Source organism: Scyliorhinus canicula, chromosome 8 (assembly GCF_902713615.1).
Source record: "Scyliorhinus canicula chromosome 8, sScyCan1.1, whole genome shotgun sequence".
NCBI lineage: Eukaryota > Metazoa > Chordata > Chondrichthyes > Carcharhiniformes > Scyliorhinidae > Scyliorhinus > Scyliorhinus canicula.
In genome coordinates, this window is record NC_052153.1 from 105,486,271 (window position 1) to 106,062,986 (window position 576,716).

The 576,716-nt window shown below is 47.8% G+C and overlaps 1 protein-coding gene across 4 annotated transcripts; it reads right to left on the reverse strand.

Annotated features, from left to right (window-relative positions):
• Window positions 1–25,843: 25,843 nt before the first annotated feature.
• Window positions 25,844–365,126, reverse strand: prr16 (proline rich 16). 4 transcript variants are annotated; one of them, XM_038805036.1, is made up of 3 exons: window positions 364,361–365,126; window positions 192,288–193,128; window positions 25,844–25,927 (listed from the first exon to the last, which is right to left on the reverse strand). In XM_038805036.1, exons 1-2 carry the CDS (start codon window positions 364,490–364,492, stop codon window positions 192,409–192,411), a joined length of 852 nt encoding a protein of 283 aa, XP_038660964.1. In that variant the 5' UTR covers window positions 364,493–365,126; the 3' UTR covers window positions 25,844–25,927; window positions 192,288–192,408. The 4 variants fall into 4 exon arrangements, with proteins under 4 accessions (XP_038660964.1, XP_038660966.1, XP_038660962.1 ...); XM_038805038.1 differs by lacking the exon at window positions 25,844–25,927 and adding an exon at window positions 44,615–46,441 and having other exon boundaries at window positions 364,445–365,126; XM_038805034.1 differs by lacking the exon at window positions 25,844–25,927 and adding an exon at window positions 44,615–46,441.
• Window positions 365,127–576,716: the final 211,590 nt, after the last annotated feature.

Consider the following 576,716-nt stretch of genomic DNA (forward strand, 5'->3'; position numbering starts at 1 on the left):
TCCAGAAACATTTCTAAGTGTGATAGCTGTGTGTTGGGCAAGCTGGGCCTATGTGGACTGTGTTTAATGCAGTGTAGAGAGAGACAGGCTTCCAACACTTGAAGAGATGCAACACGATTTTATTGAACAACTAAATTATAATAGATGCTTAACTGTGGGTTGACACTATGCTGACTTGACTGGAGACCTGAGGCTAACCTGACCAGACTAACTGATTACCACATGGTGTTTGTACTAGCTGCTGCTCACGAGCTCTGACAGTCTCAGAGGCTGGATCCCGAAAGCGCGGGAAAACTGGTGCCCTCTGGCTTTATAGTGGTCGTGTCCTGTCTGGTGATTGGCTGCTGTGTTATGTGTGCTCACTGGTCATCCCGTGTGCCAATCACTGCCTGTCTGCACTCCATCATATACGTGGATGTATATTATGACATCACCCCCCCATTTTTAAAAACAACATGTATTCAGGTCAATAAATAATGAATATGTGTACAGGAACTTGACTATATACAGAATATGCTAACTTATATACATGGGACGGTGTCTAGTGCAGAGAGAGGGCAGATAACACATGAGAAAAAAACGATATGTACAGATGTCAAAACGATCAGATAATAAAGTAATGCAACATTCAGTCTATAAATTCAGTCTCTCTGGCGGGCGACGAATTCTGGTTGACCACCTCAAGGGTGGGTCAGGGGCCGCCTGCACCTGAATGGGCGGAACTTCCTCTAATGCGGTGGTCATAGAGGTCGGTAGAATAACTGGCAGATCGGTGGCCTTGTGGAAGGGCACGTCCTGAGGACGCAATGTGCGAGGCGGGACATCACGGTCGGGTGGCGGGCGTGGAAGTCTGCGCAGTGCCCGCCTGTTGCGCCAGAGAAAGGAGCCATCAGGCATGCGAACGAGGAATGATCTTGGGGCCACTTGCTTGACTACCACAGCTGTGACGGATCAGCCACCTTCAGGCAGCTGAACACGAACTCGGTCAGCAGGGACCAGCTCGGGGAGATCTGTGGCGTGGGCGTCGTACGCCGACTTGCATTGGGCCTGAGACTGCTGCATCCTCTGTATGACCGGGAAGTTGTCAAGGTCCGGAATGTGGATAGCCGGCACCTTCGTTCGCAGTGTGCAGTTCATGGGGAGCTGCGCTGGGGACAGCCCAGTGAACAGAGGGGTCGCTCTATAAGCCAACAGTGCCAGGTTGAAATCAAGCTGAGTCAGCAGCTTTGCACAATAGTCTTTTAACAATGTGGACCCCTTTTTCGGCCTTCCCATTCAACTGGGGGTAGTAGGGGCTGGATGTGACGTGCCGAAAGTTGTACAGCCAGGCAAAATCCGTCCACTCCTGGCTGAAAAAACAGGGGCCGTTGTCACTCATCACCGTGAGTGGGATCCCATGTCGGTAGAAAGTTTCCTTGCATGCCTTGATTACCGCCGCCGACATGAGGTCAGACAGTCTAACCACTTCAGGGTAGTTGGAAAAGTAGTCCACTAGAAGGACATAGTCACGCCCCTTGGCGTTGAACAGGTCAACACCAACTTTGGACCATGGGGAGGTCACCATTTCATGCTGCTGTCTAGTCTCTTTGGGCTGGGCTGGCTGGAAATTTTGCCACGTCGGGTAATTGAGGACCGTATTGGTGACATCTTGGCTGATGCCTGGCCAGTATACTGCCTCTCGGGCTCGACGGCGACATTTTTCGACTCCCAGATGACCCTCGTGGATTTGGCCGAGAACCAAGTCCCGCATGCTCTGTGGGATCACAATTCTGTGAAGCTTCATAAGGATGCGTCTACCACCGTTAGATCGTCCTTGACATTATAAAACTGGGGACACTGCCCCTTTTACCAACCATTCGTGAGGTGCTGCATCACCCGCTGGAGCAGAGGATCCCAGGCCGTCTCCTCACGAATTTGAACGACCCTCTCATCAGTGGCCGGAAAGTTGGAGGCACAGAATTGCACCTGCGCATCTGTTTGACAGACAAAGTCAGTCTGCTCACACGGTGTGGTGATAGATCTGGAGAGTGCATCGGCCACAATTAGCTCTTTGTCCGGGGTGTACACCAGGTCAAAATCGTAGTGGAGTAGCTTGAGGAGGATGCATTGTAACCATGGCGTCATGTCATTGAGGTCTTTTTGGATGATGTGAACCAATGGCCTGTGGTCCGTCTCGACCGTGAATTTGGGGAGTCCATACACATAATCATGGAACTTGTCGATCCCTGTTAGGAGGCCCAGGCATTCTTTCTCAATCTGAGCGTATCGTTGCTCAGTGGGCGTCATGGCTCTAGAGGCATATGCAACTGGGGCCCAGGAGGAGGAGTCATCCCGTTGGAGGAGCACTGCCCCAATGCCATCCTGGCTCGCATCGGTGGATATTTTTGTTTCCTTGGCGGGGTCGAAGAAAGCCAGCACCGGGGCCTTGGTGAGTTTCGCCCTGAGCTCACGCCACTCTTGCTCATGAGCGGGTAGCCACTGGAAGTCCGTCGTTTTTTTAACAAGATGGCGGAGGGCTGTGGTATGTGATGCCAAGTTGGGGATGAACTGCCCAAGGAAGTTGACCATCCCTAGAAAGCGGAGGACCGCCTTCATGGCGTTGATCGCCGAAACCTTGTCGGCACCTGGCTGCACACCGTGCTGAGAAATGTGGTCGCCAAAGAATTTGATTTCTGATTGACCGAACAAGCATTTGGCTCTTTTGAGTCGGAGGCCATGCTCGTGGATCCTGTGGAACACCCGCTTGGGGCGATCGATGTGTTCTTGAGGAGTTGTGGACCAGATTAAGACATCGTCGACGTACACTCGCACCCCCTCAATGCCCTCCATCATTTATTCCATTATGCGGTGCGACTGGACGTGTCCAGCTGTATTTGCTGGAACCCTTTGGAGGCGTCCAGCTTCGTGAAGAATTTGGCATGAGCCATCTCGCTGGTTAGCTCTTCTCATTTAGGTATTGGGTAGTGTTCCCTCATGATGTTGTGGTTCAAATCTTTGGGGTCGATACAGATTCGAAGTTCCCCTGACGCCTTCTTGACGCAATCCATGGAGCTAACCCAGTCCGTGGGTTCGGTGACCTTTGAAATGATGCCCTGGTCCTGGAGTTCTTGCAGCTGCTGCTTGAGGCGGTCCTTGAGGGGTGCCGGCACCCGACGTGGTGCGTGAACTACAGGGGTGGCATTTGGCTTCAATAGGATTTTGTATCGGTATGGGAGTGTACCCATACCTTCGAACACGCTATGGTATTGCGCTATGATGTCATCGAGTTGAGCCTGGAAGTTATCATCTGTTGAGGCTGTTGCCTGTGCAGACGACATGGTGTGAACCCGCTGTTCTAGGTTCAGGAGTTTGCAGGCCTGAGCACCGAGCAGGGAAGCTCTGTTGGTTCCTACGATTTCAAATTGCAGCGTCGCTTTCAATGACCTATTAGACACCGCAAGCTGGCATGAGCCACTGGCAGCAATGGCATTGCCATTGTAGTCGAGGAGCTGGCAAGCCGGTGGAAGAATGCTTGGTCTGACGTGAATGGTGTCGAGGTCAGACTTTGAAATGAGGTTTGCTGAAGCGCCGGTGTCCAGCTTGAAATGTATGTGAGCCTTGTTAACCGTAAGGGTGGCACACCATTCGTCGTCCGGATCAATGCTCAGGATTGGGAGTTATTTCACCATCTTTGAGAAAGGCAGCGCATGCTTAGTGATGATGCCCACCCGGAATGGGGATTTGAGGCACTCAGCGTCGGGATCTGGTAGACTGTTGGGGTCAGAGTCTGTCACGGGCTGCAGTACTGATTGGACGCTCCTGCCCTGTGGCTGGGATCACTGTGTGCTGGGCAGTGGAGCAGATCTGCAAAGGGCTACGTAGTGGCCAAGCTTGCCACCCTGGAGACAGCGTCGAGATTTTGCCGGACATTGCCACTTTAAATGGGCAGAGCCACAATTGGTACACGTCTTGACGCCAATGTCAAGACGTTCTGTGCGCCACTGCGTATGCGCAGTGCGGTCAAACGACGTGCGCACTTGCGCGGGCTGGTCGTCGGTCTCGCCGTCCCCTCGGTCATGGCACGCATACGCTGGAGCCCGGGAAAAGCGCACGAAATGGCCACTCTCATCAAGACTCAGGCCCTGCATTTGTTTAATGGCCTGCACCCTTTCTGCCTCGTGGGGGTTTAGCCTTGCCGTTTCTTCCGCCCTGATGTGGGAGTACCGGTTGTTAGCGTGCTCGTGGAGGACGCAGGTTTTGATAGCGATGTAAGGGTGAGCTGCTTAACGTTCAGGAGCTGCTGGCAAAGGGAATCGGAGTGGACCCCGAAAACGATCTGATCCCGGATCATGGAATCAGTTGTCGAGTCATAGTTGCATGACTGCGCGAGGATGCGGAGATGCGTTAAAAAGGACTGAAAAGGTTCATCCTTACTCTGAAGCCTCTGCTGGAAAACGTACCGTTCAAAGCTCTCATTGACCTCAATGTCGCAGTGGCTGTCGAACTTCAGCAAGACTGTTTTAAACTTCGTCTTGTCTTCCGTGGTCCCCGGCTGTAGGAAGGAATAGTGCGATCTTCCTGGCATCTGATGCGGCCTCGAGGTTGGTGGCTTCAAGATAGAGCTGGAACTTCTGTTTGTAAATCTTCCAGTTTGCACCGAGGTTGCCGGCGATGCGGAGCTGCGGATGAGGGCGGACGCTGTCCATGTTACCGGATGGCTGATCAAGGCAGATTATCTCAAGGTGGGTCCGTCAAACTTCAGCATTACTCACTGGTACCATGATGTGTGGGCAAGCTGGGTCTATGTGGACTACGTTTGATGCAGTGTAGAGAGAGACAGGCTTCCAACACTTGAAGAGATGCAACACAATTTTATTAAACAACTAAACTATAATACATGCTTAACTACATCTGGAAGCAGCTGTGAGCTCAGAGAGTGTGGCCAGGACCATTGGCTTCTAGTGCTGAATAAAGGTCAACGACCTACACCAGGCAGCACGAGTGAGTCGACACGAACCCCTCCCCGCCCCAAGGGAGTATCCACCACCCTACTCCCCATGTAACTCCCCAAAGCTCCCTGCACCCCCTCCCTCTTCAACTCCCCCCATCCCACCTCCCCCTTCACATCCCCTTCCCACCACTGTGAACCAGGCGTGTGGCGAACGATGTCCCCTCTGTGCCTCCTCAGAAAAAGCTCTTCCATAATCGTCGGGAGAGGACCCAGACTAGCAGATGGGTTCCAGACTTAAGAATCCTCACTTCCATCAAGAAGCGTGCCCTGGAGGTGACTGCAGTGGCCGAGGACAGGGTGTTCACCGACGCGGAAGCTGGCAGACGCCGCAGAGATGAGGGACCACCAGGGTCCAGTTGGAGGACCTGTCAAATGTGAGTTTTTATTGCCTTACTGACTGACCCATCCCTTCCACTGACCACATGTCCATTCTCCTGCTGGCCCTCCAGCCAATAGCACCGGCCCATCCCGGGCGGATTCTCTCCTGACTCCAAGGAGAACACCTCGGAGAAGAGCTCTGAGGATGCAACTGTTATAGTCGCTTCATCGCTGTCAACCAGCTCAGAAACACACACCACGGTGGGACATATTAGTGGACAAGCTTCGGGGGCACAATCTGGTGAGCACCAGACTGCTGCTGATGTACATCAGGTGAAGGCAGGGACCCCCAGGCAAGACAGCAGTCAGAGGCCTGCTGGAACCCAGAACCCAGCTGGGTCCCAGCCTGATGCTGAGTCTGTGGTACAGAGGTTCCCGAGCTGATGGTGATGATTGGGAGCAGCCGGGATATTCAAAGGGAGACGTCAGCATCACTCCAGCAGATCTATCGGCACTTGAAGGAGTTCCAGGGACTACGGTAGACCACCAGCTCCCCCACGTTCCATCCCTCTGATAAGGCTGTGTCCCGAAGTCAGCACATGGGACAGGGTGACATGGCTGTGCACGTGCCACCAACAAGTGCACTAGTGCCCTCCAGCCCCAGAGCCCCCAGAGGATGCCCGCCAGGGGCATCGAAGGCCACGGGACGCCTGCCTCCACCTCTGATGTGCATCCTAGGGACACACCTAGGCGCAGTGGTAGAGCTAGGAGGGCCAAGCACGTTGAGGATCACGGAGGGCACCGGGGGGGGGGGGGGGGGGGGGGGTGTGGAAGGGTGGTAGGTAGGGGGTGGTGAGGGGGTTGGGAGTGGCGGCACCATCGGGAGAGTGGGGAATTGTAAAACACATTACGTCATTACGTACCCTTGTGTACAACCATTGTGACGCCTCTGTCATTTTCTTCTGCCAAGTGGACTGACCTCCAATCCCTTGGCCCATCTCTCCAAGCACCCCCCCCCCCCCCCCCCCCCCCCCACTCTCCGTGGCACCCACCCACCCTTCGGCTATGGCACAATGTCCATGCATCAAGGTGTGAACAGGTTGCTGGGCAATGGCTCTTTTTTAAAAAAATGTTTTATTCATTTATGGGATGTTGGTGTTGCTGGTGAGGCCAGCATTTATTGCCCATGCCTAGTTTTTCTTAAATAAATTTAGCATACCCAATTCATTTTTTCCAATGAAGGGGCAATTTAGCCTGGCCAATTCCCCTACTCTGCACATCTTTGGGTTGTGGGGGTGAAACCCACAAAAACACAGGGAGGATATGCAAACTCTACACACGGACAGTGACCCAGGGCTGGGATCGAAACTGGGACCTTGGCTCCATGAGGCAATAGGACTAACCACTGCGCCACCATGCTGCCCCTGCCCATCCCTAGTTGCCCTTCAAAAGGTGATGGTGAGTTGTCTTCTTAAACTGCTTAAGTCCTTGAGCCATAGGTGCACCCACTGTGCTATTAGGGATGGAGTTTCAGGATATTTGCCCCAGCGACAGTGAAGGAGTGGCAATGTATTTCCAAGTCAGGATGGGAGTGACTTGGAGGGTAACACAGTTGTTGGGGTTCCCAGGTATCTGCTGCTCTTACCCTTCTAGATGGTAGTGGTCATAGGTTTGGAAGGTGCTATCAAAGGAACCTTCCTGAGTTACTGCAGTGCATCTCCCCCATGCTATATGGCCCGCCCACCCACTTGGGATGTGTGAAGTGCTCACTTAACCATGATTGCCAATTCCCTATTAGCCAGAGGCCTCGGCATTCAGCCAAGGTTACGGGTGGTTGGTGGGGCAGTCGGGCAGGGACAAGCATTGCCCCCGGAACAGATAAACAATCCAGGGATTGGCGTTCTGGTGCCGTGAGCAGTTGCCCTCTGGTTGTGCCCCATTGCCCCCACCCGCAGCCGAGGGTCGTTCCCCCCCCCCCCCCCCCGAGCACTGGGGTGACAAAGCCCAGCACCCCCGGGCTCTTTGCCTGTGAACAAAGATGGCTGCTCACCTCCTCGGCTCCCCACAGAAGCCCTTCTGCCAGGTTCAAGGTTTTTAAAAGGAGTACTAATCGGTGCCAGAGTGAGCATTTCCTGGGGATGCCAATGAATCATGGGAAGTCATTGGTATAAGGGGTGGCTCCCGTTAATTGCATGGAAATAGGGAAATAGTGGGGACAATTGGTTTATTGCCACGCTACGGTGGGATCTCGATTTCGCCGACAGGAGTGGGCCTGTTGCATTGCAAACAGTTTGATGCCTGGCACGGTTTTTGTTTTTGGCCTCTCCTACTATTCATCGGCCCTGTTTCGTTTGAGCGAGAGCATAACAAGGCCAAAGAATTGCGCCCCAAATTTGCAAACTCTGGGTAATTCAGTGAAACAAACGTTCAGCCAAACAATGCTTTCTTATTGGAATGCTAAAGTCATGCAAATATCTCTTCTGGTGATATCATCTGAAAATGGAATGAATATCTCTCATGAAGAATGTAATCATATTATCTAGTTGTCTTTGTGTGTCAGTATTAGAAGCTTTAAATTTGTATAATGAGCTTATCCTGAACATCACAATTTGCAGATAAACAGGGTTTAACAAGTACAACAGGAAGACTATTTTCCAGATTAATTTCTCATTTTGATTTTATAATACGAAAGTACTCTCAAAAATAATTCTTAATTCATAGTTTCATACTCATATAGGTAAGAGCATCCTGTTTATAGTTAAAGGAGGGGGAAAACAACAGTGGACGAATATTGAGGTCAAAGGATCACAGTCTTTCCAGTCATGATGTGGAGATGCCGGCGTTGGACTGGGGTGAGCACAGTAAGAAGTCTTACAACACCAGGTTAAATTCCAACAGGTTTGTTTCAAACACGAGCTTTCGGAGCGCAGCTCCTTCCTCAGGTGAATGGAGAGGCATGTTCCAGAAACATTTATATCGACAAAGTCAGAGATGCTGGACAATGCTTGGAATGCGAGCATTTGCAGGTAATCAAATCATTACAGATCCTGGATCTTTAACCTAGTCTTTCCAGTGACAGCACACCTGAAGGGATGGAAATTAAATCAGGGCCTGGATATTCTAGGCATGATGTACCGGGTCTTGTGATTGGCAAAGCCTCTCACAGGATTGTGGCCTAATTGTTTGAAGAAAAAATTGAGTTAATTTGTTGAAAGTTACTGGCCTAAAATATTGGCATGGATTTTCCAGTGGACATAAAGACCTCAATCATGAACTCAGCTGGTGATGCCAAGCTCACATATGGGGCGGGATTCTCCGACCCCCCGCCGGGTCGGAGAATCGCCGGGGGCCGTCGTCAATCCCGCCCCCACCGTCTCCCGAAGTCTCTGGCACCAGAGATTCGCCGGGGGCTGGAATCACGGCGCGCTGGTCGGCGCCCCCCTGGCGATTTTCCGGCCCGCAATGCGCCGAAGTCCCGCCGCTGTCATGCCGGTCCCGCCGGCGTGGATCAAACCACCTACCTTACCGGCAGGACCAGGCGGTGCAGGCAGGCTCCGTGGTCCTGGGGGGACGCGGGGCGATCTGGCCCCGGGGGGTGCCCCCACGGAGGCGTGGTCCGCGATCGGGGTCCACCGATTGGCAGGCGGGCCTGTGCCGTGGGGGCACTCTTTTCCTTCCGCCTTCGCCATAGTCTTCACGATGGCGGAGGCGGAAGTGACCCCTCCCCTGCGCATGCGCGAGGATAACATCAGCAGCCACTGACGCTCCGGCGCATGTGCGGACTTCCGCTGGCCAGCGAAGTCCCTTCGGCCCCGGCTGGCGGGGTGCCAAAAGCCATTCCCACTGGCCGGCGGGGCGCCAACCACTCCGCCGCGGGCCTAGCCGTTCAATGTTAGGGCTTGGCCCCTAAAGGTGTGGAGACGTCCGCACCTTTGGGGCGGCCCGACGCCGGAGTGGTTTGCGCCACTCCATCCCGCCGGGACCCCCTGCCCCGCCGGGTAGGGGAGAATCCCGCCTATGTTTTCAGCACGCCCTCCGACACAGAATTGTGGGAAGCGCCCTCCGAATTGACCACCTCTGCACTCAACTTCCTGTTATTGACTGCTGGCTGGTGAGCTCCTGAGGCTGCAGGTCAATACGGAGAACTGGCAAGGAAGTCAGGATGGCAATCCCACTGTAGCAGGTGGGTGCTGCTGAGGCAGGTAGGTAAGCATGAGGGTGCCACAACATGGAGGTGCTGTTGGTTCCCTCGACAGGATTCATGAAACAAAGAGACCTGAAGCCAGTAAGGATATCAGGGTGGAAGGCAGACTTCTCTGTAGGACTAACCATGGATAGGCTGCTGCCCTTCATCCCTGCAACCTTATCACTGAGGCATACTGCTCCAATGGCCCCCCTGGCCTGCTGCCAGAATACCACCTCAATGTAGCAGGGGACCGCATCTGCTGAGTAGGCAGATGGCCCTGTTGCCAGGCTTCTGGATAAGACCCCAGAGGCAGATGTGCGTCATGGAGTTGTTCAAACACAGTCGCACACCTGCCCCACTCCCCTCCCGCGCCCACCCCCACCTCTGCCCCGGCTCCATCAGATACTGCTTGACCCACTGGGTATTTTCTCATTTTATTTCAGGTTTCTTGAATCTTTTACAAGGTTTATTTGGATAATTGGGGCTCATTCTGGGGTAGGTGGGACCTCTACAAACAGGATGGTCTTCACCTGAACCAGAGGGGTACCAATATCCTGGGGGGGAGATTTGCTAGTGCTCTTCGGGGGGGTTTAAACTAATTCAGCAGGGGGATGGGAACCTAAATTGTAGTCCCAGTATACAGGATGTTGAGAGTAGTGAGGTCAGGGATAGGGTTAAAAGTTCGAAAGAGGGCACCGGCAAGCAGGACGCTGGTTTGAAGTGTGTCTACTTCAACGCCAGGAGCATCCGGAATAAGGTGGGTGAGCTTGCAGCATGGGTTGGTACCTGGGATCTCGATGTTGTGGCGATTTCGGAGACATGGGTAGAGCAGGGACAGGAATGGTTGTTGCAGGTTCCAGGATTTAGATGTTTCTGTAAGAACAGAGAAGATGGTAAAAGAGGGGGGGGTGTGGCATTGTTAATCAAGGAAAGTATTACGGCGGTAGAAAGGACGCTTGAGGACTCGTCTACTGAGGCAGTATGGGCCGAGGTTAGGAACAGTAGAGGAGAGGTCACCCTGTTGGGAGTTGTCTATAGACCTCCGAATAGTCCCAGAGATGTAGAGGAAAGGATTGGAAAGATGATTCTTGACAGGAGCGAGAGTAACAGGGTAGTTGTTATGGGGGACTTTAACTTTCCAAATATTGACTGGAAATACTATAGTTCGAGTACTATAGATGGGTCAGTTTTTGTGCAGTGTGTGCAGGAGGGTTTTCTGACACAGTATGTAGACAGGCCAACAAGGGGCGAGGCCACATTGGATTTGGTACTGGGTAATGAACCCGGCCAGGTGTTAGATTTAGATGTAGGTGAGCACTTTGGTGATAGTGATCACAACTCGGTTATGTTTACTTTAGCAATGGGCAGGGATCGGTATATACTGCAAGGCAAGAATTATAGCTGGGGGAAAGGCAATTATGATGCTATTCGGCAAGATTTAGGAGGTATAGGATGGGGAAGGAAACTGCAGGGGATGGGTACAATCGAAATGTGGAGCTTTTTCAAGGAACAGCTACTGCGTGTCCTTGATAAGTATGTACCTGTCAGGCAGGGAGGAAGTTGTCGAGCAAGGGAGCCGTGGTTTACTAAGGAAGTTGAAGCACTTGTCAAGAGGAAGAAGAAGGCTTATGTTAGGATGAGACATGAAGGCTCAGTTAGGGCACTTGAGAGTTACAAGTTAGCCAGGAAGGACCTAAAGGGAGAGTTAAGAAGAGCAAGGAGAGGACACGAAAAGTCGTTGGCGGATAGGATCAAGGAAAACCCTAAGGCTTTCTATAGGTATATCAGGAACAAAAGAATGACTCGAGTAAGATTAGGGCCAATCAAGGATAGTAATGGAAAGTTGTGTGTGGAATCAGAGGAGATAGGGGAAGCATTAAATGGATATTTTTCGTCAGTGTTTACACTGGAGAAAGACAATGTTGTCAAGGAGAACACTCAGGTTCAGTCGACCAGGCTAGATGGAATTGAGGTTCAAAAGGAGGAGGTGTTAGCAATTTTAGAAAATGTCAAAATAGATAAGTCCCCTGGGCCAGATGGGATTTATCCTAGGATTCTCTGGGAAGCCAGGGAGGAGATTGCAGAGCTTTTGTCCTTGATCTTTATGTCGTCTTTGTCGACAGGAATAGTGCCGGAAGACTGGAGGATAGCAAATGTTGTCCCCTTGTTCAAGAAGGGGAGTAGAGACAACCCTGGTAATTATAGACCTGTGAGCCTTACTTCGGTTGTGGGTAAAATGTTGGAAAAGGTTATAAGAGATAGGGTTTATAATCATCTTGAAAAGAACAAGTTGATTAGCGATACTGAACACGGTTTTGTGAAGGGTAGGTCATGTCTCACAAACCTTATTGAGTTTTTTGAGAAGGTGACCAAACAGGTGGATCCGGGTAAAGCTGTTGATGTGGTGTATATGGATTTCAGTAAGGCGTTTGATAAGGTTCCCCACGGTAGGCTATTGCAGAAAATAAGGAAGTATGGAATTGAAGGTGATTTAGCAGTTTGGATCAGTAATTGGCTAGCTGAAAGAAGACAGAGGGTGGTGGTTGATGGCAAATGTTCATCCTGGAGTTCAGTTACTAGTGGTGTACCGCAAGGATCTGTTTTGGGGCCACTGCTGTTTGTCATTTTTATAAATGACCTGGAAGAGGGTGTAGAAGGATGGGTTAGTAAATTTGCAGATGACACGAAGGTCGGTGGAGTTGTGGATAGTGCTGAAGGATGTTATAGGATACAGAGGGACATAGATAAGCTGCAGAGCTGGGCTGAGAGGTGGCAGATGGAGTTTAATGCGGAAAAGTGTGAGGTGGTTCACTTTGGAAGGAGTAACAGGAATGCAGAGTACTGGGCTAATGGCAAGATTCTTGGTAGTGTAGATGAACAGAGAGATCTCGGCATCCAGGTACATAAATCCCTGAAAGTTGCCACCCAGGTTAATAGGGCTGTTAAGAAGGCATATGGTGTGCTAGCCTTTATAAGCAGGGGGATTGAGTTTCGGAACCACAAGGTCATGCTGCAGCTGTACATAACTCTGGTGCGGCCACACCTGGAGTACTGCGTGCAGTTCTGGTCACCACATTATAGGAAGGATGTGGAAGCTTTGGAAAGGGTTCAGAGGAGATTTACTAGGATGTTGCCTGGTATGGAGGGAAGGTCTTACGAGGAAAGTCTCAGGGAATTGAGGTTGTTTTCGTTAGAGAGGAGAAGGCTGAGAGGTGACTTAATAGAGACATATAGGATAGTCAGAGGGTTAGATAGGTGGACAGTGAGAGTCTTTTTCCTCGGATGGTGATGACCAACACGAGGGGACATAGCTTTAAATTGAGGGGTGAGAGATATAGGACAGATGTCAGAGGCAGTTTCTTTACTCAGAGAGTAGTAGGGGTGTGGAACGCCCTGCCTGCAATAGTAGTAGACTCGCCAACTTTAAGGGCATTTAAGTGGTCACTGGATAGACATATGGATGAAAATGGAATAGTGTAGGTCAGATAGGCTTCAGATGGTTTCACAGGTCGGCGCAACATCGAGGGCCGAAGGGCCCGTACTGCGCTGTAGTGTTCTATGTTCTAGTGTTCTATGTTCTAAGTAGGTACCATAATCTACTAAAATAATCGATAGAGGAATTTCTGCAGCATCTCCCGGGAACATATTTCAACAGCTCGCTTGAAGAAATGCATAAAAGGTATTAAATCAGTGGCGAAAGAGTCCTTCCTGTACTTCCTTTGTTCCCATTTACTTTATTATTTTTGGTCTGTGGACTCATAATCAGTTTGTGCCTTTAAGTAGAAGACTGTATTAAAGCAGCCTGCTTTCCAGTACACTGTTCCCATGTTTTGTATTTTGGAGAGGAGAAACCAGCCTCTTCGAGAGACCTTAGGAACCAGGGGCAGGATTCTCCGACTCCCCCCCGCCGGGTCGGAGAATGCTCGGGGGGGGGGGGGCAGCGTGAATCCTGCCCCGCCGCTCTGACGCCAGCTGCTGTTCTCTCCGGCACCGGTTTTCAGGTGGGGGCAGGGATCACGCCGCACTGGTTGGGGCCCCCCGGCAAACCTCCCTACCCGATGGGCTGAGCGGCCATCGGTTTCCGGCCAGTCCCGCCAGCGTGGATTGGATGAGGTCCCACACAGCGAGACCTGGCTGGTAGGTCAGCAGGTACGGTCCTCGGGGCGGTGCGGGGGGATCCGTCAACAGGTGGGCCCCCCACAGTGGCCTGGCCTGCAATCGGGGCCCACCGATCAGCGGGCGGGCCTGTGCCGTGGGGACACTCCTTCCTTACACGCCAGCCCCTGTCGGGTTCCGCCATGGCCGGTGTGAAGAATACACTTCCTGCACATGCGCTAGAATATGCCGGCCGGTCTGAGCATGCGTGGAACCACGCCGCCGGTTCTGCGCATGCACGAACTCGCGCCGGCCCTTCGGCACCAGTTGGCACGGCGCCAATCCCTCCTGCACTGACCTAGCCCCCGGAATTACGGAGGATTCCACTACTTCTGGTCGGTCCGACGTCGGAGTGGTTCGCTTTTTACGCCGGCGCTGGGCCATTGCAGGGATTTGGGAGAAACCCGCCTCAGCTTTGGAGGGACTCCGTTTGATTGGTTAACTGCCAGCTGGTGTGTTCTGCCTGACAACAGTCAGTGATTGATTCCAGCGCGATGCTTTCTGTGAGAATTTGGCAGAAGTGTTTGGACCTTGGAAATGAAGGGAACTCTCTCTCTCTCTCTCTCCTGCTTGCTGAAATGAAAGAATTGCTCGGTTGCTCTGGAAGCAGTGAAGGCGGGGCTCATCTTTTGCAGTAAACCTGAAATTATATTAAGTCTGTAGAGAAAGTAGACAACCTTTCCAGAGAAAGCCTTCTCAAGCCTCGAAGGAAGAAGTACTAAAATGAAAGCTTAAACTTCAGAAAGAAATTGACTGGAAGCATCCCGATGCATTAGAGATCTTTATTATTTTACTTCTATTAACATTTTTCCTTCCCTTTCCACCACCCTTTCCCCCTGTGTGGGTGTGTATAGAGAGTGGGACGAGTTAGGAAGGATCGGAGGGGGGGGGGGGAGGTAGGGAAAGGTTTAGTAAATAGTCGGTTACATTTTCTGCCCATTTAATTATAACACTGTACATAATAAAAAGTTATTGGTGTTTTCAGGTTCTAGCCTGGTGACTATAGTTTATTGGGCTCGACCAAGGGCATTGGATACTTTAAATAAAATCTAATTTCACCTGTGTTGCGACTCAAGGTCAAGTGGGGCTGGAATTGACCGCACACCAGCCCAAGGTGTTGTGACAGTGTTGCTCTGCATTCACCAGGTTGGATGTCTTGTAAGTTGTGTTCAATTGAGAAGCAACTTAGTGCTCATTTGGAGGAATGCTACTGAATCAATCAATGATCATTTAAATAGGCAAGTAAGCAGTATAAATAACATACAGTGGAACATTTTCACGCTGGAGAGTCCAGAGTTTTCATCAGCAAAAGGTAATGCAACAAGTCAAAAGCACTGATGAGGGCCTGAAGAGCTTGTGAACTGCATGAGAAAACAACAAAATGTCTATCATGAATATTTCTCCCAGGAGCCTTTCTGCCATCCATTTGCATCCTTAAACAGGTGGGATACATTTCGGGCACGATTCTCTGGAAAGATTTCTAAGCGTGGTGACGAACGGCAACTGCCACGAGCATCCCGGCGCTCGACCTGGCGAGGCCGAGAACGCTATCACCGTTAATTGGTCCACTTAACGAGGCCCCACAGACTTCACGCTGCAAATGAAGACTCACCAGCCAATTCGTCGGGACCACATTCGCCAGCCCCCTGCTAACAAGGTCGAGCAGCACTTAAATAGCACGGAGCCAACCCACTCAGCTCGCGGTCATGGTGTTGAGATGACCGGCTCCAAGATTTGGAGATGCATACCTGGGGAGGCTCCTCGATGTGGTGGAGGCCCAGAGGGTGAGCCACAGGGCAGCTCGTGCCGTTTGGGACAAAATGGCGGGGGCCGTCAGCTCAGGAAGCGTGACCTGGATAACTGGCCTCTAGTACCGCAAGATGGTTAACGACTAGCACAGGTGAGTTGACACCAACGCCCCCCACCCACCAGACCTTTCCACCTCACATGAGCATCCAACCCCCTAACTCTCCATCCGACCCCCAACCCTCCCTTCACCCCCCTTCTCCCTTCCACGCCCTCCAACCCTTCCTTCGTCACCCTCTCTCACCAATGTGAACCACACGTGCGGCTAACGATGCCCTCTCTGTATCTTCACAGGAGAAGCCCCCCCACAATCCCTGGGAGTGGGCCCTGGGGTGACAGGGATGGCGGAAGATGGAGCGGTCACCAGTGCGGAGGCTGGCACAAGCCACAGAGGTGAGAGTCCACCCAGAGGACTTGTCACACGTGAGTTGTTATTGCCATACTAATTGACCCATCCCTCCCATAGACTGCTTGCCCATTCTCCCGCAGGTCCTCCAGTTAACGGTGCTGCCCTTTCTGGGGTGGCCCCTCCCCTGCCTCCCATGAGATGGCATCGGAGGAGAGCTCTGAGGATGCCACAATCGATGCACCATAGCTGTCACCCCCACCCTCACCAGCGCAGATACATACACCTCTGGTTGTGTTAGTGGTCAGGCTTCTCGGGCACAACCTGTGAGCACCAAACCGTTTCTGACCTGCATCAGGTGGAGGCAGTAACACTCAGGCAAGACATCAGTCGGAGGTCTGCGGGACCCCGGGACCCAGCTGGGTCCCAGCCAGATGCTGAGCCTATGAACATGATTTCCTGGAGCTGATGGAGTCCTCAGGGAGCAGTGGGACATTCAGAGCATCCATAGCCGATTGGAGGAGTCCCAGAGCCTATGGCCGCAAGTGATGTCATGGGCAATACGTGGCACCGAGGCCAACACTGCTCGGGTGGCTACCGCCGTGGAGAACCTGGAGCATGACTGAAGGTGTCCAAGACCTGGCACAGTCGGTGATGGCCATGGTTGAGGACCTTGGTCGACTGTCCGACTCGCTGAGGGACGTGACCAAGTACCAGGTTGACCTTGATGAGGTGCTGTGGGATATGCCCCGCTCTCTGATGGGAATGGCCGAGGCACTGCGGAACTTGTCCCAGTTGCAGAATTGCTGAAGCACTGCAGACCATGAGGAGCATCGCTAAGGGCGTTGACTCCATAGTGCAGACAATGGGGAGCCACCAGGGCTGGCAGAGCCAGATGACTCTGCCAGCCCTGGGAGAGTCAGGGACTGGGCGCCTCGAACCAGCTTTCCCACCATCCCGAGGTGAACCCTAGGGCCCTACAGGCACCGGGTGGGATGAAAGGGCACTGGGTGCCAACCAGAACCCGTCCCATGGAATGGGGATGGTGGCCACCAGCTACCCCGAGTTCCATCCCTCTGATGAGGGCATCTCAAAGTCAGCATATGAGACAGTTTGGCATGACTGTGCATGTGCCGTCAACAAGGCACCGGGGCCCTCCTGCCCTAGAGCCCACAGAGGACACCTGCTAGGGGCATTGAAGGCTATGGGACATGGTAAGCAGCTGGCTGCCTCCAACTCTGAAATGCATCCTGGGGACATACCTATATGTAGCAGTAGAGCAGTAGAGGATCACTGATGGCATCGGGGGAGCGGGAGAGGGCAGGGATTGGTAGGGGGTGGGAGGGTGAGGAGGTGGTGGGGAGAGTGGGATCACAACCAGTTTGACACCTCTGTCACTTTCTTCTGTAATATGGGCTGACCTCCAAACTCTTGACCCATCTCTCCAGGCATCCCCGCTCCTCAGGAACACCACATGCAGGTGATGGGTGTGAACGAGCACTCAGCAGACAGGCAGAGGTCAGCCTATGGCATAGATTGTGGAGCACCAGCACTCAGCTTCCTGTTTTCATCACGCCCCTGCCCTCGACAGTGACTCGCTGACAGTGCCGGCACAGTCCCAGTACCCTGGAATGATATTACACATACCCTGGGAGAGTACAAAATAGGGGAAGGGGTGAGAAAAGTAGCCATGATGGACCAGGCCATGTGCTAAGTGAACCGGGTGAGAATGAGGGCCTCCCTGGCCCTCTGGGTTTGCCAGAACCTTGCCGCTGCCATCTGCCCTGCAGCCTCTGGTTGGTTCTCCGGTTTCTCCCTGGACTCATCGTTCAGCCCCTGCTGGTCCGGCACCTCCTCATCATCCTCATCCTCCACCTCCTCGGAGGTGGGTACATGTTTTTCATCCCCAACCTCCAACACATTGCCACGCTGCTGTGCAAGGTTGTGGAGGACACAGCAGACCACCACAAAGCGAGCGACCCTCCAGGGACGTGTCCTGCAGGGCAGCACCGGAGTAGTTGAGGGATCGGAACCGCTTTTTGAGCAATCCGATGCACCACTCAATGACAGCCCGATGGCCACATGGGCCTCATAATATTGGATCTTCGCTTCGCTTGCCAGCCTCCATATTGGCTTCATTAGCCAGGTCCTCGGCGGGTACCCCTTATACCCCAAGAGCCAATTGGTCATCCTGGGGCGGTCCTCAAAGAGATCCAGGATGTCTGGCTGCCCTAGGATATAGCTCTCGTGCATGCTCCCTGGGAAGCATGATCTTCATGTGGTGGTCGCACACAAGCTTTGTGTTGTGGGAGTGGAACCCCTTTCTGTTAACGTAGGGCATTCCCAGATTATCCAAATAGTGCAAGGCGACATGCGTGTAGTCTATCAGCCCCTGGACTTGGGGTATTCCAACGATGGAGGAGAAACCTGCTGCCCTGGCATCCTGTTGGGCTTGGTCCATGTCAAAGATTGTATAGTTCTCCGTCCGGGCAAACAGGGCATCCTTGACCTATTGAACAAACCAGTGGGCTGTTGCCTAGGAGATACCACACATGTCCCAGCTCGAGTCCTGGAATGATCCCGAGGCATAAAAGTTCAGGGCTGCATTGAGCTTGATGGCCACAGAGAGCGGGTGTTCTCCATCATGTGGTGCCTGGTCCATGAGGACATGACACAGGTACCGTACCATCTCGTTGTTGAGGCACAGCCTCCTATATCACGGGCTGTCCGTCATTTGTTTAAAGGACCAGCAACGCCTGTACACCATGAACCATCGCGGGCCTCCCCTCTGAGTCTCATCATGGCCTGATGGGGGCCCGGGTCTTCAGAGTATGGGGTGAGTTCCTGCATGCCGAAACACTGCCTCGAGCCTCTGCAAATGCTGCTGTTACTGCTGTCTCCGGCGCCTGGCCGCACGGCCTACGAGCAGCACCACTGGAGCCTGTTCTGTGGGGTCCAAATTACCGTCCATAGCATTCAATATCTGTAATGTACCATCAATTGGACTCAAGACACGATGAAGATCCAAACTGTGGCTTTAATCAGCTAGTTGTTAGACCGGTGGTCGACTACAGAGAAAGGCCGACCGCCGGGAAACCTGGGTACTTATACCCCGCCTCAGAGGGGGGGTCTACTTGCCTCTCGACCAATTGGTGAGCAGTCACATAACTAGTCCCAGCCAATCAGACGAGAGGCACATGACCAGCCAGAGCCAATGGGGAACCAATGTTCTGCGCCAATGGCAGTGCTCACATTCATACCATCACATTCACCCCTTGTGGAGAAAGAAGGCTGGGGGGTGTAAGTGGAAGAGAGAGGGGGAGGGGGGGGGTCTGAGGAATGGTGGTGTGAGTAGCGAAAATCGAGAAAGGTGGGCTGCCCACTGGCTCGTGGCAAAAAAACAATACTACAACGACAAACTTAAGGTGCAACAGAATAATAACAAAGTCCAAAAATAAATGTCCCATGGTCTCATCAGATGGACACGATCAGCCTGTCAGGTGCCCGTGGTGTTCTGGTGGACCGTCTCAGTGGAGCCGGTGACGTCGGGCCGATGGTTGTCCTTGCCTCCGGGAGCGTCGGTCGTAGGTGTGTCTCCGTACCCTGGGTGGTGGATATGCTGTAATCGGGGGAGAGGGGGCATGTGCGCTGGGTCGTGGGGGTGCGGGGGGCGCTGGGGGGAATTGGTGTTGGGGGGAGGTGTTGATGTGGGGGGGGGGAGGCCGCACGCCGGTGGGTGCCAGGTCCCGAAGTGAGACCGTATCCTGCCGACCGTCGGGATACTCCACGTACGCATACTGCGGGTTGGCGTGGAGTAACTGGACTCGCTCAACCAATGGGTCGGACTTGTGCACCCGCACATGCTTCCGGAGCAAGATGGGCCCGGGAGTGGCCAGCCAGGTCGGGAGAAGGGACCCTGAGGATGACTTCCTGGGGAAAACAAGAAGACGTTCATGAGGTGTTTGATTAGTGGTAGTACATAGGAGAGACCGGATTGAATGCAGGGCGTCAGGGATGACCTCTTGCCAACGGGGGATAGGGAGATCTCTGGACCGTAGGGCAGCAGAATGGTCTTCCAAATGGTGCCATTCTCCCGCTCGACCTGACCGTTACCCCGGGGATTATAACTGGTCGTCCTGCTGGAGGCTATGCCCCTGCTGAGCAGGAATTGACGCAGTTCGTCACTCATGAAATGAAATGAAATGAAAATCACTTATTGTCACGAGTAGGCTTCAATGAAGTTACTGTGAAAAGCCCCTAGCTGTGGATGTACGTGGGGTAACCGAACAGGGAGAAGATGGATAGAAGGGCCTTTATGATGGTTGTTGTGGTCATGTCGTGACAGGAAATAGCGAAAGGGAAGCAGGAGTATTCGTCGATAACACTCAAGAAATATGTGTTACGGTTGTTGGAGGGGAGGGGACCCTTGAAGTCTATACTGAGACGTTCAAAGGAGCGCGATCCCTTGATCAGATGTGTTCGTTCGGGGCGGTAGAAGTGCGGTTTGCACTCGGCGCAGACGTGGCAGTCCTTGGTGATGGTCCTGACCTCCTCAATGGAGTAGGGCAGGTTGCCGGTCTTAATAAAATGGTAAAAGCGGGTGACCCCTGGATGGCAGAGGTCCGTGTGGAGGGAGCGGAGGCGGTCGATCTGCGCGCTGGCGCAGATACCGCGGGATAGGGCATCGGGAGGCTCGTTGAGCTTCCCCAGATGATACAAGATATCGTAGTTGTACGTGGACAACTCGATCCGCCACCGCAAGATCTTGTCGTTCTTGATCTTGCCCCTCTGTGCATTATCGAACATAAAAGCTACTGACCATTTGTCTGTGAGGAGGGTAAACCTCCTGCTGGCCAGATAGTGCCTCCAATATCGCACAGCTTCGACTATGGCCTGTGCCTCCTTTTCCACCGAGGAATGGCGGATTTCGGAAGCGTGGAGGGTCCGGGAGAAGAAGGCCATGGGTCTGCCCGCTTGGTTCAGGGTGGCCGCCAGAGCTACGTCAGACGTGTCGCTCTCGACCTGAAAGGGGAGGGACTTGTCGATAGCATGCATCGTGGCCTTTGCGATATCCGCTTTGATGCGGCTAAAGGCCTGGCGGGCCTCCATTGACAGGGGAAAGGAGGTGGACTGGATGAGGGAGCGGACCTTGTCGGCATAGTTGGGGACCCACTGGGCATAATAGGAGAAGAAGCCCAGGCAGAGTTTGAGGGATTTGAGGGAGTTGGGGAGGGGGAGCTCCATCAGGGGGCGCATGCGTTCGGGATCGGGGCCTATCACTCCGTTACGCAGTACGTAGCCAAGGATGGCTAGACGGTCGGTGCTAAACATGCACTTATCCTTATTGTAAGTCAAATTAAGGAGTTTTGCGGTTCGGAGGAATTTTTGGAGGTTGATGTTGTGGTCCTGCTGGTCGTGGCCGCAGATGGTGACGTTATCGAGATACGGGAAGGTGGCCCGTAATCCGTACTTGTCGACCATTCGCTCCATCTCCCGTTGGAAGACCGAGACCCCATTTATGACACCGAAGGGAACCCTGAGGAATTGGTAGAGGCGCCCATCTGCCTCAAACGCGGTGTCCTTGCGGTCACCCGCGCGGATGGGGAGCTGGTGGTAGGCGGACTTAAGGTCCACCGTGGGAAAAACTTTGTATTTCGCGATCCTGTTAACCAGGTTGGAAATACGGGGGAGAGGATACGCGTCCAGCTGCGTAAACCTGTTGATGGTCTGGCTGTAATCAATGACCATCCGCTTTTTCTCCCCACTCCGAACTACCAGCACTTGGGCTCGCCAGGGACTGTTGCTGGCCTCGATAACTCCTTCCTTAATGAGCCTCTGGACCTCGGACCCGATGAAGGTCCGGTCCTGGGCACTGTATCAGTCTGCTCCTAGTGGCGACAGGTTTACAATCTGGGGTGAGATAAGCAAACAAGGAAGGGGGGTCCACTTTGAGGGACGCGAGGCTGCAGACAGTAAGGGGGGGAATAGTGCCGCCGAATTGGAAGGTTAAGCTCTGCAGGTTGCACTGGAAATCCAGGCCCAAGAGTGCCGGAGCGCATAGACGGGGGAGGATGAGGAGTTTGAAATTTTTGAAAACCCTCCCCTGGACCGTGAGGTCCGCTATGCAGCACCCGGTGATTTGGACGGAGTGCGATCCCGAGGCCAATTGAATCTTATGCTTAACTGGATGGATGGGGAGCGCGCAGCGTCTTACTGTGTCGGTATGGACGAAACTTTCCGTGCTCCCGGAGTCCAGCAGGCATCTCGTTTTGTGTCCGTTGAGCTGGATCTTTGTCATAGTCTTTGCGAGCGTGCGTGGTCGCGACTGGTCGAGTGTGATGGAAGCAAGTCGTGGCGAGAGTTCCAGATCCTCCTCGGTGGCAGAATAATCGCTTGCGGGCCATCCGTGTTGGCCCAAGATGGCGGCGCCCAGGACCTGCACGTGGAATCGGGATCCCAAGATGGCTGCGCCCAGGACCCGCACGTGGAGTCAGGGCCCCAAGATGGCGACGCCCATGGCCCGCACATGGCGTCCGGGGCCCAAGATGGCGACGCCCGTGGGAACATCGTGGCGGCTGGGGGCAGTGTCAGCGGCATCTGCGGGCTGGTCGGGGCAGCTGGGAGCACGGGTCGGGAGGACCGTGGGGCCGTTGCGGGGGCCGTTGCGGGGACCGGGAGGCGGGCCGGAGAGGTTGGTGCGCGGCACGGGGCCCTAGGGGGGCCCGGGGACGGCGATTCGCGGTTGCTGCGCGGAATAGCAGCGACCGACTTGGTCTGGCAGACCACAGCGTAGCGGCCCTTCTTCCCGCAGCTCTTACACAGAGCGGAGCGGGCCGGGCAGCGCGGGCGGGGGTGCTTGGAGAGACCACAAAAATAGCAGCGGGGCCCCGATAGCTTATTGGAGCGTCCCGCAGCGCAGGCCTGGGGGGGTCCACGGAATACGGGGGTGGCACGTGCCATAAAGTCCAGGGGGTTGCTGCGCGGCCGGGGGCATATGCGCGGGCATTCAGGTCAGCAACCTCCAGGGAGGTTGCAAGGGTCCGTGCCTCAGCTAGGCTGAGGGCGTTCTTCTCCAGCAATCGTTGGCGGATAGAGGATTGCATGCCAGCAACGTAAGCGTCTCTAATTAAAAGTTCCATGTGCTCAGTCGCCAAAACTTGGATGCATGCGCACATTCTCCCTAGAGCTGAGAGGGCCTGGTAAAACTCGTCGAGTGACTCACCAGGGAACTGTTGTCTAGTCGTCAGGAGATGCCGGGCGTATACTTCGTTGACCGACCGGAGAAAGTGTCCTTTGAGAATCTCCATGGCCGCATCATAATCGATTTCGTCCTCAATCATTGAGTATACCGCCGTGCCCACGCATGAGTGGAGGATGTGGAGTTTCTGCTCCTTGGTGGGCTTGCCGGCTGCAGTTGTCAGGTAACTGTTAAAGCACGCCTGCCAATGTTTAAAGATTGCAGGCGCATTTGAAGCATGCGGGCTGGTAAGGAGGCAGTCAGGCTTGATGCGTAGCTCCATTCCAAAATTCTAGCTGATTAAATTGATGTACCATCAATTGGACTCGAGACACGATGAAGATCCAAACTGTGGCTTTAATCAGCTAGTTGTTAGCCCGGTGGTTGACTACAGAGAAAGGCCGACCGCCGGGAAACCTGGGTACTTATACCCCGCCTCGGAGGGGGGGTCTACTTACCTCTCGACCAATTGGTGAGCAGTCACATGACTAGTCCCAGCCAATCGGTCGAGAGGCACATGACCAGCCAGAGCCAATGGGGAACCAATGCTCTGCACCAACGGCAGTGCTCACATTCATACCACCACAATCTGTAGGGAATTCGGCGAGGATGTTAGACTGACAAACTGTGGTGACTCCCATCCCTGGACCCTCCATTCCCTCTCTGATCCCCCCGCTCCTCCACACCTGGAACACCAAGCCCATACACGCAGGCCGCAGTGGACCCCTTTCAATGGTTCCCAGACCCTGTACCCCAGATACCCACACATAACGTCACCTGGACTGACCTCCTCGCCGTGGCACTCAACCACCCTCAGGCCGTAGACATGCCCACCCCCTGGGTGTTCGAATGTTGGCTGTTGCACCCATGGTGTTACTCCCGCAGTGTCCAGGCATCATGGTCTGATTGGGATGCTAGGAAATGCCTCCCACAGGCTACACGGGAATACACTTGGGTTGTGTGAAGTGCTCACTTAATTACGATTGCCAATTCCCTTTCAGCAATAGCCTTCTGCCGTGCGGTCAGAGGCCTCGGCATTTGGTGGGGGTTAGGGGTAGTTGGTGGGCAGAGAGGCAGAGGCTAGGTTGCTCCTGGAACAGGTGCACACAATCCAGGGGTTGACATGGGGGAGCTGTGCACGGTTCCCTCCCCCCCCAACCCCCTACTCCCTGCCGAGCATTGGGGCAGAAAGCCCAGCACCCCCGAGCTCTTTGCCTGTGAGCAAAGATGGGTACTCACCTCCTTGGCTCCCCTTCTTCCAGTTTCACGTTTCTAAAAAGGAATACTAATCGACACCAGCGTGACCACTTGCTGAGGAGGCCGCTAAATCACGGGAGGCTGTTTTATATGGCTCGCTCCTGGTATTTGGATGGAAATAGGGCTTAAGTGGGGATAATTGGTTCCTTGGCATGCTACGGCGCGATCCTAAATTTGCCTGTGAGAGCGGGCTGGTTGCATCGCAGGCTGTTTGGCACCTGCCACGGTTCTCATTCTTGGCCTCTCTCGTTATTCACCGGCCTTGTTTCACTCGAGCAAGAGCGCAACGAGACCGGAGAATCGCACCTTTGTTATATCAAATTATGTGTTGTGAAAATTCCCCACAGAATCAGCATTAACTTGCATATTTTGTTTGCATGTGTTTGCATAAAATTGCCCAACCATATGATGAATTCCAATTAAGTTATGTTTGGTACAGTTATAAGCAAAGGCAAGTGCACTTAACATTTGAGCCTACTTACCATTACAACGAGGAGGCAGTGCTTTGATGAAGCCGTTAAGCATCTGATTAATTTATTCCACATTTCCATTCCCTGCTGGATAATAGGTCATGATGCATAACTTGCTTCTATCAGTGCCTCCAGTTGCTCACGAATCAACTCATACCCAAACTTTGCCTTATTTCATAGTTGTGGGAATATAAAGAATATCATGCTTCAAACAATATCATACGTCTGTATGAAAACATGACTATAAGTCATTCATCAGTGCACAGAGGGTGTGATTTCTCCTATGGGCTGAGGAAGTTCTCTTGGGAAAAACTCCCAGGCAAAATGGCCAACTAAAAATACAGATATAAGGAGCCAAGAAGATTCCATGTTTATGAATAGAAGGGTGCTACTGCCTCTTTTATATGTTCTTTCATGTGATGCGGGTATCACTGGCAAGGCCAGCATTTGTTGATCACCCCTAATTGCCCTTGAACTGAGTGGCTGCCAGGCTATTTCAGAGGTCAACCAAATTGCTGTGGACCCAGTGTCACATGTAGGCCAGACCAGGTAAACATAGCAGATTTCCTTCGTAGAAGTATATTATTGAACCAGATGGGTTTTAACAACTGATAATAATTTCATGATCATCATACCGACACTACCGACACTAGCTTTCAATTCCAAATTTTTAATTAATTGAATGTAATTTCCCCCAGCTGCCGTGGTGGAATTTGAATCTGGCTGGAATTCCTGGAGGATTAGACTGGGCCTCTGGATTATTAATCAAGTGACATTACCACTACACTCCCATCTCCCCCTTTAGATGGTTGCAAACCTCTAAACCAGCATGAATACCATATAAAACACATCACATACAGAATTTATCTGGAAGCATTATATTAAAAAGTTAATGACCTTACCAGATCATCCATGGAAGGAGACCAGAGTATTACCTTCCATTAATTCACCATACAAAATATCTATAATGCTTACAATTACCTGCCCATTATACTTCCTTAAACTACATCCTCTTCTTGTCATAAATATTTAATAAGTACAAGATGGATGAAATCCTTGTTCCTTCACTCACGTCGATATGCACATTCAAAGCAAAATATTCATCCCATGTGTTGCTGCATGATGTATGGACATGTCTTCACGTGATGACCCTCCAGTATGACTGCATATTAATAAGAAAATTGTAACCTCTCACTTCTACAGTTTACAGAGATGGAAACATAATAGAAGTGCACACCGCAGGGGAAATCCCCTCACCTGTGCAATATAAGCCTTTTATGAGTAAGAAGCCTCTGCAAATCCTGGGAGAGAGGACATATCGGGCAACAGAGTTTGGGAAAGTGGAAGTACCTGCTCCAGTTATGTTTCATACTAATCATTTTCTTCAGTTCTTTGCTCTCGTTCTAATCTGCCATTTGATCACTGGCAGCAACCCATTTACTATAAAGCACTTTACTGTCTCATTCCATCAACTGGAAGTTATACATTTTTAAAATTCTGGAATTGGAAGTTAGCTTCATCGCTGCTGAATTTAACTTCCACCCATTGCTGAGGTGGTATATGTTGAAAGATTCCCAAGGGGGAATTATTTTTACTTTTCTCTTTCTCTCGTGATGCTACAGGAAACTTTATTAAGCACCAGTGTCACTGGCTCAGCTCATATTGCAAGGTTCACATCATCAGTTTCTCTATTCTGCCTCTTTCTCTTCTGATAAACATATGAATAAGACATGCGGACGCAGGATGCCCACATAGATATGCAAGTATTAGAGCCTGAAGCTGGCCTATTTCAGGACTTGCAGAGCCAAGAGGTATGACTGCTGTTCAATCCCATACAGTAATCAACCACCTCCCAGACTACAGCCACTCAGCTAGAGTTTAGATAAAGTATAAGCCTAGTTTCAAGAGCGTATACATCATACACCATCAGCAGTGAACAATACCATTGAAAATGCATTTGATGCTTGGTGGGTTGGTACTGAAACTCTGTGCAGAAAGCCTTTTTGCAGTAATTTGGAAGCATGTTTCATCAGATGGCAGAAATGGAAGATTTTTAAATTGGCTGCAAGATTTAAGGTACCGGAGGTGAAAGCATATTTGTAGAAGGCACAAAGATGTAAAAATTATGGCTAATGCAGTAATCATGTTTCAAAGATGAGAGAAGCTCTCTATTATAATAATAATAGCTTATTATCACAAGTAGGCTTCAATGAAGTTACTGTGAAAAGCCCCTAGTCGCCACGTTCTGGCGCCTGTTCGGGGAGGCCGGTATGGGAATTGAACCTGCGCTGCTGGCCTTGTTCTGCATTACAAGCCAGCTGTTTAGCCCACTGTGCCAATGCTGACAAAGGGTCATCTGGACTTGAAACGTTAGCTCTTTTCTCTCTCTATGGATGCTGCCAGACCTGCTGAGATTTTCCAGCATTTTCTCTTTGGTTTCAGATTCCAGCATCCACAGTAATTCACTTTTATCTCTATTACAGGAGCTTGCAAGATGGCTTTCACGGTCAGCCAGAAATTCTCTTCAACGGTACCTTCTTGTTGCTCGATCTCCTTTTAATGGACTCCATACAGCACGGCCACCTCTGATAATTCCAGATGGTGGATGAAATAATGTAGCATGCAACACATTATGGGAGGGCAATGGCATAGTGGTATTCTCACTGGACCAGTGGATCAGAGATCCAGGATAATGCCCTGGGACTGGGGATGAAATGCAATCTGGAATTAAATATCTAATGATCGCCATTGTCGATTGTCATTAAAGTCCATCTAGTTCACTAATGTCCTTGAGGGAAGGAATTCTGGTCTATATGTGACTCCCAATCAACAGCAATGTGGTTGACTCTTAAATGCCTCTGAAATGGCCATGCAAGCCACTCAGTTCAAGGGAAATCAGGGCCAATCCGGGCCCAACCAGCGGTGCCTTCATCCCATGAATACATTTTTAAAAAGCACAATGCTCAAAACCTTTGCTCGGCTGAATTGTAATCCACCTGCATTCTCAAAGTGAAGTTTCAATGTGTCAGTGATGTGTTTGATCATTCCTCAATGACTACATACATAGAATTACATTAAGTTAATCTTCAACACTGTTCTGAGGTTATGCAGAAATGCAAGAGCTATGACCACACAAGATAAATGAATTGTGCAGCGATCCGGTATTTATATTAGTGGTTCAAATTTTGGTGGGACTGTTGACTTCCCTAAAATAAAAACGTTGCTACTGATTTCTCAAGTACCATTGCCCACTGGCCATCTGTAGACATTGGGCGCGATTCTCCGCAAATGCGGAGTCGTAAAGGTTGCCGTGAAACTGGCCGTGTTTCACGGCAGCCTCCGCGCCCCCTCCCAGGACCCGATTCTGCCCCCCGGGCGGGGCTAGCAGCGCGGCCCCGCGAAGCACGGCATCGCGGGCTTAGCGACCGTCGCTAAGCCCGCGCGCCAAGCGTCACGCCGGTTGACGCGCACGATGACGTCAGCCGCACATGCGCGGATTGGACGGCTCCAACCTGCGCATGCGCAGATGACGTCATCCCGCATATGCAGCAGGGTAGCATGGTGGTTAGCATAAATGCTTCACAGCTCCAGGGTCCCAGGTTCGATTCCCGGCTGGGTCACTGTCTGTGTGGAGTCTGCACGTCCTCCCCCTGTGTGCGTGGGTTTCCTCCGGGTGCTCCGGTTTCCTCCCACAGTCCAAAGATGTGCGGGTTAGGTGGATTGGCCATGCTAAATTGCCCGTAGTGTCCTAATAAAAGTAAGGTTAAGGGGGGGGGGGGGTTGTTGGGTTACGGGTATACGGGTTACGTGGGTTTGAGTAGGGTGATCATGGCTCGGCACAACATTGAGGGCAGAAGGGCCTGTTCTGTGCTGTACTGTTCTATGTTCTATGTTCTATATGCGTCAAACCCACGCATGCGCAGGCCGTCATGCCCCTCAGCCGCCCCGCGGACTGATCCTGCGGGGCGGCGGAGGAAAAAAGAGTGCGCGGGTATCGGACCACCGATCGCGGGCCCATGCCACCCTTGGCACGGCCGTGGTGCAGCCGTGCCAATCGGTGCCATGGTTCTCCAGAACGGCACTTTGTGGCCGTTTTCACGAACGGTGAGAGCAGGTGTGTTTGCGTTCGTGAAAACGGCCGCAAAGGCCTGGGAACTCGGCCCATCGGCCAGGGAAGAATCGCTGTTCGCCGTAAAAAATGGCGAGCAGCGATTCGTGTCGTGGGGCGGCCGTGGGGGTGGGGGGGGGGGGGGGGGGGGGGGGTCGGGAAAAATGTCGGGAAGGCCCTCCCGCTATTCTCCGACCCGTCGGGGCAGCGGAGAATCGCGCCCATTATTTTTGGGCAGCTGGGATGTCCCAATATTGTGATGACTGGAAGAATTTAGGAATCTTGGATTCTTAATATTGGGCCATTTAAGCGTTAAAAGCCTGGAGTTTGTGTGTTTGACAGTGGTGGACATGCTTTTTCAAAGTAATGTGTTTTGCAAGGCAGGGTGCTTTAGCAGCCAGAAGGTAAAATTGACAAAGGAATGTGTCTTTCAGTCTGGACTAATGGACCGTGGTTTAATTGGGAAGTCCCTGGGGAGTTGTGCTTTGCAGCCTGCAGAGATAATTTGTTTTTCAGCTTGGAAGATGAGGCCTTTGCTGTGAGGAGCCAACGAATGCAGAGAGACATTTTCAAAAGCTTTAGAGAGGCAGTTTGTTTGGAGAAATCTTTGGAGAGAGCTTGCTGCTGAGTCCACAATTCTCCCACAGTAAGATAGACTGAGAGCTATATGTTTCTTTTATTGTTCATTAATGGAAATTGAGTATTAGTGTTTAAGGATTAATTGTAAGTTCTTTTTGGCTGTGAAGTTAAAAAGTTTAATGTGTCCATAATAAAGTTTTGTTTGTAAAAAAGTCCAGGGCGAAATTCTCCCAAAGGGAGACAAAGTGCCGACGCCGGAGTGAAACCCGGAGTGCTTCACTCTGGCGTCGGAGGCCGCTCCTCACCCGCTATTCTGCCCCCCCCCCAGGGGGGCTAGGAGCGGCGGCGCGTCAATCTCGTGCACCGGGCCTTGACGTGGCCTGAATGACGCGGCCGGCAGCGCCTAAATGACATCACCCCCGCATGAGCAGGTTGGCCGGCGCCAACCCGCGCATGCGCGGTTCCCGTCTTCTCCTCCGCTGCCCCGCAAGACATGGAGGATTGATCTTGCGGGGCAGCGGAGGGAATAGAGTGCGTTTTTCAGAGACGCCGGCCCAACGATGAGTGGGCACCAATCGTGGGCCAGACCCCACCTGAGCACCCCCCTGATGCTCGCTCCTCCCTCCGCCCCCCACAGGCCCCACACGCAGCAGTCACGCGAGGTTCACGCCGGCAGCGACCAGGTGTGGTTGGCACCGGCGTGAACCGGTCGGATTCGGCTGGGCGCTCGGCCCATATGGGCCGGAGAATCGCCGCTTGACCAGAGCGGCGATTCTCCGAGCGGCCTGTCTCAAAACGCGACATGCCACTTTGGGGGGGTGGGAGAATCGCGTGGGGGTACCAGGGCGGCGTGGCGTAATTCACCCGGCACTCCCGCGATTCTCCCACCCGGCGTGGGGTTGGAGAATCGCGCCCCCAATTTCTTCATGCAATCAGTCCTGGAGCGCGTCACTCTTTCCGCACAGTCTGACCAATAAACTAAAATATTGAGGTTTCAGTCCAGTATCTTAGCCACTACTACAACGTTGCGCCTGGTGCCAATCCAGGCACGCTGGGTGAATCACGGGAGAGGCCCTATTAGTCACCAGACCCGCAGTGCCCGGCGTGATCTGGATCACACCCTCGCTGGGCGTGTAATGGCTCATTTAAATATGCACAGCCAACTTGACACCGTATTCAGCCGGCGTCCGGGAGTCACCAGCTACACCAGCGAGGCAGGGAAGTGCCGTGGCACTCCTCCTGGCACCCAAGCATGTTGGCAGTTGTAACTGGCCACCCGAATGTCAGGCTAGCAGTGTCAGGGTTCCTGGGTGCCAGGTTGGCACCGCCAAGTATCGGGCCTGAGGAGGCCCATGAAAAAGAGAGGTGAGGAGTATGAAGGTAGGGCAGGGGGGTGAAGGGGAGGTGTGAAAGGGCTACATAAAGGTGAGCAGTGGAGGGGCTGTACCTGAAAGAGACTAGTCCAAAGAGGGGGGGAGGGTGTCAAAGAACAAAGAACAAAGAAAATTACAGCACAGGAACAGGCCCTTCGGCCCTCCCAGCCTGCACTGATCCAGATCCTTTATCTAAACCTGTCGCCTATTTTCCAAGGTCTACTTCTCTCTGTTCCCCACCCGTTCATATATCTGTCCAGGTGCATCTTAAATGATGCTATCGTACCCGCCTCTACCACCTCCGCTGGCAAAGCATTCCAGGCACCCACCACCCTCTGCGTAAAAAACTTTCCACGCACATTTCCCTTAAAATTTTCCCCTCTCACCTTGAAATCGTGACCCCTTGTAATTGACACCCCCACTCGTGACGCCATAGCAGGGTGCCTTTACCTGCGCAGGGTAGCACTGTCCAGGGTGTCCTCAGTTGAGGGTGGGGATGGGGGATATTCATGCCTTTACCTGCGCAGGGTAGCACTGTCCATGGGTGATGTGGGGGATCCTCAAGCTCACGTAGAGATCAGGGCACCCTTTCAAAATGGCACCCCAATCTTTGAGGAGTCGGTTACGCAGGCGGGTTCAGCTCCCGACTGCTGAAACAAATTCTATGTGGGCTAGACCAGGGAGGCACTCCAAGAAAATGACTAAGTGTGGATCTCACAGAAAAAGCCAACGGGAAACAATCTGCCAAAGCCGCACAAAATGACACTTAGAGTGCGATTCTCCGGAAAGTGCGGCAGTGAGGGGGAACTGCCATGAGCTTCCCGGCGCTCGGCCCAGCAAGGCAGCAAATGAAGACTCGCCAGCTGATTCGCTAGCACCGCACTCACCCAGCCCCCTGATAACAAGGTTCAGCAGCACTTAAGCATCACTTGCTCAGCAACCCCAGCCAGCTCATAACAATGGCGCCCAGGAGACTTCCCCCAAGATTTGGGGATATGTGGCGCTAACATTTGTACACAAAGACTCGAGTGAAGTACAAGAGAGGCTTTATTGCTGCGAGATGCTATTCCTCCGGCGGCAGCTGTAGAATAGTATCTCAGTGAAGCTAGCGCATATTTATACACAAGCTCCCTGTGGGCGGAGCGAGCCGGCAGGGGCTTACCGGAGAAACCTGTATTACAGGTACAGCCATACATCCCCCTACTGCAAGCACACATATATACAGTGGTTGTATCACCACAGGATGCAGATCTGGGGAGGCACCTAGACGCAGTGGAGGCCAGGGGTGATGACCTGTTTCCTGAGGCTCCCGGAGGGTCAGCCATAGGTTAGCCAATGCTGCCTGGGACAGGGTAGCGGCTGCTTTGAGTGCCGGAAATGGAACCAGGAGGACGAGCCTCCAGTGCCGGACGTAGGTCAACAACCTACAACGGGCAGCATGAGACCTTTCTGCCCCCACGCGAGTATCCACCACCAACTCTCCATGCAAGCCCTAACCGTCCCTCAAGGCCCCTCTCCCTTCAACACCCCCCAACTCTTTCTGCATAGCCCCCCTCTCCCTTCAACCCCCAACCCTTCTTTCATACCCCATATCCCTTCAACCCCCCCAACCCTTCCTTCACACCCACCCTTCTGCCTTTAAACCCCCCAACCCTTCCTTCACACCCACCTTTCTGCCTTCAACCCCTCCAACCCTTCCTTCACACCCCCCTCTCCCTTCAAACACCCCCTCAATTGTTCCTTCACACCCACCTTTCTGCCTTTAACCTCCCCAACCCTGCTTCACACCCCCATCTCCCTTCAACCCCCTCAACTCTTCCTTCACACCCACCCTTCTGCCTTCAGCCCCCTCAACCCTTCCTTCACACTCTCCACCTCCCTTCCACCCTTCCAATCCTTCCTTCACAACCTCTCCCACCATGGAGAACCATGCATGTGGCTAATAATGCCCTCACTGTGTCTCCTCAGGAAAAGCTCTCCCACAATCACCGAGAAAGGACCAAAGGAGGTTGTGTGCCGGACATGAGAATCCTCACCTCTTTCGAGGAGCGTGCCCTGGAGGTGACGGGGTGGCCAAGGACAGTGCGGGAACCAACGCAGAGGCTGGTTGACACCGCAGAGCTGAGGAACCATCGGGACGCAGCCAAAGAACCGGTCAAGCGTGAGTTGTTATTGTCTTACAAACTGACCCATCCCTGCCACTGACCACGGGTGGGATTCTCCGACCCCCCCACTGGGTCGGAGAATCGGCGGGGGCCGGCGTGAATCCCGCCCCCGCCATCTCCCGAAGTCTCCGACCGGTAAAAAGTCGGCAAGGCGTCAATCCCGCCGCCCGCCTCGGATAATGGCAGGGGCCGGCGTGACGCTATGGACCCCGGTGCTGCCCATATTCTCCCGGCCGGATGGGCCGACGTCATGCTGACGTGACCACAGGTCATGCCGGCGTAAATCAAAACACCTATTTAACGGCATCAACCAGTGCTGATGGTTGACCCCGTTCAGCGTGGAGGTTGGTCACAGCGTGGGGGGGTGGCCGCAGGAGAAGTGACGGCGTGGCCGCAGTCTGTGGGTGGGAGGAGAGGGGGGAGTAGGGGGTGGGGGGGATGGGGCTGGTGGGGGGCTGGGAGGAGAGGGGGCTGGGTGGGGGGCTGTGGGGGGGGGGGGCTGGGGTGAGTGCCGGGGAGGGGGGGGGGGGGAGCTGGGGAAAGGGAGGTTGTCTTCCTGGCCAGGTACCATCCTCCAACAGTCACGCCCATGCAGCCCATGGCACCTGGCTGCCCGGGGTGGGGGGTATGGGCAATGATAACATGTTGTCGTTCCCCACCCCCCCCGTAGGCCGTCATGTTTTCTGATCAGCCAGCGATGTTGGCCACCGTGGCGGCAGCCGCTATTCTACATGTTGCCCTGGAGGAGGAGGAGGAGCGGGGCAGAGAGACGGTGCAGGCTGCCGCAGCGTAGCAGACTGCTGCAGAGGAGCAGGCGGCAGGCACCCAGCCTGGAGGGCCACCCGCCCGACAGGAGGAGGAGGAGGAGGAGCAGGAGGAGCACGAAGAGGAGGAGGAGCATGAGGAGAGGGTGGAGGCCGTTGTGGCGCCACGGCAACGGAGACGCTGGAGGAGGCCCTGCGTGTACCGGACCCGTTCGTCGTACTAGAACCTCACGGACCGGGAATGCAGGAGGAGACTCCGGATGAGCCGGGAAACCGTGACATATATTTGCTGGCAGACCTGGCACCGCGGGGCACTGGGGGAGGACACCCTCTCCCTGTGTCCGTCAAGGTTACGGTGGCCCTGAACTTTAATGCCACGGGGTCATTCCAGGCGCCGAGTGGGGACCTGGCCGACATCACGTAGGCATCGGTGCACCGATGCATCCGGGCAGTGACAGACACCCTTTATGCCATTGCGGACCGCTACATCCAGTTCCCTGTGGACCTGGCGAACCAGGATGCCCGAGCCGTGGGCTTCTCTGCCATGGCCGGTTTTCCCATGGTCCAGGGCGCAATCGATGGGATGCACGTCACCGTGTGGCCACCTGCAGATAACAGGGCCGTGTTCACCAATAGGAAGAGGACCTATTCCATGAACATCCAGGTGGTCTGCGACCACCGCATGATTATCCTGCACGTCTGCGCCTGGTTTCCGGGAAATGTTCATGACTCATACGTGTTGTCACGGTCTTACATCCCCGGCATGTTCGAGGGACACCACCCCCGGTTGAGGGGCTGGTTGCTGGGCGACAGGGGTTACCCGCTGCGGTCGTGGCTGATGACGCCTATACGGAGGCCACAGTGACACGGAGAACAGCTACCATGATGCCCACGCAGTGACAAGGGGTGTGATAGAGAGGTGCTTCGGCGTGCTCAAAATGCGTTTCAGGTGCCTGGACCTCTCTGGGGGGGGGGGGGGGGGGGGGCTCCCCAGTACCCGCCAGATAGGGTCGGCCACATCATTGTGATCTGCTGTGTCCTGCACAACATAGCTCAGCAGAGGGGCGATGTGCCGCAGGCAGAGGAGGGGGGAGTGGAGGAGCAGAAGGAAGAGGCGTAGACCTCCCCAGATGATGGAGATGGGGGCAATGGTCAGGGCAGATGGGCTGGACATGGGCGGGTGGCTGCCCACCGTTACCGGCTGGGCCAACGGGCACAGGACAGGCTGATAGCCGCCCGGTTCACTGACTAGGGGGCGTGGGAATCAGCGAGTATGGCCACATATCGCACACCATGGCAACATCTGACCACCTTCATCCCCCTCACCCACCCAGCACCAACACCCTCACCCCCCTCACCCACCCAGCACCAACACCCTCACCCCCCTCACCCACCCAGCACCAACACCCTCACCCCCCTCACCCACCCAGCACCAACACCCTCACCCCCCCTCACCCACCCAGCACCATCACCCTCACCCCCTCCTCACTCACCCAGCACCAACACCCTCACCCCCCCTCACGCACCCAGCACCAACATCCTCACCCCCCAGCACCAACACCCTCACCCCCCCCACCCACCCACCAACCACACCCACCCTACCCGCATGTACACCACACCTCTATTGCACATCCGCCTGCGGCACAACGGGCCGGGCTCACACGGTCGCCGGTGGAAGCGTATCTATTGCAGTCCATGGAGGATGATGACGACCCGCTCTGCGATGAGCTCCTGGCTCCACATCATTGGACAATGTCTGACCCATGGCCACAGTACCACCATCCACCCGGATCATCCCTGCATGCGGCCGTGACACTGCAGCGCACGGTCCTGTCCACTGCCCGGGGGGATGGAGAGGACGGCCAAGATGGATGGGGGTCACACTCACCTGGGGCCAGCGTAAGACCACCCCTCACACAAACACACACTGGCGCTCAATGTACATGACAACCCCGCACGCTTCGGACTTAATTTCCCAAGCCCCCAAAACTCGTTTGTGACCTGCACCGTGCCAACTTACTCAGTGTCTAATTGTTTGGCCTTACGGGCCATTTGACTACGCCTAGGTGGTTGCCCAGACGGTACAGCAGAACTGGAGGTGGACTCCTGCGATTCCTGCCCTCTGACTCGGGATCCCTTTGGCGGCCGTTCCTGGGGTGGCCCGGCCTTGATGGGCCAGGCTGCGGCTCGGGTGACTGGGATGGTGAGCTGCCAGCCTGTCCTGCCCGCTGCCCACCAGATGCACCTGGGATGGAAGGGGGGGGAGTCCGAGGTGCCGCGGTGTTCCGGGACCTCCCCTACAGGGGGGACCCGGGACGGGCCCCAGCACCTCCTCCTCCCTCGGGGTGCCCGATGGCCCCCGGGCCTCTACATGGGTCGGGGGTGCGAACGGACCGGCCATCCGATGCCCCCCCCCCCCCCCCCCGACACCTGGCGCTGCCAGTCCTGGCGGCCCATGCTGGTATCGGACAAGGGTCTGCAGATTTGCAGCCATGGAGCTCAGGGAGTTGCCCATCCCTGTCTGTGACCGTGCAACGCCGGCTAGCACATGGGCAATGGCACCAATGCCCTCAGCGATGGCCAGCTGAGACGGGGTCATGGCCTGCTGAGACTGGGCCATTGCCTGCTGGGACTGTGCCTTGGCCTGCAGAGACTGTGCCATTGCCTGCTGGGACTGCGCCATGGCCTGCTGAGACTGGGCCACGGCGTTCAGTGCCTCTGCCATCTGCCGCTGGCTCTGGCTCATGGCTTCCTGTGAGAGGGCAGCCATGTCCTGGGCCACACACGCCGCCTTCACTGAACGCCCCAGGCCTCGCATCCTGCTCCCCATGTCTGACACCGTCGCACCCATTGCCTCCGCCGCAGACACCACCCGTGCGGTTTCGGCCTGGGTGGCACGCATGACCGGCACCACTCCCAGCTCCTGGACGCAGGTGGACTCCTCCACCTGTGCCTGCAGCTGTTGCAAGCCAGCCATCATCCTCTTCCTTCGTCCCAGGTTTGGTGGCTGCATCGGGTCTATGGGTGGGTGTGGTAAGTCCAGGAACCCGGGATCTGTCTGGGCGGCAGATGTTCGCTTGCGCCAGGATGCCCTCCGACCTCCCGGCCCCTCGGCTGCTCCCACCTCCACCTGCTGTACCGGTACGGCAGTGTTGTGCGCACCAGTGAGTGTACCAGAAGCCTCATCACTAAAGTGCCCAACCGAGGTGAGTGTCTCTGCGATGGTGGAGGGTGTTGGAGAAAGCAATGGTGTTGTGTAGTGCGCATCGTCAGACTCCAAGTCCATGGTCCCCTGGGGTGGCGCCTCATCGCAACCTGTCCACTGTGTCTCACTGTCCTGTATTTCGGTGTCATGTGTGTCGGTGTCCTGGGTAGGAGTGTCCTGGGTAGAGCTGTCCTGGGTAGGAGTGTCCTGGGTAGGTGTGTCCTGCGTAGGGCTGTCCTGGGTAGGCGTGTCCTGGGCAGGAGTGTCCTGGGTCGGGATGTCCTGGGTCGGGATGTCCTGGGTAGGAGTGTCCTGGGCAGGAGTTTCCTGGGTAGGGCTACCCTGGGTAGGGCTGTCCTGGGTCGGGGTGTCCTGGGTTGTGGTGTCCTGGGTAGGGCTAGTGTCCTGGGTAGGAGTGTCCTGGGTCGGGGTGTCCTGGGTCGGGGTGTCCTGGGTAGGGCTGTCCTGGGTAGGGGTGTCCTGGGTAGGGCTGACCTGGGTAGGGCTGTCCTGGGTAGGGCTGTCCTGGGTAGGGCTGTCCTGGGTAGTGGTGTCCTGGGTAGGGGTGTCCTGGGTAGGAGTGTCCTTGGTCGGGCTGTCCTGGGTAGGAGTGTCCTGGGTAGGGGTGTCCTGGGTAGGGGTGTCCTGGGTAGGGCTGTCCTGGGTAGGGCTGTCCTGGGTAGGGCTGTCCTGGGTAGTGGTGTCCTGGGTAGGGGTGTCCTGGGTAGGAGTGTCCTTGGTCGGGCTGTCCTGGGTAGGGCTGTCCTGGGTAGGGCTGTCCTGGGTAGTGGTGTCCTGGGTAGGGGTGTCCTGGGTAGGAGTGTCCTTGGTCGGGCTGTCCTGGGTAGGAGTGTCCTGGGTAGGGCTGTCCTGGGTAGGAGTGTCCTTGGTCGGGCTGTCCTGGGTAGGGCTGTCCTGGGTAGGGCTGTCCTGGGTAGGAGTGTCCTTGGTCGGGCTGTCCTGGGTAGTGCTGTCCTGGGTAGGGCTGTCCTGGGTAGGAGTGTCCTTGGTCGGGCTGTCCTGGGTAGTGCTGTCCTGGCTCGGCTGTGACGGTGGCCTGTGGCTGCTCCCCACATCGCTCGGTGTCAAATGCTTGCGTCGCCGCACCCGCACGAGAAGGGGGTGTCGTCTCCGAGTTGTTCTGGGTCTCTCCATCTCTCGTGGCCGCCCTGGGGCACCCTGCGGGCGTCGCATGCCAGAGGGGCCGGGTCTCTCCCTTTACCGTGGCTGCCCTGGGGTGTCCTGCGGGCGGTCAGCATCCGCTGGGACGGGTGCTTCGACATTTGGTCCTGCAGGACACAATACAGCAGCATGGTTAGACACGCAGGCGGTGATCGGGGGATATGGGGGAGGGGGGATAGGGGGGAGAGGGGATAGGGGGGATATGGTTTAGGGGGTATATGTGGGAGGGGGCATATGGGGGATATGGGGGAGGGGGGATAGGGGGGATATGGTTGAGGGGGGATATGTGGGAGGGGGCATATGGGGGATATGGGGGAGGGGGGATATGGGGGAGGGGGGATATGGGGAGGGGGGATTTGGGGAAGGGGATATGGGTGAGGGGGATATGGGGGAGATGGGGAGGGGGGATATGGGGAGGGGGATATGGGTGAGGGGGATTTCAGGGAAGGGGATATGGGTGAGGGGGATATGGGGGAGGGGGATATGGGAGAGGGGGATATGGGGAGGGGGGATATGGGTGAGGGGGATATGGGGGAGGGGGGATATGGGGAGGGGGATATGGGGGAGGGGAGAATAGGGAGGGGGATATGGGGGATGGGGGTATGGGGATATGGGGGATATGGGGGAGGGGAGATATGGGGAGGGGGGATATGGGGGAGGGGATATGGGAGAGGGGGATATGGGGAGGGGGATATGGGTGAGGGGGATATGGGGGAGGGGAGATATGGGGAGGGGAGATATGGGAGGGGGATATGGGGGATGGGGATATGGGGGATATGGGGGAGGGGAGATATGGGGGAGGGGGGATATGGGTGAGGGGGATATGGGGGATATGGGTGAGGGGGATATGGGGGAGAGGGAAGGGCCGTTGGTGGCTCACCTGCTGGCGGGCCCCGACCTCTGCATCGGCAACCTCCTGGTTCTCAGGTCCGCCTGCCACTTCCAGGGCCCTTTCCTCATGGACAGTGAGTGGTCTCTCATAAGCTGGGCCCCCTCCAGTCCTCCGATGCTCCCTGTTGTTGTGTGCGCGCTTCTCCTGTGGGGGGCGGGCGGGTGGGTGGCAAGGGTAAAGGGCAACAGTGTTAGACAGGTATATGAATGCACGCCAGCAGCTGCGCGTGTATTGGCAGAGGTGCGCAGCACGTTAGGGTTGGGTTAGTGTTAGGGTTGGTTGCACCTGGGGGGTTGCCGCACATCGGGAGGGGGGGGGGGTCTCACCCTGGCTGCCCTGGCGAGGTCGTTGACCTTCTTGTGGCACTGGGTGCCTGTCCTCGGTGTCACAGCCACAGCACTGACGGCCTCTGCCACCTCCCTACACAGGCGCCGGCTGAGGCGTGGGGTGACCCTGCGGTACTGGGTACAGGGCCTCCCTCCCCTCCTGTACTGCATCCAGGTGCGCCTCGATGCCTCGCTCCTGGAACCTCGGGGCTGCTCGGCAGACAGCCACCTTTGCGGGTCTTCCGGGCGGGGGGGGTGGCGGGGACCGTCTTTTGTGCTGTGACGCCGCACGTCGTCAAGAGACGGGGCGCGTCCATGGCGGGTGACGCCATCGTGAATGGCATCACGCCACTGCTAGCCCATTCGGGCCCGGAGACTTCGCGATGTTTGGGGGGCCCGATGCCGGAGTGATCCGCACCGTTTTTGGCGCCAGATCCCGGCCATTGCGCCGGTTTTGGGAGAGTCCAGCTCCACATGTCCATTCTCCCGCAGGTCCTCCAGCCGACGGTGCCGGCCCATCCCGGGTGGCCCCCTCTCCTGACTCCCAGGAGAACACCTCGGAGGAGAGTTCCAAGGAAGACACGATCGAGGTGGCACAGCTGTCATCCCCACCCTCCATCAGTGCAGATACACACATCTCGGTGGGAACAGTTAGTGGTCAGGCTTCTGGGACACAATCTGGTGAGCACCACACTGCTGATGTACATCAGGTGGAGGCAGGAATCCCCAGGTGAGACAGCAGTCGGAGGTCTATTGGATCCCAGGACCGAGCTGGGTCCCAGCCCGATATTGAGCCTGTGGAAGAGGTAATCTTGGAGCTAATGGAGACATTAGGGAGTGGATGGGACATTCAGAGGGAGGAACACTCCAGCAGGTCCATAGCCTCTTGGAGGGGTTCCAGAGGTACAGGGCAGGAGATTTTTTTTTTAATGCAACAGATAAGGCCAAATAAGGTTCAGGTTATAACCTCATCAGCTAATTTGGAGTTTAGTAAAATGCCGCAACTTCCTCATGTTGTCATTGGGGAAGGTGATGAAATTATTTGCTAAAACAAAGAAGACATCCATCATTTTTTTATATGTCTATACAATTGATATAATTCATGGCATCTTGGACTGAACCAGAGCTCTTGGCACTAAGGGCTATTATGATGTTCACAGTTATCAGCATATCATGTCTGTGGGTGAATCGTTCTCAGGTGACTTTTCAGTATATGGCACAACTCATTCACAGTTCCAGCTATAAATCTCAGCCTGTGTAAGTGCTGTAAAGTTCAGTCTGTGCATAACTGCAACTCACTATATAAATACAGGTACTATTGATGGATTGCTGCAGCCTTAGCTGCTGGGCATCCTTCGCTTCCAAAACAAGCTGCAATAGCCCCGTGGGGAATTTGGACCCAAGGGGAACAGACGCCCAGTGGCATGTTTTGTTCCCCTGCTTGCTTCACACCTTGCATGTGATGTAGGTTTCCCACCCAAAGGTCAGCCCAATTCACAGTTGGGCAGGGAGCACGGAAGAAAAGACAGCAAGGCCTGAGTTCCCATCAGTTGTGGGTCTGATCCCAGGGCAGGGGTGGGGGAGTTCTGATTACAATGTTAAGGGGCTTATTCCTGGGAGATGAGCAGGAAATCCTCGACACTGAAGCTTCAAATCCCATGGCGGGTAGGGAATGATCTCTGACCCATGAAAGGGTGTTTTGATTTTTTTTTCGTTGGATGTGGGCATTGCTGGCTGGATCAGCATTTATTTCCAATCCCTAATTGCTCTTAAGGGGACATTGAGGGTCAACCACATTGCTGTGGATCAGGAGTCACGTGTAGGCCAGACCAGTTAAGAATGACAGATTTCCTCCCCCAAAGGAAATTAGTGAACCAGATGGGTTTTTCAGACAATTGGCAGTGGTTTCATGGTCATCATTAAACTCTTAATTCCAGATTTTTATTCAATTCAAATCTCACCATCTGCAGTTGTGGGATTTGAACCTGTGTCGCAAGGGAATTACCCTGCGTCTCTGGAATATTAATCCAGTGACAATACTACTATGCCACTGCCTCCTCTCTGGAGGGCTCCTCCCTGGTCTCAGTATGGAGGAGAGGGCTCTGATACTGAAGGGTGCTCTTCACAGCCTGACTCTGGAGCTGGATTTGTCTTTCTCATGGGTCAGAACAATCACTCATCGCCTGGGTGTCCAGGTTGTGTGGGATTGATCCCTGCTCCCAGTTTGAATGGGAATGGGTAGTGCTCTTCCTCACTCACAAGAAGTGCTCCATGAGACTTCCTTAACTTGTTACAGCTGCCAACTTTCCAAAGACCCTGCCAAGCTGACTAACCATAAAGTCAACTCGCAAAAGCCCATAGACTTCAGCGGGACAGAAAGATCATGCCGGCGGCCAATGGCTCACCATATTTCTCACCATATATAATCCCGCCATGAAGGGGTTCCTAAAATCCCAGTCTAAGGTCTATATGCTTTTTCACGTGGATGCAACACATGTTGCGATTTTGAACAGTGATGACAAAGTTTAGGAAAAAGCTCTCTTTGTACAGAAGGTTTTTAAATATGGAATACTTTACTACTTGGAGACCATTCTATCTTTTTAAGATTGGACAAATATTTGATGCAGAGGAATTGACAGGGCGATGGGCGGAGAGCAGAGTTTACAAAAAGTGAGGCAGAGACATGGTCGGCCAATTTTCTCACTTCCTGCCCTGCCAGGTCTGTATGTGGTGACTTCATGGGAATGTAACTTGCTACCTAGTAATTGGAAAATAAGGGTACACAATAAACATTGCCAGTCGGCAAGGCCCATATTAGAAGCTTGAAAAATTGGCTCTTGTGGGCCATTTTTAATACTTCTAAAAGAAAATGGAACAAATCCAATTAATATTTTAATTAAATATACAGCAATTCAGTTTCGTGAATGTTCTTTTCCATGTCATTGTTTTAATTAATATTTCAATGAATAAAACGTATATTATAAAACTTAGACCAATCCTTAGCTATTACTTCTGTAACTGCTTTTGTGACATACTTGCATTGCATAGAAAATTGTGATGCAGCTATATATGGTTCATGAGTAATAATAAACCAGATAAGGAATGAAAACTCAGAAAGTTAGATTTATATAGAATCATAAAATGGTTACAGCACAGGAGTCGTTATGACCTATTGTGTTGTACTGACTTTCTACAGCCCAGTTAGTCTCACTTCTCCCACACTTGTCCTGTATCCTTGCAAATGTTTTCTCTTCAGGAGCTTTTCCATTTCCCTTTTATAAGCACAGATTCATTCTGAGGTTCTTTCCCCCCCCCTAACCAATTTTCGGATTTATCTTTTTTAAATCAACACCTTTGACATTGTTAAATGTAGATATTCACAGCTTCTGGTGCTGATTCCAGTGCTGAAAAAAACAAATATTTTTGAAACTTTTACATACTACTCTCATTTGCCCCTGAGTTCCAGGGTGTCGTCACTGATACCCCAAATATGCACTGAGAGAAATACAATATAAATCACAAACTTTGGATGTTACTGATTATCTTAAATTAGTTACCCAGAAAAGGGTCAGACGAATAAAAACCATTTCCAACTTCTTTTAAACTATAATACTGCACTCCACGCACCTCTTCCGAAATTCAAGGTAAAAGACCAGGAACAGAGGTGCAATTTGACTATGACTGCCACGCACAGAATTATAGGCCTTAATGCTTTGGTCAGCAGACAACCAGATTCATTACACTGAACATAATCCGACTCTCTCATATTCAAGAAAATAAATATGAAGAGCATTTACTTTTGATGGTATAATGTAATTGATGAATACCAATTTTGCCATGGTGATAATGTCATGATTTTTATCAGCTAGGTGCATTGTACAGAATGGTTCATTTGCAATGTAATTTGGTTTCAATAATGAAAATGAAAATCGCTTATTGTCACGAGTAGGCTTCAATGAAGTTACTGTGAAAAGCCCCTAGTCGCCACATTCCGGCACCTGTCCGGGGAGACTGGTACGGGAATAGATGGGTATTTTCAGTTCAAAGTGATCAGGTCAAATCAAACTATTTGCAAAATAAATTGAAACTGCTCTATTTTGGGGAGATTTCCTTTATGCAATTTCTATAACAAGATCATAAATGCAATCTTGTTAAACAGACTTATGATTTTGTTACAGATTATGCATAGTAGAAATCTTTCCCATGGGTCCACAACTTCTCTCAGATTTGCCTGAGAAAATGGTTATGCCCATTTTGGGGCACTTTACTAATGATTTGCAGGCAAAGCATTTCTCAACTGAAAGGCCAGGGGATAATCTAAAATGGATGGTCGGCTCACTGGCATTACTTGAATAAGCTGCCAACATTTATCACACTTTGACAAACAGCACAGCCATTTTACATAATTGAATGCCAAGTTGCTTACCTCACCAGTAGCAGCTCCGAGTTAAGACCAGAGGCAATAGAAGGATGGTGGGCCAGCTCACAGGTACTGTGGAGTCATAGGGAGCACTTCTGTCCATTTAGTGCTCCCGAGGCTGCAATGGCCACGTTAAGAATCCAGAAAGGAGCTGATTTGATTTGTCTTCCACACTTGTGATTTCTAGTTCCAAAGAGTGGATTTAAAACTGATGGTATGTCTTTTCGTATGTAAGGGGCCTCATACTTATTTTAGGCAGCTCACAAAGCCAGCTAAAGGGGGTGAAATTATATCTAATTTCATTTTCATAGAACATACAGTGCGGATTTCCCACATGTCTGCGTGGGTTTCCAACGAGTTCTCCCCGTGTCTACGTGGGTTTCCTCCGAGTGCTCCGGTTTCCTCCCACAGTCCAAAGATGTGCAGATTAGGTGGATTGGCCCTGCTAAATTGCCCTTAGTGACCAAAAAGGTTAAGACAGGTTATTGGGTTACAGGGATAGGGTGGAAGTGAGGCCTTGAGTGGGTCGGTGCAGACTCAATTTCCCCAACCAACCTATGCTCACAAAATAAGGAAGTCCAGCCTCTCCTTCAATTCTTAAACCTGTCATGGGATCTGAAACAAAAACAGAAAATACTGGACAATCTCAGCAGATCTGATAGCATCTGTGGAGAGAGAGGGAGCTAACGTTTTGAGTCTGGATGATTCTTTGTTAAAGTTGATCTGATATTGTGTTGCAGTGATTGTGAGATAACAAATATAGAAGTATGTCATGTTTTGAATTGAAATGCAGATAAAACTAATTAAAAAACGGGAAAAGTATTTTAAATCTCTGAAAGGATAAATTCACAAACTTTCACTTTAGATCAGTTTATTGCAGAACTATTTAATGTTGAACTACTGGTTTGGTTAACATGAGAAAATGTGTATGCAGCAACTTAGAGAGAACTGTAATTCTGAACATTTATATGAAGAGGAAGTAGTATATATATATTTTTATTTTTTTCTTGTTGCTTTTTTATGACAAGCAGTTTTGATTTAGGAAAGTGTATGAAAAGTTTTCTTTCTGTTACTTGCTGTCTAACTAATATCATATACCAGGCCTTTAATAATAAAATAACCTTTTCAATTTTAAAACTCTAAAATTACAAAATACATTGTTTGCACTTTTTATGAGTAGAAGAAATATATCTTGCAGCCTTCTATTTAAAATCTATACATTACTTTCTTAGGTTTGTTTGTTTAAAAGTAAAACAAAACTGTTATCTGCTTAAAAATAATAATATACAACACTAGCATGATGAGTAACATTGAAGTCTTCAAATGTCAGCCAAACAAGGATCATTAATGGTGGCTTATAAAAATACAAAACTTAAAAATGTAACTAAAGTGCTTTACTTGTCAATAGCTGTGCATCCTCTCTGAATCCAAGTTCCACTGATTTTATAAAGCCTGCAGACCCCATTTAAAATAATAAATGTATTTCATACAACTGTGCCAAATTAACGCATTGTTTTTAAAACCACAGTATAGTTAATGACAGTCAAATTCTGCTTGGACTGTTCTCCCTTATCATCCAACGTTTTATGAATGATGCAAAATCGGATATATAATGCAAGGGGAGGTAAGATCATTTGTTCTGTTGTCCACAATACAGCTTTGAGGCTTCTTTTCACTTTGAGAGTGGAGAATGGATGAAGGACAATTTAATTTTCGTATATGGATTCCACCCACTGGAATCGAAGACAAGTGCAAATCATATTCTTTAGTTGGTAAAGCCTAGCAAGATTCCGCATGTTTGTTGCAGATCTCAAGAGGCCATCTGTGCAAGTAACTCCACACATCATCACCCTGAATGAAAGTGACAGTGCAAATATCAAAAGAGCACTGAGATGCAGTTTCTGAGCATCGGCAATAGCTTTGTGTCCTCGAATTTTCACCTGATATGATGACAAGGAAGGGAATGCCACAATCACCATCAGCACTGATACTTTTGTTTGCTATGGCTTAAAGAAATGAGAAGAGGACAGGAGATATCCTTCCCTACGAACAGTAAACAGCTTTGGTTACTTCTCAACCGTTCTCAACATGTAGAATTCAATTCACTGTCATGTAAACATATCCTTGGTTCCTTGCGGCACAAGAAATTTATCATCTGCCCCTTGTCCGATTTCATTTAATTTCTCTGTAGCATTAGTGATTTTATTACACAATGTTTTTATTTATGCAGGGAATGAGAAGGCTGGATTAGTTTTATGTCAAGTTGCGAGATTAGAGCTTCCGCAACTGATTATATAAACACTGATCTTCTTGAGAATTGCTTCGCATAAATACTTCAGGAGTGAAGAAAAACAGGGAGAACTGAAAATAAAATCAGAGATTTACTTCAGGCTTTCATCGTGATTTAGAAGCAAATGGAACGGTGGACTGGAGCAGTTGCTCAGGTTAAGCTTCTGGGTGTATAGAGAGCTGCTGGAAATGATGTGATCCTGATCGCACTGGCATTAATGATGCTGTGGTTCCATAGGGTCAGCTGCTTTGCTTTGCTTTGCTTGTTGTAGGTCAGGAGTCTGATTTGCTGAAGTCACAGTGCAGCAGTGACTGAGCCAGAAATAGCTGGCACATCTTCAAAATGTTAATTTTTCCTTCCAGGTTTAAGGAGCTGCAGAGAGAGAAAAAGAACAAGTTTAAAATTATCCGAGAGAAGTGAATTAGTTACTGCAATCGAAAGTGATGAGATTTATTTTAAATTCAACAAAATATTTGTGGATTCACTTTTATGTATAGTTTTACCACCGAGAACGTTTAGAAAGAGTCCTTTTGACACTCATCAAGGTGATGCGCATCAGCTCTGGGACTGACACCTTTTTCGACTCACCACAAAAAAAATTAATATCAAATACTCCACCATCAAGAAAAGAGAAAAATTAGCTGCCAGGATAAACTCTACTCTTCAGCTTGCTACCCACATTAGAAGAGCAAGCTTGACTGCTTGGGTGCAGTAATTTCACTTCCTACCTGAGGCATTCTTTTGTTTCTGTGACAAACACATTTCAGAGCTCCTGACCAACTTATGCTCTGGAATAACTTCTTGGGCGCAAACCTTCTGAGGGAGGTATTTACAAACATTCAGATATTCACCGCTGTGGAGCTTTGGGACCCAAAGGAAGTCCCAACCCGTGCATATATATACGATAGTTAACTCAGGAATTGTAAACTTCTAATGGTAGGAGATAAGCTGCCTGGAAGCCTGCATGAATATCTCCAAAATAGACCCGACCATTGTGGACTTGGATCAGATGCCCTGAACATGCCCAAAAAAGTACTCCAGGACACTCATACTGCTAATCACAGGTGTAGGACCCTTGGTTGAATGTGATTAACAACAGAAGCTGTATCGGATGGTCTCAAAATCCTACTAAAGAGTAAACCTGCTGAACAATTAACACCCTCAGATGGATGAGGGGAAGGGAAAAGGAGGTGGGATAATTCTGTTAATCAAGGATATGATCGTTTGAGAAATTAACCTGCTTCAGAAGATCAAGATGTAGAATCAGTTTGAATGGAGAGAGAAAAGCAAAGGAGAGACGTTACTGCTAGGAGTAGTTTATAGGCCACTTCCCTAACGGCAGAGACAGAATGGTGGCACAGTGGTTAAGACTGCTCCCTCACAACGCCAGAGACCTGGGTTCAATTCCGACCTTGGGTGACTCTGTATGGAGTTTCTCCCCGTGTCTGTGTGGTTTCCATGGGGTGCTCTGGTATCCTCTCACCTCCAAAGAAGTGTAGGTTAGGTGAATTGGCCATGCTGAATTTCCTCTTAAGTGTCCAAAGATGTGCAGGTCAGGTGGTGTTATGGTGTTACACGGATAGTGCGGGAAAGTGGGCCTAGGTAGGATGCTCTTTCAGACGGGCAGTACAGACTCGATGAGCCAAATGGCCCCCTTCAGCACTGTCGGAATTCTATGGTTTGAACAGTAATTACACAGTAGGAACAGTGAACATGTTGTGAAGTAGTGGAGGCTTGAAAGTGAGAAACAGCAATCATCATGTGTGACTTTAATCTTCACATCGATTGGACAGATCAAATTGGCAAGGATGGGTTCATACAGTGTATTTGGGCCAGTTTTTTAAAGCGATTGTTCTGGCAGCAACCAGGAACAGGATATTTTGAATCTGGCCATGTGTGATGACACAGGGTTAATTAGTAAAGGAGCTCAATTTTCCCATTGCGTCACACCGGTCACTGTCCGGGTGCCAGGTTGGCACTGCGAGGGTTGGGAACTGGGGGGCCATGCCCATGAAAGGGGTGTGAAGAGGGGTTTGAGGGTACCGCTGAATGATTGGGGGAGGTGAGAAGAGGGGGGTGTAGAGATCGTGGCAGCCTTTCAAAATGGTGCCCCGATGTGTGAGGAGCATCTCCTGACCATAAACCTCATGGCGTCTGCCAGGGCTGGGCAGGCAGATGCCAGCCATTCCTGGTTGGATACCAAAATCCATTCTCTGGAGGGGGTGAGAGGCAGGCATGTTAGCATAGCATGCTATGCTAAGCGTTGGATAGCGTGCTATCCAATGTGCTACACGGTGGCCCTGTCCTGCACCGCAGCCTCTGTGCCAGCATCTCACCCCTCCCTCCCACCCCAGCTAGTCCACTGAACACGTTGACCTCCTCACCACACCCCTGGCCCCTTTGGTGGCAGGCACCGGATGTCATCTGGTCCGGGCACCTGTCCCTGCTGGCATGGGTACCAGGGGCTGCGGGAACCTATGCAAAAAGTACGCTCTGCTGTCCCTGTCCTGTGCCCTCCTGTGGGTTTCCCCCTTGGCTGGACCCTATAAAGCCTGACCAGTAGCCTGTTTGTGCCGGGGGGGGGGGGGGGGGGGGGGGGGGGCAGGGTCTGTGGGTTTCTCAGGTGGCAGCCTTGGTGGAGTGGGAGCACCGATATGGCTGGTGGCGTTTTGCACAAGTATGGGCCATTTGGACGGTTAATAGGTTGTGCTGCGATTCTCCGCACCATTAGGAAATACACTTCGTGCATCGCAGGATGGAGAATCCAGACTACATTTGGAGTCGTGTACAGTTTTGGTCACCATATTTAAGGAAGAACATCTTTACAATGGAAGCAGTTCAGAAAAGAATCACTCTTGCTTTTCCCAGGATGAGGGGTATGCTTGTGAGCAAAGGTTAGCAGGTTGGGCCTATGCTCACTGGAGCTTATAAAAATAAGAGGTGATCTTACTGAAACTTGCAAGATTCTGAGGGAGACTAACAGGGTGGTACTGACAGGATATTTCCTCCCATGATGGAATCTAGAAATTGGGTTTCCAGTTATGTTCTTCTCATTTAAGACAGTGATGAGGAGGAATTTCTTCATTCCGAGAGGGAGGTCATTAGTTTTTGAATTCTCTTCCCTATTTCTGGTGAAAGCTGAGTCATTGAATATATTCAAGGAGCAGGCTTGCTGTCTCGAATGGCTTACTCCTATTTCTTATGTTCTATATCTACATGTCTGCGTTTAAAATAATGAGGGAGAACAGAATAAGAAAGCAGCCTGATTACCAGCACATCCTGCAAGAATCTTGCAATACATCGTGATCTGGATCTCGTGCTCATGGGACGAGATCCAGATTAACATATTTAAGTGAGCCATTCAGCTCATTTAAATATGTCTGTGCCATGTTCTCCAGGGTCCGGGAACTAATGCACACGCCTGCAGGAGACCTTGCCTGGTGCCGTTTTAGCGCTGGTTTCCACAAATGTGGGCCAGGTGTAACGGCAACTGAGGGTGTTTCCCAGGAAATTAAGGACTCCCAGATTGTCAGGCTCTGGGCAGGGTGGTACCCACCAACTCCCTGGCACTGCCAGGGTGCCAGGGTGGCATTGCCAATGTGTTCAGGTACCAGGCTGCCTGTGCAAGGATCGGGCCCGGGGGTGACTTGCCCATGAGAAGTGAGTGAGGGGAGGGTTTGAGGATCCTGTAAGAGGTATGTCAGGTGCATGAGTGGGGGGGGGGGGGGGGGGGGGGGGGGGGGGAGATTCCAGAAGCTGTGGTGGGTGTGGTGAGGGGGTCCAAAGATCAGAATGGCATTTAAAAACGGCACCCTGATCCGCAAATACTCTTCCCGCAATGGCGAGCTGAGAATGTCAGTGCAGGAAATGAAGTAAGGTGTGCCCTCGATGAGAGGCCCAAAATAAACAGCAAAGTGCCGATAAATAGCAGGGCTGTTAAATAGTAGGGCCGTTATCTATGCTGCACGTGCCAAAACGGGACTGGTTTTTGTCCCATCAAATTGCACCCAGAGTGAACGTTCCAAGTCAATGAAAATTGCAGTAAAAGTTCATTCACCAGAAATGCTGCCTGATTGCTGAGTATATAAGAATTTTCTGTTTTTAGAAAGAAAATATCAGAAGTATAGTTACAACGGGAGCAGCAAGAAAAACCATTTCAAGTTAAATGGTGTGCAACAGACAGCATCTGGAGAAACGGACACGTTGGGATGTTCTGCCCAAATAAAGGTTTCATATGACAAATGGGAGTATAAGCAGGTAGATTGATAGGGATAGGAATGGTTTGTTGCAGGGTTCCGGGGTTTATATATTTTTAGTGAGCTCAGGGAAGGTGGTTAAAAGATGGAAAGGGGTGGCATTGTTAGTCAAGGACAGTATTACAGTGGCAGAAAGGACGTTTGATGAGTACTTATCTACTGAGGTAGTATGGGCTGAGGTTAGAAACAGAAAAGGAGAGGTCACCCTGTTGTGAGTTTTCTATAGGCCTCCGAAAAGTTCCAGAGGTGTAGATGGAAAGGATTGCAAAGATGATTCTGGATAGGAGGGTAGTTGTTATGGGGGACATTAACTTTCCAATACTTTACTGGAAACGCTATAGATCGAGTACTTTAGATGGGTCCGGTTTTTGTCCAATGTGTCAGGAGGGTTTCCTGACACAGTATGTAGATAGGCCAACAAAAGGCTAGGCCACACTGGATTTGGTACTGGGTAATGAACCAGGACAGGTGCTAGATTTGGAGGTAGGTGAGCACTTTGGTGATAGTGACCACAATTCAGTTACGTTTACTTTAGCGATGGAAAGGGATAGGTATATACCACAGGGCAAGAGTTATAGCTTGGGGAAAGGCAAATATGATGCGATGAGGCAAGACTTAGGATGCATAGGATGGGGAAGGAAACTGCAGGGGATGGGCACAATTGAAATGTGGAGCTCGTTCAAGGAACTGCTACTGCGTGTCCTTGATAAGTATGAACCTGTCAGGCAGGGAGGAAGTGGTCGAGCAAGGGAACCCGTGTTTACTAGAGTAGTTGAATACTTGTCAAGAGGAAGAAGGAGGCTTATGTAAAGATGAGACGTGACGGTTCAGTTCGGGCGCTCGCGAGTTACAAGTTAGCTAGGCAAAAAGAGAGTTAAGGAGAGCCAGGAGGGGACATGAGAAGTCTTTGGCAGGTAGGATCAAGGAAAACCCTAAAGCTTTCTATAGGTATGTCAGGAATAAAAGAATGACTAAGGTAAGAGTAGGGCCAGTCAAGGACAGCAGTGGGAAGTTGTGCGTGGAGTCCGAGGAGATAGGAGAGGTGCTAAATGAATATCTTTTGTCAGTATTCACGTAAGAAAAAGACAATGTTGTCAAGGAGAATACTGAGATACGGGCTATGGGACGAGAAGGGCTGGAGGTTCATAAGGAGAGGGTGTTTGCAATTCTGGAAAGTGTGAAAATAGATTAATCCCCTGGGCCGGATGGGATTTTATCCTAGTATTCTCTGGGAAGCTAGGGAGGGAGCGTGCTGATCTTATCTTTGATCTTTATGTCGTCATGTCTACAGGAATCTTGCCAGACAGACTGGAGGATAGCAAATGTTGTCCCCTGGTTCAAGAAGGGGAGTAGAAGACAACCCCGGTAACTATAGACCAGTGAGCCTTACTTCTGTTGTGGGCAAAGTCTTGGAAGGTTTATAAGAGATAGGATGTATAATCATCTAGAAATGAATGATTTGATTAGGGATAGTCAACGCGGTTTTGTGACGGGTAGGTCGTGCCTCACAAACCTTATTGAGTTTTTTGAGAAGGTAACCAAACAGGTGGACGAGGGTAAAGCAGTTGATGTGGTGTGGTGTATATGGATTTCAGGTAAAGCGTTTGATAAAGTTCCCCATGGTAGGCTATTGCAGAACATACGAAGGCATGGGATTGAGGGTGATTTAGCGGTTTGGATCCAGAAAATTGGCTCGTTGTAAGAATTCAGAGGGTGGTGGTTGATGGGAATGTTCAGCCTGGAGTTCAGTTACTAGTGGTGTACCACAAGGATCTGTTTGTGGGGCTACTGCTGTTTGTCATTTTTATACATGACCTGGAGGAGGGCGTAGAAGTATTGGTGAGTAAATTTGCAGATGACACTAAAGTCGGTGGAGTTGTGGACAATGCGGGTAGGATGTTGCCGGTTATAGAGGGACATAGATAACCTGCAGAGCTGGGCTGAGAGGGTGGCAAATGGAGTTTAATGCAGAAAAGTGTGAAGTCATTCATTTTGGAAGGAGTAAAGGAAGACAGAGTACTGGGCTAATGATAAGATTATTGGTAGTGTGGATGAGCAGAGAGATCTCGGTGTCCATGTACATAGATCCCTGAAAGTTGCCACCCAGGTTGATAGGGTTTGTTCAGACGGCGTATGGTGTGTTAGCTTTATTGGTAGAGGGATTGTGTTTCGGAGCCATGAGGTCATGTTGCAGCTGTACAAAACTCTGGTATGGCTGCATTTGGAGTATTGCTTGCGTTCTGGTCGCCGCATTACAGGAAGGATGTGGAAGCATTGGAAAGGGTGCAGAGGAGATTACCAGGATGTTGCCTGGTAAGGAGGGAAGATCTTATGAGGAAAGGCTGAGGGACTTAAGGCTGTTTTCGTTAGAGAGAAGGTTAAGGGGTGACTTAATTGAGGCATACAAGATGATCAGAGGATTAGATAGGGTGGACAGTGAGCCTTTTTCCTCGGATAGTGATGGCTAGCATGAGGGGACACAGCTTTAAATTGAGGGGAGATAGATATAGGACAGATGTCAGAGGTCGGTTCTTTACTCAGAGAGTAGTAAGGGCATGGAATGCCCTGCCTGCAACGTAGTGGACTCACCAACATTAAGGGCATTTAAATGGTCATTGGATAAACATATGGATGATAAAGGTATAGTGTAGATGGGCTTTAGAGTGGTTTCACAGGTCGGTGCAACATCGAGGGCCGAAGGGTCTGTACTGCGCTGTAATGTGCTATGTCTAAGTTAAAGGGACAAAGAGGGTATGCTATGGTGGTCAGTACTGAAATATGGCTGTGAGCCAGTCATAATTGGAAGTTGAAAGTTCCAAGCTGTAAAGTCTTTATGAAGGATAGAGAAACTAAAGCGGAGGAGGAGGCTGTGATTAAAGATACGATTACAACGTTAGTAAGAGAGGACATAGGTGAGGGAATCCAATCAGCGGAAGATTGTGGAAGAAGAGAGGACTTAAAACTTGCCAGCGCTTGAGAGCTCATAAGTTCATAAGTTCATAGGATATAGGAGCAGAATTAGGCCATTCAGCCCATCGAGTCTGCTCCGCCATTCTGTCATGGCTGGTATGTTCCTCATCTGCTACCTGCAATGTTACAGACCAAGAGCTGGACTGCAAAATCAGCCAGAGCATCTCCTCCCTAGAACACATGACCTAGGAGCAGGAGCAGGCAATTTAGCCTCCCGAGCCTAAATACTTTCAATGTGACCATGGCTGGTTCCATCCTGGCCTCAACTCCACTGTCCTGCCCGTTCTCCATAACCCGTCAACCCATTGCCAATTAAATATCTGTCTAACTCCTCCTTAAATTTACTCACTGTCCCTGCATCCAGCGCACTTTGGGGTAGCGAATTCCACAGATTCACAACCCGTTGGGAGAAGTCGATTTTCCTCAAATCTGTTTTAAATTTGCTACCTCTTATTCAAAGATTATGACCTCTCGTTTTAGAATGCCCCACAAGAGGAACCATCAGCTCCACGTCTACTTTATCCATACCTTTTACCATCTTGTGTACCTCAATTTGATCTTCCCTCATTCTTCTAAACTCTAGAGAGTATAGGCCTAAACTGTTCAATCTCTCTCACGACAGACCTTTCATCTCTGGATTTTAAAAAGTGAACCTCCTCTGAACTGCCTCCAATGCCACTACATCTTTCCTCAAATAAGGGACCAGAACTGTGAACAATACTCCAGGTGCGGTCTTACCTATACCTTGCAGAGTTGCTGCAGCACTTCCTTACCTTTATACTGATTTCCTTTTGCTATAAATGGCAACATTGCATTTGCTTTCCTTATTATCTGCTGCACCTGCAAGCCCATTTTCTGTGACTCATGCACGAGGAGTTGGCACCTACCTTTAGATTAAGCACTTCACAATGTTTCAGATTCAACAATATTGCTGTCTTATCCCATCACCATTCTCCACTTTTGCTTTGCCCATCATCCGTGTTGTCATTTAAACCCTCCTCACTTCATAGACCTTCCCTTTGATTCTTTCCCCCTTCCCATTATTCCTTGCCATTATGCTTAGATTAAAAGGCTATCATGATTAACACAAACGCTCTTGCATAAGAGAAAGAGTAATCAGAGGTAATGTGAACCCTTTAAAAAGGGATGCATCTAATAATGCAAATGAAAATAAGGGTTTGTTGAATAATTCATTTATGCCAGCCTTCACAATAGATGAAGAGGATAATATACCTCTCATTCTAATGAAACAAATAATGAATCAAGGACTGACTCATTAAAGTTAACAAACATGTGCAGGAAAACAGAATTAGAAAAAAAGTAATGGCATAAAAGACAAACAAATCCTCACTGTTTCCAATGAAGAATTATTAATGAAATAAGTGAATAAATTGCTTTCATCATATAAAAAGAGAAAATGAGAAGCTGGTTCAGACATCATCGTGGTGAGTTAACTCGACAGTAACTTACCAGCATTTTACACCCCCTGAAGCAGACTTGGGGGCAGGAAGGCAATGCGAATTTCCACTGAAGCTATCTCATGCCTGCCTGGAAACCCACAGGTGGGTGTGCACTGCCGGCAGGATAGAGAATCCCACCGCCAGCGAACGGCCGGAGAATCCCAGCTGTGGTCTCACCAATGCCCTGCATAACTGGAGCATGACATTCTTACTTTTATGTTCAATTCCTCTCATAATGAAGGATCACATTTCACAAGCCTTCTAAAGTGCTGCACCTGCATACCAACCTTTGTGACTCGTGCACTAGAACACCTTGATCGTTTTGCACCTCAGAATTCTGCAGTCTTTCTCTGTTTAACTAATACTCTGCCTAAGTGAACAGCATTCCATTTACCCACATTATGTTCCATCCACCACATTTTTACCCACTCACTTAACCTATCTGTACCCATCCACAAACTCCTTACGTCTTCTTCATAACGAACGTTCTTGCCTATCATTGTGTCCTCAGCAAATTTAGCTACTATGCCTTTGCTCTCCTCATCAAAACTATTGATGTAAATTGTAGAAGGTCGAACCCCACTCATCTCACCTTGCCCATCAGACAAAGGCCCATTTATGCATACACTGTTTTCTGCCAGTCAGCCAAAAGTCAATCCATGCTAATTTGTTACCCCCTACACCATGAGATTTTATTTTCTGCAGTAACCTTTGATGTGGTACCTTATCAAATGCCTTCTAGAAATCCAAGTACAGTACATCTACAGGCTTCCCTTTTATCCACAGCTCATGTTACTCCTTTCATGAACTCTAAGGAATTGGTTAAACTTGATTTCCTTTTCACAAAACCTTGCTGACTCTTCCCAATTACGAGTTTTTCTATGTGCCCAGCTCTAACATCCTTTATGATCAATTCTAACACCTCCCCCATGACAGGTACCAAGGTAACTGGCCAACAGGTGCCTGTTTACTCCCTTGTTCCATCCTTGAATAGAGCGGTTATAATTTCTACTTTCCAATCTGATGGAACATTTCCAGAATTTAGGAAATTTTGGAAAATTAATACTAATGTACCTGTCTATATGATATGTTAGCTGTTGAAGACATTAAACTTTTCAAAAAGTTATCTTGCAAAGTCTACAGTGGAATTTTGATATGGAACATTCAGTAAATGTTAGGTTGGTTTTATGATTTTGATTATTGGAACAGGAGGAGGAGTAGCGGTAGGCAGAAACTAAAAGCGATAGGAGGGATGTTCACAAAAGCCCTGTGCTGGGTCACGAACTTCAAACCTGCAGTTCTGTGAAGAGCAACTTGAAGACGCTCTAGTTTATAATGAAGCCTTTTACAGAGCTATATGCAGCTGAAGTGTCAGCTGCAGCCCAGCACTGCAAAACCTTCATCCTCACCTGTGGTTCTGGAAGTACCTGTGGGCCTCCTGTTATACAGGTGACGGTTGTGCTCTTCACCAGAGTCAATGGCTGGATTCTCTGTTTTGGATTCTCCACCCCAGCGTCGGCCACGATTTCGGCGTCAGGGTGGGAAGAATCCAACCGATCATCTTCATCATTTTCTCTATGGAGATTACAATGCAGAAGGATAGACTTGTCTTTACCAAAATGGCATGCTGCCTCCAGGTACAGGGCACCATCAAGTGCACTCAAATTGCCTGGAATAATGTACGCATGAACAAGAAGATTTTCTGACCATTTAATGTTCTGTGTGTGGTGGAATGCACAGTATCATGCTTGTGCTCTTTTCTAGTGATTCTTTATCTCCTGCGAATCTTTAATTCCCCTCACTTTTCTACCCAGACCATTTGGTCAGTGTTTGGTGAATTGGAGACAAGAAATATCCTCTGCAGAGTGGCTTGTGACACCTGGCAGGAACTCACACAATGATGTCTTTGAGCCACCTGGGGACAGAAATTTGGTGATGCAAGACCATGAAAAAAAGAAGGAAAAAAAAAGAAAGGATGATGAGAAATAAGGAGACCAACATATTTTATCAGCTGGTTTTCAGACACAAAGGTGGACATCGTCTGAGGCATTGGCAGACCAGCAGGCATGCTATCACCTTGAAAAAAGACAAGAACATTTTTGTTGGTGCCACTGCTATTTGTATGTTACGGATCTGTGTGAATGCTGACTGCAGAAGGGCAGTGTGGTAACTTGGCCCCTTTAAGGGGTCGAGCTTTACTGACCACGTGACCAGCTCGGGGCTAATCACAAAGGAGCACATGAACCGCAGCCAATGGAGAGTTTGTGCTGGGCCCTGGGAGCAGGATCCTGGGCAGTGTGGACAAGGAGCTGAAGTGCAAAGACCTGGGGCTGGATTCTCCCCTACCCGGCGGGGCGGGGGGTCCTGGCGGGATGGAGTGGTGTGAATCACTCCGGCATCGGGCCACCCCAAAGGTGCAGATTTCTCCACACCTTTAGGGGCCAAGCCCTCACCTTGAGGGGCTAGGCCCGCGCCGGAGTGGTTCCCGTCCCGCCAGCTCGCGTGGAAGGCCTTTGGTGCCACGCCAGCCAGGGCCGAAGGGATTTTGCCGGCCGGTGGACGTCCGTGCATGCGCGGGGGCATCAGCGGCTTCTGACGTCATCCCCGCGCATGTGAAGGAGAGGGGGTCACATCCGCGTCGGCCATCGCGGAGGCTATGGCCGACGCGGAAGGAAAAGAGTGCCCCCACGGCACAGGCCCGCCCGCCAATCGGTGGACCCCGATCACGGTCCAGGCCACCTTGGGGGCACCCCCCGGGGCCAGATCGCCCCCCCCCCTCCCCCCCAGGACTTCGGAGCCCGCCCGCGCCGCCAATCCCACCGGTAAGGGAGGTGGTTTGATTCACGCCAGCGGGATAAGCATAACAGCAGCGGGACTTAGGCCCATCGCGGGCCGGAGAATCGCCGGGGGGGCCCGCCGACCGGTGCGACGCGATTCCCGCCCCTGGTGCTGGAGAATTCGGCGGCCGGCAGGGGCGGGATTCCCGCCGGCCCCCGACGATTCTCCGACCAGGCGGGGGGTCGGAGAATCCAGCCCCTGTTGTATAGTGTTCTGTGCTTGTTATCGAACTGCCTTTGTCTTTCATCAACAAACCCCTTTGTTAATTATTGGACGCCTCCAGTGTATGTCTTGGACCATCACAGGCAGTGACAGCAATTTACACATAGTGAGATCCCACAAATAGCAACGAGACAATGAGCAGCCACACTACTTCTGTCTGGACGAAGTGGACTGCAATGGTTGACAAAGGCAGCTCACCACCACCTTCTCAAGGGCAATTAAGGATGGGAAATAAATGCCAGTGATATCCAAATCCTTTAAATAAATAAAAAGAAACATTAATATAAAACAATAAATGCAAGTACTTCTGGTCATTTTCTTAAAATGTGCTTTCTTACATTTTCAGTTGAAATTAATTAGGTTTCAGGCAAAATCACATGTATCAGGAAACCGTATAAAACATCTATCCATCAGAAATCATATTGTAAAATCATAGCACTTTTAAAGGTGGAAATAAAGTTCACTTCTACATGCCAGTTCTGATCACAATTTCAATGATGTCTAAGCTTTTTTATAATACAGTAAATCCTTACAGATTTATTGGCTTTACTGTACAGTAAAGCTAGAACAGTCAATCAATATACTATTCTCAGAAATATCAAGCAAACAATGGGCTCGAATTTGAAACCTGCTACACCGTTTCTCAGTTGTAAAATTAGGGGAGGGGTGAGGGGGGAGAAATGCACCAATTTCCTTGTCTTGTTTCTGGCACTTCAAAAGCACTTGAAATAGGTCCAGTTTCAGGTATTATTCAGGTGTCCTGGTCTGTCACCTAAACACACCTGGCAACTCTTGAAGTATTTCTTCTGGAGATTCATCAGGATTGAGTTTTACTGGTTTCTCCTGTAGCAAGTGTTACTTTACACTGAGCATTTCCGTGGAGCCATGAAGAATATTCCTCCTAGATCTGCAGCACTATTGCGGACTGTCAGCTAGATCCCATTCCCCTTCTCATAGAACAAAGAACAATACAGCACAGGAACAGGCCCTTCGGCCCTCCAAGCCTGCACCGATCACGTGTCCTATCTCGATCCGACTGCCTGAATCCTTCTATACCCCGTCTGTTCATGTGCCTATCCAGATAAGTCTTAAAGGTCACTAACGTATCTGCCTCAACCACCTCACTTGGCAGTGCATTCCAGGCCGCCACCACCCTCTGTGTAAAAAGACTTGCCCCGCACATCTCCACTGAACATTTCCCCCCTCATCTTGAACCTGTGCCCCCTTGTAATTGTAATTTCCGCCCTGGGAAGAATCCTCCAACAGTTTACCCTATATGTACCCCTAATAATTTTATAAACTTCTATCAGGAGGCCTCTCAGCCTCCGTCTCACTCGGGGGAACAATCCCAGTTTATTCAATCTCTCCTTATAGCCAATACCCTCCATACCAGACAACATCCTGGTAAACCTTTTCTGTACTCGCTCCAAAGCCTCCACGTCCTTCTGGTAGTGTGGTGACCAGAATTGGACACAGTATTCCAAATGTGGCCGAATCAACATTCCATATAACTGTAATATAATTTTCGAGCTTTTATACTCGATACCCTGTCTGATGAAGGCAAGCATGCCATATACTTTCTTTACCACCATTTCCACCTGTGCTGCCACTTCCCGACTTTAAAATGGAGATTCGCTAAGAATGCAGGGAAATTCAGCCAAGGACAGAAAAACAAGCAGGTGCAAAATCTCCGGTATATTAGAACTTGCAGAAACCCAGACAGAACTGAAACTGACGACCATCTACATATTGATGAGCGATCCTCAGGAACAATTGAAACAGTTAAGATAACCGAGGTCAAGCCTGACTCCTCGGCGCCAGCGGGAACCAAAACAAAGGGGGGCCAACGGACACTTAGGAACCGCCCAGCGATCAGGGAACAGCTCCAGTATTGGAGAAATCGATCCAAGTGATCAGAACTCAGTCCAATCACTTGGAACCAGGTACGGGGTCCGCCCAAAAGGGCGCGAATCCCCTGGGGACTATAAAGTAGAGTCCCCAAGTTCAATTTGTTCTTCTTGGCAGCTCTCAAAGAACTCTTGACCGTGACTCTCAACTCGGAGAGACTTGCCTAGCAGCTGCACCAACAAGTAAGTCAACGCACGCTACAAGATAGGCGCTCCTAACCATTAGTCCATACCAGCTGGAAGCCTGCAGACTCAGGATCGAACGTGAGGCCAATTGTTCCCCTGACCTAGTGGGTCCCTTTTCCAAAACTAAGTATTGGCCTGTTAGTGATAGCCTAGTGAATAGTATTTTATGCATGAGTAGCGATTGACTGCATATAATAAATGTGTTTTGATTTGAACCTTACTAACTGGTGTATTGAGTTATTGATCAGCACTTGAACTTGAACCTCGTGGTGGTATCGTAAAGATACCTGGCGACTCTAGAGCAAGGTGATTAAACAGAGCAAATTACGTGTAAAGCACACTTAGCAACATTTAGCAACTTTTAGTGGTGACTCCGCTGGGACTCGACTTAGAAGTGGGCCCCCACTCCGAGAGAACCCAAAACTTTGAAATTAGAATCCAATCGGGAACAGAAAGACCCACAAGTGTTCAAGCAGTTCTGATCAATCCTCATAATTCGGAGGAGTGTTAATGTATGTGTAATGAACTCCAATTGGCTTTATTGGTTGGCCAATTGGAGTATGAGCTCCCTCAATGATAGCTCATTGAGGGGGCCCATATAATCACCTGTGTAGGCTTTGTGAGCCAGTCTTAAGTTGACTGGACTGCTAGCAGCACTGTTTGTAGCTGCTCCTGTAATATCGTTATTGTAAATAAATATTGGTGTGGTGACGGAACTCCTGCCTCCCGTGGATTACTACAGTATGCATAACTAACAGGACTATAAGGTAAAACTGATAGATTTTGTTTAAAAAAACTGTCGGGAGTTTGTATTCCGGAAATTAGCGAAAGCCGTACCCGTGTTCACAGCACCACCTTAGTGCCCCTTGTTCCAAATTTTAAAAAGAGAATACAGATAGGAAAAATGGAAATGAAAGCAATGGAACGCCTCATGCACCCTCAAGAATTTGTGGTCACAGCGACCAGCCGAGTAGGACAGTGTCCCGTTTGGGAAGTTGAGATTAGAAGGTACCTCAAAGAGAAGGGATGGCCCCTTTGGAGTGACTTTTGTTCAAATGAGGAAACAGGTCCCGGGAGTATAGGACATACTTGGTGGGAGAACCTGAGCAAAATTTACAAGAAGAGCTTAGGGAAAGCTCGTAAGCCGATAGCAATCGTGTCCTGTCTGGCACAATTGCGAGGCACAGAGGAGGTCGTTCGGATGCTCCGCAAAGAGTTAGAAGAGAGGAATCGAATGAGCAAGGTTGATGTTAGCGAGGTCGAGAGAGAGAATATAGAATTGAGAAGGAAGTTAGCAGCAAAAGACGGAGAGGTGGATGATGCCAAGAGGGCACACCAGTCTTGTCTGGCGCACCTGAGCAGCTTCAAAATCCAATACGATAAGGCCTATCAGGACACACAACGTGCAGTCCTGGTAAGAGAAGAGACAGAGAAACCGGTAGAGGCATTGCAAAGGCAGTGCAGCGATCTAAAAGCAGCGTGAAGAGCACTCCATGCTGCCACCACGGAGCAGATACAAAGCTCAGTGGATCATGCAAAATGCCGGAAGCAGATTGCAGAACTGCAGTCTTTGCTTTCAGTCCAAAATGGGTTTCAAAGCACCTTAGGATCCCAGTTAGATGAAGAAGACGGCCCTGATTGGCAAGAACTAAACAAAACTGTGCATAGATATGTGCAGGGCACGTGTGCGCAAGGAAAGCCCCAAAAGAGAAAAGCACTCCAACCCCACACAGAGCAGATAGATCACACACCCATGAATCCAGTAACTACCCACCGTACAGCCGCATCGGACGGTGAAGCGCAATTCCTGTACACGACCCCCTTAACCGTGACCGAATTACGGGATGCGTGCGACAAGATCAGACCCCACCTCCCCATCTCAGACCCCCACCAATTCTTTGCTAGAGTAAAGCAGCAGGCGACCATGTACGGCCTGGATGAGTGTGAGCAAGTGAAGCTCACAGTTTTAAGTTTAGACCCTTCCGTTGTAGCAGCCCTCTCCGACGCACAGACCGTAGGAGGAGGCACCCTTGCAGAGATGCACACGGCGATCCTAGACGCGATTGGTTACAATAGAGGTGACCCAGTAGAAGGCTGAATAAGTGCAGGCAGAAGAAAACCGAACACCCCACAGCATTTGCTGGACGCCTGTGGATCCATTTCACAGCAGTATTCGGAAACTTAAACCGCGCCCATTTGACCCCCGATGACACGGCCAAATGGACCCGAACCCTTATCTCCCATGCCACAGAGGCAGGACAAAGAGCTTGTACTAACTATGACCCCTCAGAAGAAGCACACAACGAGAAATGGGTTTTAAAAAGGTTGTCCCGCGCTTGGGAGCAATCTGTTCACAATAAACCCGCAATTCGAAAACCCGAGGAAGCACAGGCAGAGGCAGAAATCCAAGCAGTTAGAGCGCACCAGAACCCCGCATGGATGAACGAAGGCAGGAACAGCCCCCCACAGCAACCACAGGAGTGTCACAACTGTGGACAATTAGGTCACTTTGCACGAGTGCAATGCCCCACAGAAAGCACAGAGAGCCCAAAAGACAGGCACTCTAAATAGGAATAGGGCAAAGCCTATTCACAGTGTTAGCACCCGTTCAGACCAGACAGACATGAACGGAACATGTTCGGGCTCCCCCACTTGTGTCTGCGACACCCTTTGGGATAGGTCCGGCCGACCGGTCGTTGCAGCGAAAATACGGGGACAGCCCATTGAATTTCTCTAGGATACAGGAGGGTCCCGCACCACAATTAATTCCTCCAACATGTTTCAAAGGGATACGTGGCCCACTACAGCCACTATCACCCTCAGCGGCTTCACAGGCCACTCACAGCAGGGACACATCACAGCCCGTGTCCATTCAAATTGGCACCATTACAACAAAACACCCCATAGTTTTGACGATCTGCCCCACACAGCAGAACACATTTTGGGCATCGATTTCATGAACTCCCACAACCTGTCATTTGACCCAGTAAGTCAATGTGCCTGGAAAATGGCAAAGTCAGCAAGAGCCCCTGCAACGCTCACAGTAGGTGAGTATGCTAATAAGATTAGTGCAGTCGGCGATTTTTGGTTTGACCAGACCATGATTAGCACAGACAAACAGGTTAGGGCAGTTCTGCAGAAAAACAGGACAGCATTTGCCCCTTCCCCGGAATGTATCAGCCCTCCGGTAGTTTTTAGGACTGGTTGGCTACTGCCGAAACCACATAGACGGTTTCGCCACCAAAGCAGCGCCCCTCTCAGACTTCCTAAAGAAAGGAGCCCCTTGGGAATGGCTTCCGCAGCATACAGATGCTGTGGATGTTTTGAAAAGAGCCCTCATTTCAGCCCCCGCACTACAGGTTCCAGACCCGCGTTCCCCCTATGCTATAGAGGTAGCTAGCACAGATCGCACCCTTTCGGCCGTGCTCCTCCAGGAACGGCACGAACAGTTAAGACCCGTGGCTTACGTCTCCAGAGTTTTAGATCCTGTGAAGCAGGGATTTTCAGCCTGTGAAAGGCACCTGCTCGCAGTTTTCTGGGCAGTTCAATACTTTTCATATATAACCGGACTAAACCCCATCACAATCCTCACGGAACACACCCCCGCACAACTTTTACTAAACGGACGACTAAAGGACGGCAAGTTAGCCAGATCAAAGCAGCCAGATGGACCCTTCTTTTACAGGGACGGGACATCACTGTTAAAAGGACCAAGACCCACACTTTCTTAGCCGACAACCTCCAGTACCCAGGCACCCCCCATGAATGTGATATCATCTCACAGCACCACAACACAGGCCCCTTTATTGCTAAAACACCTCCCAGGAAGATAGGTAGTTAACCCCGGGACCCCAGCACACAGACACGTGCGCAACCCTAAGGATATATGTGGATGGTTCTTCCACTATATTAGACGGGAAGCGCATTACAGGATGCGGCATTTATGTTGAGGACGCGCAGGGACGCGCCCTGGAAGAAATCTCGTTAAAACTGCCAGGACACTTAGGCGCGCAGGCAGCAGAACTGGCGGCCATTGCATACATTGCAGATCATCCAGATTCCTTTCCCAGCCCAGCAGATATATACTCGGACAGCCTCTATGTCTGCAACAGCCTTACAGAGTTCCTACCCCTGTGGAAGGCAAGAGGATTTGTTTCCGCGGACGGTAAACCCCTCCCTTCAGCCCCATTGCTCCGCCACATTTTAGACAAAGCACAGGACAGGATATTTGGAATTATTAAAGTTCGAAGTCACCACCGTTCCTCCCCACCTGGGAATGTGAAAGCCAACGCACTGTCTAAAGCTGGTTCTAGGCATGGGTATTTTTGGAACCCCCCCCAAAAGCACCCCAGTAAATGCAGTTCAGGTCTCGCAGACAAATATTGAAGATTTAGTGCAGGCCCAGAAGCAGGATAGTAATCTCAGGGAGATTTTAAAAGGAAAATTCCCAGCCCCGTACGATAGGTTTAAAAACGCACTGACCACACATGACGGTGTGATCCTAAAAGACACCCTTTATGTGGTTCCTGAACAGGACAGGAATCAGCTTATTTGTTTGTTCCATGATAGTCATGGGCATCAAGGAATTGATCCCACTACAGCCCACCTCAGGCAGCTCTGTTGGTGGCCGCATTTAAAGGACGACGTCACGCACTATATAGAAAATTGCCTTATCTATGCCTAAAACAATCCGTAGCCATGATGTGGAGATGCCGGCGTTGGACTGGGGTGAGCACAGTAAGAAGTCTTACAACACCAGGTTAAAGTCCAACAGGTTTGTTTCAAACACGAGCTTTCGGAGCACGGCTCCTTCTTCAGGTGAATGATTCACCTGAAGAAGGAGCCGTGCTCCGAAAGCTCGTGTTTGAAACAAATCTGTTGGACTTTAACCTGGTGTTGTAAGACTTCTTACTAAAACAATCCGGACAGATATGCGAAGAAAGCTCAGCTTAGCCACACCCGCCCCGTTAATGGCCCCTGGACTAACATCCAGATTGATTTTATAGGACCATTGCTCCCTTACAGGAATGGTTACAAATATGTGTTATTTGTCATAGACATGTTTACGAAATGGGTAGAAGCATTCCCATCAAGGTCAAATACAGCAAAGACCACGGCTAAGATTTTAACCCACCACATCTTTACGAGATGGGGACTCCCCCGCAGCATTGAATCTGACCAAGGTTCCCATTTTACGGGGCGTGTAATGAAAAATGTCCTCACGATATTTGGCATTATCCAAAAACTCCACATAGCATACCACCCCCAGTCGAGTGGTATCGTGGAACGAATGAATCGGACCCTAAAAGCAACCCTCAGGAAAATGGTCCAACAAAATAACACCACTTGGGATTCAGTCCTCCCTTTTGCATTAATGTTTTTGCGTAACACTGTTTCCACATCCACAGGTTACACCCCTCACACTCTCATGACCGGACGCCCCATGAAAGGCACAGAATTTTTATTAGGACTTGACTTGACCAGCCCCGAAGTGACGGCCCTCACCCACGAGAACGCAGTGAAACAATTGATAGAGAATGTTAAAACGGCTCAGCTAGCAGCCGCAGTAAAATTAGGCACAAGGAAGCAACAGAGCAAAGCCTGTTTCGACAAGACAGTGCATGCAACTGAGTTTGAGGTAGGACAGTAGGTCATGCTCTCTATTTACAACCCCAGCACATTCCTGTCACCCAAGTATTCGGGTCCGTACTTGATTGCAGACAAAGTAAGCCCCTCTGTTTATAAGATTAAGTACCCCAACGGGAAAACTGCGTGGTTTCATATAAACCAGCTCAAGGCATATGGCTCGCAGTCTAACCACGCACACCACGTCATGCTCGACGCAGCAGATCACGCCCCACCCACATACAACGTATCCCCAGCCTCCCCCAACACGTCCAGTCCATCCACGGACTCGACCTCGACTCCGCCTCCCAACTCCAAACTCCGGCCCGGAATGCCCACAAGCAGCAGCAGCAGAGTCAGCGACTGTGACACAGACTTCAGCCACAGCACGCCTCCCTACTATCCAACAGGCCTCACACCCGACAAATCTGAACACAACTCGAGTGATCCCTTCCTGATCACATTCCTTAACAGCCCTCACCAAAGACCACTGTCCTACGATGATGACCCCGGCTCCGTCTTCACAGAACTAGACACGACTATTTGGCACCGTGATACTTCGTACAGGCTCGTCCGGAACGACGAGATGGACCCTAAGTCACACCATGCAGCTTGAGCAACCCTTATCCATACAAGAGTATGGCATCCGGGAGAAGAGGATGACATTGAGTCTGACTCCCAACACGAGAATCCCTTTGCGACCCTGTTCGCAACAGATAACTGAGGTGTCCAGATGATGTTTTAAAAAGGAACCGCTTGAGAGAGAAACGGTGTCCTTTCTGATGGAACCTGCACGATATTCGTTGCATGTTTGTTTGTCTTGTGTTTGTATGTGTTCTTTGTTTCAGTTTCATCAGCTCCTACGGCCACACGCCCCATTTGTCCGCGGATACCTACGGGAACCTGCCGGCATGCTTATCAGCTGAAACCGCTGAGAGCGTGCCAGATCCCTATTCGTAACTGTTCTTCTGATTTGAGGATACACTTATCAGCAGAAACCACTGAGAGCTTGCCAGACCCCAGTTCATAACTGCTCTTCTGTTTTGACGGTAGAACCTTTACAGCAACCCCCACGATGACTACATTATTGCCCGTTCTTGTCGGTTACTCAGGCAGTGGAGAAACGGCACTGGTTCCGGCCCTGTCTGAGGACCCCCCTCTGGTCAGCTACGCTCGGGTAGAGTACAGCCCGCCCTACCCGGGGATTCCATCCAAATCTTACCCGTCGCGGCCCATACGCACCACATTTCGGCACTCTTAGTTCAAAAAGTTTTGGTTTGTTTTCAGGTGACCCTTCGGTTGCCACCCCTCCTGCTATTTACATCCTCAAACATTTGGATGGTAAACCGCACAGCCTGCGAGACGGCTCGCACTGGTTCAGTATTTTTGAGCATGTATGGTCCTGAAATTCGTTTTTTTAACAAAAAGAAATGAGGGAGTCACAGATGGTGACCAATTATAAAGGGAAATTGGCACTAAAGGACAGACATGCTAACGTACAAGATGTTAAACAAGGTAGTAACAGAAACTATGCTTGATCCACAGAATTCCAGAAGCTCCAGGAAGAGAACAGAGGAAGAGAAGAGAAGAGAGAAGACGCAATGTTTTTCGTTATTATAATTTGTAGTCGATTGCACGCGAACCCCCTCACCCCAACCCCCCCCCCCCAGCCGTTAATGATTCACTTCCCCATAGCACCCAGAGCCCAGTGACAAGTAACACTACACCATCATGGTGTGATAGGTTTATAACGTGGTCCTGTCATATGTAGTTGAATCCCTTTTAGCATTGGCGATACTCTGCAGCATCGTGCAGACGATCCTCATGAGGAAATGGCGAAGGAGAGCTTACTCCTCTCGCACCCCAGTATACAGGATGAGATCCCCTATTTTCGGTTTCCACCAGGCCCCCGAACCCCTTGAGATGTAATAAAGAACTTTCGTTTTGTTTGCGCGTCATTTGTAAATAAAGAAATGTGTTTCGTTTGCAACTGTAAGATTGTACAACTCTGTGCTTGACTGTCAAGCCAGAGAAAAATGTGAATGCTGCTTTTATTTTTGTACTGTTAGGAAGTTAGTATGTTGGATGATTTAAGTGAGAGTAGTTTATTGAGGATAGTTAGAGGTTCCATTTCTTGTTCTATAATGCATGTCCCTTTTATGACATAGCGCCACTTAGAATTGTCAGTTAAAATTTCTTGCATAGTTATGGTCAGTGTAGAGGCCATGGAGGAGTGCTCGCTGGGTCAGGGAATGAAGACGACGTAGTTATGTGATCCTTCACGCTTCGCGTTAGGGATCACAAGGAGGGAGTGTAGCTACCTGGGTTGGCCACTTCCCAACTTTAAAATGGAGATTCGCTAAGAATGCAGGGAAATTCAGCCAAAGACAGAAAAACAAGCAGGTGCAAAATCTCCTGTATATTAGAACTTGCAGAAATCCAAACAGCACTGAAACTGACGACCATCTACATATTGATGAGCGATCCCCAGGACAATTGAAACAGTTAAGATAATCGAGGCCAAGCCAGACTCCTCGGCGCCAGCGGGAGCCAAAACAAAGGGGGGCCAATGGACACTTAGGAACCGCCCAGCAATCAGGGAACAGCTCCAGTATTGGAGAAATCGATCCAAGTGATCAGAACTCAGTCCAATCACTTGGAACCAGGTACGGGGTCCGCCCAAAAGGGCGCGAATCCCCTGGGGACTATAAAGTAGAGTTCCCAAGATCAATTCGTTCTTCTTGGCAGCTCTCAAAGAACTCTTGACCGTGACTCTCAACTCGGAGAGGCTTGCCTAGCAGCTGCACCAACAAGTAAGTATCCAGTCAACGCACGCTACGAGATAGGCGCTCCTAACCATTAGTCCATACCAGCTGGAAGCCTGCAGACTCAGGATCTCGAACGAGAGGCCAATTGTTCCCCTGACCTAGTGGGTCCCTTTTCCAAAGCCACGTATTGGCCTGTTAGTGATAGCCTAGTGAATAGTATTTTATGCATGAGTAGCGATTGACTGTGTATATTATAAATGTGTTTTGATTTGAACCATACTAACTGGTGTATTGAGTTATTGATCAGCACTTGAACTTGAACCTCGTGGTGGTATCATAAAGATACCTGGCGACTCTAGAGCAAGGTGATTAAACAGAGCAAATTAAGTGTAAAGCACACTTATAAACATTTAGCAACAATGGCACGCCCAGATCTCTCTGTGTATCTATGATCCTGATAGTTCTGGCATTTATTTTATAGCTCTCACCTAAATTGGCTCTACCAAAAAGCATCAAATTGCATCTAGTATTTATTTGCCCAATTTTGCAGTCTATCTATATCCTGTTGTATTCTCTGACAATATTCATCACTATCCACAACTCCTACAATCTTAATATAATCCACAAACTTGCTAACATCTGACCAATACTGATGAAGCTTGAAGCCTAATTTCAGTGGGGGCTCAAGGGACATTCCCAGCATGCTAACTATTCTATGTCCAGGTGAAAGGTTGAAGCCATTTGCAGATAATCAACTTGTATTAAGAAAATGAACATTGAACCTTCTTCACTGAGTTAACTTCTGCAGGAAGTTCAAAAATTGGTAAAAGTATCATCAGCATACTCCTGCCCTGTACAGACTTGAGGGGAAAAGATTACCTTGATGGGATAAGCAGCAACAACAGGAATACATGCAGAAAAAGCACTTTTATAATTTTCTTTCAAAGAAGAAATGTTCCTCTGGTATTAAAATGTCTGACTGAATTATATAAATTAGGCAGTTATGGTCCATCATTAATTTCTTCAGCAGTTAAGCCTTAACACTCAGCAAGGATTCAATTTGTTCACAACATTTTACAGTGGAGTCAAGAGGTTTCGAGGTTCTGCACGAAACATTTTAGCAATGAAAATGATACTATACTATTTATGAGTGGCTCAGGAGTGTCATGAGGATTTTAATTACAGCAGCACTATAATGATATGTAGCTGAAAGCCATTAAACCATTTAAACACAAATGGGGGTCATTTTGACTTTGTGCAATGGTGCAAAACTGGTGATATTGAGTTGGTAGCTGGTATTACACCTTTCCAAATTTTCATTATCATAGACTTCAGTTATCAGCTTTATACTAAATTCGAAATGTAAAGCGATGATATTATTAATGCAATTTATATTTGCCATATTATTGTCTTAAGTCTCAAGTACAGTTTTGATCCACACTGAGCAGCCCAAATGCTGAGGTAATGGGAATTCAAACAGGAAGTTGTGTGCGAATGATTACTGATTTTAACTTTAGGCAGTACTGTTAAATGGGCAGTATAGGCGTTAATGGCAATGAAATTCATGCGAGGTACCTATATCAGGCAGCTGATCTGGTATCATCTACTCTATTGGCCAAAGCCAAAATTATCCTTAACAGTTTTGTAGGGACTAAACAGATTATGGAAGTCGATAGTTGGCAACTTCAAGTGGGAGCTTGATTGCTTTGTGGCAACAGGTATAAGAAATTTTCGTATGGTTCTTATCAACTTCAGAAATGATCAGGTGGGCCAGGCTTCCTTCTTACGTAACAGTAACCAGTCTGAGAGTTCTGGCTGATGCTGACATGGTGGTGGCTGAGATAAGTTTGGGTTGGTTCAAGGATTCTTTTGACCTCCATTTCTCACTGTAATCAAATCTGTTTGTAAACTCCAGTCACTGACTGGCATTTATAATTAGGCCTCTCTCCATACCTAGTTTATGTTGTGATACAGTGCTGCAATCTGCATGAAGCATTTGCAAGCCCTTTTGTTATTATCAGTTGAAGTGGTTTCATTTTCATTAGTTGCCAGCGCCACTCACAAACATACTCATATATTTAATTAGCCACATCTGTAGCCACATGTGGGTGGCCTTGGCTGTGTATTACTGGCGGCTCAGTGAAAGCTTGCAGCCTGATTTTATCAGGGCAGAGGCTCACTGGTTTCATGTTTAAACAAGTTCAGATGGAATATGGAAATAAAATACTGTGGATGGTGAATATCTGAAACCAAAACAGAATATACTGGAAATACTCAGCGGGAGAGAGTGATAGCCTTTTAGGTCAGTGACCTTTGGAACAGCTTAAGATGATAGGTCGTCAAACTGAAACATGGGCTGGAATTCTCCAGCTGCCTGCTGGTGGTAGGATTCTCTCGTACTGCTGGCAGCTCAACCCTGTCGTGAATTTCCTGGCGGTGTGGGGTGGCTTCAGTGGAATACCCATTGACAGCGGCAGGAACACAGAATCCCACCACCACCGAACTGTGTGCCGCATCCCGTCGCCAAAAAACACATAGGGCACGATTCTCCGAAACGGAGAGAAACAGCCGACGCGGGAGTGAAAACCGGAGTGTTTCACTCCGGTGTCGGAGGCCGCTCCTCGCCCCCTATTCTTCCCCCCCCCCCCCCCCTGGGTGGGGGGGGGGGCTAGGAGCAGTGGTGCACGAATCTCGGGCTTGCGTCAAAGCGGCGCGCCGAGAATGACGTGGCCGGCGGCGCCTAAGTGACGTCAGCCGCGCATGCGCAGGTTGGCCGGCTCCAACCCGCGCATGCGCGGTTGCCGTCATCCCCTCCGCTGCCCCACATGACATGGCGGCTTGATCTTGCGGGGCGGAGGAGGGAAAAGAGTGCGTCTCTTAGAGACGCCGGCCCGACGATCGGTGGGTACCGATCGCGGGCCAGACATCTGATGAGCACGCCCGTGGTGCTCGATCCTCTCTCCGCCCCCCACAGGCCCCACACTTACCTGTCGCGCCGGCGTGAGCCGGTCGGGGTCGGCAGGCTGCTCGGCCCATCCGGGCCGGAGAATCGCTGGTCGCTGTGAAAAACGGCGACACCGATTCTCCGAGCGGCGTGTCGCAAAACGCGACACGCCATTTTGGGGGGTGGGAGAATCGCGTGGGGTGCCAGGGCGGTGTGGCATGATTCGCCCGGCCCTCCCGCAATTCTCCCCCTCGGCGTGGGGAGCCATGGTTGGGAAGTCGGAGAATGAACTTTGTTTCTCTTTACCCAGATAGGGCAGATTTATTTGGAAATCCATTGCTCCCTGCGGCAGTAGAAGTACAACAAGAGGCACAATTCACACAACGACGATATGAATTGTTGGCATTAAACCACCTATATTTATGTTTGGTGGGGGAGGAGCAGGAAGTGTCTGCAACCACCATAACCTGACTCAATATAATTTGGGGATAAGTAATAAAAGGCTCACTTCTGCAATATTCCAGTCTTTGCAGACAGAGACAATTGGTAGGTAGATTGAGGTTGGCAGTAAGAGCCAGGGACAGGGAACATTTTTATTGAAACCATACATCCTGTCCCCCTTGACAGCATTTGTGAATTAATCTCCTCTCTCCTTCGCAGCCATTATTTCCTGGACCTTATCACTCCCCACTGTCCTGCCCCATTAGTTATATGTTTTCATACAAACAATGAGTGGCCCCAAGGTTCAGCAATACCTCCCGACAAGCTCTCCTCCAGACTAAATTGGGACGGCTGAGAGGTGGCCCTTTCCCATGGATGGTAAAAGGAGACCCTCCCACTTGACCAAGACAGCCTGGACAGAGATCACAGAGGTTCAGCCACAAATCTGAGTGCAGTGCTGCTAAAGGGTCAGTGACCTCCTGCCATGCTCCAGGGTAGGTGTCAATGTGGTGTTGCATCCAAGGGACTCTCATGTGGGTAACAAGCAATGGAACCCTGCAAGTGGGGAGATAGGTCAGGCTCGGAAATGCATGTCACTCTCAGTAACACATGGCAATAAAGCCAGACTGTGACAGTTGTGCACTATAAGGTGATTGAATACCTGTTAAAATATGTGGCCAGAGGCGGACTTTCAATAAAACACAAAGCACTCCAGCCAATGGGGGGTCCTGATAGAGAGGTCATTGTTGTGGTGGGAGCAAATATCAGAGCCTTGGTAGCTTATCAGCAAGCAATACAGAACAACATCAGGTTCTGATTAGTGGGCCGCCCCTCTAGAGTGGGAAAACAGTTTGCCAGACGTTGAGAGGTGGTGGAGACTGAGAGCAGTTCAGACACAGATCTCCGGAACTAGAGAAAGGTGCAAAGCAGCAGCCAGATTTCTGGCGTTCAGTCTGCTGGGAAGCAAAAGTGAGGTCGCTGACCTCACACAGGTGTGAGCCTGCAAAGCAATCAAACAAGGCAAGAAAACGGCATTGGCCTATGGCCGTTGAGGGGAGCAGCGGGGCAACTCTCGACCTCCAAACCAGGGCAGAGGAGGGCGGAAGGGCAACAAACCAAAAAGAACAGAGGCCATCAAGCCAGAATACCAGCAGCATCCAGGCAGACAGCCAGGAGCACATGCGGTCATCGAGGGTCAAGTCTCGAGTCTCAAGGCCCGATCCCCTGAGTGAGAGCCAAGTGGTGAATAAAGCAGCAGTTGGGAGGTGCATAGAACATAAGAATGAGGAGCAGGAGTAGGCCATCTGGCCCCTCGAGCCTGCTCCGCCATTCAATGAGATCATGGCTGATCTTTTGTGGACTCAGCTCCACTTTCTGGCCCGAACACCATAACCCTTAATCCCATTATTCTTCAAAAAAACTATCTCTATCTTAAAATCATTTAATGAAAGAGCCTCAACTGCTTCACTGGGCAAGGAATTCCATAGATTCACAACCCTTTGGGTGAAGAAGTTCCTGCTAAACTCAGTCCTAAATCTACTTCCCCTTATTTTGAGTTCTGATTTCACCCACCAGTGGGAACAACCTGCCCGCATCTATCCTATCTATTGCCTTCATAATTTTATATGTTTCGATAAGATCCCCCCTCATCCTTCCAAATTCCAACGAGTACAGTCCCAGTCTACTCAACCTCTCTTCGTAATCCAATCCCTTCAGCTCTGGGATTAACCTAGTGAATCTCCTCTGCACAACCTCCAGCGCCAGTACGTCCTTTCTCAGGTCAGGAGACCAAAACTGAACACAATACCCCAGGTGTGGCCTCACTAACACCTTATACAATTGTAGCATAACCTCCCTAGTCTTAAACTCCATCCCTCTAGCAATGAAGGACAAAATTCCATTTGCCTTCTTAATCACCTGTTGCACCTGTAAACCAACTTTTTGTGACTCATGCACCAGCACACCCAGGTCTTTCTGCACAGCAGCATGTTTTAATATTTTATCATTTAAATAAAAATCCCTTTTGCTGTTATTCCTACCAAAATGAATAACCTCACATTTGTCAACATTGTATTCCATCTGCCAGACCCTAGCCCGTTCACTTAACCTATCCAAATCCCTCTGCAGACTTCCGGTATCCTCTGCACTTTTTGCTTTACCACTCATCTTAGTGTTGTCTGCAAACTTGGACACATTGCCCTTGGTCCCCAACTCCAAATCATCTATGTAAATTGTGAACAATTGTGGGCCCAACACGGATCCCTGAGGGACACCACTAGCTACTGATTGCCAACCAGAGAAACACCCATTAATCCCCACTCTTTGCTTTCTATTAATTAACCAATCCTCTATCCATGCTACTACTTTACCTTAATGCCATGCGTCTTTATCTCATGCAGCAACCTTTTGTGTGGCACCTTGTCAAAGGCTTTCTGGAAATCCAGATATACCACATCCATTGGCTCCCCATTATCTACCGCACTGGTAATGTCCTCAAAAAAACCCACTAATTTAGTTAGGCAAGACTGCCCTTTATGAACCCATGCTGCGTCTGCCCAATGGGACAATTTCTATCCAGATGCCTCACTGTTTCTTCCTTGATGATAGATTCCAGCATCTTCCCTATTACCGAATTAAAGCTCACTGGCCTATAATTATTCGCTTTCTGCCTACGTCCTTTTTTAAACAATGGTGTCACGTTTCCATACAGGGAGGCAGCACACCACTCCAGCTGCTGATCACAGTGTCAACTGGGAGCGCAGGGGCCAGGCATGCACAGTGGCACCGGTGCCAACGCGCGCATGCGCAGTGGCTCCCTTCTCCGTCTCTGCCCCGACACAACATGGTATAGGGCTACAGGGGCCGGCGCAGAAGAAAGGAGGCCCCCAGCCCGCCGATCGGTGGGCCTTATCCTGGGCCTGGCCACAACGGAGGCCCCCCACGGGGTCGATCCCCCCCCCCCCCCCCCCCCCCCCCCCACCCACTGGTCCACCAGCTGAGAGCAGATTAGAATGGCGCCGGCGAGAGTCGGGTTTTTTGTAACGGCCGCTCATCCCATCCAGGGCTGGGGAGGGGGCCCCGTAGAGCAGCCCCCGACCGGCGCTGTGCCGACCATGCCGGTGCCAATGGCACCGATTCTTCGCACTGCGGAGAATCGCGTCCCGGAGTTGGGGCAGCAGGGGGGGGGGGGGGGGGGAGGGGGGGCGATGCGCACCGGGCGCGGGTATTCTCTGGCTCGGTCCCGGACTGAGGGAATCCCACCACCTGTGTCCAGTGGGATCCTGCAGGGGTCAGTGTTGGGGCCCTTGCTGTTTGAGGTTTATATAAATGATTTTGAGGATGGTTGATCAATAAATTCGCAGATTTTATGAAAATTGGTGGGGTGGTAACGAATGAAGAGGATAGCCTTAGATTCTAAGAAGATATAGATGGGCTGGTTAGTTGAGCTGATCAGTGGCAAACAGAATTCAGTCCCGATAAGTGTGAAGTGATGCACTTGGTCAGGACAAATGAAGCAAGGGAACACATGATGAATGGCAAAACTCTGGGAAGCACCGAGGATCAGAGGGACCTTGGTGTGCAGGTACACCAGTTCCTTAAGGTTGCAGAGCAGGTGGATACAGTGGTTAAGAAGGCATTCTCGCCTTTATTAGTTGAGGCATGGAGTTTAACAGCAGGGAAGTTATGCTGGAACTGTTAGGCCACAGCTAGAGTATTGTGTGCAGTTCTGGAATCCAGATTATAGGGTGAACACACCTGAAAGGATCAGAGGAGATTTACCAGCATGTTGCCTGAGCGTGAGAGTTTAGCTATGAAGAGAGATTGGATAGACTGGGTTGTTTTCCTTAGAGCAGAGGAGACTGAGGGGGATATGAGTGAGATGTATAAAATGATGAGGGCATAGATAGGTAGAAACGTTTCCCCTTGGTGGAGGGGTCAATGACAAGGGGGCATAGATTTAAGATAAAGAAGATTTGAGGAAAAACCTTTTCACTGAGAGCGAGGTGGGAGTTTGGAATTTGTTGCCTGAAATGGTTGTTATTGAAAATATGGAAAGATGTGTCATTTGAAACATGGAAGTCTGGCAATATCTGGTCTGAGAGAAACATCAGAGGATACAGGGAAAGATCCCACAAAGGGTTAATAGCAGCTGCAAAGAGCAGGATTATAAAATGCAGATTCTTTCTCTCAAGCAGGCTTAGCAAACACACAGGATTTTTGTATGAAGCTAAAAACAATGGCTCACACCTTCATTGAAAGTAACTATCTTAGTAAGCATCTGGAAAAGCATGGATGAGAGTTTCAGTTGAATTAGGTGACAAATGTTTAAAACAGGCAAGTCTTTCAAGTTATAACCAAGTGGATTTTAGCGTATAGCTAAAAGCAAATTGAAATTAACTATCTTAGTAAACAGCTGGAAAGGAAGGATGAGGTTCAGTTGAATTTGCTGACAATTCTAAGTGTGAAGTTCTGCCGATATCAAGTAAATTAAAAGAAAATTGGAGACAACCTGTCTACGAGAAACATAATTTAACGCCAAAATCAAAGTCAAAATTATGAGCTGAGGACACAATTGTAAAATAAAACTATAGAAATGACAGGAATTAAAAGTAACACCTCTTGAAACCAAAGCATTTTTGAATATCACAAAGGAACTTTGAACATCACAAAGGAAACAATGTAATCAGATCTGAGGGCTGAGGCCATGCCCAAAATGAATACTTAGTTGTATTAGGATGTTTTGATCAAAGATACTTTTTACAATCAAAGTGGAATAATAGTTACTTTACAATAAAGTCATAAAAACTTAATAACTGTTCGAAAGAGAATATAAACCCAGAGACCAGAGCAGGAACTACCAGAACCAGAACCAGAATTCAGAGAGAAGGCGAGAAGGAACAAGAGAAGCAAGCAGATTCAGCTTAGTCAGCTCGGTCATGGGAAAGATAAGGCATAGCAGCCGAGCTAAAACAGCTAATACATCTAAGGAAGACTAGAATTTAAAGAGGAGGCAGAATCACTCAGAGTCAGCTCAGAGAAAGCCAGCAGAGTCAGCTCTCATAGTTCAGTACATGGGATCGACAAGACACAGCAACCGAGCTAACCAGCAAATACATCTAAAGACCAGACTTTAAAGAAAATTGATTGTCAAGGTGGGCCTGAAGGTCCCTTCAACCAACCAGAAGGATCCAGAAACAAGATCTTTTTACTTTTCTGTAAAGAAAGTGATTGCAGCTTTTAAAAGAATAAATATAATAAAATAACTTAATTTAACCTGAAACAGGGTTATTCCTAAGTCTACTTTACTTACTTAGCAACGCGGGACCCAGGATCGATGCTACTAAGTGGTAAGTAGATGAAATCTTCGGTGAAGGTATGGGTTATACCGGGGGATAACTTGAAAACATAGTTTGACCTGAATAGCACCCACCGAAGCTATTTGGAGTCAGGGAGTGAGAATCCCTGTTCACCATTTAGAATGTCGGCCCATTTTGGTATCGGTGGAATTCTAAGAATAGTGGTGAGTTTTCAATAGCAGGGTGGAGGGGGCAGAGACCCTCATAACATTTAAGAAGTATTTAGATGTGCACTTCCAATGCCAAGGTATACAAGGCTCTGGGCCAAGTTCTGGAAAATGGGATTAGAATAGTTAGGTTGTTATTTTTGACCAGTGCAGACGCGATGGGCCAGAGGGTCTTTTCTGTGCTGTTGACCTCTATGACTTTACCAGAGCCAGAGGTCATTCAGGCAGAGCTAAGACTGAGAGGGTTGGACTGGGTAGCAACCAGCCAGGCGGTGAGGGCAAGAGAGAGCAGAAGCCAGGTCAGGTAGCTAACAGCAGTAGCCAGACAATCAGCCAGGAGCACACGTGGTCATTGAGGGTCGAAGCTCGAGGCCCGGCAACCTGAGCAAGAGGTGAGCAGAGCAGCAGTCGGGAGGTGCGAAGCAGGCCAGACAAATGCCGGTGCCATGTCTCGGGGAATCAGGGAGTAGTGGCCAGTGGGACTGACATCATTGGGGTGGGTAACCTCATCACCAGTGGGTTGAAGGTTCTCATGCCATGTAAGGAAGAAACTATAATGATTGCGGGAGAACAGGGTAGATAGTGAGGCTGGACTAGCCAGCCAGCAGATTGAGAATGCCTCCAAACTGGGTGGAGGCTTGAGTACACCAAAGACAGATAGATTGAGTTTCTCCTTACTGCTTTTCTTTTTGTTCTACATTGCAGGTCATCACCATAGGGCGAGAAGACTCAAGTCGACAGAAGAAAGCACCGACTCCACATCTGAGGGTGAAAACGATCAAGACCCGGAGGATACATTGTCATCTACCTTTACCTCATGCTCCACCAGCGCAGCTGCACTCACAATGATCTCATAGTGTTCTCGTTTAGCATCAGGTCATGTGCTGGTGAACACCTCATGGACATATACCAGTTGTTGAGGAAAGCTGTGTACGCCGAGGTCCCTGACATTGGGAGGACTGTTGTGGATTAGGCCCATGCAGAGGTCCAGGCTGATGACAGGCCTCTGTCCGAGACCATCACAAGCCAAGAGATGTAGTGGTATTGTCGCTGGGATTAGTAACCCAGTCACTCAGAGTCACGTGGCTGGGGACCCGGTTTCGAATCCCACCATGGCAGATGGTGAAATATGCATTCAATAAAAGTCAAGTGATGAACATGAAGCCATTGTCGATTTGTGGCTACATCCGACGAATACGTTTTTTAAAAGCCTGCCGAAGATAGGGGAAAATCTGGCAGAGATGCCAGAGGAAAATCTGGCAGAGCTGTCAGAGGCTAAGAGGAGACCATCCAAACCTAGAGTTTTACCATGGCTCTGCCATTTGAGTGCTTGGCTTCCTCCACGGAGAGATTGAAGGCTGTATGCAGAGCCAGGTCTTTCATATGCCCATGTATACGAGGACCTGCATTCTGTCAATTTGCCATGAGCTCATTAAAGCAGTGACTTAGGCCCAAATATAGGAAGTCTTACAACACCAGGTTAAAGTCCAACCAGTTTGTTTCAAATCACTAGCTTTCGGAGCACTGCTCCTTCCTCAGGTGAATGGAGAGGTAGGTTCCAGAAACATTTATTTAGACAAAGTCAAAGATGCAAGACGATACTTTGAATGTGAGCATTTGCAGGTAATTAAGTCTTTACAGAGCCAGAGAGAGGGGTAACCCCAGGTTAAAGAGGTGAGAATTGTCTCAAACCAGGACTGTTGGTAGGATTTCGCAAACCCAGGCCAGATGGTGGGGGTTAATATAATGCGACATGAATCCAAGATCCTGGTTGACGCAGTATCTGTTGTTGCAGCATCTGCATGGTCTCGCCAATGTACCAAGCTTCGGGACATCCTTTCCTGCAGCGTATGAGGTAGACAACGTTGGCCGGGTTGCACGATTATGTACTGCGTACCTGGTGGATAGTGTTCTCACGTGTAATGGACCCATGACAATAATCTGGCACGCCTTGCAGAGATTGTCATCTACGGATAACCCCAGAAGGCACTCCTGCATCCATGCAGTAGACCCCAATCTGGCTGGAGCCCTCAAGGCCTCCGACCACCAGAGGACAGCTGCCAAGATATTACATGAAATGCGATATCATTGTCAACAGCTTGCCTTTCTCTGAGCTTCCGATGTTAAATCACAGCAAGGCCCAGTGGGCATCAGAGGAAACCTATGATATTTTGAGAGTACAATGTTGGCAAATGTTGAGATATGAAGGGTGTAATTTAACAGGAAACAGAGTCCCGTTTTGGGCACGTATAGTGGGGTGTTTCTTAACACCTTCAGCGCCGAGAATGACCCTGCTACCAAACACGGCTCATTTTGTTTCTGGCCTCAGCGAGGGATGCCCCACCGAGGCCTCACTTACCTTTATTTCCTGCACTGAGGAGTTCAGCTTAGCTCATCAGTAGAGCAAGAGATCAGGTGCCATTTTTAAATGCTGCCCACATCTCTGAACCCCCTAACGCTACCTTCGGATACCCTTGATGCCCCAACTTATTTGTTTGGGGTCCTTGAGCCACCCTTAGACTAACGCAGGGCATTCCCAGGACCGATCCCTGGTATGGGCAACCTGCCGCCTGGATATCTTGGCACTGCCAGCCTGGCACCCTGGCAGTGCAATGGCCAGCCTGGCACTGCCAGCACATGGCACTGCCAGGTGCCTCCATGGAAGTGCCAAGGTGCCAGGCTAGCAGTACCAAGATGCTCAGGTGGCAGCGGAAGTGCCAGGGTACCACCATGTCCAGGGCCCGACCACGTGGTGGACTCCGATGGCCTGGCAGACCAACCAGGTGTTGTTAGGCCTGGTACAGGTTTCTGTGGAGGTGGCTAGCACGAGGGGACATAGCCTTAAATTGAGGGGTAATAGATATAGGACAGAGGTCAGAGGTGGGTTTTTTACGCAAAGAGTGGTGAGGCCGTGGAATGCCCTACCTGCAACAGTAGTGAACACGCCAACATTGAGGGCATTTAAAAATTTATTGGATAAGCATATGGATGATAAGGGCATAGTGTAGGTTAGATGGCCTTTAGATTTTTTCCATGTCGGTGCAACATCGAGGGCCGAAGGGCCTGTACCGCGCTGTATCGTTCTATGTTCTATGTTCTAATGCTAAACGGCATTATGGCGAGGTCTCCCAGGCGTGGGCATTTGATTCCGTGCCTTGAGAGACTCCGGCACCTATATATTTAAGTGAACCTAACTGCTAATTTATATATGCAAATCTGGATCTCGCGCAGGGAGGACGAGATCCAAATCGCGAACATAACATAGAACCTACAGTGCAGATGAGACCATTCGACCCATCGAGTCTGCACCGACCCACTTAAGCCCTCACTCCTACCCTATCCCTGTAACGCAATAACCCCTCCTTACATTTTTTGGTCATTAAGGGAATTTAGCATGGCCAATCCACCTAACCTGCACGTCTTTGAACTGTGGGAGGAAACAGGAGCACCCGGAGGAAACCCATGCAGACACTGGGAGACACTGAGACAGTGACCCAGTTGGGAATCGAACCTGGGACCCTGGCGCTGTGAAGCACCCTGAGCAACACAAATCTTGTGAGTAGCCTCTCACAAGATTTCACGGCTTTGTCACATTCCAAGTCGGGAGCAATGAGGCCGTACGATCGAACCCTAAGATTATGCACATGTATATATCTCACATTATATTTGTTTCACTTGATAGTTGTGTGAAAAGTGTGAATTTTCTGGGATGTCCTCATTCAGTGAACATGCTGTACTTTATGATTGGCAATCATTGAAAGGTGAAGTGGATTGGGGGGCATCTCACTTGTGTGGACAACAATATTGCAATATGCTTCAGTTTAGTGTTTATTGCATGATAATTTGTGTGGCTTACTTTGTATTCTCAAGGCAAGTGATATGACTGAAAATGCATCTCCTGGTGACCCCATCATAAATGATGTGCGAAGGAGACTGCCTGAGGTCACTAACTAGTGTGATAAGTGATTTGCCGTTTGTGTACTCATGGGCCTAGCACAATGAACAAGGAAAAGAAAGTGAAGCCATAATGAGAGAACGGACTTAGGTGTAAGTGCAAAGCCTGTACGCTCGAGGAGAGATATATCTTTTCATTTTTGTGATAAAAGTCCACGCCACTTGGCCTTCTGGGGGGCACAGGATGCCAGTAGTGAGCTAGGTCTATGTGGGGCTGGCAAACATTCAGAACAGGCAAAGGTTTGCAGGGAATATACTGCTGGTCATATAGGTGTCTTATTTCTGCACAAACTGATTGGACGTGAGTTTGCCTTTGTTATTCCTGGCATAGCTCTCCATGGCCCTGGCATTCTGGAGAGATCCCATGATATCTCAGTCCTCCTCCTCATATCGCACCTCTCACTGTTACCTCAGGAGGAGAGCAGCTCCTCCATGTCCTCTCGGGGCAATTACTCTTCCCTTTGCAATGCCACATTGTGCAATGAACAGCAGACTACAAACCTGAGGACCCTGGGTGGTGTGCATTGCAATGCTCTGCTCGACTGTTCAAGACAGCAGAAGCAGATTTTCAGTGAGACAATGGTCTGCTTTATGTTTTCTGTGGTCGATCTGTATGCTGCAGTGGAACACTTAATAGATCATTAGATAATAAGAAATAGGAGAAGGAGTAGGTCATTCATCACATCGATCCTGCTCCGTGATTCAATAAGGCTACAGCTGATCTTATTGTAGTCTTATCTTCACTTACTTGCCTTTCCCCCGTGATCTTCTGGAGATCAAAAATCTATCCAACTCAGCCTTGAATATATTTAATGACCCAGCCTTCATTTCTCTCTTTTCCAAAGAGAATTCCAAAGACTAAAGACCCTGTGAGAGAAGAAATTCCTTCTTATCATCGTCTTAAATGGGAGTCCATTTATTTTTAAACTGTGCTTTCTGGTTTTGGCTCCTCCCCCATGGGATGAAACATCCTACCACCATGTATCCTGTCCAGGTCCCCTCATCGTCCTCTGTGTTTCAATAAGATCACTTCTCATTCTTCTAATCTCTAATGAATAGAGGTTCAACCTTTTCTCTTAAGACAACCACTTTACCCTGGGAATGAGTCGAGTGAACCTTCTCTAAACTGTTCCTAATGCAGGTATATCCTTCCTTACTGAAGGAGACTAAACTGTACACATTGCTCTGTGACATTATCATAAATGTAAAGAACTGTAAGGATTAATGTTATGTCTAAATCAACCACTAGAGGAAGCTAGATGTAGTACTATATAAGGCATCGATGCTAAGCCTTGTGGGTGAGAGTTTGAGGAGAAAGGTAGAGGACAGACTGAAGGAAAGATAGTGTGAGTGAGAGCAGATCATAGTTATTGTATTAGTGTAGAGATTACTAGTAGATGAATGTAGATTGTATGTTTATTATCAAGTATTTATTATCTAGGAGTGTCGAATCCAATTAAGTAAATAAATCTATAGCTTTGTTTAATATAAAAGCTACTTGTGGTCTTTGTGAACACTATGTCACACATCCTAGAATCCTACAAGTGGGCAGCATGGTAGCACAGTGGTTAGCACTGCCGCTTCACAGCGCCAGGGTCCCAGGTTTGATTCCCAGCTTGGGTCAACTGTGCAGAGTCTGCACATTATCCCCGTGTCTGCGTGGGTTTCCTCCGGGTGCTCCGGTTTCCTCCCACAAGTCCCAAAACTGTTAGGTAATTTGGATATTCTAAATTCTCCCTCATGTACTCAAACAGGCGCCCGAATGTGGCGACTAGGGGCTTTTCACAGTAACTTCATTGTAGTGCTAGTGTAAGCCTACTTGTGACAATAAAGATTATTATAATTAGCAATACAAAGACCACCATATGCTCCAAAGTGTGTTTTCACCAATGCCTTGTTCAGTTGTAGCAAGACTGTCCTCCTCATACCCAGTCACCTTGCAATAAAGGGTACATTCTATTTCCTTGCTTACGTTTTGTGATTCATGTACAAGGGCTGTGAGATTACATACGGGTGTCACAAACCACATCCTCAGGGGATAGCCCTTGTCACCAAGGATCGAAACTTGCACTTGGGCACTGAAATAGTTCTGGGAAATGGTTTTGAAAAATGAGAGCTTCCTGGAAAATGAGCACAGGCGTTCATAATTAGTTTGCTGTGGTCACAGACGATCGTGAGATGTGGATGTCAGTGGCAGGGCCAGCATTCGGTGTCCATCCATAATTGCCCTTCAGAAATTGGTGGGAGTAAGCGTCCTACTAGAATGGCTGCAGTCCATCTGGTGCAGATACATCTATGGTGCAATTAGAAGGGTGTTCAAGGATTTTGCTCCAGCAACAGGGAGGGAATGGTGACACTGTTCCAAGTATGGAACTTACTGGTGGTGTTCCCAGTTGAAAGTCAATGGAATGAAATTCTTTCTGATTCACAAATCCAGCTGGCTATTCCCATGGAGCACCAATGGCTACAATACTGTAGTCAATTACCTCTTGGACTTGTGGGAATTGTGCAATGACTCCAAAGCTCATGTAGCCTGGTTATCAATATCAGTTGTAAACTGAGAGAATTTACTGGTCCTTTTGAACAGGGCATTGGCCACCTTCTATAAGCATCTGTCTATGTATCGGAGACTGGAATTTGCTACACATGATGCCAGTGGGCCCCTGGCATCATTTGTTGACGTAGAAATTCAGTGCTGCAATCATCTTGAGGATGACTGACATTAGGTTCCCTCCAAAACCACAGAGCTACAGATCTTGCTGAAGGTGTGCACAAAGGTCAGTGATCACCTCCCAGCAAAGCCTGAGCTGTCTCCGGCATTGCCACTCATACATCTGAAGGTAGGTGGTGCACATTCTGAACACAAACTAATGTGTCAATGCCCTTCGGCATCAATGATGGCCCTGGTTGCCTTTCTCCTAACCGCGATCCCCTTCTGTTGGTGCTATTTACATAGAGACATACACAGAAAATAGAAGTGGGAATAGGCCATTCGGTCATTCGAGCCTGCTCCACTATTCATTAACATGACTGATCATCAAATTCAATACCTTGGTCCCACCTTCCCCCCATATCCCTTGATCCCTTTAGCCCCAAGAGCTACAGCTAATTCCTTCTTGAAATCACACATCACCTCAATTATTTTCTGAGTTAGTGAATTCCACAGATTCACCACTCTCTGGGTGAAGAAATATCTCCTCACCTCAGTTCTAAAAGGTTTTACTCAAACTACGACCCCTAGTTCTGGACTCCCGCACCATCGGGAACATGGGCCGGGTTTCTCCGTCCCACTGCACCTCTGTTTTGCCGGCTGGGCAATGGGGTTTCCCATTGTGGGGTAGCCCCACGCCGTCAGGAAATCCCCGTACTGTCAGCAAAATGGAGAATCCCGACTGCGGAGAATTCAACCCATTCTTTCTGAATCAACCATGTCTAATCCGGTTAAAATTTTATAAGTTCTAACGAGATCCCCTCTTACTCTTCTAAATTCCAATGATTATAATCGTGACTAACTTAATTGCTCCTGATATGACAGTCCAGCTATCCCAGGAAACAGCCTGGTGGAGTTGCAGATAGCGAGGAGGACTGTCAGAGAATACAGCAAAATATAGCTAGATTGGAGAGTTGGGCAGAGAAATGACAGATGGAGTTCAATCCAGGAAAATACGAAGTGATGCATTTTGGAAGATCTAATGCAAGAGCGGACTATATGGTCAATGGAAGAGTCCTGGGGAAAATTGATGTACAGAGAGATCTGGGAGTTCAGGTCCATTGTACCCTGAAGGTGGCAATGCAGGTCGATAAAGTGGTCAAGAAGGCATACAGCATGCTCGCCTTCATCGGACGGGGTATTGAGTACAAGAGTTGGCAGGTCATGTTACAGTTGTATAGGACTTTGGTTAGGCCACATTTGGAATACTGCGTGCAGTTCTGGTCGCCACATTACCAGAAGGATGTGGATGTTTTAGAGAGGGTGCAGAGGAGGTTCACCAGCATGTTGCCTGGTATGGAGGGTGCTAGCTATGAAGAAAGTTGAGTAGATTAGGATTGTTTTCGTTGGAAAGACGGAGGTTGAGGGGGGACCTGATTGAGGTCTACAAAATTATGAGAGGTATGGACAGGGTGGATAGAAACAAGCTTTTTCCAAGAGTGGGGGTGTCAATTACAAGAGGTCACGATTTCAAGGTGAGAGGGGGAAAGTTTAAGGGAGATGTGCGTGGAAAGTTTTTTATGCAGAGGGTGGTGGGTGCCTGGAACGCTTTGCCAGCGGAGGTGGTAGAGGCGGGCACGATAGCATCATTTAAGATGCATCTGGACAGATATATGAACGGGCAGGGAACAGAGGGAAGTAGATCATTGGAAAATAGGCGACAGGTTTAGATAAAGCATCTGGATCGGCGCAGGCTGGGAGGGCCGAAGGGCCTGTTCTTGTGCTGTAATTTTCTTTGTTCTTTTCTTTGTTCGCTGCACTCCCTCTATAGGAAGAACATCCTCAGATAAGGACACCAAAATTGCATACAATACTCCAGGTGTGACCTTAGCAATGCCCTGTATCATTGCAGTAAATCATCACTATTCCTATATTCCAGTCCTCTCGCTATGAAGGCCAACAAAGCATTTGCCTTCTTTACTGCCTGCTGTACCTGAGTGTTTACTTTCAGCAACTGATGCACCAGGACACCAAGGTCTCGCTGAGTATCCACCTCTCTCAATTTACACCCATTCAAATAATAATCTGTCTTCCTAGTTTTGCTACTGAAGTGGATACCCTCACATTTATCCACATTATACTGCATATGGCATGCGTATGTCCACTCACTCTGCCTATTCAAATCACACTGAAGCATCTCTGCAACCTCTTCACAGCTCACTCTCCCACCCAGTTTTGTATCATCTTCAAATTTAGAGATAATGCACTTCGTGCTTTGTCCAAATCATTAGTGAATAATGTGAACAGCTGGGGTCCTAGCAATATCCCTGTGGTACCTCACAAGTGACTGCCTGTCATTCAGAAAAAGATCCATTCATTTGAACTCTTTGCTTCCTGTCTGCTAACCAGCTTCCTATCCATCTCAAGTCACTACCCACAATTCCATGGACATAGCTTTACATAGTAATCTGCGATGTAGGACCTTGTTGAAGGCCTTCTGAAAATGTAAGGATACCACATTTACTGGTTCTCCCTGGTCAACTCTAGTAGTTACATCCTCAAAGAATTCCAATAGATTAGTCAAGCATGATTCCCTTTTGTAAATCCATGCTGATTTGTCTTTTATGCCACTGCTTTTCAACTGCTGTGCTATTAAATCCTTGATAATGGACTCTCGCAACTTCCTCACTACTGACGTTAGGCTCACTGGTCTAAAGTTCCCTGTTTTCTCTCTTCCTCTCTTTTTCAGTAGTGGGCTTACATTAGCAACCCTCCAATCTATAGAAACCATTCTGAGTTCAAAGAATTTTGGAAAATGACCACATTGGATTTGTTATTTCTAGAGCCACTTCCTTACACCCGGATGAAGATTATCAAGCACAGGAGATTTATCAGCCTTTAATCCCGTCAAGTTCCCCAAAACCATTTCTCTACTAAGACTGATTTCCTTCAGTGCCTCACTAAAACTTGTGTTTCTCAGAACTTCTGGTACATTATTCATGTCTTCCTTTGTGAAGACAGAAGCAAAGTACAAATTTAGTTCCTCAGCCATTTCTTTGCTCTTTTGATGGTCTTGGGGCTTATTTACTGTTCAGCCACAGCTCTCCTCTTACACACCTTCTCCTCTACGTCTAAGGTGCAAAAAGAGGCCATTCGGTCCATCGTGTCTGCACTGACCCTTCAAAAGAACACTCTACCTTGGCCCACTCCCCGCCTTATCCCCATAACCCCATGCATAAATTATGGCCAATCCACCGAACCTGCACACCTTTGGACTGTGGGAAGAAACCGGAGCATCCAGAGGAAACCCAGGCAGACACCAGGAGAATATGCAAACTCCATACAGTCACCAAAGACTGGAATTGAACTGGTGCTGTGAGGTAGCAGTACTAATCACTGTGCCACCCATGCTGTCATAAAACCCATAGACAATTCAAAAAGTGAACCGTGTAAAAAGGCAGAAGATATGAGAACCCTGTGTAATTCAAGCCACACCCAGGGTTCTTTCATTTCCACAATGGCCTTTACCCACAAAATCCTGTGTCAGCAATCACAATGACCTTGCCGCTCCATCCTCCCTCTGTCATCCTTGAGCTTCCTTCCAACTTCCCATTGCCCTTGACCCTCCTAACTTCACCCTATACCTTCCTTTAAACAAACTTGAACACCCAACCATCAACCCTGAACAGTACCAGTGACTTTCTAACCATTGAACCTCATCCTTCATCCTTGACCTGCCTGGCATCATCCAGGGTCTCCCATCATCATCCTAACCTGCCCTCGGTACCTTTGAAGGATCAATTCACCCAGTCATGATCATTCACTTGATCTCCCCTCTTTGACAGTAGACCTGTCATCTGTGGTATAGCTGCCTCTTTTGCGCATACAGGAGAGAACTCACAAATAACAGACAACCTGTAGGCCTGAATCTGGCTTGAATCTGACACATACTCCCTCCCCTGGCTGAAAACAGGCTTGTGCCTCTCTGCACTACAATTTGATTGCCTGACCACTACCACCCTCTTTCCCATCACCTGTTGCAGCGTTTGAAATCCTGATCATCACCGCCCACTTCTCACAGCTCACCTCAGCTTTCCTTGCCCATATGAGACTATCTAGTTTCTTCTGGTCCCGTCTACTGTGTTCCTGAACTACACAAAGAAATAAAACTCACCTCAGACCCAGAAAATGAACAAAGTTGTTTGGTGCACGTTACCTTTGGAAAACAGGAGGCACAAGGAGCGGAATTCTCTGAAAATGGCGCTATGTCCCCACGCCCACGAGAAAACGGGCGTGAATCACTCTGGACTTTCCTGAAGAAAGAGGCCCTGCACTTCCGGCCGTGGGTCCGCGCAACATGACGGACCCACACAGCAAGCCGGCTCGAACAATATAGGCCCCTCCCCAGATCGCGCGCAACCTGGAGGCTCCCTTGGTGATGGATCCCCCCACCCCTCCCCATCAGGGCGGCCGTGGACTGGGTCCGCAGCTGCCACTCCAAGCTCCGGCTGGGTGGAACCATGAGTGAACCACGCTGGCGGGAACTCAGCCAGCTGCGGCTGAGAATCGGCACGGGGGTCTCTTTCAATGCCCCCGGCTAACGCTGCGTGGACTGCACGCGCACGACTGCCGGCAATTCTTCTGTCCGTGGAGAATCGCGGGAATGCGTCGGTCCCGACCGCACGTCAGACGCTCCATTCTCCGTCTCCCTCGCTGAGCCCATGATTCCTCTGCACCGTTGCCTTAATCTTAAAAGTACCACTTAATTTGGTAAGTTTCCCATTGAATAAGTATTCATGCCAACCAAAAGCATGATAAATGGGTTCCGTGATGGACAACGTGATGTCCGCCGCCTTCATTTCAACAGCTCGACCCAACATTAGGAAACTGAAATTTCCACCTAATTATGTCCCCCCACCCGCATCATATCCCAATGCCAGAGGCTCTACTTATACTGTCTGTGCTACTGAGTATTTCTAGCGCATTCTGTTTTTATTTCAGATTGAATAGAAATGCTTACAGTGGGAGATAAATGGTTTACTGAGGCACAGAAGAGCAAATTATCTACTACTACTACTCGAACCATATGCTATGCTGGAAGCAATCTGGTTAACACCCATAATTAGACTCGTTTCAAGCATCTCCCTGTAAATAATTGTATCCACCAACACGAAGCAAATAAATATTTTTGCTTCATGCAGGATATTGTAATAATGTTCCATGCTCCACAAACTGCGCGTGCACTTCCACTTTTAACATATCTTAATCTTTTATTCATCTGCGTCACATTCATATGATCTGTTCTGAGGGAGAGGGGGAGGGGCAAGTCTTAAAGGAAGTTGGAGAGAGCTTCTTCACAAGCTATCCTTTCTTGAGTTAACTCTGCCAAAAGGCACTGAGCTTTACTGAACCACTGTTGTGATTTTGACTATGGGGAGGGTGCGGAGGTAGGTCTGAATCTACTTCAGCTGGAACGGGGATCAAACCCACAAGTTATTGGCAGTAAACCCATCCAGACACTAGCCGTCTAGACAGCAGAGCTAACTGGCCCCCCTTCATAAACTAAAGCCAGCCTAATTATGATTTTTATAGTGGTTTACAAGCTGCCAAACAAAATAAACAAGATTAACTCTGCAAAAACAAATTCTTCTCCCAATAGTCATCTCCTTGAAAGCGCATTCAGAGGAGAAACATAAGAATTAAACAATTCCTTCAGAGTTCTTTCATTTTGACTCATTTAAACCCATTTGCCATTGCATTTGTGGATAGGTTAAGGATTTTGACATATATGTATATATTGTATAGCCTTACATTTATGCAAGTTGAAATAATACTCTTCCTTGCACGTTCATTCCTTCAGAGTTTCATCGGGGCCTTACTTGGGGAGGCATTGCGAAAGGTTCATGGAAGGGTGGCCCACCCATACTGAATTTGAAACAAAACAAACTCACAAAAGAAATTAAAACATCAAAGCTAAATGAATGTGATAAAATCGCAGGAAATCAAAACACATATAATCCCACAGACTTGCCTGTTTTTGGGAACTAAGATTCAGCCCAACCTCTCAGCTGTGTCAAGAGAGGATTCAACTACACTGTGCATTGCAACGTAGATCATACACTTCCCATTTTTCCCTTCTTTCCAGCTTTATAGAATTATTTATGCCCTGTAAGAAGACAACAGTTGAATGACCTTCCTCCAAGCCTCTGCCAACGCTTCTTAAAGTGACTCAAAGGGCATGTAAGAGTAGCTTGATGATATTCCTGCTTCCATTGCGAGAGTGAATCTAAAATCAGTACGAGGTCGAGTGATGTTTTCAGTTTTCCATCCAGAACACATCATCATTATAATTTATCCAATTGAAACATATTCAGAGAATCGGTCTAAATATGCTGATCCCAACCTCAGGAATGGAAAGAAATACTTGCATTTATATAGTGCCTTTTATGGTCTCATGACATCCCAAAGCATATTACAGCTAATGAAACACTTTTGAAGTTTAGACATTGTTGTAATGTGGGAAACACGACTGTCAAGGTCCCATAAACAGTAATGTGATAAGGACTTCATCGCCTGATTTTACTGAAGTAGTTTGAGAAACAAGTACAAGTGAAGACACCAGGGGAAAACTCCCCAGCTGTACTTTGATATAATATCATGGGATTATCCATGCACATCGGGAAAGGCAGAAAGGCCTAATTTAATGCCTCTCCTGAAGGACAGTGCCTTCAACAGTGCGACACGCCCTCAGTACTGCATTGGATTGCCAGCCTATAACTGTGCTCCAACCTTTGGATTGGGGCATGAACTGTCAATGTTCTGTCCCAGAGATGTAAGTGCGACCACTGAGCCTCAGCTGGTCAGAATTTGTTTAAGATCTGTGAAGATACTTTTAAGAGCTGTAGCTTTTGGCTTGTTGAATTGGTCTCATATTAAATTAAAAAGCTCTTTCTATCAGTTATGATCTGCACAAATATCGGGCTGGATTCTTTACTGATAACAAGCAGGATGGTATTTCTCAGAGGCAATTCAATTTTCCACCCATCAGTGAAAGAAGCTGATTATTCACTTTCTGATTTTGCCTCTTGGCCTATTCAGCAAAAGCTAGCTTAATCCCTAATGTAGCAGAAATTTCCTGCCTCTTGCTCGTCCCTTACAGCCAGTGTGACTCGAATTCTCCTCTCCATAAACTTGAAAAGCAGTCGCCAACATTTCTCCAAAACATTCTGACACTGCACAATCGTGATTGTAAATACAGAATTGAGAATTTTTCAGATTTGCCACTGCCCTTAGTATGTTCTTATGATTAAAGTGTACGACACCAACAAAGAAAGTGGTTAGCACAACTGCTTCACAGCTCCAGAGTCCCAGGTTCGATTCCTGGCTTGGGTCACTGTCTGTGCGGAGTCTGCACGTTCTCCCCGTGTGTGTGTGCTCCGGTTTCCTCCCACAGTCCAAAGATGTGCAGGTTAGGTGGATTGGCCATGCTAAATTGCCCTTAGTGTCCAAAATTGCCCTTAGTGTTGGGTGGGGTTACTGGACTATGGGGATAGGTTGGAGGTGTGTTGTTGGGGAGGGTGCTCTTTCCAAGAGCTGGTGCAGACTCGATGGGCCGAATGGCCTCCTTCTGTACTGTAAATTCTATGAAAGGATCATCGTGAGCCATTTCCGAATGCATAATACAAGTGCTTGCACAGTGAGGGCAACTGATTTTCTGAATAAAATAGAGGACAAGAGAGGCGGATCCAGAGAAGGGGAAAGGGAGAGGTGATTCAGAATGAGAAACATGGTGGAGAGAGGTAGACGCAGCAGGAAAAGGGAGAGGTGATTCAGAGTGAGAAACATTGTGGAGAGAGGTGGATGCAGCAGGAAAAGGGAGAGGTGATTCAGAGTGAGAAACATGGTGGAGACAGGTGGTCCTGGAGAGGTAAAAGAGCAAGAAAAGGGAGAGGAGCTACAGAGTGAGAAACAGCACAGAGAGAGGCGGAGATGAGCTTCAGAGTTAGACACAGTGCAGAGAGAGGTGGAGAGCAGTTTCAGAGTTAGACACAGCGCAGAGAGAGGCGGACACAGCGCAAAGAGAGGCGGTGAGGTGTTTCAGAGTTAGACACAGCGCAGAGAAAGGCAGAGTGGAGTTTCAGAGTTAGACACAGTGCAGAGAGAGGGGGAGAGGAGTTTCAGAGTTAGACAGAGTGCAGAGAGAGGCGGAGAGGAGTTTCAGAGTTAGACACAGTGCAGAGAGAGGCGGAGAGGAGTTTCAGAGTTAGACACAGTGCAGCAGGAAGCAGAGTTGTGGTTCAGAGTTAGACACAGTGCAGAGAGAGGCGGACACAGTGCAGAAGAGCGCAGAGGAGTTTCAGAGTTAGACACAGTGCAGAGAGAGGCAGAGAGGAGTTTCAGAGTTAGACACAGCGCAGAGAGAGGCGGAGACAGCGCAGAAGAGGCGGAGAGGAGTTTCAGAGTTAGACACAGTGCCGAGAGAGGCGGAGAGGAGTTTCAGAGTTAGACACAGTGCCGAGAGAGGTGGAGAGGAGTTTCAGAGTTAGACACAGCGCAGAGAGAAGTGGAGTGGAGTTTCAGAGTTAGACACAGTGCAGAGAGAGGGGAGAGGAGTTTCAGAGTTAGACACAGTGCCGAGAGAGGTGGAGAGGAGTTTCAGAGTTAGACACAGCGCAGAGAGAGGCGGACACAGCGCAGAGAGAGGGGGAGAGGAGTTTCAGAGTTAAACACAGTGCAGCAGGAAGCAGAGTTGTGGTTCAGAGTTAGACACAGTGCAGAGAGAGGCGGACACAGTGCAGAAGAGGCGCAGAGGAGTTTCAGAGTTAGACACAGTGCAGAGAGAGGCAGAGAGGAGTTTCAGAGTTAGACACAGCGCAGAGAGAGGCGGAGAGGAGTTTCAGAGTTAGACACAGCGCAGAGAGAGGCGGAGACAGCGCAGAAGAGGCGGAGAGGAGTTTCAGAGTTAGACACAGTGCCGAGAGAGGCGGAGAGGAGTTTCAGAGTTAGACACAGTGCCGAGAGAGGCGGAGAGGAGTTTCAGAGTTAGACACAGCGCAGAGAGAGGCAGAGAGGAGTTTCAGAGTTAGATACAGTACAGAGAGAGGCGGAGAGGAGTTTCAGAGTTAGGCACAGCGCAGCGGGAAGCACAGTGGTGGTTCAGAGTTAGACACAGCGCAGAGAGAAGTGGAGAGGAGTTTCAGAGTTAGACACAGTGCAGAGAGAGGCGGACACAGTGCAGAGAGAGGCGGAGAGGAGTTTCAGAGTTAGACACAGAGCAGAGAGAGGTGGAGAGGAGTTTCAGAGTTAGACACAGCGCAGAGAGAGGCGGAGAGGAGTTTCAGAGTTAGACACAGTGCAGAGAGAGGCGGACACAGTGCAGAGAGAGGCGGACACAGCGCAGAGAGAGGCGGACACAGTGCAGAGAGAGGCGGACACAGCGCAGAGAGAGGCGGAGAGGAGTTTCAGAGTTAAACACAGCGCAGCAAGAGGCAGAGTGGTGGTCCAGAGTTAGAAACAGAGCAGAGAGAGGCAGAGAGGAGTTTCAGAGTTAGACACAGCGTAGAAAGAGGCGGACACAGTGCAGAGAGAGGCGGAGAGGAGTTTCAGAGTTAGACACAGTGCAGAGAGAGGCGGAGAGGAGTTTCAGAGTTAGACACAGTGCAGAGAGAGGTGGAGAGGAGTTTCAGAGTTAGGCACACCGTAGAGAGAGGCGGACACAGTGCAGAGAGAGGCGGAGAGGTGCTTCAGAGTTAGACACAGCGCAGAGAGAGGCGGAGAGGAGTTTCAGAGTTAGGCACATCGTACAGAGAGGCGGACACAGTGCAGAGAGAGGCGGAAAGGTGCTTCAGAGCTAGACACAGCACAGAGAGGTGGAGAGGAGTTTCAGAGTTAGACACATCGTACAGAGAGGTGGAGAGGAGTTTCAGAGTTAGACACAGCGCAGAGAGAGGTGGAGAGGAGTTTCAGAGTTAGACACAGTTGAGAGAGAGGTGGAGAGGAGTTTCAGAGTTAGACACAGTGCAGCGAGAGGCGGACCCTGGTAGTTACAAAGGGAAGCTTCAGAGTTAGACTCATTGCCGCAGAAGGCTGTGGAATCCAAATTACTGAGTGTCTTTAAGACAGAGGTAGATAGGTTCTATGTTAATAAGAGGATCAGGGGTTACAGGGAGAAGGCAGGAGAATGGGGGTGAGAAACATATCAGCCATGTTTGAATGGTGGAACATACTCGATGGGCTAAATGGCCTCATTCTGTTCCTATACCTTCTGGCCTATGTTCGAAGTCTCTTAGGTTCTTCGGGTTGACTTTTAAATTGCAGGAGTGTGTGAGTTTTGGAGTAGAAAGGAGGTTAAAAAGAAAATTCAGTAGCGACAGCACCAACAATAGGTGCAGCACCAACAGGGTAACAACATCCTGCTCTCTATAGGTGTACCACATGATGTGAGACATGAGATGCACAGAGTGGTGCACCTCGCAGGAGACAGACTCACAACACAAGATGCATAGCAGATAATGAGCTGTTTGGATATGCTGGACACAAGTCTCAGGAAGCACTGGTTCTCATATCAATAGACATTGGCAATTGACATTTTCATGCTGCTGGTACAAGACCTGCTGACAAGTGGACCTGGTGATCAGAACTTTGTGGTTGTCATAGTCACCACTGACCTCAACTTCCTTCGTTGGTGCTGAAATCGGGAAACGCGATTGGGCGGAGAATAGGTTCCAATGCCTAAATCGCAGCACGTGCCAATTTGGCACCAAATCGCAATTCCCTATCACATCGTTTGCATATTATAAGCGGACCCGACCCGGTATTCTTCAGGGCCACCACAATTCTCCTCCTCCGGTGGGCCGAGTTCCCCACAGCACGGGTCACTTAAAAATTGTGAACCAGCATCGTGGCTGATGAGGGAGAGAGAAGGAGGTAAGACAAAAGAGGCGCAAATGTGGACTGTCAGGCCGGACACTGGCCAGGCTGGCTGGGGTGGGGGGGGGGGGGGGGGGGGTCCCTGCCATCCGGGGAGGGAGGGGGGTAATGAGGGAACAGGCCGAGTAGTCGGATGACCCCTGCGGGATTTGTGTGGTGTCCAGTCACAAACCGCCATTACCGTGGTCTAAAAGGCAGCCATCTTGCTGCACACCCACTGAATGTGGGCCCTGGTTCTGCAGGGTGACACTGGCCGTATGGGTTCCCCCACCTCGCCCTCCACCACATCCTTTCCCACCATCCGGTCGCCACCTGCCAGCGGCCCACCCAGTGCAAAGCCCCCACGGTGGCGTGGGGCAAGTGCAGTGCCAGCCGATGGTACTCCTGCATCAAGGACAGGTGCCGGGGCCAGAGGCCCCAATGGTGCTGGGCAGCGACGGGCCAGTAGTGCAGGAATCGGGGGTAGCATGCAGGGGCAGAGTCCACAGTGCCAACCGGGGCGACCATGTAGCCCAGTGGAACTGTTTGGGCATGGAGATATACATCATGCTTGTTATAATATGCAGGCACACACACACATAATGATATACAGACAAGCAGCTAATGGACACAGAGAACAGGACATGACCAATAAGGAGGTTCAGGGGTGGGATCTAACTATAAAAGATACGAGGCACTCACACACCACCTCTTTCCACTGATGAACATCTAGATAGTCAGTCAAGGGTGTTGTCACAATCTCACAGCTCCACCACGTGGCTAAGAGCTAGTCTGGTTCAGTCAGAGTAACCATACTTAAGTTAGCAGAGAGTTGAACTCACAGAGAACTGTGCTAACTGTGCTATTCATTCAATAAACCTGATTGAACTAACTTCAAGGTCTGGAGGATCTTTCTGATCTAATCTGCATCCAGTTGCAGCCAGTGTTAGACCAGTGTACCTAACTGGATAGAAGAACTGCCTAATCATGCATCACTTCTTGTGTGCCCCGCTCCAAGCCAGTGTCACAGCCAGAGCCCCCCGACACCAGAGACCTCCTAATTAAAGAGACTGCTTAATTAATGAGTCCTGTAGCAGAAACACCCTTTTTAAAGAGACCCCCAGAAGAGAGACCCCTGCCTGGAAGCTAGACAGCAGTCAAGTCAGAGGTAGTGAAAAGAATCATTGCTTTAAAACTCATCTGTGCAGTACACCTGCTGGCTCAGGCACAACACATGTTAATTCCTGGAAACATAAATCCAGTCATTTGGGTTTAAACTCCCTCATATCTTTGATCTGCAAGCCTCTCATTCATTTCTCTGTGATATTGACACACCCAGCTGTCTGCATTGTTTTAATCATATCATTTCATGCTTGAGTGATTTTGAAGTATTCGCTGTGAAACTAACAGAAAGCACTTAACTCTTTTTGATGTGGTCCAGGAGCTGTCAATCATAGCTTGATGTTCATAAACTTTGCGGTTAGTTTTATAGCTGAGTACATCAAAGTCACTCAAGAGTGAAGGTAGATGAATGATACAATGCAGACAGCTGGGTGTGTATGGAGGCTGTCACTCACAGCCGAGTAAAATCAGCATCACAGAGAAATGAATGAATGGCTTGAACATCACAGATCTGAGGGAGTTTAAACCCAGCTGACTGGTTTTTGCTTTCCAGGAATTTACAGGTGCTGCTTCCTCTGTCAGAGCCAGCAGGTGTATTGCAGAGGTGGTTTTAAAGCAGCGCTTATTTTCACTGTCTCTGTCTGGACTGCTCTCTCGCTTTCAGACAGGGGTCTCTCTTCTGGGGGACTTCCAGTCTCTTTAATTAGGGGGCTTCTGGTCGGGGGGTGGGAGGGTCTCTGGTGGGTGGGCAGGCTTGCATCGTTGGGAGGGGGATGGTGCATCGTGGGGAGGGGAATGGTGTGACCCTCCAATGGATTTTGGGGCTACTCTCTTAAAGAGTTACACCCTTGGCCCACTGTGTCAAGGCCATGCTTGTCAAATTTCATAGAATTTACAGTGCAGAAGGAGGCCATTCGGCCCATCGAGTCTGCACTGGTTCTTGTAAAGAGCACCCTACCTAAGCCCACACCCCCACCCTATCCCCATAACCCTGTAAGCCCACCCAACGCTAAGGGCAATTTTGGACACTAAGGGCAATTTAGCATAGCCAATCCACCTAACCTGCATATCTTTGGACTGTGGGAGGAAACTGGAGCGCCTGGAGGAAACCCACGCACACACGTGGAGAACGTGCAGACTCCGCACAGACAGTGACCCAAGCCAGAAATCGAACCTGGGACCCTGGAGCTGTGAAGCAATTGTGCTAACCACTATGCTACCGTGCTGCCCTCCTGCATCAATTCTCTTTTGCCCAAACGATTCCCGGCCCAGAGGACCGAAGAATCACGATGGCCCAGAGAATATGGGGCGCGATTCTCCGCAAATGCGGCGAGACGTAAAGGCTGCCGTGAAGCTGGCCGTGTTTCACGGCAGCCTCCGCGCCCCCTCCCGGGACCCGATTCTCCCCCCCCGGGCGGGGCTAGCAGCGGGGCCCCATGAAGCACGGCATCGCGGGCTTAGCGACCGCCGCTAAGTCCGCGTGCCAAGCGTCACACCGGCTGACGCGCATGATGACGTCAGCCGCGCATGCGCGGGTTGGACGGCTCCAACCCGCGCATGCGCGGATGACGTCATCACGCAGACACGTCAAAACCCGCGCATGCGCGGGCCATCATGCCCCTCAGCCGCCCCGCGGACTTATCCTGCGGGGCGGCGGAAGAACAAATAGTGCACGGGTATCGGACCCGCTGCCTGTGATCGGTACCCACCGATCGCAGGCCCATGCCACCCTTGGCACGGCCGTGGTGCGGCCATGCCAATTGGTGCCATGGTTGTCCGGGACGGGCACTTTGCGGCCGTTTTCATGAACGCTGAAAGCAGGTATGATCGCGGCCGTGCAAACGGCCGTAAACTCTGCGGTATTCGGCCCATTGGCCCGCAGAGAATCGTTGTTCGCCGTAAAAAACGGCGAGCAGCGATTCGTGTCGGGGGGCGGCCGGAGTGGGGGGGGGGGGAGAATAGCGGGAGGCCGTGAAAATTGTCGGGAAGGCCCTCCCGCTATTCTCTGACCCGTCGTGGGCAGCGGAGAATCGCGCCCATGGTGCTTGTTTCATTAATAGGATGCAAATGGGTCATAATAATCCTATTTGCCTCTTTTCACTGGCGCAGGGTGCAAATCCCAGGGCATCGGAACATCCCCCGACGCTGGATTCTGCGTGCCCGCTGCCAGTAGCGGAGTTCCTGATGTGGCAGAGAATTCAGCCCAAACTTTTTTGAAATTACAATTCAGAGGAGCTGGAATGTTCCTGCAGTTTACTTCTTGTCCATGCCCTGGCTTTATTTATGTAATCTAGAAAGGCCTGACCAGTTCACCAACAGAAATGCATTTTGCTGCAACCTTTCCTACAGTGCTTCCAATGCCCCCGTAATCCTATATGCAGAAACATGAATTCTTCAAATCATTTATTTGCTAAAGAAATGGAGAAGAGCAACAGGCAAACCGCCCGCTTGGAAGATCAGCAGCAAGTCCTTTTCAAGGCTCACAAAAATAAGCATGTCTTTGATTACCATAAGTTATGTTAAATGCTGAGTAGTCATTAAATGTAATTTTCATGATGCACTGGACTTCTAAATTGCCGAGGGGCCTCAGGAAAGTTACATTCATATGTGGGGATGTGGGAGCTGATTGAGTACCAGAAATGTTTGTCTCTTACATTTGGCAGCCATTTTATACTTGTATGTAATCCAGAAGCAATGCTTGCCATTCTCACTTGATACGAGCATCAATGAAATGTGTTAATTTTGTTTTAGGAAACTCCAGGTGGCAGTGAGTATTGCGGCCAGAATGAAACGAGACTAGAATTAAAACATAAGTGTTTCTGTAATTTAACTTACACATGCCAAAGCAGGTAAGCAATACAGGAAGTCAGTGAACTCTTAATTAGCATTATAGCTCCTCAGAGGAGGTTGCAGGAGATATTTGAACAAATAAGTAATAATGCTGATAGACAAAGGCAACAAACGGGGAAATTAAAATCTGACATTTCGATAAAATACTGAAGTCCATAATTGTAGCCTCTGAAAACAAATTTAGCAAAGGAGCAACTGTCATGTGGCATTGGGAAAGATTTTCCGGCAAATTCCGCTATGTCAGGGAAATAGCGGCAGAGCCCCTAAGTGGTGTTCGCGCCAAACCTGAAGTGCACAATGCTTCTGGCCCGCTGCCACAGACGTGATCTGATTCACACCCAGCATTTAAATATGTTAGCGGGCTGGATTCTCTGTTCAAGCGACTAAGCGGAGACTCGCTACTAGTCTCCGGTGACACTAGGAGTAGCATCCAGGTGCAATTCCCACTGCCTTACCGTGCTAATTTATGCATGGAGAAGAGCTCGGAGGAGAGTCCCGTCGGAATCCTGGTATCAGACTGCCATTTTGAGTGGCGTTCCCCCCCCCCACCTCCCACAGCACCAGGCTGCGCCCTCAGGTTCTAGTTTCTCCTACACATGGAAACATCCTCTCCATGTCCACTCTATCTAGACCTCTCAGTATTCTGTAAGTTTCAATGTGATCACCTCTCATCCTTCTGAACTCTATCGAATATAGACCCAGAGTCCTCAATCGCTCCTCGTATGATAAGTCCTTAATTCTGGGGGATCATTCTTGTGAACCTCCTCTGGACCTCCTCCGAGGCCAGCACATCCGTCCTTAGATATGGGGCCCAGAACTGCTCACAATATTCTAAAATCCTGCCAGGAAGATTTCCTGCTGTGGGTGTCAGTGCATAACGCGGGTTGGTGGTGGTGGGGGGAGGGGGGGGGCGGGGTGTAGAATATGGGAGGCTGGGTGGGGACTTGGATTGCAATGAAATGATCACAGGTTTGCATCCTACTGCCGGTGTGAGGAATGTAGCTCGCTGTCACCACCGGTGGGGGACTGGTGCATTGGAATGGGATTGGCACCCAATGCTCATCCTATTTTCAGACCGACGCTCCATTTTCCACTGGATCAGGAAAACCACTACAGGAGTCATGCAATGGAAAATTCACCTCTCTGGGTTTGTTTCAAGCCGAATTCTCCTGGCTCCCAGTATTCTCCCCCGCCAGGGCAGCATGAGGCTGGCAGGAATCACTGCTGGTCTCCACCACCAGAGAACAGACATGATGACCATGCCGGAGCACTCAGAGGAAACTGGAGGGCTTGGTGGACTTTGGATCCCTCGGGTGGTCGAGGGCATGGGAGGACAGTGCCATGGCACTGGGTCTCTGGCACCCTGACAGTGTCAACCTGGGGCTGCCAGGTTGCAGGGTGGCATTGTCAAGCGCATGTCCTGAAAGGGAGCAGGGCATGTAGTTAGCACTGTTGCCTCACAGCGCCAGGGATGCAGATTCAATCCCAGCCTTGGGGACTGTAGAGTTTGCAATTTCTCCCCGTGTCTGCATGGGCTTCCTCCGGGTGCTCCGGTTTCCTCACACAGTCCAAAGACGTGCAGGTTAGGTGGATTGGCCATGATAATATTGCCTATTAATATCCAGGATGAGCAGGATGGCTGGATTTATGGGAGTTAGGGTAGGGGAGTGGGCCAAGGTAGGTTGCTTTTTCAGAGGGTCAGTGCACATCCGATGGGTGAAAGGCCTCCTTCTGTACTGTAGGAATTCTATGAAGGGGGGCATTTGGTGACCCTAAAGCGGCGTTGCCACTCACCTATGAGAGCTGGGGGATTGCGCACTACTACCAGTGATTGTGCGGCAGGGGGGCTGATACTGATGAGAAGGTTGGGAGGTGTGGGCCTGAAGGGAGACGCATTTGGAGGACCACGTTGCCAGCAATCTTTTAATTGTTGGGTGGGGGGGGGGGGGGGGGGGGGGGGGGGGGGAGGGGGGGGGGGGGGGAGGGGGGGGGGTGGGGGGGGGGGGGCGGGGAGGAGTCCGGAACCAACCTACCTATGCGGCCCGGTGGAGGTCGTTAATCTTCTTATGGCACTAGATGCCGGTCCTCCTGGACGCACTCTCCAAGTTGAAGGCAGCTGCCACTTCCTCCCAGGCAGCACTGGCTGCCGTGTGGCTGACCCTCCAAAACCCTCAGGGTTACAGGGCATCCTGTCTGGCCTCTACCACGTCCAATAATCTTGCCAGGTCAACATCGCTGAATCGTGGGACTGGTCTTCACGGAGGCATGGATGCGAGCTGAGTGGCTTGATTGTACAAGGTGCTGCTCTCCCTTGTTAACGGGAGGCTGGCGTGCGCGGTTCCGGCAAATCAGCTAGCAGGACCATGATTTGCGGCGTGAAGCCCATGGGGACCCCTAGAGTGGACCAATTAACATTTTCTAGCGGTGACGGTCTGGCCGGGACGAGCATCAGGAAGCTCACAGCAGTTCCCACTCACTACCACAATTAGAAACATTTTGGTTAAATCGCGCCCTTTGTCATTTTTCTGGAAAATTCTGCCCATTTAACACATTGTACCCAATCACTGGCTGAAGATCACAATCACAGTAACAGCAGTGAAAGATGAGATCCAGTCATTTACACTTTGTGCGGCCGTGGCAATAACTGGTCATCCAATAGAAAAATAAATAGAAAAACAGGGAGGATAAATTAATTGTTAATAATTTTTTTTTATCTGCTGTGTCCAGCAAAGCCTGCACCCAATAGATGCTAACTATTCTGTTATAATCATCAAATGTTTTGCCTTTCCGTAATTCAATGAAACTCGTCATCCATTCTCACAATTCCCTAAATATGTGACTCAATTTGCCTGAAAATATTTCTCAACTGAACCACACCCTAAATAATCCATCTGATTCATGCTTTAACTCAACCATTCCCACAGCTCTGACATCAGACCCACTCGCTGTCTGTATAGCTATGGTTATTATTTTATACAAATAAATCTTGACCTTTCTTCACAGTCAGCCCACTGAGGCTACCAAACTGAACTGGAAAATGATATTTGATATTCCCTGCTCGAAGATCATTTTTAATTTATTTAAATAGAATACTGTATTAACTGTCCATAAATGATATAAAGAATGATTTTGTCTCCTTAATCAACCCTAATTATATCTTTTATGTTTGGGTGCTCAAGGTTTCAAACAGTCTGGGAACAGATATTTAAGGCCTGATTTTAACTCATCTTGCCTCAGCCAAAACTGTATGATGGGCGGGTAAAATGAGGGCAGCAACCTACCCCCTTTGATTTTGCAGCTTTCCTCCCATGTCTCAATGTTAACCTGATTCTCTGAGCAAAGCACCACATGGAGGGAGGCATCCTACTGTACATAAGCAGATCTGGTGCCGATGATGTCCAACTATTTTTATCTCCCAAATATGCCCTGTCCACATCCCTACCTTAATCAATGCCATCTTCACCTCACACCCTATTTATTTCACCCTTCACAATTGAAATTCTTCCCGAGCTCTACTGTCATTCCCCTATCATCTCAGCTTTGCAAAATTCCATCCTCCAAAAGCCTTGTCGTCACAGGTTTGCAAGACAATTACAGATGAATGAGGCCATTTTGCTAATCTCAAACCTGATGGAACCATCAATTCACCAGACACGTGTTTTCCGATATGAATATAGGCTTTAATCTACTTACTACAGAGCCAGCCTGTTACCCGTTGATGAACTCTCAGTGAACTGCAGGCTGACTCTGGACAAGGGTATTTATACAGCAGCACTAGGGGGAGGAGTCGTGGGCGGAGCCAAGGGTGGAGCCTGTACAAGCTCCTGAGCATTCCCAGAGCTACTCCCCCTAGTGGTCGGATAACGCTACTGTGCTTACAAAGATATAGCGTGAATTATCATGTTACATTCACCACAAAACCACCCAGTCAGAAATATCTTAAACATTCCCATTGTTGTTTGCAATTGTCTCTTATACAATTCCATGGCTTTTACCATTGCTACTCTAAATGGACGTCTATTCCACTGTTGATCACTGTCTGCAAAGAATTACTGATCTAAAATTACCTTTTTGTGGTCTGAACCTGTGTCAGCCAGTTCCACTTACACAATTTAAATTGAAACAATATTCCAGGTTTACTTTTTTTAACGTTTTAATTCTGTAAATTATCCCTCCTACTTTCATGCGTGAAAACCCATATTTCTCCATATTTTCTTTGTAATGCTGATCCCTCACACTAGGGCCGGGATTCTCTGCTATCCGGCTGGGCAGGCCATACCGGCGCCGTGCCTCCGCACCTTCAGGGGCTAGTCCTGCGCCGACAGGGTTGGCATCACGCCAAATGGTGGAGAAGGGCCTCCGCTGGCCGGTGCGAGTTGGCGCATACGCGGGAGCACCAGCATGTTCTGGCGTCATCCCAGCGCATGCGCAGGGGGGTTCTTCTCTGCCCTGGCCATGGCAGACCGTTACAGCGTCCGGCGCGGAGGGAAAGAGTGCTCCCATGGCACAGGCCCGCCCGTAGATCGGTGGGCCCCAATCGCGGGCCAGGCCATCATGGCCCCCCAACCCCCGGGGCCAGATCCCCCTGCGCCCCCCGAAGACTCCGCAGGCCGCCCGCAGAGCCAGATCCCGCTGGTAAGGGCCTTGTTTGATTAACGACGGTGGGACTGGCCGAAAACGGGCATCCACTCGGCCCATCGTGGAGCAGAGAATCACCGGGGGGCCACTGACTCCGACAGCCCCCGACTGGCGTGACGCGATTCCCGCCCCGCCGATAAACCGCCGCCGGAGAGTCCGGCAGCTGGTGTCTGGGCGGCGGGGTAGGATTCATGCCCCACAATGGTCAGAGAATCCTGCCCCAGAAATCAGCCATCACCATTAAGAAGGTGGTGGAGAGCTGCCGTCTTTGCAATCTCTCTAGTATAGGTACACCTGCAGTGCTGTTAGGAAGTTGGAATTTTTTGACCCAGTGACTATGACGGAATAGCAATACAACTTCAAGTCAGGATGTGACTGGGAATGTGACTTTCATGTGGTGGTGTTCCCAGGCACTTGCTGTCCTTGTTTTTCCAGGTTGTGGCACTAGAAGGTGCTGTTGAAATGCCAATGTGCGCCGCTGATGGAGGGAGTGAATGTTTAAACTGAAGAGTGAGGTGCAGATCAAATAGATTGTTTTATCATTGATGGAGTCAAGCTATTGTTGAGGCTGCACTTATTCAAAAAAATGCAGAATATTCTGTTGCACCCTTTTGACCTGCTCTTTTTGGCATAGTAATTATGTCCAGTTAACTTTCTGGTTAATAGTAATTTTCAGGATGTTGATGGTGGGGAATTCGATAATGCTAATGTCATAGATCGTCAAGGAGAGGTTTTTAGATTCTCCCTTGTCGAAGATAATTATGGCCTAGCACTTAGGTGGGGAAAATATTACTTACCACTTGTCAGCCTGAGTCTGAATGTTGTCCAGGTCTTGCAGCATGTGAGCAGGAACTGCTCAGTATCTGAGGAGTAGCCAATGGTACTGAACATTGTGCAATCTTCACGAAAGATTTTATGATGGAGAGGACATTATTGATGATGCAGCTAAAGATGCAGTGTTACAGACGCTCAGCAGTTGTGACAAGGCCGAAACAGCATAACGGACTACAAAGCAAAGCCGAGCAGTATCTCCAGCAGCAGCGCACCCCTCCCCGATGAACTCAATGCATTCTATGCTCGGTTCGAGCAGGAAACCAACGTTCCGCTGTCGAGTGTCCCAGCAGCCCGTAACACATCCATACCCACCATCACAGCTTCCGAAATCAGATCGACTTTCCTGAAAGTGAATCTTCGGAAGGCAACAGGTCCGGACTGGATCTCTGGTCGTGCATTAACAGCCTGCGCAGACCAGCTGGAAGATGTGTTCACGGATATCTTTAACCTGTCCCTACTCCGCTCCGAGGTCCCCACCTGCTTCAAGAAGACCACCGTCATACTGGTGCCAAAGAAAAACCAGGCAACGTGCCTCAGTGACTACCATCCGGCGGTCCTGACTTCAATCATAATGAAGTGCTTCGAGAGGTTGGTCATGAAGCATATCACCTCTGTACTCCCAGAACGCCTTGACCAGTGCAATTTGCATACTGCCTCTATCAGTCCACAGCAGACACCATCTCCCTGGCCCTACACTCATCCCTAGAGCATCTCGACAAAAAGGACTTCTACATCAGACTACTATTTATTGACTACAGCTCGGCCTTCAGCACCATAATCCCAGCCAAGCTCATATCAAATCTCCAAAACCTAGGACTTGGCTCTTCACTTTGCAACTGGATCCGCGACTTTCTAACCCACAGACCACAATCAGTAAGAATAAACAACAACACCTCCTCCACAGTAGTACTCAATTCCTGTGAACTTAGCTCCCTAGTATACTCCCTGTACACACACGACTGCGTGGCAAAATTTGGTTCCAACTCCATCTACAGGTTTGCTGACGATACGACCATAGTGGGCCAGATCTCGAATAACGACGAGTCAGAATACAGGAGGGAGATTGAGAACCTAGTGGAGTGGTGCAGCAACAACAATCTATCCCTCAATGCCAGCAAATCTAAAGAGCTGGTTAATGACTTCAGAAAGGAAAATACTGTGCACACCGTGTCAGCATCAGCGGGGCCGAGGTGGAGATGGTTAACAGATTCAAATTCCTACGGGTGCACAGCTCCAGAAATCTGTCCTGGTCCACCCACGTCGACACTACCACCAAGAATGCACAACAGCGCCAATAATTCCTCAGGAAACTAAGGAAATTCGGTGTGTCCATATTAACTCTTACCAACTTTTACAGGTGCACTACGGAAAGCATCCTATCTGGCTGCATCACAGCCTGGTATGGCAACTGCTCGACCCAAGACTGCAAGAAACTTCAGAGAGTCGTGAACACATCCCAGTCCATCACACAAACCTGCCTCCCATCCATTGACTCCATCTACACCTCCCGCTGTCTGGGGAAAGCAGGCAGCATAATCAAAGACCCCTCCCACCCGGCCGACTCAATCTTTCAACTTCTCCCATCGGGTAGGAGATACAAAAGTCTGAGTACACGCACAAACAGACTCAAAAACAGCTTCTTCCCCACTGTCACCAGACTCCTAAATGACCTTCTTATGGACTGACCTGATTAGCACTATACCCCTGTATGTTTCACCCGATGCCAGTGTTATCTAGTTACATTGTGTACCTTGTGTTGCCCTATTATGTATTTTCTTTTATTTCCTTTTCTTTTCATGTACTTAATGATCTGTTGAGCTGCTTGCAGAAAAATACTTTTGCTGTACCTTGGTACACGTGACAATAAACAAATCAATCCATCCAGATGGTTGACCACAAGACACTAACCTGAGGAACTCTTAGAGCAATATTGTGGATCTAAAATGATTAGCTTCCAACAACCACAACCATATTCTTTCATGCGAATTATGACTCCAACCAATGGAGAGTTTTCTATCTTATTCTCATCAACTTCGATTTTACTAGGGTTCCGTGATGTCACAGTCAGGCAAATGCTACCTTGTTGTCAAAAGCAGTCACTCGCATCTCACCTGTGAAATTCAGATCTTTAGTCCACATGTGGACCAAGGCTGTAATGAGGTTTGGAGTGAAGTGGGCCTGGTAGAAGCCTTACTGAGTACTGATGAACAGGTTGTTGATGTGTAAATTCTATTTTATAACCCTGTCAATGGTATCTTTCATCATTTTGCTGATGATTGAGGGTAGACTATTGAGACACTAGTTGACCTGATGGGATCTTTCCTACTTTTTGTGGACAATGTATACCTGGGTACTTTTCCATGTAGGTGCCTGATGGTTGCTGTATTGCAATAACTTGGGTACTGATCTGGTTAGATTTGGAACACATCTTCAGCATCACAGCTGGGGTGTTGTCAAGGTCCATGAACGTTACTGTGTTTGTTGCACTTGTTGTAGAGTGAATCGAATTGGCTAAAGACTAGCATTTGGAATGCTGGGGACCTCAGGTGGGGGTAGAGCTGAATCACCCACTGGGCATTTCTGGCTGCCGATGGATGAAAATATTTCAGCCTTCTTTTCTTCACTTACTGGCTCCACCATCATTTAGGATGGAGATGTTCATGGAGCTGCCTTCGCTCATTAGGGCTGGAATTCTCTGGCTGTTCGCTGGCGGTGAGATTCTCTGCTCCTGTGGGCAGCACACCCTTGCCCTTGGGTTTCCCGACGGGAAGAGAGAATCCCAGCATCAGCGAATGGGGCAACACATCCAAGAAATACGCAGCGGGAGGCTGGAAAATCCAACCCTAGCTCTTTAATTGTCTTCCAATTGTCTTGACTGGATACAGCAGGACTGCAGAGCTTTGAGCTTTGATCAGATCTGTTGATTGTGGAATCTCTTTGTTATGTGTGTGACATACAGTTTCTAATGATTAGCAGGCATGTTGTCCTGTGTTGTAGCTTCACCAGGTTGACATTTCCTTTTTATGTATGCCTAACGCTGCTTGTGGTACGCTCCCTGCACTCATTAAAGCAGGGTTGACCCCCCAGCTTGATGGTAATGGTAGAGTTGCCAGGCTATATGTTTGCAAATTATGGTGGAGTGCAATTCTGTTGCTGCTAATGGAATATAGCAGCTCATGGATATCCAGTTTTGAACGGCTAGCTTTGTTCTGAATCTATCCCACTTAACACAGTGATAGTGACATACAACCTCTTCCCATCATACTCCTGGCAAACATCCAAGCGATTGAAAACAAGCTGAATGAACTTAACGCCAGAGTTACCTCTCAGAGGGAAGTAAGAGACTGCTGTGTACTCTGTTTCACAGAGACATGGCTCAACCCCGCCTCACCGGACTGTGCCATACAACCTGAAGGCTTCTCTATTCACCGGGCGGACCGCACGGCGTCATCAGGCAAAGCGAAGGGTGGAGGGGTTTGCCTCCTCATCAACTCCTCCTGGTGCTTGGATGTGGTGACCCTGGCGACCTACTGCTCCCCAGACCTGGAATACCTGACCGTAAAGTGCCGCCAATACTATCTTCCAAGTGAGTTCACTTCAGCCATTATCACAGCGGTCTACATCCCACCCCAGGCAGAAGTGAGGAAGGTACTGGATGAACTGTACACAGTCATAAAAAACTACGAAACAGAACACCCGGAGGCCTTGTTCATCGTGGCCGGAGACTTCAACAAGGCCAACCTCAAGAATGTACTGCCAAAATTCCACTAGCACATCTCCTGTCCCACCAGGGGTGACAACACTCTTGACCACTGCTACTCAAAAATCAAGAGTGCCTACCGTTCCATCCCCCGACCGCACTTTGGGAAATCAGACCATAAGACTGTGCTCCTTCCCCTGGCTCACAAGCAGAAACTCAAGTGGGAGAATCCAGCTAAGAAGGTTGTGCAGTGCTGGTCCGAGGAGACAGAAGAGCTCTTACGTGACTGCTTGGAGACAGTGGACTGGTCCATATTTAAGAACTCAGCGACTAACTTAAATGAGTATGCCACCACCGTCACAGACTTCATCAGCAAATGTGTGGATGACTGCGTGCCAAAGAAAGCAGTACGTACGTTCCCCAACCGCAAACCATGGCTCAACCGCGAGATTGACTCCCTACTGAAGGACAGATCTGAGGCGTTCAAGGCAGACGACCCTGTCCTATGCAAGAAATCCAGGTACGACCTCCGCAACGCCATCCGAGATGCCAAGAGAGAATATCAAACTAAGCTAGAGTCACAGACAGACTCTCGGCGGTTGTGGCAAGGACTACACAACATATCGCGCTACAAAGCCAAGCCGAGCAGTATCTCTGGCAGCAGCGCACCCCGCCCCGATGAACTTAATGCATTCTATTCTTGGTTCGAGCAGGTAACAAACAATCCGCTGTCGAGTGCCCCAGCAGCCCATAATTCACCCATACCCACCATCACAGCTTCCAAAGTCAGATCGGCCTTCCTGAAAGTGAACCCACGGAAGGCGACTGCCCGGACGGGATCCCTGGTCGTGCACTCAGAGTCTGTGTAGATCAGCTGGCAGAGGTATTCACAGACATCTTTAACCTATCCCTACTCCACTCCATGCTTTCACTGAACTCTCGGCGGTTCAGGTCCCCACCTGCTTCAAGAAGACCACCATCATACCGGTACCAAAGAAGAACCAGGCAACGTGCCTCAATGACTACCGCCCGGTGGCTCTGATGGCAGTTGTAATGAAGTGCTTCGAGAGGCTGATCATGAAGCGCATCACCTCCATACTCCCGGAACGCCTTGACCCACTTCAATTCGCATATCGTCGCAACCGGTCCACATCAGACGCCATTTCCTTGGCCCTACACTCATCCCTAGAGCATCTCGAAAACAAGGACTCCTACATCAGACTCCTATTTATTGACTACAGCTCCGCCTTCAACACCATAATCCCAGCCAAGCTCATATCAAAGCTCCAAAACCTAGGAGTTGGCTCTCCACTCTGCAACTGGATCCTCGATTTTCTGACCAACAGACCACAATCAGTAAGAATGAACACCAACCCCTCCTCCACAATAGTCCTCAATACCGGTGCCCCTCAAGGTTGCGTACTTAGCTCCCTACTCTACTCCCTGTACACACATGACTGCGGGGCAAAACTTGGTTCCAACTCCATCTACAAGTTTGCTGATGATACGACCATAGTGGGCCGGATCGCGAATAACGACGAGCCAGAATACAGGAGGGAGATAGAGAACCTAGTGGAGTGGTGTAATAACAACAATCTCTCCCTCAATGCCAGTGAAACTAAAGAGCTGGTCATCGACTTCAGGTAGCAAAGTAATGTACACACCCCTGTCAGCATCAATGGGGCCGAAGTGGAGATGGTTAGCAGTTTCAAATTCCTAGGGGTGCACATCACCAAAAATGTGTCCTGGTCCACTCACGTCGACGCTATCACCAAGAAAGCACAACAGCACCTATACTTCCTCAGGAAACTAAGGAAATTCGGCATGTCCACATTAACCCTTACCAACTTTTACAGATGCACGATAGAAAGCATCCTATTGGGCTGCATCACAGCCTGGCATGGCAACTGTTCGACCCAAGACCGCAAGGAACTTCAGAGAGTCGTGAACACAGCCCATGAAACTGCCTCCCATCCATTGACTCCATTTACACCTCCCTCTGCCTGGGGAAAGCGGGCAGCATAATCAAGGATCCCTCCCACCAGGCTTTCTCACTTTTCCAACTTCTTCCATTGGGCAGGAGATACAGAAGTCTGAGAACACGCATGAACAGACTCAAAACAACTTCTTCCCCACTGTCACCAGACTCCTAAATGGCCCTCTTATTGTCTGACCTCATTAACACTACACCCTGTATGCTTCATCCGATGCCAATGTCAGGGGCTGGTTTAGCTCACCAGGCTAAATCGCTGGCTTTTAAAGCCGACCAAGCAGGCCAGCAGCACGGTTCGATTCCCGTACCAGCCTCCCCGGACAGGCGCCGAAATGTGGCGACTAGGGGCTTTTCACAGTAACTTCATTGAAGCCTACTCGTGACAATAAGCGATTTTCATTTTTCATTTCATTTCAATGCTTATGTAGTTACATTGTATATCTTGTGTTGCCCTATTATGTATTTTCTTGTATTTTTTTGAATTTTGTTTAATTCCCTTGTCTACCCATGTACTGAATGATCTGTTGAGCTGCTTGCAGAAAAATACTTTTCACTGTACCTCGGTACATGTGACAATAAACAAATCCAATCCAATCCAATCCAATCCATAATGCAACATGTCTTCAGTGTTAAGATGAGACTTGTCTCCTCAAGGACTGGGCACTGGTCACTCCTACTGATACTGTCATGGACAGATGCATATGTGCAACAAATAGTTTGGCAAGGATGTGGCCAAATAGGTTTTCCCTCTTGATGGATCACTCACTACATACCACAGGTCCAGCCTGGCGGGTAGGTTCAGCAGGACTCAGTTAGTTTAGTCCTTAGTGAAGTTGCTGAGGCACTCTTGATAAAGGATGCTGAAGTTTCACTCAGAGAGTACATTCTAAGCTCTTGTTGCCTTTGGTGCTTCTTCCAAGTAGTGTTCAACATGGAGGATTTATCAGCTGGAAAAGAGTGGCTGGTCATAACCAGCAGGATGTTGACGGGTTAGGTATGCTGGATCTCTGATGACTGCGTTTACCAGAGCAGTAGAAGAGACAGGTTACCAACACTTGTAGAAGTACAACTCTATTTTATTTAACTATGAGCTGTTAAACATACTTGCACTGTGGGTCGACTCTATGTTAGGTTGACTGAAGACCTATGACTAACCTGATCAGACTATACTGCCAGCACATGAAAGATGTGCATGCTACTGACTGTGGGCACTGTCTGTCTCAGAGGCTGCATCCCGAATGAGTGGGAAAACTAGTGCCCTCTGGCTTTATAGTGACCGTGCCATATCTCGTGATTGGCTGCTGTGTTGATTGGTCTTTCAGTGTGTCAGTCAGTGTGTGTCTCTGCACCATTGTAGAAGTGGATTTCATTTGGAACTTCGCTGATAGGGTTAATATAACAGTTCTGAAAAGCTCTGTGAAAGAGATGTCAACAGGTCAAGGGATGAAATAAAGGGAGTGTGTCTGACCGGCATCTGTGAAAGCAAAGATGTCAGAAGGTTATGGGATGGAATATAGGGAGTGTGACTTTGGTACTAATTAATGTTCTGACCCGCATCTGTAAAAGCAGAGAGGTCAAAAAGGCAAAGAATGGAATGAATGGGAACCGTTACTTTATTGCAGAGATAACGTAATTAAGCTCGTTTGACCAGTTGGAACAAATAAACATTGAAATGTAAGAGGGACTGTCTTTGGAGTGAGTTGAGCCATATGGCCATGGGATAAGAAAGACCTTTGTGAACAGCATTAATAGTGACTTGTGCTAATGATTATGTCAAAAATAACCTCCCGACCTCGAAGAATAATTCCATATATGTACATGTTCTGGATCCTTGCCAAATCATAGGTGTATCTAGGAATTTAAGGGGTCCACCCCTAAGCTGTAAGATGTATAAAGATACCGTCCTTATTCTGGGATTTTGGCACTTCTCGAAGGTGGTTACCCGACTGCTTAGAGATTTGTCCCGGCCGTAAATAAACGAATATTCGTTACTGACGTGTTCGAGTGTTTTACTTCTGGACTGACGATCAGATACGTGAAAGCGCAATTCACATTTGGTGGCCCGTACGGGGATCTCCAGAGGGGTCTGTGCAACTAACCGGCGTAATTGACTGAGCTCGTTCAAAGTAGAGGACGAATTTGGCCCCCAACGTGAGTAAAAATTTCTTTTCCACCTTGGTATTCGCCTACTACTAGTTTGATCGTTGCTCAGCCTTGCCGTTGGTTTGTTGAGAAGCCTCTGCGAGATCCAGGTCAGTCCAGCGAACCCGTTTTAAAGAGGGTAAGTGAGTGAACCCTGTGGTTATCGTCTCTATGGGCAGCCTGGGACTGCCGCCGTGATTCCAGGCAGCGTTCGCTGGAGTTACGGGCGGGGTTGCCAGGACTGCTAGGGGCAGCCTGAGGAGCCGCCGTGATTCCAGGCAGCGTTCGCTGGAGTTACGGGCGGGGTTCTCAGGACTGCTAGGGGACGGTTAACGGGCTGTGGGCAGCCTGAGACTGCCGCCGTGATTCCAGGCAGCGTTCGCTGGAGTTACGGGCGGGGTGGCCAGGACTGCTAGGGGCAGCCTGAGGAGCCGCCGTGATTCCAGGCAGCGTTCGCTGGAGTTACGGGCGGGGTTCTCAGGATTGCTAGGGGACGGTTAACGGGCTGTGGGCAGCCTGGGACTGCCGCCGTGATTCCAGGCAGCGTTCGCTGGAGTTACGGGCGGGGTTGCCAGGACTGCTAGGGGCAGCCTGAGGAGCCGCCGTGATTCCAGGCAGCGTTCGCTGGAGTTACGGGCAGGGTTCTCAGGACTGCTAGGGGACGGTTAACGGGCTGTGGGCAGCCTGGGACTGCCGCCGTGATTCCAGGCAGCGTTCGCTGGAGTTACGGGCGGGGTTGCCAGGACTGCTAGGGGCAGCCTGAGGAGCCGCCGTGATTCCAGGCAGCGTTCGCTGGAGTTACGGGCGGGGTTCTCAGGATTGCTAGGGGACGGTTAACGGGCTGTGGGCTCCGGACGGGACTGCCGCCGTGATTCCAGGCAGCGTTCTCTGGAAGTTACGGGCGGGGTTCTCGGAGCCTATCCCCCGGTATAACCCATACCTTCACCGAAGAATTTTACCTACTTACCCCTTAATAGCATTGGTGTCCTGGGTCCTGCGTTATTAAGGAAGTAAAGTAAGCTAATAACCACTTAAAATCTGGTCTTCTTGAGTTGTATTAGCTGTTTAAACTCGGCTGCTTTCCTTGTCTTTCTCCAGCAGGCTGCGTCTCTCTCTCTCTCTCTCTCTCTCTCCTGTTGCTGTTGCAGAGTGCTGCTGCTTCTGCTCCCTGGGTTTATATTCTCTTTCGAAGAGTTATTAAGTTTTAACGACTGTATTGTATATGGGCTTGTTTCACTTTGATAGTTTACAAGTATCTTTGATGTAAACATCTTACTACAATTCGTTATTCATTTCAGGCATATCGTCTCCTCTCAGATTTGATTTAAAAAATGCTTTTGTTTCAATAGTTAACTTTTATTTCTGTGATTTCAAATCGTTTAATTTTCCAATTGTCCCCAGTTCATAACTTTGCCTTTGATTTTGACTTAAATGATGTTTCTCGTAGCCAGGTCATCTCCAATTTTCTTTTAATTAACTTGATGTTTGTAGAATTTTACCCCTTAAATTGACACTAAATTCGACTGAGCATCTTCCATTCTTTCCAGCTGTTTACTAAGAGAGTTTATTTCAATTAAGAGGTGAAACTTTGCTCTTAGCTGTATGCTAAAATTTAACTTGGTTGTGACTTGAAAGACTTGCCTGTTTTAAACATTCGTCACTTAATGCAATTGAAACTCTCATCCATGCTTTTTCAGATGCTTCCTGAGATAGTTACATTCCATGAAGTTGTGAGCCATTGTTTCTGCTGAAACCTGCTTGTGAGCAAGAATCTGCATTTTATAACCCTGCTCTTTGCAGCTGCTATTAACCTTTTGTGGGATCTTTCCCTGTACCCTCTTAAACCAGATATTGCCAGACTTTCATGTTTCAAATGACACATTTTTCTGTATTATCAAGAACCCACCGCAAAGAAATTAATTGCCTTGTGGAGGGAATACTGTCAGTTAATGAAAGATGCATCTATACTGGCTAGCTGGCAGGCAAATGCCTCAAAATTGGGTATTGGCCTCACCAAAGGGGGAATGGTTAAAACAGTAGAGGTCTTAAACAGGGAATGTAAAGAATATAAGAAACGTAAGAATGCTAATCCTACCCTGGCGCCAGTCAGCAATGCGAAGCAAGGTTGGGAGGAGGGGGACGATGGGGATGAGGAACATCTGTTCAATTGCAGGGGACGTCAGAAGCCCCCACAGCCTCCACAGCCTCCACAGCCCCCACAGCCCCCACAGCCCCCACAGCCACCTCCGCCACCGCCCCTGGAATGTGATCAGTATTATGAGTAACTCAGTATGTTCAGAACTACCATGGTCTCAGAATAAACAGATAAAGAATTTGTGCTGGGCAGTTTCGCAACTGCTGCGTTGAAATTGACACTGCATGGCTCCGCAGGGTCCTAGTGCCCGCTGATCACATACAGTCACTAGCAGAACCGCCTCAAGGAGGCACTCCTCCAGGCCCCTGCCCTTGGTCGACCCTTATATGATCGCCCTTTTCAGCTCTATTGCACAGTCCTTGCCGACTGCGCCACAGCTGTCCTGACCCAACGCCACGGCGACCGCTGTCGCCCGGTTGCATACTACTCCTCTAAACTCGATCCGGTAGCCCTTGGCTATCCTATCTGTACCCAAATTCTTGCATCTATCTACAACAGCCTGCAATCGGCTGCTAATATTACCCTCCAACAAGATATCACTGTCTATAGTTCCCATTCTGTTACGGCCCTTTTGGGACAGCTACAGACTCAGCATCTCACGATGGCTCGTCAGAATAGATATGAGATTGCTCTCCTTAATAACCCAAAGGTCCAGTTTGCCCACTGCACCACTATCAACCCTGCTAACTTTTTGACGCATCCTCCCACAGACATGCTCGACCCAACTCATGACTGTCTGCAACTGTTGCAAGAAGTCTCCTCGGTTCGAGACGACCTCTCCGATATACCCCTCCCAAGTGCAGATTGTTCCTTTTTCACCGATGGAAGTTCTTCCGTCGGCGAAAGGGGGGATAGACAATCTGGCTATGCAATCATCGATCAAGACGGTGACGTAGTAGAAGCAGCAGCATTTGAAGTTCCCTTTTCTGCCTAATAGGCAGAATTGTTTGCGTTAATACGAGCATGCATATTGGCACAGGGGAGGAAGGTTAATATTTATACAGATTCCCGATACGCCTTCGGGGTAGTACATGATTTCGGGCAATTATGGAAAAACAGAGGATTTCTAACCTCCGCTGGTACACCCATCTCACACCAGCAGTTAGTAACCCAGTTATTGCAGGCCCTTATGCTCCCAGACAAGATAGCGGTGATAAAATGCGCAGCGCATACAAAAGGCACAGGACTGGTGGAAACGGGCAACAGGAGAGCGGACGAGAAGGCAAAAGAAATTTCTAAATCTGGCAAACTAATGGTGCCTAGAATGATGAGGCAGACTAAAACCCCCTCGGGAAAGTCCCCCTCTGAAAAACCTATGCCAACCATTGCTGACATAATCCAAATGCAGGAGGACGCTCCTGCAACTGCTGTAAATATGTGGAAAAACTTAGGATGTATATATGATATCGAAAATAAGCTGTGGGTCACCCCGGTAGGACAAACATGTATGACCGATGCATTAGCAGCCTGGGTGACCGAATGTGTACACTTTGCAACTCACTGTGGAGCTCGTGCCACAGGGGACATATTGTTAAAAAGCTGGTGGCACCCACGACTGCAAGAAATGGCCCAACAAATTAGCAGTCGGTGCCTAATCTGTCAACAGCACAACCCCGGTAAGGCCGTCCCCTGTGATCCTGGCACAACCCCCTTACCTGAGGGTCCATTTGAGACCCTGCAAATGGATTACATTGAGTTGGAAAGATGTCAATGCTATAAATATGTGTTAGTCATTGTGGACACTTTTAGCAAATGGATCGAGGCCTACCCGACTACGGATAACAAGGCCTCGACAGTAGTTAAGGTGTTAATGCGAGAAATTGTTCCGCGATTTGGAATTCCAGCCCGGCTGAGCTCTGACAATGGTCCCCACTTCATAGGTCAAATCAATAAGGAATTCTGTGCTCTGCTTGGAATAAAGCAACAGTTTCATTGTGCCTACAGACCACAAGCCGCTGGAGTGGTGGAAAGGGCTAATTAGACTCTAAAGACTAAACTCGCTAAACTACAAGCAGACACTGGGGCCACTTGGCTCAAACTCCTGCCTTTAGCACTCTTCCAGCTACGTGCCACCCCCGCAGGAAAAACTCGCCTAAGCTCAGCGGAAATACTATATGGCAGACCCTTTCGAACGCCTTGGGACAGCAGTGTTCCACGGAATGTTCAATTCCATTACATGACTACCGAGATGGCTAATTATATATTAACACTAACTAGAATTTTGAAAGGATTACACTCCCGAGTTCGTGCCACCCAGGAAGAAGTCCCCTCCATTACTCATGACGTCTCCATCAACCCTGGGGATTATGTCCTAATTCGAAATTGGACACGTAAAGGTTTGGAACCTCGATGGGAGGGTCCCCTACAGGTTCTACTCACTACCCCCACTGCAGTAAAAGTGGAGGGCCGGAACGCATGGGTACATATGCACCATTGTAAGTTAATTAAGTATCCATGATGTTCTAAACTTTTCCTTTAAGTCCTAGGAACACGAGTACCAGGATGAGGCCCCTCTTCGCCGTCACAATACTCGCCACCCTGCTCTCTCTCGCTGCATCCGAAGGAAGGAGATGCCTGTACGGAAGCCGACACCCACCCATGTGCCGGGAAGGGACCCCACGATGTGGAACAACGACAGATCTCCGATGGATCACCACCGCTATCAAAACCTGCCCAACCACCGTTCATCCCGACGACCAGAAGCCCCGATTCCTGACTACGTACATGGTTCTGATCTACGATCGCCGCACATGCCGGTGGAACCACCGGTGCATTGATAAGGACAGGGTACAAATTTTACCATCAAGGACTACTCACCCCTACTCGCCTTCCAGAAGGAAGCGGGCAACGCACCATGTAACGGCGAATTCATTTCTGTTTATGTCCTATGTCTATGCTAAGAAAGTGGGTGTCTCCTCTTGCTGGGTATGTACACAGGTCCCGACCCATGCCCATGGAGGCGTTCCCTTGATATCTGTTCCTTTCTCGATCGAACAGACGGCTGCATGGGTTATATTCCAGACAGTTCAGAGAATATCACGCGTCTGGTAACCCATATCAGAGATGGAGTACAGCGCTTGCGACTCGCCGGTCAGGCTGACTGGTGGAGCTGGATGTGGTCCAATTCTTGGGCCACTTACCTATTCCATGGGCTCATTATCTTCGTTACCATCTGTTTGTTGCTCTGTATCATAGCTACAGGTGTGAAATGCCTATGCAACCGTTTGGGTGCCACTGCATTACCACAGATGCTTCAGAGATCCGCCCTAGACGAAAAAGAAACACTGGTTCCACCTACCCCTGACCTATATGAGGAAGTGGCATCCTGCCGGAGCCTAGTAGAGGAGGAGTACCTCCGCCTCGCTCTCATTTCCATCTAAAGTATCCTGAGTGTTATGTGATCAAGGAATGATCAAAGGGGGGAATGTAGAAGTGGATTTAATTTGGAACTTCGCTGATAGGGTTAATATAACAGTTCTGAAAACTCTGTGAAAGAGATGTCAACAGGTCAAGGGATGAAATAAAGGGAGTGTGTCTGACCGGCATCTGTGAAAGCAAAGATGTCAGAAGGTTATGGGATGGAATATAGGGAGTGTGACTTTGGTACTAATTAATGTTCTGACCCGCATCTGTAAAAGCAGAGAGGTCAAAAAGGCAAAGAATGGAATGAATGGGAACCGTTACTTTATTGCAGAGATAACGTAATTAAGCTCGTTTGACCAGTTGGAACAAATAAACATTGAAATGTAAGAGGGACTGTCTTTGGAGTGAGTTGAGCCATATGGCCATGGGATAAGAAAGACCTTTGTGAACAGCATTAATAGTGACTTGTGCTAATGATTATGTCAAAAATAACCTCCCGACCTCGAAGAATAATTCCATATATGTACATGTTCTGGATCCTTGCCAAATCATAGGTGTATCTAGGAATTTAAGGGGTCCACCCCTAAGCTGTAAGATGTATAAAGATACCGTCCTTATTCTGGGATTTTGGCACTTCTCGAAGGTGGTTACCCGACTGCTTAGAGATTTGTCCCGGCCGTAAATAAACGAATATTCGTTACTGACGTGTTCGAGTGTTTTACTTCTGGACTGACGATCAGATACGTGAAAGCGCAATTCACACCATCATATACTTGTGTGTATATTATGAAAGATGTTTCCTTGCCCATATCAGAACTGATGCCGTAGCCTAGATGTATCACCCATTTTTCCTTCCTATGTGTAGTATGTTGGAGTCTTTCATCAAAATTTCACTTATCCTTGTTTTGCTCACACATATATTATGTTCAACTTGTTTTGTAACTTCTGATCCCATGTTTTCTTACTTAACAGCCCCACCTAGTTCGGAATAATTTATAAATTTGACTCATTTGAATTAAGTTTCTGAATCCAGGTAATTTATGTTAATTAGACATAGTAGTGGCATGTAAAAGTACCTTTAAGAAATGGGTGTTTATAAATGGGTGTGTATGCAAGTATCTGCTGTGAGAGTACCTTTAAGAAATGCATGGTTATTACTGCTGTGATGTCAGAGGGTGGGTGGAGCTGGGCTGTCTGTCAGCCTTTTACTTTTGTTTTAGGCTGCTTGCTGCAGTGTGTGTTGTAGTTTCGTTTTCAGAGCTGGCTAGCTGCAGTCACAGCCAGAAGGTGTATTAGAGTCTCTCTGTAATCTAAAGACTGTAAATTGATCCTGGTGATTTAAAACTAATAACAGTAGTGACTTTAACCTGATGTGCTTCTGGTAAAAGGTGTTTTAAGTCTTATGGATATTAAAAGGGAAGATTAAAGGATTACTTAGTGTTGTATTATTTGGGGGTTGTATTTGAATTAATGGTTGCTGAGATGTTCACTGTATGTTTTAGAAAGGTTAACTTGAGTTCATAGAATAAACATTGTTTTGCTTTAAAAAATACCTCTCCATTTCTGCTGTACCACACCTGCAGAGTGGGCCGTGTGCTCCCCATATGACAATCTATTAAAAGTTGTGGGTCAGGTGAACTCCATGATGCACTTTGAGGTTCTCTAAACCCTGGCCCATAACTGTAGTGAAAGGAATACCAGCGATCTAGAGTTCAAGGACCGATCCCACCTCCCAGAAACACCTGCCAAGTGTACGGTCAAAAATATAGCTCTAGGATTGGAATCATCAGTCATGCAAAGACTCACAGAACCCATGACCAGTAACGCAGTGTTTTAGGCAGGCAATCATACTCATTAGCGAGTGATAGCTGAAGAAGAGACCCCAAGACTAAATTGCATTGTTCAGTACTTTACCATACTTTATCCTAAACTCTCTAACAATTATTTGTTTCCTACCCTACCCAGGGTTTATCCTAAGTCACCACAGTTTTAATTTAAAATAATAGATGTCATCTTAGCACTTATATATTATCCGAGATTGTGTTCAAGTCTGTAGAGCTTGAAACGCCAACGTTCTGACCACATAGACAAGAGAGCTATCACTGAGCCAGGACAATGTTCAGTTTTCTATGCTTTCATTTTTCTCCAGCTTTGCATACCAGCTTATACTCTCCAATGAGCGTGCCACATTCAATATCCACCTTCTGTTACTTCAGCCTTGGTGTAAAAACCTTCAGCAGTCTCAATCCCATACTTTTACAAAAGTTCTCCACCTTTTTAATCTTCACTCTCCTACCTAAAAAACATCTTCAAATCCCATTTATTTGAGCTAATGTTTTTCTCCATCACTTGTCACCTCTGTAAAGTGATATTTTAATACATTAGGGAGACTATAAATATGGTGGTCATTTGTTACTCACTTTTCATACCTTATATTTTCTCAGTTATCAATTTTCCTGCAAAGTTCAGAACATCTGAATGTGGGAGATGTGATGTGCTCATTTTTTCTAATGGAGTAGAACTACAAGCTATTAAATATAAGATTTGAGTAGGGAACTTACAGTCGCCTTTCCCTCCATAACTTGATAGCTGTATTTTATTTTATTTGCTATTTTTCTCATCCTTCTGATGGAATTGAATCATTGATGAACTGCAGTTCTTTGTCAATTAGTCACACTTGGGCTTGTAGCACATTGGATTCGATTTTGTTTATTGTCACGTGTACCGAGGTACAGTGCAAAGTATTTTTCTGCAAGCAGCTCAACAGATCATTAAGTACATGAAAAGAAAAGAAAATAAAAAAAATACATAATAGGGCAACATAAGGTACACAATGTAAATACATAGACACCGGCATTGAGTGAAGCATACAAGGGTGTAATGTTAATCAGGTCGTTTAGGAGTCTGGTAACAGTGGGGAAGAAGCTGTTTTTGAGTCTGTTCGTGCATGTTCTCAGACTTTTGTATCTCCTGTCCGATGGAAAAAGTTGGAAGAGTGAGTAATCCAGGTGGGAGGGGCCTTTGATTATGCTGCCCACTTTTCCCAGGCAGCGGGAGGTGTATGATGGAGTCGATGGATGGGAGGCAGGTTCATGTGATGGACTAGGCGGTGTTCACAACTCTCTGAAATTTCTTGCGGTCTTGGGCCACCAGTTTCCATACCAGGCTGTGATGCAGCCAGATAGGATGCTTTCTATGGAGCATCTGTAAAAGTTGGTAAGAGTTAATGTGGACATGTCGAATTTCTTTAGTTTCCTGAGGAAGTATAGGCGCTGTTGTGCTTTCATGGTGGTAGTGTCGACGTGGGTGAACCAGGACAGATTTTTGGTGATGAGCACCCCTAGGAATTTGAAGCTGCTATCATGGTCATTCTTTATGTGTAAGCTTTAAGAGTTATAGAGAGAGAGGCTAGTTGTCCATATTAATCATCAAGCAAAGTCGGATTCTATCCTCATGCAAGTTGCACATTTTGTGGAAAAAACAGGAACTGCAACTGGGACAGGGACCTGAAGTGTTGAGGGAGAAAAGTATTTGGCATCCTGGTCCTCTGGAGATTGCAGACCAATGGACGTGATGAAAAAGTGTCCAGAAGCAGGAGAATGGCTGTAGTTGTCATAAAAAAAAGCTACTGCCTCTCACAGCAATTCTTGACCATTTTGTTCAGTTGAGCTCAAATGACCAAAGAAAGTCATCCATGCAGCACCGTATCAGACTTTGGCTTCTATAAAACCTTGTGAGAAACAAAAAAGAGGTACCAGGCTTATCACACAAGCAACACATCACACTAATGTTAGAGACCTTTGTGCTATACTGCAGGATAACCTCTGAAACAATCAGACATGCAGTCTGAAAAATTTCAAAATCTACTGCTGCTACAAGAGTAGTTTACTTCTTTATTTGCTGCCCATAATAACAGACCATTCATACATTAGTTGAATTCACAGTGGTGATAATGCTTTTGGCTCTGAATTAAGTCGCGTTCTGTGGATACTGTGGAGTTAGTGGCAGGGCATTATGATTTCCTCTGCTTTAGGAAAATCTTGTAGAAGTGCCATACCTTCCTCCACGGTTATTAATTTTCTATGAATAAAGAAATTAGAGTTCCTATGAAGCCAACCTTTGAATGCACAGTGAGCTAAGTTACTTGACAGAGATCACTAATGGTGGTTTCAGATGATTCAGTGGCATAGAAATTCCTGGCAGAGGACACCTCCAGAGGCACTGGCAGAACCAGCTCAGCGATGGATTTGTAAGACTCAAATCACTACTTTCCCTCATCTAAAGGTGTCTCTGCCTAGTTCAGTGGATCTATGATCTAGGGCAGTGCTTTTCAAACTTTTTTGCCAGGGACCCATTTTTACCAACCGGTTATTCTTCGGGACTCACGCAAGTCGACCTTCACGATCCACTGTAGCCACCGAAGTTGGCCATTTCCCTGAATACAAAATGGAGGAACGCAAAGCACATAGGATAAAATGGACAATGTTTGCAGCGCCAGCAGGCTGCACCTAGCAGGTGTGGATTCTGTCTGCTAAGAAAGCAGACAGCACCGAAACGAACATTCTGCATACTAATGAGGCAATCACCGGGATAATTAGCATATTAATGGAACGATTCCAGAGACAATGGACACAAATGGGGAAGTAACTGCAACATTGTAAAGGATACCAGACACTCAGGCACCAGCAAGGTTCGAAAACAAACAGCCTGAAAGCCCGCCCAGTAGCTAAGGAACAGCCTCAGTATTGGGGGGATTCAAACATATCGATTGGGAATAGACCCAATCGATTCCAAGCAGGTAAGGGAGTCCGCCCAAAGGGGCGCGGATCCCTGGGACCTATAAAAGACAGGTCCCACACATGGCTCAGTCTTCTCGTCCAGCCCTCCTCTCTCTTTGACCAGCACTCCTCCGTGGACCAGCACCTCGACCAGCTTTTGCCAAGAAGACCTTGAATGAGAGAGAGGAGAGGGTTCGGACAGCAGCCACCAGCAAGTAAGTGCCTCACAACGATCGCTACCAGAGATAGACACTCCTGACCCCTTTTAACTTATACCAACCTGAAGTCTGCAGACCAGAGCAGAGCAAGAGGCCTTGTTCCCTGACCCGGCAGTTCCTTCGAGATAAGTATTAGTTTATTTAGCGGTAGGAATACGTTTAATCCTTTTAGCGTGTGCATGGGTAGTTATTATAATTGTATTATAATAAACTCAGTTGTTTGGACTTACTAATTGGTGTATGGTTTTATTGCTTTGAACTTCACCTTGAACTTGTGGCGCTGTCTTAAGGATACCTGGCCACTCCAGAGCTAAGTAAAGAAAGAGAGCCAAATTGAGTGTTAAGCACACTCACCCAGAACGACCAACACCACCATTTTCTCTTACCTTCAATGCAACAAGTGGGCCTGTTTGGTCCTCACAATCTCACTCCAATCAGGTTCACAGGAGAAGAGGCCAATGTGCATATCAGGAGCAGAATTCAGCAGGTTCCTTTGTGCTGTCTTCATCTTTGTGAGGAGGGAAAATCCAATATCGCACATGTAGGTGGTTGTAAAGGGCAAAAACAACAAAGTGCTTGTTTTACTCAACCCTGGGTACTCCTCGGAGTTTCTACTCCAAAATGCTGACAGTCTCATTGACTTCTCCCATGTTTTTAATGTGCTGTCACAGGTGAGGCGCAGAAGTTCAGTTTCTTCATTTGGAGTCAGCTGCAAGTTAATAACTGATTCTGGGGTCTCAAATGCACCCATTTTGCACCCATCTCTTCGCTCTCAAAATCTTAAACCTCTCCTCTGGAATGTAGCACCATAAACTGTTGATCAGCGCAGCCAGGTGCGACTGAATAAGGCTTGCCAGTCTATTGACTTACTAACATTGTTTTCTTCGATGTGTAATAGCAGTGTGAGGAACATGTAGTCATTTTGGCTTTGCACTCGCAATTGCCAAACTTTCAATGACTTTTAGAAAGCATCGATTTCTTCAGTGTCGAAAGCAATCATCATCCTTCCCTTGTAATTTGAGGTTCAGTTAATTTAGAATTGAAAATATGTCTGCAAGCTAAGGCATAGTCAGCATGTAAGTTTAATCAGCAAATGAATCAGCCAGAGGGGATGATTTCTCGAGGAGTGAAGTGCGGATTTGATACCTCAGTTCGTAAACTATGACTAGCACCCGACCCCTTGACAGCAAACGTACTTCTGTGTTGAACATTAAATGCGTGTGCTCTTCCCTCCCATGTTGGAACACAATGTCTCAAAAAGTCTGATATTGAGTGCGCTGTGTTTAATGCCATTCACAACTTTAACAATTCCTTTCAACAACACTTCAAGATCAGATGGAATTCCTTTCAATGCCAATGCCTCACAGTGAATAAGACAATGATTCCAAATAACGTCCTGACCAGCTGCCTCCTTAATCCTTATTATAACTCTGTTGTTTTTCCCAGTCATGTTGGCTGTCCCATCGCTTCCTCTGCAATGAACCTAGTCGAGCCCGCACTTTCCAACCATATAACTATTCAATGCTTCAAAAATCTCTGCGCCAGAGGTGTGGGTTGGTAATGTCAGGCAGCACAGCAAATCCTCAATAAATTCATTGTGCCAAACATACCTTTTTTTTTTATTTTTTTTTTTTATAAATTTAGATTACCCAATTATTTTTTCCAATTAAGGGGCAATTTAGTGTGGCCAATCCACCTACTCTGCACATTTTTTTTTGGGTTGTGGGGGCGAAACCCACGCAGACACGGGGAGAATATGCAAACTCCACACGGACAGTGACCCAGAGCCGGGATCGAACCTGGGACCTCAGCGCCGTGAGGCGGTTGTGCTAACCACTAGGCCACCGTGCTGCCCTGTGCCAAACATACCTAACGTAAACTAGCAAGGTTGCATGATCTGAAATGTCTGCTGGAATCTCCACTGGCGGGATTCCCCGTTGCACCGGCTGCACACCTATGCCCGGGCATTTGTCGATGGCGTAGTACTGCCTGCAATAGCAAACCCCATTGGCCGGCTGGAGGGACGGAGAGTCCCGCTGCCAGCGAGAGCGCGTCGCACCAAGAAATTGGTGCGGTGGGACAGAGAATCCCTGTACTTTCATCCCGTTGTATTGAGAATTCCTGTGTTGATTTCAAATGAGAAATAAGATGGACTTCTAAATTCTCAGCAATATCACAAATTAGGTAAGCCACTGTGTTATCACTAACTGGGATGCAATTCATTTTTTTGCCTAACTTCTCATCTCGGACTGTGCAAACTATGGGCGCGATTCTCCCATATGGGGAGAAATCGTAAGGCTGGCGTCAAACCCGGGCGGGTTTGACGCCAGCCCCCCACTTCCCGACCGGGAACCGATTCTGGCCCCCGGTCGGGGCTAGCATCCCGACGCCGTAAATCCGGCATCGCGGGCTTAACGAATTTCGCTAAGCCCGCTTGCCAGAGTTAGCGCCGGCTGACGCGTCATATGACGTCAGCCGCGCATGCGCGGATTGGAAGACTCCAACCCGCGCATGCGCGGATGACGTCATCGCGCATTTGCGCGAAACCCGCGCATGCGCGGGCCGGGATGCCCCTCAGCCGCCCCGCGAATGGATACTGCGGTGCGGCGGAAGGACAAAGAGTGTGCGGGCATCAGGCCCGCTGCCCGCGATCGGTGGGCACCAATCGCGGGCCCATGGCACCCTTGGCACGGCCGTGGTACTGCCGTGCCAATCGGTGCCATGGTTTTAAAAATCGACAGTTTACGGCCGTTTTTACGAACGGCCAGACCAGGTGTGTTTGCCGTTCGTAAAAACAGCCGTAAAGGGCTGGGAACTCGGCCCATCCATCAGCTGAGAATCGCTGCCGGCCGTAAAAAAACGGCGGCAGCGATTCGTATCGGGAATCGGGAGTGGGGGGGGGGGGGGGAGAATAGCGGGAGGGCGTCGGAACAGCGTGGCCGTAAAATTTTACGAGCCACGCTATTCTCCGCACCGTCGGGAGTGCGGAGACTCGCGCCCTATGTCTATTGCTGCAGGAAGAATCCTTCTCTCTGCTCCAGTGTGAGACATTTTCTCGTTAGCTATAGGAGTAGGAGTATAGGAGTAGGGATGCCTTGCTGCAGTCAGCGCCGGCCCTAGGGTCGCTGGCGCCCCGGGCAAGCTGAACTTCAGCGCCCTTTGGGAGGGGGCGGGGCCAAGACGGGGGGGCGGGGCCGAGACGGGGGGGGGCGAGGCGGGGGGGGGGGGGGCCGAGGCGGGGGGGGCCGAGGCGGGGGGGCGGGGCCGAGGCGGGGGGGGCGATGCTGGGATGCCGGGAGGCGGGGGGGGGCGGGCGGACGGAGGGGCGGCCGGAGGTGGGGCGGGGCGGGAGGGGGCCGCCCGGGTGGGGGCGGAAGGGGGGGGTGCAGGGGGCCGCCCTGGGGGAGCGCGGCCACCGCGCATGCGCTGGTTGGCACCGGCCCAACTGCGCATGCGCGGGACCCGAGTCTCTGGCGCCCCCTAGCACATGGCGCCCCGGGCGACTGCCCGAGTTGCCGGTACCTTGGGCCGGCCCTGGCTGCAGTTATACAGGGCCTTGGTGTGGCCACACCTTGAGTATTGTGTGCAGTTTTGATCTCCTAGTTTGAGGAAGGGCATTTTTGCTATTGAGGATGTCCATCGAAGGTTCACCACACTAATTCCCGGATGGCAGGACTGACATGCAAAGAAAGACTGGATTGACTGGGCTTGTACTTGAGGAGAATAAGAGGGCATCTCATAGATATAAATATAAAATCCTGATGGAACTGGACAGGCTAGATGCGGGAAGAATATTTCCAATGTTGGGAATGTCTAGGTATAGGGGTCACAGCCAAAGGAAAATGGTAAGCTATCCAGGATTGAGATGATGTGTAGATGCCGGCGTTGGAATGGGGTGAGCACAGTAAGAGGTCTTACAACGCCAGGTTAAAGTCCAACATGTTTGTTTCAAACACTACCTTTCGGAATCATTCACCTGAGGAAGGAGCAGTGCTCCGAAAGCTCGTGTTTGAAACAAACATGTTGGACTTTAACCTGGTGTTGTAAGACTTCTTACAGGATTGAGATGAGGAAGAACTTCGGGCGGAATTCTCCGCACTCACGACGGGGCGGAGAATAGCGGGCGGCGTAAATTTTTATGGCCACGCTGGTCCGACGCCCTCCCGCTATTCTCCCCCCCCCCCACGCCCGCCTCCCGACACGAATCGCTGCCCGCCTTTTTACGGTGAGCAGCGATTCTCCCCTGGCCTATGGGCCGATTTCCAAGGCCTTTACGACCGTTTTTATGAACGTAAATCACACCTGGTCTGACCGTTCGTAAAAACGGCCGTAAAGTCCCGATCTGGGGAACCATGGCACCAATTGGCACAGCAGTACCACTGCCGTGCCAAGGGTGCCATGGGCCCGCGATCGGTGGGCACCGATCGCGGGCAGCGGGTACTTACCCCGCGCACTCTTTCTCCTTCTGCCACCCCGCTGTATCCATTCGCGGGGTGGCTGAGGGGCATACTGGCCCGCGCATGCGTGGGTTTCACGCATATGCGTGATGACGTCATCCGCGCATACGCGGGTTGGAGTCGTCCAATCCGCGCATGCGCGGCTGACGTCATCTGACGCGTCAGCCGTCGCTAACTCTGGCTAGCGGGCTTAACGAAATTCGTTAAGCCCGCGATGCAGGAGTTCACGGCCGCGCGATGCTAGCCCCGACCGGGGAGCAGAATCGGTTCCCGGTCGGGGGGGGTGGAGGCTGGCGTCAAACCCGCCCGTTTTTGACGCCAGCCTCACGATTTTTCGCGGGTGCGGAGAATCACGCCCTTCTTCTCTCAGAAAGTTGTGAACTTGTGGAATTCCCCGCCACAGAAAGCTTTTGGGGTCAGTTCTCTGGATATATTCAAGAGGGAGCTGTCCGTGGCCCTTGCGGCTAAAGGGAGCAAGGCTAAATGGAGAGAAAGTGGGACTGGGATACTGAACAGGATCAGTCATCATCATATTGAATGGTGGTGCAGGCTCGAAGGGCCAAATGGTCTACTCCTGCATCTATTTTCTATGTTTCTATGTAAACTACCATGTAAGAGGCTAATTGTATTTTGGTGTTCAATGTTACATTTCTGTTCAGAACTTCAGTTGACAATTTAAGTTCCCGCTGCATCCTTTGAAAAAAATCAAGAGGTTTGTCCTCAAACTCGCCATGCTTAGTCTTCTAATGCCTTTAAAGTTTTGAGAGTTTAAAAGTTTCATTTGGCAATACTTCCCTGCATATACGGAGTTCACACCACCACCACTTTGTCCTGCTGTGGATTCTCTTGGGCCACTCTCTCCAGCAGGTTTAGTAGTGAGATCCTGGCCTGTTTGTGTCTCTGGCCCTCTCTTCCTTATTACAAAATTATCTAATTATAAATTATTTAGTCCTCTTGCTTGCTTGCTTCTAACAAAATGGGGAAATTGCTCTCGCGCCCAGAGCACATCAGGATTGGGGGTGCGTGAACTGCCCTCGTTTCAGGCAGGAAGACTGCATCGATTTAAAAGAAAATCTTCTCCTGGGTCAGCGCGCTGATGTCAGGAGGAGGCGGTCTTTCATGCTGGGCTCCAGGCCTGTGCACTGCTGAGCAGATACTCATGCGTGGGACAGCTGGCATTCTGAAGGCCTATCTGGCTGCGCCATTACACACTACTTCCTGCGATCGGGAATGCTGTAACGCATGGATCCGCAACCCGCCTGACCCCGGCTTTGAAAATGACTGGTCTAGGGTAGGTTAGGACAACTCAGGTGCAATTATATCTGTCTCTGAATCCTCTGAAGAAATGTCTCCTTTTCCTCCAAGCCTGAGACGAATTCCCATCTCTGGATCTAGATTTTACAAGATTGGCCAAAATGTCGACCACGATCCCGACAGCTGCTCTGCAGAAATTTCATTCTGGGAGCAGCATTATTTGTTTTAAGTTAAGGCTTCTGCCCCTTTCTTGGTTTAGAGAACTGCCTGCTATGGGACATGCCTCCAACCTACACAAGGGGCCCCACAAAGGAGAGCCTCCTGCCCCACCATTGCCCAACATCAGCACATGCAGCCAAGGCTGCCAGGCTTCCCGCACTGCATGGGCTCCCCATGCCACGTGTAAAATACTGGTAGCAACGATGAGGCTCATAAGTGGCAATTAATTGGCTACTTCAGGGCCTCAATGACTGAAGGGTGGGTGGGCTGCCAGGCCATCCCCAGCCCATCACAAAATTCCAGGTGGGTCATGGGCAAGCAGGTAGGCAACATAAAGGATGCCGTTTGATTTTGCATGACCCTTCAACGACAGCGGAACATCAAATCTAGCCCCCAGTTGTTGGAACTGAAATTGCAGCTGAAAACAATTCTGTGGTAGGTTATCTAGAGATACAAACATACAAGCATGCAAAAATGAAAACAAAGTTTGCAAGTGATGAAAACAACAAAAGTGCAACAAAGGGGCATAAAAAACATTTGAAATAATTTGGTTGCCTTTAATAATTCAACTTTCAAAGCTCAGAATATGCCTTCCCTTCAATGCCTATTCTAGATAAGCATGCACGGCTATCAGTGCAGTCCTTGTGAAAAGCATGGATAGATGCAGCCGACAGCTCACAGCATCAATTTGCATAGAGACCTTAAGGAAAAGCATTTTGTGCCTACGTATGTTAATGAATCAAAGGGCACAATCTAACCAAATTGCAACAGTCCCATATCGAATGCATTTAACCGGATGTTTCCCGGCACTCGCAGCGCCGAGAAAGCCCACGCTATTGAACGGGACTCTGTTGCAATCCAGGGCCTCAGCATGGAACGCCCCACCGAGGCTGCACTTAGTCCTATTTCCTGCCCTGAGGAGCTTCACTTGCCCGAACTCCTCAGTGCAGGAGGAGATCGGGATGCCAAAGCCCCAACTCACCTATAAGTGGGTCCTCGACCCCCCCTACCCCCCCACACTGCACCCCACCTCACATGGGCAGGGCACCCTAGGCCTGATGCCTGGGCAGCTTGTCAGTGTCAGGCTGGCACTCAGGTGGCATTGTCAGGATGCCACCTTTGCACTGCCAAGGTGCCACCCTGCTCGGGGGCCAACCGCTCGGGGGCCTCCAATCCCCTGGGAGGCCACGCTAAGTGCCCTTCCACCTGGTCCTCATTTGTGGGAACCAGAACTGAACAGTGCTCGCCTCAGGGCTCCGAGGCAAAGATGTTAGAACCAGATGCCTTGTTAGAGCGAGCCTAGCTACTCACTCCAATATGCAGATTTGCCTAATACTGATTGTGGTGAACGGATTGCTGCTCCAATTCACCACTGTATTGCATTGTATTGTATTGTGTTATGTTGATGCCCTTGTGGGCTCTGCCTATGGCTTCGCCCCCTCAGGGAAGGTATATAGATCTGCAGCCTGTAGGCGGCACTCAGTACAGAGCAGTCACAGGCACAGATCTAGCTTATTAAAACCACTGTTCACTTCTACTACTCATCTCGTGTGAATTGATGGTCGCATCACTGATCCCACCAATGATGGACAGGATCCAGATCGCAACATATCACAAGATCTCACTAGATCTCGTGAGGCGTGGCGAGCCAGGTAGATTCCGGCAGAGGCCTCTCCCGGAATTACTGGCCGCGTCGCACCAAAGTGAAATATTGTTGGCAATTTCTTCATTTAGGCTTTATTTGGTAACATTTGTTATTTTGTTTTACAGTTCCTCATCGGTATCATAACAGTGTGTGTGGGAGTTTGCTGAGAGCACATTGTCTGCCTTGTTGCCTACAATACAACGGTGACTACACTTATACAAGTACTCACTGGTTGTAGAGTGCTTTGGGATGGCTAGGTAGTTGTGAAAAGTGTATCTAACACTGTGCACCTAACAATATGAAAAGTTGCCCCAGTGTGCCCTGTCCACAAAAAAAATGGGATAAATCAAATCCAGCCAATTACCACCCTTACTCTCAATGATCAGCAAAGTGATGCAAGGTGCCAATAGTAGTGCTAACAAATGCCAATTACTCAGTAACAACTTGCTCACCAATGCTCCAGGTAATACAGGTAATACTCCAGGTGAATCCACATCGGGGGGTGGGGGGGGATAAATATTTTGGAAGGTCAGGAGATGATTGCAATGTGTTGAAAATGGACCTGGGGTAAAGATAGCACTGCTAATGATTTTGGTAAGGGACAGTTAACTTTGGGGTTTGGTTATCTGGGGGTTGGGTGGCCGGGGGGGGGGGGGGGGGGGGTGGGGGGGGATTCCAGTCAAAGGAAATGGTTCAATTGCATGGAACAGGAAACAATTTTGCTTGTGGAACTGGGAGGAGGTTCTTGTGTTTTTTCTGACCACAAGCAGTGTGAGAAAAACACTTGTTCCATGCAGCAGTCCTTACGCCTTTAATTGCCATATTTCCGGAGGCCTAGGGAATCCAGCCAGCCAGGATTAAGCCTCACAGACACATAAAATATAGACCATGCAAGCTTATTTAAATATGTAAATGAGCAATGCACCTCCTGGAGCAGGTTGATCATGCGCCCCCATTAAAACCAGATTTGGGAGGACTCTAGGAGGGTGGATTAGAATTTTTCATATTTTAACATTCCAATCAACGTATTGTTTACATCTCTGATTAGGAAGGTTACAGTTATGGGCCAGGGTTTAGAGAGTGCCAAAGTGTATCATAGAGTTCACCTGACCCACAACTTTGAATAGATTGTAGTTGTGGGGAGCACACAGGCACACTCTGCAGATGTGATGCAACAGAAACCTACAGTACTTTTAAATTAAAACACTGTTTATTTATGAAATCAGGTAACACTTTATAAACCCACAGGAAACATCTTAACAACTATCAACATCAATAAATCCCCCAAAGAACCCAAAGGTACTCAATCTTTCCTTGCAACATCCATAAGACAAAAATAGCTCTCTATACAGAAAGATATCAGGTTTAACTTCACTACTGAGACCAGTTACCACTTTGAAATCACCAAATGAACATTCATAAGCTTGCAGAGATTCATACATACCTTGCTGTGATTGCAGCTTCTCCAAATCTAAAACGCAACTAAACACACCCTGTGTCAAACAGCCTAAAGTAAAAGTAAAAGCAGACAGACAGCCCAGCTCCACCCACATTCTGACATCACTGATAAACACTCATTTCTTAAAGGTACATCGACTACAGATATTTTTATGAACACCCATTTCTTAAAGGTACTCTCACACGACAGTTACAGACTCAAGAATCTGCAAGACATCAATATATATTCTAGGCAGATATCTCAGTGCACAACTGGGAGCTACATTGTAGGAGGATGAAACATTATCCTGTTTCTGTAGGTAAGGGGGACGTTAATAATCCAATGGCACTTCCAGAATCCTGAAAGCTGCCTCCTCCCTCAACCAGTGTTAATGAACCAAGTTAACTGTCCTGAGAATGGGAAGCAGATACAATTGTCAATAGGGTCAACAAGTTTGTTATTTATATCACCATCAATAGCAACATGACAGTGTCAAATATTTCTATGACTGTGCTGACTTTCTCATCAAGCAAGGAGTCTGAGCTCCAGGGAATTCTATGTCGGGGGTACCCTAAAGATGCACTGGGAAACCTTCCCACTCTGAATATTTGACTTCTTTACATAATAATAATCGCTTATTGTCACAAGTAGGCTTCAATGAAGTTACTATGGGAAGCCCCTCAACGCCATATTCCGGTGCCTGTTCGGGGAGGCCGGTACTTCATATCAAAAATTCCAAAGAATTATGCTATCACCTCTGCTTATTTAGGCCAATTATGGTGTCAATGTAGCATTACTGTGGTTGTGTAATATCCTGATCTGTGTTTCTAGTGAGGCCTTTTTAGTTGTGATATATGTTTGAATTTAACATTGCACCAGTTCTATCAATCATACTGAGAGCCAGCACGTGGTATTAATTAATTGCAATTAATCCCACATCGATAACTAGATTTAAAAATCCATTCTTGGTTGAAGTGAGTCACACGTCACACACCAAGTGGATGTGTCATCTGAATGGCAACATTAGAGGTTCAAGCAGATCATAGTCAGTAATCTGGAATATATTAGTATGTATCTCTATTCTGTGCCAGATACAATTGCAAATGGTCCCTTTACACTCACCAGGAGATTGAGACAGATAAACTGTAACATTGCTAATTGAGAAGGATCATTTTGCTCTCGATTGATGCACTGTACCATGTGATTGTATTGCAGAAAATATTTTCTGATTTTCTGTTTGTAATTGCGCTGTCAGCAGTAAGAATACATCACAAGAATGTTCTAGTTGTACAAGTGACAGAAAACAAAGTAAACAGTCTTCTCCCAGATAATTATTTTACATGTTTACAAAAGATATGGCACATAGATGTAACAGACAGTACCAGAGTAAAACAGTATAGCAGCAATATGGAAAGCAGTCATTATCCAACCATTAGATTAACTATTTTTGATGTTAGTAGGATATGAATGCAGGGTTAGACGAATTGTAGACCGTACGATAGTCTCCCTAATACTCTTCGCATTAAGTAACTGAATGCAAAAATTGAACAGGGTTTTGTTATGGGTGTGTGATCCTCTGGCTGAATTTTCTCTATGTGCTATGCACAAATGATCCTCCACATCCAGGCCCGACAAAAGGAACGTGTGTCCCAATATTGTCCATCAGTTCCTCACATTAACTTAGCACATTATGTAGTTAGCACCCGGAGACATTTGATTACATTAAAGGCATCATATGAATACAAACTATTGTATTTGTTGTTGAAACATTCAATTTACTATTTTGAAGCAAGGCAGAAAAGGCACAAGATGGAGGAGTAATCATTGTGGCTACGATTCACAGAACATTTATTCCCACTCATTTTCTTTATGCTATCTTTACCACAAATCTATATTAAGACCTAAGTAAAATGATTCATAATGTGTAATTTGGGCTGTTGCAGTTTTACTTTTCTAAGCTCAATAAAATCTCTTGAGTTTCAAGCTGCCGACAAAGCATCTGTGATTCATTTCTCTATAATTACAAGGGCAAAGATTTCCTGCTTCCCCAGAAGCTGCAGGGCATCACGCTTTCAAATAAAGAGGAATGGTCAAAGGAGCAGCAAGGAATGTGAGAGAAGCAGAGCAACACAAGACTTCAGATCAGCAGGAACTACTATTGCCCCTCCTCTTAATCACAAGAGGTCTGGAATGGCAGAGCAGCATCAAAGAACCTTTCGACAAACTGTTCCACATCGTTTAATTTTTTCCTGTTAAGATGGTGATGTCTGACTGCAAAAAATGAACTCTGCTTATCTTTGTTTCAGCTCTAATTGAAATTGTAATATTCAGTTGTCAGAATGAGAACAGATGTGGGAGTTCATTGGCATTCTGCAGCATTCCTGATGAATCCTTACTGGTAAATGCTGATGAGATTACTAATGCCTCAGCATTGCCCTGAGCACATCAAGAATGAAATAGGTAGACCACTAGCTTCCTCAGCCCAACACTTTCACTTTACCATGTCCAGCATTCACTTAAACCGTTTGCAAGCAAATTTAGAAATACATTTGATTTTCATACATTAGAATACATGCTAACTTGTAACTATTAAATAGCAAGGTATCAAAGATAGCGTTTACAATTCTTGATGATCCAGTCAAAACCAGCAAGCTCTTAAATACATATCATGTATGAGTAAGAACACTGGTTTTTAAACAAAATGTAACAAAGTTTGTGCGACTACTAAATTTGATGAACACACCTCCCCCATCCTTCATGTTGACCTTTAAAATGAAGTCGAAATAGTTGAAAAAGCTCGCTACCAGAATGGGATTCTAAAGTAACCATTGAAAATGACTGCTGTTTCCTGTCCAACAGCCCTGACCAATTTTATAACCACAGAACTCCACATCGCTGAGAATTCTCCTTCTCCTTTGACATCATAAAACTTATTGAGTGCTGCAGGAAATATTTTAATACACGCAATTAGGGATGTTAGTTTCTATTTTCCAGACAGGAATTCACATAAAAATATCGTATCACAATAAAAATCCTCTCATTATTGTCTACCTCACATACATGTAAATACAATACAGAGAATTGGGTCTGAAATCGATGGCTGTCTCAACTGACTCCAACAGCAGCAGAAGTTTGCCAGAAAAGCTGCAAACTTAGTCAAGTCCTAGCTATCGTGGATGCACAATAAACCATTATTTATTGTATGGCCTTGTTCAGGGCTCTGCTGTCAATGCCATTCAGGACTCGGGATAGAGTTTGTACCTAACAACAGGGTGGATGTTGTCCCCAAATAAGGATCCCTATCAGGATCAGTGCCCGGGATTCCCACAGGTAAATGGGCCATTTTAAAATTTTATCTTATATATGCATTCTTGAATTTGGGATTGCGGAGGCTTCCAAATATTTCTTTCTGGAAGGTAACCTGAATGCTTGGAGGAATTCTCCCAATCTGGAAGTACGTTTTGTGGCGAGGCAGGAGTATAGAGGACAGAATTCTCCGGCTGTTCACTGGCAGCAGGATTTTCTAGCTCCACCGGCGGTGCATCCCCGCCTGCTGGTTTTCCAGCAGCGTAGGGTGGCTTCTATGGGAAATCCCATTGACAACGGTAAGAACAGAGAATCCCGTTGTGAGTGAGCAGTGAACCCCCTCCCGCTGCCGAGAAACACATGGCTGGGATGCCAGAGAATGCCACCTAGAGTGTTTCCTGCCAGAAAACAAACCAAATTTTCCAGCCCAGTATCGATAATTATGTAACTGGGTGTTTTGCGCCGTATTCTGTGGCGATGCAGGCCTGGTAGCATGTAGTCCACCATCATACCTGGGTATCTTATTCAAAAAGCATTATGATCTATTGTGACCCCGGAACATACAAAGTGGCAAAGATTGCTGGGAGATTAGAGGACTGGGAAATCTTTAGGGGGCAACAGAAAGCTACTAAAAAAGCTATAAAGAAGAGTCAGATAAAGTATGAGAGTAAACTTGCTCAGAATATAAAAACAGACAGTAAACGTTTTTACAAATATATAAAACAAAAAAGAGTGGCTAAGGTAAATATTGGTCCTTTAGAGGATGAGAAGGGAGTTTTAATAATGGGAAATGAGGAAATGGCTGAGGAACTGAACAGGTTTTTTGGGTCGGTCTTCACAGTGGAAGACACAAATCACATACCAGTGACTGATAGAAATGAGGCTATGACAGGTGAGGACCTTGAGAGGATTGTTATGACTAAGGAGGTAGTGATGGGTAAGCTAATGGGGCTAAAGGTAGAAAAGTCTCATGGCCCTGATGGAATGCATCCCAGAGTGCTAAAAGAGATGGCTAGGGAAATTGCAGATGCACTAGTAATGATTCACCAGACTCTGGGGTGGTCCCGGTGGATTGGAAATGAGCAAACGTGACACCACTGTTTAAAAAAGGAGGTAGGCAGAGAGCGGGAAATTATAGGCCAGTGCGCTTAACTTCGGTAGTAGGGAAGATGCTGGAATCTATCATCAAGGAAGAAACAGTGAGGCATCTGGATAGAAATTGTCCCATTGGGCAGACGCAGCATGGGTTCATAAAGGGCAGGTCGTGCCTAACTAATTTAGTGAAATTTTTTGAGGACATTACCAGTGCAGTAGGTAATGGGGAGCCAATGGATGTGGTATATCTGGATTTCCAGAAAGCCTTTGACAAGGTGCCACACAAAAGGTTGCTGCATAAGATAAAGATGCATGGCATTAAGGGTAAAGTAGTAGCATGGATAGAGGATTGGTTAATTAATAGAAAGAAAAGAGTGGGGATTAATGAGTGTTTCTCTGGTTGGCAATCAGTAGCTAGTGGTGTCCCTCAGGGATCCGTGTTGGGCCCACAATTGTTCACAATTTACATAGATGTTTTGGAGTTCGGGACCAAGGGCAATGTGTCCAAGTTTGCAGATGACACTAAGATGAGTGGTAAAGCAAAAAGTGCAGAGGATACTAGAAGTCTGCAGAGGGATTTGGATAGGTTAAGTGAATGGGCTAGGGTCTGGCAGATTTTGTATACATACGTGTCTTTAACTGAGCTGCAGAGAGATGAGGGCCGGGATTCTCCCCTACCGTTGGGGCGGGGCCCCCGGTGTGTTGGAGTGGCGTGAACCTCACGTTGAGGGGCGAGGCCCGCGCCGGAGTGGTTCCCGCTCCGCCGGCTGGCTTGAACGACCTTTGGCGCCACGCCAAACGGGGCCGAAAGGACTTTGCCGGCCGGCATAAGTCCGTGCATGTGCCGGAGCATCAGCGGTGAAGACCATGGCGAAGGCGGAAGAAAAAGAGTGCCCCCATGGCACAGGCCCGCCCGCTGATCGGTGGGCCCCGATCGCGGGCCAGGCCACCGTGGGGGCAACCCCCAAGGTCAGATCGCCCCGCGCCCCCCTCCAGGACCCCGGCGCCTGCCCACGCCGCCAATCCTGCCGGTCAGGTAGGTGTTTTGATTCCCGCCGCAGGGAGAGGCTTGTCAGCGGTGGGACTTCGGCCCATCGCGGGCCGGAGAATCGCCGCAGGGGGCCCGCCGACTGGCGCGGCGCGATTCCCGCCCCCGCCGCATTTCGGGTGGCGGAGAATTCGGGACACGGCGGGGGCGGGATTGACTCCGGTCCCGGGCAATTCTCCGACCCGGCGGGGGGTCGGAGAATCCTGCCCCAGATACTTGACATCTGCTCACATATCAGTCTAAAACTCAACTGAACTGGTTTCTGCAAAATGCCTGATACCTTAGCTTCTCCCATTAATTACATCAGCTTACCATGCTAAAATCTAATTAACTCCACAGGGAACCCCCTTAATGCAAACCAAAGTTAGCTCAAGGTTTTCATAATGCCTTAATTGCACTTCTGGCTTCTAAAACCTTTCAGACCTGGATTCTTTAAATTACTACTGGGGCAGTCATTGTTCATGTGAGTATACACAACTTCATGCAACGTTGTTCCATTGTTCTTTCATGCCAGCATGCTTCCCTACCTCTGTCATGGAGAATCTGGCATGGCGGCTAGATTCCGTTTGGGCCTATATCTGCATCCCATTAGCGGGATTCAAATTCATTTCACCCCAGCCTCAGGTGGGTTTACCGGCCTGCCATAGTGGGCACCAGTGGAAGATCCGGCAGGAAATTCACACCGGTGTAAAAATTATTTCTGGACCTCCTGCTATACTCTGCCCCCATGCCTGCTGACCAGGGCTTGAGATAATTATGCACCCGGTAGGGGCCTTTACAGAATTGTTACTGCACAGATGGAGGCCATTCGGCCTATTGTGTCTGTACCAACCCCCTCCCCCCCCCCAAATTTGCATTATGACTTATTGTCTTTCCCCTGACTTTTCCCCACACCCCTTCACATTTCTTCCATTCAAATAATCTACTAAAGCTCTCTTGAATACATCCACCATACGTGCAAGCAGTGCATCCCAGACCCAAACCATTCATTACATTTGCTTCTTTCGCAAATCACTATAAATCTGTGCTCTCTCATTCGTGATCCTTTAATGAGTGGGAACAGTTTTCTCCCTATCTACTCTGCCCAGCCCTCTCATGATTTTGGCCATCTCTATCAATTTTCCTCACAGCCTACTGCTCTGCAAAGAGAATAGTCCCAAACTCTCCAATCTATTCTCATAACTGAAGGTTCTAGGACCATTCTTGTGAACCTTGTGCACCCCATAAAGAATTTTACAACCTTTTTTATATTGTTTACCCATGTTCTTCTGACCAAAGTTGATCACCTCACACTTTTCTGCACTGAACTTCACCTGCCATGTATCTGTCAATACCACCAACTTGTCTACATCTTTTTGAAGCTCGACATCATCCTCCTCACAGTTCTTCCTGATCTTCATTTCTGTCTCCCTTTGTATCCAGGGAGCTCTGGATTTGTTTGCCCTACCTTTCCCTGGTATCTTGGACAGCCAAATGTGCAATCAAATCTCCAGAGGCGTTCTACTCATAGTTCTTTGTTCCCAACGCCACAGATGTCACAATGGTAGTAGCAGAGACTGCGTGAGAGAGCATATTAGGCACTTAAGACAAGTTGCATCTTCCTACGGATTCTTATGGCCAGTATTCTTTTGTTACTGCTGTGCCATGATGTTTAAATAATGATAAAAGGGAGTGAACATCACAAGAGTAATGAAGTTCTGCAGTGTTTGATTCAGTTGATATGTTTTTTTTAAATATCACACTGTGGGACAATTCTGTGATCACAGCATGGATGAAAGCATGCTTTGGAGATACAGCTACATTATCTGCTCCTTGCTCCCTGTAGGCACAAGTCCCCACTGGAAGCCCTTATTGTCTTTTTATATGTGCATCAAAGTAATGAATGAACACATACCATTTGGGGCATTTAGTGTCATGATCAAAGTGAAAGGAAACATGGTTAGATACAAAGAACATTTTCCAAGTTTTCAAAGCTCTCTGGAATCAGGAATTGTGCTGTCACATAAGAAACTAGCAACTATAACTTGGTTATTTAAGGTGGGAAGATGCAATAAACCAGGAAATTATAGATCTGTCAGTTGAATGTCAATTGTGGAAATGTTACTGCATTGTACCATATGGAATAGAGAAGTGGGAGGTGGTGGTACAGTATCAAGTTAGTGAGACACGACCTCCCCTTCACAAAACCGCGCTGCCCCTCGCTAATACTTGGTGCCAAGTCTGCCATCAGCTTGGGGCTAAATGAAAAAGCAGAACTATAAAGATAATAATCATTGAATCACCACTTGAACCAAGAGCAAATTGGCCTACGGTACATATGATCAGAGAGTTGAATGCATGGCGCCAAATTTGGTATGGGAGAAGTGGGTTTCAATGCATGGGGCATTGGAATCAGTACTGGGGAAAATGGGTTCTGTGCCATTGGGACAGCCTCCACCTAGACCCCACTAGGACCAGAGCACTAGGTCTGAAAAGAGGGCTGTAAACTAGATAGTGAGATGGCAAGGGAGGGCGAACGTGAAGGGAAATGTGCAAAGTTCAAGAGAAAGCAATAGTGCAGGGTAATTAAATGACAAATATAATCACGCGCAGAACATACAAACATAAGAGTCACAGATCGAATAAGGTCAGAGTCGGCAAAAATTGTAAAAAGACAGAATTAAAGATTTCTTATCTGAATAGCTCACAGTGTTTATAACAACATGGATGAATTGATGGCACAAATCAAAATAAATGAATATGAAAAATAGCTATTACAGAGAATTGGTTGCAAGATGACCAAGATTGTGACCTGAATATTCAATAGTATTTGACATTTCAGAAGGACAGCAAGAAAGGAAAAGGAGATGGGATAATGAAAAGTTGTCTTGTTCCAAAAGCTCAAGCTGTAGAATCAGTTTGGTTGGAGATAAGAAATAGCGAAGGAAATACGTCACTGCTGGGTCTAGTTTCCAGATGCCCTCAAAGTAATTACACAACAGGACATAGGATCAAGAAATAATGGGGCATGCAAGAAAGATACTGCAATAATCTTGGCCGACATTAATCTTCAGAATATAATGTAGGAAAATCTGAAGTACGTACTTTGGGAGGAAGAATAAAGGAGCTGGATATTATTAAAATGGAGAAGGTCTGTGGAAAGCTGAAGCACAGAGTGATTTGGAGGTCCTCGTGCATAAATCACAAAAAGCTAGCATGCAAGTTCAGCAGGTCATAGGGAAGGCAAATGGAATGTTGACCTTTATTTCAAAGGAAATGGAGTATAAAAATAGAAAAGACTTGCTAAAACTATAAACGGCACTAGTTAGACCACACCTGGAATACTGTGAACAGTTTTGGTTCCCTTATCTAAGGAACGATATACTGTACTGTAGGCAGTCTAGAGAAGGTTCACGAGGCTTATCCCGGGTATGGAGGGGTTTTCTTATGAGGAGATGTTGAATATGTTCGGCCTGTACTCATTGGAGTTTAAAAGAATGGTAGGTGATCTTATTGAGACTAGATTCTTAGGGGGCTTGACAGGGTAGATGCTGAGAGGTTGTTTCCCCTTGTGGAGGAATCTAACACCAGAGGGCAAAGTAATCAAAGTAAGACAGAGATGAGGAGGAATTTTTTCTCTCAGAGGCTAGAAAATCTGTAGAATTCTTTACTACCGAGGGCTGTAGAGGCTGTGTCGTTAAACATGTTCAAGATTGAGATGTACAGATTTTTAATCAGTCAGAGAATTAGGGGTATGGGGATAAGGCGGGAAAGTGGAGTTCAGTATTATCATATCAGATCAGTCATGATTTCATTAAATGGCAGAGTAGACTTGCTGGGCAGAATGGCCTAATGCTGCTCCTTTGTCTTGTGGTCTTCAGATCGATTGGACAAATCAAATGGGCAATAGTAGCCTGCAGGATGGAAATGGAAAATGGAATGGAAAATTGCTTATTGTCACAAGGAGGCTTCAAATGAAGTTACTATGAAAAGCCCCGAGTCGCCACATTCCGGCGGGTGTTCGGGGAGGCTGGTACGGGAATTGAACCATGCTGCTGGCCTGCTTTGGTCTGTTTTCAAAGCCAGTGATTTAGCCCTGTGCTAAACAGCCCCTAAAAAATGAAGTTACTGTGAAAAGCCCCTATTCGCCACCTTCCGGCGCCTGTTCGGGGAGGCTGGTACGAGAATTGAACCGTGCTGCTGGCCTGCTTTGGTCTGAGTGCAAAGTATGTATTCAGGATAGCTTTTCACAACAAATTGTTCTGCTCCATGGTAGGTTCCAGGATACTTTGAACCTGACAACATGTAATGAAACAGGATTAATTAAAGATCTCATAGTAAATAAGCCTCTAGGCAAGAATGATCATAACATGTTGGAATTTCACTTTCAGTTTGAGAGTGAGAAATGTTGGTCCATTTCTAGTGTCTTACATTTATTTAAAGTCAAGTATAAGGTTATGAAGAGGGAATTGGATAAAGGGGATAGGGAAAATATGTTAAAAGGTAAAATGGTAGAGAAGCAGTGGCACACATTTAAGGAGCTGTTTCATAACTCTGTTAATTCGGGTGTTAAATTCCAAAATGGCAGTTCAGGTGTCAAATTACCAACACATTGATCTGGTTATTTTACATTTTTCTGGCAGATACTGGTGACATGCATGCTAATGTGTAGCCCAAAATGGCATCCAGCATAACTCACACCAGAAATGTACATTGACCACATACACGATTGTTGATCTCTAAGGGTAATCATGGCTTACAAAAAATGGCAACTATAAATCCAAACGTTTGCCAAGTGAGTTGGGATAAAGGAAATATGCTCATGGCGGTATGTAACATGAGGCCTTCTTTTTGGAGTCTCCACTGGGGCCTCAAATTTTCAACATGCATAGCGTAGATGGGTAGAACGTTGTACATTCAAGTTTGCAAATAATTCTAAGTTCAATGTACATCGTAAGTTATGTTGATGGAAGAAAAAAAATCATATACAAAATTATGAAGGGAAATGTAAGGGTCCAAGAATGGCACACTGGAATATTTCTTTAATGGTGAGAGATTGGGAACTGTGGAGAAGGAATTGGTTTTCCACAAATTATTAAGAGCTTGTGCACAGGTATAAAAAATAGTAAGAGGCTAATGGATTGATTGACATTTATCGCAAGAGAAGTGAAATAGTGAGAAAGTACTGCTTCAATAATAGAGCATTGGTTAGGCCTCATTTGGAGTAATGTTTAGTTTTATAGAATTTACAGTACAGAAGGAGGCCATTCGGTTCATCGAGTCTGCTCCGGCTCTTGGAACGAGCACCCTGCTTAAGCCCACGTCTCCACCCTATTCCCGTAACCTAGTAATCCCACATAACCTTTTGGACAGTAAACCTCAGTAAAAAATGTATTAGTCTCGGAGAGGGCACATTACAAATTCATGCTGCAGCTCAAATAGATTAAATTATGAAGACAGGTTATTTACATTGTTTACATGGGGCTTGTGGTCCCTTGAGTTTAGAAGGTTGAGAGGTGATCTAATTGCGCATTTTAAAATGATAACAGGATTCAGTAGAATAGATATAGGGATGATATTTCTGCCATGAAGGGAATCCAGAACAAAAGAGGACAATCTTAACAATCAGAAGGAAGATCAATAAATAGCTCTTCACAAAGAAGAGTAAAAATCTGCCTTTCTCCTCCCATTGCTTTGGGGATGCTACGTGATTTGAAATTTTCAAGACTGAGGTCATCAGGTTTAAGTTAGGTAATCATATCAAAGGCAGGTAAAGGGAATTAAGCTATTGATCAATAAAGATTTGTCTGAATGTTTGAACAACTTAAGGGAGATCAAATTACTTACTTCCATTCCTATGCTCCCTCATTCTGCCGCGGGAACCTACCTCATCCTCAACACAAAAGTACTAATTTTATTCCACCAACATCTACATGAGTGTGATAGCTAATTTAGTGGCCATTTGTGATGAAATGCATATAACATTGTGTTAATTGCTGCTCAAATTCATTTTACATTGGACTAAGAAAGAGGGAATTTTCAACCTAATCATCTGGGATGGATTCAAAACCAAGTGTTTAACCCATTGCATCACCTACTGCCCAGGTGGGACCTGGAGATCAGAGTCTGGATGCCAATGTACGACATTACTGGTTGAGATGCAGTAGGACATGCAACTGGGAAGGGCAGACAGGATAAATGTTGTTGTCACACATTTTTAAGGGATATTTGCACAACAATGATAAAAGGGAAATGATTCATGTGATCTAGCTTGAGTTCACTTTTGCTCTGAGATGGGCACACATGCAGATCTTTACGTGGTGTCCGCCAGCGTGATCAAGACCTTCCATGCCTGATGGGCGCTGCAGGAATTGGGGAGGTTTATCGACCCCTTAAACCACATCTTGATCTACATTGGCTTGAAACATTAACTCTGTCTCTCTCTCCACAGATGCTGTCACTGATGAGTTTTTTCCAGCATTTTCTGTTTTTATTTCAAATTTCCAACATCTGCAGTATTTTGCTTCTATCTGAACCCACGATGTGTTTACCTAATCCATAATGAGCAATTGGTGCCTTGTGTCTTGTACAGTAAATAAGCCGAGGTAATGTATCATTATAAGAACACAACAATTGCAAGCAATTACAACAGTGAGCCATGTTTCAGTCAGGTCCAGGATGTCAATGGATTGTCCCAAAATGAGGCCATAGAGTGGTGGAAAATAATGGATGCATTTTAAATAACATTGAGCTTAGTCTTCTGATGAATGGCAATCACTGTTAGATTGCCATTCCACTCTTATATTTTTAACCCTAAGATGGAGCTCGGCATTTCTAGCCTGGACCTCCGAACTAATCCTTTTCAGAAATGTAGGATGTCCCTGTGCTGTGAATCGTCCTTCGTAGTGTAGGATCAAGGGAGTCCCGTGGTCGGAGGACACTGTCAGATGCTTCAGAGGGTAGGCGGGTGGTCGTGGGAAGGTGGGGGGTGGTGTAGTTGGGGGTTCCAATAGGAGGTCCGGAGCTCAGAAGTGTAGTCACCTAGCTACAACTGGTTTTAATCCTTCTAATGTTTCTGGAGTAACTATTCTGGTAAGTGAGTTGGAAGCATCCAAATTCTCCATCTCTATCTCAGCGTTTCGGAGTGTTCCCGATACACGAGAATTGCCCATCAGAAGTCCAAAACTCCCAGGCAATTCCCATCTTATCAGTGCATTGGGACCTCTGAGGGATTGCCTAGTGCACCTTGAGGGTACCTCTGGGGTACAACCATCTGGAGATTGGAAGTTTGGGGCCATTGTAGATTTTATTTTGAAAAGTCTTGTGAAAAACTCTGCTCCACTGATTGAATAATTCACTCAATATGGCTGCATGAGGTCATCGGTGAGTGAACGTTTGTGTTTATTCCGTCAAGTGACTCATTGCAATCAGCCACAAAAAAGAATGTTTCTTTCGTTACTTTAACTGCAACTATATTTTCTTCCCAATGGTTCAGCTAATTTTGCAATGGTTTTTGTGTGCAATGATATAACCTTACCAAATTATCTTAATTATTTTCAGGTGAAATCAGGAGATACGTAGTTCCATGTTTTCAGTCTCCTCTACCGACCCTTTGTCAATCCATATATATGGTACAGAATAGAAGTTAAAAGTAGCTATGACAATGAGCTAACCAGATCTCAGCTTCCTTATTACATGGAGGTGAACATTTTACATTTCCTTACTTCCAACTATGATTCAGGTTTTGTTATACTTTTCTTCAAAACCTATTTATAATAGATGTTCATTGCCAATGAAAGGGTCAATATTTAATGCAAAATGACTTGTAACATCTCAAACGTCAGAGGAAATAATAATTAAAAAGTATTACTTGCAGATTGAAAAGCAATAGGTTAAGGGAGGAGGAGTGGTGGACGCACACAAGGTTTAGACATTTCTTTCCATGGAACAGTGGTTCTCTGTGTAATTACCCTGTTATTTCCGGCACATACTCAGGTTAAAACTACATCAAAAAGTATATTGATATTTAAGTTGCTAAATGGTAAAAACAATTCATTTCATAACCCAAAATAATAATACGTTTTTTGAAAATTCTGCAAGATTTGATGTTGGTTTCCTATATTTTCTGTTTTTCTTCCAGATTTCTAGCCTTTCTTTAATCCCACTCTAATAAGTGAGTCCCAAACGTTTAATCATCAATTTATGACATGCAGCCTGCAGAATCCCTTTACAATTTGGAAACGTGCATTTTCAGAAAATGTAATCAATTTTTTTTCCAAAATTAACATGGCTAAGTATGGAGGCTTGCTTGATTAATTGATTACACATGTAATGAAAATATCTTTTCACTCGATCTTACACATTTAAAAACTCTGCAGGTTCAGAAATGTTATATTGCAAATGTAAAATATGCAAAAATCCTGCATTTCTGCAGAGGCAAATTGTCAGTATTCATCAACAGAGCAGAAGATAATCCGGGCTAGATATGACTTTCAGCAATTGAATACAGTTAGCTTTAATTTAGTGTTTGACATTAGCTTCCAGACAGAAAATCACAAATCGTTCTGAATGGAGAAGCAGCCTCAATATCCCCACGTGAAAATCAAAATTAATAATGAAAACACCTTGAAAACGCTCTCACCATTGCCAAAGTTATGAGCCACTCACTAGAGCAAATGCTCTGCTGTCTTCTGCTATTTTAAAATTAGTATATAAATAACTGTTGAAACTTATCTTACCTCAATAACGCATTTTTTAAAAAAGATTTTGAATGTCCTAGTTGAAGTTTAGTTACCATTTAAACCCATTTGTTGCATATTTGATGTAATATTTCTAATTCACCAAATTCCATGTCTAATAAATGCATGTATTTAATCATAATCCATGGTTTTGAATTATGTCTGCTTTCAATTCAATCTTACATATTTTATGGGAGATAATTATTATCTTATGTGTCAAATCCTTCCCTTTGTTAATTAGGTTGCAAGAGTAAATATGAGTACTGAAGTAGTTTGGAGACAATGGCGGCAATTGAGTCCCCTCTCTCCAACCATGAAAAACGTGGTTCAAGTTCAAAATTCAGAGAGAAGTGAAAAACATGGGCTGGATTCTCCGCAGCTGCCCGGCAAAATCACGTTTGGCGCGGGGGTGGAGAATCAACTTTCACGCTGAAAGCGGGCCCGCCGCCAGTCTGGCGATTCTCTAGGACCCAAGAATCGGCGTGATCGCGGTGTACTCCGCACGGCTGGGGGCCCATGAGCAGAGGCCAGCCCAGCGGTCCTCTGCTCCTAACCGGCCGAGTTCCCGATGCCATGGTTCTAACCACCTATTGCCGTTTGGGAACCTCGCATTGGGAACACTGCGGACTCAGTCCCGGTCACCCTGGTGGGGGGATCGGGCACCGTGGGGGGTCCTTATGGGCGGCCGGGGGACAGATCAGACCGGTCGGATGCAAGGACGCGTGACCGATTGGAGGGGCCTACATTTCAAAGCTGCCTCCACGGTCCGAGTCCGCCATGGCGCTCGGCATTGCCGCTGAAGGCCGCCGCCATGCGCATGCGTGGACTCGAAACCGGAAGTGCGAGGGCCCATATCTGCAGCTAAAGCAATGTGAATCACTCCGAGTCCCTGCCAGCCCCATGAAGGTGAGTGAATTAGTTTATTTATTTTTGAGGAAACTCCGGAGTGAAACGTTCTGCACCAAGGTCTCCATTGTGGACGCCACTCTCACAGTGTTGGCCTCGGTGCATCTGAGTGATTGCACTGACTCCTCGGACAGAAGATGATTGGATTCCTCAAGTTGGCCTTGCAGTTCAAGGAGCAATGTAGCCATCCCTTCTTGAATCTCGGTACTCTGTCATTGCAATTTCATCAACTCAGGGATGACCGGTCCCAGGGGCATGTCATTGACCAGGGGTTCATCAGAGTCCTGGTCTCTGGCATCCCTCTGAGAGCCTAACCCCTGGGACATCCCTTCCTCCACCTGCTGTGGAACATCATCTGTGAGGTGTTCAGGATGAGTGACCCAGAAGCCTAGTTACTCCCTCCGAGGTGTGAGTATCTGTGCTGATGAAGGATGCAGGTGACAGCTCTTTGAGGGTGAGATAGATCTATCTCTGAGCTTCTCTGCTCTGGATCATCCTGGGGGTGCGAGGATGGTCCAGGCTGGTTAATTGTTTGCCCTGCAAGGGAAGGGAGATGGCATTAGTACATCTCGGGGGATTAATGATGCAAGATTTTTACTCATGTGACGTTTTAGGTATGACTGTGTGTCCTGAGGGTTCTCACTTTTCTTCGCTGCCCCAATTTCACCATTGGCATAGGCACTATCAGGCGCCTCCCTAGTCTGTTTAAGTGCTCTCTCCTCATGCAGGGTCAGGTTTCTCAACTCCTGCATGACTTCAGGTGGCTGCACCATCTCACACTGGTTGTGCTCCAGTTTTTCCTGCGCAGGCACAGATGTGGAGATTATAGTCGGCATACCTGCCAACCAGATGGCTAAGGAATGGAATACATGGAACTGGAGTGGGAGCAGGGATGTGAGGAGATGGGTGTGTGGAACCATGGGGATGGGGCAGCATCATGAGAGTAAGGTGGCACTATTACTGGTGGGGGAACATCATGGGGGTGGGGGGACACCATGTAGGTGGAGGGGGCACTGTTGCAGTGGGAGGCACGATTGGAGGTGGGGGGTGCACTATTGGAGGTTGGGGGACACCATGGGGGAGGGGGAGATGGAGCAGGCTTTGTGACAGGTAGCAACCTGTGTGGTCAATAGCTGAGAGATCACCTTTGGGATGTGAGAGGTATGCGAGGAAATGCAGTGAGAGACTGGAGGTGGAAGACAAACCCTGGGCCACGCAAAGGTCATTCATCTTTTTCCTGCACTGCTGCTCTGTCTTCTTCTGCAAATCGCTGTCACTCACCAAGGCAGCTATTGCCTCCCAGCTGGTGACTCTGCTGGTGGGCCACCTCCCAGATTGCGAGTCGATTACACCCCGCCTCTGTTGCACTCCATCCAGGAGTCTGGTCAGGGCTCCCTCAGTAAAATGCAGAGCTGGCTTCTCTGCTGCCATCCCCTCCAATCTGGAACAAATACTGGGAAGGCATTTATATGGAACTCCACAGTGATTGCACTGATTATGTTTCCCTGGTGCGAGCAAATTAGCGGGAGGGCGCCCGGTGTGTGGCATGATTTACGTGGGGAAAAAAACTTTTCTTAAAGTGGCGTAAAATTCTGTGAGAAATCCCGCCAAAGGAGTCGTTGGGTTTCACTCTAGTTTTCTCACAGCAACTGACACTTTAACTTTTTTTGGTCAGATTGTGCACAGCAAGTTCGAATAGAGCACCCTCCAGCATTTAGTATTTCTCTAATTAATCCTCCCAAAATGAGTAAAATCTTAGTTTAACATACACTTTTTTGCTTGTAACGATTTTGTTATTACTGATGAACCAGTGCAGCTTTCTGTAGCTGTAAAAATTAAATCAATGTACGAGTACAATCTAGCTTTCCAAAATTTTCAGATTTTTTGTGCATAACTTTGCCTTAATTTACGTGTGTTGCTTAATTCAAATGATTGGTCAAATCCAGACTGAATTGTCAGGTGGGGATTTCCAACTTTAATGACAGCAGACAGGAGCATTCATTGGACAGGGGTGGTGGACCCAAGAATTAAAGGACAACCAAATAATGCACTGCCCACTGCTATGGAAAACGATATTTGGTTGAGCAGTTTTTCTGGGTACTGTCATATTTTAGTTGAGGTGTACTAGTACAGGTAATTTCTTTTCATAGAATCCCCACAGAACAGAAGGAGACCATTCAGATCATCGAGTCTGCACCGATCCTCTGAGAGAGCACCCTACCTAGGCCCAAGCCTCCAAACCCCATTAAGGGGCAATTTATCATGGCCAATCCACCTAACCTGCACATCTTTGGACTGTGGGAGGAAACCGGAGCACCCGGAAGAAATCCACGGAGACACGGGAAGAATGTGCAAAGTCTACACAGGCAGCCACCTGAGGTCGGAATAGAACCTGGGTCTCTAGTGCTGAGAGGCAGCAGAGCTAACCATTCATAATCACCATTGTTGGTGAGGCCAGAATTTATTGCGCATTCCCACTGCAGCTGAGTGACATGCTATATTACATTAAAAGGTAATAAAGAGATAATAACACGGTGTCAGACTAGAGTCACAGAGCACAACTGAGTAAGGATAAAGGACATTACTAAACTGGATCATTTTTATGACAATTTGGCAACTTATTTGTCACATTTACTACTACGAGCTTTGTAAATCAGATTTGAAAATTGAATTCAAATTCTCAAACTTAACAATGAGAGTTGAATTCTTATTTTGTGGTTTATTAGTTCTGCTTGACTAGTCCTGGACCATAACCATTTCATTTCCATGCTGAAGTAGTATTCGTAGACCTTAATGTACAGCTGGGATATTGGGTACATGTGCAGATGAACTTTGAACAAAGAACATTTCAGGCACTTAACTAAATGTGTCCTTTATCAGAGCCTGCTTTACTTGTTTTAATGCATGACTGGCTCCTTGTATGGACAAGTCATCTGACACAGTTGATTTTTCACATGCTACTAATACTGTTGCCTGTTTCTCCAGTTTACTTCATGACAAGATCCTTTTCTCAGGGAATAGTTTTGAAAATGCAGCAGTCAAGAGTAAGTTTTGATTACGGTAATGCACTCATGCTCCATCAATTATTCAAAATAGGAAAAACTATTTTTCCAGGTTGCTGGTGACATAAGAACATAAGTAATAAGCACAGGAGTAAGAGATTAGGGGTGGCACGGTGGCATAGTGGTTAGCACTGTTGCCTCAGAGCACCAGGGACTCGGGTTCAATCCCTGCCTTGGGTCACTTTCTGTGTGTGGTTTGAACTTTCTCTCGGTGCCTGTCTGTTTTTTCTCCGGGTTGCTCTGGTTTCCTCCCACAGTCCAAGCTTGTGCAGGTTAGGTGGATTGGCCATGCTAAATTGCCCCTTAGTCTACAGGGATTTGCAGGTTCGGCTGTGGGTTTATGGGGATGGGGAGAATGGGTATGATTAAAGTGCTTATTCAAAGGGTCAGTGCAGATTTGATGGGCCGAATAGCCTCCTTCTGCACTGTAGGGATTCCATAATTCTATGATTAGACTTTTTGAGCCTGCTCCACAATTGTATAAGATCATGGAAACATGGAACCCCTACAAAGCAGAAGGAGGCCAATTGGTCCATCGGGTCTGCACTGGCCCTCTGAAAGAGCAAGATACCCAGGTGCACTCCCCTTCCCTAACCCCGGAACCCCCCCCAATCCACACATCCTTGGACACTAATGGCCAATCCACCGAACCTGCACATCTTTGGACTATGGGAGAAAACTGGAAGACCCAGAGAAAACCCACGCAGTCATGGGGAGAATGTACAAACTCCACAAAGACAGTCACCATGGTCCCTGGCACTGTGAGGCAGCAGAGTTAACCACTGTGTCACTGTGCTACCCAACATGACTGATCTTCTCACAGAAGTGCACATTTTTGCTCTGCCCTAATTCCCTTCATTCACTTAGGCCTAGATCATGACACTTTGCACGTTATCCAAAATGACACGGGACTCCAGATTCAGAATCCCGCCCTTTTACTGACGCATCCTATTTTCGCCGTTAAGGGAATGGGGAAAATCAAAACCCAGAAGGGTCATTTCAATGCTGAGTTCAAACAGACCATAATTTCATTGAAATGAGTGCCTGACCTACAATTGTTTTAGAGTAGATAACATTTCATAAAAAGTATGTAGCATATGTGGAACTGTCAAGCTGCAAAAATTATTTAAATCACCACCATTTATATTTTGGAAAATAAATCTCTCTGCACATCTGAACTGAAAAAAAATGTTGCTTTCCATTTCGATAACTGTTTGCTGACATAACCCCAAAGTTCATCATTATGATTGTTTCCACAAACTGTCATTATCATTGTGGGATTGGTGGGGGGCGGGGGGGGGGGGGGGGGGGGGTGTGTGTCAGGGGGAGGGATGGCAGGAGGTGAGCTGTAAGTTCACAGTTTGAACCACAGCTCTAAAAGGTTATTTAAGAATTGGCTGTCTTTGATGTGAGCCAATGCACACAAATGTTTGTTGTTATAAGTGATTAGGTACTTGTGGGGTTTTAAATGTATTGAATGGACATTTATCAATCAGAGTGTTTTTTATGTCATGAAGTCTGTACTATACTCTTGGAAAATTTATTTGGTTTCAGCATGACCTCTGCCAACTGTGGATACTAGGTGAAATGGTAAGTTGGGTATAAGGGAAAGGTTAGTGGGTGAAAGCCGATGCCATGGGCGAGATTCTCTGGCTGCATTCACCCGGCGACCAGTGAATCCTACCCAAGGTCAATCGATTTTTCCATTGTCGCCGTCTCGCCCATGGCGCTCTTGCAGCAGGTGAGCGGGAGAATCCAGCCCCATAAGTTATTGAAAAAAGGGAGTTAATCAGATTTGGGAACAGGGTGAGCACGTAGGATTAGGACCCACCTTTTTTTTTTCTTGTTCCATTACCATTCACTTTTGCCTTGTATCACCCTTCATTTTGTTATTTACTCACTCCTGCTTTCCAACCTTTCATAGATATCCTCCCTTGTTCTTTTCTCCCCTCCCAGTTTCCATGCCTTTGTGCTTGTTTAAAACATGAAGAAAGGTAATTTTTCTGATCCCGTCCACTGTGGGAATCATCTCAGGTGGGATGAATAATTTAATGGACCGTTAAAAGATCTATTGACCACGGGAGAGGGAATTTAGGGTCCCGGCGGGTGGGACAGGAAGATCCCGCCTGTTAGATCTATATCACTCTCCACAGATGCTGCCAGGCCTGCTGTATGTTGGTTATATTTCAGCTTTCTGGCATTTGCAGTCTTTTGATTTGGGATTAGGACTATTGTTTTCTGAAGGGTAATCACCAACACAGACTGATTGGCGTGTTTTCAAACGATAATTTAATCTGACTTTATGATCCAGATCTTCCGAGAATTGCCCAACTGAAGTTTAACATTTCCTGGAAATCCCCACATAGCTCAAAAAGAGTCCCAATGCCCTTCTTTACTCATACATCCAGTCTCCAACAATCCAGAGGCTGGAGGGTTTGGCCCATTGTGATATATATTTGGTCTACAGTAAGTTCTTTATTGGGATTCTTCGTGGCCAGTAAACAACATGTGAGGGTTTAAAATCCCTTCTCACGTACTTCTCAAAGGAAAAATTCATGAGTTCAGAGTCTATGCAGGCTGGCTAAAGTGGCTTTTAAAGTATATGGGGCGAAATTCTCCGCACCCGCGGAAAGTCGGCAAACGGTCGTAAAAATCGGGACCGTTTTACGACGGTCGCGAAGGCTTCATTTCCCGACCGATTCACTTCCTGGAAATGGGCTAGCAGCGCGGCCGCGTCAATTACGTGCGTGATGACGACGGAACGCGACGACGACACAAACCCGCCCATGTGACGCCGCCCGACGCCGTAAAAAGGCGCGGGCGACCACAGAATCTGTCGGGCAGGATGTCGGAGCCTAGGCGAGCTGCACCTCGCTTTATTGATGCAGACGTCGAGGCGCTGCTCGATGCCGTGGAGCAGAGGAGGGGCATCATCCGCCCGCGGAGAGGGCATCGCCAACCTGCCAGCACGGTACGCCAGGCCTGGCGTGACGTGGCTGCTGCCGTCAGTGCTGTGGGGCAGACCCCTCGCTCAGCAGAGCAGTGCCGAAAGAAGCTACATGACCTCACCAGGTCTGCCAGGGTAAGTGCCATGAGGGTGCCCCCTAGTCACAACCATCCCTCCCCCTTAACTGCCCGGGGGGGGGGGGGGGGGGGGGGGGGGGGGGGGGGGGGGAGAGGGATTGGGGCAGAGTTATTTGAGGGTGGTTCACAAAGTTGTCACAGACCCAGCGCTCTGGCCCCGAGGAGAGATGCAATCGTCTGATGACAACTTGCCCCCCCCAAACTGTGCCAGTATCAGAACGGACTTCTGATACCTACCGTTTTGTAATGATCTACCTATGTTTCCTCCCCCAACAGGCCAAGGCCGGTCATAACCACCGTGAGCGGCACAAGACTGGAGGGGGTTCGCCCAACATGCACCCCCTCAGCACCTTTGAACAGAGGGCACTGGACCTTGTTGGGGGGTCTGCCACCCGCGATATCGCGCAATGCGAGGTTGGCGGAACTGCAGCAAGTGAGACAACCCTCCCTGACAAACACCCTCCCCCCCCCCATCCTCTGTCCCTTCACACACCCTGCCCACTGGGACACCTCCCCATCCTCTGTCCCTTCACACACCCTGCCCACTGGGACCGTCCAGCGGCCTGCCGAGCAAATCGAAATAACCCGTCTCATTCTCTTCCCTAGGACGTGATGCCGAACGACCAGGGCCGTCTGGCTGCAGACGGAGACAGGAATCTGCCGCCACCTCACCCGGGGCCTCACAACAGAGGGTGCCCGATCAGCGGGCAGCCCTATCTGCCCCAACCCAATCTGCGGACCAGGACGCACAGAGGGTTCGAGGTCCACCACCACCACCAGAAATGGCCAGGGACAACCCTCCTGTCGCTGAGCGGCCCCACACCCTGGACGAGGACCTAACCATTGAGAGCGTCGGGCTTGCGGCACTGCTTTCTCCCACCACATCCATCATCCCAGAGATATACACCCCGGCGGGCCTATTTAGTGATGAGTCTCCTGGGGCACAGTCTGGTTGGCACATCACAGATGAGCAGGTACAGCAGGTGGAGGTCGGAGCAACAGAGGGCCCGGACTCGCGGAGGCCAGACCAGGCCCAGGATGCAGCTGGCTCCCAGACGTTTTCGGAGTTCCTGGAGTTTCTCAACCCACCCGCACAGCCGATGCCTCAGGAAACCCAGGGAAACAATGACGGGATGAGGGCTTCCTTCCAGACTCTGCAGACGCTGTTAGAGGAGTCGAACCACGTCCACGAGCAGGGAGTGGTGCCGCTCATGGCAGAGACCCAGTCCGACACCGCACGGGTGGCATCCGCGGTGGAGGCAATGGGTCAGGTTATGCAAGACGTTGGGATTAATGTGCACGCGTCATCCTCGGCCCTGGACAGGGTTGCCCTCTCACAGGCAGCAATGTGCCAGAGCCAAACCGACATTGCCGGCGCCCTGCGGGCCATGGCCGAGTCTCAGCAGGTCATTGGCCAGTCGCAGCAGTCAGTCGCCGAGAGCATCAACCGCCTGACACATGTGCTGGATGGCGTCGTGCACAATCAGGTTGAGATCGCACAGTCCCTGGCGGGAATGTCTAACTCCCTGGACTCCGTCTCTGCAAACCTTCGGATCCTGGTGGATACCGTTGCAGGCCTCCAGGACTGGCAGCGCCAGGTGTCGGTGGTGCGACGGGGAACCTCCCCGCTCGCACCTCTGTCCCAAAATGAGGCCCGGGGGCCACCGGGCTCCCCGAGGGAGGAGGAGGTTTCGGGGCCCGTCCCATTAACTCCATCACGGGACGTCCCGGAATTCTCGGCCTCCCCCCGTCCCATCCCTGGTGCATCGGGTGGGCAGCAGGCAGAGCAGGGTGGCACAATGTCACCCGAGACGCCCGCAGAGCAGCCTGGCCCATCAAGGCTGGGTCGCCCCAGGAAACGCTTGGCCAAGGAGAAACGAGTCGAGGGGGGCGATTCGCAGCAATCCTCCTCCACTCCTGCTGTATCATCTGGGGATTCACTTAGACGTAGTGGTAGGGCCCGCAAGGCAACTAAGATAGACACTGAGTAAGTTGGCACGGGTGAAGGGCACAGTTTAGTTGTAGGGGCTAGGGCACCTGTAAATAATTGTTAATATTAAACACACTGTTCCACCTTACTTGTAATACCGTGTGATTGTTCCACAGCCACAGGAATCGTGATGGTGACCGAGTGTCGCTGGGGGTGACGGGTGGTGAAACCTCGGTGCCGGGTGTGCAGTCCCTGCCCCTACCCCCCTCCCACAGCTAGCCCACGCGGGCACGTGATGGAGTGTCAGTGACGAACTCAGCGGCCACCAAGGTGGATGGTTCAGCTATTGCCATGGGTCAGACTCTCTCTAACGATTCTGAGCTCACAGCTCTTCGCAGAGCGGGCTGTCATCATTCCACATGGCACTGATCACACCCGCTGACACAGCCATCAATGTTGTGCCATTCCGTCTGGACCCAGTGATAAGCGTCATGTCGAAGTGGAGCAGTGTACACTGAGGGGGGGGGGGGGTTTGGTGGTGGCAGTTGTGTGGTGACCCTCTGCATGACTAGCGATGCAGGTGGTGGTTTGGTGTTCATCGGGGACGTCACATGCGATGCGTGAACCGTGCTGCCACCATGGCGTCGCGTGCCCGCCGTCCTTGCCGGGTCCGTCGTGCCGCCTCCTGGACATCACCAGCACCTGGGTCATGTCTGCGTGCTGCGCCCGCCACTCCGCCAGCGTCCTCCTCCTCCTCCTCCTCCTCCTCCTCCTCCTCCTCTGTGCTGGCACCACTGCCACTAGCTTCTCCCTCCGCCTCCTGCAACAGGTCATCTCCCCTCTGCATCGCGATGTTGTGCAGCGCACAGCAGACCACTACAATGCGAGCGACCCTGTCGGCCTGGTACTGCAGGGCCCCTCCGGAGCGGTCCAGGCACCTGAATCTCATCTTCAGGAGGCCAAGGCAGCGCTCCACCACACCCCTGGTTGCTGCATGGGCCTCGTTGTATCGTGTTTCCGCATTGGTCTGAGGCCTCCGTATCGGCGTCATCAGCCAAGACCTCAGCGGATAACCCCTGTCACCTAGCAACCAGCCCCTCAGCCGGGGGGGACGTCCCTCAAACATCGCAGGGAATGAACGACTGCGCTAGTATGTAGGAGTCATGCACACTCCCTGGGAACCTTGCACAGACGTTCATGAACCTCATGTGGGGGTCGCATACCACCTGGACATTAATGGAGTATGTCCCCCTCCTGTTTGTGAACACGTCCCTGTCCACAGCAGGCGGGCGCATGGGGACGTGAACACAGTCGATTGACCCCTGAACCCTCGGTATCCCGGCCACACTGGCAAATCCACGGGCTCGTGAGTCTTGACTTGCTCGGTCCTCGGGAAAGGTGATGTAGCGATCGGCGATGGCATAGAGGGCGTCGGTCACATCCCGGATGCACCTGTGCACCGATGACTGGGAGATCCCAGAGACGTCCCCGCTCGGAGACTGGAAGGAGCCGGTAGCATAGAAGTTCAGAGCGACCGTCACCTTGATGGCTACCGGGATCGCGTGTCCTCCCCCCGTTCCACGTGGGGCGAGGTGCGACAGGAGTTCGCAGATATGTATCACCGTCTGCCTACTCAGCCGGAGTCTTCTCCTGCAGGTGATGTCCGGCATTGTTAGGAAAGAGACCCGGACACGGTACACCCTCGGCTTTGGTCGTCGCCTCTGATGCCGTGGCTGCACCCTCACTCTCTCCTCTTCCTCTTCCTCCTCCTCCTCCTCCTCCCCCCCCCCCCCCCCCCCCCATGCTGCTCGACGACTGGCAACTCCTCGGCCCTTCCCTCTGCTGCTGCAGCTGGCCCTGCAGCCACTGCGGGTTGTAGGTGTGGATGCTGCTGCATCTCCAAATCCAGTAGAGCTGCCCCAACCACTGCGCAGAACATAGCCGTTCTGTTCCCATGCATCGTGCTAACCTACAGAAGGGTGGTGGGGGGCAGAGAAACGGGACATGTTAGACGGACGTTAGTCGACACCTCGGCAGCCGCCAGCCATGGGATACCAGTGTGTCCCGGTGGCCTGGTCGCGCTGCTGACACGCGGTCAGCCTAACCCCTGGTCACTTCCTGCATCCAACGGCCAGTAAACTATGTCCTCCTCACGGGTGCGTCAGTGGCCTGTGGCCGGAAGCCACAGGGGAACCAGCGGCCGTGTCCTCGTCACCTGCACACCATGGCATGGTGGCAGACATTTTGTTACGGGGTTGGACGGCTCACTCTCTACCTAACCCCCCCCCCCTCCGTCGCCCCCCACTGCTCCCTCCGTCTCCCCCACTGCCCCCTCCGTCTCCCCCACTGCCCCCTCCGTCTCCCCCACTGCCCCCTCCGTCTCCCCCACTGCCCCCTCCGTCTCCCCCACCTGCCCCCTCCGTCTCCCCCACTGCCCCCTCCGTCTCCCCCACTGCCCCCTCCGTCCCCCCCACCGCCCCCGTTCTGGACCCCCTCCCGTTCCCAGGGATGCCTTCCCCGTGTGGCCAGACTCGAGCGGTGCGCTGAGCGGTGCGCTGAGCGGTGCGCAGAGTGGTGCCCTGACCTCCTCCAAGCAGTCGTCAGCCAGGCCGACTGGTTGACGAATTTAAAAAGCAGGTGTGTTTCACGACGTCCAAACAGGGCGCCATGACGTCGGGACTTCGGCCCATCCGGGCCGGTGAATAGCGGGGGGGCTCTCAGTGGCGATTCTGGTCGTGTCAGGGGCGGGAAGGAGGCGTTTGTCGGGAAACGCGACTCCGACAATTTGCGGGGTTCGGAGAATAGCGGGAGGGAATCGGAACAGCGTCGCCGTAAAAATTTCCGACGCCCGCTATTCTCCGACCCGTCGTGAGTCCGGAGAATCTCGCCCCATGAATTTCTAAGGAAAGCAATGATCTCAAATGCTGTTGTATTAACATGGGTTTATATTTCAGGCAAACATCACAAACCATTATACAAGATTAGCTATAAAACAAGAATGAGACTCAGAGGTTACAGCGCAGAACCTTGTTGATAAAGGAAATACAGGGTGGGATTTTCCGTTGGCTGATGCCGAAATCGTGAAACGCGATTGGTTCCAATGCTAAAATCGCAATTGGTGCTTATTTGATGCAAAATCTCAATTCTCCGTCACCTCGACAGCGGCGTCAATGTGGTCCAGAACACACATTTGCATGTCATTAGCGGGTCTGACCCAGTATTCTCTGGGGCCTCTGCGATGCTCTGCCTCTGATGGGTCAAGTTCCCTACGGTGCGGTTCACTTGTACTTTAAAAAATCGTAAAACCAGCGTTGTGGCTGCTGAGGAAGAGATAGGGGGCGGAATTCTCCGACCCCGAGCAGGGTTGGGGAATCACCCTGGGGCCGGCGTAAATCCCACCCCTACAGTGGTCGGAATTCTCCGCCACCGCGTGGTAGTGGGAATCATGCCCCGCCAATCGGCATGCCCCCCGCAGCGATTCTCCGGCTCGCGATGGGCCGAAGTCCCGCCGCTGACAGGCCAATCTCGCCGACGTGGTTTAAACCACCTCTGTGCTGGCGGGATTGGTGGCGCGAGCGGGCCCCCGGGGTCCTGGCCCGCGATCAGGGCCCACCGATCGGCGGGCGGGCCAGTGCCGTGGGGGCACTCGTTTTCTTCCACCGCCGCCACGGCCTCCACCATGGTGGAGGCGGAAGAGACTCACTCCACCGCGCATGCGCCGGTGGTGACGTTAGCGGCCGCTGAAGCCACGGCGCATGCGCAGACCGGCGAAGGCCTTTCGGCCAGCCCCGACGCCGGCCAGCGGGCGCCAAAGGCCGTTGCCGCCAGTTGTGGCATCAGTCGGCATAGCGGGAGCCACTCCGGTGCGGGCCTAGCCCCTAAAGGTGCGGAATAAGTAGTTGGCGCCACTCCGCTACTCCGGGAGCCCTTATCCCGCCGGGTAGGGGAGAATTTCACCCAGGATTCAGAAAGTGTCCAACATCACCATTCTTTGCTGACATTTGTGCCGCTGGCCGGGGGGCTTCTACCAGGGCCAGAGAGAGTAGAGGGGGGCGTTCAGGGGATCGGCTGTGGGGTCGGGATAGACGGGCACAGAACACCATTGCAGAAGCTGGCAAGACAGCCATGCAACTGCACACGTCACTCACAGCCCACTGTGAACTTAGGGCTATGGGCCATTTAGGTGTCCCCTCAAGCCATCCCCCCAGGTGTCCTCTGGCCCCAGCCGATCCATCAACTGAATGGGCACGCTACAGCACAACCAGTGCCATCCTGTTGGCTGGGATGAGTGTGTGTGGGGATTGTAATATAAGGCTGTAGCTTGTCAGCCTCCCAAGTGTCAATCACGGACCCGCTGAATCCCGCACCGTGTTTCACTGGAATCGATTGTGTTCCACGTGGAGCTGGTGCTAGCCCCTCTACAGTTTCTGAATCAATCCAGGTTCGGCGCAAGTTTTGCAGTGGTGAAAGTCCACTAATTCCGTGTCGGCTTCAGCATTTAGTCTCAGAAACAAAGAATCCCACCCACAATCTTTTGTTTCATAATGAATTTACTTTTCTGGGAGGTATGTTGTCAATTTTAACTTTCCAGTGACCAGAAAGTTTCTTTATTTTAAATTTGTGCTGGCCAGCAGGCAAACTAGGCCAGGTTCATATTAAATTGTGCAGTATGTGATCTTTTATTTAAAATTTTCAAGTAGAGAGGATGAGTGTTGTGTCTTTATTATTTTATGCATCAAGGAGACTAATAAGGTACATGATTCATTGTTTGTACTGAAGATTGTTCATTTGTCTATTTTACTTAAACAGAACCATCTGTTGACTCTACATCTGATTCTCATGATGATAGATTGAATTTGCTTCAGTTTGCTTTTTGAAGAGAGGAGAATCCCATCGTAGCACATGATACATTTCAGTTGCTGGTGCAGAAGGTAAAGGTTCCCCACTGTTATCTCTGAGTCTCATTATTGTTTTATCCAGATGCAGAGTATAAAAAAGGTACCTTTGGGAAGCGATGTGTGATTTTTAACTGGCACCCACCTGTCTCCCACTTGAAAAAATTAATGCTGGAAGTGAAAAATGTAATTTTTTCTGAGCCTGGGAAAGCAGATTGTCCACCTATTTCTGGATGGAAGCTCGTGAGGTACTTTTTTAATACCCACGGTCTCATACTGAGAACGGTTAAGTATTATTCAAAGAGAACACACCATGAGGAACAATTGTGCTGTGTAGATGACAAGTATTAATGGATTACCAGATTACAGCTCAAGCAATGAGGATGAGCATCTACCCTATCATAAAAATGTAAGAAATAAGACCAGGAGTACTCCTTTCAGTATGGTCTACAATTCAATAAGCTCCTGATTGATTTTCTACCTAAACTGCACCTTTACACACTATTCCTATATTCTTTAATTCTCTGAGCACCAAAAATCTATCAACCACTGTCCTGAATATACTCAGTGACTGAACCTCAACCGTTCTATGGGGTAGAGAATATATCATTTGAATCTTAGTGAAGTTTCCTCGGGTACGATCTACCGGCTGAGTCGGGCCTCTCTTCAGGCAATGGCTCGTAGATGCCGGGAGATCCCTCTTCCAAGATCTACCCAATTCACCATGCCTCCTGCGATCTTGTGAGACGTCGCAATCTGAATACTGCCCATTGTGGGCTGGATCAGTATTTGACAAACTTGCATATTAGAGTGAGACAGCTCATCCCACTCTATAATGCAGCTTGCCTGATCTACCCAGGCCCTGGAATCTAACCCCTTCTTTGCCATGGAGACCTCAGGTGAGAGCTATTCCCCACAAATGGGGACCAGATAGAACAGAACTTGAGGGGTCTCCCACAGGATCAGAATTCCCCAGGTGTTTGTCCTCTGGACAGCATGGTACACTGGCATTGTTGGTGCCACCTTGGCATTGCTAGCCTGTCTCCCAGGCAGTGCCAGCCTGGTATTGCCAAGGTGACCAGCTGGCACTGCCAGGGGTCAGGCTGGCATTTTTCACGCACCTGGGAGTGCCTTGCCCATGTGAGGTGCGGTGCAGGAGACCCCCCGAGGACCCTCTTCCAGGTGAGTTGGGGTTTTGGGTGGGTTTGGGACTGCATCGGGGGTGGGTGGGGGGTCGAGAGATCGAGAAACCTGGACTCCTGCACCATGTTAGATGGCGTGGTGTTTTTCGGCTCTGCGAGCTGAAGAAACGCACTCGACCCGGGACTCTGTTGCAATTCAGTTAGATCGGGTCCCTCATCTCTGTCCTAAATGATTGACATTTTATAACACAGGAAACTTATATTTAAATCAAATGATATTGATTTGGATGCACATTTTTCTGGCATTCAGAGTACAAATAAAATCAGTTGCTGCTTGGCAATGTCACTGTCACTGTGAAACGTGATTTTTATTTCCATTGCGTTTTCTCCAAACTTAGTCTTATAAAACTTAATTATTGTTTTATGGAGTGCCTTGGAATTTTGCTGAAATTTTCCAGACTCTCCAGAAATTACCACAAACAGCTGGCATTAGTTTCTTTATAGAGGAGCACAGTAAGGCATTGTTCAACTAGATGATAATCAGATGATTGAATTTAACATTTTGGAAGTTGAAGCAGAATGATTTTGAACAAAATATTTGCACTTCATGCTAATGAAGTAGCTAATTATGAATTGTGATACTTTACAATGATCCAATTTGGGTTTTCTGAAATTCAATTTATTTTATCAATCAATAAATAATTAGAAGAACAAAAGAAGGAGCAAGAAACAGCCTTTTTGTTTATCTGAGTCTCTCCTTCCACTTATCAGTTCATGCCTTGAGGAAATTTCTGTATAAACATTCCACCTCCACGAGGTTTTCAATGATATGCAGGCTCATATTGTTACTGTTTCTCTCCCTATCCTCCACAGATTATTACATTTCTGCACTGATTCCAGTAATGCTCAAGCCATCATAATGTGTGGAATATTTGATAATCTCAGTTTGTAGAGTTAATTTGACGCTGCACTTCTGTCATGAAGCTTCGATTGCTACCTCAAGTGAATGTGATGAATTTGGGGGTGGCATGATTTCCTGATATGTGTCCTCTTTGGATGAAGCTCGATAAAGAGAGAATGGAAAGCATAAAAAGATCCCTTGTAATTGCCAAAAACATTACCAGCAAAAGATTTATCCAGTTCCAAATATTCTCAGTTTTCAGACTAAGGCCACAGTAAAACATCATTGTTAATGATCAGAATGAGTAAATCCAATAAAAATAATAATTGCTAAGTACCTCGTCTTGTAATCACTCGTCTCCTGAGAATGGCAATTTGGGTGAATATATTTTTGAGGACACCAGTGTGTTTCTGCAATTATTTAAGGCATTTTCTCCATTTGGATTTCAGTAATATATCCACAAAAATCTATATCATGCAAGGCTTAGAATTTCATTTTGGGCGGTAGAGGAAAGCAGACGATATCAGATCAACCATCCGTTCATTATAGACAGTACCTAAAATGTAGTCCTATTGCAGTAACCATCCAAGACAATTTTCTAGCCTATATGGTTTTAAATCCAGAAAATAAATCATAATATAAGTTACAAAGAGAAAGAAATTAATTAGTAGAGTCAAGGATGGGAGCTGGCAGAGGGTTTCAGATAGTAGAGAGAGGCAATGGAGCAATTTGTAAACTTAGATGAGATGGTAAGATTTACAACTGCCAGATACCATGGGCGGGATTCTCCAAGCCTCCACGCTGAAATCGTAATCGGCGTGAGGGCAGAGAATGGGTGTTGACGCCAAAATCCAGCGCGACTCCGCCACCGGAGAATTGCCGCGAGTCGCGTGCGCATTGTCTACCCAGTGAGGGTAGGTGACTATGGTGATTCTCCGAGGCCAACTGACTGAGTTCCCGACGGCGTGGTTCTAACCACGTTATGCCTGTTGGGAACGGCCGGTGGCGGGGCGGGGGGATCCTTCACCTGGGGGGGGGGGGGGGGGGGGGAGGGGGGGGGGGGGTGCTGGGCCTCACTAACGGCCAGGTAAGCAATCGGGTGGCACCGATCCGCGGGCATGTGCGATCTTGGGGGGACCACTTTGTTCATCATGGTCTGCAGTGTGAGTCCGCCATGTCGCATGGGGCGGCCGCCGCAGACATGTACTCCCAACCGAAAGTGCAGAGCCCCGTGTCCGCAGCCAGAGCTGCGAGAAGCATTCCAGGCCCTGCAAGCCCCCTGCAGGTAGGAGAAAGTCAAGAGTGAAATACCAGCATTTTTACGCTAGCATGAGGACATAGCCCCATTTTTGGAGAATCCAGCCCAGGATGTCAGGATGAATGGATCGTTTTTAGATTGGCAAACTAAATTGTGGAGTACCACAGGTATCAATGCAGGGTTCTCAACTATTTAGGAAACAAGTGCATTATAGCCAAATGTGTTGCAAAGATAGGTGGGATAGCAAGTTGTGAGAAGGACACAATAAGTCTGGAAAGCGATATAGTTAGGTGAAATGAGTGTGCAAAAATTTGGCAGATGGAGTATAAAGTAAGAAAATGGGGGGCGGAATTCTCCCAAAGGCCCGACGCCGTTGTGAAACCCGGAGAGGTTCACGGTGGCGTCGGAGGCCTCTCCTGGCCCCCTATTCCCCTCCCGCCGGGGGGGCTAGGAGGGCCTTTTCCGGGAAACTCGGCCGCGGGGCCTTGTCGCTGGCGTCAAGGTCCGGCGCGCCGAGAATGACGCGGCCGACCCACCTAATGATGCAGCCGCGCATGCGCAGGTTGGCCGGCTCAAACCCGCGCATGCGAGGTTGCCGGGGCTTGATCTTGCGGGGCGGCGGAGGGGAAAGAGTGCGCCTCATTGAGACGCCTGCCCGACGATCGGTGGGCACCGTTCGCGGGCCTGTCCCCTCCCGAGTACAGTCGTGCTGCTCAGTCCCCTCTAGGCCCCCCACAAGCCCCAAACGGGCATCTCACGCCGTGGTTACGACGGCAGCGACCAGGTGTGGTTGCCACCGTCGTGAAACGGTCGCGAACGGCAGGCCGCTCGGCCCATCCGGGTCGGCCCACCCGGTGTGAGGAGCGGAGAATTCCGCCCGTGATGTTGTGTGCTTTACAAGGGAGAACAGAAAGGACGAATATTCATTAAACGAAGAGCGAAATTGCAGAGTGCTGTGGTATCTTTGTACATGAATCAAAATTGTTAGCATGCAGGCACAGCAAGTAATTAGGAAAGCAAATGGAATGAGATGAAGAGGAATTTCTTTTCTCAAGTGTTAATCTTTCGAATACTTTGCAGTGGAGGCTGGACCATTAAATATGTTCAAGGCTGAATTAGACAGATTTTTGATATACAAGAGAGCCAAGGGTTATGGGAGCAGGCAGGAAAGTGGAATTCAGGCCAATGTCATATCAGTCGTGCCCTTACTGAATGGCAGAGCAGCCTCGAGGCGGTCAAATGGCCTACTCCTGCTCCAACTCTTTAAATTCTTATGTGTGTTGATGAGTCATCTGTTGTCAATCAGAAAGGATTTGGAAGCAGTCTCTGGCAACAGAGCAAGGATTGACTGAGCTAAAAATTTGATTATTAAAAAACAACCTGGAGAGCTACCGGTGTACCAGTGTAGAAACCACTGAGTTTATGCCAGAAGACATTTCAAGATTTAAAATCCTCACGAAACACATTGCAAGAATGCTCATTATATAGATAGCATCTTACAAATAAGATCACTGAAGGCAGTGAATGTGTTGGCATCAGATTTCCACCCTGTGTTTACTGAGAAACTCCAGTGAAGTTCGCACTGTGTCTTCCGTCAACGGGTTAATCCTATGCACAAACAAAATAACCTACAATTATGCAATCTATAATTATGGAAATTGCAGCTGCTTCAGTGAAAAGCTATGAACCAAAAATAGTGTAGCACATAAACACAATTCTGAGGAAAAACAAAAGTATTGTGGATTAGAACCAAATTACAAATGAGTATATATTAGGCTTGATCAATCTTAAGGAGAAAAGTAAATATTCCTTGCATAGTTTCTGAAGCTAAAATTTTTCCATTAGGATATTTAATTTGCATGAATAATTAAATATACACATAATTTGGGATGCTGGCTGATTTAAAGATATTAGGGACAATGTCAGAGGAGCAAAATAACTTTTTCCTTTTGCAAAGCACCATTTTCTATTTGTGTAACCTCCTTAGACAGGAACACAGTGCCAAGGACCTGGTGGAATGCATATGTCAATCCTGTACAATAAAAGGGAGAGAGTTATACCCAATCAGCCTAATGTGACTGGAGAAAATTTTAGAAACAATAACCTGAGACAAAATTAATAGACACTTGAAAAATATGACTTAATGAATGAAAGACAGTACATATTGTTAAGTAGGAATGACTACCTTGATTGAATTATTTGATGAAGTAAAGTAAATGGTTGATATGGTGATGTGGATCAGTATTTTCAAACATTTTTCCTCGGGACCCACTTTTACCAACCAGCGGAGCTTTGGGACCCATGTCAGCCGACCTTCGTGACCCACCAGTATCACTTACCTTTAATGCGACAGATGAGCCTGCTTGGTCCTCACGATCACACTTGCTTCATCATTCAATGTTACATTTTTGCTCACGATTTAAGTTCCCGTCCTTTGAAAAAAATCCTTGAACTCGGCATTCTTTGTCTTCAAAAACCTTTGAAAATTTGAGGGTTTCAAATTTTAATTTGCCAGTACTTCCCTGCATGTAACACACATGGGATTTACATCCTGATTTGCACTGGCACAATTAAAGCCATACCTCAAGAAATCAACTTTAGAATGCTTTGTTCCTGATTTCAGTTTCTTCTTAATAGTTTGTTCACCAGAGACCCAGGGATCCTGTATACAGCTCACACCAGCACTGCTTTGTCCTGCTGTGGACTCTCATGAGACGTTCTCTGCAGTAGATTCAGTTGTGAGATCCTGGCCTGCTTGTGTTTCTGGCCTTCTCTTCCATATTACAAATTAATCCATCTTCAGTTCTTCACATAGTCTTGTTGCTTGCTTGCTGGCACTACAAAATGGAGGAATCCGTGTTTTCACATCCAAAGCACAGATGTACAGGGCGCATGGCGTCAGTGTACGTACCGGGTGCATGACCTTCGCTCTGCCGTTGCCTCTGGCGGAAAGACTCCATCATTCATATTTAAAGGCCGGTCGTGGCCGGCATTTTTTTTTTTAACTTTAAAACTTTATTTCCAGTACCTAATTTTTCCAAGTTTATGACTTTTTACTGCTGAAAATTGAAACAATTTCAGTTGAACATGTGCAGCCTTACCTTTACACACAAACTTTGTTTTAAATATATTCCCATTTCTTTAGAAATTGAAACAAGTATAGAAAAAAGTACAATCTTGATTTTACCTTACAATCTACGACTTTAGACGCGATAAAGTAACTTGTCAAGCACAAAGAACGTCATAATATTTCTTACTGGTTCCACTGCATTGCACTATCCAAACATCCAAGTCAGCATCTTCCCCATTCTCACCAAAAGCACTTACTTCCTGCTTTCCAGAGAGTGGTGACACAAAGTGATGGCTGCATAGGTTTCTTCCAGTGTTTACAAGTGTCAGCCATATTAACTGGCCTCGGTTGATCGGTATTCCTGGCTGACCAATCTGGCCTGGCTTCCCTCTCACTGTCCAGGAGCTGCATCCAGACCAGTCACAGACTGCAGACCACTTCCCGACCAGTATCTCACGACGTGGGAGTGGGAGCGGACATTGTGCCGGCCATTAAGCAGCCTGATCACGGAGCCGCAGGTCGTATGCTGCCGATCGGTGGCTGGGGATGAGCCGAGCAGCGCGCAGAAGTTGAGCAACAGAACGGAGTTCAAAGCTGGGGCCACCAACATGAGCATTGTCCGCCCACATGGACACCCATCAGCACTTGTCCCCATCCCCCAGCGCGCGAGCGGTGACCAGCACACAGCCCAGCTTCACACCGCCCTGTCCCCTCAAACGCTGCAATCAATTGAGCACTGCCCGCAGCCGGCATTCTTAAAAACCTGTCGCGGCCATTGGGGTCTTCTTCCCGTGAACGGGAATGCCACATCCAAGCGCTGCACGACCCTCCCAGCACTCGCCTGCGGCCCACCTGATGGTCATGACCCTCCCAAAACTCGCCTGTGAACCACCCGAGGGTCACGACCCTGAGTTTGAAAAACCCTGTTGTGAATGATACGCGGCATATGAATTTTCAAAAAGCATTTGATAAAATATCACATAATAGGCAAGTGAGCAAAACTGAAAGCTATAGGTTTAAGGGGCATTGGCAGAGTGGATACAGAATAAGCTAGGGAACAGAAAGCAGGGGTTGGTGATGAATGGATTTTCTTTTGAGTCTGAGAGGGCCAGTCGGGTCACCCTCATGAGTGCGTGGTGTGGGGTGTTGACCCATTTTTTCCATGGTGGGGAGAGGATTGTCTACTTTGCTGAGGCGTTGGGGTGCTCCCCTTAATAACGTGGGGTCATCATCTCCATTGTGGGTGGGTCCTGTCTGGATGCTGGGATCAGCATGCTGGATGCGCACTTTAAAAATGTCATCCCAAGATCAGTAAGTGCACGCTGGCCAGCGTGCAGCACGGTAGCATTGTGGATAGCACAATCGCTTCACAGCTCCAGGGTCCCAGGTTCGATTCCGCCTTGGGTCACTGTCTGTGCGGAGTCTGCACATCCTCCCCGTGTGTGCGTGGGATTCCTTCGGGTTCTCCGGTTTCCTCCCACAGTCCAAAGATGTGCAGGTTAGGTGGATTGGCCATGATAAATTGCCCTTAGTGTCCAAAATTGCCCTTAGTGTTGGGTGGGCTACTGGGTTATGGTCGAGGTGTTGACCTTGGGTAGGGTGCTCTTCCCAAGAGCCGGTGCAGACTCGATGGGCCGAATGGCCTCCTTCTGCTCTGTAAATTCTATGAAATGTTATGAATATTTAATAATAAATAATAATAATCTTTATTATTGTCACAAGTAGGCTTACACTAACATTGCAGTGGAGTTACTGTGAAAATCCGCTAGTCGCGACACTCTGGTGCCTGTTCTGGTACACTGAGGGAGAATTCAAAATTCACCTAACAGCACGTCTTTCAGGACTTGTGGGAGGAAACCAGAACACCCGGAGCAAACCCACACAGACACGGGGAGAACGTGCCGACTCCACACAGACAGCGACCCAAGCAGGAATCGAACCTGGGACCCTGGAGCTGTGAAGCAACAGTGCTATTTTAGCATGCTAATGGTGAGGGAATTCCACCTCATCGATGAGAAGACAGAAGTGTGTTTATCCGATCTGGATATTCAGATGCCCAATTCAACTGGATCATCACTGCTTGGATCCTCCAAAAATGATGTTAATTCATCCACAATAAGATGAACTAACCTTCTAACACCATTATTTTTACAATATTGCATAAGCTTAAACATTTAACTGGCAGTTTGGTTAGAAAGTTGGATTCTGTTACTACACCTGGGCCGGGATTCTCCCCTACCCGGCGGGGCAGGGGGTCCCAGCGGGATGGAGTGGCGTGAACCACTCTGACGTTGGGCCGCCCCAAAGGTGCGGAATTCTCCGCACCTTTAGGGGCCAAGCCCTAACATTGAGGGGCTAGGCCCACGCGGAGTGGTTGGCGCCCCGCCGGCCGGCGGGAATGGCCTTTGGCGCTACACCAGCTGGGGCCGAAGGGACTTCGCCGGCCGGCGGACGTCCGTGCATGCGCCAGAGCGTCAGCGGCTGCTGATGTCATCCCCGCGCATGCGTAGGGGAGGGGGTCACTTCCGCGTCCGCTATCGTGAAGACTATGGTGAACGCGGAAAGAAGAGTGCCCCCCATGGCACAGGCCCGCCCGCTGATCGGTGGGCTCCGATCACGTGGGGGCACCCCCCGGGGCTAGATCGCCCCCCCCCCCCTCCACCCCAGGACCCCGGAGCCGCGCCGCCTGGTCCCGCCGGTAAGGTAGGTGGTTTGATTCCCACCGGTGGGACCGGCACCACAGCGGTGGGACTTTGGCCCATCGCGGGCCGGAGAATCGCCGGGGGGGCCCGCCGACAGGCGCAGCGCGGTGCGATTCCCGCCCCCGCCGAATCTCTGGTGCCGAAAACTTCGGGAGACGGCAGGGGCGTCGGAGAATCCCGTCCCTGTTCAATCATCATAAAATGGTGAAATTTCAGTTGTTAAGACTAATGACAGGAAGTCATGTCCAAATGGTTTGAGAATTTATGATTTACTTCCTGTATTTTGGAATTGATGATGTATCCTGGGTAAACATCAACTTCAATTAAAATTGCACATTAAATCTACAATTATCTAGGCGGCATGGTAGCACAGTGGTTAGCACTGTTGCTTCACAGCTCCAGACTCCCAGGTTTCATTCCCGGCTTGGAGTCTGCATGTTCTCCCCGTGTCTGTGTGGGTTTCCTCCGGTGTTCCGGTTTCCTCCCACGGTCCAAAGATGTGCAGGTTGGGTAGATTGGCCATGCTAAATTGCCCTTAGTGTCCAAAAAGGCTAACTGGGGTTACTGGGTTAAGGGGATAGGGTGGAGGTGTGGACTTAGGTAGGGTGCTCTTTCCTAGGGCTGGTGCAGACTTAATGGGCCGAATGGCCTCATGCAATGCAAATTCTAAGGTTCTATGATTAAACATTTTAAACAGAAAGGAAATCTGCCCAGAAGGTGGTTTCTGTAACAGTGAAGAAAGAAGCTAATGGATAAAAGCAAATTACTGCGGATGTTGGAATCTGAAACCAAAGAGAAAATGCTGGAAAATTTCAGCAGGTCTGGCAGCAGCTGTAGGCAGAGAAAAGAGCTAATGTTTCGAGTCCAGATGACCCTTTGTCAAAGCTGATGGGCTGGGCCCAATACAAATCTCCACACAACAATGACAATGAGAAAAATATTGATACTAAGAAAATGCACCCCAATCTATTGCCCATCTTGCAGGTAACATATAAATTGTGCCAATGACTGCGGATGAACATTGCACCAAAACATCCTGAGAGTCTTTGTCGTTTATGCTGGAATGTAAAATCTGACTCAAACAAGCAAACAAAAAACAGCGGAAAAAATTGTGCCAGAGGATTTTTTTCTTCTTTATGTCTCTTGTTAGTTTAAAGCTCACAAAGCCATGAAGAAAATGCAGTGAAGCTCTCAGAAAGGAGAACTTTTTGTTAAATGCTACGGAACACCAAATGGTGATGTCAGTTATAGCTGCACCAAGCATTTATAGTGTCAAGTTATGTAAATGCAGGAAAGGTGCTTTATGCTTGGGAATGGAGGTATATTCATGAGACAGGTGGCATTTCAGTCGTCATTACTAGCATGCGGTGCAAATGATCAAGGAAATTCGCATATAGTGATTTTTCGACGAATACCAATTACGCATACAAATAACCTTCAAGTGCAGTTTCCGCAGCTCTGCCTCACATTGACCTAAAACATTTCTGTTCTGTATTTTCTTTCATTTCTCAATAAAAGTACTTATTTTTGATTATTTTCTGAAATTTCTCTCCGTTTTGATTTGCTTCCGTTGTGTCCCAGTGGCTACCGCAATTTTTCTCTTGCCTCTGAAAAGCTGCACTTTTATATAATGAGTGTTACGACCCCCTGGGCTGGTGCACAGTCAGTTTCAGCCCCACCTCACCTGGAGTCATAACACAAGCGAATTAAACAATAATTCTTGGAAAAATACCCCAAGTCTTTGGCCTCTGGCTGTCCAATAATTACAGTCATCAGGTTTGTAAGATTAAACACAATTACTGTCTATTTATAACAAGATCTATTATGAAATATGCAGCAAAAACAACTGGTTAACTACTATGTAATTCCTAATTCCCCACTTTAACTTGCTCTACACAAATGCCCTCCCACCACCCTCTACCCATCAACACACAATACAGACAAACACAGAGGGGAAGAAAGAGGGTAAAAATAAGTAAAAGAGAAAAAGAGTTTGTTTCAGAATGGTGTTTTCAGCACCTTACTCCTCTTCAAACATTGTTTTCACGTTCAAGGTTTTTAGTGCATATTCATTCAAACCTCTGTAGTTTTAGGAATATAACATTCACAGCTTTTCTGCAAAGAGAGAGATACCTGGGGAGTGATCCACCCGAATGGTGACAGAGTCTAGTAGCGCGTGAGATTAATCGGGTATTTCCCAGCGATTGGAGTGCTGAGAAACACCCCGCTATCTAACGACCATCCAGGTAGATTGGGGCTTCAGTGGGGTTGAGGTTGCACTTAGTCCTGTTTTCTGCACTAAGAAGCTCCACTCGCCGGAACTTCTCTGTGCAGCGAGAGATTGGGACACAGATTTAAAAGGCGCCCTGATCTCTCGAGCCCCCGATGCAACCCTCAAACTCCCCTCAAGCCCCAACACACTATAAAGGAATAATCTCCCCCCCACAGGGCACACTCTGGCCCGATCACCGCTGGGCAAAAAATGCTATCCTGGCAGCGACACCTTGAGCACCTTGGCAGTGCCAGAATACCCAGGTGGCATCAGCAGTGACAGGGTACCTCTACTTAGAGGGAAAGCAGCTGGGGCCTCCAATTCCCTGGGAGACCCCCACGAGTGCCATTCTGCCTGCTCCTGTTTGTGGCGACCAGCACTGAATGGCGTTCGTCCGAGGCCTCCATGGCAAGGGAGTTAGACCTCATGCCTTGGTTAGATCTCTGGAACACATATTAGAGTGAGATTAGCTGTCTCACTCTAATAAGCAGACCTGCTAGAAAATGATCCCGATCACATTAAATCTCGCGAGGCATGGCAAGCCGGGTAGATCCCGGAAGTGTGATCTCCCAGAATCTACATCTAGCGTTATGCCGCGCTGCTAATGGCACAACAAGACCAGTAATTCCCGCCCCTCCCCTGGTCTTTGGATGGAGCCTGTAATGGCTTTCCTGTAGATTCATTCATTCTCTGCAGTTCCAGGAATACAGCACTCACAATCTTTCTGGGGAAAACACAGAGGGGAGAGAGAGACTCCTTGTTCCTGTGCTCCCAGCGGTCAAACATGGGACTCTGAAAATCATTCTGCTGGGAGAGGATCCAATCGCCACCTGCTACTGGGCAGAGTACGGCCTTTTGGCCAATTCATTGACCACCAGCCAATCAATCAACCCGAGTCCCACCCCATCTTCCTCTATGATGCCAATAAGTCTGGAGCTTCTAGTTCAAACTTGCAGAGACCAGCAGAGTGTTCTCTCATGTAACGGGGCTGTTTAGCACAGGGCTAAATCGCTGGCTTTGAAAGCAGACCAGGCAAGCCAGCAGCACGGTTCGATTCCCGTAACAGCCTTCCCGAACAGGAGCCGGAATGTGGTGACTAGGGGCTTTTCACAGTAACTTCATTTGAAGCCTACTTGTGACAATAAGCGATTTTCATTTCATTTCATTTTCAACTTCAGAATTATTCATTCTCTCTGCTGCTTGACTTGAAGATACGTGTCCATTAATCACAATGGATTAAAAATGATAATTGAAAAATAAAGAAAGGGGGAATAAGGCATTAAACAGGAACACCTTTAAATTATGATTATTCTGCTTCTATTATAGTACTCTTAACTTCACATTTCCATCATCAACAGATTTTCCTATTACTTTTATTTTCCACTTATTAATATATTTTGTAGCTGAATTTCTTCTTTTACTTGTTTTCCTTTCTCTGGCTCTTCAGTTTTTTTGTTATTTTAGTTGATATTCAGTTTGAATGAGAACATCTTTCCTTGATAATATTCTCTTCTAATAATGACCTTTATTACTTTTCCACTTCCATCTTCACAACATGTTTCCTGCATCTTGATTTTATCTCATTTTAAAGAGTATATTTCAGATTCTGTTGTTTTTCATGGCTGACATTTGTTTCCATGTCAAAGTCTTTTTTCTTTCAGAATTTCAGAAATTCCTAGGGGTACACATCACCAAAAATCTATCCTGGTCCACCCACAGCGACGCTACCACCAAGAAAGTACAACAGCGCCTATATTTCCTCAGGAAACGAAAGAAATTTGGCATGTCCACATTAACTTTTACCAACTTTTACAGATGCATCATAGAAAGCATTCTGGGCTGGATTCTCCACCGGTGGGATTCACGAAGATGTGGGGCTGCCTCACAATGGGGAACTCCATTGACCAGCCGGCGTAGCGGAGAATCCCGTCGGCGGGGTGGACCTGAAATGTGGCGCGCGGGGGCGGAGAATCCATCTGGCTGCATCACAGCCTGGTATGGCAACTGCTCGGCCTAAGACCACAAGAAACTTCAGAGAGTTGTGAACACAGCCCAGTCCATCACGCAAATCTACCTCGCATCCATTGACTCCATCTATCCCTCTCGCTGCCTGGCGAAAGCAGGCAGCATAATCAAAAACCCCTCCCACCCGGCTTACTCACTCTTCCAACTTTTTCCAACGGGCAGGAGATACAAAAGTCTGAGAACACGAGCAGATTCAAAAACAGCATCTTCCCTGCTGTGACCAGACTCCTAAACGACCCTCTTATGGGCTGACCTGATGAATACTACACTTCTGTATGCTTCACACGATGTCGGTGTCTATGTAATTACATTGTGTACCTTGTGTTGCCCGATTATGTATTTTCTTTTTATTTTATTTTATTTTCATGTACTTAATGATCTGTTTGAGCTGCTCGCAGAAAATACTTTTCACTCTACCTTGGTACACATGACAATAACTAAACCCCATCCAATACGATCTGTAAGTTTTAGTTCAATTTTCCCCACACATTTTAAACCATATATGCTCAGAGTTTACAACCATGTTTAATGACAGAAGCTCTACAGTGCAGAAGGAGGCCATTCAGCCCATCGAGTCTGCACCAATCCACTGAAAGACCACCCGAACCTGGGGGCATTCCCTCACCTTATCGCTGCAACCCCACCTAACCGTTCGACATTATGGAGTAATCTAGCATGGTCAATCCACCTAATCTGCACATCCTCGGATTGTGGAATGAAACCAGAGCTCCCGGAAGAAACATTTTCAGACACAGGGAGAATGTGCAAACTCCATACAGTCACCCAATGTCGGAATTGAACCGATGTCCCTGGCACTGTGAGGCAGCAGTGTGCCACCATGCCATGGTGCCCTTACAAAAAGCAAATAGAGTTTTATATTCATGACCCTCAGGAATGTGATAATTGAGACAATAGCAAATTGGTCATGTTTACAAAAAAATAAAATTCAATGAATGCCAGAAAATAATGACCATGGAGAGAGAAATTAGCAATTCAGAGATATTCTAAAAGCTATTGCAATTTAACAAGCCAGGCTATTGGAAGGAGGAGTCTTCTCACATCATCCATTTTGTAACCTGCAATACTTATTGTTCAGTGCAGAGTCTGAATGTTGCAATGCTTAAAAGTGATGATTGTAGTGGCAGATTTAATCTGCCAGTTAAAAGCTGTGACTGAAATTAATTTGTTTAGACTCTGATTAGAAAAAGATTGAAAGCAATAAACACAGGCAGAAAGCATAAGTGTTCCCATTAATAAGAGAAAATTAAGGTAATGCACTCACTTTCATTCATAGGGCAGAATTTTCCATTTTCTGCACATAACACTGGCTGAGGTGAGAAAGCAGTGTGCAGTTCGCTGCCTTTACAGCTAGTTTTTCTCTCCAGATAATCCAACACCCTGTGCAGAAAAGGTCTGGAGGCAAGGCCCGCACTGTCATGCTAGTGAGGCAGGCCCAGAACATTCGCAAGCTGGGAATGGCCTCCAATAGAAATCACATGAACCACCCCCACACACACAAGGAGACCAACCCCCTTCCCTGGATACAAGGAACCACCCCCCCCCCCCCCCCAACAAGGAGAAACTCCCAATACACATAAGGGGAATGCCCCCCCCCCAACTGCTCAGGCAAACCGCCCAGTGGAGCCCAGAGTGTCCCCCAGCACTGCTCCCTGGCACTCTGGCACTACTCTGGCATAGCCCTCTGGCACTTTCCCCTGCCATTACCCCCTGGCATTATCTTCTGGCATTGCCAACAAGATTCTCGTTTTCTGCGTTCCGTGATATTTTGCGTTCATGTCACCATTTACCCTCGCAGGAAAATCATAACCAAAATTAGCAGTGTGGGAAATAGTGAGGAGGAAAGGCTAAAATTACAGGACAGTGTATACGGGCGATTGGATGGGCGAACAGCGGAAAATGGAATTTAATCCCGAAAAGTGTGAGGTAATGCATTATGAGAGGACTAATAAAGCAAGGGAATATACAATGAGTGGTAGGACCCTGGGAAGTAGAGGACCAGAGGGCCATTGGGCTGCATGCCCATAGATCCTTGAAGACAGCAGGAAAAGTAGATCAGGTGGCTAAGAAGGCACAGAATATAAGAGCAGGGAGCTGTATAAAACCATGGTTAGGACACGGCTGGAGTACTGTGGGCAGATCTGGTCACCATACTACAGGAAGGAAGTGATTAAATTGGAGAGGGTGCAGAGGAGATACACAACGTTTAAGAGGTATTTAGATGAACAATTGAAATTCATAGCATACAAGGCTACAGGCCATTTTAAAAAATTTGTTCATGGCATGTGGGTGTCGCTGGATGGGCCAGCATTTATTGCCCATCTCTAATTGCTCTTGAGGGGGCAGTTAAGAGACAACCACATTGCTGTGGGTCTGGAGTCATATGTAGGCCAGACCAGCTAAGGACAGCAGATTTCCTTCCCTAAAGGACATTAGTGAACCAGATGGTTTTTACGACAATCGGCATTGGTTTCATGGTCACCATTAGACTTTAATTCCAGATTTTATTGAATTCAAATTCCACCATCTGCCGTGGTGGCATTTGAACCCAGGTGCCTAGAGCATTACCCTTGGTTTCTGGTTTACTCGTACAGTGACAATACCACTACGCCACTACCTCCCCAGCCAAGTGCTGGAAAATGGGATTAGAGTAGATAGGTGCTTAATGACCAGCATGGACATGCTGGGCCAAAGGGCCTTTTCCATGCTGTAAAAAAACTCTCTGTGACTTCTCAAAACACCGAAACAGACAAGATTAACAACTTAGCATTAAAAATAGAATTATAATTTCAACTTTGTTAAAGTTGCATTTAGAGGTGGGGTAAATACTAATAACAGTTTGCACTTACACAAAAATAAATATTTCATAATTGATTGTTTTTCTCTCTCCATGGGAGTCTTTAAAATTATTATTCATAGCTCTCCAGATAGCTGAATACTTCAGTGGAGCTGGAGTGACATAAGACAAGATAATTCCTTCAGAGTTAATCCTTTTCTGTAGCAATGATAGCAAAGGATTTTTTGAGTTTCTGGTTTATTTACTGATTGCAAAATGTCAATTTATTTTGGTGTTGTTTTCATCCCTGGCTTAGTAAAAGCGGAAACATATCAATCATACCAAGCACATAGCCTATGAAAGAGCTCCATAAATAAAAAGCTGAGACGAATCAGGAAATCTGTTGTTTCCAGACAGTGCTCGAATAGACTGGCGGAACAGGCTCAAGGGGCTGAATGGCCTACTCCTGTTCCTGTGGTCCTGGGTTATATGGACCACACGAATCCTAGCAATCAGAGCCAAAATCCACTGGCAATTTTGCTCTATTTGCGGTCTCACTTATTACTATTTGGTCTTCGAATCGATGGATGTGGATATTTGAAAATATATGTGCTTTTACCTTACCACTTGAATCAGAAAAGCAAGATCGAAATGTATCTGCAATATGATACCTTTGCAAATAATAGGGCCATTTATTTAACCTTCATATCTGATCCCAAGACTCTATATTATGCATTATGGTGGACCACAAAAACATATGGACATATATGCAAAGAAGGAACAACAAGAATATCAGTATGATTTATGTTGGGGCATGTCCACTGTAGAAGAATGTTGTGTGATTGCATAAAAACAGCAATAAAAAGTGAACAACTGACAGTTCCCACAATTTTTATTTTCACTGATTTTATGAGAGATGTAAAATAAGCTGCCAACTCAACATCCCCTGTTTTACACCATCACATCGAGTCAAGCTCTGCACCACAATCAGTCTTCTACTTGTCCCACAGAAATTCCTGCTAAAGAGCTAAATATGGCCGCTCCTTGACCACACAAAAGATATGGTAAAGCTCGTACATGTAACATTTAAAACTGTAGCTTTAAATGTTAGCATGTGTCCTGTTCTGAAGTTTTCCTGGGAATCAGCCTCGGTGAATTTAATTGCTGGAGATCAAAGAAAGGCTTAGATTGTTTTACTGCGAAGAAGGTGCAAGATATGGTGGAGGATGGCAGCAGTCTCTTAATTCACCGTGAGTAGACACTGAGGGCTGGATTTTAGCTCCCGGATCAGAAGTGCAGAGACAGATCATTTCCCAACTCTACAAACCCAACTGGGAAGAAAGCACCAAGAAGTTGAGATTTTCATTCTGGAGAGAGGGATGAGGTGTATTAGAAGTTGGGCCCACATTTCCTGGAGCATATTGCCGGGTGCACAGGTGGACTGGACAGAAGGCCTGCCTCATTGTCCCAGCACTTTACTGATGTTAAAAATATATCTTTAAAGATTCATCAAAAAGCATCCTTTCAGCTGTCACTCCACAACACCCCACAGATTCCCCATGCCACATTCATGCCAACTTATGTCACTTCATGTCACTCACCCATCTTTCATGACTCTCATTCTCTCCATGCTACCTGAAGCTCCTCCACCCAACCCTCATGGTTGTATCATTCTTTCAGCTAGTAATTGATAGTGTAATTCACTTTTTTAAAGTTATTGGTCTTTATGGAGATTGTAAAATAGAATACCAATCACCACAGACTAGTCTCTAAAATCAGCATTATTCACCATTAAGAAAATTTACTCAGATGTTTAAGACATTATTGATGCTGGTATGACCGACTCCTTAGAAAAATGATAAATTTCTGAATAGAACAGGATTTGGATTGGATTTGGATTTGATTTATTGTCACGTGTACCGAGGTACAGCGAAAAGTATTGTTCTGCATACAGTCCAGACAGATCATTCCATAAATGGAAAACATAGGATGTACACTAGATACACAATGTAAATACATAGATACAAGCATCAGATGTGCATATGGTGTGTTGTATTACTCAGTAGAGATGTGTGAAGAAATCAGTTCAGTCCATAAGAGGGTCATTCAAGAATCTGGTAACAGCGGAGAAGAAGCTGTTTTTGAACCTGTTATGATGTGGAGATGCCAGCATTGGACTGGGGTGAGCACAGTAAGAAGTCTTACAACACCAGGTTAAAGTCCAACAGGTTTGTTTCAAACACTATTTGAAACAAATATGAAACAGGTGTTTGAAACAAACATGTTGGACTTTAACCTGGTGTTGTAAGACTTCTTATTGAACCTGTTAGTGTGTGTTCTCAAACTTTTGTATCTCCTGCCCAATGGAAGAAGTTGGGAGAGAGAATAACTCAGGTGGGAGGGGTCTTTGATTACGCTGCCGCTTTCCCAAGGCAGTGGAAGGTGTAGAGAGAGTCAATGGATGAGAGGCAGATTTGTGTGATGGACTGGGCTGTGTTCACAACTCTCTGTACTTTCCTATAGACTTGGGCTGAGCAGTTGTCATACCAGGCTGTGATGCAGCCAGATAGGATGCTTTCTATGGTGCATCTGTAAAAATTGTTAAGAGTCAATGTGGACGTGCCAAATTTCCTTAGTTTCCTAGATACGTATGGGTAGAGATAATAATGAAATCATCCATTGAAATTTATCAATCCCACTAACTGACTATTTTTTTGAATTGAGAAAAAAATTTAACCATAAAATATGGGCAACATAATTTGGTTGCATAGTTTTCATGTTTTCAGCAGTCCAGGTGCTGCTTCGATACCAGAATGGCATATGTGTTTGACAGGCATGCTTCTGAGAGGATCGGGAGACAACGCCGAGAAGAACGGGCGAAAGGGGGACCCAGAGGCAGTTAGCAGCACCAAGAAGTGTTATCCAATCTAGTCCAGTGTGTGGCTCTAGGGCAGAGCAGCCGTGTTCTGAGACACATCAAAGTATGCCATTAAAGGAAAACAAATAAGTGATTGGGTGGTGGATATTTAGCTATTTTATCTTCAAAACTCTTGTAATTTCTCAGTAATTGTAAGGTCATATTAGTTGCAGTAAGTTTTAGTAATAGTAGTAAAATTTATTGGGAGTAGCAATGTTTATTAAATATAAATTAATTATGAAAACGAAATTAATTTACATAATAAAGATGGCAGGGTAGGTGTTGTGTTATGACTACAGAATGTGGGAGCTTCTGGGTGGCGCTGTGATCCCAGGGTAAATACATCTGCAGCAGGTTTCTGCATCTTGAAGAGCTTTGACTCAGAGTCATTCTTCTGGAGACTGAGCTGCAGACACTGCAACACATCAGGGAGGGGGAACGTTACCTGGACACTTTGTACAAGGAGGCAGTTCCCTTAGGATAGGGTTTTCTGATTTGGCCAATGGTCAGGGTCAGGAGAGTGGGGCCGCAGTGAGCCAGGTATGGAAACCCAGAAGGTGGAAGTGGTGGAACCTCAACCTTTGCAATTTTCCAACAAGTTTGAGGTGCTTGAAACTTATATGGATGAAAGTGGGGGCTTTCATCGTGCATCATATTATGGAGGCCATTCAATAGAAGGGTAGTGGGGACAGTATAGTCATCAGATAGACACAGTTCTCTTCAGCCAAGAGTGAGAGTTCAGAAGGTTGTGATGAATGCCTGGTGCCAGAGTTTCAGACATTTGCTCTGGGCCGAAGAGAAACTTGAAGTGTGACGGGAGAATCCAGCGATCGTGGTCTACATAGTTAACAAAAACATAGGTGAAATTAGAAACAAGTTCTTTTTAGGCACTATAAACCGCTTGGGATTGAATTAAGAAAGACCTCAAAGGTAATAATCTCTACCTGTGCTGTGAGCAAATTAGTGGAGGGTGAAGAATATTTGGGAGTTTAATAGATGGCCAATTGGGATGGCAGAAATAGAATTAAAGGGCAAATCAGCATTTGGCTGAGTGACAGGAAGCAGAGAATAGTGATATACAGTAGTTTTTCAGATTGGAGGAAGGTCTGCAGTAGAGTTCCCCAGGGGTCAATGTTGGGATTCTGCCTCTTTCTGATATATTTTAATGACCAAGACTGTGGTCTTCAGAACATGATTTAAAAATTTGCAGATTAAATGAATATTGGAAATGTTGTCAACTGTAATGAGGATAGCCTTGAACTTCAAAAGGACATAGACACGTTGGCAGATTGGGCAGACCAGTGACAGATGATGCTCAATGCAGAGAAGTGTTAGGTGATTTATTTTGGCAGGAAGAATATGGAGAGACAAAATAAAATAAAGGGAGAAACTGTAAAACATGTTCAGGAACAGATGGACCTCGCTGTATATTTACATAAGTCATTGAAGATTTCAATGAACGTTGAGAGAGAAGTTAATAAAGTATGTAGTATCTTAGGCTTTATTAAAAGGGGCAATGAGTGCAAGTGTAAGAGGCTATGTTTAACTTACATTGGACACTAATTAGGCCTCTTCTGGAGTACTGCATCCAATTCTGGGCAGCATGCTTAAGGAAGGATGTGAAAGCATTGGAGAGAGTACAGAAATGATTCACAAGAATGATTCCAGAGATAAAGAACTGTAGCTATGAGGAATTATTGGAGAAGTTGGAATTTTTTTTCTGGGAAAAAAGGCTGGGAGGAGACAATATGTAGGTATTCAAGATCCTAAGCAGTATGGACAGTGTAAATAGTGAGAAAGTGTTCCCAATCCAGAGCATCAACAGCTAGAGGGCATCGATGCAGAATAATGGGCAGAAGGGTTAGAATTTCTACAGAACCATAGAATTGCTACAGTGCAGAAGGAGGCCAATCAGCCCATCGAGTCTGTACCGACCCTCTGAAAGAGCACCCTATCCAGGCCCACTCCCCCAATCCCATTTCTGTATCTCCACCTAACCGGCACATCTTTGGACTGTGGGAGGAAACCGGAGCACCCGGAGGAAACCCACGCAGACACAGGGAGAAAGTGCAAACGCCACCCAGTCACCCAAGGCTGGAATTGAACCCAGCAGGTCGTGGCTGTAAAATTAGGTGTAATGACATGGATCCCTCTCACCATGAAAAACAAACTTTCTGGGATTGGTTGTGGGCCCTGAAGGATGGTCCCCCATTTAAAGCACTTAGTGTCTGATCAAGGAAGTCGATATCAGATGGCTGAGCCACCAAGAGCTAGCCCAAACCCTTGCTCGTGACCAAACCCAAACCAATGCCCTTTCACATCTGTACCACACCTGTGACTCCCCTCCATCATCCCTCACCCACAATCTGAGACCTCATATGGTGGCACAGTGCTTAGCATCGCTGCCTCACAGCACCAGGGGCCTGGGTTCAATTCTGACCTTGGGTGACTGCTTGTGTGGAGTTTGCACATTCTCCCAATGTGTGTACGAGTTTCCTCCCACAGTCCAAAGATGTGCAGGTTAGGTGAGCTAACATGGTTGGTGGGGGGAGAGTGGGCATAGATGTTGTGTTCTTTCAGAGGGCTGGTGCAGACTTGATGGGCCTGTAACCCCCAGCGGATAGAACTTCCACCGCTGGGTTCTTGATCCCAGGGAAATCCTGCTGTTGCCCTGATTGGCATTTAATTCAGCAGACTCTACAACCAGTGGGCGACATCTGCCTCCATTAAGTGCTGACCCTTATATTAATTCTGCCGCTGACCATCACAACATCATTTTGGCCACAATGCTAAATAAAAGCCACAAAAAAACAAACATTTGAAACCAAATTTAGAAATCATGTGATCCAATGTACCACACAAAATTCAACTAATCACGTTGCACATTCTCTTTGTGCCTTCTTTCTTTCCTTAGATTCCCATGCAATGGTTTGTCTTATGAAGAGAGATTAAGCAGTTTAGGCCTATACGCTCTTGAGTTTAGAAGAATGAGAGGAGATCTAATTGAGGTATACAAGATGATAAAAAGTGTTGTCAAAGTCGGTGTAGAGTGAATGCTTTCTCTTGTGGGACAATCTAGAACTAGAGGTCATAGTTTTAGAATAAGGGTTAGCAGATTTAAAACAGAGTTGAGGAGAAATTACTTTGCTCAAAGGGTTGGGAATATATGGAATTCACTACCCCGGAGTGCAGTGGATGCCGGGACAGTGAATAAACTTGAGGAGATAGACAGATTTCTAATTAGTAATGGGTTGAATGATTATGGAGAATGGATAGGAAAGTGGAGTTGAGGCCAAGAGGAGATCAGCCATGATCCTACTGAATGGCAGAGCAGGCTTGAGGGACTGAATTGCCTACTCCTGCCCCTAGTCCTTGGTTGGGATTCTCCGTCCCGCCAGGATTTTCTGGTGCGGTGCACCCCCGCCAGCAGCGGGATCCTCTGTGCTGGAAGATGGCCAATGGGGTTTCCCATTGTGGGCACACCCAAGCCGTCGGGAAATCTGCGGGCGTGAGTGCGCTGCCGGGAAAACAGAGGATCCCACCGACGGAGAATCCAACCCCTTATGCTCATGTACCCCAGTGTCTGCAACATGGTTAGTGCAAGGCTACTGACTTTTCCTGGGAAGTCTGTAGTTGGCCTTGGATGACGACCTCATGTCCTTGAAAACCTGGCTTCAGACTGCACCAACTCAGCATGCGCAGTAGCAGCTTAGGCTAGCTGGCTGACAGACAACAGCAAGTTCGCTTGCTGAGTGGCAATCTTTGCAGGACAAATGCTGTAATCTATTGGTGGACAAATACTGGACTGCTGTGAAGCCCTGCCAGCCATTTTGAACACAGTTATTTGTAACCTTGATGACAGCAAACTGAACTTGTATGACAATCAACTGAGATTGCATGACTTCATTCTGAGCTCATGACAGCACTCAGGCATTTGGTGACTTCTGCTTGTGTGGAAACATCCGTCATTCGTTGCTGCATCATCAGGGCAGTACCATAAAGTGTTCCATAAAGTGACCACCACTTCCAGATTGGAACACCCAGCGTTCCCCGTAACTGAAGATATGGGTGAGAGGGAAGCTCACATCGCAATGCATGCAGTTGTTTGAGAGCTAAGCACTTTTGCCTCACTGTGTCCAAAATATGAATGAAAACCCCGAAACGTGTGTAATAGCAGATTTATTCTGTCAATAGGGCAAATGTCAATGATTCATCTGGGAAATGCACTATTGAGACAACATTGAACAGCAGTAGCATGCATTCAGTAGGAAATGAACTGCAAGTATTGACGGTGGTTGCCAAGACATTAATCACCTGTTCGATAAATGTGGGGATGATATTGTGTTAGCTGGGAATATTGAGAGCACTAGTGACATTGCCAATCACTGGCAGTTCAGTCCCTATATTGTAATGTGGCTGCAGGTATCTTTAGATTTAGAACTGTACAGCACAGAACAGGCCCTTCGGCCCTCGATGTTGTGCCGAGCAATGATCACCCTACTCAAACTCACGTATCCACCCTATACCCGTAACCCAACAACTCCCCCTTAACCTTACTTTTTAGAACACTACGGGCAATTTAGCATGGCCAATCCACCTAACCCGCACATCTTTGGACTGTGGGAGGAAACCGGAGCACCCGGAGGAAACCCACACACACACGGGGAGGACGTGCAGACTCCGCACAGACAGTGACCCAGCCGGGAACCGAACCTGGGACCCTGGAGCTGTGAAGCATTGATGCTAACCACTATGCTACCGTGCTACCCCAATCCTCTTGTTCTGGCACAAGCATAAATGATTGTACTGGACCGTTGGCAAGTAGATATGTCATGATCTGTAGAGGAGATTTGGGACCACCTCAACCATAAAATTATTGGAATTGAAATATTTTAAAATAAAACTTGCGGTAAAGAATTTTTAAAAATCCTCAAAATATCTCAGAAAAATACACTTTAATAAAAATTCAGAAAAATGAAACAATGTCCAATAAAAAATTATCTACTAAAAGACATAATTAACATTACAAAATCTACAAAGACAATGGGCGAGATTCTCCAACCCCCCCGCCGGGCCGGAAAATCGCCGGGGAGTGGCGTGAATGTCTGCCCCCGCAGGCTGCTGAATTCTCCGGCCCCTGGGTTTTTGCGGGGACGGGAATTGCCCCAGTGTGGCCTGGCCCGCGATTGGGGCCCCAACGATCCGCGGGCAGGCCTGTGCAGTGGGGGCACTCTTTCCTGTTGCACCGGCTGCTGTGGACCTCCACCATGGCCAGTACGGAGATGAACACCCCCTGCGTATGCACACGCTGGGCTCCCGCGCATGCACCAATTCGCACGGACCGGCGGAGGCCCTTCCGGTGGGTGTCCTCTCCGCGCCGGTCATGGCGGAGCCCGATAGGGGCCCCCACGGCACAGGTCCACCCGCAGATCGGTGGGCCCAATCGTGGGCCAGGCCCCCCCTGGGGTCGGTTGCCCCGGCCCTCCCGAGGACCGCACCAACCAATTTACCTGCCAGGTCCCACTGTGTGTGACCATGTCTAATCCACGCCGGTGGGACTGGCCAGAAACCGACCACCGCTCGGCCCGTCGGGGCCCAGAGAATTGCCGGGAGGGCCGCTGCTAACGGCCCCCAACTGGCGTGGCGTGATCTCCAACCCGCCCGAAAACCGGCACCGGAGAATACGGCAGTCGGCATCGGAGCGGCGGGCGGGATTCACCGACCTGGCGGGGGGTCGCAGAATCACACCCCAGATTTCTGACATCTGTCAGAAAGAAAATTGGTGGGCGTGTTTAGTAGCGTCACCCTGTTTTAGTGAGGGTGGTGCTCATAGAGCCGGCAAGCCTGACTACACAGAGGCAACACACCATCTGCGAGAACAGTGAAGAGCCCCTCCCCCTCCCCTGGCCATGGAGGACCGATTACCCCATCCCAACAAGCTTTGGGGTGGCCCCCCACCACAGAAATATTGGAGGGCACTCTCTCCCCAGCCCACCTCCGCACATGCCCTCCGGCGCGTACCCCTCTTCCCCACCACCACACATAAGGGGAAGTTCCCCCTCCCCCAATGGAGGAAAATCTCAAACTATGATCTCGCCGATGCAAATTGTTATGGCTCTCTCATGGGATTTAGTGGCCATAACAGGGTTTGCACGCAGATCGAATGGGCCCGATAAATTATGTCTAACATTTCTTGAGAGTGACACTAAATCAGCTGCACTAACACAAGGTAAATGTGATTCGAGGGAATATTTTCAAATGGCTGGTTTCACAAAATGGAAGATGGGTGTGGTTATCATATGCCAATTACCTGAACCTGATAACATCACTGCACAAGTTATCTTCAGCTGCTTCAACAATGACCTTCTCTGCAATATAAAGTGAAGCTTTGGGCTAACAATTTCATTCTGTTCGGATCTTTTCATAGTTCCTCCCACCCATGCCAGCTGGGGCAAGACCTGGATAACACCTTGAATTAGAAAAAGTGACAGGTACATCTCACCTTACAAATGCCTGGCAATAACTATCTCAAACATGATAAAGGTAAATTGTCACCCCTGATCTTCAACTGCACCTCCATTGTTAAGTTTCCTTTTGCGGTCACAACAGAGCAGAGGCTTAACCAGAACTTCCATATTAACAGTGTGACAATAAGAAAAGGGCAGAGCCTCATTATTCTGCAACAAATGGCTCATTTGCTGAGCTCTCAAATTATTTGTCCCTTCTACAAGACTCGAGTCAGGAGTGTGATGGAAAATGTACAATTCATCTGGATAGTTGCAGCTGCCACAACACTCAAGAAGTTCAACACCATGCAGCACAAAGGAGTTTTGCTTAATCTGTAATGCTGAAAATGTACTCAGTATTCATCACGAGTGCACTGTGCTTGCAGTATCTATTATCAACAGGATACACATGCTTATTAGACAGTCCCTCTTTCCCCTTTACCCTCGACTATGGAGAAAGATGAGAGCAGTCATATCAGCAATACTATTCCTTTCAAAATCTCCTCAGCCATATCCGATCCTGTGTTAGACATATATTACCATTCCTTCATCATTGCTGGCTATAAAACAGAAAAATGAGTAAACCTAGCATAGACTCAAGAATCAAACAAGAACATCACTGCTGCCTCACAGTGCGAAGGACCTGGGTTCGATCCTGGCCCCCGGTCACTGTCCATGTGGAATTTGCACATTCTCCCTGTGTATACGTGGATCTCACCCCCACAACCCAAAAAGGTGAGCAGTGTGGGTGGATTGGTCATGCTAAATTGCCCCTTAATTGAAAAAAAATAGCTACTCTAAATTTAAAAGCAAAAGAATGAACAAGAAATGTTTCTTATCTCAATAATTCAGCATGATAACATGGGTAAAATTCTTAACCTCGCGCCACCAGGAGCAGAGTTTCTGGTAAGGCGAAGAATAACCCGTTAGTGAAAAAAATTGATGCTGGGCGGTGACCCGTTTCCGATGCCCCGGCCCCCCGCTGACAGCAGGATCAAGGTTTGCGCCCGCACCAGTGAGGAGAACAAATCAGGTTCATTAGCTTTTTGATTGAGCAACTTCTAACTTTTATTTATTACCTCACGATCCTCCAACATTTATTTAATGCCTCACCACCTTCTTGTTCTGGTTGCTGGCAAATATCCAACTGCTTCCTCACAGCTTTCAAGCTAACTCTGCTGACTACTTACTGCCAAAGGCTTTGTGAGGACAACTGTAGATTTCTTCTTCTAGTTGTAAACCAGGCAAATCTTCCAGCTGCTTTTTCCTTCATGAAATCCAAACTGAGCTACTGACCCACCCACATTTTGCACAGTAAAAAATAATGTTTTGCTTTCTATGACTAAAGTCCAGGCAACTAACATTCATCTCTTCTTGGCTCTCTCAGCCCAATAAGATGCAGTCAACACCAACATAAAACTATAACTGGCTTCTGTGAGGGAAAACCCCAGATAAATTAAACAAAAACCTTCTAACCCTACAGCCCATCTCTATGATAACATATTATATTTGGGATGGTCTCAGATCGAAATTTAAGCAAATTATTTTATCTTCAACATCAACACAACACAATGGGCAGCACGGTAGCATTGTGGATAGCACAATTGCTTCACAGCTCCAGGGTCCCAGGTTCGATTCCGGCTTGGGTCACTGTCTGTGCGGAGTCTGCACATCCTCCACGTGTGTGCTTGGGTTTCCTCCGGGTGCTCCGGTTTCCTCCCACAGTCCAAAGGTGTGCAGGTTAGGTAGATTGGCCATGATAAATTTCCCTTAGTGTCCAAAATTGCCCTTAGTGCTGGGTGGGGTTACTGGGTTATGGGGATAGGGTGAAGGTGTTGACCTTGGGTAGGGTGCTCTTTCCGGGAGCCGGTGCAGACCCGATGGGCCGAATGGCCTCCTTCTGCACTGTAAATTCTATGAAACCCTTTCATCCTGTAACCCATATAATGGCACCTTACAACCCTTTCTTCAGACCTTCTGGCACCATTGCAAAGACTCACATTCCAACCATTCTTCACATTCCAATCTGTAATTGTCTTGCAATTATGTCTCCTAAATATGCTGTGAATGTGAATCTGTCTCCACTCCACCTGATGAAGGAGCAGCGCTCCGAAAGCTTGTGATTTCAAATAAACCTGTTGGACGTTAATCTGGTATTGTGAGACACCTTACTGTGCCCACCCCAGTCGAGCGCTGGCATCTCCACATCATGACTATAATCTGTGAGTGAGTTCCAGAATAATAATCATGGAAGGCACATTGGTCACAAGAAAATAGATTCACTGATGTTATTTAGGGAGTTTTCCATCTTTACCTGGTTTTTCTTACGCATGATTTTAATCCCATTTTTTGTGATCATCTGAAGTGGCCTATCACTCCCATCAGTTGTAAACAACTTCCACAAAGTTCAAAAATAAGGGGGAAGGAAGATGCAAATTTATCAGCAACAATCCCAATTTCACATCAATGTGTGCCGTGAGTGAGAAACTTGAATTTCCACTACCAACAGTGGCTAGCGAGTACATTTACTCACCAAACTGGTTATGTACTGGAAGATATAGCTGCCATATTAAGCTGTGTATATGTGTTGAAGGATTTAACATGAGGAAATAACCTAGTTAACTTCATACTCACCGACCTGTCCATCACAGTTCCAGTTATCCATGAAAGCTTTTATTGAAGTGACAATCTGTAAGATTAAAGTCTTATGCTAACAATGAGGACTTCCTCTATTGTGTAGGGTTGCACTATATCTGTGATGTTTGGGATAAGCTAAGGATAAATATATAGCACCCTAAAACAGGGTATCCATGAAGCAATCTGGGCCATGAAAAGCAGCAGAACATTGTAACATTCGGTCTGTAAGTTTGTGGCACAGCACATCTGTTCCCTGAATCTTCAGGCAAGGAGATCAAAATTAGTTACATTTCAAATACAGAAGGGTAGGCCAGGAAGAATCAGGCATAACTTAAGATATCTACCGAGAGAAGGTACAACAGAAGCCTCCATATATTCTCAGCATTAATAGTAACTTGACAAGAACTTCCATTTATATAGCATCTTTAATGTAGGAAAACTTCCCAAATTGCTTCACAGGAGTGTTCGCAAACAACTTAAGACATCAAACTATAAAAGGAGCTATTAAGAGAATTGAAATTAAAAGTAGATTTTCAGAAATATGTCAGAGGAGAAGTCTCAGATAGAGAAGCAGATGGGCTTGGGAGGAAATTTCAGAGCCTCGGGTCAAGCAGTGAAAGAAACAGCTAGCATAGATATAAGGAATACAATCAGGGTTGCACAAGCGATAGGAATTGGAGGAGAGTTATCTTTATCGGGCCACAAAGCAGTCTACACCAAGCAGTTCAAAATTATTTACAATAACCATTATATACATCACACGGTCGATCCCAAATGTGTCTGCCTTGCTGGTGCCGAACTGGCTGGCTTTCTATACAATGCAACTATAAATTGTCCCCCGCCCCCTGAACAGGAGAGTTCAAATTCTGCAAAGTTCACGGAGAAGTTAATTGTTCCCACCCATAAGGTACTTGCGAATTATAACAGTTATATGGCTGGAGGAGGTTTAAGAGATAGCGAGGGACAAGGTTGTGAAGGCATTTCAAAACAAAGATGAGAATTTTAATTTAATGCTTTACCAGACAAAGAGTCAATGTAGATCAGCAAGCAGAGGGGTGATGAGTGAACAAGACTTGGAGTGATTAGGAATCAGGCAACAGAGCTTTGGATGGGTTCACCTTTCTCGGGGGCAGAAGATTGAAGATTGCCCACAGGAGTATTGAAATACTCAAATCGAGCAATAAAAAAGGATCAGATAGGGTAACATGGTTGTGAACAATCTGATTCAGCTTCAGACAGTGACTGGAGAGAGCGATGGAATCAGTGGCCAGGGAACAGATTGTAGCAGCAACCTGTACTTTTGTAGTGGCTTTGATCTTCCCAATATTTTGTTTGAGGTCATTTCTTCCCGTCCAGGATTAGATGATGGAAAAGCAATGTGACAAATCACACAACGGGCGCAACGGAGAGGTGAAGAGAGATGATGTTACATTAGAGCTTGATGATTTCAGTGTACATGTGGAACTCAACATTGTGTATTCAGATGATGTTGCCTCAGAGCAGCATATTGATGATAAATAGAAGGAGTCTAAAGATAAAATCTTGGGGGACTTCACAGGTTATGGTGAGGGAACAGGAAGAGAAACAATTGCAGATAATCCAAAAGTTCTGACTGGATAGATAAGAGTTTAATCAGGTGAGGCAAGCTGGATGACAGTGGGGGGACAATTGGAGCAGGGTGGTGTGATCAACCGTGTCAAAGGCTGCAGACAGGTCATGAAGAATGAGGAGCAATAGATAGTTTACCATGGTCGCATTTGCAGAGAATGTGATCTGTGGCTTTGTTAAAAGCCATTTCAATACTGTGGCATTAAGTTCCAAAAGAGGACTTATGAGAAACTGGGAAATTGGGCACAATGTGGGAAACAACAACAGATTCAAGAACATTGGAGAAGAAAGGGAGATTGGACATGGGGTGCAAACTTACAAAGGCAGAGCTGCGAAACATGGGTTTGGGGGATTGGGTGACAATCATTGATTTATAGGAGAACATAGAACATAGAACATAGAACAGTACAGCACAGAACAGGCCCTTCGGCCCTCGCTGTTGTGCCGAGCCATGATCACCCTACTCAAACCCACGTATCCACCCTATACCCGTAACCCAACAACCCCCCCCCCCCCTTAACCTTACTTTTTTAGGACACTACGGGCAATTTAGCATGGCCAATCCACCTAACCCGCACATCTTTGGACTGTGGGAGGAAACCGGAGCACCCGGAGGAAACCCACGCACACACGGGGAGGACGTGCAGACTCCGCACAGACAGTGACCCAGCCAGGAATCGAACCTGGGACCCTGGAGCTGTGAAGCATTTATGCTAACCACCATGCTACCATGCTGTAGGAGACAGTACCTGAGAGCAAACCATTAACAATATCCATGGGGACCGGAATGAGAGGTTGGGTGGTCAGTAATTTGGCATGGATAGTTTCAAGGCAGCAGGAGATGGGTCTTGTCAACAATGTGAGCTTGCAGTGAGCATGAGGGAAGATAAAGGGAAACTAGAGAAAGCTGCAAGTTTAGGTCTAGAGCAAGAGAGAAAACTCAGAGATTAGTTTGGTGGGTTAGAGGAGGAAAGGAAGTTGATTAAATGGGTTCAAGATCAATGAGCTTATTGCGCTTATTGTTGGAGTAAGGTTGCAAGAGACAGGCAAGAAGAACCTCACAAGATGGTTTGCAGTGGAGAAGAGAAGCCAGTAGATTATCTTTGCATTCCTGGAACAGAGAACAATTTTGGCAGAGTAGAGCAGGACCTAATAATACATTCTTGTGGTTCAGCAATATCCAACAACAAATGGCTCAACCATAACTGTGTTATAAGTGCACATTTGTGAAATTAAAACCAGCAACAAAAATAAAATACCAGCAATGTAAACAGAAATGAATGTTTGTGCTATTTTCAGAACAACGCGTTCAATAGTTCAGGGGGCATTTTTGGCCCCCGATATTTGTGGGTGAGAATGGCAATGGAGGCGGAGAATCGAGGGGAGTCCTAAAATAGCTGTCACACTAGCAGGGTTGCCCTGTTCAATTGGCTCTACACCTCACCAATGCTATAATGGGATCTCTTCATGAATGGTCAGGAACCTCATCACCTTTTATTTACCTCCCTGTTGTATCGTCCCCCGATGTAGGGGCACTGCTCCATGGCACAGTCCACACACTGCCCCTGAGCACTCCGATTTCTTGAAGTCTGATATCACGGAACCCGTATCTAACACTTTTTTCGTTCAGTGCCACAAAATATGGTGGGAGATGCCGACAGTGGAGCCACCTGGCAGCACGTTGTTTTTCCCACCTGAGTTGACACTTAGTTAAATAAATGGAAAATTCCCTTCACAGTGGAATTTATGGCCTATCCCACTGATGGGATTTTCTAGCCCTGCAAAAGTAAATGGGACTTTGAACAGCTCACTGCATTTTACAGCCCAGGCCCCACCGCGACGAGGCCGTAAAATTCCACCCTTAATCTAGCCTTGTACTTGTTAAAGGGTTACACAGATTCCATATGTTTGACATAATGATGTATACAAATATTCAACTTACTGAATGAGGTTTTGTGTGGACTGTTTCATCATAACGCCATTATAGTAAACTGTGCCCTAAAGTGCATGGGATGGGTTGATCACAATTTTCAGGGCATTTACTTCAAAACTTGTATAAATTTATATGTACCAAATATAAAAGAATCAGAAAGAACAGTTAGATAAATTATTAGCCAACAGACAACAATACGTTTCCAGTGAAAAGAACAACTGAAAAAGTATAATTGGTAAAAGATGGAACACTTTTGGGCTTAAAGCAAACATTTAATCAGGGCAGTCATTAACTTTGTTGAATGGAAAATTGTTTCAAAAGAGTGTTTACATCCACCTTCCGCTATTAGCACAGTGCAAGTTATCTACAGTGGCAAACAAAAAATTCTGTTCCATTTGGAAGCATTACACCAAGAATTCAATACACGTCCTTCAATTTAGGTTCAATATATCGCTTGGCCTCCATCATTTCAATATTGCAGTATTGTATTTTTAGTAATTGTATTTTATTCTGTCAGAGCATGGTGTTATATAAGTATGTTTTCATATCTTTGAATGATATGGGTGCAACTTACAAAAGAAAAACGTAGCTTTGGATTTTTAACAGCCATAGAAATAGGGAAAGACTTACAGACCAAAGTGAAGTCTTTTATTATTTTTTGTAGCACCTTGGTGATTACAATATTATTATAGAAATATGAGTAAACTAGTCCAAAGTAAGCTTGACTAAATGTTAACTCAATTGTGCAATGGGAATAAATATAGCTATCACAAAGGAGATGATTACGTTTAGGATGAATATTGTCTCATGATTTGTTAACAATCTGTAAGGGCCAATGTAAGGTATGTTGTGTTTGAGCATGTTGATGTTTATAGTTCTCAACCAGCCAAGTACACAAAGATACTGGCACAAACAATGGAAACATTTTGAAAAAGAAATGGATACACTTACCATGATTTCTTCTGTGTCACTTCACTGGAGAACACTGGGTATAATGTGGTTTGGCTCTTTATTGCTCGAGTAGAAAGTGCTCATTTCGTCAGGATACAAAATAGTTCACAAGATCCTTGCATCAAACTGTTGTGGTTGTTGTCTTCCTTAGAATCGTTTTTTGAGGTTTTGGAGCAGTCTGTGGAGGTGGGATTTTAGCTTTTATGGTTGGGAAATTGTTATCAAAGTTAATGCCTGATCCTCCATTTTCAAGGGGAGGACACTGGTGAGGTGGCTTTCCTTTCGCATTGCTCAGTTCACCATGCAAATGCACATCCCTGTTTCTCATGTCATATTGGACATCACAATCCGGACAGTAGCCGTGGTATTGAACTTCCTCATTAAATCGTACTCTTTCCCGTGTAACCTGTGGACATTTATCTTTATCAACTGTGGGCACCAGTGGCTGTTTGCGCAATTTTTCTGGATTGCTACCAGGGAGACAACACACATCTCCATTTGGCATTTTATCTGTCTTACACAAGAATGCACAATTGCGAAGCAAGGCCCCATTGGTTGTCAAAGGGTTAACACAATAAGATAGTCTGCGGGGCTCCTCACATCGGATGGGGGTTAGTCGTGGAGGTGGAGGTGGGGGATTGGCTTTCTTTAGCACTGTTAGGATAGCTGATGAAGTCACTGTTGTCTTGCAAATTGATCTAACTGAGTGCACTTTGATCTTATCCAGGCTTGAGGCAGTTGTACTACTTGAGGTGCTATTTATAGTGTCAGTCTTGGAGCTGTCAGTCATTTCCTCCTCCAGCTGTAGGTCACAGGTAAGATGGTCTATTTGGTCAACTACCTGCACAGGACAGGAAAAAACAATGAGGATCTAATAATCATGATAGCTTGTCAATCCATGGTGTGAAGTTACTGTACCATCATTCAAGTTGTATAAATACATGCACACAATCTTGCATATGTTTCCTCAAATAACTGTGCAAACAATTTTAACCGTTAAAAAATTAAATAAACGCCATCAAATGGTTGTGTTTAAAATAATCTTCCTCATGACTTTGCAATCCTATATCCGTGCTCTGTCTTCATGTGAAATACAGTTATTTCTTGGAGTCAATATTAGCCTGTTGAATGACTAGTTCAGCAATACTCAAGCTGAAAGTAAGACACATTGGTTCAGATTTTGTGGTAGTAATGACAGTGAAACTGTAAGCGTTTGCCATCATTATTCCTCTAAAACTGACAGTAAGTTCTCGATTCTGCATCTGCTGCATAGTCTGCAGAACCTGCTGCCAGTGATTCTGTTTACATTGCTGGTATTTTATTTTTGTTGCTGGTTTTAATTTCACCATCGGAGGCACTAGCGGAAATCCCTCAAGACTCGAAACAAGTAGAAATCACTGAGTCTGATGAAAACTTGTCCTTTTAGACCATCAGTCTCCCTATAAAAACCCTTGACCACGTTAAACTTTGTAATGAGTCACAACTAGGGTGGAATTTAATGCTCATTACAGTGGGCCCATCCAGCAGCTTGTGAGCCACTGGAAACCCCGTTGTGGCCATTCCAAGCCCCCTCAACTCCAGTTAACACTAATCAGGTATGGGTATTGCTGAAAAAAGGTGACATGCTATTAAAGATTTTCACCTTGCACTCATCATCATCTGTCACATGCTGCATTCCCCATGGCAACAACTCCACTAATCACAGCTCACTTGCCAGCAAATCAGTGCTCACTTCTCAGGAAGCATACATTGCAGTTCTCCTGTTACCATTGGTAATTTTTGTGAGCTATCCTGATTAGTGCAAGCAAGATGGAAAGATTTGATAGTGTGTCTCATTTCAGCAATACTCAAGTTTTAAACTGCAAAACAACAAATCCTTAAATTACCTTGTTGACACCAAGGCCCTCATCATGGTCAAAGGAGTTTTTCACCTATGAAGGCTACAGGCCAGTCAGAGGCTGGTGGCTCTCCAGCAATGGCAGCACATCTAGGAGTGATGGTCACTGTAGGATTGTTACTGCAATGAAGGCAAGTGACAGGGCTTTTCCCAGGACAGATGGTGAAGCCCCTGTGAGGGGGAAGAGGGTGTTCAGTTTTAAGGGTAGGCAGGGGTATTCATGAGCAGGCAGCCCATGCCAACAATGGGTATTCTGTATGGGGCATGGGCTGCCCAACATCAACAGGCCACAGTTGAATACCAACGGCAGCAGGATGAGACCTGTCAGTGGCCATTAAAGTTTCCATTTATAGCCCTTGAAGAATATAAAGAAAGTAGGAAGGAACTTAAGCAAAGAGTTAGGAGGTCTAAAAGGGGACTTGAAATGTCCTTAGCAAACAGGATGGAGGACAATCCCCAGGTATTTTATATGTATAAAAAGAGCAAGAGGGTAGCCAGGGAAAGGATTGACCCACTCAAGGACAGAGGTGGGATCTATGCATGGAGCCAGAGGAAATGAGTGAGGTACTAAATGAGTACTTTGCATCAGTATTCACCAAAGAGAAGGACTTGGTGGATGATGAGTCTCAGGAAGGGTGTGTCGATATTTTGGGTCATGTAGCTATCAAAAAGGAGGTGTTGGGCATCTTAAAAAGCATTAAGGTAGATAAGTCCCCAGGACCTGATGGGATCCGCCCCAGCCTACTGAGAGAGGCAAGGGAGAAAATTGCTGGTGCCTTGATAGAAATCTTTGTATCCTCATTGGCTGCAGGTTAGGTTCCAGAGAACTGGAGAATGGTCAATGTTGTTCCTTTGTTTAAGAAGGGTGGCAGAGATAATCCAGGAGATTATAGGCCAGTTGGCTTTACATCAGTGGTAGGGAAATTATTGGAAAAGGTTTTTAGGGTCGGGATTTACTCACATTTGGAAACAAATGGACTTATTAGTGACAGGCAGCATGGTTTTGTGAAAGGAGGTCGTGTTTCATTAACTTGATCGAGTTTTTTGAGGAAGTGACAAAAATGATTGAAGCAGGAAGGGCAGTGGATGTTGTCTAAAAGTAGGCGGCTCACCACCACTCAAGGGAATTTTGAAATGGGCAATGAATGGTCTAACAAGTAATGCCCACATCCCATAAATGAGCTAAAAAAAATAATCATGTGCTCTCAATAAGAAAAATTGCCAGCATGGAGTATAAGATCAGAAGATAACCTCTCATGTGGAAGCACCATTTGAACTCCGAGCATTCATAAACACTGAAAAATATTTTGACCATGTGTGTGTGGTTAGCTGAGATGCAAAAAATGGAGCATGGAGCTAGATAGATTAAAACAACAGAGAATTTTTGAAACTGAGGCAAAGTTTATAAAACATTTCGACAAAGCAAAGTGTTTGAAGTACCCTTCCATTTCACATTTAACCTTTGAACTCAATGTTGACAAGCACTGGCAATCAAGATTCCTTGAGTTGAAATGCAAAGGTTTTTAACGGAGTAAACTACGTCACATATGACCCTCAATGGGAGACAACCTTCAGACTAGAATCATATTACCTGGGAAGAACAAAGTATCTCAAACATTTGAACAAATTAAGCAAGCTTTTTCATGCTGCACCTATGCAGGGGCCACTGAAGTGGCATTTTCCACAGACAGGATGCTGTTTTCAGTCCAAAACGATATTCTACCTACCAGAAACTTGAGCAATGTAGTGTATGAATTTCAGTGCTGGTGTGATGCCAGATACAAAGGCCATATAACGATTGGTGAATTGAATCAAACAGCATGTTCCTTCAGTTGTTCATAACAGGCAGAGTACAGACTGTATTCAAACAAACTGCACTTACAAAATCCAAAACAAAATGTATACTGTTAGATGTGATTCCATTACAGTTTTTGCTAACTAATCCTGAGGCAATTAATAGGTACACTAACAACCAATTTAAGATCATGGGGCTGTTTAGCACAGGCTAAATCGCTGGCTTTGAAAGCAGACCAAGGCAGGCCAGCAGCACGGTTCGATTCCTGCAACAGCCTCCCCAAACAGGTGCCAAAATGTGGCGACTAGGGGCTTTTCACAGTAACTTCATTTGAAGCCTACTTGTGACAATAAGTGATTTTCATTTTCATTTCATCAGTTGAGCTTATTCTGTTGCTCATTTAGGTTGCGAGAAGCAACTTATGTTGATAATTTGTTATCTGTAAGCAAAAGGAATATGTTCAAACCTTACACCTTGGGCGAGATTCTCCGGTCTGTGAAGCCGAAATCGTGTTCGGTGATCGGCCGGAGAATCCCCGTTGGCACCGAAATCCAGGGGCGGCACTGCTTTTGTGATGTTCTGCCCCCTCCAAAACGCCGTGCTGATGCTCCGCCCCTGATGGGCCGAGTTCCCAATGGCGTGGTGCGTGTATGCTATTTATTTTCGGTAACCCGGCATTACGGCTGCGGACTAAGTACAGCGCCATCACAGTCAGGGGGGAGTCGATCCGCAGGCAGCCGGGGGGGGGGTGGTTCACGGGGGCTGGGGGCATTGGTGGGAGGTGGTCCAGGGGTGACGAGTCTGGTCAACGGGGGGCACTATGTGATAGGTTGGGTCTGCGCACATCCAGTGCCATGTTGCGCAGCACGGCTGCTGCAGGTCGCTGCCATGCGCATGCGCGGCCATGGAGCCGGCAATTCTCTGGACGTATCTGCAGCTAATACCAGGGGCTCTATGCTGCTTGGCTGCTAGCCCCCCACCAGACGGAGGATCGATGCAGCTTGTGCACCATTTTTTCGGTCGTAAAACACTACCGTTCCCATGTCGGCGTCAGCACTTAGTCTCAAAGTTGGAGAATCCAGCCCCACTTCTGAATTACCCGGGAGCTTGGGGAACCTTCAATTTCCCATTACTTTCTCCATAGCAACGCCTTAGCCAATCAACACCTTTTTCTTCTGTAAAACCATTGTGCTCGTTTCAAATTTGACATTTTAATGTTTGCCCTGATGAGTGCAGGACAAAACAATTTGGCAACATGTCTCTCTCTTCAGCAATATTCAAGTTCTCTTCTACCAAACGATAGACTTTGCATGTTAGTTTACAGCTTTGGGTTTGCCAGGCGCATCAAGTAATTTTCTCTGCAGTTGTTTGAGGTCAAATTTGAAGTGCCAATAACTGCTGGGCTGAGCAATGCACAGAACCTTGTTTGTGGCCACTTCCAACCTTCTAGTCTTCTTAAGGAGTTACCTGCACGAATTGACAAGTCAAGGGGAGGCTGTGGCGTAGTGGTATTGTCACTGGACTTGTAAACCAGAGACCCAGAATAATGCTCGAGAGACCCAGAATAATATCCAGGTTCCCACCACTGCAAATGGTGAAATTTGAGTTCCATAAAAACCTGGAATGACGACCATGAAACCATTGCCGATTGTTGTAACAACCTATCTGGTTCACTGATGTCCTTTAGGGAAAGAAATCTGCCGTCCTTACCTGGTCTGGCCTACACATGTCTCCAGACCCACAGCAATGTGATTGACTCTTAACTGTCCCCTCAAGGGCAATTAGGGATAGATAATAAATAGAACATAGAACAGTACAGCACAGAACAGGCCCTTCGGCCCTCAATGTTGTGCCGAGCCATGATCGCCCTACTCAAACCCACGTATCCACCCTATACCCATAACCCAACAACCCCCCCCCCTTAACCTTACTTTTATTAGGACACTACGGGCAATTTAGCATGACCAATCCACCTAACCCGCACATCTTTGGACTGTGGGAGGAAACCGGAGCACCCGGAGGAAACCCACGCACACAGGGGGAGGACGTGCAGACTCCACACAGACAGTGACCCAGCCGGGAATCGAACCTGGGACCCTGGAGCTGTGAAGCATTTATGCTAACCACCATGCTACCCTGCTGCCCCCAAATGCTGACACAGCCTCGGACACCCACGTCCCATGTATGAATAATTTAAAAAGGCAGCCCCCAACATGGCGACAATCTGCATTTGCTACTCACATCAGGCCGGCAACTCCCACCTCCTGCTCTTGTGACAAATTTGGCCCCAAAATCATCTTCTGGCCAATTCCACCACTTCAACCTAAAAATAGCATTGCAACAGTGATATAGTTTTGGAACAGGTCAATATCTGTGGTGTATATCTTTGTTTCCACAAAGAGAAAGGAATGGAAGTACCTGCACTCCGGATTCTTGTAAACACGATGAGAGGTTTATTAGGGGTGTTGCTCATCCAATCAACATGGTGATCCACTCAAAGCCCACACAAACCTTCTGCTGACGTTACGGCACATCTTGTGATGCAGAAGGTACATTACACCCCTCCCTCTTTATTTCTTTAGTGCAACGACAACAATTAACACTTAAACAACAGATATAGGGCGGAATTCTCCTGTCTCCGATGGCGAAATCATGTTCATCAATCGGCCGCAGAATCCCCGTTGCCGCCGAAATCGGGAACACCACCGCTTTTGCAATGTTCTGCCCCCTCCAAAATGGCATATTCGTAAGAGTGTGCATAACGCCCTCGGGACGGCCTCAGGACGCCACCTGAGGCCCTCCCCCGATGTTCCACCCCTGATGGCAAATCTGCATATTAACGCGAGACAGCTAGTCTAACTTTAATGTGCAGATTCCCGAGGTTCCCTAGGCATGGGATTTATCTCCTCCACCTCGGAGACCTTGGGCGAGCACCGTTCAGCACTGATCTCCAAAAACTGGGATCAGAATGAACTCGTGGGGGTCTCTCAGGGGATCCGAGAAGGGTGCCAAGTTGGAACTGCCAATGTGCGAAGCTGCCATTTGTGTACACTGGTAATTGGTCCGGAGGTGCCCTGTTTGGGTGTTGGGGGGTGCAGGGTGGGCTGGGGACCCTCCCATAGTGCGCTGGGACTTGGATGGGGGGGGGGGGGGGGCAGGGCCGTGTCGGGGATGTCGGAGATCGGGACATAATTTAAAAATAGCATCCCAATCTATCACTATACTAAGCGGTTACAGCAAGCGAAGGTCCGCAGTGTGGAAAACGGGGCTATGTGAGGCCACTGACACCCCTTATTTAATGCGAGTCTCGTTTTATAGCCATGTGTTTCTCAGCACTGCAAGCGCTTTGTTCCCATTTAGTTGAATCACATCCAAAATCTCTGTTTAGGAGACTATGTTCTACCACTAGAGCTGAATCATAGCCAGAAATGATCCACAATACTTTGCAAATTTATGCATGACAGGGATTTCAAGGGATTTCCTGGTGGAACCTGCTATTGGGCTGCTATTTTAAGCGGCCAGCCCGATAGTGAGATCCTGCAGCTGCCCCCCCCCCCCCCCCCCCGGTGCAATTCAGCCCTCACCGGTTTTTCTAGGCCCCTTCCCAATAGCATGAGGGTGACCCACCACCCACCCCTCCCCCCCCATGACTCACCCCAGCAGAGGACTACCTGGAAGCCCCACACAGCAGAGACCCTTGCCTGGGAACGCCCCTGAGAGATACCCCTACCTGGAAGCTAGAGAGTGGCCCAGACAGATGGCAGTGAAAAAAAAAATCACTGCTTTAAAATTCACCTGTGCAATACACCTGTTAGCTCAGGCAGAGGAAGCAGCATCTGTAAATTCCTGGAAAGAGAAAGCCAGTCAACTGGGTTTAAACCCCTGCAGATATTTGAATTGCAAGCCTTTCATTGATATCTCTGTGAAATTTCTTTACCTAAACTGTGATTGACAGCTTCCACACATACCCAGCAGTCTGTATTGTTTAATTCATCTCCCTTCACACTTGAGTGGCTTTCAAGTACCCTGCTGTGAAACTAACGTAATGTTCATGAATATCTAGGTATGATTGACAGCCACTAGACCACGTCAAAGACAGTTAAGTACTTTCTACAGAGGAAGTGAGAGCACTTAAAATCACTAACTGTAACATTAGGCAATATTCCTTGGTGCTTTGATGCTTTGATACGATGCTTTGATGATTACCAATCACTGCTGGATGATATGGAGTTGACTTGATATGGAGCTGGATGTACTGTTTTTGAGATTGAGTGCAGAAGATCTGTGGCATTTTACACCAAAAAGATGTGCGCTAATCCCTCACTGATCCTGTGACTGGTGAGGGTCCAGCAGCCACATCAAGTAAAACTCCCAGCTCCCACGATATAAACGGCCAGAGAATGGGCGTGCACAGTGATGGTCTGCAGCGGTTGTGCCGTAAAACATGGTGCCGACCGTGCATGGATCCGACCTGCCAGATAGTGCCCCCCTGACCACTCCCTGGACACCCCCCACCAGTCTCTCCAGCCCTTGCGGAAGCCCCCCCCCCCCCCCGTAGCAGCACAGCACCCGCCTGGCTGTGGCGGCGCTGGACACAGTCCACAGCCGCCACGCATGATTCCCGACTGCTGAGACCACAAATTAACCACACAGTTGGGAACTCAGCCAATCCGGAGCGGAGCATCGGGGGAGGGCCTTCAGGTGACGCACGAACACCGTTCCAACGGCATGCGGCGCGCAACGCGATAACGCCATTTCAGAGGGGTTGACCCCTCTACCCTCGGAAAAAGCCTCCAACTATCCACCCTGTCTATGCCCCTCATAATTGTAAGACGTCTTACAACACCAGGTTAAAGTCCAACAGGTTTGTTACAGACACGAGCTTTCGGAGCGCAGCTCCTTCCTCAGGTGAAGGAAGGAGGAAGGAGCTGCGCTCCGAAAGCTAGTGTTTGAAACAAACCTGTTGGACTTTAACCTGGTGTTGTAAGACTACTTACTGTGCTCACCCCAGTCCAACGCCGGCATCTCCACATCATGGCCCTCATAATTTTGTAGACCTCTATCAGGTCGAGCCTCAACCTCCGTCATTCCAGTGAGAACAAACCAAGTTTATTCAACCTCACCTCACAGCTAATGCCCTCCATACCAGGAAACATCCCTCTCCAAAGCCTCCACATCCTTCTGGTAATGTAGTGACCAGAATTGAACACTATAGTAAGTAAGGGGCGGAATTCTCCAACGCTCCGGGGGGTCGGAGAATCGGCCAGGGCCGGCGTCAATCCCGCCCCCGTCGTGAGCCGAATTCTCCGCCACCCGGGAATCGGTGGGGGCGGGAATCGCGCCGCGCCGGTTGGCGGGCCCCCCGCGGCGATTCTCCGGCCCGCGATGGGCCGAAGTTCCACCGCTGACAGGCCTCTCCCGCCAGCGTGGTTGAAACCTCCTCTGGTACCGGCGGGATTGGCGGCGCGAGCGGGCTCCTGGGTCCTGGGGGGGGGGGCGCTGGGCGATCTGACCCCGGGGGGTGCCCTGGCCCACGATCGGGGCCGATCGATCGGCAGGCGGGCCTGCGCCGTGGGGGCACTCTTTTTCTTCCGCCTCTGCCATGGTCTTCACCATGGCGAGGGCGGAAGAGACCCCCTCCCCTTCGCATGTGCCGGTATGACATCAGCAGTCGCTGACGCTCCGGCGCATGCGCGGACTTCCGGCTGGCAGGGCGGCAAAGGCTGTTTGCGCCGGCCGGCGGAACGGCAACCACTCCGGCGTGGACCTAGCCCCAAAAGGTGCGGAGAATTCCGCACCTTTGGTGAGGCCCAACGCCGGAGTGATTCACGCCACTCCGTCCCGCCGGGACCCCCCACCCCGCCGGGTAGGGGAGAATCCCGGCCAAGGTTCTATAGTGCTGCAACATGACTTGCCAATTTTTATACTCAATGCCCCGGCCAATGACGGCAATCATGCCGTATGCTTTCTTGACTACCATCTCCACCTGTGTTGCCCCTTTCAGGGACCTGTGGACCTGTGCACCTAGATCTCTCTGACTGTCAATACTCTTGAGGGTTCTACCATTCACTGTATATTCCCTACCTGCATTAGACCTTCCAAAACACATTTCCTCATATTTGTCCAGATTAAACTCCATCTGTCATCTCTCCGCCCAAGTCTCCAGACGATCTAAATCCTGCTGTATCCTCTGACAGTCCTCATCACTATCCGCAATTCAACCAACCTATTCTACTAATCAGACCAGTTACATTTTCCTCCAAATCATTTATATATACCACGAACAGCAAAGGTCCCAGCACTGATCCCTGCGGAACATCACTAGTCATATCCCTCCAATCAGAAAAGCACCCTTCCATTGCTACTCTCTGCCTTCTATGACCTAGCCAGTTCTGAATCCATCTTGCCAGCTCACCTATAATCCTGTGTGACTTTACCTTTTGTACCAGTCTGCCATGAGGGATTTTATCAAAGACCTTACTTAAGTCCATGTAGACAACATCCACTGCCCTACCTGCATCCATCATTTTTGTGACCTCCTCGAAAAACTCTATCAAGTTAGTGAGACACGACCTCCCCTTCACAAAAGCATGCTGCCTCTCGCTAATACATCCACTTGCTTCCAAATGGGAGTAGATCTTGTCTCGTAGAATTCTCTCCAGTAATTTCCCTAGCACTGACGTAAGGCTCACCAGCCTGTAGTTCCCTAGATTATCCTTGCTACCCTTCTTAAACAAAGGAACTCATTGGCTATTCTCCAGCCCTCCGGGTCATCACCTGAAAACAATGAGGATCCAAAGATTTCTGGCAAGGCCTCAGCAACTTCCTCAGGGATTACAAAATCGCCGTCGGTAAATGGTGAATCTCACCTATGGTGTATACTATTCCCTTTCAAGTAGTCCTCAAACTCCTTCAAAGTAATTTGCTTCCAATTATAATTAATAATCGGCTCTGGTGCACTAAACCTTGCGAATATTTTGTCTAGTTTTTCAATGGTGTACTCAGTCATTGTTGACTTCATTATCGTGACTTCTGGCCATTGAGTGTGCATCCACAATCACTAAGAACATTTGACCCTTCAGTGGACCTCCATGAGTGATAGGTATTCTCTGGCATGTCTGTGTTCACTATTCACATGGATATAATGGTGTTCCTTAGTTTTGCATAAGATTGGCTATGTCCAACTTTCTCTTCAATTTGAGCAGCTAATCCTGGCCACCTAAAATAACTACATACAAATTCCTTCATCCTCATCACACCAAGATGTCCCTCATGCTTGGCAGGGCAGCACGGTAGCACAGGCGGCTAGCACTGTGGCCTCACAGCGCCAGGGTCCCAGGTTCGATTCCCTCTGGGTCACTGTCTGTGCTGAGTCTGCACGTTCTCTCTGTGTCTGCGTGGGTTTGCTCCAGGTGCTCTGGTTTCCTCCCACAGTCCCAAGACATGCAGGCTGGGTGAATTTGCAATGCTAAATTGCCCTTCGTGTCCAAAAGGTTAGGAGGGGTCATTGGGTTATGGGGATGGGATGGAAGTGAGGGCTTAAGTGGGTCGGTGCAGACTTGATGAGCCGAATGGCCTCCTTCTACACTGTATGTTCTATGTTCTATGTAAGCACGAAGAGGTAATCAACAATGATTCCCACAATAGAATTCTCTTCTGTATTCTCAACTCAAGTCTTCCTATGATTCAGGGCTTGAGGTCTGGCTATTTCCTGACAGCGTTTGTTTTGGACCAAGCCTATCACGTTCCCCATCACTGGATCAGTTCTTGTATATCTTTGAACCTGGGGCAGCACGGTAGCATGGTGGTTAGCATAAATGCTTCACAGCTCCAGGGTCCCAGGTTCGATTCCCGGCTGGGTCACTGTCTGTGCGGAGTCTGCACGTCCTCCCCGTGTGTGCGTGGGTTTCCTCCGGGTGCTCCGGTTTCCTCCCACAGTCCAAAGATGTGCGGGTTAGGTGGATTGGCCATGCTAAATTGCCCGTAGTGTCCTAAAATGTAAGGTTAAGGGGGGGTTGTTGGGTTACGGGTATAGGGTGGATACGTGGGTTTGAGTAGGGTGATCATTGCTCGGCACAACATCGAGGACCGAAGGGCCTGTTCTGTGCTGTACTGTTCTGTGTTCTGTGAACGTGAGATGAAATCGCAGGTTCACTATCCACAAATGAGAAGTACAAAATATTGACAAAATGTTCTTCAGGGTCATACTGGACATGTAACGGCAATCGTGATAAAGCATCATAGAATCATTGAATCTCCACGGTGCAGAAGGAGCCCATTTGGCCCATCGAGTCTGCATCGACCCTTGGATGCAGCACCCTACCTAGGCCCTCACCCACACCCTATCCCCGTGACCCAGTAACCCACATTGCCTTTTGGACACTAAAGAGCAATTTTTCGGCATTGCCAATCCAATTAACCTGCACAACCTGGACTACGGGAGGAAACTGGAACTCCCAGAGGAAACCCACGCATACACGGTGAGAATGTACAAACTCCACACAGACAATGACGAAAGGCTGGAATCGAACCCAGGCTCCTGGTGCTGTAAGGCAGCAGTGCTAACCACTGTGCTTTCATGCTGCCCTGCACCAGCTGGATCAGCATCAACGGCAGTGTTTCACACTATTGCCTCAAAGCGCCAGGGTCCTATGGTGATTGTGTGGAGTTTGCACCTTCTCTCCGTGTCTCTGTGGGTTTCATTCAGGTGGTCCAATTTCCTCCCACAGTCTAAAAATGTGCAGATTAGGTGGATTGGCCATGCTAACTTGCCTGTTAGTTTCCAGAGATGTGCAGATTAGGTGTTATGGGGATAGGGTGGGGTAAGTGGGCCTAAGTAGGGTGCTCTTTTTCAGGGTCGGTGCAGGCTCGATGGGCTGAATGGCTTCCTTCTGCACTATAGGGACTTGATGACCTAATACCTCATTTGCATGCTGCTTGGACTTGTGATATTGGACATCGTGAGCGTGTGCCGACAGTAGTAATGAAAAAAATTGCAATCTACTGGACAGCACGGTGGCACAGTGGTTAGCACTGCTGCCTCACGGTGCCGAGGACCCAGGTTCAATCCCGATCCCAGGTCTCTGTCCACGTGGAGTTTTGCACATTCTCCCCTTGTCTGCATGAGTCTCACCCCACAACCCAAAAATGTGTGCAGGGTAAGTGGATTGGCCATGCTAAATTGCCCCTTAATTGCAAAAAAGAAATGAATACTCAAAATTTAAAAAAGAAATTGCAATCTACTAGCTGTCTTGGAAGGTACACCTTTATATGGCCCAAAGATTGTAGTCCAGGGTCGATGATCCATCAAAATGCTAAAATGACACCCATAAAGGTGCTGGTGGAACCTTCTTGCACCAAAAATAATGCTCAATGCTTTTTTTCCAAGCTGAACATAATTCTTTTCTGCACTAGGAAGAGTGCGTGAAGCAAATGCTATCAGTTATTCCTCTCTTGAAAGCACAATATGCAAGACGACTGCACTAACCCCTTAAGGTGAGACATCACAAGCTAATTGCAACTTCACTTTTGGATTATAATAAACCAACAGCTCTGACTTCAGTAAAGTGTCTTTCACTTCCTTGTATGCATTTTCACATTTTTCTGACTAGTGCTATGCCTGTTTGGCACATAGCAAGGTGTGTGAAAGCTTCAATCACGTTGCTAAATTTAGTACAAATCTACCCGAATGATTGATCAATTCTAAAAACGACCTTAAATGTGTCACATTTTGAGAATCATAGAATCATAGAATTTACAGTGCAGAAGGAGGCCATTCGGCCCAACGAGTCTGTACCGACCCTTGGAAAGAGCACTCCACTTAAGCCCAACACCTCCAACTTCTCCCCGTAACCCAGTAACCCCACCTAACCCTTTTTCTTTGGACACTAAAGGCAATTTAGCATGGCCAATTCACCTACCCTTCACATCTTTGGACTGTGGAAGGAAACCAGAACACCCAGAGGAAACCCACACAGACATCAGGAGAACGTGCAGACTCCACACAGACAGTGACCAAAGCCGGGAATCGAACCTGGGACTATGGAGCTGTGAAGAAACTGTGCCAACCACTGTGCTACCGCGCTGCCCATGTAGTGTAGCCCATGAGAATGTAGTGCTTCTGCAAGAGCTGACATAATCTTTGGTTCGTTGTGTAATCCATCTTTGTCAATGATATGACCAAGGATGACTTGAAAGGGTCACACTTTCCCCTCATAACTCTTAGATTCTGGCTCTGTAATCGCTTCAGGGTAGCTTCCAAATTCTCCAAGTATTCCAGTTCCCAGTGATAAGTATGTAATCTAAATAACATTGCATTCCATTCAACCCACTGAAAGTTTGATTCATGGATTGTGGTGAATCATAATAGCATAATTCACACTGTTATCACACATGTTGTACCATGCCTCTGTAAGCTTGGCACACGAGCAATTCCACGGTTCTGCCCCTAGGGGGAGATGTACTGGGAATGTGCGGAAGTTTGTACTGGGCTCCACCCTTGGCTCCGCCCATGACTCCTGCCCCCACTGGTTGTATAAAGCTTGGCAGTCGGAGCCTGCCTGCCAGTTCATCTAGAGTTCATCTCATCACAGGCAGGCTCTGTTGTAAGACGATTAAAACCACTGTTCACTTCTAACCACGTGTCGTGTGAATTGATGGTCTCATCAATTTAATCGTCTTAAGAAACAGTAAGGAACGACTATGGAATCAGCCCTTAAGCCTGATCGACTGGAACTCGACCCACAGGATGCAGAGACAAAATAAATCTTTTCACATTGGCTCCGATGTTTTGAGGCCTACCTGGCTGGAGCAAGTTTCCACAAAAACAACGGAGGAGCAGAAACTCAGCCTACTGTACGCAAGAGTGAGCCATCGTATATCTACTCAGTTAAATTGTACCGGCTCACTTAAAAGCCTTATCCCGGGACTGTAATTACCAGGCAGTAGATGCTGCTGAACATAGAGAACTTGCTGTCCGCAATGTCTTTGTTGCAGGCCTTAGATCGAATTACATGCGCCAGCAACTGCTGGAAAAAGGGGCTCAAAATTTAGAAGATACTGTTGAACTTGCTACAACAAAGCAGGTCTTGTTTCGTAGCCTCACCGCGTTTCCTGCGGACTCCGCGACCCCATCATGGGACCCTGACCAGCGACTACCCCAGGCCTGCGCCAGGCGGCTGCCCAGCCACCATGCTACCCCGGCCTGCCACTTTTGTGGCCAGTCCCAGCACCCGCAGCAGCACTGGCAGGCCCGCAACGCAACCTGCAGCAGCTGCGGGCGAAAAGGTCACTACGCCGGAGTGTGTCTGGCAAGGAAGGCCCCAGCCCCTAACTCTCCCGCGGCACAAAGCAACCGCTCTCCGCACTCACAGGCCCGCAGGCCCCGGAACGCTGCGGCCTATACCCCGACTCCGCCCCCGCCCGCCACGTGCGATCCATGAGGGCCGCCATCTTGGACGCCATCTTCCTCACCGCCCGCCGCCTGCAATCCACGGGGGCGGCCATCTTGGTCTCCATCCTTTCCAAACTCAGAAAATTTGATTGAAGACTGCGACCTCAGCAGGCACTCATCGCGGGGCCACCCCAGCGTAGCCAACCGAGCCGCCGACTACCCGCAACTCAACGCAGTCACACTGGATCAATCGCGCCCAAAACATCTCCACAGATCTATGACGACGCTCCAAATCAACAGGTACAGTACACCGTGCCTTTTCGACTCCGGGAGCACCCAGAGCTTCGTACACCCAGAACTGGTAAAACGCTGTTCGCTCCCTGTTTTTCCTGCACGGCAAACTATCTCCCTCGCTTTGGGTTCCCACTCTGTCCACATCCAAGGACGCACCGTCGCGACTCTAACGATCCACGGTGCTAGTTACTCTAACTTTCAACTATACGTCCTGCCCGAACACTGCGCCCCACTCTTACTAGGACTCGATTTTCAGTGCAATCTCAAGAGTCTCACCCCCAACTTCGGCAGACCTCGGCCCCCACTCACTATCTGCAGCCTAGCCACGCTGCGAATCCCCCCCCCCTCTTTGCCAATCTCACTCCGGACTGTAAACCCGTAGCCACTCGCAGGAGGCAGTACAGCCTACAGGACAGGGTGTTCATTCGAACCGAAGTCCGGAGGCTCCTACGTGAGGTGATCATAGAGGCCAGTAACAGTCCCTGAAGAGCTCAGGTGGTGGTCGTCAAGACCGGGGAAAGATTCCGCATGGTCGTGGACTATAGTCAGACTATTAATCGGTTTACGCTCCTCGACGCGTACCCCGTCCCCAGGATTGCAGACATGGTGAATCAGATAGCCCAGTATCGGATTTTCTCCACGGTGGATCTGAAGTCTGCATACCACCAGCTCCCAATCCGCCCAGAGGGCTGCCACTTCACGGCGTTCGAGGCCGACGGCCGCCTCTTCCACTTCCTCCGGGTTCCCTTTGGCGTCACAAATGAGGTCCCGGTGTTCCAACGAGCAATGGACCGAATTGTGGACCAGTACGGGCTGCGGGCCACGTTTCCGTACTTGGACAACGTCACCATCTGCGGCTACGACCAGCAGGACCACAATGCCAACCTCGATCGATTTCTCCAGACGGCCCAGAAGCTTAATCTCACGTACAACAAGGAGAATTGCGTTTTCCACACAACCAGACTAGCCATCCTCAGCTATGTCATGGAAAACGGAGTCCTGGGCCCCGAACAGGACCGTATATTACAACTCCCTCTCCCTCATTGTCCCAGGGCCCTCAAACGGTGCCTGGGGTTCTTTTCATAATATGCCCAGTGGGTCCCTCAATATGCGGACAAAGCCCATCCCCTTTTTAAGGCCACACTTTTACCCCTGTCAGCTGAGGCCCGTCAGGCCTTCAACTGCATCAAGGAGGACTTAGCCAAAGCGGCCATGCGGGCGGTGGATGAATCCGTCCCTTTCCAGGTTGAGAGCGATGCCTCAGGTGTAGCTCTTGCAGCCACATTAAATCAGGCAGGGAGACCAGTCGCATTTTCTCCCGAACCCTCTCCGCTTCGGAACTTCGACACTCCTCGGTCGAAAAGGAAGCACAAGCCATTGTGGAGGCTATTCATCACTGGAGGCACTACCTCGCAGGTAGAAGGTTCACCCTCATCACCGACCAAAGATCGGTTGCCTTCATGTTTGACAACTCGCAAAGGGGCAAAATTAAAAATGATAAAATTCTGAGGTGGAGGATCGAGCTCTCCATCTACAAATACGATATTATGTATCGACCGGGGAAGCTCAACTAGCCCCCGGATTCCCTGTCCCACGGCACGTGCGCCAGCACGCAGAGCGACTGCTTAAAAGCCATCCACAATGACCTCTGCCACCTGGGGGTCACCCGGCTCGCCCACTACATTAAAGCCCGAAATCTGCATTTCTCCACCGAGGAGGTAAAAGCCGTCACCAGGGATTGCCCAATCTGCGTGGAGTGCAAACCGCACATCTACAGACCAGACAGCGCCCACCTGATCAAGGCTTCTAAGCCCTTTGAATGCCTCGCTATCAATTTCAAAGGGCCACTCCCCTCGACTAACCGGAATGTGTACTTCCTAAATGTCATCGATGAGTTCTCCCGATTCCCTTTTGCTATCCCGTGCCCCGACATGACCTCCCACACAGTCATCAGGGCCCTGCATAGTATCTTCACCCTGTTTGGTTTCCCCAGCTATGTACACAGCGACCGGGGTTCGTCCTTCATGAGCGACGCGCTGCGTCAGTACCTGCTCGACAAGGGCATCGCCTCGAGCAGGACTACCAGCTATAACCCCGGGGGAACGGGCAGGTGGAGAAGGAGAATGCGACGGTCTGGAAGACCGTTCTACTGACCCTCCGGTCCAGGAATCTCCCGATCACCCATTGGCAAGAAGTCCTCCCAGACGTGCCCCATGCTATTAGGTCCCTCTTGTGTACCTCCACCAATCAGACCCCTCACGAGCGGCCCTTTATCTTTTCCAGGGGTACTACCACGGGGGTTTCGCTCCCAGCATGGTTGAAGACACCGGGCCCAGTGCTCCTCAGGAAGCACGTCAGGGCACACAAAACTGACCCGCTTGTGGAAAAAGTGCTCCTACTATACTTGAACTCCCAATATGCCTTCATAGAGTTCCCTGACGGCCGTCAGGACATCGTATCCCTCTGGGACCTAGCACCTGCAGGATCAAACCCCACCACTACCACCGCCGAGGTACCCCTCGCACTACATCCCACCCAACTCGCAGCGCCCCACGCCCCCGCGCCTACCAGTTCGCTACACATGTTCCGCGTGCCCGCATCCGCAAGCTCCCAGCGCCCCCACTCCCTAGTTGAACCAGACGGGTACGAAGCTCGGACAGAATCACCCGCGGAGTCCGCCATCGTTCCCCAACCGACCGTGACCATCCAGCCACCAGAAGAGACTGCAACCCCGGTGCTCCGCCGATCACAACGGACAACTCGACCACCGGACAGGCTCAATCTGTAAACCATCACCCCGCTGGACTTGATTTTTTACAGGGGGTGAATGTGGTGAATCAAAATTGCATAATTCACACTGTTATCACACGTATTGTACCATGCCTCTGTAAGCTCGGCACACGAGCAGTTGCACAGCTCTGCCCCTAGGGGGAGGTGTACTGGGAATGTACGGAAGTTTGTAATGGGCTCCACCCTTTGCTCCGCCCTTGACTCCTCCCCCCCACTGGTTGTATAAAGCTTGGCAGTCGGAGCCTGCCTGCCAGTTCATCTAGAGTTCGTCTTGTCACAGGCAGACTCTGTTGTAAGACGATTAAAACCACTGTTCACTTCTAACCACATGTCACGTGAATTGATGGTCTCATCATGGATCTTTGCAAAAGAACAGATGCAGATGTTATTCCAAAAAGAAGTCTACTGTAATGAAACAGACATTTGAGTGTTACAATGCTGAGTAGTGGTTGTGATTCAGCAGCCACATTCATCTGCAAATATATCTGTGAAAGATCAATTTTACATTTCTATCCACGAGAAAGACGAGAAAACAAGTCTTCAATCAGTGGCAGTGAATAATAATCTATGCATCAAACTGGGTTAATGGTAGTTTATAAATCTCCATAGATTTCCACTGAGTGATCCTGTTTTAATGCAGGAATGATTGGTGTCGCCCAATCACTTGTAGTAATAGGTTTAATGACTCCTGTTTGTGTTAATCTTTCTAATTCTTCTTCAACTTACGTCTTGATGACATATGACTCTCACATTGAGGCTTTTGGGTGTAATGTCTGGCATGATTTTTTTAGATGCAGTTCAGCTCCAGTCAGAGAGCCTGGTAAATCTTCAAACACCTTCTCGTCCTTCTTTAGAAGTTGTTGCAAGTTGCTCCTTGAGTCCACTAATTGATTGACTGTTTCCCAGTTAAGCCTCACCTTAGCCAACCATGGGGTGGGATTCTCCGACCCCACACCGGGTCGGAGAATCGCCGGGGGGTTGCGGCGTGAATCTCGCCCCTGTAGGCTGCCTAATTCTCTGGCACCGGAGATTCGGTGGCCTCGGGCAGATTTTCTAGTCACAGGCCTGAATTAGGTTTTAGGGTCAATACTTAAATATAAAAATCAGAGTTCCGTGTTAGAATTGGGCAATTAATGAAAAATTCATTCTAAATGGCTAAAACGTATTCTTTGCATCATCCACCTCATTGTACCAAGTGCTGATGGGGCTAACCAGAAATCCTGAAAGAGAGCACTGGAGATCTCTCAGAACTTTCAAGTTTTAGTCTCATTGGTCCAGATGCAGCAGGAAGCCGTCCCCAGGACTTTTCGGGGTTAAACTACTGGCCAATTATCCACTCTCCTCAACTGGCTACTGCAACTTTGTGCATGTAATTTCCCCTCAGCACTTAAACAAACTACATTCACTGGAGTCCAGCAAGCACAGACACTTTTGCCACAAGTCTAATTTCTTCACCTGCGTTGCTATTTAGAAAAAAAATCGGAATTTTCTTTTCCCCAATTGAAAGGCTATTTAGCGTGGCCAATCCACCTACCCTGCATATCTTTGGGTTGTGGGGGGTGAGACCCACGTGGACACAATGAGACTGTGCAAACTCCACACGGGCAGTGACGCAGAGCCTAAATCAAACCTAGGTCCGCTGCGCTGGAAGGCAGCAATGCTAACCACTGCGCCACTGTGCTGCCCAATCTGAAATGTTTCAATGGGATACTCAATAAACTCTCCATGCATTATATTGGTTTTTAAAAAATGAAATGCTGGAGAGTGCAGACTTTGTACAAGTATTTAGTATTCTAAACAATAATTTATAGTGTTCCAACGGTGAATTTACCTTTAGCCCCATTCATTTGAATCAAATCACATACATCTATATTGTTCCATCGTTACGTGCTGGAGGAAGAATTGATACATATTCAAAGACAACTTCTATTCAGCTCTGTAAAGGGAGGTACATTTTTATTAATTCATGGGATGTGGTTGCAAGATCGCAAGAGTGTGGTGAACTCAGCCCAACACATCACACAAGCTTGCCAGCCTCACATTGATTCTGTGTACACACCCCCCCCCCCCCCCCCCCCCCCCCCCCCCCCCGCCCTCCTCGCTGTCTCAGGAAGGTAGACAGCATTATCAGAAACCCCTCCCACGCAGGCTTTGCCTTCTTCCAGATACGTCCATTAGGCAGAAGATACAGAAGTCTAAAGATCCGCACATCCAGACGTAGGAACAGCTTCTTCCCCACAGCTACTAGACTCCTCAACGACTCACACTCAGACTGATCTGTTCCCTGTAAGAACACTATTCACAACGTTTTATGCTGCTCTTGATCATGAATTTGCTTTGTTTGCTTTGTTTGGCCCCTTTATCTGCACTGTAACCAATCACTGTTTGTCGATGTACCATTTGTCAATGTAGTCTGTCGATAATTTTTTTTGTCTATTATGTACGTACTGTGTATGTTACCTTGGCCACAGAAAATACTTTTCACTGTACTTCAATACATGTGACAATAAATTAAGTCAAATCAAATCAAATTTGTTGCCTATAGTAATTGGATGGGAAGGTAGTGGTGAACCGTCTTCTTGAATCCATGCTGTTCAGTGAAGGTATATTCACAGTGCTGTTCGAGATTTCCAGATTATGGCCCAACAACAATGAAGGAACAATGATATATTACCATGTTACAATGATATATTACCATGTTAACATGGTGTGACTTGAGGGGTATTGTGGTACCAATGCCTGCTGCTTTTATCTCAAGCGTTTGAGTGCTTGAGTTGGAAGATCTTGTTGGAGAAGTCAAAGGCAAGTTGCTGTGATGCATTTTTCAGATAATACACAGAAACTACAGAGTGCAAGTGATTGAGGGAGAGAATGTTTAAGGTGCCAATTAAGTGAACTGCTTTGTCCTGGCTGGTGTCCAGTTTGGTGAGTATTGTTCACAGTGCTGCATTCATCCAGCCTAGCTGAGAGTATTCCATTATCGTCTTGACTTATGCGTTGAAGACGGTAGAAAGGATATGGGAAATCTTACTGCAGAATACGTAGATTATGACATGCACATGTAGCCACGGTATTTTGTGGCTGGTCCAGTTCAGCTTTTGGTCAATGGTGGCTTTTTTGATAGTGAGGGATGTAATAATGATAATATCATTGAATATTATGGGAAAGGGATTAGTCGCACTTTTATTGGAGACCGTAAGTGCCCATCACTTGGGTGGCATGAATGCTACCTGCGATTTATCAGCCCAAGTCTGAACGGTGTCCAGATCATGCTACATGCAGACATGAACCACCGCCTCAGTCTCTGAGGAGATGCAATTATCAGTGAACATTCTCAGTTCTGACCTCATGATAGAGGGAAGGTCATTGATGAGGCAGCTGAAGATATTTGGGTCTGGGAAACTACCCAGAGGAACTTCAGCGGAGATATTTTGGGACTGAGATAATTGGCCTCCAACAATCACAATCATCTCTGTTTGTGATGGGTATGACCGTAACCAGTAGATGTTTTTTCCACTGATTCCCATTAATTTCAATTTACTAGTTCTGCTTGATGCCACACTAGTTCAAATGCTGCCTTGACTAAAAGGTCAATCCCTTTCATGTCAAACTTACCTCAATTGAATTGATAAAGACTTTAAATATTAACTTTTCACCAATGCAGCTGAACACATGGCTGAGAACGGTATAGACATGATTACTTATAATTCAATCAATATATAACTGCAAAGCTCAAATTGAATAATCTTAAATTAATTTCTCAGAACACAGATATAGTTACAAGGGAACATGAGCAGGACCATTCAGTCACTCTAGCCTACTCTGCCATTTGATTAGATCAGATCCTGAAGTGATTGCTGTAGGATCTTTCTTCCTATCACTAAATAGCTTGTCACAATTATGTCATCAACTTTGAAGGCAAGTAGGTATAGCATCCCCATGACAGTACAACTCGTGAATGTGATTCTTTCATCTCTGATCATTGCTTTTAACTTCAGATGACCCCATAAATGTAATGCAGGAGAAACTGATTGTTTAGTTCATTCACAGCTTAGGCACAGGGCAGGTGTTAAGAAATTGATTTCTACAAATTCACAAATTCAGCTTCCTGAGACAGTTATAGATACACTTTCTGACATTTACAGAGTCCTCTACTTAGTTCTATATCCTAGCTCTTAATGGAAGACACTTGCACTCAATAGCTTCTGCCGGCTTTGGTTTGATGCCCGTTGACACTGAGAGAGTTCTATGTTTAGTTTACATATCTGAATCATTCTATTTGTAAATGGCATTGGCAAAATAACACTGACCCATTCATTATCCTTGTTCTCAGGCATGGTGACATTAAATATGAAATTATGACATCTTTAAATGATGGAACTTGGATAAGTAGGAAAACAGTAATTAAAGAGATCCCTCCAGACCTCTTATGTTGCGGCTCTGATGCACATCAGTTTCACAATGATTAGTAGAGATATGTCTGTATTTCTGAAATAGTTCACAATGTGACTGTGTCAGCGAGACAGGGCATTGACCTATTTGTTCCACTATCATTGATGTGCTCCATCTATGAACTAATCCACCAAAAAGCTTCAGTGCCAGTAGTTATAGAAAATCAAGCTGTTTGTTTCGATTGAGAAGAAAACAAGCTGTGCAACATGCATGGGGAAGATCATCAGTGGCTTTCTTTATACAATTATGAACAATTAATCTGAATAGTCTGGCAAAGTTATCCAAAATGCTCCTTCAGAAGAATCAAGTTGGAAAGAAGGTTAAGGCAATGGTGATCTGTGGTAACTTTGACTGGTACAGATAATACCATCCACCATGGAAGTGGGCTATAGGTCTTTGGACAGCAATTGGAATATCTCCAAAACTGCCGCAGTGGGGAGGGTGAGGGGTGTAGGATTTATGCGGGTGAAGGTTAAGTGCAGCCTTCTTTACCACTCACAGTCAGAGAAGTCTAAGGTAGATATTATTGGTCTGCAAACCAGACTGAGTGGATATGTTCACATAGAAAAACAATATCTTTGGAAGTCTCACTCTATCGGGCCTCCAGCCTACTATCTTCCATTACTGCTTTCTTTTCTTCTTCATAAGAAAGGAACAGTGGAAATCACATTGTGGAAGCCATCTTCTCAGTGCAAAGTTGTACTTTATATACAGATAAATGAAGCTCGCAGAAAATGTCCTGGAAGAACCTACAAAACACTGAACAGCTTGATATACAAGCAAAGAGATGTCAACTATCATTAGCAGAAAACAACCTCAATGCAGTATCCATGTTGGGGATACCTCAGTGCTGCTCCTACACATGCGTGAGTGGTAATTTTAATTAGCAGTGCAAGTTGGGACAATTGAATTGTTAACCATACCCACTTCGTCCCATTTAAGCATAGTTTAGCATGAATGTAATTCTGAACAAAGGCAAAGGAAACAACAAAAGGGCAGCACGGTGGCACAGTGGGTTAGCCCTGCTGTCTCACGGCGCCAAGGTCCCAGGTTTGATCCTGGCTCTGGGTCACTGTCCGTGTGGAGTTTTGCACATTCTCTCCGTGTTTGCGTGGGCCTCGTCCTCACACCCAAAGATGTGCAGGATAGGTGGATTGGCCACACTAAATTGCCCCTTAATTGGAAAAAATGAATTGGTACTCTAAACGTATGGAAAAAAAAGAAAAAGGAAGCAACAAAAGAAATCCTTTCAGAGCAAGATATGTATTATTAAACATGCAGATGAGCTAGATAAGTTTACATGTCAAAATATGAAAGGCAACCCAGTCTTAAGAAAGTGTTTCATAGTGTGATGAGAATAGATCAATATACTTTGATTCCTGGCCTCCTTTGCCTCCTGAGCAACTATCTGACTCCCAAGTGCACAAACCCTTGATTGTCCTCTCTTTCTCAATTGCTGATCAAATCTCCTCCACTCCCAGCCACACCAATTTAAAATGTTCCTCCGTCCCTGCTGCCTCCCAATTGCCGACAAACACACACACACCAACCCCCACCACCATCATTGCACTAACCCACTAAGTTTCCCGGTTGGCTGTGACAATTCCCGATTGCCTCCAACTGTGATCTTCTGCCACAGGATTTTCCTGTAATATAAAGGGATAATTTTTCCAACTGATTGAATTAACACAAGCAAATATTCATGGAGAAAGTAAGATATATGGTGAATAGAAAAATGGGTTGACAGGGAACAGAAGCCATAAACATGGAGAATGATAAGCACAGCAAGTTCCGTTCTGAAATTTGATGTCTATCATGATATTATTGCAGGATAAAACACTATTTTCCCAAAATTAGAATGAGTGGAGAAATGCGAAGTAAAATAGTCAGCTCCTCTTTCAGAGAGAGAAACTGTAGTGTACAGAAGAAGAGAGATGGTGAGGAGGATTCTTTGAAGTTGTGGGAGACATTTTTTGCAAGGACCCAGAAGAAGCAGTTGCTGAAAGAACAGGAAGATAGCAGTTGATGTTTCTTTTAATAAAGGTTGGCTTAGCAGTTCCTAGATTGGATTTACAGAAGTTATAAACATATCTAAACTTGGCATAGATTATTCAGTCTGATAAAGATGCCAAATTCAAAATGTAAAATTTGTACGAGAGAGTAGATTTGCAAAATTAGTTGAACCAAAATGCGTAACAGGATCTGACTGAAGGAAAGTATAAGGGTTGAATTTCCTTCAAGTTTAAGGAGCATTACTTATTTCGTTAGACAAAATAGAAGAAAGGCATTTGGATCCATTAGCTGACAAAACCGGAATCAATGGGAATCTGGGGGTTGGGGTGGGTGGGTTGGTGGGGGGGGGGGGGGGGGGTGGGAGGGACCCTCTGCTCGATGGAGTCATACCGAGTAAATGGGAATATGGTTGTGATGGTTGGAGGTCAATCATCTCAGCTCCAGGACATCACTGCAGGAACTCCTCAGGGTAGTGTCCTAGGCCCAACCATCTTCAGCTGCTTCATCAATGATGTCCCTTCCATTATAAGGTCAGAAGTGGGGATGTTCACAGATGACTGCACACTGTTCAGCACCGTTCTCCACTCCTCAGACACTGAGGCAGTCATATCCAAATGCAGCAAGACTTGGGCCATATCCAGGCTTGGCTGATGAGTTGCAAGTAATATTCGCAACACAAATGCCAGGCAATGACTATCTCCGACAACAGAGGATTCAATGGCATTACCATTGTTGAATCCCTCACCTTCAACATTCTGGGGGTTACCATTGACCAGTCACTTAACCGGACTAGCTATATAAATACCGTGGTACAAATACTGGGCGGCACCGTAGCACACTGGTTAGCACTGTTGTTTCACAGCTCAAGGGTCCTATGTTCCCGGCTTTGGTCGCTGTCTGTGTGGAGGCTGCACATTCGCCCCTTGTCTGGGTGGGTTTCCTCCGGGTGCGCCGAATTCCTCCCACAAGTCCCGAAAGACTTGCTGTTAGGTAATTTGAACATTCTGAATTCTCCCTCTGTGTACCCGAACAGGCGCCGGAAAACGGCAACTAGGGGCTTTTCAGAATAATTTTATTGCAGTGTTAATGTGAGCCTATTTGTGACAATAAAGATTATTTTTTAAAAAGCAGGTCAAAGACTACGAATCCTGCAGTGAGTAACTCATCTCCTGACTCCCCAAAGCCTGTCCATAATCTACAAGGCACAAGTCAGGAGTGTAAGAGAATATCATCCACTTGCCTGGATAAGTGCAGCTCCAACAACACGCAACATCCTGGACAAAGCTGCCCACTTGATTGCTACTCCTTCCACAAACACCCAATCCCTCCACTACTAATGGTGCTTAATTGTTACCCCCCCCCCCCCCACTCTTTTGATTATCAGTTATTCCTTTTACTGTATATGTTTATTAAAGATGCTATCTTTACTCATATACTTCCTTAGCTTGACTTAATAATTGTGTTACCAAAATATATTTCCATCTTTTCTAGTTGGTTGATATTAAAATCACCAGGAAAGTCTCTCAACTGTAACCAGTTGCTATACTCAATAGTAGTAATGCAAGTAGCTTGCCGAACACATTGTAACGAGACTGAGGTGTTGACTAGCCAGCGATGCCCACATGCTGTAAAATTATTTTTTCTTTAAATTGTGAGTATGGAATTAGAATTATTACATCTTTAATCAGATTTATTGATTTTATTAATGGAAACAATGTTCATCACATTTATTTTGCACATCATCGTGCATTCCCATGTCCATTAAGGTAATTCTAATAATCTGAATTTTAAAGTAAATAATTCAAAACTATCAGAATGATAACTTTTGAGAGCACTTCATCTCAATGTTTATATGATTCTGAAATGATGTTCCCTCAATTATTCTATTCCTTCTCTCTTAAGGCAGTGATCTATGATAGAATATAACACAATGCATACCATCCAAACATGGGTCTCCTTTGAATGATCATTCAACTCAATCCACAGAAATCACTGGATGGCAATCAAGAACAGCACCCTGCTTGATTTTCTTTCCTCAGGAGAATCTAAGGTCATTTATGGCACTTTTACAGCCACTGAAATTTCAACCTTCATGATCTGAAGATCGACTTATAGGAGTACCTTTGATGATCTGAAGATAAAGTGCACAGGAGTACCTTTGATAACAGCATCTCAGTGTGCATGTCCTTCGGCACTCTTCTTTATGTCACCTCATTGAGCTCCTTGTTCCAGTTCTCTGAAGTAGTGGTCATCTACCACCTCTCCCTCAGGTGGGCTGGTTACTGGACCCTCATTTACTCCCAGCCCGGCTGCAGTCAACTTATGCGCTGATCCCAGTTCTACACCAGCTTTCAGACGAAATACAGAGCCAATATCTAAGCTGGGGGCAGTCAGTGTTGGAAAAAGCAATGAAGTTTCCTCAACAGCCTGTGCTCTCATTCTCTTTCCTATTGTTGGAGCTCCTGGGAATGGGCTGGCAGCAATATGAATCTGTGCTGGCAGATCAGCATTTGCTGAGATCAAATCAACAATTTAGGCCAGACCCATAAGGGCAGCAGATTTGCTTCCCTAAAGGACATCAGTGAACCAGATGGGTTTTTACGCCAATCAATGACAGTTTCATGGTTACCATTACTGAGATTAGCTTTACATTCCAGATTTTAGAATGGAATTTAAATTTCACAAGCTGCTGCCAAGGAGGGATTTGAATCTATGCCCTGGGCATTAGCCTGGGCCTCTGGATTACTAGTCAATGACATTACCACTACACCATCATCTCTCCTGGTAAGGAAGAGTTAATTTAAACTTTAAATTTGAAGATGTGACTGCTGGATATGTGACTTAGAAATAATATGATATGGGAGTTTTGAATAAGATGACACTTATGTTGGTTGGAAAAGTGAAGGCTAGCGAAAAGTGACAAATGGTCTGCTTCAGCTTGAGATAGGAGTTAGAGTTTTGTGCCAAGAATTGTATTGAACATGTTAGAGTGAGAAATTTGGCATGTTCAGTGACTGAATTAGATGGCTGACAGAATTTTCAATTTCCTTACAGTGGGTTGAGTTGCAGAGGTTAAGTCAGTAGGGTGTTTGTGGTGTGTCACAACCTAGGCTGTCCTGTGGCAGGCTCCCACATGTAATACACTTGCCAAGCCATGAATACTCATTATTTTTCAACACTTTACAATTTACAAACACTGGTACCCAGTGGTCACTGCAAGCCAATTGGAAAAAAACCCATTAATTCCCACTCTTTGTTTCTTGTCTGCCAACCAGTTCTCCATCCATCGCAATACACGACCCCTAATCCCATGTGCATTAATCCCATGTGCTTTAATTTTACATGCTAATATCTTATGTGGGACTTTGTCGAAAGCTTTCTGAAAGTCGAAATAAACTACATCCACTGGCTTCCTCTCATCAACTCTACTAGTTACATCCTCAAAGACTTCCAGTAGATTTGCCAAGCATGATTTACCCTTCATAAATCTAAGCTGACTCTGTCCGAATCTGCCATTATTTTTCAAGTGCTCTTCCATAAAATCTTTAATAATGGATTCTAGAATTTTCTCCACTACAGGCTTGCTGGTCTACAATTCCTTTTTCTGTCAACCTCCCATTTTAAATAATGGAGTTACATTAGCTACCCTGCAGTCTGTAGGAACTGTTCCATAGTCTATAGAATCTTAGAAGGTGACCACCAATGTATCCACTATTTCTGCAGCCACTTCCTTATGCACTCTGGGATTTAGATTATCAGGCCTTGGGAATTTATCAGCCTTCAATCCTATTAATTTCCCCAACGCTATTTCTCTACTCTCCTTCAGTTCCTCTCTCTCACTAAACCAAGCGCTCCCTAACATTTCTAATATCTTTTTAGTTTCCTCATTTGTGAAAACAGAACCAAAGTGTGCATTTAGTTGCTCAGCCATTTCTTTGCCCTCCATTATAGATTCCCCTGTTTCTGACTATATGGGACCTGCATTTGTCTTCACCAATCTTTTTCTCTTCACGTACCTACAGAAACTTTAACAGTCAGCTTTTATGTTCCCTGCAAGCTTACTTTTGGACTTTATTTTCTCCTTCATAATCAATCCCTTGGTCCTCCTTTGCTGAATTCTAAACTGCTCCCAATCCTCAGACCTGTTGTATTTCTTTGCCAATTTGTATGATTCTTCCTTCGATCGAATACTATATCTAATTTCCCTTTTAAGCCATGGATTGGTCTACTTTCCCGTTTTACTTTTGAGCCAGACTGGAATAAATAATTGTTGCAGTTCCCTCATGCGTTCCTTCAATTTTATCCATTGCCTATCCACAGTTATTCCTTTAAGTAACATTTATCAGTTGATCATAGTCAACTTGCACCTCATATGATCATAGTTTGCTTTATTAAGCCTAAGGACCCTAGTCTCAGAATCAACTATGTCACTCTCCACCTTGATGAAGAATTCTATCATCATATGGTCACTTGTCCAAAAGGGGTCTCTCACAACTAGATTGCCAATGATTCCATTCTCATTACACAGAACCCAGTCTAGTTGGTTTCTTCAATGTATTGGTACAGAAAACCATCCTGTATCCACTCTTTAAGGTCTTCCTCCTCTTTGGTAATGTGACGAACTTGATTGGCTGAATCTGTATGCAGATTAAAATCATCCAGAATTACAGGTGTCCCTTTAGTACATGCATCTCTAATTTCCTGTTTCATGAATTCCAACATCGCCATAAATATGCGGGTCTACACACAATGTCCACTCACATTTTCTGCCGTTAGGTGTTTCTCAGCTCGACTCATACAGATTCCACATTGTCGGAGTCAAAATCCTTCCTCTTTAACCAGCAATGTAACTCCACCACCCTTTCCTTTTTGTCTGTCCTTCCTAAATACTAAATATCCCTAGATGTTCAGCTCCCATCCATGTTCACACTGCAGCATATTTTTGTAATCCTGATTATATCATACTCGTTTACATCTATTTGCATGATTAGTTCATCCATTTTGTTGCGAATGCTCCGTGCATTAAGGCACAAAGCCTTTTGGCTCGTCTTTTTAACATGCCTTGTCCCGCTGCCAATATTTTTCACTGTGGCCCTGTTTGAATCTGGTCCTTGATTTCTCTGCCTTCACTTTCCTTATTCCCCTTTCCGCCCTTTGCCTTTGTCCTTGATTCTCACTCCTCTGACTCCTTGCACTGTTCGCATACCCCTGTCTGTTTAGTTTAAGTGCTCCCCAGCCATTCTAGCAAATACTCCCACTCGGACTTCAGTCCCTATCCTGCCCAGGTGTAACCTGTCCAGTTTGTACTAGTCCCAACTTGCCCAGACCGGTCTCAATGCCCCATGAATCTGAAACCCTCCCCCTCACACAATCTTTTCAGCCATGTATTCATCCAATATATTCTGCTATTTCTGCTCTGACTAGCATGTGGCACTATGGTAATCCTGAAATCACTACCTTTGAAATCCGACTTTTCAACTTCCTTTCTAACTCCATATATTCTGCTTTTAGTACCTCATTCCTTTTTTTACCTATGTCGTTTGTACTAATCTGTGTCATGATCTCTGGCTCCTCACTCTCCCCTTCCAGAATGTCTTGTAAGCACTATGACATATCCTTGACCCTCGCACCAGCATCTTGGCTGTCAGAGCCTTTACCAGACTTTGAATGATCCCCTCTGTTAGTAATCTCTGACAACCTCCTTTACAGAAGAGAGTGCCAACTGAGCCTGTTTTAGTTTAGCCATGTCCCACAGATTGGCGAATACAACACTCACTAACATGAGCATTCAATAAAAAGTGAATAAAAAACACAAACATTTTTCCTCCATCATAAAGAAATGTCCCAAACTACCATGTAACCATCAATGCTTGTTAACCAGAGAGCTGCCCTATATTAGCCTTGGACTAAAGCTACTCTTGACAAATAATGTTGATGCACATAAATAAGAAAAAAAAACTTACTCGTGAAAATTTGAAGAAAACACCCGTGCTACTTTGTGCTTTCAATGCACGTGATTTAATGAAACAGAGTCCCATTCTGCGCACGTTTAGCTGGGTGTTTCCCGGCACTTGCGGTACCGAGGACTAACCCGCTATTAAACGGGACTCTGCTTCATTTTTGGGCCTCGGTGAGGGGCGCCCCACTGAGGCCGCACCTAGGCTCATTTCACTGAGGTGAGCTGAGCTCGTTAGTGCAGGAAGAGATCTCTGGCTCTCTGAATCTCTGGACCCCCTACCACAGCCTCTGGACCCTCCCAATGCTCCAACCTACCAATTATGGGGTCTTTGGGCTCCTCATACCCCATCTCAAAAGGACAAGGCAACCCCGGACCTGATGGCCAGCAAAGGCAAGATGCCAGCTGAGCACCTTGGCACTGCCAGCCTAGCACCCTCGCAGCTCCCCTGCCAGCCTGGCAGTGCCAACGTGCTGGTGTGGCATCATGAGTGACAGGGCACTACCCTGCCCAGAGTCTGACAACCTGGGGGCCCCGATCACCTGGGAGACCCCTCCAAGTGCTGGTACGCCAGGTGCACATTTGTGGAAACCAGTGCTAAATGGCACTTGCTCTGATGCAAGGCCGTTAGATCCTGTGCCCTGAGTAACTCCTGTGCGAACATATTTAATTGAGCTCAACTGCACAGTTAAATATGCAAAACTGGATCCTGTGAGATCTCTAATGAGATCTCACGAGACGTAATGAGCATGGTCAATCTTACGAGAGGATTCTTGCGAGATTTACCGCACTCAACGGGTACTGAGTCGGAAGCGACAAGGCCGTTAGATCATACCCAATGACTCTTATGTTGATGGCAATGGAGTTGGGTTGGAAAATTGTGTGCTTGATGAAGAACCTCCCTGTTTGTCTAAGAGGCATTGGAATAGCCTGTCTGAAGCTGCAGCATTGTCGGTTGATGGTGGACTGAAAAACTGAAAAACATCGTCCACTGTACGATCACATGAGGCTCCCATACATGTCACAGGCATTTACATTTTAATTGTAATCAATGGGAACCAGCGAAGAGCAAGAGAGTAGAAATGGCCTCCACTTCCTGTTCCACTCTTGGGAACAGTGCACCATGGTTCAAATCCTGCCCAATAGTTTTGATGTTCCCAATGTTTAGCTAACAAAGTTGTGGCTCACCCTGAATTGGAAGTTGGATTCATAAGCTCAATTGCACAGAGGGGCTGATAGATTTGAGAGTGGTCATTTTAAAATTACAGAGATAGTTTTCGGACTTTTAATCCCAAGGAACACAGACAGCAAGTTAAATGTGTGCGACATGTGACTTTCCAACCATTAAATTAAATGGTCAGAAATTCATATTCGCAGGTGGCGCAGTGGTTAGCACTGGGACTACAGCGCTGAGGTCCATGGTTCGAATCCTGGCCCTGGATCATTGCCCATGTGGAGTGTACACATTCTCAACGTGTCTGCGTGGGTTTTACCCCCACAACCCAAAGATGTGCAGGTTAGGTGGATTGGCCACACTAATTTGCCCTTAATCGGAAAAAGAATTATTGGGTACTCTAAAATTTTTTTAAAAATAAATTCATATGCAATGTGTACCTGGATTTCAAATCCATGCTTCATGTGAATGAAGTTCACTGCTGGGAGTTCAAAATCATGAAACAACGCCAATCAACTGGCTTTATTGTGACACGTTATGACTCTCGTTCAATCCTATCAAGAATAATACTGATTAATTTCAACTTGCTGTGTTTTTGAAAGGTTCAAATCAAATATCCACTGCAGAACAATCACAATTGGCCAGAATTGGCTGAACAAATAATATCTGCACATAACGTGCTAATCAAGCAGCAGCTTACAGCTGGGAAGAAGTACCTTGTGCATTGCAAGGTCCTGAAAAGATTTGTCCCACTCTGCCATGAGCTTTGTGGAAAAGGTATCTCAAACTTAACCACGCCCACCGTAAGCTTCATAAATGTGCAGCATTTTCACTTGAATTGCCTATTAAACGAGCCAACAGCAAGTTAGGTCTGGTAATACTGTAAACATCCTTTTAACGACATAATAATTGTTAATGGCTGTCCATTAATCCTTCTAGCCCAGCAAATGAATAATTAAAATTGAGAGTTTCATTCCTTCAGGTAGCGAAGGTCAAAATGTAAATGTTATTTTACTTTCCTTTCTGTCAATTTTCCCTCTCTCTTGTTATTCCAGGTAAAGGATTTATAATTTAGAAATTTACAAATGGGTACAGATAGTTTAGGTGAATGGGCCAAAATCTGGCAGATGGACTTTGACGTGGATAAGTGTGAGGTTATCCACTTTGGCAGAAAAATGGAAATGCAACTTATTATCTAAATGGAGAGAAACTTCAGAGTGTTTCGGTGCAGAGGGATCTGGGTGTCCTTGTGCATGAATTGCAGAAAACTAGTGTGCAGGTATTAAGGGAGGCAAATTAAATTTTGACCTCTATAGCTAAAGGACGAGCATATAAAAAGGAAGTGTTGCTGCAGCTGTACTAGGATTTGATGAGACTGTACCTGGAATACTGAGTACAGTTTTGGTCCCTTTATTAATAGAAATATTAATATTAATAGAAATTGACAGAGTAGATGCTTCCTCTTGTGGGACAATCTAGATTGAGAGGTCATAGTTTCAGGACAATGTTCAGCAGATTTAAAAGAGAGAGGAGAAATTACTTCTCTCAAAGGATCGTGAATCTGTGGAATTCATTACCCAGAGTGCGGTGGATGGCGGGACATTGACTAAATTTAAGAAGAAAGAATGTTTTAACTAGCAATGGGTTGAAGGGTTATGGAGAATGGGCAGGAAGGAGTAGATGAGGCTGAAATTAGATTAGCCCTGATTGTATTGAATGGCGGAGCAGGTTAGAGGGGCAGAATTGTCTACTCCTGTTCCTAGTTCTTATGTTTCTATTCATGACTTTAAATATGGACTGAGATTGTAAGGAAACGTCATGAGCCGTCTTATATTTGTTTAAAATTAGTATTTAAGATGGCTGCTAAGGGGTCAGGTGATGTTTGGTTATTCAACACAAACTATCAAACTCCTGAATTGAATCACCATGGGGTGGGAGCCTCCCCCTGGAATGGGCATACCAAGGCAAAAGTTATCTGGGAATTCACACCCGTCATTGTTTGAAGTTAACTCAAAACACGGAGTCAATGGACTCCAGGTTTTCAGATCCAGAAACAGAAGCTGACAAGACCAGTTATCCACCTGACGAGCGTGAAAGACCACCATCGATCTCCTATTGTACATAAAACCAAATTACTGCGGATGCTGGAATCTGAAACCAAAGAGAAAATTCTGGTGGAACAACATCTTGTGGTTAGGCACACTGCAGCCTTCCGGTCTCAACATCGAATTCAACAACTTCAGATGATTAGCTCTACCCCACTTTGACCCATTTGTTTTCATCCCATTTCATTTTAACTGTCTTTTACCATTTCTTTCTCTCTTGTCTTTCTTAATATATATTTAATCCCCCCAATCTTATCCACCTTTCCTTACCCTTTCTCCTCTTTGTTTCCCCCTTCTCCTCTCCCCACATCTACAACTGTTACAGTTTACCCTCTGATGTTAGTTTCTCTGTTGTTTGCCCTTTCACATCTTTTGTTCTCCCTGGGGACTTCCATTAGCACTCTTTCACCATGGCTTCTGTGGATATTAGCACCCTGTTTCCCTGGGTTTATGTGGCTATGGCTCACCTTTCATTCTCCTTCCACAGTATAAATATTTCCCACTTTCTCTATATTAAAGTTTTGACAAAGGGTCATCTGGACTCAAAATGTTAGCTCTTTTCTCTCCCGACAGATGCTGCCAGCATTGTCCAGCATTTTCTCTTTGGTTTCCTATTGTACATAGATGGCCTTTTAGCTTTAAGCCATTCTGGGTGGATAAGGTGCGTTATCATGTGACTAAAACTGGCTTCAATTATTGAGATCCTTTATTATTCCAAGACCCAGATGGATAGACTGTATAAGATTACTGACAACACAAACAACTGCAGAGAAAGGCTGTGCCAACTTTGTCTTTTAAGAGTCATCAGTTGTCAGCCAGTCTGAGAACCAGACTCTAAAATGAGCTGCAAGTAATCAAGTAAGCAAAGTACTTCCAAGTTCAGTTTCAAAGTTAATCTGGAAACCAAACTCCAAAACAATTGACCACAAAAAACTTTGAAAACTGCTGTGATCCCTTCACATTGGATAATGCTCACTTCAACTTTAAATCATTGAAACCACTCAAGAAACCACAGCCTGCTACATGGGAGACCAGAACCCATAAATTAGAGAGTAGATTAACTGTAACTTGTAAATGTGCACTATCTTTAACAGCATCTAATCTTCATGCATGCACCTGCATGAGTAAGACCAAGTATGCTTTATTTGTTGTCAGTGTTTTACACCAAATAACCTTCTTTATTGTGAACTCATGAAAGCTTGCTGCTCAATTACATAATCAGAATATACACGCCAAAGCAAGAAAATACTTGGGCAGGATTCTTTGATCCTGAGGCGAAGTGTTGACGTTGTTGTAAACGGCGTAGCATTTCATGACGGTGTCAACATGCCACAAGGAGCAGTGACTCGCGAACCTACAGGGGGTCAACACAGCACTGGAGCACCCACGGCGTTCCAGCTGCCGACACCGGTGCCAGATGGGAGCCGCAGGTCTGTGCATGCGCAGAGCAACCGGCGCCAATGCGTGCATGTGTAGTGCGACAGGCACGATTGCGTGCATGCACAGAGGCCCCCTTCTCCGCGCCGGCCCCGACGCAACATGGCGTAGAGCTACAGGGGCCGGCGCGGAGCAAAAGAAGCCGGCCCGCCGATCGGTAGGCCCCAATCGTTGGACAGGCCACAGCGGAGCCCTCCTCCCCCCGCCCCCCGGGTCGGACCCCACCTCCTCCCCCACCAGGCCGCACGGCGAGGTCCCACTGGGTAAGACCACACGTGGATGGCGCCAGCGGGACTTGGATTCTATTTATGGCCACCCGGCCCATCCCGGGCGGTGAATCGCCGGGGGTGCCCCATAGAGCGACCCCCGACTGGCGCCGCGCCGGTGGCAATGGCGCCGATTCTCCGCTCTCCGGAGAATCGGCGGACCGGCGTCGGGACAGCGTCATGCGAGTCGCACCCGGCCCACCGATTCTCCAGCCCAGCCAGAGCTGAGGGAATCCCGCCCCACGTCTCTTTCCGGACAAAAGATACTGGACAGAAATCCTGAGGAATGACAATCACAGATGGATTGCCACTCCACTCCCTTTGCCTTGCCTTAGTAAGGAGCTGCATATTTCTTGACCAAACTTCCAACTTGGGTCCATTCTGAAATGTGAAGTGTCGTGGCTTCCCAGGGCTTTATGCACATCGGCAGTATTGGAGGAAGTGAAGCAAGGGGCAATTTTACGGAAATAAAAACTTATCTGCCATAGAGCAGGTATGTGTAAAGATCCTATGCACTTTGAGAAGCTAGGGATAAGGTAAGTGTGTGAAGCAAGTGAATAGAATAGTCCTTTCATGGAACTGCTGGGGGTGCCCCCAGTGCATCTTCTGGGGTAACTCTTGGATACGACGCCCGGAGGACAGAAGATTCAGGGCAATGAATACAGACAGTAAGAAGGCAAATACACGCTGTCCATGACATTCTCTTAATTCAATCTATTTCATTGAGAAGCTCTATGTTGTTTCCAAATTAATTCGCTTATCTGTTTCCACTGTCCTCATGAATAAAAATAGGATTCACCACGCAGCATTGTTTGCCTTCTTGTCATTTGTAATATTTTACTTTGTTGACAAACACAATAAACATGTTTCCAAAGTAACCAGTTGTTGAAGAAAAGAGCTGGATAAGAATTCAAGCAATCTGGGACCCTTTGCATTTTAATTTTTTAGAAAATATAACCTGCGATCAACTGAAAAGCTTCTGGGTGATTTATTTGAAAATATTGGCTGACTCGGGACATGACGAGATGCCTCTCGCGAGATTTGCGACGTATGGGGCGCTTCGCAAAATCTAGTGAGTTCTCGTGAGACGTCATGATCTGGATCGCGCCCTTAGTGGGCAGGATCCAGATGTGCATAATCAAGAGAACAATTAGACTCACTAAAATATGTGCTGGATTCTCCCAAGACCCCAGATCAAACGTCCATGCCAAGAGGACCTCGTTGTGGTGCCGTTTAGCACTGGTCTAAACAAACGTGGATCAGGCGTAACGACACCTGGGGGTCTCCCAGGCCACTTGAGGCTCCCAGGTAGTTGGACGCTGGGCAGGATGGTACACTGGCACTCCTGAAGTGCCAAGATGCCAGGTTGGCACTGTCAGGAATCAGGCCCGGGGTGCCCTTCACTTGTGAGATGGGGTGAGGGTGAGGCATGAGTACCCACTAACAGATAAGTTGGGGGAATCCGGAGGCCGTGGTGGGGGGTCTGGGGATTGGGCGTCATTTAAAAATGGTGCCCCAACATCTTCCTGTAAGTGCGGAGGGTAAGTGTGGCCTTTGCGGAGCATTCCTCGCCAAGACCAAAATAAACTGAGTCTGGTTTGATAGCGGGGTTGCTCTCAGTGCTGTAGGAGCCAAGAAACACGCCCGCTATATATGCCCAAACCAGAATGTTTTTTCACCATTAAATCGTGCCCACTGCTACCAGAACACATTCTATAAAAATAGATCCAAAATACATCTTGTATCTAGGCAACACTTTTGACCTTGCAATCACTGACTTCAGGTTGTAACAATTGTACTTACTAGCAAAAGCATCAAAATGATCTGTTTTACATACATCTTTTCAAAATAGTGGCAGTAACAAATATGAGCAAGAAATTCAATGTGATTGGAGCTCATAAACTTTGGAACTGATCACTTAACTCTTGGAAAGCTAAGGGCAGCACAGTGGTTAGCATTGCCGTCTACGGTGCTGAGGACCCGAGTTCAAGCCCTGGGTCACTGTCCGTGCGAAGTTTGCACATTCTCCCCATGTCTGCGTGGGTTTCACCCCCACAACTGAAAATTGTGCAGGTTAGGTAGATTGCCCCTTAATCGGAATAAATAATTGGCTCAGCAAAGTTTAAAAAAAAACTCTAGGAAAGCCACAGTCATGACCAAATGAAAAATTACGTAGTGTACTTGGATAGACTTGTTTTTAAAACAAATTATCAACAGGAAGATTCCCACTTGTTAATCTGATCGATATCCTCACTTTCTCCAATGTCTAGTTATTTTTTCTGTCATTATAGGATGTAAAACTTCAGCTGAGAACCTGGGCAGGATTCTCTAATAATGGGGCTATGTCCCCACGCCGGCGTGAAAACCGGCGCCAACCACTCCGGCGTCAACTACTCCTGAAAGTGAGGAATTCTCCCCTTCCTCGGGGGCTAGGTTGGCGCTGGAGTGGTCCCCGTAGCTCCAGCCGGCGCGTAACGGTCCGCACGAGGTCGCGAATGCACGGAACGGGCTGCGTGATTCCTCGCATGCGCAGAATGGCCGGTGTATTTCCGCGCATGCCCGGGGGTTCCTTTCTCTGTGTCAGCCCCCGGGCAATATAGCAGAGCCCTACAGGGGCCCGGCGTGGAGTAAAGTAGGCCCCTACGGAACCAGCCCGCCCGCCGATCACGGGCCAGGCCACCGTGCCCCCCCCCCACCACCGCCCTCCCCCTGGGGTCGGATCCCTCCCCGCCTCCCTCCAGGACGGCCCCCACACACTCACCTTCCAGGTCCCGCCGTGTCGGGCCTGAGTAAATCACGCCGATGGGACTCCGCCAAATGCGTCGGCCACTTGGCCCATCGGGGCCCGAAGAATCGCCGGGGGGGCCACTGTCAATGACTCCCGAGCGGCATGGCGGCGTTCCTGCGGGCGCCCAAAATATGGCGCCGGAGAATGAGGAAGCCGGCGCCGGGTCAGAGAATCTGAACCCTGAAATCTATTAAGGAGCCTTCAGGGGCCAAGTGTAAAATAGGTTCAGTAGAAATTGATTGGTGATGAAATCATGTGGCCTTCCAGGTTAGGTTTTCAGCAGCCCTTGCTGTAACTACCTCTTGGTATGTTCATATTTTCCTCATTTCTCAAAAAGAAATGCATCATGTTGAGCCAGAAGCAGCAGGAGTGCACAGGAGTCATGACCCCCTCTCCCCTCCGTCGTACCATTTCACCAACTGTAACCACTCTTGGCTGTCTCACAATTTTAATACGAGTGATGTGATTTTTCAAAAGAATTAAGTCAATCTCAGAATCTTGTTACCTTTTTAAAAATTGTGCTTGACACAAAACCACTTCCATCTCCTGGAGCAATCGTTAAGTTTTAAAAATAAATTCAAATGTCCAGTTAGTAGCTGATAAGTATGACACAAAATTTCTTATTTTAAGATTTTACTGCAAGAGATCACCAAAAGCATTATCAGCAAGCATCCTAATTTGAAAAAATAATAATAACCTACAGAGAGGAACATTACTGATATAGTTCTTACACATCGCCCATTTTCTTCCTTAATTTGGGAAGGATGCAAGAAAAGAATTGATTAAAGAAAGGGGTTTGTGGAGATCTTTGACTATCACACTCTGGATCTCCTTCCATTACTACAGATGAATTAAGTGCAACAACATGTAATCTGCTGAGAGATAAATGGATGGGATTCCCCATCGGCCGAGGCCGGAATCGGGGAATGTGATTGGTCAGAGAATCGTTTTTTGACACCAAAATCTTGGCGGGTACCGATTTCAGGCCAAATCACAATTCTCCAGTGACTCGACAGCAGAATCAATTCATTCCCTTCCGCACGTACTGTAAACGCCTCTGGCATATCATTAGTGGGCCTGGCCCACTATACTCTGGGACCTCCGCAATTCTCCACCTCCACTTGGGGGAATTTCCAATGGCGAGGCACACTTGTGCTTTTAAAAATTGACAAACAGGCACCATGGCTCATGGAGGGGAGAGAGGAGGTAGGACACTGAGAGATGAGACTGTGGGCTGCTGGGTTGGACACTGGCTGAGCTGGGGGGAGGGTGGCCCTGCTACGGCCGTGGAGGGGTGACCAGGGGATTGGCCATGGGACTGGGGCGGTGACCAGGCATGGCCCACCATATCCGTGGCCTGCAAGGTGGCCATCTTGCTACGCACCCAACTGACCACACCTGGTTCTGCAGAGTGACACTGGCCATATCATAGATCATAGATCATAGAATTTACAGTGCAGAAGGAGGCCACTCGGCCCATCGAGTCTGCACCGGCTCCTGGAAAGAGCACCCTACCCAAGGTTAACACCTCCACCCTATCCCCATAACCCAGTAACCCCACCCAATACTAAGGGCAATTTTGGACACTAAGGGCAATTTATCATGGCCAATCCACCTAACCTGCACATCTTGTGACTGTGGGAGGAAACCGGAGCACCCGGAGGAAACCGACGCACACACGGGGAGGATGTGCAGACTCCGCATAGACAGTGACCTAGGCCGGAACTGAACCTGGGACCCTGGAGCTGTTAAGCGATTGTGCTATCCACAATACTACCGTCCTAGCCCCCACTCTCCCATCCGACTCTCCGCCATACCATCCCCCAATAACCGGCCCATCCAAGGGCAACTCCCACAGTAGCCCTGACAGAAGGGCGGGGGGGGGGGGGGGGGGGGGGGGGGGGGGCTGGATGGGGGCGTGGTGCTTACACTTGCAATGGCAGCACCAGCCAACAGTACCACTGACAACAGGGACAGGTTCCCAAAGGCCCTCATTTTGCTGGGCACCGACAGGGCCAGGGATGCGTGGATGGGGACAAGCAGGGCTTGCAGTGTCATACGGGACCACCAGGTAGCCTGTTGCACCTGGTTGGGCGCAGGGATATGCACCATGCTAACATGTCGGCCTTTCACCCCCTGCAGACAATGGATATTGAAGCACAACCAGTAATGGTGGCTTTCCTGTTAGTCGCCGCAGCCCTGGGGGTGCACTGCAGCTGTATGAGCTGGAGCTGCTCGAGTGTGTCCCAGAGGAACAGGAGGCAGCCACCCAGGATGGAGATCTGGCCGCCTAAGAGGCAGAATAGGAAGTGCAATGGAGGTGCTGCATGAGGTCTCGTGTGTACTGGCAGCGCCTGTCATTCGAGGACCTGCCAGGCAGGACATGCCGTCGAAGACTCCGGCTGAGCAGAGGGACACTGCGACATATCTGCCAGATCATGGTGCACCTGGCACCGCGGGGGAATGAGTGACATCTCCCGCTACCATGGCTATCAAGGCGATGGTCGCCATGAATGTTTATACCACAAGCTCCTTCCAGGCACCTAGTGGGGACCTGTCATGATCTCACAGAACTTGGTGTACTGGTGCATCCGCGGAGGCCCGATATGCCCAGTCAGCACAATATATCCATTTCAATGTAGACTGATCCCACCAGATTGGGGTCGCTGTCATCGCCGACGTGCCCCAGGGTGATTTATGGGATGCATGTCACCCCATGAGCACCTGCCAGATAACAGGTCACTCTGGACATACCGACAGAGGTTCCATTCGATGAAAGTGCAGTTGGTGTGTGACCATCAGATGTGCATCATGCAAGTCTGTGCCCTATACCCGGGCAGAGTGCAACATGCCTTCATCCTGGCTCACTCGACGATTCCTAACCTCTTCGAGGCAGATCCCGGCTGAGGGGTTGGTTCCTGGGTGACAGGTGTTATCTGCTGCGGTCGTGGCTGATGACACCAATCCGACACGGAGACCCCCTACAACAATGCCTATTGAGCAGTTCTTTGGCCTCCTGAAGATACTGTTTAGGTGCCTGGACCACTCTGGAAGGGCCCTCCACTATGACTCTGAGCGGATTGTCTGCATCGGGGCGGCTGATTGCGTTCCCCACAACACCGTGCAGCACAGAGGTAACATGCTGGCGGAAGAAGATGAATGCTAGGCCTCCTAGGATGCGGGGGAGGCCGAAGATGGATTGGGCCTGGCAGATACAGGAGGCCGCACAATGTGTGCACCAGGCCAATGCGTACAAAATGCTCTGATTGCATCCAGGTTCACCGATGGGGGTGGGGTGTGGAGGGGGGGGGGGGGGGGGGGGGGGGGAGGTGCTGGCCTGTGGCATGAACACCACATCCTACCTGCACACCCCGGTCCCCGGCCACCTCCCCACCTGAATTCCCCGCACTCGGGGGTGCATGCACTGGATTGGCAGTAACAACGGGTCTGGTCCATGGAATTGAGGATGGTGACAACCCACCCTGCGATAAGCTCTGGTGCTCTGCATCATTTGACAATGTCTGACTCTTGCCCACTATGGCACTTTCCACTGTCCATCTAGGTGATGCCTGCATGCGTGCAGGCCAATCCATCACATAGTCCTCTCGAATTGCGTGGGGCGGCGGAGGTGGGGAGGGTGGGATGTGGGGTGGGGGGATGGGGGTGGGACAATGGAATGTTGAGCGCTGGCAGAACTGTGGTCCCTGAGCCAAGCCCACCCCCAACGAACGTCCATTTCCCCACGCCCCTCACCCATGCCCCATCTGCAGCCAGCCTAGACAAGCCCACCCCTCATACCCTTCTGACAGAGCACTGAGGCTGGTTGTAACATTGTGCACAAGTGTTTAATGTGAAAACAGATATCCAGATTTGTGCCCTGGCCCCTATCGCTTAACTGTGCTCTGTACCTGTGCCAACTTAACTGATGTCTAATTGTCTGGCCTTACGACCCTAATGCTATGTCTAGGTGGCTCCCCAGACGGTACATCAGGAGTGGACGTGGCCTGCTGGGATTCCTGCCCTGCCATCTGGGTCCCCTTTAGCGGGCGTGTTCAGGCTCGGTCGCCCCAGGATGGGCCCAGCTGCTGCTCAGGTATCCCATTTGGTGTGATGTCGCCCTGTTCTGCCAGCTGACCACGAGATGTGCCAGAGACAGGAGGGGGATAGTCCGAGGTGCTGCGGTGTTCCGGCACCTCCCCTGCAGGATTCACCAGTATTGGCCCCATCACTTGTTCCACCCTCGAGGTGCCCAATGGCCTCCGGGCTACTCCATGGGAAGTGGGTGAGAGCGGAAATGCCCGTGAGGCTCCCCCACGCACCTGCTGCATGCTTGTCCTGGGGGCCCATTGCAGTCTCAGCCAGGGTCTGCATGCTCACTGCATGGAGCACAGGGAGTGGACCAGCTTCGTCTGGGCCAGTGCCACATCACCCGCTGACTCTGCCACCATCTTCTGGGTCTGTGCCACATCAGTCAGTGACTACGCCATCTCCCTCTGGGGCTGAACTACCTCCCTCCGCATTTGCGCCACGTCAGCCAATGCCTGAGCAGTGCTGCCGATGCTCTCAGCCATGGCCTGCTGTGACTGGGCCATGCTCAGGAGCGCTGCTGCAATGTCCAGGCTCCAATGTTTGGCACATGGCTGCCTATGAACGGGCAATCCTCTCCTGGTTCTCGGCTACTGCCAGCACAGATTGCCTCAGGCCTTGAACATGCTGATCCATAGCCGAAACCCTTGCCCCTAAAGCCTCCACAAGGCTCAAGGCAAGGTGCATGGCTAGTCACAGTGGGTCTGGAGCCACATGTAGGCCAGTCCAGGTAAGGATGACAGATTTCCATCCCTCAAGGATTTTAGTGAACTAGGCAGGTTTTTACAACAATCTACAATGGTTTCATGGTCATCATTGGACTTTCAATTCCAGATTTTTATTGAATTCAAATTGTACCATCTGCAGTGGCAGGATTTGAACCTGGGTCTCTGGACGATTACTCTGGGTCAGAGTTACCGCCTCCCGTGGTGTGGGGGTGAGAGTAGTGTGGGGTTGAGGGTGGTGTGTGAGTCCTGTGGGTGGTGTGAGGGTCCTGTAGGTACAAGTCACGGGAAACCGCAACCTAGCTGGGTCTCACTTCCTAGCCGAATGCCGATCTCCACCCACTGCTCTGCTGAGGTGAGAGGCCGCAGGTCCGGCAGTCCCCCTACAGTCTTTTCCCATTCCCGGCAGTTATGGGCAGCCTTCTTCTCAGGGTAGGTGGGAAACAGAAAATGCACTGTGCTAGACAGTCCGATGCATGCAGCCCAGGGGGTGGGGAGCTGGTGGGTTCAGTGGCCAGGCACACAGCCATGGCAGCCAATATGGGTGCCAGCATGTGGTGCAAGGTGGGGTTTGGATGCCTTCCAGGTGGTGGGGTAGACTTTTGGGTGTGTGGGACTGGGGTTGGTGCCAGGGACACAGTGCTGCCTACTCATTCTGGCCAGCCTGAGGAGGTTGTGCATTTTTTTCCTGTATTGCTGGCCGGTCAAGACAGTGTTGCCCGCAGCAATGACCACCACTGCCACCTGCGCCCAGGCACAGTGAATGGCGGTGACTGGCAGCCTCCTTCCCAGGCTGGGATACAGGGTGACCTGCCTCGCCTCCACAGCAGAGTATGAAGCTTGGCATCTCTCCTCACTGCCATCTTGTTGGCTGGGATGGCGTGTGTGGGTTGTGAAGTGTGTATGTGCGGCTGCTGCTTGTCAGCCTCCTGAATGTCAATTGCGAATCCAGTGAATCCCACACCATGTTTCATTGGAATCGATTGTGCTCCATGTGGCACCAGTGCTAGCCCCTTGACCATTGCTGAATCAGTCCAGGTGTGGACCAGTTTTGCTGTCGTAGAAGTCCACAAATCCTGCCCTGGCATCAATACTTTGTCTCAGGAACGGAGAATTCCGCTGAAAATATCCACTATTAAAAACCAACTGTCAATCTATATTAGTTTATGTTTGAAAAAATATCAACTTTAAATTTTTATACAAAGCCTCTTGATTGAGGAGTTGTCTCCTGCTTAATGAAATGGGAACTTGGCAATGCTGTGTAGCTAATTCCAAATTCCTTCCCAGAATCAGGGCAGCTACTGGCAATGAAAGTGGGCTGGACATTGATGTCTTCCCTGTAGAGGCACAGCCAACACTGACAGTTCATGCCTTGTACACAAATTTTCATTAGGCCTGAGGTCTCTCGGTTTGGGCGTGAGTTGGTTGATATAGTGGGCCCAGAACCAGAGCCAGACTTTCCTATTTGTGGCATGGACATGGCAAAATGGCCGTCACCTAGATAAAGGAAGTGGAAAAATGGAACGATAATATCAACATTAGTTAAACTCCACTATTAAACCACACTATCCTGATCAAGTATAATAAAAAAAAACAAAATAAATTTACCCAGCTGACAAGACAATCCCCAGTGGGGAAGTGTTGAGTAGAAAGGCATTGAGAAATTCTAAGTAGCATATTCGAACCAGTTGTAATAAGGCGGATAGATGAACCGGAGAGTACTGAATAGACAGATTTACTTTGGATATGTGTGACATGTTGACGTGTTGCTAGTGTTTGATTGAAAACTCAACTGATAGTTGCAGATTAAACTCATAAATGCAAAACTTAAAACTGATGTTCAGCAATTCAACTAAAATATTATCTTATAACTTTGCCCTTCATTGGAACCTCAAACTTTAATTTTCTGAGACCTCTTCATACTTGCGTATTCTCTCAAAATGTTAGTTCAAGCATTGGTGAAGCACAAGATATGTATATATTAGAATATTATCCACCCACGCCTGCCAGATCTAGTACATTGAAAAAAATGTTGATGCAGTTACAGATATGTTGACAGAGTACATGTCCCAGTACCTGTCAATATTATTTTAAATTTTGTGTGCAGTATTGTTTGACTACAATAGTGTCTCACTGGTTGTTCCTTCATTTGTAAAAGTCCAACAACATTCACCAACGCAAAAATTGGAAAATATTTTCAATTATCTTTTATATATTAGTTCAGAAGAAAATGCAACAAGTATTGAGAGTTAATTTTCAACCTTTTTTAAAAATGCACTTTGTTTTCCGAGCCTTTCTTTTCATCAAGAACAGTTCTAGCCTGACGACTCATTGAATTTATTTATAACGCAGTAGGCTGGTGTCCCAGTTTCTAGGTAATGAGAAAGATCTGACCTGGAGCAACAAAAAAGTAATGAAAATCTGAATTTAAATTATATACTGTGTTTACACAAGTGGCCTTCTAATACTCTTGTTGTCAACTCTTTGGAGAACTGCACACTAATTCAGTTCTAACTTCACAAAATAACCCTCAGTCCAACCTTTTTTTTTGCAAAAATGTTGGCATAAAGCAGGATTTTTCAAAGTGTGGGTTACATCCTGCGGGTGGGTCATGGGAGGATGTCAGAATGGTCACGGAGCCCATGGCCGGTAACAATTCTGTATTTCACAAGGAGAAGCCGCTCCCCTTTAAGAACAAGAATGTAACAAGATGTGGGGCGGGATTCTCCCCTACCCGGCGTTGCGGGCCGTACAGGCACCGAGGAGTGGCGTGAACCACTCCGGCATCAGGCTGCCCGGAAGGTGCAGAATCCTCCACAGCTTCAGGGGCTAGGCCGGCGCTGGCAGGGCTGGCACCGGGCCAGCTGGTGCCGAAGGGCTTGGCACCGTGCCAACCGGCAGCTCACCACCAACTGCTAAAGGACAACTAGGGATGAGAATTAAATGCTGGTCTAACCAGCTATGGCCACATCCTGCAAATTAATTTATTTTTAAATCTGATGCACACTTCTGATAGGTAAGGGTTCGTATTGATATAAGTCAGAAACTTATCTCCAATATATTAAATTGTTGCGTACCATATGGTGTCTTGCTTGAATAAAACCCAGATCCCACCTTTGAAAACCATGAAACCTTAAACTATCGAACAGTTTACTCCAATACGTCACTTGCGATTTGCATTTACCTCAAAATAATACCAAAATATTAACTACTGGTACTATATGGATAAAGCCTACTTGCATCGAAATATAACTCCGTAAGTATTTGGTCATGCATTCGGACCAAAAACGGCTAATCCTACTTTTTCTCACTGGTGGAAACATAGAGTGGGATTTTACGGTCCTGCTGAAGGAGACCCCCCACAGCAGGGTCCTGGCATGGGATGGGCGATCCACGCAAAATGCTCCAGAGATCAGCGGGAACAGAAGAGCCTGCAAATCGCCTCCGCCGCTGGAAAACATGCCATGAGGGGGCTGGAAAACCCACCTATAGATACAATGAGAGTTCAAAAAGATTGAAGAATCCACGGGGAGGCAGTGGGGTAGTGGTACTGTCACTACACTAGTAAGGCAGAGACCCAGGGTAATGATCTGGGGACCCAGGTTCGAATCCCACCACTGCAGATGGTAAATTCTGAATTAAATAAAAATCTGGAATTAAAAGTCTGAAGATGACCATTAAACCATTGTGCATTGTCATAAAAACCCATCTGGTTCACTTCTGTTGTCCTTACCTGGTCTGACCCACATGTGACTCCAGGCCCACAGCAATGTGGTTGTCTCTTAATGTCCTTCAATGGCAATTAGGGATGGGCAATAAATGCTGACACAGCCTGTGACACCATGTGCCATGAACGAATAAAAAAAACCTAATATTGTCATGGGAGTGTCCCTTTAAGAAATGTCTTATCACATGGCTTCAGTGATGTCATTGTGTGGGTGGAGCTGGGCTGTGGCTCAGGGAGTTGGTTTTACTTTCGCTTTGGTTTGGGGCTGGTTTGTGGCTCTGAGTTTTTGCTTTCGTTTTTCACATTTGGCTCAGACAGAGAAGCATCTTGGCCTGTCTCTCTATCTTCATTTTAAAAGCTACTTCCAGACTGTTTGATAACTTGAAAAGAGATAATTACATTTTGGAAGGAATTCAAACCTGCTGTTTTGGAAAGGAAACGAGAGTATCCAAACCAGGTCTTGAGTGCCATGTGCTGAGCCACACCTTTGAAAAGGTTTTTTTTTGGTTTATGGGATCTTGTCATTAAATTGGAACAGTTAAAGGGGGAATTTATTAAGGGTTATAAATAGATTACTGTAGCTGTGTGGGGTATTTATGTTTGTAGTTGATAATAATGCTTACTGTGTGTGTCAATAAAAATGTTCACTTAATTCATAGAATAAAACTTGTTTTTTGATTAAAAGGGCCGAAGACCTCTGTTGAATAACACCTGAAAGGCAGGCTCTTGTGCTCATCGTAACCAAAATCAATAAACAGTTGTAGGTCAGGTGAGCTCTATGATATACTTTGGGGTTTTCTAAACCCTGGCCCATAACAATATATAACAGTCAAGTACAAATACAATCAATAAGGAATAGAAAAGGTTAAGGAATGATCTGATTGAGGTTTATAGGATTTTGAAAGGAATTGATAAAGTAGATAAGAACTTTTCTGCTCATGGTTCAGCTCAGTTGAGGCAGCTCATCTGGGTGAAGGGGACAAAGTGAGGGCATTGTGAGGAGCATGCTTGATGCATCGGTGGGTTGGGTCTATGGTAGGCGACAGGCATGGGCACCGCTGCTGGGCATGGGTATGTAGTGCTGGTGGGTGCCGGGGCACAGTCAACGTATTATACTGGGATGGGGGAATTGTTGTGCGCCGTCAGCTGCCAAATTGTGGGGCGGGGGGAAGATCTGGGGGGTAGCAGGTGGGCCGATGTCAATTTACTCATGCGGCTTGGTGGAGGTTGTTGAGCTTCATCCTGCATTGGACAGTAGACCTCCTGGTTACACTGCCCGAACTGACGGCTGCCATCACTGCCTCTCAGGCTGCACTGACAGTCATGTGACTGATCCTCCGACCTCCTTGGGGGTCCCATCTCGACTCTATGGCATCCAGCAGCCAGGCCAGGTTGGGATATCCGAAACGTGGAGCAGGTTTCCATGTTGGCATCGTTGTGTGCTCTCTGGAGTGTGCTCGGAGTGAACGGTTTATGTGCTACTCCCTTTCTATGTTAGTGAGGAGCTGCAGGGCGCGTTCTAGGAGAATTAGCTGACGGGACGGCTATTTCCACCATGAAGCCGTGGGGGATCATTTTGGGCACTAACTGATGTCAGATACTGGTCGCAGTCTCGCCAGGTCAGCTGTCAGGGAGCAAGTCCCACTCACTACCACACTTCGTTCTTCTCCCGTTAGATCGCACCCTATACCATTCGCATTATAAAGCTGTAATATTTCAATCAGTAGGTTCTGGGAATTAAGTTGAAAGGATTGTTTTAATTAACATTTGCAGTAACCAGCTCATCTTGTTCTTTACAATAAATTGACAAGGTACAGAGAGATTGGCAGGACTACTCATTCAGCACACTGAAACTCCAATACATAGTGGAGTAAGGCAATCGGATCACTACATTTCACCCCGCAATTACCAACTCAATCTGAGCAATGAAGCCATAGTTCATGCCCAAGTTCTGAAAATCAGACTATTTCTGTTTGAGAATAAACAGTTCCAATCAATGTGATATTAATCAGCCAGACAGAATCATCAAAAAGCATCTAAACACCAATACATTTATGTTGAGCAGATAATGTCACCGAGGGGATTTGTTACTCAGAGTCTAGAATGTCCATGGGCGAGATTTTCCCCAATCAGTTGGGCCATTTACCAATGCCACACTCTTGACTTCTAAAATTCAACCCATTCACAAATAGTTCTGTTTTTTAATTATAGGGGGTTGGGCTGGGCCGCTGTACCTTGAGATCATGTGGGTCCAAAAGACATAGGGCATGGATATGGATGCTTTCCATTCCAAGCCCAATAAAAGGCCCAACATCGGCCTGAATGGCAATGACCCTCCAGGAGGGTCCACTTCGAGTGGGAAGAACTATCAGTGCTCATGTAATTGATGGCTGAAATAGTGTTGTCCTGGGAATGTTTGCCCATCGAGAACTCTCCCGTAGTGAATTTACAACCCATTCTAGGTTCCATAGTTATGCTGCCTCTGAATATTGACCTTTGAACATTCTCTAGCATTTTGCACCTCTCCCCTGCAGGTTCCTGCACTGTAAATCATCATCATACAACAGCTCACACCACAGCTGTGCAAGTGACAATAGCAACCCAACTCAGTAGCGTCACCCCTCGTGTTTTCTCATATTTTAGTAGCTCTCAGCCAAATATACACAATGAGGCTTGGTTGAGAGCCCAAACAGCTATTATTACAATACAGGACACCAGCTCCTTGGAGGCCACATTGCACTTTTTACAGCTCAGGTTCTCTGATCTCAGCAGTCACTTTCACAATGTTTATTGGCATGGGTTGAGTGGTTTCAAGAGTTTGTAATTTTTGAAACTTCAAAGTCCTGGATGATTGATGTCACTTTTATTAGCTTGGTCCAGACATTTTTTCACAGAAAAAAGTTCAAAATGGGTAAATTTTTCAAAGTTTTCTTTTTACACAGTGGTGTTCAGTAATTCTTGAAAGTGTACACTGGGTCAATGGGCTCTTTAGTGCCAGAGCTTGGAATGGGACATGAGGGGCCTGAGAGGGTGGGGGAAAGGGCAAAGCTTGACATAGGAAGGGCAACAGGGACCTGTGAGGGTGGAAGGGCACAACTTGGCATAAGGTCATAAGGGGCCTGAGGAGGTGGGAGGAAGAGCATTATAGTATAAGTGTCTGGCAAATAATAGACAAAGTGGGACTGAATACAATATTGCCCACAGAGCAATGTAATAGAACACATGACCTGCACATAGGGATCAATAGAGTGTCAAACAGAGCTGTGCTGTGTAGAAGCAAGCATGGAGACAGCTCTTAGCTTGAACCTTTGTAGATAGTTTTTCATGGTTAAGAAATACTTATTGTTAAACTACCTAAGACTACAATTACCTTAATAAGGCCTATCGGACTACGCCGAACACCTTACGGCACGGTGGCAGCGAATGGAACAAGTCAAAACCTCCGAGGTTTAAGAATAAAATTAAAAAGCTGGAAAACCAAAGAAAAAAAAACCAAAAAGCATTCTGGCCTAAAGAAATGCTCAAGTAGCGAAGGTGCAGAAGGAAATTACTTGAGAAAAGCTCAGAGAAACAAACCAAAGAATATTGCACTGAAGGAGGGAAGTCTCGAACCAGTCGATCCAGGCTGCTATTGTTGAAGAACTTGAAACACTGAGATTGGGAAAGCTGGCAGGAGCCTGCCAAAGCTGGTAGGTGTAGGAAAACCGTTTGTGCAAAAGCTTACGGTGGAGCCAACTTGGATTTTCAGAAACCTTCAATCTAAAAATTAACCATGGATCAAAAATTCACTCTTCCAAACCAATTTGGACTTCTTTAAGGCCCTGATAAATCACAACATAAATAAAATAAGTAAATAAATAACCTTTATTGTCACAAGTAGGCTTACATTAACAATACAATGAAGTTACTGTGAAAAGCCCCTAGTCGCCACATTCCGGCGCCTGTTCGGGTACACAGAGGGAGAATTCAGAATTCTCAGCTGGTACGGGAATTGAACCCGTGCTGCTGGCCTTGTTCTGCATCACAAACCAGCTGTCTAGCCCACTGAGCTGGGGACTCTGGGAAAGAGATACCGTACTTATATGATTGCTTCAGGTCTGGATAAAAAGATAGAAGATGAACTGGTTAACACACTGCTTTATTCAGTAGGCCCGATAGCTGATGTAATAGCTCGACAAGGAACCAACGAATCAACGAGTTTGATGATGTTTTAAAATCTTTTGATCCTTATTTTAACCAAGTTAAAAAATGCTTGAAAGGGCTAAACATGTCCAGCAGCCTGGACATTGACTCCTTCATTAATAACCTGTGCAGAATAGCTGAAGGATGAGATTAGTGTCCTGAAATTTAAGCTAATCAGGTAAAGAATAGTGCATAGGAACATAGTAACAGGAGTAGGCCATTTAGCCGAGGCAGTGGCATAGTGGTATTGTCGCTGGACTAGTAATTCAGAGACCCAGGATAATGATCTGGGGACCCAGGTTCGAATCCCATCACAGCAGGTGATGGAATTTAAAACTCAATAAAATGCCTGGAATTGAAACGTCAAATGATGACCATGTAACCAGGTCGATTGTCGGAAAAATCCATCTGATTCACTAATGTCCTTTAGGAAAGGAAATCTACCATCCTTACCTGATCTGGCCTACATGTGACTCCGGACCCACAGCAATGTGGTTGACTCTTAACTATCCCCTCAAGGGCAATTAGGGGTGGGCAATAAATGCTGGCACAGCCTGCCACGCCCACGTCCCATCATCGAATAAAAAGAATTCAGCCTGTTCCCCCATTCAATGAGATCATGGCTGATCTGTGGCCTAACTGCACAGGCCAATATCTCTTAATATCTTTGCCAAACAAAAATCTATCTCCGATTTAAAATAAACGGCAGCACGGTAGCATGGTGGTTAGCATAAATGCTTCACAGCTCCAGGGTCCCAGGTTCGGTTCCCAGCTGGGTCACTGTCTGTGCGGAGTCTGCACGTCCTCCCCGTGTGTGCGTGGGTTTCCTCCGGGTGCTCCGGTTTCCTCCCACAGTCCACAGATGTGCGGGTTAGGTGGATTGGAGATGCTAAATTGCCCGTAGTGTCCTAAAAAGGGTGAGGTTAAGGGGGGGTTGGGTTGCGGGTATAGGGTGGATACGTGGGTTTGGGTAGGGTGATCATTGCTCGGCACAACATCGAGGGCCGAAGGGCCTGTTCTGTGCTGTACTGTTCTATGTCTAAACAACTGTTCTGGCTTCAACTGCTGTTTGTGGGAGAGAGTTCCAAACCTCTACCACCCGTTGAGTAAAGAAGAGCTTCCAAACAGCTCACCTGAATTGCCTGGTCCTAATTTTAAACTATGCCCCCTAATTTTAGAATCTCCAATCAGTGGAAATAGTTTATCTTTATCTACCCTGTCTTTTCCTGTTAATCTCTTGAAGACTTTGATCAGATCACCCCTTCATCTTCTAAATTCTAGCAAAAACGAGCATAATTTGTGGAATCTCTCCTGGTAATTTAACCTCTGTGGTCCAGGTATAATTTTTGTAAACCTATGTTGCAGTCCCTCCAAGGCCAATAAATCCTTCCAAATGTGTGGTTCCCAAAACTGCTCACAATACTCCAGGTGGGGTCTAAACAGGACTTTGTATAGCTGCAGCATAAACCCTGTGTCTTTATATTCCAATCCTCTAGCTATAAAGGTTAGCAATCCATTTGTCTTTTTGATTATCTTCTGCATTTGTTTATTGCATTTTAAAGAACTGTGCATTTGAACCCTTAAGTATCTTTGGGCATCCACTGTACTTAACCTCTTCCCTTTTAGAAAGCACACTGCTCGATTCTGTTTTGGCCCAAAATGGATTAGCTCACACTTGCTTGCATTGAATTCCATCTGCCACAGATTTTCCCATTCACCTAATCTGTCAATATCTCCTTGCAATATTTTACGATCATCTGGACTGTCTATAATGCCACCTAACTTTGTATCATCAGCAAATTAGGATATATGACTTCCACGTCATCATCCAAGTTGTTCATGAATATGTGAATAATTGAGGCCGAACACAGATCCCTATGGTACACCACTAGTCACATCCTACCAGTCAGAGTACTGACCCATTATTCCCACACTCTGTCTCCTGCCACTCAACCAATTTCCTAACCATGTCAATCATTTGCCCTCAGTTCCACGGGCTTCCACCTTAGTTAACAGCCTTTTATGTGGGACTTTATCAAATGCCTTCTGGCAGTCAATATAAATAACATTCATAGACATTCTCCTGTCTACTACCTTCGTCACCTCTTCAAAACATTCAATGAGATTAGTTAGGCATGACCGTCCATTCACAAATCCATGCTGGCAATCCCTAATCGACAAAACATTTTCAAGGTGTTCAATTTCCCTATCCCTGATTACAGACTCCAGCAATTTCCCCACCACAGATATTAGGCGAACTGGTCTGCAATTCCCTGGTTTCCCCCTTTCACCCTTTTTAAAAAGTGGAGTGAATTGTGCAATTTTTCAATCCAGAGGGTCTCCTCCTGAATCCAGGGAACTCTGGAAGATTATAGTCAGGACATCTACAATGTGCTCCTTTACTTCCTTTAACACCCTCTGATTGAAACCGTCAGGTCCTGGGGATTTGTCACTATTTAGTTCCATTAATTTCCTAATTACTGATACTGTACTTATGTTAATTGTATTAAGTATCGGTCCTCTATCAACTATTAGTCTTTTGGGGACTTCAGGCAAGTTACCTTCCTTTTTAACTGTAAATACTGAGGCAAAGTAATTTTTCGGAATGTCTGCATTTCCCCATTATCAATGACTGTATCTCCATTTTCAGTTATTAGTGGGCTTACATTGCTCTTGACCACCCGCTTTCATAGAATCGTAAAATCATAGAATCCCTACAGTGCAGAAGAAGGCCATTCGACCCATCGAGTCAGCACTGACCCTTTGAAAGAACATAGTACACAGGCTAAATCCCCTGCCCCATCCCCGTAATCCCACCTAGGGGAAATTTAGCACAGCCAATCCACCTAACCTACACACCTCCGGACTGTGGGAGGAAACCAGAGCGCCTGGAGCAAACCCACGCAGACACGGGAAGAATGGGCAATCCCCGCATAGACAGTCACCCGAGTTTGGAATTGAACCCGGGTCTCTGGTGCTGTGAGGCAGTAGTGCTAACCACTGTGCTACCGTGCCTTTCCCTTTATATGACTTTAAAATTTATTCTTATTACTTCTGATGTCCCTTGCATGTTTCCTTCATAATCCCTTTTAGTAATTCCGATAAGCTGCTACGTGACCCTTTGATGGTCTTTGTATCTATCCCATTTGTCCAGGTCTGTGCGGAGTTTTGCATTTTTGTAAGCCCTTTTAGTTTTATGCTGTCCCTAACCTCTTTAGTTGTCCATGGCTTTTTTTTTTGTGAAGTTAAGCTTTTTCCTCTCAGGAGTCCATACTCACTCTGTATTTCATTAAAGTTTTCTTTAAATATTCCACATATTGTTCAATCGTTTCACCCATTAACAGATCTTCCTGGTTTACCATGGACAGTCTCTGTCTCATCCTGTTAACGCAGCCTTCTCCAAATCTAAAATTATAGAGCGGGGTTCTCCGACCCCCTACCGGGTCAGAGAATCATGGAACGGCGTGACTCCCGCCCCGCCGCTCCAACACCGGCTGCCAAATTCTCCGGCGCCGGTTATTGGATGGGGGCAGGATCGCTCTGCGCCAGGTGGGGCCCCCCGGCAATTCTCCGGGCGATGGGCCGAGCGGACACCCGTTTTTGGACAGTCCCACCGGCGTGAAATGGACATGGTCCATCACGGCAGGACCTGGCTAGAAAGCCGTCTATCGAGGATCCGGCCCCGGGGAGGGCCCCCACAGTGGCCTGGTCCGCAATCGGGGCCGACCGATCTGCGGATGGGCCTGTGCCGTGGGAGCACTCCTTCCTTCCGTGCCGGCCCCTGCAGGGCTCCGCCATGGCCAGCGCGGAGAAGAAACCACCTGCGCATGCGCAAGAACACGCCGGTGTTTCTGCGCATGCGCAGGACCACGGCGGCCCTTTGGCGCCAGTTGGCACGGCGCCGACACCTCTGGCGCCGGCCTAGCCCCCGGAAGTGTGGCGGATCCGCAACTTCCGGGATGCCCGATGCTGGAGTGGTTCACGCCGCTCTTGGCGCTGGTGTCGTGCCACCCGGCCAGTAGCAGGACAATCCCGCCCATGGTATCTGAATCATGTTTTTCACTTTTAAATGGTACACTGAATTTAGTCATGTTATGATCACTATTTGTTAAATGTTCACGACAGTTCGACGACTAATTAAATTGGGCTCATTACTCATAACAGATCTAATATCCCTGTCCCCTTATTGCATTTAGAACATATTGCTGCAGGAAACTATCCTGACACATTCCAGAAATTCACTACCTTTCTGACAGGTGCTTGTCTGCCTCTTCCAATCTATGTGTAAGTTAAAATCCTCCAATAATATTATTCTGCCTTTGTAACACACTTGCCTAATTTCTGCATTTATACAATCTAACACCTAGAACTGTTCACGGGGGGTCGATATACAACACCCATTACAGTTTTAGATTCTTTTTTGTTCCTCATTTCCACCCATATGGGGCTGGACTCTTCGCCGGCGGAATGCTCCATTTTGGTGGCTGCCCAGGCGGGTTTCCCAACAGCGTGGGGCTGCCCCACAATGGGAAACCCCATTGACCAGCCGGTGTAACGGAGCATCCTGCCGCCATGCTGAAACAGAAATGTGGCGCGGCGGGATGGAGAATCCAGCTCATGGTCTCCACTAAATGCTTTCCCCTTCATTATGCCCTCCTTCACCATAGAGGTGATAGTATTTCTAATCAATAAGACTGCTCTACCCACTCTGCCATCTACCCTATCCCTCGTGTAAACTTTAGAACTAGATACACTTAAGGGCACGATTCTCCGGGCCCCGTTCCGGGCCGGAGAATCGGCGCTACCGCGCCACGCCGCCCGACGCCGGTGCATGATTCTTCCGAGGTGCGGTGAATTGGTGCCATTTGCGGTGGCGCGTTTGGTGCGGTGCAGGTCGCGGGCCGCTGTCCGTGGCCGGGCCGCCGATTCTCCGGCCCGGAAGGGTCGAGCGGCCACGCGGAAGAGGCAGAGTCCTGCCGGCACCATTCACCTCTGGTCACTGCCGGCGGGAACTCTGCACGAAGGGTCGGGGGGGGCCTGTGGGGCAGGGAGAAGCATTCCTTCAACAGGGGAGGGGAATCTCCAATGGGGTCTGGCCCACAATCACCGATCGGCGTGCTGGCCTCCCCACCCTCCCCCCGGGACAACTTTGTTCCACTTCCGGCCCCAGAACCCCCGCACCATCTTGCGTCGGATCCGGAGCGTTGAAGAAGTCCCCCGTGCATGCGCTGGTTGGCGTGGCCCGACTGTGCATGCGCGGGTTGCCGTGGCCCGACTGCGCATGCACGGGTTGGCACGGCGCCCATTTGGCACCGGGGACGGAGGCTGGAGTGGCATGAACTGCTCCAACGCCGTGCTGGCCCCCTGTGGGGGACAGAATCGGTCGTCCCCGCGCCCATTTCATGCCGTTGTTAAACGCAACGGCGTTCACGACGGCGTGAACACTTAGTCTCCATTTTGGAGAATCGCCCCCTTAGTTCCCAGTCCTGATCATCCTGCAGCCATGTTTCTGTAGTAGCTACTACATCATAATCTTCAATTAGAATTTGCACCTGCAGCTCAACTAGTTTATTCCTTACACTCCATGCATTAGTATATACAACTCTTACATGGGCTATACCCCCTGGTAGGAGTGGTAGACAATGTATTCTCAGGCATGCTTCAAGTGCAAGATGATATAACACTTAAGAAAGCCGTCCAGATTGTTAGGCACTCTGAAACCTGCAGCACAAATCCATAGCAAAGAGAGAAAGAAAACTGTGTTGCAAAGTTAACCTCATTGTCTAGTTAGTGAAACAGTACAGAAATGGACACTCCAGGCCAAGGGAAGAAATATCCTAACTGACCTGTACAGCTACCAAGCGAGCACCGTGGAGCAAAACCACACCACAACCATAATCGATGTTTAGCAATTTCAGCTCAACGTTTTCTATGTGATCAAACAAGACACTTTGGAAAACTGTGTGAAGCTAAAACATCAGGGTATTCTTGAACTAGAAAGAGTGCAGAAAAGATTCACTAGATGCCACCGGGACTTGATGGTTTGAGTTACAAGGAGAGGTTGGATAGACAAAGACTTTTTCCCCTGGAGCGTAGGAGTCTTCGGGGTGATCTTATAGAGGACTATAAAATAATGAGGGACAGAGATGAGGTAGGTAGTCAACATCTTTTCCCAAAGGTAGAGGAGTCTAAAATTAGAGGGCATAGGTTTAAGGTGAGAGGGGAGATATACAAAAGGGTCCAGAGGGGCAATTTTTTCATACAGAGGGTGGTGAGTATCTGGAACAAGCTGCCAGAGGTTATATAGGAAAGCTGGATATAGAGGTTTATGGGCCAAAAGCGGCAATTGGGACTAGCTTAGTGGTACAAACTGGGTGGTATGGACAAGTTGGGCTGAAGGGCCTGTTTTCATGCTGTAAACCTCTATGACTCTCTCAAAACACACAGAATATCCCAAGAGGGCTCACAAATGTTGAGACAACACACCAAGAAGGCACACAACCATGCTTCTTGGGTGAGGTCAAAGATTCTGGATTTTTGTTCTGGAATGCAGCCATCTCACAAATTTGAAAAATGAGAAAGGTCCTTTCAACTGGGCCTTCAGCTCTGATGTCTTCTCTCTTTGCAGAGCAGGTTTGTCCACTTTGGGTACAGGTGCCAGAAGGCCCTCATTGATCAGATCAACAAACCACTCAGATAGTTACCATGACACTTCGAATTGATGACAGTCAAGAGAGGAACCAGCAATGAGAAGATCTTCAATCTCCAGCTCCAATGCCAGTGGGAGAGAAAACCCCTGAGACCACAGGGCAGACACTGCAACCCCAGCCAGTATGACAGTGCCACAAACTGTGTTGGAATCAAGTAACAGCCATCCATTAGTGACAGACATCACACAGCCAAACGCAAAGGTGAACAATTATCAGATCACACCATCACTACTGGATACGATTCCAGTACCACTTTTGGGATTTCAAAAATTAAAATATTTTTCAACAAGAAAAGAAAGCGTAGCTACACAAGATTACATTGACACAGCTAAAATAGTGGAACAACACTTCCCCTCAAAAAAACATACTTGGTCAGAGCCATAAGTAATCACTTTCAAGGCAACACTCCCTTGTAGACCTTTAAAAAAATTCAGCAATGTTACAGAAGGCACAATTGGTGCCCTGTGATAAAGGCATACCGCATGCCTCACAGAACTTTTCTATTTTGTTGAAAATCCAAGAAACTTCAGAAGCAAGACTGCTTTCTGGATCCTCAGACTTTTTTGGTTTCCTGGATGACTACTTCAGACTTTGCACCTTCTCGCAGCACAAAGCTGTTTCCAGGATGACTTCCTCACAAACAGCCAACCCCAATTTAGCTCATTCCTTCTTAAATATCAGTTTCTCCTTTTCATCTTTAATTTCATTGTTCTCAGCATTTCTTTGAACTCAGCTTTTCCAAAATATAAAAATATTTCATATTTTCCTATAGCTCCCAAATTCGGGTCACATGAAATAGAACAACTTTCTCTTGCTTACTTATGAAACATTTGCAAGTTGTGGGGGCCTCACGGTAGCATGGTGGTTAGCATCAATGCTTCACAGCTCCAGTGGTCCCAGGTTCGATTCCCGGCTGGGTCACTGTCTGTGTGGAGTCTGCACGTCCTCCCCGTGTGTGCGTGGGTTTCCTCCGGGTGCTCCGGTTTCCTCCCACAGTCCAAAGATGTGCGGGTTAGGTGGATTGGCCATGCTAAATTGCCCGTAGTGTAAGGTTAATGGGGGGATTGTTGGGTTACGGGTATACGGGTTACGTGGGTTTAAGTAGGGTGATCATTGCTCGGCACAACATTGAGGGTCGAAGGGCCTGTTCTGTGCTGTACTGTTCTATGTAAAAGTTCCTCACTCCCCTCTGAAATTTAATAGCTGGAAACCCAATTCCTTCGGCTGGATTCTCCCAAAATGGGACTGTGTCCCCACGACGGCGTAAAAACCCTGGAGTTTTACTCAGGGAGTTTCCTGCAAAAAAGATCAGCTAATTCAATGCCTGGAGGGGGAGGGGGAGGGGGGAGCAGGGACCCAGAGTAATTCACGCAGCTTTAGCTGTGGATACGGGCCCCCGCACTTCCAGTTTTGAGACCGCGCATGCACACGCCGGCGGCCTCCAGCGGCAGACTGATAATTTACACACTCCGATCGGCCGCATGCCCGAGGATCTGACCACGCGGATATTAACCCCCCCCCCCACCCCCGGTGGCGGGTCTCTGTCAATGGGTCCCCAGCCATGCAGCGTACTCCGCGATCACGCCGATTCTCGGGTCCCAGAGACAAGCTGGTCTTGTGAAATTGGACTGTCCCCGCACCGAACACGATTTTGCCGCAGGGCTGCGTAAATCCAGCCCCCTATCTATCTCCTAAAGCAAATTTTAAACTCTACTTGTTGGCTTATAAATTTACTTCACATTACCTCATTATAAAGACATGCATTTAATACCTCTACTACTTTTATCCTCTCAACTCTCCAAGGAATGTGCACATACACACACCCACGCACACACACATGCATACAGCCCTTTTTACAGAATAAGATATTGGGCCATAGCTTCCTACGCGTGATAGAAATCGTGGCCCACAGAATTCCAAGACTTTAAAGTGCACTGATCTGTTCTGCAAAACTGTGTTCAAATCTCCGCGGGCTGGAGCAGCTTGGAGCCTGCAGCAAAAGAGTCCTGAAAGACACAGCGCGATGCAACTCCAGTGAACTCAGGGAGGCCACGTCCCCTTTTTTCCGGCGCTGGCTGCTGGAAAGCAGATTAGTTTAAAGGACCGAGTGAAATTCGCAGGCCAGAGAGAAGGGGCGGGTTTCTTCGTCAGCCAACACAGAAATCGGGAAAGGCTATTGGGCGGAGAATTTTTGAGTCCAAAATCGTGGCCAGCCAGAATGCCATGTTCCAGTGCCTCGACAGAGGCTTTCCACTCCGCACATACAGTAAACGTTCTTAGCATATCATTAGCAGGCCCGACCTGGTGTTCCGCAGGCCTCCGCCTCTGCCAGGAGGAATTACCTATGGCGAAGTTCACTTGTGGTTTTACAAATCGAGAAACCAGCATCATGGTTGCTGAGGAAGGGACAGGGGGGACAGAGAGTGTCCAATATCGTCGTAGTGTGCTAACAGTTGTGCCACTCATAGGGGGGCTTCTGCCAGGGTTGGGGGGAGTAGCGGGGGCAGGCAGGAAGTGGGCAGTGGGGTCGGAGTGGATGGGCATGGCATACCATTGCCGCAGCCTGCAAGGCAGCCATGCAGCTGCGCAGGCCACTGATTTCCCACTGTGAATTCAGTGCCATGAGTCATATGGGTGTCCCACACGTACCATCTGGCCCCAGCTGACCCATCAACAGGATGGGCACATTCCAGCGCAACCAGTGCCATCTTGTTGGCTGGGATGAGTGTGGGTGGGGAGTGGCGTGCTAATATGCAGCTGCACCTTGTCAGGCTCCCGAGTGCCAATCCCGACACTGGCGAATCCAACACCGTTTTTCATTGGAATCAGTTGTGTTCTACTTGGCGCAGATGCTAGCCCATTAGCGGTTCCTGAATTGCTCTTGGAGCACTGCCAATTTTGCTGTCATAGAAGTCCACCAATTCTGTCCTGGCATCAGCACTTTGTCTCTGAAATGGAGAATCCCACCCACAGTATGTGAATGGGACTTGGCTGATCGGGAAGACTGTGTCGGTAGGGGCAGGGTAGTTGATGTGGGGCAATGTGGTCAGGTGTGGAGAGGGTCAGACATGGGGGGAATCTGACATCGGGGAGATGGGGGGGGTGGAGTTGGAAATCGGGTGTAAGGAGAGTTGGATGTTGGGGACGAGTGAGACATTGGGTGCAGTGCCAGGTTGGGTGGGCTTGGTCAGGTCGAGGGAGGTGAGGGCATGTGGGCGCCCCCATGGGTTGGTCAGGGGTCTGGTGGGTACCCCATACAAATTCGGTCTGGGTGTTTAAAATAGTCATGCTCTAAAGCTGGAAATTCATTTATATCTTCCAACTCTTTCAGACCAACTATTTTAAAAACACTGATAGAACCAAGTTAATGATCTGAATAACTTTGGTTGATGGTTCCCAGTGCAGCACAATTGTCCAGGTGACGTTAATGCTTCTGGACAATTGGCAAGTAAAACCTTCAGTGGGAACTTCCAAGAGGGCCTAGCACTTTTTTAGCGTACACTCAAAATCCAGCAGTGGGAGCCAGCAAGTTACGGCTTATTTTCCCAAAAATATATTTAAAAAAATAATATCCATCCTAATTACCATTAAAAGGCATCCCCAAAAATCAGAGAGCCCGAGATTGGGGTCGGCAATCCCAGAATCAGAATCTGCCCACCATTTTGACAGCGCTCCTTACTGAACGCAATGCAGTTAAAATCCAAGCCATAGTGTTCATAAGTTAAGGAAGGTGTTGTAGCCCCCAAATATTCTGAAGCGGATCCGCCTTGACAAAAATACCAGTGGGGATGAAAATTGGATTAGCAGCAGCCATTTACAACGGTGGTCCTAACTTTGCTTTACCCGAGTGTCTGGTCGTGTGTGGACACAACCTATCTCGGGGAAAATGGTTTTCGTTGGAAATGTTAAGTTTGAAATGCTAAGTTTGATACTACAGCTCCACATGTCTCCAGTTTTAGCCACCCAGTACAAATAAGCAGGGTGAGGGTAAATCCAGCCCCTGGACCATCTATAAATGAAACACAATTCCTCCTGGGGGTGGTGTGTACACTTGAGACTGTTGAAAATTATATAATAACCGTAATATATAGAAATTCTTCCCACATGACGCAGCTCTGAAGCCTGCGAGCCTGCAATTCAGCAACTAACAATCTGTCTATAACTGACAGAAGTGTCGGCCAACTGGCTTGTTGATCTCTAGACTCCTGTTGAATTGCCCAGGTCATAGCTTCACAAATCTCATCCAACAATCAGTTGAACGCACATGTCTCATGTTGATTCGTAAGGCTCTAGATATTTCAAAATTGAAAGAATCTTGAACAGCATGCCGTGATTATCAAGTGTTTGAATTAGAAACAATTAATAACAATGTTGACGCTTCAGAACAACCTTCCCAAAGAAATCCATGAAATGATCAAAAGTACTAATAGCAGGAGATCTGAAGCAGTGATAAAATCAATCTCCCACACATCAGGTACTCAAATCAAAAGTCACCACAATTACAAACTCCATTGATAAACAAAAACTGGTAAGAGAGAGTGAAAGGAAAAGTGCAATGTTTTAAGCATCTGTGATCAAGATAATGTATTTTGGAAACCCCATGCCATTTTCTGCACAAGTTAGCAGGCGGTGGTTATCAATGTCACAATTAGAGTTGAGGACAATAATATGGCATAAATTAGACCCATAAAATCTCTGCTGTTTAAAAACATGAAAGGTGAGTTCAAGAATTTGTGGCAGATCTGGAATAGAATTTTTTGCGCTCAGACCACATTTCTTGTGTCTTTCTCAGGGGTATAGTGGCTTTTCATCTTTAAATAGACTCTGCACTGGCTGTCCTGTTCATACTCAATCTAATAAGACCACACAGTGATAGGTGAACAAAACGAATGATAGTGTTATGACGCCACAGATGGCAAGTAGCAGACTTCCCAAATCCCGAAGGGAACCTTGAAACAGCTGCCATAAAAGTGTTGCAATTTGTGTATTATGAGAATTTCTGAAGTCAAGATATGTAACTCTCAGACTAATTGCATTGATTTTATATTAAAGTTAAATATTTATTAAAATAGATGGAAAACAATATACTTAAAACATAACAACACCTTTACATAGTTAACAGCACTTTCAAAACATTTACGAAAATGTTTTTGCTGGAATAACCTCAGAGCTAAATCCACTTTTGATGGCAACCTTTCTTTTTTTGAGGATGTTTTTATTAGGGTTTTTCTTTTTATTCAAAACAAAGATGAAAATGAACACAGACAGAAACTATATACATCGGTTACAATTCACATTTTTATGCAGCTCAGGTGGGCAGCTTTGACTTGGCCTCCTAATCCTAACTCCCCCTTCCTTCCAGATCCCCCTCCTCTTCTTGCTATTCGGCGTGTCTTCTTTGTTTATTGGATCACCAAACCTGGACCTGCTGGGGTAGCATAGTGCTATGTATGCTGCTTCGTGTTAGGTTGCTCGTGTGGGGCATGGTTGAGTTCTGTGCCTCTTTGCTCCCTCCCTCTTTCTACCTCCCCAGACAAAGAGTCATCTGGACTTGAAACGTTAGCTCTTTTCTTTCCCTACTGATGCAGCCAGACTTACTGAGATTTTCCAGCATTTTCTCTTTCGCCCCCAAGCTTCTCGTTCTTTGCACAATATTTTTGGGTCTTTCTCCCTGATGAGACCATCAATTCACGCGAGACAGAGTTGAAGTGAACAGTGGCTTTAATCGACTGGAACAGTGCCTGCCTGCAACTGCTCTGCAAATGAGAGCTGCCTACAGGGCAGCTGCTCATTATACCTCCCCTCAAGGGGGCGGAGCCAGGGGCGGAGCCCACAAGGGCACTAACATGATACATTCTGTGTAGTACAGTACAATGGTCCATAGGTGCAGTCCACATGCGCAACAGCGTGATACAATGTAATACAGTGGTGAATGGTTACTACAATATGTTCGCCACATTCCCCCACAAAAACGCCATGATCAATTTTTCCACTGAGTTGAACAAGGCCTTGGGGATGTAGATTGGTATGGATCTGCACAGGAAGTGAAACCTGAGCAATACGTTCATCTTGATCATCCGCACCCTCTCCGCCAGGGAGAGTGGAAGTGTGTCCCACCTCTGCAAGTCCTTTTTAACTTCCATCACCAGATTGGTCAGGTTCCGCTTGTGGATCCGTGTCCAGTCATGGGCAATTTGAGTCCCCAGGTAGTGTAATTTGTTTTGGACCTGTTTAATTGCAGTCCCTCCAGCTCTGCCCCCCTCCCTTGTGGATTCACCGGGAGGATCTCACTTTTGCTCAGGTTGTGTTTGTAGTCTGAGACAGCTCTAAACTCTTTCAAGAGCGCCACGATTCCTTCTATGCTGCTTTGTGGAACCACAATGTAGAGGAGCAAGTCATTTGCATAGAGCAAGGCTCAGTGCTCTTTGTCTCCTCTCCGGGTCCCCTTCCAATTCTTTGCCGCTCTGAACATGATCGCTAGTGGCTCGATCGCCAGGGCGAACAGTATCAGGTACAATGGGCATCCCTACCTTGTGCCTCTGTTCAGTTGGAAGTACTTAGAGCTGGTGATTGCCTGTCCGCATCATGGGAGCTCTGTACAAGAGATTCACCCGGGCGTTCAACCCCTATGAGGAACTTCAATTTGACTCTTGTCGAGGGCCTTTTCTGCAACTAGTAAGATGATCACCTCTGTTGTTCTCTCCCTGGATGGGATCATTATCGCGTTCAGCAGGCGCCTGATGTTCGACGTTTGCTGTCAACCCTTAACAAAACCCGTCTGGTCTTCTGCCATCACCTCTGGTACACAGTTCTCCAGTCGCCTGGCTTGTATTTTGGCCAGCATTTTCGCATCTACATTCAGCAGCAAAATGGGTCTGTCGGACCCCCATTCTGTTGGATCTTTGTCCTTTTTGGGTATCAGCAAAATTGAGGCTTGTATTAGCATAGGCAGTAGGGTGCACTTCGCCAGCAAGTCCGTGAACATCTCCCGCAAGTATGGGACAAATGCCGTCGAACATTTTTAATTGAAGCCCGCCGGGAATCCATTAGGTTCAGGCACCCTTCTCGTATGTTTGGAGTTGATACTTTCCATGACTTCTCCCAGTTCTAATGGTGCTTCCAGCCCCCATTTCCTATCCTTCCCCACAACTGGCATGTCCAGTCCATCGAGGGATTGTTACATCACCAAGTTCCCTGTGGGGGCTCAGAGGTATACAGCCCATGGTAGAAGGCCTTGAATGGGTTGTTGATCTTTTCCGACTCCGCTACTTGTTTGCCCTAGTCGTCTCTAATCTGTGTTATTCCCATCGTGGCTGCCTGCTTTCTCAGCTGGTGAGCCAGCAGGCAGCTGGCCTTGTCTCTGTGCTCGTGCAGGATACCCCATGCCTGGAGGAATTGGTGCACTGCTTTCCTCGTGGAGAGTAGTTGAAAGTCAATTTGTATCTTCTTCCTCTCCACCAGGAGCTCTACAGTCGGGGCCTTGGGGTATTGCCGGTCTACTTCCAGTGTGGAGTCAATTAGCTGTTCTTCAAAGCCTCCCAGAGTGCGGAGGGTGAGACCTCCCCGTTCCGGTTTTTAGTAATATGCTATGGCCTGTTATTTTTCCCCGCAGTCCAGGAGGGCCGTGTCCAACCTCCATGGGGGCATTAGGCACAGCCCGTCTCCAACCTCACATCCAGGTAGTGTGGAGTGTGGTTGGAGATTATGATCACGGGGTATTCCGCTCTTACTATCCCTGGAAGCACCGATTTCCCCACTACAAAGAAACCAACCTGGGTGTGTAAATTATGTACCCGGGAGAAGAAGAACTCTCTTTCCCCTAGGTGGGTGAACCGCCATTGGTCCACTGCCCCCATCTGCTCCATAAATATGCCAAGCTCCCTTCCCATATTGGAGGCCCTCCTAATTTTAGGGTTCCCGTATTCAGCGTGAGACAGTGGAGTCCCATGCAAAGTGTCTCTCAGGTTGATACAGTCCCTTTGCATGATCTTCTCACCGCTGACATTGCTGCAGTTTTCCCAGCCAATTTTCCTGGACAGATTTGTCCGCATCCACAGGGGTCATGAAGAAAAGTTCCCTGCTCTGGAATGTGACCCAGAGCTGTTGAGGCTTTTTCTAGTTCTTTGATGGTTTTTCCCTGGGCCTCTCATTGCTTCTCTGCCTTGTCCAGGGTCATCTGCATGGTTGCCAGGGCCTCCGCGACTGCCAGCTTGACCACAGCTTGAATATCAGTCTTTATCTCTTCTATGTGCTCCCTTAGTTCCCTGGAGATGAACTTCCTTCATCAGCCCTCTGGTGAGGGGTAGCCCCGTGTGCGGTTTGCCAGTCCCTCTCATTCCAGTGTGGCCGGCTCTTCATCGCTTTGTGCGTCTGCCGTCACGACTGCTTGTTTCTCCTGGTTTCTGCCGCTTTTTGTCTCTTTCCGGCCTCTGGAGTTACTGTTGCTTGGCATCTTCTCATGTGCTGTTGTTAGATAGGGTGAGGGGATACTTTATTTTCCTGTTTTAGCAGGCGGTTTGGGGTAAAAGAGCCTAATTTCAGGTTCTTCGGAGGCGAGCCACCTGATGCACAAATACTCAGCACATCCCCATCAACGGAAGCTCTGACAACAATCTTCATAGATTTTTTAATCCATAAAATTCCAGTAACTTTACCACACAATACCCTACTCTTCTAGGACGCTCTCGGATGGTGACAGCAAATTGGCGTCACAGGTCAGGCTTTGTCCATACTCTGTCTTGTTCAAAATCTAACCAGCCACCACACCAACCAGTTTTCACTCTTTCCTTAAATCTGTTTTCCTCCTTTGAACTAACACTCTATTTTCTTTTACAATCCTTCAGAAGTTCTTTTCCCAGAACTGATCATTCCTTTCATTAAAATTGTATGGCTGGCATATTTTAAAAAGAAACCTACATGGGCAGCACGGTGGCCTAGTGGTTAGCACAACCGCCTCACGGCGCTGAGGTCCCAGGTTCAATCCTGGCTCTGGGTCACTGTCCGTGTGGAGTTTGCTCATTCTCCCCGTGTCTGCGTGGGTTTCGCCCCCACAACCCAAAAATGTGCAGAGTAGGTGGATTGGCCACGCTAAATTGCCCCTTAATTGGAAAAAATAATTGGGTAATCTAAATTTATATAAAAAAAAAGAAACCTACATTGTTTTGCCTTATCTATTTACAATCTTTCAATTGTATATGTTCCTTTATCAATTACAACTTCAAACTATTCCTTTTCTTTGTCTTACATACATTTTTATTCCAGCTCTTCAGGCTTTTTGTTCATTGCCATATGAAACCACTTGCCTTCACACCCCCTTTACTGATATCTGGCATTTTCAGTCAACCGGTTTCCAATACAATTAAACCAGTCACACTTGTTTCCCAGTAAATGACAATCTGACTTTTCTTGACAACATTGATAAATTTGTTGGACTGCTTAAAATAATTGCTGGAATCTGTCCCCAGTCCCAATTCTATTGTTTATGTTCACAAGTAAAATCAGGTTTGTATAGATTGTTACTCCGATAATTGGGAAATTGGAATTTTACATCTGAGAAATAACAAATTGTCAAGAACAGAACTAACAAAAGCTTTTTTTATTGTGACGAAAGAGAAAATGCTGGAAAATCTCAGCAGGTCTGGCAGCATCTGTAGGGAGAGAAAAGAGCTAATGTTTCGAGTCCGATGACTCTTTGTCAAAGCTAACAGACAGAGAAAGTGGGAAATATTTGTACTGTGGAGTGAGAATGAAAGATGAATCATAGCCACAGAAACCCAGGGACACCGGATGCTAATGGCCACAGAAACCAAGGAGAAAGAGTGCTAATTTTTTTTAATTGTGGACTCTCATCAAGAGTTTGCATTATCTGGAGGCAGCACGGTGGCACAGTGGGTTAGCCCTGCTGCTTCACAGCGCCAAGATCCCAGTTTCGATCCTGGCTCTGGGTCACTGTCCATGTGGAGTTTGCACATTCTCCCCGTGTCTGTGTGAGTTTCACCCCCATAACCCAAAGATGTACAGGGTAGATGGATTGGCCACACTAATTGCCCCTTAATTGGAAAAAATTAATTGGGTACTCTAAATTTAAAAAAAATTTGCATTATATGTCCCATACATTCTTTTCTACACTGCCAGATGGAAATTGTTATGCAGAATGACCACAGGTTAAAACTGGAGGATATATTTATTTAAAGATTTTATAATTACACAAAAGCAAATGATTACAGCCAATAATCCACAATGCAATGCTGCACTTGAATACTTAATGTATGGCAACAATCATAAATTCTTACATTCCTTATTCATTTATCGAATGTGGATGTCGCTGGCAAGGCCATAATGTATTGCCCATGACAATTGCCCTTGAGAAAATGATGGTCATCCAGCTTCTTGAATTGCTGCAGTATGTATGCTCTCAGCACTCCCACAGTGCTGTTCAGCCAGGGATATAGGGCGAAATTCTCCCAAAACGGGAAAAATCGTCAAACCGCCGTAAAACCCGGGCGGGTTTTACGGCATCGCGCCCCTTCCCGACGGGGGACCGATTCTGGTCCCCCGTCGGGGCTAGCAGCCCGACGTCGGAGGCTCCGACAAGTCGGGCTTAACGAAAATCGTTAAACCCGCTTGTCGGACTTAGCGCCGGCTGACGCGTCATATGACGTCAGCCGCGCATGCGCAGGTGGGAAGACGCCACCCGCGCATGCGCGGGTGACGTCATCGCGTTTTTGCGCGAAACCCGCGCATGCGCGGTCCGGGTTGCCCCTCAGCCGCCCCGCGTATTGATACTGCGGGGCGGCGGAAGGACAAATAGTGCGCGGGCATCGGGCCCGCTGCCCGCGATCGGTGGGCACCGATCGCGGGCCCATGGCACCCTTGGCACGGCCGTGGTACTGCCGTGCCAATCGGTGCCATGGTTATTTTTTTCCAGGTGGTCACGACGTTTTTACGAACGGCAGGACCAGGTGTGTTTGCCGTTCGTAAAAAGGTCGTAAAGGGCTGGGACTTCGGCCCTTCTAACAGCTGTGAATCGCTGCCGGCCGTAAAAAAACGGCGGCAGCGATTCGTGTCGGGATTTCGGCGGGGGGGTGGGAGAATAGCGGGAGGGCGTCAAAAAAGTCGGGAAGGCCCTCCCGCTATTCTCCCACCCGTCGTGGGGGGGGGAGAATTTCGCCCATAGGATTTGATCAGGGTGGTGAAGGAATGGTGATGTCTTTCCAAGTCAGAATGAAGTGCGATTTGGAAGGGAACTTGCAGGTGGTGGTGTTTCCATGTCTCTGCTTCCCTTGTCCTTTGAGGTGGTAAATGTCACGGGTTTGAAAGATGCTGTTAAAAAAACTCTGGCAACTTGATGCTTTGGAGAGTCAGGCGGTAAGACACATAATTACTAACCTCTAACTTGCGCATGAAGCCACAGAATCTATGCGGTGGCCCAGTTAAGATTCTGTGCTTTTCAGCATCATTTAACTTAATCAATAAACAAAAATTGGGCATTAATAGAATCCCGCTCAGTAACAAAATACAAATATAAACATGTGAGTAAAAAATTGAACATCTTAACTATGCTATTCAGATTTGTTCATTATGGTTTTTGAAGTAAAGGAGGATCATTTGATGAAAATTGCCTTTTCGCACTAGACATACAATCATGTCATTATTCAATATTAACCAGCCAGCTGGTACAGTGTGAATACTTATGGCCATTCTGGTAGGTGCCTTTTTGTTTTGACACCTGGATCACATATCAAATAAAAGCAAAATATTACGGATGCTGAAAATCTGGGATGGGCTGGACATGCTGGGTTTGTTCCATTGGAGCTTGGGAGAGTCAAGGGTGACCAAAGTATGCAAGATCTTGAATGGCCTTTTCAAGGTGAGATATGAAAAGGATGTCATCTTGTGGGTAGGTCCAGAAGTGGGGCACTGTTTTAAAACTAGAGATCACTCTTCTAAGACGGCGATAAAGAGATTTTTGTTCTCTCAGAGGGTTGTTCTACTTTGGAACACCCTGCCTTAGAAGGGAATATTTTTGAGATAGATCATTTTTTGTTAGGCAAAGGAATCAAAGGATATCAGGGGAGTAGATAGGAATCTAGAACCCGAAGCACAAACAGATCAGCTATGATCTTGTTGGACGGCAGAGTAGGCTATATGGGGCCAAAAGGCCTACTTCTGTTCCTGTTTCATATGTTCATATGAGTCAGGGAAAAATGTGGCATGTGCATCAAGTTATATCCCACTGACCAGTGGCACGGTGGTGCAGCGGTTAGCACTGCTGCTCCACGCCGCTGAGGACCCAGATTCAATTCCGGCCCTAGGTCACTGTCCGTGTGGAGTTTGCACATTCTCCCCTTGTCTGCGTGGGTCTCACCCCCACAACCCAAAGATGTGCAGAGCAAGTGGATTGGTCACGCTACATTGCCTCTTAATTGAAAAAAAGGATTGGGTACTCTAAATTTATTTTAAAAATGAAAAAAAAGTTATATCCCATGTCATTTTCTGTGAACTTTAGTACAATTCCCTGGTACAGTACAAATGAATCTGGTGGCATTGCACTTGTACCAATAATGATAATTGGATGCCAGATTATTGCTAGCATTGATCTTACCACTAATTAATGTTTAACAAGGTCGGGCTTATGTTTTCTGCTGCACATGACTATTATTTAACAGAATGTTGCCTGTGTTTGAACATGACAGCTTTACTATTTAATTCTACACATTTAAACTTCCATAAGATTAATTTGAAGATTCTGGAACCAGTTGCAGTCATACACCATCAGAATCATGAATGAACTCTAAATCTATAGCCATTCATCATGCACCTTTTGGATTTTGCACTACTATTTAACATTTCAGTTTTTCTCGCTACATTTTTATGGTGCAGATGTGAATCAGTATGCAAACCAAAGGGTAGACATGAAATATGAGGCAGTGAATCATCTCTTACATTGGCAGACTCTAAATACTATAATTTCAGGCAGACAAATAAAATACTTGATACACCTTATTTTGCTTTTAAAGCTTTTAAAGCTGGAGGGAAAAAAAAAACTTTAATATGCACCAAAAAGCTTTATAATACTTTGAATGACCCAACTCTCAAAGGAAAAAAAATTCTAAAACAGTATTAGGGCATGCATACCTTCTTTATTCAAATAACAATTTGATCCCATCAGATTTCAAATAGTCAAGAGTTTTTTATACATTACAAATCTCTGCATGCAGCTTTCCTATTTGGAGGGAGCATCAAATTGCCACGAAAATGAGGACATGTAATAGGAACTGCAATGCCTCTTAAAAGGCTTCTTCTCTCTTGAAGGGAAGGAGCAATTTCAAATTATGGCAATGGAGGAGCTCCAGAATTGTTCCCCTCATGAGATTTTTACGAGAAGAGATGTGCCAGGCTGGCAGTGCCAAGGAGTAGTGCCAAGGTGCCCATGATATCGGCAGTACAAGGGTACCACACTGCCCAGAGGCCAACCACCCGGGGCCCTCTGATTGCCTGGGGGATCCCCCCCAAGTACCATTCTGCCTGGTCCACATTTGTGGAGACCAGTGCTAAACAGCATCCGGCGGGGGTCTCCAAGGTGAGGGGATTCGATCCGGGCACTGGGTAAATATGGTGTAGACATATTCAAGTGGGGCTCACTGGAATATGCCAATCTGAGTCTGCCGATTCTCAGCGGGATCCAGATCGCAATGTCTCACGAGATCCTGTTAGATCTCACAAGGCTAAATCTCACAAGGGATTTACCGACCCTGTTGTGTTCCGAGTCGGTCAGGGTGCAGCCGTTAGATCACACCCTGGAACACTGTTTCTAATTATCATAGGATTCAATTTATGGGTGTAACTACACTACATGAATTAGAGTGGTTCAAAGGTGGCTGACAACCATTTTCTCAAGGGCAATTCGGCATTAATATTAGTAATCTTTATTGTCACAAGTAGGCTTACATTAACACTGCAATGAAGTTAGTGTGAAAAGCCCCTAGTCGCCACATTCGGGCGCCTTCTTGGGTACACAGAGGGAGAATTCAGAATGTCCAAATGACCTAACAGCACGTCTTTCAGGACTTGTGGGAGAAAACTGGAGCACCCGGAGGAAACCCACGCAGACAGGGGAAGAGCGTGCAGATTCCGCACGGACAGTAACCCAAGCCGGGAATTGAACCTGGAAGCCTGGAGCTGTGAAACAACAGTGCTAATCACTGTGCTACGGTGCTGCCCTAATATTAGCTGAGCTACTGTCGACCACATCCTATGAAAGGATACATTAAAAAATGTCATTCAGGGATAGGTACTAGCCCTGGCTGGATAAAAGCAGAACTCCCTGCTCTTCCTTGAATAATACCATGGTATATTTTGCCTCTACCTCAGAAAGCAGACAAGGCCCACAATTTTCAAATTTGAATGCATTAGTCACTGCGTTGTACATTTTGGGTGTATATAGGGAAGTAACTGAAACAAATATTTTCAGTGTTTTAGATGATTTTGAGGTGAAGTTCAATGGAATGAAATATTATAGCACTGGAAAGCAAAGTATATTGTTCTGCAACCAATGAGTTCTGGAAGCTGCAATATTGTGACAGGTTGTGAATAATTGGATTGAACAGAGAATCTATGTAACAGAATACCTGTATGAAATTTGCAAGTCAGGAAGCTCTCCCGAGATAAACTCAGCACAATTTTTAAATTGAAAAGTTATTTACTCTACAATGGCACAGTAGGAAAGTGTGAAAAGTTCTTCTGTCTGGTAAATGAAAACTTATTTTCTGCAATGTCTGCACCGACAGAGGCTGGGAATTCTGCAGTGAGTAACTGATCTCCTCTTGTGATGCAGTGGGTTGCGCCATTGCTTCAGAGTCAGAAGCTCTGGGCTTGAGTCCCACACCAGGACTTGATGGCCAAGGAAGGTGCGTTACTAATACAGTCAAACAGGTTGAGTGTCGACCTGCAAATCCTTCAAATATGCCATTGGCTGACAGTAAGAGCGCGAGAGACTCCTGGTCAGCCACACTTGATATGGAGTGGTGCCCCTCAAGCTATAGGCCTCTGGCAAAAGACTACAAAATTATCCCTGGAAACAGATCATAGTCTGCCCTCGTGCACCACTAGTCGCGGGAAGAGAATTGGAATGGAACTGACCACCGTTTCCTCAAAGGCCTGTCCACCTTCTACCAGGCAGCAATCCGGAGTGTGATGGAATAATTTCCATTTGCCTGGTTGAGTGCAATTCCCACAACACTCAAGAAACGTGATACCTTGCTGGACAAAACAGCAGATCTATTTCATCAACTTAAACAGTTACTCCTTCCACCACCAGTGGCAGCAGTATACAAAAAACTCAGTGCAGTATATAAAAACCCAAACACACCAATCGTCCTTTGAAAGCTCCTTCCAAACCCATGAATGACTTCTACCACCTGGAAAGACAAGGGCAGCAGATGCATGGGAAAACCACCACAGGCAAGTTACCCTCCAAAACACACAGCATCTTGTCTTGGAACTATATTGCCATTCCTTCACTGTTTCATGATCAAAATCTTGGAATTTCCTTCCTAATGTTCCTAATAGCACTGTGGGTGTACTTGCACCACATATTTCAACGGTTCAAGAAGTTCACCTTTTCAAGGGCAAATTGACAATTACTGATGATCAACAACTGACAACCAAACATAGATAAAATGTAGATATTTGGGCAAGGTGTAAAAGTGTTGTGGAGGGTGATTTTAACTCCCTCTTTATTGACTGGCAAGGTGTAAAAGTGTCGTGGTGGGTGATTTTAACTCCCCCTTTATTGACTGGGACACACTTAGTGCTAGAGTTGTAGATGGGGCAGAGTTTGTAAGGAGCATCCAGGAGGGCTTCTTGAAACAGTATGCAAGTGGTCCAACTAGGGAAGGGGCTGTACTGGATCTGGTATTGGGGAATCAGCCCGGTCAGGTGGTCGACGTTTCAGTAGGGGAGCAGTTCTGAACAGTGACCATAATTCGGTAAGCTTTAAGGTGGATAAAGATAAGTGTAGTTCTCAGGTGAAGATGCTAAATTGGGGGAAGGCTAATTACAACAATATTAGGCAGGAACTGAAGAATGCAGATTGGGAGCAGATGTTTGAGAGAAAATCAACATCTGCCTTTCGGGAGGCTTTCACGTGTAAGTTGATAGGAATTCAGGACTGGCACTTTTCTGCAAGGATGAAGGATAAGTATGGCAAATTTCGGGAACCTTGGATATGAAGAGATGTTGTGAGCCTAGTGAAAAAGAAAAAGGAAGCATTTGTCAAGGCTCGGAGTCTGGGAACTCACAAAGCAAGTGTGGAATACAAGGAAAGTAGAAAGAAACTTAAGCAGGGAGTTAGGAGGGCTAAAAGGGGTCACGAAAAGTCATTGGCCAGCAGGATTAAGGAAAATCCCAAGGCTTTTTATACATATATAAAGAGCAAGAGGGTAGCCAGGGAGTGGGTTGGCCCACTCAAGGACAGGGAAGGGAATCTATGCGTGGAGCAAGAGGAAATGGGCGAGATATTAAATGAGTACTTTGAACCAGTAATCCCCAAAGAAAAGGACTTGGTGGATGATGAGTCTGGAGAAGGGTGTGTAGATAGTTTGGGTCATGTTGAGGTCAAAAAGGAGGAGGTATCGGGAGTCTTGAAAAACATGAAGGTGGGACCTGGGACCTCGGCGCCGTGAGACTGCAGGTGTTACAACTGTGCCACTGTGCTGCCCCAGACCACAGTTATAACTTACGGCAGCGCTTCCTAAATTATTTTCAAACGTGACCCCATTTAAAGATTTGAAAATTAACATGACCCCAGATGCAAACAGAAAATAAAACATCAATAAAGCAGCATCGTACATTTACATCTAATTAAAGTTTGTGTATTACAGACCAAAATGTGGTGAGTTATATACCTCGTAATTCACACTGTATTGCCTTACATGTATTGTGTCCTTGTGGGCTGTGTATACGAGCCGTTGCGCGGCTCTGCCCATAGGGGGAGATGAGGAGTTTGTACTGGGCTCCACCCTTGGCTCCGCCCATGGCTCCGCCCATGGCTCCTCCCACTAACCGGGAGTATAAAGCACTGCAGTCATAAGCCTGCTCTCAGTTCCTCTTGTCACAGGCAGACTCAGTTGTAAGACTATTAAAACCACTGTTTACTTCCAATCACGTGTCTTGTGAATTGATGGTCTCATCACAATATATAACCATACATTCTATAAATATGAAAATATGTATTTTTAAAGTACTTTGTAAAGGGCAGCACGGTACCATAGTGGTTAGCACTATGGTTTCACAGCGCCAGGGTCCCAGGTTCAATTCCTCACTGGGTAACTGTCTGTGCTGAGTCTGCACGTTCTCCCCGTGTCTACGTGGGTTTCCTCCGGGTGCTCAGGTTTCCTCCCACAGTCCGAGGATGTGCAGGTTAGGTGGATTGGCCATGCTAAATTGCCCTTCGTGTCCAAAAAGATTAGGAGGGGTTTTTGGGTTACGGGGATAGGGTGGAAGTGAGGGCTTAAATGGGTCGGTGCAGACTCGATGGGCCGAATGCCCTCCTTCTGCACTTTATGTTCTCTATTCTATATTCAATGTTCTATGTTATTTCAGTTTCAGCCAAACTCTCAACACACAATGAGGTAAGGAGCTGGTAAAACAGGCAGACAGGAGCTGAAACACAGAAAGGTTTGAAACCACCCTTCATCTTCCCAGCTCAGTTACATGATCTCTCATTTTTTCCTGCATTCTAGACATATCAGTCAGTCAGTAACTGAGTTATTCTTGCCAGCCTCTACCTGTGCACAATAATCCCAGGCCTGGATGTTTTCTGAGGTTGAAGAGCATTTTGGGCTCACTGTCTACCCCTTGCTGTATCGTGGCATCAATCTACTGGGTCCAGGGTTGTCCAGCCAGAGCCTCCGAATTGAGTACCCTCCTCTCCACGGTTGCCATTGCTGCATAGAGGAACACATGCCTTAAAAGGTATCCTGTAACCTCATTGCAGGTCTCAACCGAGTTTTGAAACTGTTCCTTTATGTGAACACTTTAGTCTCCTGTTATCAGTCCCAAACTATTTTCCATTTACCATGGCCTGCTTCCTTTTTCTTCTCCCACCTGGCTAACCCCTAACACTTGAACTGACTTTCACAGGGTTACCCAGGAGATCCTCCTTCTAGCTAAGGTTAGGTGAATCTTTCAGTCTCATTTCAATCCTCATAAACTTCACCTCTACTCCATTTTGCCTTAAATTAAACAGACTGTGCCGGAGCATAACAAACTGATAAACTTACTATTTGTAACACCAGGAAAGAATAAAACAAATTAAAGAACTTCTGTTGTAGACATGTCAAGCACTATGGGGGCAATTCTCCAATATGGAGCCCAAGTGTTCGTGCCGTCGTCAACCCCATCGTGTTTCATGACGGCGTGAAACGGGCACGGGGACAACCGATTGTGGCCCCCATAGAGGGCCAGCACGGCGCTGCAGCGGTTCACGCCGCTCCAACCTCCCTTCCCGGCACCAAATGGGCGCCGTGCCAACCCACGCATGCACGGGGTCTTCTTTAGTGCACCGGCCCAGACCAACGTGTCGTCGGTGTTCAGGGGCCGGCTGCGCCGGAAAGTAGGCCCGGGGGGGGCGAGGCCGGCCCACCGATTGGTGGGCTCCGATCGCGGGCCAGACCCCTCCCTCCCCCCCCCCCCCCCCACAGGATGCCCCCCGACCGTTCGCGCAGAGTTCCCACCGGCAGCGACCAGAGGTGAACGGCGCCGGCGGGACTCTGTCGTATCCGCGCAGCCCCTCGCATCTGGGCCGGCCCGCCGATTCCAGTGGCCTGCGGAAAGTGCCGCCCCAAACGCGCCGGCGCAAATGCCGCCGATTCTCCGCACCTCAGAGAATCGCGCGTCGGCTTCGGGGCGTCGTGGCACGGTTGCGCCGATTCTCCAGCCCGGCGCGGAGCTCAGAGAATCGCCCCCTATACTTTTCCATTTGGTGTGAGTTTTTATTCTATTATGAGCATGCAATAACAATGTAACTAATAATGCATCCCATAATAAATTTTACAACTCTGCTTCTCGAGTACCTCAGTGCAGTATACACTTTTGCTCAGGTTTACCATTAGCCCGTGTACATAGACAGGTTTTGTCTCGTGATTCAGACTGACCTTCTTTGCCATTTGGAAACTTGTCTTCTTACCTGTAAAATACCGTCTCAGGCACCTCATTTTATGGATAAAGAGCCCCAGTTTCTAAAATTGCTTTCTCATAATTCAATTCCTTGATATCAATGCCCACATCTGTGGCTATTCTTAGCACTGCTTCCAGAGTTTGAATGGTCCCTTTGTGTCTCGGCGACCAGAACCGAGCACGATATTCAAGATGCCATCTTTGACTAAAAATCTTCCTGCTGTTGATGCTTCTGAATAAGCCGGCCACTCCGTTTTCCACATTCCAAGACTGCAGCTTCACATGAAATTATCCAACTTATTCTCGATGTTTTTGTTTTTGTTTGTTCTCTCATGTGGACAAAGGTGATATTTTTATTCTCTATCCCTATATGACATAAGGAGATGTGACAGGTCATCTCCTTGAAGCTCTGCAGTCCTTACCGATATGATTGCATAATTACACATACATTTTGCATTGTTTATTGCTGGTTCCAAATGCCAAACCTACCATTATTGCAGATCAGTTTGCAAGCACAGTAGCACGGTAGCATTGTGGATAGCACAATCGCTTCACAGCTCCAGGGTCCCAGGTTCGATTCCAGCTTGGGTCACTGTCGTGCGGAGTCTGCACATCCTCCCCGTGTTTGCATGGGTTTCCTCCGGGTGCTCCGGTTTCCTCCCACAGTCACAAAGATGTGCAGGTTAGGTGGTTTGGCCATGATAAATTGCCCTTAGTGTCCAAAATTGCCCTTAGTGTTGGGTGGGGTTACTGGGTTATGGGGCTAGGGTGGAGGTGTTGACCTTGGGTAGGGTGCTCTTTCCAAGAGCCGGTGCAGACTCGATGGGCCGAATGGCCTCCTTCTGCACTGTAAATTCTATGATCAGAACTGCGGGGCAGCACGGTGGCCTAGTGGTTAGCACAACCGTCTCACGGCGCTGAGGTCCCAGGTTCGATCCCGGCTCTGAGTCACTGTCCGTGTGGAGTTTGCACATTCTCCCCGTGTCTGCGTGGGTTTCGCCCCCACAACCCAAAAATGTGCAGAGTAGGTGGATTGGCCACGCTAAATTGCCCCTTAATTGGAAAAAATAATTGGCTAATCTAAATTTTTAAAAAAAAATGATCAGAACTGCAGTCTTAATGATTTCAATATCAGCTGTTAGTTTCCTTGAAGCTTTTCCTATTTCAATTCTATACCTTCTCTGGAAATCATGAATGTATGCGGGTTATCTTGCCACATATAAAAATTGCATTAGCAGAGCAGCAACAGCCCTGAGGAAAGTCCCAGCCAACTCTCTTTAGTGTACTTGTGATATCAATTCTGTTTTCCAATTTGGTTTACACCTACCTGTGCTGCATTCGATTTCAGATGCCATGATTTGTTCATTTGCAAATCTAATTCAAGCTCTAATTTAAAATCCCAGTCTGCTACTTCTGCCTACTCTCTCATCCTTCTCCCCCAGCTGAGCTGCAATTGTGAATTAGACCAGCTCCACCGAGTTTCTGCAACCAAGTCATTAATATAGAATGGAAACAGTAGAACCTTCAGTACTGAGCCTTGGGCACCCCTGTCAGTACTTCCTCCAACCATAAAATCACCCATCTATAAAATATCCAATGCTTCCTTTCCTTGAGGCAACTCTTCATCAATATTCAGTTTTTACTTTGAATTCCTACTGCATTCAGGATCAGTAGTGACAGAGATCAGTAGCTTAGTGACTTGCACCATGGATCAGCAACATATGGCCCTGCATCCAAAATGTTGACATTTTAATCAAGTAATAAAGAAAAACTAGCACATTGATTCCAGAAAGGAGGACAAAATGGCTAAAATTAATGCACGTGGTTAAATTAATATCACTGCAGCATTCCCCATGGGAACCCAGCACCTAATTGCAAAAGACGAGACTGAAACATTTGCGACCATGTTCAGCCAAAAGTGCTGACTGGACAATTCATCTCGGCCTCCTCCTGAGGTTTCCAGCAGCACAGATATCAGTCTTCAGGCAACTTGATTCACTTCATGTATAATCAAGAAACAGCTGGTGACACTGGATAGCAAGAGCTCTGAGCTCGCTGTAGGACTGAAGATTTGTACTCCAGAACTTGCTGTGCTTTCCAGGATAGCTACATCACTGACATCTACCTGACAATGTGGAATGCCCTGTCCATAAAAAAACTGAACAAATGCAACCCAGCCAATTGCTGCCGCATCAGTTTACTCTCAGTCATCAACCAACTGCTGCAAAGTATCTTCGATGCTGCTGTTAAGTGACACTTACCCAAAAAGTTATATGCTGAATGATGCTTATCTTGTCTTCTGACAGGGCTGTTGAGCTCCAGACCCCATTACATCCTTGAGCTGAATTTTGGAGGTGAGGAATGGCTGCCCTTGATATCAGACAGTAATTGATCAAATCTGGCATCAAGGAGCCGTGCAAAAATTGAAGTAAATGGGTGTCAGAAGTAAAACTCCTCATGGATTGGAGTCATATCTGGCATAAAGGATAATGGCTGTGGTTGCTGGAGGTCAATCATCTCAACCCCAGAACATCAGTGCATGGATTTCTCAGGATGGTGTCCTAAGAACCAGGCATCTTCAATTAGTTCATTCTGGATCTTCTCTCTATCATAAGGTCAGACTTGTTCTTTGATGATTGTACAGTGTTCAGTACCATTCACAACTTCTATGATACTGAAGCAGCCAGTGTCCACATGCATCAAGACCCAGACAACGATCAGGCTTGGGTTGATAAGTGACAAGTAACATTCACACCACACAAGTGCCAGGTAATGACCATCTCCAGCAAGGGAGAATCCAACAATCGGTACTTAATATTTACATTACCATCACTGAATCTCCCACCATCAACATCCTGGTGGTTATTACGATTGACCAGAAACTGAACTGGACCAGCCAGATAAATATTGTGATCACAAGGGCAGGTCAGAAACTGGGGATTCTGTGATGAGTAACTCCGCTCCTGAATCCCAAAGTCTGTCCACCATTTGCAAAGCACAAATCAGGAGTATGATGGTATTCATTTGCCTGAACGAATGATGCTCCAACAATGCTTAAGCTCATCCAGGGCAAAACAGGTCCCTTGATTGACACTTCATCCACCACTTTAAGAATACATGCCCTCCAACACTGGCTCAGTGTGGCAGCACGGTGTAGTGTCTGCAAGATGCAAAGCACACAGCTTGCTGATGCTCCAACAACAGTATTCTTCAAACCCATGGCCTCGACCACCAAAAGACAAGGGCAAGCAGATATATGGAAACACTACCAATTACAAGTTCCCCTCCAAGTCACACAACATCTTGATTTGGAAATATATCACCGTTATCTCACTGTCACTGGGTCAAAAATAGTAACTTCCTTATTTAGCAGTGGGTGTACCTCCACTACATGGCCTGAAGTGGCTCAAGAAGACGGCTTAACACCACTTTCTCAAGGGCAGTTAGTGACGGGTAATCTTCACATATTTTTGCAATATATTTTTCAACAATATTTCTGAATTAATTCCTTTAAGTTCATTCCTCACTCCTTTTTATTTAAGTAAATGTTTGGCCTGGTCCCTTCCAACACTAAACACCAAATAATCATAAGTCTAATGCCAAGATCACTGCAGATCCCTGGGTTCTGCACTGTTTATATATTTCAGTCTGAGAGTGAGAAACCTGGGTCCGAAACAACTGTGCTGAACTTAAATATTGTTAAGTGTGTGAGCACAAACTTGGCAGATGAAATGTAATGTAGGAAAACGTAAAGTTATGCACTTTCAAAGGAAGAATAAAAGAGCTGAATACTATTTAAATGGAGAAAAACTGCAGCACAGAGGGATTGGGAGGTCCTCATGCATAAATCTGAAAAAGCTGGCATTTAAGTTCAGCAGGTAATAGGAAAGGCAAATGGAATGTTGGCATTATTTCAAAGAGAATGGAGTATAAAAAAGGGAAGATGTGCTAAAACTAAACAAGGCACTAGTTAGACCATACCTGGAACACTGTGAACAAGTTTCATCCCCTTATCTAAGGAAAAATATACTGGCATTGGAGGCAACACTGAGAAGGTTCACTCAGTTAATCCCCGGTGTGGAGAGATTTTTTATAAGGAGAGGTTGGATAGGTTGGGCCTTACTCATTGGAGTTTAGAAGAATGAGAGGTGATCTCATTGAAACATATATGATTCTGAAGGGGCTGAGAGGTTGTTTCCCATTGTGGGACAGTCTCGGACCAGAGGACATAATTTCGGAGGAGGGGTTGCCCCATTTAAGACAGAGATGAGGAGAAATTTCTAATCTAAGAGGGTAGTGAATCTCTTCGTTTTTTTTTACCACAAAGGGCTGTCGAGGTTGTGTCGGTAAGTGTATTCAAGGCCGAGATAATAATAATAATTATTATTATTGTCACAAGTAGGCTTAAATTAACACTGCAATGAAGTTACTGTGAAAATCCCCTCGTCACCACATTTCCGGCCTGTTCAGGTATACCGAGGGTGAATTCAGAATGTCCAATTTACCTAACAGAACGTCTTTCAGGACTTGTGGGAGGAAACCGGAGCACCCGATGGAAACCCACGCAGACACAGGGAGAATGTGCACACTCCGCACAGACAATGACCCATCATACAGAGTTTTAATCAGTAAGGGAATCAAGGATTATGGGGATAAGGTGGGAAAGTGGAGTTGTGGAGTATCATATCAGATCAGTCATTATCTCATTGAATGGCTGAGCAGACTCAATGGGCCAAATGGTCTACCACTGCTGCTATGTTCTATGGCCTTATATTGCAGAAAATATCCTGACTATAACATAGAAAATAGGAGCAGGAGTACAGCAATCGGCCATTTAGCCTGCTCCACCATTCTACGTGACCGTGGATGATTCTCTATCTCAACGCCATATTCCCGCTCTCTCCCCCTACACTTTGCTGCCTTTCGAGTCTAGAAATCTATCTGTATCTTTCATAAATACATTCAGTGACTTTCCCTCCACAGCCTTCTGCGATAGAGAATTTCACAGGTTCACCACCCTCCGAGTGAAGACATTTCTCCTCATCTCAGTCCTAAATGGCCTGCCAAATATCCTGAGACCATGGCCCCTTTTTTTAGACCACCAGCTAGAGAAAACCACATCCCTGAATCCAGTCTGTCCAATCCTGTCAGAATTTTAAAGGTTTCAATGAGGTCCCCTTTCAATTCATGGAAGATCCAAATCTAAATGCATTAGCTCCAAGTCGCACACTTTGGCAAATCAAAAGCAGCCCTGCATTGCATCCTCTACTTATGAGTCTTTCACATCACTTAAAATAGGAAATTTCCAATTTTAAGGTAATTCAGGTATTATTACAGTATTGTCAATGCAAACCAAGATGAGGAGGCATTGTGACACAGTGGTAGTGTCCCTACCTCTTGACCAGAAGCTCTAGTTTCAAGCTTTGGATTCAAGGTTTGTTGGCTACAGAACTCATATTGATTGTACAGTTCAACAGACTGATAATATGCCCAGGAATCTGTCAACACCTCCTCACTATTCCCCAAAGGGGGAAAACTGTGTGTGTGAAGATAAACTGAAAGATTCTCACCATCTATTATAATGTCGTCATTGTTCTTCTCAGGAGATCTAAATCAGATTTTTACCCTGTCCTTAGTCTACTTTTTAATTCATGTGAGATTATTTAACTTCAACCACTCATTCTCTTTAATTTCCAAAATCTTCTGAACATATAAAGCAATCCTCCTCCCTCTTACAGATCTCTTAAGCGGTATTCTCCATTTCAGAAACTAAGGGCGCGATTCTCCGCACTCACGACGGAGCCGAGAATAGCGGGCGGCGCAAATTTTTACGGCGACGCTGGTCCAACGCCCTCCCGCTATTCTCCCCCCCCCCCCCCACGCCCGCCCCCCGACACGAATCGCTGCTCGCCGTTTTTTTACGGCGAGCAGCGATTCTCCCTTGGCCGATGGGCCGATTTCCAAGGCCTTTACGGCCGTTTTCACGAATTTGAATACACCTGCTATACAAGTTCGTGAAAACGGCGCCAAAGTGCCGTTCTGCAGAACCATGCCACCATTACCCCGCGCACTCTTTGTTACTCCGCCGCCCCGCTGGATCAGTCCGCGGGGCGGCTGAGGGGCATTACGGACCGCGCATGGGCGGGTCTGACGCATATGCGCGGATGACATCATCCGCGCATGCGCCGGTTGGAGTCGTCCAATCCGCGCATGTGCGGCTGACGTCATCATATGCGTCAGCCGTCGCTAACTTTGGCGCACGGGCTTAGCTAAATTCGTTAAGCCTGCGATGCCATAGTTCACGGGGCCGCGATGCTAGCCCCGACCGGGGAGCTGAATCGGGTCCCGGGCGGGGGCGCGGAGGCTGCCGTGAAACACGCCCGTTTTCATGGCAGCCTTCACGACTCTCCGCATTTGCGGAGAATCGCGCCCTAAGGGTGGGATTCTCCGTCGGTTGATGCCAGAATCGGGAAATTCGATTGGGCGCAGAATTGGTTCTGATGCTGAAATCATGGCAGGCGCCTGTTTCACGTCAAATCTCAATTATCCGTCGCCTCAACAGCAGAGTAAATGCGTTCCACTCCACATGTACAGTATAACGCCGTTGGCATATCATTAGCGGGTCCGACCCAGTATTTTCCGGTCCTCTGGGGGTAATTCCCGACAATGAGACTGCTCTTAAAAATTGAGAAACAGGGGCCGTGGCTGATGAGGGAGAGAGAGGAGGTAGAACACAGAGACGCTTGCCTGTGGGCTGCTGGGCTGGACACTGACTTGGGGGGGATTTGCTAGGGGCGGGGGAAAGGGGAGGGGGAGCTGGGGGACGGGCGTGGGGATGGGGTGACATCTCACGGGACTGCGGCAGCATCCAGGCACGGATCGTCATTGTTGCGGCCTGCAAGGCAGCCATGATGCTGCTCACCCCCATAACCACCTGTATTAGAACATAGAACAGTACAGCACAGAACAGGCCCTTCGGCCCTCAATGTTGTGCCGAGCCATGATCACCCTACTCAAACCCACGTATCCACCCTATACCCGTAACCCAACAACCCCCCCTTAACCTTACTTTTATTAGGACACTACGGGCAATTTAGCATGGCCAATCCACCTAACCCGCACATCTTTGGACTGTGGGAGGAAACCGGAGCACCCGGAGGAAACCCACGCACACAGGGGGAGGACGTGCAGACTCCACACAGACAGTGACCCAGCCGGGAATCGAACCTGGGACCCTGGAGCTGTGAAGCATTTATGCTAACCACCATGCTACCCTGCTGCCCCTTATACCTTATACCTACCTCGGCACCTGGTGACACAGGTCATATGGGTGCCCCCACCCCACCACTCCCGCATCCAAACCCCCACCCTCTACCCCACCCTCCACCATACCAGGCCCCCCGCATTGTCCAAAAAAGGGTAATGCCCACAGTAGCTCATACAGGGGGGCGCCGGACAGGGGCCACAGAGCATACAGCATGCATGGGCAGCGCCAGCTGATGGTACCCCTGGCAGCAGGGATGGGTGGCAGGGCCAGAGACCCCCATAGTGCTGTGCACCAGCGGGGCCAGGGCTGCGGGGATGAGTGAGAAGGGGGGGGGAGGACATTCAGGGGCAGAGTCCACAGTGCCAATCGGGGCCACCATGTAGCCCAGTGGGCATAGTTGGGCACAGGGGTACGCACCATGCTAACATATCAACATTTCACCCCCTGCAGATAATGGATATTGGAATTCAACCAGCAATGGTGGCCTTCCTCCATATCGCCGCAGGGGTTTGCACTGCAGCTATACGAGCTGCAAATGCTCAATGTGGCACAGGCACAGAGGCAGGTGGTCCAGTTCCAGAGGGAGATGGCGCAGTCACTGGCAGTTGTGCCACAGACCCAGGATTGGTGGCACAGTCGCTGCGTGATGTGGCGCAGCCCCAGATGGAAGTGGTCCACTCCGGGTGCTCCATGGCCGCGGGCATGCAGACCCTGGTCGAAATGGCAGCGGGCTGCCAGGACTGGCAGCACCAGGGAGTAGCCCAAGGTCCATCGGGCACCGCGAGGGTGGAAGAGCTTATAGGGCCCATGGTGGTGACTTCCGCAGGGGAGATGCCATAACACCGCAGCACCTCAGACTCCCCACTCCACCAGGCAGATCAGCCCTGCTCCACATCACCAGGACACCCGAGCAGCAGCCGGGCCCATCCAGGCCTGGTCGCCCCAGAAGACGCCCGCCAAGGAGGATCCAGGTCGCAGGGCGGGAATCACAGCAGGTTGCCTCCACTCCTGATGTACCATCTGGGGATCCACCGAGACGTAGTGTTATGGCCATAATGCCAGAAAGGTGGAGACCTGTTAGGTTGGCACAGGGGCAGCACATAGGATAGCGTTCGGGGTTAAGGCAGAGACTTGCATATAAATGTCCACCTTTTCACAAAAGACACTTGGGCAGAAACGTTCCAACCTGCCTCGGTGTTCTGTCAGAAGGGTGTGAGGGATGGGCTAGGTTGGGCTTGCTACAGAGGGTGCGTTGGGTGGGGGGTTGGAGGCGGGACTCCGCGCATCACCCCCCCCATATCCCGTCCACACTTCCGACGCACCAAGGGTTCGATGGGACTGTGTGATGGATTGGTCAGCTCGCATGCAGGGATCACTCAGGTGGACCCTGGAAAGTCTATCATGGGCAGGAGTCAGACATTCTCAAACGATGCATAGCACCAGAGCTCATTGTAGAGCGCATCATCATCATCCTCCATCCCATGGCCCGTACCCGCTGTTACTTCCAACCCAGGGCTAGCACCCCGGAGTGAGGGAGATAGGAATCACGGAAGTGGTTGAGGGGATTGGTGCAGGGAGGGTGGTAATGGGAGGGTGTGATAAGTCAGGTTGGGGTGGGGGGATGGAATTTTCGTGCCTTCGGGCAGGCTCCCTAGTCGGTGAACCTAGGGACGATTCGGGCATTTGGTGCATGCCGGCCCTGGAGCACACCTTCAGCGGTCTCCCGTGCCCCGCCCATCCTCACCTTCGCCCATGTCCACCTTATCAGATGAGGGCTGGTGTTCATCCTCCTCCTCCAGCACATCACCCCTCTGTTGCGGGATATTGTGGAGGATGCAGCAGGCCACCACCATGTGGGAGACCCTCCTCGCACTACACTGGCGGACTCCTCCAGAGCGGTCCAGGCACCTGAACCACATCTTCAGGATGCCGATGCACTGCTTGATTACCGCCCTGGTCACTGCATGGCCATCGTTGTAGAGGGTCTCGGCGTCGGTCTGTGGCCTGCAGATAGGTGTCATTACCGCAATGAATAACCCCTGTCGTAGAGGAGCCAACCCTCACCCAGGGGAGTGCCTCGGGGCTGTCGAGTGTGCCAGGATGAAGGCGTTGTGCATATTGCCTGGGTACTGAGCACAGACATGCATGATTTACAGCACGAGGTTACACATCAGCTGCATGTTCATCGAGTGGAACTCCTTTGGTTTGAGAAGACCAGCCGGTCATGGGCCGGAGCTTGTTGGGCGGCTGTCCTCCTCCATATCCCCACAGTTCCATGATCTAGCAGATATGCCGCACTGTCTCCCTGCTCAGCCGGACTCTGCGGCGACATGCCCGGTCAGGCAAGCCCTTGAAAGACAAGCACTGCCGGTACACACAAGGTAAAATGCAGAGCCTCCTCCTCGGCCTGATGGTTGGCCAGCTCTCCACCTTCACCGCTTGCCTCCTGTCCCACTGGGGCAGGCTCCGCTGCTGCATGTTCCTCCTCAAGCAGCTCCAGGGTTGCAGCAACTAAAATGACGGCCCCCATTCCTGGTTGGATTCCAAAGTCAATTGTCTGCAGGGGGTGAAAGGCAGACATGTTAGCATGGTGCAAACCTCCTTGCCCAACCAGATCTAATGGGCTTCATGGTGGCCCAGGTCTGCACTGCAGCCCCTGCCCCTGTATGCCCCCTTCTTCCTCCCCCACAACCACGTCTGGCTGTTCTTCCTCGCAGTCTGCCCTGCGCACTCTGGCTCTGGCTCTGGCACCCATTCCTGCAAGCAGGCACCCATCCCTGTTGGCAGTAACAAGTGGCTGGCAGTAATTGCTCCCAAGCCAGCAGTACGCTCACTGGCTCCCATCCAACACCCTCCTGTCATTGCTATTAGAACATAGAACATAGAACAGTACAGCACAGAACAGGCCCTTCGGCCCTCGATGTTGTGCCGAGCAATGATAACCCTACTCAAACCCACGTACCCACCCTATACCCGTAACCCAACAACCCCCCCTTAACCTTACTTTTTAGGACACTACGGGCAATTTAGCATGGCCAATCCACCTAACCCGCACATCTTTGGACTGTGGGAGGAAACCGGAGCACCCGGAGGAAACCCACGCACACACGGGGAGGACGTGCAGACTCCGCACAGACAGTGACCCAGCCGGGAATCGAACCTGGGACCCTGGAGCTGTGAAGCATTTATGCTAACCACCATGCTACCGTGCTGCCCCTTATTGTGGGCATCCCCCTTGGATGAGCCATGTGATGCCACGCTAGCGGGTGGTACCCAGTTGTGGGGGGGGGGGGGGGCGGGTTGGTGGGGTGGAGTTTGGAGTGCAGGGATAGTGGGAAAGGGTCATCCATATGGCTGGTGTCACTGTGCCCAACCACAGGCTGCAGATGGCAGTCAGTGGGGTGTGCCCATCCCCTGGTCACACCCCGCTACTCCCTCCTTGGCCCTGGCAGATGATCCATACAGCCACCTCCCCCCCTCCACCCAGTCAGCCCTACCAGAGGCAAGGCCGACAACCCACGGTGACGCCTCTGGAAACATGTCATAGCTCCTCTCTCCCTCAGCAGCCACAACGCCTATTTTCCGAATTTTAAAACACGAGTGAAACTCACTATCGGTAATTCCTCCTGGTGGAGATGGAGCATGACAGAGTCCCCAGAGAATACTGGGTTAGGCCCATTAATGATCTGCCTACAGCATTTACTGTACTTGGGGAGTAGAATGCATTTACATCGCTGTCAAGGCACCGGAGCATGGCATTCTATCGGGCACCCCGTGCAGATCATAATTTTCGCCTCACATGCGGTTCTCCGCCCATTTCAGCATCCGCTGGACGGAGAACTCCGCCCCTTTTCTTTCCACACATCCTGTATCCGAGCATTTGAATTTTAAAAAATTTTTTCCAATTAAGGGGCAATTTAGCGTTGCCAATCCACCTAACCTGCACATCTTTCTTTAGGTTTTGGGTGAGATCCAAGCTGTCCTGGCGAGAATGTGCAAACACCACACAGACTTGACCCGGGGCCGAGATCGAACCCGGTCCTCGGCGCCTGCGGCAGCAGTGCTAACCACTGCACCACCATGCCACCCATGTCCCGACATTTTAAATTCATTCCCATTTCTTGGGTGGATTACATAGCGGTAATCACTGTAACATAATTGTTTCCCCCTGTTACACATGCCTGCAACTGAGTCATCTTATTCAAAATGCTTCCAGCAATCACGTCGAGGCATTTAATAGCAGCAGCTTATCTTTTTCTTTGATTGTTTATTCAATCTTTTTTGTCCCTCTTGGCTTTCAAAGAAATGCAGTTTCTAAAGGCCATCCCCATACTTTAATTGGTTCCTTCCCAAGAGTGCCAGGAAAAAACTGAACAGTCAAAACAAAATGTTCCTTTTCAGTAAAGCGCAAAGCTTATATGTAGATAAATTTATTTACATTACTCAAACTGGCAGTTCAGGATTTACAGTATTGTAACATTCTTTAAAATTTCATAGCAGCATTTTTTTAAAGATGGGAATAGTTGACTGGCACTAGACCCAGAAATTGAGTGCAACTTTCAATGTTATTGCACACATGATGAAAAAATGTATCTGCATGGCAGCATTTCCCAAACGTACAGTGCTATGCAGAACCATCCATTATTTGTGTTCGAATTTGGGACCAGACCTTAATTTTTGTTAGGATACCAGATGAGAATCCCCAAACAATCTGCAATTTATAAAAACTTTACCCCAAATCAGACTCTGACCAATAAGTATGCTTTATGTTGGGCAGCACGGTGGCGCAGTGGGTTAGCCCTGTTGCCTCACAGCGCCGAGGTCCCAGGTTCGATCCCGGCTCTGGGACACTGTCCGTGTGGTGTTTGCACATTCTCCCCGTGTTTGCGTGGGTTTCGCCCCTACTACCCAAAGATGTGCAGGGTAGGTGGATTGGCCATGCTAAAACTCCCTTAATTGGAAATAATGAATTGGGTGGTCTTAAATTTATAGAAAAAAAAGGTATGTTTTATGTTGAAACAAATGTTAATTTAACAGAATTAACCACATTAACATCAAGTAAATAGCGTTATAATTTACAGTTTATGCAATTCTTAAATAAAATTAAAATCCTTAACTCACTATCTACATCTGCCACTATATATATTCCAACAAAGCAACCAGTACGGTTCAAAATCTACTCATAAATAAAGTTAACAACCAGAGTTACTTGCAATTCTCTGTGCAGACCTTTGGAGAGAGAGACCCCTTTCAGGCACAACCTGAAAATCCTTCTGCCTTATCAGATTCAAATCCTCTGGCAAACTGCTGTCCACTTAAATCCTCTAGCAGACAGCAAAACTGCAGACAGCCCTGGCTCCTCTCATTAATTACATCATCTGTATCACACTAAGATGTGCCATGGCCTGTTTACCTAGGAATAAACACTATTCTTTCTCCTTCATTAATTATCAACACATCAGGGAACCTCAAAAAATGTAAATAATAGTCCATTAGTAATCTCTCTGTAAATTTGTAAATGGGCAAAAAAATCAATGATTACCTCACCTTCAGGCACACCTTAATTGCAGCTTGAACAGACATACTGCCTGTGCATATTTGAACCCAGGGTTTTGAATAATAATAATCTTTATTATTGTCACAAGTAGGCTTATATTAACACTGCAATGAAGCTACTGTGAAAAGCAAATAACATTACTGCAACAACATACAAGATACAACAATTTCCTACATTCATCACATGAGTACATTCATTAGCAGAGCTAGTCATGTTTACTCTTACTTCCAGTACCCACCATGCCTATGCTGCAGAAGCTTCCTGGTGCTCCCTAGTTTTTGGATGTGATTTTAATTTATTAAATTGTTTTTACTGTCTTACATTAAGCAGTTAGAAGGGCTCACTTTTCTCCTTACCTCTGTTATGCACAACATTGTAAACAATAAAGCTGGATCCTTTCACATGAGCATTCACCAGTGATACAGGATTATATCAATGAAAGCCCTTTCTATCGATTGCAATGTTTTCATTTGAGTCCCATAGAACTTATATCCACCGGCTAGCTCCCAGCATCTATGCTATTACATCTGACTCTTACAAACTTCATATTGGTCTCCTAGAATCTAATCCAAAACAATACTTGTATAAATTGGATTTTCTGTTAGGCTTCTTGCTGAACAAACCACAGCTGAGCAGGTGAGCAGAAAAATCCCTGCTTCTCCCAAGGGATATGTACTGCAATTTTTCCTTAAAAAGATCAATTCCTCAAGACAAATAAATGTCTGCTGGGTTTCAATGACTGTGACCAAGGACTTAGAACAACAACAGTTTATTAAGTACTCTGAGCAGCTCTTACATGGTGTATGTCGGCCTACGCTACCTACATATAACCCCTTATGTAGCTGTGTCAGCATGGCATTCACATGACCATCCGGTGTACATTGTCCCCGTTTATGTTGAGATAACCGGCAGTGCTGAGATGTAACAGTGTGCAAGAGCAGTCACTAGATGCAAACTATTTTACAACATTAAGTTGAACAGGCTAACAACACATAATTATTTACATTGTGCGGAGCATGGTTTAGGCTGCTGCAGCTGATACAGAGCCCATTGTGACTCCTTACCCCCGCTCTTTTCTAAAAAACCAAAGGTCAGGTGCAGACTAGTCTGTGACATAGTCGTGAAACCTTCTGCGGGATTCTCCGTCGGCTAGATCCTCCGCTTCACCGCAGCGCACCCATGCACGCGGGCTTCCCGACGGCTTGGGATGGCCACAATGGGAAACTCCATTGGCCGGCTGCAGGAAGAGAGAATCCGGCGCTGGTAGGGCCGCGCTGTGCCAGATAACAGGGCTGGAAGGACAGAGAATCCGCCCAATTTGGTTTAGTCACATGCACTGAGCATGTGATTGTGCCAGATGGCTATGCTGGAGATGCTCTCGAGTTTGTATCCTCAGTATCGATGGTACATACGCATCCTTTTGGAGCATCCAGTGGTTGCAGGGCTTGCTGCTTTCCTAAGAGAGCTGGATTTTAGGCTGTCTGGCTGGATTCTGTGGTTGTTGATGGTGCTGGTTTCAATACATGCAGTAGGTGGCAACTGTTTTGTATGTAATGGGCACTGTCTGAGGCTACAACATAGCTATTTGACTGAGGGGCTGTGTACCATTGCCAGTTTGTTGTGACCACTTGTGGTCTGGATTCTCACCATTTGACCAGGTGTTAAAGGGTAGAATCTGTGAGTATTTCAATCATAGTACCTTTTTACCCTTAGTTGGTACTTCATGAGGGCACCACTCACCTTGGTTTCGATTTTCGCTGCAAGAAGACCTTGGTAATGAGGAATGTGGTCCTGGTGTGCCTGGAAAACAGTCACTGCGCTGGTAAGGAAAGACCCTGGCTGCAATTCTCAGTTTGGCTGACTGAGTGTTCTCATCGGGACTGAATAGCGTGCAATTCGCACTTCCATTGGGGGCGCTATTCGGTAAGTGAGTCGGAACATGCAAATGGACCAGCACTCCGCTGGCATGAATTGGGTGCAATTCCTGGCCCAGCGGTCATTTTAACTGCTGTGTCTGGAATGAGCGCCAAAGAACCCGACAGCTGCTGCTGTTTTTCAGCGCTCCACTTACCACACACTCACTGCAGCCACCAAGATGGCTCACAGAAGATCCCACCCACCCCCCCACCTCGCGTGTTTGGGAGTCCGAGGCGCACTAACAGTTCCATGCCAGTGAGGAGAAGAGGACACCTGCTTCCCAGGATGGACCGCAGACTCAAGCCTGCCCTCCTGAACACCACCTGGGAGACAGTCAGCACTGCCAGCCTCACCAGGAGGAGACAGCTGGAGATCCTGAGGGAAGCAGGTCACTGGTGAGGCAACTACCCGAAGAGGGGCAGAGATCGAGGGTGGATTCTGAACTTCTGCAGTGGACAGTGCTTCTGAGGAATGCCAACACCTGGTGGGCCCCAGATAGAGCTTGGCCACGCCCATCCTCTTGATAAAACAACTGGGTTATAAAGGTTTCAGAAGGGGCAGCCTGGGTGTGCTCCCAGATGACTAGAGGCTCTCTGAGCATTCAAAGGATACAGGGAGCATGCCATAGTGTGAGCAGCCAGTAACCTGTAAGTAGCGCCAAACGAGTGTGTTTAAAACATACTGCAGCAATGGCGGTTTTAACCAATCACCCTCATACCGAGGGGGGCACCCTGGGTCCACAGACCTGGCACCACGTTGTTCACTGTGCTGCCCACAACCCTGGCAACCCCCTCCACAGCAAGCCCGAAAATCTTCGAGACTTATTCAGAGTTTTTCCACCTAAGTCGGGTGGAGCATTGTGGAGGGGTGGAACATGAAGTGTCCACGCTGTGAACGAGACTTAAATCCATGCAAATAAAGGTTTTGCATGAATCCGCCAGTGCAGGGCGCAAACTTCGATACCGCCACCAGCGAGGGACAGGAGCATGGCATTGGAATCAATGCTGGGCACAATTTGCGCGATTCTCCACCTAACCACGATTCTCACTTCCGGTGTCACAAAGCAGAGAATCCAGCCCCTGCCTCAGCACATGTCACAGGCTGAGGAGTGCAGCACGGTAATCTGTGTGATCTTGAACACATTTCTCAAGTAGGTGCTTGGTTGAGCATGCCGCTCATTCCGCCAAGCTGTTGGACTGTGGGTATACAGGATGACTTGTGATGTGCTCAAAGTCCCACATGTGTACAAATTTCCGAATCTCATTGGAGACGAACTGATAAGCATTGTCCGTCATTATCCTCTGTGAGATTCTGTGTGTGGCAAAGTGTCCCTTGTGCTTGATTATGGATGTGTTACTCTTCACGTCTGGCAGATAGTCAAGTGCAAACCACCCAGAGTACGAGCTGACGACGACTGAGTGTTGTTTACCATTCTTTTCAAAAATGGCAGCTGCCGTGAGTGACCATGGCAGGTTCGATACCTCATGTAGATGTAGTGGTTCTTTGGCTTAATGCAGCTTGATATATGCATTGCCTAGTGCACATCAGGATACTTCTCTCTCCATGTCAATATACATGTATATATACATATACAGTATAGGGATCCCATTGCTCTGCATCTGGCTGCTTCCTACCTTAGGTGCCCTTGATGTAATTGCTGGGGATAGCACCGCTGCAGAGACGTGGGGTTGCTGTCGCTGGCCATACCATGTCAATCCATCTTGTGCGGTAATTTCATCTCTGAGGGTAAAGAGCATGCAGCTCTTGGGGAAAGTCTCTTAAGGACTCAGGGCTGCCTTTCGTGATGACGTTGCAAAACTGTCTGCATGTGATGGTGCCAGTAGAGCATCCTTGAGTTCCTGTATTCTATAGCCATGATGTTGATGTCCTCCTCACAATCTGCCTGGTCAGTGGTAAGTGGTAAGGCTCTGGAAAGGGCATCAGCCAGGTACAGCTTTTCATGCATTTGTAGAGGACACCTGAGGTTGTAGTGTTGTAGCTTTAGTGTCATGCACTGCAGCCGTGCAAAGGCAATGTGAAGAGGCTTTTCTTTAGAATAGTTACCTATGGTTGATAATCAGTTGCAACATTTACAGTGCAACCATGCAAGAAATCATGGAATTTCTGACAGGCAAAAACTAGGACAAGGAGTTTCATCTCGATCTGGGCACAATGAGTTTCAGTGTCAGTGTGTGCCCTTGATACAAATAAGAACATAAGAACATAAGAACTAGGAGGAGGAGTAGGCCATCTGGCCCCTCGAGCCTGCTCCGCCATTCAATTAGATCATGGCTGATCTTTTGTGGACTCAGCTCCACTTTCCGGCCCGAACACCATAACCCTTAATCCCTTTATTCTTCAAAAAACTATCTATCTTTACCTTAAAAACATGTAATGAAGGAGCCTCAACTGCTTCACTGGGCAAGGAATTCCATAGATTCACAACTCAGTCCTAAATCTACTTCCCCTTATTTTGAGGCTATGTCCCCTAGTTCTGCTTTCACCCGCCAGTGGAAACAACCTGCCCACATCTATCCTATCTATTCCCTTCATAATTTTAAATGTTTCTATAAGATCCCCCCTCATTCTTCTAAATTCCAACGAGTACAGTCCCAGTCTACTCAACCTCTCCTCATAATCCAACCCCTTCAGCTCTGGGATTAACCTAGTGAATCTCCTCTGCACATGCTCCAGTGCCAGTATGTCCTTTCTCAAGTAAGGAGACCAAAACTGAACACAATACTCCAGGTGTGGCCTCACTAACACCTCATACAATGCTATTGGTCTGCCATTCTGGATGCAGACTGCACCAAGTCAGTGCTGGGAGATATCTGTTGATAGTAAAGTGTAGTACAGGTGCTCGAACATCAAAGTACTGGAGCAACGGTGGGGCTGAGAATGCCTCTTTAAGGCTGTTCAACACAGAAGAGTCCAACACCATTCAACATCCTGTTGGAGGAGCTGACAAAGACGCCCAGTGATCCTCCTGGAGCAAATAATGAATGCAGTAAGATAATTCATCATACAAAGGAAATGCTACAAAGCATGCTTTTCCACAAGACTGGACATCTATCCTGTAGCTACTGTCTTGTCTGGATCTGGCTGTACACCATCAGCTGTGAGTAAGTGACCCACGTAGGAAATCTGACAACACCAGGTTAAAGTCCAACACAAAGGTTTGTTTTGAATCACTAGCTTTCGGAGCGCTGCTCCTTCCTCAGGTGAATGAAGAGGTGGGTTCCAGAAACATATAGACAAAGTCAAAGATGCAATACTTTGAATTAGTCTGTGCAGGTAATTAAGTCTTTACAGGTCCAGATGGAGCAACTGGAGAGAGGGATAATCACAGGTTAAAAACGTGTGAAATCCTACTTGCGAAACCCTACCAGCTGTCCTGGCTTGTGACAATTCACACCCCTTTAACCTGTGATTACCTGTTGGACATTAACCTGTTGTTGTAAGACTTCTTACTACAATGTGGTTGGTGGCAAAGGAACGCTACAGTGGTTTAGATCTGCAGCATTTTGGAAAATTGTTCTATTTGCCACATTTAAATACCAAACCTGCTGTTCTGTTCTGTGAGTGGTGGCCACCGGAGTTAGGGCAGGGTGTGCCCTATACCACAAAAAACTTCTGTTTCCCACTTTAACTCCTTGATGCTTTTTTCTGACTGCTCATGGAGCGTACAGGTGCTGATTGTAATGTTAGATATTGCTCACAAAGAAACTGTTTGTGGAAAAGATCACTTTGAACCCCACATGTAATGTGATCCCTGACAAGCTCATCGGTGAGGGTGCCAAATGCAGTTTTTTTGCTCGGGTTTTTAGAGTCACAGTGTAGGCCAATCAATTGATCAAATCTTTGGTTGGTAGTACTAAACTTGTGTCGGTCAAGTTTGATGTCCTTTATAGTCAAGCAAATGTTCTCAAACTTTTTTAACAGTATCTTGTGTCCTTTTTCCCCTCCTTCATTTGTAAAACAAAACATTCAATTTTTTTGACGGGCTTGGGGCTAGCTAAATTTAATAAGGTGTATACCTGTATCTTCTTCAATTTGTCTAATAGACCAGCACCACAGGAGACGGCCACCCTTTATCAAACTTGCACAGTTGTTTCATGGAACACGAATGAGTCAATGCGGCAAAGTCCCTGTGTCATTCTGCCAACTCCTGACACCATACAGAAGTGGTGGATGTAAGGGTTCTTCCTGTTTGTTCCCTTATTTTCCCTTTCTTTTATTTTGGCGTTATCATTTTTGATTCATGGTTGATTAATGGACATGTATCTTTAAGTCAAACAGCAGAGAGAATGAGGAATTCAGAGGTTACAGAAGAGAACATGCTACTAGCTTCTGCTAGTTTGAACAGGAGCTCCAGACTTTTCGGCACTAGGAGTGCGACTCGGTTTGATTGATTAGGCCGTACCTTGCCTGCTAACAGGTGGTAATTGGATCCTATCCCAGCGGGAGGGTTCTCGGAGACCTCATGGAGCATTGCTTTAATAATAATCTTTATTATTGTCACAAATAGGCTTACATTAACACGGTAATGAAGTTACTGTGAAAAGTCCTTAGTCGTCACATTCCGGCACCTGTTCGGGTACACAGAGGAGAATTTAGAATGTCCAAATTACCTAACAGCACATCTTTCGGGATTGTGGGAGGAAACCGGAGCGCCTGGAGGAAACCCACGCAGACACAGGGAGAACGTGCAGAGTCCGCACAGACAGTGACCCAAGCCGGGAATCAAACATGAGACCCTGGGGCTTTGAAACAACAGTTGTAACCACTGTGCTAATGTGCCGCCCTTTGAGTCATAGGCATAGAAAGATAAGAACCTGCTTTTCTCTTTCACTCCAGAAAGGCTGTGAATGCTCTATTCCTGAAGCTGCAGAGAACCTGAATGAATCTACAGGCAAACCATTACAGGCTGCAAACAAAGACAGGAACCTGGGGTAAGATTCTCCCATTCCCCAGCCGCATGTTTCTCAGTGGCGGTGGGATTCTATCTTCCCACCGCTTGTCAATGGGATTTTCGATTGTAACCACCCAACGCCGCCGGGAACCCTGCAGGCATGGCTGAGCTGCCAGTAAGAAAATGAATCACAATTGAAGGTGGCACAATAGTTAGCACTTTTGCCTCACAACGCCGGGACCAGGGTTCAATTCCAGCCTGGGTGACTGTGTGGAGTTTGCACGTTCTCCCCGTGTCTGTGTGGATTTCCTCCAGGTGCTCCATTTTTGTCCCACAGTCCAAAGATGTGCAAGTTAGGTGCATTGGCTGTGTGAAATTGTTCCTTAGTGTCCAAAGATGTGTAGGTTAGGTTAAGCGATTATTGGGACTGGGTGCAGAAGTGGACTTGAGTGAAGTGCTCTTTCAGAGGGCCGGTGCAGACTCAGTCGGCCAAATGGCCTCCTTCTGCACTGTAGGGATTCTATGATTCAAACGACTGGAGAATTCCGGCCCTGCTCTCTCTCTCTCCAGAAAGGCTGTGAGTGCTGTATTTCTGAAACAACAGAGAACTGAATGAATCTACAGTAAAAGCTTTGAACTGAAAGCAACGTTTTGAAGAAGAGTAAGGAGCTAAAAACCACCAACTGAAAGAATGACTCTTTTTCTCTTTTACTTATGATTTTTACCCCTTTCCTCTCCTCTGTGTTTGTAAGTCTTATGTGTGTATGTGTATAGGGACAAGTTAAAGTGGGGAATTTAGGAATTAGATAATAGTTAGCCAGCTGTACTTGCTACATATTTTATTGTATTTCTTGTTGTTACTAAAAAGTAATTGTGTTTACATTCAGAAACCTGGTGACTGTAATTATTGCGCAACCAAGGGCCAAAGATTTTGGATTTTTTTGTAAGAATTATTGGTTAATTCACTTGTGTTGTGACTCTGGATCAAGTGCGGCTGGAATTGACCGAGTACTAGCCCAGGGTGTCACAACATAGGTTCCAATAACTTCTACCAAGGACTTATAAATAACTACAGTTTATTATGTACTCTTAGCAGCTCTTACATGCTGTATGTCTGCCTGGGGAGAACTCCCCTGTTATGTACATGTGATTCCTTATGCAGCCCACATGACCACAATAATCATTACAACATTTTTTTCCTGGAGTAGTACAGAGGGAATAGAATTAAGAAATGAATGTGGTTTAGCTGAATTTGCAAAAAAGCATTTAAGAAGTAGAGCATAAAATCTTGTTGTAAAGATAAGGGGACTGCAGCCATATAGACAGATAGATATTTGAAGGGGATAATGAAAAGTACACGGTCAAATAGAAGTTTCCCCGATAAATTCGGTGATCCAAAGGGATTTGTGTGGGTTGCTCTTATTCATTTTGTAAGTAAGTGATCGGGACTTGAGAATTGAAGGAACAATATGACAAATTATGATGAGGACATGGATTGGTTATTAGGGTGAAAGGATAGGTGGCAGTCCAAATGTAGAAAAATGTGCAATAATACATCTTGGAAGCAGAAGTTGGTAAAGAAAACATTCATTTCAATGATTGGACTGACTTTGATATGCAGATCATTAAAGATTATAGCACAGGTACAAAGCCATAAGGAAGAAAATTAAATCCCTTACTGTTTTGTCGAGAGACACAAAAGGTCTAGGTAACAAGAGCAAGGAGGAAATGTTGAACATTTACAAGATTATGTTAGCTGCAATTTGAATTTTATGTGTATTAAGGCAAGAACCTAAAAGTTAGAAAAGATGCAGCATAGATTTACTCGGATGTTACCAAAGGCCAGGAGAGTACAATTATGAAGAAAAACAGCTGGGAAAATAATAGTGAGACCTAATTAAAGGTTTCCAATACTGTGAACGGTGATGATAAGATAAACAATGAAAGAATGCTTCCACTGGCTGGCAAGGTAGTAAAAGAACGAGATTGAAAGAAGGAAAAACTTGTATTTATGTAACAATTCACATTGATGAAATGTTCTAAGGGGCTTCACAGCTAAATAATCACCATTATAAGGTAGGTAAACATCACAGCCGATCTGTGCTAAGCCAAACTCCCACAAGAAACAGATGAGTTGAATGGCCAATCTATTTGTTTAGGTGGTTTATTGAAGCCAACCCTCCTGTATTTCACTGGCTATTGCCATGGGGTCTTTTGCATTCACTTGAACAGATGAGAGGGGGGCTTTGATTTGAACGTCTCAGCCAAAAGGCACCAAATTCTAACAATGCAGCGCTCCTTCAATACTGCACCGAGGTATTTCTTGTGGGGATATCATGGTTAATCAGTAAGAAATCTGGGATTGAGTTCAGACCGCAGGTCTGCCCAACCCAGACTTAATTTTGGCGGAGGCAGTAAGGTGGTAGGGTGCTTGCATGGGATCTGTCTGTCAGATTAAGTGCCCTCCTAACCTCCATACATGCCTCAAGGGAGGGCATAAATTTCCTCCCAGTCAGTTTTTAAAAAATGATTTCTGCTTATTTACATGATCAAATGTGTAATCAACCTCCAAGGACAGCTAACTAGAGATTCAGAGGGCTAAAACAATTACCATTCGCTGTTTTGTGGACATGGTGATGGCAATTTATACCCGTTGAGATGGAGGAAAGCAGCACACAAAGTTTGATCGCTCTAATGTTTCTGGTTATAGCAGACGGCTGAGCACCTCCTACATTGTTGGCTGTCTCTATGTTCAGCAGGAAACCAATTAGGTTTGCTCACAGCGCATGCTGCAGCTTAGCCTTCTCTTCTTAAAAGATTGTCTGTGCCTCTTTAAGCTGCACTAAGTGATAGGAGACGACTGAAACTATTGCTGTCTAAACAAGGGAAATGGAATACCGGACCAGAGAAAAGATTCCAAGGTCACCGATGGAGGCTGGAAGCCTTATTGATCGAGGTGGGCAGGAAAGACACTATGGGTAGAAAATCTCCCATCTGGGAATAGGTCTTGTGGCGGGGTCGGGAATGGGGAATGTTTCCTGCTGCAAAGGGCAGCAGGAAACCACGGCATATCTTCCGGCACCAATCTAATTCATTATGCACCCGAGTGTTTAGTGCCATATTCTGTGGCAGGGGCAGACATGATGGCATGTGTCCCACCATCATATCTGGGTGCCATATTGAAGAGGTGCCCAACATCACTGACCGACCATTAAGGAAAGAAGACGGACCTCCTGAAAAAGAGCATGGATCTCGAGGAACACTCCAAGGCTGGAATATGGACCTGCTCAATAACACTAAGTCTGGAAGTTCCACCCCTGCTGTGATGTTCCGGGTTCCAGGATTGCTGGCATCCTCCATCCCAAACTCCGGAGACAGCCCCAGGCATTTGACAGGTGAGTCCCGACTTCTGTACGCCACGTTGTTCCAGGCATTCTCAACTGGTATGTTTTCCTACTGCCATTGCAGAGAATCGGACGAATGTGGAAGATTCCACTTGGGCCTTCGTCTGCATCCCATTAGTGGGATGCGAATCAGTTTCATGCTGGCCACCAGCAAGTTTTCTGATCTGCCATGGCAGGCACCATCGGAAGATCCCACCAGGAATTCACGTTGGTGTAGAACTGTTTTTTGGACTCCTGCCAAATTCTCCCTCCTGCCCACCATTGAACCCTTTGGTGGGGAAAATGGAACACCAGGGCAGAGAAAGGATTCCACGGTCACTGCTGCGGGACTGGAGGTTTTATTGGTAGAGGTAGACAGGAGGAGAGACACTATGGTTCTATGGGGCATAAGGCCCTTAAGGTACAGCAATCAGAAGGGATTCAATGCAGATAGCTCAGGAGGTAAACCCCAGGGAGGTTACTCACTCTCTTTTAGCTCATATACATTTTAGTTTACACATTTCATTGTATAGAACGGAACATCCAAAGAAAATCATTCGGACGTGCACTCAAATTCCCAAAGTGTATTCCTCATTCACATGGCTCTATGCCAGGAGAACAATGTGGTAGGATCATCCAGTCTGGATCCTTATGTTTGTAATCAAGCTATTTAAATAGAGATCACTTTGATGCCATTGCCTGGTGGCTCTTTATTGATCGCAAATTAGGTTTAGATTTAAGTCTCTATGAATACTTACCTTAACACTATGTCAGTACATTAATAATAAACCATCTAATCAAATGGTTATTTCCACATTCCAGGTATCTGGAAATGATAAGTGTGAAAAAGGTTTATCCGTTGCTGTACAAATTATTATAAATTGTCTAAGTCTTATGCTGAAAATCCCATTCAAATTTCTCTTTTCACTGTATGAATTGCAGGTGAGATATTTACACTGCTTTCCCATCAGAAAACTGAATATATGTGTTAAACCATATTTTAATGATTTGACAGCCTTTTATTGTGTTAAGGTTATATGGCTTTTAACATTGAACTTCTAGAAATGATGTGAAACTAATCAAATACATGACAACAACCTGAAATTCTGCAATTATAATGTTTTCTTTTCCATTTCAAATTCACTTTCCAAAGGATTCCTGATGACTATACAATTCCATATTCCAAACCAATGGAAAAAAATTCTCTCAGGATTGTACGTATTTCGGGCAGCACGGTGGCGCAGTGGGTTAGCCCTGTTGCCTCACGGCGCCGAGGTTCCAGGTTCGATCCCGGCTCTGGGTCACTGTCTGTGTGGAGTTTGCACATTCTCCCCGTGTTTGCGTGGGTTTCGCCCCCACAACCCAAAGATGTGCAGAGTAGGTGGATTGGCTACACTAAATTGCCCCTTAATTGGAAAAAATTAATTGGGTACTCTAATTTTAAGAAAAAAAAATTTGAAATAAAAAGGATTGTACGTATTTAGTCGCTGTTCCAAATCAACCCAGCAAAATCACCACAGCATCAATGGGCTGAGGGGAGATTTCTCCTTTCACGATAGGTGTTAATTTGTGGAAATTGAAAAAGGCAAATAAATAAAATCGCTTCACATATCTGCGCTCAGATCGAGATCTAGACACCAGTTCAACCCATAACTAGGGCCCACAAAACGTCGCAATAAAAATCTACTGTTATTTCTCTTTACAATATTGAGGGGATGGAGTCATTCAGTAAAATATACTGGTTATCATTCTCCATTTGGGGGACTATGGGCTGGATTCGCCGATACTGAGGCGACATCCGGAGGATGTCCAGTTCTACGATGAAAAAAATCGGCGAGGCACAAGCACTGACCCTCCGACCGGTGAGGGGATAGCAGCCGTGCCACGTAAAATACACGGCCTTTACTAAATAAATGGCTGGAGAATTGCCGGGTCTGTGGCCGCGCATGTGCACGGCGACGACCTGCAGCGGTCGCGCCGTACAACATGGCGCCAGCCGCACGTGGACCCAACCTGTCGGATGGTGCTCCCCTGGACACGCCCTCACTCCCAGATCACCCTACACCATTCGCTGAAGCCCCCCTGCCAACGGCATGGCTCCCCCCCTCGACTGTGGCAGTTCTGGACACAGTCCGCAGCCGCCACGCCAGTTCGCGAAAACGAAGAACACATGTGTCCCGTGCCATCAGGAACTCAGCCCATCAGGGGCAGAGCATTGGGGGAGGTCCTTCAGGTAACATCCTGAAACCGTTCAAACAGCGTGCGGCAAACTCTCCGATGACGCCGTTTTGGAGGGGGCGGAGAATCTGAAAACAGGCTCCGCCCCCTATTCGGCCATAAAAAGGGATTCTCCGCCCAATCGCCGATTATGAAATTGACATCAGGGAATGGAGATCCCGCCCTGAGTGTTGCCGCCAGGACTGAATTGCATGCAGTTTGCATTCCCGTTGGGGCACTATTCAGCGAATGATTCAGGACATGCTAATGGAGCACTCAGCCCACGTGAATCTAGAGCAATTCTCATTCCTGCCCACGTTTGATTCACTGGGTGTGGAATTGGTGCTGGAGAGCCTGGCAAGCTGGAGCTGCCAGGTGGCACAGTGGTTAGCATTTCTGCCTCATGGTGCCAAGGTCCCAGGTTCGAACTCGGCCCTGGGTCACTGTCCATGTGGAGTTTGCACATTCTCCCCAAGTCTGCATGGGTTTCGCTTCCACAACCCAAAGATGTGAAGTGTAGGTGGGTTGGCCACACTAAATTGCCCCATAATTGGAAAAAATGAATTGTGTACTCAAAATGTTTTTAAAAATAAGCGCTCCATTCCCCACACACTCTCATTCCAGCCAAGAAGATGGCTCCACTTAGACTTGCACCATCCTTCACGGTGTCTGATCTGGGCTGATTGTTGGACCCGGTAGAGGAGAGAGGTGAGACACTCTCTTACCCAGGGTGGGCAGGAGGCCTAAGCCCACCATCCTAAATCGGGCCTGGGAGGAGGTGGCAGAAGTGATGAGTGCTGCCAGCCTCACCAGGAAGACTGGCACGCAATGCCGGAAGAAGATGAACAAGTGCTGAGGGCAGCTCAGCTGAGTCACCATCTCCATATCCCTGGCATCACACCTGTCCCTCACACCTGTCCCTCACACCTCACCCTCACATCACCCAAGCCACTCCCCTTGAGATCAACCAAAACCCACCAGCCTTCATCTCCTTTACATCCCACCTTCTGCCAAACCTCAACACCTGTATTGCCCTCTTTAGCCAGGTGCCTTGCACACACATGACCCCCCTCCCCCCACCCCTGCCCCCGTAGAACTCATCTCTATGAGTCTCACCATGTCCTTTGTGAGCCCCTTGGACAAAGCGGCCCATACTCGCCGGGACGAGGGAATACCGGAGGGGGCATCCCGGACCTAAGAGTGCAGACTCCCTTGAGAAGAGGGTGATGGAGCCAGCCGGAGTGGCAGATGAGAGGGCAATCTCTGAAGTGGAGGACTGCATGCAGCAACCAAGTGAGCTTAAAATGCAAAATAATGCCCCGATAGCAAGTGAATCATCCCTCTCCCACAGACCACTCCTTCTCAAGATCTCACCATGTCTCTTGTCTTTTGTCTTGCAGGATCACCATCAGACCAGGCCGGGCTGGCTGACTACCTTTCCCCAGTCAGATCAGCAGAACAAACCGGAGCACTTCTCCGGGAAAGACATCGACCTCATCACTGCTGTCACCTGCACCCACCAACATTAAAGAGACTATTACCCCGGCAGGGCATTTCAGTAAATAGATTCCAGGGTCACCTTCTGGTGCATACGTCACATATGCTTCAGCACATCAGGTGAAGTTAGGGACTCCTGAGGGAGTGACCGGCCAGGGGGCTACCTGATCCCAGGAAATAGCTGTAGTCTGACAGGTATCGCGCTTAAGGGAAGTATGATCCCTTCACTGGGACAGATGCAGACACAGAGCCAGGATTTACATGAGGGGGTGTCAGCAACTTTCCAATGCCTGCAGATGCAGCTGGAGGAGTCCAATCATTGGTGCTGACAAAGTGTGCTTCCCAGGCCAATGTTTAATGGGTGGTGTCAACAGTGAAAGCCATGGAGCAAGATGTCAGAGCCATCGATTAAGGTGTCCAAGGCGTGGGGCCATATGTGCGGCCAACATTTGAGGCGCAGGACAGAGGAGCTCAGTCACAGGAATTCATGTCCTGGGCCCACATAGACATTGCTTGGCCACAGCTTGGCCCAGTCACAAATGGCCATGGCTGAAGGCATCCAGAGCATTGGCCGGGTGCTGACTGACCTTTGCTAGTCACAGAGGTACAAGGTGCAGTCTTAGAGGGACACTGTACAGTGCCAGAGGGACACGACTGAGGCAGTGAGGGGTAGACTCCCTCACTGCGGGACGTGTCCCAGACTCAGAGCTCCATGGTTGAGGGCATCGAGTCCCTGGTTCAGATGAGGGCAGGTCTCCAGGACAGGCAGCGCCAGGCGATGGTGGAGCCCCCGGAGCTCAATCCGGCCTCGCCCCTGTCCGATGGAGTATCCTGGGGGCCATCAAGCACTTTGAGAGATGAGGACGTTCTGTTGGCCATCCGGTTCCTCCTTGCAGGGGAGGTGTGGGAATATCTCAGCTCTTCCAAAAACCACTCCCCACCTGATATCTGGTGCATCTGATGGACAATGGCAGAACAGTGTGGCACTTCATCACCTGTGACGCCCAAAAGTTAGCCGGACACATCCAGATCCAAGCCCTCTGCAGGAGAGCCGCCAAAGGCATCTCAAGTCAAAGGGCGAGAAACGCAGCAAACCACCTTCAAATCTGATGTTCTGCCTGGGGTGCTCCTGGTAGCTGCATGGGTGACGTTATAATGGGTCTGGAACTTTCGGACTGGCGTCATTTGCCAAGACCTCAGCAGGTAACCTGGCTGCCCAAGAGCCAAACCCTCACCCGAGAAAGCGCTTCGAAGGTGCCAGGACCTGAGTACGCCAGGATGTATGCATCCTGCACACCAGGGGGGACATGTGTATCATCAATCATCCCCTGGACCTGGGGCATGCCATCATTGACAGCAGATCCCCCAAGATATCACTTCCCCGTTCCTTCCATGCTTCCGGTCCTACAAAACCCGGCCTCTTACATGCCTCTTTCCCCTTCCTCGGCTGGATTCTCGGATCCACCCTACACCAAAACCTCAGCCATGGTCCTCTTCAAGCTTCTTCCTTCAATCCTGGCACAGCCCACTAATGAGCACTGACACTGCCGGGACAGTTGAAACTGTTGCCAATCAGATGGGCTGGCAGCTCCCGAGGACAGGACTGCCTCCTGCTGAAGGCTGAAACTCCACTATTAAACAATTTAGTCTGCTGCAGTGTGTTATGGCTAGGGGACAGTCTTCCTCAGTGTGCGTTAGCTTCTGGCTAATTTTCCTTCCTGGGTGGGTGTTTGGGGGGGGGGGGGGGGGGAAGTGCAGTCTGCCCCTTGCTCCCCCCACCCCTTAAAGTACAACCCATAGTTTAAATGCTACAGTCCTGGACGTGGATTCAGTTCCTGAGCTATGTCATTAGAAATCATCACTTATGCATGCACAATATATAAACTATTGTGTTCTACTTTCATATAAAGGAGCGAATTGTAAAGTGTATATTACCAAATAACAGTTGGACACCACAAATACATGGATTTTAACTTCTCTGGTATTTGAGTGTATGTGCATCATTTGACGCATGCAAAAGCAGCTACTTTCACAGACTAATGAAGTTTAATATGTTTGCATTAAGTGTTAAGCTTTGCAAAATTTTTGTGCTGATTAACTAGGTTAATTTAATTTTTAAACAACATTCTCTGAAATCACCAACAATACTTGAAAATCATTCGAATCATTAAGCTAATGCCATGTCTGACCGGAGTTAATAGGCACTTCTATTTTTCTGCTTACGTTTCTCAGAATTGGCCTTTAGCAAAGCCTAAATAAGTAAAAACATTTGCCTTTCTCAAATAATTTCAGTAGCCTGTGTTTTTAAATTAAAGTATTGCTCAATATCTTGGTAAAAGAAGCAGGCCAACAATGTTTTTTTACCAGATATTTAAACACTTCTACATTATGAAAATGAATATACAATGGAAAATAAGCCCCAGTAGTTCCTGTTTATCTACCCATTCCAAGCTCAATTTCTTGAATATTCCCAGGGATGCAGCTAAACTCTTTTAAAACACAAACAAGTCAAAGAATAGAGGGCAGGATTCTGTGATCCTGAGGCTAAGTGTTGACGCTGTCGGAAATGCGGACCACGCCGTTCCAGCTGCTGGTCCTGGCATGAACTGAGCGCCGCGGGGTCCACGCATGCGTAGTGGCACCGATGCCAACACACGCATGCGCAGTGGCTCTCTTCGGCACGCGGGCCCCGACGCAACATGACGCAGGGCTACAGGGGCTGCCGCGGAAGAAAGGAGGTCCCTAGCCAGAGAGGCCGGCCTGCCGATCAGTGGTACCCGATCGCGGGCCAGGCCACATCAGAGCTCCCCCCCCCCGCCCCGGAGTCAGACCTCGGTCCCCCAAAGACCGCCCCTCGATCCTTCCATGCCGAGGTCCCGCCGGCCGGCTGAGAGCAGGTGTGAACAGCGCCGGCGGGACTCGGGTTTTTTATGATGGCCACTCTGCCCATCCTGGGTGGAGAATCACCGGGGGGGGGGGGGGGGGGGGGGGGGGGGCAGTAGAGCGGCCCCCGACCAGCGCCGTGCCAAGCACACCAGCGCGGATGGCACCAATTCTCCGCTCTGCGGAGAATCGCGTCCTAGCATCGGGGTGGCGTGGCGCGATTCGCGCCGGTCATGGGGATTCTCCAGCCTGGCCCCAGACTGAGAGAATCCCGCAAAGAATACTTGGAAAAATGATTAACTCTGATAGTGTAACCTGGGTCAACCCTACCAACAGAAATAGCAACCTGGATTTTTATGGAGTCAGACAGACTCAGTGGAGGGTTGAGAATGGTATATGCGACCTGGATCAGTGATCCAGCTCCCATTCTCACCGTTTCTGATATTGACAGCAGTATGAAAGCAAGCGGGGTGCAAAGCACAAAAGCAGCAGTTTTAAATCAGACAGGCTGTTTAAAGATATAAGACAAAACAGGAAGGCATGATTTTCACCTTCAAAACTTCCAGAACGTTGAGTGTGTTACCTGATGCTGGAGACATGAATAGAACTGAAGGACTGAGGTAAAAAATTCTAGGTTTTATATAGAGCTGACTGAAGCAGCAATGGTAAAGCTGAATATCCTTCTGAGATAGAAGCTGGTATCTAACCTCAAAGAACTGTAAAGGAGAAAAGACAAATCCACATGGGCTCTTGCTCAACACGTTGTTGGTCAAGTGAGTGATATTACAGACTGCCAGTCTCACTGGACTAAGGAATGTGTAGTCCATAAAGAAAGTTTGCTGAAATGGGCATAGGACCATCGCACATACATTATATGGAGGAAAGGCATCAGCAGCAGTGTATGGCTGGAGCCAGGATACCCAGGCATGAGGTGACAGAGCCCCCAGGCAGACCAACAAGAAAGAAGATTAGATATTCCCCTGAACAATGAGTGTACAGGAACAGTTTCAGCTTCCTGGACATGACTGAGAGGCAGTGTAGGCAAAGGCTTATGCTGTCTCAGGATATGGTCAGAAAAATCTGTGCCATATTGAAGGAGACCTTTGCTTTGACCAATTGGTGCACACACCCTTCCATTCGCAGTCAGAGTCACCATGGCCCTCAACCTTTCTGCAGTTGTGTCCTGCCAAGGCTCTCCTGCAGACCCCCTGCAGCAGCTCAACTGAAACAAAAGAGGAAGCTGAGCTTCTATATTGTACTCATTCCAATGCTGAACATTACTTTGTTGGCCATGCTGAACTGAAGGTCTACACACGATAGCGCCGTTAGCATGAGCCCATGAGCCATTAGTCCTCAGTTGGCTGTCGTATGTGAACCACAATTACAAACGCATGAAATATAGGTGTGGCCATCAGCAGCAGCAGAACTGCACACAATCACAACCTTTAACTTCATAACCGGCATATTTTCCACTCAACCATGACCATCAAGTCGGGGATCAACCCAGTTCAATGCAGAGTGCAGGAGAGCTTGTCAGCAGCAGCACCAGGCAAACCTAAAAATGAGATGTAAACCTGGTGAAGCTGCAACAGAGGGTGACTTGTATGCCAAACAGCATAAGCAGCAAGTGATAGACAGAGCTACGTGATTCCATAACCAATGGATCAGATCTAGGCTCTAATCCTGAAACATCCAGTCATGAATGGTGGTGGACAATTATACAACTACCTCAGGGCGGAGGATCCACAAATATCCCCATCCTGAATGATGGGGGAACTCAGCACATTCATGTAAAATGTAAAGCTGAAGCATTTGCGGCCATTTCGAGCTAGATGTGCCAAGTAGATCTTGACCTCCTTCGGAGGTTCCCAGCATCACAGATGCCAGTCTTTCGTCGATTTGGTTTACTCCACTTCCTATCAGCAAACAGCTGAAGGCACAGGTTACTGCAAAGGTTAGGGGCCCTGGCAACATGCCAGCAAAAGTACGAAAGACTTGTGCTCCAGAAATGGCCACATCCCAAGCCAAGTTATTCTACGACAACACGGGCATCAACCTGACAATTTGGAAATATCCCAGGTATGTTCTAAACACAGGACAAATCCAACTCGGCATCAGTCTGTTCTTGAACATCAGCAAAGTGATGGAAGGAACCATTGATGGTGCTATCAAGGGGCACTTATTCAGAAGTAACCTGCTCACTGATGATCAGTTTGGGTTCTGCGAGAGCCAATCAGGTCCTGACCTTACAGCCTTGGTCCAAACATGGATGAAAGAGGTCAACTCAAGGTGAGGTGAGAATGACTGCCCTTGACAGAAACACAACATTTTCCGGAGTGTGACATCAACCAGCCCCAGCAAAGCTGAAGTCAATAGAACCCTGCTATCCTGGAACTAAGACCATGGCTAATTTATTTAAAAAACTTTAAAAACTGGACAAAAGCTTTAAAATGACTGCTGCCATGGCTGATTATGACTCAAACAAAAGGAACTTCCTGGTGTTCCTAGTGAGTCAGGTGACTCACCTGAGGAAGGAGCAGTGCTCCGAAAGCTAGTGTTTGAAACAAACATATTGGACTTTAACCTGGTGTTGTGAGACTTCTTACTATTGTCAAACAATGCAGAACACTGGAGACCATCACACTGGGGATCGTCATCATCCTCCATCCTATGGACCAGAGCCACTGTCAATCCAGGGCCCACACCCAGTACTGAGGAAGGTAGGAACCACATACGGGTGGCAGGTGGGGGAGATGGGGAGCAGGGTTGGTGCAGTGAGGGTGGACATGGAGGGGGTGGTCGGCTGGTGGGTAATTGGGGGTGGGACAGAATGTTCATGCCGCCATCGGCCAGGCCCCTGGTCGGTGACTCTTGAGGCAATTAGAGTGTTACGTGCACATAGGCACTGGCACACACATTGTGCGACCTCCTGTGGTTGCCCGGATCCCATACCCTGCCCATCTTGGCCCCCACCTCCGCATCCTCCCATTGGAGGAAGCATGGCATTCATCCACTTCCTCTAGCATGTCGCCCCTCTGCCGCGCAATGATGTGCAGGACACAACGGGCCACCATGATGTGGGAGACTCTCCTAGCACTATACTGGGGGGTCCCTTCACAGCGGGTTCAGGACACCGATACTCCGCTCGATCACGGCCCTGCTCTCGGCATGGAAATTGTTGTGGCGGGTCTCCGGGTTGGTGTGGGGCCTGTGGATAGGCATCATCAGCCACGACCACAGCCCTCTTGCCGAAGAACTAACCCCTCACCCGAGGGTGCACCTCAATAGCATCAGGAACCATCGAGTGTACCAGGATGAAGGCATTGTTCCTCCTGCCAGGGAATTGAGCGCAGACATGCATGATGAGCATCTTGTGATCACATACCAGCTGCACATTCGAGTGGAACCCCCTCCTGCACCAGTGCTCATAGGGTGACATTGGATTGGATTAGATTTGTTTATTGTCACGTGTACCGGGGTGCAGTGAAAAGTATTTTTCTGCGAGCAGCTCAAACAGATCATTTAGTACATGAAAAGAAAAAGAAAATACATGATAAGGCAACACAAGGTACACAATGTAAATACAGAGACACCAGCATCGGGTGAAGTATACAGGAATGTAGTATTAATCAGGTCAGTCCATAAGATGGTCATCTAGGACACACGCGTCCCATTGATCACCTCCTGGACCAGGGCATCCTGATAATGGCGACGAACCTGGCTGCCCGGGAAGCCTGGTGGGTTCAGTCCACATTGAATTTCATATATTGAGCTGACTGAGCATATCGGGCAACCATGACTGTGCGGATGCACCTGTGCACCAAGGTTTGTGAGAAAGCAGGCAGGTTCCACTTGTGCATGGAAGGATAGCCTGATGAAAACGTTCAGGGCAACCATTATCTTGACGGCCACTGGGGGAGGATGTCATACGCAATATCCCCACAGTTCTAGGTGCACCATGATACAGGTCCCCTGCTCAGCCAGAATCTTCGGCGACACGCACGATCTGGAAGGTCCTCAAATGACAAATGCTGCCAGTATGTATCAGGCCTAATGCAGCATCTTCTTCCCACCTCCTCCTCTGTCTGTTGGGTGGCTGACTCTCCATGCTCACCAGCTGTCTCCTGTTCCTCTGGGGCAAAGTTTGCTTCTGCAGGACCCTTCCCAAGCAGCTGGTGCTCGTACAACCTCAATGCATCACCCAGGGCTGCGGCCCCTGGTTGATTTCCAAAATCTATTGTCTGCAGGGAGTGAAAGACAGACCTTTGGGAATATGACCTACCTCCGCTCTCTCCCTCAGCAGCCATGGCATCTGTTTCCCGATTTCTTAAGTGAACCTTGCCGTTGGTACTTCCTCCATGAGGAGGTGGAGCATCGGGGGGGGAGGGGGCCTTAAGAATACCGGGATGGGCCCGTTAATCATACGCCAACCGCGTTTACTGTATACATTCACGCCGTTGTCAAGGCACTGGAGCATGGCATTCCCACGGGCACCCGGCCGTCCCCGATTTTCAACTGACGCACAATTCTCCTCCCGATCGTACCTCCCAACTCCAGCGTCGCTGCACGAAGAATCCCGCTCCATATTCTTTTACCCCTTTTTTCTATTTTTCACCTATCCAAACTAATCTTCAATCTTGTCATAATTTCTGCATCAACAGTTAATCCAGGCAATGAATTTTAGTTGTAGAACTCTGAATGATGACATTTTCTCCTGTCTTCATTCTGAATTTGTAATATTTTATATCCACGCGCCTTATTATAGATTCCTGAAATATTGGACTCGGTTTCAATTTATGATGTTCCATTTGGGGGCAGCATGGTAGCATGGTGGTTAGCATAAATGCTTCACAGCTCCAGGGTCCCAGGATCGGTTCCCAGCTGGGTCACTGTCTGTGCGGAGTCTGCACGTCCTCCCCGTGTGTGCGTGGGTTTCCTCCGGGTGCTCCGGTTTCCTCCCACAGTCCAAAGATGTGCGGGTTAGGTGGATTGGCCATGCTAAATTGCCCGTAGTGTCCTAAAAAGTAAGGTTAAAGGGGGGGGGGGGGGGTTGTTGGGTTACGGGTATAAGGTGGATACGTGGGTTTGAGTAGGGTGATCATTGCTCGGCACAACATCGAGGGCCGAAGGGCCTGTTCTGTGCTGTACTGTTCTATGTTCTATATTCCTCCATAATTTTGAGCCCTTATCCTACAATTATATTGCCCTGTAATCTATATCACTCTAGCAGACATTTTAATACCTTTTCTATTTTGTATTCTCCATACCAGGTAGTCTGCACTGTACCCTCTCTAGCCTTTTGTGATAAAACATACACTTCTATTAGCTTTATTTACAGTGTTATCAACCTGAAGTGTTGTCTTTAATGTTCCCTGAAGCCTTACCCCTAAATCCCTCTGCTTTGCATGAACTGATGCAATTTTATCCTTATTTAAAGGTTCTGATCAATGTTAAGCTGACTGGCCTGTAATTACTTGATTAGCTCTGTCCCTTTTTACAAAAATTACTACATAAATGCAAAAATATTGTGCAAAAGACAAAATACTGAGTATGTTTTCTATTTCTGACTAGACAAGAGGAACAAAGAGTTTGACATCAATGCAATTGAGGCATTTTCTTTGCTGCAGTTTTGAATTTTACCTTTCATTCGGGCAAATATTTGATATATCCAGTGGCATCATGTTTTTGAACTCAAAATACAGACAATGTTGGTAGGTCTGCGTTCATCGGCCATCCTTTTTGACCTGGAGAAGGCAGTGCTCGGCCTCTGAAGTAACCTAGCATTCAATTATTCAACTGACTGGTTGGCTAAACATTCAGAGTCAACCAAAATGGTGCAGAACAGACTGGACCAGGTAGATTCCCTGAAACATGAATGGACCAGTTAGCTTTTTAATGAAAACGCAGTAGAGTTTGTGGCATTGTCTCCTTGGTACCAGCCAGAAATGACCAAATTAAATTCAATTTCATAATTTACCTTGGTGAACGTTGAACTCATGTTTCTGAGTCTTTTTCTTTGAATTTCATAGAATTTTTTACAGTGCAGAAGGAGGCCATTCGGCCCATCGAGTCTGCACCGGCTCATGGAAAGAGCACCCTACCCAAGGTCAACACCTCCACCCCATCCCCATAACCCAGTAACCCCACCCAACACTAAGGGCAATTTTGGACACTAAGGGCAATTTATCATGGCCAATCCACCTAACCTGCACATCTTTGGACTGTGGGAGGAAACCGGAGCAACCGGAGGAAACCCACGCGCACACGAAGAGGATGTGCAGACTCCGCACAGACGGTGACCCAAGCCGGAATCGAACCTGGGACCTTGGAGCCGTGAAGCGATTGTGCTATCCACAATGCTACCATGGTGCCCAATTCCTTTTTTCCAATTAAGGGGCAATTTAACGTGACCAATCCACCTACCTGCACACCTTTGGGTTGTGGGGGCGAAACCCATGCAAATGCGGGGAGAATGTGTAAACTCCACACAGTCAGTGACCCAGAGCCAGGATCAAACCTGGGACCTCGGCGCCGTGAGGCAGCAGGGCTAACCCACTGTGCCGCCTTGCTGCCCCAAGCCCCTAAGTTTCTAGACCGGTACCAGTTCTGGAACCATAACAGATGGTATTTCTGAATGGAAGAGACAGACAATCAAATCTTTTCATCTTGCACTCATCAGGACAGTTCACAAGATAAACCAACAGTAAAGGGAACAACAGTTAATACTGCATAAGACGAAAGTGTTCATTGGCTGGTAACTTTATTCCGATTGGTAGAAGTGTTGTCATGGAGAATGCAGCAGAGAACATTTAACTGCCCAACTTTTTTTCAAATTCAAACTAGACAGGTCGACTGGTTGGCCAAGGCATTTCCATGGGTGATGAATCAGGCTATCCCCTAAGCTTTTGTTTAGCTGGAAAGGTGCAGTATGTGGACATTTTGCTTCTGTCTTCCATGTGTGTGAATACATGCGGCTTCCTGCATGGGGAAGTGAGCCACACTGCGAGTTTGACTGATGACCTTAAATTGAATTTCAGTGTAATTCTTAACACAATTGGGGTGTTTAGCGAATGTTGTCTGATTTTAGAATTGCATCTAATGTTGGGCACTTATTTTGAGTTTTGCAAGCACAGTGAATTGGGAATGTTACTACTTTTCCATCTGTGAAGGGATATGCCGTCTACTACTGTTTTTCAGCAATACTCAAATTTGGTACTACTAAACGACCATAACTAACCGAGAGCAGGCAGTGCAGCTGCCAAGGAGGGGGCAGTGCTGTTGGAGGTCGCCACCTTGGGCCCAAAATGAAGAGCCCATCATAGGCCATTACATTGAGTTGGACTTCCCACACAGCAGTGAGCCCTCCTGTTTCCAGCAAAATACCAGCTGAGGCGGTAAGAGTCCCTTAATTGGACACTTAAGTGGCTAAGTTGGACTGTGAGTAGATGCCAAATGTCCCACTGCTACCTCCGTACGCTATTGTGCCAGCCTTGCCACCTCCCAGACTGTCTCCAAAATACTCGTACAATTTCTTGCCAGGCGGTCCTCAGCTGGTTCTTTCTTCTATTCAGAATCGGGATTCACAGGAATTAATTCCAAATTACGTTTATCATCTGGAGTATTAACAATACCAAAAAGACCACTGCACGTATTAAATCCACTGTTTGTTGCTGTTTAATAACCTATACCTACATACCCACCATTTAATCGCTGCCGTATATATCGAGCATGTTCATATCAAGGCAATTTGCTGGCAATGAATGATGAACGGGAAATCCATCGAACTCACTAATAACTGCAAAGCACAAGAGGAAACTTCATTGCTTATCCTAGCTTTTCCAAAAAACAATTTATTCCAACAGTCAGTACATGGATGAATCTGACAACTTTGCTGACATCAGAGCCCTGAACTATTTAAGGGGAGGCCAGATTGACGGGGGCAATCAGAAACTGGAGCAAACAGTAACCTGAGTTGGCATACTTCCCATAACCTCCTGTTTCAACCGGAATTCTCTTTCAAAAACCTTTATATGTTGGTCAGTAACAATTTATTGTACAAAGACGCTGCATCTCAATATAAAATTAATGTCACTTGTTTGTGCTCAGTTGGGAGTGAGGATTTGATGGCAGAGCAAAAACCTGCTTGAGCCGCCCTAAATAAGCTGTCCACTACATGCAGTTTAAGCGGCATTTTTGTAGCTGACACCTATGCAATGATGAATAGTTATCCCCATTTGTCTGATATAGATGACAGTGCAGCATTAGTACGCATCGTGTCAATGGTGGGGACTGTACTCCACTATATACTGAACTACTATTTATAATGAATTTGGTTATACTTAAAAATGTTCCCAATGAATCCTAATGAAGTGAAAATGTTTCTGTAATGAAATGTTGAGTAGACAAATAACACTTCATGATAAAGGCCATGGACTGTAATAAAGATGTAATCACTCACATTGCCGACAGCGATGCACAACTTGCAGAATATGAAATATATCCCGGTATCATTGAAAACATATTTCATCAAGGTACTTCCTTTAAATAGCGAATTATCTTTATGACATTTTTACCACAAAATTTAAAATCACAGCTAAACAAACCCACTTTTTTGAGTGGATTCTATTTCCAAAGAAAATCAAGTTGCAACACTGTTTATAGTAATTGGCCAGAGGTGCCATTGGTTTTACAATAATGTCTGAATGCTCCAGTATAATTAGCTATTGGAAATAATACACATCAACAGAAACCTATTAAGTGCATAACAAAATTGATTAAAAGGCACTAACTGAAACATTAGAGGGTATTTAGAACATTTCCACCAGCGTAAATGCAGATAGGGTGGGCACATAAAATAAAACAGGCTGTTAGCCCATTGCCTCCCATCCCTGAGCTGCCACTCATATTATGGTGGTTTTCTAAGGCATCAGCAAACCTACCTGTCCATAGGCCTCTTGAAGCTCTTAAGTGGGTAATTTATGGCCAGTTAGAGGCCTTATTCTGCCTCTGCCACAATAATGGCTGTAGCTGGGGAAGGCAGAACAAAGGAGACTAGGCAAATAATTTTGCAACTCGGGCTAAAAGGCACAAAGGAAAGGGGAGGTACCTTCTCTGAGGAGGACCCTGTGACCATCAGAGGGCAGCCTTCCCCAAGATCAAATCCTCCCCAAAGTGTGTGCCTACTCTCCTGGCCTATAAAGAAACCCAAATCCACCCCCCGTCACCATGATTTGCCCAGAGGTCCGGCACCCCTGGATCTTCTTCTCAGAGCTCTTTCTTTCGCCAGCATGGCCAGTACTATGATCTGACTCTGCTCAGACTGCTCAGTTGCCGGCCAATCACATCTCAGGGGCAGGAGTTCCAGTCTCTGAGGGATGGATGTCCCATTCTCACCTGTCTAAGGCCGCTCCCAGCATATTATCGCTGTGAGGCAGTCCTTTGTTTTGATTCGGTGTGCCGGTCCATCATGGGGAATGGGGGGAGTGGAGAGGAGGGGAAAGCAATACGCGCGATGATAAAATTCAGCCCGTTAACCTCTGTTTCTGTTCTGACAGATGATGCCTGACCTGCTGAGGTTTTCCAGCATTGACTGCTCTTATTTTCACAAAGTGCTTCTGAAATAACTACAATAGAATATTTTGTTATATAACCAGTTGTTGAAAGAACCAGGCCACAGGTTCATGGTTGCAGCAAGAGTGAATCAATTGAGGAAATAACATGTCTAAACAAGTGGGACTGATCTCAAAATAAATGAGTAAGTTTAGCACTGATTTGTTAAACATCTGTCATGGCCATTATCTATCTAACTGTGATATCACATTAACATTCATGTGGGGCTCTACACAACGGTGAAGTCATTTGAGCTTTCTTTAAGCATTAAAAAAAAACTTCAATAAAATGTGAAGAATTAGACAGTCTTATGTTATTTCAGATCACCAATCACCAATTGCACTCTGATGAGACAGATGTTTAAAATGGAGGATTATAAAGGGCAGAACTCTCCCACAGGCTTCTGAACCCTAGTCAGAATCAAATGGGATCTGGAACCTAAAGGTGTCAGCAGTAAGATCAAGAGCTATTTTTCCAGAGGCAGCCTCCTAATTGGTTGCCTCCTAGCTTGTCACACTAGCAGCACGTGGTAGTCACCACTATTTGTATATATTACGTATATGAGAAGTGATACGGTAAGAAGTACTACAGGTTCGGGGGTAGATCCCTGCCTGCTGGCTCCGCCCAGTAGGCGGAGTATAAATCTGTGTGCTCACCGAGCGGCAGCCATTTTGGCAGCAGCTGCAGGAGGCAACACATCTTTGCTTAATAAAGCCTCGATTACTCTCCATTCTCGTCTCATCGTAATTGATAATGCATCAATTTATTAAGCAGAGATTTTACAGCGATGGACCTACGCATCAAGCCAGATCACCTGCAGCTGCACCTTCAAGCAGACTATGCCACGTCGGCGTTCGACCATTGGCTAGCTTGCTTTGAAGCCTACATCAGATCAGCGACAGAACAACCCTCAGAAGCACAGAAACTCCAGATCCTGTCCACATGGTTGAGCTCTGATATTTTTCCCCTTATCCAGGATGCGCCCACTTACACTGAGGCCATGGCGATTTTGAAAGACAACAACACCCGGCTGATCAACAAATTCTACGCCAGACACCTCCTGTCCACACGGCAACAACTCCCCAGTGAGTCACTGGAAGATTTCTGACGTGCCCTGCACGCCCTGGCGAGGAACAGCGATTGCCAGGCAGTTTTGGCCATTGAACATTCCGAACTCCTATTCAGGGACGCTTTCATTACGGGCATACGGTCGGCGTACATCCACTAGCGCCTCTTAGAAGGGGGTATGCTCGACCTCGCGGCGACCAAGAAACTCGCGACCTCATTAATGGTAGCCTCCTGTAATGTACAAGTGTACACCTCCGACCGCAAGGCGCCCCCCCTCCCCCCCATCCTGGACATCATTGTCCCCACCAGCAACCGCCCCCAGCCAACCCCAAGGCTACCATTAGTGACGTCACGAGTTTCTTGGTCACTGCAAGGTCGAGCATACCCCCTTCTAAGAGGCGCTGTTCTCTTAGAACACGTACCGCCCTTGGGCGCCGCCATCTTCGTCGCATCAGAACACGTGCGGCTGTGGGCGCCACCATCTTCCCCCCATCAGACCTCATGCGGCCCGTGGATGCCGCCATCTTTAACGCCTCCCGCCATGTGCGCCCTGTGGGCGCCACCATCTTCGGCACCATTTTGGACGGCGCCTCAGGACCCCTGCTCATCGGGCACCTCATCGGGCCGCTCATCGCCCGCAACCGCCGCCGACCAGCCCGGGGCCCACCAACACCAGCCACAGCTCACCTCCATCACACACGACCAGTCCCGGCCACACAACCTCCCAAGCACGACAATGACGGTGAAAGTCGATGGCCATAAGGTACCTTGCCTTCCCGACTCCGGGAGCACGAAGAGCTTCATCCACCCCGATACGGACGTCCACCACTGGGGCTTCACTCCCAACATGGCTGACAGATCCAGGACCCGTTCTCCTCCGCAAGCACATGCGGCTCCACAAGGTGGACCCGTTTGTCGAGAGGGTACAGCTACTCCATGCAATCCCGCAGTACGGGGCATACCCCGACGGCCGCAAGACACAGTCTCCCTCAGGGACCTGACACCAGCTGGTTCCCCCCCCACAACTGCCCCGGCGCCCCCCATCCTCTCCCCAGCCCACCTCACCACAGCCCCCGCTCCAGGATGATCCGTCCTCCCCTTAGTCTCACCTGGGAATGAAGATGAGGACTACACACTCCCGTAGTCACCGGCGACCAAGCCGACACCTGCATCACCACCGGAACTGCGGCGCTCACAACGGAGGATCAAGGCAGCCGACTGGCAAAATTTGTGAACTTTCCCCAAACTGTACACCTTAAAAATGCTCACATACATGTAAATAGTTTTCCACCACCCCCGCTGGATTCTTTTTTAACAGGGGGTGAATGTGGTAGTCACTACTCTTTGTGTGTATTACGTATATGAGACGTAATACGGTAAGGCTCCTGTACTACAGGTACGGGGGTAGATCCCTGCCTGCTGGCTCCGCCCAGTAGGTGGAGTATAAATGTGTGTGCTCACCGAGCTGCAGCCATTTTGGCAGCAGCTGCAGGAAGCAACACATCTCTGCTTAATAAAACCTTGATTACTCTCTACACTCATCTCGTCATAATTGATAGTGCATCACAGCAGTTCTCGAGTCCCACCAAATGAGGTGTTGAGGCAGGTCTGAGACTACAAGAATAAAAGCAAAATACTGCGGATGCTGGAAATCTGCAACATAAATGGAAAATAGAATAAACTTATTGAGTCCCTTTGACTCTTCTTCAGAGCTAAGAATAGGGAGCATTGGGATGGATTATATATTGGATAAGAGGAGGTGTCGCAGTTGGAGCAGAGTAGAAGGTGAGTTATTGGTGGGAGCTAGGAGAGACTGTATCAAAGATGTGTAAGTCACGCAACAAAGGGAGAATTAATGACAGGAGAAGTTGCTAGTAGCTGCGAGATATCAGAATGTGTCAATTGGAGAATAAAGGTCAGTGTCAGTGAAAGCAAAACTAAAGAACAAGTGACAAATGGCCCAGTGTCGAGGGAGAGGGAGAGGGGTTTTTTGCATTGGAATAAAAAATGTTTGGGCTATAAAAAATACAAAGGTGCCTCAGAATGGAGCCATCCTTTGTAGAATAAAAATGATTTTAAAAATATAAAGGGGTGGTTTAGCAGGTAGTCCTGCCTAGATCAGAGGGGGAATGTCCTCCAGTGTTAGCATTGGTGCAGTGTTGGTGCAGCTTTTGAGCCCAATGGGCCTCCTCTTCGGGGGATAGCGTCTTTTGCCTCTAATATTCCCCCACCATCTGGGCTGATGCAGAGAAGCTGCCTCGACTGAAATAACAGCCTCTCCTTGTGGCAGCGGACCACTCCACAGCTGACAAAATTCTGGTGAATTGGCCCCTAATTAGGATTTTAAATCTGCAGAATGGCTGCCACCACCACCTTGTAAAGACAGTCAATCAGTATTCCTCCCAACCTGAAGAACCATCATGTAGCTCTCCTCTATTTTCTCACGCCTAACCTCCCTCCACCACCACGTCACCTTTCTGACTGTGCACAATCATGCCACCCTGGGGCCAGGAAAACTTTGCCCTATGAATATGACTGCAGCTTATGGAAAGATCTATTTTGGTTTGTGTTTAGTAATTTTGAAGTTGGGTGCTGATATTGTCCAAATGTTTCTGCAAATGGTTTGTTGAAGATGTCCTTTCCTCTCCTTTGAAATTTAAATGACAGAAGTGGCAGCAGTAACATGAGATTGCGAAGTCCTGTGAGAAGTATTATTGCACATTTCCAAAGGCAAAACCAACACATAAAGCTAGATGACCCAGCACACTCGTCATTATATAATTCAAATGTTTATTCTCCAAATTGCCCTAACGGAAGAAAAATCACCATCGTATTCGGTTAAAGGGACACTGCTTTCATGTGAAAATGTCGATGAATAGGGAAGCTGTATGTTCTAATGTTGCCAGTGATGAGTGTCATTCATAGCAAATATGTCTTGAGAAATCACACAGTGCAATTCAAATGCACAACGTTAATTCCTAATGTTCCAGACACTTAGTCAAATCTCAACAAATGTTAAGATACTGAACGAGATGTGTAACGCTTTTAAATTATAAGACTGTGCAGAAAAGATAGATTTGTTCCGGGAGTGATAACAAAAGATGTTTTTTTTTAATTAGACTTTGTTATTTTATAAACAAAACTTTTTTAAAAGAAAAGAAAGGAAAAGAAAACATTATTTAACTTTCAAACATCACAGACCTAACACAAACAGATTATGTACAGTTTAACTTTAACTCAAATTCCCATTAACAACACTTGGCCTTAAACTCAGCTCTCGTTCCACTTACAGATCAAAGCAAAGGCAAACTTTGATTTGGGAAGGAATCTTTCTTCTCTTAGGGACATCTCTGTCAGAATCCTTTGTCAAAGCTTTCTTTCTCTGCGGCTTATCCCATGGATCTGTTCCATGGCTGCTTGTATCTTTAAGCATGCAGCTTTCCTCACCAGACGGGCTGCCCTTTACATGCTTCTCTGCAACTGTTTTACGAAGGCATTTTCATGACTTTCCTCTGTCGGTCTTTGGCATGATCTCTTCCACTGGCTGCCTACCTGCTTCTCTGTCTTTGTTCACAAAAAGGATCTCTCTCTCTCACTCTTAAGTGAGACTGGCACGGTGGAACAGTGGTTAGCACTGCTGCCTAACGGAGCCAAGGACCTGGTTTCAATCCCAGCCCTGGTTCACTGTCCGTGTGAACAAAGAACAAAGAACAAAGAAAAGTACAGCACAGGAACAGGCCCTTTGGCCCTCCAAGCCTGCGCCAACCATGCTGCCCGTCCAAACTAAAATCTTCGACACTTACAGGGTCCATATCCCTTTATTCCAATCCTATTCATGTATTTGTCGAGATGCCCCTGAAACATCACTGTCGTCCGTGCTTCCACCACCTCCCCTGGCAGTGAGTTCCAGGCACCCAACACCCTCTGTTTAAAAAACTTGCCTCGTACATCTCCTCTAAACCTTGCCCCTTGCACCTTAACCCTCTGCCCCCTGGTAATTGCCCCCTCTACCCTGGGAAAAAGCCTCTGACTATCCATTCTGTCTCTGCCCCTCATAAATTTGTAGACCTCGATCAGGTCGTCCCTCAACCTATGACGTTCCAGTGAGAACAAACCAAGTTTATTCAACGTCTCCTCATAGCTAATGCCCTCCATACCAGGCAACATCCTGGTAAATCTCTTCTGTACCCTCTCTAAAGCCTCCACATCCTTCTAGGAGTGTGGCGACCAGAATTGAACACTATACTCCAAGTGTGGCCTAACTAAGGTTCTATACAGCTGCAACATGACTTGCCAATTTTTATACTCAATGCCCCAGCCAATGAACACAAGCATGCCATATGCCTTCTTGACTACCTTCTTCACCTGTGTTGCCCCTTTCAGTGACCTGTGGATCTGTACAACTAAATCTCTCTGACTTTCAATACTCTTGAGAGTTCTACCATTCACTGTATATTCCCTACCAGCCTTACACCTTACAAAATGCATTGGGCGGGATTCTCCGACCCCCCCCCCACCCGCCGGCCGGGTCGGAGAATCGCCGGGGTGCGGCGTGAATCCTGCCCCCACCGGCTGCCGAATTCTCCGGCGCCAGGGATTTTTTGGGGGCGGGAATCACGCCGCGCCAGTCAGCGGCCGCTGGCAGCCACCCCATTGCCGATTCTCTGGCCCGCGATGTGCCGAGTGACCGTCCGTTTATGGCCGGTACCGCTGGCGTAAATTAGAGTAGGTACTTACCGGCGGGACCTAGCTGCACGGGAAGCCTCTGGGGTCCTCGGGGAGGCGCAGGGGTTCTGGCCCTGGGAGGTGCCCCCGCGGGAGCCTGGCCCGAGATCGGGGCCCACCCATCCGCGGGCGGGCCTGTGCCGTGGGGGCACTCTATTCTTCTGCGCGGCCATTGTGGTCCTCCGCCATGGCCAACGCGGAGATGAACCAGCCCCTGCGCATGCGCTGGGATGACGCCAGCACACGCCTTTGTGCCGTCTGCAAACTTACTAATCAGACCAGTTACATTTTCCTCCAAATCATTTATATATACTATGAACAGCAAAGGTCCCAGCACTGAGCCCTGCGGAACACCACTAGTAACAGCCTCCTTTTAACCCTCCTGACTCCTGACTCCCTGCTTAAGTTCCTTCCTAGTTTCCTTATATTCCACACAGGCTTCGTCTGTTCCCAGCCTTCTAGCCCTGACAAATGCCTCCTTTTTCTTTTTGACAAGGCCTACAATGGAACGGAAGCACCCTTCCATTGCCACTCTCTGCCTTCTATGACCTAGCCAGTTCTGTATCCATCTTGCCAGCTCACCCCTGATCCCGTGTGACTTCACCTTTTGTATCAGTCTGTCATCAGGGACCTTGTCAAAGGCCTTACTGAAGTCCACATAGACAACATCCACTGCCCTACCTGCATCAATCATCTTTGTGACCGCCTCGAAAAACTCTATCAAATTAGTGAGACACGACCTCCCCTTCACAAAACCGTGCTGCCTCTCACTAATACATTTGCTTCTAAATGGGAGTAGATCCTGTCTCAAAGAATTATCTCCAGTAATTTCCCTACCACTGACGTAAGGCTCACCGACCTGTAGTTCCCTCGATTATCCTTGCTACCTTTCTTAAACAAAGGAACAACATTGGCTATTCTCCAGTCCTCCGGGACATCACCTGAAGACAGTGAGGATCCAAAGATTTCTGTCATGGGCTCAGAAAGTTCCTCTCTAGCCTCCTTCAGTATTCTGGGGTAGATCCCTTCAGGCCCTGGGGACCTATCTAACTTAATATTTTTCAAGACGCCCAACACCTCGCATTTTTGGATCTCAATGTGACCCAGGCCATCTACACACCCTTCCCCAGACTCAACATCCACCAATTCCTTCTCTTTGATGAATTTAGTACCTCGCCCATTTCCTCTGACTCCACACATAGATTCCCTTGCCTGTCCTTCAGTGGGCCAACCCTTTCCCTGGCTGCCCTCTTGCTTTTTATGAACATGTAAAAAGCCTTGGGATTTTCCTTAGTCCTATTTGCCGATGACTTTTCGTGGCTCCTTTTAACCCTCCTGACTCCCTGCTTAAGTTCCTTCCTAGTTTCCTTATATTCCACACAGGCTTTGTCTGTTCCCAGCCTTCTAGCCCTGACAAATGCCTCCTTTTTCTTTTTGACAAGGCCTACAATATCTCTTGTTATCCAAGGTTCCCGAAATTTGCCATATTTATCCTTCTTCCGCACAGGAACATGCCGGTCCTGACTTCCTTTCAACTGACATTTGAAAGCCTCCCACATGTCAGATGTTGAGTTATTCTCAAACATTTGCTCCCTATCTAGGTTCTTCAATTCCTGCCTAATATTTTTGTAATTAGCCTTCCCCCAATTTAGCACATTCACCCTAAGACCACTCTTATCCTTGTCCACCAGCACTTTAAAACTGACTGAATTGTGATCACTGTTCCCGAAAAGCTCCCCTACTGAAACTTCTACCACCAGGCTGGGCTCATTCCTGGTCCAGTATAGCCCCTTCCCTCGTTGGACTATCTGCCTATTGTTTTAAGAAGCCCTCCTGGATACTCCTTACAAACTCTGCCCCGTCCAAGCCCCTAGCACTAAGTGAGTCCCAGTCAATATTTGGGAAGTTAAAGTCTCCCATCACAACAACTCTGTTGCTTTTACTCCTTTCCAAAATCTGTCTGCCTATCTGCCCCTCTATATCCCAGTGGCTGTTGCGTGGCCTGTAATAAACCCCCAACATTGTGACTGCACCCTTCTTATTCCTGATCTCTATCCATGTAGACTCGCTGCCCTCTGAGGTGTCCTCCCGCAGTACAGCTGTGATATTCTCCCTGACCAGTAGCGCAACTCCTCCACACCTTTTACATCCCCCTTTATCCCACCTGAAACATCTAAATCCTGGAACGTTTCGCAGCCAATCCTGTTCTTTCCTCAACCAGGTCTAATGGCAACAACATCATAGTTCCAAGTACTAATCCAAGCTCTAAGTTCATCTGCCTTACCTGTTATACTTCTTGCATTAAAACATATGCACCTCAGGCCACCAGTCCCAGTGTGGAGTTTGCATATTCTCCAGTGTCTGCGTGGGTCTTACCCCCACAACCCAAAAGATGTGCCGGGTATGTAGACTGGCCACATTAAATTGCCCTTTAATTGTTTTTTTTAAAAGTTCCACCCGGCCCTTCAGACAAAACTTCTCCCATGAGATGGTCAAACCTGAATCTATTTCTATTACTTGGCTAATAGCCCATTCCTGTCTACACAAAAGGTTGGAGCTAGGCCATTTATATGCAACTGGATTTCCATTACTAGACCAGTAGGTCCTCAACTCTATTAATGGGAAAATGTCTGGTCCTGCAGAAATGTCCAGAAGAACAATGGGTTTTTGCTGAATTATATTATGCATTCCCTAGCAAGTTTAGTTTTGAATGGGAGCGTGTGACACAGCTAGGTGTGGATGTATCCCTTTGCCTCTGCTGCTAACAGCTTTCCATTCTGTTTTAACCTTTAAATTGTCTGCTTCATTTTTGGACTCCATTTCTGAACCCATATTTCTAATATCTCCCTATCGTAATACTGAATCTACCCATAAACATTTTGCTTCCTCTTCATCATTTACGAATATACAATGTAATTACCTAAATTATATCAAAATGCATCACGTGACTTGTCGATGATGTTACGATGAAAATGCCACCTCTCCAAGCTAAACATCCTCAATGTGGTGCAAGCAGGTTTGTAAGAACGTATCCTCAATTCACTCACTACGTGGCTCCCCGAGCAATGGAACATTTTTGTCATTTCTACTCTATGTTCTTCCTTCCTGCTCAGTTGTGCATCAGAGCTTACATCCAATTGGGTTAAGTCACATTTCACATGATTCACAACATTTTCAGCACAGCATATCAATTAAAATCAAGGTGATCCTCAATTCTCACAGTTTAGGAACTCTTTACAGCAATAGTGTCCTGTATGCTTTACCCGATGCCTGTGTCTATGTATTTAGATTGTGCATTTATCTTTGCCCTTTGTATTTTTTCATGTATGGAATGATCTGTCTGAATTGTATGCAGAACAACACTTTTCACTGTACCTCAGTACATATGACAATACACAAATCGAAATCCAAATCAAATAAGGTGCAATGCTGGTGAGAAAACTAATGTTTCCTCAGACTGTCTATCAAAGAATTTTGGGTAGCACATTATTAATAATACAAGCATTTTTCTTCTTGAGTGTTGATGGAGGTGCATTGCAAACAATGGCTTTAGCTAATATAACTGCAATTTTAAAGGAAAACTGGAGAAATGGGTTGAGATAGATAATGAGACAGGTCTCAAATCTTATCTAATAATAATCTTTATTATTGCCACAAGTAGGCTCACATTAACACTGCAGTGAAGTTAATGTGAAAATCACCTTACCGCCACTCTCCAGCACCTGTTCAGGTACACTGAGGGAGAATTCAGAATGTCCAAGTCACCTGCCAGCCGTCTTCCAGGACTTGTGGGAGGAAACCCACGCAGACACGGGGAGAATGTGCACAATCTGCACAGACAGTGACCCAAGCCAAGGCTTGAGCCCAGGTCCTGGTGCTGTGAAGCAACAGTGCTAACCGCCGCCCACTCCTATGCTTTATAATTTTCGTGGACTTGAGCCAACATCCAGATGACTCATGGAGTCATGAACCAAATGTGGATTCAGGAACCATTGAAAGGCAAATTCCAAAAGTCTTACCCACGCACACCACCCCCACCCCCAAAATGCCCTTGCATGCCACAACCATTCCAACTCTCATGCCAACTCAAAACTCTCATGCCAACTTAAAACTCTCATGCCAACTCAAGCCCCCCCAATTTACCCCCTCCCCCCATCCTCCCCCCAATGACCTTTACACCATCCATGCGAACTCCTGGCCGGTCCATGCCTTTTATCTAGTACACATTGGCCGGGATTCTCCAAGTCTGCTGGCTGGCGGTAAGAGTCACAATGGCCCATTGACTCTGGCATTGGGCAAAATACAAGGTGCATTCCAGTCACCAAACCATTGCAAGTCGCCCAGTCCGCCTCGCAGCCCATGAGGGTTTTCTGCCCCTGCGGGAATGTGTGAATTGCTCATCTGCATTCATTTAAAAGCAATTAACGAGTTGTAAGCTCAATTCAGCAGCCATCCACACGCAGCTGGGAGTCCCGCTGTCATGAATTGGTGCAAGTCCTGAAAAGCGGGGACCTGGTGTCTTGCACTCCAAGGGTGGCAAAGGGGAGAGTACACACATTCTAATTGTCCCCAGGGTGCTGAGGAGGGTCCTTCATGGGAAGTGGGGGTTGGAGGACCTTGGCCTGGGTTGGAGGGGTTCAGATCAAAATATCAGCCTCATCTTGATGGTTGTACTCAGAATCTGGGTGGAATTGTGAGTTGTAAGGAAGATGCAAGGAAGTTTCAAGATTATTCAGACGAGTTATACAATTTGGTGTGAAAAACAGAAAGGAAGAGGATTATTTAAATGGTGATATACTAGGAAATGTGGATGTACAAAGGGATCTAGGTGCCCTTGTACACCAGTCAATGAAAATGGAGAGGCGGGTGCAGCAAGCAATAAGGAATGCAAATGGTATTTTGCTCGTCATTGCAAGAATATTTGAGATCAGAAGTAGAGATGTCTTACTGCAGTTATAGAGAGCTTTGGGTGGCCACACCTGGGGTATTGCATGCAGTTTTGATCTTCCGACCTCAAAAAATATATACTTACCTTAGAGGGAATGCGGCAATCGTTCACTTGGCTGACAGTGAGGTTGACGGGACTGTTCTATGAGAAGAGATTTGTTCGACTGGATCTGTATTGACCACAGTTTAGACGGATGAGAGGAGATCTTGAAACATATAAAATTCTAACAGGCCTGGACAGCTTGATGCAGGGAGGATGTTTTCCCTTGCTGGAGCATCTAGAAACAGGGGACACAGTCTCAGGCTACAGTGTGGACCATTTCGGACTGAGGGCCACAAAGGATCCAGCATCAGTTTGTAGAGTCAAACAGAAAGTCACTTAATTTACAACAATGGGCGGGATTCTCCGACCCCCGCCGGGTCGTAGAATCGCCCGTGACCGGCGTCAATCCTGCCCCCACCGTGTCCCGAATTCTCCGCCACCCGAGATTCGGCGGGGGCAGGAATCGCGGCGTGCCGGTCAGCGGGCCCCCTGCGGCGATTCTCTGGCCAAAGTCCCGCCGCTGGCAAGCCTCTCCCGCCGGCATGGATTAAACTACCTCTCTTACCGCCGGGATTGGCGGTGCGGGCAGGCGCCAGGGTCCTGCGGGGGGGGGAGCGGGGCGATCTGACCCCAGGGGGTGCCCCCACGGTAGCCTGGCCCGCGATCGGGGCCCACTCATCGGCGGGCGGGCCTGCGCCGTGGGGGCACTCTTTTTCTTCTGCCTTCGCCATGGTCTTCACCATGGCGGAGGCGGAAGAGAAGCCCTCCCCTGCGCATGCGCCGGGATGACGTCAGCAGCTGCTAATGCTCCGGTGCATGTGCGGACTTACGCCGGCCGACGAAGTCCTTTCGGCCCCAGCTGGCGTGGCGCCAAAGGCCGTTCACGCCAGCCGGCGGAACGGTAACCACTCTGGCGCGGGCCGAGCCCCTCAATGTGAGGGCTTGGCCCCTAAAGTTGCGGAGACCGCCGCACCTTTGGGACGGCCCGACGTCGGAGTGGTTCACGTCACTCCAACACAACGGGACCCCCCGCTCTGCCGGGTAGGGGAGAATCCCGGACTATATGTACACAGCAGCAGTAGTTCACCACTGCTTCCTTCTCTCTATCCGGTACCACGGCCAGTTCTATTTAGACAGCTGCAAGTACTAGTGATTGCCCCGCACCTCCTCACTGGGGGGGGGGAGCTCGTACTCCCCAAGAGTCATGGAGCCACCAATTGTCCCCAGCCAATAGGTTCCAGGCAGATTAACACAGTAGTGAACCTGTGGAATTCTCTACCACAAAAGGCTGTGGAGGCTCGGTCGGTGAATGTATTCAAGAAAGAGATAGATAACATTTTTGATTTTTATGGCATTGAGGAGTATGGGGAGAAAGCAGGAATATGGTATTAAGATAGAGGATCATATTTAATGTCAGAACAGGTTCAGATGGGCCAAATGGCCAACACCTTTTCCCAGTTTCTATGAAACAGAAACTTGGGAGTTTAAGACTGACTCCAGGACTTGAGAAGTTTACCCATATTCCTGTATTATTCTGAAACAAATCTGTTTCACAGATGCTGCATAATTTGCTCAGTATTTCCCTCATTTTGTGTTTTCATTTTATGCATTTATGAATCTAGGTAACACAGTAAAAACAAATCTTGAACACCGATTCTTAGGCATTCCATTCAGTAGATCATTCAGCTCAACTCCATTCCTGTAGCTGCATTTTCTGTTTCCTCCTTTTTAGCCAATTTTAATTTCCTGTTGCTGTCTTTCATGTAGAAACTCATGAAAATCTTTCCGGAATTCTGTAGAAAATATGCCTAAAAAAGTTATCGCACTTCAGGAGCTCTATGATGAATGGCTCATCTCCAGGCTGGTCAAAGTCCACTCACTATCTACAAGTCATACTTGTAACACAACATTCACCACTTATTTGGCTGTGAGCTTCTAGAATAATGCTCAACATCATCCAGGACAGAGCACCTTGCTTTATTGACCCTTGACACTTGATGCAATATTCACCCCCTCTGTCATCGGTGGACTATGGCTGCACAACGTATGATACCCAGGATGCACTGTGGGAACACTAAGGTTACGTCAACAGCCCCCCCCCCCCCCCTTCTTTGTAGTTTCTATAACTTAGAAGAATAGGAGCAGCATTTCAGTTACTTGGAGAGATGTTGCCATCCATTGATTGCTCCTTGGTCACATACACTGAAGGGTAAAAATGCATTCATTTTGAGAATCTTAATGGCCAGAACCAATGAATCAACTGGGAAATGTGAATTGATCTATTTTTAACACCACAGGCATCCTAATCCTTACCAATGGAAGCACTTTTGAAGTATTGGTCAAATATCTTGGGCGCGATTCTCCGCTGCCCACGACGGGTCGGAGAATAGCGGGAGGGCCTTCCTGACATTTTTCCCGACCTCCCGCTATTCCCCCCCCCCCCCCCCCCCCCCAACGGCCGCCCCACGACACGATTCGCTGCTCGCCGTTTTTTACGGCGAACAGCGATTCTCCCCTGGCCGATGGGCCGAGTTCCCAGGCCTTTAAGGCCGTTTTCACGAACGCAAACACACCTGCTCTCACCGTTCGTGAAAACGGCTGCAAAGTGCCGACCCGGACAACCATGGCACCGATTGGCACGGCCGCCCTGCAGGATCAGTCCGCGGGGCGGCTGAGGGGCATGACGGCCCGCGCATGCGCGGGTTTGACGCATATGCGTGATGATGTCATCCGTGCATGCGCGGGTTGGAGCCGTCCAACCCGCGCATGCGCGGCTGACGTCATCGTGCGCATCAGCCGCCATGACGCTTGGCGCGCGGGCTTAGCGACCGTCGCTAAGCCCGCGATGCCGTGCTTCACTGTGCCGCGCTGCTAGCCCCGCCCGGGGGGAGAATCGGGTCCCGGGAGGGGGCGCGGAGGCTGCCGTGAAACACGGCCAGTTTCACGGCAGCCTTTACGACTCTCCGCATTTGCGGAGAATCGCGCCCCGAGTATTAGAGTGAGACTGATGAGCCTTGGGGCAGAATTCTTTGTTCATATTGTCAGGTACCGTGCAGAAGAATCCATGGAATACGTACAGTGCAGAAGGAGGACATTCAGCCCATCGAGTGAGTGCTGATGCTCTGAAAGAGCACCCTACCTAGGCCCACTCCCCACCCCATCCCCATGACCTACCTAACCTGTATATTTCTGGACACGAAGGGGCAATTTTAGCATGGCCAATCCACCGAAGTTGCACATCTTTGGACTGTGAGAGGAAACCGGAGATTCTGGTGGAAACCTACGCAGACACAGGGAGAATGTGCAAACTCCACAAAGACAGTAACCCAAGGCCCGAATTGAACCCGAGTCCAGAGCGCTGAGAGACAACAGTGCTAACCATTGTGCCACCATGCTACCCCTGAGGTTCACAACTCACAACAGTTGATCTGGTTGATTATTTATCTATTGAGATAGATGATAGCAATCTCATGGCATCACTGTATCCACACAATACATAATGCAGAATTTTAAAAAATAAATTTAGAGTACCCAATTAATTTTTTCAATTAATGGGCAATTTAACGTGGCCAATCCACCTAGCCTGCACACCTTTGGGCTGTGGGGGCGAAACCCACGCAAACACAGGGAGAACGTGCAAACTCTACACAGACAGTAACCCAGAGCCGGGATCAAACATGGGACCTCGGCGCCATGGGGCAGCAGTGCTACCCAATGTGCCACCGTGCTGCCCTCATGCAGAATTTAAAAGAATGGAGGATATTCATCATGCTCTTTAACAGAAGTGCAACTAGAGTATTAAACTGCATTTCAGAACATCTGCTCCACCAAGGTAATGTCTCACATTAAATATTTAACACATATCTGTAGCTTTTAGTAAAATTTGAATGATTTTACATGTAGAATAAAACACAAATCAAATCTCTTTTTTTCATGTGTACTCAAATCTAAAGAATTAATGCATGACTGCGGTGATTGTAACTACAACACAGCACCTTTAATTTTCAGTTCTTAATATAACTGAGAGCAGTAGTTTTATTTCATTATTTCTACACAGAAGAGCGGCTTTTCTAGTTGAGGTCTTTGTAAATCTCCTTGTCATTTGGGAGTCTCAAGAGATATCAAGTGAGCTTTCAGTGTATCAACCAGGATGGGATTTCAATTCAGGACAGAGATGAAGAAAGGGCTCAACCTTGATGGGGACTTCCGGTGCGGCAGCATATAACAGCCAGTCGCACGCTGGGTGGCTCAAAATGCAGGTTCTGGTACTTTGGGCTTTTTTTCCCTTTTTTCGAGGAATGTTGGGCTCCAGCCCAACGGTCCGTCAGAGCGAGCGGAGTTTGATCAGGGGATGTCCGACTAAAGATTCGGCAAAGATGGTGGCGGAAGCGGCCACGCCCATCACCCTGGATATGATAGGAGTGGGGGTGAAAGAACTGGAGAGGTTCGATGGGGAGATGGACAAACGATTTAAGAGGCACAGTCAGGTAATTAGGGTGTCATTTAAAGCTATGGTGGACGAGGCTTTGGGCCCTATTAGGGAGCAGCTCAGCAAGATGGCGAAGGTGGTAGGCGAGCACTCTGAGAAGTTGAAAGGCATGGAGGAGGTCTTGTCGCAGCTCAAGGACCGACTCGCGTCATTAGAAGCCAAAATAGTGTTTGTCGGTGATAGAGATACGGATGACACGGTAGCATAGTGGTTAGCACTGTTGCTTCACAGCGCCAGGGACTGGGTTTGATTCCCAGCTTGGGCCACTGTCTGTGCGGAGTCTGCACGTTCTCCCTGTATCTGCGTGGGTTTCCTCCGGGTGCTCCAGTTTCCTCCCACAAGCCCCAAAAGATGTGCTGTCAGTGAATTGGACATTCTGAATTCTCCCTGTACCCAAACAGGCGCCAGAATGTGGCAACTAGGGGATTTTCACACTAACTTCATTGTAATGCCTACTTGTGACACTAATCAAAATTATTTTTATTATTATTATTATCAAGGCAAAACTAGATGGCATGGTGAACATGTCCAGGCACATGAACCTGAGACAGGCAGGGCTGCCGGTGGAAGTCGAGGGCTCATGGCCAGCTGAATACTTTACTGTGAGGTTTTCTCAGCTAGTGGCGGAGATGATGGGCTGTATTCTCACAGCCCAGGCTGAGCCGGGGGTGAATCGCTTGACGCCGCCCCGATGCCGGTCCGCCGATTCTCCGGAGAGCGGAGAATCGGTGCCGGCGCGGTCAGATTCTCCCCGCCCGGGATGGGCCAAGCGGCCATAAAAAAAATCCGAGTCCCGCCAGCACCATCCACGTGTGGTTTTACCTGGCGGGACCTCGGCACGCATCCATCCGTGGGCAGCCTGGTGGGGGGGGGAGGAGGGTTCCGACCTCCGCTGTGGCCTGGCCCGCGATCGGAACCTATCGATTGGCAGCCCGGCCTCTCGGGCTGGGGGCCTCTTTTTCTCCGTGTCAGCCCTGACGCAACATGGCGTAGGGCTGTAGGGGCCGGCGCATAGAAGGGAGCCACTGCGCATGCATGCAATTGCGTCGGTCGCACTGTGCATGCGCAGACCCGCGGCGCCCATTTGACGCTGGTATCGGCAGCTGGAGCGGCGTGGGTAGCTCCAGTGTCGTGCTGGCCCCCTGTAGGGGTCAGAATCACTGCTCCTGAGGGCATGTTGCCGCTTTCTTAAAATGCGATCAGAGAATCCCGCCCGATGTGTTTGCTGCACCAAAGCTTGACAGGATGCATTTGATCTTGAGGCCGAAGCCGAGAAGAAATGAGCCACCACGTGGGGTGATCATTCTGTTCCACAGTTTGCAAAGGAAGGAGCAGGTCCTCAAATGAGACACAAAATGCCAGAGCATTGATTGGGACAATTGGGACTGTTAAGAATTTACCAGAGGGCAGCACGGTGGCGCCGTGGGTTAGCCCTGCTTCCTCACGGCGCTGTGGTCCCAGGTTCGATCCCGGCTCTAGGTCATTGTCCTTGTGGAGTTTGTACATCCTACCCGTGTTTGCGTGGGTTTCGCCCCCACAATCCAAAAGATGTGCAGGGTAGATGCATTGGCCACGCTAAATTATCCCTTAATTAGAAAAAATGAATTGGGTACTCTAAATTTATTTTAAAAAACTGTGAGACAATTAAAGAATAAGTAATTAATTGATAGATATGTTAGAAAGACTGGAAATGTAATTTGGAACACAAAAGTTGATAGCTCTTATGATTTAAAGCACATTATTAACACTTGATTACTAATGCGGATTATTAAAAAGCTATGGAAATTACAAGATGTGCCCTTCTCAGATAGACGGAAAAAAGATAACGGGCAGGATTCAACAGCCTTGTCATGCCAGACTTAGTGTCTGGATAAAGCTATTGAATCTTGCGAGATGCCTCTTGCGAGATTTTCAACGCTCGAAACGCCTCAGCAAATTTAAAGGGGTCTCACGAGCCGTCACTCTCACTGGGCATAATTCAGATCTGCATATTTAAATGAGCCATTAGGCCCGGGACTTAACGATCGCGCCTGGGAGACGTCAGGAAAGGCACCATTTAATACTGGTTTCCACAAATATGGACCAGTTGTAATGAAACTTGGGGGGCTGGGGTCAGTCTCCCAGGCCATTAGAGAATGCCAAAGGGTTGGGGACAGGGGAGGATAGCTTCCAGGCTCTCTCTCTGGCACTGGCACCTTGGCAGTGCCACCTGGGCATCCTGGAAGTGCCACCCTGGCACTGCTAGAGTCCCTAGATTACACTGCCAGGCTGGCAGGGACATTACCATGATTCCAGGGTGACAATACCAAGTGCTCGGATGCTAAGTTGGCACTGACAGGGACCAGGCCTTACCAGGAGGAGGGAGCGGTGAGGGGGTGTTCCCGGGAACCGAAAACGAAGATGGGGAGGATGAAAGTGGAGGGTGGACCCACTTGGGCTAAACAGCTGGCTTCTAATGCAGAACAAGGCAGCAGCGCGGGTTAAATTCCCGTACCGGCCTCCCCGAACAGGAGCCGGAATGTAGCGACTAGGGGCATTTCTCAGTAACTTCATTGAAGACTACTTGTGACAATAAGTGATTATTATTAATAGAACCATCATCAACTTCAAATGATAAAAACAAAATAAATATTAACACTTAACTTGCACATATTACAATTTACTCTACTTTTCAAAACTAATACCAGTTACAACTAAATGTTATCCATTTCTTGCATACATATTTGTGCTTTAGGTACACATTTTATTTTTATTTATTTATATTTATTTACCATTATTTCTTTTAATTAATAGAACCTACTGCTCCCTATAAGTTTTACTGCTACAATAGTTATCAAAGATTCATTGTGAAGAAAACCTTACCGTTACCACCTTATTTAAAGTATTTAAAGATAAATTAGGAAAATAAACCAATCACTCCACTCTCAGTCTCGTCCTTTCTCATGTTCTTTTATCCCCCTGGCTCTGCACTCAGTCTTGCCCTTTCCTTCTTTACTTTATCCTCCGGCTCCTCTCTCACTCTCACAAACACTTCTCTTATTCTCTCAACAAGATGTTTCGCAGGCCGCAGTCAGAATCCTGATGGGCTGCATGAAGCCGCGGGATGCAGGTTGTCCACCGCGTTCCAGAATATGGTATGATTAATGATTGTGGGGTTATTTCAAACAATTAGACCCCATAAATCTTAGTTCAAATAAATCACACTCCCTATGCGGCGGGATCAGATAAAGTCAGTAATGTTAGACTGCTGTGTCCAGATCATTGAGTTTGAGCATTGTCATCACCAAGACTGGTTTGACAAAACAATGCTGAACCATGTGGCCTCCCTGAACAAAAATAAATATCCTTCATTGTCTGGCAGAATAGCCGAAGGCTGCAAGTCAAGAAGGCCGCATTCCAACAACTCAAGGCTGCCACCCAAAGACCAATCCAGAAGATAAAGGACATATAGTGGAAAGAGAATGCCTGTGAGATCAAACAGTGTACCGCCCATCGTGACAGGCAAAGTATTTCTGAACTCCCCAGGATCATCTATAGACCAAGAGCAAATGGACAAAATCCCCTTCGCTCACAGGTGGCAGTTCCTCTTCTTCAGGATGAGAATGTCATCTATTAACACGAGAAGAACATTTCCAACAAATCCTCAAATGTGAATCCACGGTGGCAGCTGATACGCGACAGGCTATCTCCCAGTATCCCGTGATAGAATCCATAGGTGAACTTCTGAACTATCATTGATGGGAGAGCTGCATCAAGAAATCAAGTGAATGAAAGGAACAAAGACTGTGGCCTTGATGACATTCCAGCTGAGGAATTATTATAATAATCTTTATTAGTGTCACAAGTAGGCTTACATTAGCACTGGAATGAATTTACTGTGAAAATCCTCTGTCGCCACACTCCAGCACCTGTTTGGGTGCACTGTGGAAAGTTTCCCTCTTGTCCACTGCAGAAAAAATCCTGAATGCATACTCCTGAATCATCTCCTTCCTGTAGCTGAGAAAATTCTCCACATTCAATTTGAATACTGTCAAACAAACACTGGTGTCCTTCTTGAAGCCAGCTCCACAAGGATACAGGCAAAACTCATGCAAAAATCAATTGTGATGGATGGGATGTCATATCCAGATGGCCAAAAACCATTCCTCCTGTTTTCTTAATCTCAAATGGCCATGTTTCAGGGGAGAACAAAGAAAATGCTCCAAACACACCATAAAGCTCTCCTTGAAGCGCAGCAGCATTAAAGTTTCATCACTGATTCAATAGGTTGTTCAAAATGGCTTGCTAGGCTGAGAGATTATTTGCATTGGTTGGGAAATCTAAAACGAAGGGCCATGGCCTGAGGATAAGGGGTTAATCATTTAGGAGTGAGATGAGGAAATTACTTCACCCAAAGAGTTATGAATCGTCGTAATTCCCCAACAGGTTGTAAGTGCTCCACTGCTGAATATTTAAGGCTGGAACAGACAGATTTTGGTCTGTTGGTGGATAGGGGAAGCTGGTGGGAAAGTGGAATTGAAGCCCGAGATCAGCCATTATTGCAATCAGTGATGTAGGAAGCTTGAGGAACTACAGTTGACTCCTGCTTCTATTTCTTGTGTTCAGTATAGATCAGTACAGAACATACAGTGCAGAAGGGGGCCATTTGGCCCACTGAGTCTGCACCGCCCCACTTAAGCCCTCACTTCCACCCTATCCCCGTAACCCCTCCTCACCTTTTTGGACACAAAGGGCAATTTAGCATGGCCGATCCACCTAACCTGCACGTCTTTGGACTGTGGGAGGAAACCAGAGCACCCGGAGGAAACCCACACAGACACGGGGAGAACTTGGGACCCTGGCACTGTGAAGCCACAGTGCTATCCACTTGTGCTACCGTAATGCCCGTGTTCTTGTAATGTTAAATGTTCAATCTGCCTGGTTGACAGCTTGTCCCTGACTGGCTTTTGTTAAACCTGGAAATGAACAGATTGGGATCATATTTGAGATTTCTGAAATTTTAATATCTCATTGACCACCAACCCCCCCCCCCCCACCCAACCCCACCCCCACCCAACCCCCCCACCCCCACCCACCCCCCCCCCACCCAACACCCCCCCCCCCCCACCCCCCACCCCCCACCCCCCACCCCGACCCACCCATTTTTGTGGGTGAAGATTTAGCCCCTATAGTTTTGACCCTACTATATGTGCTGTTATGGTCTTTTGGCTCTAATTCTGTTTTGTTGGTGATAAGGTACATGTTTTAATAATGATCAAGAAGAAGTGACTTTCTGCAGGAAATGTTTACTGAATCACTTCAATAAGCATCATACATCATTTTTGTTTTTTAATTTAGAGTACCCAATTATTTTTTCCAATTAAGGGGCAATTTAGCGTGGCCAATCCACCTACCCTGCACATCTTTGGGTTGTGGGGGTGAAACCCAAGCAGACATGGAGAGAATGTGCAAACTCCACACGGACAGTGACCCAGGGCCAGGATTCGAACCCGGGTCCTCAGCGCCTTCGGCAGCAATGATAACCACTGTGCCACTGTGCTGCCCAGCATCATACATCAATCAATATAATGCATTATTGTGACTAAAATGACTCATAGCTCTTCTAGTTTTTCTCCATTGCCAATTTCACAAACAATGTTTCAAGAAGATAACATCTCAAACTACCAGAAAAAAAGTGCTAGTTTTTTTAAAAATCAATCATTCAAGCTTCAGAATAGGAAATGATAGGCCAGAAAGTAATACAGTGATATCAGTGAATGAATACTCAGCACCTTTGTAGGACATTTCAGTAGTGGCTGTGAAACAGGTTAATACCTATTTTGGAATAGTGGATGGTGGAATATTACACAAGTATCTTAATCATTCTCCGTGAATAGGATCAATAGTGATTTCTCACTTAAAACAGCTCAGGTCAAAGAATAAATCAGGAATCTGTCTAATTCTACAACAATATAGTTCATGACCAGGACCACCAATTCTCACATTCAGTGGCTGTCCATTTGTTGTATGTTTTTCTCCACGCTATGAGTCATAGAGTCATAGATGTTTACAGCATGGAAACAGGCCCTTTGGCCCAGCTTGTCCATGCTGCCCAGTTTCTATCACTAAGCTAGTCCCATTTTCCTACATTTGGCCCATATCCCTCTATACCCACCCTGCCCATGTAACTGTTAACTGTTTTTTAAAGAAAAAAATTGTACCCGCCTCTACGACTGCCTCTGGAAACTCATTCCAGATGCTCACCATCTTCTGTGTGAAGAAACTTCCCCTCTGGTCTCTTTTGTATCTCTCCACTCTCACCTTAAACCGATGCCCTCTAGTTCTTGACTCCTCTACCTTTGGGAAAAGAACATAGAACAGTACAGCACAGAACAGGCCCTTCGGCCCTCGATGCTGTGCCGAGCAATGATCACCCTACTCAACCCCACGTATCCACCCTATACCCGTAACCCAACAACCCCCGCCCCCCCCCTTAACCTTACTTTTAAGGACACTACAGGCAATTTAGCATGGCCAATCCACCTAACCCACACATCTTTGGACTGTGGGAGGAAACCGGAGCACCCGGAGGAAACCCACGCACACACAGGGAGGACGTGCAGACTCCACACAGACAGTGACCCAGCCGGGAACCGAACCTGGGACCCTGGAGCTGTGAAGCATTTATGCTAACCACCATGCTACCGTGCTTATCTGTGCTCCTCGTTATTTAATAAACCTTTATAATGTTTATAAGGAGGCCCTAAGCCTCCTACACTCCAGGGAAAAAAGTCCCATCCAGTCTCTCCTTATAGCTCAGACCATTACGTCCTGGAAGCATCCTCGCAAATCTCTTCTGCATTCTTTCTAGTTTAACAATATCCTTCCTATAATAGGGTGGCCAGAACTGAACACAGTATTCCATGTGTGGTCTGACTAATTAATGTCTTGTACAACTTCAACAAGACGTCCCAACTCCTGTATTCAATATTCTGACCAATAAAACCTAGCATGCTGAATGCCTTCTTCCCCACTCTGTGTACCTGCGAATCCACCTTCAAGGATCTATGAACCTGTACCCCTAGGTCTCTTTGTTCTGTCATGCTCCCCAATTCCCTACCATTAACTGAGTATGTCCTGCCCTGATTTGATCTACCAAAATGCATTACCTCACATTTACCCAAATTAAACTCCATCTACCATTCATCGGCCCACTAGCCCAATTGGTCAAGATCCTATTACAATCTTATATAACCTTCTTCATTATCCATTATGCCACCAATCTTGGTGTCATTTTCAAACATACTAACCATGCCTCCTGCATTCTCATCCAAATGATGTTCCCTAATTAGCCCTTGCCTGTCTAAACGCCTGTAGACCCTGTCCCTCAAAATACCTTCTAACAATTTATCCCCTATAGAAGTAAGGCTAACCCATCTGTAGTTCCCAGGCTTATCCCTACAGCCCTTCTTAAACAAGGGCACAACATTTGCTACCCTTCATTCTTCAGGCACCTCTCCTGTCACTGTCAATGATTCAAATATCTTAGCTAGTGGCCGGCAATTTCCTCCCTAGCCTCCCACACCGTCCTGGGATATATGTATCTATCTTGATGCGCTTTAATACCTCCAGCAACTCCTTCTCTGTAACATGTACACTCCTTAAGCCATCACTTTTTATTTCCCCAACTTCCCTAACATTCATGTCTTTCTCAACAGTAAATACTGAACAGAAATATTCATTTCGGGCCCCTGCCATCCCTTGTGGATCTCCATATAGATGACCTTGTTTATCCTTAAGAGGCCCTACCCTTTCCCTGGTCACCCTTTTACCCTTTATGTATCTATAAAAGTTCTTTGGATTTCCCTTTGCCTTATCTCATGTCCCCTGTTTGCCCTTCTCATTTCTCTCTTAACTCTACTCTGACAAGCCCTATACTATTCAAGGGATCCACTTGATCCCAGCTGACTATACATGTCACATGCCGCCTTCTTCCTTTTGACCATGACCTCAATATCACGAGTCATCAGGGCTCCCTACATCTATGAGCCTTACCCTTCACTCTAAGAGGAATGTGCTCACCTTGAGCCCTAGTTAACACCTTTTTGAAAGATTCCAGCAAATAGGCACCCTCAATTAACTTTTGAAAGTTCCCGCCTAATACCCTCAAAATTGGCCTTGTCCCAATTTAAAATTTTAACTTTTGGGCCAGAACTATCATTCTCCATAGCTATCTTAAAGCTAATGGAATTATGGTCACCGATCCCAAAGTGATCCCTCACTAACACTTCCGTGTTAGGCAGTTCCGCCCTGCCTGGTCTGGCCATCCACATATTGAATGAGGAATTCTTCCTGAATACACTCGACAAATCTATCTCCATCCAAAGCCCTAGTGCTAATTCTGTCCCAGTTAATGTTGGGAAAGTTAAAATCTATTATCGCCCTATTTTTCCGGCAGCTATGTGTAATCTTTTTACATATTTGCTCCTCAATATGTAGCTGACTATTTGGTGGCCTTTAATTCAGTCCTTTCAAAGTAATCTCACTATTCTTATTTTTCAGTTCTACCCATATAGACTCAGTGGGCGAACCTTTGGATATATCCTCTCTCCGTACTGCCGTGATACTGTCCTTAATCAAAAACGCAACTCCCCCTTCTCTCTTACCTCCTGTTCTATCTTTTCTATAGCGTCTGTACCCCGCCCGGAACATAGAGCTGCCAGTCCTGCCCCTCCTTTAGCCATGTTTTAGTAATAGCTAGAGTATCCCAGTCCTATGGAACTATCCATGCCCTGAGTTCATCTGCCTTGCCCGTTAGGCCTCTTGCATTGAAATAAATATAGTTCAATCCATTTCTCTGCCTTCCACTTTTCTCCTTACTGACTTTTGTTTCTATCCCCTCTTTACTACCCTCCGACTTCCTGCATTGGTTCCCATCCCCCTGCCACATTAGTTTAAACCCTCCCCAACAGTGCTAGCAAACAATCCATCTCGGACATTGGTTCCAGCCCTACCCAGGTGTTGACCGTCTGATTTGTAATGGTCCCACCTCCCCCAGAACCGGTTCCAATGGCCCAAAAATCTGAATCCCTCCCTCCTGCACCATCTCTCAAGCCACAGATCCATCCTGTCTATCCTGTCATTCCTACTCTGACTAGCACGTGGCACTGGTAGCAATCCCGAGAATACTACCTTTGAGGTCCTACTTTTTAGTTTATCTCCGAACTCATGAGAAAATCTTTGCTGATGCATTTATGCAGAGATCCTGGACCCTGAGGATTTCCAGGTGAAAATCAGCCTATAGGTTATTATTTCTAAACTATGTGGTCTCCTCTATATCGGAGAGACCAAACGCAGACTGGGTGATTGCTTTGCTGAGCATCTCCGGTCTGTGCGCATTCAGGATCATGACCTTCCTGTTGCTTGCCATTTTAACAGAAGACCCTGACCTGATCCCGTGCCCACATGTCTGTCCTTGGCCTGCTGTAATGTTCCAGTGAAGCTCAACGCAAACTGGAGGAACAACAGCTCATCTTCCGGTTAGGCATGCTACAGCCTTCCGGTCTCAACATCGAATTCAACAACTTCAGATGATTAGCTCCACCCCACCTCGACCCATTGTTTTCATTGCATTTCATTCTAACTGTCTTTTACCATTTATTTCCTTTGTAATACATATAAACCCCCCCCCCCCCACCACCATCTTATCCACCTTTCCTTACCCTTTCTCCACTTTGCTCCCCCTTGCCCTCCCCCCACATTTACATCTGTCAGAGTTTACCCTCTGATGTCAGTTTCTCTGTTTCGCCTTTCACAGCTTTTATTCTCTCTGGGGACTGCCATTAGCACTCTTTCCCCTTGGTTTCTGTGACCATTAGCACCCGGTTTCCCTGGGTTTCTGTGGCTATAACTCATCTTTCATTCTCAGTCCACGGTATAAATATTTCCCACTTTCTCTGTCTGTTAGCTTTGACAAAGAGTCAATGGATTCAAAACATTAGCTTTTTTCTTTCCCTATAGATGCTGCCAGACCTGCTGAGATTTTCCAGCATTTTCTTTTTGGTTTATTATTTCTAAATGGCAGTTAAACAATCATGCACAGTTTATCTATATTTTTCCTTGATGTTTTTCTTCATCATGAAGGCTCTAATAACTAGCTCACTCTATTGTAATTAGGAAGTAGCAAATACCCAGGATAGAAATTCAATGAAAACCATTTCCAAGCATAGGGTTCGCAACATATGATTAGTCCACATCCAGTAAACGGTTACCATTGCAAGTCCTGTTCCACAGTCACTCCTGTGTTCATTGATCTACATAGGCCCTCAGCCAAGAAATGACTCGATTTTAAAATTTGCATCCTTGTTTTCAAACCATCCCATGGACTCAATTCACCCCACCCCATCTCTGGAGCGTCCTCCAGCTCCACCACCCTCAGATATCTGTGCTCCTCCACTTCTGGCCTCTTCAATTTTAACCACTCTACCACTAGTGAATATACCTTCACTGACTTAGACCCCAAGTTCGGTAATACCCCCCCTACACCTCTCCATCTCACTTTGCTCCTGAAAGACACTCCTTAAATCCTTCCTCTTTTATCTGACCCAACATCTCCTAAAGTGGCTTAATGTCATATTTTGTTTTAAAATGCTCCTGTGAAGTACCTTGGGATGCTTCATTATGTTAAAGGCACAATATAAATATCAATAGGATGCTGTGTGTATGGTCACGTACTAGCTGCATGTTCATAGACTTGTAACTTTACAGTTACAGTACAACCCCGTTTAATATGGGGCAGCCACAAAGTTCCGAGCATGGGAATCCTATTAGCCTGGCAAAGCCACATGCCCATGTTCCTGCTTCTTGCTGCTCAGAAAAAATATGATTTTTTTTCTCCTGGTCTACAGGGCCCCTGTTACTTCCCTGCTGCAGCAATGCATGTTGAAGAGTTGATAATATCCTGCCCTCCACCTGGAAGGATGTGCTGACACAGAAATTATGCCCAATATTGGCTAGCATCACAATAGAATCAGAGAGCGGTGCCAGCACAGAATGTGACTATTCAACCCAATGTGGCTGTGCTGCCTCACAAAGGAGTAATTCACCTCGCATCACTTCACCCCCTCCCCCCCCCCACCCCCAGCAGATCTTAACCACTCTAATTTTATTTAAAATGTGTTCCTCTACGTCTTTATCGCTAGTTGGTGCCCATAGTTTCCGTACCAGCCTCCCTGGACAGGCGCCGGAATGTGGCGACTAGGGGCTTTTCACAGTAACTTCATTGAAGCCTACTCGTGACAATAAGCGATTTTCATTTCATTAGGTTGCAACGAGCAATGTAATTACATACTCTTTGTGCCTTAGCCAAATAGATCCGCTCTCTCCAGGCACTCTCCGTTATCAATACTGCCACCCTTTCCCCTTTCCTTCCTTCCTAGGTGCCTCATATGCAAGAGTCCTACTATTCTTTGAGCCAGGTCTCCATTATCACCACACATTGTAATTCTACATGGCTATCTGCACTTGCAACCCATCAGTCTTATTTACCGCACTCTGTACATTCACAGACATTCACAGTAACCCTAATTTAAACTTAATTACTTTCTCCCTTATCTTCTCTGGTGCTATCTGTCTCTTGCAGTATTCTGTGCACCATAATATTCCTCTCTAGTAATTTCCTACTGGTTTCTACAGCATGACCAAGTTAGTTTAAACCCTCTTCAGCAACACTGGCAAACCACCCCACATGGTCATTGGTCCCAGCTCTGAAAACACACAACCTGACTGGCCTGTATAGATTTTATTTCTTCCAGAACTGGTCCCAATGTCCGAAGAATCTAAATTGCTTCCTCGTGCACTATAATTCCAGCCATGCATTAATATGCTCTGTCGTCGTATTTTTATACTCACTTGTGCATGGTATCATGAGGAATTCAAAAATTTCAACTTTTGAGGTCCTGTTTTCCAATTTCCTACCCAGCTCCCCAAAATCTGACTGCAGGAGCACAACACTCTTTCTAGTTATACTGATGGTGCTGATGTGACCCATGACTGCAAACCCTCCTCCCTCAGAGTGCTCAGCAGCTATTCAGTGAAAATCTTGACCCTGGCCCCAGGGACGCAATGTGCATTCTTGGATTCACATCTGTGACCACAGGAATACGTGTCTGTGCACCTACCTACCAAATATCCTATCACTATTGCCCTTTCAGTTGTCTCCCTCTGTACAGCTGAGCTAGCTTACCTGATAGTGCCCCCTGAGCATCACTGCCAAGCCAAATTTCTGCCACTTTCTTCACACTTTCTCCTAGGCTCAGACAGTGAAGCCAATTTGAGCTTAACTGATTCCACAGATGAAATCAACTAACTCAGCTTAAGATCAGCACTCTTACAACCATGGTGCAGCATGTGTCTACTTCAGAAGTTGCCGGAAGCGGTCTGCAACATTGTTGCTTCCTTAGCGCTGACACGATAGTGATACTGTGGCATTGGGTTTTATGGTTCACAAATCAACTGCTTTCAAATGCTCATGTAACATCCAAAATAACATAAGAATTCAACTTAATTGTAATTTATAGGTAATACCCATGTTTGCATTGTCTCAAAGACAAAAATGGTAAAATACCATTGAGGGATTTGCAAGGAGACAATTCATGACAGGTACAAGCTGATGCATTTTAATTGAGTGAGATGCTCATCATTAGTGTTGTGATTGGTGGGTTGTTGTACCTTCAGAAAATGATCTTGGTTGGAAACAGAAGGCAATATGCATCCAGAGAATATTATTACACTGAACAAATTTAATTAAAGAAGCAGTGTGTCATATTTTGTTGCTGGAATAGTTAACATGGTGACTTTACTGCTAACAATCCACCAGATTAACCTAAATAATGAAAATTGGTTTTCTCTCTGAATTAATAGATGGCAAAATTCTAAGTGGATTTTGACTTAATGCTATAGCAAGTGTAGCTTGTTTGATAAATATTTAAAAATCTCTCACAGTGCCAGGAAAAATAATCAAGTCAGCCTCTATTTTTGTGATTGCTTAGTGGCTAAACGTCGCACCCAGTCAACTCCCAGTCTGGGGCTAAGTTAGCTGATTTCATCTGTGGCATCAGTTAAAGCTAAAATTGGCTTCACTGCCTGAGTTTGGTAGAGAGCGAGAAAGAAAGAGGTAGAAACTCATGTTGGGCAAAATAGGCAGTGTTGAATCAGTTACCCATCATACACAGTTCCACTTCATTAGGGACTGATCTGATACCACAACTGCCCAAGACAGATGTCTAACCCAAACAGAGAGCCAGAATCTCCCACCGGTAGAAACACTTGTTGACAAGTGCAAACATGTTGAGTGCAGATAAGGACAAGATTATATTGAGATGCTCCCACACTTGAGAAGCCTCTGTTTCTAAGCTCAGTCATGACGTCCGGCTATTTTAATAATATACCAACACCTCAAGGTGTTGCCTTCAGGAAACCTGAACATATTTAGAGGGGAACATCGAAAATAAAACATCCAAAGGTTGGAAAGGTCATTTTCTAGGTCTTTCTACAAATTGCCAGTGTAAAATGATTGAGATTGGACATGGTGTAAAATAAAAAGAAATAACTAAGCAGTTCATTTTGATATAATGTACAGGCAATAGGGAAAGACTTCTGTGCTTTAACCCAAGTTCAACAAGTCACTGCACCAACCTGGCATTTTTATTTCCAACAACAGGAATCCTATAGCTTCTGAGTGATATTCTTAATTAGGATCATTAGTGTTGAGTTATTGGAAATTATGGACTGTAAAACCATTGTCCTCTGGGGTTTGGGCAGAGATCGGACATACTAATTCCACTTAAGCTTCTTAATAGCTGTCAGAAAAGAGACTTTCATTCCAGTTTGAACTGGATTCACGAATAAAAGGCAACGGTTCTAACCCAATAAACTATTCAATCACTATTTATTTTAATTTTTGTCAAGGCAAAATTTAGCAATCTTTTGCTTCAGTGCCACAGTTAATATTGAGTAAAATATAACTCTCTATGCAGAACATGGACATTTCTAATTTGTAGCTATGTGGTCAGTTAGCTATTCCTCTTTGGTTTCTAATTAGCTTAGATTCAAGGGTGTAGAAAGCTCCTGGGACAATTGATTCTTGGGATAAATATATTTCCATTGAACCAAAATGTGTCAGTGAATAATAAGCTGTTCCTCGTAAAAACCGTGGCTGGCATAGAAATCCATAGTCTGGATACATCTGTAAATATTCAGGGGCTAGATTTTTAGCATCTACTGGAAACAGGAACAGGGGCAAATGGATGCTGAAAATAGTGACACCGGTTGGTTGGCATGCCAGTTTCCCAGCACCATCCCAATCCAAGGACATTCTCCCTGAGGCGAGTTGGCAGGGGTTGTTGGGTGGGGTGGGGATGGTGGGAATGGAGGGGGGTGGCATCATGATTAAAGTCATTAAGAATCCCTTAAGACCAACTGAAGGATGCTGACTCGGATTTTCCATTATGCCTCCAGGTTCCCAAAGGAGGCCAGGGATAGTTTAGCCGCCTAGAGGCAGCCTACGGGCGGCGGCAGACTGGTGGGGAGGGAGGTGGAGGCAGCTCTTGAGGCCATTTAGGCAGACTGAGAGGCGCTTCCTACTTGCCTGGATGCAGCAGCGGCTACAGGCCAGACAATAGAAAGGCATCCTCCCGCAACCGGTCACAGAGATTTCCCAGCTGTAAAGGCAATCTTTTATTTCACATCTGATAAGGATGGAGAGATGGCACCTCCATTTTGAAGTGCCCCCTCCCTTATGTATCTGCTATTGGCATTCTGCTGCTATTTTTATGCTGGAAGATGCCCCAATTGTCTCCCAGGCTTTGTGAGTACACCCTCTGGCCAAGAATTGGCAGCTCAAGGAAAATCAAATTGAGAGACGTGTTCGCATATAATGTGGGAATCTGGCCCCCCTTGAGCCTAATAGCAGGGTTCAGAGGCTCTTGGAGGAAAATCCTGCACAGAATGCTGCAGATGCTGGAAATTTGAAATAAAAACAGAAAATTGAAATATCCAGCAGATCAGGCAGCATTTGTGGAGAGAGAACCAGAGTTAACTTTTCAGGTTGACAAATGTACATCAGAACTGAGAGAAGCCAGGGATGTAATAGTTGAGCAAAAGGTGGTTACCACAGCGTGCCTGCTCTAGACTCTTTTGTGACTTTGTTTATTTTTTCTTGCGTCATTACCATCCCCTTTGGCCCTGTAAGACTAACATTTCTGTCATTCACTCTCTCCCGTATCCCACTTTATCGCAGACCTTCCTTTTGCCCTTTTCGCTCCCACCTTTTTTGAACCACCTGGAAGCTTGGGAAACCGATAGTTCCCTATTCCTTTCTCCATGGCAATGTCTCAACCAATCCGAGTCAACTTGTCAGCCAATCAAAAAAATGTTCTTGCCACAGAATAATACAGTGCAGAAGATCCCCTTCGGCCCATTGAGTCTGCACTGATATATGAAAAACACCTGACCTGTCTACCTAATCCCATTTGCCAGCACTTGTCCCATAGCCTTGAATATTATAGTGTGCCATGTGCTCATCCAGGTACTTTTTAAAGGATGTGAGGCAACCCACTTCTACCGCCCTCCCAGGCAGTGCATTCCAGGCTATCACCACCCTCTAGGTAAAAATGTTTTTCTTCAAATGCCCCTTAAACCACCTGCCCCTCACTCTGAACTTGTGTTCCCTCGTAATTGACCCTTCAGCTAAGGGGAACAACTGCTCCCTATCCACCCTGTCCATGCCTCTCATAATGTTGTATAAATTGTTGTGACCATTTAAACTTTGGCATTCTTCTGTTTGTCCTGATGAGTGCAAGATGAAATGTTTTGACAACATGACTCTCTTTTCAAAAATATTCAAGTTCTATTCTACCAAACTATACCTGCGTACTTTATGGCGGGGGGGGGGGGGGGGGGGGGGAGCTGGTGAGGGGTCACTGAATAGCGATCGGCCATGGAGACAATTTCTGACTTCCTTGCTACCGAGTCTAGGGACACCATTGGTGCAGCCAGCCCAGTATTACTTGTGGTGAGATGAACTAATTAAGAGCAGGCTGGGAATTGTACCTCCCGAAGACTATCTTGTATAGCTGGGTACCAAAAAGGCTCATTTATCAATTTAGTTTTTGCTTATTCTGCGGACAACAACCCATGCAATAGGTCTGGATTATGTCAGCACATATAAATTTATGTTAACAAATGCAAATTGTCAATTTCAGATCCCATATAAACAATAAATGAGATTTTTAGATTGATCAGTAAAATGTTCTAATGATTGCAGTGAGCTGAATTTCTTTAGAAACAATCACAGTGCTAAAATCCTGGATGTTGAATTTATTATTTTACACATATCTAATAAAGCAACTAATTGCAACACTTTGAACTGAGAATTCACAGTAAACACTAATGTTTTTCATTAGACCAGTCTTAATATGTTAAATTTACAGCATGTGTTACGCATTGCTAAATCTGTCTAATGTGCTCAGTAACTGTAAGCAACAGCTACATCATACATTTCTCCCTGTTCTTCCGAACTGTTGGGATGATATTATCAGTGTCGTAAGACTGGAATATCTTTGCATGACCAGGTAAATTCTCACAGTATAAATGTGTATCCTGCATCAGTCAAGTCTAACCTTTTGAGTGGGGAAATCACTCATGTGTCGCAACCAGAGAGGAGGCCACATACATTCAAATGCTTCTTGGTGATGCGGAATCATGATTAATTGTGTATAGCATGATTTCTAATAAATAGTTTCCATAAGTACAACATTTCAGAAAATTACTTTCAAAGCTCACAGATTTTGAGAGTATTGATAGCACTGTGTGTCATGTCCGTTATGAGCATTCATATAAAAATCCATGTATATAAAGTCAAACACCTACACATCACAAAATTTATACCTCATAAAATATTCAAATACTGTGCTGAAAACCTGCATCGCACTGACTATTTTTGTGAGTTGTTTCTTCTTTTCTCATTATGATGCTTCCATCTGGTGCTCTCTATTTCCCAGCCTAGTCTGATTTGCTCTGCACTGCTGCCATCCACTGTTATTATTCACCCACCAAAATCTTCCTCCATCATTGCGTGCCATCCCCCATCATACAATCTGATCTGTACCACCACAGTCTTTCATTCACTTGCTGTCCACTGTGATCACCTTCTATCTCCATATTTGGCCTGCCTGACAATCTCTGCCACTGTCTACACTCCAAAATTTGCGGAGGGAATGCAGAAACCTTTTCAACATTTTGGGTAAAGGGAATTGATAAAGGCTACTTCCTGACAGGTAGAAGAAGATTGGTTGTGCCCTCAGTTTTCTAAGTATAACAATGACAGCAGTCTTTTCCTATTACCCAGATGCAGAAAGTTTAAAAAGTTGAAGCCAACAACAAAAGATGACACAAAAATATGTGGGAAGACGAGTGGTGAGGATGACACAATGAGTCTACAAAGGGATATAGACGGGTTACAGGAGCAGGCAAGGACTTGCAGGTGGAATATACTGCGGGAAAATTGGAAAGTTATGGGTTGGGATTCTCCGTCGGTTAACGTCGGAATCGGGAAATGTGATTGGGCGGAGAATCTGATTTGACACCAATATAGTGGTGCATCAGTTTCATGCCAAATCACAATTCAGTGGTACCTCAACATCTGCGTTAATGCATTCCAGAACTCACGTACAGTAAACGCCGTGGTGTATCCTCAACGGGCCTGACCCGGTATTCTCCAGGGTCTCCGCGATTCTGCATTTCCACTGGTGTGAATCCCCGACAGAAAGGGTCACTTGTGCTTTTAAAAATTGTGAAACAGGCACCATGGCTGCTGAGGGCGTGGGGGGGTGTGGGGGGGGGGGGGGGGGGGGGGCGTGGGGTACGGAAAGAGTCCAACATTGCAATAGCTTGCTGACAGTCGTGCTGCTGGCTGGGGGCATCTGCCAGGCCCAGGGGGAGTTGTGGGGTGGCTGGGAGGTGGGCTGTGGGGTTGGGGTGGATGACATGAAACACTGGGCGCGATTCTCCCAGACAGGGAGAAATCGTAAGGCTGGCGTCAAAACCGGGCGGGTTTGACGCCAGCCTCCCCCTACCCGACCGGGAACCGATTCTGGTCCCCGGTCGGGGCTAATATGCCGCGGCCATGAACTCCGGCATCGCGGGCTTAACGAATTTCGTTAAGCCCGCTTGCCAGAGTTTGCGCCGGCTGACGCGTCACATGACGTCAGCCGCGCATGCGCAGATTGGAAGACTCCAACCGCACATGCGCGAATGACGTCATCGCGCATTTGCGCGAAACCCGCGCATGCGCGGGCCGGGATGCCCCTCAGCCGCCCCGCGAAGTGATACAGCGGGGTGGCGGAAGGACAAAGAGTGCGCGGGAATCAGACCCGCTGCCCGCGATCGGTGCCCACCGATCGCAGGCCCATGGCACCCTTGGCACGGCCGTGGTACTGCCATGCCAATCGGTGCCATGGTTGCCAAGATCGGGACTTTATGGCCGTTTTTATGAACGGCCAGACCAGGTGTATTTGCCGTTCGTAAAAACGGCCGTGAAGGGTTTGGAATTCGGCCCATCGGCCAGCTGTGAATCGCTGCTCGCCGTAAAAAAACGGCGGCAGCGATTCGTGTCGGGAGTCGGGCGTGGGGGGGGAGAATAGCGGGAGGGCGTCAGACTAGCGTGGCCGTAAAAATTTACGACCCCCGCTATTCTCCGCACCATCGTAAGTGCGGAGAATTGCGCCCACTATTTCTGTGGCCTGCAAGGCAGCCATGCCGTGCACACGCCACTGACTGCCTACTGTGAACTTAGGGCCACAGGCCATATGGGTCGCCCCCACATGGTAACCCCCGAGGTGCACTCTGGCACCAGCCGAACTTTCAGCGGGATGGGCGCGCTCCAGCGCAACTAGTGCCATCTTGTTGGCTGGGATGATTGTATGTGGGAGTGAAGTATATATATGCAGGTGTAGGTTGTCAGCCTCCCGAGTGTCAATCCGTCACCATTTCTCATTGGAGTCAATTGTGTTTCATGTGTCTCTGATTCTAGCTCCTCCACAGTCGCTGAATCGGACCAGATACGACGCCAGTTTTGCTGTCGTGGAAGTCCATGAATCCTGCCCTGGCGTCAACACTTAGTCTCAGGAACGGAGAATCCGGCCGAAGGATTTTGGTCGTAAGAATAAAGGAGCTGAATATTATTTAAATGGAGAAAGACTGCAGAAAACTGAGGCACAGAGATTTGAGGGTTCTCGTGCATAAATTCAAAAAGTTAGCATGTAAGTTCAGTGGGTATTAGGGAAGGCAAATGGAATGTTGGCCTTTATTTCAAAGGGAATGGAGTATAAAAATGGGGAAGTCTTGCTGAAACTTTGCAGGTTAGATTACACCTAGAATACTGCAAATAGTTTTCATCCCCTTATCTAAGGAAAGATATACTGGTATTGGAGGACATAATTTCCGAGTAAGAGGTTGCTCATTTAACACAGAGATGAGGAGAAATTTATTCTCTCAGAGGGTAATGGAATTCTTTACTGCAGATAGCTATAAAGGATGGGTTGTTAAGTATGTTCAAGGTTGAGATATACAGATTATTAATCAGTAAGAAAATTAAGGGTTAAATTTTTAAGGCAGCAAAGTGCAGTTGAGGATTATCATATCAGATCAGTCATGATCTCATTGAATGATGGAGCAGACTTGATTAGCCAAATGGTCCACGTCTGTTGCTATGTCTTATGGTCTTATAAAGGCACTATTGTACACTATTGCTGATAAGCACACTGAGAGGAATCAACTAGAATAGGCCCATATACTTGTGTACACTCTTTATTTTGGCCACAGGTTAGGCCTCAGGCAAAGTCCAAACACCTTGCCCTAAGCCATACATTTCAAATACAACTGCACTATTTAATACTTTTCTTATGAATCTAGAAGAGATAGAGACATAAATGTGCTCCTTGAATCCCTATCTCTTTCCAAGCTCCAAAAAGGTGAATCCACTACTTTAATTATCCCTCTCACGTAGCCAGAGAAGTAGAGCCATCATTAGTCCTCATTATTCAATGTTAAGACGTTGTTCGGGGAAACCTGGCAACAAACATAGGACAGCGGATTGTGTAAATGCTTTCATAATTGAGAAAAATTAAAATTCCAATAACTACATTTTTTTTGAGCAACTCCTGGTGCCCCTTTATCCTAGGCTAATTAGTGCAAACATTACTGGGTCTAGTGAAAATAATTCAATACTACTGAAGGACGTATACTGTGTCAGCTGACAGGGTAGTGCAGCAAGAAAATAAAATGAATCAATAACTCTATGAATACACTGTTATTCATAACTTCAGGAATGAATCAATAAGAATAAATAATCGATATTTCGCCTTGGATGCAATGTTAATTTGTTTGACATTGCCACAGCAAAGAGTACAGAGAAAGACATTTTGGAGATCAGGTTCCCTACAAATCAATGAATATCACAGATGGATAGTAGTTTTGTTTCCTAAAAAGAAAGAATAGGCTGCTTAGATTTGTGAACTACAGCCACAGTCAGATGAAAGAGGGGACAGTCCGTAATCAAAAAGACATATCCCGCAACTACCTAAGGGTTCTGGGAATTCATTGTGATTGGACCAGAGGGGAAGAATCATTGGGACGAGCTGTATTGCTGGTAGTGGTTTAAGGAGACTCTCCAAAAAGTAAAGCAAGTGCCTGGGGGCAGTCACTGAAAGTAACCATTCAGTGAAAGGTGCATATGGCAACCCATTGGAAGTTGGGAAAATCTGTTGACTGCTTGCTATGAGCTCTGTAATTATGTGGGCCCATACAATGGGTGTCAAGTAGAACAGTGAAAATTGCTTTCTATATTTTAAAGCAGATGTTGCCTGTAAAGATATTGTTTATTCAATAGTGCTTTCATCATTTGCCACAGTAAAAGTTATAAATCTGTTAAATCTTTTCAGCTATGAACTGGAATTTTGAATTTGCTTTTAAATATTATCCATCTCTATGGGGATTGTAACACATGATTAACAAAACAAAGCTTCAGATTACATCAAAAATCAGACATTTAATCATTTTGCACTGTCACGAACAGCAAACGTCTTGCCTCTTTAAAAGTAAATTATTGCCTTCTTTCATAGTTACGCCGGGATATGGCTGTACAGGTGCCAGCATCCCTCTCGTACCTGAGTGCTACTTTGTAACAGCCAAGACTGTAAATTTAACAGAATATTTGATTACCCCAAAGGACATCAAAGCTAAATTTGACACTCTTTCTGAACATCATATGCTGCATGTTCAGGACAGGACCCCAGAATAACTTCTTTCGTCTTTTGTAGCCAGGAATTGAGAGGGAATACACATAAGCCAGAAAAGACTGTCAATCAGATGACAAGTTTATTCTTCCACTCTATCCAGGAGTGTCAGAAAGATGTTGGAAAATCCTAGCTGTGGGAACAATAGCCTGAGACGGACCTGGGCTTGTTAGTGAGCTAAGAAGTATGAAATAACTATCACAAAAACATTGTAACCTGACATTTCTGCAAGCATTTTTTGTATCACAAAATCTGGAGGTCACATTGAATTAACTTCCAGACAACACGATGAAGGAACACGGTAATAACATGTCTGCTCAATAATAAAAGTGTCATTCAAACCTTCTGCAGAATTTCTAACAGGTCTTCTTATATTTACAGCAATGTCAAAAAATAACTTTAAAATTGTGCATTTAATCAGGTAAAGTTCCTTTTTATCAAATTTTCCTGCGACGTGAAGCATTTTCACACTTCTCATGAGATCTTCGAACTCAATCTTTCCATGCACTAGGAATCAAAACACAATTCCTAACGTGAAGGGCATTAACAGAGGAGACCGTTATAAACATATATGACCCTCAGTGAAGGAAATGTTCTCTCCCAGAGATCACAATATTAGAAAATACAGAAGCAAAATACTGTGGATGATGGAAATCTGAATAAAAATAGAAAATGCTGAAAAGCCCTGAAAGAAAGAAAAGTTTCGGGTCACTGACCTTTCTTCAGAACTGAAAAAATTTAGAAAAGTGGCAGATTTTAAGCAAGCTCAGTAGCATGGATCGATAAAGGGAGGAGGGGGGGGGGATAGAACAAAAGGAAAAATCTGTGATAGTGGGGATTGTAATTGATGAAAGGGATGATCGTCCCCAGCAAAAAGGGATGATAATGGGCTAAGTAGAGAAGCAATGATGGCTCTTAGGCAGATGTAAATGTGAAAGTAGAATCATCAATTGCTGCTTCCCAAAGAAAATGAGAGTTTTGAAATTGTTGAACTCAGACCAGAAGATTGAAAAGTACTGAATTGAAAAGATGAGGCGGTGCCGTTGATTTTCATTGTGAAAAAACCCTAGTCGCCACATTCCGATGCCTGTTTGGGGAGCCTGGTACGGGAATTAAACCCGTGCTGCTGGCCTGCCTTGGTCTGCTTTAAAAGCCAGCGATTTAGCCCAGTGTGCAGGTATGATGAAAAGTATTGTTCGCCACACAGTCCAGACAGATCGTTCCATACATGAAAGATATAGGACATACATAAATACACAATGCAAATACATCGGCACAGGCATTGGGTTAAAGGTGAAAGATAATGTTAGTGTTAGAATTACATTTTAAAAGGTTAGTATAGTTTTAAGAGATGTGGTAAGAGGACCAGTGTGAGAGAGCTCACAGAGAGTCACCATGCTCTGGCGCCATCTAGCATCGGCGCCAAGCAGGCAATTAAAATTATTACATGGGACCGTTAGTTTGTGGGATTCAATTAAAATTATCTACAAAGCAATCACCCAATCTGAATTTGGGTTCCTTATTGCAGAGATGAGCACATTATGGGCGGCATGGTAGCACAGTGGTTAGCACTATTGCTTCACAGCGTCAGGGTCCCAGGTTCAATTCCCGGCTTGGGTCACTGTCTGTACGGAGTCTGCATGTTCTCTCCTTGTGTGCGTGGGCTTCCTCCGGGTGCTCGGATTTCCACCCACAAGTCCCAAAAGACGTGCTGTTAGGTAATTTGGACATTCTGAATTCTCCCTCTGTACCCGAACAGGCGCCGGAGTGTGGAAACTTGGGGATTTCACAGTAACTTCATTGCAGTGTTGATGCAAGCCTACTTGTGACAATAAAAAGATTATTATAAAAGATTATTATTATTCTGAACAATGATAAAAGTAGCACAAGTCAATTACTGAGTCCCTGAATGGAGTGTTTGGTGCCTGAGATATTGCGAACGAATAAGGTAACGAGGCAGATGTTGCATCTCTGGTATAAGCATACGGAATATGTAATGGATGGAGAGAGTTATTGCAGGTGATTGCCAAGTGGAAGGACATCACTGAGGGAATGATCCCTTAGAAATACTGGAACAGAAAATGAAAATGAAAGGAGGGAAAAGTGTATGTATTGATGGCACAACATGAGAGACGGTGGAAATAGGGGGCGGGGGAGAATGATTTGTTGAGAAGGCTAGTGGGGTGGAGAGTGAAGAAAACCTATCATGCTTATGGGAGGGAGGGGAAGGAGCGACAGACCAGAAGTGTGGGAAATAGGACAGGCACGGTTGAGGGCTCTGTCAGCCACAATGGAGGAGAAGCCGCCATTGAACAAAGGGAAAGACAATCATGTTGTGCCACTGTTATGAACGGTCACTTCATCAGAACTGAGGTAACAGAGACTGAAAGAATGGATTAGACTTCATACAGGAAACAGGGTGGAAGGAAATGCAATCAAGGTAGCTGTGATCTTACAGTGGATATTGCCAAATAGCATATTCCCCAAAGTGGAGACAGACAAGTCAATGAAGGGAAGAGTTGAAGAACAAGCATGTGAAGGAGAGGGGGATGGCAACTGGAAGTGAATTTGATTACATTTTTCAGTTCAAGGCAAAAGTAGAAATGGCATTGATATAATCGCCAATATGCTGGAAAAAGTTGACGGAAGCAATTATATATGTCCGATGGAAAGATAGACCCAGCCAGGGCCCATATAGGTTCCCATAGCAATACATATACTTGGAAGAAATGAGCTTCAAAACAGAAGATGTTCATTCTGAGAACAGGTTCAACTACATGGAAGAGTTACTACTAAATGGTGGCAGATAATGCCTCAGTTCAAGAAAGATGCCAAAGGCCCTTTAGCCATCTTAGTTGAGGGAGGGATGGTGGGATTAAACTTCCACCGTGAAAAGTAGACAGGAACAGGAAACTGAAAACTGTTTCAAAAGTGATGGAGGCCATCAGGCGATTCACAGGTGTGTGTGAGAAGAGAATGGCAAGGGGAGAAAAAAAAGAGTTGTAATAGGAAGAAATCAGTTCTATAGGGCAAGGACAGACTGAAGTAATAGATCTTCCAGTCATGTTTGTGGACCACAGAAAGGAGGTAGAAACAGGCATCGTGGTTTTTGGGATCTATATGTTCGGAGGCCATGGAGGGTATATTTCCAGAGGAGGTGGTCAATGACAGACTGGAGAATGAAAGTTTGCTGTTCATTGGTTAGGTCATAGTTCAAGGGGAACTAGGATAAAGCTTCAAAGAGTTCGAGTTTTTTGCCAAATAACAACAAGCCCTTTCAGCAGATTTAATGGTATCAGCTATTTCAATTTTTCTACTGTCACTCACTGTAACACATTTTCCTTTAAGCTTCCAGAACTCTGTTGTCTCGGTGCAACCTAATATTATTAGCACTGCTGTCAAGGGTGTTTCTGTGGTTGACTTTAAAACAAACCTCTGCATGGATGAAACTGAATGCCAACTCCTCCTCTTACCCCCCCAGACCACAATCCCATCAAACATCATGCTGTCATTTCCTGCATCTCCTCTGGAGATTTTCTCTCTATAGCTTCCAATTTCAGCGTCCCTATTGAAACATCCACAAGTAACATCTGCCTCCATCCCAAAATCCACAACTTCAGATGCTCTTGCAAGATTTATTATTGCTCTAGACCAATCTCTTTCATGGCTCTTATGATGCCCTTGACAGTTGCCAATTTCCAGGACCTAACCTTGAATTTTAATCTGTCCATCCGTCACCAGAACATTCTGAGGACCCTCAGCTTCTTCCTTCAATGAACCCCAACCAACACTCCACTGCCTGGCTCAACTTATTCCTATAGTGAACAAATTCTCCTTTAACTCCACCTATTTCCTCCAAATAACAATTGTTACTGTGATGGGTCCCAGAAATGCCTGCCTTATTGTAACTTATACAAGACATTCAGATTACTCCGTCACCTTATTTTTCTAGTTTATTGATGACATTCCATCTCCTGCTCCAAATCGAAAAATGTCATCAAATTTCCTTCCTATTTCCACCATTCACTCTCTTTCACCTGCTACATCTTCAATTCTTTACTTCCTCAACTTCTCTATCTTCATTTCTGGGGATCAGTTATTGGTCAATATCCACTGTAAGTCTAAGGACTTCCATGGCTACCTTGATGACAAGTCCTCCCATCCCGATTCCCGTAAGGGCTAGAATCCATTCTCCTGGTTTCTCTATTTCTATTGCATGTGTTTGGACTACGTAACATTTGATATGAGTGTTCTTTGCTGTGGCGCATTGGGACTGTCGATCGATAAATCGAGCACCATATCCCATTCGTATGAGGGCATCTTTCAGTGTCTGTAGATGTCTGTTACGTCCTCCTTGTCTGAGCAGATCGTGTGCATACGTTGCACGTTGAAACTTTCGATCGATGAGTCGAGCGACATATCCCATTCGTACGAGGGCATCTTTCAGCATCTGTACATGTTTGTTACCCTCTTCCTCGTCTGAGTAGATCCTGTACATACGTGCTCACCCCAGTCCAACACTGGAATCTCCACATCAAGTTCTGGTTGAAACACTGCCTCCCTTTCTCTTTCCTGCATCTGAAACTTCTTTATTTCTACGACTCTTTGTAATTGAAACTTTACAAATTCAAAACCTTCACTTTTCAAAATTCTGGTTCCAGCTAACCCCTCATGTATTTTTAAATGTGTTGCTAGGCTTTTAATTATCTTAGCCTTCTTACCTCCTGTACGTAAGACTACTTTCAATTTACCTGCCAATTCCATCACTTTGTTTTTAGGTAGAGTTTTCAAAGTTGCTATATAGATATATGTTTATGACTAGATAAGATCGAGCTAGGTCAAGAGACATTTTCTGCAGCCTTCTTACTTAATGTAACACATTCTTAACTGGTTCCCTTGTTTCTCAGACTCATTATGTCCAAAAGTCAGAATTCCCTACACCCAAGGAATAAGCTTTTTAAAATCAGAGACTCGAGTCCCAAATTTTGCACCACAAATCATGCTGATGTTACCTGCAAGTGAATCCCAACTTGGCATTTTTACAGTCAAGTGCAGGGCAACACCTGCCCTTTTACCTGCTCACTTCCATGGCTTCTAGGCCACAAACAATCATTTTTGGTGAAACTGCAATTTATTTGTTCTTGTTTCAATTTATAACATTGCCTACACTATGAAAAATACATTCTCTCCTCTATTTTGGTGACAGACACAGATTAGATGGCCTCTTTAGAGAACATTTCCGTCCGGTTCACAAGCATGACCTTGACCATGACAGTCATCTGTCATTTAATTCCTCTGTCCTACCCACATATGACTTCTATCCCCGCTTCCTACACTATTTCAGTGAAGCTTGAACAGCATCACCTCAACGTTTGATTCAGCACTCTACAACCTTCTGGACTCTGGATTTCAAATCATAACTAATACCTGCTTCGTTTCTTCAGCAGCTGTCGACAATGATTCTGTTGACCCATCCTCTAGACACATTTTTTGCTGCTTTACTTCTCTCAGCATTTAGCACAGGCTGTTTAGCACAGGGCTAAATCGCTGGCTTTGAAAGCAGACCAGGGCAGGCCAGCAGCACGGTTCAATTAGCATGGAACACGGAACGCCTCCCCAAACAGGCGCTGGAATGTGGCGACTAGGGGCTTTTCACAGTAACTTCATTTGAATCCTACTTGTGACAATAAGCAATTTTCATTTCACTTCATTATCATTTCCTTTTGCCTTGCACTATCACACTTCTGTTAGTTATTCTATTGCCTTCCACCCAATCACAGATCGTTCCTTTTCTTTATTTGCTCCCCTCATTCCATTTCCTGCCTCTGTTTCTGCTTAAACATTGTTAAATGGTTTCAAAAAATTTCCAATTCTGATGAAAGGTTATCAACAGGAAGTGTTAATGTCCTCCGTAGATACTAACCTGCTGAGTATTTCCATTTTTTTCTGTTTTTAATACAAAGTTACTGAGCAAAAATCAAAGGCAAAGGATATTACACATTGCTACATATCCAGCAACAGCAGCAATGGCTTTTATAGAATATTGGTTTCACTAACTGATGAACAGATGAACAATTGCATAATCACAAGCATTTAACAAATCAGTTTCACTGCTAATATGCTGCTGTTCTTTTGAAAAGAAAGCATGCTTTTTTTTCACGACTTCTTCCCTAATGTTCTCACTATTTTCTGCAATCAAAAAACCTCAACGTGAGAGAGAGAGAAATACAGCACAGAACAGGCCCTTCGGCCCACGATGTTGCGCCGAACTTTTGTCCTAGGTTAATCAAAGAATTTTGGACAATTTTTCATGGCCAATCCACCCAACCTGCACATCTTTGGACTGTGGGAGGAAACCGGAGTACCCGGAGGAAACCCACGCAGTCACGGGGAGGATGTGCAGATTCCACACAGACAGTGACCCAAGTCGAAATCGAACTTGGGACCCTGGAGCTGTGAAGCAATTGTGCTATCCACAATGCTACCGTGCTGCCCTTAAGAAGTTAACCTACACTCCATATCCTACCCTAATCCATGTACCTATCCAATAGCTGCTTGAAGGTCCCTAACGTTTCCGACTCAACTACTTCCACAGGCAGTGCATTCCATGCCCCCACTACTCTCTGGGTAAAGAACCTACCTCTGACATCCCCCATGTTATTCTCCTGCTTTCCTGGAGGGAAATGCTTCAAGCGTATTAACAAATGCTTGGCGGACCGGCGAGGAGAGACATTTGAACACTGTGATTAAGCAAAGAGAGAGACCACTCAGGCAGTTTACCACCCTCTTCTTTAATGAACCAGCCAAATATGACAAATTATTCCCTCAGAGAAAACCTGATAATAAACAAACATCAAGAATGAAATGTAAGCAAGAGTCCAAAACTGCAACTACCAGAACATCACAATTGATTTTTCATTAAACAAATAAATTAGCAAATAAATACCAAAGCTTTAAAACATTTACTTGCATCCACAGAGCTGGCATTTAAAACAGCCATTACAGTTTATAAATGAGCATTAGATATCAGAATTCATCAATAAATCAGGCAAGTTGGCTAAGTCTTCACATATGCAATTCCTAAATCGCTAAAGGGACTTCATAAAGTGGATCACATGTGGATCATGTCTACACTAACATTGCCGGTAAATTTGCTTTATTTGATATCACGTTTCAAACCATCATCATTTACAACTACTTCTCACAGCACATTTTGCAAGGAATTGTAAGATGAGATAGTGGCAGTGATTAGACCTGTGGCATGTCTTCAAGTGTTAGAATCTCTACAAAAAAAGAACTATTTTGCCAAATTCTTTATCGGACCAAAAGAGTTGTGGAGTATTCTTGGTGTGGAGTCTTACTTCCTGGGGGTTTGATTGGCAATTTGGTCATTCCGCTTTTCAGAATTCTCTGGCCTTTAATTTTAATGAATGTAACATAAGGACAGGATAGACGGTATGATTATTGTACATTTTTGATTTGGATTTAGGTTTAGTGTCATGTGTACCGAGGTACAGCAAAATCCTTACAGCCCAGACAGATTGTTTCATACATGAACAAACATAGAACCTACGACAGATACACAATGTAAATACATAGACACAGACATTGGGTGAAGCATACGGAGTGCAGTACCACTGAGTATAGAAGATGCATGGAGAGATCAGTTTGGTCCATAAGAGGGTTATTTAGGAGTCTCGTAGTGCGTGTTCGCAGACTTTTGTATCTCCTGCCCTTTGGAAGAGGTTGGACGAGAGAATGATTTTGACATGATTTACACCATTTTCATTGTTTAGTTATGAACAAATTAAAAAGAAAGTGACAAATATTTTGTGAAATTTGTACTTTATACAGTTAACCTCTTTTGTGGATCAAGGATGGAAGTAAATATTTTTCAGGAATGATGGAATCACAACTAAAACCTTTACTCATTTAGTATGTAACCTCCAGTTTAGCCTATTCATTGAAGCGATAATATTACACAAACAAATCCAACAGAGAGGCAGCCAGTGATATAATTTGTTCCAAAGCTTTGAAAAAAACTACAATTAGTCAATTCCTTTATATTATTTTGCTTTTTGTATATTTATGCACTGTGTTGTCAATATACGGTTAACAACCAGCAATGTTGCCAGGTTGAAAAAAGAAACTCATTTAAACAGAATGTGCTGGGATACAACAAAGCTGGTGCTGCCAGAGGGATACAATTGAGGGTAAACTGCAGCTCTATATAGGCAATGTTTCACTAAGTTGCAACAATAATCATATTTAGTCAGGTGACTATATTGGACTGAGTTCATCCTTTACATAATAACGCAGACAGAAATTACGTTTTGAGTAAGTAATTAAAGTTACATGCAGTATATATGACCCCAAAATGTGGCGCAAAGAACTATATCACCAGTTAATGGCAAATTTGTAAACACTCTTCCTAAAAAAATGACACTTGTGTTTTTTTAAAAGCTTAAAAAAAATGTATTGAACATTTCCAACTTTCTTTTCAAATAATCGGGTAAACAAAAATGTATACGCACCGATATTTTACCAAGTTACCGGGCCTGCAAAACTGGTTCAAATCCAAGGCAATGATCCTCGACATCATACATCCAGGACTAACAATAATTTCAGGACTTACATGAAAACCGAAGATTGTCTAGGGAGACTACTGCATAGATTTTTTTGTTCTGGTTCTTTAGCATCACAAGAATGTGATTCATCTCTTCCCATTTTGCTCAGGGCAATCTGAATATCCTCACATTGAACAAGTCTCTGGACAAGATTGTCAGTGATCGCTCTCATTGTCTTTCTCATTTTGCTGTGTCAGTGGACATTCTCACTATCTTAATGCGAGGTGGTATTTTTACTGGAATGGAAGGCACCATCAGAGGCACATATCCACAATGTGAGATGTAGTGCACAAGTTTCTTGAGGCTAACAAAATACTTAGAGTAGTTACATATTCCATTCACGCAAACAACAGGGGTACGATTCTCCGTTTAAGTGTTGATGCCAACAGAGAATCCGTGGACTTCCATGACAGAAGAACTGGGGCCACACCTGCACCAATTCCACTACTATTAAGGGGCTAGCACCAGTGTCGCGTGGATGACAATCGAGTCTAATGAAAAACAGTGCGGGAGTCACCAGGTCCGTGATTGACACTCAGGAAGCAGCTGCCGCATATAAACAATTCTCCCCCCACACACACCATCCCAGCCAACAAGATGGCAGTAAGGATGGCAGCCCCAAGGTTCGCGGGCGCAGAGGTGGAGACCCTCTTGGACGACGTGGAGGGGAGGCGAGGAGGCTGCCAGCTGTTGGCATTCATTGTGCCTGGGCGCAGGTGGCAGAGGTGGTCAGCGCCATGAGCAATGTCGTCCGGATCGGCCAGCAATGCTGGAAAAAACTGCATAACCCCCTCGGGGTGGCCAGGGTGAGTAGGCAGCACTGTGCCTCTGGCACTAAGCCACTAATTCCGCCCCCCCCCCCGTCACCCGTAAACCCCCCCCCCCCAAGCCGGGAGGATGGCGGAGCCCCCACCCTGCACCACATGCCACCACCCATACCAGCCACCGTGACCAGGTGCCCTGGCCACTGAGGCGGCCAGCTACCCACCCCCTGGGGCAGCATGCATCAGATTACTTAACACTGTTGTTTTCTGTGCCCTCTCCCCAGGGGTAGGCCGCACACAACTGCTGGGAGCGGTAGAAGACAAGAGGGGGTCCGCCGGACCTGCGCCCCTCACTATGGCAGAGCAGATGGCCCTGGAAGTGGCTGGTGGTCCGGTAAAAGGAAGATCGCCGAGGTGGAGTTCGACCACGGGCGAGGAAGTGAGACCCCGCTGAGTTGCAATTCCCTATGACATGTGTGTCAACATACCCCCCAACACCATCCCCACGCCACCCTCATCCCCACACCACCCTCACCCACACCCTATCCTCACCCCCACAACATCCTTACCTCCACATCAACCTCACCCTATACCACCCCCACACAACCACCCCTCATGCCCACGCCCCCACGGTCTAATCATGTGTCTTGTCTTCCAGGACCTGCTGGAGATGGGGTTGGTCCATCAGGACCCCCGACCCCAGTCAGTGCCACAGTCGGAGACCCCCCCCCCATGAGCTGAGCAGCGACGACAAGAGCATCTGGGATACTAGCCCTTCACCCGAGACTCATACACCCCAGAGCTCGGGTCAGAGTATGACATTGATTTTCCATCACAGCTATCTCCAACACTCTCCACCATCCCCGAGACACTCACCTCAGTTGGGAATGTTAGTAAAGAGGCTCTGGGACCCTATCTGGTCCGCACCACACAGTTGACCCAATACAGAAGTTGAAGGTAGAAACAACCGAGGGAGCGGACCGATGCCACTGCCAGGGTGAAAAGTTGGCATTTTGCCCACTCCAGGGATCGGGCCCAAAGGTTCCCTGCTGGTATGTGATGGGGTGTGAGGGGACTTCACAGAACCAACCAACAGGTGAGTTGGGGTTTGGGGGGTCCGAGGATTGCATGGGGTTCAAGAGAACAGGCACCATTTTCTCCATTTGTCAGAGCTCCTTAGTGCAGGAAATCACATTGACTGCAACCTTGAGCCGGGGCCCGAAATAGCAACAGAGTGCTGTTAGATAGCAGATCCCAGGGACTAGCTGCCATCCAGACGGGTCTCAGTCTTCTGGAACAGATAGTCCCATCTATAGTGGAGATGCAGTCGCAGAGCCAGGGACCACATGAGGGGTTGTCAATGAGTATCTAGTACCTGCAGGTGCAGTGGAGGAGTCCAACCATATTCAGGAGGTGGTGCCGACCATGCATGCGACCCAGGCCAGCACCGCATGGGTGGCGTCCACGGTGGAGGCATTGGGGGAAACGATTTCAGCTATGGCTCATCATGTCCAAGGCCTGGGGCATTCTGTGCAAGGCCTGGCTAAGGGCCAGGACAGGTTGCTGCCTCACAGGTAACCATGTCCCAGAGCCACCAGGAAATTGCAGCGGCGCTCCTGAGCATGGCCCAGTCACAGCAGGCCATGGCTGGGAACGTCGGTGTCATGGCCCACGCATTGGCCGACATGGCACAGACACAGAGGAAGGTGGGTCAGTCCCAAAGAGAGATGGCGCAGTCACTGGCTGATGTGACACAAACCCAGAAGGTGGTGGCACAGTCAATGGGTGATGTGGCGCAGTCCCAGATTGAGATGGTCCACTCCCTGTGCTCCATGGCTGCCAGTATGCAGACCCTGGTCAAGACAGGGCGTGCCTCCAGGACTGACAGTGCCAGGTGGCGGGAGGGCCTCAGGGCATAGCTCCCCTCGCACCCCCATCCTATCAAGTAGCCCGGTGGCTATTGGGCACCCTGAAGAAGGAGGAGGTGATGGGACCCATGCTGGTGATTTCCGCAGGAGAGGTGCCAGAACACCGCATCACCTCAGACTCCCCCCTCCTTTCCCTGGTGCATCTGGTGGGCAGGGGGCAGAACAGGGTGGCACCACACCACGTGGGACACACGAGCAGCAGTCGGTCCCATCCAGGCCCGGTCGCCCCAGAAGACACCCTCCAATGGGGACCAAGGGCGAGAATCACAGCAGGCCGCCTCCACTCCTCCTGTAATGTCTGAGAAATCATGTAGGCATAGCGTTAGGGCCTGTAAGGCCAGAAAAGGAGACACCAGATAAGTTGGCACGGGTGCAGGATGCAGTTCAGTTATAGGGCCTAGGGCACAAACCTGTATATATTTGTTCACAATAAACACCTGTTACCACTGTTACAACCTGTCTCAGTGCCCTGTCTGATGGGTGTGAGGGGTGGGCTAGTCTGGGCTAGCCGGGATAGGGGGAGTGGAATGGGAAGATGTTTGGGGGTGGGAATGGTGTGGACCCTGTGAGTGGCTCGTCTTCCCCATCCTCCTCCCCCTGCCCGTCCATCCCCACCAACGCCACCCCAGGGATTCGATGGCACCGCCTGTCAGCTAATGGCGTCAGCTAACGGAGATTCCCGGCTCAAATCTTTTATCAGCAATTTAAAAAACAAAACAGATTCTGTAAAAAAAAGTCACATCCATTTTTAACCAAAAGTTTAGTTGATGGGCCATTACCATTACAACTTTGAGATAAAGATAAAGGTGAGCTGATGATTCATTGTATTCACTTTCCAACTCTAATATTAGGGTCGAAGGTTGTTATAGAAAATAAGAGCAGAAGTAGGCCATTTGTCCCTTGGAGCCTGCTCCACAACTCAATACGATTGTGGCTGATCCTCTATCTCAATGCAGATTCCAGCTTCCCTATACCCTTCAATGCTATTAAAATCTCAAAGATTACCTATCTCTTTCTTGAATACTTTGAGTGACTTGGCACCCACAGCCTTCTGTGGCAGAGAATTCCACAGGTTCACTATCCTTTGAGTTAAGAGAATTTTCCTCATCCCAGTCCTAAAAGGTTCACGTAAATGATCTACCCCGTTTCTTGACACTATGTCTCCATGTTCTACATTCCCCAACCAGGGAAAACACCTTCCCTGCATCTAACCTGGCCATGTACCACCGGAATCAGGGTGCGACACGACCAGTAGATCCTGGGAGAGGCCTCCCCTGGGATTCCCAACGGACATTACACCTCGTAAAGTCTAACCAGATCTTCTGAGACGTCGCGATCTGGGTGCCGCCCACAATGGGTGGGGCACCGTCTCGCCCTGTTAAGTGAGTTTAGGAACTTATTTAACCATGCTGACACCGGGTTGAATGGCCACCTGGCATCTATCGGCCTCACGGAAGAGACCCCCACCGAGCGTCTATTAGTGCTGGTCCCCACAAACAGGGAACAGGAGTACCGGCACTTGTGGGAGGTATCTCCTAGGCGATCAGAGATCCCTACGCGATCAGCCTCTGGCCAGGCTGGCACACTGGCACTGCTGGTGCCACCCAGGCACTTTGGCACTTTTGGCTTGGCACCTAGTTAGCACTGCCAGGCTGCCAGTGCCACTGCCAGGGTGCAAAGCTGGCATTTTGCCCATGCCAGGGATTGGGCCCTGCTGGTATGTGATGGAGTGTGGGGGGAATTCAGAACCAACCAACAGGTGAGTTGGGGTGTTGGGGGGGTCCGAGGATTGCATCGGAGTTTCGAGAAATCAGGCACCATTTTCTCCACTTGTCAGAGCTTTTTATGCAGGAAATGACATTGCGTGCAACCTTATGCCAAGGCCCAAAATGGCAACAGAGTGCTGTTAGATAGCGGGGTTGTTTCCCGTTCTCCCAGAACAGACTATGACTGTTTTTGTTAGATTGCACCCTAATGCTTCAATCAGATCTCCTTTCATCCTTCTAAACTTCAGTAAATACACACCCAGTCGAACTAATCTCTACTCATAGGACAGTCCCGCCAAACTCGGTGTCAGCCTAGCGGACTTCTGCTGCACTCCCTCTATGGCAACTATATCCTTTCTCAGGTAAAACTATATGCAATATTCCAGGTGTGGTCTCATAAAGACCCTGTGTGACTGCAGAAAGACATCTCTACTTCTGAACTCAAATCCTCTTGCAATGAAGACCAACATGGCATTTGTCTTCCAAATTGCTTGCTGCACCTGCCTCTCCATTTTCATTGACTGGTTTACAAGACACCCACACTTCCCAATATATCACCATTTAAATTATATTTTTCTTTGTTTTTCACACCAAAGTGAAATCAGCCACATTGGACTGCATCCACCATGTGTTTGCCCACTCACTCAACTTGTCTAAATCACCTTAAAGCCTCCTTGCATCCTCCTTACAACTCACAATTTCACCCAGTTTTGTGTCATCAGTTTTGGGGCTCAAGCACTTATCCCTGCAGTACCCCACTAGTCACGGCCTGCCACTCAGAAAAAAAATCCATTTATTGCTTCCTGTCCATCAACCAATTCTCAATCTATGCCAATACATTACCCTCTATCCCAGTTTTCATTTGGCCTACCAACATCTTATGAGAGATGGATCTGTACTCATTGACAAACCAAACAAAAATTCCATGTTACCCTCAAGTCGCATGTCATTCTGACTTGGATGTATATTTTTGTTTTTTCGTTGTAGCTGTAAGTCACTACCTAACATTATAGTGGGAGAGCCAGTAACAGATGGACTGCAATTTTTCAATGAGAAGACCCATCTGCACCTTCTCAGGGAAACTAGGGGTGGGTAGTAAATGCAGCCTTGCCAAGAACAAATGATAAACACATGTTTTCATCTTCCCATGGGATATTCTTTCAGTAAAATTCGTGATCAGATATGTCCCAACTTTCCTTCTACCCACTCCCAAATGAAATGATGAGAGTTGCTATAAAACATCAACATTTTAGAGTACGAAACAATTATCTGTAAAATTTAACATTGCACTTTTTCCAAAATTTGTTCAGTTTTTTGATTGCACCAGATACCTTTCCAATTCTGTATTAAAATCAGTCATAAACTTTACTACCTGTGAGTAAAATTTAATGCCCTCCACCATGGTAAATTTGGAGTTGGGAGCATTTAATCAGGCATGAAAATGGCACGTACGGCCCCACTGCCTTCTTGCCGCTGCACGAAATAAGTCTGTAGCGGGACACTCAGGAATGGCCTTCCTGTCCTGACACCAATTGAGGCCCTTAAGTGACTAATGAATGCCAACTTAGGACCTCATCACGCCCGCTGCTGGTATTAACCCACAGCAAATGGGGAGCCTGAAAGCAATCTGTTGACCAACTGATGGAGGCATTCAGCATCAGGAAGGGGTAGGGTGGGTCACCTGAGAGCCATTCCCTCTCATTGGTGCTGACCGCTACCCAACCCTCCCTTGTGACTTCCACTCTGTGACCGCTTCCTGCCATCACTCACCTGTAGCCTGGGTCCCTTGGTGAACCTCGCCTTCAGATTGCATTACCAACAGCAGCCATCATGCATGCCTTCCATTGGGCGGCAGTTCTGGGGGTGGGATTTCTGCCCCCGGGCTTCTTGATCTCAAGGAAGGTCCGCTGATGCCTAGTTAAATGCCTGACTGCATTTAAATGTGATGTATCTTCCCAGAAAGTGGCTCTTGCCAGCCTTCCAGTCAAAATGTGAGACCTCTGTTACCTGCAGTAAATGTCCTCCTATGGTTCTACTGAATGTTTGCATCCTAATAGAATCAAGTCACAGTATTACTTTAATTGCTTTATGAGGCAAAAAAAGTTCTGAATTTTGAACACATTGCTTTTGTGACATGTTAACAGAGATGGCTCTTCATCTTAAATGTTTTATGAACACCCAAGTCCTCAGCAATATCAATGTTATCTGCTGGGTGAAGATGTGGAAAATATTACACGTTACATTGACAAGAACCACAGACCTTTAAAGTCGTGTCAGTTTACTGACATCACTATCTTGTTTCATCAATATGCACTGAACTGCCCAGTGTAATGTTTGCACACTTCAGATAAGCAATAATTTTCTTGTGGGACAGATCATTTTTAAATGGTTTAGGAGTTGATAAGTTAGCAGCCCACAACATGACACAATGCGCGCACACTGGAAAATTATTGATTTCCTCTCTCTTGTAACTCTTTTTGAATCCCTTTTTCAGTGGCACACAAACATTCCTCATCACCCCATGTTCGGATAGGTGAAATAAACCAAACAGAATAACATGAGAAATCTCACATGATTTCTCTTAAACATCAAATTGCCCATAATCACTCAGTTATCACAGTGGCAAGATACACCGTTAATGAGAATGGTGACTGTATTTCCAATCTACATAAATGGCATTTCAGTAGTGACAATTACAAAATCTCTTGTGAAGCAAAATATGTTTGGACAACACTTTGAGATACAGGTTTTGAAAGGAAAGTCCAGAGTATGTTTATTTTGGAGATTTCAATGGTGAATCTGGGGTACTTAGCAACTGAAGATTGGAATGCGATCACAAAAACTTATAGCCTATTGCATCACAACAAACCAAATCAAGAAAATCAAAACAATATCCTCTAGTTGTGAAAATGTTATCTGATCACTCTTCAATTCCGTAATGTCCAACAGTATGTCCTATGACGATATTATCTCCATGTTATCAGTGAAAGCTGAGTTAATGTTTTCAAACTATATCTTTAATTGGGAATCTATTACATTTTCAACTTAAGCACTGATGTTCCACTTAAGCGTTCTACTCCAACAAAGAAGATGCTATTGAAATTATATGGAACTTGATTCCACAGTAAAGGAATAGGAATTTGCATATGAAAATGACTGTAGAATTATAAATTGATGACTTATTTTATGTTTTTCCCTATTCCCTTTGGAAAGTCTTTCTCAATAAAGGATGAGAAATGACTTGACGATTCAAGATACTTAATTAACTTATTAAAACTATGCAATTAAATACATCTGCCAACAAAGAATAATTGAAGTTATGTTTGAAGCAGAACATGTTTTAAATGGAATCATCCTTGTCAGTCTATTTACAGAAATAAGTTACCATGTCCTGAAGCACAATAATGAGTTTGATTAATTTAAAATGATAGACGGATTAAACCTCGAATTAAAACAACCAAATTTGCTGCACAATTGTACAAATATTGGAAATAAAATGCCGATGTTCCATCTTAAAGTATTTAATAGGTGAATTGAATTTGAGGAAACATTTTATTATCTATTATAATCAATTAGCTACAATGTGACTAAAATATATTGCCACCTGGAACATTCTAACATTTGTTTTTCGATTGATTCAGATGTATATCACTAATACTGAACTTAAATACATTCAACATAATTGAAAATGCGAGCAGAAATGTAGACAAGTTGATAATGGGCTCCTAATAAATTCTCATAAAGTCTACAAATTACACTTTATGTTTCGTCTCCACTGTGATAACTTCAAATCTTGAGAATCATGGCACAGAAATATAAAGAAGTTGCAAAACAAGAATGTTTTTATTATTTTGGAAAATAAAGGAGAAATAAGAAAGAGAAAGATTTTGTTGCATTGAGTAATGTTACGTAATAATGTGTTCCAGTCATTTTACTATTCGAGCCTCAAAAACTGAATGGCGAAAAGAGATTCACAGCTCATTTCGACTTCTGGTTGGTTCATTAAATAAATCCAAGCCAATCAGAATGATTAAAAACAGTCAACTGACTATATAACATTACAACAAAAACAATTTGCATGTATATACTGTCTTTAAGGTAGCAAATTGTCCCAAGCTACTTCCTATATGTGTGTATGTACACGAATGAGTTTAGCACTGTACTAATAACTCAAAACTCAAAGGGTTTCAAGCAATAAAAATGCACATCAACTGATTGAAAACAACTTATCCCCAAAGCATTAACAATAAGTTATTTGGTGATTAGCAATGTTTTCCCACTGTATTCTGCTTGTGGTTTTAGTTTGCTTGGAGAAACTGCACACAATTATGAACAATAGACTCTCGTCATAAATCAAGTCAATTCCCATGCAATGGCATCTGGAATTAATTCACTGAATGAAACAAAAGAATATCGTAGCTCACACACAGTCAATAAAAACCGAATTGCAGGGCAGAGCAAACATTTCACCCATTTTTACTAAATTACATATTTTCATATATTACATTATTGCTTTAATTTTATTCACAAAGCTGACCCAGATTTATTATGAGGAACCCCATTTACTCAGTACAGGAGACATATAATTCACCCTAATACCAGCCACCTTAACAACCACTTCAGGAATGTGGTGTCAATTGGTTTGTGTACACAAAGCTTTCAAGATGCTGTCGTTCTCCTGTAGATTCATAAATTATTATTTTGTCAGTTCCGTGCTATCTCCTACATATTGTTTCATTATAATCGTTCTCCTTTTAACATCCATATTGCAATTGCCACAGGCCTGTTGATTTGAGTTCTACTCATCTCTGTCCCGCAGTAAACAGCCTTTGACATGGTTCAGCCCATGTTAAATAACCGGAGAAGAAAGGGTGCATTAATGTAGCAGATATACATCATGCAAAAGGATAGCTGGCCTACAATGAACTACAGATGTGCCCGGATCCAGGGGGTACTTGGGGTTCTCATGTCCTTCAATCACTCGTAATCCCCAGACCAACTCGAGACTGCATGCATATTAATTCGCTGTCGGCCATTCCTTAATCTAATATTCATACCATGTGTTATTCCCGGTGACAAGGAAATACTGAACCAATCGTATCAACTGAAAAATGGTCCAAAGGACCATGAAAGGATTCGGATGATTGGGTCAAGAAATAGCAATTTGACAAATGTTCCAGATGGGCAGCAGGCGTTCTTTGACCTATCGCTGCTTCACCGACTTTATCTTCGGCATTTCTCCCTTGTGCTGTTAACAGGAGTAGGGGGGTCAAGAGAATCAAAGGCTGTCAAGTAATTAATAAGTATTAAGATTGTCGCAAACAGAAAGGAAATGCCAACAGTTTATCTCATTTAACATTTTCCAGCTGAAATAAAATGCGCCGCGACAGGAGAACACGGGCGTTACTGTGGCAGCTTGCAGTGAAAGTGTTCTCTAACTAATCGTGACCTTTAATGGGTGACTCCAGTGCTCGCTCAGACCATGGGAGGACTGTACTGTCCAGCTCTTCCAGTGCGTGGCGCGGTGAAGAATGAGATTTGGGAGCGAGATTAATGTATGCAGGAATACTGCCTTCTAAAGGAAAGCATTATAAATCAGACTGTTATGTGCATTTACGTGAATTAAATTCATATGTTTAACTGTTACAGACAAGGATGGCGCAGACTTCGTGCAAGCCGAATTTCGACAAAACATTATTATCCTGATTCAGCTAATTTGACAATGCAATCAATTGTGGAATTCTGCAAATGAATTACTGGGATGAATGAGAGGCATTGGGTGGGGGTGTCAGTAGACACCTATCTGTTTGAAAAGTGAATATCCCATCACTCTTTCGGCTGTGGGTCCTGGGGTCTCAAGTTGGTGTAAAGTGTTTGGTTTTGCCAGCGCTGAGGGGGGAAGAGTTACATCATGTCAGCATTCTCCCAATGGAAGAGATTGGGTCGAGACAAGTTTGGAAATGCCCAGCTGCCTGCAGTCTGGTGCAGTTGGGCAACATTCACCGCGGTGGCACATATTCGAACAGTTGTTGCTTCCTCACCCAGTTGCTCACATTTAACACCCCCCCCCCCCCCCCCCCACACACACCCACCCAAATGTATCACCGTTCCATTTGCAGCTTTTGTTTCGTCCCGGTCCCCCCCCCCCCCCCCCCCCCACTAAACATTCCTTACCTCTTTAAGTTCTTTAGCCACGTCCTTTAAATCGCCCAGGACTAACTCCAAATCGTCTACAATAGTCTTGATCTGTTCTTTTACCTTTGCCTTGCAGGCTGCGCCCTCCGATTCTCTCGAGTTGGCTGCCATGGTGTGAGCTGGGTCACCAGGGCACACTGAGGATCAGGGTATGCAAACACAGCCTCTCTTCCCCATCATTTTGCTGCTTCCTTGCCGCTTCTGACTCAGCCTCCGCGCTGTTTGCCATCAACTCAGTGCAACTGCGGGCTCCCGTGGACTGCGGAAATCTCGCCAGTACGCCTGCGTCAGTGTGCATGGCAAATTAAAAAGACCAAAGAAAAACTGTGGAAGTAAATATTACCCCAGCCTGCTTTTGATTAAAAGCATCCCGCACATGCTGAGTGTTCGCGCCCTTGTCCTCTGGGGTCTAAACGGCGGCAGCAGTCGTGCCCTGGAAACTCTGACTGCGAATCAGGCGGCTGGCTCCATTGCTCTGCAAAGCCATCGTGTGCCCTGTGCTTCCCCCCCGGCTTGCTGCAGATACCGAGCCACTTCACACCCGGGAGAGCTGCTGCATTGCTCGGTTCACTTCCCATCCGGCGGAGGGGAGGCTTGTGACCAATGTCTCTGCTCGGTCTGTGCCCAGAGTGGGTACAGGGGCGGGCTCGGTGCCCCTTCCACTTGCACTCTGCTCAACAACACGGTGCCATCAGCTTGCACACGACAGCCTCCTGGAACATTGAAGAGAAAGAGATTGAAACTGTCCCGGATAGCGATTGAGCCCTCCCCTCCTTCCCTCCCTCCCTCTCAATGCAACCCCACCCTGCTGGAGGGAAAGTAGCTGGCAGGAGCAGGGATCCCCAAGTGGGACGGCACAGAGGGGGGTGGGGGCACTGGGCAGAGGCTAACCTTTCCAGACTTGGGCAAAACTTGTGTTGAGCGAGAACAGGCAGCCCATGGACTCGCCAGCAATGTCCGTTCCAATTCAAGTGATCCACGGGGAAGTTGCTCACGCTTTCGAAGTCACTTCGGACCCTTATATTCTCGAGGTTGGGGTTGAATGGAGTTTGAGGTCACTCTCTTTTGCAGAACCGCTGCCTCTTCCCGTTTAAACAGATGGAAGGGCAGCACAGAGTGAGGAGCTTCTCGCCTCATTTCCCGAAAACCTCTGGCAAAGCAGGACACCCACTGCCTCTGAGAGGAACGACACTTAGTGTCTGTGTTGCTGAAGCCCGACCATTTGGATTCAAATAGATGGCATGTTGTTAAAAACAAACCCTGCAAAAAGCTTGAAAGGCAGTGCGCATTGTCGGAGTTACTGGGTGCAGTGGCAGCGTCCAGAGCTCTGAGGCTGATCACCTCCTGGTTCACATTTCAGAGCCCATTCGCACCTTTAGCAGTACCCTGTGAAGAAATGCACATGCTTTTCAATCGATATGATCAACAATTCGACACTTGCTTCTTTTCCTTGTATCTGATAAAATAGTGGGTCCCACCTACCTTCCCAAATAGTGCACAGTGTGGCTGCATGTTTATTCATCGAAGGCCCACTAGTTGGCAGTTCTCCCCCCCCCCCCCCCCCCCCGCCCAGTCCACAAGCCACACAGTCAATCATCTCGGGGAATATGTAGTAGCAGCTTGAGAGCCGGAGAACACATTCAGCTTCATTAGCAATAATTGAAGAAAGGATTCGCTGCCAAAATGTGCTTCTTGGAATGCATACCAGCTCCGTGAATCAGGGAGCAAGCCTGGGTATTGTGTACAGATCAGATTTGTTCCTGCATGTTAGCATTTAACCGGAGTTGCTGCTCTTCAGGCACTTGCGGCGTCAAAAATAGTTCATTTTAAACTCGTCATGATTTACTGGAAACCCAGCCCCAGCCACCCCCCAATAAAAGTTTATAGTCGTGTGTTTAGCCAACACTATCATTCTGTTCCAGGAGGCCGGGGTCAAATTGTTGTGGGTATTAACTCCCAGCCACCAGCATGTGGATAACATCTTGGAGCAATTGGTTTTTAAACCGCCAATGGGTGCTGGGATACCCTAATTCTAACAAGAGAAAACACATCCAGCCTTCAATTTAAACACGGAGTCTGTGGAGAGGCATGTCTCCCACAAGGCAGGACTGAAGATTACAGACTACCTCAACAAACCCTTAACCCACCCCAACCTCCTCCTAACCCTCCACTGCCCCTACCAGAACCCCCTACATCCCTCACTATACCGCCCCGACTTCACCCCTCCCATCAACCCAACCCTTAACCCTCCCACTAACCTAACTCCCCAAGCGTTTCCTATCCCCACCTCTACCCCTATCCTTCGGCACCAAAACCGTACGCTACACCTAGCTGTACCCCCAGTCCCTAACCCTATCCTACCCGACCCCTAAACAAGCCACCTGTAACCCCGCGCCTCTAAACCGACCATCGCCCAGCTCAATGCCCTCACACATCTAACCCTCTACCACAACCTCCTCCTCTATTCTCTCATCGTCTACCCGCCCACCCAATCCTCTCCCCACTCCCAACACTACCTTTCCTCCACCCCAATCCTATATTCCCTTCCTAACCCTAACCCCCATACCCCAACTTCACCGACCCTCACCCGACACTCTAACCCTAACCCTCCTCACAACCCTAAAGCCCAAACCTCCCTTCCCCAATCCTAACTCCACCCTGCCCCAATCATAAACCTACTCCCAACACCTGACCTTCCCGTCTGCCTATCCCTAACCCCTACCCTCTGCCCAGCCCGAAACCCCGTCTACTAACCCCATCATTCCTGCACCTGATCTCCCCCAAGTCCCCACTCCGCGAAGCTACACTTCCCCCACAACCTGCTAATCCTCATCCCTAATCCCTTAGTCCAAACACCCATCCCTAACCCTACCCCATGCACAACCCCCTCCCACTACACCCCCATAACCTCCGACCCCTAACCACCAACTTCCCACCCCTACCCATAACATCCGACCCCTAACTCCCCACTCCCCACCCCTACCCCACCTATAACCTCCAACCCCAACCTCCCACTCCCCAACCCTATCCCCACCCATAACCTCCAACCCCAACCTCCCACTCCCCACCACTACCCCACCTATAACCTCCAACCCCAACCTCCCACTCCCCAACCCTACCCCCACCTACAACCTCCGACCCCAACATCCTACTCACCAACCCTACCCCCACCAGTAACCTGACTCCTAACCTCCCACTCCCCAAACCTACCCCCACCTATGCCCTCCAACCCCAACCTCCCACTCCCCAACCATACCCCCACCTATAACCTCCGACCCTGAACCTTCCACTCCCCAACCCTACCCCAACCTATAGCCTCCGACCCCAATCTCCCACTCCCCAACCATACCCCACCTATAACCTCCGACCCCAACCTCCCACTCCCCAACCCTACCCCCACCTATAACCTCCGACCCCAACCCCCCACTCCCCAACCCTATCACCACCCATAACCTCCGACCCCAATCTCCCACTCCCCAACCCTATCCCCACCCATAATCTCCGACCCAACCTCCCACTCCCAACCCTATCCCCACCCATAACCTCCGACCCAACCTCCCACTCCCCAACCCTATCCCCACCTATAACCTCCGACCCCTAACCTCCCACTCCCCAACCCTACCCCCCACCTGTAACCTCCGACTCCTAACCTCCCACTCCCCAACCCTATCCCCACCCATAACCTCCGACCGCAACCTCCCACTCCCCAACCCTATCCCCACCCATAACCTCCGACTCCAACCTCCCACTCCCCAACCCTATCCCCACCTATAACCTCCGACCCCAACCTACCACTCCCCAACCCTATCCCTACCTATAACCTCCGACCCTGAACCTTCCATTCTCCAACCCTACCCCCACCTTTCACCTCCGACCCCTAACCTCCCAATCCCCAACCCTACTCTTCCCAGCCCTAACCTCAACCCGCTACCGCCCACACCCTACCCTCTCCCACACTTGCCCCCAGCCCCGCACCCACCTTACCAAGCCAACCCTTTCCCGTTCTCGTGCTGCCCCACACTCCTCCATTCTCCCTCACGTATCCCCAACCTGATGCAGGAGAGTTAAGATATGCAGACACTTCAGACCTCTTCAACTAGATGTCGCTGTGCAGGAACAATCTGACCGTTAACTGAGAGGGCAAGGCTGTTGCTGGGCTTGTCCAGACCCTAAACTCTCTGTTCAGTAATCGAAACTATTTTAAAAACGTTTCTGTGGGCCTTTTATTTGGATGAGCAGAAAATGTCACATCCGAGTATTGCTGACAGACGGAAGCGCCGAATCAGCAACTTGATACAATCGCACATATGTTCAAACATTTACTAATGGATTTGCCGAATTAAAAAAACCAATTGTGTTAGTTAAAGAAAAACGCGCTATTCGATGAGCGGATTGTCGAAAATAACATTTATTTGGGTCACGTTGCTCACTCTGAAAGTTCAAACTGGAGATCCTTTTGCAAGAAGTTGTTCAATTTGCAGGAAACGATATTTTACTCGTATTTCAGCCGAGTGAAAGGGGCGCTGGTAAAGGGAGAGTAATGACTACCAGATGGGAAAGAGACTTGTATGGGTTTTTTTTAAGGTCTCTCCGCCGATTCATTCAGTTCCCATGCAGTGGCTGGCACCAGGAGTTGTTTGTGTGTCTCTGCGATCACACCGTCTTTGTGCAGAGAAAACAAAACAGCCGCGTGCTTCCCAATACCACAGGTTTGTTAAACGTCCATACCGCGCAAAAACGTGGCATTTACTCAGTATCTAACATTGCTCTCTGTGGAGAAGATACTGCATTGATGATATTGCACAGACCAGTCCACTGAGCAGGACCAAGAGGGTTGCAGCATTTGAAAACAACTCAGGCTTGAGCCCTCAAAGAGTGCCGCAGTAGTGGGCACCAACCCAGCTTTCGATGCCTGAAGGGCGCCTCGGCGGTGAGGCGGATCCTGAAAAGGGAGATGGGCAGGGACCCAGACTATATCCCGAAATAATCCGGCAGCAATAGAGAGTAATAAAGCCCACGTTCAACTCTTAAAGGACACTGTAACCTTAACAATCGTGCGGCAGTGAAACAAAAACAGCTGGGACTTTAAATTCACAGTGCTTCATATCCCAAAGAGGAAAGATAGTCTTACACTGAACTTAATTGATCAGAGTAGTTGCAAGGAAATTATCGCTTGACAGACTTAGCCCAGTCAGCTATCTAATAAAAGTCTGCCATTTTCTGTTATGCTTGTAATTTTCTGCTTTGACTGGTAATTTTCTGCTTTCAAATTGATTAGTCATCCTATCAGGCATGATGCACTGAAACATTTGAGCCAAATAAAACATTTCCTGAAATGCAGGTACATTTTCTTTGGTCAGTCGAGGATCTGTCAGACACAACTCAACAGCCTGTTCTAAATAGGTGACTGGGAAATCCATAAAGGCAGGGTTTATTTTTACTGGAGAGAGAGAACGGGTTACACTTTCCCTCCAGTGATGTGCACCACATACCTAAGTGAAGAGCGGTAAGTGTCCACTAGGGTACTGCTCAGTTTTAACCAACTCAAATCACAGCACTTAGCAGCTTCCAACTGCCTAGTTAAGACCATCCGATATTGTCCTAAAATATTGAAAAGCATCCAAACTGCTCGTGGCAGGTTTACCTCTTCAAGTCCCATTAATGGGCCAAGCTCGCTGGCCGGCCATCAGCAGCACCCTGGCGTACTGCAGAATAGACTGTCCCAGATATCGTATTGCTGAGTCTGCTACCAAGGGCTCAATCAGTTGCAGTCTGCCGTTATCATCAGGCACGCACTGTCATTTGGGAGCTAACATGCTGCCCTGGAGAGCCCACTCCTCCAAAATTGGCCATTAGACAACCAATTGTTTCCACAGGAATCCACCATGAAGTGTGAATAAAACGCATTCAGACCCAAAGGAAAATCATGTTGTCATTTTAAACTGCACTCTTTATGAGTTATAATGTGGAAAGTTTAGGCCCAGTGTTCTGGGTTTTAACTCTGCAGCCTGAGTTGATCATAATAATCTTTATTATTGTCACAGATAGGCTGACATTAATGCTGCAATGAAGTTACTGTGTGAATCCCCTCTCCGTCGTCTGTTCGGGTACACGGAGGGAGAATTTCAGAATGTCCAAATTTCCTAATAGCACGGGCTGGATCCTCCCAAAATGGGGCGATGTCTCCACAGCGGCGGAAAAATGCTGGCGTTTCACTCCGAAGATTCCTGAAGAAAGTTTGAGCCGATTCACTCACCTTCAGGGGGCTGGCGGTGACCCGGAGTGATTCACTCACCTTCAGGGGGCGAGCATGGACCCGGATTGATTCATTCACCTTCAGGGGGCGAGCAGTGACCCGGACTGATTCACTCACCTTCAGGGGGCGAGCAGTGACCCAGGGTGATTCACTCACCTTCAGGGGGCGAGCATGGACCCGGATTGATTCACTCACCTTCAGGGGGCTGGCAGGGACCCGGACTGATTCACTCACCTTCAGGGGGCTGGCAGGGATCCGGACTGATTCACTCACCTTCAGGGGGCAAGCAGGGACCCGGAGTGATTCACTCAGCTTCAGGGGGCCGGCAGGGACCCGGACTGATTCACTCACCTTCAGGGGGCCGGCAGTGACCCGGACTGATTCACTCACCTTCGGGGCGAGCAGGGACCCGGACTGATTCACTCACCTTCAGGGGGCGGGCAGGGACCCGGATTGATTCACTCACCTTCAAGGGGCTGGCAGGGACCCGGACTGATTCACCCACCTTCAGGGGGCCGGCAGGGATCCGGAGTAATTCACTCACCTTCAGGGAGATGGCAGGGACCCGGACTGATTCACTCACCTTCAGGGGGCGAGCAGGGACCCGGACTGATTCACTCACCTTCAGGGGGCTGGCAGTGACCCGGGCTGATTCACTCACCTTCAGGGGGCGGGCAGTGACCCGGACTGATTCACTCACCTTCAGGGGGCGGGCAGTGACCCGGACTGATTCACTCACCTTCAGGGGGCTGGCAGGGACCCGAATGATTCACTCACCTTCAAGGGGCTGGCAGGGACCTGGACTGATTCACTCACCTTCAGGCGGTTGGCAGGGATCCGGAGTAATTCACGCCGCCTTAACTATGGATACGGGCCCCCATATTTCCGGTTTCGAGTCCACGATTGCGCATGATGACGGCCTCCAGCGGCCACGCCAAGCACCATGGCGGACTCAGACTGCGGAGACAGCTCCGAAAAGTAGGGGCCCCCCCATCGTCCGGGCACCTTTGCACCAGAGTGGCCCGATCTGTCCCCCAGCCGCCCGTAAGGCCCCCGCTGGTGCCCAATTCACCCACTAGGGTGACTGCGGTCCGAGTCCACAGCCGCCATGCAAGGTTCCCAAAAGGCAATAGGTGGTCAGCACCACGCTGTCGGAAACTCGGCCGGCTGGGAGCGGCGGATTGCTGGGTGGGCTTCCTGCAATGACCCCCCCAGCCGCGCGGAGTAATTCGCGAAAACGACAATTCTCAGGTCCCAGAGATCATCGGACCGGCGCCGGGCCCGATTTCGGCGCAAAACCTGATCACCGCCCCCGCGCTAAACGCGATTTCAGCACGGGGCTGCGGAGAATCCAGCCCCATATCTTTCGGGACTTGTGGGAGTAAACTGGAGCACCCTGAAGAATCCCATTCAGACACCAGGAGAATGTGCAGACTCCTCACAGACTGTGTCCCAAGCCGGACCGGGGACCCTGGCGCTGTGAAGCAACGGTGCTAACCACTGTGCTACGGTGCCACCCTTTTTAATATTGGTGTCCTTACTTTTAGTCTGCAGTGTGTAATTTCTGATTGAAGCAAGAAGCTAATGGGAAGACTTCAACATGGCCATTTATATCTAAATCTAATAGCAAGCTTGATGATACTTGTATTCCTCACCCCAATGGAAATAATGGGAAATAACATCACCTTAGTACATTAGAAGTGCTTTTATTTCACAGAAGTACTGTTTTGAAACATTTTGCAGACAGCAATAAAAGTTAATGATACATCTCTGAAAATAACTATGACCTTAAAATTCTAACTTTTATCCAAATAATTTCATGAATAATTTCCATTTATTTTTGGTACACAGTTGTGTAAAGTTTCAATTAGAGTGGGTGGATTTCAATGTCTGATGTTTTCACTGGAAACCCCAAATTAAAAATAAAACGCTGCAGATGCTGGAAATCCGAAATAAAAACAGAAAATGCTGGAATCACTCTGCGGGTCAGGCAGTATCTGCGGAGCGGGAAGCAGAGTTAATGCTTCATTTCTGTAAAGTTCATTCTGTTCCTCTTCACAGATGCTGCCTGACCTATTGTGTATTTCGAACAGTTTGTGTTTTTATCCCTCATTTACAGAATAACCTAGTTTTAGCTTTGCACAGAGAGTATTCCTGAAATTAAAGAGCCCAGTTTTCATGATTTTGTTTGGAGATAGAGTGAAAGAATGATAGAATCATAGAATTTACAGTGCAGAAGGAGGCTATTCAGCCCATCAAGTCTGTACCGGCCCTTACAAAGAGCACTCTACTGAAGCCCACGTACCGCATGTGTCCTTCTCTCACAATCACCTTTTGTTTTAGTTGAGTTAATTTTCAAAAGGGGCCATTAGCCTCGACTTTCCACCGTTTTCACTGATATTTCAGCGGTTTAGAGGCGAGTGATGAAAATGAGTTGAGCATCTTCTTCTTGGTCCCCTCGGCCGTTCTGGCCGCAAATGTCCTGCTGGGAGAGACAGATGACATATAATGCATTTTCTCATGTCGGCACAGGCACATTGAAATGATAAGCTTATTTAATCTGATTTTCTATATTTTGCACCATGGCAAAACTGGATGCAATGGGCATCAATTGTTCTTGGAATCCTGCCTTGCTATGTCACAATTTTCAACGCCTATTCAAATGTCCCTGATCTCAGGAAACTCAGGTTCACACTCTCAGAATGACAGCATAGGCAGGGGGCCAACCTTGTATTTTCACTGAGCTTTAATTCACTGTAGGGATGAATCAAACAGCGTTTCCCCTTAGTTAGACTAGCCATTCCATGTTTAGGTTTTGAAATGTTTGTGTGACAAGTTACGGGAGTGTGGGCTGGTAACATTGCAGCGAGAATAAGCAGGCATCTGGAACGTGAATAATCAGGCCAAGCGCCTATGTATCTCCTGAGCAATCAGGTGGAGGGAATGTGAAATGGAAGCCACAAGGACTGAGAAGGAAGTGGGTGGATCCAATATCAAATCAGGCAGAGTTAGATAAATGGAGAATTAAAAATAATGAGATTAACCCAGAGGAAAACAAGGGCCAGAGGAGGCCTTGTGACAAGATTGCAGCACTGGACCAGAAGCTCAGGGTTTGAGTCCAACATCACAGCAAAAAGCTTTCATAATGCGGTTCACTGGGTTAATAATCAGCTCCAGAATTCTTCCACCAACATTCGTCAAAAGGAAAAGAAGCGTTAGTGTGAAGATACAATCAAAAAAAATAAAGTTGACGTTTTAGCATCTCTCGCAATTAAAAGCGGAAGTAAGGTTGTAATCGTTAATTTTCAATGCCAAAGACATTGCCTGGCAGCAATTAATGCTCAGCATATCAATATACTTATGCTTAGACTGAGATGGACAAGGTTTAACTTTCTTTGGCAACTTCAGTTCACCTTTACTGCACGAATACAGCAACTTCACACCAAACATTTCAGCAGCTAACCAGACAGCACAGCGCTGCTTTCAATAAGTGAACAGCAGAGCGGAGAGTTTCAGCAGCAACTTTAGGACTTTTCTACTTAACTTCACATCTGCCATTGCCTGAAGTTGTGGAATTTGTGCATCAATAACGACAAGCACCATTAGCCTCACTATTACTTTGACGGAAAATCAGTATTGTCTTTGTTAATGGAGAGCTTGAGATTAGAAAACCAATTGCAGAGGGAGCCCCATTGTGGGGGGTTTGGTGTTTCTGATCAACGTAAAGTCTGAAAGAACAAATCTGCAATGATTTTATCTTGGTTTCATGTCGTGAGTGGGCAGCTTTGGCTCCCACTCTCAGAAAAAAAAGGAAGTTAACATTTTGAGTCAAATTGTTCGGATTTTCTTTAAGTACACATGATTGCATAGTCACCAGGCACTGCTGTTCACTGCTGAGGATCCTATTGATTAGGGTTCAGACATAGATGTGGTTGCACTGTTTCAGGTAAGGTGAGTGAGTGAGGGACTAGCTGCTGAAAAAAATCTGTTCTGATTCGATGTACCGCCAGAGGGCAGCAATGAGCAAAGTAGAATGCAAATCATTTGCGAATTACTGACTAGTTTCGAAAGAGACGTCACTTTTTGAAGTATTGTAATTCTAATTTATAAATATTATCGAGTTTTATAGATCACACACGCAGCTGCCAACACCCGAACACCCAGGGGATGGGACACAGCTCCGGGGACATGACCATGTGCCTGGCCCTCCATGCTCTACCACTACATCTTGGTGTTTCTCCAGAATGCACATCAGAGCCAGCCGCTTATCACGTCCGATGCCCCTCTACGTCATAGGTGCGCGTGCTCTATGGCTCTGAGGCCAGAGGGTTAGTTATCCGCAGCATATGCATAGCGTGCCGCCCTGTCCCGTGTGCTGACTGTCAGACATGGCTTCATCAAAGGGGTGGAACTCAGGGAAGCTGGTGGCCACCATCGGCACTCCATGGGACGGGACCGGCTTGGCATCCAGCACCCCCTCCTCTCGATCGGTGCCCAAAGGGGGATGGAGGGGCAGCTGGTTCAAGCCCGGCTGCTCCTGCGTCATCTGGCTCTGGGCCTGAACACTAGCTCCTGGGATCCAGCAGATCTCCAACTGATGTCTCGCCTGGGGATCCTGCCTCCACCATCAGCAGCAGTGTGGTGCTCACCAGGTTGTGCCCCAGAAGCCTGATCACTAACATTTCCCACCGAGATCTGTGTACCTGCACTGGTGGAGGGTGGCATGGTAGCACATGGGCGGCATGGTAGCACAGTGGATATTACTGTTGATTCACGGATCCAGGGTCCCAGTTTCGATTCTCGACTTGGGTCACTGTCTATGTGGAGTCTACACGTTCTCCCCGTGTCTGCATGGGTTTCCTCCGGGTGTTCCGGTTTACTCTCACAAGTCCCGAAAGACGTGCTGTTAGGTGAATTGGACATTCTGAATTGTCCCTCTGTGTACCCGAACAGGCGCCGGAATGTGGCGACTGGGGACTTTTCACAGTAACTTCATTGCAGCGTTAATGTAAACCTACTTGTGACAACAAAGATGATTAATATGGGGATGATAGCTATGCCGTGACCACAGCGGCATCCTCGGAGTTCTCTTTCGAGGTGTTCTCCTCAGAGTCAGGAGAGGGGGGGCACCCTGGGTGGGCCGGCAGGAGGACCTGTGGGAGAATGAACATGTAGTCAGTGGGAGGGATAGGTCAGTCAGTAAAGCAATCAGTATTCACGTTTGACGTGGCCCCTGGGTGCAGCCTGGTGGTTCCTCACCTTTGCGGCATCCGCGAGCCTCCGCGTTGGTAACTGCCCTGCCCTCGGCCACTCCGGTCACCTCCAGGGTCTGCTCCTCGAAGGAGGGGAGGATTCTTATGTCTGGCACCCCTCCGCCAGTCCGGGCCCTCTCTTGCTGATTGTAGGAGAGCGTTTCCTGAGGAGATACAGATAGAGCATTGTTAGCCGCACGTGTGGTTCAGTGGTGGGTGAGGGCGTGTGAAGGTGGGGTTGGGGGGAAGGGGGAGGGAGGGCTGGGAGTCACTTGGGGTGTGGATGTTCCCTTGGGGGGGATGGGGGGCATTGGTGTTTACTCAGTCGTGCATGGCTGGCCAGTCCTCCTGGTCATACTGCTGGAACTAACGGCTGTCGCCACCTCATCCCAGGCGATACTCGCTGCCTTGTGGCTCACCCTCCGGAACTCCCGGGGGTACAGGACATCCCTCCTGGACTCCACCGTGTCCAGAAGCCTTCCCAGTCAGTCAATCTTGAGGCTGGTCTCCTCGGCGCCTTTATTGCCAGCTGGTTGGGGTTGGCTGAGCAAGTGCAGTTTAAGCGCTGCTCAACCTTGTTAGCAGGGGGCTGGCGAGCGCGGGCTCGGCAAATCAGCTGGTGAGCCTTCATTTGCGGCGAGGAGCCCGTGAGGCCTCATTAACTGGACCAATTAACATTGAATTGCATTGCCAGTTTCGCTGGGCCGAGCGCCGGAAAGCTCGCAGCAATTCCCGCTCGCTACCACACTTGGAAATGTTTCCGGAGAATGGCGCCCAATGAGAGAATTTGTCAGGAAATTGCAGGGGCAATGTCGAAGCATCTGAACGAGCACTTGAACTTCCAAACAACCCATCTATCACTTAGCCCACATGTGACTAAAGTCTGCCTACCGTGTATTGAACTTATCAGCTATTGCAGAAGGTGCCGCTAAGAAGAGAGCACTGATTGTAAACAATGATTTAAGTCTATAGAGCTTCAGGATCTCTGTATGTTTTAATTTGACATTTAGTAATCTCTGTGCAGTGTAAACTTGCAACAGATAGAATAATGATTTTGAGTGTATTATATCATGGAACCTATGCCGAAGGAGTGAAATTAGTAAAAGCACTGTACCCTCTCTGGAATACCTGGGACCAAAGCATTTCTGGGTTTTGGAATTTTTTGGATTATAGAATGATGTTAGAATGCCTAAACACTAGTGTGTGAGCCTAATGTAAACACATACCTGAGGACTATGAAACAGCGCCAAAATGGTATAATGCACCAGCAGATAAGTTTTCTTTATCCAACGATTGCATTTTCCATGATTCAAAGTACTGCAGTGTTCTAACGTCTCAATTGGTATACCCTCAACCCTTATGCTGTAATAGGAGGAGGATAATCATAATAATCGCTTATTGTCACAAGTAGGCTTCAATGAAGTTACTGTGAAAAGCCGCTAGTCGCCACATTCCGTCTTTCCTTTTCTGGGAGGCCGGTAGGAGAATTGAACCCACGCTGCTGGCCTTGTTCTACATTACAAGTCAGCTGTTTAGCCCACTGTGCTAAACCAGCTCCTATACTGGGGCCCATACTTGGCTATGTTTCTGGAGAATCGAGCCCAAGGATAAGGATATGGAAGGCTGGAAACTCCGCTACAGAAAGTATCCTACCCACAAACACCCATTTACCAGGGTTGGCAGACCAAACATCATTAAAACTTTACAACTGTCATCGCCTCAAGAAAGCTGTACTGCCAGATGCTGTTGTGGAAATAATTGTGCCAGCTACTGTCTGATGAATTTCCACTCACTTATCACAAGAAATAGTTTTGCCTCGACAACCTAAGCTTACTACTTCATTATTTTCTTAACACTTCAATTCTTCCAATCCACCCAAATAATCTTTACCATGTTCAACAGATAGCTAATCATGGTGTGAGGAAGATTGCTTCTATTTCCAGAAGAGCTCCACAATTCATAACCTTCCCAATTGAACTATACAAATTGAAAGAAATTCTTCAAACACTGAGTGGAAAATATTCACCTCATTTTCCCAGTGGAATCTGAGAGAATAGGTATGTTAGTTACTTGCCATCAGAATACTGGACCAGCTCCATTCCAAGAGGAGCTGATCAACTGGCCGCCACTTCCCATTTGGTGAATTACTTAAGAACACAAGAAAATACACACCATACATTGTCACTGAACACACAAACACCTCAGAGTATGGGCAAGAACAAAATAAATAGATTTTCTTTCAACTAAATTATTGAAGTTCACTTTTAGTGGACTGAAATAATGCAGTCACAACCAAATTGATTTGTAGCCATGGATGTTGATTAAAGGGTCAAGGTAATGATTGCGTCGATCCACTTTATTGGACCTATGTGAACTTGGTAGCAATTAAATGGAGATGTTATCGATTGCTCTAAGATTCCATGCTGTGGGATTGAACAGTTTAGCTTCTGACTGGTTCTTAGAGTCCTTTTCTACTGATAGCTGAACCTAGAATTCTTCACAAATGTTCCATGACAATGTCTGTTTCTACAGACCGGCTATGCAATAGGCAACAGATACCAGTGATCGTCAACACTTCACTCAAACATTCTATGTAATTATCCATGCATCTGAACCTTTATTGCAACATTTTAAAGTTCTTTTGACAAGAATATTGGTGACCATTTGTGCTTTTCCTTTGTTGTTCTTGTTCAAGGTTGGCTGAATGGAGTCATGGAGACTTGGGCAATCTATATCTTTCCACTTTCCACCAGTGGTATCTTTTCCTGATTCTCCAAATCTTATGGCAAGAAAGGAAGGCAGCAGCAACATCCCCTCCCAAGCCAACATGCCAGCATAAAGGCACTAGTCATTCACAACCAGCTCTGCTGGGCAGAACATTTTTTTTATTAGTTCATGGGAAGTGGGCGTGGCAGGCTGTGCCAACATTTATTGCCCATCCCTAATTTCTCTTGAGGGCGCAGTTAAGAGTCAACCACATTGCTGTGGGTCTGGAGTCACTTCAAGGCTAGACAAGTCAGGGACGACAGATTTCATTTCCTAAAGGAAAAGGACATTAGTGAATCAGATGGGTGTCATAATATACACACAAGTATATGATGGTGCACAGACAGACATTAATTGACACACAGGATGACCAATGAACACACAGAACACAGCAGCCAATCACCAGACAGGACACGGTCACTATAAAGCCAGAGGGCACTAGTTTTCCCGCTCTCTTGGGATGCAGCCTCTGAGACAGTCAGAGCCTGTGAGCAACAACTAGAACTTCCGCCATGTGGTAGTAAGATAGTCTGGTCAGGTTAGCCTCAGGTCTCCAGTCAGCTCAGCATAGTGTCAACCCACAGTTAAAGTATGTTTAATAGTTAAGAGTTTAATAAAATAGAGTTGCATTTCTCCAAGTGTTGGAAGCCTGTCTCTCTCACTGCTATGGTAACCGCAGCCCTCGCAGACCCAGCATACCCAACACATCATGGTACCAGTGTGTGATGTTAGAGTTTGACGGACCTACCTTGAGATAGTCTGCCTTTGACCAGCGATCAGCCATCCGGTAACATGGACAGCGTCCGCCCTCCCCCGCCACTCCGCATAGCCGACAACCTCGGTGCCAACTGGAAGTTTCAGCTGTATCTCAAAGCCACTGACCTCGAAGCCGCATCGGATGGCAGAAAGATTGCTCTCTTCCTCTCTACAGCCGGGGACCACGCTATCCACATTTTTAACTCCCTCACCTTTGCTGAAGGTGAGGAGAAGACCAAGTTCAAAACAGTCCTGCTGAAGTTTAATAGCCACTGTGACATCGAAGTCAACGAGAGCTTTGAACGCTATGTGTTCCAGCAGAGGCTTCAGGGTAAGGATGAACCTTTTCAGTCCTTCTTAACCCATCTCCGTATCCTCGCGCAGTCCTGTAACTACTGCTCCACTTCCGACTCCACGATCCGCGACCAGATCGTTTTCGGGGTCCACTCTGACCCCCTTCACCAGCAGCCCCTTAAAGTGAAACAGCTCACCCTCACCATCGCCATCAAGATCTGCATCCTACATGAGCACGCTACTAACCGGTACTCCGATATCAAGGCGGCAGAGACGGCGCGGCAAGGCCCCCACTATGCGGAGCGGGTGCAGGCCGTAAAACAGCTCCAGGGCCTGAGTCTGGATGAGGGCGGCCATTTCACAGGCTTTTCCCAGGCTCCTGCGCACGCGCGCAACGACCAAGGGGACGGCGAGGCCGAGGACCGAGCTGCGCAGGTGCACACATCGTTCGATCGCACCGCGCATGCAACGTGGCGCACAGAGCGTCCTGACGTCAGCGCCATGACTTGCAACAACTGTGGCTCCTCCCACTTAAAGCGGCAGTGTCCCACGAAATCTCGACGCTGTCTCCAGTGTGGCAAGTTTGGCCACTACGCAGCCCTGTGCAGATCTGCTCAACTGCCCAACACACATCGATCCCAGCAGCAGCAGCTCCGGCCAGTGCAGCAACCCGTTGCAGACTCCGACTCCGACATGATTCCAGATCCCGATACCGAGGATCTCACATCCCCATTACGGGTGGGCATCATCACCAAGCATACGATGCTTTCCTCAAAAAAGGCTAAACCCCTCCCAGTGATGAGCATTGATTTGGACAACGAGTGGTGTGCCACCCTTACGGTCAACCAATCTCGCATACACTTCAGGCTGGACACCGGCGCTTCAGCTAACCTCATTTTGCAGTCTGACCTGGATACCATCCACGTCAAGCCGAACATTCTTCCATCGGCCTGCCAGCTTCTCGACTACAATGCCATTGCTGCCAGTGGCTCATGCCAGCTTGTGGTATTGCATCGTTCTTTAAGAGCCACCCTGCGTTTCAAAATTGTAGAGTCCAACAAAGCTTCCTTGCTCGGTTCTCAGGCCTGCAAAATCCTGAATCTTGTGCAGCGGGTTCACTCCATGTCGCCCACTGAGGCATCAGCCTTGCCAGAAATCCAATAAAATGACATCATAGCATGATACCACAATGGGTTTTAACGACAATCAATAATGGTGAAATGGTCATCATGAGACTTTTAATTCCAGATTTTTATTGAATTCTAATTTCACCTGCAGTGGCGGGATTTGAACCTGGGTCTCCAGAGCATTACTTTGGGTCTCTGGTTTACTAATCCAGTGGCAATAGCATAGTCAGAATGTTTGACGGATATCTTTGAAGCATCAAGCTGGAGATGTCAAACATGCCCAAGACAGTCCAAAGATTTGCAGGTTAGGTTGATTCACCATGCTAAATTGCCCCTTAGTGTCCAAGGATGTGTAGATTAAGTGGGGTTATAGAGATTTGGAGCAGTGGCGGTGTAGGGGAGTTGGGGGGGGGGGGGGTGGTGAAGGTGGCCTAGGTTGTGTGCTCTTTCAGGGGGTCAGAGCAAACTCAATGGCCAAATAGTCTCCTTTTGCTCTGCACCAGAGGAATTCTATGGTTCTATGAACTCATGGGAGTCCCTGACAAGTCACCGGCCAGAATAGAGGCGGGTTTATTTGGGAAGATACAGATCAGATAAAGAGCTTTAGTCAGGAATGTGCAGTGGCAAAGTTGATGCATCTGACAGGTCACAAACCTCCCACCAACTCATGTGACTGGCCTTTCGAGCACCACCTGCCTCACATGTGGCAGAGTTTGAAGATTATGCATGGGACTAATGAGCCGTTTCAGAACCCACTGAACCTGGAGTTGAATGCCTAAGATGAGGAAGATGTACCTTGGCTAGTATTTGCTAGCATCTGGAGTCACTTATTCCATATTCCTGTCCCTTCTGATTATGGTTGCTAAAAAATTGGTTAAAAAAAAGGAGACACACCTATAACTCGGGTAGCTGGCCTCCACATTCATCATTCTTTACTTAATGGCCCACTTTGAGGAAGTGTCTAGTCTTACGATGAAAAAATCGGTGAGGCCACAGCACCAACCCTCCGACCGGTGAGGTGCTAGCAGCCACGCCACATAAAACACACGGTCTTCACAAAATAAAGAGCCAGGGAATTGCTAGGTTTGTTGTCACGCATGTGCACGGCGACAACCTGCAGCATTTGCGCTGTACAAAGGGACACCAGCTGCGCGCGGACCCGACCTGCCAGATAATGCCCCTCTGGACACACCCTTGCCACCCCTGGGCCATCCCCCAACAGTCCCCCCAGCCCTCGTTGAAGCCCACCCCACCAGCGGCAAGGCCCCCCCCCCCCCCCCCCCCCGACTGTGGCGGCGCTGGACACAGCCCACAACCGCCACACTGGGTTCATGAAAACTGAGAGCACATGTGCCCCGTGCCATTGGGAACTCGGCCCATCAGGGGCAGAGCATCAGGGCAGGGCCTTCAGGTAATGTCCTGAGGCCATCCCAATGGTGTGTGGCATGTTCCTCGATGACGCCGTTTTGGAGGCGACGGAGTATCCGGAAACTGGCGCCGCCCCAGATTCTGTCGTAAAAAGGGATTCTCCGCCCGATCGCCGATTATGGAATCAGTGCAGTGGAGAATCCCGCCCCCAATGTCTAGAAATAGGCCAGAGTGACAGTCTTTCTGACCATGAAGACAGATTCCAGATATGGCAACATGTGCTATCAATAATGCTTTGGTCTCTGCAGAGAGAAAAGAATAAGTGATTGTTCATGTCTCTGCCTGTTTTCTAAGGAGAAGTTAGCTCCGGCACACATTGTCTCTTTCTGGGGTCATGGTCTTACCTTTTTATGTACTGTGGCACATTTGGTTTTGATGTCTGACAGGTATTCCCATCTATTACTTGAAAAGATAATGGCTTAGAAATTCAAAGCTGTGGTCAACCTGACATTCATTTACAGAGCTTGAATATGCTTGAAGGACTGTCTTCGGGAAATAGCATAAATGCCAATTCTTTGAAGCATAGTTAGTGAAGACCGATATTGGTTACTGGTGTGGACCTGTTACACTTGGAGCTGGATCATCCATGCTTCCTGGCAGTAACCAGAAGGGATGGCAAGAGGAGCAGGATATGTTGACATGTGAGAGAGACAGTGTCCATCCCTGTGTGTAATTGTCATTCTCTAATGGAGAAATATGTTTATGGTTCTTTGTGGATTTTAGCCAATTGCTTTCTTGCTTATTATGACCACTGATCAGTGTGGCTGCAGATTTTATGGAGTTAATAAAGTAAGCAAAATCCTGTCTTATTGTTCTCTCTAACTGATCTCCAAGCTTGTCAACACCAAAAAGTAGTCCATTCAGCACTGGGAAACCAAAGCTCCTTAGTAGCAATCTGCAAATCCATGGGAAAAGCAGCAACTGCCACTAGAGTCTCTGTCTTGGGGGCTCCACTATCGATAACCCTGGAGTTGCTACAAATTCCATGGAGGACTATGCAGTTGAAAAACCCTCATGTAAAGTTCTTCCTTGAAACTAGTGGAATCCTTTGATGACCAAGCCAATGTTGGATTCTTTGAAAACATCCTCCTTTCAGATCTGGCCCTGTGAGGTGCAGGTCCCAGTTGCAATCATTCATGGAGTGATATTCAAGCTAGTCATCAGCCAGCAAGTTAATCCTACTTTGCCCCACAAGCATCAAGTTCTGTTTATATTCACTGTATGTGTCGCTCCCAGTGCATTTGAGAATGGATGTAACTGGCATGTTAAAGCTGGTGCTTTGTTGGAAGTAAGTGAACTAAAGAAAAAGATGAGAAGGAAAATCATTAGGAGTTTATTGCAAACTCAACATTAGCAATAAACACCTGCGTTCTGTCTAGTACCCCATTGCAAGATTTTGAGAGTTATAAGTTTAAAGTTGATGAACAAATAGAACAAAGAAAAGTACAGCACAGGCACAGGCTCTTCGGCCCTCCAAACTTGTGCCGATCATGATGCCTGAGCTAAAACAAAAAAGCATGAAGTCCTTGCCTGAAGCTGGTCATTGTTATAGTCTGTTTACTCTGAAAGGAGATTAAAAAATAAGCAGCTCCGATTGTTAAGATGACAAGCTCTATGTCCAAAATTTTAGTAAGTTTTCCCTAGTAGGTTTGGTGACATTTACATGGAACATTTAGCAACATTCAATGAGATGATTTATTTGGGCTATGTTTTTGGACATAGAGTTTAGACATTAAGTTCAGTATCAAAAGGCTTGTATGGAACAAAATCTCACATTCCCTTTAAACTAGACTGTGGGCTCTAAATTCAACATGTTGCTCCAATCAATTGTTAGACACATCAACTTTATCTTTAAATGAAATCTCGGGCGGGATTCTCCCATAATCAGCACGATCGGCGGCACCCGGAGCCAAAAACGGAGCGGATCACTCCAGCGTCGGGCCCCCCCAAATGGCGCAAGGTCTATGGCCCGGAATGGGCTAGTAGCGGCGTGACGCCATTTGCGACGGCATCACCCGTCGTGGATGCGCTGCGTCATTGACGCCGCACGGCGTCACAGCACAAAAGGCACCGCCCCCCCCGCCCGGAGAGCCGTCAAGATGGCCGCCCGCCTCGCAGATTCGAGGTTCCAGGAGCGCGATACCGAGGCTCTCCTGGACGCAGTGGAGCAGAGGAGGGAGGGCCTGTACCCCGGACACAGCCGCAGGTGGGGGATATGGAGGGATGTGGCAGAGGCCATCAGCGCTCTGGCAGTAACACCAAAGACAGGCGCCCAGTGCCACAAGAAGGTAAATGGCCTTGTTAGGGCAGCCAGGGTGAGTACCACTAACCCCCCCCCGATGTGCGGCACAGCCCAGGTGCAACTAACCCTAACCCTAACCCTAATGTGCTGCGCACCTCTGCCAATATACGCACAACCGCTGGCCTGCATATCTATCCCTGCTTAACACTGTTGCCCTTTATCCTTGCTACCCACTCGCCCGCCCCCCACAGGAGAAGCGCGCACACAACAACAGGGAGCATGAGAGGAAAGGAGAGGGCACAGCTAATCAGAGACCACTCACCGTTCATGAGGAGAGGGCCCAGGAACTCGCAGGCGGACCTGAGGACCGGGAGGTTGCGGATGCAGAGGTCGGGGGCGCATCACCAAGTGAGACCCCCCATGGCCTGTTCCCCTTCCCCTATATCCCCCTCCCCCATATCCACCTTCTCCCATATCCCCCTCCCCCATATCCGCCATCTCCCATATCCCCCTCCCCCATATCCCCATCCCCCATATCCCCCCTCTCCCATATACCCCATATCCCCCTCCCCCATATCCACCTTCTCCAATATCCCCCTCCCCCATATCCGCCATCTCCCATATCCCCCCTCTCCCATATACCCCATATCCCCCGTCCCCAATATCCCCATCCCCATATATCCCTCCCTCATATACACCATATCCCCTCCCCCATATCCCCATCCCCATATTCCCCCTCCCCCATATACCCCATATCCCCCTTCCCCATATCCCCTCTTGCCCATATCCCCATCCCCCATATCCCCCCTCTCCCATATACCCCATATCCCCCCTCCCCCATATCCCCACCCCCATATATCCCTCCCCCACATACCACATATCCCCCTCCCCCCACATCCCCATCCCCATATCCCCCCTCCCCATATACCCCATATCCCCTTCCCCCATATCCCCCATTCCCCATATCCCCTCTCCCCATATACCCCATATCCCCCTCCCCATATCCCCATCCACCATATCCCCCTCCCCATATTCCCCCTCCCTCATATCCCCTTCCCCCATATCCCCCTCCCACATATCCCCATCCCCATATCCCCCTCCCCATATACCCCATATCCCCTTCCCCCATATCCCCCATTCCCCATATCCCCTCTCCCCATATCCCCCTCCCCATATCCCCATCCACCATATCCCCCTCCCCATATTCCCCCTCCCTCATATCCCCTTCCCCCATATCCCCCTCCCACATATCCCCTTCCCCATATCCCCCTCCCCATATCCCCTTCCCCATAACCCTCTCCCAAATATACCCCATATCCCCCTTCCCCATATCCCCCATCCCCCATATACCCCTTCCCCATCTCCCCCCTCCCCCATAACCCCCCTCCCCCATATCCCCCATATCCCCTATATTCCCCGATCACCGCCCGCGTGTCTAACCATGCATGCTGTGTATTGTAGGACCAAACGTCGAGGCACCCGTCCCCACAGATGCCGACTGCCCCTAGGACGATCAGGGCGGCCACGAGACAGGGAGCGGCCTGGTCCCTCCGGCATACAACGCCCCAGGACACCCCAGGGCGGCCACGAGACAGGGACAGGCCCAGAGCAACAGGGTGATGACGCCCCTGTCTTGTGCGACGCCCAGCAAAGAGGGGGGCAGCCACAGGCCCCCGACGCAGCCGAGTCAGGACACCACGACCCAGGGCATCCCTATCCAGGCACCCCTACCCAGGACACCCCTACCCAGGACACCCCTACCCAGGACACCCTGACCCAGGACACCCCCACGCAGGACACCACTACCCAGTACACCCCTACCCAGGACACTCCTACCCAGGACACCCCCACCCAGGATACCACTACCCAGTACACCCCTACCCAGGACACCCCCACCCAGGATACCACTACCCAGTACACCGCTACCCAAGACACTCCTACCCAGGGTACCCCTACACGGGTCACTGACACTCATGACACCGACACACAGGACACTGACACGCAGGGGACGGGTGAACAGGAACCGCCACCCCATGGGACCATGGACTCTGGGTCAAACGAGGAGTACGACACAATGCCACTATTATCTCTAACACCCTCCACCATCACAGAGACACTCACCTCGGTTGGGCACTTCAGCGATGACGCTTCTGGTACACTCACTGGTGCGCACAACACTGCCGTACCGGTAGAGCAGGTGGAGGTTGGAGCAGCCGAGGGGCCGGGAGGTCGGAGGGCATCCCAGCGCAAGCAACCATCTGCCGCCCAGATGGGTCCCGGTTTCCTGGAGTTACCACACCCACCCATAGACCCGATGCAGTCACAGAACCAGGGACGAAGGAAGAGGATGATGGCTGGCTTGCGGCGGCTGCAGAAGCAGGTGGTGGAGTCCACCCGCGTCCAGGAGCTGGGAGTGGTGCCGGTCATGCGTGCCACCCAGGCCGAAACCGCACGAGTGGCGTCCGCGGTGGAGGCAATGGGTGCGACGGTGTCAGACATGGCGAGCAGTATGCAAGGCCTGGGGCTTTCCGTGCAGGCGGCGTCTGTGGCCCAGGACATGGCTGCCCTCTCACAGGAAGCCATGAGCCAGAGCGAGCGGCAGATGGCAGAGGCGCTCAACGCCGTGGCCCAGTCTCAGCAGGCCATGGCCCAGTCTCTGCAGACAGTGGCCCAGTCTCAGTAAGCCATCGCTGAGGGCATCGGCGCCTCTGCCCAGGTGCTGGCCAGCGTCACCCAGACACAGACAGGGATGGCCAACTCCCTGAGCTCCATGGCTGCAAACTTGCAGACCCTTGTCGATACCAGGGCGGGCCTCCAGGACTGGAAGTGGCAGGTGTCGGGTGGGGCGGTCGGATGGTCGGTCCGTTCGCACCCCCGACCCATGTCGAGGCCCTGGTGAATCGGGCACCCCAAGGGAGGAGGAGGTGCTGGGGCCCATTCCGGGTCCCCCTGCAGGGGAGGTCCCGGAACACCGCGGCACCTCGGACTCCGCCCCTTCCGTCCCAGGAGCATCTGGTGGGCAGTGGGCAGGACAGGCTGGCAGCTCGCCATCCCGGTCGCCCGAGCCGCAGCCTGGCCCATCTAGGCCGGGCCTCCCCAGGGAACAGTCGCCAAAGGGATCCCGAGTCACGGGGCAGGAATCACAGGAGTCAACCGTTCTTTTTAAAGCTAACTTTCCTTTTTCAACATCGTTCTCTAGCTGCATCTCAGACAATAATTCTACGGTGTGCTGGAGATGGTCCACCATTTAACAATAAATAAAACACCTGATGCACCAGCTGCACCATCTGGGGAACCACTTTGACATAGTCAAAAGGCCTGTAAAGCCAACCAATTAGACACTGAGTAAGTTGACACGGTTGCAGGGCACAGACGAGTTATAGGGGCTAGTATGAACTGTTTGTTATTAAAATCAGTCTCACACCTACAGAAGCTGCCTTTGTGCTCTGTCCGAAGCGTGCGGGGGTGTGGTGTGCGATGAGCGCCAGTGTGTGTGTGAGGTGTGGTATTACGCCGGCGCCAGGTGAGTGTGCCCCCCCTCCCCCCCGGGTCGCCCTTGCCATCCCCCCAGGCAAGGACGGGACCGTGCGCTGCAGTGTTACGGCCCCATTCAGGGATGGTCTAGTTGGAGGGTGGTACTGTGGCCATTGGTCAGACATTGTCCAACGATGTAGAGCCAGGAGGTCATCGTAGAGCGGGTCCTCATCATCCTCCATGGACTGCAATAGATACGCTTCCACCGGCGACCGTGTGAGCCCGGCCCGTTGTGCCGCAGGTGGATCTACAATGGAGGGGTGGTGTACATGCGGGTGGGAGGGGAGGGGGGGGGGTGGTTGGTGCTGGGTGGGGGGGGGGGGTGAGTGTGGTTGGTGGTGGGTGGGTGGGTGGGGGAGAGTGGTTGGTGGTGGGTGAGGGTGGACAGCTGGTGCCATGGTGTGCAGTCTATGCCCATATTCGGCGATTTCCATGCCCCCCTAGTCAGTGAACCGGCTATCAGCCTGTCCCGTTCCCACTGGCCCAGCCGGTAGCGGTGGGCAGCCTCCCGACCATGTCCAGACCGTCTGTCCTGATAATTGACCCCATCCTCGTCATCTGGGGAGGACTGCGCCGCGTCGTTCTTCTCCTCCACTCCCTCCTCCTATGCCTGCGGCACATCGCCCTCTGCTGGGCTATGTTGTGCAGGACGCAGCACACCACAACGATGCGGCCGATCCTATCTGGCGGGTACTGGAGGGCCCCTCCAGAGCGGTCCAGGCACCTGGAACGCACTTTTAGTAGCCCAAAGCACCTTTCTATCACACCCCTGGTCACTGCATGGGCATCGTTGCAGCCGTTCTCCGCGTCAGTCTGTGGCCTCCGTGTGGGCGTCATCAGCCACGACTGCAACGGGTATCCCCTGTCGCCCAGCAACCAGCCCCTCAGCCGGGGGGGGGGGGGGGGGGGGGGGGGGGCGCGTCCCTCGAACATGCCGGGGATGGAAGACTACGCCAATATGAATGAGTCATCTATGCTGCCCGGGTACCGGGCGCAGACGTGCAGGATAATCATGCGATGGTCGCAGACCACCTGAATGTTCATGGAATAGGTCCCCTTCCTATTGGGGAATATGGCCCTGTTATCTGCAGGTGGCCGCACGGCGCCGTGCATCCCATCGATCACACCCTGGACCATGGGAAAACTGGACATGGCAGCGAAGCCTACGGCCCGGGCATCCTGGCAGGCCCGGTCCACCGGGTACAGGATGTAGCGGTCCGCAATGGCATAAAGGGCGTCTGTCACTGCCCAGATGCAACGGTGCACCAATGCCTGCGCGGTGCCGGACAGGTCCCCACTCGGCGGCTGGAATGACCCCGTGGCATAAAGGTTCAGGGCCACCGTAACCTTCATGGACACGGGGAGAGGGTGTCCTCCCCCAGTGCCACGCAGTGCCAGATATGCCATCAGGTGGCAGAGGTGTGTCACGGTTTCCTAACTCATTCGGAGTCTCCTCCTGCATTCCCGGTCCGTGAGGTCCTGGTACGACAAGCAGGGCCGGTACACACGGGGCCTCCTCCTCCTCCTCGTGCTCCTCCTCCTCGTGCTCCTCCTCCTCCTCATGCCCCTCCTCCTACTCGTGCTCCTCCTCCTCCTCGTCCTGTTGGGTGGGTAGCCCTCCTGCCTGGGCGGCTGCCACCTGCACCTCTGCGGCACGCTCCTCTGCGGAAGCCTGCGTCGCCTCCCTGGCACGCTCCCCCTCCTCCTGCTCCCCCAGGGCAACATGTAGAAGTGCGGCTCCCACTACGGCTGATCACCAAACATAACGGACTGCAGGGGGTGGGGGGTGTTGGGGGGGTGGGGAAAGGCGACTTGTCAGCATTACCCGTACCCGCCCCCTTCCCCCCCGCAGCCAGGTGCCATGGGCTACATGGTCGTGTCTATTGAAAGTTGGCACCTGGCCAGGCGGACGACATCCCTAACCCACCCCTCCCTTCCCGGCACTCGACCCCACCCCCCCACCAGGCACCCGCCCCCTCTCCCCGGCACTCGCCCTCTGCCCCCTCTCCCCGGCACTCACCCACTCCCCCTCTTCCCGGCACTCACCCCCTCTCCCCGGCGCTCGCCTTCTCCCCCTCTCCCCGGCACTCACCCACTCCCCCTCTTCCCGGCACTCGCCCCCTCTCCCCGGCACTCGCCTTCTCCCCCTCTCCCCGTCACTTGCCCTCTCCCCGGCGCTCGTCCTCCCCTCCCCACCTCTACACCCCCCTCCACACACACCCCACTCCACACACACCTCCCTCCACACACACAACCCCCCCCACACACACCCCCTCCACACACACCCCCCCTCCACACACACCCCCCCTCCACACACGCACCCCCTCCACACACGCACCCCCTCCACACACACACCCCCTCCACACACACCCCCCTCCACACACACAACCCCCCCACACACACACCCCCCTCCCACACACACCCCCCCACTCCACACACACACCCCACTCCACACACACACACACCCCCACACACCCCCCGCTCCACACACACACACCCTCTACACACACCCCCTCCACACACACATCCCCTCCACACACACTACCTCCCACACAGCCCCACACCCCCGCTCCGCACACACACCCCCCTTCCACACACACAGCCCCCCTCCACACACACAGCCCCTCCACACACTCCCCGCTCCGCACACACACACCCCCTCCACACACACACCGTCCACACACCCCCTGCTCCACAAACACACACCCCCTCCACACACACACACCCCTACACACACACACCCGCCCTCCACACACACACCCTGTGGTGATATGATTTGCATAGCTGTCTGCCATTGGTGCAGAACACCGGCTTACCATTGGCCCTGATCGGTCATGTGCCTCTCGACCGATTGGTTGAGACCAGTCATGTGACAGCTCTCCGATTGGTCGAGAGGCTGTGTTAACCACGCCTCCATACCGAGGTATAAATAGTCGGAACGCCCGGCGGTCGTCCATTTTATTGTAGTCAACCGCAAGGCTAAGTTCTAGCTTATTAAAGCCTAACTTTTGTATAGCAACTCGCCTCTCGTGCAATTCATGGCTCATCGCACCCCCCCTCCACACACATTACCCCCACACACTCCCCGCTCCTCACACACACACTCCCCTCCACACACAACCCCCTCCGCACACACAACCCCCTCCACACACACACACCCACACACACACACACATACACACACACCCCACCACACACACCCCACTCCACACACCCCCCCCCCTCCACACACACCCCGCCTCCACACACACCCACCCCCTCCATACACACCTCCCCCCACACACCCCTGGCTCTGCAAACACACAGCCTACTCCGCACAGACACACACCCACTCCACACACACAGCCCCCCTCCTCACTCACCCACCCCCTTCACACACACCTTCCCCCACACACCCCTGGCACCGCAAACTCACAGCCCACTCCACACACACTGCCCCCTTCCACACACACACACCCCCACACACACACACCCCCACACACACACACCCACACACACACACACCCCCACACACACACCCACACACACCCCGCTCCGCACACACACCCCGCTCCGCCCACACACCCCCCCTCCACACACACCTCGCCCCAAACACCCCCGGCTCCGCAAACACACAGCCCCCTCCACACACACACACACACACACACACCCTGCACACACACACCCCCGTCCATCCAGCCGGGAGAATTTGGGCAGCCCCGGGGCCCAAGCGTCGCGCCGTCCCCGCCATTCTCCGAGGCGGACGGAGTGATTCACGCTGGGCCAAATTTTGGGCGGTCGGAGAATTCGGAGGACGGCAGGACGGGATTCATGCCGGCCCCCGGCGATTCCCCGACACGGCGGGGGCGAGGGGGTGGGGGGGGGGGGGGGGGGGGTGGTCGGAGAATCCCGCCCCATGTCTTTGTTAGGAAAATGTAAAAAACTTCATCCCTTCTGACTGCCACTAGACTGATTATCTTATACTGTATCATGCACGTAAATGCTTATATTCCCCTCTAAATCTATCATTATAAGTTTACAAGCATAAATGTAGTACTAATCTAATGGATCTGGAGGGGAGTAACTACCTACTCGCACTGAAAGGGATCGGACTTTGTCAAGCTTGAGGTCTTCTTCTGCGATGTTGTTCTTCGAGGTTCCCCTAATGAAATCTCTTTGTCTCTCTTTATTGTACAGATCTCGCTGGTACTTTGTGTTATATGCTCACAGAATAACACTAATGTCTTTTCTGGTCAGAATGTTCAAAGAATCGTGACTCATTCAGGGGTCATATTTCTTCTCAGGAACACAACACAGACGGTCTGTGTTCAAGTTACTTTATTGTAGAATACTTGACCTTAGCAACAGTTGTCCTTGATTACTTTAATATTTCCTCCATGCTTCCTGTCCATTTGATCATCGATTAGGATAAGTTTATTATCAGGGACATATGTTGCTTTCCATGCTGCTAATCCATCATGGTCAACATTTCCCTTGAAGACTCTTTAAGGCTGGTTATAAAATCAAAAATATTTGTGGTAAATCACACAGGTCACTTGCAGGTTGTGCAAATCACATAGGTCACAACCTGCTGACCATATTCCTGAAGTTAGTTAGCCACATTTCCCATCAGCCATAGTGTATCCTTTCTTTGCGTGGCCATTTTGTATCAGGTTATAAATGGTCAGCTAAAAACACAGTTGCACTCGTTATCCAGGAATAAAACAGGCTTATTTTTGTTTTGTAAATGTAGAGCATCCAATTCATTTTTTTTCTAATTAAGGGACAATTTAGCAAGTCCAATCCACCTCGCCTGCAGATCTTTGGGTTGTGGGGGCGAAACCCACGCAAACACGGGGAGAATGTGCAAACTCCACACAGACAGTGACCCAGAGCGGGGATCGAACCTGGGACCTCGGCATCATGAGGCATCACCGTGCTGCCCTAAACAGGCCAATATTAACATCTTTAGCAGGGCAAAGGTCTGTCCCTTATCTGCATAGCCATTCGGCCGCTGATAAATTTGTTACATTTTTATTTAAGAAACTCTGCAAGTAGTGTGAAGTCAGGTTTATGTGGCTATTTTCTACTTAGATGCCTAAATTTGTTTGGACCAGCATGAACGTAAACTGCCGAAACAGGAAACCTGAAGCAGTGCATCCACCATGTGACCTGACACACTTGGGCTGGATCATATGTTTAGAGCAAGCTCCCCATACACTAGTGTAAATTTACATGCAATTGGCCAACCTGATCCACTTTAATTTTTGGGGCGATGTCCCTTTAATTAGTAGGTTGTGTTTATTCTTGTCACTAGGTGGAGCCCTTCCAGCACATGCTCAGTTGTAATGTCAATGCCAAAATAGCATCAGTAAAACAAACAAATTGGCTTTACATTAACTATTAATAAAGTTCAAGTCACCCATTTTGGGCTCTGCAGCCCTTAAGCAAGTTGTTATATTTAGTCCACCTGTCCTTTAGCAATAGTTATTTCGGTAAAAATAATGCTGCTGCTGACAGAGTGAATGGCGAAGATGTATAATTAGGACATTTTAGTAAATTAAATTCACGACTTCCAATCTGGAGAATTGATTGTAATATTTAGTTTAAGGACACATTTTGGTAAAAAATCAATCAAGAAGTATTTAGACCAGAGTATTTCAGATAAAGTTAATTATCCAACTTGAAATGATGGCCAGAGATTAAGCATTCTACCAAATGAGCTATCCTGACTGTGGAAATATCCCTGCCAAAGCCTTAACACACTGGATCTAGCGTTAGGTTTAGCAGTTAGAAAATGTTCTCCGTTTCAGAAACAAAGTGTTGACACCGAGACTGAATCGGTGGACATCCACGACAAATAAATTGGCACTGGTTATGGAGCAATTCATGATCCATTAATTGACTAACACTGATGCCAGTAGTATTCACCCTTCACCCTGGGGCTATTATGAGTGTCCCTCTTGGGTGGGCTGCATGATGACCTGCCAGTGGGAGGCACCCAGTTGTGGGCTGGGGGTGGTGGGAGGTTTGGTGGGGTGGAGGGTGGGTGGAGTGTGGGTGTGGGTGTGGTGGGGTGGGGGCACCCATAAGGACGGTGCCATTCTGCGCAACCACAGACCACGGTGTGAGGTCAGTGGGGCATGCAGCAAGATGACTGCCTCGGAGGCTGTGGCAGTGGCGGATCCCTGCCCAGACCCCTGGTCCCGGGGGGCACCAGGCGCATCCCCTGGTTGCATTCCACTACTCCGCTCCACCAGCCCTGACAGCTAACCCCCCCCCCCCCCCAGCCAGCCGAGCTTCTGGGAACATGTCCTACCTCCCCTCTCTCTCAGCAGCCACGGTGCCTGTTTCCCAACTTTTAAAACCACAAGTGAAACCGTCGATAATTCCTCCTGGCGGAGCATCGTGGGAGCCGCAGAGAATACTGGGTCGGTCCCGTTCATGATATGACAATGGTGTTTACTGTATGTGTGGAGTAGAATGCATTGATGCCCTTGACGAGGCACCAGGGAATGGCTTTCCATCGGGCGCCTGGTGCAGGTAACAATTTTTGGCTGACGCTCGATCGTGTTTTCTGCTTCAAGCGTTGGCCGACGGAGAATCTCGCCCAGGCATCTGGTCCAGTCTCTTAGTCACTGTTGAGAGCTGACCAGGCATCTGTGACAGTGAGACTATGTAGCCTTTGATAGAGCAAAATTCCTTCTGCCAAGCAGAAAGGCACTTGCGAGGAGGTTGGATCAACATTTTGGACGACATGATAGGTAGGGTGGACAAGGTGAGGCAAAGCTCTGGGAGGGGTCTTGAATTGGCACCACCTCCCTCCTGCTCCTTTTGCTCACTAGAACCCTGCAGGGTTAAAACTGCCATCTATATGTTAGGCACAGGCTCATCATTGTATCGGTAATGGGTAAGGTCCTTAATTAGATATTAGTCGTCCACTTAAGACCCTCTGTTGAGCCATGAATGGGCAGCCCAGCTGTCTCCTCCTCTGCTGCCTGTAAAATCATGGTAGCGGTGGATGTGGACGGACTGCCAGGGTACGCCACTGATGGCCTTGCACCTTAACTTACAGGCACTCCCACATGTTTTCCCGCTCGCATGTGACCTGCAAAATCCAGCCCCTTGTCTTTTCTGCAGCCCACTCATTGACGCCCCTGCTCACCCCCTCCCTCCCAGTCACTAACCCTCCCTCTTGCCAATGTTTCTGCTTTCCGACCCTCTCTCTCATTAACCCGCTCACTTACCACCTCCCTCATGATCACTAATCCTTCCACTCACCTTGGAATAGCGAGCATTGTCCAACATTGATGGACAAGGAGCAATTGCAAACATTCTTCAATATTCAAATAGTACATGTGCATTACAGGAACATAAGGCTGTCCAGTTTAGTGAGAAATGTTTACACTGTATTTAGTTCATTATTCTTTAAGTATGTGGAATAGATCTTAAATAGTTGATTAATCAGTTGATAAGTAGCTGTAACGGGTAACGTAAAATCTATAGAATGTGCAGAATAAATCAATTGATTCTTGTCAGTAATGCAATGAAAAATAATTCTTAATTTAAGTTTGAACATTCTGATGATCCCTTGCTCGAATTGACATAAATGTCTTAGCAGTCAAGTATGAAGATCAGCCTGGTCAATTGCTTTCCCTCCCATCTGAAATCCATGAATTTCCATAAGGAATGGAAGAATCCATTTGCAGGGATCGATTGCTCAAATATTTCACTAAATAGCAAACAGCCGCAGATTTCTAATCAAGTGCAGGTTCAAACAAACTATCCTGAAATTTACAACCTCCATAAATGGTCATGGATACCACCATTTTCTGCCTGATTTAACAACAAGCACGTCTAAAATAAGAGAAAAATAATCAGAGGCGCACAAGTGAAAATTGTGGAATCAGCAGCACATGCTGCCAATCTTGCCATTGCAGGATAATCTGGGCTATTGTATTTCAAAAACAGAGAGAAACAGAGAAAAAGAACACCTAAAAATGCAGAGAAAGAGTGTGAACAAAGAAGAAAAATGCTACCAGGGAAGAAGGAAGAAAGAGCACACTAAAGAAGCAGAGAATGAAGTGGTGCAATGATGGTTCTGTGATTGGAAACTTGTCCGATGAGAGTAGAATGGGCCACCACTCTCTGGAGTTTAGAAGCATGAGAGGTGATCACATTGACACATATACAATTGCAAGAAGTCTTAGCAGAGTAGTTGCTGAGAGGCTGTTTATCCTGGATGGAAGTGAGTAGGCATAGTCTCAGAAGAAGGGGCCGACCATTTTTGGACTGAGATGAGGAGAAATTTATTTGCTAAGAGGGCTGTAAATCTTTGAAATGCTCTGTGCCGAAGGCTCTTGGATGCTCAGTGATTGAATACATTCCAGGCTGAATTGGTAGATTCTTGGACTCTGAAATAATCAAGACTTATGAAAGTCATGTGGAAAAATGGAATTGAAGTTGAACAAAGAACAAAGAAAAGTACAGCACAGGAACAGGCCCTTCGGCCCTCCAAGCCTGTGCCGACCATGCTGCCCATCTAAACTAAAATCTTCTACACTTCCTGGGTCCGTATCCCTCTATTCCCATCCTATTCATGTATTTGTCAAGATGTCCCTTAAATATAACTATTGTCCCTGCTTCCACCATCTCCTCCGGCAGCAAGTTCCAGGCACCCACTACCCGCTGTGTAAAAAAATTGCCTCGGAGATCTCTTTTAAACCTTGCCCCTCGCACCTGAAACCTATGCCCCCTAGTAATTGACCCTTCTATCCTGGGAAAAATTATCTGACTATCCACTCTGTCTATGCCCCTCATAATTTTGTAGACCTCTATCAGATCACCCTTCAACCTCAGTTGTTCCAGTGAGAACAAACCAAGTTTATTCAACCGCTCCTCATAGCTAATGCCCTCCATACCAGGCAACATCCTGGTAAATCTCTTCTGCACCCTCTCTAAAGCCTCCACATCCTTCTGGTAGTGTGGCGACCAGAATTGAACACTACACTCCAAGTGTGGCCTAACTAAGTTTCAACACAGCAGCAACATGACTTGCCAATTTTTATACTCAATGCCTCGGCCAATGAAGGCAAGCATGCCGTATACCTTCTTGACTACCTTCTCCACCTTTGTTGCCCCTTTCAGTGACCTGTGGACCTGTACACTTAGATCTCTCTGACTTTCAATACTCTTGAGGGTTCTACCATTCACTGTGTATTCCCTACCTGCATTAGACCTTCCAAAATGCATTACCTTACATTTGTCCGGATTAAACTCCATCAGCCATCTCTCCACCCAAGTCTCCAAATGATCTAAATCCTGCTGTATCCTCTGACAGTCGTCATCGCTATCCACAATTCCACCAACCTTTGGAATTCTCCCAACCATTGAGAAATGGCCATGATTTTGTTGAATTAATGAGCAGACTTAAAGTGTTGTATAGTCTACGCCTTTCTCTATTTCTTATGTTCTTAGAAGGAAAGAGGGCAGAAACTAAAGAAAGAAAAGGGGAGAGGACAGAGACAAACTGAAAAAGGGAGAGCCAGCAGAGTGAAAAAGTGGGACTGTTGAGTTGAAGGGAAGGGGAGATAAGTAGAAAAGAAGAATGAGCGGAAAGGAGGCATTTGTATTTAGTGGACTGGGACTCACTTGGCTCATGAGCAACTTGCTTTACCGTGTAGGTTCACATTTATATGAACGGGGCTTGCAATTATATATTTGGCGACTCTCATTATTGCTTTACCACCTGCAGTCCACTTTTAGCCACAGAATTTGTCCCCAGTTAGAAAAGATGAACATCAGTGCAATAGATGTATCTGGTGGCAATTGCAGAATGCTGGAGCTCTGTACAACATGACTCTTCTGCACAGCTCTCACTAGCAGCAGGGCGTTGTGAGCTAATGAAACCATGTCATGGCAATGAAAAGACAGCCGCACCATTCACTCTGAATGCAATGTGCATTGCTTAATCTCTTTTGTTACAGTGAGCTGAGTAATTCTCAAATATTCAATGGTGTCAGGCCTTTAAAAAAAAATTATAATGTTGCTTTGGGAGCTAATTCCTGTTGAGACATTTCAGCATTGGGGAAAAGGAAAGCAATGGAATAATAGTCCTTGTCTGCTTCATAGGGAATTCTTTCCTCAATTGTCATCTCCTTTCTGTTAAGCTAGATCCTTGGGAAGATATGGCATTATAAAAAAATAACCAGAACTTACATATTTCTAAATATTTATTAGCAGTACCAGCTGCCAAGTCTGGTTATTTTCTGAGTTTCAGAATAGTCACTTGTGTTTTACAATAATCCCTGAGGTGCAGCAATTTGAATCACTGACCATCATAATAGTTACAAATAAATTATTTTTTTCCCAATTAAGGGGCAATTTAGCAAGGCCAATTCACCTATCCTGTACATCTTTTTGGGTTGTGGGGGGGTGAGACCCATGCATACATGGGGAGAATATGCAAACTTCACATGGACAGTAACCCGGGGCTGGGATCGAACCGTGAGACAGCAGTGCTAACCACTGCACCACCGTGCTGCCCTAAATACAAATATATTCAACCTTGAAGTTTTGAAAGTTGTTCTTTCGATTCATGTTCATTTCAATATTCACAGCCATTCTGCAACTGGACAGTTTTCATAGTTGTTAGGCTAGAGATAATTCAGCAGCAACAAGATGTACTTAGCATGTTCAAAGAAATCCACCGCAAGCAGCAATCCAGTTAATTTCCCTAACTTAGTATTGGCAGGGCAGCATGGTGGCACAGCTGGTTAGCCCTGCAACCTCACGCCTCCACAACCCAAAGATTGCAAGCTAGGTGGATTGGCCACACTAAATTGCCCCTTAATTGGAAAAAATGAATTGGGTGCACTAAACTTATATTAAAAAAAATTAGTATTGGCAGTGAAATCTGAAAATATTGCAACCAGGTTTGATAGGAAGCACAAACAATCACTTGTACTTTGTGACTTCCTGAGGCAAGAAAATTGGAATTAACTCCTCAGCACAAGAGAAGGCATTGACAGGCATCTTTCACCTTTTATGAATAATACATTCAGAAGTGCAGCAGGTTTTTTATTACCATGACAATGTTTCAATTGCACACAAAATGGAGATGTGTAGGAAAGCTGCATTTTACAGTGCTCATGCATTCTGCAATTGGCCACCAGAAACATTGGTTCCATTTATGTCCATCTTTTCTAACTGGGACTTATTTACATAATTCAAAGTAAAAGGTGTCATAATATACACACAAGTATATGACGGTGCACAGACAGGCAGTGATTGACACACAGGGGCGAAATTCTCCGACCCCCAGCAGGGTCGGAGAATCGCCTGGGGCCACCGAAAATCCGGCCCCCGCCGTGGCAGAGATTCTCCGCCACCCGGGAAGTGGCGGCAGCGGGAATAACGCCACTCCGATCGGCGAAGCCCCTGCGGCGATTCTCCGGCCCGCGATGGGCCGAAGTCCTGCCGCTGGGAGGCCTCTCCCGCCGCCGAGGTTTGAACCACCTCTGGTGGCGGCGGGATCGGCGGCGGGAGCAAGCCCCCGGGGTTCTGGGGGGGCGGGGGGCGATCGGACCCCGGGGGGTGCCCCCACAGTGGCCAGGCCCGCGATCGGGGGCCCCGCTCAGACTCCGGGCCAGTGCCCTGGGTGCACTCTTTCTCTTCCGCGGCCGCCACGGCCTCCGCCATGGCAGAAGCGCAAGAGAAACCCACATCGCGCATGCGCCGGTGGTGACGTCAGCATGCGCCGACCGGCGAAAGCCTTTCAGCCAGCCCTGCTGCCGGGGGCGCTGGTTTTTTGCGCCAGTCTTCTGGTGCCAATCGCTCCGGCACCGGAGAATGCCCCACCTTTCGGGAGGCCCAACCTCGGAGTGGTTGGCACCACTCCCCTACGCCGGGACCCCCCGTCACGCCGGGTAGGGGAGAATCCCGCCAAGGATGACCAATGAACACACAGAACACAGCAACCAAAAACCAGACAGGACACGGCCACTATAAAGCCAGAGGGCACTAGTTTTCCCGCTCTCTTGGGATGCAGCCTCTGAGACAGTCAGAGCCCGTAAGCAACAACTAGAACATACACCATGTGGTAGTAAGATAGTCTGGTCAGGTTAGCCTCAGGTCTCCAGTCAGCTCAGTATAGTGTCAACCCACAGTTAAAGTATGTATAATAGTTAAGAGTTCAATAAAATAGAGTTGCATTTCTTCAAGTGTTGGAAGCCTGTCTCTCTCACTGCTGCAGTAAACGCAGTCCTCGCAGACCCAGCTTACCCAACACATCATGGTACCAGTGAGTCATGCTCGAGTTTGATGGATCTACCTTGAGATAGTCTGCCTTTGACCAGCGATCAGCCATCTGGTAACATGGACAGCGTCCGCCCTCCCCCGCCGCTCCGTATCGCCCTCAACCTCGGTGCAAACTGGAAGATTTTCAAGCAAAGGTTCCAGATGTATCTTGAAGCCACCGACCTCGAAGCCGCATCGGATTCCAGGAAGATTGCTCTCTTCCTCTCTATAGCCGGGGACCACACTATCCACATCTTTAACTCCCTCACCTTTGCTGCAGGTGAGGACAAGACAAAGTTTAAAACAGCCCCGCTGTTTTGCCCACTTTTCCCGGGCTCCTGAGCATGTGCGCAATGACCAAGGGGACAGCAAGGCCAACGGCCGAACTGCGCAGGTGCGCACATTGTTTGACCACACCGCGCATGCGCGGTGGCGCACGGAGTGTCCCGAAGTCGGCGCAATAACGTGCAGCACCTGTGGCTCCGCCCATTTAAAGCGGCAATGTCCCGCGAAATCTCGACGCTGTCTCCAGTGTGGCAAGCTTGGCCACTATGCAGCCCTGTGCAGATCTGTTCAACTGTCCAACACGCAGTAATCCCAGCCGCAGCGCAGGAACCTCCGGTCAGTGCAGCAACCCGTTGCAGACTCTGACTCCGACATGGTTCCAGATCCCGACACCGAGGGCCTCACATCCCCATTCCGGGTGGGCATCATCACCGAGCCTACGATGCTTTCCGCCAAAAAGATGAAACAACTCCCAGTGATGAGCATTGATTTGGACGACGAGTGGTGTGCCACCCTTACGGTCAACCAGAATTTGTCGCCCGCCACAGAGACTGAATTTATTGACTGAATGTTGCATTACCTTGTGATCCGTTTACACATCTGTACATATTGTTTCTTCCTAATTTGTTGTCTGCCCTCTATCTGCACTAGACACCTTCCCGTGTAAATACGTTCGCATACTTTGTATATCGTCAGGCTCCTACACACACACTCACTATTTTTTGACCTACACACATTTGTTTTTTAAAGTAACAAAAAAAGGGGGGAGATGTCATAATATACACACAAGTAGATGATGGTGCACAGACAGGCAGTGATTGACACACAGGATGACCAATGAACACACAGAACACAGCAACCAATCACCAGACAGGACACGGCCACTATAAAGCCAGAGGGCACTAGTTTTCCCGTTCTTTTGGGATCCAGCCTCTGAGACAGTCAGAGCCTGTGAGCAACAACTAGAACATACACCATGTGGTAGTAAGATAGTCTGGTCAGGTTAGCCTCAGGTCTCCAGTCAACTCAGCATAGTGTCAACCCACAGTTAAAGTATGTATTATAGTTAAGAGTTCAATAAAATAGAGTTGCATTTCTTCAAGTGTTGGAAGCCTGTCTCTCTCACTGCTACAGTAAATGCAGTCCTCGCAGACCCAGCATACCCAACACCTCAAAAGGTACTTTGAAGATGCATAGGTAAATTACACAGATCCAAGTACAAGGTATGAGGCCACTGGAGTAAACTTTCAGTTAACTCCAAGGGGGCAAAAGTGGAAAATTTTTCTTTCAGAAGGCCTCCAACAAATTCCCATGTAAGAGATTAGGATAAAGCACATGGGATTGGGGGTATTGTATTGAGATGGATCGAAAACTGACTGGCAGACGAAAAACAGAACATAGGAATAAACGTGCCTTTTTCCAAATGGCAGACAGTGATTAGTGGGGTACCGCAGGGATTGGTGCTGGCACCCCAGCTATACACGATCCTCCGCTGCCCACGACAGGTCGCAGAATAGCGGGAGGGGGTCCCCGACATTTTTCACCCCCTCCCGCTATTCCCCCCCCCACCGCGGCCGCCCCACGACACGAATCGCTGCTCGCCGTTTTTTACGGCGAACAGCGATCCTCCCCAGGCCGATGGGCCGAGTTCCCAGGCCTTTACGGCCGTTTTTACGACAGCAAACACACCTGCTTGCTGCCGTCGCAAAAACGGCCGCAACATGCCCGTTCTGGGCTTCCAGGGCCCTGATTGGCACGGCAGTACCACGGCCGTGCCAAGGGGGGCATGGGCCCGCCGATCGTGGGCAGTGCGTCCGTAACGGACGCATTCTTTCGCCCTCCGCCGCCCCGCAGGATCAGTCCACGTGGCAACCAAGGGAGATGACGGCCCCGCGCATGCGCAGGTTGGAGCCGTCCAACCTGCGCATGCGCGGCTGACGTCATCGTGTGCGTCAGCCGGCGTGATGCTTGGCACGTGGACTTAGCGACGGTCACTAAGGCCGCGATGCCATGCTTCACGGGGCCCCGCTGCTAGCCCCGACCGGGGGGGGTGAATCGGGTCCCGGGAGGGGGCGCGGAGGCTGCCGTGAAACACGGACAGTTTCACGGCAGCCTTTACGATTCGCCGCATTTGCGGAGAATCGCGCCCAATATTAATGATTTAGATTAGTGAACTAAATGTAGGCCTGGAGTCCCACTTTGCGATGCCGGAAACGCAAATTGCGATCAAGCGGAGAATCGCAGGGAGTCAAAAATATCCAGGTTCATGCCAATATCTATTCCAATGGCATCCTCCTGTCCCTGGTGATGGTATCGATGCTTGCACCCCATACCAGTGGATCCATGTAAAACCATCATTTGCATGGATTTCAATCTTATTAGTGCGTTGAACACTTCTTGCTCCACCCTTCTGTGATGCTCCGGCCCTCTCAGGTGGCCGGGACCGTCATTGCTGCAATCTGTCTTTTAAATCCACCCTTTTGGTGCGATTTACAGGCTCCTGGCTGTGCACAATAAGCGATTGGTAAAGCTGGCAGTGCTGACTGCCTCTGCCACCGCATCGCAGGCATTGTTTGGGGGGCAGGCTTGAATCTGCGGCCCACCCTGGGGAAAAGTGTGTTTTCTCTCCTCACTGGCATGGAACTGTGGGTCCCCCTTGGACTCCCGAAATTGGGGGCAGGTCTTCTGTGAGACATCATCATGGCTGCAGTGAGTGTGTGGTAAGCAGAGTACTTAAAATCACCTCCAGCAGTTAGGTTCTTTGGCGTTAATTCCAACCTCAGCAGTTACAATAGCCGCTGGGCCGGGAAGTGATCTGAATTTGCGCCGGCAGAGTGCTGGTCCATTTACATGTCCTGACTCATTCACTAAATAGCGCTCCAACAGAAGTGCGAATCGCACCCTAATCAGTCCCAAAAGGCAACACTTAGGGTGAAATTACCGGCCTTGTCGCACCTTCCCTGGTGTTGCAACAATGCTGCTGAATCTTGTGAGAGACCTCTTGCAGGTTTCATGATGTTTGAAGAATACAACTGAAGTTCGCGAGATGTCACGGTCTAGATCTTGCCTGTTTTGGGCAAAATCCATATCAGCATATGTCAATGAACCATCATACTCATTTAAAATTGCATGCATCGGATCCTCTGGGCTCCTGGGAACTAATAGCCTTCACAGCGAGGCCTCAACCGGGTGCCATTTAGTACTGGTTCACACAAACGTTGACCAGTCGTAATGGCACCTGGGGGTCTCCCAGGCCATTGAGACACCTGGGTGGTCGGGGACAAGGCAGAGTGGTACCGTTTCTCTCCCTCTGGCACCTGACCACCTTGGCACTGCTAGCCTGGCACCTTGACATTGCCACCCTGGCACTGTCAGATTGCCTGCGAGCCATTTCCAGGCTGACCAGGTACCAGTACCAGTGTGGCAGTGCCAAGGGTCAGGGCCTAAGTGGTGCGATTCCCATGAAGGGGGGGGGTATGAAGAGTGTGAGGTGTGAAGGGCGGCTATGAAGAGGCCTCATAAAGGTTTGGAGTGAAGGGTGGTGGTCCTGAAAGGGTGTGGACGCCTGCAAAGAGGGGCCCTAAATGATCCCATCACAAGATGTCCTCAATTGGGAGGTGTGGGGTAATGTCTATTGTCCATGGTGGGGGGTTGTGTGGTACCCTCAAGCTCACTTAGAGTTTGGGCAGCCATTCAAAATGGAGCTCCAATCTCTGAGAAACCGGTCTCGACGGAGAATTTAGCTCCTATTGCTGAAAAAATTTCCGTGTGGACTGAACTGGAGAGAAACCCCGCAAAAAGTGACCATCAGCGCGATCCAATGGCCCGATTTGCACGACCCATGCGGCTGGTAAATCGCACGAGACACCTTCCGTAAAGTTTACCCAGTTCGCCACATCTTGCGAGAACTAACAGGATGTCACGAGACGTTGCGATCTGGATTTGCAGTTATGGAAAATTCAATGTCTCCATGAGAGCTAACCATCCCGGGGATCTAACAGCCTTGCAGAGGAGGCCCCAGCCAGGTGCCATTTAGCACTGATCGGCCTCTTGGCAGGGTGGCACCCTGATACTGCTGATGCCACACAGGCACCTTGACAGTCAGCCTGGCACCACCCTGGAAGTGCCACAAGTGACCTTGGCAGTGTCACCCAGATGCCAGCCTGGCACTGCCAGGGTGCCCAGTTGGCACTGCCTGGCTGGAAGGGGCATTGCCAAGGTGCCAGGCTGGCAGTGTGAAGGTGGCATTTTGCCCACATGGGGATCGAGCCCGGAAGTGCCCTGCCCTTATGAGATGGTGGCGGTTGACTCGAGGATCCCCAACACTGTAGCACATGGTTAGCACTGTTGCTTCACAGCGCCAGGGTCCCAGGTTTGATTCTTGCCTTGGGTCACTGTCTGTGCAGAGTCTGCACGTTCTCCTGTGACTGCGTGGGTTTTCTCCGGGTGCTCCGGTTTCCTCCTACAAGCCCTATAAGGCATACTTTTTAGGTGAATTGGACTTTCTGAAGTGTACCTGAACTGGCGCCGGAATATAGTGACTAGGGGATTTTCACAGTAACTTCATTGTGTGTTACTGTCAGCCTACATGTGACTATAATAAAGATCATTATTGTTATTAACAAATAGGTTGGGGCTTTGGGGGATTTGGGGCGTCACTTTGGGGGATCAAGAGATTGGGGTGCCATTTAAAAATGGTGCCCTGATCTCTTCCTGCACAGACGCCCTCTGAGGTCCAAAAAAATAATCGAGTTTCATTTGATAGCCAGGTTGTTATCGGCGCTTGGACACCCCACTAAACACGCCCACAATGGGAAACACACTGCCAAACCCGTCCAAAATGATCCAATGACCACACTGCAACCGAAAAGCAGCTTATATGGTGCAGCATGGCTGATTGAAGCCAGGAGACCCCGCTCTCGGGATCTACACCGCTCCTAACACCTCGCAAGATCAAATGCGATCTCGCGAGACGTTACAATGTAAATCCCAGCCATTGTAAGCGGGATCATTTTAAGCAAATCTGCATATTAGAGCGAGACAGCTAGTCTGACTTTAATATGCAGTTTTGCGAGGTACCCGAGGTGCTGGGATCTATCCCCTTTGCCTCATAGTTCTTGGATGAGCCATGTTCAGCACTGGTCCCCACAAATGGGGACCAGATAGAACGGCTCTTGTGGGGGTCTCCCAGGGGTTAGAGGTTTCTAGGTGCATGCTGGAGCATCCTGGCACTGCCAGCCTATTACCCTGGCAGTGCCAGCCTGGCTCCCTTGCAGTGTGAGCATGGCACCCTGGAAGCCATGTTGGTGTAAGCCTGGCACTGTAAACTGGCAGGGGCACTACCAGGTTGGCACTGCCAAGGTGCCAAGCTGAAATTTTTTGTATGCGAGCAATCAGGACAGGAATGCACTGCACGGGTGTTGGGGGAGGGTTTACAGGGGACCAGTGGCCCTTCATAATGTGTTGGGACTTGAGGGTAAGTTGGGGTGTGCATCAGGGCCTTGGATATCGGGACACCATTTAAAAATGGCGTCCCGATCTCTCGCTACACTGAGGAGTTTTGGCGAGCGGCGCTCCTTGGTGTTGAAAACAGGACTCTGTGCAGCTTTGGCCGCACGTTCCCCACTGAGGACCCTTATTTAACACAAGTGGTGTTTCATAGTCATGTGTTTCTTGGTGCTATGAATGGCGGGAAACATGCGGCTAAATGCGCTCGCTATGGGACTTTGTTCCCATTTAATTGAATTGTGCCATCAGAGAGATTTTTTTGTTGAATTCCATCCTTAGTCTTCCAAATGGAGAATTCCAGCCATTATAGCTCCAAATTTGCAGATGACACAAAGATGGTTGGGAGGATGAGCTGTGAAGAGGATGTCGAGCTGCTTTAGTGTCATTTAGGCAAGTTGAGAGAGTGGGCAAGTACATGGCACATGCAGTATAATGTGGATAAATGGGAGGTTATCCACTTTGGTAGCAAAAACAGGAAGGTAGATTATGTAAATTTTAAGAGAGGAACGTGCAATGAGACCTGGGTGTCCTCGTACACCAGTCACTGAAGGTAAGCATGCAGGTACAGCAGGCGGTAAAGAAGGCAATTGGTGTGTTGGCCTTCATAGCGAGAGGATTCGAGAACAGGAGCAGGGATGTCTTCCTGCAATTATACAGGACCTTGGTGAGACCACACCTAGAATATAGTGTGCAGATTTGGTCTCCTTATCTGAGGAAGGATGTTCTTGCTGCAGAGAGAGTGCAGCGAAAGTTTACCAGACTGATTCTTAAAATGGTGGGATTGACTCATGAAAAGAGATTGAGTTGGTTAGGATTATATTTGCTGGAGTTCAGAAGAAGTAAGGGGGAATCTCATACAAATTTCTAACAGGACTAGACAGGGTAGATGCAAGAAGGATGTTCCCAATGTGTTGTTACGGGATGTTCCTGTAACAGCCTCCCCGAACAGGTGCCGGAATGTGGCGACTAGGGGCTTTTCACAGTAACTTCATTTGAAGCCTACTCGTGACAATAAGCGATTGACATTTTTCATTTCATTTCATGTTGGGGAGTCCAGAAGCAGGGGTCACACTCTGAGGATACAGGGGAGACCATTTGGGACAATGATTAGAAATGTCTTTACCCAGAGAGTGGAATTCAAGAATTCAGGAAAGCTTGGCTGCGGTGCTGTTTAAACCTAAAGATTGAGTTTCATACAGATATACTTGAAACATCCATTGGAGTCTTGAAGAATACGCGGCGATCTTATTGAAACACATAATCCTGAGGGCACGACAGGGTGGATGCTTGGATGACCTTTTCCCTTGTGAGAGGCTACAACTGAGGGACACAATTTAAAAATTTCCAATCTCCAATTTATGATGGAGATGAGGAGATTTTCATTTCTCAGTGGGTTGTTAGTTTATGGAATTTTCTTTCCCAGGGAGGCCTTGAGGCAGGGTTTTTGAATAATTTTAAGGTTGAGTTTGATAGACTCTTGAATGACAAGGGAGTCAAAGGGGGTGGACAGGAAAGTAGGGGTTACAATCAGATCAGCCATGAACTTATCAAATGGTGGAGCTGGGTCGAGCTGCTGAATGGCCTACTCTTCCTCCTAATTTGCATGTTCACATGTTCGTGTGAATCTCACTGATTCTCTCTAACCAGTTCTCACACATTTATCTGATTGTCTGTCACAAGCTCATTCTCTCCACTCTCACTGATGACCAACAGCTTTATTGAACAGTCCAGTGATTTGAATCCATCGTATGCATGAACCGTGGATTTTATTTCAAAAATCAAGAAGCATGTCACAATAATGTAGTACGACTTACTTGCATATACAGTGATTTCTGAAAACTGGGAATGGGAAAGGGTCAGCTGGATCCACTGGATAATTTGAACTCAATATTTGGATTCAGAGGTTTAATTTGTTCAGAATGCATTTTAGCACACGGCTAATTTGAATTATATATATTTTTGCACTATTTCAAAACATAGTAAAGTTATTGCACTAAATTAATATGAATTTGACATGAATTCACCAGGAATAGCAATCTTCTCAAAATAATGTACAGAGGAAATTAAACTTCTTTAATTCATATAAATCTGGAAATGGTAGCATGTTTTTTGTTGTGTTTCTTAACCTGTCCCCAATAGCAAAGCTTGTCTTTTGTGTATAAAACAAGAGTCTTCCATGGATAATTTACAGCAATCAATGCAAACAGTTCACAACATTCAGGAGTATACCATCAATGAACTTTAGAAAGTAATACTGGATGAGTCACAGGATAAAAGTGAAGAGAAGCAAGTGATAATAATAATCGCTTATTGTCACAAGTAGGCTTCAATGAAGTTACTGTGAGAAGCCCCTAGCCGCCACATTCCGGCACCTGTTCAAGGAGGCCGGTACGGGAATTGAACCCGCGCTGCTGCCTTGTTCTGCATTACAAGCCAGCTGTAGCCAGAATCTGATGGCCGGACAAAATAAACCAAATATTTTCTGGAGAATCCCTGGAAAACCAATTGCAATATCAGCAGTAAGACCTCAAGAAGATATTTTGCTTTTAAGTAGCCACCTCCCTTTGAAAGCTATTGCAGAAAGATCCATTCACATTAATTTCGCAAGTTCCAGTAAAAGGCCCAATTCCAGTTTGGATGTCACAATGTATATTAATTCACAACCTGTCATCAATGAAGACCTGAAAATTAGAAGATGGAGCAGTGTGCCAACATTGATTTGAATTTTATCATAAGGTTGGTCATCTCACCACCTTGATAGGAAGTGGGCCATGGCCACATGTCAGTACGCAGCAGAAGTCTGGGATGACAATTTACCAGCAGCACCACTGTAGTGCTGTCAGTCAGGTTCCAACAATTGGGGAGAGGCAACGTCCAGTTTCAGAGTTGTAGCGATGGGGGCTGCCATTTTTTTTTAACCTGGCAGTCTCTTCATGTGACAGCAGCCAAGAGCCTCATCCACTCATAACACATTTTGGAAAATCGTGTGTTGTAGGCACCAAAATTATATATTTAATGACTGAAGCAAGGACTTACAAAATTATCCTCCACTCTCCAGCGCTATACTTTCCTGACTACTTAGCATCTGAAAAACAGTGGAAGTGCTAGTTCCAGCTCCATAACATCAATGCCCTGTAACCTTGGAGAAATGTCACTTCACAATAGTGGAGCAGTTAAGCTTTTAAATTGCACATTTTATAAAAATTGAACAAAATTTTATAAAGGGATATTTTACTGTTATTACAAAAGCAAAAGATTGCATGTTGTGGTTTTTCTCTTTTCCGCAAATGAATCGAAAGCGTCTCAGGTACAGAACAATTGTTTATTGATCAACGCGTTGGATAGCCAGTTTCAGCTGGAGACCTCCAGAGCTGACTCTGCTCTACACATGGAATCAAGTAACATTTGTACAGAACGAATTACGTAGACAATAATATTGTTTACATTGGATCATGTCTGTTTTAAATTTTACATCAAACAAGTTAAATATATGCACTCAAGCAGAGTGAGTGTTATCTACCCTTATCTACCCTTCATTTTTCTATGGATCTCGCCGTAACCTGTCTACTTGGTCTTGGGTCGAATTAGAAAACCATGTTTGTTAACCTTTATGCTGAATGCTGTAGAATGTGCCATGTCAGCTTTGAGCTGACATCTTTATGGAAATCGCTTTAGTACACTGTACTACCTAAATAGATTTTAAGATGCCTTATAATAAGTGTAAATTGTCCTCCTAGATTATTGTTAATAAATCCTTATCATTTGCTGCCCCACAACCATGCAGATACTGGAAATGTGAAATGAAAATAGAAAATATTGGAAATACTCAGCAGCTGTGGCAGCATCTGGCAGAAAGTTTACAGACCTGAAAGGTCTACTCTGTCCCTCCACAGAGGCTGCCAGGCTTGCTGGATTCTTTAAGCATTTAAAAAAATTATTTCATGCGCTATAGGCATTACTAGCAAGGCCAGCATTTGTTATCCATCCTTAATTACCGTTGAACTGAATACCTTGCGAGGCATTTTCAATCTTTATTTATTTGACAGTTTTTGATTATTCATTGATATATGGTCGCCATTAAAATATTTGCAGATTGCCTATAAGTGTTTCCCAATAATGGTCTGTTAAAGTTTAACTATCTCTTCAGGAGGCCCAGGAAACTAGCTTTACACAGGCCCAAGTTTTTTTTTAACTTGTTGAACAATTAAGCTAATTAAAGATTTTTGAAGATGTATAAGATTTAATTAAAGGCAAAGCTATTTTCAGTACACTGGTGTGTTTACTATGCAACAAGGGTATAAAAGACGAACATGCTCATCATGGCAGTCAATCTCGGAGCATATGCTGATGTGCGGGAACACTGCCAGCCTCCAGCATATATTGGAAAATCACAGGCAGCACAACTTATGATTAGCTGATCTGCACTGGCAGCAAATTACTTTGGAAATTGCACTACCTCCTCAGCTACAACAACATACATTTATCTCTTCCCTTAGGCAGTATCTTTGGATTGAGGATGAATTGCCTCCACACCGGTTCAATGGGTTCTCAGATAGCTGAAACATCTAATGTGTGCTTTAACATACATTTATGTAGTTCCTTTAACATCCCAAGAAGATGAATAACCAACTCATAATTGAAGCAGAGAAAACATGAAATGAAAATTATAAGACACACATATCTACCATGCAGAACACCGAGCTCCATATTTAAAAAGTTTTTAAAATTTGAACTCTTCACTAAAAACATAATGGATTCGGAAGTGGGGAGCTGAGCAGACATTGCAGAATTTTCTCTTCATTGAGAATAACAGTATTAAATATGATTTTTTATGATTAATGGCTCCTTTGGTGTTCTTCAAGCTTATTTTGGAAAGTCCTCAGACGTGTGTGCCGTTTGTGACACACTTCCTCCTGGTTAGTTTAGCCTCAGTTACATGACTAAACATGTCAGTCCTGTCATGTTATTGTAATAATATAAGTCCTTGAGATTATTTGTTGCATAAGACACACGGCATCCATCACCCATAAAGGATTGGGTAAACACATTGTGGATTAATTTATTAAGACTAAGCAAATGAGATCAGTTGAACAATGTTGTATCATTTTGGAAACATTAAGAGCTTGTGTGTGCACTCTGCTCAAAGCAAAAATGTCACTACGACAGGATCACATGACTCATGTCCCTTCCGGTGATGCTGTGCTCATATACCTTAGGAACATACTATAACACCCCTTTTTCTTTTTAAAGATAATTTCCACCCTTTCAAAGACGTGTAGCTGTTTACAATATTTGTTCATGTTTAGTTACTATTTCATAAATGCAGAAAACTGCTGCATCGACAAGTCTCCAAAGAATAAAGGTAACCTGCTGGTGTGCCTAGTTCTTGTAATGGTAACCTTGTCTGGAGGTTTCCTTAATTGCGCACAGTGTTCAATTACTTCATGGGACCTTGGTTCTGAATAAGTCCTTGTCACTTTGGATTTGGATTTGTTTATTGTCACGTGTCCCGAGGTACAGTGAAAAGTATTTTTCTGCGAGCAGCTCAACAGATCATTAAGTACATGACAAGAAGAGAAAATACATAAGGGCAATACCGGCATCTGGTGAAGCATACAGGGGGTGTAGTATTAATCAGGTCAGTCCATAAGAGAGTCATTTAGGAGTCTGGTAACAGGGAAAGAAGCTGTTTTTGAGTCTGTTTGTGCGTTTTCTCAGACTTTTATATCTCCTGCCGGATGGAAGAAGTTGGGAAAGTGAGTAAGCCGGGTGGGAGGGGTCTTTGATTATGCTGTCCGCTTTCCACAGGCAGTGGGAGGTGTAGATGGAGTCAATGGGTGGGAGGCAGGTTTGTGTGATGTACTGGGCTGTGTTCACGACTTTCTGAAGTTTCTTGCGGTCTTCATCTGATTGCCATGTATCTTCTGTGTGTTCCTGAATGCAAACCATTTGCATCAATTGTAAACTTGGCTGTTCAGTACTTGCATTTTGATCACACACATTTGGTCATCTTCTCTTGTAGATTTAAAAGTTGCTCACTAGTTTCTGAGAGGGTTGAATGGGTAAGAGGAGGTATACTGTTATGCATTGACCTGCACTGATGGAATAGTTGCACTTAAAGGTGTTGCTTTCAGATGGTATATTGCAATGCACAGATATTGCTTGGCCTGCCTACATTTGAGAATTAAGGATTTCACTATGCGGATCATTCATTCAGTGAAGCGATTTGAACTCGGGTAATGAGGAGACGAAGTAGTGTGATTGATATTTCAATTCTCGCATATATCCTAAAATGGCTTACCAATAAATTGCAGACCATTATCTGTCATGATCTCTTTAGGCACACCAAATAAACTGATAAAATCACTTAGAGTGTGCGTGACAGTTGTGCTTGAAGTATTGTGCAATTGTCGAATAATTGAGTACTTGGTAAAGTCGTTGACAATGAAGTCAGTGCCACAGGCATGAAAGAGTTCAGATGTGATTTTGGACCAATGGTGAGGAGGAACATTATGTGGAATCAACGGCCCATTGTGCAGGCTTGGCTTATCACAGAAACACAGAAGAAAAACAGTGCAGAAAAGGCCCTTCGGCCCATTGAGTCTGCACCGCCATTTGAAAGGCACCTGATCTGCCAATTCTTATCCCAGCACTTGGCCAATAGTCTTGAATGTTAAGATGTGCCTAGTGCTCATCCATGTACTTTGTAAAGATTTCCAGAATGTCACCACCCTCTGTCTAAAAATGTTTTTCCTCAAATCTCCCTGAACCTCCTGTCCCTCACCTTGAACTTTGTAACCGACCCTTCAACTGAGGGGAACAGCAGTTCCCTATCCAACCTGTCCATGCCCCTCATCATTTTGCACACCTCGATCAGGTCGCCCCTCAGTCTTCTCTGCTCCAGTGAAAACAATCCAAGCCGATCCAATCTCTCTTCATAACTAAAATGTTCCATCCCAGGCAACATCCTGGTGAAATGCCTCTGCACCTTCTCTGATACAATCACATCCTTCCCATAATGTGGCAACCAGAACTGCATACAGTACTCCAGCTGTGGTCTCACCAATGTTCTATATAATTCCAACATGACTTCCCTGCTTTTGTAATCTATGCCACAATTGATGAAGGCAAGTGTACCATATGCCTTTTTCACAACACTATTAACCTGCCCTTCTGCCTTCAGAGATCTATTTACAAACACGTCAAGGTCTCTTTGTTCCTCAGGACTTCCCAGTGTATTGCCATTTATTGAATATTTCCTTCTCACATTGCTCCTTCCAAGTGCAACACCTCAAACTTCTCAGGATTAAATTCCATCTGCCACTTTTCTCTCCATTTGACCATCCCGTCTATATCTTCCAGTACCTCAAGACTCTCAGCCTCACTGTTAACCACCGAGCCTATCTTTGTGTCATCTACAAACTTACTGATCCTAACCGTACATTGTCATCAAAGTCATTAATATAAATGACTAATCATAGGGGACCAAGCACAGATCGCGGTGGTACGCCACTGGACACTGGCGTCCAGTCACTAAAGCAGCCGTCTGTCATCACCCTCTGTTTCCTCCAGCTCAGCCAGCTTTGAATCCACCTGATCAAGTTCACCTTTATCCCATGTGCATTTGCCTTCTTTATAAGTCTCAGATGTGGGACCTTGTCAAATGCTTTGCTGAAATCCATATTAACTACATCAACTGCAGTACCCTCATCTACATACTTAGTCACGTGCTCAAAAAATTCAATCAAATTTGTTCCGTATCACCTCCCTCTGATAAAGCCATGCTGACTATTCCTGATCAAACATTGCCTCTCCAAGTGGAGTTAGATTCACTCCTTCAGAAATGTTTCCATTAGTTTATGCTCGTGACATGACTTCAATGTCATTGTTAATACCAACCAATAAGTTATCTCTCTTCTGAGACTTCTCATCCGATTTATAGCCATCCGTGTGTAATGAGGTTGTTGAGAATATCAGATAGCAAAGGATCAACTTGGAAACACACTCATGAACCTTGGACACAAGAATAAGTGAATTTAAAAATGACCAGCTTCAATGACTAATTCCTTAGTTATCTTTTTATTTCACATATTTAATAAATTCCTGTCCCCCCCCCCCCTCCATTCACCCCTAATAAAGGTGATATAACCCAGATCTTTCCTCAAACAATGAACTGTAGGAATGTAGCAGTCAAGTTACTTCCAGTCCTTTGCAGATGCGACCGACAAGTATCTGTTATATATTACTCTTTTAATCCAGCTGAATTGCTGAAAATGAGCCGTAGTCTTCCTGTAAAGATAAAGTAATTTATTGAGTAACATAAATTAATATCGTGAGTTCTTTTTACTTAATACTCAACTAGTAACACAAATAAACAATTGTAGATATAACTAATTAAATTATATAATACAATACTTTGATAACTAAGAACTTCTTCTCTCTAGCTTTCCTACGTCTGATGTCTCTGCACTCCTTGCACACACTCCTGTAAGAAAGAGCGGAAAAACCATTTATATAGGTCCTGATAGTGAGACATCTAGTGTCCAATTGCCTGTACTAGCTTTACACAGACTGATCATATGTTATGATATACAGAGATCACAACATCCCCCTTTTAAAAAATATTTTCTTGTAAATATTAAAAGTTAAATTTAAATTTGAAGTGCAGGGGTTACGAGTACTGCAATCACTTGAATTATGTAAAAGTTCACAAATTCAGTCTTCTTCTCCTTGTGGTTCTTAATTTCAAAGATGATGAAGAAGTTTTCATATCCTTGTTGATTGCCAGATTAGAATGTATTTATTGTTCAACTTGCTTTGAAATTGTGCTATGTAAGTCAAGATGAGGGAAAATCTGACTTGAAGTAGGTCACAACGATTTCTTCTATAAATTATACCATCTGAAGTTTTGATAAGATAAGATCTGGGAGAGATTTGCCTAATGATGTGAGCAATGTCAGACCAGCCTCCTTCAGGAATTCTGAATCGAACAGTCTCATTTTTGTCTAGAGTTGTTAGATTTTTTGCGTGTAGGTCAAAATACTGTTTCTGTTTCTGTTGATGAAGTTTCTTCACAGCATCATGTTGTTCAGGATTAGGAATATATTGCTGAGGTAGAGTTGTTCTTATGTTCCTGTTAAATAACATCTGATCTGGAGATAATCCTGGTGATAAAGGTGATGAGCTGTAAGTAAATAATGCAAAATAAAAATCCGATTGTAAATCTCTTGATTTGTTGAGGAACTGTTTGATGATAATGACGCCTTTCTCAACCTTTTCGTTGGACTGTGGAAATGAGGGCTTTAGGTGCTGTGCTCGAAATTGTTGAGAATTCTTTCTATTCATACCTCGAATAACATGGGCCATTGTCAGACATGATGGTATGAGGAATACCATGCCTGGCAAATATTTATCTGCATGCTTTGATTACAGTATGAGATGCAAGATCATATGACTTCTAGAAAATTTGAAGAATATTCAATGACTAAAATATAATCCTTGCCAAATGAATGAAAGAGACCGATGCCTACTTTCACCAATGGTGATGTAACAATGTCATGCTGTTACAATGTTTCTTTGCATTGTTGACTCTGATGTGTTTGATACATTGAACATGATGAGATCACGTCTGAGATATCTTTATTTATACCTGGCCAATATATTGATTGTCTGGCTCAGCGTTTATATTTCTCTATGCCTATATGACCTTCGTGAAGTCTATTAAGCTTTTCTGACTTCCTGCTGTCTGGAATGACGATTCAATCCTGTCTCAGCAAAATACCATCCAGAGTAGTCAGTTCAGACTGTATGCTCTGGTATTGTGGGCAATTACCTTTTGGCCATCCACGTTGCAAATGATGTATAACTTTGGTTAAAACGGCATCTCTCTGTGTCTCTTCACGTATTTGTTGAAGCTTTTGATCAGAGGCAAGAAATAACTCTCTGAAAAGTTGCAGGTGAGAATCAATGTCATTGATTGATTCTTCTTGAACAATATCAGTGTTGATGGATCTGGACAGAGTATCAACTATGACTAAATCTTTACCTGGAGTATAGATAAGATTAAAATCATATCTGCGCAATTTCATCATAAGACGTGTAGTCTTGGTGTCAAATCATTTAGGTTCTTGTCAATGATAAGTGGACAATGGTCTGTTTCTACAGTAAATCATGGTAAGCCATGTACATAATCGTGGAACTCGGTCGTTCCAGTCACAAGTCCAAGACACTCCTTTTGAATCTGGGCGTTCCTACACTCAGTAGAAGTCATGGATCTGGAAGCGTAGACGATGGGACCCCAATTATTGAAATGATCTTGTTGACGTAGAACTGAACCTATGCCACTGACTCACATCAGTTGAAATTTTGTTGGGCTTGGTCGGGTCAAAGAATGTCAAGCTGGGTGCTTGGATCAACTGTTGTTTCAGATCGGTCCATTCTTCGGTGTGACCCTGAGTCCAGTTGAAATCAGTATTCTTTCTGATTAGCTGACGTAATGCAGTTGTTCTGCTGGAAAGATTCAAGATGAACTTCCCTAGAAAGCTGACAAATCCTAGAAAGCGTAAGACTGCTTTATTGTCTTGTTTTTTCTGCATTGACGTGATGGCTTGTACTTTGTCTTTGTCTGGTTTGATACCATTGGCTGTAATGTTCTCACCTAAAAATCTCAAAAAAGAGGTGGCAAACATATATTTAGCTTGGGTCATCTTTAAACCGTATTTATGCATCCTCTTGAACACTTCTCTGAGACAACTCATGTGTTCTTCTGGAGTATTTGACCAGATGATTATGTTATCTACTTTACCTCAAACACCTTCAATGTTCTCTGTCATTTGTTCCATTATACAATGAAACATTACTGATGCAGAAATAATTCCGAAGGGCATTCTGTTGAAACGATACCTCCTGAAAGTTGTGTTGAAGGTACAGAGGAGATTGTTGGAGTCATTAAGCTGTATCTGCCAAAAACCTTGTGAGGCAACTAATTTGGTGAAAATTCTGGCACTGGCCATCTCTGTTGGGTAGTTCTCTTGTCTTATATTTCGATTCAGATCTTCAGGATCCATGCAGATTCCAATGTCATCCATTGGTTTTTTTTACACAGACTATTGAGCTGACTAAATCAGTCGGTTGTGTTACCTTTGATATGATTCCTTGCGATTGCAATCTTGTTATTAGTTCAGCCTTCAATCTTTCTCAGAGAGGAGCTGGTACTCATCTTGGTGGATGTATTACTGACTTGGCATCTTTTTTTAGAAGTATCTTGTACTGGCATGTCAATCTACCCATGCCATGAAATACATCTGGGTATTCATGTAAAAGTTGCTGGATGTCTTCTTTAATTGTGGCTGATTCACAAGTATTGAGGAAAATGCTTTGAATGAGCTGCAAATCTTTACAAGCTTGAGCACCCAACAGTGAAGAACGATTGTCATCCACTATCTCGAATCTTATTTGTTTGTGAATGTCCCTATTGATGGTACTTAAATAACATGAGCCATGTGAGAACATTGGATTGCCATTATAATCTTTTAGTGAACATTCTGCAGGCACTATAGGGCAGCACGGTAGCATGTTGGTTAGCATAAATGCTTCACAGCTCCAGGGTCCCAGGTTCGATTCCCGGCTGGGTCACTGTCTGTGCGGAATCTGCACGTCCTCCCCGTGTGTGCGTGGGTTTCCTCCGGGTGCTCCGGTTTCCTCCCACAGTCCAAAGATGTGCGGGTTAGGTGGATTTGCTATTCTAAATTGCCCTTAGTGTCCAAAAAAAATAAGGTTAATGTGGGGGTTGTTGGGTTACTGGAATAGGGTGGATAGGTTGACTTGAGTAGGGTGATCGTTGCTCGGCACAACAACGAGGGCCGAAGGGCCTGTTCTGTGCTGTGCTGTACTGTACTGTTCACTATGTCATAGTGACCTTTAATAGTAGACAAGTCCTTGATATTGAGAAGATTTGCTGAAGCACCTGTGTCTAATTTGAATGATATTGGAATATCATTAGTACATACAGTAGTCATCCATTCGTTGCTGATGACATCGACTTGTTGATCTTTTGTTGCTTGAACATTTTTTATTTTTGTGAAGAGCTTTTTTGTTGCTTTAACATTCTTTTTATTTTTGTGAGGATCAGTTTTGCTGACTTGCAGATCAGTCTTCGTGGATGCTTCAACTACTCCAACAAAAAACATATTTTCTAACGAGAAAATGTCATCATGAAATGAAAATCGCTTATTGTCACAAGTAGGCTTCAAATGAAGTTACTGTGAAAAGCCCCTAGTCACCAAATTCTGGCGCCTGTTCGGGGAGGCTGGTACGGGAATTGAACCGTGCTGCTGGCCTGCCTTCGTCTGCTTTCAAAGCCAGCGATTTAGCCCTGTGCTAAACCAGCCCCTAAACCAGATCATCTTGGGAAAAACCTTGTTGAGTGTTGATTTGTTCATCTTTGTCAACAGCTCCCACATTGTAGTTCTTTTTATGTGCAGGAGGGTGATAACTTGCGGATGATTAGGACTGAGAAGCATAATAATTCATCTTTGAACATCTCAAACAGCGTTTTCCAAAAGCAGGGTAATTTTCCTTTAAGTGGGCGTTGCCACATCAATGACATGTCATCATGCTGTCGCCGTGACACAGTCGTGACATTCGTTTCTTATGCAGGGTCCTTTTGCGGAGTCTCACATTTCTATGCAAAGTGCGCATGTCCCGTATTGGATAATGCGTGCACTGGGTAGCTGCCGTTTCGAACAGTCTTGTGTGCTGCCTGCGCACCATTTTTATTTTCTCAGCCTCGTGGGAGACTTTTGCACCTTTTTCTTGCAGATAAAACTCTAAGTACTGACTTTTAGTTTGTTCACTGGAGATGCATTTCTCTATTACAATTTTCAATGTGAAATCATTTTGACAAATTAAAGCTTTTCTTACAGTTTCATCAGTTATTCCATAAACAACCTGATCTCTTACAAGAGAATCATGAAGATCAGCACAATTACAGGTTTGAGCTAAGAGTTTGAGATCTGTAATGAAGTTATTCACCGGTTCACCAACTTTTTGCACTCGCTTATGAAACCTGAATTGCTCTATAATTTCATTAGTTTGCATTCTGCAATGATCATCGAATTTCGTGATTATATGTTCAAACTTCGATTTACCTTCACCAGCTGCAAAAATAAACAAATTATGTATTTCAATTGCTTGCTGTCCTGCTAGGGACAGAAGCAAAGCAATTTGTCTTGCTTCAGCTGCAGCGTTTAGATCACTAGCTTCCAGATAAAGCTGGAATTGATGTTTAAACAACTTCCAATTTAAATAAAGATTACCAGTGGTCTTTAGGTGTCTGGGAGTTTGCACTTGGTCCATCGAAAATCTCTTTTTAGTTGAGGATTCCGAAGTTGCGATGACTTCACCAGTCGAATAGTTGATTCCGATTTTTGTCTTTTTTTGTTCAACTTTTCTTGCCTAGTCTTTCTTAAAGCCTAATTTATCCTGGTGCCATGTAATATATATTACTCTTTTAATCCTGTCAAGTTGTTGAAAATGAGCCGTAGTCTTCCTGTAAAGATAAAGTAATTTATTGAGTAATATAAATTAATATCAGGAATTCGTTTTACTTAATACTGAACCAGTAAAACGAATAGACAATTGTAGATATAACTAATTAAATGATATCATACAATTGTCATGTGAGAGTGCCTTTAAGAAATTGGTGTTTATAAATGGGTGTGTATACAAATATCTGTAGTGAGAGTACCTTTAAGAAATGGGTGTTTATTACTGCAGTGATGTCAGAGAGTGGGTGGAGCTGGGCTGTATGTCAGCTTTTTACTTTCATTTTAGGCTGTTTGCTGCAGGGTGTGTTTTAGTTTCGTTTTCAGAGTTGGATAGCTGTAGTCACAGCCAGAAGGTGTATGAGTCTCTCTCTGTAATCTAAAGAATGTAAATCGATTTTTTGGTGATTTAAAACTAATAACTGCTCTCAGTAGTGACTTTAACCTGATGTGCTTCTGTTAAAAGTTCTTTTTTAAGTCTTATGGATGTTAAAAGGACAGCTTAAGGATTACTTAGTGTTGTATTCTTTGGGGGTTATATTTGAATTAATGGTTGATAAGAGGTTCACTATATGTTTTAAAAAGGTTAACTTGAGTTCATAGAATAAACATTGTTTTGCTTTAAAAAATACTTTTCTATTTCAGCTGCACCACTCCTGTAGAGTGGGCCATGTGCTCTCCAACCACAATCTATTAAAAGTTGTGGGTCAGGAGAACTCCATGATACACTTTGGGGTTCTCTAAACCCTGGCCCATAACACAATACTTTGAAAACTAATAACTTTGTTTCTCTCGCTTTCCTAAAGCTGTTCTCTTTGCACTCCGGAAACACACTCCTGTAAGAAAGAGCAGGAAAACATTCATACAGGTCCTGATAGTGAGTCATCTAGGTCGGGATTCTCCGACCATCCCACCGGGTTGGAGGGGGGGGTGTGAATCGCAGCGCGCCGGTCGGCAGATGCTGGCAGCGCCCCCCGCCCCCCGTGATTCACCGGCCTGTGTTGGGCCGATGGCCACCCATTTTCGTCGGGTCCCGCCGGCGTAAATCACAACAGGTCCTTACCGGCAGGACCTGCCTCCACGGGCGGCCTGCAGAGTCCTTAGGGGTGTGTGGGGGGATCTGGCCCCAGGGGGTGCCCTCATGGTGGCCTGGCCCGCGATCGGGGGGGGGCACTCTTTCCCTCCGCACCGACCGCTGTCAACCTCCGCCATGGCCGGTGCTGAGGAGAACCCCCCTGAGCATGCGCTGGGATGACGACCGCAAACACTAGCAGTTGGCACTGCGCCAAGCCCTTCCGCGCCGCCTGGCATGGCACCAACCATTCCAGCACCAGCCTAGCCCCTGAAGGTGGCAGCTGCAGATTGCAGCAGCGCTCCTCAATGTGGCCCAGTCTCAGCAGGCCATGGCTGAGAGCATCAACCCACTCCCTGTGTTCCATGGCCGCTAACATTACGGCACCAAGAATCCAGGTTCGATCCCGGCCCCAGGTCACTGCCTGTGTGGAGTATGCACATTCTCTTCATGTCTACGTGGGTCTTACACCCGCAGTCCAAAGATGTGCAGGGCAGGTGGATTTATATTTTAAATAGTTGAGACTCTGGCACTAAGCCCGTTGGAGCTCCACACGTTACATCTTGCCAACCTGAAAATTAGCCGTTTATCCCATTCTCCCTGTTTCCGGTTAGCTAACCAATTCTCCACCCATACTCACTACATCATGTGCGCCGATGTCCGTATCAATCTGAAGGGAAAACAAGAGATAAAATAAAGTAGTCATATTGATTCAGTAATTCGGGGCAGAGAGAGATCTTTCTGCAACTGTAACTAGAGAGACAAGAGGTTGATTTAAGTTGAAATAGTTTAAATGTAAGACAGAAATTAGGAGAATTTTCCTTTCTAAGGGTCGTTAGTGTGTGGAATTATTTTCCCTTGGCAGAGTTATATAAAATTGTAATGTGTAAGGGAATCAAGGGGGTGCGGACAGGAAAATGGAGTTGGAGGTATCTTATTGAATGTCTGTCCCATGTTCCTATACATTACCGTGCATTAGTGATACTGGGGTGAAAGGTTAACACTGAAAAGATGCAGGAATTCTACAAGGGGAGGGAAACAGCTGGAAGTCAAGGTTCACCTTGAGACAATGACTTCAGTAGAGGAAGTGTTCAGGTCTTTCTAGTAGATTTACAAGAGCTAGAACTAAGATTGAAAACAAGCGACTGCATTCTCCATTCCTGAGATGTTGATACCAAGGCAGGATTCATGGACTTCCATGACAGATAAACGGGCGCTGCAACTGGACCAATTCAGTGACTGTTGAGGGTCTAACACCTGCGCCAGGTGGAACATAGTCGATTCCAATGAGAAATGGTGCGGGCTTCGCTGGTTTCGCGATTTACACTCAGGAGGCTGACAAGCTGCAGCGGCATATACACACTTCACTCCACACACACACTCATCCCAGCCAACAAGATGGCAGCAAGGAGAGCGGTACCATGTTTCCCAAATGCTAAGCTGCAGATCCCCCTTGGCGTCGTGGAGGAGAGGTGGGCCACCCGCCGGGAACGAGGCTGCCAGCTACCGCTATTTGGCGTTCGCCTGGGCGCAGGTGGCAAACGCGGTCAGCACCACCGACAGCACCATCTGGACCAGCCTGCAGGAAAAAGCTGCACAACCCCCTCAGGGCAGCCAAGGTGAGAAGACAATACTGTGCCCCTACCACCAACCCCGTCCCACACACCCGTGAACTTTTATGCCACGGGGCCCTTCGAGGCGCCGAGTGGGGACCTGACAAGGATCTCACAGACCTTGGTGCGCAGGTGCATCCGCGTCATCACCTATATGCCCAGGCGGCTCAATACATCTACGTCAATGTGGGCTGAGCCCACCAGGAGGGTAGCACGGGAGCACAGTATGTAGCCCAGTTGCTTCACAGCTCCAGGGTTGCAGTTTCGATTCCCGACTTGGGTCACTGTCTGTGTGGAGTCTGCATGTTCTCCCCATGTCTGTGGGGGTTTCCTCCGGGTGCTCCAGTTTCCTCCCACAAGTCCCAAAAGACGTGCTGTTAGGTAATTTGGACATTCTGAATTCTCCCTCGGTGTACCCAAACAGGCGCCGGAGTGTGGCAACTACGGGCTCTTCAGAGTATTTTCTTTGCAGTGTTAACGTAAGCCTACTTGTGACAATAAATGTTATCAAAAATTATTAAAGATTATTAAGGATGCCCGGACAGTGGGGTTCCCTGCCGTCGACAGGATGCTCCGGGTTGAAGGGGTGATCGATGGGATGCATGCCTCTACGAGCACCTGCAGATGACAGGCCGCTCTACACCAAGGGGTTCCACGCGATGAATGTGCAGCTGATATATAGAACATAGAACAGTACAGCACAGAATATATGACCATCAGCTGTGCATTACAGATGTCTGCAACTGATACCCGGGCAGTGTGCACGATGCCTTCATCCTGACACACTCGACGATTCCTGGCGTGTTCGAGATGCTCGCCCTCGGCTGGGGGGTTGGCTCCTGGGTGACAGGGGTTATCTGCGGAGGTTGTGGCTGATGATGCCAATCTGACACCGAGACCCCATGCAGCGACCAAGGACATGATCGAGTGGTGCTTCGGCCTCCTGAAGATGTGCTTCAGGTGTTGGACCCCTCTGGAGTGGCCCTCCAGCATGACACTGAGAAGGATGTCCGCATCGTGGCGGCCTGCTGCATGCTCCACAACATCGCGCAGCAAAGGGGCGATGTGCTGGAGGAAGAGGATGAATGCTAGGCCTTGTCTGATGAAGAGGATGTTGGGGGGGGGGGGCATGTTGGGCAGAACATGGAGCCCAGGCAGGCACGGGAGGCTGTACGCCGTGTAAGCCAGGGCCTACGCGCACGGTCTGCTCCCATCACCTCCAGGATAATCAACTGGGGTGGGGGAAACTGGTCACGAGCATGGGCCCTGCATCCCACCCCCACACCCCCTCACTCCCTGGGTTGACAGTAACAGCAGGTATTGTCCATGGGATGGAGGAGGATGATCTCCGCTGCTCTGCATCGTACGATGAGGTCTGACTCCTGTCACAGGAACACTTTCCATCGTCCACCTGGGTGATCCCTGCATGCAAGCTGATCATTCCATCATAGTGTGGGGGTGAAGGTGAGGGTGATGGGAGTGAGGGTGGGAGTGATGGGTGTGAGGGTTGGGGTGATAGCAGTGTGGGGTGTGGGCGGGGGTAATGGTGGTGTGGGTGTGATATTGGTGGAACCCCAACGAAGCAGGGTCTCACGTCCTTGCCTGAACTGCACCCTGGCGACCTCCCTTTCCTCTGGGCCGACAACCTCATCCAGGGCCCTTTGCTCTGCCATGGTGATGGACCGCAGGTCCCCCTCCTGTCTTCTCCTGCTCCCGGCGGTTACGTGCGGCCCTCTCCTGGGCGTGGGGTTGGACAGTAGAAACAGAAAACGATAGTGTTGGACAGTCTGGCGCGTGCAGCACAGAGGGTGGGTAGCTGGTTGCCTCAGTGGCCAGGGCAAACGGCCATGGCAATAAGTATGGGTGCCGGCATGTGGTGCAGGGTGAGGGTTCGGTCGTCCTCCGTGTTGAGTGGGCAGCACGGTCGCACAAGTGGATATCACTGTGGCTTCACAGTGCCAGGATCCCAGGTTCGATTCCCGGCTTGGGTTACTGTCTGTGCGGAGTCTGCACGTTCTCCCCGTGTCTGTGTGGGTTTCCTCCGAGTGCTCCAGTTTCCTTCCACAGTCCAAAGAAGTGCAGGTTAGGTGGATTGGACATGATAAATTGACCTTCGTGACCAAAAAGGTTGGGAGGGGTTATTGGGTTATGGGGATAGGGTGAGGGTTAAGTGGGTCGGTGCCGACTTGACGGGCCGAATGGCCTCCTTCTGCACTGTATGTTCTCTGTTCCATGTTACGGGTGTGTGGGAGGTGGGGTTGGTGCCGGGCACAATGTTGCAAACTCACCCTGGCTACCATGAGGAGGCTGTGCAGTTTTATTGGCACTGCTGGAGAATCCAGATGGTGTTGCCCGTAGTGCTCACTGCCTCTGCCAACTGTGCCCAGGCACGAAAAATGGCGGCAGCTGGTAGCCTCCTTGCTGGGCCGGGGTACAGGGTCATCCACCTCTCCTCCACGGTGTCGAGGAGGGCCTCAAGGTCTGCGTCTGTGAAATGTGGGGACGTGCATCTTGCTGCTATCTTGTTGGCTGGGATGGTGTGCGTGGGGAGTGAAGTGTGTATATGCGGCTGCAGCTTGTCAGCCTCCTGAGTGTCAATTGCAAAACCGGTGAATCCGGCACCGTTTCTCATTGAAATCAATTGTGTTCCACATGCCGCTGGTGCTAGCCCCTTAATAGTAGCTGAATCGGTCCAGGTGCGGTGCCGGCTTTGCTCTGGTCACTCCGCGAATTCTGCATCGGCGTCATCACCTAATATAATAATATTATAATAATAATCTTTAATGTCACAAGTAGGCTTACATTAACACTGTAATGAAGTCACTGTGAAAAGCCCTTAGTCGCCACATTCCAGCGCCTGTTCGGGTACATAGAGGGAGAATTCCGAATGTCCAAATTACGTAACAGAACATCTTTCGGGACTTGTGGGAAGAAACCGGAGCACCCAAAGGAAACCCGCGCAGCACTCCCAGGATTCTCTGTCTCACTAGCCAACTAATAGGGTTTCCAATTGTGGGCAGCCCCACACCGCTGGGAAATCTCCGGGCTGCTGGTGCAATGGAGAATCCCGACAGTGGAGAATCCAGCCCCAGATACTTTCGACCAGTTTGCTTACTTAAAAGTTTTACCTTGTGTGTCTGTAATAATGAGGAGAACAAACCACAAACAAAATTCAAGTTCAACAATATTTATTTAACACAATTAACCCTTAAATTATCCACAAAATGCTAGAGGCACCCAAGATCAGTGCATACAACCTGCAAAAATGGCTTGGTCAGGCTATGGATCTGATCAATACATTACTCTAGACCGTCTTCACTAAAGTGGTTCTCGCTGGCAGTCTCTTCCTTCCTTCCTTCCTTCTGGCCTGGTCTGGTCTTCACATCTCTGGTCTGTTCAAGGTCACTTCCCACGCCGAATCTTTGCTGCTGACTGGTCCAGAGTGCCTACTTTTATCCCCCTTTGGCTTCGCCCCTTTTTCCACTTCCTGTGGCTTTTTTCCAATGGGGAATCGAAAGGGGATTTTAGTGCCCAATGATCCGATTGATGCCCCATTGACAGGTCACCTAGCCCCACCCCAGATGTTCCTCTCCAGTGGCCTCATTCGCATGTATGCCTTTACCAAATAAGGTAACAGCGGGAACTCTCGGCGTCCGAGAGTCTGGCCCGGCCTGGGTTTGCAACAATAGACCAGTGCATATCAATCGGATCGATTAACTCTTAATGACTGATCAACAGGGTAGATCCGGACATGTCTTGGCGGCCTTCCTGACCTCTAATATATTCGATCTTGGCCAGTTCAAATTCCCATGAGGCTGTCATGGAGCGCCTGTGTTTTACTTTGAAGTACCAAATTCTTTCATTTAAAATGGCCAATTTTAATCGGGTCTTAGCGCTAAGCCCTGGTATGTCAGCATAACAGTGAGCATACTGCAGCAGTTCAAGAAGGCAAGACACCATGACCATCTGAAGGGCAACTAGGGATAGGCAATAAATGCTGGCCTAACCAATGATACCCACATCCCGTAAATTAATTTAAAAAACAGCAAGTGACCCAGCACCGATCCCTGAGGTGTTAGCCATGGACTATATAGCCCTTCTCCTGAGTCTCCCAGGGAGTCTAATGGGAATGTCCTCATTGAGCGAGCTCTATGCATTCCTGCCAGAACAGTGGCAGCTGCTTGTGTGGTGGAGATATTCATACAGTGCAGGCATACGGCTCTAAGTTAAGATGCTGAAGTGAGGACACGTCCTAAAGATAAGTCTTTGAAAGGGCGGCACAGTGGCACAGTGGCACAGTGACTAGCACTGCTGCCACACGGCGCTGTGGACCCGAGTTCGATCTTGGTCCCGGGTCACTGTCTGTGTGGAGTTTGCACGTTCTCCTCGTGTCTGGGTGGGTCTCACCCCCACCACCCAAAAAGATGAGCAGGGTAAGTGGATTGACCACACTAAATTGCCCCTTAGTTGGAAAAAGGAATTGGGTACTCTAATTTTATTTTAAAAATCAGGAAAAAAGAAAGTCTTTGAGAGATGTGAGCCTTTGCTGCTGCATGTTGAGCCAGGGTTTAACACTGAAGTTCTGTCAGAAATGTGTTCCTGTCTCCTCAGCGGGTCAGGGATTCTTGCACTCTTATTGTGTGATACAAATGGAGTTAGTTGACCAGCGGGGCAGGGGAATCACCTGAGCCACAGGGATGGGTGAGCTGAAAGTCTCACCAATGATGTTTTTAACCTAACAGAGGCTGGGTGCCAAAGAGGGTTTCAGCAGCCAGTGTTGCAAGTGTTATTTGTGTAAACCTAGCTCTGCTAATCCTCTGCTTCATCTGCTGTGGAACTGTGCATCTACGGAGTCCAGTGAGTTGTCCCAGTACGTGGGGATCCTGAGATTCAGCTTGTCCCAGCCCATCTCTTTGATAAGAGTGCTGATAAAATGATGGGAGTTTACAGATGGGTGGGGCAATTGGAAATCTACATGACCAGGAGACCTCAAGGCTTTGCAGTGAAAGTGACAGCATTCAACAGTTTAAACAGTCAGGAGCCTGAAAGCAACAGGTAAGGGGTGCCCCCACGGTGGCCAGGCCCGCAATCGGGGCCCACCAATCAGGGGTCGGGCCAGTGCCCTGGGGGCACTCTTTCTCCTCCGCCACCGCCACGGCCTCCGCCATGGCGGAAGTGGAAGAGAAACCCACAGCGCGCATGCGCCGGTGGTGACGTCAGCGGCAGCCTTTCGGCCAGCCCTGCTGCCGGGCGGCGGGCCTGAAAGGCCGCTGGCGCCGGTTTTTGCGCCAGTCGGAGAATACCGCACCTTTGGGGAGGCCCGACCCCGGAGTGGTTGGCGCCACTCCCCTACGCCGGGACCCCCCGTCCAGCCGGGTAGGGGAGAATCCCGCCCAAGGAGTGAGTTGCCAGTCTCTCAGAAATGTAGCAGCAGCTGCATCCATGGCAACCTGATCCCAAGGGGGACCATCCTGAGTACAAACTCTTGCCACCAAATCAGTCCCCACTACCTCCAAGTCACCAGAGATACACCCTTCAGCAACACCAATACAAAACTGAAAGGCACTTACCTCTTTGCACTCCTTGAAAGGCCATGGCGCCCGGAACGTGTTTTTAAATACTTGCACCAAATCATACTTGCATGAGTCCTGGCTACAGGTGGGCAGGCATCACCAGCGGGAGGTGAATCAGGCTTCTAGCCTATTAATCACATTCAAATGAATGCTTATTAATACTTTGCATGTTCCCACTGTCATGACGGGGGGAATCCCATTATGAACAATGGGGTGAATCTGGAGTCTTGCAACTCTGATGCCTAGTACGAATCCCGATTTTAGGCTAACAAGCTATTTTGAAACCGATCACGAATCCCGCATCTAGAGGGAGTAAACGGAGAATCCCGGCCATAGTGTTAGATCCCAGATCAGCCATGATCGCATTTAATGGTAGAACATGTACAAGATGTTAATTGACACTGGGCCCAGCGCAAATCCACTATGTTCGGAGAGCCCCTAAGTGGAATTTGCACCAGGGACAAGCAGTGTGTGATGCTCCCAGCTCTGTTGCGGAATTTAAAAATGGTGCCCCCTTCTCTCTCATCAACGCGGGATTTGAGGGCAGCTCGGCCTCGGCGGAGCATTGTTTGCCGATTGATGTACCATCAATTGGACACGAGTCGAGATGAAGATCTAAACATTAGGCTTTAATCGACTAGTTGTGTGCCTGGCAGTCGACTTACAGAGAAAGGCCGACTGCCAGGTCCTACGGGTTCTTATACCCTGCCTCGTAGGCGGAAGTACTTGCCTCCCGACCAATCGGTGAGCAGTCACATGACTAGTCTCAACCAACCAGCCGAGAGGCACATGACCGGCCTGAGCCAATGGGCAGCGAGTGTTCTGCACCAATGGCAGACAGGTACCGTAAAGTTCCTAGTCATATCACCACACCGAGGCCAAAGAAAAAGAGTCCTGTTTGATAGTGGGGTCATTCTCAGCACTGCAGGCACTGAGAAACACCCTGATATTTGTGCCCTCTGTTTTTTGGGTGTTAAATCAAACCCTCAATGGAGACAAATGTGAAGAAAAGGAAAAATTACTTGTTTATATTTTATTAATTGAAGGGGTGTGGGTATAACTGGCTAGGTCAGCCCACCCCTAATTTCCCTTGAAAGGTTGTGGTGAGCTGCTTTCCTGAACCGCTGCTGTCCATGTGGTGTAGGTCACTCACAAAGCTGTTAGGGAGAGTGTTCCAAGATTTTGACCCAGTGACAGTGAAAGGACGGCAATATATTCCCAAGTCAGGATGGTGAGCGGCATGAAGGGAAACTTCCAGATGGTGGTGTTTCCAGGTACCTGCTGCCCTTATCCTTCTTGATGTTAGTGTTTATGAGTTTGGAAGGTACCGTCTAAGGAACCTTGGCAAGTTGCTGCAGTGCATTTTGTAGATGGTACACATGGCTGCCATTGTTTGTCGGTATCAGAGGGAGTGGAAGGGGGCCAGTCAAGAGGGCTGTTTTGTCCTGGATCTTATTGAGCTTCTTGAGTGTTGTTGGAGCTGCCATCCCTCCAGCCATTCCAATGCACTTCGCAATCAGTGAACTATGTTTGTAATCACTTTGTAATATAGGAAACAAAGCAGCTAATTTCATACAATAAGTTCCCACAAACAGTGTGGTGATAATGTCTAGGTAACCTGCTTTTTGGGACATTTGAGGAATTGAGGGGTAAATATTGGCCAGAACGCCAGCGATAACTCCAGTGTCCTTCTTCAAAATAACACCCTTTCATTCCTTACATCCATCTGAGAGTATAGACAGGGCCTCATTTAACATCTCATCTGAAAGGTGGTGGATTCGCCTTTTGGGAGACTATGGCAGGATTATCCATAGAGTGACGGCGGAATCACAAATCACAGTCAAGCAGAAAATCAAAGTCTGCGCCGGGCAGCCAATGGAACGCCATGCTCCTTTTCCTCAATGGCGGCGGCGTCACGTCCACACCTCACACCAGCACGGGCATGCAAATTGTACAGGAACGGCCGTTAGCATATCATTAATGGGCCCGACCCGGTAGTCTCCGCCCTCCCATAATGATCCGCCTCCTCCAGGCGGAGGTGACACTGACACAGTTCACTTGTGATATTTAAAAACAGGATCCCAGACTGAGGGTGAGAGAGGAGGTAAGAAAAGTTTCCAAAGGTGCAACTGTGGGCTGCCAGTGACTGCCACAGCTGGGGGGAGTAGTGCAGGACAACAAGGAAATGGACTGTGGGTTTGTGGTGTACCCCGAGTCCGGGGTGGCCAGGCACGGGCACCCATTGCATTCCAAGTCACTGAGCCGGTGTTGAAGTGCACTTACCACTCTTTGATGTGGCCGACGTTTGTAAATATTGGGGTTTCACCACTTAGAGTCACTCATCCATGAATGATGTGGAAGCTGTGAATCACAGCCAATGGCAAGAAAGAAATGAATGGCTTACAACTAATGGATTTGAGGGGTCGATCACAAGTCACAGCTATTCTCCTTCCAGGAATGGAGATGGGGAACTTCCAGGTAAGTGTTACAGCTTGTAATTTTTTTCACTGCCCCTATGTGGACTGCTCTCTAGGTTCCAACTGAGGTCTCTTTTCTGGGGGTGGATCCTGTGGGAGGAGAGCGGGAGGCAGAGGGGCCCATTAGTCAAGGGAGCCCTGTGGAGTGTCGCTTTAGTCAGGGGGTCCCTGTCGGCGGGTCCCTTGGGTTTGGGGAACCATGTCCGAGGTCCGTTTAGTTAGGGAGTCTCTTTGGGGAGGAAGGGTTCCTGTAGTTAAGGGGTTCCTGGATGTCTCCCTATTACAGGGGTCCCAGGAGAGGTCTTCCTATTACAAGGGTCCCAGGGGAGATCTCCCTATTAAAGCGGTACCTGGCACAGTGTTTGGTAGAGGAAGCAGGTAGTGCATTGAGGGTGGGGCAGATAGCCCTCGAATGGGCTTTGGGGGCAACTCCCTTATGGAGTTGGCCCCTTGATCCCCCGTGAGGTCCACCACAACAGGCTCACAAATTCTGAGAGCATCTGTTATCCCTGCCCACAGGATTCAAAGCCCTGGGGACCAGAGACTTATGGAGAGCTGGAGAATAGGGTGCCGGGACCGCCAAGTGGATGAAAATGGATCATTAAGACCTATTTTCATTCATTTACCTGCTCCCACTGGCGTGCAGTTGTAGACCTCGATTCCTGCAGGGAAAAAGCAGTTTAGCCAAGACAAGCAGTCTGCAAAGACTGATTAGCATTGTTGAACGCAGCAAAACTAGTTTCTGGCAGGTGGAAGATCTCAACCAAAGGTGTAATAGCAAAACGCTTTGCATATTAATGAGCAATCCAGATCTGGGCACACACAATGGCAACATTTGGGTTTGAATAGATACTTTAAGTGGATGTCCAACAGAGCGGCACCAAAGGTATCCACCACAAAAGACCATAGAGACCGCCCCCTCCATCGAGGAGAGACCCTCACATTGGGGGATTCGAAAAGATATCGATTGGGAGCTGATCCAATCGATACCTGCAGGTAAAAAGCCCGCCCCAAAAAAGGGCACGGAACATTGGGGCCCCATATAAAGATAGACCCCCCACACATGGTCCTGTCTGTGTTGTGCTCCGGCTTTGACTTCGAACCAGAACTTCGACTTGTATCCTGACTCCAGCCGTTGAGCACCAGCCGCCGAACCGTAAGTGCTGCGCCAGTGGGGGGGGGGGTAAGTGTCGTGGCATCGCTTTTGGATTGGGTCTGCCAGCGCCTATCCCAATTTCATGATTTTCCACCGCATCTTGGACCCTGATACCAGTGCGGCCGATGGAGAATCCAGCACATCACATCTAAAAGTGCAGTACTCCCACAGTACTGCACTGTTGTGTGAACCTAGTTTGTTATGCTCAAGTCTTGGAGTGGAACTTGAACTGACAACATATTGACTTAGGGGTGAGAGTGCTACTGAATGATGGTTGACACAGTAAGCTTGTGAAAGAAAAAATATAAGTGGTTGTCTCTTTAAGGTGCTGCAGATCTTTTAAGACCTGCAGCTGCACATAGTTGTTTCGCCTAATGGACAAGTTCTAAAAGGAGAGACTTCCGGTGGCGGCAATGCGGAGCTAAGCCGCACATTCGGCAGCTTCCGCTGAAAACGGACTTTGGGGCTCTTTTCAGGGCCCCCAACGGAGCTGTGTCAGCAAATCCCGACGTGGGAAGAGGGCAGGAGTTGACCCCTACGGTCCTATGGTCCGGACCAGGAGTGGGGTAAGGAGAAAAACGGAGAAAGCACCCCTGAAAAAGCGGGGGAAGGAAGACAAAATGGCGGCCGGCGGAGGCATTGAGGAGCTGAGGCAGTGGGCTCAGGAGCAGCAGGCGACTCTGCTGCGCTGCTTCCAGGAGCTTAAGTTGGAGCTGCTGGAGTCGCTGAAGGTAACCAACAGGGAGCTGATGGAGACCCAGACAGCCCAGGGGGCCGCGATCCGGGAGCTGCAGCAGCAGGCCTCTGAAAGGGAGGATGAGGCCGCGGCCGTCGCAGGAAAGGTGGAGATGCACGAGGCGCTCCATAAAAGATGGCAGGAGCGGTTCGAGGAGCTGGACAACCGGTCGAGGAGGAAGAATTTGCGGATCCTGGGCCTCACGGAGGGGCTGGAGGGGTCGGACCTGGCGGCCTATATGGCGGTTATGTTCGTGGATCGTGAGTGTGTGCTCCGGTCGGCCAAGAAGGACCGGAGCAGCAAGTGGGAGAACACGGAGGTACGGATCTTCCAGGACTGGAGTGCGGAGGTGGCGAGGAGGAGGGCCGGGTTTAACCGGACGAAGGCGGTGCTCCATAGACGGAGTGTGAAGTTCGGCATGTTGCAGCCGGCGCGTCTGTGGGTCACCTATAAGGATCGGCACCATTATTTTGAGTCCCCGGAGGAGGCGTGGGCCTTTGTGCAGGCTGAGAAATTGGACTCAAACTGAGGGTCTAAGATGAGGGATGCTGTATAATACTGTATTTGTATTTGCCTGGTTTAGTGTAAGATGTGGGTTGGCCTTAGGGTGAGTGGGGTGATGTCGATTTGTCTTTTCTATATGGGATTTTCTGTAGGGGTCTGGTGGACGGGCTCGGGCAGGGGGGTAAACGGGAAGTTCGGGGAGCTGGTGGGGGGGACTGACAATGGGAGTAGCCCTGGAGGAGGCGGGGCCGGGCAGGGCGAAAGCGCGGGCTTTCTGCGGGTTTCCCGCGCTGGGAGATGGTGGGGGCGGGGTCGGGGCTGAGAAGCGCGGGTCGTTGCTGGCTGTTCTCTTTTCCCGCGCAAGAGCGGGGGGTGGGGTGGGGGAGGATGACCCATTGACGGGCACGATGGAGGAGGGGTAGTCCCACGTGGGGAGGAGTCGGAGGTAGGGCGGGAGTCACCGGGGTCAGCAGAAGTTATCTGGCTCACGGGGGTGCTGTGGAGGGAGGGGCGCGGCTAGGAGGGGTCCTAGCCTGGGGGGGAGGGGGTACCGGGTTGCTGCTGAAATGGTCAGGAAGGAGCTGGAGGACGCAGGGGATGCTGGAGGGGGGGAGTTGCCGCCGTGGGAAACTGGCAGAGCGGGGGACGCTGGCCGGTGGTGGGCAAGGGATGAGGTATGGCTAATCAGCAGGGGAGGGGGGGCAGGGAGCCCTCTGATCCGGCTGATAACCTGGAATATGAGGGAGCTGAATGGGCCGGTCAAACGGGCCCGGGTATTTGCGCACCTGAAGGGGCTGAAGGCGGATGTGGCCATGCTCCAGGAGACACACCTGAGAGTGGTGGACGAGGTTCGGCTGAGGAAGGGATGGGTGGGCCAAGTATTTCACTCAGGGCTGGATGAGAAGAGTAGGAGGGTGGCGATCCTGGTGGGGAAGAAGGTGTCGTTTGAGGCATTAAATGTGGTGGCTGACAGTGGCGGGAGATATGTGATGGTGAGTGGTAAGCTGCAGGGGGAGCGGGTGGTGTTGGTGAATGTTTACGCCCCAAATTGGGATGATGCGGGGTTTATGCGGCGTATGTTGGGCCGCATTCCGGACCTGGAGGTGGGGGGCCTGATCATGGGGGGGGGACTTCAACACGGTACTGGATCCCCCATTGGATAGATCCAAGTCCCGGACGGGTAGGAGGCCGGCGGCGGCTAAGATGTTGAGGGGATTTATGGACCAGATGGGGGGGGGTGGATCCCTGGAGGTTTGCGAGGCCAAGGGCCAGGGAGTACTCGTTTTTCTCCCACGTACATAAGGCCTACTCGAGGATTGATTTTTTTGTCCTGAGCAGGGAGTTGGTTTCGAGGGTGGAGGATGTGGAATACTCCGCCATTGCCATTTCAGATCATGCCCCGCACTGGGTGGACCTCGGGCTGGGGGAAGAGAGGGACCAACGTCCGCTCTGGCGCTTGGAGGTGGGGCTGCTGGCAGATAAGGAGGTGGCCGAGAGGGTTCGGGGGTGTATCGAGAGGTACCTTGAGGCCAATGACAACGGGGAGATCCGAGTGGGGACGGTCTGGGAGGCATTGAAGGTGGTGATGAGAGGGGAATTGATCTCCATCCGAACCCATAGGGAGAGAGGGGAGCAGAGTGAGAGGGAGAGACTGATAGGGGAGATGGTGCAGGTGGATAGGAGATATGCGGAGGCTCCAGAGGAGGGATTGCTGGGGGAGAGGCGTAGCCTTCAGGCCAGATTCGACATATTGACTACCAGAAAGCCGAAGCTCAGTGGAGGAAAGCACAGGGGGCGGTGTATGAGTATGGGGAGAAGGCGAGCAGGATGCTGGCACACCAGCTCCGAAAGCGGGACGCGGCCAGGGAGATTGGGGGAGTGACGGATAAGGCTGGGAAGGTGGTGCGGAGGGGAGTAGATGTTAATGGGGTCTTCAGAGACTTCTATGGGGAACTGTACCGGTCGGAACCCCCGGTGGAGGGGGGTGGAATGGGGCGCTTCTTGGACAAGCTGCGATTCCCGAGGGTGGAGGAGGAGCAGGTGGAGGGACTGGGGGCGCCGATCGAGCTGGAGGAGGTGGTTAAAGGGATAGGGAGCATGCAGTCGGGGAAGGCGCCGGGGCCGGACGGGTTTCCGGCGGAATTTTATAAAAGGTATTTGGACCTGTTGGGCCCCCTGTTGGTCCGGACCTTTAACGAGGCAAGGGAGGGGGGGGGGGGGGGGGGGGGGGGGGGGCTTTGCCCCCAACTATGTCACGGGCACTGATTTCCTTGATCCTGAAGCGGGACAAGGACCCTCTACAGTGTGGGTCATATAGGCCGATTTCGCTGCTAAACGCCGACGCTAAGCTGCTGGCAAAGATCCTGGCCACTAGAATAGAGGATTGCATGCCCGGGGTCATTCATGAGGACCAGACGGGGTTTGTGAAGGGAAGGCAGCTGAATACAAACGTACGAAGGCTCCTCAACGTTATCATGATGCCGGCTGTGGAAGGGGAGGCGGAGATAGTGGTGGCATTAGATGCGGAGAAGGCCTTTGATAGGGTTGAGTGGGAGTATTTGTGGGAGGTGTTGGAGAGGTTTGGGTTTGGGGAGGGGTTTATCCGGTGGGTGAGGCTGCTCTACGAGGCCCCGATGGCGAATGTAGCCACAAATAGGAGGAGGTTGGAGTACTTTCGGCTGTACAGGGGGACGAGACAGGGGTGCCCCCTGTCCCCCTTGCTCTTCGCGTTGGAGATTGAGCCCCTGGCCATGGCATTGAGGGAGTCAGGGAACTGGAGGGGCCTGGTGCGGGGTGGGGAGGAGCATCGAGTGTCGCTGTATGCGGACGACCTGTTGCTGTATGTGGCGGACCCGGTGGGGGGAAAGCTGGAGGTGATGAGGATTCTTAGTGAATTCGGGGGTTTCTCTGGGTATAAGTTGAACCTGGGCAAGAGTGAGTTGTTTGTGGTGCATCCGGGGGATCAAGAGGAGAGGATTGGTAGGCTCCCACTGAAGCAGGCAGGGAAGAGCTTCAGGTACCTAGGGGTCCAGGTGGCTGGGAGTTGGGGGGCCCTGCACAAGCTCAACCTCACAAGGTTGGTGGAGCAGATGGAGGAGGAGTTTAAGAGGTGGGATATGTTACCGCTGTCACTGGCGGGGAGGGTGCAGTCCGTTAAGATGACAGTGCTCCCGAGGTTTTTGTTCCTGTTCCAGTGCCTCCCCATCCTTATCCTGAAGGCCTTTTTTAGGAGGGTCAACAGAAGTATTACGGGATTTGTGTGGGCGCATGGGACTCCGAGGGTGAGAAGGGTGTTTCTGGAACGGGGCAGGGATAGGGGGGGGGCTGGCATTGCCCAACCTCTGTGGGTACTATTGGGCTGCCAACGCAGCAATGGTGCGTAAGTGGGTAATGGACGGGGAAGGGGCAGCATGGAAGAGGATGGAGGTGGCGTCCTGTGTGGGCACGAGCCTGGAGGCGCTGGTAACGGCGCCGTTGCCGCTCTCTCCAACGACATATACCACGAGCCCGGTGGTGGCGGCTACCCTCAAAATTGGCACCGGCCCAACTGCGCATGCGCGGGACCCGAGTCTCTGGCGCCCCCTAGCACATGGCGCCCCGGGCGATTGCCCGAGTTGCCGGTACCTTGGGCCGGCCCTGGACGTGGGCGGATGACCTGGAGAGAGTGAATTCCTCCTCTTCCTGTGCGAGGCTTAGCCTCATACAGTTCAAGGTGCTGCATAGGGCCCACATGACTGGGACGAGGATGAGTAGGTTTTTTGGGAGCGAGGACAGGTGGGCTAGGTGCTCGGGGAGCCCAGCGAACCACGCCCATATGTTTTGGGCATGCCCAGCGCTGGGGGAGTTTTGGAAGGGGGTAGCAAGGACGGTGTCGAGGGAGGTGGGATCCAGGGTCAAGCCAGGCTGGGGACTCGCAGTTTATGGGGTTGAAGTGGAGCCGGGGGTGCGGGAGGCGGGGGAGGCCTGTGTCCTGGCCTTTGCGTCCCTAGTGGCCCGGCGGAGGATCTTGCTCCAATGGAAGGATGCGAGGTCCCCAAGCGTGGAGGCCTGGATCAATGATATGGCGGGGTTCATTAAATTAGAGTAGGTGAAATTTGCCCTGAGGGGATCAGTACAAGGGTTCTTTAGGCGGTGGCAGCCTTTCCTGGACTTCCTGGCGGAACGGTAGGGAAATAGGCCGGCAGCAGCAGCAACCGGGGGGGGGGGAGAGGGAGGGAGGGGGGGGGGGTTTGGATCGGTGGGAGGGAGAACTGTGTACATGGGTTTGTGGGATGTGGCGGGTGTTATCTCTTTCCCTTTTGTTGTTTGGGTGTTCTTTTGTTTTTTTCTTTTGTTTGAGGTTGCTTTTGAAGTTGGGTGGGTATTGTTCTTGGGGTGTTACCGCAGTTGTTTTGTTAATAGAGTTGAGATGTTTATATATTGGAAAAATTTCAATAAAAATTATTTTTTAAAAAAAAGTTCTAAAAGGAAACACGAGTCATATCTGACAGCTAGCTGCCTCCGGCAAATTAGCTGAACAAGGAGTTGCAGCCATATTGAGCAATGTTCAAGTCAGGCATATGAAATTGAACGTCACCTGATTTGCACTAAGTGACTGGTCTGAGACTAAAACTGTGCTATTTGTTTTATTCCTCATTCAAGAATTAGCCTGAAAGTTTTTTTTAAAATGCGAGTGTACTCAATATAACCTCCAATGCATCTCTTCCTGCTGCACATCCTAATCAGAGAACTGACAATTAGAGAAAACTTTATTCCAAATAAGGTAGATAATCTTGACTGTAAATGTGTTCACAGTTGAATGTAATTTTATTCATGGCCTATTATCTCGCCTAAATTCTTATAGTGGCAGCATTAGGAATGGCAATGCTTCTTGAACTAATTTTCCTTTAACTTTTCACTGCGCATATTGCACCCTCCATTAGTCAGATTGTTTCTTAGACTATGAACCCTCTGAACCACTCTATATATAATGATCACTTAAAGTTATTGTAGTTAAAGAGATCAGAATGGATGCTGTTAATTACCGATATGACTGTACTAATTCTGTTAACAGAAAGTGCATCATTTATACTAACTAGTTTTGCTAGACCAGTTAATGTGATTGTTTAAAAGTAGGTCATTGTTATTTTCATCCTGTAAGAAAGATTAATACAAAAGAAAGTTTCTTTTAAGATAATACACTGTGGTAACTTATGACAAACCTATTCTCACCAAGGCTGCATGATCAGCAGAAAATAAAAACATGGGAAAATTTAGGTCAGACAAAAAAACCAAAGCCAAACAACGAGTATGCTGGATATCAGAAATAAAACCAGAAAACGCTGGAAATGCTCATTTGCCAAGCAGAAACTGTGGAGAAAGAAAAAAATGTAATGTTTCAGGTTAATGAGATTTCATCAGAAATAATTGGATGAGGCTGTGAAAATTCAGTCTAATTGACCAGAATTCCCTGGTACCACCGGCAGAGCCTACCTGGTGTAGGGTGGCTTCAATAGGAATTCTTATTTACAGCGGTGAGAACTATGATTTCCGAACCTTACCTTGGTTGTCAGGGAAGTTTACAAAATAAAGAGAAAACACGGGATAGGATTCTCCATCAGTCGATGCCGAGATCAGGAAAGGCGATTGGGAGGAGAATTAGTTTTGACCTCAAAATCGTGGCGGGCGCAGAGGTCACGCTAAATCACAATTCTCCGGTGCCTCCATAGCGGAGTAAGTGCGTTCCACTCTGCATGTACAGTAAATGCCATTTGTATATCATTAGCGGCCTATCCTCCAGGGCTTCTATGATACTTCGCCTGTACCGGGGGTAATTCCCAACGGTGTAGTACATTTGTCATTTGTGCTTTTAAAATTGGGATCTGGCATCGTGGCTGATGAGGGAGAGGATGTAGGACATGCAGAGGCGCAATCATGGGCTCCAGGTCCTGACGGGCTAGCTGGGCAAGGCGGGGGCCTGCCAGGGCCTGGTGGGGAGGTGGGCCATGAGGCTAGGATGGCATCCCACGGGACTGGGGGTGTCCAGGCATGGACTGCCATTGCCATGGCCTACAAAGCAGCCACCTTGCTGTGCACTTCTCTGATCATCCACCCTGGTTTTACAGAGTGAAACTGGCCATATGGGTGCCCCCACCCCACCACCCAGACCCCAGCCCCCAATCTCCAACCCACCACTCCCTGCACCCCCACCCTCCACTCCACCAACCCCGCACCCACCCTCTGCCATACCACCTCACACCCAAACGGCCACTGGCCTCCAGGCGCCGGCAAGGGCTGGAGGGGCTGCAGGTCCGGCTGTTACCCCTCCAGTCTTCTCCTGCTCCCGATGGTTGTGTGCGGCCTTCTCCTGGGAGTGGGGGTAGGGGTTTGCGGGTGCGTGGGACGAGGGTTAGTGCCAAGGGTACAGTGCTGCCTACTTACCCTGGCCGCCCTGAGGAGGTTGTGCAGTTTTTACCGGCACTGCTGGATGGTCCGGACGTTGTTGCCCGTGACATTGATGGCCTCTGCCACCTGTGCCCAGGCCCAGCAAACCATGGTGGGTAGCAGCCTCCTTCCCACCCCAGTGCTGTTTTTCAGATGCTCTGCCCCCTCCAAAACGGCGTCATCGCTGAGTACGCTGCAAGCCGTTGGTTGAGACAACCTCAGACATCACTTGAAGGCCCTCTTCCGCCATCAATGGGCTGACTTCCCAATGGCGTGGATCACTTGTGCTCTGAAGTTTCGTCAACCTCGTGTGGCGGCTGCAGACTGTGTCCAGCGTCGCCACAGTTGGGGGTGGGGGTGAGCTGTTCCGCTGGCTGGGGGAGCTTCGGCAGGGCTGGGGGGATTGGTGGGAGGTGGCGAGGCGGTTACAGGGGGGCACTACCTGGCAGGCCGGCTTCGCATGCGGCCGGCAGCATGTTGTATGGCGCTACCACTGCAGGTCACCACTGTGCCGCTTGTGCGGCCACGGACCCAGCAATTGCCCAGCCATATCTGCAAGTATGCCGGGGGCTTCACGTGGCGCGGTTGCTAGTCTCCCACCGGGTGGAGCATCGGTGCAGGGGTGGCGCGACTTTTTGGTTGTAAGACTAGACACGTGCTGCGGACATAGCCTCAAAATCGCAGAATCCAGCCCATCCTTTCTGTATCTCCCATGGGTTGTGCACTGTAAGAATCCATTATCTCTACAGCCACTTCTTTCAACACTTTATGAAATTATCAGTCGTGCTGTTTTAGGTATTTCTGATACATCTTGCCTTTGAGGAAATATCATTTTCTATCAGCTTACACATGAAGATCACAGAACCATGTGAGGAGGTTTAAATAATGAAGTAATTACTATAAAACACAAATTCTGTCCCGAATGAAGAATTACTTGTGGGAGCTGAAAGCAAATTTATTACAGTGGTTAGTTCTCATGATTTGACTTTTTTATTGGTTCACAAAAAACGCACATATCAAATAGAGTGGAAGCGATAAGGTTCTCTTTGTATTTTAGAGATCAAAAGGGCACACGAGGTTAAACCCAAGTATGCATGTTAATTTTGTTCCATTACTTCCACGGATTAAATTCTATTGTCGCCCAACTGAGGATTTCCAATTTTCCAATAGAAGCTTCGTCAGCCATGACTTAGAAGCTGTATGTAATTACCTACCATTAACCTGAGTAATCATGTGTAACAAGAGAAGGCTATGTTTCCTGTTGGTCTCCACGTGCATCAAGATCCCACTTGAAACTCACAAAAAGTCACTGTTAATAATGTTTGTAAAAAGCTAAATTCATTATCAAACACCAAACTCCTCACATATTTAATGGAATAAATGGGTCTTTTTCTGATTGGCAGGCAGTGATTAGTGGGGTACCGCAGGGATCTGTGCTAGGACCCAAACTGTTCACATTATATATTAATGATTTGGATGAGGGAGCTAAATGTATTACCTTCAAATTTGCAGTTCATAGAAAGTTGGATGGGAGGGTGAGCTGTGAGGAGGATGCAGAGATGCTGCAGTAGGATTTGGACAGGCCGAGTGAGTGGGCATATGCATGGCAGATGTAGTATAATGTGGATAATCTGCTTTGGTAGCAAAATAGGAGGCAGATTATTATTTGAATGCGTGTAAATTGATACTCAGCGACACCTTGATGTCATTGTGCATCAGCCGCTGAAAGTAAACGCGCAGGTACAGCAGGCAGTAAAGAAGGCAAATGGTATGTTGGCCTTCATAGCAAGAGGAAAAGAATAGGGGTGTTTTACTGAAATTGCACAGGGCATTGGTGAGTCCACACTGGAGTATTGTGTGCAGTTTTGATATCTTTATCTGAGAAAGGATGTTCTTGCCATCGAGGGAGTGCAGTGAAGGTTTACCAGGCTGATTCCTGAGGTGGTGGGGCTGTCATATGAGGAGAGAATAAATCAGTTAGGATTATATTCATTGGAATTTAGAAGAGTGAGAAGGGATTTCATAGAAATGTACAAAATTCGAATAGGGTTGGACAGGATAGGTTCAGAAAGAATGTTCCCGATGGTGGGGGATTCCAGAGCTAGGGGACATAGTTTGAGGATAAGGGGTAAACCTGTTAAGACTGAGGTGAGGAGAAATTTCTTCACTCAGGGAATGGTGAATCTGTGGAATATGATACACCAGAAAGTACTTGAGGCAAAAACATTGTGTTATTTCAAGAAGGAATTAGACATAGCTCTTGGGGCTAAAGGGATGAAAGGATCTGGGATCAAGGGTGTTGAACCTGATGATCAGCCATGATCATAATGAATGGTGAAGAAGGCTCAAAGAGCTGAATGGCCACTTCCAGCTTCTACTTTCTATGTTTCCATGTTTCTAAATTGACTAAGTGTTATTATTGGTGAATTTGGCGGGTGTACCCGTTGGCTTTTTGGGTGAGATTGGATTCAGCTGCACTTAGTTGTTTTTTTTTTCAGTGTTGGGGAGTTTCTCCCGATATCTAGGCCATATTTAGAAATGTTTTCATCAATGGGGAGCTGAACTCGCCGGCCAGGCCAGCTCCTCAGAGATCGGTGCGCCATTTTGAAAGAGTGTCTCAATGTCTTTGTGAGTTTGAAGGATTCCCATATCTCCCACCCCCAACACAGATGATGCCATCCTCCAGCAGACATGGGTAATACCACCCCCTCCCTCACCCGCATGTGTGCTATGAGGTTGTGGAGTGCCCCCCACCTTCAGGCCCTCACCCTTTTTAGGCCACCCCATTTCAGGAACTCCCCTTCACCTCCTTCAAACTTTATAAAGACCTGTCATATCCCCCCTTCCACATCACACCCTCATGCCCCCTTCACCTCCACTTTCAGGAAAATGACCCCCCCTCGGCCAGACCTTTGGCAGTGCTAAACCAGTCACCCTGAAACCCTGGCACTGCCAGCCGGGCAGTGCCCCTGGCACCCTAGCAGTGCTAACCTGGAACCTTGGCAGTTTGTGGCTCGGCAAGGTATTTTTATCACTCCACCCAACCGACTTTGAGGAGGAAAATCCGGCCATAGTATCAAAATGAGGGAGCTTTATGACTGAGATGAAGAGAAATTGCCTCACTCAGAGTTGTGAATCTCCAAAATTCTCTATCATAAGGGCCGTGGATGCTCAGACTATATTAAAATCAGAGATCAATAAAGGTTGGACATTAAAGGAATCCAGGCATGTAGAGGTCGAAGGTCAGCCATGATCATATTGAATAATGAAGCAGGCTGAAGGATCCATATGGCCAACTCCTACTTGTATTTCTCAGGGACAATTTTAAAGCGGGTGCAAGACTGAGAGATCTATAGGCTCTCAGACAAATCTGTGAAGATGGCAGGACAGATTGCTGAGACTGTTGAAAAAATGGGATCCTTGTCTTCATAAATAGAGGCATAAAGTACAAAAGCTAAAACTTTATAAATCACTTCATAAACCAGAGCTGCAGTGCAGTAACCAATTTTAAATAGCACACTTTAGAAAAGATTTCAAGGCATTAGAAAAGGTGGAGAGAAGATTTACTTCAGTGTTATCAGATGTAAAGGATTTCAGTTATGTAGCTTAGCTTGCATTACAAACACACAGACTGCACAAAGATTATAAAACAGGGATCTTTTATTCCACTGGCATCAAATCTTCATAAAGAACAAAGAACAGCACAGGACAGGAATGGGCCCTTTAGCCCTCAAGCCTGAGCCGATCATGGTGCCTGCTGAAACTAAAATCTTCTGCACTTCCGGGGTCCATATCCCTCTATTCCCATCCTATTCATGTATTCATCAGGATGCCTCTTAAACACCACTATTGTATCTGCTTCCACCACTTCCCCCAGCAGCGAGTTCCAGGCACTCACCATCCTCGATGTAAAAAGCTTGCCTTGCACATCTCCTCTAAACTTTCCTCCTCGCACCTTAAAACTATGTTGCCTAGTAATTCACATTTTCATCTTGGGAAAAGCATTTGACTATCCACTCTGATCATGCCACTCATAATTTTGTTACCCTCTACCCCTCCTTTGTTTCAGTAAAAACAATTTGAGTTTCTCCAACCTCTCCTCATAGTTAATAACTTCCAGACCAGGTAACATCCTGGTAAACTTCTTCTGTACCCTCCCCAAAGCATCCACATTTTTCTGGTAGTGTGGCGACCAGAATTGAATGCAATATTCAAAATGTGGTCTAACTAAAACAGCAGCATGTCTTGCCACTTTTATACTCAATGCCCTGCCTGATGAAGGCAAACATGCCATATGTCTTCTTGACTAATTTATCCACCTGCGTTGCCACTTTCAGTGAACTATGGACCTGTATGCTCAAATCTCTCTGCCTGTCAATACTCCAAAAGGTTCTGTCATTCACTGTGTAATTCCCACCTGTGTTAGACTTTCTAAAATGCATTACCTCATATTTTTCCAGATTAAACCCCATCTGCCATTTCTCTGCCCAAGCCTCCAACTGATTAATGTCCAGCTGTATCCTCTGACAATCCCCTTCACTATCCGCAACTCCACCAACCTTTGTGTCGTCTGCAAACTTACTAATCAAACCAGTAACACTTTCCTCCAAGTCATTTATATATATTCCGAACAACAAAGGCCCCAGAACTGATCCCTGTGGACCGCCGCTAGTCACAGCCCTCCATTCAGAAAAGCACCCTGCCACCGCTAGCCTCTGTCTGTCTCAAGCCAGTTCTGTATCCATCTTGGCAGCGCACCTCTGATCCCATGTGACTTCATCTTTTGTACCAGTCTGCCATGAGAGATCTTGTCAAAGGCCTTACTGAAGTCCATCTGGACAATATCCACTGCCCTCTCTTCATCAATCATCTTCGTCACTTCCTCAAAATCTTGATCAAGTTAGTGAGACACGATCTCTCCTTCACAAAACCATGCAGCCTGTCGCTAATAAATCCATTTGTTTCCAAATGTGCCTATAATTTCCTGGATTATCCCTGCTACCCTACTTAAACAAAGAAACAACATTAGCTATTCAAAGAATCATAGAATTTATAGTGCAGAAGGAGGCCATTCGGCCCATCGAGTCTACACTGGCCCTTGGAAAGAGCATCCCACTTAAACCCAGACTTCCAACCTATCCCCGTAACCCAGTAACCCAGTAACCCCCCCTAACCTTTTGGAAACTAAGGGCAATTTAGCATGGCCGATCCATCTAACTTACACATCTTTGGACTGTGGGAGGAAACCGGAGCATCTGGAGGAAACCCACGCAGACACAGAGAGAAGGTGCAGACTCAGCACAGACAGTGACCTAAGCCGGGAATCGAACCTGGAACCCAGGAGCTGTGAAGCAACTGTACTAACCACTGTGCTACTATGTTGCCCCATTCTCCAGTCCTCTGGGACCTCACCTGTCCTCACCTGTAGCTAATGTGGGTACAAAGATTTCTGTCAAGGTCCCAGCAATTTCCTCCCTTGCCTCCCTCAGTGTGATGGGGTAGGTCCCAACAGGCCCTGGGGACTTATTGACCTTAATGCCTTTTAAGACGCCCAACACCTTCTCCTTTTTGATACCAAAATGACCCAGAATATCTACACACCCTTCCTGTGACTCATCATCCACCAACTCCTCTTTGGTGAAAACCAATGTAAAGTACTCATTTAATACCTTGCCCATTTCCTCTGGCTCCATGCATAGATTCCCTCCTTTGTACTTGAATGGGCCAACCCTTTCACTAGCCACCCTCTTTCTATTTATATATGTATAAATTGCTTGTGATTCTTCTTAATCCTGTTTGACAAGGACTTTTCACGACCCCTTCGATACTTCTGAACGCCTTGTTTAAGTTCCTTCCTAGTTTCTTTATATTCTTCGAGGGCTTTGTCTGTTCTCAGTCTTTTAGACCTTACGAATGCTTCCTTTTTCTTTTTAACCAGGCTCACAATATTCCTCATTATCCAATGTCCCCAAAACTTGCTATCCTTATCCTTCAGCTTCACAAGAACATATTGGACCTGAATTCTTTTTTAAAATAAATTTAGAGGACCCAATAATTTTTTTTCCAATTAGGGGCCAATTTAACCTGCACATCGTTGGGTTGTGGGGGTAAAACCTACGCTGACAGAGGGAGAATTTGCAAACTCCACACAGACAGTGGCCCAGGGCAAGGATCCAACCCGGGTCCTCAGCGCCGTAGGCAGCAGTGCTAACCACTGTGCAGCCCTGGTCCTGAATTCTAATCAATTGACATTTGAAAGACTACCACATGTCAGATGTTGATTTACCCTCAAGCAGCCGCCCCCAATCTAAATTCCTCAGTTTATCCTAATATTGGTATAATTAGCCTCCCCCCAATTTAGCACCTTCACCCAAGGACCACTCTTATTCTTATCCATGAGTACCTTAAAACTTACGGAATTATGGTCACTGTTCCTGAAATATTCCCCCATTGAAACTTTGATGACCTGGCCGCGCTCATTCCCCAATACCAGGTCCACTACAGCCCCTTCCCTGGTTGGTCTATTTACATATTGTTTCAAGAAACCCTCTTGGATGCTACTTACAAATTCTGCCCCATTCAAGACTCTGGTAGGGTGGCACAGTGGCGCAGTGGTGAGCACTGCTGCCTCATGGTGTCGAGGACCTGCATTCGATCCCAACCCCAGGTCATTGTCCATGTGAAGTTTGCACAGTCTCCCCCTATCTGTGTGGGTCTCACCCCACACCCAAATGATATGCATCTGTCCATGACAGTATCAATAGAAGTGACCACCACACAGTCTTTGTGGAGAAAAAGTCCCATCTTCACATTGAGGATACTTTCCATTACATTGTATGGCATTATCACCATGCAAATTGGGATACACTTTGAACAGATCTATCAACTCAAGACTGGGCATCCATGAGACAGTGTGAGCCATCAGCAGCAGCAGAATTGTACTCAACCACACCTGCAACCTCATAGCTCAGCATATCCTCCCACTCTACCATTATCACCAAGGCAGGGGATCAACCCTGGTTCAATGAAGAGTGCAGGAGAGCATGCCAGGAGCAATATCAGGCATATCGAAAAATGAGGTGTCAACTTGGTGAGGAGTGATGAATGGTGCTAACATTTTGCAGTCATCCACAAACATCCCCACTTCTGAACTTATATCGAAAGGAAGATCACTGATAAAGCAGCTGAAGATGGTTGGGCCTAGGGCACTACCCTGATGAACTCCTACTGCGATGTCCTTGAGCTGAGATGATTGACCTCCAACCAAAACAATCATTTTCCTTTGTGCCAGGTATAACTCCAAACTGTGGAGAGTTATCCCCCTGATTCCCATTGACTCCAGTTTAGCTGGGGCTCCTTGATTCCATACTCGGCCAAATGCTGCCTTGATGCCAAGGGCAGTCACTCTCACCTGACCTATGGCATTCAGCTCTTTTGTCCATGTTTGAACCAAGTCTGTAATGAGGTCAGGAGCTGAGTGATCTTGGTGAAACCAAACTGAGCGTGCATGAGCCGGTTATTGCTGAGTAAGTGCCACTTGATAACACTGTTGATGACTCCTTCCATCACTTTACTGATAATGGAGAGTAGACTGATAGGGCGATAATAGGCAGGAAAGGGACATTGTTCAGCTGAGGGACAGGGCAGGAAAGTTGGTGGTGGCTCCGGATCTGATTAACAAGGTCTTTGAGGAACTCTATGAGATGTTGTACAGGTCAGAGCCACCTGGGGGAGATGGGGAGATGCAAGGATTTTGAGATGGGCTGGAGTACCTGAGGTTAGGGGAGGGGGATAGGGCTACATTAGAAGGAGCGATAGTGGAGCAGGAGATAAAAGATGCGATTGGCAGGATGCATTCAGGGAAGGTGGCAGGGCCGGATGGGTTTCCGGTGGAATATTATAAAAAATTCAAGGATAAGCTGGCACTCCTGATGGTGGGGATGTTTAAGGAGGCGATAGGGAAGTGGGTGTTGCCACAAACTTTGGGACAGGCATTGATTTCCCTATTGCTTAAAAAAGATAAGGAGTGTTGGTCGTAGAGGCCCATATCACTTTTAAACGTGGATGCTGTGGCAGTCACCACTGTTTACATAGAATTTACAGTGCAGAAGGAGGCCATTCGGCCCATCGAGTCTGCACTGGCTCCTGGAAAGAGCACCCTACCCAAGGTTAACACCTTCACCCTAACCCCATAACCCAGTAACCCCACCCAACACTAAGGGCAATTTTGGACACTAAGGGCAATTTATCATGGCCAATCCACCTAACCTGCACATCTTTGGACTGTGGGAGGAAACCGGAGCACCCGGAGGAAACCCACGCACACACGGGGAGGATGTGCAGACTCCGCACAGACAGTGACCCAAGCCGGAATCGAACCTGGGACCCTGGAGTTGTATTGTGTATACTGCATACGAGGGTACTACGGTAAGGCCCCTGTACTACAGGTATGGGGTCGATCCCTGCCTGCTGGCTCTACCCAGTAGGTGGAGTATAAATGTGTGGGCTCTCCGAGTTGCAGCCATTTCAGCAGCAGCTGCGGGAGGCTCAACATCTCTGCGTAATAAAGCCTCGATTACTCTCTACTCTCGTCTCGTCGTAATTGATAGTGCATCAATTTATGACGCAGAGATTTGAAAACGATGGATCTCCGCATCAAGCCTGATTGCCTGCAGCTGCACCCTCAGGCAGAAAACGCCACATCGGCCTTCAACCACTGGCTAGCTTGCTTCGAGGCATACATACGATCTGCGACTGAACCACCCTCAGAGGCACAGAACATAGAACATAGAACATAGAAAATACAGCACAGAACAGGCCTTTTGGCCCACGATGTTGTGCCAAACTTTTGTCCAAGATTAAGAACAAATTAATCTACACCCCATCATTCTACCATAATCCATATACCTATCCAATAGCCGCTTGAAGGTCCCTAATGTTTCCGATTCAACTACTTCCACAGGCAGTGCATTCCATGCCCCCACTACTCTCTGGGTAAAGAACTCTCTGACATCCCCCTATATCCTCCACCATTCACCTTAAATTTATGTCCCCTTGTAATGGTTTGTTCCACCCGGGGAAAAAGTCTCTGACTGTCTACTCTATCTATTCCCTTGACCATCTTATAAACCTCGATCAAGTCACCCCTCATCCTTCTCCGTTCTAATGAAAAAAGGCCTAGCACCCTCAACCTTACCTCGTAAGACCTACTCTCCATTCCAGGCAACATCCTGGTAAGTCTCCTTTGCACCTTTTCCAAAGCTTCCATATCCTTCCTAAAATGAGGCAACCAGAACTGCACACAGTACTCCTAATGTGGCCTTACCAAGGTTTTGTACAGCTGCATCATCACCTCATGGCTCTTAAATTCAATCCCTCTGCTAATGAACGCTAGCACACCATAGGCCTTCTTCACAGCTCTATCCACTTGAGTGGCAACTTTCAAAGATCTATGAACATAGACCCCAAGATCTCTCTGCTCGTCCACATTGCCAAGAACCCTACCGTTAACCCTGTATTCCGCATTCGTATTTGTCCTTCCAAAATGGACAATCTCACACTTGTCAGGGTTAAACTCCATCTACCACTTCTCAGCCCATCTCTGCATCCTATCTATGTCCCTTTGCAGCCGACAACAGCCCTCCTCACTATCCACAACTCCACCAATCTTCGTATAGTCTGCAAATTTACTGACCCACCCTTCAACTCCCTCATCCAAGTCATTAAGGAAAATCACAAACAGCAGAGGACCCAGAACTGATCCCTGTGGTACGCCACTGGTAACTGGGCTCCAGGCTGAATATTTGCCATCCACCACCACTCTCTGACTTCTATCGGTTAGCCAGTTCGTTATCCAACTGGTCAAATTTCTCACTATCCCATGCCTCCTTACTTTCTGCATAAGCCTACCATGGGGTACCTTATCAAATGCCTTGCTAAAATCCATGTACACCATATCCACTGCTTTACCTTCATCCATGTGCTTGGTCACCTCCTCAAAGAATTCAATAAGACTTGTGAGGCAAGACCTACCCCTCACAAATCCGTGCTGACTATCCCTAATCAAGCAGTGTCTTACCAGATGTTCAGAAGTCCTATCCCTCAGTATCCTTTCCATTACTTTGCCTACCACCGAAGTAAGACTAACTGGCCTGTAATTCCCAGGGTTATCCCTGTTCCCTTTTTTGAACAGGGGCATGGCATTCACCACTCTCCAATCACCTGGTTCCATCCCTGTTGACAGTGAGGACGAAAAGATCATTGCCAACTGCTCTGAAATTTCATCTCTTGCTTCCCATAGACTATCCTCACGTTTTTCAAAATGCCCAACACATCTTCCTTCCGAACAAGTATCTCCTCGAGCTTACCAGTCTGTTTTACACTGTCCTCTCCAACAATATGGCCCCTCTCATTCATAAATACTGAAGAAAAGTACTCATTCAAGACCTCTCCTATCTCTTCTGACTCAATAGACAATCTCCCGCTCCTGTCCTTGATCGGACCCACCCTTGCTCTAGTCATTCCCATATTTCTCACATATGTGTAAAAGGCCTTGGGATTTTCCTTGATCCTACCCGCCAAAGAATTTTCATGCCCTCTCTTAGTTCTCCTAATCCCTTTCTTCAGTTCCCTCCTGGCTATTTTGTATCCCTCCAGCACCCTGTCTGAACCTTGTTTCCTCAGCCTTACGTAAGTATACTTCTTCCTTTTAACAAGACATTGAACCTCTCTTGTCAACCAGTGTTCCCTCACTCAACCATCTCTTCCCTGTCTGACAGGGACATACATATCAAGGACACATTGTATCTGTTCCTTGAACAAGTTCCACATTTCAACTGTGTCCTTCCCTGACAGTCTATGTTCCCAACTTATGCACTTCAGTTCTTGTCTGACAGCATCGTATTTACCCTCCCCCAATTGTAAATCTGCACCTTTCCAAAATCTGTTTCCCAATCTGTTCCTCCACATCCCTGCTGCTATTGGGGAGCCTATAGAAAACTCCCAACAAGGTGACTGCTCCTTTCCTATTTCTGACTTCAACCCATACTACCTCAGTAGGCAGATCCACCTTGAACTGCCTTTCTGCAGTTGTTATACTATCTCTAATTAATAATGCAACCCCACCACTTCTTTTACCACCCTCCCTAATATTATTGAAACATCTATAACCAGGAATCTCCAACAACCATTTCTGCCCCTCTTTTATCCAAGTTTCCGTGATGGCCACCACATCCTAGTCCCAAGTACCGATCCATGACTTAAGTTCACCCACCTTATTCCTGATGCTTCTTGCGTTGAAGTATACACACTTCAACCCATTTCCGTGCCTGCAAGTACTCTCCTTTGTCAGTGTTACCTTCCTCACTGCCTCACTACACGCTTTGACATCCTGAACATCGACTACCTTAGTTGCTGGACTACAAGTCCGGTTCCCATTCCCCTGCCAAATTAGTTTAAGCCCTCCCAAAGGGTACTAGAAAACCTCCCTCCCAGAAGCTCCAGATCCTCTACACGCGACTGAGCTCAGACATCTTCTCCCTCATCCGGGAGGCGCTGACATATGCTGAGGCCATGGCGCTACTGAAGGAGAACTACACACAGCAGACTAATAAAATCTATGCCAGGCACCTCTCCACACGGCATCAACTGCCCAGTGAGTCTGTGGAAGATTTCTGGCGTGCCCTGCAAGTCCTAGTGAGAGACTACGATTGGCAGACCCTTTCAGCCAACAAACATTCAGATCTGATACTTAGGAACGTGTTCGTTACAGGCATGGGGTCGGCCTACATCCATCAGCTACTCTTAGAAGGGGCTACCCTCGACCTTGCGGCGACCAAGAAACTAGCGCTCTCACTCTCAGTCGCCTCACGCAATATACAGATGTATGCCCATGACCGCGTGGCCCACCCCTCCTGGACATCGTGGACCCCGCCAGCGAACACCCCATCAGCAACCTCCCCCAGCCAACCCCAGGCCTGCGCCGCGCGGCAGCCATACAACCCCGGGGGACCCAAGTGCTAATTCTGCGGACAGTCAAAACACCCCCGACAATGCTGCCCAGTACGGAACGCGCTCTGCAAGGCCTGCGGTAAGAAAAGACATTTTGCTGCTGTGTGCCAGGCCCGCTCAGTTGCCGCTGTTGCCCCGGAACCCCCATATGCGAATCGCGAGCGCCGCCATCTTCCTCTCATCAGACCACGTGCAGCCCGTGGGCGCCACCATCTTGCTCCCCTCACAACACGTGCGGCCCGTGGGTGATGCCATCTTGCCCGCCCCAGGACACGTGCGGCAGATGGACACCGCCATCTTCCCTGCCTCAGGATCCCTCTCGTCAGACATCTCATCGGGCCGCTCATCGCTGCATCCGCCGGCGACCAGCCACGTCTGACCTCCGTCACGATCGACCAGACAATACCGCACAACCTCGCGACCACGTCGTCGACAGTGAAGGTCGACGGGCACAAGGTTTCTTGCCTTCTGGAATCCGGGAGCACTGAGAGCTTCATCCACCCCGATACGGTAAGGCGCTGCTCCCTCACGGTCCACCCCACCAACCAGAGAATCTCCCTGGCCTCCGGATCCCACTCCGTGGTGATCCGGGGGTACTGCATCACCACCCTCACCATCCAGGGCGTAGAGTTCAGCGGCTTTCGCCTCTACGTCCTCCCCAACCTTTGCGCTGCCTTGCTACTCGGCCTGGACTTCCAGTGCAACCTCCAGAGCCTAACCTTGAAATTTGGCGGTCCCCTACCACCCCTTACTCTATGTGGCCTCACGACCCTTAAGGTCAACCCACCATCCCTGTTTGCAAACCTCACCCCAGATTGCAAACCCGTCGGCATCAGGAGCAGACGGTACAGTGCCCATGACAGGCCCTTCATCAGGTCTGACGTCCAGTGGCTGCTGCGGGCAGGTATTATTGAGGCCAGCAACAGCCCGTGCAGAGCCCAAGTGGGATTGGTGAAAACTGGGGAGAAAAACAGGATGGTCGTTGACTACAGTCAGACCATCAAGCGGTACACGCAGCTCGACACGTACCCCCTCCCATGCATAACTGATATGGTCAATCAGATTGCGCAGTACCGGGTCTTCTCGACAGTGGAACTGAAATCTGCCGACCACCAGCTCCCCATTCGCAAGGCGGACCGCCAGTAGACCGCATTTGAAGCGGACGGCCGCCGTTACCATTTCCTTAGGGTTCCCTTCGGTGTCACTAACGGGGTCTCGGTCTTCCAACGGGAGATGGACCGAATGGTTGACCGGCACGGACTGCGGGCCATTTTCCCGTACCTGGACAGCGTCACCATCTGCGGCCATGACCAGCAGGACCACGATGCCAACCTTTCCAAATTCCTCCACACCGCCAATTTCCTTAATCTAACCTACAACAAGGAGAAGTGTGTGTTCAGCATGGACCGATTAGCCATCCTCGGCTATGTGGTCCAGAACGGATTTCTAGGGCCCGACCCCGATTGCATGTGCCCCTCATGGAACTCCCCCTCCCCCACTGCCCCAAGGCCCTCAAATGATGCCTGGGGTTCTTCTCGTACTACTCCTAGTGGGTCCCTACCGATGCGGACAAGGCCCACCCACTCATTCACTCCACCGTTTTCCCACTAACGCCCGAGGCTCACCAGGCCCTCAACCGTATCAAGGCCGACATCGCCAAGGCCGCGGTGCACGCGGTCGACGAGTCGCTACTCTTCCAAGTCGAGAGAGATGCATCAGACATCGCTCTGGCCGCCACTCTCAACCAGGCAGGCAGGCCCGTGGCATTCTTTTCCCGCACCCTCCATGCCTCCGAAATTCAGCACTCCTCTGTCGAATAGGAGGCCCAAGCCATCGTAGAAGCTGTGCACCATTGGAGGCATTACCTGGCTGGTAGGAGCTTCACTCTCCTCACTGACCAATGGTCAGTTGCCTTCATGTTTAACAACACACAGCGGGGTAAGATAAAAATGATTAAATCTTGAGGTGGAGGATCGAGCTCTCTACCTACAATTACGCGATTTTGTATCGCCCTGGTAAGCTCAACGAACCCCCTGATGCCCTATCCCGAGGTTCATTTGCCAGCGCACAAGTGGACCGACTCCGCACCCTGCACAACGATCTCTGTCACCTAGTGGTCACCTGCTTTTATAACTTCATAAAGGCCCGGAATCTGCGCGACTCCATCGTGGAGGTCAGGGTTATCACCAGAGACTGCCAGGTCTGCGCGGAGTGTAAACTGCACTTCTACCGGCAAGACCGTGCGTACCTGGTGAAGGCCTCCTGCCCCTTTGAATGCCTTAGCGTGGACTTCAAAGGGCCCCTCCCATCCACCGACCGCAACACATACTTTCTCAATGTGGTCAATGAGTACTCGACATTCCCCTTCGCCATCCCATGCCCCGACATGACATCTTCCACCATCATCAAAGCCCTCAACACCATCTTCGCTCTGTTTGGTTTTCACGCCTACGTCCACAGCGACCGGGGATCCTAATTTATGAGCGATGAGCTGCGCCAGTACCTGCTCAACAGGGGCATTGCCTCGAGCAGGATGACCAGCTACAACCCCCGTGGAACCGGCAGGTGGAGCAGGAGAATATGATGGTCTGGAAAGCCGTCCAGCTGGCCCTATGGTCCAGAAATCTCCCGGCCTCCCGCTGGCAGGAGGTCCTCCCCAATGCCCTTCACTCCATTCGGTTGCTCCTGTGTACTGTGACAAACGAAACTCCCCATGAGCGTCTCTTTGCCTTCTCTAGGAAGTCCACCTCCGGGGTTTTACTCACAACATGGCTGGCAGCTCCAGGACCCGTTCTCCTCCGTAAGCACGTGCGGCTACACAAGGCGGACCCGTTGGTTGAGAGGGTACAGCTACTCCACGCAAACTCGCAGTACGCCTACGTAGCGTACCCCGACGGCCGCCAAGACACAGTCTCCCTCCGGGACCTGGCATCAACTGGGTCCCCGCACACCCCCTCCCCTCTGACCGGCACCACCATCCTTCCCCCCGGCGCACCCCACCACAGCCCCTGCTCCAGGTCAATCTGCCCTCCCATTGGTCCCACCCGTGGATGAAGATGAGGCCGACACGCTCCCGGAGTCACCGACGACCGAACCGAAGCTTGAATCAACGCCACAACTGCACCGCTTGCAACGGCGGATCAAGGCGCCCGACAGTCTAAATCTGTAGACACTTTCTTCATTTTTAAACAACCTGTAAATTTTCTTAACAACCTATATATAAATAGTTTCCACCACCCCAGCTGGACTCTTTTTTAACAGGGGGTGAATGTGGTAGTCACCACTGTTGTATTTTGTATACTGCATACGAGGGTATTACGGTAAGACCCCTGTACAACAGGTATGGGGGTAGATCCCAGCCTGCTGGCTCCGCCCAGTTGGCGGAGTATAAATGTGTGTCCTCAGCGAGCTGCAGCAATTTTGGCAGCAGCTGCGGGAGTCTCCACATCTCAGTGTAATAAAGCCTCGATTACTTTCTACTCTTGTCTCGTCGTAATTGATAGTGCATCGGATGCAAAAGTATTGGCGAAGGTACTGGCAGGTAGGCTGGAGGAGTGCCTCCCGAAGGTGATGGTTGACGATCACACGAGGTTCCTAAGAGGGAGGCAGCTCTTTTCAAATGTGGGAAGGGTATTGAACATGGTTATGGAACCAGCGGAGGGGAATAAACAGAGATGGTTGTGGCATTGGACGGCGAGAAGGCATTTGACCGGGTAGAATGGGGGTACTTAATGGCAGTTCTGGAGCGGTTTGTGATTGGACCAAGATTTGTGGACTGGGTAAAGCTACTATATAAGGAGCCGAGGGCGAGTGTCCACACAAATGACATCAGCTCGAGATCCTTTTCTCTCCACCGTGGGACTAGGCAGGGATGTCCTCTGTCCTCCCTGCTGTTTGCACTCGTGGTTGAGCCGTTGGGCATCGCATTAAGAAGTTCGGGGTAAGGAAAGGAATAGTGCTTCGGGGTGGGGGGGAGGGGGGTGTGGTGGTGGTGGAATAGAGCATAGGGTGCCCTTATATGCTGTTGACTTGTTGTTGTACGTGTTGGAACCGAGTGTGTCAATAAGGGGAATATTGGAGCTGCTTCCGGTGTTTGGGTCTTTCTTGGGGTACAAATTAAATCAGGACAAGAGTGAGGTGCAGGTTGCCCGGGATTAGAACATAGAACATGGAACGTTACAACGCAGTGCAGGCCCTTCGGTCCTCGATGTTGTGCCAACCTGTGAAACCCCTCTAAAGCCCATCTACACTATTCCCTTATCGTCCATATGCCTATCCAATGACCATTTGAATGCGTTTAGTGTTGGCGAGTCCACTACTGTGGCAGGCAGGGCATTCCATGCCCTTACTACTCTCTGAGTAAAGAACCTACCTCTGACATCTGTCCTATATCTATCTCCCCTCAATTTAAAGCTATGTCCCCTCGTGCTGGACATCACCATCCAAGGAAAAAGGCTCTCGATGTCCACCCTATCTAATCCTCTGATCATCTTGTATGCCTCAATTAAGTCCCCTCTTAACCTTCTTCTCTCTAATGAAAACAGCCTCAAGTCCTTCAGCCTTTCCTCATATGATCTTCCCTCCATACCAGGCAACATTCTTGTAAATCTCCTCTGTACCCTTTCCAATGCTTCCACATCCTTCCTATAATGTGGCGACCAGAACTGCACACAATACTCCAAATGCGGCCGCACCAGAGTATTGTACAACTGCAACATGACCTCATGGCTCCAAAACTCAATTCCTCTACCAATAAAAGTTAACACACCGTACGCCTTCTTAACAACCCTCTCAACCTGGGTGGCAACTTTCAGGGATCTATGGGCATGGACACCGAGATCTCTCTGCTCGTCCACACTACCAAGAATCTTACCATTAGCCCAGTACTCTGCCTTCCTGTTATTCCTTCCAAAATGAATCACCTCACACTTTTCTGCATTGAACTCCATTTGCCACCTGTCAGCCCAGCTCTGCAGCTTATCTATGTCCCTCTGTAACTTGTAACATCCTTCTGCACTGTCCACAACTCCACCGACTTTAGTGTCATCTGCAAATTTACTCACCCATCCTTCTACGCCCTCCTCCAGGTCATTTATAAAAATGACAAACAGCAGTAGCCCCAAAACAGATCCTTGTGGCACACCACTGGTAACTGGATACCAGTCAGAGCATTTCCCATCAACCACCACTCTTTGACTTCTATCAGCTAGCCAATTTCTGATCCAAACTGCTAAATCACCCTGAATCCCATGCCTCTGTATTTTCTGCAATAGCCTAACGTGGGGAACCTTATCAAATGCTTTACTGAAATCCATATACACCACATCAACTGCTTTACCCTCATCCACCTGTTTGGTCATCTTCTCGAAGAACTCAATGAGGTTTGTGAGGCACGACCTACCCTTCACAAAACCATGTTGACTATCTCTAATCAAATTATTCCTTTCCAGATGATTATACATCCTATCTCTTATAAACCTTTCCAAGACTTTTCCCACAACAGAAGTAAGGCTCACTGTCTATAGTTACCAGGGTTATCTCTACTCCCCTTCTTGTACAAGGGGACAACATTTGCTATCCTCCAGTCCTCTGGCACTATTCCTGTAGACAAAGATGACTTAAAGATCAAAGCCAAGGCTCAGCAATGTCCTCCCTAGCTTCCCAGAGAATCCTAAGATAAATCCCATCCAGCCCAGGGGACTTATCTATTTTAACACTTTCCAGAATCGCTAACACTTCCTCCTTATGTACCTCAAGCCCTTCTAGTCTAGTAGCCTGTATCTCAGTATTCTCCTCGACAACATTGTCTTTTTCCTGTGTGAATACGGACGAAAAATACTTATTTATCACCTCTCCTATCTCCTCGGACGCACAACTTCCCACTACTGTCCTTGACTGGCCCTAGTCTTACCCTTGTCATTCTTTTATTCCTGACATATCTATAGAAAGCTTCAGGGTTATCCTTGATCCTACCTGCCAAAGACTCCTCATGTCCCCTCCTGGCTCTTCTTAGCTCTCTCTTTAAATCCTTCTTAGCTAACTTGTAACTCTCAAGTGCCCTAACTGAACCATCGTGTCTCATCATTACATAAGCCTCCTTCTTCCTCTTGACAAGTGTTCAACTGCTTTAGTAAACCATGGTTCCCTCGCTCGACCACTTCCTCCCTGCCTGACAGGTACATACTTATCAAGGACATGCAGTAGCTGTTCCTTGAACATGCTTCACATTTCCATTGTGCCCATCCCGTGCAGTTTTCCTCTCCAGCCGATACATCTTAAGTCTTGCCTCATCGCATCATAATTGCCTTTCCCCCAGATATAACTCTTGCCCTGCGGTATATACCTATCCCTTTCCATCACTGAAGTAAACGTAATCGAATTGTGGTCACTATCACCAAAGTGCTCACCTACCTCCAAATCTAACACTTGTCCTGGTTCATTACCCAATACCAAATCCAATAAGGCCTCGCCTCTCGTTGGTCTATCTACATACTCCGTAAGGAAACCCTCCTGCACACATTGGACAAAAACGGACCCTCTAAAGTATTCAAACTATCGTGTTTCCAGTCAATATTTGGAATGTTAAAGTCCCCCATAACAACTACCTTGTTACTTTCGCTCCTATCCAGAATCAACTTTGCAATCCTTTCCTCTACATCTCTGGAACTTTTCGGAGGCCTATAAAAAACTCCTAACAGGGTGACCTCTCCTTTCCTGTTTCTAAACTCAGCCCATACTACCTCAGTAGTAGAGTCCTCATCAAACGTCCTTTCAGCCACTGTAATACTGTCCTTGACTAACAATGCCACCCCTCCCCCTCTCTTACCACCTTCCCTGAGCTTACTGAAATATCTAAACCCCGGCACCTGCAACAACCATTCCTCGCCCTGCTCTATCCTTTTGTCCGAAATGGCCACAACATCGAAGTCCCAGGTACCAACCCATGCCGCAAGCTCACCCACCTTATTCCGGGTGCAGGCGATTAAAATGAATGTGTTGCCACGATTCCTGTTTATTTTGCAATGCCTGCCGATTTTCCTGCCAAAGGCATTTTTTAGAGAGATTGAAAGAATGATTACCTCGGTCACATGGGGAGAGAAGGTGACCAGAGTTAGAAAGGTGCTGCTACAGAGGGGAAGGCAGGCAGGGGGTTTGGGTCTTCCGAACCTTATGTATTATTACTGGGCGGCGAATGCGGAGAAGGTGCAAAGCTGGTCAGTGGGGTTGATTCCCAGTGAGTCAGAATGGAGGAGAGTTTCTGCAGGGGGTCGGGATTGAAGGTGCTACAGCGCCGCTCCTGGGGAAATACTCAGTTATCTGAGTCCGGTAATAATAGGTTCATTGAGGATTTGGAGCAGTTTCGCCAACACTTCAGGTTGGGGGCAGGGTCAAGGTAAATGCCAATTCAGGGGAACCACAGATTTGAGCCAGGGAAGTGGGACGTAAATTTTCGGAAATGGGAGGAGAAGGGGATTAAGACACTAAAAGATTTGTTTCTTGGTGGTCGGTTTGCAGGATTGAAGGAGCTGGAAGCGAAGTACGGGCTGGAGCAGGGGGAAATGTTCAGATACATGTAGGTTTGAGATTTTGCCAGGAAGGAGATACAGAGTTTCCCGGTGGAGCCGGCCTCCACATTTCTGGAGGAGGTGCTGACAACAGGGGGACTTGAGAAGGGGGTAGTGTTGGTGGTTTATGGGGCTATTTTGGAAGAGGAGAAGGCTCCAAGATGACCAGCTACAACCCCCGGGGAAACGAACAGGTGGAGAGGGAGAACGCGACGGTCTGGAAGGCCATCCTGCTGGCCTTCGGTTGAGTAATCTCTCGGTCTCCCGCTGGCAGAAGGTCCTCCCCGATGCGCTCCACTCCATCCGGTCGCTTCTGTGCACAGCTACTAATGAGTCCCCTCACGAACGTGTTTGCCTTCCCTAGGAAGTCCACCTCATGGGTCTCGCTCCCAACCTGGCTGATGGTTCCTGGCTCTGTCCTCCTCCGGAAGCATGCGAGGAGTCATAAATTGGACCCCTTTGTCAAGAAAGTCCACCTCCTCCATGCAAATCCACAATACGCCTACGTGGCTGTGGTGAATGAGATTCACACGGCATTATAGTTACCAATGTCACTCTGTTCCAAGTATATACATGTATCAATATTGTAAGTGCAGTTGTACTACCTGACCACCAGGGGGAGTAGCTCTGGGAGTACTCGAGAGTTTGTACTGGGCTCCCCTCTTGGCTCCGCCCAGAACTCCTCCCCCTGGAGCTGCTGTATAAAGATCCGTGCCACAGAGTCAGCCAGCCAGTTCACCGAAAGTTCAACGGCTAACAGGCTGGCTCTGTTGTAAGTATATTAAAACCGCTACTAATCCTACAAGCACGTGTCCGTAGAATTGATGGTTCCATCAATTTAATATACTTACAAAACAGTCGAAGTAAATCATGGAAGCAGCCCTCAAGCTCGGATGCCTAGAACTCGACCCGCAGGATGCAGAGGCTAAGGAAATGTTTTCCCACTGGCTGAGATGTTTTAAGGCCTACCTGGCAGAAGCCAGCACCGCTGGAACAATGGAGGAACAAAAACTCAGCCGACTGCACGCGAGGGTAAGCCACAGAATCTCCACACAGCTAAATCCGGCCGGTTCTTACACCGCAGCGCTGGCGATATTGGACAAAATGTACGTTAGGCCCATTAACGATGTTTATGCACGCCACGTGTTTACGACTCGCCATCAGCGACCTACAGAAATGCTAGCCGAGTTTGTACGGGAACTGAACAATCTTTCTAATGACTGTAATTATCAAGCTGTTACCGCGGCTGAACATAGGGAGCTTGCTGTGCGGGACGTTTTCATAGCGGGCCTTAGATCTAACTATGTGCGCCAAAGACTGCTAGAAAAGGGGGCCCAGGACTTAGATACTACTGTGGAGGCTGCTACCACTATGGAAGTCTCCTTCCGCAGCCTCACGTCATTTCCCGCAGACCCCGCGACCTCATCGTGGGCCCCCGACCAACAATCCACCCCAGTCCTGTGCCACATGTCCCCCCAGCTACCGCGCTGCCAAAGCCAGTTACTCTGCTGCCCCAGCCAGCTACTCAGCTGCTCCAGCCAGCTACTCAGCTGCCCCAGCCTGCCATTTCTGTGGCCAAAGCCAGCACCCGCGGCAGCACTGCCCAGCCCGATTCCCTTTTGCCATTCCGTGCCCCGACATGACCTCCCACACAGTCATTAGAGCCCTGCATAGTGTCTTCACCCTGTTCGGTTACCCCAGCTACGTGCACAGTGGCTGGGGTTGTCTTTTATGACCGACAAGCTGCGTCGGTACCTGCTCGACAAGGGCATCACCTCGAGCAGGACTACCAGCTACAACCCCAGGGGGAACGGGCAGGGGAGAGGGAGAACACGGCGGTCTGAAAGACTTCCTACTGACCCTCCGTTCTAGAAAACTCCAAGTCTCCCAATGGCAAGAAGTCCTCCCAGACGCACTCCACGCAATTAGATCCCTCCTCTGTATTGCGACAACTCACACCCCTCACGAGCGGCTCTTTATGTTTTCTAGGGGCACTACCACGGGGGTCTCACTTCCGGCGTGGCTGAGGACACCAGGCCCGGTCCTCCTGAGGAAGCACATCAGGGGGCACAAAACTGACCCCCTTGTCGAAAAGGTGCGTCTACTCCATTCCAACCCACAGTACGCATTTGTGGAGTTCCCGGACGGTCGCCAGGACACAGTATCTCTTCGGGACCTGGCACCCGCTGGATCCAGCCCCCCTTCTACCCCCACTCAGGAACCCCTTACCCCGTTCCCTATGCTGCCGCTCCCTCGCGCCCCCGATTCCGCAAGCTCGCCCCACCTGTTCCACGTGCCAGCACCAGTCCGCCCCCAGCGCCCCCAGTCTCCGGTCGAGCCAGAGGTGTATGAAGTTTGGACGAGACCCGCCCCGGAGTCTGCCATCGTACCCCAGCTCTCAACACCTACCCAGCCACCGCAAGAGGCTGCAACCCCGGTGCTCCGCAGATCAAAACGAACAATTCGTCCACCGGACAGACTAACTCTGTGAGCCACCACCCCCGCCAGACTCGATTTTTTTCACAGGGGGTGAATGTGGTGAATGAGATTCACACGGCATTATAGTTACCAATGTCACTCTGTTCCAAGTATATACATGTATCAATATTGTAAGTGCAGTTGCACTACCTGACCACCAGGGGAGTACTCTGGGAGTACTTGAGAGTTTGTACTGGGCTCCCCCCTTGGCTCCGCCCAGAACTCCTCCCCCTGGAGCTGCTGTATAAAGATCCGTGCCACAGAGTCAGCCAGCCAGTTCACCGAAAGTTCAAAGGCTAACAGGCTGGCTCTGTTGTAAGTATATTAAAACCCGCTACCTGTACTTCTAATCCTACAAGCACGTGTTCGTAGAATTGATGGTTCCATCAATGGCACACCATGATGGGCGACAGGACACAGTCTCCCTCCGGGTCCTGGCGCCCACTGGGTCCCCACCCATAACCATCACCACCCCCGACCTGGTACTGTCCACCCTCCCACCAGCGAACCTCACCGCGGCCCCCTCCCCAGCCCCCTCACCGTATCCACTACTGGGTGACGAAGGAGAGGACAATACGCTCCCGGAGTCACAGGTGACCACATCGGCGCCCACATGACCACCAGGACTGAGGCGATCGGGGCGGAGGGTCAAGGCCCCCGACAGACTCAATCTGTCGCATTGTTTTCTCCCCCGCTGGACTTTTTTAAAAACTGGGGGTGAAAGTGGTAAATACCACTGGTAACACACTATGTGTATTATGGTACTGCCACTGTATTACAGGTAACACTAGTAAATCCCAGCCTGCTGGCTCCTCCAGCAGGCGATGTTAAAAGTGTATGCTCTCCTGCGCTGCAGCCATTCTGGTTTGCTGCAGGAGGCTCAACATCTTGTGCAATAAAGCCTCAATAGTTTCACCATTTTACGTCTCATGGTCATTGATGGTACATCAGAGAGCAACCCTTGTTGAATTCTTGAATCTGATGAAGGTTAAGTTTTAACTGAGGGGAAGAATGGAGGGGTTCTACAATTCATTGTGCACTTTCAAGAACTGGATAACATTGAACATTAGTTGGCAGGTGGGTGGTTGGGAGGGTTCGGGGGAGGGGGACTGTATGTGTTAATGGTGACTATGGGTGATTCCTGATTCCTTTTTGTCATGTGTTATATGTTAACATGCAGGCTAATGTTTAGGGGTTGGTGGTGGAGGATGGATTGTTGCTATTGATATGGAGCTTGACATATTCTTTACTGCTTATTGTTTATTGTTGGTGGGTGTTAATTTGGGAGGAAAATGTGAAAAAGGAGAATAAAAATATTTGGAAAAAAAGAAACATCTAAAACAATTTTTCATGTAATTGTAACTGTCTATTTTTAAAAATGTTCATTCCTAGTGTATCTCCCTTCCTCATCTCAAAATATATTAATTGTGTAGTACGAGCTTTAGCTCTCTCCCATCTTGGTCTGCTATTAAAGATTTCTCCTGTCAGATCTGACTTATCTATTCCAACTGTGATAGAAGAGGGTTAATGCTAATGTGAAATTTATCTACAGCACGATCACTCATCATTTTATTACCAATAGACTACATTGTAGGCGTTTACATCTATCTTTATCTGTTTAAGTGATTAATAACAAATACTGCATTTTTTTACAAAATAGCTTAAATCAAGGGATGTCTGTTCCCATCTTCCCAGTGTTGCGCGCATGAAATGTTTGCTGCAGAATCGTTTCACCCACAACCCTGTTAATAAAACCTTCACCTAACATTTCCATTTGTATCTTCATTTTGCATTTATCATTTTTTTAAAAATGCAGGTTGAATTGTGACAAAGGAAGACAAACACTGGGGTGAAATTATGTTAAGGAATAATCTCATATTCCTATGATAAACGCTGAAAAGGATTGGAAGAAAATACAAAACCATTGCAGCCCATTTTGCACAGGTCTGGTAGCCGCGTTGGCATCGAGGTGATGTGTAGATTACACGTGTAATTTCATAGCCAGGTCTGTCTAAAGAAACAAAAATATGACAGGATTTGAAATGAAGGGAAAACCCCCATCAACACCTACTTTTAAATAAAATGCCAAAAAGCTCCTCTGTCACTTTGATATATTCTCCATAGATAGGTCAAATACTGCTAAAGTGCAGCAGTGTCCTATTGTAGCAATATCTCTCTTGCCTGGATCCAACATTCTCTTTATTCAGTGGTTCCACATGGGGCCTACAATAATTACAGGATAACAGTCTGCGGTTATATTTGAGGTACTGCCACATTGGGGGATTGAGGCAACAGTGTCCTCTCAAATTATCAATGTCAGCTCCACCCTTGTGGATACATTACTTTCTGATACAAAGCCCAGTAATCCTGCATGTTATAAGAATAATTCTGCAATCTGTTGGTTTGGTCACATGCAGACCTGCTTTTCCTGAATATAGTCAGCCTGGCATTGACCATTTTCAAGGCAAATCAACTTTGTAAATGGGGCCTCAAAATGCATTTGGCCACTCATTTGCACAGCTTTCAGGTGTAGGCCCTGGAAGCCTCTTTTTCTACAGTAGTATTTGGAAAGAGAAGAATTACATTTATATAGATTGTGATATTTCAAAGAACCATCCCAAAGCATTTCATACACAATGAAGTTCAATGCTTACAAAAATATCCCATAAATAGCAAGGAATTATGGGCGGGATTATCCATCTCCGCAGCTATGTGTTTCTTGGTGGCGCACCATTCACTGGCAGCGGAATGCTTTCTTCCAGCTACTTGTCAATGGGATTTCCTATTGTAACCACCCAGTGGGCGGGGCTGCACTGCTGGCAGAAAAAGTGAATCGCAATGGCCGGAGAATATTGGCCTATGTTTTTGGTGGTGAGGATTGAGGCAAGAGTGCTGGCCAGGATTTTGAAAGAATTCTAAGACCACCTGTTGTTATTGAAGTAGTACCCTAGATCCTAACATTTTGCTGAACTGGCGATGCTGCCTTTGTTTCACATCTCTCGTCTGAAAGATGGCACCCACAACATGACAGTCCAAATATTTTACAAAATGCTGAATACTCTAAGATTGATTTACAAATTTGTATTCCAGGCATGGAAATTCCTGCATGTGTCAGTAATACAGGTGCAGCAGTCAGCAAACAATTCCGGCAGGACACTCCAGCCATTAAAATGATTGACTGAACATCTTCAGGGATGTGCTGACCTCTGAGCATAAATTTCTGTTCTGTTTTCACAGTGAATGAAACTTAGCACAGGGAAATGAATTTGTAAAATCTGCCCTTGCAGATGATGCAATCTCTCTGTCAGAATCAGTATTTATTTTGCTCAGTTTGTTGAAACTGCTATCTCAACATTGCCATGTTACAATGTTTCACTTTGCTGTCACGTCTCTCTATGACCAGTAAGTGACATTCTAATAGGAGTTTCAATGATTATTTTATGATCTGCCTGTCACACTGCCCAGCTGGCAAGTGTTATCTTACACGCAAATCACTCAAACGTGTTTTCCAACAAAAACACATCTGAATATTTTACGATTAAATAATGAAATTTCTAAAAACCAAAATAAAGTTTCAAACAAAAATTCCAAAATATTTTGTATGCACTAAATTTACCCATTGCAATTTTTGTGTGCCATTTCATATCTTAATTAAAGGTTCTACCTGATGTATGGAGACTTTCTGCTAAGCCGGGCTTCAGATTACTACTGTTGCCCACAGCTATGACTCAGTCTTACAGTCTACTGACTCACCTGAGGAAGGAGCTACGCTCCAAAGCTAGAGATTCGAAACAAACCTGTTGGACTTTAACCTGGTGTTGGAAGACTTCTTACTGTGCTCACCCCATCTCCACATCATTACAGTCTACTGACAGCAGTGTGCACAACTTCATAGGATGCATCAGTACCATTCCACATCTGAATTACTGGAATAGCCATTTTGAGCATTTGCAGTTTTTGATCATTGAATTGTCTAAATTGATAAGTTAAGGAAAAAGTACCAATAGCTTTATATTACATTTCGTTTTTGACAGAAGTTGCAGGTTTTTTAAAGACAGGGAACAGAAACAAAGGATCTGCTTATACTACTGGCCTAAAACTTTCCTCATGTTCTAAAATGTAAACTGTATAGTCGAGCCACGGTGTATACAATATCATAGATGTTTTAATGGTAAAGTCCAGTGCCACCCCCCCCACCCCCACCCCATGAGTCAATAATAGGCACACATTATCTTGCCCATAAATGAGTAATTACAGAAGATGTACTATTCATACTGGTAATAATTAGAACAAAGTACTTTGTAAATGGTGCAAAGCTGGAAAGAAATGAGGCCTGGGAGTTCAGGTACGTGGATTATTAAGGTATCATGAACAGGTCCAGAATATAATCAAAGGAGAAATGGGATGCTGCTTTTTATATCTCGAGGATGAGAATAAAAAGTGGTCCAAGTCATGCTTCAGTTTAAAACCCTGACAGGACAACACCTGGATTATTGTGAACAGTTCTAGGCAGCACATATATTTTCCCTGGAGGTCTGTGTATATTTGGAAGAATGAACTCTGGGCCCGAAGCGTTAAATTGCGAAGAGCAATTAAATAAACTTAGGTTGTATTCCCTGGAATCTAGAAGGTCAAGGAAGTAATTAAGGGGAACATTGAGGATAACAAATAAGTTGCATAGAGATTGTTAGAAATATAAAGGTAGCTTTAAGGGATTTATACTTGTTGGTAAACATTAGGAACAAGGGGCGGGGCTCTCCATCCCGCAAGCCCCCTTTTCCGGAGCGGCGCACCTCCGCAGGGAGCAGGAATCTCCACTCCTGCAGCTGATCAATGGGCTTTCCCATTGTGGGCCATGCCATGCGTCAGGAAATGCGCGGGCTTGTGTGTGCTGCTGGTGGGCCAGAGGGCCCGCCAATGGAGAATCCCACTGAAGGTATAGTTTTAAGCATGTATAATTTAACGTTTCTGTGCCTGGAAGGGTAAAACCTATAGCTAGATTCATTCAGGACAAAAGCGTTTGTATGTGTGGGGTTAGTTTAAGTCCCAATTGTGTTCCTATGGTAATTAGAGAGGGTTAAGTGTGAAGAATATATAAACCAGCAGTGGTTGCTCAGAAATTGGCCTTGTCAGATAAAGAAGCTTTTAGTTTTAGTTTAGCTAACTTAATTGCAGTTGGTGATAAGTAGTGTGAGAGAAGGCAGCTCTCACAGTTCTGCTAGAAGAAGTTGGAACTTCCCTAGAGTGGGAAGATCTCTCTCATCTTTACGAGAAGAAAAGCCATACAATGAGCAATGGTTAAGAAAACAGATGCCGGAAATCTAAAGTCCAGCTAGTTAAGGGGCTGGATTCTCCAAAAATGGGGATATGTCCCCACGTCAGCGATTCTCCGACCTGCAGGGGGCTGGTAGGGTCCCGGAGTGCTTCTCGCAGCTCTGGCTGCGGATACAGGTCCCCCGCACGTCCGTTCTGGAGTCCGCGTATGCGCACAGTGGCAGAGTACAGCAGCTGCACCGTGCGCCGTGGCGGACTCTGACCACTGCCTCCCTGAGATGGCAGACGGCCGCGGATCCGAGCTGCCCAATAGCTGCCCTAGCCGCCTGTGAGGCCCCCCCAACCCCCCAATGCTCGATCGCCTGCCCCCACGTGGACTGAGTCTGCAGCCGCCATCCGAGGTTCCCGACTGGCGATATGTGGTTAGAAGTACGGCCAGTTTTACCAGAGAATCACTGGGGGGCCCAGCCGCACTGCGTAATCAGCGCGTACGAGCGATTCTCCGGGGAACCAGAGAATTGTGGGAGGGGCGTGGCCACGATTCCCGGGTAAACATCAATTCTCCGCCCCGCGCAAAATGCGATTTTGGTGCGGGGCTGCGGAGAATCCAAGCCCAGCAATCTAGAGGAATCAGCCAGTGTTCAAGAAGTCTGGAGTCAAGTGAACAAAGAATCATGGTATTTTTCAAAAGAATTAAAGGAAGAGTAAACAATGTGCTCTGGGTTAAAGAGGACAATAGCAGTAACCAGATTTAAAGTAAGACAGTAGCCTTCAAAGGTAAAACAAACAGCTGATGTCATTTTAATACAGTCTGGAAATTAAGAGTTAAAGCAGGTGTGAGCAGTTTGCACAGCAGTCACAATATTTAAAAAGTCCTGAAGGATTGGTGTTTAATCCTGGACTGGATTCACTGTTAAAAGTGGAATGAAAGCTTTGTTTAAACGTGTCATTTGTAAAACCTGGACTGGAATTCAGAATGCAAACAGCTGATGAAAAGCATTATTATGAGAGACAATTTTAAAGCGTGTTTTTGGGAGTGGAGTTTGGAAAACTCATGTAATCATCTGGGGGGGATCCTGAGGAGAAATCCACAGACATTAACTTGGGTTCGGAGAGGAGTATGTCTTATTCACAGTCATATTGTGTGCTTATTACAGACTTTGTGTGTAATGGGACCATTTTAGTTTAAGATGTATTTTGAATTCCGTGTTAATCTTAAAATCTTTGTGTAATTGTTAATCATAGCATCCCTACGGTGCAGAGGGATTGTACAGACAGCCAATCGTGTCTGCACCGACCCTTGGAAAGAGCACCCAACTTAAGCCCAAGCCTCCTCGCTATCCCTGTAACCCAGTAACTCCGGCCTATCCTTTTAGAGACCTCGTGCAAGATTCGCTACCTCTGAAACATCTCGCAAGATTCATCCGAACCTCGCGAAAAGTTGCGATCTGGATCTGACTCTTGTTAGGCGAGATCTAAATATCCATATTTAACTGAGCTCTGCATCCTCAACCTCGGGGCCTCTGTCCGCGTGCCATCTCCTTAGCTGGAATGAGAGTGTTTGGGGAGTGGAGTGTGTATGTGCAGCTGCAGCTTGTCAGGCGCTCGTCCGAGGTTTCAGAGGTGAAGGGGTTGAATCCCAAAGCCTCAAGTACGTCGGGAATCTGTACATTAGAGTGAGGCTCACTGCCACATACCCAGTGTCGTGTTAAGCACACTGAGTAACACGGGCTGCAACTGGATGCAGCTATAACTGAAATATATTCCAGACCTTGAAGTTAGTTCAATTTGATTTATTGAACCTGTCACACAGTTTGCTCAGTTCTCTGTGAGTTCGACTCTCTGCTAACCTAAGTGTGATTACTCTGTCTGACTGAACCAGACTAGCTCTTAGCCACGTGCTGGAGGTGTTATGTGATATGTACACCCTGACTCACTCTGTAGATGTCCCCAGTGGAAAGAGGCGGAGTGTGAGTACCTCATGCCTTTTATATGGGAAACCACCCCTAAGTTTTCTGCCTGCTGATTGGTTATGTCCTGTTCTCTGTGCACATTAGCTGCCTGTCTGTATCTCATTTTGTGCATGCCTGCATATCACGACGCCCAGAACCCTACCCCACCCAACCCGGAGGGCAGGCGAACCCCCCACCATGCCCCACATGCCGGTACCCATACCGGCTGCCATGGCTGGGTGCCCTGGCCACTGAGGCCAACAGGCGATGGAATGGCCAGCTCGCAGGTGGGGGTGAGTGAGGCGGTGTGGGGATGGGATGTGATGTCCATTCCCCTGGCCAGTCCCCCCCCCCCCCCCCCCCCCCAGTTGGCGAACCTGGAGGCAATCAGAGCGTCCATGCGTGTTGGCCTATTTGCCCTCTGCATCGGCTTCATCAGCCGCAATTGCAGTGGATAACCGCTGTCACCCAGGAGCCAGCCCCCTAGCCGGGAACCGTTGCATGTGCCTGGATGAAGGCGTTGTACACATTTACCTGGTATCAGGTGGAGACGTATCTGATGCTCACCTGATGGTCACATATCAGCTGCACATTCATCGAGTGGAAACCCTTTCGGTTTGTGTAGAGCGACCAGTCACCTTGTAGGGGGATGTGCATCCTGTCGATCATGTCCTGGTGCTAGCCCCTTAACACTAGCAGAATTTGTCCTGGTGTCGCGCCAGTTTTGCTGTTGTGAAAGTCCATGGATTCTGCATTGGTGTCAATGCTTAGTCTCAGAAACAGAATCCTGCTGATGCTGGCACAGGATTCTCAGGATTTCTACAACAGCAAAACTGGTGCCGCACTTTGTCTGATTCAGCGCTCGTTGAGGGGCTTGTACCGGCACCATGTGGAACAGAATCGATTCCAATGGGGTACGGTGCCAGTTTCGCTGGATTTGCGATTGACACACTGCAGCCGCATATGCACACTGCACTCCCCATGCATACCTTCCCAGCCAACAAGATGACAGCAAGGAGAGAGGCATCCTATTTCACCCTACACCACCCCCCACACCACCCTCACCCTACACCACCCCCACACTACCACCTCCCACCCACACCGACATGCCCACTCCACCTGGCCCGCTGTCTAATCATGTACCTTGTCATGTGCCTCGCTGGACCTGCTGGTGATTGGGCAGACACATCTGGTGCCCCCCATCCCCAGCCAGTGCCACATCTGGAGCCCCAACATGAGCTGAGCAGTGACGGTGAGAGCAGCTCGGACACCAGCCCTCCATCCGAGACTTCGGAGACCCCCGCAGTTCGGGTCAGAGGATGACAGTGATTTCCCGTCATAGCTGTCTCCTACACCCTCCACCATCCCAGGATGGGCATGTTAGTGAAGAGGCTCCTGGGATACTATCTGGTGCTCACTACACAGCTGCTCCGGTACAGCAGGTAGAGGTAGGAACTGCCGAGGGGGCAGACGGTCGGAGGACAGGCTGACCCCAGGAAACTAGCTGCTGTCCAGATGAGTCTCGGGCTCCTGGAATGGACAGTCCCATCGATCGAGGAGATGCAGTCGCAGAGCCAGTGTCTGCATGACGGGTTGTCACCGGAGGATCCAGCACCAACAAGTGCAGTTGGAGGAGTCCACGTGCAGCAGCAGGAGGTGGTGCTGACCATGCGTGCCACCCAGGCCAACACCGCACCGGTGGCGTCCGCAGTGGAGGCACAGGGCTAATTCGCTAGCTTTGAAAGCAGACCAAGTAGGCCAGCAGCACGGTTCAATTCCCGTAACAGCCTCCCCGAACAGGCGCCGGAATGTGGCGACTAGGGGCTTTTCACAGTAACTTCATTAAAGCCTACTCGTGACAATAAGCAATTTTCATTTCATTTTTTCATTTCATTAGGGGCGATCGTCACGCCTATGGATCAGCATTTCCAAGGCCTGGGGCACTCTGTGCAGGCGGTAGCTGAGGCCCAGGAGAGGGTTGCCGTCTCACAGGAACCATGTGCCAGAGCCACCTGGACATCGCAGCAGCGGTCCTGAGAGTGGCTCGGCCGCAGATGTGGGGATGCGATGTGATATTCCTACCCCTGGAAAGCCCCCCACCCCCCGTTGGGGAACCTTGAGGCAATCAGAGTGCCCAGTGCACATTTGCACTGGCGTTCATCCTCCTCCTCCAGCACATCGCCCGTCTGCTGCACGATGTTTTGGAGGACACAGGCCACAATGTGGGTGACCCTCCCAGTGCTATATTGGAGGGCCCCTCCAGAATGGTCCAGGAACCTGAACCACATCTTCAGGATGTCAAAGCACTGCTCAATCACACCCCTTTTTGTTGCATGGGCGTCATTGTAGTGGGTCTCCATGTTGATCTGTGTCATCAGCCATGGCCACAGTGCCCTGTTGCCCAGTTGCCAACTAACCAGCCGGGGGTTGCCTCGAAGTAGCCAAGAACCGTTAAATGTGTCAGGATGAAGGCGCCGTGCACATTGCCCGGGTAATGGGTGCAGACGTGCATGATGCACATCTCATGGTCACACACCAGCTGCACGTTCATCAAATGGAATCCTTTTCAGTTTGTGAAAATCGATCTGTCATCTGCATGTGCTCGTAGGGCGACGTGCATCCCGTCGATCAACACCTAGATCCGAGGCATCTTGGCAATTGTGGCGAACCGGGCTGCCCGGGCATCTTGGTGGGTTCAGTCCACATTGATATGTATTGTGCTGACCGGGCATATAGGACTACCTGTGCACTGAGTTCTGTGAGTTCCCGGACAAGTCCCCACTCAGAGACTGCAATGACCCCTTGGCATAGACGTTTAGGACAACTGTCACCTTGACGGCCACCAGGAGCGGGTGTCGTCCCCCATTCCCCTGCGATGCCAGGTGCGCCATGATCTGGCAGATATACCTCACTGTCAAGCTGTTCAGCCACAGGCGGTGCCAGTATAAGTAAGGCCTCATGCGGTGCCTCATGTTCACGTCCTCCTCCTCTTCCTCCTCCTCGGCCTATTGGGTGGCCGGCTCTCCATCCTCAGCAGCTGCCTCCTGATCTTCTGGGGCAGGTTCCACTGCAGCAGCTTCCTCCTCTTTGAGCAGCTCCAGCTCAGACAACCACTATGCACCCCCCAGGGCTGTGTCAACTAGGAGGAAGGCCACCACTGCTGATTGAATTACAATATCTATTGTCTGCAGGAGGTTAAAGACAGACATGTTAGCATGTTTGGTACCCAGTGCCCAAACAGGTCTGGCAAGCTAAACTGATTGGCACTGTGGACTCTGCTCCCGCATGGCTCCCCCGCCCTGTGGTCCCTGTCCGACTCCCCCCAGTAGGGGCTACTGTGGGCGTTGCCCTTGGGTGGGCTGTATGATGCCCTACCGGAAGGTGCCAACCAGTAGGGCAGAGGTAAGGCGGTGGGTGGGGTGCGGGAGTGGGTGCTGGGGTACAGGGGTTGTGGGGTGGTTCTACAGTGTCACCCTGTACAACCAGGGCTAAGATGGGCGTTCAGTGATGTGCGCGTCAAGATGGCTGCCTTGCAGGCTGTGGCAATGGCGGTCTGTGCCTGGACATTGCCCCAGTCCCATAGGGTGTCACCCATGCTCCACGGCCCATCCTCCTGTCACCCCCCCCCCCCCCCCCCCCCCCCCCCCCCGGTAACCCCCCACCCAGGCCCTGGCAGAGGCTCCCCTCACTGCAGCCAGCCCAACCAGTGTCAGGACCGGCAGTCCACGGTCACGCCTCTCCGTGTCCTACCTCCTTTCTCTACCTCATCAGCCTTGGCGCCTGTTTCTCGAGTTTTAAAAGCACAAATTAACCTTGCCGTCAAAAATTCCACCCAGTGGAAGCAGAGAATTACAGAGGCCCAAAGAATACCTGGTGAGGCCCGTTAATGATATGCAAATGCCGTTTACTGTGCATGCGTAGTGGGATGCATTGACGCCACAGTTGAGGCACGGGAGTATTGCGGTTTGGCCTCAAATCGGCACCCGCCACTTTTTCGGTGTCAAAGCCGATTCTCCGCCCAATCACGATTCCGGTGCTGACCGATGGAGAATCCCATCCCGCATCGTTAAAAACTTGGTCCCTTTCCCCATTATTTATTTTAAAGCCCTTTCTGTTGTCCTAGTTATACGATTTGCCGGATCACTGGTTCTAGCACGTTTTAAGTGTAAACCAACCCAACAGTACAGTTCCCACTTGCCCTACTACTGGTGCCAGGGCCCCAGGAATCGAAACTCATTTTTTTCCCACACCAATCTTTGCGCCATGCATTTAACTAATCAGATTTCCCCCATGCCAATTTGCTCATAGCTCAGGTCATAAACTGGAGATAATTTTCTTTGAGATTCTGCTTAATTTAATCCTCAGATGCTCATACTCCCTCAGCAGAACTTCTTTCTTAGTTCTACCTATGTTGTTGGTAGGTTGGAACCAACGTGGACCATGACCACTGAATCCTCCCACTTCCACTGCAGGTTCCTCTCCAGCCAAGAGCAAATGTCCCAAATCCTGATGCTGGACAGGCAACATCGCCATCTGGTCTCCAATTCTCAGCTGCAGAAAACTGTGGCTGGGATTCTCTGAAAATGGGGCTATGTCCCCACCCCTGCCAGAAAACAGGCATAAATCACGCCACATTTTTTTCAAAAATTCCGGAGTGATTCTCCAATTTCAAGAGGGATAGCAGAGCACGGACGAGCTCCTGCTGCCGATACGGGGCCCTGCACTTCCGGCCGAGGGTCTACGCATGTGCGCAGCGGCTGTTTTCGCGCCTGCCCACGCGCAACATGGTGGAGCCACACAGTGGGCTGGCGCGGTAGAAGAAAGGCCCCCCCCGGATCGCGCGCGCCCGCTGATCGGTTGCCCCCCCATCGCGGGCCTGGCTATTGTGGTGGCCCCCCCAGAGTCAGATCCCCCTGCCCCCCCACCAGGACGGCCAGCGCGACCGCTGGGTAGGACCATGTTGGACCCATTCCAGCGGAACTCAACGGGAACTAAGACAGTCGATTGTGGAAATCGCCGCGGGGGCCTCTTTCAATGGCCCCCGACCGGCACTGCGTTGACCATGCTTGCGTGGCTGGCGGTGATTCTCCGGTCCGTGGAGAACCACGTCCCGGCATCGCATGTCTGAGGCCCCATTCTCCGCCCGGGCGCTGAGCGCGATTTCGCCACAGAGGCTCAGAGAATCCCGGCCCTGTGTCTAAACCCCGATCATACTGTTCCTAACTACCAGTACATCCTTATTAACTTCCCACCTGAAACGGTTTGTGTGCCAGGGTTCATGGTCAGTTTCGTTATTCACCCTCCCACTACCTTCATCCATACAGTGTGCAAAGATCTTTGAGCCTTTTGGACAGTGGCATAGGCTGAGTCTCCTTCACTCTACAGTCTGGGTCCCCATACCTCCCTCACTCACAGTCTCACACACCTGACCACTTACAAAATCAGAAAATCCTATTCTGGGAGGTATGACTGACTGACACCTGGTACAAAGTATCCAGGTAACCTTCCCTCTACTAAATATATCAGGGCTTCACAGTGGAACAGTGGTTAGCACTGTTGCCTCACATAGCCAGGGACACAGGTTTGATTCCAAACTTGGGTGACTGGAGTCTGCACACTCTTCCCGTGTCTGTGTGGATTTCCACCTGGTGCTGGGGTTTCCTCCCACAGTCCAAAGATGTGCAGGTTAGGTGGATTGGCCATGCTAAATTGCCATTTGTGTCCAAAGGTGACAGGGGTAGGTTTACAGGGTTATGGGGATAGAGCAGGAGATTGGGCTTAGTAAGGTGCTCTTTTAGAGGGTCAGTGCAGACTGTCATGTGAGAGTGCCTTTAAGAATTGGATGTTTAAAAAATGTACCTTTAAGAAATGCAGCAGATCATATTACTGAAGTGATGTCACGGGGGAGGAGTTGAGCTCACTTCTGCTTTTTGGGAGTTTTAGTTTCAGTTTGAGAGAGCAGCTGGAAGTGTCAGTGTGTTTTGCTGAGAGCTGCAGGAAGAAACACCGAGCTGGTCTGTTGATATCAGCAAATGCAAAGACTATAAATATATTGAATGTAACCTCATGTCTGTTTTTGAAGGATTTGTTAAGTCTTTTGGATGTGTAAAGGAACAGTTTGCAGGATTGGGTAGTGTTGTACTATTTTCGGGGTTATCTTTGAAGTAAGGGGTGTTAAGTGATCCAATGTTTATTTAAAAGGTTAATTTGAGTTCATGGAATAAACGTTGTTTTGTTTTTAAAATCACCTGTTCATAATTGTAATACTACATCTGGGGAACAAGTCGTGTGCTTCAAAAGCAACAATCCATTAAAGGTGGGGGTTGGTTGAACTCCATGATACATTTTGGGGTTCTGAAAACACCTCTCTCATAACAATTGGGGGCTCGATGAGGATAAAAATCTATCTATTGAATTGGCTTTTCTGAACTTAAAGACAGTGAAGGACTGTTGCTTTTCCGGTGTGGTATTTTAGTTCGAGTGTGTTGTGGACAATGGCTCTTTCAGAGGCTCAGAAGTTATTGGGGGTGGAGACTGTCACAAGCAGGACCTTACGGAGAGAGACTAAAAGCAGACTGTTAGATTTGGCAAAAACATTGCAGTTAACATTACCTGACAAAATGCGAAAAGATGAGGAAATTATGGCTGTGGCTAAGCATTTAAAGTTGCCTGGGACACAGTCTGACTCATTGGAAATGGCAATAGTTCAGGTATAAATTAAACAAATGGAACATGAGAAAGAATTAAAGCGGCTTGAATACGAAAGAGAGAGGGTGGAAAAAGAAAGAGAGAGCGAGGAAAAAGAAAGGAGAGAGAAGAAAGGAGAAAAGAAAGAATAGCCCTCGCAGAACAAAAAGAAAGAGAAAGGGAGATACAAATCAGGGAAAAAGATAAAGAGAGAGAGTTTGACTTTAGAAAATGGCCATGAAACAAGACAGTTGGTTAAAATTGGCAGATGTAAAGGGAAACGTACAGTTGGATGATAGTGATGAGGATAGTGAGAAAGAGCGTCAAAGTCAAAGGCGTGGTGGGGATCTATTTAAATATGTCCAAGCATTGCCAAGGTTTGACGAGAAGGAAGTGGAAGCCTTTTTCATTTAATTTGAGAAGGTAGCTAAACAAATGAAATGGCCACAGGACATGTGGATGTTATTGATTCAAACAAAGCTGGGAGGTAGAGCTTGTGAAATGTTTGCATCACTACCGGAGGAGGTATCTGGAATATATGAGGAGGTGAAGAAATCCATCTTAAGTGATGTCTTGATGAGAAAATGGAGACCTGTACATATGCAGGCGGATGAAAAGTGGGCAGAAGTTCATCAAGTAGTATTGCCGGTAGGATATAGAAAGGAGGTGTTGCGAGTTGCACATGAGGTACCAGTGGGAGGTCATTTGGGAATAAGGAAAACTCAAGCTAAAATCCAGAAACATTTTTATTGGCCTGGACTACATAAAGATGTAGTTAAATTTTGTCAATCATGTCACACATGTCAAGTGATAGGGAAACCTCAAGCAGTGATAAAACCAGCGCCCTTAATTTTGAGGAACCTTTTACGAGGGTCCTAATTGATTGTGTAGGACCACTTCCTAAAACCAAAAGTGGGAATCAATATCTTTTGACTATAATGGATTGTCTACTAGGTTTCCAGAGGCCATTCCAGTATGTAATATTACAGCTAAAAAGATCGTGGAGGAGTTACTTAAATTCTTTACCAGATATGGACTACCCACAGAAATACAATTGGACCAAGGATCAAATTTTACCTCAAAGCTATTCAAAGAAGTTGTGGATGGCTTAGGAATAAAACAATTTAAATCAACTGCGTACCATCCAGAATTGCAGGGAGTGTTAGGAAGGTGGCATCAGACATTAAAGACAATGTTGAGGGCTTATTGTCAAGATTATACAGAGGATTGGGATAAAGGAATTCCATTCGTACTGTTTGCAATTAGGGATGCACCTAATGAGTCAACCAAATTCAGTCCTTTTGAACTAATTTTTGGTCATGAGGTAAGAGGACCACTTAAATTGATCAAACAAAAATTGGTGAGTGATAAATCGGAAATTACACTATTGGATTACGTGTCAAATTTTAGGGAACGATTCAATAGATCAGGTGAATTGGCTAGACAATATTTGAAAGTTGCACAAAATGTGGTGAAACGGGAAGCGGACAAGAAATCCACAGTTTGCAGTCTTGCAAGTGGGGATAAATTTTAGTGTTGTTACCAGTGGTAGGGGAGAATTTAAAAGCTAGGTTTTGTGGACCGTATCAGATTGAAAGGAAATTAAGTGAGGAATTTGATCGAACCTTTGTGCAAAGGATTTGTAGCGTGATTGCTCCACTGATGGAATTGCTGAAGAAACGTAAAACATTTCAATGGACAGTGGACTTTCAACAGGCATGTGACTGCCTGAAAGCTGTGATCACCAATGCTCCTGTATTGGAGAATTGCAAGGGGCTCTGTGGTCAGATTGAACTAAAGTATCTGATTCTAAAGAGAAATGCCGAGGTGTAGAGGAATGGATGGATCGTGCAGAGACTTTCTTGTTCAAAGAGACTGTCAATCAAGAAGGTTTTCGGTTGGAGGAAGGCAAACGGGAAAAATTGACTTTATTACTGTGCCTGTTTGCATGTGTTGTTTTTTTAAAAAATGAAAACGTATATTTACTGTATGCATTTCTTAGTGGATGGTGCAAAAGTGAAAAATGAAACCATCTTGAAGTTGATGGGTTTTTTTCTTGGGGAGCGGTGTCATGTGAGAGTGCCTTTCAGAATTGGATGTTTAAGAAACGTACCTTTAAGAAATGCAGCGGATCATATTACTGAAGTGATGTCATGGGGGGGGGGGAGCTGAGCTCACTTCTGCTTTTTGGGAGTTTTAGTTTCAGTTTGAGAGAGCAGCTGGAAGTGTCAGTGTGTTTTGCTGAGAGCTGCAGGAAGAAACACCGAGCTGGTCTGTTGATGTCTGCAAATCCAAAGACTATGAATATATTGAATGTAACCTCATGTCTAGTTTTGAAGGATTTGTTAAGTCTTTTGGATGTGTAAAGGAACAGTTTGCAGGATTGGGTAGTGTTGTATTATTTTCAGGGTTATCTTTGAAGTAAGGGGTGTTAAAAGATCCAATGTTTATTTAAAAGGTTAATTTGAGTTCATGGAATAAACATTGTTTTATTTTAAAACCACGTGTCCATAATTGTAATACTACACCTGGGGAACAAGCCGTGTGCTTCAAAAGCAACAATCCGTTAAAGGTGGAAATTGGTTGAACTCCATGATACCTTTTGGGGTTCTGAAAACACCTCTCCCTTAACAAGACGCAATGGGCCAAATGGCTCCTTCGGCATGCAGCAGTTCTATGGATTCTATGGATATCATAGTGTCTGTAGCTCGGTCTTGAACTTAACGCCACTGAGCCAAAATTCCTCAAGCCACAAATGTGTACTGCAGACATGTATGCCCTGGATCACCCTAAAGTGGCAATTGACCAGATTGTATTCGTCCTGCTTTTTCTGGATGGAACATACTTGAATGATTTTCAAGATTGTTGTAACCAGTGCTGTAGCTGTACTCGAACAGTTTGGCATTGTTTGTAAGTACAAGTCTTCAGTACTATGGCTGGGATAATATTTGGGCCCTTAGCCTTTGGCCGTTTCCTGATATCCTGTGGAGTGAATTGAATTGACTGAAGATTGGCTCCAGTAATGCTGGGGATGTCAGAAGGGGGCTGAAATGGATAATCCATTTGTCATTTGTGACTGACGATGGTTGGAAAGGCTTCAGACATGTATTTTTCACAGATGTGCTTTGCTCTGCCATCATTGAGGATGCAGATGATTTTGGAGCTTTATCCTTTGGCTTGTTAATTAATTGTCAACTACTATTCTAGATGTTGAAGGACAGAAGATTTTGTTAATCACACATTTCTTTGTGGAATTGCTTATCCTTGACTGTTACTTCTGCTGTTTACCATGCAGATAGTCCTGTTTTATAGCTTCATCAGGTTAAAACCAAATTTTTTGGTGTACCACGTGAACCTCCTGGCATGTCCTCCTGTATCCTTCATTGAACCAGGATTGGCCCCCAAGCTTGATGGTAATGGGAGACAAAGGATTCTGTTGGGTCGTCAAGTTTCAGATTGTGGTTGAATAAAATTCCTTGTTGCAAATGCCCACAGCACCTCATAGATGTCGGGTTTTGAACTACTATATCTGTTGTGGTCTGGCGCATTTATTACTCAAGGGGCAAAATGGTATCCTCCCATCTTGTAACCATTCTAAGATTCATGGCTCGGATTTTACCAGCCCCTTGGGGATGGCAGGCTACTTAAGATGGCGGCACAAAAATTGGCAGATCTGCTATCCACTTAAAGCTCAATTAAACTACTTAAGTGAACAATTAAAGGCGAGACCTACCTCCTTTCCCTGTCAAGGTGCCTGCTGTCATGTTGGGAATGGAACATGGTGACCTCCAAGCAGGGCTCAGGGAGAGGCACTCCCTTTTGGAGGGTCCCCTTGGCAGTAATAATAATAATCTTTAGTAATTGTTGCCGCTGTAGCAACGGCACCACTGGTCCTTAAGCACCAACCCCCACCACCAGCTTCACACTGATCACCGGGGCCTGCCTGGTTCCAACATTCCCGATCCCACGTATCCCTCTTTAATGGCACGCGATAATTGACACATCTTCATGCAACTGCTGCCTCAGGACTGACCACCTCCCGTGGTGGGACTTGTGTGGCTGCCGATGGGCCACCATCAAGAACATGCCTCCCAAGATTTCAAGCAACAGGACTTCTGTCACCCTTGTAAAATTCACCCCTAAGATTCCATGAAGTATGCCACAGATATTTAGCAGAATTTACCGGAGAATCATATCGACTTAGGAATTAGATTTTCTTCTTGACTGTGAGAATTGTGCCAGAATGCTAAACATGCTGAATTTCTGTCTTCTTCCTGGACACATAACTAATAAAAATGTTAGCTGAAACCCCATTTTGAAATCCCCTAGTCAAATCCAAACTATTTCAGTAGCAAATAACTTTGATCCATCTATCTTTTTCCCGTATCTTTTTCCCGTAACAGCCTTCCCGAACAGGCGCCGGAATGTGGCGACTAGGGGCTTTTCACATTTGAAGCCTACTCGTGACAATAAGCGATTTTCATTTTTCATTTCATTTCTTAAGAATTAAAAATTCAATAACAGTTTGACATTTACCATTTCGATAACCTCATTTTAACAGTGGCAGGTGTTCAGGCATGGAACAGAAAGTATATTTTATAAATTATTTTAAAAATCTTAAATCATTTCAAAAAGTCTTTCAGGCAAAATGAATAGATTTTCCTGGACAATGTTATATATTCCATTAATGATCAATAACTACATACATAGTTTTATGTAACATTGCAATAAACTTGGCTGACCATAGCCATTCTCAATAACAGAGCCAACTACTATTGAGTACTAATGGCATGTGAATATGTTTAGATGGTATCTTGACACTTCATTAAATTGGATCAAATGAATGACCTGTGAAACACACTTACAAACACAGAACAGCTGCTCACTTTGGATTTCTATTCCTAAACTTATGAATAGAAGAATTTTAACGAGACTGTGAATTATTCTATTGAAGCAATTCCTCCTGGTGCTGTGAGTATGTAGTGGAATCACAATAAGAAAATGTTTTAGTCGTACTCTGGAGAATAATATTGGAGGACATCATTCATTTGCAGGTATAAAATCAGTGAAATCACCCATTTTCAATCAATCTGTGTAAAGGGCAATGATTTTCCAATTTAGAGGTCCACATGTTGCCCCGAGGATTTATGGGTTGTGTTGGGTGAAGGGGCAATGATTACTCATGTTCTTTCTGAACTGTATGCCTGCGCGGCCATGGAGGAATCCAAAGATTCTCACATGGGCTGTGCAAAGGTTAGCCACGTTAACTTACTGTGCATGCGTGTCCACATAAAAATAAATTAAAGGGGCCACACACTTAAGTAGATCACTTGTGCAATCCAAAAAATATTAGAATGCATTGGTGACTATTATTACTTATGGAACCGACAAATGACATTAATTGCATGAATATTACATGAATAGAACAAAAACATGAGAGTATGGTGGAAACTAGTTGAGGTACTGGGGATCTTGCCAGTTGGCTGGAGAAGCCGGTGCTGTATCGTCTTGGTGGGGGGGGGGGGGGGGGGGGGGGGGGGGTGCTGCCAGACCACATATCAAACTAGCAGGATTGAGCCCACCAGTGGCCTTCCCTTGAAATAAAGACCCCGAGATTGGAAGTCATGCCAACCAGGAGCTGACAACCAATCAGGAGCTGCTAGCGCTTTGCTCAGCAGCACCACTGGGGTGGTCATAGCTACTGGCAGTGGGACAGACACCAGAGGCTGAGGATCGCAAAGTGATCCAGGTCACAGCATTGTAATGTGGGGAGGGGATTGTTATGGGCTAGGGTTCAGAGAACCCCAAAGTGTATCATGGAGTTCACCTGACCCACAACTTTTAATAGATTGTGGTATGGGGAGCACACAGCCCACTCTACAGGTGTGGTACAGCAGAAATGGAAAAGTATTTTTTTAAGCAAAACAATGTTTATTCTATGAACTCAAGTTAACCTTTTTAAAACATACAGTGAACATCTTAGCAACCATTAATTCAAATACAACCCCCAAAGAATACAACACTAAGTAATCCTTAAGCTGTCCTTTTAACATCCATAAGACTTAAAACAAAACTTTTAACAGAAGCACATCAGGTTAAAGTCATTACTAAGAGCAGTTATTAGTTTTGAATCACCAAAGGATCGATTTACATTCTTAAGATTACAGAGAGAGACTCTAATACACCTTCTGGCTGTGACTGCAGCTAGCCAGCTCTGAAAACGAAACTAAAACACACCCTGCAGTAAACAGCCTTAATGAAAGTAAAAAGCTGACAGACAGCCCAGCTCCACCCACTCTCTGACATCACTGCAGTAATAAATACCCATTTCTTAAAGGTACTCTCACTACAGATACTTATACACACACCCATTTATAAACACCCATTTCATAAAGGTACTCTTACATGACAGGATTCACACATGGGGATTTCAAGGAGAGGGGTGCAGTCAGCTCAAGGGCAGGGTTGTGGTTCTCGTGGTTCCTCCCATCCCCCTACACCCCCCCCCCCCCCCACCACTTCCAAATGGCCAGTCCCTTGATTAGGCATCGAATGCTTTTGATTGAGAGTCCCCCCCCCCCCCCCCCCCCCCCCCAAGGAGGTGACAAGCTGGCTGCACACTTTTAGCTGCTGTGCATGCCACGAGGCAAGAGACTCCCTGCTGCTGAGTAAACTTAATCTGTTCAGTGGAAGTAAGATGGCAGGGTTCAGGTATGTCACCAGCCCACCAAATTCAATATGCCTCCAAGTTGTCACCAGAGAGAGTAGAAGAATCTGCCCGTAGATTTCCATAGGCCTTTATTTTTCAGTCAGTGGCCTAGTGACAACCTGCCATTGACCACATAGAAAGCTTGTTACAATTGCAGTTGGTGTTACTACTAGATGGGAAGGCCCCAGAATGGAACCCTGGCTCAGAATATCCTGGTGTTTTATTTTTTCTAAACATGGAGGGACAGAGTCAAAGGACTGCCAATGTGTTTTTATCTAGTTGTTAAAAACTTTTATTAAACATGAAAAGTTTGATTTCAGTACCACACTCCTTCACTCCCCCCTTATCTTCACAAATATACACCCCTGATTTCAAGGATAACATCCCACTCAACTGATGTTCCATGGAATTCTCCTCAAATTCCATCCAGATTCACAATTTGATTCACAAGATTGTTATCAAAGTTAGGGGAGGTAGTGGCACAGTGGTATTGTCAATGGACTAGTAGACCAGAGACCCAGGGCAATGCTCTGAGGACCTGGCTTCAAATATACCAGGGCAGATGGTGGAATTTGAATTAGATTTTAAAAATCTGGAATTAAAAGTCTAAAGATGACCGTGAAATCATTATTGATTGTTGTAAAAACCCATCTGGTTCACAAATGCTCTTTGGGAAGAAAATCTGCTGTCCTTGCCTGGCCTGGTCTACATGTGATTCCAGACCCACCACAATGCGATCGACTCTTAAATGTCCTCAGGGATGGGATATAAATGCAACATTTATAAATGCGACAGCCAGCGACACCTACATCCCATGAAGGAATAAAGAAAAAAAAACCTGGGAAATACGAATACTAGTCTAAAGTGTTTTTTCCTATTGGCCCACATTATTGGTTTACCGATCCTTGCTGTGCGATTGATAGATTTACATCAAATAGAAGATTGTAACACACTCATGGGTCTATTGCTTTCTGTGGTTTGATTTCATTTGTACTTGCATCTAGCCACAAATCGAGGGCATCTCCTGGCAACAGAGGTGGTATCATCAAGTTAGTACAAGTAATCCATTGAAGAATTCCTTCATCCAGCAAACCAGGAAATATAATGCACAGATGATCTTTCACATGATAATATCACTTTTCAAGGAGCAAAATAAAAATTGTGACATATCAAAATTAGTTCATACGTATGGAATTCAGGCAGAAGAAAAAACAAACTTTAAAAGCATTAAGCGGGATTCTCCGTCGGTGGGACCCTCCGTCCCACTGGCAGCGCAGCCAAGCCCCCACGTTTCCTGATGCATGAAGTGGCCCACAATGGGAAATTGAGAATTCTGCTGCTGCGCCGGAAAACGGGGCTGGTGGTTCTGCCTAATATTTTTAAAATATGGAAAAAAAATTTACCATAATGGAAAAATTTGACATTCCAGAAAAATAAGTGTTTGACAGCAATTAAAACCCACTATCCAAGTGTGCCTCATTAAGCAGTATATCACTTTTTCAAAAGTTTTTAAGAGTGTAAAAGTGGAAGATTAATGATTTCTGATTGATTATAGTCTGTGGGGACTTCAATAGTGCACTTTATGGAGGATAATGGAATCACAGGCAGAAATTTAACTGCATTTGTGTAGACTTCAAATGTTGACATCAGTTTCAGAAGAGTAATAATGGTGAAAACCAACAGGTTTGCTGTAATTAGTGATGCAACGTTGTAGCCATTGTATCCAGCAGTGTTATTTGGTTAGCCGATGCAAATTGTACTGTTTATTAAAATAAATTTTTGGTGCCCTGAATTGCAATGATTGCACCATTTCATTGCTTTTTGCATTATACTTGAATCTTCCGTTTCATATTTTCATTAGTGTATCACAAACAGCAACTTATATTTCATTCACTTTACATTAATGAGAAGCTTAACTATCTCTTACTAGATTTTACATCTATTAAAATGAATGAGCACAGAGCCCTGCAGGATCAAATTAAGGGAACAATGACCTGAAACATCAAACCAGCATTTTCACAGCTGGAGCTGAACAGGGCTCCAATCATATATTCACATGAGATGCTTCGCAACAGCAGCAGCAACATATATATAGCTCCTTTATTGCCCCATGGCTTGTCTGCAGCAACAGTAATAGAAATCCGATGGGCTACACATTGGGGGGGGATTCTCTGACAGATCCCCGTCCCCGGCAGCATGTTTCTCTGCGGCTAATGGCTGGCAGTGGGGTCTTCTTGTCCTGCCGCTATCAATGGAATTTCCCTTGATTCCGCCCAATGCCACCGGGAAACCCCCAACTGGGTGTGGGGACACGAAGATCACACCGGCAAGAAGAGCTAGAAGATCCAGCCCATTGTCGCCCATTAACCCTATCTGAATATAGTTTGATCTTTAATACATTAAAGTGCCCCAATCTGATTCACAAGATTGTTATCCCAAACTTAGGGGAGGCAGTGGCGTAGTGACATTGTCGTTGAACTAGTAATCCAGAGACCCAGGGAAATGCTCCAGGGACTTGGTTTGAATACCGCCATGGCAAATGGTGAAATTTGAATTTGATAAAAATAAAATCTGGAACTAAACGTCTAATAATGACCATGAAACCATTGTCGAGTGTCGTAAAAACACATTTGGTTCACTAATGTCTGTTATATTATGTGATTGTGACATGTCATTACTCTTTGCTTACTTCCAGAATGGTCTGATGGTTGTAGTTCAATGAAACTGTCAGTCTTCAATTTAAAGCAAATAACATTTAATGAATAACCAATATAAATACTAATAAGTTTGTTCACTCTGCCACAACTATAATTGATGATAAAGTAAATCAGAAGTATGAATAATGTTTAACGACATGTGCCAACTAAGCTACATCTCTCCAAAACTCTGCTGTCTAGTCACTCCTGGATTGAAGAGGTGGGAAGATCATCTGAGTTCAGTTTATATACATGGATCTAGTGCTGCCATCCAGTGGTTTTCTAACACCATGACACAGTTGTTAACCCTTTGCATACCAGCAGATATACAGATCACTACAATGTCCTTTCGGAAAGGAAACCTGTCATCTTTCTCTGTTCATGTGACTCCAGATCCACAGCAATGTGGTTGACTCTTAAATTCCTCCAGTAATGGCCAATAAATGCTGTCCCAGCCAGTGACACCCACATTCTATGACCGAATTTAAAAAAAATTATATTTGGTACAAAGTCGTTAATGGGCATATTTGGGCTGGTGACCAAATTTTAGATCAAATATGTAGGTTTTAAGAATTGTCTTAAAGGTAGAGGGAGAGCTATGGTGGTGAAGTGGTTTGATGGAGGTGGAATGGAATTCCAGAAATTAGAGCTTAGTGAGTTGATATCTTTAAGTTCCTGGGGGTCACCATCACCAACAGTCTGTCCTGGCCCACTCATGTTGATGCAACAGTCAAAAAAGCCCAACAACATCTCTACTTCTTGCGGAAGCTAAAGAAATTTGGCATGTCTGCATTGACTCTCACAAACTTCTACAGATGTGCAACAGAGAGCATCCTATCCAGCTGCATCACAGCCTGGTATGGCAACTGCTCGGTCCAAGATCACAAGAAACTGCTGACTGTGGTGAACTCAGCCCAATGCATCACACAAGCTTGCCATCCTCCCATTGATTCTCTATACACCTCTTGCTGCCTCAGGAAGGCAGACAGCATTATCAGAGACCCCTCCCACCCAGGCATTGCCTTCTTCCAGACCCTTCCATCAGGCAGAAGGTATAGAAGTCTGAAGATCCACACATCCAGACATAGGAACAGCTTCTTCCCCACAGCTACTAGACTCCTCAACAATTCCCCCTCGGACTGATTTGTTCCTTGTAAGAACACTATTCATGACACTCTATGCTGCCCTTGCTCATATATTTGCTACTTTTGCTTTGTTTGGCCCCTTGTTCCACACTGTAACCAATCACTGTTTGTCGATGTACCATTTGTCAATGTTCTCTGTTGATTATTCTTTTGCCTACTATGTCCGTACTGTGTACGTTCTCTCGGCCGCAGAAAAATACTTTTCACTGTACGTCAGTACATGTGTCAATGTATCAAATCAATCAATCAATCAATTAACATAGCCATCAATGGTGCAGCGTTAAAAATCAGTCATGCACAATAGGAATGCAGAGATCTCGGAGGGCTGTTTAGGACTGGAGATGGTTACAGAGACACGGTGGTGTAAGGCCATGAAAGGATGTGAAAGCACAGAAAATAATTCAAAAACTGAGGCATTGCCCACACCGGTCAGCAAACACAGGGATGTTGGGTGATCAGGGTAATGTATGAATTAGGATAAGGGCAGCAAAGATTTGAATGATCTGAAGTTTATGAAGGGTGCAGTGAAGGATGTTGAACTTGAGCGCCTTGGAATACTCATTGACAAGGAATTGAAGAGAGGATTGAGACCTTTCCATAGTCTGCGTCCCATCTGGCGCTATCTTGTAGCGGGTGGGGCAGAAGAATCCAGCCCTAAATGTTGACACCGGTACAGAATCGGTAGATTTCTGCGATACCAAAATTGGCACTGCTCCCGCAGCCATTCATCAACCGTTAATGAGTTAGCACCGGCACCACGTGGAACAAAAATGGTTCCAATGTGAAACGGTGCCGGATATGCCAGTCGGGATTGATACTCGAGAGATTGACAAGCTGTAGCAGCATATTCACACTCCACTCATCACATATACTCATCACAGCCAACAAGATGGCAGCACGGAGAACGGCACCTTGATTTGCCAACGGGGAGCTGGAGACCATGCTGGACATGGTGGAGGAGGCGGACCACCCTGTACACCGGGGTGGGAAGGAATCTGCCACTCACAGGTGTACACCGGGCCTGGCCGCAAGTGTCAAATGCCATGAGCATTGTGGACCCCAAGGCCAGGAAGCAATGCCTCAAAAAACTGCACAATCTCCTCAGGACGGCCAGGGTGAGTAACCAGCATGGTGCCCCATCCCACACAGCCGTAACCCTGCTCCCCTCCTCCCAACCTGGAAGATGACTGGACCCCACTTGCTGGTGGTGTGCATGCTCCCCACATGCCAGCATCCATACGGGGAGCTGGAGACCATGAAGGCCACGAGCTACTAACTCCTTTGCTGGATGTGTCTAACTGCCTAACACTGTGAGCTCTCTGTCCTAACGTCCCCCCCCCCCTCAATCCCCCACGCCGGAGAAAACAGTCCCCACAACCGCAGGGAGAGGAAAAAGATTGGATGGGGACTGCTTTCCCTGTGACCCGTCACCACAGCAGAGCAACTGGTGCTGGAAATGGTTGGTGGGCCGGGAGAGAGGGCAGTTGCAGAGGCGGAGGTTGCATTCGGTAAGCTGAGTTGCAGCTCTCCTTGGCACGTGTGTCACCATCGCCCAGCCACCAACCCCCTCAACTGCCCTACACCACCCCAAACCACACCCACATCAGTCCCACAACCCTTCACCCCCCCCCCCCCCCCCCCCCCCTCCGTCCCCACCTCCGCCTCTCTAGCTGCCGTCCAGATCTTCTGGTAAGGGCAGTCCCATCGATAGTGGAGATGCAGTGATAGAGCCAGAGACTGCCTGAGAGATTGTTAATAACCATCCGGACCCTGCAGGTACAGTGGGAGGACCACCTGCAAGGGAAAGAAGGTCGTGATTATCCTGCATGCCACCCAGGCCAACACCGCATGGAGGAGGCCTTGGGGGCGAAGGTATCGACCATGAGTCAAGATGTCCAAGGCCTTGTGCAGCCGGTGGCTGACCCCCAGGACTGGACCACCCTGTCACATGCAGCCATGTACCAGGGCCACGTGGACATTGCTGCAGCGCTCCACAGCATGGCTCAGTCACAGCAGGTCATGGCTGAGGGCGTAGGTGGCATTGCCCGGATGCTGGCTGACCTGAGCCAGTCACAGAGGGAGATGGCACAGTCACAGAGGAAGGTGGCGCTGTCACTGGCTGCTGTGGCACAGACCCTGAGGGTGGTGGCACAGTCACTGGGTGATGTGGCACAGCCCCAGAGGGAGGTGGTCCACTCCCTGTGCTCCATGGCCGTGAGCTGGGAGAAGGCCTCCAGGACTGGCAATGCCTGGTGGCGGGGGGGCCTCACGGCTGAGCTCCGCTCATACCCCCATCCCAAGCAGTAGCCCGGGAGTCATCGGGCATCCTGAAGGAGGAAGAGGTGTGGGGACCCATGCTGGTGACAGCTGCAGGGGTGGTGCCAGAACACCAAAGCACCTCAGACTCCTCACTCCTGTCCCTGGTACATCTGACGGGCAGCAGGCAGAACAGGGTTGCACCATGCCACCTGGGATACCCAAGCAACAGCCAGGCCCATCTAGAAGACAGCCGCCAAAGTGGACCGAGGTCACTGGACCGGAACCGCAGCAGGCCGCCTCGACTCCTGGTATCGCGCCTGGGAGTCCACCTAGATGTAGCGTTAGGTACCGTAAGGCCAGAAAGGTAGACACCAGTTAAGTTGGCATGGGTGCAGCACACAATGTAGCAGTAGGGGATAGGGCACAGGCCTATATATATGTGTTCGCCATTTCACAATAAACACCTGTTCACAACATTTCAACTTGCCTTTGTGCTCTGTCAGAAGGGTGTGACGAATGGCCTGGGCTGGCTGCAGAGAGGGCGCTGGGGGCGGGGAGGATGGATGGGCAGATATTGGGGTGGGCTTGGCACACGGACCAACTCAGTGCTCCGGTGCTCTACCCCCATCCCTCTCACTCCACAGCCCGCCAGCCCCCCCCCCCCGCCCCTCCTACCATCCCCACCTCCACCACCCCAAGGGTTTGGTGGGACAGTGTGATGGAATAGTCAGCTCGTATGCAGGGATCACCCAGGTAGACAGTGGAAAGTGTTACCGTGGGCAGAGTTACCGTGAGTCAGACGTTGCCAAATGGTGCGGAGCACCAGAGCTCATCACAGAGCAGGTTGTCATCATCCTCTATCCCATCAACCAGACTAGCTGTTACTGCCAACCCAAAGCCAACAACCCATAGTGAGGCAGGTAGTAATCACGGAGGGGATCACCAGGGCGGTGTGTGGGGCTGACACGCGGACAGTGGTCATGGGGGGGTGGGGGGGGGGGGGGGTGGTCTGCCCGTGCAGCTGGCCTGGCCCCCTAGTCAGTAAACCTGGAGGTGACTAGAGAGTCTCCATCGTGTCGGCCCTGGCGCACATGTTGTGTGGCCTCCCGGAACCAGAGAATGTGCCAGGATGAAGGCGTTGTGCACACTCTTGGCCCCAGATATTGGCCCCAGACGTGCATGATGCGCATTTCATGGTCACACACCAGCTGCACGTTCATCGAGTGGAACCCCTTTGGGTTTGTGAAGACTGGCCTGTCATTGGCCAATGCTCGTCGGATGACATGCATTCTGTCGATCACCCGCTGGACCTGGAGCATCTCGGCGATGGCAGCGAACCCCCTGCCCGAGCATCCTGATGGGCTTGGTCCACATTGAAATGGATGTATTGTGCCAACCGGATGTACAGACATATACGGATATACCGTGACGTGTGGATGCACCTGTGCACCTAGGTCTGTGAGATTCTGGACATGTCGTACTCGTCGCCTGGAAGGACACTGTAGCATTAAAGTTCAGGGCAACCATCACCTTAACGGTCACCGGGAGCTGGTGACCTCCCCCATACCACCCCCGTGGCAAGTGTGCCATGATCTGACAGATATGTCACACTGTTCTCTTGCTCAGCCGGAAACCTTGGCGGCACGTCCGGTCCGGCAGGTCCTCAAATGACAGGCACTCCCGATACACAAGAGGACTGATGAGGCGCCTCCTTCCCACCTCTTCCTTGGCCTGTTGGGTGGCCGGCTCGCCATTCTCACCAGTTGCCTCCTGTTCCTCTTGGGCAGGGTCCTCCTCCACTGCTATAGAGTTCTCCTCGAGCAGCTCCAGCTCATACAGCCTCAGTGCATCCCCCAGGGCTGCGGCAGCCAGGGTGTAGGCCACCATTTCTGGCTGAATTCCAATAGCCATAGTCTGTAGAGGGTGAAAGACAGACATGTTAACATGGTGAGTACCCCACTGCCCAACAAGGTCCTTCGGGCTATATGGTGTCCCCGGTTTGCACTGTAGATCCAGCCCCCGCATGCCCCCCTCCCTCCGCCATCCCACACCAACAGACAGCCGTCCCTGCTGCCATGGGTACCGGAGGCCAGCGGTACACTCCGCGGCCTCGATCGGTGTCCTCCTGAAGCGGTACTGTGCGTGTTGCCCTTTGGTGGGCTGCATGCTGCCCGTTGGAGGGTGATGGCCGGTTGGGGGGGTACAGAGTTGGTGGGGTGGAAGGTGGGGATGGGGGGTTTGGTGTGGAATGCAGGGTGGTTGGGTGGACGCTGAGGGGTGGTGTGCGGGGGATGGGGTGGGGGATGGGGTGCAGTGGGGTAGTGGGTGAGGGCAACCATACGGCTGGTGTCATTCTGCACAACCACAGGATATAGAGGGCAGTCAGTGGGGTACACACCAAGATGACTGCCATGCAGTCCATTGTAATGGTGGTCTGTGCCTGGTCACCCGGTCCCCGATCAACACGCCCCAACCCTAAGTTTGCTCCCAACACACCCTGCTGCCCCCCTGGGCCTGGTGGACATACCCCCCACCCAGCCCTGCCAATGGCAGGACCGGCAGCCCATGACCTAGCCCCTCTCTCTCCCTCATCAGCCATGGCACATGTTTAATGATTTTTGAAACCACAAGTGAAACTTTCCGTCCGTTATTCCTCCCAGCGGAGGCGGAGCATCACAAAGTCCCTGGGGAATAACGGGTCAGGCCTGCTAATGATATGTCAACAGTGTTTACTATACATGCGGAGTTGAATGCATTGACGCCGCAGTTGAGACACTGGAGCATGGCATTCTTTTTGTCACTGGCCATGATTTTGGCTTCACACGCGATTCTTTGCCCAATCACCTTTCCCAATTCCAGCATCAGCCGACAGAGAATCCGGCTCAAAGTAGGAGGCTTTGAGGGCAACTGATATATAATAAAGGTGAGGAACATTAGGAATGTTTCAAAGCATGTCATTCAAATCACTGAAGAATTAGAAAGTTAGTTGAATGAGACTTGTAACAATTCCAGGGAATCTGTACATCGGGATTCCTTGCTATGCTTAAATTCTACGACTGACACTATGTTCCTTCCATTCCATTGTCATACTGCATGTCAGATTGTGTATCTTTTGCAATGCTCCTTGTAATGTACTCGAGGTAAAAAACAGCTTGGAAGTGGCTAGATGGGAAATAGTGATTTGGGCCTTCATTGACCAAATGTGCTGAAGCGGAGAGAGAGGACAGAGAAAACAATAATGTTTTGAATCCTGGACACAGAAACTTGGTGCCGGGGCCACCATGTTTGCCTCACTTTCGTCAAACTTGGCACTAGAATGTTTATGAGCTAATAGGAGTCTGAACGTGAGAAATCAGGGATTCAGAGTTTCTTTTATTTTAAAAATAAATTGAGAGTACCCAATTCATTTTTTCCCAATTAAGGGGCAATTTAGAGTGACCAATCCACCTACCCTGCACATCTTTGGATTGAAGGGGTGAGACCCAGGCAGACACAGGGAGAATGTGCAAACTCCACATGAACAGTGACCCGGGGCCAGGATCAAACCCAGGCCCTCGGCGCCGTGAGACAGCAGTGCTAACCACTGTGCCACCGTGCCGCCCTTGGGATTCTGAGATTCGTAACTGCATTAGGCAATCATTTGGGTAATCTGGGCTGGGATTCTCCCCTACCCGGTGGGCCGGGGGGTCCCGGTGGGATGGATTGGCATGAACCACTCAGGCGTCGGGCCTCCCCAAAGGTGCGGAATTCTCTGCACCTTTAGAGCCTATCCCTGCGCCGGAGTGGCTCCCGCTCCGCCGGCCGGCGTGAACGGCCTTTGGCGCCCCACCAGCTGGGGCCGAAAGGCCTTCGACTGCGCATGCGCCGGTGCGTCAGCGGCTGCTGACGTCATACCGGCTCATGCGCAGGGGAGGGAGTCTCTTCCGCCCCCGCCATGGTGAAGGCCATGGAGGGGTTAAAGAAAAAGAGTGCCCCCATGGCACAGGCCCGCCGGCCGAATGGTGGGCCCCGATCGCGGGCCAGGCCACCGTGGGGGCACCCCCCGGGGTCAGATAGCCCCACGCCCCCTCCCCCAGGACCCCGGAGCCCGCCCGCGCCGCCAATCCTGCCGGTACCAGAGGTGGTTTAAACCACGCCGGCGGGAAAGGCCTGTCAGCGGTGGGACTTCGGCCCATCGCGGGCAAGAGAATCGCCGGGGGGAGGGAGGGGGGCGCCGACCGGCGCAGCGCAATTCCCGCCCCCGCCAAATCTCAGGGGCGGAGAATTCGGGACACGGCAGGGGTGGGATTGACGCCGGCCCGAGGCGATTCTCCGATCCCCCGGGGTTCGGAGAGTGCTGCCCCTGATCTCCCAGATTAAGAGATAGTTACAACTTTACTTGGTGTAAATTGAATTAAAATAAAAGTTTATGCTTGTGACACACCATTTAAAATATGGAACGGAAAATTAAGAAGTAAGAGAAAGTAGCAATGAAGTGTCACATTTCCTCATTCCAGTTCTAAGTCAGGACACCAAAAATGAATTTTAATGAAGAATACAATTTCCACAGACTAACCAAATGGGTAAAAACGTTGAATGTTTTCATTAGTAATGACAGTAAAACTGCTGGTGTTCACCCACATTACTCCTCTGAAATTGATGGCAATTTCTGGAGTCCACACAGAGAAGGTAGTGGCGTAATGGTATTGTCACTGGACTATTAATCCAGAGACCCAGGGCTCTTGGTACCTTGGTTCGAATCCCACCAGAGCAGTTGGTAGAATTTGAATTCAATAAAAATCTGGAATTCAAAGTCGAATGACGACCATTGTCAATTGTCATAAAAACGCTAACTCACGAATGTCCTTAGGGAAGGAAATCTGCCATCCTTACCTGGTCGAGTCTACATGTGACTCCAGACCCACAGCAATGTGGTTAACTCTTAGCTGCCATCAGGGATGGGCAGTAAATGCTGGCCCAGCCAGCAATACCCACATCCCATGGTACATAAGTGTACATAAAAATAGAAATCCAGAATAGCTGTCAGTGATTCTATGCTCCTCCATAGGGTGCTCTGTTGAACACCACATGGGCTGTAATCAATTTTGTAATTGTAGACCGCGGCAGTGGTGCTCCGTTCCCGACCACCCCAACCCCCACCTCCTGGCCATCCCCCTGCGACTCCCCCCGGTCCTGGCAGGAGGCCACGGCAAGCGGCACGAGTGTCAGAAAACTATGGCGATACTGGATGCTTTCTGTACCCACTCTCCCTCCCTCAGCAGTATGGCGCTGGTTTCACGATTTTTAACAGCATAAGTGAACCTCACCAGCGGGAATTCACCCCAGTGGAGGCGGAGAATCGCGAAGGCCCCGGAGAATTTCGGGTCAGGCCTGATAATAGTATGCCAATAGCGGTTACTGTACGTGTGATCTGGAACGCATTGCCGCCGCTATTGAGGCGACGGAGAATTGCGATTTGGTATGAAATCGGCACTCGCCGTGATTTCGACATCAGAACATTTTCTCCGCCCAATCGTATTTCCCGGTTCCGGCATTGGCTAATGGAAAATCCCACCCCAGATATTGCACGAAAGTGTTCTGCACCGAGCCTTGGACCTAGGAAACTCTGGTACTTCAATATCATTTTAAATTGTGGGAGCTTGATGTGATGTACAAATCAAGCACTGAGTTTAGTTGCACCTTTCCCACCAATTAGTGTTTAGGATGAAAATATTACTGCCAGGCCTGTGCATTAATGGGGGATGTGCATGTTTCCACCAGCGAGCAGATTTAGCAACATTGGCCACACTCAATCCATTAGCTCGCATGTACCAATAAATTAATCCTCCCCCACCAAGAAAATTCACATATTCAGTTGAAAAAACTACTGTCATCACAAGCATTTTCCTGTAACAGTAAGCTATTATCACACACTCACCATAAAGTTCCATCTCAGATGATGGCAGAGTTGAAGGTTAGCATAGTATTTATGATGTTACACATTGTTTTATCACATATGTGCGAATAGCCTCCAGTCGAAACAAACAGCCCTTCTGCTCGAGGCTTAAGCAATTAAGGTATGTGGTTGTAAATCTAGCTTCTACTACAGGGTACGGAAGTGCAGGTTTTGATGTCCACCTCTGTGTGATTTTAGACTTGAGATCAACATTTCTAATATTTGACAGGGTGAAACATTAATGCAGAATGCACACACATACATAGATTTTTGTCTTAGTGTTCAAGTTATAAAATTAATAAGTGAAAGAGTTTGTTTTAGGGGAAAGCAGAGGAGTTGGCAGCATTTGAGGAAAACAGCCTGGCACAGTGTGAAATTAATTTAACAGCTTGTCTGCCTTTGCCTCTGACCTGTAAATCTTTCTCTTGAAGATATATACAATTGCTTCCGAAGGAAAGCTGTAAAATCAATACCAGATGCTGAGCCACAGCTATAATGCAAGTATTGTTTATTATTTGGTTTGAATGAATGTTCATAATGAACTGAAATTGTAGACCAGAGAGCTGATATTCTTTGGGCTGATATTTTCTTGGGGTTCGGAGGCACGTTTAGTGGCTGCAATCTGGTTTTCTTTGGACAAAATCCAAATTTTCTCCATATTTCTGACCCCCTGCCATTTTCCTCTGGCCTTTTTGTGGGTCGGAATGCCCAGTGTGCAAAACGCACACCCACCCGTGCTGAGGGCAGGTACCCCATTTTAAACGCATACCCACCCTTGCTGAGGGTGGGCATCCCATTTTAAATTGACATGTTGATTGGATTTCGTCCCACACACCATTTTTGCCTTGTGATGTGGGGATTTGGAAGTACACCAGGTTTGACAGTTTGTGAAGATAATAGAAAGTTAGTTAAAAGTCTGGAGCATTCTGAAAAGGAAATGTAATATGTTTTCACAGCTTCAAATGTCAATTATTAAGGTCAAGTTCGGGACCATTAACATTGATGGATATATTAATTAGAGTGGGAGTAGGCCACTTGGTCCCTGAATCCTGCTCCGCCATCCACCAAGTCATGACTCACCTAATTTTGACCTCAACTTCACATTCCTCCCGACACCCAATAACAGTTCACCCCCTAGCGCATCAAGAATACATCAACTCGCTGCTTTAAAGATATTCAAAAACCTCACTCACCTTTGAGGAAGAGAGTTCTAAAGTCTCATAACTCTTTCAAAGATAAATGATTTCCTCATCTTAAGGGCAACCCTATATTTTCAAATAGAGTTCGCAAGTTAGAATACATTCAAATATCCAGCGCGAGATCATCCGTCCAGCGACACTCCAATTGGGAAACGCGATTGGGAGGAGAATCGTGTGTTAGCCGAAAATCGTGGCGGCCGGCGTGCGCCCGATGGAATGCCGTTCTCTAGTATCTCGACAGTGGCGTCAATGTGTTCAAATCCGCACGCACAGTAAACACCATTGGCATGTTATTAACCGGCCGAATCCAATATTCTCCGGGGCCTCCGCAATGCCCCGCCTTTGCATGGAGGAATTACTGATGGCAAGTTTCACTTGTGGTTTCAAAAATAAGGAGACAGGAGCCGTGGCTGCTGAGGGAGAGAGCAGGTAGGGCATGTTCCCAAAGGCGTGACCGTGGGCTACTGATCCTGCCGCTGGCATGGCTGGCTGGAGAGGGGTGGGGGAACTGCCAGGGCCATGAGGAGGAGCGGAGGGACGGTTACCAAGGGACAGGCTGTGGTGTTGGGGTGAACCCGGGACTGAGTGGTTTCCAGGCATGGACCGCCATTGTCGCGGCATGCAAGGCCCATCTTGCTGCGTACCCTAGTGATCGTCCAGCATGGCCTATGGTTGCATAGAGTGACTCCGGCCTTGGGTATGCACTCACCCCCAACACCTCCCTCCACCCTCCCACCGCACACACAGCCAGATACCACCCACCAGTGGGGCATCACGTGGCCCAGTGAAGGGCAATACTCACAGTAGCCTCTACAGAAGGGCACCAGATGGGGGCCCTGGCGCGTGCCTCTGACATTGGTGGTGCTAGCCACTGGTACCCCTGCCGACAGGCACAAGTGCTGGGGCCAGAGGCCCTCATGATGCCAGGTACCAACAAGGCCAGTGGTGTTGTGCGGAGGGCAGAGTGCTAGGGAGAACGACTGGGGTGTGGGGATGGGAGAGGATGGAGAGAGAAGAGGGACATACGGGGACAGGGGCTGCTGTGCAGGCCGGGGCCACCTTGTAGCCGTTTTACCAGGTTGGGCACCGGGGTATGCACCATGCTAACATGTCTGCCTTCCACCCCCTGCAGACATTGGATTTCGGAATCCAACCAGGAATGTTTGCCATCATCCTAGCTGCCGCAGCCCTGGGGAATGCACTGAAGCTGTAAGAGCAGGAGATGCTTGAGGAGGGCCCTGCAGCAGCGGAGCCGGTCCCAGAGGATTAGGAGCCAGCCGGTGAGTATGGAGAGCCAGCCGCCTAACAAGCCAAGGAGGAGGTGGGAAGAAGGCACCACATGAGGCCTCATGTGTACCAGCAACGCCTCTTCTTCGAGCGCCTGCTGGACCAAGCTATCGTAGAACACTCGACTGATCAGGAGGACCGTACGGCTCATCTGGCGGATCTTGGCGCATCTGAAACTGCGGGGATTTGGGGGAGGACATCCACTCCCAGTGGCCATCAAGGTCATGTTCATCTGCACTTTTCCGCCACAGGGTCCTTCCAGGCACCTGTCTGAGATCTCGCAGACCTCGGTGCGAAGGTGCAGTCGCGCCGTAATGGAGACCCTGTATGCCCTCTTGGCCCAATATATCAGGTTCAATGTGGACCAATCCGACCTGACATCGCCGGGGTGCCACAGATCCAGGGGGTGCAGTCCCCCTACAAGCACCGGCGAATCAAGGGCTGCCTTCACAAACCGAAAGGGATTCCACTCCATGAACATACAGCTGGTTTGTGACCATAAGCTACATATCATGCACGCCTGCACACGATACCTGGGAAGTGTGCACAACGCCTTCATCCTGGCACACTCAATGGCTCCTGACACCTACGAGGCATATTATCGGGTAAAGAATTGGCTCCAGGGCGACAGAGACTATCCGCTGCAGTCATGGCTGATGCCACCTATTTGGAGGCCACAAACTGACTCCGTGACCTGCTACAACGATGCCCATGCAGTTACCAGGGGTGTATTTGAGCAGTGCTTCGGCATCCTGAAGATGCGGTTCATGTGCCTGGACCGCTCCAGTATAGCGCCAAGAGAGTCTCCCACATTGTGGTGGCCTGCTGCATCCTTCACAACAAGGTGCAGCAGAGGGGCAAAGTTTGGAGGAGGTGGATGAACACCAGGCCTCATCCAATGAGGAGGATGCGGGGGAGGGGGAGGATGGGCGAGACAGGGCTTGGGGCCCGGGCAGGCACAGGAGACTGCACAACATGTGCGCCTGGGCCAGCGTGCACGGGATGCTCTAATCATCTCCAATTTCACCAACTAGAGACCTGGATGGCGGCATGCACATGCTATCCACCCCACACCCTCCAGCCTCCCCCAATCACCCTCTCCCATGACTACCCTCCCTGCACCATACACCCTTGTTAGCTTCTGGCTGCTGTTGAATAAAGAGTCAAGAGTTCTGCTCCTTTTCACAAACACCTTTATTTTCCTTGAACACACTCTATACCAAACTCACATCACATGCCACAAGAGCCACCTGCAACCCCTTTACATATCAGCGTCAATTATTGGATACTTATCACCAATGAGACATCTAATTGGAATGTCTCTTAACCCATTCCTTAACAGTCTCCCCCTTCCTTGGAGAAAAAATAATTTGGTAAATATTGGTTTCCCCCAAAAAACAAAATTACAGGAAACTCAAAAACACATACAAACCCGCCCCCCCCCCGACTTTTAAAAAAAAGTCACAGAAACAGGCACCCTTCATTAATAATATCAAAAAGTTTCCTTTAACTAGCCCCTCTTTTCGTAAAACAATCGGACAATTGATAGCTACTGTTGACCCATTTAATTTTTACTATCTCCCCTCCGTCCAACATTTGCTTTACACTTGCGATGTCTATCCTTAACCTTTTCTCATTCACACTTGTTGTCGAGTTCACATTTTGCCACAGGGATTTATTGTCAATGTGACACTCAATGGGTATGTTCCGCAAATCCCCTAATCCCAAAATGTCTGTCAATATCTGGGATATAGAAAAAGCCATATCCACCGCCTCTACAAGGCTTAATGTCTCAGTGGCCAAAATGCTTTTCACCACTCTCCTTATTTTCTTCATTTCCCACACAAGAGGGCAATTTTGTTCCCCAAAAGGAAAATTATAAAACCTCCTGCGCTTGAAACCCCATCACATAAATTTGCATAGGACGCATCACTATAAACTGTGAGTTTCAAGTGCCTAAGATCACCAAAAACCGGGAACCTCAAAGCACACTCCTACATTTTTAATTTGACCAACGCTTTATTTGCTCTCTTTAGGCCTTCCACTTTAGGATCATTCATTTTTGTACTCAACTCTAAGACATCAACACTAACATCCGGTCAAGTCTGTCTGTCTAACCAATTCAGTTACCAATTAAACTTCGCAGATGCTCTTTTTCCATCTTTGAGACATTGCCTCTTTTTGTGAAACCCGACCACGACTAACTGCTTTTGGGCTGATGCTCTCCAAAACAGATTGCTGACGTAAAGTTGCACCTAACTTAGTCTGTTCAATTTCCAGTCCAATATATTTAAATGCACCAGAAACCTGACTTCCAACCCTGAATTCTTTCCTCAACCCGGAGATTACAATAACTTTGAATTCACTAGTCCCACCCCACAAACAATCATCGACATGCATCATAAAGGTGCCAGAAAGATTTCCATTTATAGTGCCAGTAAAACATTGCAGGATCCGCTTTCAACTGGCAACAGCCTAACTTTAACAAAACTGACCTTACCAAAAGATATATCAGACTCTCGACACATCATTTAATCCATATACATATTTATTCAACTTCCAGAGTACCCCTTCTGTGTTGGCTGCCTTTTTAGGAGGACGGAGAAAAATGTCTCTCTGAAGCTGATGCCCCTGCAAAAAGGCAGCTTTTACATCTATAGATTTACATTCCCATGCCTTTGTAGCTAATAGAGCCAAGAAGATCTTTAAAATAACCTTTCCTTCCGGAGGTGAATCTACCCTTAAATCCTGATCTTCTAAGTTTTCTTCAAATCCCCTTGTCACAAGCCTAGCCTTTGCCTTATAAGTTCCATCCGGAAGAACATTTTCCATGCAAATCCATCTGTGGGATAGAGCTCTTTGTCCCCTATCTGGTACTTCCGTGTATACCCCAAATTCACTCCCAACAATGCAGTTCTTCCTGTTTAGCATCTTTTATAACTTTTTCATCTAATTGATCGAAAGCCACCAAAATCTCACGTGCATGTGGGCTTCTACACCTGGTAGTATTCGTAGTCTTGCCCATGTTCCGAGACCATGACAAACTACGTCCCCTATCCTGCCTGGTATCTCGTTCTGTCCTGCTACTGCTTGATCTTTCCTTTCTGTTGTGGGATGTTCTTTCAATAGTTCTTGATTTTTTCCTGTGAACCTGTTCATGATCTGATGTACTATCTGAACTGGTACTGCGTTTCTGTGCCGTCCATTTCTGAACTTCGTGTTCCCAATCCATTGTCTTGCCTTCCCTGCTCTAATAATAACAGTTGGATCCTTCCATTGACTAGACCCATCAGGCAAGTATGTGACTTTTATACCAACTTTTGGCAGTTGCCCTTTCAGAAAAATGGCCTGTTCTAATTCATCAGAAGTATTGTGTTCCTCTACAGAAACCCTGTCTATATAAGTTAACTGATCCTCATAGTTCTGTAACACATGCATACTAGATGACCCTGATTCCTCATCATGTCTGTCTGCTCTTCTAAATTTGAAAATTGTAATCTGTATCCATTATCCTTGATGAATGTACCCTAATAGTCTGATTGCCTTTTTGCAAAACAATTGTTTTGCCATCTATGCCTATGATCTTCCCTGGGACTTTCCATTCATTACAATTGTCTCTCTTATAGTATACTGTGCTTCCTTGCTGAAAAACGGTATTTAATTGTTGTACTTTATGCCTCAGAGCTCTGAATTCTTTCAGAGACGTCTGCTTCCAAAAACGCTTTTCTACTGCTATGTAATGCATTTAAATGCACAGCAAAGGCAGAGCTAATTGTAGCCGGTGGGCCCATTCCTGTCCCTATCCATTTTTCCACAATCTGATCCAGAATTACTCTCTTTTCTTTACTTCGTACAATGGTTGATTGACTAAATCTGGTTGCTAAATCTACAAACTGCAAAATAAATATATTGTTAGCTTTATACCAGATCTTAAGTTCCATGGCCACAATGTTGTTAAAATCCCTGGCGAAAGGGAGGGTTACTATCAGCCGTGATGGTGCCCTTCTGTACTTCCTACAAACCTCACAGCAATCATTAACCTGTTCTATCAGCTTAGTATAGTCTTCAATCCTTACCCCTGCATCTTTAGAACATAGAACATAGAACAGTACAGCACAGAACAGGCCCTTCGGCCCTCGATGTTGTGCCGAACAATGATCACCCCACTTAAACCCACGTAACCCGTATACCCGTAACCCAACAATCCCCCCATTAACCTTACACTACGGGCAATTTAGCATGGCCAATCCACCTAACCCGCACATCTTTGGACTGTGGGAGGAAACCGGAGCACCCGGAGGAAACCCACGCGCACACGGGGAGGACGTGCAGACTCCACACAGACAGTGACCCAGCCGGGAATCGAACCTGGGACCCTGGAGCTGTGAAGCATTGATGCTAACCACCATGCTACCATGAGGCCCCGAGGAGACGGCTATAAATTGTTCAGCCTCCGAGGAGACGGCTGCGCAAATTGTCTATGCAGTTTTAATACAACAATCATTTTGTCAGCTAAAGTCCCATTTCCAGCTGCCAATAACACATCTTTAACAACTGCACCTGAAATATTATTTGCCATTAATGAAATACAATAGTGTCCTGATTGTGTAAATTGTAAGTCCACCGTCTTTCTAAAAACTGTTCCCTTACCTTGTTCCATATCCAGTTTCATGTGTACTTTCTTCATCGACGGTCTGCTCAGAGGCAAAGGTATCTCACTTGATACAAAATCTGTGCTAATAAGAACATAAGAACTAGGAGCAGGAGTAGGCCATCTGGCCCCTCGAGCCTGCTCCGCCATTCAATTAGATCATGGCTGATCTTTTGTGGACTCAGCTCCACTTTCCGGCCCGAACACCATAACCCTTAATCCCTTTATTCTTCAAAAAACTATCTATCTTTACCTTAAAAACATGTAATGAAGGAGCCTCAACTGCTTCACTGGGCAAGGAATTCCATAGATTCACAACCCTTTGGGTGAAGAAGTTCCTCCTAAACTCAGTCCTAAATCTACTTCCCCTTATTTTGAGGCTATGCCCCCTAGTTCTGCTGTCACCCGCCAGTGGAAACAACCTGCCCGCATCTATCCTATCTATTCCCTTCATAACTTTAAATGTTTCTATAAGATCCCCCCTCATCCTTCTAAATTCCAACGAGTACAGTCCCAGTCTACTCAACCTCTCCTCATAATCCAACCCCTTCAGCTCTGGGATTAACCTAGTGAATCTCCTCTGCACACCCTCCAGCGCCAGTACGTCCTTTCTCAAGTAAGGAGACCAAAACTGAACACAATACTCCAGGTGTGGCCGCACTAACACCTTATACAATTGCAACATAACCTCCCTAGTCTTAAACTCCATCCCTCTAGCAATGAAGGACAAAATTCCATTTGCCTTCTTAATCACCTGTTGCACTTGTAAACCAACCTTCTGTGACTCATGCACTAGCACACCCAAGTCTCTCTGAACAGCGGCATGCTTTAATATTTTATCGTTTAAATAATAATCCCGTTTGCTGTTATTCCTACCAAAATGGATAACCTCACATTTGTCAACATTGTATTCCATCTGCCAGACCCGAGCCCATTCACTTAACCTATCCAAATCCCTCTGCAGACTTCCAGTATCCTCTGCACTTTTCGCTTTACCACTCATCTTAGTGTCATCTGCAAACTTGGACACATTGCCCTTGGTCCCCAACTCCAAATCATCAATGTAAATTGTGAACAATTGTGGGCCCAACACGGATCCCTGAGGGACACCACTAGCTACTGATTTTCAACCAGAGAAACACCCATTTATCCCAACTCTTTGCTTTCTATTAATTAACCAATCCTCTATCCATGGTACTACTTTACCTTAATGCCATGCGTCTTTATCTCATGCAGCAACCTTTTGTGTGGCACCTTGTCAAAGGCTTTCTGGAAATCCAGATATACCACATCCATCGGCTCCCCGTTATCTACTGCACTGGTAATGTCCTCAAAAAATTCCACTAAATTAGTTAGGCATGACCTGCCTTTAACGAACCCATGCTGCGTCTGCCCAATGGGACAATTTCTATCCAGATGCCTCGCAATTTCTTCCTTGATGATAGATTCCAGCATCTTCCCTATTACCGAAGTTAAACTCACTGGCCTATAATTTCCTCCTTTCTGCCTACCTCCTTTTTTAAACAGTGGCGTCACGTTTGCTAATTTCCAATCCACCGGGACCACCCCAGAGTCTAGTGAATTTCGGTAAATTATCACTAGTGCATCTGCAATTTCCCTAGCCATCTCTTTTAGCACTCTGGGATGCATTCCATCAGGGCCAGGAGACTTGTCTACCTTTAGCCCCATTAGCTTGCCCATCACTCTCTCCTTAGTGATAACAATCCTCTCAAGGTCCTCACCTGTCATAGCCTCATTTCTATCAGTCGCTGGCATGTTATTTGTGTCTTCCACTGTGAAGACCGACCCAAAAAACCTGTTCAGTTCCTCAGCCATTTCCTCATTTCCCATTATTAAAACTCCCTTCTCATCCTCTAAAGGACCAATATTTACCTTAGCCACTCTTTTTTGTCTTATATATTTGTAAAAACTTTTACTGTCTGTTTTTATATTCTGAGCAAGCTTACTCTCATACTCTATCTTACTCTTCTTTATAGCTTTTTTAGTAGCTTTCTGTTGCCCCCTAAAGATTTCCCAGTCCTCTAATCTCCCAGCAATCTTTGCCACTTTATATGCTTTTTCCTTCAATTTGATACTCTCCCTTATTTCCTTAGATAAAGATAAAGAAATGATTCACTGCGGCAATATTGCAAAGGATAGGGCAGCACGGTGGCCTAGTGGTTAGCACAACCGCCTCACGGCGCTGAGGTCCCAGGTTCGATCCCGGCTCTGGGTCACTGTCCGTGTGGAGTTTGCACATTCTCCCCGTGTCTGCGTGGGTTTCGCCCCCACAACCCAAAAATGTGCAGAGTAGGTGGATTGGCCACGCTAAATTGCCCCTTAATTAGAAAAAATAATTGGCTAATCTAAATTTATAAAAAAAAAAAATATTGCAAAGGATCACCAGTCTTTTCAGTGACTTCAGAGTATTATCATCCCCAAACCTGAAACTTGTGGAACTTTCAAATTCTTTAACCTTGTTATGATTTTCAGCATTCAAAGAGTCCAGGTAACATTTTAACCAGTCAATTTCACACCAGTAGATGTGGAGCCACTGTCCAATACAGCACAATTGAAGGATTCTGCAATCAATACTCTCATTACCAGCGTAAAACCGCTTGTTAATAGTACAATGCCTTCTTTCTGGTCACTATCTTTTTCCTCTTCTGACTCTTCCGTGCCATGTGTAGCTTCAAACACTCTATTATAACGTGTTGGACAGTTGAAAGCATAATAGTATTGAGAGTCACACCGAAAACATTGATTTCTCATACCCCGGGCATTTCTGGGGTTCATTTTCCGATTACCATTCTACATGTCCCTCCTCCTGTTATAGGTTTTAAATGGGTTTCTGTCCTCATAATGTACAGGTCTCGATCGCCTTCCATACACTTGTAACCTGTTTGTAGCAGTATGGTCAAACCATCCTGTCAGTAGTGTGTCTTCCATAGTCTGGTTTATTGCTGACTGACCCATTTTTGTCATAAGAGCCATAGGAATTGAATGTTTCCCCAGAAACCTCTTTAAGGTTTCTATCATCTGATCAAATAAGATATCATTATCTGCAAACTTAACTCCTGTCAAAAGTAGGAGCCTATCCATATTGGTCACTCTAGCACAGTCCAGTAACGTAAAACCCAACACGGACTGTGGAAATTCCAGGCAGTGTTTGTGCAGCCTTTTGTATAGTCTGCTAAATTCCATTATATAGTCCTCAATAGAGATATCCTCTGTTTTCCGGAATCTATCAAATTCTGACCAAGCTTCATACGCAATTAACAAGTCATCCTTTTGATAAATCTTATCCATATAATGTAATAGAGTCTCCAGACCTTCTTCTGAGTCCAACTCTTCCAATTCCAGTTCAGAAAACACTTTGCTTTGGATTTTACTTTCATAAGATAAAGAAAGAACCAATGCCATAACATGTTTCTCTTTACATGTTTGTCTCTAATTCACTTGTCTCTCAGTCCGGAAGAAACGGTCTCGAACACGTCCGTACTTCAGAGTATTCTTTATTACGAACGGGGCCGCTCTCTAGGTATTCCGAAGAAACACCTCTGAGAGTGCCTTGCTCAAAACATCCCTTTTTAATATGTTTTTTAAGGGGCTGTCTCTTACATTCACTTGAGCTTGCCCACATTACAAAGCATAGATTTGTTATTGCAATAGTTCCAGTACATGATTTTACAGACTTTGAGGTTATCTATTGGCACATGAGTATGTAGCAGTCTTAGATTAATTAACAGATGTTAGCTATAGTTGCAAGCGGCTCCCACATTTCATATCCTGTCATCTGGCCATGCGCCTTGTTTCTCAAGGCTGTTTGGCTTATAGTCACGAGTCGGCTCACGACTTCAAATATCACTCCCTTATCTGAGCAAATTAATTCTCCTTCAATGGCTTCAAGAACACATTCCTCTACTTTGTGATTTTCCACTAATGTATCCTTGTAATCCTGGCTCTTTCTAGCTATTAACCCTTGCTTCATATTCTCAAGTCCACATAACGACTGCACTTCTCCATTGGTCGTACAATCTCCTTTCAGAAAATAATGGCAGATAGTCATATCCGGACATCTTTATTCTAGGTTCAGCCATATATATATGTTTTATTTTCCTTCTCACTCACTCCTTGGTTGGTGGAGAATTTTTTTTTTTCCTTCTGGAACAGTTGTATCTTTCAACCCTTTAAATTTGCACAGCACCATCCTCTGCTACCACTTTTAGCTTCTGGCTGCTGTTGAGTAAAGAGTCAAGAGTTCTGCTCCTTTTCACAAACACCTTTATTTTCCTTGAACACACTCTATACCAAACCCTATCACCGCAGCACATCACATGCCACAAGAGCCACCTGCAACCCCTTTGCACATCAGTTTCCATTATTGGATACTTAACATCAATGAGACATCTAATTGGAATGTCTCTTAACCCATTCCTTAACAACGCTCCCCACCCCCCCTCCCGCGCTGCACCTGAAACCCCCTCCTTGATTCCTATCTGCCTCATTGTGGGGTGTGGGGCCTGGGTTGGCAGTAACAGCGGGTCTGGTCAATGGGATGGAGGACAATGATGACCCGCTACATGATGAGCTCCGGTGCTCCGCATTGTTCTGCAAATTCTGACTCCTGGTCATGGTAGCACTTTCCACTGTCCACCTGGGTGATCCCTGGTTGCGAGCTGACCATAGCATAATATGGTTCCACAAACCCTTTGGGGTGGCAAAGCTGGGGGCGGAGTGTGGTGGGGGGCGCTGTTGGGATGGAAAGGGATGGGGGTGAGGCCAGGTATTGAGGCAGTGAACGCGGGATGATCTGGGGGCCCTGGACTATGCCCACCTTCAATGGCTGCCCATTTATCCCCCTCCCTGAACTCCCCCTCATAACAACCTGTCTGTTTCAAGCCCAGTCCATCCCTCACACCCTTCTGAAAGAGCACCAAAGCAGATTGAAATGTTTGTGCGCAGGTGTTTATTGTGAAAAGGTGAACATTTATGTCAAAGTCTGTGCCCTAGCCTCTAAAGCTATCCTATGTGCTGCACCTGTGCCAACTTAACTGGTGTTTAACGTCTTGGCTTTACATGCCCCAACACTGCATCTAGATGGATCCCCAGGAGGTACATTAGGGGTGGAGGTGGCCTGCTGCGAATCCTGCCCTGTGACAGGGATCCTGCACAGAATGCCCCTGGTCTTGGACATCCTGACCCATGGCCAATACCTTTGCCCCAAAGCCTCCACCGTGGATGCCACCCATTCAGTGTTGGCCTGGATGGCATGCATTGTCGGCATCGCCTCCTGCCCCTGCATGCGGTTGGATTCCTCCAACTGTACTTTCAGGTTCTGGATGGTTGCTGATAGCCTTTCATGTGGTCCCTGGCTCTGTGTCTGTATCTATACTATCGATGGGACCCCTGGGAATTCCTACCTCCACCTGATGTACCGCAGCATGTGTGTGGTGCGCACCAGATAGTGCCCCAGATGCCTTTTCATTAAAGTGCCCACCCGAGGTGAGTGCCTCTGGAATGGTGGAGTGTGTTGGTGACAGCTGTGATGGGAAGTCAGTGTCATCCACGGATTTGTGTTCTGTGGTGTCTTGGACTGGCATTTGGAGGCTTGCGTCATTGCCCCAACGTCGCTAGAAGCTGTTTGGGGTTGGGGGCGGGGACACCAGAAGGCCAGGTGATCCTGCAAGACACAAAACATGATGCATGATTTGATCGTGTGTTGGGATGGTGGGTGATGTGGGAGTGGTGAGAGGGTGTGGTGTCGGGTGCTTTGGGGCGGTGTGAGGGTGGTGAGGGGTTGGTGTGTAGGTGGTGTAGGAGTATGTGTGGGCGGTGTGGGGGTAGTGTAGTAGTGTGTGGGGGTGGTGTGTGGGGGTGGTGGGGGGGTGTCAGCCTCGCGAGTGGCAATCCTGATCCCGGCGAATTGGACACTGTTTCAATTGATTGTGTTCCACGTGGCGCCGGTGCTAGCCCATTAACTGAATCTGTCATCAACAAACTTGAAAATGGAGTTGGAGCCAAATTTTGCCACGTGTGTGTATAAGGAGTATAGTAGTGGGCCAAGTGCACAACCTTGCGGGGCCCCGGTATTGAGGACAATCGTGGAGGAGGTGTTGTTTATCCTTACTGATTGTGGTCTATGGGTTAGGAAGTCAAGAATCCAGTTATAGAGGGCAGAGCCAAGTCCTAGGTTTTGGAGTTTGGGCATGAGCTTGGCTGGGGTTATGGTGTTGAAGGCGGAGCAGTAGTCAATGAATAGGAGTCTGACATGGGAATCCTTGCTGTCGGGATACACCAGGGATGAGTGTAGGGCCAAGGAGATAGCGTCTGCTGTGGTCCAGCTGTGGTGGTATGCAAATGTATTTATTCAGGGGATGCGGGCATCGCCGGCTGGGCCACATTTATTGCCCATCCCGAATTGCTGTTGAACTGAGTGGCTTGCTCAGCCATTTCAGACGTCATGTAAGAGTCAACCACATTGCTGTGGGAGGTCAGTGGGGAGTCAGATGTAAACCAGACCAAGTAAGGACAGCAGATTTCCTTCCCTAAAGGACATTAGTGGACCAGATGAGTTTTTACAACAATCAACAATAGTTTCATGGTCATCCTCAGACTTTTAATCCCAGATTTTTGTTGAATTAAAATTTCACCATCTGCCATGGTGGGATTGGAACCAGGTTCCCAGAGCATTTTCCTGGGCCTCTGGGTTACTAGTCCAGTGACAATACCAATTGGAATTCTCCAAGCTCATTTGCTGGTTACTTGCTTTGATAATAAGACACTGTGAGATCCAATGTAGATTTCTCGACATACTTAAAATAAGCAATTTTTCAGATTCTGTTCCACACAAAACTCAAACTGAGATTAAGCCTCATTCCGCTCAGTCAATAATAAAGTTATTGTTTTACTCTGATAATGGCGCAGCTCTGTCAAACTTGTTTATTTTGGCTAACCTCTCTCAGTGAGTTGCAAATCACACCAGGTCCAAGCTGCAACTAAATTTCTCTTCTGGTTAATTGAAACTAGAGTCTTTCTAAACCTCATCTATTGCCATGGCTGCTCGAGGCTATCCTCAAATTGAGCTTTAACGAATTATCCCTCATTTTCTCCAGTTGATAAGCCCATCTGCTGTTTTATAGTTCTATCTCTTGAATTCCGACACTCTGAAACAAATATGAATAATCTTCTGAATTGCCATTTCTTCAGATGTTCTGAATTTTAATTACCTTACCTTCACAACAATGATCTTCCAGAACTAAACATTACCTCCAAAATATTAACATGAATTAAAAACCAGAAATTTACAACACTATTATTGGATTGGATTGGATTGTTTATTGTCACGTGTACCGAGGTACAGTGAAAAGTATTTTTCTGCGAGCAGCGCAAACAGATCATTAAGTACATGAAAATAAAATAAATACATAATAAGGCAACAAAAGGTATATAATGTAAATATGGCATTGGGTGAAGCATACAGGAGTGTAGTATTATTCAGGTCAGTCCATAAGAGGGTCATTTAGGAGCGGGGAAGAAGCTGTTTTTGAATCTGTTCTCAGACTTTTGTATCTCCTGCCCGATGGAAGAAGTTGGAAGAGTGAGTAAACCAGGTGGGAGAGGTCTTTGATTCTGATGCCTGCTTTCCTAAGGCAATGGGAGGTGTAGACGGAGTCAGTGGATGGGAGGCGGGTTTATATCATGGAATGGGCTGAGTTCATGACTCTCTAAAGTTTCTTGCGGTCTTGGGCCGAGCAGTTGCCATACCAGGCTGTGATGCAGCCAGATAGGATGCTTTCTATGGTGCATCTGTAAAAGTTGGTAAGAGTCAGTGTGGACATGCCAAATTTCCTTCGTGTTCTGAGGAAGTAAAGGCGCTGTTGTGCTTTCTTGGTGGCAGCATCGACGTGGGTGCTCCAAGTCAGATTTTTGGTGATGTACACACCTAGGAATTTGAAGCTTTCAACCATCTCCACCTCAGCCCCGTTGATGCAGACAAGGTGTGCAGTTCTTTGCTTCCTGAAGCTTTGCTGCCATTGAGGGGCAGATTGTTGTTATTACACCACTCCACTAGGTAGTAGGTGTCGCATTGTACAGTGGAATTTTACAGTCCAGATTCACATTTGAATACCACATTGCCAGCTACCCCAATAACCTTTGATTCCCTTGTCCAGCAAGAAACTATCTCCCTCAACCTTAAAAATATTCAGTGATCCCACATCCAATGCCTTCTGAGGCAGAGAGTTCCAAAGTTACACATCTCTTGGGGAGAGGAAGAAATTCTTCTCATACCTGTTCTATAAGAGTGACCCTTAATGTTCAAATATTGCCCCTGAATTCTGGCCTCACCCACAAGAGGAAAAGTTCATTCAACATCCACCATGTCAATTCCGTTCAGGATTTTATACACTTCAATCAAGTCACCCCTCAATCTTCTGAACTCTATTGCAAACAAGCCCAGCCTTTCCAACCTATCTGCAAAAGACAACCCGTTCATTGTGGTGTCATTCCAGTACCCCTCCTATGAAACACCTTAAATGTATTTGCATCCCTCCTAAATAATGAAACCAAACTGCACACAGTATCCAAAGTGTGGTCGCACCAATACCCTGTCCAACTGAAGCACAACATCCTTAATTTTATATTCAATTCCTCTCATAATAAAGGATAGAATTCCACTAACCTTCTTGATTACATCCTACACAACAAACCAATGAGGTTCAATCCACTAGTCTTCGCCTACTTGAAACTGTGAGGCTTTTCAATGCAGGTATTATCCAGCTAATATCTAACTTTCTCTTCTCTCTATTACAGTCACCAGCAAGAAAGGCGGAGGCCCATACACCACAGCCAGTCCATCAACTCCAGCCCCCAGACTATCTTGGGTGAGGATCCTGAGAATCCACTGATAATCGAGCGATCATTGTGTTCCTTGCACCCTCAACCTCAGTGGGAATTGGTTTCAGACCAGGTTTGGGGTCACCAGCATACCAACACAGCATAGATTCAGGCCCACAGTCGGTGGAAGCAGTGACAGCCAAGGTCACCGACACATGACGAACTATTGGAGGCCAAGCTCCTGCTGAGTCGAGTCCGATGATAAACCTCTGGAACAGCCCACAGATAGGGCAGAGTTGTCAGAAGCCGTCACCAGATTAGAATGAAGGGTGGAGGGATTTTTCCATATTCTGCCTGATGTCATGACCCCAACATGCCAGTTCACCAGTGTCACCATTGGAAGGTTGGCATCCACCATGAGATATCTTGGTCCAACAATTTGTGCCGGATTTGTGAGGAGACCTGCAAATCTTCACTGTATCATGAGTACGATCCATTACTGAATATGCGACAGGGGCATGGAGAACCTCGATTTTCATCCACAAAACCCTTTTTCTCCCCTCATGAAAAGAGAACATATGGCAGACACCCTGGGACAGTCCATGTAAGACTCGCTTCAGCTATCCAGCCACTCCAAGTCCCCCTCTGATTGTAACCCGAGTTGCTCAGGCTGGAAATCACATGGTAGGAAATCCAAAACATGCCAGGCCTTCTAGGCCTCAGTCCACCAGTGGAAGCACACCAAAGTTATCACAAACAACAGGGCACAGCAGTCAGCATGCTGCTTCTACCTCTGCTGTTGATGACAGGGATAGAGCTAGACGCAGCAGTAGGGTATGAAAAATCAAAACTATTGAGAGGGCAGTGGTAGTATGGGTGTTCCATCATGTGCCCTATCATTATGGTGTTTCGCACAATCTCAGTACAGTGAGTGATCTTTTTGTTTACAGCAGCGCCATGTGCCTTCATTAATATACATTTAGTAGCTTTGTTCATTCTCTTGATGCTGCTGCACTGAAATTTGTTTTCTGTGGGTCTTATTAGCTTCAATGAAATGAAATGAACTGAAAATCGCTTATTGTCACAAGTAGGCTTCAAATGAAGTTACTGTGAAAAGCCCCTAGTCGCCACATTCCGGCGCCTATTCGGGGAGGCTGGTATGGGAATTGAAACAATGCTGCTGGCCGGCCTTGGTCTGCTTTAAAAGCCAGCTATTTAACCCAGTGTGCTAATGGTGACCCATGTTGGAGCTATTCGAAATTATGGCATCTTTCAATGGCTTCTCTGCCAGGCTTGAATGTGGATAACATTTCAAATAATAGTTGGGAATCTTAGCCGCTCATGGTGACCTGTAATGTTATTTTATGACTGCATATACAGCTAGACATCATCTTTAAAGAGGTTTCCGCTCTCCACCTGGATGATAGAGGAGATCTGGACCTAGCTATCATTTGGTGACTCCAAAGATATCTGCTAGGGAGGGACAACTGTGCAAGATCAGAGGTCTAGGTTCATGATGCCCAACTTTTAAATGAGAGCATGCTGCTTTGCACCTGAACGTCTGGATACTGTGGCTTGACAAAATCCCTGAGCAGTTCTCCGATGGGGAATCAACATGGTTATCTGTGTCCCAGCTTTCCTTCTGTATATTTGAAACTGCTGGAATGAAAATATGGAGCCCTCAAATGGGATCAGAGCGAAGGTCCAGTTTATTTGATGTGTCTGCTTTATTACTAATTAAACTATGAAGTAATGTATAAATGTTGTGTGATGGCTTACTGGGCCAACCCACATCCAGATGGCAAGACAACGTTGGACATGAAATTGGGAAGCACTGCACAGGTGCTGATTGCCTGTCATTGATCAGACAACGGTGCTGCTGAAGGTCTCTCTGTGCACACCTGACGTGACGCGCTGGCTCTTATCCATGACTGACAGTGACAGATCACTGCACCCTAAAAGATTGATCTCATGCTGGGGACTCAGTATGAGAATGAGGCCAGGACATTATTCATGCATGAGGGATGGCCTATGGAAAGATACCACAGTTTTAATGCAGATCAGCCCTCAGATGGTCAAGCGATAAGCAATGATTTGGGACTGTCCTTCTTGAGGCACCTTGCAACTCTTCAGGCATACTGCCATGCATACGCTGAGGTTTGCCATTCTGCTCCTGCCTCTTGAAGGCTGCCATAGGCAGTGAAATGTTAATGCGATACTTGAAAATACAGTAATGCTGTATTTGTTCACAATATGCGCTGGTGGAGTTCTTGTCAAATAACAGGATAACCACATGCTCTAGAGGCTGCTTCTCCTTCCTAGGATGAGGCCATTATCATGGAAGATGGTAACTACACATTCTGAGATTGATGTCCTTCATTGAGATGCTGCAGCTAGCAAATAAGATGTTAATGACAAGACTGGCAAAAGAGGCTTGTATGAGCTAGTTGTCATCATCATTCTGGAATATGGTGGTTACATGGATCTCATGGGCATGTCTGCCATGTCTGGCTCAGGCTATGGCCTCCTCCTTTCTGGGCTTAGCATCCTCGCCCTCATTGGGCTCACCCCTTTTGACATCTTCCTCATTGGAGCAGACATGCAGCTTCTCCAGCTCTCCATCTGATAACTCATCCCCCCTTTGGAGCAGTAGGTCGTATACAGGCAGCAATGCACAATGATGTAGGGCACCCTGTGGGGAGAATACTGGAGCATGCCGCCTGACAGGTCCAGACATCTGAGATGCATTTTCAACATGTCAATGGTTTGCTCAATCAAGGAGCGCTTTGCAGGATTAGTCTCATTGTACCCCTTCCCTGAAGCACTTTGTGGCCTCTGAACAGGCTTAATTTGCCACACCTTTTGGGGCTAGCCATTATTACCGATGAGGCAATCCATGATATGCTGAGAGCCCGCAAAGATATGTGGCACATGTCAGTGTCTTGAGACATACAAGTTCCTGTGAGTTCCCAGGATATCTCACATAGACGTGCAGTATCTCCTTCTGGTGATCACAGATCAATTGCATGTTGTGAGAGTAGAAGCCTTTTCTGATGATGAAACATTGTGGCTGCTGCAAGTGAGCCCTTAAGGCCACATATGTGCAGTCTGCACCTGTGGGAATCCAAAGATCACAGTAAACCCCACTACTCTGAAAGACACTCTGACTTAATTGATGGTGTCTTACAACACCAGGTTAAAGTCGAACAGGTTTCTTTCGAATCACTAACTTTCGGAGCACAGCTCCATCCTCAGGTGAATGAAGAGGTGGGTTCCAGAAACACATACATAGACAAAGTCAATGATGCAAGACGATACTTTGAATGAGATTCTTTGCAAGTATTAAGTCTTTACAGGTACAGACAGAGTGACTGGAGAGAGTGATAATCACAGATTAAAGAGGTGTGAATTGTCTCAAGCCAGGACAGTTGGTAGGATTTCGCAAGCCCAGGCCAGATGGCGGGGGTATAAATGTAATGTGGCATAAATCCAAGGTCCTGGTTGAGACCATACTCATGTGTGCAGAACTTGGCTATCAGTTTCTGCTCGGCGATTCTGCGTTGTTGCACATCGATGGAGAAATGGGCATAATTGTGTGCCATACTGAATAGGGCATCGGTGACCTCTCAGTTGCAATTATGAATGGAGGATTGTGATAGTCCACAGAGGTCCCAACTGGAATCCTGGAACAAGCTATTTGTCAAAAGTTGAGTGTGACGGTCACCTGTCAAGCTATTTGCAATGAATGATATGTAAAGGCGTCTATGGCACTGTCTCATATGTAAATATGAGAGGTATCATTGATACACACTTGGTTGTGGCAAACACCTCTGAGGAATTGGTGGTTAGCATCAATGCTTCACAGCTCCAGGGTCCCAGGTTCGATTCCCGGCTGGGTCACTGTCTGTGCGGAGTCTGCACGTCCTCCCCGTGTGTGCGTGGGTTTCCTCCGGGTGCTCCGGTTTCCTCCCACAGTCCAAAGATGTGCGGGTTAGGTGGATTGGCCATGCTAAATTGACCGTAGTGTCCTAAAAAGTAAGGTTAAGGGGGGGTTGTTGGGTTACGGGTATAGGGTGGATACGTGGGTTTGAGTAGGGTGATCATTGCTCGGCACAACATTGAGGGCCGAAGGGCCTGTTCTGTGCTGTACTGTTCTAATTCTAATTCATGATGCCTCGCTAGCCCATGTTCCTCAAGGTGAGGCTGTTTCCTATGCCCTGCCTAATGGCGACGGGCCCTTCTTCTTCCCCTTAATTGCAAGTGGGGCATGAAAAAGGCAGTATTACCGTTGCCTCTATTGTGCACTCCTCAATGTCTCTGCGCACAAATTGAACAGAGACATGGTTGAACACTACCCTACAATGATCACCTCACATCGCAAAACTAGGGGCGCATTGTGAAATCCTTGGGCCACCCTCATTCCAGGAATTCCATCCCTAGATCCTCCATAAATTATCATAAGTATTCAACCCTCACCTTCCACACACTTTTTCTGATACCCAACTGTGCCAACAGAACACCACTGAGTCACCGCTGGTAGTAAGCAGTCACAAACCTTCTGATCACCTTGAATCCATAGCTTCTCACAAGCTGACTTTGTCCCAGGTCTGCACAGTGCAAGCCTATCTTTTAGTTTGGAGCCTGTCTGCTCCTCACTCTTCACTGAACAGGACCTGTTTCTCAGGTTCCTGTTACTTATTCCTTTGAATGGAAACTCTACTTGGAACTTGCCTCTGTCCTTCTCCCTAGTTTCTGGGACTTTCTTCTTTAGTTTCTGGGACTTTCTTTCTGTCCCAACGTATTGTTCTGCCTGGTCTGGCGGTTTCTGCGTAATGCTGCCTCCCTCTGGGTTACCTTGTTTCACCTGAGCTCAAACTGCATTTAATACCACTGTAGGTCCCTGGTTAGTCGGCAACAGCCTAGTTTTTCGTAGTGTGTTTGTTTTAGAGTCATAAAACCCCAATTACAATTGCAGCCAAAGGTTGAAGTTAAACTAAACGGACATTCTTAACCCTTTCTTAATACACAAATACCAAAACATGAGTTAAAGCTGTACCTTATGGCCAAGGCAAATAGACACAAATAAAAATTACTTAAAAATATATATTTTCCCAACAGTGATCACTCTCCTACCTTTCCCTTTAACCCTGCAACCCATCATAACTGTTGTAGATAACCCTGTCCTCCCCACTGAACTGTTTTCTGTGAATGTCCCAATGCCTCATATGGAACTCACTCCTCCCATTCCTAAGGCCCTATCGGCAGTGACCTACCGATACCCACCCATGCAAACATTGAGTACCTCCTGATGTGTGAGGTACTCTGGGATAACACAGGTTGCAACTGGGTGCAGCTTTAACCTAAAGATACTCCAGACCTTGAAGTTAGTTCAATCTGATTTTTTGAACCAGTAGCACAGTCAGCACAGTTCTTTATGAGTTCAACTCTCTGCTAACCTAAGTGTGGTTACTCTGTCTGACTGAACCAAACTAGCTCTTAGCCACATGGTGGAGGTGTGATACTGTACATACACCCTGACTCACTCTGTAGATGTTCATCAGTGGAAAGAGCCGGAGTGAGCGCCTCATGTCTTTTATACTGAGATACCACCCCTGAGTGTCCTGCCTGCTCATTGGTCATGTCCTGTTCTCTGTGTTCATTAGCTGCCTGTCTGTGCCTGTCTGTATATCATTATCTGCAAGTCTGCATATCATGACGTTTGCCCCCCTTTTTTTCTATGTTTTGTTGGCATATGGGAACGTACTTGCATTGGTGGCGTATATATTAACATATTTACAAGCGGTGGCATATGTGAACGTATTTACATGTGATTCAATCTGCCAGATGATTTCCAGCGGTTCACAAGACAAGGTGATGGACCGGGACAATGCATCAGCGATGATGAGCTCCTTGCCAGGCGTGCACACTAAAGCAAAGTTGTTCCTTCTGAATTTGAGGAGGATTCTCTGCAACCGAGGTATCATGTTGTCCAGGTCCTTGTGGATAATGTTGGCCAGAGGCCTATTGTCCGTCTCGACAGTGAATGTCGGCAGACCGTAGACATAGTCGTGAAACTTGAGAATGTCAGTGAGGAGACCCAGGCATTCCTTCACTATTTGCGCATACCTTGTTTCGGTGGACGTCATGGCCCTCGATGCGTAGGCTACCGGTGCCCAGGATGAAGTGTCATCGCGTTGAAGCAGCACCGCACCGATGCCATCCTGGCTCGCATCTGTTGAGATCTTTGTCTCCCTATCTGGGTCGAAAAATGCCAAGACGGGTGCAGTGGCGAGCTTGGCTTTCAGCTCCAACCACTCTGCCTGATGTGCTGCCTTCCACTCAAAGACTTTTTCACCAGGTTTCGTAGGGCCGAGGTGTGTGGGATCATGTTTGGGATGAATTTACTCAGAAAATTGACCATGCCCAGGAAGCGCAACACCGCCTTCTTGTCTTCAGGGACCTTCATGGCTTCGATGTCTGTGTCCAGGTGCATGCCCTGCTGAGAGATCTGGTCACCTAGGAACTTGAGTGTCGACACGCCAAAGCAACATTTGGACCTGTTCAGCTTCAGGCCATTGGCATGGACACGGCGGCATACCTGCTGGAGACGGGAAACATGCTCTTCAGGGGTGATGGACCATATGATGATGTCGTCCACGAACCCCTTCAATGCCCTCCATCATCTGCTCCATGATGCGATGGAAGATCTCCGATGCCGAGACAATGCCAAACGGCATGCGATTATAGCAGTATCTGCCAAACGGTGTGTTGAAGGTGCAGAGCCGTCTGCTGGACTTGTCCAGCTGGATTTGCCAAAATTCATGTGACACATCTAACTTGGTGAAAAAACGTGCGTGTGCCATCTCACTGGTGAGTTCCACCCGCTTCGGGATGGGGTAGTGTTCACGCATTATATTCTTATTGAGATCCTTGGGATCAATGCAGATGCGCAGGTCTCCCAAAAGCTTTCTAACACATACAATCGAGCTGACCCAGTCAGTCGGTTAGGTTACCTTGGAAATGATGCCCTGTTGCTGAAGATCCTTGGGAGCGTTGGCCCCTGACTGGTGGTGCAGACCTGCACAAGGCTGCATAGTGTCCAGGCTTCCCGCAGTTTAAACATCGCCTGCCTCTTGCAGGTCAGTGTTTCTTTCAGTGGGCGTTGCCGCAGTTCGAGCACGTCATGACGTCGGCGTCCTGACGTTTCATGCGTCGTTGCACATGAGCAATATGGTTGTCGGCCGCTTCGTTATCCCATTCGCATCGCGCATGCGTGGGGCCTTGGAAATTATGCCTTGTTGCCTAAGATCCGTGAGCTGTTCCTTCAGGCGCTCCCTCAGCGGAGCTGGGACCCTGCTTGGTGAATGGAAAAATTTGCTTGGCATCAGGTCGTAGCAGAATCCTGTATCGATATGGCAGCGTGCCCATCCCGTCGAACACATCCGGATACTGAGCGAGGATGTCGTCAATGCCGACTTGAAGATCCACATTGGAGGATGTTGTTATGTAAACCCACTGCACGAGGTTCAGCTGCTTGCAGGCATGCGCGCCAAGTAGGGATGCCCTGTCTGGCTTGGCAATTTCAAAATGTAACCGTGCATGGGTGCTCTGGTTGGAGACGAGTAGATGGCAGGATCCCAGTGCCTTGATGGCATTTCCTCTGCAGTCCAGGAGCCTGCAGGCTGCTGGAATGACCTTGGGGGGCTTCTTGATCCGTTTGAAATCTGCCTGTGAGAGGAGGTTGGCAGAAGCACCTGTGTCCAGCTTAAACTGGATGGAGCAGTGGTTGGCCGGCATCACCGCACGCCATTCGTCCGCAGAATCCACAGCGAGGATGGATTGAATTTGTGATGAGTTGGATGTGGCATATTCACGTTTGGTAATGATGCCCACTCAGTAGGCAGAGTCCAGGCATTCTTCCTCTGGATCCGTTGTGCTGCCAGGATCAGAATCTTGTAATTGTTGTTCCACACTCTGAACGTGCTGTCATCGGAATTGGGAGCATTGGCCCCTGACTGGTGATGCAGACCTGCACAAGGCTGAATAGTGTCCAGGTTTCCCACAGTTTAAACATCGCCTGCCTCTTGCAGGTCAGTGTTTCTTTCAGTGGGCGTTGCCGCAGTTCGAGCACGTCATGACGTCGGCATCCTGACGTTCCACGTGTCGTTGCACATGCGCAATATGGGTGTCGGCCGCTTCGTTATCCCATTCGCATCGCGCATGCGTGGGGCCCCGGGAAAAGCTCGCGAAATGGCCGCTTTCATCAATGCTGAGGTACTGCCTCCGGGAGATGGCCTGCACACTCTCTGCCTCGTGGGAGGCAATTTTAGAATTTTCAGCCGGTTTGTACTGGGCATAGCGATTTTTGGCGTGCTACATTCGCTGGTCGTCACGGAACAGACTGAGGTAAACCACCTAGATTAAGCAGTCTCCTGGTAGCATGTCGTGTTATGTACTCTGGGATAACACAGGCTGCAACTGGATGCAGCTTTAACCAAAAGATACTCCAGACCTTGAAGTTAGTTCAATCTGATTAATTGAACCAGTAGCACAGTTAGCACAGTTCTGTATGAGTTCGACTCTCTGCTAACCTAAGTGTGGTTACTCAGTCTGACTGAAACAGACTAGCTCTTAGCCACGTGCTGGAGGTATGATATTGTACATACACCCTGACTCACTCTGCAGATGTTCATCAGTGGAAAGAGCCGGAGTGTGAGTGCTTCGTGCCTTTTATCGTGAGATACTATCCCTGAGTGTCCTGCCTGCTCATTGGTCATGTCCTGTTCTCTGTGTTCATTAGCTGTCTGCCTGTGCCTGACTGTATATCATTATCTGCATGTCTGCATATCATGACACCTCCCTCTTACTTAGCTCATAAACTCATTTACTGGTTGAAGATGCCTCTCATATCTGTGCCATTTGCAGCCCGGTAGCAAGCCACAAACCCCAGTGAGAGACTAACCAATCCCTGCCCAGCATTGTGCGCATGCCAGACAGAGCACGCAGAACGAATGCTCCACACCCTCCCCTACAACGCCGCCCCCCCACCCCGTCTCCGCCCAGACTGTGAGTAGAGCACGGATGCCACTCAGAATCCTGTAGCATGGTGTGCACAACCCCAGGTCTGCCTTTACTTTCAGCCCTGATGGCATGTTTTGCACTGCCCCAGGACTGCCTCAGGCTTACAGTTCCTCTTTGTTTTATCCCCCAAGTCATGTATCTCTGTGCACCCCTTACCAACTGTGCTCCATTCACCGTTTTTTTGACTCAATCCAGTGCCTTCCAGCTCCTTCCTTTGCATCTGTCGAGCCACCACTGCCCTCCAGTTAAGTGTGTGCTTTGAGGTACATGCCATGACGATGTTGGATAGTGAGCCAGTGTGTATTGCATTGCACACAGGGAAAATAGGGTTTTGAGGAGGCAGATAATGTTGGTCTGAGGGTTGAGAATCATCTACCCTTTATAGGAGATTCTTCAGACCCTGGGCGGGATTCTTCCCCACCTGGCGGGGCGGGGGGTCCCGGCGGGATGGAGTGGCAGGCCGCACCTTTAGGAGTCAAGCCCTAACATTGAGGGGCTAGGCTCGCGTCGGAGTGGTTGGCGCCCTGCCGGCCGGAGTGAACGGCCTTTGGCGCCATGCCAGCCAGGGCCGAAGGGACTGCGCCGGCCGGCGGAAGTCCGCGCATGCGCCGGAGCGTCAATGGCTGCTGATGTCATCCTCGCGCATGTGCAGGGGAGGGGGTCACTTCCGCCTCCGCCATGGTGAAGACTATGGCGAAGGCAGAAGGAAAAGAGTGCCCCACGGCACAGGCCCGCCCGCCGATCGGTGGGCCCCGATCACTGTGGGGCAACTCCCCGGGGTCAGATCACCCTGTACCCCCACCAGGACCCCGGAGCCCGCCCGTGCCGCCTGGTCCCGCCAGTAAGGTAGGTGGTTTGATTCACGCCGGTAGGACTGGCATGACAGCGGCGGGACTTCGGCCCATCGTGGTCCGGAGATTCGCCGGGGTGGGGCCCGCCGACAGGCGCGGCACGATTCCCGCCCCAGCCGAATCTCTGGTGCCGGAGACTTCGGGAGACGGCGGGGACGGGATTCACGCAGGCCCCCGGCGATTCTCCGACCCGACGGGGGGTCGGAGAATCCTGACCCCAGATACCAAGATTCAGCTTCAACATCAAAGATCCTGTTTAAAGGTTTGTGCGGGAACTTGGGGCTAACTTGAGAAATGTGCAGTAGTTGGTGAGTTATTATCGTCGTTCCTGTACCTTCAGTACCATGATGGATGTAAATACAGCATTTTAGTCCACCCTGGAGGAACTAGCAATTACCTTGCAAACTGCAGCAGAACAGAGGCCTTAAAAATACCTAACCTGCGCAACAGAGGCTCCATCAACACATGAGTTTCTTTATTCTGCTTCTTCCAAGCAATTAGGACCATGAGAAATATCCCGCATTGTTAATAATTTAAAATGTATACTTTGCTCTGGTTTCCACAATCTGTGCCTTATTGAGCTATTACATAGGTATCAGTAACATGGCAGATTTAGAGATGTGTGGCAGCACCCTCTGATGTGGAGGAAAATAGGAGCATGCTGCCTTTGTAGTGCAAGAAATGTGGTACGCAGCAGATTTCCTTTCAGAAATTACTCATTTTGAAGGACCACCTCATTCGCAAAGGGCTCTGGAAAAACACGATAGCTAATATATGGTCGCTTACTCCGGAGGGAGAACCTGTTTGAAAATTTGAATTTAAGTCAAACTAACAGAGCATTGGGACTACCAAGAGGAATGAGACAAGAAACTGACCTGGGTGGAAAATTAAAAATATTTGACCATGAAATATGAGTTTTCAGATATTAGGGTTTTGCTTAGTTGTATATATGTCTCATAGTAGGTGGGATTTTAGAGATCTGGCAGCTTGTATGCCTGGATGAATGGATTTCTTGGGTGCAAAAGGAGTGATGTTACTCCTGGATGTTGTTGCCATGAAAGTGTCTTCCTTTGTGTCTGAATATGATTGCTAAAAATGCATGTGACAGACAATGGATTCCTCTCTGTATTCTTGCATTGTTCATTAAAATTATCCCACAGAAGACAAAACCATTGTAGATTTTGGTAAGTATTTGAGAGCAAGAGAACTGTGACGTTGCATTGTGCAAAGTACCAACGAATCCTTCACATTTTCAGACGATCATAAAAAAGCATCCACCTTTGTGCACTTAAGTAAAGGATACATGTTGTCACTATGTACCATTTTTCTCTATTTGTCTTAATCAATAAGGGCTTTGAAATGTTAATATCAACAGCTCATGGGTTTAGTAAGAATATTGGGTGCGATTCTCCGCACTCACGCTGGTTCGGAGAATAGCGGGCCGCGCAAATTTTCACGGCGACGCTGGTCTGACGCCCTCCCGCTATTCTCCGTACCCCGCACAAACTACACGTCGGCATTCCCGGCAAAGGCCTCGAACGCGCCCCCGACACGAACAGAATCGCTACTTATTGGCCCACCGCTATTCTCCGGCCCGGATGGGCCGAAGTCCCGACGTCATCACGCACTGTTTTCACGCCGGCCAACGCACCTGCTTTTCAAGTTCGTCAACCAGTCGTGCCGGCTGACGAGAGCTTCGAGTAGGTGAGCGCACCGCTCAGCGCACCGCTCAGCGCACTGCTGGAGCCTGGCCACAACGGGGAAGGCAGCCCCGAGAACGGGAGGGGGGTCCAGAGCGGGGTGGGGGGGGGGGAGTGTGGGAGACGGAGGGGGGAGTGGGGGGACGAAGGGGGGAGTGGGGGAGACGGAGTGGGGGAGACGGAGGGGGGAGTGGGGGAGATGGAGGGGGGAGTGGGGGAGACGGAGGGGGGAGGCGGGGGAGACGGAGGGGGGGAGTGGGAGTGGGGGGGTAGGGAGAGAGTGAGCGAGTGACCCGTCCAACCCCGGTTACAAAATGTCTGCCACCATGCCATGGCGTGCCGGTCACGAGGACACGGCCGCTGGTTGCCCTGTGGCTTACGGCCACAGGCCACTGACGCACCGGTGAAGAGGACGTAGTTAACTGCCCGTTGGATGCAGAAAGTGACCAGGGGTTAGGCTGCCTGCGTGTCAGCAGCGCGACCAGGCCACCGGGACACACAGGTATCCCGTGGCAGGCGGCTGCCAAGGTGTCGACTAACCTCCGTCTAACATGTCCCGTTTCTCTGCCCCCACCACCCTTCTGTAGGTTAGCACAATGTTTGCGAACAGAACGGCTATGTTCTGCGCAGTGGTTGGGGCCGCTGCACTGCATTTGGAGATGCAGCAGCATCCACAGCCACAACCCGCAGTGGATGCAGGGCCAGCTGCAGCAGCAGAGGGAAGGGCCGAGGAGTTGCCAGTCGTTGAGCAGCATGGGGGGGGGGGGGGGGGGGGGGGAGGGGGGAGGAGGGAGGAGGGGGAGGAGGAGAGAGTGAGGGTGCAGCCACTGCACCAGAGGCGACGATAAAGGCCGAGAGTTTACCGTGTCCGGATCTCTTTCCTAACAATGACGGACATCACCTGCAGGAGGAGACTCCGGCTGAGTAGGTGGACGGTGATACATATCTGTCACCTCGTGGCGCACCTCGCCCCACGTGGAACAGGGGGAGGTCACGCGATCCCGGTTGCCATCAAGGTGACAGTCGCTCTTAACTTCTATGCGACCGGCTCCTTCCAGTCTCTGAGCGGGGACGTCTCCGGGATCTCCCAGTCATCGGTCCACAAGTGTATCCGGGATGTGACCGACGCCCTCTATGCCACCGCGGACCGCTACATCACCTTTCCCGAGGACCGAGCAAGTCAAGACTCACGGGCTTGTGGATTTGCCAGCATGGCCGGGATACCGATGGTGTAGGGGGCAATCGATTGTGTTCACGTCCCCATGCGCCCGCCTGCAGGGGACAGGGAGGTGTTCATAAACAGAAGGGGGACATACTCCATGAATATCCAGGTGGTATGCAACAACCACATGAGGATCATGAACGTCTGTGCAAGGTTCCCAGGGAGTGTGCATGACTCTTACATCCCTGCGATGTTTGAGGGGCGTCCCCCCCCGGCTGAGGGGCTGGTTGCTAGGCGACAGGGGTTATCCGCTGAGGTCTTGGCTGATGACGCCTATAAGGAGGCCTCAGACCAATGTGGAAACACGATACAACGAGGCCCATGCAGCAACCAGGGGTGTGGTGGAGCGCTGCCTTGGCCTCCTGAAGATGAGATTCAGGTGCCTGGATCGCTCTGGAGGGGCCCTGCAGTACCAGCCCGACAGGGTCGCTCGCATTGTTGTGGTCTGCTGTGCGCTGCACAACATCGCGATGCAGAGGGGAGATGACCTGCTGCAGGAGGCGGAGGGAGAAGCCAGTGGCAGTGGTGCCAGCACAGAGGAGGAGGAGGAGGAGGATAGGGAGGAGGAGGAAGAGGCTGGCGGAGTGGCGGGCGCAGCACGCAGACGCGACCCAGGTGCTGGTGATGTCCAGGATGCGGCACGACGGACCCGGCGAGGACGGCGGGCAAGCGACGCCTTGGTGGCGGCACGGTTCACGCGTCGCATGTGACGTCCCCGCTGAACACCAAACCACCACCTGCATCGCTAGTCGTGCAGAGGGTCAACACACAACTGCCACCACCACAACCACCCCCCCCCCCCCCCCCCCCTCAGTGTACACTGCTCCACTTCGACATCACCCTTACCACTGGGTCCAGATGGTATGGTACAACATCGATGGCTGTGTCAGCGGGTGTGATCAGTGCCATGTGGAATGATGACAGCCTGCTCTGCGAAGAGCTGTGAGCTCAGAATTGTTAGAGAGAGTCTGACCCATGGCAATAGCTGAACCATCCACCTTGGTGGCCGCTGAGATCGTCACTGACACTCCATCACGTGCCCGCGTGGGCTAGCTGTGGGGGGGGGGGGGGGGGGGGGGGGGGGGTGGGAAGGGACTGCACACCCGGCACTGAAGTTTCACCGCTTGTCAACCCCAGCGACACTCGGTCACCATCACGATTCCTGTGGCTGTGGAACAATCACACGGTATTACAAGTAAGGTGGAACATTGCGTTTAATGTGAACAAACATTTACAGGTGCCCTAGCCCCTACAACTAAATTGTGCACTTCACCCGTGCCAACTTACTCAGTGTCTCTCTTTGTTGCCTTACGGGCCCTACCACTAAGTGATTCCCCAGATGATACAGCAGGAGTGGAGGAGGACTGCTGCGAATCGCTTTGATGGGCCAGGCTGCTCTGCGGGCATCTCGGGTGACGTTGTGCCACCCTGCTCTGCCTGCTGCCCACCCGATGCACCAGGGATGGGACGGGGGGAGGCCGAGAATTCCGGGACGTCCCGTGATGGAGTTAATGGGACGGGCCCCGAAACCTCCTCCTCCCTCGGGGAGCCCGGTGGCCCCCAGGCCTCACTTTGGGACAGAGGTGCGAGCGGGGAGGTGCCATGTCGTGCCACCGACACCTGGCGCTGCCAGTCCTGGAGGCCTGCAACGGTATCCACCAGGATCCGAAGGTTTGCAGAGACGGGGTCCAGGGAGTTAGACATTCCCGCCAGGGACTGTGCGACCTCAACCTGTGAGTGCACGATGCCATCCAGCACATGTGTCAGGCGGTTGATGCTCTCCGCGACTGACTGCTGCGACTGGGCCATGACCTGCTGAGACTCGGCCAAGGCCCGCAGCGCGCCGGCAATGTCGTTTTGGCTCTGGCGCATTGCTGCCTGTGGGAGGGCAACCCTGTCCAGGGCCGAGGATGACGCCTGCATGTGAAGCCCAACGTCTTGCATAACCTGACCCATGGCCGAAACCGTTTCACCCATTGCCTCCACCGCGGATGCCACCCGTGCGGTGTCGGCCTGGGTTTCTGCCATGAGCGGCACCACTCCCTGCTCGTGGACGCAGTTCGACTCCTCTAACAGCGTCTGCAGAGTCAGGAAGACAGCCCTCATCCCGTCATTGTGTCCCTGGGTTTCTTGATGCATCTGCTGTGCGGGTGGGTTGAGAAAGTCCAGGAACTCTGAAAACGTCTGGGAGCCAGCTGCATGCTGGGCCTGGCCGGGCCTCCGCCAGTCCGGGCCCTCGGCTGCTCCGACCTCCACCTGCTGTACCTGCTCAGCTGTGATGTGCGACCCAGACTGTGACCCAGGAGCCTCATCACTAAATAGGCCAGCCGGGGTGAGTGTCTCTGGGATGGTGGATGGTGTGGGAGAAAGCTGTGCCGCAATCTCGAGGTCGTCTTGAGTGGACGCCTATTCGATGTCATCGGCCCGCTGAGAGGCCGCAGGGCGTTCACAGGCCATTTCTTTATCTAGCGGTGTCGCCGCCCTCTGGGCGTTCTGCTCCACAGATTCTGTTGGGGAGGATGGGACTCCCCGCTGATCAGGCACCTTCTGTCGTGCGGCCCCAGGTGAGGTGGGGGCAGATGCCTGTGTCCGTCTGGAGCCAGACGGCCCTGGTCGTTTGGCATCACATCCTAGGGAAGAGAATGAAACGGGTTATTTAGAGATGCTCGGCCGGGCGCTGGAAGGTCCCAGTGGCAGAGTGTGAAGGGACAGAGGATGGGGAGGTGTCCAAGTGGGCAGGGTGTGTGAAGGGACAGAGGATGGGGAGGTGTCCAGTGGGCAGGGTGTGTGAAGGGACAGAGGATGGGGGAGGTGTTCCAGTGGGCAGGGTGTGTGAAGGGACAGAGGGTGGGGGAGGTATCCCAGTGGGCAGGGTGTGTGATGGGACAGAGGATGGGGGAGGGAGGGTGGTGTTTGTCATGCAGGGTTGTCTCACTTGTTGCAGCTCCGCCAACCTCGCATTGCGCGATCTCCCGAGCAGCAGATCCGCCAACAAGGTCCAGGGCCCTTTGCTCAAAAGTGGTGAGGGGCCGCAGGATGGGCGAACCCCCTCCCGTCTTGTTCCGCTCACGGGTGTTGTGAGCGATCTTGTCCTGTTGGGGGAGGGGGCATAGGTAGGTTATTACAATATGGCAGGTAACAGCAGTCCGTTCAGATACTGGTACAGTTTGGGGGTCAAGTTGTAATAAGACGATTGCATCTCTCCACGAGGGCCAGAGCGCTGGGTCTGTGACAGCTTTGTGAACCACCCTCAACTCACTCTGCCACAATCCCCCTCCAACCCCGTGCCAGGGGGGGAGGTGGGTGATTAAGTAAAGGGGGGGAGGGATGGTTGTGACCCGGGGGCACCCTCTTGGCACTTACCCTGGCAGCCCTGGTGAGGTTGTGCATCTTCTTCAGACACTAGTCAGCTGAACGAGGGGTCTGCCCCACAGCACTGACGGCAGCAGCAACCTCACGCCAGGCCTGGCACACTGCGCTGGCAGGGTGGCGATGCCCTCTACGCGGGCAGATGATGCCCCTCCTCTGCTCGATGGAATCGAGCAGCATCTCCACATCAGCCTCCACAAATCGCGTGGCTGCTCTCCTCAGCTCCGACATCTTGGCCTACAGTTTCTGTGCTCGCCTGTGCCTTTTTACGGCGTCGTGCGGCGTCACGTGGGTGTGCTCGTAGCGTCGCCGCGTTCCGGCGTCATCGCGCACGTAATTGATGCGGCCCCGTTCCTGGCCCATTTCCCGGACGTGAATACCTCGGGAAATGGGTCGTGTCGGGCCGTCGCAAAACCCGGCCGTTTTCATGGCCAACTTCGCGATTTTCCGCGGGTGCGGAGAATCGCGCCCATTATACTTAGAAGAACTCCAGTTGACCGGGGAATGAAAGACTTTATGCTTCTGAGTGGAATCTCCAGGATAAAGGGTGTGCTGATTGTCCCTTTCAGTGCATCACAGCAGATGAGGGTCACCTGGCTTGGGTGACCAAAATGGAACTGAGAGCAAATCATCACTCCAGAGAGTGGAGTCCTCTCTTAGGCAGAAGACAGGTAGAGACTGGGGCAACCGGGTGGCTGCTGACCTCTGTACAGTTTTTTTTATCAATAAATAATTTTCATGTTTCTAATGAAGTCAGTGAAGGTGCATCATTACATTTGGTGACTAGAATCATAGAACATAGAACATAGAACAGTACAGCACAGAACAGGCCCTTCGGCCCTCGATGTTGTGCCGAGCAATGATCACCCTACTTAAACCCACGTAACCCGTATACCCGTAACCCAACAATCCCCCCATTAACCTTACACTACGGGCAATTTAGCATGGCCAATCCACCTAACCCGCACATCTTTGGACTGTGGGAGGAAACCGGAGCACCCGGAGAAAACCCACGCACACACAGGGAGGACGTGCAGACTCCACACAGACAGTGACCCAGCCGGGAATCGAACCTGGGACCCTGGAGCTGTGAAGCATTGATGCTAACCACCATGCTACCGTGAGGCCCCAGGGTCTGAATGGGTGTGAACATAGGTCATAAATGGGTTATGATGGGACAGCCTCTGGTCCTCTATCTGTGAGTATCCTGTTTTTGTCAAAGTTTGAAAAAAAAATACTCACCCGGATGACTCCCTTTGAGTGAATGGACCCATTTGGGATGTTGAGATATTACCAAACCCTGAGAGATAGATGCAGAGTGGACTTGGATTGGCCATGAAATAAGAGAAAATAACAGCAAGAGCTGTGACATTAAGGTTACGGGAAATTGAACTTAGGTTCAAGAAAAACAAAGAGTTACTACAAAGTTTTTAGCACACATAGAGGAGAACGCAGAAAGCAGTCTTTGGGTTACGGGAAAAAAATTCCCTAAGGAGCTACAAGAGGCGCCGCAAAATCATGGGGAAAGGATGAGGATGAAGCTGACAAGCTCCCGATCGGAGCAAAGTCTGTGAGGGGAGGGGGGTGGTGTCCGTGATAGTGGTCCCTGCACTGATGCACTGCAGACAGCAAAGTTCTGAAGTTTTAAACTTTTGCCAGTGAAGTTGACAAAAAAAACCAGCACATTAAAAAGAAGCAAAATGGGCTCTCCAAATGGCGAGAAGAAGAATAGACACTTCAGAGATCGCTGAGAGAAATTTCCATCAGTGCAAGTGAAGTTTAAAAAGTTCTTAAAGGAGCAGCCAAGGGCAGCACGGTGGCCTAGTGGTTAGCACAGCTACCTCATGGCGCTGAGGTCCCAGGCTCGATCCCAGCTCTGGGTCACTGTCCGTGTGGAGTTTGCACATTCTCCCTGTGTTTGATTGGGTTTTGCCCCCACAACCCAAAGATGTGCAGGGTAGGTGGATTAGCCACGCTATACTGCCCCTTAATTGGAAAAAATGAATTGGATACTCTAACTTTTAAAAAAAAGGAGCAGCAAGGTTCCCGCCATAACTCCAAAAGCATGGCAAATTAAAATAAAACCAGCTGAAACAAATAGTCAGCTGAATGAACACGAATATGACATTCTTTAAAGAAGTAATGCATTTGAAGGAGCAAAGCCCTGAAAGCAGCAATGAAAAGAAGGAACAAATGCCTAACTACAGGGAAATTGGGGAAGACCCCAGAAAGAGGGCAACTCTCACAAAAAGGGTCTGTAAATAATGAAGTTGTGAAGGAATATGGAACGGAAGACCCCAGGAAGCAATGGAAGACCGCAGAAAATGAGTAAAAGAAGACCCCAGAAGGAATGCAATGGAAGACCCCAGAAGGTCACTGAAATACCCAAGAATGAGGGCAGTGAAAGAATTACAGAACGGAAACAAGTCAACACTTTGTCAGAGACAAGTCTGACCAACAATGAAGCCAAAAAGGGTTTAGCTGAAGTTAAGGCAAGTAAAAATTAAGGTTCCATTTATGGGCATATTCCATTATATGTCCAGTAAGAACATGATGGATTCCCCTCAGAAGAAATGCAGAAATTAAAGACTTCAAAAGAAACTAGGAACTATTGAACACAAAGAGGGATCAGCTGTAAGAATTAAAGCTCTAGAGAAGACATCAAAACAACGAGATGAAATGACTCCTGCGTAACGGAGAATTCCGACAGTGGAGAATCCATCCCATTATGTGTCAGAAAATATATACCTGATGACAAGATATCATATGATGTGTAGTGACATCAGCAGAATGTTTGCATGGGCTTTGCAGGTCCCATCTTATATTTTATGAGCAAGGCCTCTTAATAAAACCTTTTATTTGTTTGAAAGAATCCAGTGTATGGATACCTCCATACCTTTTCTCTTTGTGGATAACAGAGAAAGATTACAAAAGTAAAAACTGGCGATGAGGATTGAGGCAATAAAAAAACTGAAGATGAAATTTGTCGACTAAACAGTGGAGACAGCAATCGGAGTAAAGAAAGCTTCTCGAGACTGGACTCACACACATCAGGCGAAGCACAGCCGCTAATGCTGAAGGTTTGGAAAAACATTTTCAGCTACAACCATGAGTAAAGAAGAATGACAGTTCGGGAAAACTTACTTACCATTGAAGTGAGTGGGGTCTGGTCTGCAGGGACCGTGCACGCGCTGAAGCTAAATGGGCTGCAGCGAAAGGCGATCCAGAAGTCTGCGACACTGCACAGGCCACTACTTGGGGAAAAGTCAAACCACAGTCAGACGAAAACAGAAATAAAAATTCTAATTGCTTGTGGACAAGGGATCACTTGTATCATACTTTCTAAAGAATTGGAAGGGAGGACATTGGTTGAGGTATAGATCTTGAGAGCCGCTATCCAAAATGGTGGGATAAATGGGCACTAAGGATGCATTTGATGAAGATTGTGAGACTTGGAACTAATATGAGGAAAGATTCAATTATGTTTCATAGCAAATCCAACTCCAGTAGACCTAAAGGTCACAACATTTCTCAATTGGGTAGGGCATACATGTTTTATGCTGCTACAAAATATTCTTCACCCAGCAAAACCGGGAGATAAATCTGAGAGAAAACTAACGAAAAATTCAGAGGGACATTTCTCCCCTCGATCATTATTGATTGCAGACAGGTTTCGTTTCACCACCATAATCAGGAAGAAGGTGAAAGCATTTTACAATTCGTAGTGACTTTAAGGTCAGTAACATACTATGGGCTTGGTGCAATACTTGATGATTCTCTTCGAGATTGGCTGGTTTGTGGATTCCACAGTGAAGCTATTCAGAAGAAGCTGCTTTTACAAAGTGATTTAACTCTAAAAGCTGCTGTAGAAGTTACAAGATTTATGGAGCTTGCAGCAAAAGAAGCTTCACAGATAGAGGCTGGGGTAAAGTTTCACAGAATGGACACCACAAGGAACAAGACTGGAAAGGTAAAACCATGTCACTGATGTACACAGGTCAGACACTAAGCAGTGGAATGTTGGTGTTGAACAAATTCAGGGAAGAACTATGGCAAAAAAGGTCATACTGTTAGGTATGTAGGGCTCAGAAAACATCTCCCACACCAACTTTTGCAAGAAAAAAAACATATCTAAATAGACTAGCCATGTCTATAAATCAGTAGATGAAGTTCAAGACCACTTAGAAGATAACTGTAGGAGCTGAAACTAGGCATCTTGTCATTGCAGGATGATCAACAAAGCTTTTGGGCTTATCCAAAACTCAAAGATCATGAAATTAAAATGGAACTGAATATGGGCACAGCTGTATCATTAATACCTGGGACAATTTATATTCAAATGCTGAAGTACCTTTAAAACCATCACATACACCCTGAGGATGCACACTGAAAAGGTTGTACCATTTTAGTTTATATAAATTTAGAGAACCCAATTCATTTTTTCCAATTGAGGGGCAATTTAGTGTGGCCAATCCACCTACCCTGCTTATCCAAAGATGGTGCCGGAGCGAGGGGACTCTGCAAGCTCTCCCCAACAGATCCACTTTTAACTTAACTTATACTCGTTCTAACCTTTTAAAAATTAATTCAAAAGCTAACATTATTACTAACCTACATTGCATATCTTGTGTTGCCCTATTATGCATTCTCATGTATTTTCTTGAATTCTGTTTAATTCCCTTTTCTTCCATGTACTGAATGATCTGTTGAGCTGCTTGCAGAAAAATACTTTTCACTGTACCTTGGTACACGTGACAATAAACAAATCCAAATCCAAATCTTTGGATTGTGGGGCGAAATCCACGCAAATATGGGGAGAATGTGCAAACTCCACACAGACAATTGCCCAGGGTTGGGATCGAATCTGGGACCTCGGCGCTGTGAACCAGCAGTGCTAACCATTGCACCACCATGCTGCTTAAAGGTTGTACCATTAAAGGGATGAATTATGGTGAAAGTAGAAGAAAATGGGAAGATGGTGAACTTTTATCTCTTCACACTGTCTATGGGAATATTCTTGCTTTATTTGACAAAGCATGGCTGACAAAGAGTAGACTGAACTGGGAAGCAGTATATCAACTTGTGGATTCAAAGAGCAATTTGAAAATACTTCTGATGAAGTGTGAGAAGATGTTCGAAGATCTTTGGGATCAATGACTGGAGTTTAGGTGCACTTAACAATCAAGCTAAGCGGTTGGATGTGGGGTTGTTGGCGGAGGAGGAGGTGTGTAGGAGGGTCCGGGCAAGTATTGAGGGGTACCTCAAGGTGAATGATACAGGGGAGGTTCAGGTGGGGGTGGTCTGGGAAGCCCTGAAGGGAGTGATTCGTGGGGAGCTGATATCCATCGGGGCACACAGAGAGAGGAGCTAGAGGAGTGAGAGGGATAGACTGGTGGGAAAGATGCTGGAGGTAGACAGGAGGTATGCAGAGGCACCAGAGGAGGGACTGTTGGGGGAGAGGTGCAGCCTGCAGGCTAAATTTGATTTGCTGACCACTAGAAAGGCGGAGGCACAGTGGAGGAAGGCACAAGGGGCAGTGTACGAACATGGTGAAAAGGTGAGTAGGATGCTGGCTCATCAGCTCCGCAAGCGGGATGCGGCTAAGGAAATTGCTGGAGTGAGAGACAAGAGTGGGAATGTGGTGTGGAAGGGGGTAGAGGTGAATGAGGTCTTCAAGGACTTTTACGGGGAACTGTACCGGTCGGAGCCAACGGGGGAGAGGAGGGGAATGGAGAGGTTCCTCGACGGGCTTCCTTTCCCGAAGGTGCAGGAGGAGCAGGTGGAGGGGTTGGGTGCGCCGATTGAGGTGGAGGAGCTAGTTAAGGGGTTCAGGCAGATGCAGTCAGGGAAGGCACCGGGGCCGGATGGGTTCCCGGTGGAATTTTATAAAAAGCTTGTGGACCTAGTGGGCCCCTTGCTGGTGCGGACACTTAATGAAGCGTGGGAAGGGGGGACTTTGCCCCCGACGATGTCGCGAGCGCTGACAAGGACCCCCAGCAGTGTGGTTCATACAGGCCCATATCTCTCCTCAACGTAGATGCCAAGGTGCTGGCAAAATTCCTGGCCACCAGGATAGAGGACTGTGTGCCAGGGGTTGTACACAAGGACCAGACAGGGTTTGTGAAGGGAAGGCAGCTGAACACGAATGTGCGGAGATTGTTGAATGTCATCGTGATGCCAGCGATTGAGGGGGAGGCAGAGATAGTGGTGGCGCTGGATGCGGAGAAGGCCTTCGATAGAGTGGAGTGGGGGTACTTATGGGAGGTGTTGGGGAGGTTTGGATTTGGTGAAGGGTTTATTAGATGGGTGAGGCTGCTATATGAGGCCCCGATGGCGTGCGTGGCCATGAATGGGAGGAGGTCGGAGTACTTCCGGCTTTACCGAGGGACCAGGCAGGGTTGCCCCCTGTCCCCCTTGTTGTTTGCATTGGCAATCGAGCCGCTGGCGATGGCGTTGAGGGATTCAGAGAGGTGGAGAGGTTTGGTGCGAGGTGGGGAGGAACATAGGGTGTCGTTGTATGCCGATGACCTGTTACTGTATGTGACGGACCCGGTGGGAGGGATGCCGGGGGTGATGGAGCTGCTAGCTGAGTTTGTTATAGGTTATAAACTAAATTTAGGCAAGAGTGAGGTGTTTGTGGTGCACCCTGGAGACCAGGAGGAAGGAATTGGTAGGCTCCCGCTTAGGCGGGCAGGGGAGAGTTTTAGGTACCTGGGGGTGCAGGTGGCCAGGGACTGGGGGACTCTTCACAAACATAATTTCACCAGGCTTGTAGATCAAATGGAGGAGGACTTCAAGAGGTGGGACATGCTGCCATTATCGTTGGCGGAGAGGGTGCAGTCCGTCAAAATGACGGTGCTTCCGAGGTTCTTGTTCCTCTTTCAGTGCCTGCCCATCTTCATCCCCAGGGCCTTCTTTAGGAGAGTGACTAGCAGTATCTTGAGCTTTGTGTGGGCACATGGGACTCCGAGAGAGAAGAGGGTTTTCCTGGAGTGAGGGAGGGATAGAGGCGGGCTTGCGCTGCCCAACCTTTTGGGGTACTATTGGGCGGCCAATGTGTCAATGGTGCATAAATGGGTGATGGAGGGGGGAGGGGCGGCATGGAAAAGAATTGAGATGGCGTCATGTAGAGGTACGAGCCTGGGTGCCATGGTAACGGTGCCGTTGCCGCTCTCCCCTAAGAGGTATACCACGAGCCCGGTGGTGGCGGCGACCCTAAGAATCTGGGGACAGTGGAGATGGCATAGGGGGGAAACAGGGGGTTCGATGGAGGCTCCATTGGGTGGCAATCTTCGGTTCATCCCGGGGAACAAGGATGGGGGATTTAGGGGTTGGCAAAGGGTGGGCATCAATAAATTGAGGGACCTGTTTATTTGCGGGAGGTTTGCGGGCCTGGGGGAACTGGAAGATAAATTTGGGCGTCCCCAAGGGAACATGTTCAGATACTTGCAGGTAAAGGCGTTTGCTAGGCGACAGGTAGAGGGATTCCCTTTGCTGCCCTCGTGGGGGACGATGGACAGAGTGCTTTCGGGGGTAGTGGGTCGGAGAGGGGAAAGTGTCTGACCTCTATAAGGTAATGCAAGAGGTGGAGGAGTTATCAGTGGAGGAGCTGAAGGCTCAATGGGAGGGGGAACTTGGCGAGCAGATAGAGGACGGGACTTGGGCGGATGCCTTGGAGAGAGTCAACTCTTCCTCCTCATGTGCGAGGCTTAGTCTCATCCAATTTAAGGTGCTGCATCGGGCCCACATGTCCGGGACTAGGATGAGTAGGTTCTTCGGGGGTGAGGACAGGTGCACCAGATGTTCGGGGAGTCCAGCGAATCATGCCCATATGTTCTGGGCATGCCCAGCACTGGAAGAATTCTGGAAGGGGGTGGCGGGGACGGTGTCGAGGGTGGTTGGATCCAGGGTCAAACCAGGGTGGGGACTCGCGATTTTCGGAGTTGCGGTAGAGCCGGGAGTGCAGGAGATGAAAGAGGCCGGTGTCTTGGTCTTTGCGTCCCTAGTAGCCTGGCGGAGGATCTTGCTGCAGTGGAAGGATGCGAGGCCCCCAAGTGTGGAGACCTGGGTCAATGACATGGCGGGATTTATAAAGATGGAAAGGGTCAAATTTGCCCTGAGAGGATCAGTACAAGGGTTCTATAAACGGTGGCAGCCTTTTCTGGGCTCTTCCTGGCTCAAAGATAGGTATCTTGGTCAATAGCAACAGCAACCCCGGGGGGGGGGTTCCTTATTATAGTTTCTATTTTTTTTTCGCTACGGTTATGTAACTTAACATTGTGTTAATTTAAGTTGTTGTTAATATGTTGGGTTGTTCATTGAGGAGGGGCGAAGGTTCATGATTGTTGTCATTATTGTTATTGTTGGTATTTTAGTATGGTTTTATATTGTTGTATAAATTCAAAATTTGTCAATAAAAATGATTTTTTTAAAAAACAATCAAGCTAAGCAGCACACCAAAATATCTCAAAGCTAAAACTGTACCAAACACCATCAGGCGAAAAGTTGAAGAAATATTAGAAAATCTAGTACAAACAGGCGTCATTGAACAATTACTATAAGTAATTGGGCACCAGTACACCCGTTGTTCCTGTATTATAGCTTGACGGCTCAGTGAGAATATGAGGAGATTTAAGAATTACGATTAACCCAATATTTTACGCAGATAATTACCCACTGCTGCTGATTGAAGACTTGTTTGCTGAACTTTCTTGAGGGCAGAATTTCAGTAAAATTGACCTTTTACAGGCAAATCTGCAGGTGAATATGGCTGCAGAATCAAAGCCGCAACTCACCATCATGAGGCACAAAGGCCTGTTTCATTGCAGAAGACCTCCTTTTAGAATAACATCTGCTAGTGATCTTTTTCAGAGGTCCATAGATCAAATTTTGAGTGGCCTGAAAAGGGTGCAATGTTATTTAGATGGCATACTCAACACCGGTTCAAGTGAACAGGAACACGTGAAGAATTTGGAAGATATCTTGAAGTTTTTACAGAGTCACAAACTGAGAGTTTAAAGTCATCCATAATTTACCTGGGGTATGTCATGGATAAAGGTGGCAAGAAGCCAAGGAAAATGTCAGCAATCTTAGAAGCACCACGTCCTCAAAATGTGACACAATTAAGGTTGCTTTTAGCATTGATCAATTATTATGGTAAATTAATGTCAAAAATAACAACACAATTGAAGAATTTGCACACCTTGCTATGTGCCAATCATGCATTTGCCTGTCCTCGTGCTCCTATGAGATGTTGCCCCATGCCTTTTGGGAGGCTTCTGATTTTCAGTGGCAGAGACAACTGATGGTGTTGCAGGATGTATTTGAGTGGCATTTGTCCATGAGAGTCAAGATTCAGACAACATTATCCAGAATGTGTGGCAATAGCCTGGGCTGGTTGGCTGAGAGGCAACAGAAAGTGCGCTGGCTAGGATGAGAGCACGAATGATGTCACTCTGCAATTTACCATGGCCAATCCACTTACCCTGTACATCTTTAGATTGTGGGATGAGACCCACGCAGACACGGGGAGAATGTGCAAACTCCACACGGATAGTGACCTGGGGCTGGGATTGAACCTGGGAACTCGGCGCCATGAGGCAGCAGTGCTAACCACTGGACCATTGTGCCACCCCCAATAAACCAGAGAGTTTAATCGGCGAGTGTGTTGAGAGGAGAGTATGCTAAAGAATTACCATTGGAAGCAAAGATTTTTATATTTTCACCTTCATCCTTATTCTTTTTACCTTCCCCCTCTGTGTTTGCCTGTCTTGTGTGTGTGGGTAGAAGGTGAGACAGTTAAAGGTCATAGTGGGTTAGCTTGTCATTATCCTGTTGTATTTATTGCATATTTCATCATTATCTTTGTTATAAAAAACAGTAATTGTGTTTCAACTTACAAACCTGGTGATTGCAGTTACTGGGCAGCCAAAGGCCAAAGACAGTGGGAATGTTTGGAAGACTTATTGGTTAATTCATTTGTGTTGTGACTCTGGGGCACATGGGGCTGAAATTGGCCATGTAACAACTAGTGGCCCTTGATGATTAGTAATTGTGAATGATTATGTACGTGAAGGCTGCAAGTAAGTGGGCAATGAGCAAATTAACCTTGACTGAACGAGGGATTAAGTATGGGATTAATAAAATGTGTGCAAAATGTAATATTCCTTGTGTCTGAATAAAGCTTGTGGTCTTACAGTTGAAGTAGATGCTTTATTTGTATGAGTTTGTTCTCTCTTCAGCGCTTGTACTATGTTACATCTGAGCTGCCTGTCTGTGTCCTGCTCACCAGCTACCGTCCCTGTGAAGAGTCCCTTGACTTCCTGTTTGTCTATGTATATATTCATCTCTGGTGCTCCCTCTAGTGGTTACTTAGTTGTAGTGTATTTACAATAACCCCTTATGTATATACAATGATGCATATCACTACATCCCCCCTTTTTTCTTTTTACATATTTTCTGGACTTTGTTAAAGAAAGTTGTACAAACCTGTGAGAGTAATTATGATATGTATATCTGTACAAGTGGTGATGATATTGATTATTATACAGTGCCAATTAACATTTATGAGTCCAATCTTAAGAAAAAAAATATAAGTCCAAACTTTGTGAATTTGTTCGGTTGAGTTGCTTTCTTCTTCTGTTGTTGAAGTAGCGATGTTGATGTTGTTATTTCTTTGTGAACGTCGTCAGTGTTTTTGGGTTTAAGTAACCAAGAAGTCATCATGAGATGCTCGAATGGTCGAGTCACTTTGTTGTCTGATTTATACTTTTTTTCCATGCTTCTGATAATGATTCTGTATGTCATCTCTGTTGTCTTACCTGGAATTTTCCCTGTGCTTGCGGTATTGATTCTGTATGTCATCTTTGTTATCTGAACTGGAAATTTTTCTATGTTTGTGGTATTGATTCTGTATGTCATCTGCCTTGAAGGTGGAGCAAATGTGAATTTGTCAGATTCCTTGTCATGCCATGGTATGTTTGTACTCTTGCCATTGTTTTGAGCTGTGCTGTTTTATTGTCCTTCATATGCAGAGTTGTACCATATCGTACAAGTTGTTGTTTCATTGTTGTTGTTTTTTTCATTTCTATCTTTGTTGTTTCCGTTGTTGTTTTTGTTGTGCTTGTAGTTGCTGTTGTTGCCCTTGTTATGCTTCTTGTTTTATTTTTGTTGTTCTTGTAGCTTTTGTTGTCGTGCTTGTAGTTTTTGTTGGTGTGCTTGTAGTTTTTGTTGTTGTTCTTGTTGTGCTTCTTGTGGTTTTTTGTTGTTCTTGATGATCTCAATGACTGTTTCGTGTGGATAATTCGAGTAATTCTCAAAGTTATTTGTATCTGTGTCCTTTGTGGTATCTGATGTTTCATTGGGCGTTTCTTCTTGAGAATTGTGAGAATGATCTGATGTTGCATTGATCTTGGTGACATCACTCATTTGTGGTTGATGTGATTCCTCTTTGATTCCTTGGTGCTCCTCTTCTGGAGTCATTTCTGATTCACTTGAATCATCATTGATTCTTTGGTGCTCCTCTTTTGGAGTCATTTCAGGTTCATTTGAAACAACTTTGGTTACTTGCTGCTCCTCTTCTGGAGTCATTTCATGTTCACTTGAATCATCATTGATTTCTTGGTGCTCCTATTTTGGTGTCATTTCATGTTCACTTGAATCATCATTGATTCCTTGGTGCTCCTCTTCTGGAGTCATTTCTGGTTCACTTGAATCATCATTGATTCTTTGGTGCTCCTCTTTTGGAGTCATTTCATGTTCACTTGAATCATCATTGATTTCTTGGTGCTCCTATTTTGGAGTCATTTCATGTTCACTTGAATCATCATTGATTTCTTGGTGCTCCTATTTTGGTGTCATTTCATGTTCACTTGAATCATCATTGATTCTTTGGTGCTCCTATTTTGGAGTCATTTCAGGTTCACTTGAATCATCATTGATTTCTTGGTGCTCCTCTTTTGGAGTCATTTCAGGTTCATTTGAAACAACTTTGGTTACTTGCTGCTCCTCTTCTGGAGTCATTTCATGTTCACTTGAATCATCATTGATTTCTTGGTGCTCCTATTTTGGTGTCATTTCATGTTCACTTGAATCATCATTGATTCCTTGGTGCTCCTCTTCTGGAGTCATTTCTGGTTCACTTGAATCATCATTGATTCTTTGGTGCTCCTCTTTTGGAGTCATTTCATGTTCACTTGAATCATCATTGATTTCTTGGTGCTCCTATTTTGGTGTCATTTCATGTTCACTTGAATCATCATTGATTTCTTGGTGCTCCTATTTTGGAGTCATTTCATGTTCACTTGAATCATCATTGATTTCTTGGTGCTCCTATTTTGGTGTCATTTCATGTTCACTTGAATCATCATTGATTTCTTGGTGCTCCTATTTTGGAGTCATTTCAGGTTCACTTGAATCATCATTGATTTCTTGGTGCTCCTCTTTTGGAGTCATTTCAGGTTCACTTGATCATCATTGATTTCTTGGTGCTCCTCTTTTGGAGTCATTTCAGGTTCATTTGAAACAACTTTGGTTACTGCTGCTCCTCTTCTGGAGTCAAAATCTCAAGATTTTATTTTCTTGTGGGTAGTTAAGAGTAGATCATGTTTTAATTGACGTGATCTCACTGGACTCAAGCATAGTTTCACTTTGATTGTTGAGTACTTCTGTACATACGAGCTGAAATCTGTCAGCCTCGCTGTGATCTTGCACATCTTGTATGTCGATCGCAATCACATTGTCACTATTCTCACATACAGTGGGTAGACATTCAGTATCTTCTGGTGGCTCAAATAAACTGGGTAGACTTCCATAGTCTTTTTGTTGTTCACGTGAGCTTTGTGGACTTTCATAGTCTGCTGCTGGTTGCTCAGATAAGGTTGATAGACCTTCATGGTCTTGTTCATGCATGGACTTTGCTCTGGAGTCTTTAGTTGCTTCCATCTTGGAGTCTGTCAACGAGCTCTCCGTGAAGGCTTCTGTCGCTCTCTCTCTGGAGTCTTTCATCACTCTCTGTGTGGAGTCGTGCAGTGTTCTCTCTGTGGTGTCGATCTGTGCCCTCTCAACGGAGTTGTTCAGCACTCGCTGTGTGGCATCGTTTTCTTCTTGGGTATTTGACAGCTTGCTGTCGTTCAATGTATCAATGATCTGCCATTGTATCATGGTATTTGATTCATCTACCATGAGTAGAGTTGTGTTGAGCTTTTCAACTGTGGTGCTGATGCTTTTATGATCATCATGTCCGAATAACTCAGCCATGTCTGAGTAGTATTTTTGATAAACAATCATCTGTTTATGTTTCGGATTTGCTATTGTGCTCTTCATGTTCAATGAACAAATCATCTTCTTTGGTTTTGGATTTGTCATTGTGCTCTTCACTTTGAGTGGTGCAAACTGCTTACGTTCAACTGCTGGTGGACGTTCAGGCATTGTTTTGCCTTTTGAGGTTAAATTTGTTGGTTTTGTGCCTTTACGAGTCTTGTTTGTGATTTTCAGGCATTTCCCCTTTAAGTGGACATGGTCTGAGTTGTCCGACGTCATGACGCTCGTGATGTAAATTGCATGCGCAAATTGATTTCCCTTTATTGTGCGCAAATCCCTCTTCGAGCTGAGCGCTCCTTTTGACCAACTGCGCATGCGCGGTGCATGTGCAGAACAATCTGTGCCCAAAACTTCCTTTTTCAATTGCACATGCGCATCTTGTGCATGCACAGAGCGATCTGAATCAAAAATGTTTTTTTCCAATTGTGCACGCGTGGTTGCATTTTCCTGTGCATGTGCAGACCCAGATTTCCGTCTTTTGCGCTGCAGGCAGTTTAAAATGTGCTCAGACGCCATTTTAACTTCTTCAGACCCATGGATAAGAACTTTTTCGCCGTTTTTTCTTGTTAAAAACTTTAAGTTATTTTTTTCTTGCGATCTGCACTTGTGAATCGCAATTTCCAGCATTAAGCCTTTCTGTTCTGATGATTGTTTGAGTTCCGCAACACTCATTCTCTGTGCAATTTGGTCTCTGAGCATTCAAGGTCTTAAAGCAGCATTGTTACTGGTCTTGCAGTAATCTTCAAATTTTTAAAGTATTACTTCTAATTTGGTGTTGTCTTCACCGTTCAAGTAATTAAAGCAGTTATAGATTTCTCTAGCTTCATGTCCTGCTCGTAGAAGTGCAATTTTCATTTCTTCTGAGGCCGTGCTCAACTCATTAGCTACAATATACAGTTCGAACATTTGTTTAAAAATCTTCCATCTATGACTGAAATTACCATTTGTTTTCAACTGAGGTGGAGTTCCAATGAGTTTCATCGACTCAGCGAAGTCTTCCCACGTACGAGCTTTCTTCTATTTTTGATCTTGCTTTGTCTGCATCTTGTGTAATCTTCTAGTAAGCGTTCTGAAATCACCTGGTACCATATATTATTCATTGTGTCTGAATAAAGCTCGTAGTCTTACAGTTGAAGTAGATGTTTTATTTGTATGAGTTCGGACTCTCTCAAGTTTTTATACTATGTTACATCTGAGCTGCCTGTCTGTGTCCTGCTCACCAGCTGCCGTTCCTGTGAAGGGTCCCTTGACTTCCTGTTTGTCTATGTATATATACATCTGTGGTGCTCCCTCTAGTGGTTACGTAGTTGTAGTGTATTTACATTAACCCCTTGTGTATATACAGTGATGCATATCACTACACAAATGTGACTGAATCCTTTGTCTAACCTCACATGGAGAACTTCTTGGTCACCATCTCCTTATGAAAAGTTGGAATAGGCTTCACATAAAGGAATTGTGACCAAAATGCACTATTGGGCGGGATTCCCCCGTACCCCGCGGGGTAGGGGGTCCCGGCGGGTCAGAGTGGCGTGAACTACTCTGGCATCAGTCCGCCCCAAAGGTGCGGAGGATTCCTTCAGGGACTAGGCCAGCACCGGAGTAGTTTGCGCCACGCCAGCTGGGGCCTAAGGGACTCCGCTGGCCAGCACCAGTCCACACATGTGTGGGAGCGTCAGCGGCTGCTGATGTCATTCCTGCGCATGCGCGGGTGGTTCACCTACGCGTCGGCCCATCACAGAAGCTGACAAGGCCGGCGCGTAGGAAAAGAGTGCCCACATGACACAGGCCCGCCCGCTGATTGATGGGCCCCGATCCCGGGCCAGGCCACCGTGGGGGCACCCCTCGGGGCCTGATCGCCCCGCGCCCCCCAGGACCCTGGAGCCCGCCCATGCCACCAGGTCCCGCTGGTAAGGGACCTCGTCTAATTTACGCCAGCGGGACTGGCAAAGAACCAGCGGGACTTTGGCCCATCACGGGGGGACCGCTGCAAGCGGCCGCCAACTGGCGCGGCGCAATTCCCACCCCCGCCGAATCTCGGGTGCCGGAGAATTCGGCGGCCGGTGGGTGCGGGATTCACGCCGCCCCCCGACAATTCTCCGACCTGGCGGGGGGTCGGAGAATCCTGCCCATTATCTCATGAGGTGAGAGCAAGTCAAATATCGTTGTGTGCTGGATGATGCTGAGGACCGTGAGGTTATTCATGTGGGTACAGGGATCTGCAGGGTCTGTGCAGGAAAGCTGTTTCACTTGTCTGGTGTGTCAAGGATGAGGCATCACAGTATTGCGAAGGCCATCTAGCATTGAGAAGTACAGGATTCTCTGCAACTGAAGGATCTGTGGTGGTTGCCACCCAACAACCCATAGTGCATGTGAGGCCTCTCAGTGAGAGGGTTCCAAAGTAACCTTGAAGCTTTTTGATTTGAAAAGATGTCAAGGTATATGGAATTACTGCGTGTGAATGGCGATCAGAGAGCAGGAACATGATCCTCGCTGATTAACCTGTATAGATAAGCGATCTTGAGGGGCCAAATGATGTTATCATCCTATGCACCCATTTATCTGATTCCTCCTGAAAGTATTCCCCGCAAAGTCCACCCCACCATCCCCTTTTGAGACCAGGTGTACGGGGGACATAAGTGCATCCCTATCAAGCTAACATTTCATGGTGCTTTCAATGTTCGATGCATATGGATTATGTCAGGGCAGGGGAAAATTTTATTTCTGTTTACAGGTGCATGAGGTCGCGGGAGAACGGAATGCTGAGCAGTTTCAAATGCTCACATTTAGAGCAGAGCTACGTATATCAGTACAATTTGGCACATGCATCAGTTCAAACCACAATCAGGGCAGATGTTAAGTAGAGCAATTTAATTCTTCTGTCATAAATCAAGGTACATGACAGCAAAGTATAATGTACATTATGAAAAAGAAGTTGTGGCCTGCCAGCCACAAATGGTAGAAAATTGAATAGTAAAGGAAATGTATTGGCAGTATTCTCTGCCTGTAATCTGTTAGTTAACAGTTGCTCGCAGGACTGTCTATTAGATTGTTCTCTTGCAATGACCTTTGCATGTGCATCTGCAACATCCTGGCCCTCGTCAGCACCATCACCTTCATCTTTCTCCTTGACATAGACTCCCACAGCCAAGTCATCCTCCCTTCATATTGTGAGATTGTGCAGAGCGCAACTTGCAAAAATTGTCCATGATATCATCCACAAGGAATATTGGAATGCCTCACTTTGCAGTCCAACCGTCGGAACGCATCCTTAGGAGGGCTCGTCTGCTCAATTGTGGTCCTTGTTGAGGTATGTACAGCATCATAGCTCTTCTCAGCAGCACTCAATAGATGAGCAACTGGCATCATCAGCCAGGTCTTCTGTGGGTATTCTTTGCTGCCAAGGAGACAGACCTAGTTTCACTGAGGTCCGTCAAAACCCTGTGGCACCTGGGAGTGGTTCCGAATATAACCGCTGTGTGAATTCTCTGGGAACTAAGCATAAACATGCAGGATTTGCATTCTGTGGTCACATATCAGCTGCACCTTCAAAGAGTTGTTGCATTCGTCTTAACCTTTAGGTGAACCACAAGCTGTTTCTTATCTTGACCAAATGACCACACAACCAGTATGTTCGCTCAAAAACACAGTTTATTAATAGCACAGGACTTGTATCTCGATACAATAATACATGCGGCTCCGTACTAAACTACAGCTAACAACTAAGATGACCTTTACTTAACTTCAAGTGACCGGCACTGTGCAAGATAAGGCCTTTATCCAGGTCCACGTGGTCGGTTGGAAGTTGTTGGGTTTGCCTCAGCTGGGCTCGTCCTTCAGGAATGGTCGCGGGTCCTTGAACTTGGTTGTTCTGCTAAAGTTGGTTGTTCTGCTACAGTTGGTCACGCACAGGCCGATCCCAAAAGAGACCGATCTCTAGTGCGCAGGGCTTTTTATCCTTTGTCTCTTTCGCTCTCTTTTGGGTGGTCCTTACTCCAGGTCCAATGGATCGCTAGGGTTTCGATCACCTTCATTGATCTTAGCCAATTAGGGGCGGATGCCTCGATGGCTGGGCAGGTCCTAGCTATCATTGTCTAGCTAAAGGGGGGGGGTGGCGCCGGTTAGTCTGCTATCGTTGATGGGTCCTTAATGCGAATGCTATTGTCTTGGGGAAAATGGTGATCGATCTTTAATGAACTGGGGGTTTCTTACCTGTGGTGATCACAAGTTAACCAGATGCAACACAACTGAGCAACCACTAGAGGGAGCACGGGAGAGCCATATAAATAGATCAGGACAGGAAGTGAGGACACACTTCACTGAGGGCAGAACTTGGAGCAACACATATACACAAGACACTCTTCACAGCAGGGGGGCTGGTAAGCAGGACACACAGCAAGCAAAGCTGGTAGTTAGCACTGGAAGGTAGTTCTAGGTCGAGCTCTGGAAACTGAACGAACTCACAATAAAGCATCTTCTCCACACTTGAGACTACGAGCTTTATTAAGACACGAGTAACAACACATGGTACCTAGGAGTGATTTCAGACGCTTATGACAGGACAACTCAGCTGCAGATACAGAAAACAAAAAAAAAATGGCATGGAAATCTCAACCAAGAATGGCATGGAAATCTCCTACTGGACATTCGACTTGGGAAGACATTGCTGATGAGAGGATGTGCCTTGGATTCCCACTTCACCTGAACACGACTGGAAAAGTAAGGAGTGTCTGGGAAAGGTTTAAAACAAATGTTCGATTTCGCTATCATAGCATATGATGCAGCAGCAGCCTCAGACGAAATTAAAATAGCAATTCTCATCGAAGGAAATGAAGCTTGGAAAGTTTATAATGGATTTAAATACTCAAAAGGTGAAGACAGAAACAGTTTACAAACGGTACTAAACAAATTTGAAGAGTACTGTGAGAAATTTGAACAGCAAGACATACTCAGAGTCCAAACTGCACAGAGACTGAGTGATGCAAAACTTAAAAAATCACCAAAAGAGCAAGAAATCGCGAATGAAAAGTACAGATCAGAAAGAAGAAATAAAAAGAATTTCTCACAAAGCCAAAACGCTGAAACCCTGTCCAAATCGGGAAGAGAAGATCACTTACGAATTTTGCAGTCCTGGTGGGACAGTAAAATCGCTGAAATCCGCGAAAAACGGCCAAAAATGGCATTGGAGCACATTTTGCAGTCTCCGGTAAGCAAAGAACTACAAATGGCGTCTGCGCATGCGCCGGAACCGGAAGCCGCGCATGCGCAGTTTAAAAAATATCGTGGTGCCGATCGTGATGCGCATGCGCCGGAACCGGACGCCGCGCATGCGCAGTTCAAAAAATATCGCGGTGCCGATCGTTATGCGCATGCGCAAGGCGCGCATGCGCAGTCAAAAGAAGTTTTGGTCGCTGATCGTAATGCGCATGCGCACGCCGCGCATGCGCAATGGAAACAAAACCGCACAGTGAAGGAGGAAGGCCGATTTGCGCATGCGCAATGCATTCCTGCGCGTGACGTCATGACGTCTGAGCATCCCGACCACGCCCACTTAAAAAGGAAATGCCCGAAAATTGAAAATAAGACACTTAAAGTGGTAAACACAAATTTTCTTGCCTCAGAACACATAAAAACGCCTGAACTTACACCAACAGTTAAAAACAACTTGCACAACACCCTGAAAAAAGCAGTCTGCACCACCCAAAGTGAAGAGAACAAAAAGAATTCCGAAACAACAAAAGATGATTTGTTTTTCGAAGAATACTACTCAGACACAGCTGAGTCAGTCGGATATGCTAATCACAGCATCAGCGACACGGTCGCAAAGTTCAACACGAATCAACTCGTGGTAGAAGAATCCAACCAGGATGATTTGTTTTTCGAAGAATACTACTCAGACACAGCTGAGTCAGTCGGATATGCTTCTCACAGCATCAGCGACACGGTCGCAAAGATCAACACGAATCAACTCGTGGTAGAAGAAGCCAACGAAGATGAAATGGCTATCAAAGAATACTACTTAGACATGGAGGAGTTATTTGGACATGCTGATCACAGCATCAGCGACACCGTTGCAAAGCTCAACACGACTCTACTCATGGTAGATGAATCCAACACCATGAGGCCATGGCAGCTCGTCGATACATTGGATGACAGCAATACCCAAGACGAAGACGACGCCACACAGAGAGCACAGGAAGACTCCACAGAGCGAGCGATGACAGGCTCCACAGTGCGAGTAATGAAAGACTCCAAAAGGGATGCAAGCAAACACTCCCTGGCGAACACCATGCATGAACAAGACCATGCAGGTAAACCCGCAGTAGCTGAGCAACCGCAAGCAGACTATGACAGTCTACCAAGCTCACAGGAACAAGAAGAAGACAACGTACATCTCACCACTGACACCATGCATGCACAAGACCATGAAGGTCAACCCGCAGTATCTGAGCAACCACAAGCAGACTATGAAAGTCTAACAAGCTCACATGAACAAGAAGAAGACAATGCACCTCTACCCACTGCATGCGAAAACAGTAACAAGGTGATCGCACTCGACGTACAGGATCACAGCGAGACTGACAGTTCTCAGCTTGTCTGTACAGAAGCACAGAGTCGGGCCACCCAACAGTCCAGAGCGACGATGCCGAAAGAAAACATGCAGATTTTGACTCCAGAAGAGGAGCACCTGGAGTCCAGAGAGACCAAGCCAGAAGAAACCATGCAGATTTTGACTCCAGAAGAGGAGCACCTGGAGTCCAGTGAGATAACATCAACTGAAATCATGAAGATTTCAACTCCAGAAGCGGAGCACCAAGAGTCCGGAGACACCACGTCAACTGAAATCATGCAGATTTCGACTCCAGAAGAGGAGCGCCAGAAGTCCACAGACATCACGTCAATTGTAATCATGGAGGTTTTGACTCCAGAAGAGGAGCGCCGAGAGTCCACAGACACCGCGTCAAATGTAATCGAGAAGACTTTGACTCCGGAAGAGGAGCACCAAGAAAGCAAAGATGCGGAATCCAATTCTCCACAACTGATTGATGTCACCTGCACCGATGCAACATCAGATCATTCGCACCACTCTCGAGACGAAATGCTCAATGACTCAAATTATCCACTCGGGACACTCATAGAGTATAACAAAAAAAACAAAAGTCAAAAGAAACACGGCAAGAACAGAAACAACATGAAGCGCGACAAGACCAACAACAATAGCAAGAAGCACAGCAGAAACGAGAACGACAACAGCAAGAATAAAAGCAACATGAAGCGCGACAAGACAAACAACAAAGTCAGGAACAAAGATAGCGACAACACCAAAGACAGAAACGACAAAAACAGCACCAAGACCGGCAACGAGAACAACAAAGTCTGGAACAATGACAGTGCCAACACCAAAGACGGAAACGACAATAACAGCGAAAAGTACGGCAACAAAAACAACAAAAACAGGAACGACAGAAACAACAGCAATGAAACAACGACTTGTACGCAATGGTACTACGCGGCACATGAAGGACAATGCCACAGCACACTGCAAAACGATGACAAGACTACAAACATGTCATGGGATGACAACGAATCGCACAAACTCACGTCTGCTCCAGAACGAGCAAGCACACCAGCATCCAAGGCGGATGAGACAATAAATCAACACCACAAGCACAGAAAAAAGGCCATGCCAGTCAACATCAGTGAGGTGACCATGCAAACACCTCGGGATGATGCATTGGGTACTTAAGATAACAAGGAACACCAACAACATTCACAGCGGACTTGCAATATCAATATCACCACGTCATCAACAACAAAAAGAAAAAAAGCTCTGAACAAATTCATCAAGTTTGGACTCATAAATGTTTTTATTGAGATTGGACATATAACTACATTGGCTTTGTACAGTATGCAATAGCACCATCACCTGTATAGATACGCATATCATAAGTAACTGTTTTCTATAATTTTCTTTAACGATGTACAGCAAATATGTAAAGAGAAAAAGGGGGATGGGGTGATCGTAGATTTACTAGATACAAAACAACTGAGCAAACACCAGAGGGAGAGCTACAAATACACCGGGACAGGATGTACAATTTTCTTTAACGATGTACAGAAAATATGTTAAGAGAAAAAGGGGGATATGGTGATCACAAGTTAACCAGATGCAACACAACTGAGCAACCACTAGAGGGAGCACGGGAGAGCCATATAAATAGATCAGGACAGGAAGTGAGGACACACTTCACTGAGGGCAGAACTTGGAGCAACACATATACACAAGACACTCTTCACAGCAGGGGGGCTGGTAAGCAGGACACACAGCAAGCAAAGCTGGTAGTTAGCACTGGAAGGTAGTTCTAGGTCGAGCTCTGGAAACTGAACGAACTCACAATAAAGCATCTTCTCCACACTTGAGACTACGAGCTTTATTAAGACACGAGTAACAACACATTACCAGGTCTGGTTTCTTTGCACAATACACAGAGGCTGTACCTCTCTGTGTCCCAAATTGACCATAATTCCCATAGTCCTTTGCAAGTGGCCATTTTAAATGGCTGCAGAGTGAGCACACTTTGTATTGATGAATGTGACCAGTTGCCAGGCTGCTCTAAAGGTCACATTGTGCAGTCAATAGCCCCTTGCACTTGTGGGAAACTTATGATTGTTGCAAATCTCGAAACTCTGGCACCGAGATTTGAGGGCAAAATAGTATTTGACAAATTTGTTCACTCTCCTGAAGAGGGCACCTGTCACCTTGTGGATGCTTTTATGCATCACTAACTGCGAAATATCACTCAGGTTGTCGTGTTATGTACTCTGGGATAACACAGGCTGCAACTGGATGCAGCTTTAACCAAAAGATACCCTAGACCTTGAAGTTAGTTCAATCTGATTTATTGAACCAGTAGCCCAGTTAGCACAGTTCTCTATGAGTTCGACTCTCTGCTAACCGAAGTGTGGTTACTCTGTCTGACTGAACCAGACTAGCTCTTAGCCACGTGCTGGAGGTGTGATACTGTACATACACCCTGACTCACTCTGTAGATGTTCATCAGTGGAAAGTGGCGGAGTGTGAGTGCCTCATGCCTTTTATAGTGAGATACCATCCCTGAGTGTCCTGCCTGCTCATTGGTCATGTCCTGTTCTCTGTGTTCATTAGCTGCCTGTCTGTATATCATTATTTGCATGTCTGCCTATCATGACAACTCCCCTTTTTAAAAATGTTTTGTTGGCACATGGGAACATACATACACGCGGTGGCATATGTGAATGTATTTACATGTAAAGACAGCTGTCTAATGTGAGAAAACAGAACCTAGCAAACAAAACAAATGTTCATAAGTCCAGTCTCTGGGGCTTGCGTCTGATCCTTGTTGACCACCGGAGAGGTGGTGGTGGAGACGAAGGCGCCTTGACAGGTGGGATGGAAGCCTGACTTGTGGCCTCATAGTTCGAGGTATCAGGAGGTGGCAAAACAACGGACGGAAACAGAGAAGAAAGTGGTTGCGGGCAGGCAAATTTGCGCAGTGCCCGTCTGTTTTGTTGCACAACAGAACCATAAACCATACGTACAACATACGAGTGGGGCGCAGCCAGACGAACAATGACAGCTGGAGCACACTAGCCACCATCTGGTATCTTGATCTTGACAGTGTCTGCCGGGGATAACACGGGCAAATTGGTGGTATAAGCATCAGAGCCCTGCTTTTGCTAGTTTCGGAGCTGCTGCACCTTCTGAGGCACCAGGAGGTGATCCAGGTTGGGCAAGTTGGAAGTGTCGTCCGCAGGTCCCTGTTTATCAGGATTTGAGCCGGCGACATGTCAGTGGACAATGGGGTCACCCTGTACGCAAGCAGTGTGAGTTGGATGTCAGAAGCAGAATCCGCAGCCTTGCAGATGAGCTGTTTCACAATGTGCACCCCTTTTTCAACCTTCCCATTGGACTGCGGATAGTGTGGGTTGGAAGTGACATGTTTGAAATGGTATGACTTGGCAAACATAGACCACTCGTGGCTGTTGAAGCACGGGCCATTGTCACTGATGACAGTGAGTGGGATACCATGCCTGGAGAACGTCTCCTTACAGGCCTTGATGACGGTCTGCGATGTGAGGTCTGAGAGCTTCACGACTTCAGAGTAATTGGAGAAATAGTCAATAATCAACACGTAGTCATGACCATTCGCACAAAAGAGGTCGATGCCAACCTTGGACCACGGGGAGGTCTTGATTTCATGGGGCAGCAGGGTAGCATGGTGGTTAGCATAAATGCTTCACAGCTCCAGGGTCCCAGGTTCGATTCCCGGCTGGGTCACTGTCTGTGTGGAGCCTGCACATCCTCCCCCTGTGTGCGTGGGTTTCCTCCGGGTGCTCCGGTTTCCTCCCACAGTCCAAAGATGTGCGGGTTAGGTGGATTGGCCATGCTAAATTGCCCGTAGTGTCCTAATAAAAGTAAGGTTAAGGGGGGGGTTGTTGGGTTACGGGTATAGGGTGGATACGTGGGTTTGAGTAGGGTGATCATGGCTCGGCACAACATTGAGGGCAGAAGGGCCTGTTCTGTGCTGTACTGTTCTATGTTCTATGAAGCGTCTCCTTGCTCTGCGCTGGCTGGAAGCATTGACAGGTCGCACAGTTGAGGACCATGTTCGAGATGTCCTGGCTAATACCGGGCCAGTAGACAGCCTGCCTGGCTATGCATCTGCACTTCTCGACGCCCAGGTGTCTCTCATGGATTTGGTGGAGCACCAAGCTCTGTAGAATGAGTGCTATGACAATCCGGTCCAGCTTGAGGAGGATACCATCAATCTCCGTCAGGTCATCCTTTGCATTGTGAAATTGAGGGCACTACCCTTCTGCCAGGCATTGGCGAGGCGGTGCATGACATGCTGCAAGAAGGGGTCTTTGGCTGTCTCCTCGCGGATGCGAGCCTCCTTCTCATCGGACGCCGGTTGGGTGCTAGCACACAGCTGCACCTGTGATTCAATCTGCCGGGTGATTTCCAGCGGTTCACTAGGCAATGTGATGGAGCTGGACAATGTATCAGCAATGATGAGCTCCTTGCCAGGAGTGTACACTAAGTCAAAGCCGTACCTTCTGAGTTTAAGGAGGATGCGCTGCAACCGAGGCGTCATGTCGTTCAGGTCCTTGTGGATAATGTGGACCAGAGGCCTAAGATCCGTCTCGACAGTGAATGTCGGCAGGCCATTGACATAGTCGTGAAACTTGAGAATGCCAGTGAGAAGACCCAGGCATCCTTCTCTATTTGCGCATACCTTGTGTCGGTGGGCATCATGGCCTCAATGCGTAGGCTACCGGTGTACAGGATGAAGTGTCATTGCATTGAAGCAGCACCGCACCGATGCCATCCTGGCTCGCAAATGTCAAGATCTTTGTATCCCTGTCTGGGTCGAAAAATGCCAAGATGGGTGCAGTGGTGGGCTTGGCTTTCAGCTCCAACCACTCTGCCTGGTGTGCTGCCTTCCACTCAAAGGCAGTGGAATATTTTCATCAGGTTACGTAGGGCCGTGGTGTGGGAGGCCAGGTTTGGGTTGAACTTGCCCAGAAAATTAACCATGACCAGGAAGCACAACACCGCCTTCTTGTCTTCAGGGACCTTCGTGGCTTCGATGGCCTTGGCCTTGTCTGTGTCCGGGTGCATGCCCTGCTGAGAGATCTGGTCATTTAGGAACTTGAGTGTCAACACGCCAAAGCAACATTTGGACCTGTTCAGCTTCAGGCCATTGGCATGGACATGGCGGAATACCTGCTGGAGACGGGAAACATGCTCTTCAGGGGTCGTGGCCTATATGATGATGTCGTCCACGTACACACGAACCCCTTCAATGCCCTCCATCATCTGCTCCATGATGCAATGGAAGATCTCCGATGCCGAGACAATGCCAAATGGCATGCGATTATAGCAGTATCTGCCAAACGGTGTGTTGAAGGTGCAGAGCCGTCTGCTGGACTCATCCAGCTGGATTTGCCAAAATCCATGTGACGCATCTCACTGGTGAGTTCCTCCCGCTTCGGGATGGGGTAGTGTTCACGCATTATATTCTTATTGAGATCCTTGGGATCAATGCAGATGTGCAGGTCTCCCAAAAGCTTTCTAACCCATACCATTGAGCTGACCCAGTCAGTCGGTTCGGTTATCTTGGAAATGATGCCATGTTGCTGAAGATCCTTGAGCTGTGCCTTCAGGCGCTCCCTCTGTGGAGCCAGGACCCAGCGTGGTGCGTGGACCACTGGCTTGGCATCAGGTCGTAGCAGAATCTTGTATTGATATGGCAGCGTGCCCATCCCATCGAACACATCCGGATACTGAGCGAGGATGTCATCGATGCCGGCCTGAAGATCCACATTGGAGGATGTTGTTATGTAAACCCGCTGCACAAGGTTCAGCTGCTTGCAGGCATGCGCGCCAAGTGGGGATGCCCTGTCTGGCTTGACAATTTCAAAACGTAACCGTGCATGGGTTCTCCGGTTGGAGACGAGTAGATGGCAGGATCCCAGTGCCGTGATGGCATTTCCGTTGTAGCCCAGGAGCCTGCAGGCTGCTGGAAGGACCTTGGGGGGCTTCTTGATCCGTTTGAAATCTGCCTGTGAGAGGAGGTTGGCAGAAGCCCCTGTGTCCAGCTTAAACTGGATGGAGCATTGGTTGACCTGCATCACCGCACGCCATTCGTCCACAGAATCCACAGCGAGGATGGATTGAATTTGTGATGAGTTGGATGTGGCATATTCACATTTGGTAATGATGCCCACACAGTAGGCGGAGTCTAGGCATTCATCCTCTGGATCCGTTGTGCTGCCAGGATCAGAATCCTGTAATCGTTGTTACACACTCTGAATGTGCCGTCGTCGGAATTGGGAGCGCTGGCCCGATTGGTGGTGGAGACCTGCACAAGGCTGCATAGTGTCCAGGCTTCCCGCAGTTTAAACATCGCCTTTCTCTTGCAGGGCAGTGTTTCTTTAAGTGGGCATTGCCGCAGTTCGAGCACATCATGATGTCGGCGCCCTGATGCTCTGCGCGTCGTTGCATATGCGCAGTGTGGGTGTCGGCCGCTTCGTTATCCCGTTCGCATCGCGCATGCGTGGGGCCCCGGGAAAAACCCGCAAAATGGCCGCTTTCATCAATGCTGGGGCGCTGCGTCTGCGAGATGGCCTGCACACTATATGCCTCGTGGGAGGCAAGTTTCTCATTTTCAGCCGATTTGTACTGGGCATAGCGATTTTTGACATGCTCATGCACTGTGCATGTTTCAATCGCGACTGGCAGGGTCATATGCTGGATTTTTAGTAGCTGCTCTCTCAGAGGATCAGACTGAACTCCAAAAACGATTTGGACTCTGATCATGGAGTCAGCAATATTACCAAAGTTGCAGGACAGAGCTTCCAGGCGGAGGTTAGTTAAAAAGGAGTTGAATGATTTATCTTTACCTTCTAGACACTGTTTGAATATGTAGTGCTCGAAGATTTCATTGGTGTTCACTTCACAGTGACTGTCAAACTTGTCCAGGGTGGTCTGAAACTTTGTCTTGTCCTGGCCTTCGGTGAAGTGAAAAGAGATAAAGGGCGCGATTCTCCCAAAACGGGAGAAATCGTAAGGCTGGCGTCAAACCCGGGCGGGTTTGACGAGAGCGCGCCCCTTCCCGACCGGGAACCGATTCTGGTCCCCGGTCGGGGCTAGCAGCCCGACGCCGTAGGCTCCGGCATGACGGGCTTAACGAATATCGTTAAGCCCGCTTGCCGGTATTAGCACCGGCTGACGCGTCATATGACGTCAGCCGCGCATGCGCAGATTGGAAGACTCCAACCCGCGCATGCGCGGATGACGTCATCGCGTATTTGCGCGAAACCCGCGCATGCGCGGGCCGGGTTGCCCCTCAGCCGCCCCGCGAATGGATACTGCGGGGCGACGGAAGGAGAAAGAGTGCGCGGGCATCGGGCACCGATCGCGGGCCCATGGCACCCTTAGCACGGCCGTGGTACTGCCGTGCCAATCAGTGCCATGGTTATGAAAAGCGAATTTGTGACGCCGTTTTTACGAACGGCCAGACCAGGTGTGTTTGCCGTTCGTAAAAACGGAGTAAAGGGCTGGGACTTCGGCCCATCGAACAGCTGTGAATCGCTGCCGGCCGTAAAAAAACGGCGGCAGCGATTCGGGTTGGGAGTTGGGCGGGTGTTGGGGGAGAATAGCGGGAGGGCGGGAAAAATGTCGGGAAGGCCCTCCCGCTATTCTCCGACCCGTCGTGGGGGTCGGAGAATTTCGCCCAAAGAGTTCGATAGCTTAATCACCCGGTTGCGAGGATAAGCGCGATCTTCCTTGCATCAGACGCACCCACGAGATCTGAAGCTTCGATGTACAGCAGAAACCTTTGCTTGAATGTCCGGCAGTTGCCACTAAGATTGCCAGAGGTCCTGAGCTGGTGAGGAGCCTGAATCTTCTCCATGGTGCCGGTATACATTCGCTGGTCATCACGGAACGGACTGAGATAAACCACCAAGATTAAGCAGTCTCCTGGTAGCATGTCGTGTTATGTACTCTGGGATAACACAAGCTGCAACTGGATGCAGCTTTAACAAAAAGATACTCCACTTAACTTGAAGTTAATTTAATCTGAGTTATTAAACCAGTAGCACAGTTCTCTATGAGCTCGACTCTCTGCTAACCTAAGTGTGGTTACTCTGTCTGACTGAACCAGACTAGCTCTTAGCCACGTGCTGGAGGTGTGATACTGTACATACACCCTGACTCACTCTGTAGATGTTGATCAGTGGGAAGAGGCGGCGTGTGAGTGCCTTGTGCGTTTTATAGTGAGATACCACCCCTGAGTGTCCTGCCTGCTCATTGGTCATGTCCTGTTCTCTGTGTTCATTAGCTGCCTGTCTGCGCCTGTCTATATCATTATCTGCATGTCTGCATATCATGACACAGGTCACCAGTGAAGCCCTGGAAGAAGCCACTGGCAAAGAGGTTTAGGGCGGCATTGACCTTTAATGTCATGAGGATGGGACTGCCCCCAAGCCCTTGTGATCACATGTCCTTGTACAGAAGCTGGCAGATGTGAGCAATCACATTCTGGGACATCCTCAGGTGCCGCCAGCATTGTCTTTCACTCATCCATAGGTAGCAGCACCATCTGTGATATACTAACATTACACCTAATTAACACAGCTTTTTGATGGATGAGTTATGTCAATATTTCCATTATATACTTTGGATTCAAAGGGAGGAGTCATGGTAATACTGACCATTCAATGTTGACATCACAAGATTTGCTAGTTTAGTATAGACAGAGTACATACTGCTTTACTTTTTTGATGAGAAGACAGAAGATGATTGACAATAATCTACAAAGCCAGATAGATCCAGATTTTTACAATAATGATAAGTTTCTCTGTCATGGCAAAATAGCTGAAATGCCTGAAAATGCTAAGGTCTGCCCCAAACATGGACCTTCCCATTTTAGTGGGGCAGGAATGGGGGGAGGGCATATTTTAAGCAGATGCACTCTGTGGAGGGAGTCGGCCATTTAACTCATCAGCTACCTCCACTGAAGTGGGATTTTGGTAGCCTTCGAGTGCTAAGCCCAAAGTATGCATGTTAGAACAGGTAAGAGCAGGTCTGAACTTCATGGTTTCATTTGAAAAGCCAGAGTACCCTATGCAGAGGAAAGGATCTTTGGATCTGGTCCCAGGCACCTTTGGTGGAAGTCAGGTGCCCTTTGGGAGAGATAATGTGGCATTGGAACTATTAAAAGTAGGCCTGAATGTGCATAAAATGTGCATAAACTCATTACTGTCAAGCTAATTGGAACTGTGAACTGACCTGTCAAAATCAAGTATCAAACCTATCAAAAGTGTCACAAGTACCTGTCAAAGTGACCTAAGAAAAGGATTGTCAAAGCCATCTGTCAAGAAAATATGTTAAAGTGTCAAGAAGACAGCACGGTGGCGCAGTGGTAGCACTGCAGTCTCACGGGTGCCAAGGTCCCAGGTTCGATCCCAGCTCTGGGTCACTGTCCATGTGGAGTTTGCACCTTCTCCCGTGTTTGCGTGGATTTCGCCTCCACAACCCAAAGATGTACAAAGTAGGTGGATTGAACACACTAAATTGCCCCTTAATTGGAAAAAATGAATTGGGTACTCTAAATTTATATTTAAAGAAGACATATCAAGACAATTAAAAGTCCTATCCTTTAAATCTTCGAACAAAAATACATGGACTGTTAAAAAAACGATTGCACGCTACTTCATCCTGTCTGTTGATGTCAGCCTGACCTTGTACATTACCGGATTTGTGCTGCATGACTGATATCACGATCATTCATTATCTCAGTTGCATGTCTGCCAGTTCACAGTTTGATTGCCAGCTACAAGTTGTTATTAACTTTTTGCTCTATAAATTCTAATGCTTGTTGTCATAGGGGATTGTGCATTTTAAATGTGTGTTGTTATAAGGCTTTATTTAATTGAAGGAATGTTAATGTAATTAATGTTTTGTTACTGAAGAGTATTTTTTTTTCAACATAGTGAAGTCTGAAACAGAATTGTCTTTTATCTCACCTCTGTATGGGCCCTGATATTTGCCCATGGTGGATATAAGGGAAAAGGCTGATGGTAGGGGTCATAGGTTGGCATAAATTGGCACTAAGTAGGTATGGGAGACATAAAGAGCCTTCAGAATGAGGATGGAAGGACAAAGTGTGTAATTTAAGGCCTTGGGGAGTGAGTGAAGGGCACAGGTTGGCACAGGAACTATAAAGGGCTATGAGGTGGCTGGAGGGATATAGGTTGGCATGGGTGGCATGAGGGCTTTAAGAGATGGCATGGATGGCACATGGGGAGCGTAGGGGTGTTCTGGGGGTGAGAGGTGAGGGCTGGAGGTATGTTTCATGTTTTAATCTTTATTTTAAATCTTTGGACACATTGCCAGATCACTGAGACAGGCCTTCGGCACAGCTCATGTCTGCACAAGGCATTCTCCTCAGTTCTTCCAGGGTCATCTGCCTAAATTCAAATCCAGTCTGTACCCACAGATTGCAAATCTCATGTCCATCCATGTGGCCATTTTTAAGTTCTGGTTCCAGAAATTCTCCTGTCTCTGTGAACTCACCTGAGAATGAAAATCTGGGCCATAGCTTTTTTTCCCCCATATCCGCAGGTAATATGATCCTAATAAAACTCAACTCAGTAAAACACTCCAAGTTGATATTAAGTATGACCAGCCAAACGTAAACGAATGGATGAAATAACTAATTGGTAATCTGTAATGTATTCCCTGGAGCTCCTGCCTAAACAATTGACAAAGATCGGTCAGTCAGAAAGGATGCGTAACTATTTGTTATGGAGTAAATTTGAATCTTTATAAAAAGTCAAATATTCACCATACCCGCATACAATGTTTAGAAGTTCCACTTTTGTCCAACATTAACCCACATTACGAGAAAATGAAATATTCACCTCAGCTCACTTCAACAGACACCCAACCTTGATCATAGAATCAGGTCTGAAATATGCACCCAACTGAGTTGAGCAATGGTGGATTTTGATGGTCAAAATGAGGCTATGTTGAGGTGCTCTCCAGATCCTTAGCTTTGCTATGAGCCAGTTCACTTACTGGCACCTTCATGTCACATGGAGTGAACTAAATTGCTATCAATGATGATGGGGACTTTGTGAGGTGAGGTACATATGTCCACCCTCTTGGCACATTAAGTTTCAATTATTTGCTTTCTTTATTTCACTCACATGCAACAATGGGTTGCCCCTTTGTTGTGGATGCGGGAGTTTATGGTGTCTCTCCTCTGATGTTCTCTGCTTGGCAATCCCTTTCATGAGTGCATAAGGATCCTGAATTTTAATTTTCTGAGGCACAAGAAGCCAGTTTAGCTTTGAAAGGGTTGGGTGCTGCAAGTGCAAAACTTGTGTGGGCAAAGAGGACGACCATGGCATTCTAAATGAGTTGTAATTTGGGGAGTTGAGGAAGACAGTTTGGTTTTAGCATAAAATCTTAATCTGAGAAATTATAATTCTGACAGTAGGAGGAAAGATAGCAACATTGAGGGGCTGCTGCCTCACAGAACCCGGGTTCAATTCTGGCCTTTATGTGGACTTTGCATGTTCTCCCCGTGTCTTTATGGGTTTCATCCGGGTGCTTTGGTTTTTCTGCCACAGTCAAAAGATATGCAAGTTTGGTGGATTGGCCATGCTAAATTCCCTAGTGTCCAAAGATATGCAGGTTCCGGGGTTACAGGGTTCCGGGGACGGAGCGGGGGATAGGGCCAAGTTATGTGTTCTATCAGAGGGTTAGTTCAGACTCAATGGCCGAATGTCCTCCTTCTGCACTGTTGGAATTCTATCGTTCCATATTGTACTATTTAGCTATGTAACACCAACCGCAACTTATTGCACTTTTGACATATTAAAACATTTCAAAGCACTTCACAAGCGCATCACAAACAACATCCGACACTGAACTACATAGGAGACATCAAGCAGTTTCATCAAGCAATAAAGTGACATACCAAGTAGAATGCTGTAAAGAGGAAATTCCAGAGCTTAAAGCCTAGGGAACCGAAGGTACCGTAATTAATGGTGGAACGATTAAAGTCAGGGATGCTCAAGAGCCTTAATTGAGAGGAGTGCAGATAGTTTAGAGAGTTGTTGAGCTGGAGGGGATTACAGAGATAGGGAGGGGTGAGACAATGAAGGGATTTGAAATCAATGATGAGAATTTTCAAATCAGGATGTTGCTCAGCTAACACAGGAATGATAGGTAAATGGGATTAGTGCAAGTTAAATGCCCAGAAGGGCATTCCAGTTATACTGGTATCAGCTGAAACCAGGTCTGAACTGGGAAATAAGAACTATTCAGAACTGGTGTTCCAACTGTTTTTCCAGAAATAATTGGTGTAGTACCAGTAAAACTGATAGGCCAGTAGGATTGTGAGTAATACTGATGATTTGACCAGTATTGTTCCAAACTGGTTATTTTTTCAGTTTATCCGCTGTTCTTCATATTGCGCTTATATTTATTTCTTATACATTTATTTATTACATGTATTGTAGGAGCAGACTTGAGAATCAGCAAATGTCAATAGCTCCCCTTCCGATGTGTATTTTTGGGGATAGAATTGCTCAATATTAATAAGTGTTATTCTGCAGATTTGCAGCTGGACAAAACGCTCAGAATAAAAGTAAAAAATGTGCAAATTTTATTGCGAAAAATGCCAACTTGCAAAAAAGTGTCGCCTAATGAAGGTTTTGGTAAAGGGGGGCAACAATAACATTATTCCAGGAGAATAAGAAAGAAAACACTTGCACTTTATGCTGATTCATGTTGGGCCCATTTGGCTTTCGAGTTCTGATTCATTATTTTCTCTGATCTTTATCTGTTCAGTGTTATTTTCTCCTTTACCTTTCTCTCACTCAACACCTTCTTCAAATGATGAGTGAAGCACACTGCAGATGGGGAAAGAAGACAGAAAACATAAGCATTGTTTCATTAAAGCCATTAAACTCATGGCTGTAGTCACAATTGACATAGCATCTTAGAGGACAGAGAGGAAAAAAGAAGTAGCATGGATATCTACAGTGAATACAATCCAGGAGCAAATGGCACTTGTGAACGGCTGTCTTTGATAGCGCTCATCTTTCTGGACGAGAATGTGGGCATAGCTGTTTGCTGTGTGCCCCTATTTACGAAGCATGGACAAACACGGCCATATATGGAACTGTCTCTGAGCATGTCAGGGCCTCACACAGCAGTGCTAGGGACTGAATAAATAATGGGTTTGTCCTTTTTGTCTGTGATGTTTGCTCACTGCCAGTCAGTGAACTCCAGAGCTCCAATATTTTAAGGGTTAGAATTCTGTGTTCCTTCACGAAATGACATAAAATGGCCTGAATAGTTGTTTGGGAGAAAATGAAATATAATCATTCAAACAGTGGGTCAGACCTATGAAAAAAAATTGATGTGTTCTGTTGGTTGGTATCTAAATTGCTGATATTCTGATTTGAATATTAGAGTGCTTTAGCACCACCTGTAAATGTCATTAGACATAGTGAGGTCAATCTCTTTTGTTTTTACACTTCTTAGCGATAGTCAGATCCATTTACAATCCTTTTCAGAGATTAGCCAATCACTAATTACAAGGTTCATCATATTCTGTTACATTGTTTTACATACAATCTCTTATTTCAGATTCAAAAGTCCAACAGTATTTAGCAAGTTCCACTTCTTCATTTAACATTTATATTTGTGTTTAAATTTATTTACTAGCTGCACCATCTGTTAAAAAAAAGACACATTTTAACCTAAGGTAGAAAATGTTTCAATAACGATTGGTGTTGAACAGAGTAAATACTTAGAGGGGGGGTTGCACTCCCATTTCCAGGTGTGTGGTCAGCAGTGAGAGTAGAAAATCCCGCAGAAGATCCAAAATATGGTTTACGCCGATGGGACTTCCCTTTACGATTGTACGAACTCATACCAATGATCCTGATTTCAATGTCAGGATCCCGGTTTCAATACATTTAAATGGCATTTTCAGGCCTACCGCTGGCAGGTCCAGATAATCCCACCAATTTGTGTTTTTTTAAAATCTAAATCATGATAAAAATGTTACTACATTTTATTGAGTGAAACACCATACCATAAAGAAGAAAATGCAAACTGAACTCAGAATTCAGTTTTTACAAGAGATGATTTGGTTTCAGTTATGAATAGAGTATCTCACCATGAGCCATTGAATAACTGAACCAAATTTTGAGTGAATAGTTTAGCTTCATGTCAGTGTATGTTTTCTGTTTTCACACTCTTTTGAAAGAAATATATTCTGAACGGGAATGAGCCTGTGATTTCAAGTGTCATGATATCATTTAGATTGGGGCAGAAATCAATACTTTTTGTGTGTCTACAAAATGTTATATCTGTGGAAGTACAAATCTGAGCAGTGTTGAAAATGACAGATCTTGTTCTGCATCAAGTTACGCCCTCTAGTCATTTGATATTTGTTGTGAAAGATAAACCCTCTTTTTACAAAACATTGTGATGTTCAGTAATCTCTATCCAATCTTTTACTCCTTTTGCGCTGTCGCCGACTCATCATTAGTGCAGAGGGACATATTCTCAATGGAAATATTATGCAGTCTGAGGTATTCCATAATTATCCTATGATGTCCTCGGAGGGCAAAACAAACCCTGAATGTCATCATTGACACAAAAAGGTAGCATAAAGGTACAACAAGTAATTAGGAAAGCAAATGGAATGTTGACCTTTATTGAGATGGGGATGGAGTATGAAAGCAGGGAAGCCTTGCTACAATCATACAGGGCATTGATTCGACTGCACCTCAACTACGTGGAATTAAGGAGGAATATATATGCCATGGGAGCAGTTCAGAGAAGCTTCACTCAGTTGATTCTGGGGATGAAGGTGCTGTTATATAGGAAAGGTTGGGCAGGTTGGACCTATACTTACTGGAGTAAAAAAAATGATCTTTTTGAAACATATAAATTCTAAGGGAACTTGACAGAGTGTAAGCTGAGAGGATGCTTCTCCTTGTGGTAGAATCTAGAGTTAGGGGGTCTCTCATTTAAGATCGAGATGAGGAGGAATTTATTCTCTCAAACAGTTCTTAATCTTTGGAATTCTTTTCCCCCGGGAGCAGTAGTGATTGGGTCATTGAATATAGTCAAGGCGAAGCTAGACAGATTTTTGATCTACAAGGGAGTCAAGGGTCATGAGGGGCTGGTAGGAAAGTGGAGTTACGACCACCAACAGATTAGCCATCATTTTACAGAATGGCAGAGCAGGCTCAAAGGGCTGAATGGCCTACTCCTCCTGTTATTTATTCCGATCTTATAATTAACCTGACCAAAACACAGAGGGCAATGATGATTCAGAACTATTGTGGAACCAATCATTCAGGAGACTGTACAGATCAGAACCCACCTCTTGAATTGTCTGAGAGTCATGCTCATCTGTCCCAAAGACACAATTACTACAACTCACAGCGAGGGTAATGGATGCCAGTAGAAAAGTCAGTGTACCAAACATAAAATAATATTCTGCCTTGGGCTGGATTTTCATTCTCAAGCAGGTAGCTTGGTTCACTGTTAAGAATTGGGGAAAATTAAGATGAAATGAGGATAAAATAAAAAGGGTAATTGATAGGGGCATCTGTCTGAATGGGGCTTTGATATGTCAATTAGCGTACTAGTGAGAAAACCAAGTATTTACCCTGTGACTAGGGGAAACAGATGGGGTAAAGAAGAGGAGAGATAAGGGAATTGGCATTTACATGCTAAAAAGCTGGGTCCGCAGGGTGGGTAACATCAAAGGGAAAGAATGATATTTCCATAACAGAATAACTGGAGAAAGGAACACTGTGGAGGCAGCAACCATCACACTTAGCTGCAGAAAACAGAATTCCCTAAAAACAAGTTATCGCTAAAAAGGCAGCCAATAAAAATCCAAAACTTAAACCGAGAAGATTGCGCCTTTGCTGAAACTGAAGACGGTTTGCCCAAACATGGGCAAAAAACTTGTGCATGGTAATTATCTGCTAGATTTAGCTCTCAGAGTTATACAATGTTGGATGTTGCTTGTTATCCTCGTCCTAGAAACTGCTGCCACTGACACTGCTGGGTCTACAGAACTGCCAGCCAATCAAATTGGCCAATGAAAACAACTCTCTGAGGTGGGACTTGCACCCAAATGAGATGTGGGAGTCCAATTTCCAGCAAATTAATACTCCTCAGAGTGTTGAATAGCTGTGTGGCTGCCGTGATTACTGGGCAGAAAACCCTGCCATCTGAAAAAGCCTGTCCCAAGGGATTCAGTATTACGGAATTTTCTAGATTATAGAATAATGTTAGAATGCTTAACCAAACGTATGAAAACTGGAAAACGCAGTCGATGTAAATATTTGCCTGAAACATACAACAGCGATAAAAGATTGGAAAGTAGTAATAAAAACATGTTTGACCAAATACCTGGGCAGGATTCTCTGTTGGCTGACTCCGAGATCGGGAAATGCGATTGGATGCCAAAATTGAGGCAGGTGCTGGTTTGACGCCAAATTACCATTCTCCGTCAACTCGAAAATGAGTCAATGCGCTGCACGCCGTGCATAGTTTAAACATCATTTGCATATCATTAGTCGGCCCACCCGCCATTCTCCGCCTCCTATGGAACGGACCATGATTTTAAAAATCGTGAACCTGAACGGCACGGTGGTTCAGTGGTTAGCACTGCTTCTCACGCCGCTGAGGTCCCAGGTTCGATCCCGACCCCGGGTTACTCTCCGTGTGGAGTTTGCACATTCTCCCCATGTTTGTGTGGGTCTCACTCCCACAACTAAAAATATGTGCCGCCTAGGTGGATTGGCCATGTTAAATTTCCCCTTAATTGGAAAAATAAAATAATTGGCGACTCTAAATTTATTTTTTAAAAAGAATCATGAACCTGGCATGGTGGCTGCAGAGAAAGAGAGAGAGAGAGAGAGGGAGAGAGGATGTAGGACATGGAGGGAGTGACTGTGGGCTTCCAGCCCGGACACTCTCCGTGCTGCTGGGGAAGGAGAGGCCGCAGGGGGGGCGAGGGGGGGGGGAATGGGAACAGGCCGAGAGGCCGGGGTGACCCCCCCCCCCCTCCCCGCCACGGGACAGAGGCGGTGTCCAGCCACATCCACCATTACGGCGGCCATCCTGCAGTGCACCCACTGACAACCCACCTTGGCCCCTGGTTCTGCACAGTGACACCGGCCATATGGGTGCCCACACCTCTGCACCCTGCCCCACCTCCCCGCCACCGACTGCACACCCCAAATGCTTTGTCCAATTGGCCGCCTCACAATGGCAGACCACCCAGGCAACACCCACACTAGCCCCTAGCGAGGCCTATGCCAGCCAATGATACCCCTGGCATCAGGGATCGGCGCCAGGGCCAGGGACCCCCATGGTGCTGGCCAACGACAGGACAGGGCTGAGGTGTTGGGGGCAGAGGGAGTTGCAGGGGAGGATCCTGCAATGCTTTCTGGTATCACCGTGTAGCTCAAAGGACCTGGCTTGGCACAGGGGTATGCACCATGCTAACATGTCACCCTTCCACCCCCGAAAGACAAGGGATTGTGGAGTTCGAACAGCAGTGGCGGCCGGCCTTCTGCTTGCCGCAGTTCTGCGAGATGCCCTGCTGCCGTAATGGGCGGGAGCTGCTCGAAGGGGCGGTGGAAGCTGCAGCAGCAGAGCGTGCTGCAGAGGGGCAGGTGGCAGCCGTCCAGTTTGGAGAGCTGGCTGCCCAACAGGCCAAGAAGAAGGAGATGCCAAGGAGGTGCCGCATGAGGCCTCATGTGTACAGGCACCGCCTACATTCAAAGACCTGTCAGATCGGGCATGACGTTGGAGATGCGAGATCAGCAGAGAGATAATGTGACACATCTGCCAGATGGTGGTGTTGCACGTTTTACTATGGGCGTAAAACGCGTTTATTGGAGTGTATTAACACGCCTCCGAGTTCGACGTGTGCTTAACACTGCTAGGCTCTGTTCTATGTAATTATTTAGCTCTGGAGTCGCCAGTTGCCGTATAGGCAACGTCACAAGTATTCCAAGGTCAAGTTCAAAGTAATAAAGACGATACACCGATTAGTAAAGTTCAAACGATCAATATTTATTATACAGTTATAATAAATACTCATGCACACTAAGAGACTAAGCTATAACTAAACTTAAGCAAACAGAATACTTATCTAACAGGAACAGGCAAGGTCAGAGAACGAGGCCTTCGTCCTGGTTTTGTCTGCAGCCTTCAGCAAGCGTTCTGGTACTTGGGAGTCTAGTGGGCTTGGATCGCGTAGCGAGCGTTGAACTTACGGTTTCGGCGGCTGGTGCTCAACGGCTGGAGTCAGGATGCGAGATGTCAGTCAGAGCCGGAGCACGGGTTTTAACAGACCGGACAACACGAGGTCCCTATCTTTTATAGGGGTTCCATTGTCCTTCCCTCTTCTCGGGCGGGCTCTACCTATTGGATCAATTTCTTATCGATACTGGATTAATTCCCCAATGCGAGGGGGTCTCCGTGATGGAGGGGGCGTTTCTTATGTCCTTTTGTTTGGAGGTTTCTGGTGCCTCGATGTCTGGGTCTTGATTAGAATGTGTCCATTCAGAACCAAATGTATCTATTGTGTGGGTGTTCAAGTCTGATGGCCTCATTAGCATGCAAAGCGTTTTGCCATTTGCACCTAGCTAAGGTCTTTTCACCTGAGCCCAAACTGGTTTCTGCTGCTGCAGAATGCAAACTGCTCTTTGCAGACTGCTGTTCTGGCTAAACTGTCTGTTTCCCAGCAGTCTTCCATTTTAGTTTGGCTCAGTGTCCATTTTGCGTGGCCAGCATGGCTACATTCCCTCCTTGTGATCCTCACAATCATACTATTGTGAAGGATCACCTATGTACTTTGCCTCCTTGTGTTCTGACCTCTTGCCAGTTCCTGTTCTACTCTGTTCTAAACTATGGGAAGAAGAGAAAAAAAAATTTTAACTAACATTTCTACTTGGCCCTATGTCAAAAGGGACATGCATTACTACAACTGGGAACCTCTACCTATCACTATTAACCTTAACCTTAACTTAAACATTTAATCACTCTAAAATCTTAACCATTCACACCACAACATCACACTTCCCAACTCGGCAGTCGAGTATGGAACAATATAATACATGGCTGAATTTCTATTTACAGAGTGTTGTAATCAGTGAGGGGTTGAGGGGTTTGGTGGAATCCGAAGATGGGGGATTGCACTCTATAGATGGGTGAGGTGCTGGAACGAGAGGCTCTCCTCTTCCATTTCCTCAACCTGAGGGTCTGCACTAGGATGATGAGGATCGCGATCACCAACAGTGATTCGATTATGTAGGACATGGAGTACCACGTCATGAATTTAGTACACCAGGTCTGAACCTCGCTGATCAGAGCTGAGCACTGGGGGTTTGTTGTACTAACATTTACGGTGGGGGTTGTGGGGGAAACGTGTCTTGTTTCCACACATATACATATGACATTAAACAGTAATAAGTGGGCTTCCATCATTTTGCTGTTCTTCTTCTTTCTCTTCCTTCTTCCTCCGGTATTGACAATCCTGGCTTCGACCTCTGTCTCGTCCTTTGAAACCTTTGGGATCAAGCACAGTATCTGTCAATACACAGTTTAAGACCTTTACTTGTTAGTGCATCTGTCTTTCAAAACCCAATTGACCCTTTAAAATGACTGGCTAAGTCACACCCTGTGACTCCCCTCATTTTTTTTTTCAAAAAGCGAATTTAAAGACCAGCATACACCTAACAATCCTTCCTTCTGCGAGCCGTCTCGCAGGCTTTGCTGATTTACCATCCGAATGTTCCCGGATGTAAATAGCATGTGGGATGGCGGCCGAAGGGCTACCTAACGTAAAATGAAAACAAACTTTGAAATAAACATCCGAATGAGTTGCGTATGGGCCGCGACGGGTATGAGTTGGATGGGATCCCCGGGTAGGGCGTGCTGTGCCATACCCGAGCTTGGCTGACCAAGGGTTGGTTCTCAGACAGGGCGGGTCCTCAGTGCCGTTTGTCCACTGCCTGAGTAACCTGGAGAAAACGGGTATGAATGTATTTACCATGACTTGCAGCCTCTATTTCGCCGAATAGAGGGGCACCTAAAAAAAAAAAGCAAGGGAGCCAAGATGCTCCAACTGAGGACATCGCTGAAGTTCTCAGAGATATCTGCGGACAAGCTATTTGGCGTGTGGCCTTACAACTTTGGAAAAGATCTCCAATCAAACCGAAGTTCTCAAAGGTATCTGCGGACAAGCTAACGTGTATGTGAGGTGGTCACAATCTTTTCAGCTGAAAAGAAGATGTCCATCCTCCAGCTGAACAATGTACAATCCTGAGACAAACAAACATAAAACGAAGACAAACATACGTGCAGGTTCCATCAGAAAGGACATCGTTTCCCTCAAACGATTCCTATCTTACATCATCTGGACACCTCACTTTGATTCTGCCTCTGTGAACAGGGTCACAAAGGGGTTGCCGTGTCGGGAGTCAGACACCGTGTCGTCCTGCTCTCCCGGATCCCACACCCTTGTGTGGATCAGGCATGAAACTTTAGCATTGTGTGACCGGGGGTCACTTTCGTCATTGCGGACAAGTCTGTAGGAATTGTCCCTGTGCCATTGTGTAGTGTCGAGTGTGTTGTCGGGGTAGTCGGGGTCGGGTGGTGGTTCTGGATATTTGAGGTAGGTGACTTCCATGGGGTCACTGGAGTCGGGGTCATAGTTGGTGCAGTGTGGGCTGTATGGCTGTGTGGTGTCGCTGTCTTCAGAGTCAGTGTCTGTCCTACTGTCTCTGCTGTGGCAGCTTGTGGGCGTGTCGGGGCGTGGTCTGTAGTGGTCTGTGGGCGGAGTCGTGGGCGAGTCCGTTGATGAACTGGTCTGTGAGGGGGATGGTGGAAAAGTGTCTCTGGTGGGCGGGGTGAAGTGTTCTGCTGCATCCAGCAGGACATGGTGAGCATGGTTGGCCTGTGTTCCATATGCCTTTAACTGGTTTATATGGAACCACGCGGTCTTCCCATTAGGATATTTGATCCTGTAAACGGAGGGGCTAATTTTGTCCGAAATTGAGTAGGGGCCGGAATATTTTGGAGCCAAAAAACTGCTGGGGTTATAAACAGATAACATTACCTGTTGCCCAACCTGGAATTCTGTGGTGTGGACGGTCTTATTGAAACAGGCAGTCCGTTGCTGTCGGCGTTTCCCTAGCTGGACTGCGGCTGCGAGCTGTGCAGACCTCACAGTCTCAACTAGATCTTTAACTGCCTTTTCATGTGTGAGGGCCGTCACTTCGGGGCTTGTCATGTCCAGTCCTAAAAGGAATTCTGTACCTTTCATAGGGCGTCCGGTCATGAGTGTATGTGGTGTGTATCCTGTCGATGTGGAGACAGTGTTCCTTATGAACATAAGTGCAAATGGGAGCACTGAATCCCATGTGGAATTGTTCTCTTGAACCATTTTCCTAAGGGTAGTTTTTAGGGTCCGATTCATGCGCTCCACAATCCCGCTGGACTGTGGATGATACGCAATATGGAAGTTCTGTTTGATTCCGAATATTGTCAGGACGTTCCTCATGACCCGTCCTGTAAAGTGAGATCCCTGGTCCGAATCGATACTTCGGGGTAAACCCCATCTCGTGAAGATGTGGTGGGTCAGGATCTTTGCAGCTGTCTTTGCTGTATTTGTTCGTGAGGGAAATGCCTCTACCCATTTGGTAAAGGTATCTATCACCACCAGAACGTATTTATAGCCATTCCGACAAGGGGGCAATGGACCTATAAAGTCGATCTGGAGGTTTGTCCAAGGGCCGTTAACTGGGCGAGTATGCCGAAGTTGTGCCTTCTTAGAATACCGCTCCGGGTTATTCTGAGCACAAATCAGGCAATTCTCTATGTAGTGCGTTACATCATTCCTGAGATTAGGCCACCAACAGAGTTGCCTGAGGTGCCTCGTTGTTGCATCAATTCCCTGATGCCCGTGTCCGTCATGGAACAAGGCAATCATCTGATTCCTGTCCTGCTGTGGGACCACATATAGTTGGTCCTTAATGATCACACCCTCATGTGTGGTCAGTGCGTGTTTAAAGTGCTCGTACGCAGGCACAAAGTTTCCCTTGAAAACCTCCCTGAGGTCTCCGTCCTGTTTCTGTGCTGCCACGAGATCTTTAATATCAGTCTGTGAGACTTGGACTGCGCTCACAGGGGCGCTAGCTGGTGCGCTAGCTGGGGGGGGTCCATAAGTGTCCTCTCCTGGAACCTGCCTTAGCCAATGCGTCGGCTTTTACATTCCCAGGGGGTGATGACCTATGGTGGCTTCGAACTTTTATAATGCCGAAGGTCCTGTCCTTCGCTTTCTCTAATATATGCTGGAGTAAGGGGGCTGATGGAAGGGGTTTTCCGTCTGCGGAGACAAAACCTTGTGTCCTCCACAGGGGCAGAAAATCTGTCAGGCTATTGCATACATATAAGCTGTCTGAATATATGTCTGCTGGGCTGGGGAAAGAATCGGGGTGGTCCACTATGTACGCTATGGCTGCTAGCTCTGCTGCCTGCGCGCCTAAGTGACCTGGTAACTTAAGAGCTATCTCTTCGAGAGCGCGCCCCTGCGCGTCCTCTACATAGATGCCGCATCCTGTGATACGCTCACCATTTAAAACTGTGGAGGAACCGTCTACATAAATCCTCAAGGGTCCACACGTGTCTGTGGGCTGGGGGCTTTGTTTCGGGTTCCCTATCTTCCTGGGGGGTGTTTTTGCTAAAAAGGGTCCTGTGTTATGCAGGGGAGCTACAATTTCACAGTCATGGGGCTGTCCGGGGTATTGTAGGTTGTCTGCTAAGTATGTGTGGGTGCGTGTCCGTTTCACTGTAATGTCCCGTCCTTGTAAAAGTAGGGTCCACCTAGCTGCCCTAATCTGGCTAACTGAACCGTCCTTCAGTCGACCGTCTAGTAGTAGCTGTGTGGGTGTATGTTCGGTTAGAATGGTGATGGGGTTTAGTCCGGTGATGTATGAGAAATACTGTACTGCCCAGAAGACAGCAAGGAGGTGCCTCTCACAGGCCGAAAATCCTTGTTCTACCGGGTCTAACAGTCGGGAGGCATAAGCCACTGGTCTTAGCTGCTCGTGCCGTTCTTGAAGCAACACGGCCGAGAGGGTTAGATCTGTGCTAGCTACCTCGATTGCGTACGGTGAAAGTTGGTCGGGGACTAGCAGCGCGGGTGCTGCACTAAGGGCTCGTTTCAACTCTTCCACAGCGCCTGTATGCTGCGGAAGCCATTCCCAGGGGGCTCCTTTCTTAAGGAGGTCTGAAAGTGGGGCGGCTTTTGTCGCGAATCCGTTGATGTGGTTCCGACAATAGCCAACCAGTCCTAAAAACGACCGGAGGGCTGATACATTTTGGGGAAGGGGCAATTTGACAATCGAATCAATTCTTTTGAATTCGATCTCGCGTTTGCCGTGCGTGATGACTGTTCCCAAATACATCACTTTACTTTCCAATATTTGGGCCTTTTTCGGGTTAACTTTACAGCCAATTTCAGTTAAGAGTTCCAGGAGTTCGGCCAGAAGCGAAATGTGCTCTGCCTTTGTGTCTGTCTGCAGTAGTAGGTCGTCTACATACTGTACCAGACATTCGGGTCGGGAAAATTTTTCTAATCCACTTGCCAGCTGTCGGTGGAAAATGGAGGGTGAATTGTGGAATCCTTGTGGGAGGCATGTCCACGTGTACTGCTGTGTTTTAAAAGTGAATGCGAATTTGTATTGGCACGCTTTTGCCAATGGTATTGACCAGAATCCATTACTGATGTCCAATACCGTGAAGTACTTGGCGTTGAGACCCTGCTTGAGCATGGTCTCGGGACTAGTAGCTACCGTTGGGGCTACTGCGGGGGTTACTTTGTTGAGTTCCCGGTAATCGATGGTCAGACGCCATGATCCATCGGGCTTCCTCACTGGCCAAATAGGGGCATTGTTGGTGGAGGCTACCGTTCTCAGTACACCTTGTTCCAACAAGCTGCCTATAACTTTTTCTATTTCCACCTCTGCTTCCAGGGGAAATCTATATTGCTTTTGCGGTCGGGGGTCCTGTCCGGTAACATGAACTTGTCCAGTCATTCTGCCACAGTCATGACGGTGACTTGCAAATGCTGTCCTGTGTTTGTTTAGTAGGGCCTTAATTTGTCGGTCGGTGTGGAGTGTAGTCAGGTCGAATGAGTACTCTCCCACTGCGCTAATCCGATTAGCGTAGTCTCCTACTGTGAGGGTGGCTGGGGCTCTGTCTGATCTAGCCATTCGCCAGACACACTGGTTCACTGGGTCGAACGACAAGCTGTGAGCGTTCATAAAATCTATCCCCAGGATGTGCTCTGCTGTCCGGGGAAGATTTACTAAAACTACGGGGTGCCTTGTGCTAATGTTCCCTAGCTGGATCGCTACGGGTGCTGTGATATGTCCCTGCTGCGAGTGTCCGGTGAACCCGCTAAGTGTGATGGTGGAGGTGGTCGGCCACGTGTCTGCGTGTGCCGTGGTTGTGGAGTTAATGGTGGTGCGGGATCCTCCTGTGTCCCACAGTAACTCTATGGGCTTCCCTTTGACTTTCGCCGTGACTACGGGCCTCCCTGATGAGTCCCATAGTGTGTCACAGACCCAAGTGGGGGAGCCCGAACACCGTCAGTTCGTCTCGTCCACATTGGTGGGTCCTGACTGTACTGCTACATTGTGGATGGGTTTTGCCTTGTTGCGGTTCAGAGTGCCTGTCTGCTGGCCTCTCTGAGATCGCTGGGGTGCTTGGCACTCTTTAGCCCAATGCCCTAACTGTCCACAGTTATAGCATTCCTGTCCTTTCTGTTGTGGGCTGCTCTTGCCTTCATTTACCCATGCGGGCTTCTGGTGCTCTCTGACTGCTTGGATATCTGCAGCAGCCTGAGCCTCTTCTGGGGATCTAACTTTTCCTTTTTCCTGAAGCGATTGCTCCCAAGCGCGGGACAATCTTTTCAGGACCCATTTTTCGTTATGGGCCTCTTCTGAGGGGTCGTAACTATTGCAAGCGCTCTGTCCTGCTTCTGTTGCGTGTGAGATAATTGTGCGCGTCCACTTAACCATGTTTTCGCGGGTTAAATGCGCTCTATCTAGCTGTCCGAAAACTGCGCTGAAATGAATCCACAGCCTTCCTGCGAATGCTGTGGGGTGTTCGGATCTCTTCTGCCTGCACTTATTCAATCCTTCTACGGGGTCACCTCTATTGTACCCGATGGCATCTAAAATGGCAGTGTGCATCTCCTCTAGGCTGCCTCCTGCCACGTTTTGTGGGTCGGGGAGGGCTGCCACTACACTCTGGTCTAAGCTCAGCACGGTGAGCTTAACCTGCTCTCTCTCATCCAGGCCGTACATGGTAGCCTGCTGTTTTACTTTAGCGAAGAACTGGTGGGGGTCTGCGGTGGGGAGGAACGGAGTGATCTTTTCACAAGCGTCCCTTAGCTGGGTTACTGTTAAAGGGGTGGTGTAAGTTATGTCTGGGGCGCCTTCTGATTCGGCTTTCCTCTGTGTGGTTACGGGATTCATGGGTGCGGTTATGATCTGAGCTGTGGGGGGTTGGGGTGCCTGTCGTTTCTGCTGAGCTGCGGGCGCACATGTTCCCTGAACATAACGCTGCGCTGTCTCGCTTAATTCCTGCCAATCTGGGGCATTTTCCCCATCTAACTGAGCTCCAAAGGTGCTTTGGAAGCCATTCTGCACCGAAAGCAGAGATTGCAATTCCGCAATCTGTTTCCTGCATTTCGCGTGGTCAACTGTGCTTTGTCTTTGTTCGGTCGTTGCAGCATGGAGTGCTCTCAAAGCTGCTTTGAGATCGGAACATTGCCTCTGCAATGCCTCCACCTGCTTTTCCGATTCCTGTCTTATCAGAACGGCACGTTGCACGTCCTGATAGGCTTTCTCATACTGGGTCTGGGAACTGCTCAGATGAGCTAGACAAGACTGGTGAGCCCTCTTGGCATCATCCACCTCTCTATCCTTCTCTGCCAACTTCCCTTTTAATTCCAGGTTTTCTTTCTCGATGTCCCTGACATCGACCTTACTCATTCGGTTCCTTTCCTCTAAATCTGCCCGGAGCGTCCTGATGACCTCCTCTGCGCCTCGCAACTGTGCCAAGCAGGACACAATCGCCATCGGCTTGCGTGCTTTACCTAAACTCTTTTTGTGTATTTGAGAGAGGTTCTCCCACCAAGTATGACCTATACTTCCGGGACCTGTCTCCTCATTTGCACAAAACTCTTTCCAAAGGGGCCATCCCTTTCCCTGCAGATATTTGCGGAGTTCCAGCTCCCACGTGGGACACTGGCCTACTCTGCTACTGCTGCTGGTCGCTGCGACCACAAACTTTGCTGGATCCATCAGACGTTCCATTGCCTGCATGGCCATTTCCTCTGACTCTCTTTTTATAATTTGGAACAGGGGGTTGCTGGGGTGGTGTTTCGAAAAAAGGGTACGGCTTACGCTATTTTCCGATCACAAAACTACCGAAAGTTTGTCGCAACAAAAAGCTTTCAGTTTTACCTTACAGCCCTGTTAGTACGCATGCACTAAACACACTTCCGAATTTCGCTTATTATTTTGAACACCTTGAATACTTGTGATCTCTTTCTTTCTCTGCAATTTGGAGTTCCAATTCAAATTTCAGGGTCCTGGACACTGTGGTGTTTCCACTTACAACAGGGTCCCGGCGGATGTCGCCACTAAATGTTGCACGAAACACAGGTCCTCAAGGGTTCAAACGAATAAAAGCTATACACCGATTAGTAAAGTTCAAACGATCAATATTTATTATACAGTTATAATAAATACTCATGCACACACTAAGAGACTAAGCTATAACTAAACTTAAGCAAACAGAATACTTATCTAACAGGAACAGGCAAGGTCAGAGAACGAGGCCTTCGTCCTGGTTTTGTCTGCAGCCTTCAGCAAGCGTTCTGGTACTTGGGAGTCTAGTGGGCTTGGATCGCGTAGCGAGCGTTGAACTTACGGTTTCGGCGGCTGGTGCTCAACGGCTGGAGTCAGGATGCGAGATGTCAGTCAGAGCCGGAGCACGGGTTTTAACAGACCGGACAACACGAGGTCCCTATCTTTTATAGGGGTTCCATTGTCCTTCCCTCTTCTCGGGCGGGCTCTACCTATTGGATCAATTTCTTATCGATACTGGATTAATTCCCCAATGCGAGGGGGTCTCCGTGATGGAGGGGGCGTTTCTTATGTCCTTTTGTTTGGAGGTTTCTGGTGCCTCGATGTCTGGGTCTTGATTAGAATGTGTCCATTCAGAACCAAATGTATCTATTGTGTGGGTGTTCAAGTCTGATGGCCTCATTAGCATGCAAAGCGTTTTGCCATTTGCACCTAGCTAAGGTCTTTTCACCTGAGCCCAAACTGGTTTCTGCTGCTGCAGAATGCAAACTGCTCTTTGCAGACTGCTGTTCTGGCTAAACTGTCTGTTTCCCAGCAGTCTTCCATTTTAGTTTGGCTCAGTGTCCATTTTGCGTGGCCAGCATGGCTACAGTGGCACACCTGGCACCGTGGGGATATGGGGGAGGACACTCCCTGTGGTGACTGTCAAGGTGACGGTTGCCCTGAACCTCTACACCATGGGGTCTTTCTCACAGACCTCGACGCACATGTGCATCCGCTCCGTCACAGAGGCCCTATATGCAGAGGCGGGTCAATACAGCCATTTCGAGCCCAACAGGATGCCTGGACGGCAGGGTTCGCCGCCATCGCCAGAATGTCCCGGGTCCAGAGAGTGATAGACGGGATTCTAGTCATCCTACGTGCACCTGCGAATAACAGGCCACTCTACACCAACCAAAAGGGGTACCACTCAATGAACGTTCAACTAGTCTGTGACCACCAGCTGTGCATCCTTCACCTCTGCTCTCGAAACCCAGGGAGTGTACATGATGCCGCTAAGGGGTTGACTCCTGGGTGACAGGGGTCACTCGCTGCGGTCGTGTCTGATGAAACCTATTCAGAGGCCACAGACCAATGCAGAGACCCGCTACAACAACGCCGAGACAGCGACCAGGTGTTTGATCAAGCGCTGCTTCAGTCTCCTGAAGATGCGGTTCAGGTGCCTGCACCATTCTGGAGGAGCCCTCCAGTATTATGCTGAACGGGTCGCCCGCATTGTGGTGGTCTGCTGCATGCTGTACAATATCACGCAGCAGAGGGGCGATGTGCTGGAAGATGAGGATGAAAGCCAGGCTTCCTCCGACGAAGAGGATGTGGGGGAGGGCAAAGATGGGCAGGACAAAGGGCCCGGGCAGGCACAGGTGACCACCCAACACTTGCCCCAAAGAAATGCTGGCCCCATAATAAATACGTGATTACAGCTGAGCTCCAAGATGCAGTTTTTCAGACAATTCTGTTTACAGGCCATTATGATTTTAACAATTTCAAAGATCGGCTTGGGCAGGATTTTCCATGCACCCCCAAGTGTTTTGCGGTGGAGGGAGGCAGCTGCCATTGGCCGGCAACAGGATATTTTGGTCTTGCAGTGTCAACAGGGTTTCCCATCACTTACAAGCGCATGGTGGGAGTGCGCATTTGGCTGGAGCGGAAGATGCCACTGGCATGAAGAGCCGGAAAGTTCCTGCCATTGGGGTAGATTTGGTGAGATGGATCAAACAAACTGCACAGAACCTGTCTCAATTTCATTTTATTGTAATAGCAGAAGGAGAGTCAATGCTATCTGCAAGTAAAACATGAGAACAAGCTACAGACTGGCACTAGGGTAAAAAGCAGCAAAATGGAGGACAGAATTTGTGGTCTGGAGTTAAGGGTGGCACAGTAGCAGAGTGGTTAGCATGTTGCTTCACAGCACCAGGGTCCCAGGTTCGATGTGCGGCTTGGGTCACTATCTGTACGGAGTCTGCACGTTCTTCCCGTATGAATTGGACATTCATTCTGAGTACTCCCTCTGTATACCTGAACAGATGCTGGAGTGTGGCGACTAGGAGCTTTTCACAGTAACTTCATTGGAGTGCTAATGTAAGTCTACTTGTGACACTAATAAAGATTATTATTATAATATGCATCAGCTGGTGAATTATTCTAGACCAGAAACAAAGGGAAAGATGTTGCCATTTTTCGGCAGAGTGGCATAGTGGCTGGAAGAACAGTGTGTAAGCCGTCGGCCCTAGCAGGGCTTTCTCCACCATATTGTACGGTTGATACAATGAAACTCTGGCAGGGCGGGTTCTGACTGATTCTACCCCACCAGCCACTTTGTTTTTAAAAGGTCAGGGTGTCCCGAAACAAAAAATTTAAAATAGAAAACCCGCAACCCCCAAACCCCCCCCCAACGAACATCGCACACACATCCACCAAACACCCTCCCATATGCAACCGCCCCATCGAAAAACTCAGGCCAAACACCCACTCTATGCAACGCTCCCCCATGCAACAGCCTCCCGAACGCTCGACACCGAACACCATCTCCCATGTAACTCCGCACTCGAACACCTGCCATGCAACCCATCTGTGGAACACCCACTGCCCCTTGGCATGGCCCAGGCACTGCCCCAAGGCATGGCCCGAGAATTGCTCCTGGCACTCCCTAGCAATCCTGGACATCCAGGAGAAATGCCCGGGGGATGTACCAGCTGGCAATACACAGGCATGATCCTCTCCTCTTTGAGCGATGCACTCACCTGAACACCTCTGGCAACTTCTGCTTGCCAGATGCACACATGGGAGACCGGCAGCAATTCACACCATGCTCTGATGCTGACGTGAATGGAATATGTAATGGGGGGAGGTGGCATTATCAGGAATAGAGACCTAATAATAGATTTAAATTTATTGTAATGGACCTTCCTGAAGTCAATGTTAGGATTCCTGTTGTGTCACTTGCGATGGTGGATGAGGGCAATTGTGTCGGTGTGAGGTGTGTTTTGGGTCATCTGCTGGTGCTGATGCCACCCGATGAAAACATCAGTGGCAAACCCTCTCCCACCAGTGGCGGACTGGCCAGGGTGTCAGCTTGCCCGATGGCAAGTGGGCCCCTGATGAAGTGGGCCCCCTATATCAAATAAAAATGCAATAAAGAAACAAACACAGACAACTGTTTTAGTGATAAAAAGGAATAAGAAAAAAAAGAGAACAGGACACAAATAAGCAGTGCATGAAAAGGAACGACGCAGGGGAGGTAGTGGAAGGATGTGGAATAGGGGGGCCCGGGTCGGGCATAATTAAGGAAATTCCATGTTTTCAGCAAGAGTGTGTGAATTTAAAGATAAAGTTACAATTCGTGATTTGAGATGGTCGGCAACTTCAAAGGATATCAAGCAGTAGTCTTGGTTCAGCCGGTACATCGGTCCGGAGAGCCAAGAAGGGGCCCGTGAATCTCTGAAGGGCCCTTAAAAATTATAATTAATTAGATAAATAAATCTCTAACGTCTTTCCTGAGATTTGTATTCTAACTTAATAAAATATAATTGTTTTTAAAAAGAGCAATACCAAATAAAAATGCAATAAAGAAACAAACAAATAATCACTCAGTGTATGAAGGAACGAAGCAGTGTTAAACGGATGTGAAAAAGAGTGGAGGGTGGGGGGGCTGGTTCACCCGGGTCGGACATAGTTGGAAATCCACGTTTTCAGCAAGAGTGTGTGAATTTAAAGATAAAGTTACAGTT

Coding starts and splice junctions, on each gene's coding strand:
- prr16 (XM_038805036.1), bottom strand. CDS start 364,492: ATGGCAGCCAACTCGAGAGAATCGGAGGGCGCAGCCTGCAAGGCAAAG. Junction 193,129..364,360: donor TGGCTAAAGAACTTAAAGAG/GTAAGGAATGTT, acceptor TGTCCTGTGCAG/GTAGTTGACCAAATAGACCA.